The sequence below is a fragment of the Neolamprologus brichardi genome, chromosome 16, assembly GCF_056152115.1.
Source record: "Neolamprologus brichardi isolate AB-2024 chromosome 16, ASM5615211v1, whole genome shotgun sequence".
Taxonomy (NCBI): domain Eukaryota; kingdom Metazoa; phylum Chordata; class Actinopteri; order Cichliformes; family Cichlidae; genus Neolamprologus; species Neolamprologus brichardi.
The window spans coordinates 1,550,766-2,073,245 of record NC_142119.1 but is presented as its reverse complement, the minus strand read 5'-3'; the positions used below and the strand labels follow the sequence as shown (position 1 = coordinate 2,073,245).

Below are 522,480 nucleotides of genomic sequence, written 5' to 3'. Positions count from 1 at the left end.
GCTTGAGTTCAATAATTAAAATTAGCTCAGGTGAAACCTAGCAGATGGAACATGGCTACAGTTCATTCCCCAAACACCTGCCAATCATGTCCCTCACTCCAGCAGTCATCAAGACATTGATTTATTGGATTGGAACATTTTTAACCCTCAGTGGTTACTAATCAGTACTGTGCCAAATATCTTTGTATCTGCCAACTTTGAGCAGTTTCACTGATGACATAACAGTGGCTACAAAGTCCAGTTTCTGCCTTTTGTAGATGATGTCCTTTTGTTGGTTTCACTGAGCCATGTCCTCATGCTTGTGATGACAAGGTTCACACCCAGTTTTATTGATGTTTTTGATTCTTAGAGGACCATAATTTACAAAATGGTCATTTTATATTATAGAACTTGAAGCTAGAAATTGAGCCCATAAACTCTTCAGCTCCTGTTACTCTGATCACAGGTAAGATCAGTTTACCCATTTATTTTAATACTCTTGACTTTTTTTTTTTGCAAACATAGGAAGTGACACATGAGTGTATCTACAAAGAATCCTGGTTTAAGACAAGCCTGTACTGGCTTTGCTTTTATACACAGTCTGTGCTCATCCATTCATTCATCAATTTTCTGCTGCTTATCCTTTTTTGCATTGCAGGGGCAGCTGTCTGAGCAGAGACAGCTGCCCCTGCATCCAGTGAGTCCTGGGTGTGCCAAGGACCTGCTTGGGGCAGGACATGCCTGGAATACTTCACCCAGGAAACGCCCAAGAGGCATCGACGTCAGATGACCGAACCATGTCAACTGGCTCCTTTCAATATAGAATATGGCGGAGCAATGGCCCGTTACTGAGCACAGTAGTGGTACTCAGTAATGGGCCTCCAATTCTCCTTTGGTTGGAAAGAGTGACTGGAAAGAAAAGTGAAGGCAGTTTAACCAGCAGATTAACACTTTGGAATATCATTTTTAGCAAACACATAAGGGTGATGTTCAGATATCTACTTATAAGTGGCTACATACTCTATATGCAAAAGGCCACACCAATCAAATATAACCTTTTTCTTTTCTTTTCTTTTCTTTTCTTTTTTTTTACAAGTACTGCTCCAGACATAATGCATAAATAGACAAAAACCTCGCCCTCTGATCTAGTTGTTTTGGTTTTCCACGCTTTGCTGTTAAGGCTTTAGTTAAAGTATTTTGAATGACAAACATCACATACAGTCAGACCTTGTTAGCATATCACAAACATTCCGCTAGAGGACAATAATTCAAAACCAGTTCTTTAACTAAAAACAACTGCTCACAATTAGTGGTGAGACTTGATGTATTTACACCAGTGCTGTCTTTTTCTCTACATGGGTGGGAATTTGTACTTTTGGTCTGATGTGTCAAAGATTGGTTACATTGCTTGCGGCTAAAATTCAGATGTACACATGTAATCCTCGTCTGAGATACTGAATATACACAATTGTGGGTTGCATGTTTCTGGAGTTTATCACTAACACACTTGTCACAGTTGTCATTTTTCTCCTTTAAATCTATCAGAGTAAATGGTTTGTTTTGAGCAATGATGACACACTGTGGTGCAAACTGATCAAATATGCAAGAGCTGATGCAATGAATCAGTAACTCATCCAGCCACCAGCAGTGAGTTCTGAACAGTATATTTCATTTTCTTAAATCTTCTTTTTCGAACGGTTAACATGGAAAAAAACACAAATGTAGAAAAATAAAATGAATTTAAAACAATTGATCGTTTTATGGAATTTAATAGACTTTAAGAAGTTATTTTACACAGATTATAATGTGATGTATACATAAAGGCACCAAATGGGTTATCAGAATTTTTTTTTCTTTTTGGGGTGTGTGTGTGTGTGTGTGTGTGTGTGTGTGTGGGGGGGGGGGGGGGGGGGGGGTATTTTTCTTATTTTAACCACAGTTCATTTCATTGCCAAACAATTTTTATCATAGTTTTCATGAACTTTTTTTCTGACAAAAACAAGATAACTATACAAACACGGATGCACGAGGACAAAAATTACGCTGATATTTGATGAATAATCAAATATCCTGCCAGGCAGGAGGAAAATAGATATTGTACACCCTTTGTCCAATATAACCACTATCTCTCCTTAACACATCCAAACCATCTCAGTCTTGCCTCTCTAACTGTTCTTTCTCAAAAAGTTTATTCTGTTTATCTGGATACTGCATTTTAACACTCATCCAAGTGACACATTCAGTCTCCAGACTCAAGACTCAAATATATTCAGCCAGCTATATTAGGAACACCTTGAGTTTCTTTAATTTTGGGACAAATGCTCAGTGTAATACACTATGTGTAATGATTTCACAGGGTAGATGACCTAAATGTAGGATACAGCTTCCTGGATCATAGATCACCTTTTACTAATACTTGAGGGAATGCCACCCACGCAGATTACGTCTTTTTTCTGTTTTTAAACACAGGGCTTTGTTCACTGCAAGTTCACAGGTTGTAAAACTAGACCTACAGAAGTTAAAACCAACTTGCCAGAACTCACTGATGTAGAAAAAACGACACAGAAACTGGTAATTGTGTGTCAGAGTTTCCATAGCATGGAGTGAGTTACTGACAGCGGCTCACTGTGATACACTGCTGTGGTTCAGCACAGGCCAAAGCAAACCACTCTCTTCCAACTTGCAGCTACAAGGCAGAATTTGAACTAAACAAATAACTTCAGAACTGTGTGACAGAGGAAACTATTCTTTCAGTTATAGTGAGGAAATTAATGGGTCATAGAGAATGTGAAAAAGCAGCAATCCTTTCATTAGCTCTTTGAAGCCTTTCATTCAAAATGTACTATTTTACTTTGGTGACTTTTCTTTGGGCTTGTCTCTTTCTAGCCATGAATTTAAAAAATGTTCATATCCTGTGTTTTCTGCAGGGGTTTTGTAGATGTGAACTGCAGATTGCATGCCATGGGAAATTTTAGTCAGAATTTTCAAGACATGGAAAAAAGTAAGGGACAACCATTGCCTCATAGCAAGATTCTAGGTTTAAATCATTCATATGGAATCTGTGTGAGCTAGTGTTATCCTATATATCCTATCCATATGCTAGCTAGTGTTGGCATAGAAGAAAATGTATGTTTGGACTGAAGAAGATAAAAGATGCTCTCTAAAGTGCATGTGGCATGATAAAGTACACATTCAAAGATGTTTATTTACAGTACCACAAAATATGTTTCCTTTGTGCAACTTTCCAGCTGCATCCTTTCACTCTGCACACCCTACTCAAATACAGAAGGCATGATCAGACAATAGTCATCAGTGTCACGGTCCTGGGTCGGTGACCCAGTGTTTTGTGTATTGTTATTTTATCATTTTCTTGTAATTTGAGATTTCTAGTGTTTAGTATTGGTTTTGTTCTGTGCCAGTTTGTGTCCTGCATTACTCTGACAGGCTGTGCACTACGTTGGTGTTTCTAGTTTGGCGTCTGCCAGTTCTGTCTGTTAATTGATGTCAGCTGTGTCTTCCAGGTGTTTTCCCTTTGCCCTGATTTCCTCTTGTATTTAGTGTCTGTGTCTGCTCCTGCTCGTCATTGTGCCGTACCCTCATTCTGGCCTGTGTGTTTCACTTTCATGCCCTCATCGTTCTGTTCCGTTTCCTGATTTATACCTGCAATAAAGCAGTGGACTTTGAGTTTAAATTCTGCCTCAGCGAGTCTGCATTTTGGGTCTTTTTTCCTGCCTGCCCACACACAGCCATGACAATCAGGTTCTGGTCAGCCTCCGCTGACACCACACCTGAACCTACGGCTCCAACCTTCTCCTGCAGCCGAGCCACAAACCGCACCCCACCACAGTGTATTAAACCATGATACGAATATAGGTTGCTTGACAAATAATACAAGGTGTGGTCAAAAAGACCAGAGAACAGGTTAAAAACTACACCTTATCTAGATTTGGTTCACTTAGATTTTGGTTCACTAGACTGACGACCTCTCCTGCCTTTTGCCTTGTGACAGCTCATGATTTATTGGTAGGCTCCAGCCACACTCTCTCACCCTTATTTAGATAAGAAGGAGAACAAAGATGAATTGATGGACAGATGGACAATGATGCATTTTCAGATGCTTCAGAACATTTTTGTAGAATTCTGTGAAGACTGTCTTAGAAAACTTAGAAAACTTTCAGAAAATCTTTCTGAAAAGAAATTCAGGTGGGTTTGAGACAGAAATTTGAGGTCTGTCGTGAAACTGAAGAATACAGTTTCATGACAGAAAGTGTGAAAATAAAACTGTTCTGAAGCTACAGAAATATCACAGCTGTCTGTCCATCTGAGAAGATGACTTTTGCCAAATATGCATGAAGTAAATCTTTTCATTTTCATGGATTAGCTCTTACGGTGTGCACTACCACTAAAAGTTAAATATTTCAGCTTCTGTATTCAAATTGCCTGTAAAGTCTTGTCATTCCGCTGAAACCCTTTTCATTTCTTTCTGAATCACAAACAAGAGCAATTTGAACCCGATCTCAAACAATTTTGTATCCCCTTTATGACAGCATATTATCATGAGGAGTCACTTTTATTTCTCTCAACCAGCTCCTTTGGCTCCATCATTAGGTGCATTTACCAAACCTGTGGTTGTGCGGTCAGTTCATACAGGCTGATGATTCATATAGAGGCCATGAGAGAGCCAGCATAAACATTGTTGGATGGAAGACCATTGAAGTTTGAGCCACAAACTTAAACTGAAGAAAATCACTGAAAAATGTGCGGTCTGGACTTGAAAAACCAGCCTGAACTGCATTACCATTTCTGAATATGAGTGAAATACTAATTGATGGTTCAAAGTGTGTTTTGATGTTAGGAAAACCAAGCAAAAGTACATTTAATAAGGTCTTATAGACAAAGTGATCCTGGTGAATGATTATGTTTCTGGTTTGCTCAACTACTTTCCAGCTGATGAACTTGGCAAGGTTAAACTCTGAGCGTGGGAGCCCTGCTTCGTCTCTGGTGGTTTTATAACATTTGTGGCCAAAAGAACAAGGGGAGGGGAAAGGAGTGAGGATTTTTTACTGCTGTAGCAGCACACATGCATCCACTGATGACTCATACTGCTGGCTCTGCGTCTTTCCACAAGAGCCATAAAATTCAGGGGCCTGTAATGAGTTTCACATTGAGCAGCAGAGCAGTAAATGCACTTCTGCTATCTGCAACTTCTGAGTCACATAAGAAACCACAAGGACACTCAGCTCTTCCCTTCCTCAGTGCCTACTTGAATTCAAAATGGGCATTTTCTAGGATCCCCAGCACGCCTTTCTGCTATTGTTCATTCATGGTCAGCCTAAATGCTGAGCATACAGTCTGCAAATCTCTCTGGATTGGTGAACTTTGGCTCTGCCAAGTTAAATCTCTAAAGTGAAAGACCAAAGAGTTCTGAGGCAAAAGAAGGAACAAAAGTTTCCCCAGTAAGTCCTGGAAAAATGTTCCCCTTTTAGACTAAATTATTTTACAGTAAATGTGGGGCTGACAGATTCCTCGTGGAAGTATTTTCACAGTCTGATAATTTAGATCAGATATTTCTCAATAAAGTAGAAGGCTAGTTAAGCTTGTGTGATTCTGATGTCTAATGCTAAGTTGAACAAGAAGTTTGTCATGGAGGAACGTCCCTATTTTGTACAATAAACCTGCTACTTAGGGAGTTGCATCTGCCCTAATAAAAAACAAATCCCCTAATAGAATAATAGAAATGTAATTCACATTAGATCGTGGCCAAATCACATAATTCCAGTTGTTTTCATGAGCTATTGTTACCAGAGCAAAATGCCACTTAACACTGAAAATCTTTCTTTAAACTCTAAATATTTAAGTTTTAATCAGAAAAATCTGGGAGTAGTAATGGATTGTAGGCACTTATGATGAGGACAATTATGCATTATGTTTATGCTCCATGAAACAAAGATAACCGTATAACTTCTGAAATAGCTGAAACCGCCAGTTATAAAGTTGGGATCTCTTCCCACAAATGAGTTCTACATTCATAGCCTTTTCCTTTGGTTCAGTTAAATCTTGCAGTAAAATCCCACCGAGGCTTCCAACAACAAACACAGTGCAGCTCTTACTGATTACATACCACTTTGCCTGTACTCAGCATACATTAAAACCATAAATGCACTCTTGACCCAACAATACTTGTTAACAAAAGAAACAGGGTTTTGAGGATGATTAAGAAACTGCCCGCAATTCACTTCAGAGGCTGCAAACTGATTAGTACTGAGGGAAAGGGAACTGGGCTCATTTACAGTGACTGACTCCTTGAGGTCCCTGACCTCCATGTAAGGTAGCAACATCACCACAAGAGGAATTCAGCTGCTTCCAGTGGAAGAGAAACAGATTAAGGAGTATTTTCACATCACGTTCCTCAGGTTGTTTAAAGAGCGACAGATGCTTGAAATCTGACGTCGTGTGCAGTTTGCCAGGAAAATGTTTCATGTCAAAACACTTCATTACACTGTTCAGGTGCATGTCCAACAGAGCTTCCTGTGTTTGTATGTGGATGACAGCTTGACTCATAAAGATTTTCAATAAACCAAAACATTAGGAACTCACTTTTTAAGAGGAAATTTGAAACTTTATGAATGTAATTCTTCATCTTTTGTCTATACTTATTTGCAGGTTTAACAGTTTGGGTTTCAAACAAGGACAAAGAGGTAACAACATCACCTGTTGTTTGCGTGGCCGAAGCACACTGGATTCTTAGTATGTATCGGAACTGATTTGAAAATGTTAGTGTTGACTTTTAAATCTATTTATGGCTTCTCTACCTGTTGTATGAGGCTGGTTCAAAACCTTTGGTCCTTTGGCAGATTTTTCTTACCCATCTCTATTGTATAGCCAAAAGCTAAGGACAATTTGTTAGACCTTCAAAACTATGAGGACATACATTTAGAGTCACTAACATGATTGTTTCGAGATTATTTGCATCATCTGCACCTGGGTCATGTTCTGCACCTGCTGCAGGTTGAGTTTACAGAGAATGCAGAACGAATGGGACTATCACTTCCAGCGCTAATCCAAGACATAAGGCAACAACATTGTGGTGGAGGCCTTCACAGGAAGAATGTCCCAGGTTAAAATCCAGACTGGGGCCTTTCTGTGTGCAGTTGGCACACTCCCACAATCCAATGTCATGAAGGGATAGATTATTTGGTTATCTGAAATTGCTTGTTGGAGTGAGTGGTTGCCTGTTTGTCTGTGTCAGACTACCAACCGGTCCATGGTGTACCCAACCTCTTGCCCTATGACAGCTGGGATTAAGTCCAGCCCCTCCTGTGACTTGGAATTGGACAAGTGGGAGAAAATGGATACACTAACAAATAAATCCTTTTATATACAGTCTGTGGCACAGGAGCGATGTTACTACTGTGTTAGTATGACATAGCTCACCTTCTTGCCAGATACTACCTAACAAGAAGTCAACATTATAACCACCTGTGTAGACACACAGAGCCTTTAAGCTCAACTTAGCATTGATTGTCAGACCCTTAAAAACATGTTCCAAGAGTTTTTTTGTTTATTGATGATTATCCACTTGTTTTTCCAGGAGCAGTCTAATTTTTGCGAAGCCAGTTTTATTTCATACTGACTGAAAAATTCATAAAACCCTTCTCTCCGTTATAGTGATTTGGTGTCTTAAGAACAAAAATTCAAGATTTGTTGTTTAGCCAACAAATTGACAAACTGTAGCCATTATGGTTCCCCCCCCTTCTTTTTTCCATTTCATGCTGAGGTACTTTAATCCGACAGCAGTAAAACTTACGTCCATTTCCTGTCTATCAGGAAAACATTCCTTCCATCCTGAGTCATCAGTGTGAAAAGTGTTTGCAAAGTAGATAATTTAATTAAGATTAATCTGCTGAAGGAATGCTTACGATAACAAGTCACTTCATTGTTGCAGGAAATCTTGTCCCAGAGTTGATCAAAAATACTTTTAGTTGTTTACAAGGCTGCTTATATGCTTCTACCACAGGAACCCATAGAAAAGCTGCAATGACAAGTCAACTTCAAGTAGACGTGCACAAATGGAAACAATCATTTTAAAAAGGAGGGGCACTCGCACAGCAAGTCCAGAAAAACAAGTACAGCTTTTATTTGAGCACCTCACTCTGTCAGTTAAGGTTTTTTGGTTTATTTCCAGACTGCCAACCAGTGCAAAGTCACATGGAAGTGGTTTTTGTAGACTTGTTCCATAACAATCTGCAGTCCAGATTTTCACCTTTGTTGAATTTGAAGCAAAGTAAACCACAATCTTCAGTTTTCCTTTTTATGTTTACCCAGATTAGGTCTGGTCTATTTTGCATTGAAATTCCTCTAATTCTGGTTTAGTGCATACTAACTGCCTGGATTGCAAGAGTGAGCAATAGCTAAATTATGGTTGTGACTTGTGTTGGTGAGGTGGTTTCCAGAAGAAAAGGCTGACTGTAAGTCATAGGCATAGATTTTATGGCGGATGCAAATACAGGAGACATGTTCTTACACATCAGAAGCAGAAAAAATGAGCAAAAACACACCATCTTTAAGTTTGCACCAGTCAGTCAACAACCCACTGTATGATACTCTGATCCTTAAGCAGGAAACCAATGAACAAATACAGCTACAGCAAACAAAATACAAGGAAAAAGATTTCATTTAGAAGTCCACATTGAAACATCCTTTGTGTTTTTACTGCAATGCATAGACTCTTCTTCATATGATGTGGGACCTTCTGCAGTCCTCTGGTCTTTGTAAGTTGGGATCTGCACATGTGCCAGCTCAGCAGCTTCCCAACACAATATATTTCAGTCTGTCTCAGAACACAATGCAAAACTCTGTAATTAATGTAGATGTGAGCCAAACAAACTGTTCCCAAAACACCTCTAAGTTTTAGTATTGCACACATCTTCATACTGGTTGCAGCTGTTCCTCAAACTCTGACAAACTCTGGCATGGAGCTCAAACACTTGGTAATAAACTACGTGATTCTCACCATATCTACTTAGCTTTTATTAATCACACCATCATGCAGGTTGTGAGAACTATTTTAGAACCGCACAGCTGGAATTATATGAGTCACAGTCCGTTAAGCTGCTGTGATTCAGTGACTGTGCTCAGCTTAGTGTGTACCTTCAACTTTAGCAAATGTCAATAGGACCCTCTTCTATTTTTTCTACATGCTCAAACAATTTGCACAGATGTTCATAGTGGTTGAAAATGTTCAAATGTTCAGCTCTACAGAGCCCCTGTAGAAAATCTAAATGAAATTTCCCTACGTCTGCTTTTTATGTGCATGTGTGAAGTTCCCCCAAAATGTATGAGAAAGCACAATGTAAACAACAGGAAGTTCATTATTTTGAATTTATTGTGCAATTCTCACATCATTTGTACAGGCACTGCACTTGAACTCCTTGAGATGAACATCGTACTCAGGCACTCATCTTTAGACCTTTGCGATGTAAAATTGTGTAGTTTTTGAGTCTTTGTCTTATGGAATGTGTGCAGTACCATGGTGAATTTCACAATAAAAAATAAGCTGATGTTTGTTAATCTTCATCAAACTTAATGCTCGTTAAGAATTAGGCCATAAAGACTTCTTCCATATGCAAATACTGTGTCATATTCACAGGACTGTGGACATTTACATTATGTGTTCTATACATAACATATAGCTTTTTAAATTGCTGGGTGTTCTCTAAAGCTACACAGTGCCAATGGGAAGAGATGTCCAAATTATTTGTACAGCATTCGAGAATAGTAAAAAAAAACAAACAATAAAACATAAGAAAACAACCAACCTTGAACCTGAGCCTCCAGAATATCCAAAGATAACATATCCAAACTATTATTTGGATCTGGGGGGAACATAAAGCCACATGACATAATGTTCCTCAGCCTTGCACAGAACTATCCAGAGAATTCAGGGAAAGCTAAAATAATAATATGGCATTGAGAGACTGTGGCTTACTTTTAACCAGAGTGAAATGTTGGGACTAATCCTTTGGAAACACAAGCACTTCAAAATGGTGATTTAAAGAAACCTACAGTGAATGGACAGACAGTAAAAACAGGTAAATCAGTTTAATATACAGTTAAAGCCAATTCTATAAGAGCTTTAAAGCTTTATCACAAGGTGAGGTTAGGTCTTTATTCCGGGTATAAATTGTAATCATCATCAAGTTCAGTAAATGGAGTTTTTTTCTTACCTTTCATTATCTTCTGATTTTGCTGCTGTTTCTGTAGCATCATGGTGATATGTTAGCATGTCTTTCAGGTTATTTGCTACATTTTTGACATAATTAGCACTAAACATTGTACAGCTCATGATGAAGGGAATGTCATTAGTTCAACAGGCATTTTGTCATAAACCCATACTGAGTAAACAAAAGGTAGGTGGGTAATGGGGTTAAAATCGGTAAGGTAGGAATGTGGTCTATGTTGCAAGAGAGGCAGTGACAGACTAGTAATAACTCAACTATGAGTTAACACAACAGCTGAAATTACTTTCTGGGGAGGAATAGATGAAAAATACACACAAGAGCTAATGAAAGGCAGGTGAGCTGGCTGGTAACGGTGATAAGCTGATAGAGGTAGATCATACCTTCTTCAGCGCGCACACACACACAATAAATGCCTGTTGCCTCACCTTCTCTCTTCTTGTGTCTTTTACTCACCTTTTCCACATGCATCTCAGGAAGGAGGGAATAAGACACGAGGAAAGCAGGCGAGAAAAGGAATGGAGGATGTGCAAACTGAGAAATGAGAAAGGGGGCAAGCACTCAAAACATTTTGCTCTTGCTTTTTTTGGAGTTGTTCCAGGGTGTTCAAAGTGCAGCCAGCAGCAGCACTCTGTTCTTTCTTTCTTTTTACCTCTAGGTACATCATAGGTTGACATTTAATGTCATATGAGACAAAATGAGCTTCTGTCTTCAATTTTCTTTTTAGCATAGACTAAACCTTCCACATGCTCATAAATAACTCTTGGGTGGAACAGTGGTTTGTGCTATTGTGTCAAAGCAAGAGGTTGCATGGTTTGAACCTGTGTACAGCATTTTGGAGTGGGGTCTGCACAGTTTTTCCTTCTGCCATCAAAGTCAAAGACACTCATGCAAAAGAGTTACTTAATGCCAGGAGTTTAACTTCCTGTTTTAAAAAAAGGTTACAGATGGCACTAATGGTTAAAAAACAAACAACATACAAAACAGTGCACTAGAATTAGAATACTACAGTTTGTTGATGCGTGCCTTTTTGCTTTGCATGCTTCAGCTATTTATTGACTCCCTAAACTGGGCCCCAGCCATCAAAACCATTAAATCCTGGCCTGACTAAAAACTCTGTTTTTTTTTTCCTTTTTTCATTTTTAAGAGTTATTAGTCATCCAGTCAACATGACAGGTGCTAAAAGCATGGTTAGCATTGATCTTAAGCCTAATTATGGTTAGGAGTGAAATTCTTCTAGGAATACTGGTAATTTCTACTATTTCTGTTTTTTTTAAACATGTACATGTTAGTGGGATACATTCAGTGTTGTTTTTTGTTTGCAGCATGATAAACATGGATTTTTGCCAGACATATTTTCTTTTAAAGCAGAAAACCCCCAAATATCTAGAATTTACAGTTTTTATCAAATATAACTAAAGCAGACAGTTGGGGTAGAAGTGTATTATGAATGTTCCAGCTGGCTGAGACTCACATATTGCAAGAGCCATGTCTGCTGTGTGCCCTTAGCCATATCCCTCAGCTTAAAACTTTCCAGAAAGCATTGTGTAACACTGAAGCTGTCCTGGTTTAAAAAAAAAAAAGACTTCTGGCACTCAATGGTGATTTATAATAAATGGCATTAAAAATGTTTTGTTTTTAAAATCAAGTCAACTTTAAAGCTGTATTAAATGACAACACACTTTTGCTTGTCTTCCCTTTACTCTACCGGTGATCTGTATTCATTTTCCTACCTTAATTTCCTCTTTAATTACTTAAAGTCAGAAGGTCATGTCCCCGGGAGCAGGACATAAATGAAACACGGTGGACTCATAAAAGAGCCATTCAGGTTTGGCTGGCAGAGGCACAGTCGAAGCCAAGTTTGCTCCTACAGGATATCTCCACTTTTAATAGCAGATTAGGAAATCTCTTAGATTGGACATGTGAGGGCTCGGAGCCCCATGGACCTTTATCTGGGAACTCTTAACTGAGGTCACATGGTCATGAAAACAGCTGCACTAGTCATGAGAATGATATAATTTTATTTCTTTATCTTTTGTTGATTTCTCCACTTGGCACTCCTGTAGCAATGCCTCTGTAACATTCCCTTTGCCCTCCTCGCATCTACCAGCTCTTTCACTTTGGCTCCCACAGCCCCAGCTTTCATCTCCTCCTCCTTTCTGATCCTCTTTGTTTTTTCTCATCACCATCCTCTGTTCAGTCTCCCACATCCTCTTGGAGTCTTCCTCTGGTCTCATGCTTATGACTCATCATCCCACATGGAAACAGTTTTTGTGTGGATGTGAAAGATCGTTTACTGCTGTTAATGAAATTTTAAACAACACCCCCACTGCAGTTGGAGCAGCGAGAAGAGACGTGAAAAAAGAGGAATTTTCTTTTTTTTATGCTGTTATCCAAATACTACTAGTTTTAATGGGAGCTTTTTTGGTCTTTTACGTTTTGACATCTGGAAATGGCAAACAATATTTTGCTCACTTTGAGATCACAGTGTTGGCGAAGACTGCCCCCCAGTGGATCATATTAGTACACAGTGTTTTATGTAATCTCTTTTCACATCCAAGGTATTCCCTGTGAGGTAAAAACACTCTCCAGCTATCATGAGACTGCTGAACAGAATGTCTCCACCTGATCCAGATACTAACAGAAGTTATGATTGTCCTCGTACGTCTGCGTCTCCAGACTCAAACTGCACATGTTACAATAAAATAAACAGAACCACCCACTGAATTTCAGAGCAGTCAGATTATCAATCAACAACCTGGTTTCTGGTTCCTGTTGATGCTCCTAAAACAGCAGCAAGTTAGTTTCAGTGGTTTATCAGCACAGTGGCTGTGACATGCAGCTCTTATAGGTACCTGAGCAGGATTGGGTGTTACATGAAACTGTTTAGGCAAACAGATTACAAACAATCACAAAGCTTAATCAGCCCATATTACTTTGAAAAAAATGTGTGATCAGATTATAATTACATTGTAGGGGTATTGTTTGATTTTATTTTCACTATGTCTTAAAATAAGTCAGTTTTAATTTTATGAAACTTGTTTTTTTAAGTTATGAAGCCCACATGTCAAAATACTCAGTGCACATTTTTTGTTTGGGCCTATCCTAGTTTTGTAAGGGCGAATGTTGGAAATACTACATGAATTTAATTTTCATTCAAAATAGTTTTCACATTTAACGAAAGATTTGGGCTTTTGTGCCAAAGATAACACAGTTTCACAGCTTGAAAAAATTATTTATACCACAAGTTGATTCCCAGAAAGCTATTAGCTGAAAACTTATATATATCTTGACACGGTATGCAGTGCATGCTTAAAGCAATGAGAAAACTGGACTAATGGAGGACAAAAGGAGAAGTGGCAGGCCTTAAAAATTTTTTTTTTTTTGCAGCAGCAGCAGCAGTCACATCCATTAGAAATAGGAAAATATCCAGCAAATACCTGACACAGTACCTAGGAAATGCACCTGATTCAGCTGATCCATCAATGAAGCTTGTTTATCAGAAGCGGAAGGGAAACATGGAGTATGGGGTCATATTTTAGGATGGCATTTCAGCCAATGGTGTTTAAGAGCTTGTCAGAACTTATATCATTTTACTGGGGATTCTAAGTACAATTTTTAATGTTCCACTGACCACTGAAATGAAAGGTTAGACTTAAAATAACTGGTGAAATAAGTGCACAAAGCTGTTTTGAAAATGGCCACTGATTTTGAGAGACAGTAAACAAATACAGACTTCTAAAAGGTAAAGCGCCTCGACTCACCTGTGCAGTCGTCTGTAACATCATGTGAGGAAGAAGTCACTTTTGACCCCTGGAAAAAATGACCTCACCCACAACAGTTCCTACCTAAACATAAGCAGCTGTGCAAAAGATGCTGAGCCAGTGACTCAAGTGCTGTTGTGGGTTTTTTTTCTTAAACAAAACAAAATTAAATAATAATAAAAACCCTAACAACAAAAACAAGAACATCCAGATGTCTGCCAGTCTTTCCTTGGGCTATTTTTTTCATGTTAATTCTTTCTAAAATCTGCAAACTGTCTAGAGACTCGCTGCAAACAACAATGAGAGGGTTGAACATTGAATCGGAAACAGTTATCTCAGCCACTTCAAAAGAAACATGCCGAAATGAAAATGTGAAAGACAAAGTGTTCTGCAATGTGGACAGCATTTGCACGTATGGAGAGCTCACGATTATTTTTGTAGCAGCAGCTGTCATGTGTTACAGAACACTCGTGGCTCTTGATCAGTGAAGCTGAAAAATCTGTGCAACATTTGAACATTTTAGTATGTCCAATATAACCTGGAAATACATGAAAATAGCGCCCATGCTTCCTGACTGTTTAAAACAATTATACAGTAATGCACAAAAGTCATGAGCCACCCCTCATTTCTTTATATTTTGCAAAGAAAATATGTGCAGTGAGTTACTGAAACATGTGAAAACATATGGACATAGAGAATACAAGGGAAAAGTTGAGTTTGAGCAATTCTAATAAGCTTGAAAGTCAATATTTGGTATAACCGCCTTTATTCTTCAACTGTGTCTGAACTCTGTTTGGCAGCTTTCTTGTAACATCTTTAAGTAGCCTTCAAAAATACTTCTCCAGGTTTCTTTGGTCCTTTTTTAAAATGTTTCTGTCTTTTCTTCTCTCCTTCATCAAGACGATCTCACACTGTTTTGATAATATTGAAGTCGGTGCTCTGGGTAGTCCAGTCCATGTTTGATCACGTTCCATTGGCAGTGTTGGGGAGTAACGGAATACATGTACCGCCGTTACGTATTTAAAATACAAAATATGAGTAACTGTATTCCGTTACAGTTACCGTTTAAAAAGGTGGTATTTAGAATACAGTTACTTTGTTGAAATAAATGGATTACACGGCGGTACTTCCCTGTTTCATATTGTCACGGGTCAGGCCTGTTTGGGTTTTGTTTGACAGCTACGTTCTGTTGTTCCAGGCGGCAGTGTTATGGTTGCCATGGTTACAAGGTGACGCTGTCTCTCTGCGTGTTTCCTGGGTGAGAGAGGCCTTTTTGTTGTTGTGCTAAGCTAATAGGCAGAATGCTACCGGCATAGCTCTAAAGGATGTAGCATCATGGGCAGTGTAGTCCGTGCTGCAGGGAGAATGGACTGCCATACCCGTTATGTGTCTGTGAGCCCGAGGAGGGAGAAAAAGGAAAAGTACAAGTTGTCATCGAGCAAAAACAGGAGCTGGAAGCATGTAAATGTAATAATAACCACTGCAGCCAAGAAGAGTGCCTGACGAGCCCAGTTGTAAGTAAGCTATTAAGACTCGACTGTACACCGTGTTCGTGTTTTCCTCCGAAACAATAAGTTCCGTTGGAGTAGCCTTTCAACGACTCTCTCTGTCTCTTGCTAGCAAAGTTGACCCAGACAACAAAGTAAAGCTAGTTTTTGGCTACGAGCCCGACACAGAACCCGATGTATTAGCCAGAGGTCCCTTTACTACGGTTCGGAGCCGCGAACCTTCAGTAACAGTAATAAATCACAGCAATAGTACATTCACGTAGTTGTAAACAGCATGATAATATATTAAGTAATCCAAAGTATTCAGAATACGTTACTCTCATTGAGTAACGTAACGGAATACGTTACAGAATACATTTTGGGGCATGTAATCTGTAATCTGTAATGGAATACATTTTAAAAGTAACCTTCCCAACACTGTCCATTGGCTTTTACCTTTTCTCCCCGTTTCACTGCAAAGGTTTCTTGACAGTCACCCTTCTATTGAAACAATTTCTTATGGCGTGTCAGTGAACCTCCGATGGATCAATGTCCAGGTGCTGTGTTGGATATTTTTCTGTTTCCTTTTGACACAGCTAATAGCTCTTTAAAAATCACCTAGATGGTGCAAAAATACTATTTTATGTCTGTCAAACTGTTTTATCTTTGCAATTTTCCATAGATTCAACCAAAGAAATGCCAGTAAATACACAATGCTGGTTCATCCTTTGTTGCCTTTTTATCCCCACATTTTTCATTGAACAGTGTTAAATTGTGTATTAAAAAATGCCATTGCTTTGAAAACAGTTGTGTACAAGAAGTGGACTTAAAAAGAGTGAAAAGCATCCTGTGTGCAAAGACAGACTTGCTCACAACCACTGTGAATGTTGAAGAAATCCTCACCAAGTCATTCACAGAATCCTTTTTGCTGGCTTGAAAAGTCTGTTGTGTCCACAAATGTTCCTCCTCTAAGTTGTTAAGGTCAGTGAAATTGCTGCTGTGCTACTACTGCACTGGCACATGTCACGTTCTAATACTGACAGTCCAAATTTTTTTCTCCATACTCAAGTTCAGGTTTTGGTGTACACCTACCACGACGAGTTAACTGCTGTAGCAGCAGTGTAGTGACATTATTATTTACTTAAAACCTAAAAAAATCAATCAAATTCAAAGCTGGCTTCATCTGACAAACCCCTGGGTAATCAGAGTGGAGCAGAGCCTCATCTCAAGGGAGTCCTGCTCAGCCTTCAGATTGTGAGAGTGCAAAACTGTGTTTCACCACATATTCACTGTGGCATTCAGAGGGTTGCTGTTTCATGTGGTCCATTTTACAGTCAGTGAGAAATTAGAAGAGCAGAGAATGGCCGAAACCATTAAACAAATTGCTTTCATTAAAATGACAACTGAAGTTGGAGAAAACATATGAGGCCTGGCTTCCCTTCCCACGACTACTACCACATACTACTACTACATACTTTATATTATGACTGTGAAGATTTCTGAGAAAAAGAAGCTGAAGTCTGAGGGGATAATTGAAAGTGTATGACTTTCCATTCACTTTCAGTCCATGGATCACCTCATCTAAAAATAAGTTACCAGTGCTTGTAGAATCTTCCTACATGAGAGCTCTGTGTCAAAACTGGATCAGTTAAAGGTAGATGAGAACACTGAGGTCAAATTTATTATTGTAATGCAGATAGCAGATATGAGGCCATGTATACCACATGGCATTATGCATGTGTCAGTAATCTGAACCAGCACGAGGTATAAACGTGGACCCATGGTAGTAAAAGCACAGAGCCAATTCTGGAAACACAGTGTGACCTTGTGCCCTTACTTCAAAGCACTGTCGTCACTGTGTATCATATGAACCTAGAGAATTGTGTTCTGCATTCCCATCTTTTTAAAGATGGAAAAAAACAAAGTCTTGGGCTGCGTTGTCCCTGAAAGTATAAACCTGGCAGTCGTCTTCAGTAGGAAAAGACTGGTGTCCTTGTAACAGTTAACCTGGAAAAAAACCCAAAACAAACAGAAAATTTGTTTGAACTGCATGTCGATGAAATCATGCACAACGTGGAAAACTCACGGCAGTTCAATGACGCGTCAGATATTAAATTACCAATAGGAGAACCGTGGTCCGTACGGGGATCGAACCCGCGACCTTGGCGTTATTAGCACCACGCTCTAACCAACTGAGCTAACCGGCCATAGTGCACTACACATTCACGGTGGTTCCAGCGGTTGTCGTTTGTTTTCTGTGAAGTGAGCGCTATACGAATTATTCTTGGCTGCTTCCTCTCGTGACAGTGTCCTTGGCCCGTGTGGGCGGTGCTAACTCTGCTGCCAGCTGAAACCTGCACAAACGGAGAATAACCCAAAACTCCAAACCCTGGATTTCACCTGACTTGAGCCAGTGTTCCCTTAATTCACAGATGTCGAACTCCAGGCCTAGAGGGTTGTTTTCCTGCAGGTTTTAGATGTGTCCTTGATCCAACACAGCTGATTTAAATGGCTAAATGACCTCCTCAACATATCTTGAAGTTCTCCAGAGGCCTGCTAATGAACTAATCATTTGATGCAGGTGTGTTGACCCAGTGTGATATCTAAAACCTGCAGGACACCGGCCTGGAGTTTAACACCCCTGCCTTAATTTAATGTCAGGACAGTCACTAAACTTCCTGTCAGCTTAATACTACCTTAATTATTGATATAAATCGAATGAAGCACTCTTTACTTAGTTTAGGCAGTTTATGCACAATAGTTTGCTGGACACACATCTGTGTGTATATCCTTATTCTCCGTTACCTTTTAGTGTTTGTGTTGACTAAACCTGGTGGATACTGTCATGCTGGTTCAGTGCCAGACCAAAGAGAAGTCTCTTTAAGTTCACGGTTTCCTTTACATGCTGCAAATCTGTAGCCCGAGACAGACTTAAAAGGACACACAGCAGCAAATGTAAACAGACGGGCAATTTTCATGCTTGCAGTCGTGTCCAATGTGGCATTTTCAAAACAAAGCAAACCATGCCATGAAATAAATGAGGTCCTCGCAACCACAAAAGTGCAAGGAATGGCCCCGATGTCCAGGATTTCACACTAAATCACATCAAATGGCTGCCTCTCCCTTCCAGTGCCAGCTACAATAAAAGCTGAAATGACTACAAAGTAAAGGAGAAGTGCACATTTCAAATTATGCCTCAAAACAGAACAGAGAGGCCTTATACAGGTTTTTATTTTGCAGCAGTGAGGAACAGATGGCAGCCAGATATGACATCACAGAATAAAAATGTCCATGAGCTCTCTGATGTTAATTAGAAAGCATCACTTTAGAAGTTTATTATATTTAGCAGAGATGTTTTGCCTTCCACCGCCAGGATTAAACTGCAACTCGTTTCATTTTCCAGAACAATTTATGTGATTTTGGGGTATAAATATCCATTTGCTCCAATATCAACTTACCTGGTGGTCCATAATCATACATAAATACAGGGCTGCTTCCTCATATTGGGCCACAGAAGACAACAAACTTTCATTTACAGTGAATGTTGACTCTGAAATACAACACCAATTACAGACAAAACTCAGAAGAACAGTACCAGAAATATAGAAACAGCAAAATATTTATTCACCAGTCAAAACATAAAATTTCAAAATGAGGTCTCCGTACGGTGATGCATGCATGCCAAGACTCCTGTTACCCGATGACATTTATATCAAGGCCAACTTTAAACGCTAAAACAGAAGGAGAGGACTGTACAAGCTGGTTTGTGTACTTCTGCTGGGAGGAAAGAATTAGTTGGTGACGGGAAAATGAAGCTTCCTTTGAAAAACGGCCAAATCTAGACATCAGGTGGGTTCGCGAAGAGCATAAAAATGTACATCACAGTCTGAAATTTTCAACACATCAAGAGCAGAGGGTTTATTAGTCACTGAACATAAATAGCCATGTCCCAGAGAAATCATGCAAGATGATGGGGGGTGGGGTGGGTGTACGTCTCAACCAGGGCTGCAGGAAGGATGAAGAGTCTTGTATTCTCCCTCACTACCGAGCGGGTGAAAACGGGTGGTAGTGGCTGTGGTGGGTTATCAGTTCTCAAGAAAAGCCACGTAGTCAGTGAGTCTGGCCAACTGCTGCTCATTTGGAACCAACGAGACAGGGGGAGGATCTGTTGAAGGAGAGAGACACGGAGGAGGAGAAGTTGAGTCAGAGGGAGATTCCTCTTGTGCCAAATGCTATCGATCTTCTTACATCCTTTCAGTTTTAGCTCTTTAGCCCACATGCTCTGACTCTGAAGCTAAGCTCATTCGAGTTAGACCAACTGTTCACATCTAGAAGTGAGCTCAAGACTACTCCTGACCTGTTAAACAACAACTACCTGCCAGGCCAGCACAATTTTTTACATCCATCTCAAACAGAATTGTTTCCGGTGTGAGATCAACAACTAAAAGAGCCAATAAAAACTAAGGAAGAAAGTTGGGGGATTTATGTGGGTGGGTTGGTTGGTTGCATGCATGTGTGCATGCATGTGTGCAGCAGATGCTTCAGTCATGCAGTAAGTTCTGATGATTACAGATAAGACAGATGTCCTCCTGGTATGTCCACATAAATCAAACCCGTGGATTAGGCCTTGAAACTTTGAATCGTGGACATGTGACCGTGATAAAATTTGGGCTATATGGACGATAATCACATACTTCAAGAACTTCAAGGAAAAACAATGTCAGCATGACCCAAGTCCTAAATCTGTGCTCACAGCATTTTTATGTGTCTAATAAAATCCCCGGGGAGGAGACGCTTGGGAGTTGGATGCTCGGTTCCTTTTGGGTACATCCTGGTCGCAGTTTAACAGAGCAACACTGCCACCTACCTGGTTTTTTGGGCATCACCATCCTGGTGTTGGCGTCTGCCTGCCAGCCTTGGCTCACCACACCTTTGAAGTGAGGAAAAAAATATTCTTAATAACTCTGTATAAAGTAATGTGATAAAATTGAGAGCAAGATTACTGGCTGACTAAAAAAAGCAGATATAACATTACCCTTCACCGCTTCTTCCACAGAGTAGCCCACAAAGGCAGCAAAATCCTCCGCTGCGATGGAAGTGTACGCCTGGGCCACAAGGCTGTACGCCCGCTGCCGTGTGCTCTCTGTGAAGACATATGAGATAGGTGCATATGGAGTGCATATGAGCTAAATCTAGGCTCTGGTTCTATTTAAAGTGCACAGCAAACAGGGCAACTTGCTGGGAGCTTCCAGGCACGAGGAGAGTATGATGTTGCAGCATTTTAACATGATATTTAAGCAACATGTCTCATGTAAACAGCACTTCTAATGAGCAACAGCACAGGAGGTCACATGCTGTGACGAACAATTCTTCAGGAGTGATTTATTATATTCTAAGGAACAAAGCTCTGAGAACCAGAAACACATCAGATTATAATGAACCACTGAACAGACTGTTCATCTCATAACGTACAAAGCACAAATAATCTATATTCACAGGCTGTTTTAAATTAGATATGAAACATGTATTTAAAAAAGTATTCTGAATAGATCTTTCCCTCTGAGCACAACTTTATTATATTTAAAAAGCTATGTATAGTTTTACCGTCATGCTATAAAACCTGCCAGAATTACAGACTGTCAAAATACATTAAGGAAAATTATTCTGACCCAAAAGGAACTGTGGCTGGACGATGAGGCTGGTATGAAAATGTGGTTACAGGGCTGGACAGAAACATTTTCTCCTTAGATCACGACCCTTAGTGTGGGTGTAAAATCGATTTGGCTCCAGTTTTTAAGCAGAACTTAATGGTTTTTTTTACTTTTTCCCTCAACTCTGAAGATGTCATGTGGATCTCTTTGGTATTCATGCAGTTAAAATCCTGGACCAGTAAGCGGACAAAAAAAAAAAAGCTCCAAATTTCAACCCACACCTTTGCACTCTGAGGGTCTGTAAATATTTTGCATGGCTTGAATGAAAAAAGTAAAGCTCATGTACACAAAATCTGATGATTTTTGCAGGTCACTTGGGATCACTCACTGATTTTTCCATGGATTGAGTAGGCATCATTAAGAACATTGTTTTTATCTTCTGTTATTTTTACATGATTTATCACTGCCTTTGGTCCTTAATAGTGAAATCTGGTTATCAAACTGTTTCCGTTTAGAATATGCAATGCAATAAATTCAAGCCCAATCATTATTGCATTTTCAGGCAATAATTTGTGTTCTTCCACTGACTTTAACACTTTAGGGTCATTGATTAGTTTTATGGATATTCAGAGGCTTTGTTCTGCTATGGTCAGCTGCACTCATGTAGCGTGCATCACTGATCTCATCCCTGGGGCATCACTTAATACTGAAATGTCAATGCTGGAGAGGATTTTCCATCTGTTGTACTGTCTCACTTATGCCATAACCCAGATCTGTCACTCCCAACATGCATCATCAGTAATGCGTTTTCCCAACTTCATGTTTTAAGTATGAGACGTATCATCCTAATAAAACTGAACAGCTGCATCATGGCTTTAGTCTTAGTTTCTAAATTGTTACATCCTGAGTAAATGTCAAGTAAGGGTATTTGTTTCTCTGTCCATCTGCAAGATTACACAACGCCTCCTGGACCAAATTTCAGAGAATGTGGTGGGAAAGGAACTTAACAAATTCTGATGATGATTTCTTTAAAACTAGACAGTGCACTGGCCTTGGAAGAAGCTCTTTGTTTCTCACTCTGCCGACTTTGCAGATTTTTCACCTTTCTTGTGGTAATTGTATGTGTTTGGCAAGTCACTTCATCCCAGCCCAAACAAACACACAATGACACGCAGCTCTAACAGGAACTGCTCTGGGTAAATCAAACAAAGCTAGTCTTAACAAAACATTGTCTGTCTTTAATTCCTCGTACCATCTGGGTTTGCTTTAAGTGAAATCTTGCATTTGTTGTTCAGGAAACTTTGACTTAAAATGAATTCCACAATCAAGTACACTTAATTAAAGATCTGTTAAATGAAGCATGCTTAAGCCGAATCATGAATATGCTCACACCACAGACCCGTTGAAGACTTTATCAGCAGGCTCTGGCTTCAGCTTCCAAACTGCCCTGTTTATCTAGCCTGACTTGACGTGCTGTGGAGATTACTGTAGGAGTGACAGGGCCTCAGAAACAACATACGCTGGCAGGTATTTGCTGCTGCTACAGCAGCTATCACGCAAGTGCCTTGGGGTTATGGCCTTTGGTGTTTTATAGCCTAGCAACGGGTTGTGTGTATACCAACAATCATCCTCCTGTCTGCTGCAGCCGTTAGCAGCGGTAACAATAACAAGTGGGATGAGAAAAGACAGCTGTGTAGGGGAAGGCCGGAGATTGTCAAGAGCGCGTTCCCATTGTGATGTCCAACGAGCTTCCTGTCCTAAATGTTACTGCATGTTACTGCACTTATTAAAAAGAGGCAAAAAGAAGCTGAACACATGTCTTGGAAAATATGTCAACACAGTTTACGCAACAGCTGCGCTTGAGTTTTAACCAAAGTCATGACTGTAGGTGGCGTTTCAGCATGGGGGGGATGATCTGTGGGTCCAGCTCTAGGGAATTTTGACCATTAGATACACCAATTTGTTTCTTCCATTAATTTATTAAAAAATAAATCTTTATTTATGTAAAGGAAGAGTGCTAGAAGAATGGTGTGATTCTACTGATTGAGATCAGTGTGTGTTTGGGTTTGTGTGTGGTGGGGATCATTAAATATATCCAAAAGAACAAATAATTCATAATCATATTCTGGCAGGGTGTTCTGTCTCACTAAAATGTTACAAAAGCTTTTTCTAAATAATTCTTATCCTGAACCTTAAAAAAATGAACTGTGTAACTGTGACTCGAATAAAGACAAAGTTTTTGTAGACAAACTAAACTGCACTGAAAACAAAAGCTTAGCCAAAAACAAGCTAAAAAAAATATGTTGGACTATAAAAACTGACTGGGTGTCCTCTGTGTCGTCCCTGAAATGTAGGCCTGAGATCAAACAGCCACAATCATTATTTATTTAAATACTGTTCTGATTCAAACAACCTCTTAAATCAAGAAATCCAAATGAAACCCATTTTGTTGTGCATCACTATGCTAAAAACTCCTATTAAAAAGAGACACCGCTTATAAAACTGCTTCTTGTGTTGGAACAACTTTCTGGCAGCTGACCATCTGTAAATTCAAATGCTCCTGACCCAACAAGGCCGATCACCTCAAGGGTTTTTTTCTGTAACCCAGCCTCAGGGAAGATGTATATTTTTACCATGGCCTCTTGGCCGCTAGAGAATGACTTGTGTGGCAACTGGACGGGCCTTTCTTAGCATGCCCCTCTGACACTTCAGAGTTGGGTTGGAGGTGCTGAGTAAGACATCAGTGAGTGGGAGGATGGGAGTTTTATGCAGGAGAAACGGGACCTGGCTTGTCCTTCCATGTCAGTCTATTCCAGGGTGAGCTATCACCTCTCACCATCTCACCTCTTAAAAATAGCCCCCACTTTTCACCAGCAAAGGCAAAGCAGACAGGACATGGCAAGGGGCTTTATTTTTAAATACAGTCCACTGCCAAGTAAGAGCAGCAACAGACTGGGAACCATTCTGATGGAAGCACTCCAAAAGTCTGTAGCACCAAAATAATCCTAAGACATGTAGGGGTTTTTTCCCTCTAATCCCCATTTATTTAATATAAATAAAACAATATTTTAAGTTGGGCTTACATTGAGCTAAAAATAAAGAACATTGCTGCTTCAATTCATGCAGGTTTATTACCAGTAACAACAGACTTGGTGATTACATCGAGGTCAGTTGATCACCAATTCCACAAAAAAAAGTGAGAAAGGAAATCTAAAATAACAACTATTCCTAAATACTACCTGTTTCTACATTTAACAGACTTAGAGGTACAAAAGTATAAAAAGAACTTAAGAAAAAAAGAATGAATATGACACTGAAATTAGATATTGCACTGACAGGGCAAACAGTTTCAGCCCACATCCTCTTTCACCTCCTTAATATTTCATTCAACATTAAATTCAGAGTCCTCAAGACAAACACTGCCCTATTTCAAAACACCTTCAAGAGTACTTAAGTTCAAAACAACTTCCAATTCTCATCATTCCTCCTCTTCTTCCTCCTCTTCCTCCTCCTCCTCTGCATCCTCAAATTCATCATCGTCTCCAACCACTCCAAAGTCCATTTTTCCAAGGACTCTTTCAACATGTTCCGTTGATATAGTGAAGTGGTCCATCTTCTCAAAGCCTGGCTCGGGCCTTTCTTCCCCCAGTGAAGCTTTGGCTGCATCTTTGGTCTGTGTGATAAGGCCCTTCGAAGCCAACAGGAACTCAGCAGCTCCGCTCTGCTCCAATGCCCTCACAGCCGAATCGGTCAGCTCTGAGCTGGCCTGCAGTCTCTCACCGTAACGCTGAGCCAGTGCCCGCAGAGCTGCCACCTTTTCATCTTGCTCTTTCCCAATCTGCTCAAGTAAAATGCCCTTACGCTCTTCTAGGATAGCATATAGCAGATCAAACCGCTCAGCGAGGCCCTGCTTGGCACGCTGAGCGTTTTCCTGTACAGCACGGCAGGCGTCTTCCATCTGATTGAGCAGAGACTGCAGGCGACCATTGCTGGTCACCAGAGTATCGATAGCATTACTCAGTTCACCCTTCTGGGTCTCATAAACAGCTGTTAGAGGGGCCACCTCACAGTCCTTATGCTGGCCAAACACTTTGCACATGGAGCAGGTGGGTGTTTGGCAGGTCACACAGTAGATGTTGATTTTCTCATCCTCATGTTCCTGGCACTTTGGCTCTTTGGACTCTTTAGGCTTCAGGTTGGTTTCTGTCTTTCCACTGCCACTTAGTTCTTGCTGCTGCTTGTAGATGTCAATGATATTTTCCACTAACAGGTTTCGCTGAAGCCCGTGCACACCATGGCGGTCGAGCACAACCTCAAACCGGCAGGTAGGACAGCGAAAGACGCCACCAGAAAAGCGGTACGGGTTGCGCGAGTCATAGAGGTCACTGGCACAGCTACGGCACAGGTTGTGCTGGCAAGGCAGGATGACCACAGGCTTCGTGAACATGTCCAGGCAGATGGGGCAGCTCAGCTGCTTCTCAAGGCTATCCATGGGGCTGGGGGGCCGAACCACAGATCCTGTCCTCTGGATGTCCATTTCGTAAGTTTTATGCGTACACCTAGACTAGAAGTCTTCTGTTCTCACAAGGAGAAAGCTAAAAGCTGAGTTGCTAAAAGAGAGTACAGCGTCTAAGAACTTCTCCTGTTGGTGTGCCGTACTTGAAATGCTGATATCTATTCTGGTTGAGAGCTAGCAGCTCTGTCCTTTATACTGCACACTCACAGCTGGTGACACCCGATCCTTTCCACCAGGCATTCCTACCCGCTTGCTAGCCTAGGATCTTTTCACCGAAACGCCCCCTCCTACCCATTGCAGCATGTGTCACATGCCCCAGTGGGCGCCGAGTCCCCTCTAACAGTGACCCAAGTGGCCAACTGAGCACAGACAAACAGGGTCCATGTGACCGGCTCAGAGGAGCTCGACATGAGAAAGGGGGCTCAGTATTATTGGTAAACAAGTCTGAGTCAAGATCCTGTGACTTGGCTGTTTTTCCATTTGATTTCTTTTAATTTATCTGCTCAATGTGCCAATTTATGTAACCGGTTCTGTTTAGTAAATGGAGGGACTGTACAGAAAAACAATTTTTATATGTTTTAAATTAAACTAACTGATAACAGCAAATGGCTGAGGATCAATTATGTTTATTAAACTACCACTGACACAACATTTAAACCTCTTTTTTTCCTAAATGATAATTTATCTGCTAGTCTCTTTCTTTTGCAATGCTTATTCTTCAGCACTGTAACCTGATGCTTTTAATAATAAAATACACAATTTAGTGAGACTCTTAAATTAAATTAAATTTAAGATAAGATGATAATATATTTTATTACTTTTTAGGTTCTCAATATATTTAATGTCTTCCTTTTGTGGCTTTGATTTAAACAGATTTATTAAAAATATTCAGAATAATTTATACATTTGGAGATATATTCTTTTAACACATTGATGGAAAAAATATATATTATGCAATATTTGAATTAGTGTGAGCTGTATGATGGTCATGAATACACTCAGTACATTAAGTGCCTGGAAGTACAGTCAGATTGCAAAAAAATGTAATCTTGAATAAATGCTGCAGTTCTTGACTGTTGTGCATTTTTTGTTAATGTTAATGTTTATTCACACATCTACTAAGCAGTTATGACCAGTGGTTGCTTAACTGTGCTATGACATAGTGTACTGAGCATTAATATCTGATCAACACACAGTGTCATAAACATAAGTGAGAAGCTATTTTTAAACTGTTGCACAATGTAATTGGCACATGATACAAATGCAGCTAGAACTGTGACCATCGGATGATATAACTTTATGACCTGATGTTTCTAGAAAATAATTCCTTTAAAGTTGAGAAGGTGATCTGAAAAACAGACAAAAATATGTAGGTACGCAACCACCTTCTTAATATGCAAGTATCTTGTTGTGGTTATTTGATGTACCCTTCATGACCATGAGGGTTTCTGTTTATTTTCCCATTGCTTTGTTGCATCATAGCCCTGACTGGGTTCAGCTGTTGCCCCCTGCTGGCAGTTATTCTAAATGATTTATGAAACTTTTTTAAAATATTGAACTCACTTAAACGTGCTGAAAGAACATGTTGCCTTAGTTTCTAGTTTCAACAGAGCCAAATTTATATATCACATAAAGAATATTTGGAAGCATAATTAATCTGAAAAGTGTAATAACAAGTCAACGTGAGGCACGAGAAGTCAGCTAGTGTTCTTAACATTTTTTGGTTACCTCTAAGGGCCTCCATGACATGAAGAATATTCTCCGACCACTGATAAGCAGCAATGGCTGTGTAGATCCCTGGAAAGTCTCTCTGCCAAATACGCTGGCCCACTGCCCAAATAGCTGCTAATTCAGGATTTGCCTGCAGGAAACAAGTAAAAAGCATTTCAAACACAATCAGCATGCAACACTTGAGCAGGTAGTGGTTTTAATGCTACTGTAAAGAGCATTCACAGCCCAATATATATGTAAGACTGTTGGATCATAATGGTTCCATCATCCTTAAATTGTCTTTTCTTGGACTTGGCAAGAAGTCATGACTTGATTGGCAGTACCATAATTCCATTTATTTCATAGTGCTCTCTTGGTTGTCTAAGCAGGTCCAAAAAGTTTTCCTGTGGGGCAAATTGATCTGACAGGACTTAAGATCATTTTGCAATACAAGTCAAAATGCCAATTACATATGTTTTTAGTTACTTACATTTACAGTTGAGCAATTTTTCTAGAAACACAGAACTGCTTGTGTCAGGGTGGTAAAAAAATGTTTGCCCTTAATATTAAATGTGATGCAGGCACCACAATGGCAAAAAGCTGATGGAAAAACACAGACTATACATTTCTAACTTCTAATTTGGAGCTAGAATATAATTCCTTATTATCATATTGTTCTGAAAGCTCCATGAAAAGCCTCCAGTTGATCCAAGGCAAACAGGGACTAGAAAAAGAAATCTTTATTCCATATCAGCCTCTCACCATTGGCTCCTTGTACCATCCCTTTGTGATGCTATGATGGATCTAGCTGCTCAGTCATTAAAGGACTTCTCCAATCCATGAGTTTGTCTTTACTCATTAAATCAACCAGTCACATGACATTAACGTAGTGCATTCAAACAAGACGAGACAAAGACAAAATGCTATTCAAATTGAGTATTCGAATGACGAAGAAAGGTAATACAAGACACTTTGAATGGTTGGTGGTGTCAGATGGGCTGGTCTGAGTATTTAGGAAACTTCTGATCTGCTGGGATTTTTCCCCACATCTCTAGGATTTACACTGTATTTTTAGAAAAAAGGAAAAGTCAAATGAGTGCCACTTCTTGTTTATGACAGAGTTTAGAGGAGAATGGTCAAACTGTTAGGAAGGCTAATCAAATGGGCTCCACGGTCACCATATCTTAAGCAAGTACAGCGTTTAGAGAGGTTGCAGAACAGGAGATTTATGTCAGAGATAAGCACCCAAAAAATCTGCACCAACTGTGTGATGACATCATGTCAACATGGACCAAAACCTCTAACACCAGCACCTTGTTGAATCTATGGCACGAAGAATTAAGGCGGCTCTGAGGGCAAAAAAGGGCTCATCCAGTACTAGCAAAGTGCACCTTACAAAGTGTCTAGTAACTGTATACATGACAGTATGAGTAGGTTTGAAAAATGTAATAAAACCAACATTGGATTTTAAAGTAAACAGCATTTACCGTTCACATTTACATGCTCAAATGTTATTTCTTTAGCAGTGTTTACACATGTTTTAACAAGCTTACCGATTTTATTGCTTGGGGAATCCTCTTCCATAGATACCTGGCATTATTCCTGTTAGGAAAACACACAACACATTCATAATACAGATACAGGCAGTAAAAAGGGGCTCATCAACTAAATCAGCTACCTGCAATCTGAGACTCAAATATACATTTAAATTTATTTCTCTTTATAAACACATAGAGATCAGAGATCAGTGACTTACATGTCATTATTAAGTAAATAGAGCGCCAGCAGCTGAGCGTAGACCTGAGGTGTTGCAATGCCCCCTGGAGCCTGTTACAAAGAAATGCAGGTGTGCGATTAAACATTAGAACTAAAACAAGCCGAAAACTGAACAAATGTTACTTCTCAGAGAAAATGGGTTATTATTATTGTCTTATTATTGTCATAATAATAATAATAATAAAAAATAGTCGCTGATGTTCACCCAGCAAGCGTCCAGTTAATAGTTTTAGCTCCTTCTAACATTACAGTACTGGTCTCGCTCACTTATTCTTATACTATAAACTGTCAGTCCGTAGGCTGCATGCAGATAGACAGACAGACTGTCAACACAGACAAGACTTAAAGGTTCTTAAATCAAACACATGACCTGCAGATATGTTCCAATTTAACGGAGAGATTATGACCGCTAACTTCCTACTATCTGCTGGCAAGTAAAGGCAAAGGTAAAGCAAAGAGCAGTCCAACATGAACACGTTGCAAAAGCCTATATCTCATTTTTAACATGAGAATGTTTCGCCTACCAGAAAACGTGTTTGATAAGTTAATTTCACAGAGCTTTAAGGTAGGCTACACACAGGCTAGGTTTTGTAGCCAATACGCTAGCCTAAAATATCTAGAAACCGCACCGTTCCCATCCTGCTTTCAAAGCCACAAAATCTCTGCGACCTTCCTGTTCATATTTAAGATCACAAAGTCCTTACCTCAAGCTCTTGGGCTTCACACTGCTCTAATAATTTATCAAAATTTTCCTCCATAATCACAGCAGTAGGCATGATGATGCCTAGCTGTTGCACCGGAAACTTCTGCTTCTTCTTCTTCTTCTTTGGTGTCTTCGCCGTATTATTACGAGTCCGACGTCGGGTGTGTGCTCACCCCCGTCCTCTGCTGGCCAAAACGCAAACTACAGTGGAATTCAACGGGACCAAAGTAGTTACATAAATAAAGCATGCATAAATAAATTCCAAACAAAAAGAGAAAAAATGTAAAAAGAAACATAATTTAAAAAAAAGTTTGTCAAAAGGAAGTCTGCATTCATAAAATCGAAGAAATCTAAACACTACATCTAGAGAGCATCCTGAGGGTAACAAACTGTTGTTTCTTTAAGTAAATTTAGAGTTTAATGAGTTTTATTCATATAAAAGTTCTTGTCATTATTATTAAATGCTGTAGTTTGTAAACTTTAAGATATACATGCAAGTTTAGATTTATTGGTACTTCTACCAGGGAAACAATCACTCTTTAAATAACACTGCTGAGAGATACTTTTTTTCTTTTATTTCACTAATGATCTTCCTGCCAGTGGTGGGCATTCCTCTATTTTAATTCCTTTTGATCTTTTCTTTGCCTTTGATGGTGGAGACTACATATACCTTTTTATTCCCTCAACCTCTAAAAAATTAGCTTGGCAACTGAGACACAGCTCTCATGTGTTTTCTTCATTTAGATAGATATTGTGCGGTGATATAGAAAATTTATCATTCTCCAAGCTTTTGATTTTTTTTAATCTGCATTGAGGGTGGTATTTTGCAGTCTTAAGGAACACTAAATGTGTAAAAACAAAAACCCCTCAGACATCTTTTTCCACACTTTAATTACAACATTTTTGAATTACTTAAAAACACCAGTTATAATGACAAATCTGAGATTTTTAAAATTCTTTTTTGGGGGTCACAACCTCCAAAATATTTGTTTTTATCAATGCTGGAACACAACATGCACTAATCAATTTATCAGCTTCACAAGCTCTTTTTAATCTCTATGGAAATAATAGATATCTTGTAAAACAACACATATGGACCAATTTGTTTGAGATTACTGTTGCATGACAAAATAGAAAAAAAAACCCTATGTGGACTCTTAAGCAGGACCCAGTGCAGACAAATTCAACGTTCAAAAGGTTTATTGAATACCAACAAGGAAATATAATGAGGACAATTTGAGTTTGGGAGCCACTGAGAGAGGAGAGGGGTAAATTAGCCCAGGTTAATCCATAGACAGGTAAAGGTGTTCCACAGAATTGTTCCAGGGAGTTTTATGGAGAGTATGTGAGATTACTTAGTTAGCAGGTCTGGGGAGAATACGTGAAATGGGGACACTGATCTGTTTTGCACCAGCAAACAAACTCATAGGCAGGCAGCTGAGTAGTGAGTAGAGTTGGTGTGAGGAGCAGGTGTGACAGCTGAAGAGCAGGAATCCGTGATTCCACTCACAGGCGGATCTTCAGCTGCCTGACCCAACCCTGACATGAGAGAGAGTGGAAAATCAAAACAGCAAACAGATTATCACATTTCTATGAGTCTTTTTTGTTGATTTAACTGCATGGCAGGGCATATCTGGCACTGTCCCTGATTGTCAGGAGGCATCCCAGATGTGCTTCAGGTAGACTTAAAGAGCTACTGGAGGTATACTGGGTAAAAATGACTACAATGTGACCCTGTAATGTGAAAGCAGTTTCATATGCCTTTAAGGATAGGGATTTTTTGTATTGAAATTGAGTTTTAGAAGAGCTGGAACTTATTTATTGCATTCAATAAATCCTGTATATTATAAATTCAAATCTTAAAACCAGATTTCTGAGGACTGTTAACTAGACATGGACGACTTTTATCACTTCACCAGTGTGATAACTTCTGTTATTGATTAATAAAATTAAGTAGGTAGGAACCATTTTGAATAAGCTATTCATTTCAATAAGATATTCAGTAAACAGTCTTTATAAACTTTATATAATTCTATAACCATAATAATCTTGTTTAAGGCTGATGCAGTGAATGAACAGTAAGTGAATGTAGTTTCAGCATTCATTTGTATCACTTGATCTTCCACAGTAAATTTGCTTATTTGAAATACAAAAAAGATATACAGAGAACAACATATACTCCCATCCAGACGACGTCTTTTTCAGGGAAGGCCTTGCATATTTCAGCAAGACAATACTAAACAGCATACAGCAGGTTTTACAACAACATGGCTTTGTAGTAAAAGAGTCCAAGTGCAGAACTGGCTTTCATGGAGGCCAGACCTGTCACCAACTGAAAAGCACGAGGTGAAAAAAATGCGACAAAGTAGACCCAGGACTGGTGAGCAGCTGGAATCCTCTATCAGACAAGAATGGGACACCTGTCCTCTCCCAGAAGTCCAACAGCCAGTCTCCTCTCTTCCCAGACGTTTACGGACTGCAACGTTTGTGAGATGTGCCGCTACCATCAACTTCCAAATGAGCTTATATTTTTCCTTAAATTAGTACATTTACTTGCTTTAAAAATTAGATATGTTTTCCATTTTCTATTGTGAATAAACAACACGTATATTAATTCTTTGCATTCTTTTTTTTCTGTTTGTTTTTTGCGTGGGGTGGGGGGTATGTTATTTAGCAACACAAGTTTTTAAAGTTAGACATTTAATTTGTGTCTTACATTGATTCTCATTCTCCTGCTTACCTGTTTACCAATTTTGAACTTGCTTTTACGTCTGTTTTGCTCTTTTAAATGTCCTTTAATGCACACAAATTTAAAAAAATCTATTTTGTGTCTGAATTACCTTCTGTAACTATCTGAAATCTTCATTGACAAGAATGAAAAGTCTCATCTAATGTTCTGCTAATTTCACCATGAGATAAGACTGGAACTTCCTATTACATTACAATCACAGTACTACAGTTCTCAGCAGCCACTTATTGCAAACCTAGAAGACTTTTCAGATGTGCTACCTTGACTCTCCTGTCAAATCCTCAATAAATCAATAAAGTATATGGGGACCATAATCCCTGTTATGTTGTAGGCCAAAGGAAAGGATCAAAGAAATGCAAAGCAGTGGTCTTAATAGTTTAATAATGCTGAAAGAGAATCCCATAAACACATGAATGAATCACGATGAACTACATAAAGAACATCAGAACAGCTTCTTTCTCTGAAGTGTGGATAACATAGAATAGAATATAAATAATAATAATAAAAACAGATTTTATTTACTTAGCTTCTCCTCTCTAAATATATCTCAGTGTTCAGCTCTGAGAAGAAATCCCCATGTGCTGCATCAGCGGAATTCATGAGGACTTTTGATGTTCTTAATTCTTTTATATATGTGCATGATTCAGCTCCAGATATTACTGAGACTCTCTGACTCAATCAAATATTGACATGGGGAAAACATCAAACACCTGAGGGATAGTTAGACTCAGTAATAATAACAGAAATTGTCCTGATAAATTAAAGTCAAAATGTAGACAACAAACCAAGGACCAAAAGAAAGCCAAACGAAAAGAGACCCTGAAGGCAGAAGAATTCCCAAGGAATCCCAAAGCAAAAACCTACGTCGGAAATCCAGGACCATAAACACCCTATTATAAAAATAACTGTGATTTTTGTAAGAGAAAACACTGTTAATGATGTGATGTTGTATGGCTTTAGTTCCACAACTAAGAGCTGCTAGGCTTCTATAAATAACTGAGAAAATGGGTCTTTGATCTCTGAATTGTAAGAGTTTAATGATGCTGAATGCATGACTGAGTCTTTGGGCAGAAGGATGCACTGAGAGGAATTGTTGGGTTGCTTATTTTCACTTAACAAAAATGAATGCAGGTGTTTCATGTTCTCCAAATATTACCTTATTGTGTCCGGTTTAACAAGAAACATCTTAAACGTTTTGTGCAAAGCTCCTTATCCAATAACAAAATAATATTAGAAGATGGGAATACAAACTTAATACTCAGCTTGAATCAGAAGGAAAAGAAGGAAGCTTAAAAAAATCTACATTTTCTTGTAGAGGGTCACCACCCATCTTGAGGAGTTTGCCCCCTCACATATACTAATGTGGCCACAAACAGGACTTTAATATCACCAACCATTCCCATGTTATTACGGTGTATCCATATAAATGGCCCACCCTGTAGATGCACTCATTCACCTGATTTTAAAAGATACCCCCCTCAGAATATCAGTCGTTTTAACCCTCTTGAACAGTTGACTAGCTTTGTTATTTCTGGTCAGGTCAGCCTGGTAGTTTTTAAATTTGCTATGTCTCTGTTGTTCTTTTGTTCTCATAATGCCTCATATGCGCCTTATTGTATAACTCTTTCAATAAAAAATATTAAAGAGGAAGAAGAAAAACAACGTGCCAATCACATGGTCTTGTCATCTCTCCTCTTTACATTGTGTGAACACTGTTGTGTCGACCTGAGTTATTACTCTGTGGGCTTACAGAAAAGGACAATGCAGCTGCTTTGGGGAGTTATTTCCTTGGGGAACAGGAGAATTGTTCTGTGATGATTACTTGTAACCTCTGGGCTATTATTTGAACGGAGTGTCCACTTTTTAAATGCCAGATAGGGCTGGGGGTCTGCTTGACTGATTAAGCTATTTGTTGAACGCTCTGTGCAATTTGTTTGCAGGTTTTCAAAACCACTTGAGCACACAGCTTGACTATAAGCTGCTATTTCAGCGCAAGAATCAGTCAGAATGAAAACTAGTTTTATTATCTAAGCCTTGGAATTTAAAGGATATTGTAAAACGTTTTCATATTTAAAAATAAAATCGTGTTACATGTGTCAATTTTGGATCTTTACCTATTTCCTTGCTTTCCAAGGAAATAGGTAAAGCGTCAGTGATAACTGCCAGCAAACCCAGTTAGGAATTAATTTATATGAATTACTTCCAGTGAACAGTAGGGGGTCAACTCTTCTGGTTGCAATAAGAAGTCAGATTGTATGTAATGTTATTGAAAAATGACTCAACTTTTTCACATTAAATACTTCAATCGGTTCATCAATCACTACTCTAAAGTCTTTTTTAATACAACATGGTACTAATCTTATATATAATGGTGCCTTTTAATTTAAAAAGGGACCATTGTTTCATCTAAAATCTTCTTAATGAATGTACACTGTCATCCCTTTCTCCATTAGCTGGTAAATTCAAGTTGGCATTGTATGTGTTATGTATATGATTTATTAGAAATACAAGGATCTGAATCCAGCGTTTCAGCAAACAGTATTTTAAATCAATAATCAAGCTTAATAAATTTATTTGAGTATCATTTTATACGGAGTTCAGTACCCAGAGATCAATAAACTCCCGCCTACATTACACAACTACGTTCTCATTTCAGACCTTTTTCCTTTCATTGTTCTTTGTAAAAAGTACTCTGGGGGATCTGGATGGGAGCTGTCATCAGTTCTCAATGTTTCTTCTACTTCTGGCTCATTTCCTTGCTTTCCTTTATGCCTCCAGGCCTAGAAACGGTTCAGCAACACCATTGCAATCACAGGTTGATGGAGTTGGTGAGTGGTATCTGGCAGTTGCTAGGTGAAATTTGTACTAACAATTGCTGAATTTGCCTTTAGTTTGCATGGAAAACATTAGTTTGCCTGCAAAGCTGCCAATAGTGAAGTCATGAAAAGGGTTACACAAACACAAAAGTTGAGATATTTTGCATTCAAGGTAAATTCTGAAATGTGTGAGTTGAAGTGCTGACACACAGCTCTTACTTTGATGGTTTGCATTCCACTTTGTTAAATTTTGCAACTGCTTGCTGAGAAGCTGGCAAGTCTTTGTAGACAAGTCAATGTTTTCTATTCGAACTGGAGGCAACTGCAGCAATCTGCAAGCATTCAAAGTAATCGCAGAGAGGTTTTCGGTGCAGTACTGCATACAAATCAGTACTCACGATTATGAATTCATTTTTAAACAACCATTCTCTTCTGTCTTTGCTTTTCTAATCATTCTTTCTTTGTTATCATGAACTTATTTGAGTTACTGTGCTATAATTCCCATGGCCCTGAAACTGAACACTCTTTCTCCAACAAAGACACTTTTCATGCTAATCTATCCATCTATCCTTTAACCAGACCACTTCTTAATTTGTCTCCCATTTGACAATTTATTTCCATCTTTCAATCTCTCAGCCAAATACCTGAAGACTTCTAGGTTAACAAGTATTACTAAAGCATCAATATTCAGCTGTGTTGGGTCTAATTCTGCCCCATTTAACTCATTCAGGTGTATTATCCCCACAGCTGTAGGCTATAAATCATTCACACTGACTGTTTGGTCCCAGCAGACGAGAAATATACACTGCCTTTCTACAAAATGAGACATTTATATGAAAACAGGTCAAACTGTGTGTTACTGCTTTGCATCCCACATCAGGGTCATTGCAGTCTTATTTCTTTTATTTTTTTCTAGTGCTCCCGTAGATGATTTAAGGGTTCCGGTCGACCTGTTCCTCTGCTTGTTATTAAGTATGATTTCTCAGAAAATTCACGTTTAGTTTATAGAGTTAAGGAATAAAGAAAACCAACAAACAGGAGAAACAATGTGCACCTTTGCACATGAAAGTCATCAAAGGGCTTTGTTCTTTTTTAAGTCTGCACAAATTACTACTCTTATTATCTTCAGAACTTTATTTAAAAATATGGTGTTCTTGGTGATTTCAGGACCTGAGGTGAAAAAAAAAAAAATCAACCTTAAATAATTCAGTCACGTTTTTAATCCATGCTTATATCTCAAGTATAGTTCTACCTAATTTTATTTAATACCATCAGGGCCAAACATGTTTTATTAAATGGTTTTCTTTTGAATTAGTCAAACATTTGAATATTCCCATTTTCACTTTCTGCTTTTCTCGGGGCATTTACTTACTTTTGGTGCCTCTGGCTGACAATAAATAAAAGTTTCCATACCTTGAAGAAAAAGGAGATACTGCCCAGGGGACTTGTGAAAGTTTGGGCTGCACCACAGGCTGGAAATTCATATCATCAGTTCTTACTTTGTAGTTTGCAGAGTCTTATTTCAAGGACACTTTCATTTCACTGTTAGCTTTTACTATTAAGTGATCGGGATGTGGTAATACTTATATTGTCCCCTACAAGTTATCTTGGCATGGCAGTGAAGTGGATATGATGTCATGATGTGGCAGTTTAAGGAGTTAGGTTTGTGTTTTAAACTCTGTTATTCAGTCGCAGGTTGCCTCAGTTACTTGCCACACTGGTGAAGCCTGGGGCCAACTTTGTATCATGTGACTGGAACACAAGGGCGTAGATATGGCATGGACGGAAGGGACACGTCCCCACCAATATCCAGCGATTATTGATTTGTCCCCACCAATAATTTGATCTCTTCGAGTAAAGAAAAACAAAACCTATAGAAAGAAAAGAAAAACGATCTGTCAATGTCTCGTTCACCTGGCGGTGCAGAAAGAGTTAAATTACGTCCTCTACTGGAGTCCTACCTCATGTGACAAATATGGCCAATGTGATTGGCTGTGCCTTTCAGGGAGCTCTGTTTAGTTTTATCAGCGGCAAGCCTGCGCTGCCAGGACCTGCAAGGAGGAGAGGAGGGTGGCAGCAACAAGGAAGAAGCTGGATATAAGAGAGTTTTTTAAAGAAACCTGTAAGTCACTTAAAGTCAAGTTCACTCAAAAAATGTGTCCGTCATAATAACGTTACAGGCTATGCTAGGCTTTGGCCCACATCAGTCTAAAATTGTATGTAACCATGAATAACGTGTTTTGGAAACTAACTGCACAACAGGCAGCACTATTGGTTATTTCAGTCTGGCAGAGCAGCATTTCTAATTTTGATTGAAACTGTGAGAGAAAACGGCAGCCTCGAGTAAGCCAGGATATTAGTTTACAGAGGCTGTTAAAATTATATGTCTAACGTTAAAATGTTGGTGACACAATAATTTCTTCCTAATGGCACTGACATATTCCTAGGGTTAATTTTTGAGACAAAATATCATGAGGTAGTCAGGATTTTGCAAATATTCCACCTTGTAGTGCAGTTTGCACAAATTGTTTTAAAAATGCACTCAACCTACAAACATTACTGATGTGTGACTCATCAGCAATGTTTGTATGGTGTGTCTAAAATGTTGCATAATTTTGCTGAGAGATCTTTTACTTTGTGGTAATCTTAGATGAGTGGTTTTATGGACAAAAACCACCAGGTCATTCAGTGTTCCCTTAGTGCTAATGTATCAGAGATGTTGGTGTACTATAACTGAAGTAATGTTGTTAAGTCCTTAAAGTCATATTCTTTTATTGTCATGACTGTATTTGAAGCTATTTTTATTTTTGTATGATTCCTGATTTATATGGAATATGGCTGAAGTAAACTAAAGTCTAAAATACTTAGTCAGTCATTTGTTTAATAGTAATTTAACATTATATAATTCACATATAAAAAGGGTTTTAAAGCATGTAGAATAGCATATGTAGGCAAGTATATTTCTCCTTTTTTTATCTATCAAGAAGCAAAGACAAAAAGGAAGAAAAAAAAGAAACAGGGCAGGGTTCGGTTGTTGAATCATCCGTCCCCACCAATGCCAAAACCAAATCTACACCCTTGCTGGAACACTTGTTCCTCAGCTAATTCAGAATCTCTTGGCTCTTTTAGTTACCTCCTGTAGGAGTAAGAATTTACTGGTTCATCTGCCGGTGCACTCTCCTCCAGCACCTCTCAACCTTCCATTAAAAAAACTTCCTTCCTCACCTCTCCTTCAAGTGAGACTGTTTCCAAATATTACAATCAGTTCTACAAGTCACAGCCTCCATCCCGCATGGATCCTGTCTCTTTCCCTCTGTGCAACTCAGTCTCACTGCACTGCCACATTTTTTTTCAAACTGACTGGAAATAAACACATTAAGCACATAGCCTCTTGCTTTCTGGGTCTGTAAAAGTCATCAATGTGACACTACTAGCAGATATTGTTTTTTTGACAGTTTAGCACACTTTCAAATCAGCTTTATTGTCATTGAGCATGTTACAGGCACACAACCAAACAGATAAGCAAAGCTGAAGTGCAGGTATGATGTGTTTTTTTTACAGGCTAAGTAAAAAAAACACTCATTACAAAGCATACTGTGTATCCTTGACAACATATCCACTCATGAAGAGCATTTACATGGAAATACACAAATTCCAGATCACAACGCTGTCAACCAAGAAATTGAAGTTCCAGTGAGTTTAATTGTAGCACTTACTTTTGCATAGATTTTACTTGCTGCCTAGTTTCACTCCAGTGAAAATATTGCGCTGTGAGCATAATCACAATCCAAACTCTTTTGCTGATAGCATAATAGGGCCAAGGACAGTCCGCTGGGGATGCCTCATCTCTCATAACTGGGGTCTTCTGCCCCTTGTCAGCCACCACTATGTCTGGTTGGTTGGTCAGCAGCTGCTTGTCTGTCTGGAACTCAAAGACCCAAAGGACTTTAGCTCTGTTGCTCCCAACCACCTTTGGTGGTATCTCCCACTGGGACTTGGGGACTTCTAGTCCATATGTGGCCCAGATGTTTCTGTACACTAACCCAATCACGTAGCTGTGTCTCTTAGTGAACACTGTCCCACCTTGAATCTTACAGCTTGCCGCTACTATATCTTAGCCACGCAGGTTACACACAGAATACATACAATCCCAGAGGATTAAGTGTGACAAAGAATCACAAACAGAAGTTTGAAGGCACAATAACTCATCATTCAGTAATGGCTGGACGAGTCAAAGGAAAAGGCCTTGATCTAGACAGTTTCATCTGGAAGAAAGTGCACTTCTCCCTAAGTCTTACTGCTTAACAACTCTTTCAAGTTTCCCTGCACTTGTCATGCATTAGATCCAACAAGAAGCTCACTTTAGTGCAACCACATATCATAGTTCATCTTGGCGCATCCCAAACTCTTTTGATCCTCCAGTTTGTTGTGTTCTCATGCCAAGAAAGGCACATTTCATCACCATTAGAGCTGTTTCTATGGGCTGAGATTCACAGATGGTAGGCGGGTGCATGTCAAGATTTTTCCGATATTCCCATAAGCGATAGAGACATGCAATATTTATGATTTTACTGTGTGTGTGTGTGTGTGTGTGTGTGTGTGTGCTTTTGAGTGTGTGTTAGAGTGCTCCAAAGAAAATTTTCAAAGCTGACAAAATGAAACATGTTTGATGTGTATATAATTTCCCCTTGAACTGCTCTCTGAATGGCTCCTATTCTTTAATGTGTGAGAAACACATCAACATGAGCATGCAAAGCAGAATAATTCACAGTTAAGTGCTTTTTACTTCAAAACATGTTGCCTAATGCCTCATCACGTTAAACTTAGTGTGACTTTTAGTGGAATTATCTCAGAAATTTCCTTAAAGTTATGTGTTTCAATGCATGTGTGGGTAGCTTTAAGTACTGCAATTGCTTAAAGTTTCTAACAGTCAAAGTTGAATTAATCTATTGGTGCACTGTCTCTCAGAACATTTTTTATTTGCTTTATCTGTACTTAAGACAGATGTAACCAACAGTACAGACAAGTGATAAGAAAATACTAGTATTGTTACTGATCCAACCATCCTGTTAAAACAACCTGTTCTTATTCCCATACTGTCAGATGCTGGCATCTTAAAGATAAGCACAGGTTTCCTTTTTCATTGCTACTGGCAAAAGCAATATGGAAGCAGAGCGCAAATAAAAGCAACAACTCTATAGAGTTGAAAAGTGATACCTACAGCTCGGTCACCATTGTTAGGCATCACTTTGTAGCTGTTAGTTGACAGCTTGTGGATATTCTAGGCCTTAGTTGCATAAATGGCCCTCTGATGTATTAGCACCCTGTCATATGTAATTCAACAATATCCTTTGCTCCAGCTGCTTCAATCACTTGCCTCAAAGTTGATACATTTGCTTATGGACACACCGGCTTCACATTGATAACAGTTATTTTACTGACATTTCTGTGGATGGTGCTAATCTCTTCCTGCCAAGCTTCTACTAGGCTGACTCATAGGCCTCTGAATACTTACTGCATGGAAAACAATTCCCCTTCTTCATCACTTCATTTCTAACTAAAAAATAAGTGTTTAAAATTGGGACTCAAATAAATACTTAAAAAATGAATAAAAAATAATTTTAATAGTACTTTTCAAACCAGTTAATTAAGAAATTGCAGTGATATTTTAAAAATCACGTAATGAAAGCAGCCTTTTTTCACACTCATTTACTCATTTGCAGATCATGAATCAGACAATTTACAAACTATGAGTAGTCACAGTTATTTCTGATTTACTGCACAAACACACAAGCGTGTGGGGGTATTGAGTAAAGCTTAATCTGAGGATATGCCCACTTCACCTAAGCCACCAAAAGCCTTATATTCAACAGGCAACAAAAGAACAAAGCAGACACTTTATTGCCATTCGGAACATACACGTGTTAGTGCACATTAGAATTAAGTTTTGGATAGGAAGATTCTGACCCTTATAAGGATCAAACCCACAGAGTTAAATGGCCAAATGTGCAAAAGTTAAAAGGACTGTGCATCAGTAAATAACTCGTTGCTACAGTAAGACATTATTCTGTGCTCTTTGGTCGCCTGTCACAGACTTTGATGTTAGCTATGTGGCACTTTTTAAACAGGCTGCTAAAAGAAGGATCTTAATGATATCCTCATTAGAATAGAGTTTACTGTAGATATGTGGGCAGATGAAAAGTTTATTGTTATATTAGTAACTAGTGATTCCATCAGTGATTGCAGAGCAATTAACCAATCTGTTATTGCCGGAATAAATAAGAGCAATACATTATTATCTTTTAAAAAAAAGAAGTAAAAAGTAAATGTGTAATACATTAATGTTTTTGAGCAATGACCCCAAGACTGATTGCTGCACAGGTTGCTGGTTCAGTCCTGGGTGTGTTTTACAGTTTCAGAACAAATATTTCAGGGACCAAATACTGTAATACACACTGGTGCTATGATGAGTACAGTGACAGAATTGTTTGGACAATATTTGAGACAAATTTCAAAACAAATGTGTCTTCTACTGCAGCAGAATAGCTTTGGCATGACAGTAGGGATCTACTGCACAGCGTAGTGGGAAGTCAGGCTCTGGATTAGACAGGACTCTTTAGCAGGACTTCTTTGTTGTTAGTTCTTTTTCCTGGATTTGTTGACAGGAAAAGAAAAATATATATATAAAATATGATCAGCTGTTGCCTAAAGTAGAACAGGGGGAGCATCCTGTACACAGTGGCAGAGGTAAGAATGATGAAATGTAGACAACATCTGCTGCCCTTTTGCTATGTGGGGAAATGATGCATCTGCAACGCATGCAGCTTTCCACCCTGCTGTGCTTCCTCTCACAGCAGCCCTGCCCCAGAATTTGCCTCAGGAAAAAAAAACCCAAAAGATCCCAGACAGACTTGTCAGTATCATAGCCTGTATATAAAAGATTGATGTAGACAGACTCACTACACCATGTTAGTAACGTTCCATTATGGAGCCCAGAGATACACTTATGGGGGCAAAGTTTATAAAATTATATAATGTTGTTTTTATTTGGCCTTGAATCTCTCAACTGAGATCAGGTACTTATCATGAAAATGTTTACTGAGGTCACAGTAGTAGTGTCTATTTCTCATTGACTTCTATACATTTAGACTTAAAACCAACTAGAGGAGTTGCCCCCTGCTGGCCTTTTGAAGTAATGCCGGTTTTAAGCACTTAAGCACCCCTATGAGCAAGCACTTTGGCGACAGTGGGAAGGAAACACTCCCTTTTAACAGTAAATAACAGCCCTACTTAAATAAACTTATTTTTCTTGAATTCTTCCTTTACAGGATCGAGGACCAATGCAAACATCCAGGTCAAGGACAAAAATGGGAAGCTCCTGATCGCCCAAGAAGAGCAAAACAAAAGATGGGCCGAACACTTCCAAGAGACCCTTAACCAGCCAGAGCCCGCCACGACGTACAATTTCGAGGCGGAGGACAAGATGAGCTTGGGTTCTGGCAGAATCACCATTGAGGAAGTGAACAACAAAGCGGCCAGCTTGGATAAAATACCAGCAGAGCTCCTGATCCACGGCGGCCAATCCATGGTGGAAGAATTGATGACCCTGTTCAACCAGTGCTGGCAAAGAGGCACAGTGCCGGAGGACTGGCGGAAGGGCGCCATAGTCAAACTACCGAAAAAGGGCAACACCTCTGAGTGCACCAACTGGAGAGGCATCACCCTCCTCTCTGTGCCTGGCAAGCTATTCTGTATCGTCCTCCTTCGACGACTGAGGAGTGCCCTCAACCAACGTCTATGAGAGGAGCAAGGTAGGTTCTGAAGCGGGCAATCGTGCACGGAACAGATTTTGCCGGTACTCGACGCACTGTCGAGTACCGGCAACAACTCGCTATCATTTTCGTCGATTTCAAGAAGGCCTTCGATAACATCCAACGCGATTTGCTTTGGCAGATCCCCCCCCCCCCCCGACCTTACACACACAACACAGACATTACATGGGGATACAAGTCGGAGATAGGTAGCGTTACAGAACAACACTGAAATGTACACAACAATGGGAAAAGTACAAGAGGAAAGAAAAGAGACCTCTACACATGCTGTTCTTCCATGGTAGGACAGCACGAGAACAGGAACCAAAAAAACTCCTCTGCACAAAAGAGCACATAAATGTCCACAGTACAACATTGTGAAAGACATGACAAGCCACAGGATTGGGTGGGGGGTGAGAAGTAATATGAAGCGAACACAGCAGCCGCCCTGCACAGCGCTACCATTCCAGCGCGGCACACAGACCCGCCGTGTTCCCCCGCAGGAAACAAGCATCGAAGGCGTTTGGAAAGGGAGGGGGATGAGTGTGTGCTTATCAGTGTAGTGTATGTGTGTGTGTGTCCATAGTTCAGCTGAGACAGTGTCCTTCGCCCTGCCAGGCTAAGTAAACAGTCTTCCAGCCAACCCAGGTGGCCTTGCATGGAATGGGAAGGAACAGACTAAACACAGTCGTTATCAGGGTGTTGTTTTTCGGCTCCAGCCTCGAGACCGCCGCTGGCGCCAAAGGGGTATTCGCATGAAGTGATGGTGCTTTTTTACTTTAGTGCGAACAACTCATATGAATTTCAAAGCAGTTCTACAGTCCAACATTGGTCTCTCGATCTCCCGTTGGAGAGCCGCGAGCTTCACCATACTTGCGCTCTGTGATGTTGTCATTCCTTGTGCTCAAGGAGCTAGCCCTTCCGAGATGTATCCAGTCTGCATTCTTATTCTGAGTATTCACAGCAGCTGTAGCCTCTCCAAGATCTTATCCGTGCTGACTCAATGAGCCCATTTTGAGAAACTCACGCCTCTCTGATCGTTCCAATCCCAGCGGGCAGCTTTGCGGGGGTTTGAACAGCCGGTTCCGCTTTCTTAATTCTTCGATAAGTCAGGGCCAAGCCAGCTCCGATCCGCCAGAACCCTGTTACCATGGTTCCGAATAGGTAGATATCTTCAGCACTCAGGCTCACCCAAGCCCAGACTTCTCGTTGAGAAAGGGGTGTCAATTGCATTCAGGGACCAGTTGATCCAATCCATAATTCCTCTTTTAGGTTTTAGAGAACAGACTGTGAGAGAGTGTCCCAGGGAAAAGTAATAAAAAACACGAGACAAGACAAGGACATGAGGAGCTAAGCAGGGAAGATAAGGGAGAGGAGAGGAGAAAAAGTGCGTTCGCTGAGAGCCAAACGAGAGAACATCTTCATCAACATCTTCAAGGACCTGTACTTGCGATCATGCTGTTGCGTTAAGACTGGAAATGGCCACACCGACTTCTTCGAGATCACCACCGGCATCAGGCAGGGCTGCATCCTGTCACCTCTGCTTTTTCTCATTGCCCTCGACTACGTCATGCGGCAAGCCCGTGCCCGTATAGGAACTGGCATCCATTGATCTCATCAAGACCGTCTTGTTGACCTCGATTTTGCTGACGATATCGCCCTACTTGAGGAAGATGAGCTGAAGCTACAGCAAGGAACAACCGATCTAAGAAAAGAAGCCGGCAAGATTGGCCTTAGGATCAGCTCTGAAAAGTCGAAGATCATGCACGTCAGCTCCAAGGACCCACGATGGGGGATCTACATTGGGACAGAGCAGCTAGAAGAAGTGAAGAAATTCACTGAACTTGGTAGCATGATTTCCAAAGATGGCGATGCGGAGGTGTATGTCAAATGCCGCACAGGAAAGCCGGCTGCGGTATTTCGGAGGATGAATAAGGTCTGGTCCTCCCCAACCATCTCCCTCAAGATCAAACTCCTCTTGCTTAATTCGATCGTGATCCCAACTGCCATTTATGCCAGCAAGACTTGGAAGGTGTCGGCCTGTATCAACACCAAGCTCGACGTCTTTCAACAGCGATGTCTTTGCTGGATTCTGATGATCCGCTACACCAACCACACCACCACCACGGAGGTCCTGCGAAGGAGTGGCACGGTCAAACTTCACAACATCGTCGCACTCCAAAGATTCCGACTGGCCGGCCATATCCTCTGCATGGATTACAAGAACAGTGATGTGCTGGCAACCCCTGGGCATTAAAAGACCACGAGGACGTCCCCCGCAACACCTGGCAAAGGTCATTTCATCAAGACCTAAAGACATCGAACAAGCCTGGGCACAAGATCGAGCCTGGTGGCGTTCGTTTGCCCCCCGATATGCCACATAAGGCATGGGAGGATATAAGTCTAATTAAGTATTCTTCCCTTATTGAGACTTTCAGAGATAAATTATTATTTTTCCTTTATTTAATGTAGATGGATTTAATGTATTGTGCAGAACTCACATGTAAATTATTTGCATTCTAAGTATATTCTGAGGTATTCTCATAAGCATGCATGCTTTCCTGTTATTCAAAATTGTACAGAACTTCATATGTAACACAAAAGAGGCTTTGTGTGTACACGTGGACAGCCATATGTGCCTACATATTATTATCAATGTCTATTCCTCCGAGACACAGACACACAGACACACACACGCACGAAGCACACACAAATAATTTGTGCAGCTTTTTGATTTCACACAAGGCTTGCCATGCGTTTCTTGATAAAATGCGATAGTGACCTGAAAGCTGTATAGACACACATAAACACATGCAGGGGTGGGTACTTGTGCGTATGTGTGTGTTTCATTTTGTGGGGGAAGTGGTCAGAGAGTCTTGATTCTGCCTTCTGGGTTTGTGAGAACAAAGGTTTCTAAAAATAAAAGTCATCCCGCACTGATTCTGGAGAGAAGTCTTGACGAATCACTGCATTTAAATATGACATTATTTGGCACTACAGAGATCTTTTAGAGGAAAATAGCCTAATTAAAATTGATTGCAGTTTGTCACAGCCTGCACAATTTCATGTTGCTGATGAAAAGTGCAGTGTTTTGAAAGCTTGAAAGACTTGAATTATTTTTTAAAAGGCTGGTACACAGTAAAGTCTTTATGTGCATAAGAAATAAGAGTCTCAATTCCTTTTATAAGACACTTTTTGGTTGTATGAGATTCATTTCCAAGCAGCTGGTTAACAACGCAACTATCTCTGAGGTCATGACCTTTGTTTTGGTTATAGAATTCTGGGTCTCAACAGTTTACTCATGGTGGGTATTTTGCACCCTGATTCCTGGATATTTAAACTTCATCCATCCATCCATCCATCCATTCGCTTCCACTTATCCTTTCCAGGGTCGCGGGGGGTGCCGGAGCCTATCCCAGCTGTCATAGGGCGAGAGGCGGGGTACACCCTGGACAGGTCGCCAGTCTGTCGCAGGGCCAACACACAGAGACAGACAACCATTCACACTCACTTTCACTCGCACATTCACACCTAGTGGCAATTTGGATTATCCAATTAACCCCACAAGCTGCATGTCTTTGGACGGTGGGAGGAAGCCGGAGTACCCGGAGGGAACCCACGCAAACACGGGGAGAACATGCAAACTCCACACAGAAAGACCCCGGCCTGATGGTGGAATTGAACTCAGGACCTTCTTGCTGTGCAGCAACAGTGCTAACCACCGTGCTGCCCTGGATATTTAAATTTATTCGATTTAAATATTACTGTTGATACCTTCAGAAAGGAATGATTTAGTATGGTTATAGAATGCAGAGTTCTCCTTGTAGACAAGTTTAAAAATAATATTTGGTTGAGTGTTAATGGAAGTAACTATAATTTTCGGATGGGAATAATACTTTTCTCTTTGCCTGAGATAAAATGTTTTAGTTTTGAGTCATTGACACTATTATAACATATATTATTTTCTTCGCTGATGTTAATTTTATTGCAGAATCTGGAGAATCATTGGACGTGTTTGAGGCATAAGAGTTTCCATCTCATCCGCAGAAACACATTCACATACCAAGACGCCAGTATAATAGCAGCTGAATGCACTGCCTGGATTTTAGGACAACAGGATCCTCAGCAAGCCTCCAGATTATCCTTAGCTTAGAACGGATTTCCAACTGACCCAAATTTTGACCAACATGGAAAGTGTTAGTAGCATCTTTGCTCTACTTTCTATAGGGAAGTCCTTGGGAAATTTCTTTTCTTTTTCTCAGTTTATGTTGACATTTATAAATAACGACGTGGTGCAGATAATTCATTCAGTGCTATTTGTAATGGCTATTTTTGTGCAGTGATTTTGTTTTTCAGCTTGTCTGCTAACAAGTTCACACTGACAATATAAATAAAATATATTATATTCTGGCTGTTGGTACCAAATCATTTTTTCCTTTAATGAGTTGTTTTTTTCCCCAGAAATTTCCCTGCAGCTCAGTGATGCAGATATTTCCCTGTAACAAAACTAGAAAGATTAACTTTTATCTCTTCTTTAAATTGTTTAAACACAAGGCCCACTGATACATTTTGGCACGGTAAAATTCTAGGGACGAGGGACTCAAAGAAAAAATACATCTCTTTGTGGATACAGTGTTGTTGCTGTTTCTGCTCCAGCTGTTTTATTTTCTGCTCTCCAGCAGCGGACTGAACAGAGTCTCCTTGGATATTTGCCATTGGCTGCTGCAGCTCAGTGTGTGTCAACTCAAATCAAAGACTGTGCTCATCAATTCATACATTACAGTAAATGGGCTCCCTGGTAGCGATGATGGCCCGAGCTATTGATGACAATCCAACAGAGCGCATCAATAATGCAAAATCTTATCTGCACTCTACTTGAACCATCTGGAGATGAACAGAGGAATATGAGGGTACTGATGGGGATGTTTAAATTCTCTCTGAAGCTAACTGCACAGACAGACTTTCAATTACTGGTAGCACAGACACAGAAAACATTCCTGCAAAAACTATTAATATTGAATGGTCTCGCTCCCTGGGCTGCTTGATGCATCCTAATTATTTGTTTGTGAGGAAGGTGTTGTCTTGAAACAAAATATCTCTGATATACAATTGACAGGTTTTCCTCTTCATTAGATTGTCTTAACATCCACCTTGTCCATTTAGGGATGGGGTTACATTGTAGCACATGTTAAATAAGGATGGTTTCAGAACTAGTTTTTCCATTTTGGCCTTGCATTTTTGCTGTAAAAAGTTTTTGTTTCAGCATGGTGAAAAAGTGAAACCCTATAAAATGAGTAGGTCTGATTATATGATACTCTAGCTCTGCCCCTAACCCTACAATTTCTCTGTCTTTTGTTGACCTCTGTCTGTGGACTTTTATTTATTCCAGCTTTAATTCACTGTAGTTGTTTCTTTCTGGATTTTTGATCAAGCAGCAAAATTCATGTTTCCCTGTTACTTTCATAGAGGTAGCAGTGGAGATATGTTCTTTCAGTGGCAGTCTGTTTAACAGACATCCTGTCACATCTAGTCTAAACCTAACAGTTCAACTTCTGACTGATTCCAAAGTGAGAATACACTGGTTAAAATCAGATGTGCCTCAGCTGTTTGATGGCCTAAGCCAGGGGTGTCGAACTCCAGGCCTCGAGGGCCGGTGTCCTGCAGGTTTTAGATCTCGCCCTGGGTCAACACACCTGAATCAAGTGATCAGTTCATTACCAGGCCTCTGGAGAACTTCAAGACATGTTGGCTGTATCCCAATTCAGGGTCTGCAGCCTTAAAGTACGCAGCCTCAACGATCCTCAAGGGCCGTGTACTTAGAGACTGCTAAGGCTGGAAGTGCGAGGCTTGTGAAATGGGACGGTCTTGCCTCCGTTGCGCTGCCCAAGTTGCCTAGCAACCATGATACTAACAGCTGGAAACGTTTCATACAGATTTGTTTGACAGAAATGAAGGAGAAAATCTTTTGTTCATTTGTTTGTTTCTACATGAGCTTTGATCATTCTCTGATTAAGCTCAGCTATTGAATGGCGTATATTTGAAAGTAAAGGCTTTAAAACCAAGTTAGTACAAACGTCACTAATGTCACATAACTTTGCCAACATGTGGCCAACAGTAACGTTTTAATGTTCTTCGTTATTAAACATTTGCACATAAATAAGTGACATGATATTCAGTACTTACTTAAAGTTTACTCTTCGGGCGCTCCTCATCCGCCGTTTTTTTTTGGCAAAATTATCCACACCCACCGCCGCGCTGTGCATTCTGGGATATGTAGGGCCACGAAGTCTACACCGCCACGTCCTGGAAATTCAGGGAAATGAAGGACGCATTTGAGGGCCGCATTTCGAGCAGCCTTTGAATTGGGACAGCCTTCGTCACGTCGCTGTGACGTAATCGGCCTTAAAATGCAGCCTTTAAGGCTGCAGACCCTGAATTGGGATACAGCCGTTGAGGAGTTAATTTAGCCATTTAAATCAGCTGTGTTGGATCAAGGACACATCTAAAACCTGCAGGACACCGGCCCTCGAGGCCTGGAGTTTGACACCTGTGGCCTAAGCCATCATCAGTGAGAACCCCAACTCAGAGCCTCAGAATAGTCTGGTAATTCTTCCCAAACTGACAGATTTCCGACGCCGTCCTACTCATTTTTTTGGGAAATTTTTTTTCTTTTTAAATTTTAGCACACTGTACTAATGGTGAGACCTCTTAAACAACCACATTCTTCTAAAAAGGGTTAACAATTTAAATGAACTAGGCTGGTAATAATCAGATAGGGAATGTGTCAAATCCAGCAGTTTTTTGCACACAGACTCAGTTAGTATTAAACATCTGTTTTGGTTCAGTAAATATAAAATAGCTTTCAGACTTGTATTTTGTGTTCCCGCAGGCTGTCTTTGTTTTATGCGGAGTTTTTGTTTGAAGGTCTGATAGTTTAACATGAGTTTTCTTGGAACTGGATGCTATGGGTCTGAAGAACGAAAACAGTTGGGGTTTTGTAACCATAAAACCACATGGGCCCAGTCTAACAGCCTCAGTAGGAAGGATGCCCTTCTGTTTAACAGAAAAGTGTGTTTGTGTTTGAGCTGAGAGTCGATTTTAGTTTCTTTTTAACTGCTCTGTAACCTTGAATACCTATTTGTTCTGTAGCCAAATTTACAAAGGTCCCCTTACCTCCAATTTAGAAGACTTATTGATCCACTGTGCACATCAGCAGTTTCTATTCTGACTCCTGACAATACCATTTAATACACTAACCCTGATCACCTTTAGAAACCTAGCTTTTATATATTTTTGATGGGCAGACTTTGGACAATCCAAATCCTACCACAAAACACACATCGTCTCTCATGTCAGTGTTAATTAGAATACCAAAACAGATTCACCAGCCTCTTTATAAGATACATCTGATCGACTACTCGTTAACACAAATATCCAATGAGTTAATTTCAATACATTTAGGCATAGAAACACAGTCAAGATCACCTGCTTAGGTTGAAGCAGATGGGCTGTCTTGAAGATCTTGAAGGTTTGAAACTTGATGTTATTAGTTAAGGAAGGATCTGACTGGTTATGGGTCCTGTCCTCAAATATTCCTGTTTAACTTCCCTGCCAATTGTCACCTTCATGTGAACCTGTGATTTTCACAATAAGAATAAAACTAGCAAGATTGAATAAAGTGTGTTTTGAGTTAAACCCTCTTGTGAAATCTTCTTACTGGCCAGATGACATTGTTTCAAATGTATCTGAAGAAGAATCTCTTTTGAACCTTGCCATCTTTTGAAGACACCTTATTTTTAGAGTTGCGTTTGTGAGAAGTACACTAACACTGAAAATGAACTTGCCCAAAATAGAAACAAAGGCACGAATGAGTTCTGCATAAATTTATGAAGACGTACTGTAGGTGCATGATGCTAATTAATTTGCATCTCATGTCTGTGGAAGTTGAAGAAACAAAACTTTTGGAAAACAGAAATAGCTGCAAGTGAGAACAACAACCGGTTGAAGGGCACAGAGGCAAAAGTTGGGGAATTGGATTGTTAGCGATCATTTGACGTGTCTGAAAGGTGCAGAAGTCATCTAACTCTCAGGCTCAGAAAGCTCCAACTGATTTCTTTTGAAATGTGTTGACAAGAAAAAATTAAGTCAGGGTGCTTTGTATTGTAAGTTGAGCCAATCATAGACAGCAAGAGTGCGAAGAATTCAGCTGGTGTAACCATTGTGTCACGCTGCACACTCCAAAGCAATCAGAGAAATAATAAAACAAGATAGTATGCATTGAGAAGCATGTTTTGGAGCTCATGCAGCACAAGAGATTTCTTCACACCCGTCGAGTAAGTAATGAGTGGGAAAACAAGTGTGAGTGCACCAGTTAGACAGCATCAGCTCCGGTCCCAGAGTACAGGTCTCCAAACACCCAGGTGTACAAGTGAATGTTTCAGAATAGAGGCACACATTACTTTGATGTCACTCATATTTAATTCAGTGTTTTATTGTTTTATTTTGTGCTCACGAGCTGAACAGTGAAAGCTTCCTGCTCAGTTTTTCACATCCTAGAACAAGCACTGAGTAGTGAAGTGTTATGGGCTAGTGAGCAGGAATCTTTATACCTGATCCGATCACTGGCAGGCTGCTAATCAGTTTGCAGAAAAGCGTCTTAATACCGAGAGATAATTGAACTCTTGGCAGGTGATATGTGTTTTTAAGTTGCCTAAATGCATCCATATTTTGAAACTTTATTGAATAGACATACAAAGAGACGTAATTAAGTTAGCATGGCTTTTATTAGGAATGATACACCTCCACTGACTGCCTTATTCTCTTGTTTTTTTAAATTACAGATTATGATTACAATAATGGTGCTAAATGTGGATTAACAAATACCCCTGGTCATCAGAGCAGTCAGTGACCTCCTACTGTTTGAAAACCTGTTGGTGAATACGCTGGCACAAAGACCAAAGACAGTCACTACGAATAATTATGGGTTTGATCTCTGTGTGTATGGACATGAAAGGAAAGAAGACATACAGTAATTAAAATGATGGGAAAAAAGGCTCTCTTGATTGGGGGAAGAGGTGCACTTGCTCTCTGATTGTTGCCAATTTCTAGATGAATGACGGATGCGCTCCAAAAATCTCCTTCTGATTACTTTGGTTGCCTGTAGTTTGCTGAAAAAACGCCCTGAATACTCACCAGCTACTGGTCAAGCAGGAGTGAAACTATGAAAAGTGTGATGCATTGCAGTTTACGCAGTTTCACTACTTCATCTTCTGTGAAAACAGTAGAAGCAGCAACTGGCAGAAATCTGCAGAATTTTCTCGGCAGTTGTGGAGGAAAGTTGGGGAATACACATTTTAGCGGTTGGTGGTTGCTGACAGGTCTGTTTAACTGGGGCCTAACCAAAGTTTATTCTGGCGTTAAGGTCTATTGCTTCTTGTTTATTGCTTTTCTTTTATCCCAACCAGTTGTGACCAGAGGCTGCTCCTTGAGACTGGTTCTGCTGGAGTTTTCTTCCTCTTAAAATCAAGTTTTTTTTAAAAGTTCTTGCTAAAAAAAACCCCCAAACAAACCAACAAATCAGTATTTTAAGGTGTTTCTCTAATAATGTACTTTTGCCAAAGGTAACAGCTGTTTTGGCTCTGTATCATTTCAATAAGCAAAATTCTGTTTTAATTGACTCTGGCTGAATCTTCATCTTAATATATAATGATTTATGTGTGTGATGATGTGATGATGTGATGATGCTCAGATTTGGCTTTTGTTTACAAAAGAGAGATGGATTTCACAATGGTGTGTTCACTGATGGCAAAACAGGGCAGCTAGTGTTCTCTAGTCATAGGAAGAAATCAAAGGTCAGTAAAAAGTATGGTCAGTATTTACAAAGAGACCACAGTGATGAGATTGTATGTAAGAGGTGGGACCTGAGAGGTGTTTGAGACTGACATTGTTGTCTTTCTCATGGCGCATGGACATGAACGCATGGAGAAAATTATTTTAAAACTATGAAAAGAAAATTTGAAAGATATCTGGGAAGTACTATAAAGTCTAAGGTGTCACTATCCCTGTTGGTGCCTCACTGGTAGATATGTATGTTGACTGGTTAGTTCATACACTTTACTCAGTAAATTTAACATATTATGTGTTTTTGTTACAAGTGTTGTTTGTGAACCCCAGTGTGACGTTTCTCTCTCAGCATCCAGTATTGCTGTAGTAACACCAAAACATCCCTCCTGTGTAACGTTGAGATGCTGTCATGTGACAAAACAGCATAATGTGATGCCTTTGGATGTAAATGCATCACCATACACATTCCAAAATATAACTTGAGATAAAAATATCAATCTGTGCCACACTTGTACCATTATGAGTAGGGATGGGTACTGGTATCCGGTGCCATTATGCCGGTTCTGACATAAACGGTAGTAACCAGACCGAAAAGCAGCGCAAATTTCGGTGCTTTTTTTTTCCTGAGCTGTGATACACTTTAGATTCTAGCCAATCATTTTACGTTTCCAAGGATAGTAGGCGGGCCCAGGTACGTACGTTCTTTTAGAGCAGAGCTACAGATTAAAAATGCCCAAGGCGAAGCGGTCAAAAGTCTGGCTGTACTTCACAGCAAAAGATGCAAACTCAGCAGCTGCAACAAGTGCTTTAAGCTGATACTGTGATACTGTCAAAGGAGGTAACACCTCAAATCTGATGAAACACCCAGCGACGCATAGCGGGGGTTCTCTATAGCCAAGAAATGCACCGTACCTACTGCGGGTGTGGTGCCTGTTATCGGACCCGGAGTTAGTATGGGCTCAAAATGTGGTCATAAATACTTTGTACTTGTAAATCAGTTTTGAGAGGTTTTTGGACAAAGTTTGTGTTCTCCATCCTTTAAGCACTGGTTCGAGCACCGTTTAAGCACCGGCACCGTTTCAAAAGTACCGGTTTTGGCACTGGTATCAGATAAAACCTAAACGATACCCATCCCTAATTATGAGTGAAAAGCTACAGAGGTCTAAAAAGACCACTACTTTTCAAGTAGCGTGCCCCAGAGCCATGAATGTTTCATATATGTTTTGCAAGTATCCCACATTCACTAGAGGGTGTAAACTAGGTCCATTTCCTCTATAAGGTTCAGGTTGATCATCTTGACTTTTTCATGCTTTAACCTTTTAATAGTTACACAAACTGTGCCAAAAATAACACTGAAGTTTAAAAATGTCTTTGCTTTTCTGCCTGCTTACAGCTCATTCATGGAACTAAGCTATAGCGGGATGAGAGAGGACAACAATGAACTGGATCAGGACAAGAAACTACAATTAGTACCTAAAACTCTGGGATACAAAGGACTTGAAAATGTTCAGCAGGACAGAATACACTTTAATAGTCACCCAAATATCTACTGATAAAAAGAGCGAAGAAAATCCCTGTAATTGTGAGAAAACATTATACTGCCTTACAAAAGCTTACAGGATATCTTTGGAGTCCATTGGAGAGTTAATAATGGCTCCCGCATGTCAGTTTAAGTGAGTAATTCATATAATTGGGTTTATAATCTATAAAAGGCCAAAATTTATAAAGATTAGACTTTGCGTTCTTAAATGAAGTATTCTGTTGCAACTTCTCAAAGTCATTTCATAGTCATGGCCAATTTCAATAAAATGGGATTGTAAGACAAGGCTTTGCAGTTTAATACATATTTTCAGTATGCAATGAAAAAGACTGAATCAAATGTATTATCATTTGCTCCCACTGTGATACACTTTTATTCTCATTTAATCAGACCAGATATCCAATTTCCAAAGCTGTACTTATGACACAGTATTCTTTCAAATACTAGGTCAAACATCATTAAAATATAATAAAATTTTCTCTATAGTGCATGTGTCACAGGGTCTGTTCTCAATCCATCACACACGTCTTGCTGTGACGGCTTTGTGGACTTAGTTCCTCTTCCCCCATTCTCTGTGTAATTACAAAAAGTCTTAAATAGACCTGGGCATTAATCACTTTCTGTCAGCCTGCACTCAGACTGTAAGTGTGCCATGGTGCCCGTCCCAAATGGTGCAGAGAAGCCACAAAAGGAGAAATTTGATTCCTTGCTATGACTTTTGTGAGTTCAAGGCTGAATCTCTGTCTTCTCTGTCACTTACTGTAACGTACATTCCCATAAAATGTGCAGGGTGATTTTATTTTAACTCGTTTCTAAAAGAGATCAAACAAATATCATACCAGTTTATTAGGAAAGGTTTTCTAAATAAAAGAAGGACAGTCTTGCACTCTAAAAGTTGTAACCTTTTCACAGAGGACTTAATGATGGGTGCTGAGACTGTCCCCAGTAATAAATCTAAGAGAAATGTGGCAATAGGAGGCTTAAGCCTCAGTCACTCACTCGGGCTTAGAGACTGGTTAGGCACTCCCTGATAAACACTATTTGTTAGGGAAAAAATGTGACCGTTGTTGTCTGCAAAGACTACCAACAACTTGCTAAGTGGCAATGAAACTGTGAAGAGTTCAGTGTAAACCTTGGAAACCTAAAATGGTGACCATTCACCTTCAAAGTAAAAGTTCTTCCAATCCATCAAAACCAAATCCTTTAAACAGGTGCAGCTTTTACTTACTGAAGGGCAACATTTTCTATTTACATGTACAAATGTATATGTATGTGTTTATATATATGGAGTTAGAAAATAGGACCAAACTCGCTGGGGAAACTTGAGCACTGTGCCCCACAGTACTCATTACCATGTGGTTTTACCCCAGTTTGCCTACAGTGTGCCCACACTATCACACTATGCCTGCCCACAGGGACCCTTTGCACAGGGAGCAGGACTTTTTTGCCTCTTCCACTGTAAGCCCTGAGTAAGAAAACCCACTATTTACTCTAGTATCAGCATGAAGCACATCTAGACACTGTACTATGAGGCCTGGGTGGACCTCCAGTAGGGATGTCCAGCTAAAGTGTGGGCATACTGTTGGTCAGCTGTGGGTCCTTTAAATACCCTAGATTTCATGCCAGTATCAAGGTCCACACTATGTAGCCCGCTACCAAGGCTGCATGTGCACCAAGGGTGCATGTTTGCTGGATAGGTCTGTATGACTGGGGGCCTTATGTAAAATGCATTAATGATCATTGGTGATGAATGAGACAGTGGTCTCTGAAGAGAGTCAGGTGTGGTGATGGTATAAGTCCAAGCATGGGGGGTACGCTTGGGATTCTGCACTTTCTTGGAGCAGAAATAGAGCGGAGGTCCTGTAGATGAATGGCACATGTGATGAGAATATAAAAATTCCTAGGAAGTCTCGCAGCATTAAATGTGATGGTCCAAAGCACAAAATCATATTAAAACGAAGTTAATCAACATTTCTCCCCATGTTAATATTTTTGATGTATATTTTCTCTTTTAAAGCACTTCCACATGTGAAAATGACAAACAAAAATGATTTTTGGTTTGTGTTTGAGGCTCCACTTAAAGCCACCATGAAAAATATGACAGCCTTTAATTCTCAGCAGAACAATGGTTACTAATCACCACTGTGAGTGGGAAACAACGTGATGGAGTATGTCACAGCCAGGATGCTTCATTTGATGTCCTGATTAGGAGCTTTAATTTTCTAAAATTTTTGTAATCTTTTTTTATTTTGCTTCATCAGTGGGTTATTTTTTTCATCTCTGGTTAAAATATGCCTGTTCAGAAAGTGAACTCTGCACTGTTTAAATGTAAGGTAAGTTTAAATGTAGTAAAGTCAGAGAAGTACAACTTCAGTAGAGGTTGAACACTTACAAGTCAAGGCAGTCGCCGCAAATTAGAGGGTTGGCACGGTCTCTTGTACACCCTCTGATCAGCAGATTTGCTGGTCCAAAACACATACAAAACAAAAAGCATGCTACATGAAAAAATACATGAAAAAAAAATATTGCGTAACACTCATTTTGGAGCTGGCAGAGGCACTGGCCTGGTTCACAAGACTTTCCTCCAGAATAATATGTTCATGTGTTACATATATAGTCAGTGTTTCATTGTTTCGCCTTTCTCCTGATCTGGCATAGGCACCAAAATTACTTGGCAACCACTAAGTAAATATGACTGCAAATCTTATTAAAATGTTTGCAGAAAGCTTGCTGGTGGTTGGATTGTGGTGTCCACGAAAGTTACTCTGCATTTGTCATGATTTTCCAACCCCTCGCTTTACAAGATAATAGGAATGCTAATGTGTTCAGCATTTAACCAATCACTGGTTTCTCAGTTGGGTTTCCCGAAGTACATCAATCCAGACTCCTAGTCAAAGGAGCTTGCAAAGAAAAGCGTCTGGACTTCTTTAAGTTACTTGAAGACGTTTCACCTCTCATCCGAGAAGCTTCTTCAGTTCTCGGATGAGAGGTGAAACGTCTTCAAGTAACTTAAAGAAGTCCAGACGCTTTTCTTTGCAAGCTCCTTTGACTACGATGACCTGGATGACTGAGAACCTTCACAGACAATCCAGACTCCTGTTTCTATGGCCTTGTGCTCAGACTGTAAATATGCATTAGGAAAGGGAAAGAATAACAAAAACTTAAAATTACTTTATCTCGAAAAATTGTCAAATTAACCAAATCAGGTCAAGGGAAGACAAATGCATGATGGGAAGTTTCATTGTTGTGGTTGGTGTAATTTACATGAATATGTAAATAACTGGCTCAAAAGATGCACTGGAAATCTTTTTTCCCCCAGCAACAGCCCATAAAGTATGTGGTAATAATTTACTGTTTGGAGGGGGAAACAATTTCCCTTAACAGGATGTGAGATAAATAAATAAATTCCAATGATTAAGTTCCAGTTGCAAAGTTCCAGCTGCACTGACGGCTCCAGGGATCCATCAAAGAGAAGAGACAAGCTCTTTGTTTGTGTCATCTCGGTGGGGGAGAAGTTGCATCAATCTCACACTAATATCTCTCCTCTGTATGAGAGGTAACAAGAATCCGCATCAGTCGATGTGTATACTGCTAATGGAAGCATTGGACACAAATAACGGCATCTGGCTTTGAGGGTGGTGGGGGTGGAGATTTATTTAATGACTGTGAGCGGCTGTCGCGCGGGTTGGCTCAAGTGTAACACATCAGACATGTGTGTGCAAATAGCATTTTCTCGCCTAGGCTTGAAAAGCTGAGAAAAAAAAGATGATGTGGCAGTTGCAGAACATACAAACAAACATCCAGAAAGGGATCAGAAAGAAAAAGAGGGAAGTGAAGGAGAGATGCGCCTCGCTTTTCTGTTTCCTGTAGCTGACTGAAGGAAGTAGCTCCAACAGACTGATGGACAGATTGGGACATCAGGAGGTCAGGTTTGGACTGACACAGCACCGCTCTCTGACCGAGGACCTGGTGCTTTTCCTCCTGCATCAGCAGGGCAGAATTCTGTCATGTAGATCAAAGAGGAATCGATCATCATACCTTGAAAGCATACCCATGCTGCGTATGAACACGAGCTGAAGAGGAACAGATGAGACAGATTAAAAGGAATTTCTGAGTGGACAGTCAAACTTGTGCACTGCTGTCATGTAGAGGAACATCATGCGCCTCTTTGGAGCAGTAATTTAGTGAACCTGCATTTTTGTGCTGGATTTAGAATACAAATTTAGACTCTATTTGGTGTCTAAAAATGATCAAACACAAATGAGACAGGGAGGGGAAAAAGCACTGAAATAAAGATAAATATAGTAAAATCAAAAGAAACAAAAATAAACTGACTGCAAGTGTGATTCAAATAAGAAGAGGTCTGAGAAATAAAAATATTTTGTTATGTAACATCAGGCACATTATCCGCAGGCCACAGATTAGAAAGGAGTCAGAGGGATGAGTACATTTGGCACCCATGAGGGCACGGTCAGTGTGGCAGGACAGAGCGCACACAATCAGCTTATTGTAAGCTGCAGCATATCCACCACAGCAGCTGATCTCCTCTAACAGGCTTGATGTAAAAGCATGTTGGGAAAACCACGTTGACTTTTCTTTTTACTTAAAGGGACAGACCATTCGGCGTGTGCACGTTGTAGGTGGATACGGGGAAAACGCAGCTGCTGGATATCTGCTTGCTTGACTGTGCGGTCACATTTCCTCCTGTGAGAGAGCATGAATGTAGAGTGTGCAGAAAATGCTCTTACTTTGGCCCTCTTTTCCTTTTCCAAATCACATTTGACTGAGAGCTCTTCCTCCTGGGTTGCAGACGCGGTTGAGTCTGAACCAAAACCGAGTGCAGACCGGTTCATGTCAGGAATCAGCTTTTGATACAAAGTTAATCAAGACTTTTCACACAGTTTAGGTTTTTTTTTCTCTTTTGTATGAAGTTATAAAAAGTTTATTCATTTGATTTTGATCCGAATGTTCATGTGTTCATTTTTCACTTGTTACAGATGTGGCTGCACCTCAAGTTTGCAGGGGAGCATTATTTGCTTATTACCACTGCAGAGTGCGGACACGTTTGACATGTTGCACTTTGCATTATTTCTGTGTGCTTATTGCTTTAATTTTTACTCTACCGGTTATATTAGGGCACTAAAAATTACTTGGCTATGTTGAAGAAAAGGCTGTAGTTTGGCTGCAAAAGCAATATTTATCTTTTTATCCAAGCTAAGTCTTCTAATATAGGCAAACAAAAACCATCGATGTATGACACATTACACATTGCAATGAACAAAATCCTATAATGCAAACTTTTGAATATTTAAAAGTCTTTTTCCCTCCAAGATTAAGACCTGCTGTATAACAAGCAAACACTGATGTTTCAAATGGTGAGCTGCAACATTTGGTTGTATCCCATGCTGTTTAATATTGCTGGAGAGAGACGTTTGTGTTTCTATGGCATTTTTACTATGAGTTATTGATTGGGGAAACTTGAAGCTGAAGCTCCAACCACTGTGTTTTAAAGTCTAAATCTTTACGTCAGTGACGTTGCAGTAAAGAAAGCTGAAGTGGTGACGCAACAACAGCAGCTAAGATAGCAAACACCCATTTGGTCTGTCAGCCTGCACAGAGATTAGAGGCACACTTGCTACTAGTCTGTCCCTGGACTAGAGGTAATCTAGACAATAACATATCATGTTATTGTCTAACATAACATCGGGCCAGTGGCAGAGAACAATTCAAGATGCTGAGATGCAGTTTATTTACTTCAGAGGAGAGCAATGCCCAAAGCAACAGAAGTTTCAAATGATCCCTACTCTTCCCTAACAATTATTTCAACATAAGGGGCTTCTTACTCCTACTAACCCACTGTAAACTGCTCAATATTTACAGTCTGTGTTCAGTATTTACTATTTACAAAGTCTGTTCACAAGAAGGTTTGAGTTAATGGCACAGATGTCAGAATTTGCAACTCAACTTTGGGACTCTGTTGCCGACAGAAACACACAAACCAAATGGCAAACCATCTGTTTGTTCAATGTTGAGTGCAAAAGAGGCAAGGAGAGGGCAGAATCGGAGCTCTCCATCCAATGATCCCCTCCAAACTGGCCAATTGGCAGTCTCCACCTGTCACACACACACACACACACACACACACCTTGGACAGATAAGGGATTAGAGTATGTCCCTTCCATGAGAAGGGCCATACTTCATATTCTCGCAAGATAATGAGGCCAGGCACACCTCTGAGCTTTGAAGAAGTACTTGAAGACCAAAGATCCTGAAGGAGTGCTGACTTAATTTCCTCCACAGTCACCTGACCTCATCCTCATCAAACATTTATGAGGGTGCTTGAAGACTGAGGAAGCCAAGCACATCTGACATCTCAAGATAGCTCTTTGGAACATTGTCAGATTATGCTGCATTGACTCTGGTGCAGTCACTGCAGACCATGTGCAGCATTCAAAATAACAGTCTGAAATTCGTGGAAACTATTCATATTGTCCTTGGTCATTGGGGGCATCATAAAATGGGCAGGGAGGTCATTCCAGAATTTGGGGGCAATGACTGAAAAGTTTCATTCGAACTTTCCATCAGAGCCACGTCCAGTTTATTGACAGCACACGCATACGTGTCCCGCTTGTGACTTAGATAGAAGATAGCTGCACTCTTGAACACACCCTGCTTAATCCTCTGGGGCACAGTGTTTACAAAAAATACATCATTTTGCATTAAAGAAGATCTTAAACTGGTGATGTGGATCTTAAACTCACCAGGAAAGTGCTTTTTAAGGTAATACCCAGAGAAAGCAGTTTTTCCATAGATTTCTAAACAGTAAGGCCTTTAGAAAAAAATGCAGGTTTGAGGCACTTTGCATTGGTTCTTCTCTTCAGACCTGGGGGCTTTGCCCAGTTTTTCTTTATGCAGTCCATTTTCTAAGATAATAATAATAATAATGATAATAAAAAAAACCCCTCTGACTGAAGGCAAAATCCATTACTGCTACAATGGCTCAGTATGAGACTAAAAAGCATGACTCTAAGAGAAGGCAGGTAGGTTGGGATATTTTATTATATAAGATGGGAAGGCAGCATTTTGTAAGCAATCAAAATAACTGTATGACCAAAAGAACCAACAACACACAGGCAAACATCCAAAAAGCAAGATAGACAGGGATTTTTTCCTTTCTTTTTTTTAAGAGGACTGACTGCATAGAGACAAAGAAGTCAAATGCATTATGTCCAGAAGGGCTTAATAGATGATCTGGCAAGTGCAGGGGAAATAGACCTTTTTACCCCCATAAAAAGGACATGAAAAATAGAAGAAATTAATTCCAAATAGTATTTCAGCTCAGAGTCCTGGTACTCTTCATGCTGACTCATTGTTATGCCATCATTACAGCCTGTACCCACTACTCGCACAATTAAACACAGATGTCTTATTTCCATTTCTTACACTATTTTCATTCATTTTCCGTTGGACTGTGACGAGTTGCACTTTTGTCTACATGTTCACCTCTAGATTTTCTGGAAATTAATTTTTAAAATGTACAAAATCTGGATGTTTAAATTGATCCAAAACCACTCACGCCCTACCTATAGCGTACATTTTCTTTTCTAGATGCATGTAAAAATTAAAGAATGGATTAAAAAAGTAGTATGACTCCTTGAAACCCAAATTCTCATTTGTGGAACACTGCACCAGTTCACCATGTTTCATAAGTGTGTGAAATCTCATATAAATCCAGTATATTGAGCTGCTGGCTGAAATGATTTTTCAGCACTGATCACCAAGGCTACAGAGCTGCAGGAGTAAAAGTGCTATGAAGCCGAATGCATAACTCTGCTTACAAGCTGAGATGTGATAAAGCTGGGAAAAGCTTCTAATTTTTCCATGCCCCCCCTCTTCCTGCAGAAGTGTCTTGGAAACTGGAACCCAAATTTACCACAGTACGTGTGCTGTGGAGCATAAAACAAGTTCTTTGAATGCTCAGGAAGTGGATTTGTTTTCTCTTAACACATTTTTGCAAAACCCTGAAATGTCTTCTTTTCACCTTTGATTTCTTTGGTTGTAAAGAACCTAATTTTCTGACTTTGAAAGACCTAAAAAGATGAGAAACTGCATGTTTTTAACTTTATGTTTTCGCTGTGCTGAATGTAATCGCGATTTAGTGGCTGTATTAGGGCTATATAGAGAACAACACAGACCATTTGGGGGTTAAATTTGGACAAAATCAGTCTGACTAAATTTAGCCCAATATTTGGTGGCTTTTGGGCTAAAGAAAGGCTGTGACTAGATTGAGGTCCCTTCTTTCCATCTACCAGATGCTACTTCTGTACACTGTGGACACTAAACTTAGCAATCAAAATCCATAAGACATACATTTATAAAAATGTGACTACAGGAACTTACAGCTCATCGTTTTTTATGTTATTATTGTCTGCCTGGGTACACATTTGCACTTCCTGGTGACATTTTGGCACGCAGCTGTTGGACAGTGACACATTTCCTCTCACATCTTGACCTTCATGCATCAAACGATCACGTATCCCACTTTCTAAAGCTGGACACATGCTTTCAAGTGAGTGCTAGCAGTTGCCTTCAAAGTGCTTTTACTTATTGATGTTGAGATCAGCAGGCAGAGTGGACAAAAGCTGGAAACTACAGCTTGCTGCCATTGTACTGTGGAGAGGCATTAGTCATATGTCACTCATGTTCAGTCTTTTTAAGTGTAACCTACAAATATGTGAGACATCTTCCAACCATGCTGAGTATCTTAAAATGTAATGGAGGTCAAGTTTTAAGGTAGGTTAGTTTGTGGTTAATAGCTTCTTGCTTGCACTGATGCTTTGATTAAATTATGGCTCACAGACCTTGTCAGGAAGTGCATTTTATGAGTGTCTTTTTTATATAATAGCAGAACCTGGAACAAAAAAGGAAGTACTATACAGGAGACACTTCCCATAAATGCCAAGCTGTGGGCCTTCTTGTCTTAGCAAGGAACGGGCCCAGGAAATTGCTTGTGACCTCTGAAGATGGAGTTGTGGTCAGAGCTGTAGTTATTATTAAAGGCCACATGTGGCTATTTGTTTCATTTTTTTCCTCTAAAGCTTGACACTAAGACTGGCAGCAGTAAAATGTAAGGGATAAATCTATAACTCAATGAATAACACGTTGCTAAATGTGTGTCTCATATACACTACCCACTGCCTCTTTATGGCATATATTCAGTAGGAGTTGATAGTGTCACATAATTTGCTGCAGATTTATCTGCTGCACATCCATGATGAAGACTGTGGAGGCTATTTGTGTGCAGTGAAATTATTTCCATGTTCAGTGAACTAGTCTGACATGATTTTAACTTTGTGACATGGTGGATTATCCTGCTGGAAGCAGCCATCAGAAGATGGAGACTGTGGTCACTTTAGTGGTAGTGATGTCCCTGAATAGTGGATACAGCTACTCATGTTCTAGAGACTTCCAGGGAGGAAAGGGTTAAGTAACACCAGGGGGGGCAGTTTGGGAACAGAGATCTAGGGAATATAAGCACACTGTTGCCTATTCAGGAAACATTTTGCAATAGTTTTAAAGAAGAAGAATTATTCTTCAGTTGATAACATTTTTGAAGGCTACACCATGTTATAGTACAGAAGGTGGGTTAGAAAGATTCCTTTATTTCCAGAGACATTGCTGTGTAATGATATTGTGTCTTACCTCCAACATCTGTGAGCATTTAGCATAAATTAAAGCTGCATTGATGTTTTTGGGTCTTCTTATTAATGAAAAACTATTCTCATGTGGTTTAGTTTCAGTTTCTGTCAGTCGCTTTGGATCTTGATTTAGATTTCAGAATATACATTTACATACAAGTGACAATGAGCAGCTTTACTTTATAATGAAAATAAGCACAGGTGCACTACATGTCAAGTGTAATTTACATTTATCTGATTATTTATTGCTTTATGCAAATATTGTCTATACTGGCTTCTTCTGTACAAAAATAATACATTTTCCTAAAGATTTCCAAGACATTCCCATGGTTCCTCTCATCCACATCTTACATCTAAGTGTGTTTTCATTCTTAGAGCTGATATATTTTCTAATGACGTTCAGACCTGCTACTGCACACCCCTCCATCTCCATATATCCACACGCCCTTCAGCGTGTTCAAGGAGGTTCACCTGAAAGGTTAAATCTTTCCTCCCTGCTGGCTTTCCTCCACCCTCCCCACATTATCGCGAGCCTACAAACTCCACAGGGGTTTATCTCCTGGCTTTTTGTCTCCGTGGACATACATATAATCAAGACGCTCCACGTCGAGTCTCATCAGCAAGATCTGTCATTGGTTTATCCCTGATGATTCATAGCTGCCTTTGTGATGCTGTTATGTAGGTATACACTAACCTGATACTATTTTTACTAGTATTTCTACAATCACTTTGCACCACCTGACCAGCCACTGGAGTCACTTGGTTATGGTCGAACAGTCAAAAATAATTATCATGATGTTTTTCATCAAGGTCAAGACAGATGTGATGAATTTATAAGGGCTTAGGAACAAAAAGAACCTCAGATAATCTGACTGCATTCAAAATTCAAAAAGCACATTATTTATTGTTTGTAATTTAATTCAACAAAGATGTAAAGGCACCAGGAACAAGCACAGCTTTGAGAGGTTTCTCATAAAAAGTGATCCAAGAATTTGGGAGAACGTCATAAGGAGTGAACCGGGGCTGGTGTCAGAACATCAAAATCCATTACACAAAGATGTCTTTAGGACAGGAGCTACAACTGTCACACCCCTACAGAAGTGTTTCACCTGGGCTAAGGTGAAAAAGTTGATGCCCAGTGGTCCAAAGTTCTTTTTTCAGATGAAACTAAATGTTACAGTTCTTTCAGAAATCACAATCAAAGAGTGGAGAGGCACAGACTCCAAGGTGCTCGAAGTCCAGTCTGGTCTTTAGCATTTTGGGGTACATGTGATGTGCTGGTGCTAGTCGTTGGTCTGCTGTGTTTTTTTTAAGTCCAAAGTCATTCATGTTAAAAGAGCCTCAATCATGTATCTAGTGTATAAATGAAGATACTGTTCAGAAGTCGGACATTTCTGTATTCTACAAAATTACATTTCCTTTCATAAAGGTGGTCCAGATAACGAAGCAATGAAGGAAGCAGTGAAGGACCTTGCCTAAGTATTCAGAGAATTCAGACAGCTCTTATTACAGCTGCCACAGTGATACTTCCAGCTCACTTCAACATGTTAGAAACTTTCCTGAGCAAAACTGAAAATTCAACCGCAGCCCTATTTTTGTTTCTGCCAGCCTTTGACTCATCTTGCCTATCTCAGTTTTATAAGATTTTACCTGCTTCCTTTGGATACGTCGTTCTCACATTGTCTTTCCACTCAACTAAGTAAACTGTCTCTTCTCTCACCTGTCCTGACTCTTCATGCTCTATGAGATGCCTCAAAAGTGGCAATAAAAAAAGAACAATTGTTTGACAGTCTTTATTACTCAGCAACACATACTGTGTAGGCCTGATTTATGCCAACTTATCCTTCCTTATTAAAGCAGTTTGTCACTTCTGATTGGGTGTTTATATGCAGTCATGAAAGGTGCACATGAAGGTTTTGACAATATTGGGCTTTTAATGATCTCTGTGAAATCTTAGTTTAATTTAAACATGCATTTTTTAAAACTCCAGAACTGCACTTTTTTTTATATTTAAGGTTTTATGAAATAAACAGTGTCAAAAAATATATCTACATCCATTATTAATTCAGTGGTGCTCAGACTTTTGACTTGTCAGTGCCAAAGCCTCTTAACTTTCTGTGAGTGAGCACAGCTGAATACAGCTGATAGATTCTCCTGGTCAGCATTAAAAAGGGTTCTGTTTCACTGCACATATAAGACTGACCTACACACAGTACAATGAAATATCCAAGCAGCTCAGCAGAGATCTGAGAAAGAAGTTTTGACATCGTACAAGCCAGAAAACTCTCTTGGAGCCATTTATTAAAATAATTTAAAAAAAATACAATAAATAAAGACTGTCATCAGACTTAAATTGTTTTAGAAGTTACATCCTTCACTGAGAGAACATTTGTTTGGATGGTCTAGAACAGCCACCAAAGCACGAGTCTGCCATGCTGGAGCATTAGTGCCATCGTCTGCTGTCAAGCTAGTCTGACACCACTGTGGCCTGACAGACTGCCTTCCAAGAACGAAGGGCCTGTCGTGTCAGGGCCTGTCGCTGTTGTAAAGTTTGCAGGTGACCACATGGACAAAGAAAAAAAAAAAAGAACTTTTTTACAGTCAGGTGAGGAAAAATGATTTGGCAACAGCTACCCAAGGAGTAACGATGAAGGCATGGGGAGGTAGCATCATACTGTGGGACAGTTTTTCTGCCAGTTATGTTGAATGGGTGTGTGAAGTGTGAAAGATTCAATTCAATTCAATTTTATTTATATAGCGCCAAATCACAACAAAAGTCACCTCAAGGCGCTTCATAGATACAGAGAAAAGCCCAACAATCATTTGACCCCCTATGAGCAGCACTTTGGCGACAGTGGGAAGGAAAAACTCCCTTTTAACAGGAAGAAACCTCCGGCAGAACCAGGCTCAGGGAGGGGCGGCCATCTGCTGGGACCGTTGGGGTGAGAGAAGGAAGACAGGATAAAGACATGCTGTGGAAGAGAGACAGAGGTTAATAACAGATATGATTCAATGCAGAGAGGTCTGTTAATACATAGTGAGTGAGAAAGGTGACTGGAAAGGAAAAACTCAATGCATCATGGGAATCCCCGGCAGCCTACGTCTATTGCAGCATAACTAAGGGAGGATTCAGGGTCACCTGGTCCAGCCCTAACTATATGCTTTAGCAAAAAGGAAAGTTTGAAGCCGAAAAAAGATGTTTGCTAAAAAGTAACTTAACAGCATTAAATATGCGAAGGCTAACAAAATGTGCACACAATACATAGAAGTCGTGCATTTTCAGCAATGCTAAATAAGCCTGACCGTGGAGAAGATACAAATCTCTTTAGGGCTGCATGAGGAATGGGATCTGGTCTAAAAAAAAAATCTGCCAGATCAACATGTGGGGCCCGCTGAGGCAGTCAATAAGGCAGCAGCTGAAAGCAGCTTTTATCAAGTCAGAGATTATTACATTAAGGTCCTTATTTACCTTTTACCCATTAAACAAAGTCAACATGTCATACAGCTCTCTTATTATTTTAAGCTTTTAGCAGGTTCTTATCATGAAGATGAGAGTGGTTATCTGGAGGCATCAAAAGAAAACTGCTCATGTCGTTTCTTTGTGTGTTTTCAGGCTCACAGCAAAAAAGATTCACATAAAAAAACCCACAAATGGCATTATTTTGTGTCTGAACACGAACAGTTTTGTACTCATTCAACGCTGATGCTGTAAACTTGGGGTACCTTGGGTAGCTGTGTTCTTAATTATTAACACGTCAGTTAGGATTTGTGTGTGAATCATGCTGAATTCTTTCTGCCTCATTAACCAAAAATGGTATTCAAAGCAGGGGAGTCTGATCAGAGATGAGAAGTTGAGAAATCTGGTGCAGAAAACACCGGGCATGATTATCAGATTCCTGTGGAGCTCCATGCTCTTACACACACCTATTAGATGAAAAGTGTACAAGAGCCTGAAAATTGTCTTGCAGTCTGAGTCAAAAATGATTACTCTGTACTGACATAAAAGTCCTGCTAAAGCCTGATAATTATGAATGGTATAAATTTTTCAGCATCAAAATATTCTTAAAATAAAGTTACAATCAAAGTAATGCAGTTATGATTGACTGGCCCTCTTCAAAATCTCGCCACTGGCTCTGGCTTCCAAGGGTGGACAAAAAATGCTGAAAAAACATTGGAAAGTAAATATACGTTATTTACCCCCAACAGTGAGCAAATTCATCCACTACAGCAGTCAAAACGCTTGCAAAAAATAAACAAACTTGGATAACAGAAAACAAAATAGATAACGGTAGATTAAATTTAATAAATTAAGTAAAATGAGATAAAAGAAAAAGAAAGTGAAATAAAGGAGCTAGAAAACAGTTAATTAAAAAAAACGAATAAAAATGTCTTATGCAGATGTGCAGCTCTGTAAACATGCAGGAAGCTGTTGTAATCAGTTTTATCATGTTACGTAATCTCCCCATGCAAAGACGAGCTTTTATCTCAGTTTTTAGAAAGGGCTTAATTCCGGTGCCTGTAACTCTGCCATGTAAAGTCCAGTATCGGGTTATGTTTATCAGAAAAGAGCATATTTTTGCTGGATTATAAGTTTTAATATTTATGTTTATTGTCCGACTAACAGCTTGTTCCTAGCTTATTATGTTATCTTGGTGAGTGAGGGATAAGTGGGCTGTGTCGCCCGCTTTCACTCACAGCTGGCGCACCAGCGGAGCAAGTCTTTACGCGCAAGGCATCATTTGCTGAGAAGCCACGCGTGTCGCAGGGAAGACGACGAACCAGTAAACAGCTTGAAGCAAAGCGGTGAAGTATCGGGCAGTTGGTGTCTGTGCGGAGTCTCAGCTACAGTTTGTCGATCTGCGGACTGATTTGGATCCTTTTTTATTTCTGGAGCTGTCCGTGGTGCTGAAACATGAACCAAAGCGCAGGAGCAGCGCAGCACACTCGGAGATACTCAGTGGAGGGAAAGGTAAGCAAAGACTGAGATGGAGCGAATTCCTTTTTCTTCATCTCGTCCATGTTGCCTGATTGAGGATGCATTTGTTACTCATCCCACTGTGGGTTAACTACCAAACTTAGAAACACGCATAGAACTTTTATCTGGAAGTTTACAGCTGCTTGAATAAGTTATAACTTAAAATCGAGCCACGTGGAGAAAGTTGAAAGTCATTTAAATGACACGGAGACTCGGTGTCACTTGGTGTGATACCTGCAGGCAGAGTTTAGAGATATGATCGGTAGCTGTGTTCCTTTAGTGCAGACACCATGTTGGATAAATGAATTAACCAAAAAGCAGGATAAATGGCTTCTGGGGTGCATCCACTTAATTAAATGATTTATGGGAGTTTAACTATATAGTCAAAGATGTCAGAGCAAGTATTAAAGTTTAGTCGAAGCCTGCAATAGAACTTCCTGATGTGAAACAAGTGAAAGTGACTTTGCTATCAGAATTTTTGGGCTTATTTTTGGGATGCTTCCTAGTAGTATAGAGGTGTTTAGTAAAGATTTTGCTTGTCAGACAGGAGAGGTTGTTGCATAACAGATAACAGAAGTAACTGAAATGTGAAAAAGGTCTCATAGCCAGTAAGTGTGGCCTGAAGGTGCGGCAACCTTCTACATATCATTAAAGTTTATAGGTCAGCTCAGACGTTATCTTTAGGGATGTTTGTGCTCTCAGCATACACGGTTAGATTCTTTTATGCTGCAGGAAAAATAAATACAGGGTGTGATTAGGATATGATATCAAACAAAGAATAAACTGTTCACACAGTGTGCATAAATATGAGCCTCACAATTTTCAAGTTTATTTTACAGCAGTGTTCAACAGTAAAGCAGCTCAAACTGCTTTGAGACATGAAAAGGGATTAAGGCAGCATTTCGAAGCAAAGAGATACACAGAACAAAGTGAGCTGAATAATAGCACAAAAACAGTGCACTACAAGAAGAACAATGACAAAGAACAGAGCTGAACAAATTAAAGTCTCAGACTTGTAGAAGACCTCGCATGTTCTAACAGGTTCTTCTGTTAAGACTGAGCCTCTCTGTTTGAACATGGAGATCATGAAAGGACCCGTTCTGGGGCATTTAAATGGCATAATACAACAGGAAACAGAAAATTCTTTTTTAGCCTTAAATCTCCTGTTGTTAAATCGGAGTCTTTGTCAGACCACGGGCATGTCTGGCTGCATGCAGGTGACCGTGATAGTCCTTATTCTCCATTTCTGAAGGTCTGCTCCAACCAGAACCTGCAGAAGGTGGAGAACTGTTTCATATACCCGTGTTCTAAGCTTACGGACAATGCAGAAACAAACAAGGACTTCCCCTGGCAGACTGTAAAGTGACAGTTCAAATGCAGCATGAGAGGTATACCGAAGAGACTGTATATATTAAATATTGTTTTATGGTAAATTGCTAAATGGAATTATTTGATGATCAGCTCAAGAAAGCATGTGAACCTCCTTTTTCTCCACATGCTTGCACATCCAACATGACCACATCCATACTTGCCAGTGACACAATATAAATCTGTGGGAAACCATCCACACCACCCGTGCAGGATGTGTCAAAGGTCATTCAGTTCTGCTTGGGATATGCTGAGCTGTAAAGCAGTCCTGTGTCAGGACATTAAATGTTGAACAAATTGAAAGTGTGATGCATTTATAGCCAGTAGATCAATGTCATTAGCTCCTTATGTTCTATATATAGAAGCAGTGAGTCGAGTCAATTCAGAGACATCACCCTGGAAGTGTTTGACTGACAGATTAATGAACAAACGGACCAACTAAGTGAAGTTTCTATTTCTAGACTCACACTACTAGTGTGGCTGAAAATGTAGAGTTCTCTCTGAGGAGCAGACATTAATTTCACTCACCTTGGCTATATATTACAGTCTCTGCTTGTCTCATTACATCCAGCATTCAGTGGCCATTAAAACCAGCTGCAAAGAAAATGGAAATTGAGGACAATTGTGACATTGCACCCCCTTGGGCTTTGCTGGAGAAATAAATGTGCATGCATTGCCCGGGGTTATTGCTCATGGTTGTTCATTTTCTTGCCTCCTTTGGTCCAGGCTATTAAATTGTATGTGAGCTGTACATTTGAGACAGAGAGTTATCCTAAAGATAGGTTCTGAACATCCTGAACATTACATGGATTTAGTTTTGTTTACTTGTTTTTACTATTTCACTGCAAAAAACCTCTCTTTAAAAAGTCCCCAATCATGTGTATTGATTCCAGGAAGTTGGAGTGGGGGATTGAGAAGAGATGAAGGGTTTTTGGAAAACAGATTCTGAGTGTGAGTCTCTGAGTCTCTAACTCAAAAGTGCTGTGATTACTTGTTGAGTGCCTTTAACACACGACTGCCAGGAGGCACCAATCACTGTCTTTTTGCTTAATGGAGATTTTTTTACTAAGAGTTTCCCAGAAAAATAACTTAGGGATTTATTTTCCAGCAAAGAAAGGAAACATCATGTGACTGTGTAAGCTGTAACTTATTGGAAAGTGTTCTTTTTTTTACCACTTGTTGGATCAAGTGTTCATACACCGATTAGTTGTGTCTGCTCATATGTTACATTTGGATTACTCAAAATGTCTCATACTGACTTGTGATGGCAATGCAAATCAGTACAGAAATGGGCAAACATGAAAGGTTTGGGGGATCAAAGTATCAAAGAACGATTCGTTCACTCAGTGTTAATAAGTACATACTTTTCCTCATATACCCCTCAGTGGCTTGGTCCCTTTACTTTGGAAAGATGACTTTTTAACAGCTAGATATGGTTCTTTAGTTTCAGCACTCACTAGAATATATTTACCAGACTGGATTTTATGATTTGTGTTGGAAGTTTAGGAATCAGCACAGCAACCATTTTGTGACTGAGCATGTCAGTACTTGTTTATCAAGGACAGTGTTGTGTCCATAACTAAAATTGCTGAATATATTGCATATATTGCAATTTTACATGTTCCTGTGAACCTTATTACTAGTTTGCGATGGCCCCACATGCTGCCCCATTTAAAAAAATGCCAGAAAATCTCTGCTAACATGTACATTTCTCATTAGCCTGGTGTAACAAAAGATAAAGCGTTTACCAGACTGATGATCCCCAGTGGACTACCCAAATACTTGAGGCAAGACTCACAGCTAAGAAAGAGCTTCCTAAGTGTTACGTATCCGTTTTTATCCCAGCTTTAGTCTTGAAGTGTATGATCACACAGTTTTTTTGTGAACTGCAGATTTCCATTATCTTACTTTGTTTGGATTTCCTCGCAGGCATGTTGTTATCAAAAGAAATATGTCACCAGGATATAAAAGTGCTCTGGGGTTGGACTCCATCTGCTGTGGGGAACGATGCAGATAAAAGGCACATGCTGCATTTTGGAACAGTGGGTGTTTGCCTTATGCTCACAGCATGATTTGTTAGGGTTTGGCTTAACTTTTTTGTATTGTTTTTATTACATTTTTGTCTGTTTTATCTCTCTTTACTAGATTAGGAAACTTACAAATCTATTTACAGGTATTGTTAATGATAAATCTTAAGTGGCTAATATGTGTTGGGTGGATTAGAAAGCATTACCATATCGAAAAAATTAAAGAACCACAAATTATTGGTAAATCTGATCAATTAAAGTAGCTGCTTAGTTATTAAAAGATTCAAGTTTCAAGATCTTTTATTTGTCACGTGCATAGTTATACAAGTACACGCAGTGAAATGTGTCGTGACATGCTCCTCGACTGTGCAAAAAGAGAGAGAAAAGATTATATACAGTAACTAGGTAAATATATACAAGGAGGACATCATGTGCAGTAATTAGTGGAGCGGTCAGGAAGGCGTCTGGATGTGGCCGAGTCATCTTCAAACACCTACAAATTCATTAATCTTTCCTTGTAAACCCAAAGAAAGAAAACAATGTGAGGATTTGTCCTTAACTTCTGCTGAAGTCACACTTAAACTTCACCACCTTAATCCCTTTCTCATCAAAGGAAGTATGCTCTACGAATCACAGCACATACAGAAGAATCAAACAGCTGTTTAAGTGTTTTTGCTGTTTCTGATGAATTCAGCTGCAAAATGTAAACAGATGAGAACAACATGCTGTAAGTGAAGACCCATTTGTGTTTGTTTGTTTGCTCATTTATTTAAAACATGTAAACAATATACAGGTACATTTAGTAAAGAAAATAAGAGAGAAAAAAATACTATACAAAAGTCAATACATTTCAATATTGCTACTGCTGATTCATTTACATGTTGAAAGGGAAGAAGTACACCCTTATTTAATCCCGCCCCTTTGCCATAAGTTATCAGTTAATATTTAGTCAGCTTCCTTACAGATATAATCTGTATAAAAATAGTGAACAGATTTCTGATATAATATATACTATAATATCACATCATGAAATTTTTTAAATAGAGACATTCACTTAATTTCAACAATTTCCCTTTCTTTATAGTTTGAGGAGATCATATTTTTATAACTCTTTTTGAACTGTTTTATGTTTGGACTTTGCTTTAATTCCATATTCAAACTGTTCCACTGTTTCACTCCATGCACAGAAACACAAAAGCTTTTTCTTGTAGTACGTTGTGTTAGGTAATTGATAGATAGATAGTGGCTAAATAACTTTTAAATTACAGCTTTAGGAGCATCACTGTGTCATTCTTTCTCGCACTTCTCTCTGCCAAACAGAGAGTGTGAGGTTCAGATGTGTTTTCCTTACTGGACACTCCTTTTGGTTCAGGCAGTGCAGGAGGCAGAACACATGATTCCTGCTCGCTTGTTGTGAATACAGTTACATAACAAATGCAAGCAATTGGACATTACACAGACTTTGTACCATCTGTGAATCTAGCTGAATTATACATTTGTCTTATTGCATGCAGGTGTTGTCTACAGGCTGAAATGCAGTTGTGAAAAAGGCTAGCATGTATAAACTGAGCAATTAAGTAATGTTTTATTTAGACCACCATTACCCTGCATGAAAAAAAATGTATCCCTTTATATTCATTGGAATAAGTTCAAACTAGCTACTGAGTAAGAGCGCCAACATGTCAGCTCATGCCAAGGAAATGCAGAGTGAGCCAGCTGTTCTATCAGTTGTGCCTGCATGATGGTTCACAGTGTAAGCAGAGATTTTCTACCGATCTGTTAATCAAACTGAATTTCCTGGACTGCGCTTCATGTTGCAGTGGTACAAGAAGAAAACCTGCAGAATTTGATGCAAATCATTATACTGTGATTGTACTTCAGATACTCTGTGCCCAAAGCTACCTCTTTCTCTCTCTCTTTCTTTATATCTATCTCACGTATAGACCACTGATAGTCAAATGTCTCTTATCCATCCTTCTCCCAGGCCACATGTTCCAGTTTTTCTGGGAGACAGAGTCTTCTCAGGCAATCTGGTCCTGGGTGAGAGGGCCAGGCAAAGTGTAAGTTCTCATTTGAGAGTGCCCGAGAGCTGCATGGCTCTGTACATCTGTGGACTTACCGCCCGTGTTATAAAAATTGGGGTCTGGAGCTTTGTGGATTGAGGAGAGGTGGAAGGCTTTTTCAGTCCCATTCCCAGCTGCTTAAACAAAAATCTTTTATATTAAAAGTTTTTTGACCCAGCCATTACTTTCTCAATTTTTAGAGAGTAATCACCCAACTTATTCGCCTAGAGCAAATATATAAATAAATTAGCCAAAGCCCTACCCTGCTGTTAAGTATCAGATATAAAATCCATAAAGTCAACAACATCAGAAACATCAGTTTCACAAGGGCAGTGAGCCCTGCCTGTTCCCACATCAGACAGCTGCTGCGAGGATGTTAAATGGGATATTTATTTATTATTTAGGATGCCAATCCAAATCCTACTCATAGAGCTTTATTTTATTTCCTCCAGTGTGGGAAAGGTGAGAGATTCCTGGACAGAGGCTTTGTATGTATGAATAATACAAATACAAATACATACAAAGAATGACAAGTTCAGCTGAAATACAGCAGACTTCTGGATCCCTCCAATGAAGCATGCAGAGCAACAATGCTTCTTTTAGAGATAGTCTGGTGTGTAATTCAAGGGAAAACCTCTTGGAACATTAGTGCTCACCTGAGAAACACCCAGGCACCAAAGCGAGTCCCCACTGTGGGACAGATGGGCAGAACAGTCGGGCTCTTGTTCACTTACTCCCTGCAGAGAATGTTTCAGGAGAATACATGAACAAGACCTTTTCACCAAAACCAACATATGGAAAGGCGTCTCTGACACCGTACCAAGCTCTCTAGGGGTGTTCAGACATTCAGTCAACTGTGAAAACTCTTGAAGCTTTATCAAAGTTGCTCTATGTGCATGCACAAACCACAGATTCACCCAACAGACATGAATTAAACACCAGAAAATCCTCTAAGGGAATGCAGAATGGCATTCTTAAACATTTAATGTGACATGACACTATTAAATTTTATGCAAGAATATTTAAGAGTGGAATTAAAAAATAAGCAGATTTTGAGCATGCTTGCTTTTTGCAAATGATTGACCGATTTTTTAACTGCTCAAAACTTTTGGGACAGCAAAGGACTGTAGTTTTACTGATGCTTCATAATATTAGACAAGTTGTTGTGTTTCTTCATTTTCAGAATGTATGGGTGTAGACAGAAAGTCTACAACAGGATTTCAATTGCTATTGAAAGACCGCAGAGATGCAGCTTAGGATGAATCCAGCTGTCAGCTTTGTGTACAACGCTGGCTGCTGTCCACATGATGAAGTCATGAGAAAAAAAAAACCTTGAAATTGATTCAACTCTTACTCAACCCCTGCCAGCTGTATTGTTGGCTTGTTGTCTGTAAGCTCCTTATATTCCATGAGATTATTGTAATTGGAGAAACAAACAACAAAGACGGGATAAGAAAGTGGGTTTGTCATCAGATGTATGTGAACGTGGTAAGCCCTGTTCAACTTCCATTTCCACAACTTCATTTTTACTGCTCCACAAAAAGACAAACAAAAACGGACTAATTCAAAAGACAATTTTTATAACTTCAATATTACTACTTCAGTATTCACGGAGTATTTTTATTGAAGTATCGAAGCAGCCTTCGTTTTAATATTGCTTGGATCTTCTGGTGTCAGTGCCAGTGAAAAAGTTGTAATTGGGGAAACAGCTGGAGAGCCGATCTGAGTCTTGCTCTGAAAGGAGATGATTGTGATTGCAGTTTCCCAGCAGCTCTCCATGCTTGGCTCTGTGAGGCGCATGAGGCACAAAGCTAAGAAGACAGGTGGAAAGCAGAAAGGCAATTCTGATAGATTGTGCCATTGTCTAGAGGGCAAGCCATGAGTGTTTTTCTCTTTGCATGTTGATTACATGTTATCTGGGTGCCATATTACAGCAATTTCCTATCAAGTCTTGGATTAGGTTAAATCCTTGGTTAAGATAGGAAGGAAATAACATTTTAACCCAATGTGGTGTTATACATGGACTGTGTATAGAAGAGAGATAGATACATCTTAAATGTAAAGTTAATGTGGAAAAGACATGATGGAATAGAAGTCTGCTTTCAAAACATTGAAATGGTGATGGACAAATTGTTTACCTCGATGCTCTACAATGGCCGTGTCCATCTCTGCATATACAGTCTATGTTATTATAGAAGCAAGTCCCAGGGTCTGAAATCTTGTTTTATTGTACTGTCTCCTCATCTCAGACCACGTCTCATCTAAATGCACAAACTTCAGTTAAACTCAGTTAAAATTAATTATAATGAAACATGCGTGGTAGAAAGCTGCACTGATTTCATTACCCTCTCTTGTTTTAGAAACTTTCATACGAGCGGCCAAAGTATTAAATTGCTGCTGAAACCTCAGTTAAATTCAGTGATTGGCAGTGTTCATTTATTTGACCGATATCTTTCGCCACCTATTTTGTCAATATACTTTTTTTTCCTGAAGAATAAGATCATAAGTAAATTAAAATGAATGCACAGGACAAAAGCGATGAGGAATGTAACTCGGTTCCTGAGAGAGGAAGTTGCACAGTCTGGAAATTTATCTTTGGGGTTTTTTTTAGTAGATGGCAAAACTGTGGAACCTTAAAGTTGATTAGACACTGAATAAGCTTTATGAATTGACTAGTGGGAAAAGCTTCATGGATCCCACATTATTTTTTTAAATGATACCTTCTATCATTTGTATGAGTAGTTACATCTTTTACATTTGCAGATGTGCAGTATTCAGATGGTCCAAAGCTGTGTCGGACTTTTTGAATGAATGACCAAATATGCCTTTGGACATTTTTGACAGTACTAACAAGAAGTACATAAATAATATTTTTTTAGTTTTCATTACGGGACAATTTAACACTAATATGTTAGTGATATAGAGTATGTTTTGTTGATGTCAGTCTCAGAGTTACTGTGCTTTCGAAGTATGGGTCTCATCCCATAGAGTGCGTAAAGCTGTTTTCTTTTGGGGTTGGAGAAATGAAACTGTGGAGTGCATGTGAGCAGCAATTCAATTTGACTACTATGTGGGAATCTGTGTTATGAGGCGCTTCCACATTTTACACAGTCCACCTTTATCTGTCGATGAGGCTGACTGCAAACTGCCATCGACACAAACATGTTTGCTTTCCCTGCCAGAGTTCAGTTCCACTCTGCTGCCACAGCAATGGCGACAGCTCTTGAAACTGTGACACAAATAAGCTGCCAGGTTTGCATCTAAGATTCATAGACAGTTATTTACAGCGGTTGCAGTTGGTCTTCGGAGTAATTTTGGCATCTCAATTTTGACATTCTTTCCCCCTTAATAGGCGTTTGAATTAAATAAATAAAAACCTTCAAAGCTCCAGAGCTTCTATATCCATTTTCTTCTGCTCTTTTAAGAGAGGCAGTGAGGCATGTAGCCTAATTGAACGCTTTGCAGTTGCCCCCTCTGGAAATCCTGGAAGCCAAACTCAGCAATCAGGCAAGCATTCAGCAAGGGGCGACACCTCTTCCCGTCAATCACAAGACAGGACACAGTTTGGTACAATGCTTTGATTTTGTGTTCAAACGGAGTAGAAAACTGTTTCAGCCCAAAACAAAAGCATGCTGAAAGTCGATGCCGTAAAATGTAGTGTTCATATATAGCTGTTAACAGTCATCCAATACTTGTGAATTGGATTTATAAAATGCTAAAGCTGCTAATGGGCAATAGAGTATTATTGCAGACAGGAGTGCAGCAGAAGAGGGCCCTCTTTTTGTGTCTGGATTTCTGCTTCAGTAACAGCAAAACTGGTAACAAAGACACTGAAAATGTGACTGGACCGTCCCTGCAGGAGTGTAAAATCTAATGAAATCTAGTGACCCTCTGATGTCATTCTTGAATGGAGGGCAGGTTTGGATATATTGATTACAAGACAAAAAGCAAGGAGCCAATAAGGCAATCAATGAGCAGATCAGTGTGATTAGGTCTCTCTGAGTACTGTTTGATGAAAGGCTGACCTGGAGGCAGCGCGTTGATAAAGGGCAAGTGTGAAAAGGTCAACAATCTCTTAAGATGCCTGGCAGTATGAGACCAGGGAGCAACTGTAGCAACATTGTTAAATGTACAACAGACGTCATGGGAGTTTAGAAAAGGTCAGGGTATCAGTTTTGTGGTGAAATGACACACAAAGGGCAAAACAAAGTGGTAACACGCACACTGACTTTTTATTCATATGCCATTTCATCTTTAAATAATGCTAATTTAAAAAGTGTTGCTCAACATAATTTAGTGATTTCCTCCCTGCAGGTGCTCGTTCTGATTTCTTCCTCAGTTATTTCTGTATATTTAATTAATGATTGCATTGCGAATAACCAGAAGGTAATGATGATGCTGATATACAGCAGAAACTATACAAAAGATTCATAAAGCTTCTGGGTCTGTAAAGTGGAGCTCAAGTGGATGGATCTTTCTAATGGCCAGCAGGGGGCAATGTCTCTGGTTTCCAAGAGGTTCGGTTGTATATAGGTCGGTAGGGATGCACCGATACCGATACTGGTATCGGATATCGGGGCTGATACTGTAAAATGTGTGTGTACTCATACTCGTAAAAGTTAACCGATACCATGAACCGATACCAACTTATTTCATTAATCAGAGGGTGGCTTGTCATTTCTGTTGTAGTTTTTTAGATTGGCCACTAGGGGGACATCCTGCGCTAAACAGGCACAGGGTTAGGCGAGTGAGACTGGCGGCTCCAGATAAAAAAGAGAAACTGGAGGCTGCTGTAGCTAGGCTAAACAAAATGTCAGCAGTGTGGAACAGCCAACTTTAACTCAGGTTTTGGAAAAGCAAAGAAAAATGTCAAGAGAAAATCCACGGGCAGTTAAAATAACAGAGGCTCTGACTCATTTTATCGCTCTGGATGACCAGCCAATGCCGGCCGTGGAAAACATAGGATTGCACCGTCTTCTCAGCATACTCGAGCCGCGATATGAAATTCCCAGCCGCCCACACATCAGGGAGATAATGGTGCCAAAACTTTCTGAAGAGGTAAAGACAAGCAGTGTGTGCGCGATGTCAGTCCTCGGTTTAATGGCACAGTGGACTGATGATCCACGGGCAGATGAGGAGTTCGTCGCCAAATACTTTCGTTATTTTGTTTGTTTGTTTACAATATGGACACTCTGCAACAATTTAAAAGTTAATTTTATTCTCAAACCTAATTTGTATTTATTTTATTCCAAACAGAAGTGTTTATTTATTATTCTGAAAGCTCGAGACAGTGCCAATAGTTCAGTGATATTTTGTTAAATTACAATGTTGAGACTCTGCAATAATTTAACAGAAGTGCTTATTTTTCACTTGAAATTGATATTATTTATTATCGGCAGAGAATAAATAAAACCTGTCTTCCAATTCATTGCATTTGTGTGTGTGTGTGTGTGTGTGTGTGTGTGTGTGTGTGTGTGTGTGTGTGTGTGTTAGAAGTATCGGTTTTTGTACTCTGTATCGGCAAGTACTCAGATCCAAGTATCGGTATCGGATCGGTTTGAAAAAATTGGTATCGTTGCATCCCTATAGGTCGGCCCTCAACTCACTTGATCGATGACTTCAGGAAACACTGTCTTGATGAATTTATAGGTTTATTTGCAATTTGCATAATGTTTGTGGCCCCTGTTCAAGTCTGAAGAGAAAAGCAGGGTATGTTGTGAGTTTTTGACTTGATATGGTTGTGCAATATCCTTCAGTTTTTCAGTCAGATCCATCCTTTTCTCGTGACATGTGACACTGAGACTTGTGGTGACTGAGTGTATATTTTGCATGCAGTCTATGTGGTGAGGAAATCACTTACAATCACTACAAATAACAGATGAATTCAGAAAGTAGGGCACAGATACTGGGACATTAGCCAACCCAAGAAGGTGTCTTTATAATGTCGTGAAATTTTTTGGTTTGAGCATAAACCAGAAGGAAGAGGCAGATATTATCTGTTTAAAGATTCCACAGCATGTCTTTATCCTGTCTTCTTTCTCTCACCCCAACCGGTCGCAGCAGATGGCCCCGCCCCTCCCTGAGCCTGGTTCTGCCGGAGGTTTCTTCCTGTTAAAAGGGAGTTTTTCCTTCCCACTGTCGCCAAAGTGCTGCTCATAGGGGGTCATATGATTGTTGGCTTTTCTCTGTATCTATTATTGCACGATTTACTGTGCAATATAAAGCGCCTTGAGGTGACTGTTGTTGTGATTTGGCGCTATATAAATAAAACTGAATTGAATTGAATTAAAGGTTTGGCAACCTAAAGATTGTACGTGTGCCTACTGTGTTCACTGTGCTGCTGGTATGTAGAAGCCACAGAGAGAAATGGAAGGAAACAAGGTCATAAATGTATAAATATATGAATAAATGTATTCAGCTAGCTACTGATTGAATCAAACTGATTAGTTATATAGTTATATAACACTTATTGAGCCGTTATTGAGCCATAATACCACTTTCAGTTTTAAATGTTTCATTTGAACTGGCATGAAGTATAAAAGAGTCTATAAAATGGGCTTAATAGGAAGTGGGAAGTAGTCTTGGACTTCTAGATTGCTGTGATATTGTTCACATTCTGTTGGACTTAACAAACTCCATAACCATGTTTTCTTTTGGAACCTTTTTTTGGTGGTCTGAACTAGATATGGACCTTTAAACTGGATTGTGATCCTATCAGCTTTCATTTTCAGATATTAATCAACCAAAACCAGAACATTTGCACCAGTTAACCAGTTGGTCTTTGGCCAGCATCAAACAGATCAACCATTCGTGTGGCCAATGAATAAATACAAAATCTTTGTCCACTCTTTCTCTGTATGTTCTCTAGCAAACTGTAGTGTTTCATTGTTTTTGGCCAGCAAAGACTTTCCTGGAACGCTTCCTGTGCAGGTCAAATTGGTGCAGCCTCTTACTGATTGTAGACACATGTACTTTGACCCTGCAGATGCTGTGATAAAATTTAGGAGCTCTTTGTTTTGCATCAGACCGTTTGCTTTGCTACTGTGTTGCTGAGCCAGAATATCCTGGTAGAATTTCACAATTTCCTTGCCAGACTCATAACAATCCAGGCACTTTTATTTTCTAAAGGTCTTATAAAGCTTTTTGCTATTTGAGTGCATGTTGCTATCATACAAAGAGGACATGAGACCTGGGATATCAGGTTTCAGAAGGTTAAATAAGAAAGATTCCACCTGTCAATCATTTTCAGCCATGCAATTTATTAGAACATTATAAACCTTTAGGATGTGGCAAATGTAGAGCTATACATACTTTTCCATTTTACTGGTTTTTTGTAACTTAAATTATGAAAGTATACATTTTTTTTAAATATACTGTAGAGATAAAGCTGAATATTTAACTAAAGGCAAACTTTTGTTGAGACAAAGTTCAACAAAACCAAAATACAAAGATGATAAAGAGAACAGAAACCACACAGAAGCAAAGCAAGGCAGAAATAAAAGAGAGGAGCATAGCAGACACTTTGACAAATGGAAGGCAGGACTATTTATAAATGATGGACTGGCTCAAGGATGACAAACAAGATGGTATAAATAGGTTTGTGAAAGTAATTTGGAGGTGCAAGGAATGATGGCAGGTTAAACAGACACGAAGGAGGAAAGAAAAATTATAGCAGCAACAACAACAAAAAGAAATAAGAAAAACATCTACCGAAGCAACACAGGAAGTGAACAAACAGCCAATGCTGAAACAAGAAATGAAAAAAGCAAAACAAATGGTCAACTGTATTATGACCAGTGTTGGTCAAGTTACTTAAAAAAAGTAATCAGTAACTAATTACTGATTCCCAAAAAAAGTAATCCCGTTACTTTACTGATTACTTATTTTTAAAAGTAATGGATTACTTTTAAAAACACGATTTACAACCTGAATAGGTGATAAAGTGATAGATCTTTCAGCCCAATTCTACTTTTTCTGCATAATCCATCATACAAAATGTAATCAAATGGAAAAGTCTCTTTTTAAAACTTGTTTTATTAGTTTTAATCTTTTAACTTTATGCATCAAGCAAAAATTTAATTATATGCAACATTCTCTGACTTGAAGAAATTAGTTTAACATTTAAACCTATTTTCTGCACATTCCAGCACATAAAATAAAATATTTTTTGTGTTTACACTCAGTCTTTCAAATAGATGCAAGTAAAACACAGCAGAAAATAAATAAAGTCAAAGACTAGCGGTCCTGTTGCTCTATTTTCACCTTTAAAGCAGGAGTGGTGTAGGCGGAGGTTTACCCTGGTGCAGGTGTGCAGCGGTCAGTTGAAGAATCCGCGAGTTTCTGTGAGTTTCCCATTACGTCGTAGCTACTCGGTGCTTGTTTGGAAGTTTAGGGTTTTTTTCGCTGTAAAAAGAAGTTTTCTTCCCACGCACAACGGACACTAATGTTTTTGTCACTTTTTATGGAATCAAACTCAAAGTAAGGTCAGTACTTCCACGCTTTAAACGCTGCACGCTCATACTCTCTCTGCACTCGATATATGATCCATTGTTGATCTGCACACAGCTGTTGTCACGAACGTCGCACTCGCTTACGTCATGAGTTATGTCATGAGACATTCTTGCAAAAAAATCACGGTTTTAGTAACGCAGTAACGCAGCGTTCCTACGGGAAAGTAACGGTAATCTAATTACCGTTTTTGCAATAGTAATCCCTTACTTTACTCGTTACTTGAAAAAAGTAATCAGATTACAGTAACGCGTTACTGCCCGTCTCTAGTTACGACACATTCTATCACTTTTATGTATTTGTTAACTTTTAGGAAATTGGGCCACTCTGAATGACCTCATTCCAAACCTTAGAATATAATTAGAAATGATAATGAAATGCTTAAAAACATCAATGTTCCTTTTATCAGGTAAATCATCAGCTGCAGAATAATAATTTATTGCTGATAATGACCTTTAATATTTGCAGAAGAGAAAGAAAATTAAAAAAAAAGGTTTATGAACAGGTAAGCTGACCTGAAAATGCTCTCTCATGCTCTCTTGTCAAAGCAGTGAAGGCTGGAGTGCCATTAATTGTGAGCCCCTTAAAATTATTTATTTTCAGGAGTGATGCATTGTTACACAAACAGCATCCTATAGAAAACAACAAACTTTCTAAACTAGGTCACACCAACTCTTCCCCCCCCCCCCCCCCCCCCAAACAAATTAATTATTTTGAGCTGTCATTAAATTTTGTGCAGATTCAAACTGTAATTATGATAATTTGTTTCCTTTCAAAATTCCTGAAATGTCAGGTCTTTTAAACAGTCCATGGTGTAATTACACCGAAGCATTTGAATATCTGAAGGTGAGGTTGTATAATTCCTGACAATGTGGATGAGACTCGGTGCACTGAATGGAAAACATGCAGGTCTCCTCTACGTGCTGTTAGACAGGAAGAGGTTTTCAATGATCACAAAAAAATATCAGAAAAAGATTTACTTTGTGTTTCACCATAGTAAAATGTGTCTTCTCCATTTAATTATTTTTGTCCTGCATGTCTTTCATCTCTCCATAAATAGTTGCTGTTAATGAGCTTATTAGTGTAGGGAGACAAATGCCAATACTTAAAACGTGGTAAAAGAAAGTACTGACATGTTTGAGAGCAACGGATGGCAAGAGAGTAAGAAGAAATGTAAAAAAGTTGTCAAAGGGAGAAATGTAGAGGATGCCATGGCTGTATGAAAATAGAACAAAGCTGTGTCTGCAAGCTGTGAATTTCATCCAGACTTAGAGTGCGGGGAGGGAGCAGAGCTGCAGAGGCAGAGAGTGGGCCGACTCCAGATTTCACTCAGGGGACAGGATCTCACTCTGGGGAGCCAAGCTACTGAGGCACATGTCTCAGTCCTGATGTATAGATGTGTTTCCCTCATCGTGTGCAGACTCTGAATGGACAAACTGGATTATTATTTACAAAGTGTTCAGTGTGAATCTGGGTCAGGGGGGGAGTGGTGCCAGCAGCAGCAGGGTAATTTGTTAAGGGGGAAGCACGGACTGTGAAATAAGTTAAGTTAGATAGACCCATTCATGGTTATGCTATTTTGATAACTTCATGGGCAAAACACAAATTGAGCTACAGTATATAACTGAAACCTTGCAGATTCAATCTGTATGAGGTATTTCATATATTGCAATACCTGCTATTGCATAGAAAGAACACAAAGTGAAATAAAGTAAAAGGATAAGAATCATACAAGCTAAAAACACCTCAATTTCTCAAATGTTTTTTTTTTTTTTACTTTTCATTTTCCACACTAATTGCTTTCATTGTTCAGCTAAAATCAGATCATTGGAGGGTTTATAAAAGATGTATGGAGCCACCATTTCATCACCCGTTGGTTTCAAAGCCTCAAAGTTGGCATTTTAGGAGGAAAATAACCGACTTGTGCATGTTAATTAGTGGTAAGGAACAGACTAATGAAATAACAGAATTTTACTCAACAAAACTGAAGCACAGACTTCTTGCACCATCTGTATCACACAATAAAAGTCACCTTATTTGTCAGGAGATTAAAAATTTCTTCTTGCCACTCACTTATTCAAGGAATCAGCCAAATGGATGGATCTGCTTGTTCAGTTGGGCATAGTTTTGTATCTCGTCCCTGTCTCGAAATAAACTTGTTAACCAATACACTCTCACCCTCTCACTCTTATTTTGTTAGTCAGTAGCCGCTAACCAGCTAGCCCTGGTGCTTCGTGTCTTGCGTGATCCCTATTGCCTGGCCCACTAGCCAGATTGCTGCTGTGGTGGTCCTCAACATTATTCAGCTGCTCTCTGAGAGGATTGTGTCCTGGGATCAGTGGGTTCACTTGTATTTCAACTCTTCTGTGTTGGACTAAGGCTGGTGGGAGTAGTCCTTGTGCTGCCAGCGGTTCTCCAGAGCAGATAATAAAAGGACGTGCATAACGAATGCTGTTTGATCCATCTTCATTCATGTACAATGGAAGCACACTGAATTAATCCCACAGTCAGTGCCTTCTTGAACAGTAGTTTTGTTACCTTGGTGGGTTTAGCAATATTAAGGTCCTGAAGTGATGCTGTGTGAAGTCTCATCTCATAACTATTCAAGAGTGTAACTAAAGCAGGTAATGAATCATTATGAACTTATTAGGAACACCAGATGGTGCCTAAACCCCTTGACTGGGAGCAAATGGAAATTACTTTTCAAATGTGTATTTTTAGCATCAAACTGGCCATTCTACAGCTTTGAGATCTTTCTTTTCACCAATCCTACCAATTAAGCACACTGCCTGGATAAAAGGGGCGTGAAACTAAATCCATTATATGAGCACTGAGGTGATTTGGACCCACTGTGATGCTGAGCCAAAAACCATCACACTTCCACACCTCCTGGCATGAGTAATGTCCCATTTAACAGTTTGCATTTATCACATCAAGAAAAGTTCAGTATTGGTTAGCATGATTCATTTCAGACTTGAAAAGATGCAACAATTAAATGATGGAAAAGATGAAAAAATAAATACAAATATGCATAAACTATTTCAGTAAGGCGTTGTGCATATATTTGCCTCCAGAACAACTTCAGATAGATTTAAACAGACATAGTGAGGCATGTCCGGGTTCAGCTGATGGGAACCATTTCTGAAAAACTCACCAAATGTTGGAATTCAAATGAAAGAAAATGATCCAACATGTCACTTCAATCAAAATATTCCAGAAAAATCTCCAGAATTCAATCAAGACACAATCTGAGGCATCATTTCCAGGATCCAGGGCAAAGCGCAGTCACGACACTGATAAAATGAGTTTATGTTTATGTAGGACGCATCAAGTAGAAATAGTTGTAACCTTTTTGGTTAACATCTTTGCCTGACAGACTTTCTTATTGTGACATTTAGAAGATATATCCATATATATCCATCCAACTATTTTCAGCTCAGACCAGTTATTTACCTTTTATTTCCTAAGAATACATACAGTGGGACAAAAGATATTAATGGAATGCATTTCTAAACTTGTGACAATATGTGATTGTGTTTATCACACAAGGTCACGGGGATGCTATCGCTAGTTTAAACATGAAACAGCTCCTTTTATAAATTACAGTCCCATTAGAGTCAAAAACTACAAAGTTCTGGAAAGACAGATCTACGTCTAGATGTTGTAGCTGTATATTGTCACCAGGGGGCAGTGTCAACAACTATGTTTGTGCTGATATTTATCCTTTAGCCTAGTTCTTCTTTCTCATAAATACAGTTAACCCCTTTCTGTTCAAGTCTTCAGTATTCTGCCTACAGATAGCGTCATCACCACTGAGCTACGTGCTGCTGGCTGCATGCAAGTGAGTCTCTGTTGCCCCTGTGTACACTAAATTTTTACAATCCTTCTGTCTATATAAAGAGCTGGCTCTTAGTAAGTTGCCACTGACACTAACCTTACCAATAACACTGTCCAGTTTCTTGATGGTTAGACATGGCTGGTTCCATAATTATTTTAGTTTATATTTCTAGTCTAGATTTTTCTTGTCAGAAAATGGAAAATAACTTTGTGGCTCTGCTACATAATTTCTTTTATCTGTCAATAACTGACAGCCTCAAAAGCTTCACACAGCTGTACTGTCTGCAGATTATATTTTCTGCCTTTACATTTCAGCAGGCTGAGCACTACTTTGCTGCAACAAAAGAAATGAGACACTGATACTTGTGTATGTTGCACACATAAACCCATGTGCGCTTAATCTGTTTTTGGATACCTGTCAATTACGATTACACCTAATAAGATATGGCTGCTTCCTTATCTTCCCAGTTGTTCACAGAAGGAGTGATTTGAATAAGTCAGCCACTGGAACGGAGGTGCTTCCTCTCCTCTCAAATAGCAATTGTCAGTCCATGAAAGGTTTTACAGAACACAGCTGTTGTTTTCAGCCTCTGGGAAAAAAAAGTGGATGGCTTCTATAGTAACTCAGAAATGGGACGGCTTGTTGTTGGAGGAAATGCCTGTGAAATGTGCTAAGGAAACAAAAAAGCCCAGAAACCAAATGGGAAAAAAGGGAAGAGGAAAGTGAGTGAGTGAAAAAGATTAGCCTCAGCCTTCTCTCCTGGTGGCGTTTTAAAATTTTATTGTTGGTGGCTCCCTTGGGAGTGCACGTACAAAATGCTTTTACCACTGAAAGGCTTCTTTAACTTAAAATAATCTGAAGCAGAAACACTGAAAATAAACCGCCTCTATGAAGCTAAATGTTCTGTACATTGATGCAGTCTCAATGTGTTCAGTTTGAGAGCCTGATGTTAATGGCCATTATTTCTCTTAGACTCTCTCTTGTGGCAATTTGATTAGAAATCATATTGCCACAATTTTGCATGACTGTGCATGAACAGAAAGTCATATCAAGTGCATTTAAACTGTTTGAGTGTGACAGGACTGTAAGTTATGCATTCAAGTGCAGCCTGCTTTATACTATGATCAGAAATTGTGACGCAAGCAAACACTTTATGTAACAGATATCAAATGATGTAATGATAATATAAAGGCAAAATAAAACACCAGACATGATGAGCTATGATTAAAACAAGATAAAGGCCTTAAATGGCACCTAATATATTTTTCCCTATTTTCTTTAACTTTGTTTTGTGAGCGGCTTTTAAGGGGAGTCGATACAAGAGTGTACACTGGATGAACTGAGGGGCTCGCCCAAGGCCCAGCTATAAGACAGATAAGGACTATTTTGAACTGAATTTCCCAAATTAAAAATATGGAGCTGGAAAGGAAGATGGTAGTTTTTTCTTAAGGGAAATAACACGAATAAGAACAGCAGTAACCTCAAAAAATATTTATCTGAGTTGTGAATCAAAACCCTTCAGAGATATATTAAATAAAATACTAGATCCATGGGTAAAAGTTATAAAAGAAAAATCTGTGAAGTTAATAAAAAACATAAAAAAATAACAAAAATGTATAAATGTGTATAACAGCTCCATGTGGGTAAGAGAAGATGGAATATTTTTTTTATTGGGATCAGGATTTTTACAGTTATAATTTAGAAAAATAAAATGGGGTGTTATGGTTAGATTTCAATCTGCCTGCTTCTCAGTGACCTTAAACTATAAACTGTCCTCACTCAGGCTGGAGAGGACACCTCCAGCACATCCTGATGCTCGTGTTGCTATTGGTCCAGGTCAACTTTTTCCACCAGTTGTTCACCTTCTTCAGCTGTGTGCACTTTCCTGCAGATATTCTCTCACCTATGTTGAGCTTAAGCCCTTATTTTCCTTATCACAAACACACACACACACACACACACAAAAACATACACACACCTTCTCATAAACAATATTGATTACATTCAAGGCTTGTTAGCAGCTCTGTACCGCTTCACTCACCTTTCGCGTTCTCCGTTCAGTATCTACCATTTTGTCCTTCGCTGCACCTTCATTTAGACACTCTCAATCTGTGCAGCTTCTCCGTATCGCTATCTGATTACACTCTGGTGTATAGGCTTGCTGTGTGCACCCAATGTCAAAGCGTCACACCTTTTGCATATTATCATCTGCGTCCTTTGTTTCAATGTCCTGCAGAGTCTAATCTTGGTGGCGGTCATCCAGCCTTCTGGTAAAAGACAAGATCTGAGGTGAAGGTGAGGAAGGAGCAGGAGAAGCAGCTGTTTAACGTGCTGCAGCTCTGCCTCATTATGCTAATCCTCCTTAAGAGAACCTCCATAGGATTCCAGCACGCGTGAGCTTGAATTGGCTTTGAAGACCAGAACATGCTCAAGGAATAAATTCACGGGGGAAGTGTTTCCCTTTTTGTGAAAAACAAAACATATATATATATATATATATATATATATATATATATATATATATATATATATATATATGTCTTTTAGACTTTTAGGAGTAGGATGCAGCTCTGGGAATGCTACATAGCACTACAGGAAAAACAGTTTAAGCCTGATGAGAATCACATACAGGTGGTGTACATACAAGACTGGGTTTTAACTTAAATGTTTAAAACAAAAGAAGGCATCTGCCGAGTGTGAGGCTGCAGCAAGTTAATTACAAGCTAAGCTTCAAGTTTGACGTATGTAATTACTAATTGTAAGAGTGGATATGCCTGCGCTGTTTCTGTGCTACAGCTTCCTTTGCTCAGTCATGATAGTAACTGAAGGACAAATCATACAAAACGCCTCTGCTGCCACAGCTCAACTAAATCCTTTTTTTAAGTCAAAGACATTTCATTTTGGATATTTTTTTCACATTTTCTTTACAAAGACAATGTGGGAAAAAAAACCTAGTAAGATGCATTTGAATTGGTTGGTTTGTAGACACAGGTCAGTGGAGCAGTCACAGCCTGTCTTTGCTCGAGGGAGTGTTACAACAACCAATTTTGAACCTCTCTCAATGTGGGACACACAAGCATGACCAAAGTTGCCACCACAGCTCTACACATTGTTCATCTTCCACTTATATAGCCCCAAATCGTGTTAAGATAACTTAACATGACCACAGATATGATAAGAGGACCCTTTAGAAAAGACTGTGTGTATAAAAATTAGTGACATGTAGCTTCAATTTCCACCATATCATTAAATGGCTCAACGATATAACAGAAATACCATCTGGTCCTGATTCAAAACCAGATGTTTAACATGGAAAGCAGCCCAAGCTTGACAACAGTGGTGCATGACATGTTTCATGTCCATGAAACATGTCATGTGTTCTGTGGTTTAATTTCAAGCTGCAGTTGACCTCCATGTCCAGGTTCCCCATAGATCAGCATAAAACATGGATGTAGCCACTACGATGTCACTAACCAGCTTGGCTTTCTGGTTTGGTCACTTGCATGCTTGTTTTTGAAAACAGAAATTATCCTATAATCATAAGGATCAAATGCTAGCAAATTTAGCAGCAATTTTCATTCATAAACCGTATGGGTACAATGCACAGACATACTTCCTAGTGCTAATTAATGGACTAATTAAGTATTAGAATTGTATTCACCAAAACTGAAGCGCAAACATTTTGGATAGCTGATAACGTAGAGCCAACATTTTACTTACGTAATACATTAAAATGTTGAAGTGATCCAGTACAATGGCTCAAGTAGGGATTAAGGTCTAACAGATATTGATCGGCACACCTAGAAATCAACGGATCCACAACTCTAACTTAAACATCAAGATGTATTTGTTATTAAAAAATTAAAGTATTAATTTTTTAAATATGGTTTTTAATGCTCTGAAGTTGAGTGTTTTAACATAGGAATACAGATTTCCGAGAGGTTGCCCCTCCGTCTCAGTTCAAACGTCTGTTAGCCATTACATGTGTCTGATAAAGTAATCAACTTTAGGTCAAATAACACCTGTGAAATCATCTATGAAAATTAGTCATTTAAATGTTCAGTTATTTTAAAATCAGCTAAAAAGGATCAGTTCACTTAATAGTGGTAGTTAACATTTTAGTTAGCTTGTGCTAACTGTTTTCAGTAACGTCTTGTTTACTGAAAACATCTGTAATGTGCATCTGGTATTCTACAACAGGAGCTTGCATCATTGGCATGCAAATGTTTTTTTTAACCTCTTAACTTCAGAACTTGCTTATATCACTTTGCCTGAGGTGTTTGCTTTGTTATTCAGCAAAACCTTCACATCATTAGCATAAATCCCCAAGGCAGCATTCCAATTAGTTTACTTTCACCAAACTTTTCCACCAAAAACTGAAATTTCCTTAATGTTTGCTGCTGAAAGCAGTGTGTGAAATTCATACAAATCTTCCAATCTTCCCCAGTAAAGCAGAGAGCTCAGAGGTGCTGTTGCTTTAAGAAAAATCAGTATAAAGACAAAGCCATTAGAACGAGTTTCATTGACATTTATAAATCACACGTCCTAGTGATGGAGAGGTCTTTTTTTTACTCTGAGGATCTATGATGTCATTTGCAGACTGTCAACTAAAAGGGTGCCGTAGGGCATTTACAGTCAAGGCTGGTTAATAGATCCAGACCTGGTGTGATGGGAATGCTGCTGGTGCTGCTGGACAGATGTACGGTGGGGGCTTCCTGCTAGTCTCCAGTTATGTTAGTATGTGCTCATTGAATTAGCCATCTTAAATCAATAGCAGCGACAGGGGAATCAGCCTGAAAGCAATCCAATATTTTTGCACAGGCCATGAGTGATTTGTAGCTTCAATCTCAAACCAAGAGTATAAACACACGTAGGCACACGCGCCCCCGCGCGCGCGCACACACACACACACACACACACACACACACACACACACACACACACAGAGAAACATTCCATGTTTAAAGTATGAGTACACATAGATATTAGCTCTCTCTTCACTGACATACTAAAACTCTGGCAGTGCGCCGTGTTAACATTTACAAATGAATATTTATGAAATTTTAAGCAAACCAAATGTGAACAATGTGTGCACAGTACAAAGAACATGCTGAAAACAAGTCACTAAAAAAACAAATTAATTAAAGACTGACACAAATATTAAAAGAAGAAAGAAGGAAGGAACTGCTTGTGGCTTCCTTTAGACACTGACACGTTGCTTTTCTAGTGCTTTTCTTCTACTTCTAGTTGTTTCTGAATATTTTTGCTTAATGTTTTTATATCATCGGCTCTGTCTCAGCCTGTTTCCCTGCTTTCCCAGGTTAGTCTTTGTCCATGGCAGGACAGCAGCTAATAAAATAACTTTATTTAAGTTTCAAATCATCCACCCATTTTCTAGTCAAAGGAGCTTGCAAAGAAAAGCGTCTGGACTTCTTTAAGTTGCTTGAAGACGTTTCACCTTCATCCGAGAAGCTTCTTCAGTTCTAAGGTCAAATGGTGGAGAGTCCCAGATTTAAACCTAGTGGGAGTTTCCCCCACAGAGGGACAAAAGGACCCCCTGATGATCTAATCGCCTGAGCCAAGGTGTGAAAAGGGGTGTGTGTCACAATCAGCCAGAGTTTCAGGTGAGTTCATTGTGAAACCTGGCCCCACCTTATCATGTGATTTCCTGAGGTCAGATGGCCCAGGATGTGAGTGGGCGTTAAGGCGTCTGGGGAGGGAACTCAAAACTGGATTATAGATGGCAGACAGTTGGTGTCGTAAACCACCGCCTCTGTTCAAAGATGGTCGCTCACAGTGGACATAGATGCTTCTTTCACTCCTCTTTCAAACCATCTGTCCTCTCTGTCCAAAATGTGAACATTGGCATCCTCGAAAGAGTGACCTTTGACCTTAAGATGCAGATGGACAGCTGAGTCTTGTCCTGTGGAGGTGGCTCTTCTGTGTTGTGCCATGCGCTTGTGAAGTGGCTGTTTGGCCTGTTTGGTTTTTGTCTGAGTGTGTTGCTGGGTCTGAAGTACACCGGGATGTCATGCTTGGAGAAAACTCTCCTGAGTTTCTCTGATACACCGGCTACATAGGGGACGACAATGTTGTTGCGTCTGTCCTTCTTATCCTCCCTCGCTGGTGTCTGATCTTCTTTTCTGTGACTCTTTGCTGACTTTAAGAACGCCCAATTAGGATAATCACACGTTTTGAGTGCTTCCTTTACATGTGTGTGTTCCTTCTTTTTCCCTTCAGGCTTAGAGGGAACATGTTCTGCCCGGTGGTGTAGGGTCCTAATTACTCCAAGTTTGTGTTCCAGAGGGTGATGGGAGTCAAACAGGAGGTACTGGTCCGTGTGTGTGGGCTTCCGGTAAACTTCGATGTTGAGGTTGCCATTCTCTTCAATGTGCACAGCGCAGTCCAGGAAAGGCAAATAGTCGTCCTTTGTGTCTTCCCTGGTGAATTTTATGTTTTTATCCATTTTCTACTTCAGAGTCAGATGGCGATTAGTCTGAGCACAGATGCGCAGACTATCGTCGCCCCAGCTACCTATCTTAGAGGACACCCAGGGTTTCCCAAAATCATAGTTTTTCCATTTTTCTTGTCCTGTCTTATGGTTTCTTCTCATTCTGATAAGACATGACTAAAATGCCTCACTCATTAGGCATCAGGTGCCACCTAGACAGATGACTGAACTATCTGGTAACTACGTGATCACTTGTTCCTTTCGATGTTGAGGAGAGAGCACAAACAAATCTGAGTCCCTCCTAAATGACTGAGTCTCTTCATTCTCCCCCACTTCTGAACACCACAAGATGTTTGATCTCCTCCACAACCCCAAGCCGTCTTTTTCTAGCTGAGAGCCACTGAAGGACTGGGACATACCAAAATATGATTTTCTATCAAATACGCTTATCAAATAGTAAATGTTAATGTAAAATTTCTAACGTGAACTTCCTGTCTGTGGTTGGCTAAAGTCTTTACTAATGCTCTCTTGCTAATTTAGTGTGACTTGCTCTGAGGATGGCAGATAACCTTGCTGGCTTGCTCACACTAATTAGTTTAGATGATGCAACATTGCATGTTGTTTTTTCCTTTCTCTGAGATTCTTTTCTGGCCCTAAAGGAAAATTAATTTCATGCATGATGTTACACAACACCAAGGTCCTCTGTGTCCACATGTCATCCTGCCTTAATGATTTTTTATGATCCTTTATTTGTTCGTTCCTTTGTGGAAACATTTTATCTGCACAGCCAGTCTGAAAACCTCTCGCCTGTACTGATCCTATATGTGAAAACTGCCGTAATAAGTGGCTGTAACCAGCAGGGAGCAGTCTCACACTGAGCAAAAGCTGCTTGGTGTCACTGATCGCATAGACCAGGCTTACAAATTAAGGGGTGGGGGGATGGGGGACGATAGTAAAGTTTCAGCCCTGACATATATTCTTGGATCAGCTGGTCTGTCTGTTTTTGAGAGAACAATGACATAATTACATTTTATAGAAGCTGTTACTTGATTATAGCATTTGCAGCAACTGTCTTGAAGTCTTCCTTTGTCCAGCTGCAGATCAAAGGTAATTGCAGAGCAGTTTTATCCCTGTGATAATGAAAAGGTAATTGATTGAGCAATCCAACAGGCTAAAATTGAATTTATTGTATAACCAAGTTATTAAACACGGGGCTTATCATTGGGCTCACATTGTTATGACAGAGATCAGCCTAATTTATGCTTTTTTCTTTTATTTCTGCAGTCATCTGATGTATAGGGATGTTAAAGCATGTGTTAAAGCAAGAGGAAGGAGTGAGGAAGATGGACACTTTCAGAATTCAACGTCTCACAGACACTAAAATATGGAAATTTGAAGTCACAGTGATGTCAGCCGTTGGTTTAAAGCTGCTGACTTGTTAGATTTTTGGAGTCGGAATTATTTGGATTTGATAGTATTTCACAAGTGACTAATAAAATAATATTTCACTCACCAAAGTACCCGTACCTCACAGGAAGTCATAGTTAGACCATTTAATTACAAATGCTTACCAAAGATGAGTCCAAACAGACAGTGATTGGCTTCCTGGCCACCGGTCTATCAAGGCACCCTCACTCCTAACGTCGATGTTTAGAGTTATGAAAAGAAATAATTCTCTAATTATGGAGAGGGACGTGGATATTTTAACATTGGAGTCTACTGAGATTAAAGTTTTGGAGTCAGCCTCATGTGGCCAATGCAGGAAATGCAGTTTTTCCTTGTTGGGTTCATTTTCCTGGAGCTTGCCCCTTACCTACATATGGAGCATTTCTGGCTAGAAAAAGAAGCAGCTACACTGGGCAAATGCACTTGGGCTTCTCTCTTATCTCTTTTTGGGGAGCTTAAATTCTGGCAGAGATATCCGAGGCTGCATTCAGGAGATATGTTTAAAGTTATCCAGTGCCCCCTCTCTATACCTCCCTCCAGGGCCTGAAAAGTTCTTCAGCTCATTCATACTTTCTTCATGGACATCGTATCTTATCTTATTTCACACACACACACACACACACACAAGAGGAATACAAAACCACAGGAAAGAAACTGTATGCATGCAGAACAAAAAGAGATGACTCAATGTATGCTTTTGCTTTGTTCCTTTTGCTGTGGAGGATTAGGGGCCATACTCACTGAGAGCAGACATGTGTCCACCAGAAGCTCTTATGACTCTGAAAAGACATCCAGGAATTTTAGGAACATCCCTCTGTTATTCTCTCTCCCTCCCTTTTTATGTTAAGTCAGATCCTTAATGGGCAGAAACCGGACCCCGATGGAGAAGGCTCGGTACAGTGCCTGATAATTTATGCTAATAGTCTAAACCAGCACAATTAAGAAATCCTGATTAATAGTCATAATGGGGATTATGGAGTTGCCATAAGCTGAGTTAATTAGATATGAGGTTGTCAACAACATTAGTCTTTAAAATTAAATTAAAATGTATAAGGGTAATTATAAAAGTTATTAGATCTATTACTGTTCTGTACACAGTACAGCAAGGACAGTCCTTACACAAGAAAATGACACATCACAGCAACTGTTTAAATTAAATGACTGCCTGTGATGTGAAAGGCTTAATAGAGTCAATCATTAGTCACTGCCTTCTCTACTCACAAGCTCACACACGCTGATTATACACCACTGCAAGAGTAAAATAAAGTGGCTGCGGAAGACAGCTGAACGTTTAACGAGCTAAAGGGAGGCTTGGTGTAGCTGGCTGCTGGCAAACAAATGAATTCTGGACTCGTCGTGGGATTAAGAAAGAGGATTTTGGTCCAAGAGAAGCAAGTTGTAAACACTGACAAACAATTAGCTGATGACGCTGATACGTTGAACATGTTAGCTTGCAGGCGGAGAGTTTATCTGCTCAGCATCTGTTCACGAGCTCATTTTGTTCCGCTGCAGGGCCAATGAGCAGGTTGTGTACACCGGATTTACTGAGGAAATTTCACTGAAGGAAAAACGTTGACGTGAATGATGAAAGTGGACTAAAGCAATAAAGCTGAAAGATGATAAAACCGACATAATGAGCTCAACGATGCTGAAATGTGATATACAGCGAGGGGAGCTGGAAAGTCAGATGACTGCCCAGCGCTTGTTCTCATTCTCGATACTTCAAATGCATTTTGTCGAAGTCGCTCGAGTGTCTCAGTTACAGTGTGCATCCGAGAGTGTACAACATTCTGGATTGTGACAAAGTTAGATGGACTTTAAACATTGTGCTGTGCATTGTGTTGTGAAAACATACATTTCACACCAGCCTATGAACTTTTCCCAAACCAGCAAGTCAAAAGGAAAGGACGTGGAACTAAAACAAATCAGTAAGAGCAAAAAGAGCGAAAGAAAAATCAAACTGCAAAAGGTTTAAACAGATGCTAATAGTCTCCAGATTGTTAAACCTGAACCTTATATAACCAAGACTTTGTTGACCTCAAAACATAAACTTTGTAGGTTTCTAAAACCAGCCTATCATTTCTTGGATGAATAGAAAGGACCTGAGATTTCACAAACTCTACCTTCTGTGCAACTGTGAGAGTTCACCTGTTAACAGAGATCTTTGGTGGGTTGTATCAAGTAGTATTAAAAAATTCTGCAGAGGGTGTAGAAGCAGTGGGACAACAGGCTTTGAACGCTAACATGCAGTTATTTTTAGCTTCCATGGGGGCACGAGGGACCTGCCTATACCCCTGCTTTTCTGGTAGGAGAGGCTTAAAAAGAAAAAGGAGAACTGCAGGAGGAGGGATTTTTATTTTCAAATGTTTTTCCCTAGTGCAGCTTTAAGACACTGTCAGTAACATAAAATATCACAGATTTCTTGGCATATACCATATTCAACACAGACTGTAGTGTAAAGATTATTGAAAATCTCTCTTCATTTGCAGAAAAATAAGACTAGCTCTGCGTAGCGTTCATTTAATAACCCAGATGCAGCTTCATTCTCTGCGGGTCTTTATTCTAACCTAAATGAAAAAATATTGATAAATCACTCCTCTGAAACAAACAATAATAAAATAAAAGTCAGTGCGATATCACGGGATGTCTTGCAGCTTTGCACCTGTCTAGGCGTTCACGGACCAGTGTGTTTCTGAGCACATCTGACACTGTGAGGCTCGGCCATGCGCCATTTATTTATCCATTGACGGCACTCATCAGAGATGTTTGGCCATCCATGTCTGCAGAGCAGGGCCTTAGTGTCAACACTGTGTGTTTTAGTCTCCTCAGAGGGGAGATGCTATATTTCAAGCAAGAAAATTACTTCATGTTTTTGCATGTTTTCTCAAAGCATTTATTTTAGATGATTTCACTGCAACGTTAATGCTGCAAATACAGGGCTGATGTGCAGCCAAATGTAGGCTCGCTCTTCCATCACCAGGCAATAGAAATAACAGACGAAGCATCCTTATAGCAGAGCAGGCAGAGATGTATGAATGTTATAAACTTTATAGTGGATGAAGCCCACAAACGCATATTAGTCACATCCATCAGTGAGTGTGTTGTAGTCACCTGTCTGACCTTCATGTGCTCCATGGACTTGGCTCTAAGTTCAGCTTCTGTCTGGCAAAATAAAACCGGTTCTCTGTCCCGAAGGGTTCCTCAGTTTGTCAGAAAGAGCTCAGTGGTTTCGAACTGGAAGGATCACAGGATTTTTAATGTGTAGCCTCGAGTCCAACCCAGAATGCTGGGAGCCAAATTTTTATTTTATTTATCTATTTTTAAATGGGCTGAATTTAATCTAAAGTGCAAGCAGTAAAACCACCAAACAGTAACCTTTAAAAATCTCATTAAACCAAGGATATGACTGGTACACATGGGCGAGAGAGGAACACTGTAGAAAGTCAACCAACACAAAGGGACACTTGTGAGGTCTTCCAGTAATGCAACAGCATGCAGCCTTATACTGCTATTTTGACACTGGAAGTTATAGTAGACAGTGTGGCAATCCCTCAATACACTATCATACTGATGGTAAGGCACTCAAAGGGGGATCCAAACCAGGATACAGGAGAATGCAATTAAAGCCGAATGAGGAAATTAACAATAAACAATAGATAAATACAGAAGGAAAGAAATGCAAGAAACACCAGGAATTAAGACTGTGATGATATCCTGGATGCTTCGCTATGAGTACAAGATTTTTTAACTTACCAAAATGCGCATCTACAATTCCTCTCCTCACCCACCAGAGATGTGACCAGAGGGGATGAGGAATGGATACAAGGGCTGTTGGAAGCAACAGGGATTAATGAAGTAACACATCCACACCCATCACAGGTGTTGTAGTGCAGGATCATCTTAAATATGACTATAGGAAATAATGAATAAAAAACTTGTTTAGAGTCCTCCTCACACCGTGGTTTGTTAATTCCAGCCGTGTGCCACAATTCTTTTTATATAAAAGAACACTTATACACCTGTGCACCCTTGAGTAAAGATACAAGTATAGGGATTGAGGAAATGAGGAGGAACAAATTAGATAAATAAAACATTCTTGAAGAATCCATTGCTGTAGCTGAGTAAATAATCACCTCCTATTTCATTTCCTAATCACATTTCCTTGACCACAATGGAAAATGTCATGAGGTGAAGAAAGATAGAGAGAATTCATTCATAAGGGCTTAGGAAAAGAGAACGTCTTAGACAATCTGAGTGCATGTAAAGTGTTTAATGTGAGGGTGGATGATGTTGTTTATGTGGGTCTATTGGGGTGAAACTACATCACTTATCACAGCAGTGTACTGGTCAGAGTTCAGCTGTGGGTTTAACAGCTTGTCGTTAAAGAGTCAAAACTCATATTGAAGTATTAATTAGTGGTGAAGCTTGAAGGAGGAATGAAGGAATGAGGTCTAAAGGGCAAATTTAAAGAAAGAAATTATTAGAGTTCACTCAGAAAGATTGATAGGTGAGAATGCATCTCAGTAAATACCAAGAGTTTTCAAAATTGTTGTACTTAATCTCACATCTCTGGACAACTGTGAAAAATCTTATTCTATAACTGTTAGAATTTTATTTGTGAAGAAATTCATGAAGTAATTACTAGTTAACTGTTATAGGAACACTAGGCTCAACACACCTCTGACTCTTTGGTAGCCAAGCTGTAGTGAAAGGAAACCTGGGGTTGTTTCTTTTTTCCTCAGTCTGTGAGAACTTCACATTTGAGGCTTTATCTTTCTCAAATGAGACACAGTATCTAGAATCACATGCAGCAAGGATGTAACACTGCTGACGAGATAACCTGCCTCTGATGGAGTAGAGCTTAGGTACCCGTTCTGCGTTGTGCCACTCCTCCTATGTGGCCATTGTTCTCTCTTTGTGAATGTTTATATTTCATCGTTTTTTTGTTTTACAGTTTTATAGTTTTCATTTTGTTGTTCGTGGTCCAGGAGCAGACACAACCTCTATAGGGATGAGGTTTTGGGGGATAAGAGTTGGAGGGAAACTGCCGAGAGGCATATAAGACTGCAACTCTGCTTCCTGGTTCCATCCCGTTTTGGAGGGTTTAATAAATTTTGACAAATATCTAGAAATGAAGATGGATGCAGTCTCTCATAATAAGACCAGTTTTCTTTTCAAAACTTTTCCCCAAATATCTGTAAAGCCCATGTGTTTTTATGGAAACATGCAGCTATTACTCCTGGTTTGATTGGGGAGGGGCGCAGTGATACAATACAGCAGTGAAAACGGACACCAAGTGAGAGCGCTACCGTCCAGATGATCACTGTAGTTTGATGATGGCATTACAAGGATGCTCTAATGCATGCTCAGTCCATGTATTGTGCCTGCCACATTGATATTTAGGGTCACTTCCCCTCAGTTTGGAGACTTCCTAAGCAAACTTGTGTCTTTGTAAACCTACAGTTAAAACTAACAAAACTCCTGCCTCTGGGATTTTCACACTTTGTGAAGCCACCCAGCTGTATGTTTAACACCTCTGGTCAGTCATTAAAGTAGATAAACCAAGGCAATTGTAATCCATAACCCAAACCATAACAATGCCGCCTTATTGTATTTGTTTACTTTTTTGTGCTATTTACAAGTCCCAGCCTGGGCATTCTGTATGCAAACCTGTGTGACCTCCATAATAACACATTTCTCTGGGGAAATGTTCAGTGTCTGATTTTAAATTCTCACCAGAACTTTGTCTTCTGGAAAAAGTGACTCCATCAATCAGCTGATGTGACTTCAGCTAAGATCCTTCCCATTAGCAAATAAACTGAATCAAAACCACCCTTTTGAAAAATTTCAAATGTCACACAAGTGAGGGCAGATTTGATTGAGACTTTTTCAGCTACAAGCCTAATATTTGTAGAGAAAGGTTAACTGTGTAGTTGCTAAAGATCCAATAAAAGTTTCACATAAAAATCCCTACATTTTCTTTCTAATCCTTTCAGTCTCACTACAGCCTCATTAAATTGATCAGCACTTCTTTCTCTCCCGAAACTAGAGGAAGGACTCAAGGTAGCCAACTGTAATCAAAAGCTTCTTCAGGTGGACCAGTGAGGAACATCCTCTTTGATCTCGAGCTAGTGATTGAAACCAGCACAGCACACAGCAGCTCAAAGGAGCCCCACAGCACCCAGCTATTTTCATCTCCATTTTGGGTGATTATTTGCCTTTTCTTCCACCAGTCTATTATTCCAGCCTCATCTGGATGATCTCCTACATATTTATTTCCAGCTTGCATGAGGTCAGTCATCTGCTGCCCATAATTGACTCCCTGGCTCGAAAAGGCGTATTTACTGGGGTTGCTACTCCATCTGCCACACTGTCTATAACCTTATCAAAATCAAATGGGTGAAGAAATGCTCCATGAAATATCAAAGGCACTGCTGGGGCTTTGTCTCATATCTATGGAAATTTATGTTTTCTGAAGTCAAGGTTTCTGCCCAGCAGTCACCTCTTCCTCTGTCTTATTCACCTGAAAGTCACAATAGTGTCAGTGAAACCAAACCCTTTGTGTTCTCTACACATGCCACATGATGTGCACTTTTTCTTCCTAGGAAATGTAAGGAAGAACAGCAAACAAAATAACAAAAGACAAACACTCGTGTTGGTCTGAGCTTCTCTGTTCCTCCAGAAAAATAATATTATATGTGCTGCAGTATATGCTGCTGAAACCGTCTCCTGCACATTTAGTTATTCAAACAGCAGGGGTCTGCTCCAGAAGTGCAGCATATTGGATTTTAAGTTCATGTTTGCCTGCATTTTTTAGTACTTTGGAGCAGCTCTGAATAACATTCATTTTTGTTTTAGAAAGACACACCAGACCTATAATTCACCCATTTTCAATCTTCTAGCAGCAGTATCACCAAATGTGTACACGTCACTTACTCTGCGGCCACTCTCATGCACGTTTCGATCCCTTCTTTTTCTGCTTCGTCCCAAAATTGACTGATGGATAACTAAAACATTTATAAATCTGAGAAGAACAAGAAGAGTGGAAATCAACATATAAGGTTATAATACTGTGAAAAAATAGATACCGCTAGCATTTTAACAAAGGAGCTTTTCTTGCTTTCTTCCTCTCCTGTGTGCATGCTGAAGGTCTGTCCACAGCGCTACTCATGCTTGCACACATTTACACAATAATGAGACTGACAGTGTGCAGGTGTCTTCATGAAGCATGCAGAGAGATTAATGCTCCTACATGCAAAAAACAGTGACTTGCAGACGTATGAGTCTGTTCTCACCTTTTGCCTTTTGCAAGTTTTTACTGTAGTTTTCTGCTGGGCACAATATCTTACTGTACAGTATGTACTCTCATCCATTCTTGTTTAAACAAAATCATAAAGATGTGTGCATTTATATAAAACCCGAGGTGGTTTTTGGCTCTGGGTTGTTACACGATGTTGGTTCATCTATTTTATTTTGTGAAACATACAGCATAGCATACAACAGCTCACCTCAGACAAACACACTGAGGCTGGGGCCCTTCGTTATGGACTGTGCACATTCTTCTGTATATGAGAGACGAATGAAGCATTTTTTTTTCTTTTGGAGCTACAAATGACCCTATTTAGATAACAGAATAATGTGCTACCATAAATTTTACATGAGCACCAGCTACTCAGATATTAAGGCTTGCATGCTTCATTTTGTCACATTAAGTATTCACCCACAAATCTGGGGAATGTGAGCTGGAGGAAGAAGAAAACAGCAACTGCCCATTTTCAGCACATTTTGATAATAAACTATATTGCCAAATTTATTCACTCACCCATCCAAATCATTGAATTCAGGTGTTCTAATCAAGCACCTAGGCACGAAAACTGCTTCTACAAACATTTGTAAAAGAAGGGGTCACTGTCAGGAGCTCAGTTAATTCCGTACAGATGCTATCTGTACGAGAAGTGTCTGACCTCACAAAGAGTAATGGTCAAACATTTTCATGAACACACACCAAAACCTTATGGAAAGCCTTCCCAGAAGAGCTGAAGCTGTTATAGCTGCAAAGGTTGAACGAGCATCATATTAAACCCTACAAATTAAGAATGGGATGAACAGGCAAACGTATTATGTATTTTTAAGCTTCTTCACACAGCTAATTAAGGGGGAGAACTCACTTTATGAGTCTGCTGCAAGTGGCAACAGACTCTTGTTGTAGTTTCTGGTACTTCCACATTGGCTTATTTTATCTATTCATTTATTTGTTCAGTTCTGAATGTTGCTGCTTGGTTTAATCCAAAGTCCAAAGGTATGTGTGTTGGGTTAACTGGTGCTTCTGGTTGTGAGTGGTTGTCTGTTTTGATGATGACCTTACCTTTGTGTATCCTGTGTCTCGCCTTAAGCCAGCAGAGCAAATCAAGTTTAACTACCATACTTTTTCATTTGTCTTCAACTCTTCATTCCATCTTTGTGATCACTAATCTTGTTTGTGTTCTCTTTCCTCTCAAGTGGAAACACCAGTATCCTGTCTAATTAGACAGTGGTCTTAATTAAATGACTTCCACTGTAAAGCAAAAGCACTGCTGGTCCCAGTGGGAATCAACACTTGGCAGCTCTACTCAACTTTCAGCTGTTCTCAGCGTATTGTTTTGGTTTGCTGGTCAGTATGATTAAGTCCCAAAGGCTCTCACTGACTCCATCCACTCACTCAGCCCTCCTCTAAAACTGTGAACAGCAGCACATAAGCTCACATGAGCCAGCTGAGCCGAAACAAGCGAGTAGTGAAAGAGTCAAACCTGCAACAAGCCAAAAAAAAGTTTGTGGAAAAACTAGGAGAGAAGCTCCAATGAATATTTTATATAGGAGGTACTGAAAGAAAGAGGACTCCAGAGGCTTGCTATCATTCTCAGCTTCTACTATAAGTGTAAGTTAGACAGTGTTTGCCAACACATTTCTATATGAACTTGATAAATGAAAATAGCATATTCTCCGCATGATGAATTTTATGTATGTGGCATTAGTGACACACCGCAATAGAGAGAATTGTGCAAATACAAGGCAGGGCAATGGAAATAAGACAAATGACGTGTTTTTGACAGAGACCAGACTAGTTGTTGGGGATTTGTTTTGGTGTCTGCCTTTTACTCAATCTAGCATACTTAATATAGCTTTAAAATCTCAACTATCTATTTTAAGGCAAGCAGCCACACTATGGCGTTGTGATGAAAGACACATCCCTGTTTAATATACATAATAAACGGAAAATTCAGTGTCTGACTTGGAAAGGACATCAAACATCTGATTCTGTGAGGGCTTTTGAATGTTGAAAAGCTGAAAACTGAAGATGGTTTTTGTGAAATGAATGTATTCTAATTTTCATGCCGCCAAAGCCCGTTTGATCAAAACAACTTTAAAACATTCACACTGCAATTTCACTTTAGACAGTGAAATGTGTGAAGCACATACTAACCTCACAATTAGAATTTCTCATGGTTTATTTCCTGAGCAAATACCAATGCATGGCTCTGTCAAACAGAAACGCTGCAGTTTTAAAATCTTTACATTTCAGTTTATTGTCTACAGCAGGGATGTCAAAGTCATTTTACATCGTGGGCCACATGCAGCCCACTTCGATCTTAAGTGTGCCAAATGAGTGATGCTACATGAAAGATGTGTGAAATTGCAGAAAAGGTTATGGTAGTTCATTGCCCAGACGTTCCAGTAAATCCTGAAGCAACCATACAGGGGATTTGTCTCTCTGGCTGAAACTGAACAATGCAGTTATAGTTTTGAACAATGAATGAAAAAAAAAAAAGTGAATTTATATATTATCTGTTGTTATTAGAGACTAAAGCTAAACGAAATAAAACTGAAGATGTCATTTTCGGCAACTTTGTCAATAATCACGTTGATAGCACTCTGGGCCCCCTTTCCTCCTACTGTAAAAAACATGTAAAAACCCTCGGTGTCTACCTTGGTGGTTCTTTTAAACTGAATGAGCAGGTGAGTGCAGTAGTCCAATCCTGCCTCTTTCAGTTAAGACAGCTAGCCAAGGTAAAGCCATACCTCCCTGCTGACATCTTCGATCTTCTTGCAGATAGCACTACTGCAATTCATTGTATTTTGGTCTCAACCAGTCCTCCATTCATCGTCTTCAGATGGTCCAAAATGCAGCTGCTCACCTGCTAGCTGGCACCAAACGGAGAGTATATCTCCAGTTTTAGCTCTCTACACTGGCTTCCTGTCTCCTAAAGGATCCAATTTAAACTTTTATTTTTTGTATTTAAGTCACTTAACACCCGAACCCCTTCTTAGCTCCTTTCTGTTTATGCTCCAGGAGAAACCATGAGGTCTAGCTCAAAATTAATGCTATCCATCCCACGGACTAATCTCAAATCTCGTGGAGATAGAGCCTTCTCTGTGGCAGGTCCCAGACTTTGGAATAGCCTTGCCCTAAATATTAGATGTGCACAAACACTTGATCAATTTAAATCGCTACTAAAGACATATTTTTATGCCCTGGCTTTTACCACACTATGACCCAAGCATTTTGGTCTTATTTAATAGTCTTAGTTATTGTTTTAATTCTTTTATTGTCCTGTCATTGATTTATATTTTTATTATTGTTTTACATTTGATTCTTTTTAACAGCATCGTCTATCTGGAAATGTGTTATATAAATAAATTTGACCTTCACCTTATCAGATGATATAAAACTGAAGCACATAAGTAAGTGCTGAAAACTGCAGTTCCCCGAGTGCCCACTTGAGGCTGGCTCTAAAAGTTATCAACATACACCACCAGTCAAAAGTTTGGGCACACCTTCTCATTTAATGTTTTTTCTTTATTTTTACAACTTTCTACACTTTAGATACATATTGAAGACATCAAATATATTAAGCAAGATCTATGGAATAATGTAGCAAAGAAAAAATGGATAAATAATTTTAAATATGTTTTATATTTCAGATTCTTGAAAGTAGCCACCCTTTGCTTTGTTGACAGCGCTGCAAACCCTTGGCCTTCTCTTAATGAGCTTCATGATGTCGTCACCTGAAATGGGTTTCATGTCACAAGTGTGCCTTTTCAGGGTTCATTTGTGGAATTTCTTGCCTTCTTAATGGGGTTTGGACCAAGAATATTTTCTTCTTCCTGCTCCTTTTCACACATGGTTGTAGTGCTTTTTGATAGAAAGTGTGGTTGGTTGGTTTGATTTTTTTGTACCAAGTGTGAAATAAATAAATAAATGAAATGAAAAATGAAATGAAATGAAATCAGTTGTGTTGTGCAGAAGTCAGGCTGGTATACAGCTGACAGCCCTATTTGACAACTGTCAGCTGATTGGTTCTTGCCATAAAATGAATTCTAAGTAAAGAGAAACTAGATTCCATCATTACTTTAAGAACTGAAGGTCAGTCATCTGGAAAATTGCAAAAAACTTTGAATGTGTCCCTAAGTGCAGTCGCAAAAACCATCAAGGGCTACAACAAAACTGGCTCACACAAGGACCGCCCCAGGAATGGAAGACCAAGAGTCACCTCTGCTGCTGAGGATAAATTCATCAGCCAGTCACCAGCCTTAGAAACTACAAGTTAACAGCACCTCAGATGAGAGCCCAGATAAATGCCACACAGAGTTCCAGTAGCAGACACATCTCTACATCAACTGTTCAGAGGAGACTGTGTGAATCAATCAATCAATCAATCTTTATTTATAAAGCACTTTTCATACAAAAAATGATCATGAATACCCCCCCCCCCCCCCCCCCCCCCCCACACACACACACACACGCACACTTAAAGAGTAAAATTGGGCTGGGTACGCATGAGCCAAGTGAGGAAACACTATCACAGGGAGCTGTCTGCACCGGGAGCCTCCAGGCTGGGCACACAGCAGGAGGGAGGCAAAGAATCAGGCCTTTGTGGTCAAACGGCTGCTAAGAAACCACCACTAAGGAAACGCAACAAGCAAAAGATATTGGTTTGGGCGAAGAAACAGAAGGAATGGACATTAGACCAGTGGAAATCTGTGCTTTGGTCTGATGAGTCCCAATTTGACATCTTTGGGTCCATCCACCATGTCTTTGCGCGATGCAGGAAAGGTGAACGGATGGTCTCTACATCAGCATGGAGGAGGAGGTGTGATGGTGTGGAGATTATTTGCTGGTGACACTGTTGGGGATTTAATTAAAAAAATGAAGGTGAATTGAATCAGCATGGCTACCACAGCATCCTGCAGCAACATGCCATCCCATCTGGTTTGTGTTTAGTTGAAACATCATTTATTTTTCAACAGGACACTGACTCCAAACACACCTCCAGGCTGTGTAAGGGCTATTTGACCAAGAAGGAGTGTAATGGAGTGCTGCGCCAGATGGCCTGGCCTCCACAGTCACCTTATCTAAACCACATTGAGATGGTTTGGGATGAGATGGACCAAAGAGTGAAGGCAAAAGGGCCAACAAGTGCTCAGCATCTCTGGGAACTCCTGGAAAACCATTTCAGGTGACTACCTCATGAAGCTCACGAAAGAATGCAAAGAGTATCAAAGCAAACGGTGGATATTTTGAAGAATCTCAAATGTAAAACATGTTTTGAGCTATTTCACACTTTATGTGTTTAGTATATAATTCCATTTGTATTTGTTCATAGTTTTCATGCAAATCTACCATGTAAATAATCATGAAAATAAAGAAAAAACATTAAATGAGAAGGAGTGTGTAAACCTTTGATTGGTAGTGTAAGCTCCTGTATTAGAAAGACTAACTTAAGACACAAAAAAGGTTTATTATGTCTCCCTGTTGCCATCTTGCCGATGAACACCCACTTCACCCTTTTTATTCTGCCTGAAAACAAGCAAAGAAACAAAGTACATCAGTAACTGCAACTTTTTGAACAATTTTTTTTGAAGAAACATTTACTGCAATTGTTCTAATGCACATTATATTCTTCAACAAATAAAAAGAAGACATCTTAAACCATTGCTGAATTTGTTTTATTGAAATCAGAGTTATATTAAAAATGCCTTTATTCTCCTGTTATTCTTTAACATGTCTTTCTACAGTTTAGTCATGCCTTTGTAGTAAAATATTACAAGTGTGTGCAAATAAATCAAATCAAACAAACAAAGGGAACAGATAACTGAAATTATGTTTCCCATTCATAACATCATTTATCACCAATCACATATTGGTGATTATATATATTATATTTGAAGGAAATTATACAGCATTTGCAATAAGACAAATTTCCTGTAACACAGCTTAATATAGCTAAAGTGCAGTTGTAGATATCACAGTCATCAGAGGTCTAATCTTCATATGGATGCTTTATATGCCTGGTCCTTTTTAAACATTCATGCTGGCAAACATACACTTTGTCTCTTAGGCTGGACAGTGCTGAAAGCAAGTTAGACCATAAGGGGTTGACAGCCTTGGCTGAGCAGGGACTGAATGGGAGAAATTGCAGGACTGGGTTATTCAAGCCTTGGACATTGAAAAGCACAGAGCAAGTCCCCACTTTGATGTGGGGATCTATTATTCATCCCAAAGATGTACATGTGCATTTGCTGTTGGAGGGAAAGTGAGAGGCGCGTAGTTGAGTGCTGACAGTATGCTGTCCCACCTCTTTCCTTCATGTTTCTAATGAGCAGGAAAAGCTTCTATCTCCTCAAGGTCTATGTCTGCATCTTTCTCTGCCTCTGCCGGTACACATCCAGGATACTAATTCAGATGAGGCTTTGCAGTACATGTTCAGTACAGGAAAAAAGAAAAGAATATTCGGTCAGTGCCAAGGATTTCATTAAAGAACAACATTTTATATTTACACATCTGCAAGAACATTCATGTTTTGGTGAGTGTAAAAAGGTTAAAAGTGGTGGTCTTGGCTTTCAAAATGTCAGCCTGTTGGTTTGATTTAATTTGAGCTTTGCTACAGAAATAAGAAAATACAATTACAAAGTTTGGTGGACTAATAGGGATCTGTGCAAGCCATGAAATTGTGAAGCTACATCAAAGTCACTGGGTCTGTACAGGAGCAGAATATCAATACAGGTTAAAACCCAGAGTCCAAAACTTTCAACTAAACATGTAATGAATACTAAGGCTTCAATGTAGACAACCTGGGATAGTGGTGTCAGCTGATTTTACACAGTGGAGGCAAAAAGTAGGTCCACAGAATCAGTCAGATAAAAATACTGTACGATAAACAGATATTTTTAGAAAGCCTTATTGTGGTAGACAAAAAGATGGTTGAGTTAGTTGTTTCTGTACAACTGATGATTTTTTCTTCATTAACAACAACAAAAAAAAAAAAACAATGATCAGCAATGACAAACGGACAGAAAACCCAAAGAGACTAAAACAACAACTCCTCCTATTAAAAACAACACAGTCCACATTCTTAAGGGTTCACTTCAGAAAAAGGACAAACACAGCAAACAACTCAAGACGAAACCTTTTTCAGATTTGTCGTTTGTCCTCAGTCATTATTTCTAGCAGAAGGTTTAACATCATTTGTTGAATCCACATGTGGACTATGAAGTTTTTTGTTTGTTTGTTTGTTTTTACCACAAAACAATACTAGATTTTTCATAATTTGAAAAACCTCCACCTCAGTGGCTTATTAGCTACCTCTAAATGCTAAAATATTACTATACTAATGTAAAGCCAACCATAAAGCTTACATTTAAATTTCATTTTTTCCAGGTCACAGAAAGGTTAAGTCTAAGATGTTCTGTTTTTTTTCCAAATAAAAATACTTTTATAGCCAGAGACCTTGAAAAAGTCACAGAAAATATTTTTACTCTGCGCACTGCATCAGCTGTAGCAGGTTCCATTAGACTTCCATTAGCCTGACACATTGGCTCAGTCTAACCCTCACATTATACACTCAACAAATACAGTTTAGACTCTTTTCTGTAGAGCCGGACATTTTAAGGGAAACTATTTCGTTGTTTATCACATTGTGTGTGTTTGTGCTGACATTTTTCAATGTGTTGAAGGTGCCAAGGGCACTTTGGTAGAGTTTTGTGGAGTGAATGGATAACTGTTATCTACTGAGCCTAAATTTTTTTTTTCTAGTGAGAGGTTGCAAATCAAACTCAATAATCTAATTATAATGAATGCATAAATGCTCAAAACTAACATCTTCATTCCTGTGAGACAAAGACAACAAAGGAAAAAAAGAACTGTCACTAATCAAGTTTGTTGTAAAGCACATCTTCAGTTACTGGGACGATCACAAAGCACTATTTTAATGTTCAAACTTGTCCAAACTGTATATATTTACTTAATCACTCGCACTGTGCATTTCACAGACATTGGGAATTGTTTCATATGTAATATGTGTGAATTTGATTTGGAGGTTTGCATCTAGTTCCTGAATCTACGCTTGTATAGAATGTACTTAAAATACAACCGAATCCTGTCTCTACCCCCCAAGCGGTTTGTTGGTGGAAGTTAAAGGTGAAAATGAATTGTCTGCTACATGCGTTTGACTGGGATTGTAGTAATATGTGAGTACTGAGGCTTACACTGGTCTTCGGATGTGAGCACATTAGCATAATCTGTCCAGTTGATTGTGTTTGGGCAGCGGTGACATAAAACTCTGGCCTCTGTGATTAGGCTCTGTAGGGCTGTCAGCCAAAGCAGGCGCAAAAGCAATCAGCGGAGCAGATTAAAATGTGCGACAGCAAACAAAATAAGGAAGGTGCAGACTACTAAAGTAGTGGAAGGCATGTTCCTCTCTGTCTGCGAGGATGGGTCAAGAGACGACGAGTGACAAGTTGGTTAATAGAGGAGTCCATCACCTTCGTGTCCCATTCTCTTTGGCTTATAAGTTCAACATTAGCCGCTGGTCCCACCAGCTGTGTCGACAGACAGTGAAAGATGAGTGAGAATGAGAGATTTACACAGAGACATTTTATTATTCTTCACATTTTCACGTGGGATGGTCACCTTGCAAATGACCATGTGCTACCCTCCCAATCATGTGCCCAAAAATATCCAGTAATAAATGAGGGCGAGAATGATAATTTCTTCCTTATCCAGCCACATATGCTCAGTGGAACTTTGGCCTTCGCTCTCATCACAGTGCCTGAAAGAATCATGAATATTCATGATATGAGCTGAATCAGAAAGTGATACCACAGACGCCCCCGTGGACTCTGAGTACTAACGATGTTGTGGAGCCCATCTGTTCGTGCAGGTCTGTGAAACATTAGTCTGATGCCACAGGTGCTCCTCTGACAGCAATGGAAACCACTCGAGGTCAGCTGATATAGAACAGCTTGTACATTTATTGGTTGGAGAATTTAGTATTTTGCTTCTCTTCTTAGCTTTAACTTAGTTTATATGTTTAGCATTGCCTTCAAAATGAATTTATTTCTAAATAGTAAATATTTATACTAATTAATACTAAAATGCTTGAGTTTTTTGTCTTCACTCACCTTTTTTTTCACTCACTCTGCATTTAATCATTAGTTATTATTAATCTCTGGCTCTCTTCCACAGTGTGTCTTGTCCCGTCTTCCTCCCCTCACCCCCAGCCAGTCACAGCAGATGGGGGGACTCCTGAGCCTGGCTCTGCCAGGGGTTTTGTCCCGATAAAAGGTTGTTTTTTTTTTCCGCATTGCCGCCAAAGCGCTTGCTCTGATTGTTGGGGTCCTCTATTTTTTCAGTACCATTATAGGGTAGCGTTTTCAGGCCAAAAGTCATCATGCATGCTTTATAAAATTATTAAATAGCACTGCACTGTAATACAATTTAAATACTGTAATTACAAAGTCCTTTGTGCCAATTAAAGGACTAATACCTATTTGGATACCACTTCAGTGCCAGCTCCACCATCTTGGACTGCAGTTGACGTTGGTATTCATTGTGTCTTGCTCTGCAACCTCAGTGAGCTTGATGGAGGTGCACATGACTCAGCTCTCCACCTGTTCTGATTGGAGTGGCCCTCCAGCTGTCAGTAGATCTCCACATGAGTACAAGGACTAATGTAACCAGCTGGAGTCCACGGTGGTAGAGTTGGAATTCAAATCCTGGGATGAGATGTCCTGTGGAGAGGCAGCCGAATAAAGTCGAGTACTGCAGACAGCCTGCAAAAAGGAGACTAGAAGGATCAGGGCTAGCTGGTTAGCACACACTAAACTGAACAGAAATAAAAAAGAAGTGAGATCATCCGCTGGTGAATCAGTAACAGATGGTGTGTTCTCTTGAGTGAAAATTATGTACAAGTAATCATAGCAGTAATTCCACTACCTAAAAGCTCTCCACAGCACAAACCCAAATCTAGGTGATATTTTAAAAATGCAATTGTATAATTTCAAACACTAAAAAGAGAATAAAGGTTTTGTGCTATACCTTCTTGGCACAGCCATGCCCACACAAACTGTAACGATTGATTTTACTGAGCGATCTATTCAGCCAACCATGGCCATTTTTCTCCTGCAGTCCATATATGAGACTCAAGGTCTCAGCGTGCTACTGCTTTTAAAAGGAAGAGTTCGATTAGTCAGTAAGCATCACCTGTGACAAAAAGCACTCCCTGTCACTGCTCCCTGAATAACACTACTCCCTCCAGCTGAGCAGAATCACACCCTGCTACTGCTGGAATATTCTTTGATGGTTGCTTATATACCTGGACTGACTCCATAAGTAAAGAAATCAAGAAACACTGCTATGACTTGTTACTGTTCCACAGGAGGCTTGAAAAGTTCTGTAGCATGTCTGAAAGCTCCCGGGTAACTACTTGTTTGACACTGATGTGAGGCTATGCTAATGAATGTTGCACTGAACTTGACCTTTGATCTGCATGTCAATCCAGATCCAACATGAACTGCAGAGGCAATAGTAAAGAGGACATAACAAAACCTCACTACAGTAATCTAAAAATAGCATCCCCAATGGAAACAATAGATCTGTGCAAAAGAAGATGATAAGATCTTAATATTTAATGGCCAAAACTGTTTATTCTGAGTTTTTTTTTTTTTATCTCTTTGCTTGACAGTTCATATTTACAAAAAAAAAAAATAGTTGCCAATAAGCTATTTCTTTTTTTTTTTTTCTTCTTTTAAGCAACTGCTTGGTTGATTGATGGTGGAGGTTGAAAAAACAAATCACACATGTTGTTTAATCCTAATATGGGTAAACAAAAAAAAAACGTTCTTTTTTTCCTGTGGATAGGTTGACGAAAAGCTTCTCTGAGGCTGTCTGCCTGTACTAGATCCTCTCTTAATGAATGCTGTATAATAATGTCTCTGAAGAATAACAAGAAGGTTTCAATACTAATCTGTGCTCCAAACACTACCTCCTGCATGCTTAATTGTATCACGCAGTCCTGGATAGACTTAAGTGCTATCCCTGGAGATAAATCAAGGCATGAAATGTAATGCACTCCTAAGCACCTGGTAAATTGCTCCTACACTATTTTACCAGATTTACACAGCAAAGTATTTGGCTCGGGAACGTAACTAGATTGTTCCTGCTATTAAGGCATCGAAAATAGTCTGTGAGGCTGTTACTACAACCATGTCCAATATTCTCTGGAGTTTTATAGCCTTGTCACTAAGCCTCCAGAAGGTTTTAACAGCTTCCTGTGTCATCAGTGAAGAAAGTTTATTTCTCAGAGAGCAGTTCTGTGATCACACTGCACTATATAGTTAAATGATCCCCCCCCAAATTACATAATCTAGCACAGCGCGTTTTGCAAATCATGGTATGCATTGTGTAAGATGCTGTCCCGAACTAATTCAGCCCATTTAAAATGCTGATGCAAAACAAAGACATAGTGTTTGTGGAGCATTTGCTCAGCAGTCAGTTAATTTTTACTTGTAGATGGAAAACATGAGACACTATTTTCAGAAAGCACAGAGATGATAATGAATTCTGCATGGCCACTGGCAAAATTCTGAGTTGATCATGAATCCTTCTGAAGTTTAGGCTTGTGTTTGCTATATAATTACTTTTCTCAGAGACTGTTCAGTACAAAGAACAGATATCAGTCCTCTTAAAAAAATCTTATTGCACAGAAAATCTAACAAAGGAGGGAGTACACATATTTTCCCTTTTAACTTTTTTTTTTTGGCACAGTGTTACAATTAAAAATGTAAATTCCCATTAATAAAAGTTTGAAAGCATTTGATTCTGACATTGTCCTCATTACTATAATTTACCACCCAAACTCACCATGAATGTTTAATGCACAGTTTAGCCCCCAGTTGCTAGAGACTGGTTGGTGAATGCCCTGTAACTGTGAGATGATACTACAGCAGGCCTGAAGACCAATTGGGAAAAATGTGTATATCCTGATTGGTTGGTGAGTCGTTGCAGGAAGTTACTTGCTTATACAATATCAGTTTCTTTGGTCTATAGCAAATTACAGGTTGTCTGCAGTTTGAATGGAGGATGCCAACTTGTCTGCGAAAACTCCCCAAATACTCGCTAGGCAGTTCTGAAACTGTGAAGATTGCGAAATGGACACTCTTTGGATTTGTGTTGAACCAGTCTTTGGTTCCAACTTGCGACCTTTTTAAGTTTAACAACATGTTCGTGGTTTGCTATCAAGTCACCAGGCAACTATGGCAATCTTCGAATAAACACAAGCAATCACGTTGTTTTGTGTGTGTGCAATACCCTCTTTGTGATCACTGATTTTTAGCAACTACTCACTAACTGTTTGGAGAATGCACAATTTTTCCCAGAGACTGACTGGTCTCTAGACATATGTAACTTAGGCCCTTTTTGTCTACTACAAATTGACAGGATATTTGAATGAAGTAGTTTCAGTGTGAGTCACGAACATTTTGAAATGTTTCTGCATAAACACCTAAGCATGCCATTCTAATGGACAGATGGAGGAGATTATATTCTTTAAGATTTATTGGTGAGGTGAGCTGCAATATAAGGCATACAAATTTCTGAGCGTTTTGCAGAGTAATTTTCAGTTTAGTCATATTTCATTATTATCTACAGAGAGAATTTCTCTCCATACAGTAGGTTTTCTTTCCATTTAATTCAATGTGCAGCTAATAAAAAACTTTAAACTAAATATTTTAAGAGCTGGCACAACTTCTGTAGCTGTTCACTTGCAAATAGAGGTGCTGACCAACTTGGAAGCAGCTGAAAAGCAAGACTTACATGGCACACACAGCAGTGAGTATTAAAAGATTACCATAGTTAATCATCAACTATTAATTAAAACACAAGTCCAAAGTAATAGAAGTTTTCCCTCCAGGCATGTGATTTCATGCTGTTACGTGCCACTTTATGACTTAGTTTGGGATTATTTCTCCATGGGTGGTTAGATGACTTCAAAATCATATGGTTGGCGATTTTTGCTCAACTGTCCATAATTTAAGAGTTGTACACAGAGAAGCTTTGCATTTTAAAGACTTCAGTATGTCTGTGATTTTGCGCATTGAATCACATTACCATTTCATCAGCTCCACACACAGCTTGATATCTGTTAGACAGCCAAAGAAAATGCTAATGAATTTGCTAACCTTTTAATAAGAAATTCTTCTATATGCTAAATTTAGAAAGGAATTGCTTGTAAAATAGCCAAAGTAACATAAATGTGTCTGTCAGTGCCCTAAAGCTTTAACATAGAAAAATGCATTTCAGTGGTGGTTTCAGTATCTATGATGCAATAATCTGTAAATATTTGGTCATTTGGTCATTGAGTTTCCACATGTACCTTAGGCTGTTAACAGCAGTTGGTCAATATCTGAGCAGCTCAACATTGGTGTCTCAAATTTACAACAGCAGCACGGATCTCTGTCCGGCTATTCTGCCCACCATCAGGAACAGATCTGAATCAATGATCACGGTGAATGACATAATCCCTCTGTCGCTCAAAGAGTTTTGTCACATCATATTCATACATCATCACAGCCAAACTTTATCTGAAATCCTGACTGCAAGGAGCTGAGGAAGTCCTAATAAGTCCTTAATGCTATCACAAATATTTGTATCAGCTTCTAGCATATAGAGCTAGAATACTGGCAACAGCACTGACCACATAGGCTCTAGAAAGATTCTCTGCAGAAGATAAAAGCCAGATTTCATTAAACCAGATTAAAAGCAATCATATTATAAAGTATACATACAAGACTGACTGCAGATGTGCAGTCATGCTAGTTTTCATTTGGTGCTGTGTTTGTGTTCACATAATGAATATTATTTATGTTGACTGTAACTATCAAGCTAATGTATATATTTATTGCAAGCCTGATAAATGCTGCCTGCTGTTGTTGACAGCACTGAGACAGAAACAAACCTTTACTGCAGTCATATACATAAACAAAACAGTGACTCTACAGATGCTCAAACTCTTGCTGGTGATGACGATCACACGATTTTTCCATATAATGTCAGTGTATGAGAACCAACCCATCACTTATGAATAGATAAAATGTAATATAGAGTAAGTGGTTTAATTATGGAGATGCAGCACATTTATTACAACCTTTCAGTGTATAGATAATAATCATTTCTCACTCTCTTAATTTACTTTCATCACATTAATTCACTTAGTATCAATTCCACTTCCAGAAAGTCCACTATACGGGCATTATTGAAATGATTCTGGCACAATTTATTACTGTTTCTTTTGCAGTTGTCTCTGAATTTTGCATTTATCCCATTATTTTATTTTATGAAATCAGTAAATTATCAAGGCTAATCACTGGAAATGATGGAAATAGTAGTAAAAAAAAAAAAAGAAAGAAAGAAAAAAATAGAGCCAACAGCCATTACATAATTTGCAGCACATGGGAAAAAATAGTTTATGCAAGATAAACATGTAAATGGCCTTGGCAAAAAGAGAAGTGGTTCCACTGGCTCCTCCAGTCTGTTAACATTTGGGGAATAATAATTGGGGAGCTCTGAATCAAGGAATAAACACAGGAAAAGTACCAGAGTTGACTGAGAATCCTTTGAGGTGACTCAGAGAAAGATTGCTCACATTAGGAAACTGAAAAAAAACTAATTAGATTTTGTAACATCAGAAAACAGCAGCGGTGGTCATTGGCTGAACAACTAAATAACGGTGTTTGCGGGTTCATGATGTGCATCATGCAAATAGTCATTTTCCAATCACAGCAGAAAAATCAGTATTGTTGTAGCACATGTTTTTTCCCCAAACATGGGGAAAAAACATGGTGGTTATGTGTAGTTTAGTTGAAGCAGATGTTTTTGTTGATGTAAAAGACACCTAAGCAAAAGTGTTTACGTCCCTGTTTCTTATTTCAGACCTTAAACAGAGATAAAATGCCTGGGAGCGTTCAGGGGTTCACCAAACCAGGTTAATGCCATTCTGGAGGTTAAGTTACAAAGCCCACTCAGGGTTTGTGTCTAGACTTTTCCTTTTCTTTTATTGCTCCCTTTTTTGAGTATCCTCAGCCATTAAGACATGCCTACAAATGCAGAAAAGGAAAAAAACAAAACAAAACAAAAAAACAGATATATATCTTATATTGGGAAAATTTCTTCTAATTCAGCACAAATACTCACATGGACAAAAAGCAGAACTGTTTTTGTTTTTTGTTTGTGTTCAAGTGACCTCAAAAACGTGTCTGTAGCGATTAAAGAATTCATACACTGGTGTTATAACATTTAATCTTCCAAATTCAAAAGAAAAACTTGACCATGAACTCTGTCAAAATGTTCTACAACACATTATATAAGTCTGTAACTGAGGAAAAGAGGCAGAGATCGTGACCACATTTCACATTTGGTCAGACACTAATTTGGTGACTCTGATCTTTGGCGCCCGATTAAATTTCATCAAAGCTTTACTGTGTATGAGGTTGGTAAGACATGAAAGTAAACTTAAACTTCACTGTTTTAGGTATAAAACGTGGTCATTATGGCTCCACAAATCTTTGGGTCAAGGTATAGCTGGAGTTTCAAATGTAAAAGTGAACCTACACACTGTTTTCACGGTAGACAAGTGTAAGAGAGCCGAGCTAATGTTTTGTGCTAAAACAGAAAAACTGGTAAAGCAGCTGATTTGCCAGAGGATTTAGTATTTAGCTGGCTGCAGCATATGAATCAAGACTTCTATAACTTTTGTTTTCATTGAGAAAATTAAATAATAATATCAATGATGTAGTATTACTTCAACAACAACAAAAATAATGTGAATATAAATGAAAGAACCCCAATGCGCTTTACACAACCAGTCATCCACACAAGCTGCATTGCAGCCACAGCCACCCGGGGCTCGAACCGGCAACCTTCCGATTACAAGGCAAACTCCCAACTCTTGAGCCACGATCGCCACGATAGACAGGCTGTGCCATGGTCAGGGTTGTGTTTTGCCACAAAATCACTTATCAGCCAATTGATGCCTGACTGTATTACAGATCCAATCAGCCATATCTTCCATTCACTGGATAAATTGACAAGGTTATTGAGCTTAATGCGACTTGGCTGACTGTGCAGCTCAACCTGTGAAAATGATTACAAATATGCAGGTGTTCACAGTATGGAAACAACCTCTTATCACTAAATATTGTATCTTAATGTCATTAATATTACCTGCAAACATTTGTCCACATAATTGCTAAACAGAGACAGACAGTCTTTTTTCTTTTTTTTAAAGTGACATGCTCTTTGTGTTGTGGGTCTTACTTGACGCCAACTTACTGCCAATTTATTAGAAAGCTAAAGCTATAGAGTCATCCAATTACATTTTAGGAATGCAGAATGCATTTTAATAGGGCTGTTTCACAGGTCAGGTGAAGACAGGAAACATAATAAAAAGGTCTGGGAAACCTGGGAGCAAACAACAGTTTTTCTTCAGATTTAACGAGACGTGCATATCCAGTCAATATCATATCATTTTCTGCTTCTTGAAATGAGTGTTGGTTTTTTTTTATCTTTCTTGTGCAAAGTTCTCTTTTAAGCATATTAAGGCCTGCAGTTTGTTTGTTTTCCTGGATAACAAAACTGCATCATGTCAAAGACTTCCAAATAAAGTCACCAGGAGGGTTAAGGATTTCAAGCGCTACTAAGAAGATGATAACTGAAATTATCACTCATTAAAGTGGAAGAGGCCGGTACAGTCCTGGCATTTCCTTATGTTAAGAGATAATATTAGCATCCAGATGAGTTTCTCCAGAAGCTAACAAACCATTATTGACATACTGACATCATGGGCTATCCTATGTTCTCAGGGTAGTAGTGCAGAACTAGTTAGTAATGCACACACTATATTGAGTCTAGAAATTGGTACAAGCAAATGTGATTATTTTATCTCTGAGCAAGCTTTACACTGATTTTGTGCAAAAAGAAGAGCACAGTGTTTAATCAAGTGTTTCTTTAAACCTTTGATATCCATCAAATTGTTGACACTTATTCAGGGTCAACCTGGGCTGGAATCGTTTATCATGCTGTCATGGAGCAAGAGGCAGAATAGACCAAGGATAGCTCATCAATCATGGGGATATCTACTATAGATATTAGTTTAAGCATAATATATAGCAGCACTTCAATTAAAATAATGTATTCTTAATTAAAAGTTGTGCCTTAGCACTGCAGCCCACAGGTTACAAAAAGTGCAGTTTTTACTTTGAAGCCAAGCAGTTTCTAAAGTGTATTACTCCTTGGCTAATGATACATGTTTGCACATAAGCCCATGCACCCTGTGGCTGCATGTGGTAATCTTAAAGCACCAAAAGAAATGGCAAGAAGATTTTTCACCAAAAATTCCTATGTTTACCAAGTGACTGCTGGTTTACAGAGGGACGTAGACTGAGTGGCTGAACCCTCATTCACGTGACCCTGTCACATGGTTAGCCATGACATGACTGCAAAACGTCAGTAGTGCACATAACAAGTGGCAGAAAGTCACATTTTTCAAGTCACCTGATAATGGTAATGTAATTGTTTAGATGACCTTGTGTGACAGCCCCCTTTACAATCACTCTTGGGTTGAAACATAAATGCCCAAAACTCAAGTTTCCAGAGTGGCAAAAATGTGGTTTTGGTTTGCTTCAGTTTGCTCTTAAGTGCTTTGTGCTTGCAGTATTTAAATAGATTACTATTACTTTTTGCTGCTTATGGAAGCTGCTTACTAACCAAACTCGGTGAACTTACTTTTAAACCACATCATCAAAGTAAGAACCAGTGAGTGAGGTCATGGTGGCTAGGTTCATCTTTTAGATACAGTCTTCTTTGTACGATCACTGAAATTTGTGACACAGAACAATGTGTGAAAGTGGCCTTTACATCCCACGTATTGCTGATTGTTCCCTTCCTAGATGTTTACTCTAGATATACTCTAGCAGATAACTTTCCAAGAGCGATTATATTTCAAATCTTTTATTCAGCATCTCTTTTTGAAGGCCCGTCGAACCTTCAAAAACAGTCTGAAAGCATCAGTGGATATGAGTTGAGCAGAAATCACATTATACGCATGCATGCCTGCTATTACTGGTGGAATAAATTGTTTTTCTCCAGGCTGTTTTGCAATGCAATAAACTGATGAGCTCAAAAGGAGTTACAATCGATTAGGTGAATTGATCACCCTCCAGCTACTGCCAGGATGTAAACAAATCCCTGTATCTTTTTGTCTGAGGAATCTGGGGTTGGTATAAATTATAATAAATGAGTGGGTTGCCATACTAAAGCAATGGTAAGCCACTGGAGGCAAATTAAACTTGCATTACATTAAATTGAATTGCAGCACCATACAGTTGATCTACTGACTGCCATTGCAGCTTGCTTAATACTTTCATGCTTATGTAATAACCATGGGACTTAAACCATTGTTGTTCTTTTGCTCTGCACTTCCTTTGAGAGTCAACAGTTGCCATAAACCACCACTTGCTGTGTTTCCTCAACCTCCTATTAAATGCCATTGAATCCCACTTTGACGCCACTTTGGAGGACACTGTCATCCACGCCCTCTTCCACCCCAATCATTTAGCCTGTCAGCCAGACAGCCCAGTGACTCAATGAAGATTAATTATGATCCCGTTGTCGACAGGGTGGATAGGTTAATAAGATGTGCCGCATGAAGAGGTGGCGGTGCATCGTTTCCCCTCCCTGTCAGATACAGTATCCTTTCTCATCTCCGTGCCACTCTGTGAAAGGTCCACCCTCGCATAATGCCTCTCATGACAGCAGATGGTGAGGAGAGACAGGATATGTGCCTGCCAAAAAACATGCCAGTGGACAAAAAGTAGCCACCTCATTATTATGTTGTGGAAAGCAAGTACCTTATGGTTCTGGGGACTGTCACTGTGCTGAAAGGCACAAATAAAGCTAGACACAGGAGACTGACAGTTACACTTAGTTTTATTTGGTAAGAAGATAAAAGGCAACAGTGTTACTTTTACTTGAGCTATATTTTGGAAGCTTGAAAGAATGTGAGCTCATAGCCCGAAATGACCAATTCCTCATTTTCTACTTACTGTTTCGCATACAGTGTTGTCTTTTTCCCTTTGTGGGGTTTTCCTAAACCTTTTGTTCTAATTTAGGGGGCAGGGCTTTTAGTTGCTCTGCCCCTCGACTTCCTTACCCCCTGACCTCAGAAATATTAGTTCATTCCCTCTTTTTAAGTCCAACCTCAAAACTCATCTGTTTAAAATTGCTTATGTTTAAACCTCTGTATGTTCTTTACTTTTATCTGTTATTCGTATTATTGTGTATATTTCCCGTTTTTGTGTTTTTATTTGTTGTACAGTGTCCTTGGGTGCTTTGAAAGGTGCTATTTTTTAAATAAAATGTATTAGTATTATTAATTTAATGCTGCTTTTCTTTAATTAAAATCTGCATGGCTCTGTCATTGCTGGTTAAATATTACGTATGAACCCAGATGTAATGCAGGAAATTGTAGTGTTTCTTTCAGGGTTTGCAGGATTAGTACTCAAACACACGAAGGCAGACTTCAAACAAAAGGTAAGCTGTTTTATTGGACTGTCAAATGGGCTATCAGAAACTCAAGTGCACAAGGAAAACACAATAGACACTGTGGAGAGACTGAGGGCAAGGCAGGACTATTCATACACAGTGGGTTAATAATGGGAGCAGCTGAGTGAATGAGACACAGGTGTAGATATTTAAGACAAGGACAGACTGCTGTGGACCATGAAAGCTCCTTACTATGTTCAAAAATGTTATAGACAATTTGATCAGCAGATAAAGACAATAGTTGGATGAGCCAAAAATTACTTTAGGGTTTCACTATTTTTTGAAAGTCAATGCCCTAACCTAAATGTTTCTAACCAGTCAGATGGTTTGTTAAACAAAGTACTGCATCGTTCCTTTCTTACACTTTTTACTTTACACAACAAACCAAGAGGATTGACTTTTGAGGTAATATTTAAGTCAGAAAGTTAACTTGCAGAGAACATATTACGAAACAAAGGTCCTGTTTGCATTATAATTGGTATTCCACTTGTCTCATCTACATCAGATGTACATGTTCAAACTGTGTTTGTTTATGAAATAAGCATTTAAAAACCTCAAATATGTATTTGAAATATATATTCTCTAAACACCAAAATAAGTAGCATTTCATTGCCTTGGAGTGACCTACAGTCCTTGCCTCAACCTAAACTATAACGATGTTTGATTATAAGAAAAAATCCAGTACTTTGTGTGAGAGTAGGACTTCTTTTCTTGAACTGGAAAAAGGGCTTTTCCTTCAACATGTCTGAAAAACTAGAACTTGATTTTGTATGCTGGTTGATTTCCTCACTGCTCAAGGTTAAAATTACTCTTTAGTTGTTGACAAGCTTTCTACATTGTGTGTCTGCCCTTGGTGACATTTTCAAAGTCAAAGACTTGAATGCTTCTGTGAAATTGGTGATTCTTGACAACATCAGCAGCGGCAACATTAATTGACACCTTATGTGTCCTATCTTATTGAACAAGAACCACAGAAAGGTTGCTGATGGAGTTGTGGGAGTCTACTTATTCTCTTTTATGTAGAGAATGTGGCCTGTGTCTATCTTGCTTAAGTGCTCATAAAATTTATTATGCAGCAGTTAGCTTAGACTACACACTGCAGTGATTTGAACTTGCAGAGGTCAGTTAAACACAGAAACCTTATTCTATAATAGCATTCATTCAGCTTTGTTCACATTTAAATAACTGCTTCTTGGCATCTTAAGTTGCCACATAGAACAGACACAGATTAACATGTTACACCACAATTAAACTGCAGGTTAAGATTATTTGACAGAGGTTATCATCAGACACACATCAGCATTATCAATTTAACTGAAGGATGGCATTTTAAAAAATGGGATATTTATTTTTTTACATTTGCTTTGGTGTAGACTGTTAAAAAAAATGTATATTATATATCTTAGTGAGCATACTAAAGCTTGCTGTAAGAAGAGAAGCTGTATATTTTTTGTTTTGTTTTCAATGGCAATATTAAATGATGATTTCATTTCATTATTGCTTCTGGGACTGAGGTTTGCTCACCTGTAGGTACTTGCCATACCTGTGTGCAGACATTTAAAAAGAAATTTGGTCCTCTGGCATTTTTTAGAAGATATCTGATTGTTTGTTTCTTCACTTTATGCAAAGTTATGAAGCTATTATACACAACAGTGATTCTGCCAAGGCTAATGATACCATAATGATATCATTAGATTATCATGTAAGACTGTTAGTTTAAAAATGTTTAAAACATGCAGACTCAACAGAAAGTGAATAATAATTAAGACTAATGACTACTGGTCAAACGTATCTGTGCATTGTGTTGTAGAGATGTTTACTGAGATTAGCATTCTAACCAGAAAGCCAGAACCCTTAAGCATTATAATTATCTACCCTTAGATTTTATAGTGGGGCAGCGAGAACATGAGAATAAAAAGTACTCCTCATACTTTCAAACATTCTGATTCTGCCTTCTTGTCAACCATGTTGATGGACAGGAGGTCAGTGATTGAAATAGAATAAAGCTTATGTGTAATCAGTTATCTGGCTGTTTTCCTCTGTGTTTGGCTGCTTTTCTGTTCTTTACATTACTACCTCTTTCCCGTGTTGTCAGTCAGTACTGTCATCATTACTCCAGTCATTAGTCCAATAATTTTTGTGCTCCCCATCTTTAGGCCAATGAGGCTCTACTTTGCTTAATTTAAATCTGTGCTTTCCATCATTCTCCCTTTTAGACTCACCTCCTTCCCATCTCCACCTTCACAGACACCTCAGTCAGAGCTCCATCCAAGCCTCAGTCTACACCACCACCAGCGTCTAGATTTGGTGGGATCCTAAATCCTAAATCCTATCACTGCTGGGATTCTGTTCTCTTCCATGATAGGTCATCGGAATCTAATCGCCAAATACATTAATTTCTCTGTCTCAGTAACTCATGTACAAATTCCTCCATTTGATCTCTCCTTATTGAATGCATGGGTTACTAGCCAATGAATATGCAAGAAGTGGAGGAAGGGGAGAGCCAATGGGTTTAGAGTTTATTTTTAGCCTAGAACCTCTTGCTGCATTTATTCTTCTTGGACAGTTTCTATGGCCTTTTCTTTCTCTGGGAAACACCAGCACTGAGTCAGGCCAGGGACTCAATGTCTGGTCTCCACAGCAAACCCAAGATTGTATAGTTTTCCCAGTATTTTATTCTGTGGGTTGGTTGTTGGATACGATTTATTCTGGTGATGGTAGGCGCTAACATCCAGCGCCCTGACATCAAGGTGCTGAAAACAAAAATAAAGTTCAGTCAGGAAACAATTTTACAACACAAATTTCTCTTGATGGGGTGAAATAAAAATTCCTTTTATCGGTACCAAAATGTAAGGAATTATTCTTTAGCTCTGGCATCCTTCAGACAGACAGACAGACAGAAATGAAAACACATTAACCATGTTGGACAAAATGATTAACAAAGATGAAAAAGTAAGTACGTTAGTAATTCTTAATCCAAACCAGCATTTGTTGTCTAAAAAGGTGATTTCACTTGCTGTTTGTATGCACATGCACACATTTTTACAATAAATGCTGATCTAGTGTTTGAAATGTTGCATTTCACCAAAGGTAAAACTGCTATCCTGGCGATCTAGCATTAGAATATTTTAAAAAAAAAATTATGGCAAAAAAGTCTGTCAGCATCCATGATTCATTAATCCTTGCTCTTAACACACTTTTTTTCAGTAAAAGCATGATAGCAACTTGAAACTTTGGACGGACAGTATTATCTGTATAATAGAAGCTGAATAATTGACATTCATCTGTCACACAGAGCATTAAAAAATCACCAAAAAGGAATCAGTTAGCAATACATTAATCCCTCTGCCTGTCAAAATCCTCAGTACTGATAAAATACCAGACTGACTATATTTCAAATCATTCTACCTGTAATACTGCAGATAAATCAGTTGATTGCCTCTCGTGAAAGTGGAAGTCCTTCCCTGTTTAGGCAAGCCTTCAGGATGAGTAGAATACCTTTAACAGACTTTTCTTTCTTTTAATTAAAAAGCTCATTGAAAAGAGATGGATTGGCTGATAACACCACTACCTTTTCTTGACCTCAATTTGGCTCTGCTCACCTCTGCAAATGAGTCTAGAGAATCTGTCTGCGCATGAAAACTCACTTTGTTATAACCCGTCAGATTAATTCATTAAATCTGGCTGAGAGTTTTCTTTCCTTAATGTTCACAATTGTTCATGGTGGAGCTTGAATCTGCCGTGTTGACTAATGGGCATAGACTTTGGTGAGAGGGACAAGTAATGAAGGCTCATTTTAAATGTCACACAGAAAGGGAGAGACATAGATGACAAGAACACTTAGAAATTGTTTCCACTTACCCATGATATAACATCATTTAGAATACTGGGTTTAAAATGGAAAAACTGAAAAATCTGTTGATATTCTGCACATCTGTTTAATTTGATTTACTAATTCATTTAAGAAATGCTGCGAAGAGTTCCTAATGTCATACAAATCATTTAATAACATGGTTTAAACAATGCACTGACTGAAAGCAAAGTCACTGAATAAAATTCAAGTGTTTCCTCAGTCAGCATTCAAGTGTACAACAGATAATTGTGGTCTGTGTTTGGGTTAAGGGAAAACAAAGAATTAAGCTTTGTTATTTATTCTTTAAAGATTAGAGTTTGGGTTAACCATCCATTTACACCAGCTTCCCTGTGCATGTTTGTTATCGAAACAGTGATAATGAAAGTCTTATAGTTTTGCATTCAGCGTCAAGACAGCAATAGCAATAAGTTGGAAATAGTGTGCTATTGGTTTGCAGTTGATTGAGGTCAAATTGGGACGTCTGTTGTTATCTGTTTCAAAGAAATTCAACAATTTGTGGGGAAAAACAATGCATTTACATTAACTTCTTACATTTAGAGTCTTGCAAGAAGCTGCAAATTTACTAAAGGAATTCAGAAATTGCTGGGCAGCAATTTATCTGCAAAAATGGCACTCGGTAAAGGCACTTGGTGGTGCTTTTATATAGGAAAATAATCAAAATACTGCCAGCTGGCAACCAGCTAAATCTCTCATTATGTGTGGCATAATACATGAGTGGCACTAATCTGGTGCAAACTGACTCCGAGTGATTCAAACACGTCGGCCAGTCTGTGCTTAGAATGGCAATAGATGACACTTATTTGCAAACCGTGGACTGACAGTGATCAGTCTGAGACAGACCACAACAGTTTGCAGATCAGTTGCTTTCCACTAGGGAACCTGAGCATTTCACATACACTCAATCCCTGGGTGAACTCATTGAGTAGCAATTTATTTTCTTGTGTGACTGAGCCATTTTAGGACTTGTAGATCTAATATATTGAAATGTTAAAATGTAAGGTGTGGAAATGGTTATCTAAATGTTTTAATGTTTGGATGTGATAGTAAGCTATAATACGTAATGTCTCCATTTGAATCAAATGTCTGCTGACAGAAAACAGAGTAGAATCACTTTGAAGGTATGAAAAAAAATGTTGTTTTTTTTTATTTTTGGGAACATGCAACTCACAGCTCTGCGACACAGAAATGAACGTCAGCCATGTAAATCATACGCTTACATGTCTTCATGTTCACTGACACTAAGAAGACCTGAATACCGCCCACCAAAGCAGGAAAGAAAGCTGGCAGTGAGAATGAAGAGTGGGAGACAGAACACTTTCTCATGTTGTTACATTATGGAGGCACTTTAACTCCTTCCCTTATTTTCCATATGGCCCTCCACGCACAAGCACAAAGAAGTATATACATTCCACCATAAACACCCACTGCTTCACAAAGCAGCCAAGCTGTGCCTGCTCGATAACATATTCAGAAAAACAGAGCAAGCAGCGCTTCTACCACACTGAGAGCCTCTAGTGCTAATATAACACACCCTCCAGCCTCTATATCTCTTGCTTCTAGGGCGCCACTCTGGACTGAAATAACTCAGATATTTCAGATTTATGATATAATGTATTTGACATTGACTTGGATCAGATGGTTTTAAAAAGATTTTAGCTGTGCTAATTATTATTTTCTTTTAATGTGACTGCAAATTAGTGGTAACTAATAGACTCTCTTAGTTACTACTCCAACAGTTGTTTCAATCCTCCATGTAGCACATACAGTCACAAAGTTAGCAAAGAGAAACCAGCTTTTTCCTGATTGAGCCGATGAGATTAATGAGATGAGAAACTTCACCAAAGGTCTGCCTCATCAATTTCTATAATAACATTGTTGTCTATGTTATGGTCCGGTCCAGAAACCACGACACAAGAGGAACAGTAAAAACATAGCTTCATTTATTCCCCTCCTGAGTCGCATGACGGTTTGCCAGAATCTCTTTGAGGCAGTCTGAAAGTCTTTTTCCGTGGCCTCTCCGAACTCCTAAGTTTTTGCTTCCGCCACCACCCGCGCCGCATTCCGCTTGGCCTGTCGGTACCTCCGGAGTCCAACAGGGTAACTAAGTCTGGTGTAAGTCTGTGGTGGAAGAGTCTGGGGACGAAGGGGATGACCCGCCAATCTCTGGGGGCGAGGTCACTGAGGCAGTTAAACAACTCCTTGGTGGCAGAGCCCCTGGGGTGGATGAGGTCCGCCCCGAGTTCCTGAAGGCTCTGAATGTTGTAGGATTGTCTTGGTTGACACGTCTCTGCAATGTTACGTGGAGATCAGGGGCAGACCGGGGTGGTGGTCCCCATCTTTAAGAAAGGAGACTGGAGGGTGTGTTCCAACTACAGGGGGATCACATTCCTCAGCCTCCCTGGGAAAGTCTATGCCAGGGTGCTGGAGAGGAGAGTCCGTCTGTTAGTTGAACCTCAGATACAGGAGGAACAATGCAGTCCTGGTCGTGGAACACTGGACCAGCTCTTTCTCCTCTCGAGGACTCGAGTCTACATGTGTTTTGTGGACTTGGAGAAGGCATTTGACTGTGTCCTCCGGGGGCTCCTGTGGGGGGTGCTACGGGAGTATGGGGTGTCTGGCCCATTGCTACAGGCCATTCAGTCCTTATACGACCGTTGCAAGAGCTTGGTCCGCATAGCCGACAATAAGTCCGACTTGTTCCTGGTGGGTGATGGGCTCCGCCAGGGCTGCCCTTTGTCACCAATTCATAGTCATAATTTTTATGGCCAGAATTTCTATCTGTAGCGAAGTGGCGGAAGGCTTTCACTTTGGTCTTTGGTCTCAGGATCTCATCTCTGCTTTTTGCAGATGATGTGGTCCTGTTGGCTTCATCAGGTGATGGCCTCCAGCTCGCCTTGGAACGGTTCGCAGCCGAGTGTGAAGCGGTGGGAAAACCACAACTGTTGAGCCACTTCTAAGAACAATTGCCTTAGTAGTACCTAGACAATGAGTCACTACGTGTGACTTTGAAACTCTAATTATTCACATCACAACAACACCTAAAGGTTGTTTTGATATTTTCAGTCATGACCGCACCACAGAACCATTAGTGCTCTTAAAAGGTATATAAATGCCATCCACTCAAGCACAAAAGGGCAAAATGTCTGTTGTGATGATATTATCATGAATGATGTTCCTAGATACAGTGAAAAACTGGGAATGTTGTGCCACTGTGTTAAGCTGGTTTCAATCTCATTTGAAGGATAGGGACTGCTTTGTGTTTCTGCTCTTCGAATGCATACTTCAAAAAATTGCATGTGGATTTCTCTTAAGGTCTCTTCTCATCCATCTTGTTTTTAACATTTCTTTACGTCTTGTTAAAAACAACAAACTATTCTTATGCTATATGCTATATATTAAAAAACTGTTCTTGGAGTATTTTGGAATCACAGAAAGTCATTCAGTGACTTGCATGGATTCATAAGCACAAGGATTTGGACTGAACTGCCTATGAATTAATTATCAGTAATGTTAATTTCAGACTTCAGTCCAAATTGTTCTACTTCACTTCTCATTGATTCCAAAATTTCCATTAGTGCATGCATTTTTTTAAATGAAATTGTTATTTTTAATATTCTGTATATATTTGCAGTACAAATTTTGTTATTATTTTTGATTTGTATATTTTCCACTTTATTGTCCTTTTTAAACTCTAATGAATTACATTGCTGTGTGATTCATTACATTTCATGTTTTATGTCTTATTTAAGACACTTTGTTGTCTTTCCTAAAATGTGCTGTAAAAATAAACTTACTTTTATTTCACAGCACAAATAAATTTTAAGCTGGGAGAGAATCTAAATCACTGGGCCATTATTTCATCAGGTCATTTGTGATAATAATGTGTCAAACTGGGTTTGCTAGTAGGAAGGAACTCAGCAGGAAGCAGATTTCACTTTAAATAGTGGCCTTTTTGGTAACAGGGGACACACTCCCAGCATGCAAAAGGCACAGCTCTGACAACTGTAATCATAACAGCACTTGCAGTCTAACCACATCTGCTCATAATGAGTGATTGTATTCGAACAATGGAAGAGTGGGTAGAAAATTCAGCAGAATCATGTGAAACACAATAGCACAATCAACAGTAAGAATAGGGACACAAAAGACTCAAGTAACCACATTGCACTGATACACGCTGGGAGGCTTTTTCCTTACCCCCTGAGGACATTTTAATATGTAACATATCCCCGGATTCCTGCACCTATACCTGTATGCATGAGATGACCCCATGTCTGTCTAAGATGAGTAATGAATCCATTGTTGCTCCATCTGTACCAGACCGCTTTATCTCTCCAGGTTTGTTTGCAAAGATTACAATGTTCAAAGATGAACCTTGGAGGCCTTTTTATGCAACCAAAGGACATCTCCTGCTCCTGCTTTCTCTTAATAGTCAGTGTCCTGAATAACCGCTGAAGCACAGCATTCCTCCCTGCTTTTATATGACAAAAACGTCAAGTGGTCACGGCTCCACACTCAAAGCTAGGTGATATATTATCTCTCAAATTCAGCCTTTGGGATATTTATTAGAATATTTCAGTCTGCCAATTCATCATGTAAATGTTGTTCCTGTCTGCCAAACTGCTCCGTAAAATATTGGATTGGTGCACAGCATGCACTCAATTTCTTTAGCTTGTCATTGTCAACAGATGAGCAAGTTGAAGTGAGGGGGGGTTAAATAAGTTTAATATTTGTGAAGTTAAAACCACTGCAGTGAGTTAGACCACGTCAGATGAGTTGTAAATGGAGAATGTCCTTCAACCTGGAGGGAAGAGGAAAGGCAAAAGATGCACTGTGCATGAAGAAAACCTTTCTCATCTTTAATTCATTTGCTCTTTGCTCTTTACTTCAAGTAACAAGCTAATATGCCAAGAGTATGATGCCTATCAACAGTTTATGTGCCCTGTATCCCTCATGCCTGCAAAATGTTTCTTTTTTATGTTTTTACTTTTTTATGTTTTTACTTTCCCGCATCAAAATCTAAGTTACATTTTTGTTTTGTTTTGTCTTCAAGCAGTTTTTTCTTGGTGCTGTTGGGGTTATGTTTGCATCATGAGATGACGGATTTAGGAATGAGAGGAGCTTATTGCTGTCAGGCATGGGCACCAACGGCTGGAGGAGATAAGAGAGAGAGGGCAGGTTATGGAAAGCAAACAGACCCAGGGAAAGAGGCTGAAAAGCAAAGCACAGAGTAAAAGCACAAAGGGAAAAGACTCAGACCACAGCAGCAATTTCTGCCCTCCAAGTGTCTGAAAATGCACATACTGATCAGAGAAATCACATTTTCTATCAGATTCCATGCCCCCAAACTTCCTAGTAGCTCAGTTGTATACCTTTGACCTTATACTGGGGTTTAAAAATACAGAGTGGCAAGGAAAGCTCTATAAGAACCACTAATACGGCCCTGTTGGAGAATCTCCAGCAGCAATAAGGCCAATGCAGAATTAGTAGGAAAATCTTAAAATCAGTTTTGAAACTTGGAATGAGTGAAGGTCAGCAGGGATTGGTGTGGGTCTTTTGTTAGAAAAGAAATCCTTGAAACTGTGTTTATATGAGCTGTGCTCTTTTGAATATTTTGTCTGCTTACAGCAGAATAAAGTGCCGTCTGGAGAATATGAAAGCAGGTAAATTTAGGAAAAAATGGTGTCATAATGGAGTGTCATACTTCAGCTAAATTGCTGACAATATTGCTTCACTATGATTACCTCTGATTTTTAAAAAGGCATACTTTAAATCTGCTTTTAAAGTACAGTACAAAAAATCCAGATGATCAGGATTTTTCTTTTTTACTTTCACAGTGATCCAGAGATTGTTGTCTAAACATCTGGAGCATCCATGAGTTCATGGAAAAGTGAAACATCGTGTCATAGTGGAAAACACTGGGGAAAAAAAACTCTTATAAGTCAACACTTGTAGATCAACATTGTATAGATCTGTTGATTTAGTCTTGCTGAAAATTTGCTGATTGAAGCATGTTGTAAACTGACTGACTTACAGAAGAATAGATGGGATATAATAACTCTTAGAGCAATGGAATTAGAAAGAGGCTTACTTCATGGCCTGAACTGAGATCCAGTCTGTCAAAGCACTTGAAAGCTCTTGCTCTCCTGTTGCACTGAATGCTTTGTTATGCTGAACATCATGAGTTCACCGAGGTTTTACGTGTCAAGGAGTTTTGCAAAGTATTGTTATGTTGCTTTGAAACTCTTAGAAACAGCAGTTCACTGCAGATTCTTTCCCTTGCTTTTCTAAATATAGCTTGAAAAGCCATTTGAAAAGTCCGTCCCTTTTTTCTGCACTTTGCTCTTGATAACATGATATCAAGAGCAGATATAAATACTCTCAAAATGGCAAGCTGCCGCAGTAGCACAAATATAAGATTATTAATGAGTGAAAGATCTTTTTCAGGCGGTGTGCCTTTTATTATTGTATTTCTCAAATAAATTTCTGTCTGTATCACTTTACTAGAAAATGTTTTTGTGCGTAATGCAGTAATGCATAATTAGTGTTATGATTCTGTTCTAGGACTCAATATTTCATAAGAGAAATATAATATTTCTCAAAAACACCCTCAGTCTGAGGATTAACATTGACTGAATGATGTAGCTACTTTTCAGTCAGTTTCATTCAAACTAAAGTTTGGGGAGCTGCAGCAAAAAACACAGTCCAGGATCACGACACAGCACAGCAATGATCACAGCCCTGTGGTGATTGAGAGAATAAGATATACTCTAGGATTTAGCTTGCAGAAGCAAACTTTTTTCATTTTCTCTGAAGGGTATCTAGGCTTAGTCTTAGAGATATCTGGGAGAGGCTCAGAGTAGAGCTGCTGCTCCTCTACATTGATCCAGATCAATCTGCATTGATCCAATGATCTGGTTGAGGTAGCTCAAACAACTGACTTGGATGCCTCCTAGACACCCCTTAGGTGAGGTATATGAGGCATCTCTAACTAAAAAGAAACTCTGGGGAAGACCCAGGGCATGCTGTAATACCTATGTGTCCCTCCAGAGATACTAGAAGTGGTTGCAGGAGAAGGGAGGTCTGGGTATCTCTGCTTAGAATACTGACCCCATGACGGACACATGGATAAGATAAGATGCCCTTTATTAGTCCCACAGGTGGGAAATTTGTTTTGTTACAGCAAAAGTGCAAAGTTATGTAGCAGAAATTAGAAAATTAGAAATCAGAAAATTTGTTGACCTGAAGAACGTAATTAGCTGAAAATGCTTATGAGTAATATTTTTGGATTTATTTATACATAATCTGAGGAATACAAACATCAACAAACTCGCACCTGAAAGACATTTTGCTTTTTTCATTCACCAAACAAACTGACTAAATGGTGTGCATAGAGTTACAGAGCTAGGTTTCAGTGGCTGATAAAGGAGCCCTGGTTTCTGGTTGACCTGAAGAACATAGAACAGGAAGTCACACTGTGATAAACACCAGGTATCTGCCATTGCTTCTGAACTTTGTTGCTTCTGTGTCACTGAGCTAGACAAAGGTGACTGCTGTTTGTCTTGTGTGTCTGGCAGCAAGGATGCTTTACATTCATTTCTCCCTTAAAGAATCCAGAGGCACACAGTGGGAACTAAAGGCCTTCGTTTCAGATGAAGATCATGACACAGATTAGCTGCTCTAACATAATACAGCTTTCCCATCTATGTCTTCTTTTCCTGTGCAGTTCTATTTCATCAGCTGTGTATCTTCAAAACAGCACCTGGCACAATACTACAGATAGCGGAGTGCATTTCACTTGAGGTAAAAATCACATGGTGCTGTCACAAAGAAAAAAAGAGAAACAGTATGTGCACTTCAGTTTGTTGGAAGTCAGAGAGGAAATGCTTTGCCTCTCTCGACAGGTTATGCAGTATTGAGTATCTGTTTGGATTTATGGTGTTGCTTTGTAACCAGGAAGCCCTCTGGCATGGTGCAGAGAAACAGAAAGCCTTGGCATCTTAAAGGTGAGGAGAAGCTATCTCCAGCGTCTCATATGGGAGATATACGCTCACATTTTTTCTTTCGCTTTAAAGGCAACAGGCAAAGTAGTTTATAATGTCTGGACATGATGTAATTATTACTTTTGGAGAGTTGCTTCTGACTTTACATCTATATTTGATATGACTGGTGGTGGTCAGAGGGCCCGGTGGCGCCAGTGTCCGGCAGCCTCGCCTCTGTTAGTGCGCCCCAGGGCGGCTGTAGCTACAATGTAGCTGCCATCAGCAGTGTGTGATTGTGTGTGTGAATGTGTGTGTGAATGTGTGTGTGAATGTGTGTGTGAATGGGTGGATGACTGAATGTAGTGTGAAGCGCCTTGGGGTCCTAGTAAAGACTAGTAAAGAGCTTTACAAATGCAGGCCATTTCCCATTTTTACCATGATAGTCAATCACATTTACACTAAGTCATTGCGAGCTGCTATACAGAATCAATGTTAAAGCATCTGACAACAATGGACATCTATTACATTGCAACCACTGCCCACTGAGTGCAAGAGCAGTACTTACAAGTTAAAATCATAAATTGTATATAAATGATGGACATAGCCAGTGGCTTGGAAAAATGAAGCCATCTGAGGTACAAAGTGCTGTCTGGGAACAAAAAAATCTCTGGATCCAGTGTACTCCCATTTAAAAACAACTTCCATGAGGACTATAATCTGGACAGGATCATTGACCTCTTGTCCAAATCCAGTTAAGGGGGCATCCACACCAGAGGCCACAATAGTTAGGCATCACTACATGTGAAAAAAAGTTGCTAGTGGAAATTCCCAGTTCCTGTTGCCAATGTAAACCTCTGATATGGTGTATGTTTCACTAAACTCGAGGCTTCAAAATGGTACTTCATAAACCAATGGGTAATATCTCAGTTGCTTATTTCAGTTCCTGTATACAGTCTGATGGCTGGATACCACAGCCGATATTAGATATGAAGTTAATTAAGTCCTGTTGAGCTTTTGCTTGTGACAGCTCAGTACCTCAGGTGTAGGAAATCGTTTAAAATCCTGATGGATGCTGTCTTTTGATTGGACAGAATTTTGTAATGATATAACTTTAAATGCTGTGTTACTGCAGATATTTTATAAATATAAAGGAACGCTCACAGAAAGAAGGTTCCTGGCCTGGGACTTTCTGAGCGGAGTTTGTATTTTCTCCCTGTGTCTGCAAAGCTTTCTTATATGAAGCATATCTCCTTCACAGCATGGATGCCCTTCCTGACATTAGCCTCCCAGAGATTTATGTCTTTTTCTGATCTTGAACCAGTGATCTTCCACATGTTAGGTCACTATGTTAGGATAATTGGTAGTTCTATATTGTCAGTAGGATTGAATGTAGGAGGTGTACTGTCGCTCTCAGCCTGTGACAGCTGGGGTCATCTGTAGCCCCCACCATTGACCCTGAGCTGGATAAATGATTAAAAAAATGGTTTCCTACAAAAAAGCTTTAATCCTAATATGAGGAGAACATTTAATTCATGGGTTTTTATGTTAATATTTTCTTTAAATTACATTCAGGAAGTGGAAGTACATTGTGTAACAAATTATACAAAGGAAATGGGCAACCAATGGTCCAATAAAATTACAGCTTTAAATATAAACATCTTAAGTTGTGTTGTCAGAGGGGTGCAGTTGTTTTTGCTTCTGTTTTCTTGGCTGCAAGTGCTCACAGTGACCTACATCAAACTGGATTCAGACTGTCAAACTGGAGCTATTTAATGGCATTTTCAATCAGTTTTTTAATATGGACACATTTTATTCCAAGCAACATTTTCACAGCGGGGGAGAACGGGATTCCCAGAATTGCAGGATATGAGGAACATAAAAGCCTCAGTGTATGACTGGAATACTGTATAACGATGTGATGGGGGAAATCGTAATGACATATAATGTTCCCTGATGTGTAATGAGGATTTCTCTAGTTAATGACGCCAAACAAAACAACGAGAACAAAGATGCCACAAATAAAATCATGCTCAACCAACACCAGAGGAGAAGTGTTCACTGTGGAAAAATTACTTTTATGCTGTGACTGATCCAGAAATTGAATAACTATATGCCACAGGGACTGGGCGTATGGTTAAAGTTGTAGAGTAGAAATGCAGGCGATGTTGCGCTGGTGAAGCTCCAGGATGTTTATCTTGGAATCATATTCCTAATTAAAGGGTTTTGAAAGCAAATATAAACACACAGAAGAGATTTTAGCAGCTTGCGGCTCTGTAAGCGAGACCGATTTATTTATAACACCACTCTGTCAAAGCAAATGAAGTAAGGCTGTATAACTGATGACAGGAAGATAGAGTTTGAGACATGTCCAGAAATGGGTCTGGTCTACAGAGAGCGGTTTTGACCCCTTTACATGCAAGCATTCATCAAACTCAGCACAGTAAAAAACCAGCCTGGTATGGTGAAATGTTATATGAATATCATGCCAAGTCATTTTGCTTTTTACTACTACACATTTGTTATTTTGTGTAACTGCATAGCATGAATAATAATACAGCCCTAACCTTTTCAAGTAACAAAAAACTACCTAACAAAACAAGCAACTGTGTGCCTGAAATTCATGAATATTTGGATTTCGAAAATATCAAACTGTAAGAACAGTAGAAACTGAAAAGGACAAATGAAACAAACAAATAGGAAAATAAAATATCAAACTGAGTTTAAAAGCTTAAGGTCTGTATTAATTATTGCAGAAAAAGTACTGGAGAGTTTGGGTGGGTTTCAAAAAAACAACCAAAATTCACTGAACCAGCAGCAAAAGCAGATCAAAACTATGCTTTATGTTTGAAAAACATTGTCATTAGTTCCCTCTCACTTTTGCTGTTTGGCTCCCACCATGATAAAATCACACTTCCTGCACACAGCTCTCCAAGATCAGTTCACCATCATGAATCTCAGTTTTCTGCATTAATTACCTGCTTATTACTCACCATCATTTTTTTTAAAATGACCTCTGACAAAAAATTCAAATTTTTGCTGTTCAATACCAAAGAAATTTGAACTTTCACAAATGATGCCAAATTGCAAAACATATAGTTATGTCTCTAATAAAACGTCTGTAACTTTGCTCTGCTTCACTTCAGCAGCATCAGGTAATGTTCATATGTTGATTAATGGTTTTCTTTCATTTTTGATCTACTGCAGACAGAATATTTTTATAAAATCCCAGGCCAGGAAAATCTCCTTCATGTTGTTCTGTGTTTTATCCTCAGTTCCTTTGACACAAAGGCACCTGCTCTGATGCTTACACCTCTGATGAAGTCTCACAAGAGAATCAGAGATGAATCGAATCGGGACCTTGTGAATCGAAATCGAATCGATTATAGAAATCAGTGACTATACTCAGCTCTACTAGAGACATCTTAACTTTTAAATAACATATTTAAAATTACATAGTTTTACATACTTGTAAGCAGTCAGTATTTGCCTTAAACTGGAGCTTCATAAAGTGTTTCAAACCAGTATGACAGCAAAGCGTGCAATACACACACTGTGTCCATTCCACGCTTTTCCATTCCAATGGACTTGCAAGATGCAGTAACAGCAGAGGGACACATTGTATTTCAAGCCAATATAAAAATAACAAAGGGAGAGCCTTTAAACAGACATTATAAACACATTCAGATGTAAATACATATTAGCCACCAAGCCTAATTGTTTGTGGCACAGAACGACCCTGGAATGTACTTCATACCTTTGTTGGTCACTAGCAACATCTTGGCTTTTAATGTGTTGCTGGTACCGCAACTTCTGCATGTATGTCCATTTCACGCTTTGAAGAGGCATGGTGGACTGGCATGTCTACACATGCAGTTAGCTGAAATTATTTCTTAACTTTTCTTGTCAAAGTTAATGGATGGAATTTCACTTCTGTTCTGCTTGACCCAATTCAGCTTCTTCTGTAGTCTGTATTTTAGCAGGAACTACTCAATGAAATAAAGGAGAAAGAAAGTTCATCATTATTTTAAAACATGAAAGTCATTCAGTGTGTAAAAAATTTGAAGAACTTGAAAGCTTCTCAAAAACCTGTGATGAAACCAGCTCTCACGAGGACCGCCCCAGGAAAGGAAGACCTGTCAGTTCATCAGCCTCAAAAATCATTAATTAATGGTCCTTCAAGATTAAAGCTCACATCAGTGCCTTGCAGAAATCACATCTCTAGATGAAGTGTTGCAAAGCGACTGTGTGAATCATGGCTTCCCTATCAAATTGCTGTGCAAAGAAAAAACTACTGAGAGTGACTAACGAGAAAAGCTTTATTTGATCCAAGAAAGTTAAAATGAAGGGGGAAATCAGCATAAACACATTACATTAATAAACAACCATACATTCATAAACACATTGTACACATTAAAAAATCTATCTCTGAAAACATAACACAGTAAGCATGATGTTTGTCATTGTGAATGTTTAATTTTTAGGTAGTAAGAAAGCAGATCCTTCAGTCTAGCCTTCTATGAGCATGTGACAAATTAATGACCATCACAAGGTGCTGAATATGACTGATATCCTTTGTGGTTCTTTTCACTTTCCTTTTTTACCAAGCATTGTATATCAAGTACTTTATTTTCATTCCCATCAGGTTCATTAAAACTACACTGAGTGGCTGAAAAGTAAGCAGTAATGTGCATAGTAAAAATAAAAGGATTTACAGACCTTCAAGTGTTGCAGCCATGAGCACTGAGTAATTTCATATTGAAAGCAACGGTTTAGAAAGAGCTGAATAAAAAGAATTAGAGCAGAAATTGTTCAGTTGTACCATGTTTTTCCTAAAAACATTTCCACCTTAATATGAATTCTGCTTTTAAGAAGGCTAGGTACAAACATTGGCCTTTATCTGACCTGAGCTCAGTGTGTTCTACCATTAATACTTTGCATGAACCATAACTTCCACGTAAGCATGTGTGGCTAAAAATTCAGCAAACCGCAGATGAGGTCTAATATATTTATCTCCTACGTGTTACTATTTTATAGTATTATCATCATTATTTTCATGATCAGAATTGTATTAATATGTCATTATGATTGATATTCTATTTCTATTTCTCTGATTTCTTTTCTTGTTATGTAGAACGTAGGACCTATTGGAACAGACAGAAACTGGAAAGGCATTGGCATCTCTCTGCTGGTTATTGCAGTGGTGCTGTCACTCATCGGACTGTCCATTGTTCTGCTGTCAAAAGGTGAGACCCCATGTAGATGAGTCACATCTAGTTAATAAATTATCGTTGACTTTTGTCAACAATAAATTGTTTTATTTTGTCACATATAGGTTCATGTTATATTTAATTTTATATTTAATTTTATATTTAATTTTGTTGTTTTGTGTAGGCATATGTTCTTAAAAAAACAAATGCTAATCTCAAGCACTAGTCCCTACCACATGCACATGTGTCCATAGTCTCAGCTGAACTATGGAAATGCACACACATACATATACTGATACTGATAAGCACTCACCGACGCATCACCCTCCCTACCCCGGATCCAACGCCACCTCCAATGCTTACCTCCCCTCTGATGTGGACATTGGGTCAGTTGGAGGCGCAGTCGAAAGATTGCAGCGGTCCCAGATCAGATGTACACACTGGAACTCTTTCCCATGTTGCTTGTCTGTGTTTATTGTGCTATGGTGTGTTGATATCTGTGCATTCCTGTATTATCCTTCTGTGTTACACATTTCGATGTTTTTTTCCTCGCTACCTAGCCTGACCTGTCTCCCCAATGTGATGTTTGTGTATTGTATGTACGGTCGGCAAGGTCTGTCATCTCGGTTGTGGGCAAAAGACCTGCAACTGACAAATAAAGGCTATCTCTCTCAAAGGCTATCTCTCACATACAGTAAATAACATTTATTGAGCCAAATGCTCAGAATTGAAGCTTTGATTCAGCTGACATGGTGAAAAGTAGATAACCTTGATGTGGTTATCACTTTAGAATGTTTATGGGCTTTAAACATTTTGTAAAACAATCAGATAAATAAAACTTCTCCTTTTCTTATCAGATCTGCATGCACATTTACAAACACATGTAGTGTACCCTTATCACTGCCTAACATGAGTGTACAGCTGCTGGGGCAAACGTTTGATTGGCACATTAAAAATCAGTGAACAATGACAAATTAACATCACTTGTATGTTGTGCCAGGAGAATTAGCATTGACACTGCAAAAAATGGATAAATTTGTATTTAAGGATCAGTCTTGGCTACATTACAATAGTGTCTTTCCTAATTTGCATACTGTCTGCAAACTCCTGTTTTTCTGCCTTCATTAGCATATTTATTAATTCACTGCAGTGAATGTACACATCACAGAAGACAATGACTGAGGTAAATCACTCCAGGTTTTAATTGTTTATCTGGGAAAGTGTGAGAAAGGATTGTGGAAGACAACATCTGGAAGGGATTTACTGCCTGAGTTGTCACTCAGCAGAATTTTTTGCTTCCCAATCAGTTATGAAAAATGCCATTTGTGCAAGTATGACTAACATTATTTAATTATCTTTACGTCATCTTACATTTCCTCACTGCACCGAAGAAATTTAATTATAGATTTGTTTTCTAATTTAACCCTTAAGAGCCCAGACCTATTTCTACTTTCATGAAAATGACGGGAGTCTTATATCAAATGAATCATATATAACCAAGTCTCTAAGTGTAAAGAGGCAGTGACACCAGTGTCACTGTGGGTCCTTAAGGGTTAAACATCAAATTACCAAAAAATACTTAACAACTGTTTTGTTGTTGTTCTTTTTGACTTTCTTCTTAGATGATGGTGGTAAACCCTTTGGTACACCACTGACATTGGATGACCTTTTTGAAAAAACATTCCAAATACATGATCCTGATGCGAAGTGGATCAGTGGTGAGTATGTTAAAACACCAGAATTCAGACCCCAAGTCAACGCTGTAAAGACCTGAAGTTATCTGAAAAGTTCACTCTGTAATACTGTTTATGAAAGTTGACATGTTATTACAATAGTACAGGTTACCTTCTCAACAGAGTGAACCATAAAAGCGCCCTGCATTCAGCATGATTAGGGTTTACACCCTTTTATTGCAAAATGGATTGCTATAACTCCTGACAAAGTGTCAGGTATTTTTAAAAGGCTTATTTAATTTTAGTGTTTCTTTTTTCATTCTGCTCTTCCATTTTAATTGTTGTTCAGGTAGAAGACAATCAAATAAACTTGCATTCATCAGTCTGGTGTTTCTTTTAGCAAAACAGATCCAGATTGAATTGAATGAAGTTTTTTTTTTTTAAATGCCTTTCAAAGCAGAAGTCACAGAGTGCGTTACAATACAGAAAAAACACAACAATTAAGATGGTATAAACTAAATAAAGGTAACCCTGAACAGGTGGAGCTTAAGTTCTTAAAGGTATCAATAGTGTCCACAGATTGTATGTTCAGTGGAAGTGAGTTCCAGGACTTGGGGTCACATCCTCAAAAGCACATTGTCCTTTTGTCTTTAACCAGGATCTTCAAGCATCAATCAGCAGACCTCATACATCCAGATGTCACGTACGATTTTAGTAGCTCACTGATCTGACCATGGAAGGCTCTGAAAGTAACCGCCAAATTTTAAATTAAACCCTAAACTTTATGGGGAAACGGTGCAGTGAGGACAGCATTGTTTTCATACAGGATCTTTTAGGGTACCCGATGAGAAGAATCACAGCGGTATTCTGGATATTTGTAAATGATCCAGGGATGAATTCCTCAGGTAAAATGTGGCCTCACTGGGATGCTACAAAGAGAGTCTTTATCTTTATAAGGAGTCTTTAGTCAAGCTTGAATCTCTGTGCTGTAAACAGTTATTTGCTTTGTAGCTGCTTAAACTAAATTACATTAGAACAACATAAAAGTGCTATATTTCCCATTTGTTACAATATAATTTTTAAAGTCCAGTAAAGTAAGAATGACAAGAAGTACAACTATGTCAAGTAATCCCTTAATAAGTATATTATGGCAAAAAGGGACATTGTATAGACTGTATTTTAGCCATTTTTATATGTCTGACATATAAAAAAGTCACTAAGAAATGCAGTCACTGTGAGATATATATATATATATATATATATATGATTGTAAATAACTGTGAGCCAGCTTGTCTCTTAATCTGTTTTCATGCATGTACTCATACAAACTTCAAGAGAATCAGGCAGCACACAGGATGACTACACACCAGGTGTGAATACATTGCACTATTACCTGGGCTCAGACATCACACAGACTTTGCATTAGGAAGCTGGCAGTAAAACACCATTTAACTGGCTGCAGTGCGTGAGTGAAAATAGCTTTCGCAGCACCTCAAGTATATTTAAGAAAGTTTCACTTTTAATTTATACATGTACATTCCAATAAGATTATAGTGTTGTTGTTGTTAATGTGACTGCTGTATTGCCTCTTGCAGGGTTCCAGTAACTTTATGAGCATATAGTACGTGTAATGTAGTAGACCTGACTCCACACTATTGAGTTAGTAATGTGTTAAAGCTGGCAAGACATACATCATATGTACAGCTTTATAGCAAAGAGACGGCACATAAGCTGCAACAGAGAGCAGGCGGAAGACAGGGAGTAAATATCTTCCATCTATGTCACCTGTTCAACTCATTGAGTTATACCTGCACAGTGGTGAAACAAGGTAATCAGAGTTTATTACTGCCTCTAAGGACTTCAGACTGCTTTAAAACCTTTGCTCAAAACCTTATGGCACAGCTAAGCAAACAATTTCACTCTGGATACTTTGAGACTTTAAAGAGAGAGCAAAATAAAATTCCCCACCAAAATCCTTATAATCCACCAAAGCTCTAATAATTTTGATAATCAAACTTGACCTGATGTTACAGTTTGTTTTTTACCCACGCAGTTATATTGTTTTTACATAAAGTATATACACTGCTAAGAAAATAACACTTTTTGATCAGAGTATAGCATCAAGTCATTTAAACTTTAGGGATATAGATCTGGTCAGTTAAGTTTTCAGAGGTGTTTGTTAATTTGTTTCAGACACTTTTGCTGTGTCTCCCAGGAAAGTCTAATGAGCATGGATTGTTCAGCATGACCAGTTTGATAGGAGTCAGTGATGGTCTGGGGAGGCATATCCATGTGCAGTGGCACTCTGGCTGTCATTTTGTATCAAGATGAAATCATTGGACCAATTTGCAGATGGGTCTTTAGTTCCTTCTGGTGCATGACAATGCCCAGCTTCATGTGCTCAGAGTATGTAGGCAGTTCCTGGATGAAGGAATTGATAACATTGCCTACCTACCACAACAACCTGACCTAATCCACTAGAAAACCTTCTGGGACATTATTATTTTACTCAATCCAGCTCCGCCAGGTTGCACACCAGAGTGTCCAGAAGCTCATTGGTCTTTGAAATCACTGCCACTGGACTATAGAGAGCAGTGGAGACATGTTCTCTGGATTGAGACATCACACTTCTCCATTTGGCAATGGATTTATTAGATGCCAGGAGAATGATACGGGTCTGACTGCATTGTGTTAATTATAGTGTGGGGTTGTCTTTCAGGAACTTGGACTTCACAAACCTCACAAATGTGCTTCTTCCAGAATTTTCAAAAAAAATGTTATAAACAATTACTGCTAACAATTCTGAACTTTGTGGAAAGCCTTCCCAGGAGAGTTTCAATTGTTATAGCTGCACACGGTGGGGCTAACATCAAATTAAACCATGTGGATTAAGAATGGGAGGTTTATTTGAGTATGCTGTTTATCTGTATTTCACAATAGATCAGGCTACAATAATAATGGATGTTTCTATAGCTTGTTATTGGCAAGAAATAACAAGCTATAGTTCATATCTGAGCTGCTTACTTACTGTGTCAAACCAAATCAGAGTTTTCCTCAGAACAGATTGAAGGCAATGTAATGTGTATTTAATTTTAGGATGTTCTTCTCTTTTCCTGTTTTCTTCCATTACCCACTTTACATGTGCTCAAACAGCCTGCAATATAATTACTATGTGGTCTGCTTTAAATGACTGAAATAATAATAAGAGATATTGAAAACATGCCCTTGAAACCTTCTCCTTCTCCTTTTAATAATTTAAAAGTAAACTTTACTTCTCCAACACAAAGAGTTATCATCAGTGAGTTTTGATTGGTTTATAGTCAACCACTGGAAATGAAACTCTTAAGTGACACTGGGAGAAATCTAATAGTTTTGTTTGTTTCTATAAAGAGGCCCAGATGCACTCTCCCTGCAGACTCACCATGAAAAACACATCAACACAAGTACCACTCATCATAATGGAAGGACTTTATTCTTTAGAGGCTCTCTGGTGAATGGTTTTACACCATATGTAAGTAGTGGTGCTTTCAAGCTGTCTGAGCTATCCTTTGTCTGACAGGACCACTGCGGTTGGCTCCTCTCGGTCATGCTTACTTTTCTGCTCCTGAAAGTCGGACTGTGCAAATCTATATGGTCCTCTCAAATACTGCCTGTCTTACATTCAGCAGAATAAAAGTACCAGAGTAATCTTTGAGGAAGCCAACTTCCACTTCAAAACTGGCTTTTATCAAAACATAGGTTTCTTTGTAAAAGTTCCTGAAAAAAGGACACAGAACTCAATGAGAACTTTGCAGAACTAGTTTCTGAAAGTAGTTTTACAACTGAAACTGAAATGAACTGATACCTTTTGTTTGAGGCAGACACATATTATATTATAAGAATATAATATGTGTCTGCAATGTGTTAATTTTCATGAGATTAGGTGATTTGGAACAATACACATTTACCAATCACACCTGATTGTCTATGCAAAGATCTAATCAGCCAATCAGAGCAGCAACGACTGCACATTTAGGCTCGCAGACATGGTCAGGACTGCTAAAGTTTAAATCAAGCATCAGAATGGGGAAGAAAGTGGCTTTGAACGTGAATTGGTTGTTGGTGCTAAAAAGAGCTTGAGTATTTCAAAAACTGTTTATCCCCCATTACACCACCTCTATTCAAACTAGAGGCGGTGTAATGGGGGATATTTCTGTGGCACATTTAGGGCCCCTTAGTACCAAGTGAGGATCGTTTAAACACCACAGTGTACCAGAGTATTGTTGCTCACCATGTCCATCCCTTTATGACCACAATATGACCCATCTTCTGATGGCTGCTTTCAGCAGGGTAACATTTTATGTGACGAAGGTCAAATCATCTCAAATTGACCCCATAGCCTCCAGATCTCAATCCAATGGAGCACCTGTAGGATGTGGTGTAATGTGAGAACTCAGAGTATGGATGTGTAGCCATGGTGCTAGCTAGGCATAAATAATAAAGTGGTTGGGGGATGTATATATTCTGTTAATTAACTCCTGATTTCATCATAGACACCTCATGCATTTATATTATCACCACAAGACATGACAGCTTCTCCACAATGAAATGCATGTCAACCTTTTGTCCAGGCTCAAAAAGAACACACAATTATTGATTTATTGGCATCAAATCAGGGATAAAGATTTTATAAACACTAGTAAAGGCAAAAATAAAATCATGTTTAGAAGAATATTAAATGAAGCATATCGAATGCAGGTAAAAAGAGGGATAAAGTATATTCTTAAAGACACCAAAAAACTCTGCCAGACACAGAGAGAAAAACAAGTCTCTGGTCTCTCTCTCAGTTGCCTCACTTCGTTCTTGAAATGCATAATAAACACTCTGCCAAGGGCTCTTTAAGTCTTTACTCATTCATTACTAGGTCCACTTCGATCAGAAAGGTACAACAAGACAAACTTTTATTGCTCCAAAGCACCAAATGTTCATATTATATATGCAGGGTTCTGACAGGGTTATTGTTTAATACGAATGGCTCTGCAGTGCTCCGCCAGTGCTGAGACTTTCTGACTGCCAACTTACTTTCACCAACTGATTCAAATTTTTCAAAGCTTATCTGCAGTAAACCGTAACAGCGAGTGTTTCCAATTGTGAACATCGGCAGCTGCTACAAGGACCTCAAGAACATTCAGAACGTGATGCACTGAATCAACACTCCATAAAACCGAGGAGGAGTATAAGGTGGATCACAATAATCAATCACAGGCAGAAATGTTGCTTCCACATGTTCTTGTGGAATTATCTGCTTCTGCACTCAGGGGTTAATGGAAAACAAAGTAAAGCTAAAAGACGGAAACATTTTGCATTCTTCTAACGTCTTTGCCATCAACTTTAAAAGGTGTTTAATGCTGGCTGAGAGCCTACACAGATATGCTGTGTAATGTTAGCTTACCTATTTATTTGACAATACCAGTCGTTGTCAACTTGGCAGTGCCTAGAATTAAAGATGGTCAAACCAAATATGGTTTAATACTACAGGTAACAGAATTCTGGAGACAGCCATGTCATTTTGTGGAAGATGTCAGAATAATTGGCCTTTTTATTGCTCATTTTGTGAGGCAGCGTGTCTTTCACTGTGCCTTGCTGTTCACAGACTGGCGCTCTGTGCGGTGTAGAAAGATCAAAATCAAAGCGGGTAACCGTCTGGGAAGTTAAGAGGTGTACAGCCTGTCACCTGCTGCTCTTCATTTAATCACTTGCAGTGGCTGCTCCTTCTTTTTCCCCATTACTCCCTGTGATATTTCAAAGTGACCTGCTGTGGAATAATGCTAATGATGACACTGTTGTGTTTTTTCCAGTGCAACCTTATAACCGAATGTGGAAAAGTCACCAAAACAGAATTTTTTTTTTTCTTCATGAGGACAGATGTTTTCAGTGCATCTCAAAAGGAAGTGTTTTCGTCAAAAGCACTGTTTTATGCAGAGAAACGAGGGAGATGTCACCATGGCAACCAAGAAAAGCTTTAAGATATGTGGCAAAGGTTGCATTTCAACCCAAATCATGACATTTTTTAAAATTTCAACCAGATATTTATAATATTTAAACTTAAGAAAGTCAATGCCTATACTTAGTAAAGCAACATATTTTTTAACTTATGATGTAGTAGAATTTATGCAACTGCTGTGATGTGTATGACACAAGTATGGGCCTCTGGTGCGATTTGTTTCAACACCAACCCCAAACCTCCAAATTTTTGTCTTTTAAAAGTGGAAAATATTTATTTTCTGTGCATGGACACAAATCAGATCATACTGAAAGTCAGCTCATAACTGACCAGTTATACAGTTATAATGTGAAACTGCAGCAAGAATTATGCATTAGAAGTAACTTAATACATTTTTTTTTTCACAATAACGTTGCCAGTGTCATGGTTTGAGTTAATGATCAAGTGAAAACCTGTTTTCAGACACCACATGAAATGGAGCGACAGTTACTAAAATTAAAAAAACGTTTGTTTTCAACCTCATAATGAACAAGAAACAAATCAGATGGAGTCCACGGTCCGAAAGTATAAAATAAATTCAAAAGAGGGTGCAAAAACCAAATATCTTGAGACCAAATACACACAGCAGCAATCCTGAAAAAGGTGAAATCTAAACAACAATATAGGGTGAACAAAGGAAGGAGGTAAAAGAAAACAGAAAGACCAAACAGAGACTAATCTTTGAAAATTAAGCAAGAAGTAAAATGAATCCAGATCGTAATACTGGAAATAGATAAATACTGTACTGTGCTGTGTCAGTGTATGATAGGTTCACCATTGTGTTACCTCATTTGCTGACAGATAGCGACATTATTTAAACAATAAATCTTCAAAATTGGCACTTTAAGCACTCTGAAGCACACGTCCCCTGACTTGGAATTACTTGCAAACAACTGACAACATCTCAGTCTAATAAACAACCGTGACAGAGCCACAAACTGAGTTCTTCCCAGATGTTGACACATTTTAAAAGAAATGCCAAAAAAAAGTTCAGACCTTTATTTGGAGTAAGAGCAAAGCTCTGAAATCCCAGAATCTTGTGTGATTAGACGCACTAGTCCCTGTGTGGCAAATACTGCCATCTCTCAAACTCTGTGCCTCCAGTTTAACCGAAGAGCAACGAAGCAGAAAGAAGCATTTGAGAAATGGATTATTTGTTTAATTGGCAACTATTTTAATTAATCTCTGAAGTCCCATTTTCTGGTTTCATGCTTCTCAAACACGAGGATTTGCTGCTTGTAAATATCTTTGATTTTTTGACAACAACAACAACAAAAACGCAGTTTATGTAAAGTTATAGATCCCATGATTAGTTGGCTAATTTGAGAGAGGTTAAATGAAGTGACAATGAAAATAATCATTGGTTGCAGCCCTGACGTGCATTCATTTAACCTTTAAAATAAATCTGGATCAGTTGTGATCGACAAGGACATCAGTGTTTGGTGAAAGTACTGCAATGTGAAGCATTAATATTTTCTTCACCGTGTTATATTTACTTTGGGAGCTAGAAATGACTTTTGTCAGTTTTGAAACAGTGTCAGCAGCGGGTACTTCCTTAATTCTTGTCCTCTGCCTAAAAGTGGCAAGTCATTGAATAGTTGAGACACTTTAATCACATCTGAGATTACATGTTGCCGTTATCCTCGAAGCAATTTCTCAAGGAATTGTCCTCAACTCAGGAGGACACTAGCCCTATTTTTCCAATTACCTCTGCTTTAAAATGTTTTTTATAACCAGTAATTTTCTACACGCGCTGCATATAAAATATGAAGAAAAAAAAATGGATTGTGGTTTGTTTTACTGTGGGTAGGAGTTTCTAAATGACAAGAGCCCTTTTGAGGATTTGCTTGCCTGTTGAAAACAAGCAATCCATCTGTATTTCATATTTATTTCCCTGTCATTATACTCTAAAGTGTTTTGAGTGTTTGCAAGTCAACGGCTTTCTTGGCTGAGATTGATGCCTCCGAGCTTATTCGTTGACATTTACATGAGACAGGGGCCTTGGAATGATTCAGACCTGTCAAATGCATTAATGGAATTCCAGCCTCTGTGGACTGTAATGCTGGTTTGGGATTAGCTGAGAGTTATTGCAGGAACTCCTGTTATTGTTTCTACTGTTGAAAACTGAGGTTTTTTAGACAGGCCGTACTAAATAAGTGTTTCTTGTTGTTTTTCACTCCTCCTCTCTTCAGGGGAAACACTTGCACCTATCCATCTTACACACACTTGTTTCTTTGCTGTGTTATTTTGTTTACTCGAGAAACTTAAGGAAAGTTTTTTCGGGATGTTTGCTTATGTGACTTTTGCGTTTTTTTTTATTTGGGTTTTTGGAGACCGGAAACATTTGCCTGGAAAGCACAGCGGGTCACCTACTGTTGTTTTAAATGTTCTGTATAAATAAAACTGCCTTGACTGGACTTATCTGTTTAATGTCTACCAGGAATTCTAAACTTTTGGTCTTTACACATGGTCGGTGGTTGAAGTGCTTATCCTTGGACTGAGGTGTTATTTTCATGCCAAAAGCCATTACAAATAACATTAACAGTAGATGTTTTGCAATCAACATTTTTATTTCCTTTCAGATTGTTGTAAAGGATTCCTAAAATGACACAAGTGTTTCCTCCCATGTAGCAATACAGATTTATTGTTGGTCACTTGCATTTTGATCTTCTTTTTTTGTTGATGATTGCATTTATTTTCTGTTCTTGAGTAGTTTTAGGTCCCGCTCCAGGGTACGCTGTCAACAAGTATAAAATCACCACCAAGTATAAAATCACCTCCAATCACTGATCAATCGGTTCTCAAGAAAATAGCGTCACTATTCCCAGATGATCCATTATACTCTGTCAGCACGTGGATATAAACATTTTCAGTAGCATGTCTTTGTCTTTTGCTGAGGAGCACCAGTACTAAATATAAATTCTTAGACACAATTATATTCCTTTAATTGTTTTTTTTTAACTGGCAGCTAATAATTCCACAAAAGTTTGATTAGTGTGTACACATTATGATCCTAAAACAGAGGTCCTATTTGTACTTCTGGATCTTAAACCAAGTTTACATGCAGGTTATCCTGCATTTAGATTCTGCTTTTACATTTATTTTTGTTCTGACTGTTAAACACCACCGAGTTTTCAACAGAAGGAAAGAAAACTAAAACTGTCTGTTAAAGAGTGTTTTAATAAAATAAATCAATCCTCAATTCATCTCATTCTCCTGTGGATTAATGTCAGAGCTGTGATATTGATAAGTTAGTTAGCTTACACAGTTACAGATTTTTGCTGGCTTTCCTTCCTGGCTTCAAATATCAAAAGATCTTTTTCAATCTCACTGAAGCGCATAAAGTGCTTATGCATTCATACACCGCTTTTAATACTAAATTACTCTACAGTGCTTTTCCTCCCTCCCACTCACTCATACTATTGCTTTGTCTGCAGCAGATGTGTTGCTTTCAGCCTATTTATATTTTTCTCATAATATAATTTATCTGTCTTTATAACATGAGCTTATTTGCCGCCAGGACACTTATTCAGAATTGTGATTGATCAGATGCTGCCAGTGTCACCCCTTTCATAAGAACACACAGGGAAAATCCAAGGTTAACTTAGGGAGACGATATCTAGCTTCAAGTGACCAGTAACCCTGACTGGCAGTGTTAAGTAGATGAATCCTGATAAAAACAAAGATACATTCGTCACTCACTTCATAGTACAGGCCTCAGATGAGCACATCGTTTTAGGCTTTGGCCCACATCAGCCTAAAATTGTATGTAACCATGAATAACGTGTTGCTATGGCCACCAGGAGAGACTGGACAGTATAGATGTAAAACAAATATGCCAGCAGTTCATCTCAGTTAACGAGAGGAGCAGGCCTGTGTTTGGCTGCTTCACATAGTGGACATTGAGTTGTTGTGTGGGACATGTAGTCCATGTCTGTTGCTGTAACAGTAGTTCATGTTTAGAGTAAAACATCCCAGCTCACTGACTTGATCGGGGCAATAGTGCCTAAAATGTTGCATAATTTTGCTGAGAGATCTGTTACTTTGTGGTAATCTTAGACAAGTAGTTTTATGGACAAAACCCAGCAGGTCATTCAGAGATGTTGGTGTAACTGAAGTAATGTTGTTAAGTCCTTAAAGTCATATTCTTTTATTGTCATGACTGTATTTTAAGCTATTTTTATTTTTGTATGATACCTGATTTATATGGAATATGGCTGAAGTAAACTAAAGTATAAAATACTTAGTCATTTGTTTAATAGTAACTTAACATTATATAATTCACATATAAAGCTATGAATTATCATTTTAAATGGTTTAAAAGCATGTAGAATAGCATATATAGGCAAGTATATTTCTCCTTTTTTTTATTATCAAGAAGCAAAGACAAAAAGAAAAAAAAGAAACGGGGCAGGGTTCGGTGGTTGAATCATCCGTCCCTACCAATGCCAAAACCAAATCTACACCCTTGTATGCTACCCTTTCTCAAACCAGTATACAGAGTTTTACTTACCTAAATAATCACTTAGGTTGTGGGACAAATGTGTATTCTATTGTAGAATCTAGCACTTCTCTTTCCCAGTGTTTTAGCTGCTTGCTTTAATTGTTACTGTTAACTTAATTTGCAATTTTGAAAACTCTTTTTTCCGACTTGGGTGAGTGGATGTGTGGGGGTTGGAACTGTATTTTTCTGCATGAAAATGTAGTCCCGTAATATTTTCTGGAGTCAAAAGGTGAGAAGTTCAACTGTTGCAGTTCATCAGGAACAAAGTGATCATCTGCTGACCAGTTTTACTTTGAAGAAACTAATCTTACCTTGAGCACCTTGAAAAATGAATTTTAACCTATTCTGCCTCTGGACTTTATAAAACAACTTTCAACAAATGAGACTACAGCTTCAGAAAAATTCAAAAATGTGTTTTAAAATCCACACATGAGCAGTACATCTGGCAAGACTGAAAATTCCATGGGAGAAAACAAGAAGACATCTCCAGGTTTTACTTTATTTGCAAAGATATGGGTCAACATAAGCAACCTTGGAATCAAATACCAGCAAATACAATAAAGACAGAGACACTTACTAAGAAAGGAAACAAGAAACACAAAGTAAAACCAAAACATAACTCATCAGAAATCTAACATTTCTAAACTATAACAAGAAGACAGAAAGGCTAACACTAGACATGAGAATAAAGACGGGAGAACACAGAAGGCAAAGGAAGAAAACAGCACAAAGAAATGAGGAGATAACAGAAGTAATAGAAACCACAGAGAGCCTAATCCACAAACAAATAGCCGGTTCCAATACCCATCTGACACGGAGGTGCAGATGAGAGCGTTTCTCAAGTATGCAATCTTAAATTATATAAATAATGCAAACTTTCAGGACCACATCACAAATTCATGTGGCTGAGGTTGCCACGGCAACATTAAAAATAAACACAGTCAGCTGCAGTCGAAACTGCATGTGTTTTAAACAGACCTCTTCTGTCCAGAGGGGGAAAAAACCCACTTCCAATTAAATAATATTTTGTTCATTAAGAGATTGTGTTCATTGGGAATTGTGAAGGAAGAAAATATTTTGAATCTTGATTTTTATTATATCATTATTATTATTGTTGTTGTTGTTGTTGTTATATCAGTAATAGGTGATGGTTTTATGCTTTTTTTAAATAAATATCATTGTTACTGATAGGAGAAGAACTTGATTGCCTTTTCATGCTTGTGACTTTTGTTTTTATTCATGTAATCTATGTGTAGGTTTCCCGGTTTATGTTCAGTACGTGACCAAACTCAAATCTGTTTACATACAAACGTTGCATATCACTTTAATGCCTCTATCTGTCCTACAGACGAAGAAATAATTTTTCGAAGCTGGGGAGGAGACGTTTTCAGAGTCAACACACGCACCAACGAGACAGACCTTCTGTTGAAAAATACAACATTTGTAAGTAAGAAATAAAAATTAAAAATCTCAATGACATATTTTGTCAGTATTGTGATGCAAGACTTTTTTGTGGGTTGCAACCTTTTGGAAAGAGCAGCCGTTGTGACCCAGCTCAGGCCACTCAAGGTTTGCTGTAACTCCATGCACTGATCTATCAGAGTGTGTATGCTGCTGCATCAAGACATGACTAGTTTGAAAAGTGTATTTGTTCAGCAACCTGTGAAAAGGCTCGTTGTGAAAACAACAGCAGCAACTAAAAACTCACACTCTTCTCGTATTCTTGTTCTTCCCACAGGCGACTTTTAAAGCGTCAAAGTTTGCAGTTTCTCCAGATCTGAATTTTGTCCTTTTGGGATATGATGTCAAGCAGGTGAGAAACTCTTAATATTCCCGTTGCATACATTCACTGGTGTTTGGCTTGAGGCTGCTTATACTGGAGGTTTGCAGTTCATGAACCATGAACTGCAAACTGTGGAGATATCGTTTTGTTCAGTACGTCAACACAGAGCTGGCATGATGGTATAACTTTAAGGCATATAGTCAATAAATTAGCAGGTTTGATTTGTGAGAATATAACATATTCAGCCATGAAAACTACTAATGACGCAATGCAAAAGTGATGTGTAAACACATAAAAAAGAGGCGATTGAAGAAGAAAACGCTCAGAGTGTCATGGAAAGGTCCCAAGATCTTTGGTCTATTGAAGTGTAACTAACAGAGGGTTCAGGGGTCTCTGTTCCAACCTTAACTATAAGCTTTATCTAAAAGGAAAGTTTTATACAAAATCTTAAAAATAGAGAGGGTGTCTGTCTCTCATATCCAAACTGGGAGATTTGGATTAGAAATTCTAACAACCACCGTAAAACACTCTATTGTGACAATATGATAGTAAGAAGTCTTTAAGATATGATAGGGACTTATTATTCAATTCAATTCAATTTTATTTATATAGCACCAAATCACAACAGCAGTCACCTGAAGGCGCTTTATATTGTACAGTAGATCGTACAATAATAGATACAGAGAAAAACCCAACAATCATATGACCCCCTATGAGCAGCACTTTGGCGACAGTGGGAAGGAAAAACTCCCTTTTAACAGGAAGAAACCTCCAGCAGAACCAGGCTCAGGGAGGGGCGGGGCCATCTGCTGAGACCGTTGGGGTGGGAGAAGGAAGACAGGATAAAAGACATGCTGTGGAAGAGAGACAGAGATTAATAACAGATATGATTCAATGCAGAGAGGTCTGTTAACACATAGTGAGCGAGAAAGGTGACTGGAAAGGAAAAACTCAATGCATCATGGGAATCCCCCGGCAGCCTACGTCTATTGCAGCATAACTAAGGGAGGATTCAGGGTCACCTGGTCCAGCCCTAACTATATGCTTTAGCAAAAAGGAAAGTTTGAAGCCTAATCTTAAAAGTAGAGATAGTGTCTGTCTCCTGAATCCAAACTGGAAGCTGGTTCCACAGAAGAGGGGCCTGAAAACTGAAGGCTCTGCCTCCCATTCTACTTTTAAATACTCTAGGAACAACAAGTAGGCCTGCAGAGCGAGAGCGAAGTGCTCTAATAGGGTGATATGGTACTACAAGGTCATTAAGATAAGATGGGGCCTGATTATTTAAGACCTTGTATGTGAGGAGCAGGATTTTGAATTCAATTCTGGATTTAACAGGAAGCCAATGAAGGGAAGCCAAAACAGGAGAAATATGCTCTCTCTTTCTAGTCCCTGTCAGTACTCTTGCTGCAGCATTTTGGATTAACTGAAGGCTTTTCAGGGAGTTTTTAGGACATCCTGATAATAATGAATTGCAGTCGTCCAGCCTGGAAGTAATAAATGCATGAACTAGTTTTTCAGCGTCACTCTGAGACAGGATATTTCTAATTTTAGAGATGTTGCACAAATGGAAGAACGCAGTCTTACATATTTGTTTAATATGTGCGTTGAAGGACATGTCCTGGTCAAAAATGACTCCAAGGTTCCTCACAGTGTTACTGGAGGCCAAGGTAATGCCATCCAGAGTAAGAATCTGGTTAGATACCATATTTCTAAGCTTTTCAGCGCCGAGTACAATGACCTCAGTTTGATCTGAATTAAGAAGCAGAAAGTTAGCGGCCATCCAGGTCTTTATGTCTTTAAGACATTCCTGCAGTTTAACTAATTGGTGTGTGTTATCTGGCTTTATGGACAGATAGAGCTGGGTGTCATCTGCATAGCAGTGAAAATGTATGCTATGTCTTCTAATGATGCTGCCTAGGGGAAGCATGTATAATGTAAACAGAATTGGTCCTAGCACTGAACCCTGTGGAACTCCATAATTAACCTCAGTGTGTGAAGAGGACTCTCCATTTACATGCACAAATTGGAGTCTATTAGATAGATATGATACAAACCACTGCAGTGCAATACCTGTAACACCTACAGCATGTTGTAATCGCTCTAATAGGATATTATGGTCAACAGTATCGAATGCTGCACTGAGGTCTAGCAGGACAAGCACAGAGATGAGTCCACTGTCAGAGGCCATAAGAAGATCATTTGTAACCTTCACTAAAGCTGTTTCTGTGCTGTGATGAGCTCTGAAACCTGACTGAAACTCTTCAAATAAACCATTCCTCTGCAGATGATCTGTTAGCTGTTTGACAACTACTCTTTCAAGGATTTTTGATATGAAAGGAAGGTTGGAGATTGGCCTATAATTAGCTAAGACTGCTGGGTCTAGAGATTTCTAGTTACTTTTTAAGTAACAGTAACTACAGCCAGCTTGAAGGCCTGTGGTACATAGCTGATTATTAGAGATAGGTTGATCATATATAAGATCGAAGAATTAATCAATGGCAGGACTTCTTTGAGCAGTTTTGTAGGAATGGGGTCTAAAAGACACGTTGATGGTTTGGAGGAAGTAATTATTGAAGTTAACTCAGAAAGATCGATTGGAGAAAAAGAGTCTAACTTAACATCAATGGAACTAAGAGTAGCTGTAGATAATATTACATCTGTGGGATGATTATTGGTAATTTTTTCTTTAATGATTAAAATTTTATTTGTGAAGAAGTTCATGAAGTCATCACTAGTTAACGTTAAAGGGATGGTTGGCTCAAAAGAGTTCTGACTTTTTGTCAGCCTGGCTACAGTGCTGAAGAGAAACCTGGGGTTGTTCTTATTTTCTTCAATCAGTGATGAATAGTAAGATGTTCTGGCTTTGCGGAGGGCTTTCTTATAAAGCAACAAACTATTTCTCCAGTCTAAATGATGATCTTCTAAATTTGTGACACGCCATTTCCTCTCCAGCTTAAAAATTATCTGCTTTAGGCTACGTGTTTGAGAATTCAAGACATTATATGTGAAAATTAGTTGAAATTAAATTCTGGACCACACTATATAAGGCAAATAAGGATTGCTTTAAATTGTGAATGATATGAATCATGTAAATCAGGCCTTATATTCACTTTTATTAACGTTAACAATCTCCATTCTGAGACATGACATGTCACCATAAAATTCAGTGTCCTGAAATTCTAACATAATGTCACAACGACTGATCAGTGCCCTGCAGTTTTACTATTAACTTTGCAATTTTAATATCAGCACATTACAGGTTGCATTGGGACACCACAAAAGCTAATTCATTTCTATAATCCGCTGGGCACTACAATTTTAGCAACCATCGCTCAAATTGAAGTAGATAATTGTCTTTCTATTTAGAAGATTTTTCCAGCTGCTGACTAATTAACATTTGATGGGCTCCCAAGTATTTACAGCAACAATATATATGTGAGTGAGCCAGCTCACTCACATATATATATGAGCCAGCTCATTTGACTGTGTGTCTGTTATGTTTTCAATAGCTTTTGGACAACAGTGTGCCTCAGGCATTGGATACACATAATATAGAATAGAATCTTGGCCTTATGAGGCCAAACTATTGGTCAATAGCACAAGGAATGATAAACAAAATGACAAGGTGTAGAGTTCCTTGGTCTGTGACCCAGCGTTTTGCATTTTGGGAATGTTAGGGAGTTTTCTAGTTTGTTGTCTTGTGAAGAGATATATTCTAAAACACTTCTTCAGCAGAGAATCAGAGAGGAGAAACACACAGATTTTCTTGCTAGCAAGGGCAGCCTCCAGAGCTCACACACCAAGAGTGAGGCTCCAAGATTCGCAAATGAGAGACTGCCGTGGTCTTTATTTATACTTCAGTGGGTGCTTGTGGTGTGTGTATGTGTGTGTGTGTGTGTGTGTGTGTGTGTGTGTGTGAGAGAGAGAGAGAGAGAGAGTGTGACCCCATAAACGACTTCCCTTAACCTGCTGGTCTGGAAAGTCCAACAGTTCATTTATATGTAAAAAGGCACTTAGACTAAAACTGACATAGCTACGTTAATCCTACCGTAAAACAATAAGACAAGGTACGACCTTTCCCATGCTCCTAGGATGTGGGGGTGAACGCCAGAACACCCTGGAATGTTACAGACCTCCTAGGATGAGACATTCTTTCAATATGCCACCAACTATATACTTCTAAACACAAATGGTTACATGCAGTATTCTACCATATGCAAACTTATATCATTAAAGATTATACTGACTACTAAGTACAATTTTCCATTGACATGTCTTTATATTATAGTTCTGAATTTTGTATTTGTTGTCATGCTGGCTTTTGTTATTATGTGGTTAAGTTTGTGCTCCAGGTTTTGGTTATCATTCTGTTATGCTCAGTATTTGTCCATTCTGGGCTTCGTTTTGTTATCTAGGCTTTAGGTTACTGTTTTCATGCCTGCCCTGTGTTCCACTTCACATGTTTAGTCTGTCTTGTTCATGTGTTTCTCTCTGTTCTCTGTGTCACGCCCATGTGTCTTAGTTACAGTGTGTGTTACTTTTTGTTTTACTTTGATAGTCTCCTGCCCGGTGTGTATGATGTTAAGTTTTGCTTAACTTTTGTCACCTGTGTTCCTAACTGTGGTTTGTTCCCCTGTTATATTGTGTGTGTATATTGTCTGATTTTCCCTTTGTTCTTTGTCGTGCCATCCATCTAGCTCTATGCTCAGAGTGTCCGTGTTGCCTGGGCTAAGTAGTTCCTGGTTTCCATAAAGTTTGAATGTTTTGTATCTTGTGTTTTTGGGTACAAAAAAAAAGCCGAATAGAGCCGTGCACCAATTTTACAAACTGTGTTTATCTTTAAAGATCAAGTAAATGCAACAAAGTGCAATGAAAACAGGCTTACTCAATATATACTCTATATAACTATTTTGATTTAAGGTCCACAGAAGTCTGACTGCACAAGCTACACAAAATCAAGAAAAGATTTGATCTGTTAATTGAATGTTCTCAAATAAAAGCATGCTAAGACTATATGCTTTTACCAAGGCTGAAAATTCAGTGTCAAGTGTCTGCTCAAAACCCTGTGTCTGAATATTACCTATAAAAAGATAAATGCTCCAAATCCACAGTATTTCAGTGTTCCTCATTTTTGTTGCTGTGGCTGTGCAGCGTGTTCTGCTCACCTGGTTGTGTTCGAGAACAGGCCGTCTTGTTGGAAAACCTCTGAGTAAAAATGCTCCTGCTAAACTTAAATTTAAAAACCAGGCATATGAATTATTGAATTATACTACCAACATCCAAACAACATACCTTTACTTTTTCACCCCACTGTAGCTAACCCAAGAAACATCTACCCCAAAACATTTGTTTTAATGGACTGTTGTAACTTAAGTCACTACTAAAGTTCTTACTTAAGTTTTAGGCTCAACTCTGATACTATTGGTGCTGTTTTTTTTTCTCTAACACAACTCTAACCCGACTTCCTGTTTTTGTGGCTTGCTTTTAGTTATATACATTTTCTATGAGTAATAGCTTTGTTATATGCAGTCGGCAGGGCTTTATGAAAGAGCTGTATGAAAGGATAAAAGCTTATTTTGAGCATATTATATGCTATATATGTACATCTGCACTACAAAGACATATTCTCCACTGTCATTGACCTGATTTCCCCCAATAGGCTACTTACTTGTGTGCGTGTACAGATAAATTTAGTCATCGCTGACTCTAACTGTTGTAAGAAAATCATTATTCAGACCATGAAGCACAAAGACCTCCTCACCATCTTTTGAAAATAAAAAGGCTATTTGTGTCATATGTTAGTATCAGAGCCATTATCACCAAGGACCTGTAATGTATAGAAACTGTCAGATACAATGTATTGTTGCTGCACTTTCTTTTTTCTTTAGATTCCTTTCATTTAATCAACAAACAGAATCTACCTGATGCTTTCATTCAAACACACTGTCATCGAATTAAACATAAAGAAAGAGCCGAGGCGTAAACATATGCACCCAGTGTGTAATTGCCTAAACTATAAACATATACCTAAGAAAGAGAAAATTAAGGGTCATGGTTATTGGGCACCCCATATGATTTCACTATCATCAAACGCTTGTTAGAGTGGAAACCTGAAGCTCAGTCCTTGAAAATGTCTCAGTCCATGGAGGACAATGAATGACTAACAGTGAGGTACAGATTCATTAGCACAATGAGAGTTGTTGAAGGGAACGGAAAAAAGAACACAATTATCAAGTCCAAAACAGCAACAAATGTTATGGGGATTCTGGCTTTCTTCCCTTTTCTTTTCTTGTTTTTACAAAGTGAAAAGAAAAAGTGAAACAAAGGGAAAAAGTCAGTCACCAGTAAATGTACTGATGAACATGACTGCATTACTAATTGTAGCCATCTGGATTTACCATAGAACTGCTCATCACATTAGTCCTCTCCTCAGTTTCTTGACCCTTGTTGCTGTGACACACAGCTGGACTCCTTAGTTCTTCAGTCCAGGACTTCCAGCCAGACTCCAAGCTCTTGAGCAGGCTCCTTGAGCCTGACAGGTCTCAAGAGTGAGACCCGGCTAGCTTACAGTATATGACTAGCTGGAAACAAACTAAATATGCATCCCTGCACTTTAGGGCCTTGGAAGTGGTTGGCCACCATTCTTGGCTCTCTGCAAACAAGGCAGAGTGCCCACAAAAGCAGATACTTGATTTAGCCATAAATGATTTCCATACAGAATCTGCACGTTTGTGAGTCTCTTCATCACCCTCCTCAAGCTCCTTATATTTCCTGACCAAATTCTGGACATGCCAATTATAATATTTGTATAGTCTATGTAAATATGTGCCAAGTGACCTTTTGCCAGGCATTGCAAGCAAATATTGTGTGGTGCAGCAGCAACAGCAGAAGAGTAATTATTTGAGCTGTGAATGTTTTTAATTTGGGTGACTTTAGTATAATTTTTTTATGATTAGATGCCATGGAGATGGCACTTTGGGGACCATGACGTCAGAAGTGAGTTGTGACATATTTGAATTAAAACTATAATCTGATATTTAGAATCCCCTTATACTGGTATCATTGCTAAATGTTGCCAATACAAACAAAGGCGAAGGTGTCATTAACCCTCCGGTTGTGTTCACCCCCACCCCCTTACTTTAGTGTTCCCAGTCAAAATTGACTGGTCAGTTTTAACACCTGTTAAATTAACATAAGAAATATTTTTCAACACCAAATTCAGTTCAGTGGGTGGGTCAATGGGTCGTTCAGTGGTCGTTCAGTGCGTTGTTCAGTAGGTCGTAAAAGTGGGTCTTTCATCAGGTTCACCTTCCAGCAGGACAACGACCCTAAACATAACCCAGACCCAAAACATATCCATGTGTTAGAACGGCCCAGTCAAAGTCCAGATCTAAATCCAGTCGAGAATCTATGGCAAGATCTGAAAACTGCTGTTCACAAACGCTGCCCATCTAATCTGACTGAGCTGGAGCTGTTTTGCAAAGAAGAATGGGCAAAGATTTCAGTCTGTAGATGTGCAAAGCTGGTAGAGACAGACCCTAAAAGACTGGCAGCTGTAATTGCTCAGGGGGCTGAATAATTACGCACACCCCACTTTTCAGTTATTTATTTGTAAAAAATGTTTGAATCATGTATGATTTTCGTTCCACTTCTTACGTGTTCACCACTTTGTGTTGGTCTTTCACGTGGAATTCCAATAAAATTGATTCATGTTTGTGGCTGTAATGTGACAAAATGTGGAAAAGTTCAAGGGGGCCGAACACTTTTACAAGCCACTGTATCTCAATTAAATTGTTTGTGGCATTTAAACTAAACTAAAAACAGAATGGAATGCAAACAACCAAGTAAGAAATGCAACGTAAATCTGCTTTTTGACATTTAAGCTGGAAAATTTCAAAATATCTTGCCTCAAGCACATTTTATTATCTGTGATATTTAGACTGTTAATTGCAGCAGGATAATTATAGTCTAACATACAAAAAAAATCACGATCCTGTACGAATTGACTAAATATTACAATGATCTTCACAGCCAATTCTGATTATTGTTATTGTTATTTGTTCGTTATTTGTAATTGTTATTTATAATATCCCATATGTGAATAAGAGGTTGGAGTCTGTTTACATGTTGTAAACATTGAAGTTTATAGAAAAAAAATGATAACATACGTCCGACTCTTAAACAAGATCTGCGACAAAATTGTAAGAGTTGACTTTGGGTGAAAATCTGTGTACAGATACAAAGAAGAAAACTGTAAAACTGTAAAGCTCTCAGAGTTCCCACACTGTGCAGCTGAAGTTACAGCTATGAATTTTAATTACTGTTCTTCAACGTGTTATAGAATCTGATTAAACCCACCTGAACCTGTGTGATTATCATCTTGAAAATGTAACATCTACGTTTTGGGACTTGCTGCTGAGATGAATTCAACTGAACCATCTGCCCTCTGATTGAGTTTGATTCTGGTTTATGCTAATGTTTAACCACACCGATGTGTGCAGATTGGGTCACAATGTGCTCCTGTACCTTGACTTCCAAACGGAGTGTGGGTGTCAGTGTCACTGATACAAAGAAGAAAACTGTGTGTTACATTTGAATCTCTTTTCTGCACATGCACAAAGAGGAGATATATTTTTTTCATTTTTACAACAGCTTATTGTATGATATTAAAAAAACAGATAACTAATAAAAGCAAAGCTGAAACAACAATAAAAAAATAATAGCTATATTATAATACAACAGATTTACTTCCTGCTAGAGGAAATTTATGATTTTAAAACGAACGTGGCTAAATTTCAACATCAGTAAGGCCCACAGATCTTTCCCACTATGCTTAACCTTTGTCTTACATACAGTGGTGCTTGACACACCACAAAACATAGTGTAATGGCACATTGGGGCCGGCACACTTAACCCAAAGAGCAATCATTACCTACCCTCTCCGAATCATTTTAGTGCCTAAAACTAACCAGCAAGAGAAAGCAAAAATAGAAAGGGGTGAAAAGGAAAAAAAAATCAACACTCTCAGCATGTTCTGGCAACGTGTCAGCTCAGTTAAAGGTGCAGGTCTGCCACCACACACGACGAGTCAAGCAACACCCGATATATAAGGAAAACATTATCGTTTGAGGTGAGAGGAATAATGCCCAACTCCCACATGTCCTTCACTGTGAATACAGATGCAAACACCCCCTCAACACTCAGTCCATAACTGCAACAAACAAACGTGCCAGTGTATGTTTGACTCTGCTGTTTAGTATAGTGACTGCAAGCATGTGCAATGCTGCATGTATGCAGTATTGCTTATTGACTGATTATGTATTGTATTCTTTTGGATGCTTAGATTTTTTTGTTTCTGCTCAGCAGTTTATCTCCAATGCACATTTTGCTCTGCTGATACCAAAAACTGATGGCAACCCTTCCTTTCACAGCCTCTGAATAACTATTTGCTTCATAAATATATGTAAATAATAGCATCTTGTTAGGCAATTACTACTGTAATAAGAAGGCAGATTTGAAATGGAATGGAAATACAAGCACTGTATACTTGTGACCAGGTTAGTAACTCCTGTTTAATTACTTCCTACAAATGTAGGCATCCAGTTCTAGAAAGTTCCTCCCCTGTTACCAACATCTATATACAATATATTCTCTTCCTGAGTTTAGTTACTAGCCGCTATATTGATAATGGTAATGAGATGTTCAGGTAGCTCCCCAATAATACATTCAATTTTACCTCATATTTACTAGGTAACTCGTTCCTGTTAACTCAGTCAGTGATACATGACAATGGAAGCACTTAATGCAGCAGCAGGTGGAGCTCCTAATCAAATTTAAATAATGTTTTTTGCACAATCTTTTAACATTACCATTAAAGCAGAGATCATATTTGAAGTCATTCATGGTGTAAATAATACACTCTGAGGCACACTGTATGATAATCCTATTCATGAATCTTTAAATAAGTTCAGATTAATATAATAATATGCTTATAAAGCAATTATCTGCTTAAAAATCAGCATTAATGTGGAAAATTTCAATTTTTTCCACAAACAAATCCATAATTCAAATTTCCATTTGCCTGATCTCACTTCATCTCTGGAGGACTGCAGTTCCACTTTGACCGCCAACTGGCAAAATCAAGTGCATAACACAATAAACAGGGAACATTTTGTGATTAAAATAGTGCTTACTGTTAGCAGCAGAGTGCACCTGAGCCCATCAAACAGTCTTTTCTCCACAGTTCCTGTTGGTTTCTTCTTTTAGAAAAGAAGGGCAGCTGGGACTTTGTTATGCAGAAGAAACTGTGTGAATCTTTTATGGTGCTTGCAAGAAGTTATAATAGAAAATGGAACACTGTTCATTTATCGCACCGGAAAACTAATGCTGTGCCTGCATTCAAAAGCAGTGAAATTGCTTGTTGCAAATCACCTTACGTGTCTTTCCCCACTCTTCCATTCTGTAGGCTGCAGGAACATCTTGGTGTCGGTGAACTAAGCAGGCTTCATAATGAGCTCTGTGTGCTTGATGGGACTGACACAGAGATTTAGAGGTGCTATCTCCTCCTGAGATGGACAGAGTAGATGTGTTCATCATGAAAGTGACAGCCTGAATCTATGGAGAGTAATGGCATGCCCCCGCACCACTGTCTCCAGTTGTCTCGTGAATTTATCATAATCATACTCTCTCTCTCTGCTGTACTATACTGCTGCGTCAAAGGTTTCTATAGATTTCTGCCCTTTTTTGTTTTTTTTTAACGGTCAGCAGCCTTCTGACATTAAAAAGGACATTTGTCAGAACTTGTACTGGTACATTTACTTTTTGAGCTGGTGATTTTTGCAGAGTATCGATTGCTTTTCATTAGGACGTGCATGTTAATGAAGTGTAGTGAGCAAACAGCGCTAATTACCGCAGTCATCCATTAGCAAAAGCATTCAGGAAAGTTGATCTCTGAAACTATGCAGAAATGCATTTGATGAGCCTCATTTGTCTTTTCCGCACTTCTTACTTTCAAATCAATAGTAAAAATGGCTCAGTACATCTCAGAACTATAAACGAACGTCTATCATCATGGAGAAAAACCGAACTGTCTTTCTTGTCACATGGTCTTTGTTAGCACGTTTATAAAAACCCACAAGCTCGTCTGATTAGTGACTGTGTTTTGATGGTGTTTTTAGTAGCACAGCTGTTCAGAAGCCACCATGTGAACTATGCTGCAAATGAGAATTGGCAGTCTAGATTTTTTTTCAATATAGTTGTTTAACCCTTGCCTTGAGAGTTTTTAAAAATAATTTTAATGATTACAATGCAAATGCCTGTGGCAGTTGGAGGGCACTGTGCTACTTTGTTATTTACCATCTAACAAAGCTACCAAAAAGGAGAAGAAAAGAAAAAACATAGTTTTGCACAAATTGGAGTGAAAATGTAATTTGTTCAAAACATCTCCTGCCTTAATCAAGCCAACTTTAGACTTTAGTTAAAGCTGACATTCTTGCTGAAATGTTAGATTTTCCTGTCTCTCCTATATCTACCTTTCAGATAAGGGAGCATAGTGTTTCTCTGCTTTTAACAAGTCCTTGAGGCCTTTCATAGAGGCAAAAACAGAAGACGCCAAAGAGAAGGCAATCAGGTCACTGTGCTCCAAAAGCCTCCACCCTTTCAGGCCTTTCAAAATAGTTAGACCTCACCAATGGATGGATCAACTCCCAAAAAAAAAATCAATCACAAGGCTAAAATACACCAGTCATACTGGAAATTAAAAAAAGGAAAAACTGCACAGATTGTTCGATTTTGTACACTCAATATCTTCTAAAATACATTTGTGAGCTTTCCACAGCATGTAAGAACTGATATTTTGAGCATTTTATACATCTTTTTAATTTTTAAAGACATTTTCCTCATGTCTCTGCAAACCATATTAATGTACCAGTATCAGATACACAAGTTGTGACAGCATCAGGATGACTCAGGTATGAGAAAAACATCAGTTAATTTTTTATGCTTTTTGTTAGTCTTGATTGAGCAGTAAACTCTACTACTGCGATATTCTAAGACAGCTAAAAGGAATTATTCACAAGTGGCAAGTAACCCCAGTCTGCTGAGAAGACACTACCACACAGCACATTCAAACACCTCCCTGCTGTCTGAAACAGTCTCTCCAAACATCCTCCCAACTCATGTGTCACCCCTGGCTGACAGCCTTATCAGGGAGTCATCACAGAGCTGTCACCTATGAGGGGCGTCTCCTGAATGATGCTGACGTCTTTTTTGAAGAAGGGGAAGCTTCTTTTTTCCTTCTTGGGGAATTCTCTTTGGTAAAGAGAAGAGGAAAGTCCAAATTAAGAGTGAAGGCTGGTGGCTCCACATAACTGAGCTTTTACTGCAGGGAATGGAGGAGCTCTACAGCATTTATCACCCCTTGGGTGTGCTTAATCTAATATTGTTATGCTAATGCTGCAACTGATTAGCATGCCGAGACACTGCAGTATTGAACCATTATCTCAGAGAATCCTAAATAAAATGCTCTGTGAGTGGATTTTCTCTGGTCATTTCTAAAATGCTGAATTGTGGAGCACTGAAAAGTGAAAAATGTTTCTGATTTTCAAATGTATATATTATTATTATCGATTCAGTATTATTCCTGAGAGGGCTGTGCTTTATCCTTTTGTTATCTTCGATTATAAATGATCAGTTAAAGATTATTCACACATTACATTCTGACATATTTATATTTGTAATGGCAGAATTGTCTTGCACAGCTAGATATCTGAAACCTTTAAATGGGAAATCAAGTAATATTTATAGTACACATTGTGGGAAACGGACTGTTGTTTTGCTTACAGCATTTTAGTTAAACTTCGCAGACTAATGACTAATGTCACACAGAGGGCTAGGATACTCTCTAGCACCATTACTACTGTACCACAAAGCAGAAAAGCAGCTTCAAAACATGTACTAACAACTTCTGTTATGTGCTATCATCATAGGACAATGCTATTGCTTTGTGAGGACAAGCTGTCAGTTTGTGCGTAGACTGTAGACAAAGGACCCAATTGCCGAATATTGCAGGTATAATATCAAACAAAAGGAAAGTCGGGCTGATCAAAGTTTCAAACAAGTTTCAAACATGATCGAAAAAGTCCAAACAGAGACATAAAAGATACCAGGAAAAGCAATTTACAAGAACCTGTCACCAAACACTCAAGGTTATATAACAAACACAATGACAATGGATGCTTGGAGTACTGGATACAGGAAAGAAACCACACTAGATAAAGTCTTGATCAAAGCAAAACCAGAAAAACGTAAAAGACATAAAGCTAAACATGCATACAAGAAGATTTACACTAAACACGGAGACTGTGAGAAAACTAAATACAAGAGAGATAAACTCAAAATAGCTGAAGCTAAATAAACACTCAAAATACAAAATACAAAGTTGGCTATAACAGGCACCCAAAACTAAAGTGCAAACTAGACACGAAAAGATACTCAAATAATAAGATAAAAGTAAAGCTCAGCATATGAGAAACAATGAACATAAATTTAAACATATGATCATAAAACTGAAACCTGTTACATAAAAAAACAGAAAACAAAAGATTGACCAGTAGGATAAGACATCAAGACATAAACACTATAATAATATTAACAATAACTCATGCTTCACTATAATATAATATAATATAATATAATATATACAGCTTTTTGTGTTGTTTATCATTAGTTGATGATTCTGATGATTATGCTGAGGGAATGTCCTGTATTTGACCAATACATCCACTATAACCTAATCTTTATCCTTGTGGATAAATCATGTGTGGAACATGTATAGAAGTACTATAAGTGCAAGTCATCGGTCCCCAAAATCATCAAAGAAACATCAAATCAAATCATTCATTTCCCTCGGGATGAATAAAGTATTATCAATCAATCAATCAATCAAAGTTCATTCTTCGGTTATTCAGTCTGTAACCTTCTTGTTTACTCTTGTTTACTCTCACTGCTCTCAAATATTTCCTCAGTTTTCCATCCTCTCTTAGTTTTTGTCAGATTTTAAGTTTTTATTTATTAGACGTATCAGATTATGTCAATGCAAATCTATTCCAGAGACCAATTTGTTGTTTTCATATTTTTTTAAATGGCAATTGTCAGGCTTAAGTGCCACTAATGCAATCCAATCACAGCTTGTGTTGCCCCAGAGTGTCAGCTGCATTGTGTGATAAAGTACTCTCATCATAGGTTCTATGACAGAATAGTAAAGCATTGTTACCATTTCACTGTAATTGATCTAAAACTGGAAAGCATCCTGTGTTATTGCTGTCACTGTCCAATTAAATACAGAGAATTTGAGGCTGCACAAGTATCACAGGTCTACAGATGAAGCAGAAGCACACTGATGAAAAGCAAATCATTTTTTTAAACTGCAGCTGTATCCTTGGTATAAACAATAACTAGTTGTCAACCCTTGGAAAACAAATTATCAGCATTTTACATGAAAATAAAAATTTCTAGTACATTCAGACTTCTCTCTTGCTTCAATGGAAAGCCAAAAGGTCTCATTAACTTTTGTTCTCTTTTGTGAATGAAAGCAGAATTACCAATTAAAAGAACTAAAGCATTACCCTGCAATCAACAGTTCAGCTGCCATATCCCATTGGAGACTATAGTTTCCTCACCAAATTGAAACGTTTGCATTGTTGTCTTTGCACATGGACAGCATATATCACACTGTTATTAGCAGTCTCCAAGAGAATAAAGACGACTAAAATGCCATGAAAAATGTCAAAAATATTTTGTGGTGTGTTTTCTACGTTAGTCTCAGAATGTGCATTTGCTGACTTCTTGGCTGCTATTATTAATGAGAAAAATCACATTTTCTGTTTGTGTGTTTGATTTTTAGGTCTACCAGCACTCTTTCCTGGCATCGTACCTCCTCTACAATCTATACACAAGGTAAGGAAACATAGAAATAAATCCTAAATAATATAATGGGATGATTTCTTTTTCATTTGAACATCCTTTAAGAGCACCAGTTCACCTCACTGAGATTTCAATGACAGTGTGTCAGTGATTGCTAGACTGATTTTGTGATACTTTTATCATCACCATTACATCAGGGAGGTGCGGGAGCTCAATCCTCCGGAGGTGTCTGACTCAGTGCTCCAGTTTGCTTCATGGGGTGTTCGGGGTCAACAGCTGGTAAGTGATTATAGAGCTTTATAAAGGTCACTAAAACTTAAAACCATCATGCTTGAATTATATTCTTAATCTTTTATTGATTCAGTGGTTAGTTTACCTCAGGATTTATTCCCTTGGTTTCCATAGGCTTTCCTGGATGCTTGGTTTATTGGTTATCACATTAGCTAAAGCAATGCGCTAGCTGTTCTTCCTGAAGTCCACCAAAAATGTAATGTTGATGTAAAACTGTTGTTAAAGGGTTTTATACACAGCCCCACACTTTCAGAGGCTCAAAAAAGACTGAATAACTGATTGATGAGCAGTTTCGTTATTCACTGAAGCTCTCAATATGAGGTCCACAGGAATGTCAAGAAAAGTTAGAGATGCAATCACTGGGCCAAAGAAACCTTAAACAAATCTGTCACAGAGATAGCAAAAAATTTAAAGTGATAAAATCAAGAATCTGGTTCATTCTTTAAAACAAGAAATGGACACAACAAGGACCCCTTCACAACATCTAACTGAGTGAAGAACATTCTTGTGCATCGTTTTCAGTCTACAGTCCAGAGATACTTTTATGAATGGAAATACAAAAGGCTCCAAAACACCGGATACACTCAAAAACAAGAAGGCAAGATTAGAGTGTGCCAGAGAACATCTGAAAGAGCCTGCAGAGTTCAGAAAGCAAAAACAATCTTTGGAGAGATGAAACCAAGATGAACTTGTGTCAGAATGAAAGCAAGAGAAAAGTATGGACAAGGAAAGATAAACGAAGCAAAGCAAAGGCTTCAAACTGGACACATTCAAAACCAATCCATTATTCAATATCTATTTAACCACTGATAGCAACTCGTTAAATGTAACTTATCACACTTCATCTTCTAAGGTCTGCATTTATTTGGTATGCATCTCTTCCTCAGCCATTGCAGCACAGCACAGATCATTCCAGCCCATAATTCTTTTCATCTCATAAATATTACAGTTAAACAAATGCATGCAAAATATTCACAATAAAATCCTGCCTCTGGATATGAAAAAGAATGCATAAATAAATCATCCTTGAAGAGTCAGAAATTATAAACTATATCAAATGTAATTTGATATACAGGTTTAAGCGTTCCCAGTGACCACCAGGACTGAAAATGAGCGATATCCCATCCCATCATCAATTTCTTAACATTGCTTTAGGCTTCAGGCATTTAGAAATAATTGAGACACAAATCAATTGTCAAGCTAAAAAAGGAAACGCAAACATAATGTCATTCATTTTCAATCAGAAATGAAAAAGATTTTTTTTGCATCTCCATTTAGAATTATTGCTTTTAGATCATTATGAAGTCAAAGTTTTGATAAGTCATTACAGGGAAAAAAAATCACTGTAATTGACTTGTTTTTCTCATTTTTCTCTGTGAAGTCTAGCCCCAGTGCAATCAAAATATTTAGTATTTTGGTGTTTATTTTTGTATTTATTTATTTATATCAAAAGCTAACTAACATTTTTCCCAACAAGCCAATTTTGCCTTCTTCAAATGTATATGGTTATGATTATTATTAATGATGAGATAGATCTCAGAGGGTCAAACTGTTACTATTTGTGGATTCAAAGATGCAATAAAAGCTATTCAGTTCAGAATGAGAAAAAAAACCAAACAAAAAGAAAAGAAAAGAAAAAGGAAAAAAACTAGAAATCCAAACCCACACACTAAATAATGCAAAGCATCGAGCACCAGCGGAAGGACACAGATGCTTCACAGATGGACAGAAATAAAGACATGGACTAAAGGGAAGGATAGCATTATACACACACATACACACACACTGAGGAGGACTGAGTGAGAATCTGGAAGGAAAGCAGGTTGAAGATAATCAAGACAATAGCAGGGAAAAGGTAAAAGTCAAACCCGAGAGACAGCAGCAAACTATCAAAGCAAAGCAGGAAGTGGTCACAAAGAGAAGGAAACTCACACAAAATAAAATATAGAAGAAAACTGGACAGGCAAGAGTGATGTAGATTTTCTTATTATTTCATGAATCACGTTTTACAGGGTTAAGACATAAGATTAGGACAAAGGTCCAAAATATAATAAACACAAGAATTCACATATTCCAGAATATAAACTAGTTTTTGATATTTTATACATCACACGATGATGCAATCAGTGGAGAAAGTGATCAGCAAAAGAACCGAAAGGTCTGTGAACAGAATGAGATGGAGCCCAGGCCTTTATGCATGCACAAAGGTGAAAATCAATTGCAATCTTTCATAATATTGCTTTATTGTTGCTGTAATTTATGCCACATATGAAATTTTCTTTGCTCAGCAGGGAGAAAAAACAAAAAACGAAACAAAACCCTGAATAAAGATTGTTTGTGACTTGAGAAAACAGACAAACTATCCTTAAACCAAACAATTATTGTGAGGAGAAGTCAGTTTCACTAATCAAGCTGTTGCTGAAAGACATCTTGTTGGGCGACTGGAGCTCTCTGTGTGAGTAATGCCTCCAACGTGCCGTGCATCATGCACCGAATAATCAGTCCATTATTTTCTCCAGTGCAGACAAGGAAGGTAATTAAGCATTCGATAGCATATTTATCTCGTTTCCTCAGTATTTATACCTGCCCCCAGTGGAACCTGTTCACCAGGAAGCCCTGCAGCAGTGTGTCACGGTGCTAATGACAAAGTAGTTTTCATTACTTATGAGCTCTCCCAGCATATTTATCTGTGTTAGATGAGCCACTCTCTGAGTGTGTTTTTATCAATGGACCAGTCGCAGTGATCCTTTACCTATTTATTCAGTGGAGGTGTTCCATCACCTTGGCCCAAAATGAAATTGGGCCATAATTTTAAAACTAGCACATGTCTAAAAAGCAATGCATCTTAAAATATATGAAATAAATCAAGCTTGGGGACATAAATACAAGCTGGTATTATCTTTCTCTTGTTTTCATACATTACGGTATCTTCTCTCTTTTGTTTACTTACTACATTAACTTTTTTATTTCCTCTATTCCACAGGTGTACATATTTGAAAACAACATCTACTACCAAATGGATGTTCAGAGCAGCTCGTGGAGGCTCACGTCATCTGGGGAGGAGGGGGTTGTCTTCAATGGCATCTCAGACTGGCTCTATGAGGGTAAGTATGAGGCTGCAGGGTCGCAAACTGCCACAGAAAAGTTTCTGCTTTTTAGCTCACAGCTACTATTCTGTAAGATTCTGCATGCCTGTTCAAGAAATCTTTGTAATGAAAGTACAAACACTAAGATCATTTTTATGGACTACATTGTTTTTGTTTGATTTGTACCATCTTATCTTAATCTACTATACTATACTTAATGTACTACTATCTTTTCTTTTTCTATTATTATCTTACTGTTAAATCCTAAACATATATTAACATGCTATTATAAGACATATGTACCATATCTCCTCATCAACAAGCAGGCCACTCTGAATGAAACGTTCCACAAACATTGTCAGACATTTTCCTGTTGTTGATGTTCTTGTGTATTCATCATCCCCCTGCAATCAGCAATGCAATTTTGTTCGAGTCACCACTAAATACAGACACTGGCCTGCAGGTTTGGTGATAACTACTTCAACTCACTCAAAGAACCTTCAGAGAACTTCTGTCCAAACCTTCTGCCACTTTTAAGCTTTATAGTGTTACTTTTCAGAGTTTCATTGTGTAGCTCTTTGCTGATGTTTTACATTAAATGTCTGTTAAAACATTTATTTTTAAGTGCTGAACAGACAGATATGCGATATGTGCAATCAAACAAGTGGGTTTATTTACAACACCGGTGATATGTACACATGTACAGTGAGACGGGGAGAAGAGGGGTCCAGGGATTCCAAGACTAGGTCCAGAGGTGGGAAAAGGGGAACACACGCTCACACTCCACTATGTACAATCCAAATCCAGATTCCACACCGTCCACTCCAACACTGCGCTCACTCTGGAGAGTGAATGCTCAACTGGGAAGGGTCCAGGGAAGACAGGGGCAGGTCTATACGAGGGAGACTGAGACAAACATCAGAGAAATACTCAGGAAGGTCAACAAGAGACTAAGCCAGGGTACACTAACACTAGTAAGTACAATGCTCCAGTGAGGCACACCACTCCAACCAGGCTCCTTAAGTATGGTTGGTGTTTATCAGCCGTGATAAGCCACAGGTGCGTGTGCATGTCTGTGAAGATCAGGTGACCACTGGAGGCAGGCAACACACCCCAGGACAGCCACTGGTGGATCATGACATAATCTTTTACAAAAATAAGCTTCTTTTCATATACAGATTTCAACTGCCCAAAGATCAGGACCAAAATGAGAGTTTTATTGTAGCAGATCTTGGATACAGTTTAAGTTCAAACCAACCTGATAGGACTATTATCTGTGCGTTTTATTATTTGAGTTTGTTTTATTGTAAATGCAAATAATACTTTTTATTTTTATGCAGTAAAACTGTACTTTGTTTAAAGTCTCACCGCTTTTAATTTAATTTTAAAAAGTCGATGTTAAAATCTGAGTATTGTGTACATTGCATTAAAAAAAACGAATTAAACTTCCATTTCTTTTGACTTGGGCTTTCAGATTGTTTTGGTTTGTCTTTGCAGAGATGGTACTGCACACTCAGGTGGCCCACTGGTGGTCACCAGACGGCTCCAGATTGGCTTACCTCACCATCAACGACTCCCTGGTCCCTACAATGTTCCTCCCCCGTTTCACAGGCTCCCTTTACCCTAGAGGGAAAGAGTATCCTTATCCAAAGGTGGGACTCATAAAAGTCAAGCTGGAGTATACACTGTGTTTAATTATAAAATTGAAGGTAGTAAAAACTTATGACATCACTGCTCTGATGCTAGGCTCAGATGTGCTGTTCCACCCAGAATAACATGCATTTAGAGTAGTTGGTACTGTATAACCAGCTGAATCCACTATAACCTGAAAAGAGGATAGTGTTCCTTTTATTGCAGCTATATTGTATCAAACCGGTGCGATCAGTAATACAACTACTGGCTCTCTCCTTAAGCTGATCCATAAAGGTTAGCGAATCCTTTTGTTGTTTAATTCATGCTAGCGCTGACTTGCTCCCTTTGAAGAGGGATGGCTGCAGAGATCTGTGGCACTGGGAGGGTACGCTGATACGCTTCAGCAAGGCAAGTTAACACACCTCCCATCTCTTGATGTGGATGTTTAGCGTATCAAATGCCTTTTAGATGGGAGATTGGTTGAGGAAAACTGTCAGAATGAGGGTCATAAGGTGGAGGGCAACCTCATTTGTTGGTTTAGACCTGACCACAGATGGGGAGGAATGGAAGGAAGATGTGTTGTTAATGAAGCACTGCTCCTGATCTTAGAATTGCCCATCCAGTGAATAAAAAAAACACTACATTGACATTTTGTTGCTTACATCCTTGAGAGAGGTCAGAGTTGAAATATTATGGGACTAAACGAAGCAGAGATTTAATTGCTTTCTCATTCATTTTGTCTTTGGGAGCAGTGATGCTGCTCGGCAGTCTGACAGTTATACCTCTGGGCCAGTCACTCTGGGATAAATTTGTGTGGGTGTCTCCTCTGTGAGTGAATACATGGTAAAAAGCACACCCCAGTGGGAGTCTTTTATGGGCACATTATTAATAGTGACAAACTGTTCCACACTGCACCCTGGCCTATGCTAGATTTTCCTGACCAGCCTCAATGTGTGAACAACAAGGCCAAAACTATGCCCCAGAGATGCACATTGGAAATGCAGTATTAAAGTTGTCCGTCTCAAGAATTGTATCATAACTCAGTCCACAATCGATGATAATGCTATGGTTTGTGTTTATAGGCAAATAATTTAAGAGAAAAATGAGCCATTAACCAGCCTGTGTGGTCTGTTGGATTTTGGGAGTGTAAGTTTCTGTACAAACAGGTCATTTGAGCTGAAAGCTAAGCAGCTCACCATAAAAATGTTTGCATTTATGTGTTGTTTTTAATATTAATCATCTCATTTTATCATGTTAGCATGCTTAAATTTGATAATTCCATTGATAGTAGATAGCACAGTCCCACTCCTGATTTAATGAATCATTAGTCAGAGCTCCTTAGCATCATATTTGAACAAATCCAAAGTATAAGTTTTTAGTGTGCATGGTTAAAGTTGTGATCAGGTAGATTTTAACTGAAGCCAGACTTTTTCTGAACACAGCTGAGCGGTTGTGCTGCTGAGAGTATTAAAGCAAATCTCCTAAATGGGATATAAAATTGTAGATTGACAGAGGAGATTTTTGTGAGTGCTTGAACAGTTTAGAGGTAGATGTTGTATGTTTAAAGGTAAACCAGCATTGGTACAGTTGCATATGCAAATTTTGCTAAAAGCATGGTTTGCTAATGGTTTCACTGCTAAAGGAACAAATAAAGTAGGTATCTAAAGAAATGTATATTGGTCGTTAACAGCTGCAAACAGATTAACAAGTGAAATTAATGTAACAAATATGATAGGATACAGTTCACTACGGTGAGAAATTGGCAACCAGTACAGACACCTCTTACCCTATGAGAGGAAGGGCTAAGCTACACCCACCTTCTAACTTGATATTTTATGGCCGGAATAGCCGGGGTGTTTGTACAGCGAATCCAAAAGCAGAAAAGGGAAAGACGGAACTGAATCAAACTGAACACGTACATGGGGAAACATGAACCTGAGCAGTAGAAATAAAACTTGACATGACTTGACGTGGAGAGAACAGACAACCCAACAAAGAACAGAGGGAGATAGAGGACTTAAACACACAGAAGGGTAATGAAGGAAGCAGAAACAGCTGACACAAATGATCATGACACCACAGGTAAAAGTAAAACGAACACACTGAACATGGAAACACTAGACGTTTTCAAATGAAAACAGGAAACATAGAGAGACACAGACATGACAACCAAACTTGACAATAGGATGTGGAACACACAGACATGAATTACATGACAGACTCGGGGAACAGAAAGGAACACAGGGAGAAGGACATGGCAACGGATAAGGGAGACGAGAGGGAGAGGGAAACACAAGGGGAGCTCACACATGACAAACAGGAAGAGACTCATGAAGACATTAATGAAACATAGACTACAATACCACTCAACTAAACCCTAACTAAATAACAACACAAGAAGTTTGCATTCATGCAGTCTAACATAAGAAAATCAAAAATACAAAATAAACTCAAAATGCTGGGTCACAGACCCAGCCCCTGACAGGATAAGTGCTTAAAAAATGGATGGGTGCACGGATGGATGGATGGTTAAAATGGTTAACTATGCTAAACACAAAATTATAACAAGGCCACCTCAGCTAAGAACATTAAAGTTGTTGTTGAGGGTTTGGGGTTTTGGCTGAAGGGACCTTAAGATAGAAGACAGTTGGTAATCATCTCTCAATATTTTGATTGTCACTGGTTAGATAAACTACAAAGTAGTAAGTTACTGGGTTACAGTAGTAGAAAGTATATAAAAAACATTACTCTTGCTAGTTTTCAGATGTGCTTATTTCATCAGATTACTGCTCTATCATGTCTTACCTCTATCAACAGAACAGGATGGAGTTTTTCCCCCATAAATGTATCTTCACAAGAAAAGAAAGTGAAGGATTGGAGAAGACATGAATTACGACAAATTACTGTCATCTTTGTGATGTGTTGCTTTGTATTTTTGAGATTTCCTTTGTCATATAGACTAATGAGCTCCATTTTCGAAGGATGCTTAAGTGAAGGGAAACAACTGACATGCCCAAGGGGCTGCGCAGTACGCAGCACAGTTTGCTGTCTACCTTTTTAATATTCTCATTGTATTCCCTTGTGAAGTCCTATTGGCATAAATGAAAGCATATAAAAATAGCAAACAATTACTCAGTGTTGACTCCGATCCCTTCGTTGTGTGCAGTGTATTGTGGGTTTTTACATCAGATTTGATTAGGCTCCTGAATGTAATGATAAAGTTATGGTGTGTTCACTTTAGATGTGCCAAATCAATCCGTCTGTCAGACTCTATGTCGTCACTCTGGATGGCAGCGCTCTCACAACTGAACTGAAACCTCCTGACAGTTTTGAGAAAAGGTATGACTTAACCCGTTTATGGGACGTAACACTAAAATTTTGATGATTCGGGCTTGTTTTAGACACCATTTGCTTGTCTTCCCTAGTGAGTTCTACATTACCATGGTGAAGTGGGTGACAAAAGAGAGACTGAGCGTGCGCTGGGTGAATCGAGCTCAAAACATGTCTATTCTTTCACTGTGTGATGTAACACAAGACATCTGTACAAAGGTTAGAAACCTAATTATCATCGATAATTCCTTAATCTTCAAAAACATAGTAAATATATACAGGTTTCATAACCTTATTTATCTTTTCAATTCAGAAACATGTGATGACATCGGACAAGTGGCTGGATTGTCAGGTGAGGACTTTAGTCAGTGACATCCTAAATCGTTTTTTCTTCATTTTTTTGTAAGAAATGCTTTTAAGATACTACTTGTTTTTAATTTAATGTTATGGGACACATATATTTGAATTCTATATATAGCTGATTATATATTATATATCTATACATATCAGCTAACAAGGCTTTGTATTTAGCTTGCAAAGATTAGAGGCATTTTCTCCACCCAGTAACGAGTGATAACCCCATTCATTCCCCTTAGATTGAGAGCCTCAGCAGAAAACCAACAGTTGCTCTTTCTGACCTGTAGCTGTGAACTAGAGTTTTGCTTAGCTTCTAGGTGGTTCTTTAAAATATGAAGTAGAGCTCTTTAGCAGCTCTATAGCTGCTGACAGATACGTATAATAATTACTTGTCACCCTAACAAATACTTCCACAATGTAAAGGTTGGGCTGCTATCTTGCTAGCTGACCTTGCTTACATCACTGTGGGAGTGGAAACATTCCACTTGTACAGAAACTAGATTTTCTGTTCTCCTCTTTTGTCACAACAAAAGTTAACCTTTTAACAGTGATACATTGCTCATTTGAATAAACAGTAAAAGAAAGTAATAAATACCTGATCTTATTGCACTGCACTGATCTTACTTAGGACCTCCAAACTAGTGACTGCAGATGGCTGCTCCTCTCCAGGCCTGGTTCTGGTGAAGGTTTCTTCCTGTAAAAGGGAGTTTTTCCTTCCCACTGTTGCCAGAACACTTGTCCATAGGGCTTTATCTGATTCTTGGATTTTTCTCTGTATTACTGAAGGGTGTTCACCTTGCAATATAAAGCTCCTTGAGGTAACTGTTGTTGTGAATTGGTGCTAGATAAATAAATAAACAAAGTGAATGGAAATATGGCAGATCAATGGGGATGCAAAAATGATAAGGTGGCTATAATGACCGATTCTCTTATAATCATTTTTTCTAAGACGACAAAAAATGACAGCATAAGAAGGTTTCCTTCTAATGCTGTCATTCTATTTGAAATTAAAGTAAGGAAAGTGAAATGATGCTCCAGTTATTTTCTTCGTAATGACATCATACATTTTTTGTTTTTTTTCCTAGAGGGAGGAGCCAGTGTTTTCCAAGGACTGCACAACATTATTCATCACCATGCCCTTGAAGCACGGTGGCAGCGGGACATTCAACCATATCACTATGATCTCCAACCAAGTAAAACTTTTAATGAAATGAATACATTTACTCAGGTGTTTTCAGTTTCCAGTTAAAAGCTTTATGTTGGTGTGCGTGTTTATTTTTGTTCCCTTATCTGTCATGCCCACAGGAAAGGGCTTACAATTATTCATGCAGTTCATATGATTCCATTTTGAAGTCTCATCATTTTAAATGACATCCTAACTGCATTTCCTGAAACACCAGATACTAAAGAATACATTTACTTGAAAAAATTAAGCACAGTGTTATATGGTAGTTCCACTGGAAGCAATGGATACTGTGTGCCAGATTAATGCATCTTCCTGCAGAGATAATAAGCAAAGTAAAAGTCTGAGATTGAATAAAAGGGTTAGGTAGAAAAGTTAACACCTTTAGAGTGCAATAGAAGTCATGCTAACATAGTTTCTCTGTTTTGTTGTGTTCTTTCTTACTTTTCTCAGTCTGACAGTCAAGAAGTAAACATGCGGCACCTGACCTCAGGAAGCTGGGAAGTCTCTCAAATTCTGGCCTATGACGAGGGCACAAACTCTGTGTAAGCATAAGTTACTGACACCGTAAGATTTACACTATGATAATTCTTTGCAGCTTATTAAGTTTATGTCTTTCAGTTATTACCTGAGTACAGAGACAGGAGCTACTCAACGTCACTTGTACAGGTACCTCATCAATTACTCAGTTTTCTCATGAAGACACAATCACACATGAAGCAGCTATATGATGTTGTGGAAATACCTTTAATTGGTTTCTTACTAAGACTTAGTTTACAAAATTCTAAGCAGATTAGTTAAGACACAGGCAATGACATCACCCACTGGTTTTTGAACTCTGTGATAAGACTTCATGATAACTTTCAGCAAACGTGAAGCCATTCTTTCTTTCATTAAAAGAAAAAACAAACTGAAGCACAGTCTTGTTGGATCGGCCTTTGTACAATTAACCAAAAACTATTGCATCGGACACCAGGCCGGTTAAATCTAGAGGAAATCTTTTGGATGCCATGTTACCCGGTGTAACCCTGTGCAAAACCAAAACTGCCATTTTTCACTGTGGCTTGCATATGGATTAAAGAAATAAAAGTCCACATGCTGAGGTGATAGCTCTAGACAACACCAAAGCACCTGCAAATATCCGGTCATCCAATAAGTATCAGCAATGCAATGAAGACAGGTCTGTAGATACAGTACAGGTGATGAGTTTTGGTTATACTTCAAATTAAAGTAAGAATGGATCTCAGGTACTTTGAGTGCAGTATTATTGTTGGTGTCAGCTAGGCTATTTTGTGTATTTCTGGAAAAAAAAGCAGATTTCCTGGGATTTCTACCACAACAGTTAGGCCTAAAATAGTTTACTGAGCCTGCTGGCACAAATATACAGGGAGCAGAAGATCCAAAATAGGAATGTTGCGTCTATGAGAGGTTGAAGAAGAATGGCCAGACTGGTTGGAACTGACAGAAAAGCTACAATAGACTACAGAAGCCTTTGGGTGTCATAAAATTACCTGTTACTACTATGGTGAGCAAAAAAGCAGTTCAAACTGAACAACACATCCAAAGTTGAGGTTAAAGGCCTACAACAGCAAAAGATCATGTTATCTTTCACTCTTGTCAGCTACGAACAGAAAGGTGAAGCTCAAGTAAACAGCTTTAGAGTGAAAACTGTAACCTGGTCTGATGATTTCTGCTGGACCGCAGATGGTGTGTCAGCATCAAACAGCATGAATCCATGAACCAAACATGATCGGTGTCAACAGTCCAGGCAGCATCAGTATAGTGTTTGTACTTTATCCTTATAAAGTGCTTGGTGAATGCACAGATAGGAAAGTGTAGCTTTTTCATCCTTCGCATCAAACCAAAAATGATGCAACATTTTCTTTTATATTTCGGCACACAAATCTCCAAAATTCTAGTTGATTCACTGTTATGAAAGCATGGCAGTAGCAGTAATCTAGCTTTGTGATGAACAGATTTTATTCTGCACTGTGGGGCTCCATTAACTATTGTAGAACAGGACAGAGCAGTGAGATGATGATTTATAAGCTAGTGAATAATATCAGTGTAAGAAACATGATGAAACTATGTCATTTCTCTTTGTGTGTAAGAATTTGATGTCATAGATTAAAACAGTTGAATGAAAGTCCATTTCATTAAATTACCATGTCTTACTTTTCCTCGTTTTATCTTTTGTCTGCAGCTAAAAAGACAGATTATAACTTGGAAAATATAAATCATCTATACTAGACTTGTTTTGTTCTCACTCAGCTATGTTGTTCTCTTTAAACAGGGTCTCCAGTGTGGATCCGTTTCATAAAGAATGCCTAACCTGCTCCCTTTTCAAATCAGCATGCTCCTACTATGATGCTGTGCTCAGTCCCAACTATCAGCATGTTCTTCTCAACTGCAGAGGTAGCGCATGTTGCAGTAACACCATAACCAAGTGCTTTATATCAAGGTTACGATATCTGAATCTGTGTGACTTCACAATGTATCTTTATTGTTCTTCTAGTTGCCATTTTGGCTCCAAAGTGGGGAAAAAATAAAGTTTAGTTTTCCTGAAATTTATTTTATGCTCTTAGGGGGTAATGAAAAGAAAAGGTTTTCAAAAAATGATATGATATGAAATATGAAATAATGTGGATAGAGGCTTCAGTAAAGGTGAAGGTGACTGGACAGTCACAATGAGCACTACTATTCATGCATATTTCTCATTCCATAGGACATACACCTCATTATTTCACATTATGCACACAAACCAAGAGCATGAAAAAAAAACTACACTTCAACTTTACTAAAATATTGAGAGGTGGTTAAAGTGGGCCAGAACTGTTCACAATGGCATCCCAGCACCTTCAGTTAACAATATTACTGGTCAGTGACTTCATTTTTTTATATGTTGCAGACTGCCAGCATGGAGATACCTGATTTTTAATAAGAAAATAATGAAATCTAGGCTTTCAGAAACTTTCAGTTTCAGTGCTCAGCGTCTAGCTAGTCATACAACTTTCCAAATAGCTCAACAAGTATTGCAAATATCTTAGGGTGACCATATTTTTGATTTCCAAAAAAAGAGGACACTTAGCTCAGTCATGAAGAACTTGCTTAAAGAAACATATTAAACATATTTAAAAGCTGCCTTCTCTGTACGGTTAATGAATTATGAAATAAAATATGTCATATAGGCTTTTACAAGTCAACGAGTGCAAAAAAAACCCACTTAAAAACCTCTGGAATTAAATAACGGTACAGAAATAATGCCTCATCTGCATAAGAAAAAATAACAGTACTGGGTCGTTATGAAGGCTTGACTGGGACAAAAAAATTGACCAGTGCATTTTGACTAGAGACCGGCCCACCAGGTATTATAGGAAAAGCTATAAAGACAGTCTTGTTGGTATATCTATTTCTATACATTTTACATCAGATAAAAACTTTGGTTGTAAGATTCAGGAAATTATTTATTAAAAGCGAGACATTTAAAATGAGAATAAGAAAGAAAAGTATTTCTTTGAGCCCCCCTCTCCCTGTTAATGCCCTACCTGGCCCCCTGGCAACACTTTGCTAGATCCGCCCCTGCACAGTTACCAGCTGTCAGCTACATAAAAAGGATCCTGGTGTTATTTGTCTCTCAGAAACAGTTCATAACTTTGACTCATTCATGTCACCTAAAAGGTAAACCTGTTTCTCCATCACCTGTTCAGCTCTGATGATTCAGTAAGGACATCTCCTGGTTTCATCCTCATGTTTCCCTCTCACCACATATCCAAACCGATATCATATCACTATCAGTAACATCATAGCACCCACCCAGCTGTATAGAAACTCTGTCATGCTAGTAGCAGTACCAGTTATTGTAACTGACTGTAAAAAGTCAGCACAACGAAAATAAACTCCACCTAAACTTGGTTTATAGCTGACCCAGATAGACTGCAGGTCATAACTTCTTACCTGAAGTTCAGTTCACCTGACACTCGGACCGGCGGCCGCCTCGAGTCTCTCCTCCTCCTGTCTCCCCTTTTCCTCATCCGCCTGCTGGCCTCTGTGGAAGCTACGACATAGACACCACCAAACAACTGAGTTATTTTTACACATCTGCCAACATCTGGCCAATCCACCACCTTTCATTGTTTATACCGTTACAAAAACAACAACAACAACAAAACCATCGGCCCGTAAAAACAAAAAATCACCATCAGCAAATGCCCGGTATGCCCGATGGGCAGTCCAGCTATGGTCAGTAGGAGGGAAATTTCTTTTGCAGTTTGTCTGAAAAGATGCACTTGCGCTTTGGGGTCTTTTAAACATCATTAGGCGCGTTGCTGCGCGCTGTCAGTCCCGTCTGTGAGCGCAGAACAAGCGCCCACAAAACACCAGTTCGGGGATGACGTCTCACACATGGGTCCTCTGTCGGAATATAGGAAAACTCTGACATTTTTATCAATCTCGAAAATCCCCCTGGACGCCCCGGATAGAACGTGAAAAGTGGACATGTCCGGGGAAAAGAGGACAGTTGGTCACCCTAAAATATCTACCAATTCTTACATTTCTCTAGCAAAAACTTCTCATGACAATCTGTGCAGTCTAAGTAGCTTGGAAAGGAAGTGACTGGACGGGACTGAAGCAAGATGTGAGTGGGGGTTGAGGTGCTTGGGAATGGATCTCAGAAACGTATTGTAGGTGGCAGACACTTGGTGTCTTAAGCCAAAGCCTCTATCCAAAGATCATTGTTCATAGTGGACATGGGTTCTTTCACTTCTCTTTCAAACCATCTGTCTTCTCAGTCCAAAATGTGAACATTGGGATCTTTGAAAAAAGTGACCTTTATCCTTTAGATGCAGATGAACAGCTGAGTCTTATCCTGTCAAGGTGGCTTTTCTATGTTGTGCCATGTATTTATGGAGTGGATGTTAGGTTTCTCCCATGTAGAGGTCTGAGCACTCCCCACTGTACTTCACAGCATACACTATGTGGCTTAGCTTGTGTTTGGGACCTTTGTCCTTGGGATGAAGCAGCTTTTGTCTTAACCTCCACTAAGGTTTAAATACCTGGGACTCTCTCTCTAGTTTAAGAACTGAAGAGGCTTCTCGAATGAGAGGGGAAACATCTTCAACTTAAAGAAGCCCAGGGGAAACTTAAAGAAGTCCAGTATCTCAAGCTCCTTAGGAAACACTGATCTGAATGACGGAGAATCTGTACAGAGACAAGCTATGCAATTTGTCACAAAATGTGTCTGCTAGCGAAATGTATGAAGCAGGCTGTGATGTTTATGGGCAATGTTACTGGAAACACTTCTACCCTCTCCAATCTTAGAAGAGGTTTACAAGTTTGTGGACAAGGCTCAGCGGGCCCAACACTCGAAAGGAAAAGAAAGACAACGCAGGAAATTTCACACCTTGCTTTCAAAAACACACACTCCTCATTCTGAATCTGAACCTACACAACCCATAGAAGAAAACACACCTGAAGACAGTCAGGAGAAATGGGTTAAGAACTTTTCAGACAGGAATCTCACTGAACCTGAAAAGAGAGTATTAGCCAAAGGTCTCAATTTTGCCATTTCTCCACAACAGTTGCCCATAGTGGACCTCATCACAGCCACAGAATCTGCCATTCGGATTAATAAATTATCACAGACAGAAGCAGAGCAAATCAGGATGAAAGTCTCAGCCACCCTCTCCAGTGCCAAAATCCCTCCGTCCAACCTCACAATACAGGAAAAGAAGGCCGTCGCTTCCCTGAGCAAAGACCACAACATCACTGTTTTACCAGCGGATAAGGGAAGATGCACCGTGGTCCTAAACACTACAGATTACCATACAAAGATCACTACTCTCCTCAGTGACAACAATACCTACGAAGCCTTAAAGCGAGACCCCACAAGCAGCTACAAAAAGAAAGTTATAGCTTGCCTTCAAGACTTGGAAAAGGACAAAATCATTGACCGCCTTACTTATCACCGCCTTTACCCAGGGGATGCCATACCCTGCATTTACGGACTTCCAAAAATCCACAAGGAAGCTCTCCCACTCAGACCCATAGTCAGTAGCATAAACTCAGCCACTTATAACATTGCAAAACACCTTGCTACCATCCTTGCTCCTCTCGTGGGGAACACCCCACACCACATCAAGAACTCCACCGACTTCACTGACAAGGTCCAGAAACTTACCCTGGATCCAGATGAAACCATAGTGTCCTTTGATGTAGTCTCTCTCTTCACTTGCATACCCACCACGGAGGCAGTGGAGACTGTCAGAAAACGACTACAAGAAGACAACTCCTTGGAGGACAGGACCAACTTCACCCCGATCAGACCTGCACACTGTTAGACCTCTGCCTCACCACCACATATTTCAAATACAACGAAGGCTATTACAGACAAAAACATGGCTGTGCCATGGGCTCCCCCATGTCACCTATTGTAGCCAACCTTTACATGGAGGAAGTGGAAAGCAAGGCTCTTGGCTCTTTCAAAGGAAGAGTACCCAGCCACTGGTACAGATATGTAGACGACACCTGGGTCAAAATCAAGACACAAGAAGTGGAATCCTTCACTGCGCACATCAACGCTGTGGATAAAAACATCAAGTTCACCAGGGAAGACACGAAGGATGACTGTTTGCCTTTCCTGGACTGCGCTGTGCACATTGAAGAGAATGGCAACCTCAACATCGAAGTTTACCGGAAGCCCACACACACGGACCAGTACCTCCTGTTTGACTCCCATCACCCTCTGGAACACAAACTTGGAGTAATTAGGACCCTACACCACCGGGCAGAACATGTTCCCTCTAAGCCTGAAGGGAAAAAGAAGGAACACACACATGTAAAGGAAGCACTCAAAACGTGCGGCTATCCTAAATGGGCGTTTTTAAAGTCAGCAAAGAGGCACAGAAAAGAAGATCAGACACCAGCGAGGGAGGATAAGAAGGACAGGCGCAACAACATTGTCATCCCCTATGTAGCCGGTGTATCAGAGAAACTCAGGAGGGTTTTCTCCAAGCATGACATCCCGGTGTACTTCAGACCCAGCAACACACTCAGACAAAAACTGGTTCACCCGAAAGACAAAACGCCAAAACACAGACTTAACAATGTGGTGTTTGCTGTACAGTGCAGCGAGGAATGCCCAGACCTCTACATTGGAGAGACCAAACAGCCACTTCACAAGCGCATGGCACAACACAGAAGAGCCACCTCCACAGGACAAGACTCAGCTGTCCATCTGCATCTTAAGGATAAAGGACACTCTTTCGAGGATGCCAATGTTCACATTTTGGACAGAGAGGACAGATGGTTTGAAAGAGGAGTGAAAGAAGCCATCTATGTCCACTGTGAGCGACCATCTTTGAACAGAGGCGGTGGTTTACGACACCAACTCTCTGCCATCTATAATCCAGTTTTGAGATCCCTTCCCAGACGCCTTAACGCCCACTCACACCCTGGGCCATCTGACCTCAGGAATTCGCATGATAAGGTGGGGCCAGGTTTCACAATGAACTCACCTGAAACTCTGGCTGATTGGGACCCACACCCAGTTCCACACCTTGGCTCAGGCGATTAGAGGATCATCAGGGGGTCCTTTTGTCCCTCTGTGGGGGGACACTCCCACTAGGGTTATATCTGGGACTCTCCACCATTTGACCTTAGAACTGAAGAAGCCTCTCGGATGAGAGGTGAAACGTCTTCAAGTAACTTAAAGAAGTCCAGACGCTTTTCTTTGCAAGCTCCTTTGACTATGTCAAGGGTAGCAGAAATTTATATTTAAGGTAATGATGCTAGTTACATGCACCAAATTCTACCTTTTATACTAGCTTTATGATGTCATAAAGACATCATAAATGCTTATATCCTCAGAGAGCAGTGAAATTTGGAGTAGAAGCACAGGTTAACCTGTGCACAAAGAAATCTACTGGAGTTTAACAAATTATTATGTGACTAAGTATATATCTAAATATTTATTTCCCCCATGCTGCTCTGCTACACCTCATCTTAGGGTTCCCCAACCTGCCAAATCCTACTTTAATCCCTGGTCATGAGGCTCTATGGATGCATCTGACAACCAGCATGATTGGCTCATATCTTTCCATTTTGGACCATTGGTTGGATTTTTTAAGGCAGATGCAGGACATCTGTCATCGTTGCATTGCACCTTTAGAATTCTCCCATAGATTTTTGCTCAGCACTCATTGAATGGTTTGTCACTCTACTATACCATTTCTGGAGGGAGTCCACGGAGAAGACAAATAAACCAGTTTACTGACCGAAGTTATGTTTGATTGAGTGTTCAGTGCACAATCTCTTGTGATAGCCTAAATTATGTTTGGATTATCCTTAAGATAATTAAGTTATTATCATGGACTGGGGCAGAGAGCGGACCCAGATGCAGGAGTCAGCGGACAAATTAAACTTAAAATCACAGCTTTTGTTTCGCTGTTAAAGAAGGTGAAGAAAACAAAAGAAAAAACAAATATGGAGCTGCAGGGTAGGAAGTACAAGCCAAACCAGACTGACAGAGACTACACACAACATGAGGAAGGATGTGACAAAGAACAAAGGGAGACAGCCAATATGTGCACAGAAAGATATTAGGCAGAGTGGACACACCTGAAAGTGCAGCTGAACAAAATCTAAGTGACAAGTTGGGTACAGGGGCAAGAGTGGGAAGACATAAGGTAAATAAACATGGAGACATAACTGACTTCCAGAGATACAGAAATAAGACTAGGACAGACTAGACACCAAAAGGAACTTGCAAAAATCCAACTAGACACCAAGAACTAGAAACAGAGATAAGAAAACTCATTAGGTTCACAATGCTGGGTCAAAGACCCAGGGACCATGACAGTTATAGGACTAAAATAAATACATTTGAGGCCTGTTTTTATATCTATATCTCATTTGCTATTCTATCATTCTTTCTAGTGTTCACTTTCTTCTTTCTTTCCAATGTCCTTTCAATGTCCTTCTAAGGAAAATGCAACATTGAGAATAAAACACAGTGAAGAACTAACTGATATTTAAACATTTCTACAGGACCTGGAATACCCCAAACAACTCTCCACAAACTACATGATATGAACAGTAAGTTTTCCTGCACAGATACACTTAAACGAATCTACTATTTAGACTTTCACTCATTACATTTATATGGGAGCACATTGATTTTTTCCACTGTCAGTACACCTTGCCTGTCTAAAAAGTGCATTAATTGGTCAGCACACGTTTGCAGATTAAGTCTGTGAGATTAAGTCATTAAATCATCATTCAGCAGGTTTACGTAAGCCTATCAAATGGGCATGAAGATGCAATTAGGTGAAGCGTTAAGTGCTTGAAATTTTGTTGAGTATATATCAGAGGCACTCAGAACAGCCTCTGGGGAATGATCAACTTCTTCCGCTACTACAGACTTCAAGATTGAGAGTTGGTATTATCATTTCACATTTCTATGTAGTGGAACATTTGGCCACATCAAGGTGAAAGTGCACAGAATTTAATACAACTTATTAAATTACTTGGACCTCAAAGTGTGACTGAATCATGTATTTCTGCTTCAGGACAATCACTCCACCTGTCATTGTGATGTCATAGCTTTGCGACTTCGAAAAAGACTGGGAAATTACTCAGTACTAAACAGAATCTTAGAAACTGTAGAAAATGAATGTCAAACAGATTTATCTACATTGAGTGTGTCATGAAATGATGTACATATGCCGTGAAAAGAAGTTGTTATGTATCCTCAGATCCTTAATATTTTTATATAACTTCTAAAAGCCTTTTTACTTTACGTTTTTGCCAGATAGCATGAAAGCAAACTTCAACTACTGACTCAAATACGAACACAGGCAGATTAAGAAATATTCAATAATGTATGCTGACAGTAGAAAGTTCTACATGAAACTGGCAGGATCAATTCAAGAAGCAATTAAAAAAAAAAAAGAGAATCATCTTTTTCCAAGACGTCACAACAACACGATTGGTTAGTTGCATGTGTGGGGACAACAACCGTATGTTACTTAAGAGTCCAGAATCTGGAATAAAGATGAAATAAAGGTTATTGTAATGTTTAAAACTGTAATTTTGACAGACAGACTCAAGGATTGTCTGTCTGCTGATATTATGTCAAAAATGATTCTTTACTAAGCTGACAGGCTGGTCACAATTAGATGTCAGGAAAGAAAATGTGTTTGTTTCAGTGTATTTAGAAAAACTGTAAGATTATATAAACAACAACATTCTTCATCTAAACACATGAAAGGAACTGGAGGACATATTGTTGATTTTCTTGTTCTTGGCATAATTATCAGTGTCAATAAGGTTTTAAATGAGGTACTCTTGAAGTGTTCAGTTTCTTTTTCCTAGTAATTAGCAGGCACACACAACCTTTCTTTAATAGATGTTATATTTGTTGCTTTCTTGTAACTAATAGTAATTCTTCTTGTGCTGTCATCCAGCAGAGCACAAGATTCTGGAAAATAACAGAGAATTAAAAAATGCACTGATAAACAGGACAATACCCAAGTGGGAAAGAAGAACTGTACAAATCAACAACTTTGGTAAGAAACTTTATTCCTCTGTAATGATGTGCAAAAGTTGTGATTTGTAATAGCGATTTGTTCAGATTCATCTTTGAGCTTTTGTTTGGTTTTTCGTTATCTGTGTATGCATGAGTAGACATTTCTTATCACCACTGCACTCTAACGTTTTCTCCCATGACAATTAATGAGTAATAACAACACTTGGAAAAACAAATTTCTTCTTCTAGTTCAGCTTCTGGAAATGCTCCATCCAAGTTCAGGAAACTCAGTTGTCTGACATTGAAGAAGTAGGGTAACTGTAACTCGTTTCCTTAACAGCATGTAAAGCAATAACTGAGATAGTTTCCAACAAATTACATCCCCATGAGCTCAGTAGTCAAGATCTTTTTAGGATAAACACACCAGAGTGAACAGGTGCAGAGCTTTGTTTGGTGATTATGAAACAGCCCTGAAATCATAAGCACAGCCCTATATTGTATCAATTAGAAGGGACGGCTCACCATATGGCTCCCTTTCTCTAGTCTGTGTTCACTATTAGAGGCAACATGATACATATTTAAGGACTTCTGAGCGGAGTCAGATGGGAATCCTGTCATTGTAAAGAGCTAAACAGAAATAAAATCACAGGCTTACTTTTCACATGAACCGCTTCTTCTTCCTCAGGGATGGTTTTTTTTTTTTTTTTTAATGCAGAGGTAGGGGAGGGGGGCAAGAATAAGGAAGAATGGGCACAGAAAATCTGAATACCTTTTCAAAAATAAACACAATGTAGATCGGCATAAAAAATATTTTCTGGCTCATGTGCTGTCATATTACCTAAAAGCATAACTGCACCAGAATTTGAAAACGTATTCTATTACTTGTGTCCCCCACCACAAATTACCACCTTATTTAAGTGAAGAGGTTTGTGTACTCTAGCAATTTGCCCATGCTAGAGTCTTCCAAGGCAAATTGTTTCTAAGTGAAGAGCCAAACTAAGTGTAATTCAGGAAGCGGTATGGTACAGGATTGGGGGCCCCACAATGGAGCCAGTCCCAGGGGAGGAGCTCAAGCTGGTGGTTGGGCCTTAGCCCATGGGGCCAGGCTCAGCCCATATGAGCCACAAGGGCCAGCCTTCTTGTGGCCCTACTACCTGAAGGAGGTGCCAGAATGCTGTACAATACTTCCCACCTACAATGTATAGATACTGTATATAGTGGAAGTTGAACTGATGGCATAGCTTCCCACTGGAAGGAATCCTTCTAGGATCTCCTCAAGCCCACCAATATGCCTGTCTGTAGTGGAGCCAGTCTGAGGGTGATTGTTCTCCACTTCAAAAATTTGAGCGAGTTGAGGTAGTTTGGAAATCAGACAGGGATGTCTCTTCGATCCCTCCAAGGTCAGGTGTTCCACACATGCTCCAATGTGAGGAGGCCCGAAATGCTTGAAATTTTTTGGCTTGGGAATTCTATTGATGAATGGATGGATAACTGGCCTGCGAAGTGGCAAAAGAAGAATTTATTTGTTATTTACATAAAAGTTCCGATTCGTACGAGTATTTTTGCAAATTCCTTGCCATCAAAATATTCCTAAGTCTCTATTTTTGTGATTGTCTTCTACAAATGTTAACTAAAATGTTCACCACCAGAGGACAATGTATTACCAGACTATCTTAGTTAGACTTGTAGTCAAGACCGCCTAAACCAAGACAATACCAAGACCAGAGGGTATCGAGACCAAGACAAGACCAATACTAAGACCTACACAGACTGAGTCAAGACAGAGACCGAGACAAAAAAGTCTTTAAACTGCAGCCAGATGCTGCTACGTTTATGGGTGTCGGGCATATTTATGTGTTTTTGCGATGCACCCACACAACCCTCCTCACCACTGTCTGCTGTCTCACTGACTTACAGAGAGCACAGACGCACGCTCCACTTGTCTGTCGCGTCTCTCACCCTCACCTTTTTTTACATAATGATATTATCCTATATCCTCGCATGTGATTGGCCACAATATGGAGGGATTAGAGCATAGCTGAAGCACTGTGTGAGAGCTGAGCAGTGAAAGGAAATTAAGTGAGGAGCCGGCTCTCGCTCAATGGGAGTTGACTCTTCTGATTCACTACAAAGCACTCTCTAAGCACGACTCTTAGAGCTGATGTTTTTGCGCATGACACATTATCGAACGTTACGTTGTGTGTCATGGATACTGTTGACTCCAAATCTCCCAACCACTATGTCGATCTGAGACAGCGAGACCAAGACAAGACCGAGGGATCTGAGACCAAGACAAGACCAAGACAAGACCAAGACCACGTAAATGTGGTCTCAAGACCGGTCTCGAGACATCCAACTCTAATCTTAGTGTAGTTGCCCAATCGTGCAGTAGGAACAAAAAAAGTGTACTGTTTTGCCTGAAACTTGTCAAACATGTTAACAGTCTCTGTCAAATTAGAGAATTAGTGATGGATGATACATGACTCGCATCAGTAGCGTTTTTGATATGGGCGACACGGGCTGTTGCCCAGGGCGGCATCACGGGCACTGGCAAAAAAAATAATTTTGCTCGTACTCATGCTGCCCCGACGTCAGCCAGCACATTTTGTGAATGGCATAGGCACCAATCGGCTTTCTATCGCACATTTGCTGGGAGTAAGGGCGCCCTCCATTTGCGAGGTGCGCCTGATGCTTGCGGCACAGGGAGGAGAGGGCGGGGTGGCGGGGGATTCACTGACTGGCTGGAGCAGCATCTAATAACCAAATCGCAAAATAAAACAAAATAAAAACAAACCAACAAACACGAAAACACCAGACATTATGACACAGAGTTATAATTTGCACCAATGTTTTTTTGAAATTCTGTATACAAAGAGTGAGTGCGAGAGCCCTCGGTGCACCTGCTCGCTGCTGTGCTGAAGTCAAAGTAAACTTTATTGTCATTTCAGCTACAGACAGTCCAGTATATAGAGATATGAGACGACGAGGCTCCAGTTACAGCAGTGCAAGTAAACAAACAATAAATATAAGAAGAGTAAGAAAATAAATATACACTTTAGGACTCGGGGTAAAGAGATCAATAACAATTTAAAATTTAAAATTTACAGTTTGATGATTTAAAGTCTCACACAACCTGTCGAAAGGGGAGGGGGGCTGCTTCCAAATAGAGCAGATTTCATTCATAATGTTATGAATCCAAGCCCATTATGTATTCATGTTTTGAATCCTGGGTTGTGCGAAATCCCAGAATGGTAAATGGTAAATGGCCTGCATTTGTATAGCGCTTTACTCAGTCCCTAAGGACCCCAAAGTGCTTTACACTACATTCAGTCATTCACACATTCACACACTACATAGAAATACACCCTAGACAAAGCGAATCTGTGAACTAAGGTGTAGGTCTATTAGGTTATGTTGTGGTGATCCTCGGGTTGGGGGATTTGTGTTCATACTGGAGTGCAAAATTAAAACCAATGGGAGATGGACAAGAAAAGTTCAAAGCCATCAGGTGCTCAGTTTAGAAAAAGAGAGAAAAGAAGAGGAGGAGAAACGAGCCAAAGATACAGGTAAGCAGATGTGTGATTGGATAATGGCAGGTCATCCTGAATCAATCAGAATCATAATCAGAATACTTTATTAATCCCTAAGGAAATTATGTGGGTTACAGTTGCTCCAAGAAGAAATGGTAAAAATAGCAACAGTAACAGACTAAACTCCAAACAATCCATAATATTACAGATTTCACACAATTAAGAAATAGCACTAATATATGCAGATCACTCAATTATAGATAGAGGGAGTGTTCGCCCGGGGCGCCAAACAGGCTGGGACCGCCACTGACTCGCATCACAACATGGCAAGCATTACCAAATAACAGCTTTTGTCCTCCTAAATTGGGAAGAAATGTGATGTGTTTAGCTTCATACTCAGCATTGGCACTCAATCATTTACACTCCAAGAGCTGTTTCCAAAAGTATTACTGAACTCCTGTTTTTCTTGTTTTGCTCTTGTTTTGTTTGCATCCTAGCATGGTTTATTTTATTGGTGCATTATTCTCTTGGTGATGGTGGTGATGAGGGTCAATTATCAGGTGTTTTAGCTGTTGCTTGCTGTCCAATTAACAAGTATAGGTGCCTTCTCTGCCTCCCCGTCATATTTTATCTTCCTCTGATGTTCAATTTAGGATACTACAATGAAGAGCTACATCATCTTGCTTGGGCGGGTTCCTTCTTCCTTCCTTCTGTTTACATATATGTGTAAAATCCATAATAAATATGTCCCCAGACTCGGAACATAATTAGGAAATAAGGGTGATTATAGGAGACTCCTTGTACCCCGCCCAACACCTATTTGACCCACTGCCCTCTGGTTGGCGCCTCAGGTCATTCAGTCCCCACACCTCAAGTTTTATAAACAGCTTCTTCCCCTGGGCCATCGGACTGGTAGCAAACACTACCACCCCCACACACTACACCTGCCCACCCACTCTACTAATCTGAGCCATGGTCTGAGTAACCCTGATCACTCAGGCCATTCACACACAGACTCTATTCAAACCAAGTCCTTTGCACTATTTCCAAGCACTTTATTCTCCAGTGTGTACATTTTGTCTTGTTTTACATGTCTTCCTTTAGTTTGTATATTTTTCTGCTGTTTGTTATTTATTCCTGCTGTCTTGGCGCTTATATTTTATTTCTGATCGGTTGGCATGGAGCACCCACAATTTTGTTGTACATGTACAATAACAATAAAAGGCTATTCTATTCTATTTTAATCTATTGTATTCTATTTATCAAATTAAACTTTGATGACCTCATCACACATTATGATATTATATAGAAAAAAGAGAAAACTTCCATGCACTATGTCCACTCAAGTTACGCTGTCTTTGATTGTCAACTGAATTAAATGGTACCATTTAAAGGATGTACTAAAGCTAAAATGAATGTAAATCTTTTCAAATACCAGCTAAATCAGACTTTGTGCTACCTGCCTTGACCTCTAAAGTCTCAGTTCTTCTCCCATTTCTTTTATTAACCAATAAATGATGTGTTGACCTTGCAGCGCACAGAGCTTTGATGTAGTCTGAGGGATAGATGAGGGATACATGCACTGCATATAAAAATTCATTCTGAATCTTCACCAGCAAAATCTCCTCTGGACTGAATGCTGAACACTGATTTATTTTGCAGCACTTCGCCTGGAGTTAATCGTCCCAATAGCTTTGGATGAAGAAAAGGAGTACCCACTTTTACTTGTCCTGTACGTAACTTTGTTTTAACAACTTTGAGAATGCCTCATTGTTGGCCTTACTGCTTCAGTTGAAGTGTTAAGAACTGTAGAATGAGTTTATACAGTGACTTATTTACTAAAGAAAAATCCCAACCTAAAGATAGGGACCGCCCTCCTCTCCAGAAGAGTATAAGAGTAAAAATATAATGGTTAGTTGTTATTATTTCTTCAATTTTTGTGGTTTATTTTGCATCCTTTCATGAAAACTTTGGCGCTCTAAACTCTTTTTGCCTTCCAAAGTGACAGCACCCCTGGTGGTCAGGCTGTGAGTGACCGTTTTTCCCTGAGCTGGGACTCTGTTCTGGTCAGTTCCAATGATGTCATTGTGGCCCATCTGGATGGGCGGGGCAGTGGCTGCCAGGGCCAGAGGATCTTACATGAGGTTTTCCAGAGACTGGGAACTGTTGATGTTCACGATCAGCTCACAGCACTCGAGTATGTGTTGGTACAGCTAATATTTACATACAAACTACGTACAAAATGACATTTAGTTAATGTTCTTTTAATTTTCAGGCATCTGGTAAAGCTGCCCTATATTGATGCCAACAGAGTTGGAGTTTATGGAAAGGTAACAGCCTCTTTAACTGAAATTAAAACACGCATGAAAATTAGCAATTTATTTATTTTTTTTATTTTTTTAACAAAAACATTGTTTTCTATATTTTTTTAGGCATATGGAGGCTTCTTGTCCACACTCCTGGTCCTTTCCCACCCGTCTGTGTTAAGGTGTGGCATTGCTGTCGCTCCTATAACAAACTGGAGATTGTATGGTAAGCTTATTCAAGACTTTACAATAACATTGTCACCAGTTATAGTTATGATTGTTCACACAGCGTCATTATTAGATTCAACCTAAATATGTTTGATTTCATGAAACAATGGAAACACATCTAATCAACCGGTGCCACACAAAGTAATCACCACATAAGAATACAGTGGAACCACGACTTACGAATAAACCGTTAAATGAAAAATTCAAGTTATGAAGGCACTGAACGCCAATATTTCTGCCTGTGTTATGGCAAAATGCCCGTGTTACGAAATCCGCGATAGGTGTTTGGACTTACGAAAATTTTCGACTTACGAAAGACCCTCGGGAACGAATTAATTTCGTAAGTCGGGGTTCCACTGTAGTTTGAGCAGTAAGATTGGTCATTAATGGTCACCATTTGTCCACCATGAAGTGAAGAAGTAATATTAAATTAATCATGTGTTAATTAAAACAACAATGCCATGTCTGTTAACAGTTTTATTCTCGTTTTCGATAAAGGGTCTGCCTTCACGGAGAAATACTTTGGCTTTCCAGCAAGAGAGGACCACAAATACCAGGTACACTTGCATGTTAGTGGTGGGTTTTTGGGTTGTTGTTGTTGTTGGGTTTTTTTTTACATTTTCTTGGCTAAATATTTTTATTGTGCTATTATGTTCCATATAACATGTTCATATCTAGCTAATAATTCTTATTTATGTCACAACTCTAATACTAAATACAAGAATACTGAATGCAGACACTCACAGATTGATGGCGGGATTTAAAACTTTCACATTAACAGCAAATAGTTACAGGAAACACTTCAAAGGGGAGAGTTGTTTTTTTATCCCTTTAATTTTTTTTCCTGTAAGTATTTGTGGTTCAAAAGTGAACAGATGGTGTAGAAGTTACCCAGGCAAGTGATAAAGGGAAGTGATAAATATGTAAAGGGACAAGATTGGGTTTAGTGGTAGGAAACCAAAGATGTTGCAGATGTGGCATAGTGTGAAAAAGCACTGAACAGTGCAAAAATTAACCCTCATGCAAGTTATCTGTCAGTGCCACAACAGAATTTCTGTAAATCGACTTCTATATTTGCAGCATACAGCCCTCCATCTCTTTCTGAGTTTGCATACAAACTTTCACTCTTTTTGCACTTCATTTTTTTCCCAGTTATGATCAGTTTTCAAGTTTTTGCCTCTGAGAAGAAAACCCATGCCATGAAGTTACCTCCACCACGATTCTGTGTATCAAAGTATCAATAGTTGATAACAACAGCTGGTGTTCAACTGATGGCACACGTTGTTCAGTTTTTGATTGATCAGATCATAGTATATTCTCATTTGTTTTTTAACTTTACATTTAGCAAACACTAAGCACTATCGTGCTGCACCTTTTTATTCAGAGTAGCTACATACAGACCTGGCTGGTAGAGTACTGCTAAGGTGGTCATCATTCCTTAACCTCTTCCTGCAGAGAGAATATTTATGTTTGGTCACTAATAATGTCATGGTGTGGCATGGCAAACCGTGGGGGGTGTGGGGAAGGAGGACCCAGTCACGGTGCTCTGTGTACAAGCAGTGCGTTTATTTACAGTGACGGAACTGATACACAACAATAATACATCCCCGTGTGCTCTCGACTTCCACTCCGTGTCTTCTCCCAGTGTTTGTGCTCATGTGTCTGCTCCCTCGTGCCAGTGCACTCTGTGTCTGCTGCCCCTTCGTCCAGCGATCCTTCCTGGGAAAATAGAGGCAGTAGTTAGCACCCTCAGTTCACTTGGTAAGCTCACACTCACAAACAGGCCAGCTGGAGAACTGACGGGAAGTCTCACGAAATGATCCCGCGTCGGTGGGAGCTCCAAGACTCTCTTAAGTAGCTCCCCCGACGAGGCCTCATCAGCAGCAGGTGCGTGGCTTCGGGTGTGGCCAGTCCCCTAGCGGGGCCACACCCACCAGGCCTGAAGGCGCCTGTAAACAGGGGTTCAGATACACCTGCACCCATACACACACACATTCATATCTACAAGGACGGAGAAGAGGGGGCAGCAAAACACCAAAAATACATATAATATAACCGGTCCATGATTGCCCAGGGATCCTGGGTCGCTCAGACCCAGAACCCTGACAAATAACTTCATTTATGAAGCTCCTCATTGTTTGATCATTCACTTTGGTTGGACTCCTGTCTCTGTGAACATTTCCGATGTTTCCAAACAGTCAGTGAGGTCACGATGCTCCCTAGAACACTTCAAGTTTCAGTTTCTGTGTTTCCCTTGATCTTTGTCTCATCACAGTGAGAAGTCTCCAGTGAGTTTCTTGTACTTGCAGGCTTCAGGTTAAGTCCTGCAGTGTATATAATTTATAATCTACAGTGTAAATCATGAGATCTTAGAAAGGTGTGTCTGTTTTTATAAATTCTGCCTACTAGTTTTAATTTGTCAATCACAATCAAGTTTTCACCACAATTTGCAGCAGCAAAGGGATTACATACTTGCAAGCCATGCTTGCAAAACCATCATTTTGTTGCCATAATTTACTGAGTGCACACTGATTGTGGAGAATTCAAAAAATGTATTATCCCTGTGCCTTTTCTGAATTTTTGCTAAAAATAAATATGTGTGTTGATTTTTTTTCTTTTGTGCTGCTGTAGAATTCACTTCTTCTTCTCCAGTAGTGGCTGAGGTTTATTTGTGTTGCTGTTTTATGTGCAGCCATCAACTGTATGTATGTATGTAGGTAGGAAGGTAGGTAGGTTCCTTCCTTCCTTCCTTCTTTCCTTCTTTCCTTCTTTCCTTCCTTCTTTCCTTCCTTCTTTCTTTCCTTCTTTCCTTCTTTCTTTCCTTCTTTCCTTCTTTCCTTCTTTCATTCCTTCTTTCCTTCCTTCCTTCTTTCCTTCCTTCTTTCCTTCTTTCTTTCCTTCTTTCCTTCCTTCTTTCCTTCTTTCCTTCCTTCTTTCCTTCCTTCTTTCCTTCTTTCCTTCCTTCTTTCCTTCCTTCTTTCCTTCTTTCATTCCTTCTTTCCTTCCTTCTTTCCTTCTTTCCTTCCTTCTTTCCTTCTTTCTTTCCTTATTTCCTTCCTTCTTTCCTTCTTTCCTTCCTTCTTTCCTTCCTTCTTTCCTTCCTTCTTTCCTTCTTCCTTCCTTCTTTCCTTCTTTCCTTCCTTCTTTCCTTCCTTCTTTCCTTCCTTCTTTCCTTCTTTCTTTCCTTCTTTCCTTCTTTCATTCCTTCTTTCCTTCCTTGTTTCCTTCCTTGTTTCCTTCTTTCCTTCCTTCTTTCCTTCTTTCCTTCTTTCCTTCCTTCTTTCCTTCTTTCATTCCTTCTTTCATTCCTTCTTTCCTTCCTTCTTTCCTTCTTTCCTTCTTTCCTTCCTTCTTTCCTTCCTTCTTTCCTTCTTTCCTTCCTTCTTTCCTTCTTTCCTTCCTTCTTTCCTTCTTTCTTTCCTTCTTTCCTTCCTTCTTTCCTTCCTTCTTTCCTTCTTTCCTTCTTTCATTCCTTCTTTCCTTCTTTCCTTTCTTCTTTCCTTCTTCCTTCCTTCTTTCCTTCTTTCCTTCCTTCTTTCCTTCCTTCTTTCCTTCCTTCTTTCCTTCTTTCTTTCCTTCTTTCCTTCTTTCATTCCTTCTTTCCTTCCTTCTTTCCTTCTTTCTTTCCTTCTTTCCTTCCTTCTTTCCTTCTTTCCTTCCTTCTTTCCTTCCTTCTTTCCTTCTTTCCTTCCTTCTTTCCTTCTTTCTTTCCTTCTTTCCTTCTTTCATTCCTTCTTTCCTTCCTTGTTTCCTTCCTTGTTTCCTTCTTTCTTTCCTTCTTTCCTTCTTTCATTCCTTCTTTCATTCCTTCTTTCCTTCCTTCTTTCCTTCTTTCCTTCCTTCTTTCCTTCCTTCTTTCTTTCCTTCTAACAGTTAAAAGACCTGGTAGTTTCAATCATCTTTCATTTTGCAGTTATTGAGGCCACTGTGCTTCCTAGACCACTCAAAGTTTTAGATATGTTTCTATAGCCGTGCTTTGGTCCATGCTTTGCCACAGTCCAAAGTCCACAGCGAGTTTTTTAGACTTACTGGTTTCATGTTATGTTCTGTCATGCAGTGTGAATTATGGGCTCTAATAAACACAGGTGTATGCGTTTCTAAATTATGCATAATAAATTTAATGAAAAAACAATTTACATGGATAAATAACACTGCAGGCACTAAAAGAAAAATGTGTTTGTTTTGGTCTGGTCTTGGTTGAACTAGAAAAATCAAAACTGTTGTTTCCGCAGTATTTCTAGCACTGCACCACCAGATGCAAACAGATTTTGAGATGTCCAAACTGCCTCTCCTCTCACCTTTGCAACTGAAGTTTCTGTTTAAGATCAGCAAAGTACAAAGTTCTGCTGATGGCAGCGCAAAATTAAAACTCATTAATGGAAGCTTTGATCTCTGCTGCTCAGTCACTTGACAGTTTTGTTACTTCAGTACATCCACCCTTGCTTACTGACACTTCCATCTGTGTTTGGTTGCATCTGATAGAAGTTGCTATAAATATTTATGAGTGGGAACTGATGCTGTTTAAAGATGTAGTTCCTTGTCTTCTAACCAAAGTTTTATGCTAATGGCTTCAACATTATGAGCTGTTTTATTAGATTTAAATCTGATATAGTTAAGCTGTGTCTGATTCTGTCACTGGGTGGTGACTGTTCACTGTCTCCTGCAGATTTCCAGTCTGCTCAGCAACATCACAGGACCTGCAAGTCCATTGAACTTTCTTATTATCCACGGCACAGCAGATGGTGAGCATGGGAATAGATAAACATGATGAAGCAGATATGTAGCTGTAGAATTGAGTAGGGTTTACTGCCCAATTAACTGTAAATAAGTACATACTGACAACTCTTTTTTGCAAATTTAACATAAAAATGAATGCAAAGGAAAAATAAAAACTGCAAGTGTTAGTCTAACTATTGCATTTCTTTTATTTTACTGAATCCCTAACAATGCTCTGCATAATGGGGTGAATGGTTGTTGTGCAAAGTTATTCCATTGTAAATTGTCATTGCAACTCTTTGTTCTCTTGACAGCCAATGTTCATTTCCAGCATTCTGCTGAGTTGGTCAAACTGCTGTCTGCATCAAATGTTAACTACACTCTCCAGGTGACTTCTGCCATCTCCTCTCTGCATGACATTCATTTCAGTTCCCTAACAAGAGCGGACCCATGTGCTGTGTTTGTGAATTTATCAACCAGCCTTCTTATTTTTATTCTCTGAAGGTTGAAAAGTCATTTAACAAAGGCTTCTGCTTTCCCATGTGTCCATATCACAAAGCAGTGTGGTCAGATATGTGATGGTTTCTTTCTGCTGCACAAGATAATCAGGTCTTGCCAATTAAAGCAATGTTTGTGGACAGCTGCTTGTGTGAGCAGATGCTAGGCAACGTTTATATGAATAATTTTCCAAACAGTCTATTTTGTGTCAGCGAGATTTTACAAACTGTGGTTAAAGATAAAAAATATATATATACCGTTTTAAATGTGGCCAATTTCGCCTTCAAAATCATCTTCTCGTATAAGATGATAATTAGATAATTCAGTAAAAGTCCTGGCATGCCCCCTTGCATTTGTGCCTCTGCAATGGTTACTGGATCTCCCCCAGTCTGTTAAAACTGTGATCCTTCAGCTTGATTTTCATTTGCATAAGTTGGCTACACAAAACTGCATGTGGCATCTTTTGATTCTTTCTCTGTATGAGAAAGTGCTTATTTCAATCTGAAACATTGTCAGAAAAACTAGCCACAGAGACCTATGAAGAATAAAAATAAATACATAAATCTAATGGCAACACCCATGGTGCTGAAATAAGTCAAGAGCCATTACTATTGAATTTATATAAATGACAATTAATATTATTAATTAGAAAGAAACAACTGCAGTACGAGTGCACTGATGTGCAAGCTTCACATTAAAGGTAAATTTAAATATCATAGGCTTCAGTGCATTTAAGTCCGACACAGTCTTATAGTCTGATGATGGAGATGTGGAAATCACTTTTAAATGATGCCAGATTAAAGAGAAATGTTAAGGCACTGGCACATGAAATATGATAAACAGTTGAAAAATATAACTGATCAATTTTCAGTCTTTTAGTTGGAGTTCCAGCAGTGTAGAGCTGACATATCAGCAGATTAATACCAGCATTAAAACAGATGACATATTTTCTGAATCGTCATCTGAATGCGTTCACATTCATGTGACGTTGTGACTTACACTACACTACTGTAACTTCCATCACAGCTTTCTTCAGTGGCATTAGTAAGGTATGCCTAAGGTGTAAAAGGGCAGCTACTTTGTAATATTATGTTCTTTTGGAAAAGAAGCAGTGAACTGTAAGAAAAAAAAAACTTAATCTGCTCCTGACCAAGTTATACACTCTTTTAAACTGGCTACCACAGTGATGTAGCCAATTAAAAAGAGGTATTTAAAATAAAAACTCACTTAATGGTACAGCTCAGACCCCTACACTTTTGTTCTTTTGAGATACTTTTTATACTAAAAAAGGAATTTGGTTAGAACTCAAGTTTCTCTCATTTCTACCAGCAGAAGGGTGTAAAGTCATTAAAATAAATGTATATCCCATCTCCCTGCACTCAGATGCATGCTCCTCCCCCGAACATGATAATGATGGTGACATATCATGTTTAACACCCACTGCTCAACAAAATTGTACAAAAAAATCACAACACTTTGAAAACTCCTCAGATCCCCATGGGAAAAATCATGCTGGATTTTTATTCTGATTATTAATTGTGGAATGCTGTAGCAAATGCCAATCAGTCTCTAGGGCCCACTAGAAGATGTTGGTACCCCAGGCCACCCTCATAAAGTCTGTTTCTGATTGTTTAGTCAGATACATTCACAGCAGTGCCCTGCTAGCCAAATGCAAAAAAACCCCAAAGAACTTGCAAAGCCATTACTATTTTGGGGGTTCTCTAATTCCCATTCTCTTATTTTTACCCCTGTAGTAACTGTTGCACTAGAGGAGCTTTTAATAACACCAAAGCAGCTGAAACTGATTGCCAGCCCCTCTGCTGCTTAACTGATCAGATCAATATCATATCGAAGTTAAGTTATAAAATATAACTGATGCTAAACTCTGATTAAAAAGTGTTCCTTTAATTTTTTAATTAGTTTATTATGGTAATTGTCTTCTTCAACATGAGTGTCTGTTGATTCCATGATTCCATATAGTCACTGTATTTGCATATTTTATTTGGGGTGGTGCGGAGTGTGGATCCTGATGACCACATCATAGCACTGGAGCATGTTTGCTATGTTGTTACCTCTGAACAGTTTCTGCTCAAATGTGTAAAGAGAAAACACAAGTAGCCCAGCCTGAACTCTCACAATTCCTGCTTAGTCAGTTCATTATGACCACTTGCCTAATAGTGTTAGCATGTTAGTCCTTTGAGCGCATCCAATGGTTGGAGTCTACAAGACAAGTGAAGGTTCCCTGTGCTATATGGCAAAAAGATCTTAGCAGGAGATCCTTAGCCGCAGATCAGAGCATACTGTCACCAGTTCATCCTTTCATTGTTTTCTTGTCTTTCATCAATGTCAGCTGATTATTACCACTGCTAACTGGTATTTGCTGGTGTAGTTTTGTTGGCTGTGCTATGATGTTAATATCAAGGCAGTGTTTTATTTTGTTTTTGGAACTCCTTTCTTTCACTTAGAATATACATCATTTCTATGTTTCTTTCCATTTCCTCCTGACTAGATATTCCCAGATGAAGGACACAACATTATTTCAGTAAGGAGTCAACACTACTTTCTGAGCTCAGTGCTGAACTTTTTCAACCGCTGCTTTGAGGAGGGGTACAAAGAAGATGATTAGCTCCAAGTAAGCTCCTGTGGTAAGGTGGTTTTATGGAGAGTGCGCTGGAGCAACTGCTGTCGTGAGCCAACGATGAGAGGTTGTGTTTCCCTGAACATCTGCTGCCTGATAAAAATGATAATTAATAAAACCCTACAGACCTATAATATGTAAGTTAGGTCCCTTCACATTTGTTGGAATGCAAAGAAAGTTAGAGCAGTGAATCTGAGGTTCTGGGGAAAAACAAAAGATAGGTTAATACTATACTACCATTAAGAGTTCTGTTTTGAATGTTTGTCCCATGTAATGCATACAAATGTCAGGGAATCAAAGAAACTTGTATTTCTTTTGTATCTTTCCTGAAATCTACTGTGAATTCATGTGAATACATTCTGTGAACAGAGAAAAATCACCTATAAATCCACCAAATCATATCACTATTAGACCGAATCACCAAACCGTTCCTGCAGGTGCCTTTACCTCATATAGTCTTTTCTGAGCTTCGGGCAAACACAGCAATACAAAAATATCGTATGACAATATGTAACAGAGAGTGAAAGGGGGTTTAGCCATGCTGTTTAAATCAGGTAAAGAAAACCTTTAATATGAAAGTTTCAAAAAGGAAGTTACTGTGACTTTTAGTTTTTTGTATTTCTTCTTTTATCCTTGTTAAAAGGAACCTGTGTGTCTGTTCAAGATGAATCTGCTATTTGGGCGCACATTGCCATGTGACATATTACAAGTATTAATTGTGTTGTTCAGGGAAGATTTCTTAGTTTAACAATATCTTCATCTATGTTTTTAGAAATAGATGAATAAATTTCAGATGTTTGTGACCAGCTTGAACCTTTACTGTTCCACACAGTGTTTAATATTACAAAATGTGAAAAGAAATTAAACTGGAGAATGGAGAAACTCCATGTGTAAGATAAGCAGTCTATGCTGTACAGTGCGCTTTGGCCACAACAGAACTCCTGTAATAAATACTGCGTCTTTCCTTCAGTAGCAAACTGATCGTTTGTTGACCATAACCCTGTGCTGCTCACACTTCTACACTTGCCTGACAAACTGCATCTCATGTAGCATATATATACTGCCCTCTGTAGTTGACATTTGTATACTTGGAAACATTTGTACGCTCAAATAAACTGACAAACTTGACATTTTTAGATCTGTGTGTTGCATTAATAGCTTATTTTAAAGTGCTGACAGTGCATATATTCATGAAGCTCTAAGGTCACTCTAATGTAACTAGTATAGTATAGATCACTGAAACGTTCCCCTTTTGCTTCAGCGACACACATTTTGCAGCTGGGGCTCATACAGAGCTGTCAGGATGTGCTAAGCATAGCAAATGGCATGCAGATTAAAAGCTGATGAGTAGGGAATCTCCATAATAGTTCAAGTTTTTTTCTCCAGCTTTTATAAGTTATCATCAGTTATATTATGCTGACATAGTGTCAGTTGCTGTACTAACAAAGCACTGCTAAACCATTCAACTAAGTAAAGAAAAACATGGATCCAGCATTACTTTAAGACATGAAGGTCAAAAAGTCTGAACATTTTCAAGAAATGTGGTGGGACTGGCTCTCTGAGTATTGCCTTTAGAAAGGAAGAGTGGTGCTCACAAAAAGATATGTTCATTACAAGCACCAGTTCTACAAATTTACCAATTAGCCGCATCCAATGAGAATCCATAACAATGCTTCCCAGCGATACATCTAAACATCAGCTGAGACGTTTAGATATGAGACCAATACTGAATGAGAACAAGGCTTTGCAGGTAAAACTCTTGGAGATTTACTCCGAATTTAAAGTAACAGTTCATCAACATAGATATCGCAGCATCCTGCAGAGATCCACCGTTTCATTTGCAGCTTCTGTAACAGCTCTTTGCTAGCTGGATTAAGTCTGATTTAGGCTCAAATCACCTTTAAGCCGAAAGTACCTAACAGTGACAATGTTAATCAGATAAGCACACCTCTCAAAGTATTACTAGTAAGGAAAGGGGATTCAAGTAAAATGCAATTTGATAATCACTGGGAACTTTTAAAACATCATATTATGTGGTGGAAATGTGCTGCAGTTATTAAACTGATGTTGTGATCAGATTGTTTTCTCAAGTTAAAAAATGTTTGAGGAGAGTAACATTCAGACTGATAAGAGCAGTGTTATTGTTTGTCTTTTTTTTGAGATGTTTAAAAGTGGGTCATTGAATGTGTATAAAAGGTTTTTTTTCCTCCTCTACACAGTATATGTTTAACTGCTGTTACTCTTTTAGGGTGAGGCCTAGACTTTGGTGGTGTTTTAGCCAAATGCTAAAAATGCTCAAACTAACCCTCTGCATGTCTTCTCTCACTGCCTTTGAACACACCCTCACCCCCTCCTGTGTCTTTAAACAGGAAGTTTTTCCTTGCCACTGTCGGCCAGTCCTTGCTCAGAGGGGAGGTCGTTTGCTGTTTGGGTTTTTCTCTGTATCGTTGTAGGGTCTTTGACATCTTTTGAAGGCGCCTTGTGGAATGTTGTTGTGATTTTGTCCTACATAAATAAAATTAAAGCCTTGACTGATCTTTGTGATCTGTATTCTTGATTTGGCAAATACTTTATGTTGAATGCCCTTCCTGATCCAACCTTCCCGATTTATCTGGGCTTTGGAATGCCACTTGAAGAACACTGGCTTGTTGCTTTGTAGTTCCACGCAACCAAGCACTGTTCTTAAATGCTTCTCCAATTTGGGAGCTGAAGCATATCCCAGCTGCCATAGGCCAAGAAGCATGCTACACCCTGGACAGGTTACCAGTCCATCGCACTTACACCTACAGTCAATTTATCATCACCAGTTAACCTAATGAGCATGTGTTTGGACTGTGGGAGAAAGCATGATTTCCCAGAGAGAATCCACAGAGACACGTGGAGAAAGTCCAGTTTAAGAAGCCAGAAACTGTAATTTTTAAAATGTCATAAATGCATTTTGGCCTTGCAGTTCTTCTTTCAAAGCTTATCAAACAGGTGAAGAGTCCAAAAAAAGAGGTAGATGTTAGCCCAAATGTAACCATGTCACCAGTAACTTTAGAACTGAAAGATCTAAAACTGTGAGTTGACTTTGTTCGGTTGTCCTATTATTTTCTTTAGATCTGCGTTGACATCTTGTGGTTATCGAGATTTTTTTTCTCATTAGACAAGAAAGAAAAACAAAGTCTCCATTAGGAGCGTCATCTTCAGGAGATGACTAACAGGACTTTTAGAGAAGAGAAATATTTGTTTGTCGGTTAACACCTACTGATCACTGTTGGTGTTAAAATAGACCTTCTTACAGCATCTTCCATCTGGCTAGGTTGCCATGTTGATGCATTCCTCCTTAAAAAACGACCAATAATGTTTGTTTTGAGCTCTGAACCACCATAGCTGTTACACATTTTGCTATTAGACAAGATGATAAACACCACCTAACTCTGGCTACTACAAATTTAAGAATTAACATCTGCTTGCTCATTCAGGCTTGTAAGTGCAGGCAGTGATTAATGCACACAGACATGCAGTGTTGATGCAAGTATGTTTGACTTTAAATAAGAAGATCTTGCCTGCTAAATCATTAATGCAGGTAGCCCATGGCCATGACAGATGACTGGGTCTCTTTAATGTGACTGCCAAGGTAACAAACAAATGAAACTTTAGATTGAATTGCTCAGTCCTGCAAACAAATGCAGCCGATTTGGTTCTCTGTTATTTGTGTTCAATCCACCAGAATAACTCAAAGGGGTTTTTTTTGTTTAGTTTTTTTTTTTTTACCTTTTTTATTATTATTTATTATTTATAATCATCACTAGAGGACAATCACAATAACCCCAAAACCTCAACCCTCAACCCTTCCCTTTTAAAACAGCAAAAAGAACGAGAACAAGCATTACAAAATCCATCCTAAGAAGAAAATCAACAGCTTGAAAGAAAACAGAAAAGAAATGAAAGTACAAGACGTCCAGGTCAAATCAATCCATCCCCATAGACTAAACTTTCTATGAGATCTGACATCTTAAAAATATATCTATGTACACACTCTGCTGTATTGTACTGTACAAAATGTGGCAACACTTGACACATTCCCTGTAGACATGCAAACACCTTACTGACACTGTAAAATTCCCCATCTTAGTTCAGCCACTTTTAACTGTTTCCCACATTTTTTTGAATGTCTTTTAGTGTCCAAAAATACGCGAAATGGTTCTTTACTCTGGTGGAGATGCACTGGAAAATGATCTCACACCTTTTTAAACTTGTGCAACTTGATTTAAGGGTTCAAATCACATATTAAGATGGAGAACTTTTTCAGTGTGGCCTGAAACTGAAATTACTATATGGCCTATAAACCTGTTATCTTCATCCCAAACTTAAGAGTTTCTAAACTGACTGCAACACCGTGTCTCGAGGACCTGAGTTGACATAGGTTAACATGACACTGCTAATGGATGACTACCACTGCCAGCAAGTAATATTACAGTATGTTGAACCTCATAAGGCATTGTACATGTCTACACAAGACTGCTGTACAATAAAGTGTGACCTCTAAACACTGTTTCCATTCAGGGTGGGCGATGGCAGAGGGTTTCAGCAGGAAATTGCACTTATTCAGGATCTGCTCAGGTTGTAGTGAACTTGCGTGACTAAACATTTTTGCAGATGACTGGAGCATTTCCTTGTGCAACGATACAACAACCAAAAGAGAGGTGAGATCAAAGGTGTATATTGGTGTTCTTGTCTTCCAAAGTGTCGCAGTACCACAAAGGAGACTGACATGGCAAGAATGAGTGAAGCTGAAAGGCGAAGGGGGGGAAAAGAACCATGCACTTGGTTAAGTGTGAATGACTGCAGCTCGGAGAACCTGCAGCACATCTTCAGTGTGCTTTGCCGAGAAACTGAGCGTCCCAAAACTGAAATGACTCTATGCTAGACGGCAGTTCGCGCCTCAACCCCGGCAATGCGAGCGTCACTTGTTGTGTCCTTTAGCTATCTTTTTCATCACATTTATACATACACAGACACACACACAGGAGTGCTCATACACACACACACATACGCACGCACACATACACACTTTGGGAGCATCAGCAGCTCTACCCCAGTGTCCTTTTCTGGCTAAACACTTGGTCCAAACACGAAAGGCCTTGACGGATTTCAGCAAAATTCTTCAAGCTCTGCCAAAGGTCTGACTCCCAAAGACACATTCCTACTCCTCTTCTTCCTCCTCTTCATCGGGTAGTGGTAGCAACTCCTCCTTCAGACACTCCCTGTAGAAACTGGACAGTGTGGTGTAGAGGTGCTGACGACTCTGCTGAGACAGGAAGTGTCCCTCATCTGGGTAGATCTGGTGGGTAAAAGACATGGAAAACAGCTTTCAGGGTACTTTGATTGCACACCACCATCTCAGGTTTGTGGAGTCTTTTTTGTGTCTTTTAGCTTATTGTTTTTGTTCACTCTCACTCCTCTCACGTTCTTTGCTTCTATTAGTGGGACTAAACTAAAAAGCTTTGGAAACACAGTACAGACTAGTTCCTTTGCACCAAACAGAAGTAAGACAAAGTTATTGACTTTCTGGTTAATATATAGGGGTATTTAGCAGATAAAAGGGCAGCTGTTTTGTGGAGGAAAAATGGAAACAGTGCTAAAAGAGAAAAATAACATTCAACATAATCTGCACTTCGATTCACTGGGTGGCCAGAAACACAACTTGCTCTTGCTCAAAGTGTTCTGTTACTCAAACATTTCATTTCATTGACTTATGCAGTGATATATAATCATTGTCTATTCCATTAGAATCCCACAGCTGCGTCTTCTGCTGTATAGTCTGGCTTCTGGGCAGAGTGAGGTGGGATTACCTCCTATTTTGCATCACATTTAAACAAAGTGCCAAAATTAATAGCAGAGCAGAGTTAATTTCATAAAGTGGAATACTTTAACCCCTCCCAGTCATAGCCTAAAACTATGCAGCAACTGAGAGAAAAAGTAAAAAAACAACACAAAACACAAAGGTCTGAATTAAATTATCTACCAGCCACTTTCCCATCTCCTCATGGACTCTTGTAAGACAACTATTGTTTGATTGATTGATTGATTGATTGATTGGTAATTTATTTCAACATGTGAACAATATACAAGTACATTTAGAAAAGAAAATAAAATAAGAAAGAAAAAAAATACTGTACAAATTACATACAAAAAAAATTATTAATTTACATGTTGAAAGGGAGTGGGAAGAAGTAAACACTTATTTAATCCCACCCCTTTGCCATAAATTATCAGTTAATATTTAGTCAGCTTCCTTACTGATATAATTTGTAATAAAAACAGCGAACAGATTTCTGATATACTATATACTATAATATCACATCATGAGTTGTTTTGTTTGTTTTTGTTTGTTTTTTTTAAATAGAGACATTCACTTAATTTCAATATTTTCCTTTTCTTTATAGTTCGAGAAGATCATATTTTTATAACTCTTTTTGAACTGTTTTATGTTTGGACATTGCTTTAATTCCATATTCAGACTGTTTCATAGTTTCACTCCATGAACAGAAACACAAAAGCCTTTTCTTGTGGTACGTACCTTCATTGTTTTGAAGTTACAAAAACCCCTTAAATTATAACTTCCTTCTTTCAAAAAAAACATACTCTGAATATTACGTGGCAGTTCTTTATTTTTTGCTTTGAATAGAATTTGTGCTGTTTGGAATTTCACTAGATCGTCAATTTTCAATATTTCAGACTGCAAAAATAGTGAGTTTGTATGTTCCCTATAACCTGCATTGTGGATGATTCGAATTGCTTTTTTTTGAAGAGTCTCTCAGCATTCAGTATTGCTGTGGTGCACTGGCGGCACGGACATCTTGCCGTCAGTGCACCACAGCCACTGGTGTTTCTGCAACACCATTAGCATCTAAAAAATGGGATCAGAGCACGTTGAAAAAATCCTTGTAATCTTGCAACTTAGGGGATTTCTAGTAATGCAGCGGTTAAAACATACACCATGTAACTTCAATGCTCTCAGTGTGAACCCTTGTCATATTTTGTTTCTTTCACACACATGCGTTCTTGTCAAGAGGCATCATAAAATGCCATTTTGTTAGTGCCTCATCAGTAAAAACAAGGTTGCTTTTAATGCTGTACCTCTAATGCAGCACCAACTGCAATATAGGCAGCTGAGAGATAACGGTCACATTTTAGAGACCTACCAAGGCCACATTAGGAGGCTGAATAAGCGACAGTAGCATAAATCACAGGTTTCTTAGCCACAAGGTTCACCTCCTGTTTGGACTCTACACTTGGAACTTACAACCCAATCTTACTAACCCACCACCGAAGGGAAGCTTTTGCATAACTGAGACATGTCAGTGACTTTCAAAGAACAACACACGTTTCTCAGTTTCCTGGGAATCAGAACAAGCTGGTCGTGCATTTAGAAAAGACAACAGCTTGGACTGTATCTCTGTAAGTTATCTTTACTGCTTCTTTTAAAGAAAACCTTACATAGTGAGCAGGTGCTACATTTAGAATGCATAACTTTGCTATATGAGCTCCACCACACGTTATTCTAGTCAAGCGACAACTATAAGATGCTCTGCCTAACAATAATCATGCCAGAGCTATGAGATCAACATGCTCCTGTTATGCTTTCTTTTTTAACACAACATAAACAGGAAGTTTCGTTAAAATTCAAAGTTCAGAATTCATTGAACAAAGACACCATTTTTGCAGTTGTGCTTTGGTCAGCCCGTTCTCACTCCCGAGGCGTAACATGCCGACGTTTTGTCACATCCCGCGGCGTTCCTGTGGAACGCAAAAGGAGACCTTCTGCGTTCTTATGGTACGCGGCGGGTTATGGCTGAAATCCAGTGCAATGACGCTCCTGCGGTAATAGACGTTCCAGCCCTGTATTCCAGCCCTAAACCTAACCTTATCCCTAGCCCTAACCATAACCTTTTTCCTGATCTTAACCAGGACTTTAATGATGTTAAATAGCGTGTTTCTAAGTGATTTGAAGAAAAAGAGCGAACATGTGTAGATTGAGTCCATACGGTTCTCATATTTCCTAATTTTTCCGAGGTCGTCATTTAGGAACGTGGTGGGTAGCTGAAAACGTAATATGTTGACGATTTGTCACCTAGCGTAAAATGTGACGCTTTGGGAGTGAGAACGTGTTGGCTTTGGTACACTACCACAGGGGATTTTAAATGGAGTAATCAAGATGCGATCAAAGTGTAGATTTTCTACTTTATTTATTTGCATCAACTTGCATTTTTATAGCTTATATGTGATACCCAAAGAAATGCCAGTGTGAGGGAGGCTATACAAAATATATATTTAGAACAGATAGGATCAAAGTAAAAAAGAAATGAAAATGTACTTGTAATTTTCTTAATTAATTAATTTTTTTTTTTTAATAAGGAAGCTTCCGTGAATATTAAATGGTTAAAATCAAGGTGTGGCCAAAGAATACTGAAAAATATTCAGACCTATTGTCATAGGTCATTGTTTTCTACCAAATGCACTCTAAAAACCTAGTGATGTAGTGATGACATCTCTGGGTTACACACCTGCATTGAGTAGTTTGCTCCAACTTTCACAAGGTTCTTGACGAGCTCAGCAGTGTGCTGGAAGTGGATATTGGCTGGGAGTAAAAAGAGAAAAATGTCAGCAAGATTCAGCCTGAATCATAACTGGAAAAAAAAACAGACAATCAGATTCTGGGAGAATGGAAATGCCTCAACAAATCCGACATGCATGGTTAATCAGGGAATGTTTTCCTCTGGAAATCCCAGCATCAATTTAGATAACCCACTTTTCCATTTATCTTTTGATTAAAAAGCATTTGCCTCATTACCTTCCAGGATTGCATGCCTCTTTGTGCTCAGCAGTGATGCACCACAGATAGGGTATTTTCATTTTTATCTACGATTTATTTTGCTTCTTACCATCTGCTGTGCCATGCACCAGCATCACTGTCTGTTCCCTAAGAGCTTGAACATTCTGCAGCACACTGGAAAACTGCGAGAAAGAGTGGGGAGATAATTAATTGATAGATATGCTAACTGGCATTGAGAAATGAAAATAAAAAAAAGATGCAGAATGTGATCAAATGAATGGCACTGTACTAAATTACATTCTACAAACAGACACACACCGACAGAGTCATTCAAATTAATTCGACATCTTTAAGTGATAAGGCATCTCCCACAGATATTTTCTGTTCTTGAAATATCACAGATTGCATAAATTATGAGGAAAATGTAAGGTGTGGTACAGCAGAAGCCGTGAAATACTTGTCAGGGTCAGATTTGTTGTTTGTGCAAAAAAATGTTTTGTTCTTCTTCACTGCCTCCTTCCTATCACACTGGGAGGAAAGTACATCTGATAGCTGAACATCAAGAGGCCTGAGAGCGACAGTCTCGCTGCGGCTGAAACCCCCCCCCAAACTTCAGCATGTGATCTGACACACCGGAGTTCAGAGTAACCAAAGACAGATGAGTGACAAAATCCTACAGAGCATTAAAAAAGAAAAAAAGAAAAAGTAAAGCAAAGCATCGCTGCCTCTGACTTTGATAGCAGCTGCTTTCAGTAACTGCAGGAGCTTAACTGTAGGTGTGTCACTGATGTTAACGTTTTCAAAGATCAACAGGAAACATGCTCGTGGAAGCAGTAAACACGCACCTGATATCTGCTGTCATCCCGTAATGGCATGCCGAGGTATCGTTCAGAGAACGCTGACGCTGTGCAAATGAGAAGTGAGACAATCTTAACAGTGCCACTAGCACACAGTGCTTCAGCTGCAGCTAAGTACCTGCACAAAGTGGAGATCCTGTTATTCAGGGTCCAAATTAAATACTTTTAGCAGCTTGTGGTGGTGAAAAGTCATCTGTGTCATCTCAGTGCTGCAGAGGACAATGTTTACAGTGGTCAGATTCATCTCACACTCAGGTTCCAGAAATAAACAGGTCATTTTTAGTGAGAGGCTAAAGGAGAAGAATAAAGTTTACAGTTTATTAATAAATGATCTAGGTTTACTTTATCACTTTACTGTGTACTTTAATTGGTTGAATTGCCCGTTAATCATCAGATGTTGCAGACATGAGCTATGTCTTTTTCATTTGCTTCAGACAGTTAGAAATACAGATTCGTTTTTGGCTGTCATTGACATATTGAGCACTGCTCAATATGGAGAATTAAGTTTTGCTTTTGGGTGTAGACATGAGTCTAAATTGTTACACATGAGATGCATAATTCATGTTTGGGAAAATATACTGGGGTTTTAATGAATAAAGATGATGATGCAATATGGTGATGATCAGGACCAACTGTTTCATGATTGTCTAAAAATGCTCTATTCTGGTAAACTCATAGGAGCTATTAAAGCTGGGAGCTCACACAGTGCAAATGACAACAAGGGGAGTACAATCACAAAGCACGGAAATAAGAAAAAGCAGGAGACAAGACACAGGTGAAAAGAATCAGGGAATTAGAGGGAAGACAGAGACAACATCTCTACTTTCCTTGCCATTTTTCCTTGGCCTTCACGAGAAACTTCATGAGACCAAGGAGGAGTGATAAAGTGATAAAGACTAAGAGAAAGAGAAACTCATTGTGGACAGAGTCCAACCACACTAGGGATAAATCTGTTCTTCATGAAAGACAACAGCTGGACAACAAGCCCTTCATGACAGCATTTTAACCTTGGGGTTTAATGATTAAAAATTCAAAATACATATCAGCAGGTTAGGGTATGAAACGGAAAATATGCTCCACCACTTTTCCAACTATGCTGATCTTTTAAGGCAGTGGTTCCCAAACTTTTTTTGCTGGGCCCCCCTTTGTTTACAAGAAAAATGTTCGCGCCCCCCCTCCCCGCACGCGCGCACGCACACACACACGCGCGCACAAATCCTCCAACCACACACACCCATATTTTGCTCCATTGCGGTTTATTTCACACCTCAAACATTTAGTAAAAAATTAAGCAAATACAAGTAATCTGCAATAAATTACAGGTAGTAAGAAAATAAACTACTAACTCTTTTACGCCACGTCCGCACCTACACGGGTATTTTCGGAAACGCAGCTGTTTCGTCCACGTAAACGGCGTCTCGAATCACCGAAAACGGAGATTTTTTAAAACTCCTTTTTTGCGTTTAGGCGTGGATGAGGAATGCAGAGTTTGTCTACGTCAAAGCTATGTGCCGTTTTTCACGTCACACTGTGCGCTACGTTATTGTTTACATGAGATGAATTGCAGAAAGCCAGATAGAGACAAAATACTGTTAATCTGACTGTCTGCAGGTTTTACACGCTTACATACACATGTAGTTACTGTCCCTCCATTTACAAAGGCAGAGGCGTTACGGTGTGATTATTTTACGTGTAGTTGTTTTTTTCATGTGTAATAATATTCAACATTGCTATGAATACATTTTTCAAAATGAGTTCAAAAACATAAACAGCTGTGGGATTCTGTTTGTCCTTGATTTGAACAGCCCAGCGCTGCTCCCGACACAGGGAAAACCAATCCTGCAGGGAGACCTACCTCGGCACTTGTGCAGGTGAAGCCAAAGGGCAGATTTGCTTCACCATGTTTTCTAGTCTTTGGCTTAGAATGAAGTTGGTTTGGAAACATATTCAGCGATGCTTCATCTCCTGCTTTGCGTTTCTGTGGCCGCCCCGTGCTAGCAGTGTCCAAGCGTTTTGTTCCCCCCCTCTTTCATGCCGCGCCCCCCCTGCAATGGCTCTGCGCCCCCCCCTAGTTGGCGGGCCCCACACTTTAGGAAGGTCTGTTTTAAGGAATGGTTTGATATTGCATCACTATAAATTGTAGGATGATATTATCTCCTCTCCTCTCTGAAGAATTCAAACAGTTGTTATGAGTGCCAGAATGAAACCTTCCTAAGCAAAGCACACTATTCAAATGTACCCATGAAGCTAGGACTTATTTGACATGCAAGGAAGAACAATTCCCAAAGCGAAACAAGAAGCAGAAACAAGGAAGACAAGGGAGCTAACCCAGAGGGAAAACAGGGGAAGACAACAATGAAACACTGGGGACACTAAAAAGTATAAAGATAAAAAGAATATCACTTCAGAAAACAAAAATGCAGAACCAGAACATGTTCAATAGTACTGTGTTACAGTATAGAGAAATAAAGTATATTCTGTGCACGTTAGTAGCTAGGATATTCAAGCCAAATAAAACTGGTGTGGTACATAATGCTGACCATATAATTATATTTATTTATTGCTGTGGACCAACACAATGGTCTGAAATTCCACAATGTATGGAATTCACAGGAAAGTCCACCACAGCAGTTTTACTGATCTTTACTTACATTTGCCTTGCAGCTTGTAAAATGTATCTTTAATGTGAATTAACCTCTTTTGAGAGATGTTTTACTCACCATAGAGTTTCCAGTCGGTCACTGGTGACATTGCACATGCACATTTAAACAGGCTGTCAGTAGACTTCAGCATCATTAATGTTATGTAGGCTCCATATCCCTAAGTGGGCAAACACAAACATTTATTCATCTCTAATTGCTGAAATCCATCAAGTGTAAAAATGAACTTGGATTCAATCTCTGGAGTCACTCAGTAGAAATTTTACTAAGTAGCTTCTTGGCACTTAATAATTTCAGCAATGGAAGTAAGAATACAATTTAGATGGTCGCAAATTTAATGTAGAAAAATGGAGGAAAAAAAGGAGGCTCACCTTTCCAAACACTGCTATCCTTGTCCGGTCAATGTATGGAAACTTCATCATGTATCTGAAAAAACACACACATGCTATATGACCTACAGGACTTCTTAAATGTGGTTGCACGGGAGGAACCAAGAATTGGATATCAATAAATATAAAAAAAAAACACTTGAAAAATCGCAGAAACTTCAGTGAGTTCTAATGATTTTATTCTTGGATACATCTCCTGCCTTCATAAACATGCATGAGACGATATTACTGCACCATCAATTTGAGCACAAGAGTAAAGCAAATGATTTTAAATCCCGAGAGTCCTCCTGCTGCCTAAAGAAGGTTCAAAAAATCAACTGTATATGTGTAAAGTCTGATATGAAACTGATATTAAAACAGAATCAAAAATCACCCCTGACCCTCATCTCCACTCACTCCACTATGTCATCTGCAAGGACCATAGTCGACCTGTACAACATCACTGCAAACAAGAAGCAGCTCAGAGCTAATTTCTGATGCAATCCCATCCTGTAACTTTTACGGCGCACCTCACCACTGTCTCATTGTCTTCATACATGTCTTTCACCACCTCTGCCACTCCTGTGTTCCTCATACAACACTTCCTCTCTTGCAACCCTCTCATATGCTTTCTCTACACCCAAAGACATTGCAGCTCCTTTTGACCTTCTTTATGATTCTCCAGCAACAAACTCACAGGAAAGATCACATCACAAGACCCAAATCAAAAAGCATCATAATGTTACATGTTGAGTCTGGCTAAATGCAAAAAGGCTAATGGTGGCCCTTCATGACTCCTAAGAGACTAGAGTCCATCCTCAGTGTGCACCATATTCTTGCTGTGCCTGACTCTCCCTGTTTTGACACTAAAATGCAAATTAAGCAGAGTGTCTATAAACTTCAAAGAGTTCAGTGGGACAAAGAGGCTGAAAGGATTTTATTTTTTAATTAGCATGAACGAGCAGAGAATTTATACTCCACTGATCACTTATTGCAACTTACTGTACAAACAGTAGCAACAACAACTACTGCCTTGCCCACCAGCAAAGTGCTTTGTTTGTGTACAACATATGAATTTGATGATTAAATTAAAAAAAATAAACTATAACCTGTTTTATTTATTCATTTTAACATCGATCAGTTCCTGTAAGATGACACTGACAAAGTTTGATATTCATAATTATTATGTTCCAAAGTGTTTGTTCATAGAGGGGAATAATCTTTTGTTTTGGACGTATCGTGGGGTTCTCTCCTGGAAGAGTGACAATCTTGCTTTGAAATTAATTATTCTTAAATTATGGGGCGGGCTCCACTTGGTGGGAGCAATTTTTGGTGTAGCACAAACAAGCAGTGGAAAAAACATGGAGTTTACTGAGTAAATAGGATTTTTATTGGGAAAATAAAAAAAAGAGTTAGTTGATCCTGTTATGCTCACCATTTTATCACAATTTAATTTGAAACTGTTTCATTGTTCATGAATCAAAACAACCTTTGGGGTTTCTTTAGCTAATGAAATGGATCATGAAAAAGTTTGAGAACCACTGGCTTAAATTAATTGTAATAATTGTATTATACAAATATTAGAGTAACGATCAACATGTGATTTTGGCACTTGCTTTTTAAGTTACTTATAATTACTTTGGCATTATTAATATGCACAGTAAAGCATTCTTTGTCCATCATTAAATATGTCTGAAGGGTTACAAACTGAATATATATCTATATTTTTTTAATCATGGGAGTTGTGACAGTTTTTGCATAGATTTTTTGATTAGCCTTTAAGATAAGCATTCTGAATTTGTTGTTATTTAGGTATTTTTTGGAAATAACAGCAAAGGAAATCAGTATCTTACAGTATTTAACAAAGGTTTGTATTGTCTGCTGTTAACTCCATGTGCTGTCTGAACTGGCAGCTCCTAAACCAAATAATGAAACATCCAGAACCTCTTATGATTTCATCTGAAACTGTCTACACTATGGTTTCTAATTTAAGTCTAGTCTATTATGTCAAAAGGAATTTATCTGGAACTTTTATTCTTTAAAGGATTTTCTTCCTTTATTCTTGACTTGATAACCATTTTCAAGACTTAAATTAGACACAGTAGTGCAGAAATATTCAGATCAAATAAAAAGAGGATGGCACTCTGCTTTAAATTCCAAACTGAGTAACAAAGCTCTTGTTCAGGGGATTTGCACATATTTTGAATTTTTTATCTCAAAGTACAAGATGGTTAAAAGTAAAATAAAATGGATGTGATAACATACTCCACTGCTGCAATCTGGTCCTGAACATCAACAGTTCCCAGTCTCTGGTGAACTTCGTGCAGTATCCTTTGACCCTGGAAGCCGCCGCCCCGGCCGTCCAGACGGGCCACGATGATGTTGTCAGAGCTGACGAGGACCGAGTCCCAGCTGAGGGAGAAACGGTCACTCACAGCCTGACCTCCAGGGGCGCCGTCACTGAACAGAGAACAAACATAATCAGGCACTTTCAGGCAGCATGAAGCCGCATTGGTCATATAACCTCTGTAACTGGAAGAAATTCATTTTTGAGCTGATACAACTTCCACAGTAAAAGAGGTCTGAAAATGAAAGAAAAAATTATGAAAGACAAATTTCAAAATGTTCACTCTCTGCTTGTTACCTTGGCTATCAACATGTAGCTAAGCAATGTAGTGAGGAAATGAGGAGGAACCGGATTACAAAACAAGTAAAAAAAACACTGTGTGTGTGCAATGACATTACAGTGTTATAGTGGTTGGTGGTAAGATTGCGCCACATTTATCAAGTGCAGATTAATTGCAATCACCCGAACCATCCTAGGGCTGGTCAGTTTTCTGGAAGAAACCCTGCTTTTCCAATTAGCTTGTCATCCTGAAGCCTGTGACAAACAACAAACGCACAGCTTGCGCCACAAATATCCTTCATCTTGTTCCACTGCTCCTCGGTGGGCAGCAGCCTTCAGGGAGCCATTAGAACTCTTTGGATTGAAAGTGCATAATAACAGGCTTACAGTATTTATCAAAATACTATTAAGGAATTTGTTCAAGTTTAGCATTTTTGCTCATTTGTTTTACTTTCAAAAGTTACCTCAGAAGTTGGTCTAATCTACTTTGAGTCAAGACAAGTACGTCTAAGCTGATTCCTTCTAAAGACTGAAAAAGCTTTTTTCATAATGCAACATGTGACCCAGTGCAAAGGTATGGTACATTGACTTATTTTTAGCTGTTTAACAGTTAAAAATAATGTTTATTTTCCTTCATCTGGACCTTCGTGCAACCTTTCAGTTTTATTATATACATTTTACATGACAGAAAATAAGGAATATAAGTTCTCTTTACAATCAGTCTGGCATAGAACACTTCATCCTGTCAGTGATTATTTTTGCTTTTATTGGTGCATTATTCAAATGGATATGAAGAAGACTGAATCACAGGTTGCCACAAAGGTACGCTGTGATTGACTTAACATGACCCCGGTTACTTTACATGCAAATTACGGTCAGGAGTGTGATTACAACTGGAAACTAACTGCATTAAATATTCATACATTTTCTGTTCTCTCTTACTTGACCAAGGACTGTGAGATATAGAAGAAAGCACATGTGATACATACACGACCAACAGAAGTCCATAGTGGCGGGAATCAGAGAAGTCTGGTGGGTACGAGATCTTCAAAGGTAAATCTTAAACAAGAAATGAGAGAAAAGTCGATGTATTGCAGTTCACCAGTGAGTTACACTAACACCACAGAAACCTACACTTCCTCACCAAAATGTTCCATTGGAACAGTTCTGAAGTCTGTCAGCTGGATCCTTTTGTACTTCAAGGCTGTCTTCAGCAAAGAGTTGTTCTCAAGGATGTAGTAATCTGTAAAGATGAGGGCAATGTGTTTACAGGATGAAAGAGTGCAAAAATTGCTGTCAATAATCTGAATGCAAATGACCTGTACGGGATTGTCTTTTGAGGCTGTGATGTAATGAGATGAGATGGAAAGTGTATGTCAGACAAATAAGATCTGATTCTAGGGGATCGTTTCTGAAATAGTCTTATTCTGTGGCAAATTCATAGAGAGAGCTGAATAACTACAATAATGTAGGCAATATTAAACTTGGATGAGCACAGAAAAATAAATTTAAAAAGTTCAATTTCTGAAAGGCATTCTACACACAGCAGCTTCTGGCCTCAAAAAGAGGAGCCCCACTATTTTCTCCACATGTAATGAACAGTGACTCTCTGATTTGGCCATTTTTCCATTCAAGCCATCTGAACAGCAGCTAAATGAAATGGAATTCATCCAGCATTTCTAATAGAAAACCCAAAATCAATAGACGTCTCATTATGAAACCGCCAGAGGCCTTGAGTTCCCAGCTGTGGATGGAGGCCCTGTCCTAATAACCCTGTGCAAATTGCTTTTTCTGCAGCACAACTGTTAACTTTTTCTTTTCTTTTTTTTTTTTGTTGTTGTTGTTGTTGTTGTTTTTTCCTTGGGAGACAACACATACATGTGGATAACGAGAAAAAGAGTGTGTGTCCATATTCATGCCAAAAATAGAAGAAAGAAATCTGGATTTGTTGACTGCGTGGTCAATGGAAGAGCCTACAACCTGGGAAAATTGGTGGTGGGTGACTGAGTGCAGTAAATAGATTTTTGCTGTCGGAGACTGATTGCAGGTAGTTGTGACGACCAACTGATCAACCAGACTTTGGGCATGCGGCACCCTCAACCCTTACTCTTTGACAATGAGCAGAGTGGTTTCCAGTGTTTCAGGCTTTTAGTCACATTTGTATACATAGATCAGTGAAAGCATCTCTCCCAGTCTTTTCTCAGCAGTGTACACACACAGAGAGCAACATTCATGCTTCTTCATTTTTTGTACCTCCTTCACTAGGTGCAGTTATATAACTCATGTCTATCAAAATGTCCCTTCCACAAAGCTACAACTTCCCAGGCAAGGAAACTGCAAGTTGATTGCACATGTTCGCAATCACTTTGTTTGCATCGTCATCTCCAACCACTATTTTCCCGAGTGTGACTGTCGTGTGAGCTCTGCTGGCTCTGACGTACGACCAGATTCAAGAGGAAATACTCGTCAGCCTGTATTTAGGTCTTATACCAACTACATTTCCTTGGCCTAATGCCCACCCAGCCACTTACAAAATCGACTGTCAGGCAAGGATAGGAATCTGACGCTGCATGTGAGGATATTTATAGAAACTCTTTACTATTTGCGTTCATTTCCAGAAAAGATGGGATACTGCAGTGGTCACATCTGGTGGTTCAGATAGGGAAAATCTGCTCAGGGCTAACTTGTTTTAGAAAAAAGAGACAGAAAAAAATATTGTCAAAACTAAAAAGATATAATGGCATTGGTGAGTACCTGTAATGCAAAAATTAAATGCACTTGGCCCTAACAAATGCTAAACCTTGCCTGTCTCTTCTTCTGTGGTTGTTTTGGGTAATAGAGAGACTCTATTACATGTTTTTGTTACAGTTTTAAATGCTTGGAAATATGTTTAGTTCCCTCTATTTCTGCATTTAGGGGTGGCTTTAATGAGTAAATGTCTTGAACTGTACCGGTGTCAGGACATGTGGGTTGCTGACCCCTCTCCAGAAATCAGGCCTTTTACTAAATGGGACTCATTCGATTTTAGGATTTCCCCTACTTTAAACAGATAAGGGTTAGTAATATTTGAATCTCACGGTACACCTGGTTAGAAGTAGGTTGCCTGCCTTAATTCTTTGTGGCACAGATTCAACAAGGTGCTGGAGACATTCCTCAACCATTCTGGTCCATATTGACATGATGGCATCACACAGTTGCTGCAGATTTGTCAGCTGCACATCCATGATGGGAATCTTCCAATCCAACACATCCCACATTCCAGACATGCTGTATTGGTTTGAGATCTGGTGACTATTGAGGCCACTTGAGTACAAGGAACGCATTGTCATGTTCAAGAAACCAGTTTCAGATCATCTGAGCTTTGTGACGTGTCGTGTTATCCTGCTGGAAGCAGTCATCACAATATGGGTGCACTGAACCCATGTGAATTGTAACCTCAGTTTCTTGTTCTTTGCTGATGGGAGTGGCATGTGGTGTGGTCTTCTGCTATTGTAGTCCATCTACTTCAAGGTTCAAAATGCTCTTCTGCATACTTCAGTTGTAAAAAGTAGTTATTTGAGTTCCTGTTGCCTTCCTGGGGCTTTTTTTTTCACATCTGACATCAACGAGGCTTTATGATCCAGAGAACTGATGCTCACTGGATATTTTCTCTTTTTCTGATCATTCTCTATAAAATCAGCAGTTTCTGAAACACTCAGACCAACCCGTCTGGCACCAACATTGTCACTTTCAAAATTACTGATGTAATTTTTCTTCTCCATTCTGATGCTAAGAATCAGCAGGACATCCATGTCTACATGCCAGAGTTGCTGTTGGGTCTGCGCTTCCACAGGCCCCGCCGGTTTAGAGACTTATTCCCGTTAACGAAGCAAGACAAACAGTAATCGAACAATTTTACTTGCTAGCAAAGGACGCTGGTCGGAACCAGGTTCTTGGAGCTGAACGCTCCTCACCTGTTTCCTAGCCAACTTCAAATAAACAGCCTTCCTTGCAGCCTTTTATTGAACACAGTTACAGTTTACATAGGCACCACCCATTGTAACACCCCCTGTGGTGTGTCGGGCCCTTGTATGTTTGTATGCATGTGCGAGAATGTGTGTGTGTGTGTGTGTGTGTAGGTGCCTGTGAGTGTGTGTGTGTTTGTGTTTGTGTTTGGGGGTGCTTTTGTGTGACCTCCTGCTCACCAAAGGGTCATAAAGGCAGGAAGTTTAATTCAATTCAATTCAATTCAATTTTATTTATATAGCGCCAAATCACAACAAAAGTCGCCTCAAGGCCTCAAGTTTACTAAGCAAGAAAACAGAACCTTCACCTAGGATGTGCCTATAATAAAACACTACAGCCTCTCCCACCATTCAACAGGCTGGGGAGGGAGTCAGAAACAAAGGAATGTCTTTGATCACATAGTTTGCACCAAGACTTACAAATTTAAGTAACACAATGACAACATTTAACAATTTGACTCTAACAGTTGCTTTCATGTGATTGGCAGATTTCAACATTTGCATTGGTAAGTGGCTGAATATGTATACCTAAAAAGTGCATATTCATAAATTACTTGAATATTTATAAATTTGCCTTATTAAGTCTACTAAGCTGAGCTTCTAAGCTCTCTGAACTTCTCATAACTTGCTTGCCTCAGCCCGGAAAATTCACCTTGGTCATGAAGTTCCAGAAATGTTGCCATTAGCATAGAGGCTACTTGTTGCACTGTGTGATTGTCAGTTACATTCACAAAAATTGGGAAAGAAAAACAGAAGAGTTTCTTTGCTCTGTGAGAAATTCCATTTTTATCAGTGAAATCTATATTTGTTACAAATTCTCTGAAACACAGCGACCAGTGACTCTTTGGCAGTCACCCAAAGGGGAAGACAGTAACAGAGATTTTGGCTGAAAATAACTGTGGTGAACAGGAACATTGGGTAAGTCTTATGTGATTTGACTTTGTCATCTATTTTTGTATGGAAATTTTTCTACAACACTTACACTTAAACTCAAAATAGATTCAAATTAAAGCAGTCAGTCCCATGAATACACCCTCCTCCACCCCACCCATGTTGCTTGTCAAGGGACAATAACATTTACAGTTGTTGCAAGAGGCCTATAGTGTTTGAATGTCACCTCATTCACAAACTCTGAGTTACTTTTTCTAAAATGTGAGATACAAATAAACTTACTTGAATTATTCAGACTGTGTAGGATCACAGTAGGTGCTCCAGGACCTGAAAGGAGACAAAAAGAGCATCTGAGTAATTTAAGCAATTTCCAGCATCTTTATTATCATGACTGGAAACATTTCCACCTGACAGTTTGCCTAATTACTATTAAATGGTATTAAATGGTATTTAATATATGTAAAGGGGCTCCTTTAAAGCTGCTCTAAAGGGCCAGTGTAGGCAGCTGTTATGTCACCTTCCCTATATTTTCTTAAATCAATTAGGGGTTAAAGGTCACTCGAGATGCCTCCCTAATATCAAATTAAGCCAGTACTTGTTAATGCCCTTCTCTAATATACTTTGTCAGAGGTTAATAGGATGGCAGGTGTGCTGTACTTAAAGCTCTCCTTTCTTTGAGTTAAAACACAAACCAACTTTTCCTTTATTTCCTTGCACTTCTCTGTTGGTGGGCTGTATTAGCTTTGACCCATGCGATTCCTCATGTCACACAGAGAAATGGCTTCATTTTGTGCATGTACCTGCTAGAAAACAGTAAACCAATCAGATCACTTTATGAGTGGGTTTAAGAGGCTTGTGCTGATGAAAACAGGTGTGAGAAGAAGCTTGTCGGGATTACGTGAACTTGGCCTTTGGAAGACAACAAGCTTTCTCCATTATTTTTATTGCTTTTGGGAAAGGGAACGCAGTTATTGTCCAATATATCATCACGCCAAAGCCCAAATGCTTCCTGCGCATGAAGAGCTTTCAGCTGTTCAAAATAAATTGAAACCACAAACAATATGAGTTACCCCTCATTAAATAATCTACTTGTTGCCCAATAATACTCCCTAAAAGCGATTACACACAATGTAGTGGCTAATTATTCATTTTATGACTCTCATTTCAAACTGATGAGAGATTAATTTTAAACTGAATCAGGAGGGTGACAGATTATGACAAGCAAACCCAGGCATGTGCCAGATGAATAAATGGATGCTGAATAAATAAGGAACCTAAAACACAACCTAATCCTAACCTAATTTAGGTGATACAGGCCAGATGCCATGATGTGGAGTCATCCCAACATCATGTAAGTATCTGCACGTGCTGATGTATCGTAACGTGGTCTGGCGAAGAAGGATCGGCTAGCAGGTCTAGTGGACATGTGGTGTGGAGGCTAGCCGGAAAACTTGGAGGCCAGTCAGTTAAATAGAACAAAAGACCTTTATGTGCCGTTAACAGAAGAAAACCATACAAGCCAGGTCTCCACAGCTCCATCCTATTCGTACATACATGTGCCGGGGGTTAGGCAGTCGCTGGTGCCAGCCTGTTACAATGGTAAGGTCTCTCTAAACAGATGCACGGACAACAGCATGCTTGGCTGTAATGGCTGCCGCTGCATTCACACTAGGATACTCTGTAACTACTACAATAATAGAATGACACCCCCTAGTGGTGCTATACCATAATAAGGGTCGTTACAGTATAGTTGTTCAATTCCAGCTGTTTGGTTGGCATAGAGAGCAGGCTACGAAGGACTGGAATGAAAGAAAACGTCAATACTGCTGTGTTAGTTTTGGGTAAGTTATGAAGCTGCAAGTGTGTAACAACAGCAAAAAATGTCAGAAAGTTTGATTTGGAATTCAGCAGGCAGAAAAAGTCATTTTAAAAGAGCAGGATTGCATTCAAATATTCTCTTGACATCCACCGGAGAGGTGTGCTACAAAATGAGATTAATGGGTTAGTGAAGTGTGTCGAGCTTAAAGTCAGAGTTTTCAGTGTCGTGAAGACAGATGGCTTTTTTCCTGGGTGGGTCACCATGGTAACTTTTGCTGAACATACTTCCTGATCTGAAGCTGGTTGGGTTCAGAGTTTCAGTTAAAAATTGCCTGTCTGTATCTGTTCTTTTCATTACCATACACTCTAAGTGCTATAAAGATGTTCAGCAGAAGAAATGCATTTGATAAACAGATGTATTATGTTATGCTTTCAAGTCTGTTTTACACCACGCTAATAAAACACAGATAAGAAAACTCAGTCAGTCTATTGATAGTCTAATTACCAGCAAAAACTTTTGTTTATCTGGCTGCAAACTATATGACAGTCAGTGCTGTGTGTGCTGAGGAGCCTTTAATGTTTAGAGTTTCAGAGCTCTAATGTGCAGCTGTCAGAGCATTAAAATAAACATATTTACTTAAGAGTTATTCTCATTTTATTTGCAGCAACATCGTTGCCTTTGGCTGCTTTATTTTGTATATCCTTTATAGATCCTTATCACCTGTATGTCTGATAATGTCTCTGATTGGATTTGGAGTGTGCTGCACTTTGTGCAGATGGAAAGCGAAATGACACTTCAAATGCCTCCTTTTATGTGAGCATGCACATAGCCTGAAGCAGTGTGGCTGATAACCACTGTCATGAATACCCGTTACCTCTGAGTTGGGTTGTAGGTTTTGTTGAACCAGCTAAAGTAAAGAAAGCCCAGATATGTTTAATTTGCTTTGCAGTACACAGCTCAGGTCTGTTGTGAACTCATTTAGTTAGTTTGGTTGTACTTTCTGAAGCAATACTTTTTTATAATAACAAGTCTCATATTTGCATTTTGAACTTGCAGTTCTTCTTTAATAGTTTTTCCCATTTGGGAATGCCAAACAAGCAAATATTTCATAAGAAGATGGGGGTGTTAACCTAACCTGAACCCCTGTGTGTATTACTGGTAGCCTGCACGTTGTTAAGAGGTTAAATTCATTCCCTGATCTAACAACGTGGGTGGAAGCAGACTGTTGTGATTCTCTTAATCACGCCCACATTTGAACCTCAGAGTCAAATCCCTGAACTATTTTATAATATAATTTTTCATAATAAGACCCCAATCACTTGGAAGTCTGTCACCCTATGAAAGCTAAAGACACTCATTTGAAAGGGCATTTCATAGCAGGAAAACTGGAGGGCCCTTAAAGTGAGATACTGGTTGGCCTACCTTTACAGTGAAGGATAACGTGCTGGTTCGTGGGGCTGATGTCAGCGTCGAAGTACAAACAGTGGGCTTTATTCAGTTCACATGTTAAACACCGTCGGGGGAACAGGCCCACAGTTTTAACACTGAGAAGAGAAGAGCATTTAAAAAATGGAAAAAGAGACAAAGTACAGAAAACTTTTTGAGTAAGAAAGTAAAGGACATATTTCTTGATCTTTTTTCATGATAACTCCCCCGAAGCGAGCAAACCAGTAATAAATCATATCCAACTGGAAAGTATTACCTGTCTCGTTACAGGCTGGTATAGTTTACCCCTTTACATAAAGCATATTTTTCACAGTTTTTTGGCATTTTTATATTTAACCAGTAGTCAGAAAAATAACTGGGAGGTGATTAATAATAAAATTGTAAGTGTAAACTGGTGATAAAGTGGCCAAAATATTCAGATTAATCTCTACTAGCTCCAAAAAGTCAACAATATATCAACGTGATAATAATGTGACAATTGTGAAAGTGAAAAATTCTTTGCAACTATTTTTTAATACTTTTTTTTATCCCATGATCATCATCATCATCATCATCATGTGAGTAAATTTACTAATAATAAAAGTCCCTTGAGTTCTCATGATATAAGTTTGAAAAGTTTTTAATCATTTTATAAAAATTATTTAATTAATAATAATGATGCAAACCTGAAAAGCTGCCGTCTCCGTGGTGAACCCTCGGTGCTGAGAAAATAACTGTTAGAGGACATAAAAGATAATCAGTGCAAACAGACATGCTAAATTAAACACAAAAGCTCATTATCTCCTTGTTTTCTTTGTTTAAGCGAAATTCATACATTTAATTACTAAAACACACACACGTGCCATGTGTGGTATCCACAGTGAACCAAGGAGAAAAGGAGACAACTCAGTACTAACTCCTTCGTTCATTATCAACCCAGCTCTTGTTATTGTTGTTTTTTTCTTTAAATTACATCTTTCTCTTTGTTTGTGGCTAAAAACATGTAAGATCAGCACTCTGGTCAGCTCTATTCAATCTTTTAAAAACACAACAGCATTAGATTAGCTAAGTAAGATTCAGTTACGCATGCTTGTGTTCACAGACTTGGCAAAACACATCACTGCTTGAAACCACGATCAGGAACTCTGTGATTAGAGGAATTATGAATAGGAGGGTACAAATTTCACCTTAACAAGCTCCTAATTTGTTAGAGAAGTAAAACAGAACAATCATACAGATGGGCAATAATAAAACTGAAATAAAATTACAATTAGAATAAGAGAAACAGAGTGGAAAAAGAAAAGTCATCGTTTTAAGTTTATTTTTTTTCATCTTATCATTTGCAATCCTTATCTCTTCATGCAGGTTGTGGTGAGCTGAGAGGTCCTGATGGTCAAGGCACTGCCAGCTTTAATTTAAGCATCAACATTGGAACGGCCAGAATGGCTCCACCACAGGATGTAAGCCCGCAGACTGGTGTATATGGGGTCAACATTTCTGCTGGGTAGCCTGAGCCCAGAACCACACAAGGTGATCCGTAAAATCTTAAAATCAAGTTGTGTGCTATAAGAAATCCAAACTATCGGTTTCTTAACTACTCTGGGGTGAGAGGATGACTATTTTTTAAATTTATTTTTTTATTGAGGTCAGTAAAGTTTGTAGGTTTTAGGGGGGGTTTTGCGGTCACACTCACAGGTTATCGGTGTCCTCGTCAAAGGCAATGATCTTTGTCACCTCCCAGTTTCCAGACGTTAGATGTCGGACTTCATTTTGATCAGCTCTGAACTGAAAAAATCAGAACAAGAGTAGTAGAGGGTCATCTGACTGAGCGCCATCATTTAACTCATGCTCAGGTGTCAGTCAAACACTGCATATTCAAAAGTGCCCATGCCAGAAAAATATCAGTCATTAACCCAACAAAACGGAAATATTTATGATCAATCAGTAGATCCCATCATAGCTCCGATTCTATACAGACAATAAAATAGTACACTGTTCCTTTTTCAGTGGATTTCCTTGGATGTTTTTAAATACACTTGTACATGAATATGTCCAAGATTTACATATAGTCATAGAATTCTATTAATCTTTAGTTAAAACCCACGAGCACTACACATTTGTTTGTTCAGCCTGGCCATGAGCTGTGGAAACATTCATACAAATCTGGTACAGGTTAGATGTTTGTGGTTTATTTTTGTCCTCATGACTAAATAAATGTATAAATTTAAACAGACAAACACACAGCAACACTGCACTCACACGTGACTGTAGCAAAGATGCCAGACAGTACATTGTTAGTTTGTGGCACAACAACAGAGATTGGAGAGACACTGTGGGTGAAATATGCTCTGCGTGCAGCTTAAATGCATCTTCAGGGAGAAGACCAGGTGGATGATTGGCTGTACAGAGTGTCAGGCTTTAACATGCGAGACTGCTGGACTATCCTCAAGAAAACCATTTGTTCAGCTGGTGCCAGTTTTTTTTTTTTTGGCTCGAGCCAATAAAGCTTTCATTATTCAGAGGGTTATAGAATATCTGGCAACCAAAGGGTTAAGCAAAGTTAGGCACAAAACTGGCATTTAAAAATCAATCAGTTTTTACGTCCTTCAGGCACTAATAACGACTGAAAACCTCTAAAAAGTAAAAAAACAGTTTAAATGAAAATGTCAAAGAAGATGATGTTAAATGTGTCCCAATCACAAAAGGCAGGCAGACAAAGAAAGGCACACAATAAACTTTGGAAAAATGGCTAAAAGATTGACAGACTAAAAAAGAAACTTCACAGTTTACAACTGTGCTAAAAAAAGATAGTAACACAAGCAAGGTTCTGCATCTTTAATGACAGCTATGAGTCCTGGTCGGTTGTTGCATTGTTGCAGACAGTAGAGGCTTTGGGGTTTTTTCTTCCTGCTGAAAAGGTTTTAAAAACTCCAATTTCTTTGTCCTACTGTTCTAATCTAAAAGCCCTTTGGCACAGTTTTTCAATCATCTAATAAAACAGATTTGCCTTTGTTCTAATCAGTCCAGCTGTCTGCACACCTGGACTCTAGTTTCTGGAAGGCACACATCTGAGAAATGGGCAGCCCTTCCCCGTGAACGGTGGGGTGTATTTTTTATTAGTTTTAGGACGATCCCTAAACATGCTGGCCCTTTTTGCAATAAAGCAACTTGAGTAGCGTTTTTGCTGGCATGTGAGTTTTTGTGCAGTGTCTGTTGAAACCTTGAACTGGTTTGCTGTGGTGAAGGGAAAGCTCAGGATGAAAGCTGAAGTGGTTGATTTACTGCTTGCTTTATGTTCCTAACCTCACATATGTCCATGACCTGTAAGTTGGGACTGAAAGAATAAGACTGAACTTCCTCCAAACGATGTCTGGGCTCAGCCCCCTGTTTTCCCCAGAAGAGTTATCACAGAAGTTATCACAAAAATGAGGTTTCAGTTCAAGTATGCATCTTAACAACAAAAGCCTTCAATACTGAAAAATGATGCCAAGCAGTCAAGACCCACCTCGCTGTTGCCTAAACCTGGTTGTCACAGCACTCATGTCTTAGGTCTATCTGTGAGACACCACCCGCATTAACAAAATGGGAATATTCAGCTTTCTGGGAATGAGAAAATGTTGGTGAAATCTTCTAATCATAAGTGTAATAATGACTTATGTTTTCAGGGAATCACAAGTCAAACTGACAGATGGCTCAGTGCAACCTCTGCGGCGATTTGATCGCTGTACCGGTCTGTAGTGTTAAAAAAAAAGTTGCACATGAAAGCAAGGATCTCAATTTTATTACATTATACGTCATGAGTGAAATAATAAGAAATTAACTTGCTCTAAAGGGTGTCTGGGGTCTCACTTAGAGATGAGGTAGGAGCCTGGTTATTCAGGGGGAGGTCAGAGTAGCAACTGCCGCTCCAAATTGAAAGGAATTAATTGGCTTGGACATATGACAAGGATGCCTCCTGGATGCCTCCTAACTGAGGCATTGCTGGGATGTCCAGGAGAGGGAAAACCTTAGGGGAGATCAGGATACCGCAGAGATGACAGCTCTCAGTCTGCTTGCATCTGTATTTCCCTGAAAGAAGTTGATTCTTATCTGACACGATGTCATAAAGCCACAAAACATTCTGGTTCGGTGGACTTTAATTGACCATGGCACATCAGAAAACAGATTTATTATAATCATTCCAGTCGTGAAGATTATTATTATTATTTTTTACAAATATCAAAACAAAGTTGTTATTTTAATATAAAAAACTTGCATTATATTCTTTTTTTTTTTTGCCCAAACAGCCTCTTTACATTTTAGAACATTTATCAGACCTGACAAATCCATTACAGACCGAACAGGCTCAGCCAGAAACTAATACTGCATGAATTCTTACACTGGAGGACGAGTTCCCATAATTGGAAAACAATCTGAGGGAGTTAAAAAACAGATTTCAAATAACGCTGCTTATTTCTGCTAACATCACTGAAATCTTGCATACAACTTGCAGATCTGTGGATGTGCATGGGGAAACTTTAATATCTGTGCTGATGAGAACAGGCTATTGGATTTTGTGCTTGTGTTGGTGGGGGGAGGGATGAGGGCTATCATGAAATAGATGATTATTGCAACACTTTAATTAACAATTCGACAGCATCACAAATAAAGATGCCTTTAGCTGCGGCTTTGATGCAACATCCATCGCATTACCATAAAGTCTTGATCTCAGTCCTTTATAGACTTTGGTCAGATATTGGTTTTATCTCACTTTGAGGTACATAGTGTCTTAGTTGCCTTGACACACAATAATGGGCAAATTTGAATCCTACAAAGTCCACGTGAAGAGGATGGAGGGGTGGCAGGGCCATGTCGCATGTTTATAAGACAGGAGATTGTGGTCTGAGTCCACAGGACTTCATATAAGCCTGCGCTTTCCTAATTGTAAACAAGTAGTATTATCACCATCAGCACTTAAACTGGTATGTCACGCTCTACTGTCAAAGCCTTGTAGATACTGAGGAAAGTGAATACGCACTGTAGTTACACACTACATATATAGCTTTAAAGTGACTATGAATTCAGCATTCACCTGCGTAGTGAACATGGCGATATGATGAAACTCTCCTCGTCCTCCTTGTTTGACCGGCACTGTGAGGAAGAATCTGTTGCCATCTTTGGAAAACACGGGTTCCTGATTCTGTAGAAAGCAAATATGTGGCATATATTTAATATTATTTTAACAGAATGTGCCTATTTATTTCTTAGAGCAATGTGACAAATTGCACATTTTCCAGTGTATCTGTAAAAGCAGCTGTGGAGCACGCTGAAGAGTCCTGCTTTCAGAAGCATACATTGCATAGTTGCCAACTGCATTAACAAGTGGATGAAAATTATGCGCGGATGGCCTCCACAGCTGAGAGATGGCCAAACCACTTTTTTACCTGAAAGTAGCAATCTGCAGTGATTGTATATAAAGAGACTGTTGACTGACTAAGTGAGTGACTACCCATTTTGTGGGAAGAAAAATGGGTTGTTAGCATGGACGGCAGTGAAGAAAGAGGATGGATGATTTAACTGTATGTGGCACTTTAAGCAGGTCGGTGGTAAAAAAGAAAGAAAAAACAGAAAAGTTTAGTCCTTGAAAACAGCTACTAAACTGTGGTCGGATTTTGGGAATTTAAATTCATAACAGAAGCCCTGCATTGCCTCGTGTAGACAGGCTTTACAGTGCAGAAGGAGTTAGATGTAAAGGGCATTATAAGAAATGAAAGAGGCATCATTGGTGATATGTGATTCATAGGGTATTTGATTCTATTTATGTATCTGGTGATGCTTGGTTCGCCTTTTTAAATGTGTTTAGCCCCTCAAATTTAAAGGACACACAAGGTTTATGGGCTGGATTAACCCTTTACCATAGCTCACATTTTTTTCACTAAAGAGGGATTTTTTTCTTCACTACATAGACAATTAAAGTTAATTGGGTTTTCTTTTTATATAACTTACAATGTAATGAGCCTCATGCATTTGGACAGTACAGTCTCTCAGCAAAAAAAGAAAAAAAAACTAACTAGAGATGGTGAAGAAAATGTCAGAAAGAAGGCAAAACAATCTTGAGGTTTGGTTAAAAAGTGAAAGTTGAAAAACTGTCGTTTCAGTTTACTGAGAAAATGTCTCTCTATCCGCAGTTTGGTCCAGCAGATTTGAACTCAGATATAATCCCATTATGTGTTGCACAATAAAAAATAATCCCCTGCAAAAGGTATTTTACATGATGATGTAATATTGAGGTAATATTAAAATGAATTAAGGTAGTATTAGTCTGCATAGCTGGAGTAGTTGTCTGATAACAAAAAAAAAATACAGCCAAATAAAATGTCATGTGATATTTTATCTAAAAAACAGACATATGCATTTTTCAAACAAATTTAAATGCTCACTGATTAATAATAAATTCATGTTTAAAATGAGTTTAAATTCAGTCCTTGTAAAATCCATAAAAAGATGCAATTTTAGTTTTAACTTGTCAACTAAATTTGGATTTAAAAGCCATGAGCGTCAGAATAAAATTTACACAAAAATCCACATTTAACATTATGGAAAACATTATTAACACTATTTAAACTACAATAATAGTTACAAATGATTAACATAGGAGAAAAATATGCAATAATGCAGTCAGCAGGTACCGTATAAATTAAAAAATTATTATTAATATGATTAATAATAATAAAATAATAATAATGATATAATTGAAACCTTTAATGTGATTACATTTGTAAATTGCTCAGCAAATGTAGACTTTTGTCTATTTTTATTTTTAATTTTTAAAGTGCGATTACTGAACATAAACAACCCAAAATCACATCACTGCGCACATGATAGTTGAAGAAAAGTTTAAATCTCTGGAACCAAAACTGTGAAAAATAGAAACCCTCTTTACTCTAAACTCTAAAATTCTGCCTCAGTTTGGGATAGATTAACTAGAATGGATTTTTCCATGATGTTATATATTGGTATTGAACAGAAAGTCATTAGCAAAAGACCTGTCTGCACTGGCACAACCACAAAATTGAGCTTCTGTCAGATTACCACCTTTACCGATACACGCAGCTTGCCAAGGATGTCAGTTGGTTAAATTAGACACTGCTTGAGCCAGCCGGGACTACAAGATCAAATCCTGCCAGAAACTCTCCTACTCTGCCTTCATCACTGCTCTGATAAAGCTCAGAGACAGAGCTGACTGCAGACCACCTCAGGAAGAAATAAAAACATAGATAAACGGGAAACTGATTTAAATCTGAACTGATGATAGTTGATATAATTAATTTATCAAAATGTAAAAGTAGCAAAAACATGTTTGTGTGTTGCTCTGGCTTTTATTTGGCACTGGGTTACTGAATATTCATAGCCCTTCCAACATAAAGCAAAGAGGCTGATGAACAAAAAGAACACATTATTTGTAAATTACACTTTGTAAAAAAAATGTTTACTTATTATATGAATTTATAATTTAGGTTTGGTCAACATCCTCTTTAACTGAAAAGCTGCAATCTATATATACACTTGCAGATTTTTGAAAGTTTACCTTGAAAGTATGTGGCTAAAACCCAATCCTAAGCCAAACTCTAAACTTGTTTCCAGTGGCCCGGTGGATGCTAACAGTTTACATTTTTCTTGAATTAAAAACCTCAAGAATAAAGTTTAACAGTTTTTTAAATGAGCCTCATAAATCAATTTTGTCTATACCATAGAGTCAGGAAAAGGGAAAATGTGAATAGTCTTTGCTCTCGCCTCAGCTTTCAGTCTGTGCTTGAGTCAGTTTCAATATTTCAGGAATACAGAGACTTTGAGATTGTCTATATAATTACAAATAACTAAGAAATTCTACTTTGTGTTGCGTAATTTTTGAAAAATGTTGAAGCAGACATGATTTCAAGTGAAATTACAGCAATGGAGCACAAGCTTTTCAAAGTGACAGGCACTGACATGTAGAATAAAGAGAAGCTTACCTGCTTGGAGAGCCAGAGCTCAGAGCTTTCTTCATGTCTCTGAAAAACATGTCAGAGCAAAATGTCAGATGAGTGTTAATTCACCCACATCATAAAGATATTCTCATCTGTTACAGCCTTTCTTTCAAGGTTCTATTTTCTGCTTCTATTTGGTGCATTGTGGTTTGGAAACTGCAAACAAAACGAGCACGATAATTGATGTAATCACGTTCTTTTCCAAAATCATTGGTCTTTTATGTCAGCAAAATATTTACACAAGTGGTATATTTCTAATACTGTGTAAAAGTGATGCTGGAGTAGCACTTCAGTGGCTCATTTTCCAGACATAATCATCTGTCACGTAATAGCCTCCTTATTTTGCTGTTTATTTTAACACACCACTTGGGACATCATTCCCAGTTTGAACCCTCATTTCAAACCAATATGCATAAGCAGAAGCCAGAGTTTTGGCAAGAGGGCTCTGGGTGCTGTTTCCAGGCCTTAGCTAAGCTGCCTCTTGGCTGGACAGCGTGTTTGTCCATGCAAATCACACCAAATCAGAAAAGTGCAGAATTGGAGAGCGCCCTGTCCAGTCCCACGGTTCAACTGCGAGGTTAACACTGCTCTGTGTTGCCCAGTAAATATGGAGAGAATCTGGAACTGTGCTGCAATTTCGGCGGAAATTTTTCTCCAAACCGAAGAGTGCTTTTCAAACTTTTTCCGTCAGGGAGGCTAAAAGTACCTGTGTTTCTAAGTTTTGTTTTTATCACTTAACGACAAGTTACTGAACAGCCATTGGGTGAAACTGTTCTCAAAGAGGTATTTGGCGCTGTACCAAACCCCTCCTTGCTATAGTTTTGGTCGCTAGCAGTCTGGTCGCAGTCACTAGTTATATGTATGAAAGACACCAACTTGTCTTTGGTAAAGACACTTTGAAAAGTAAACAATGCACACTTCAAACTAGAATTTGCAAGTAGTTAGTGAGTGTTTCCAGAAAAGTCAGCATCTTCCATGCAAACTGCTGGCAATTTGGCAGTCTGCTAATGACTGAAGCAGTTACAGGTAGGTGCAGTACTCCGTGACAAACTCCAGCTAGCAACCATATCTTCAGCCAGTGTTGCCAACTCCTCAGTAAGGAAAATCGCTATTGGTTGTCCTAAAAGTCGCTAGAAGTCGCTAAATGACGTCATCACCTAATTTGCATAATAGGTCATGCTAATGTAATTGTAACCTACGCTGTTGGAGAGAGAAATAACATCGTGGACGAGACATAAAGTGAGCAAAAAACGTCCTAAATGCATTTAGAATTTATTTAGAACTACAAATTAAATTTCTTTTAGCAATTATTGTTTTTTGTAATGTCTTTCACGTCTTTTTTTAGCGACTTTTTTTCTAAAAAAAAGTCGCTAGGGGGTCTGAAAACTCGCTAAATATAGCGACAAAGTCGCTAAGTTGGCAACACTGTCTTCAGCACCAACCTCCAGCAACCGCTTCCCAACTGTCTCTGGGACACACATTTTTCTCGAACAACCCGACTTTCTCCGTGGCAAGCTAACAGTCCAGCTAAGTAATAATCTTTACAGCCATAATAACAGTTACAGGGGTTATTACAAGGGGGAAGACATCTCTCTGAGTCTGCATGGCACAGCTCCTCTGTGCGGAGAATCCTCTAATTGCAGCAATTAAAGCCTCCTCCCATATACAGAACTTATTTCAGTAGAAACTTTCTGGATTTAAATGCTGCCATTAATATTTCTGTGATATAAAAATTAATGAAGTCCTATATTTTGTCGGTTTTTAGTGATCTGGTTTCAGAAATACTCAAACCTGCCACAAGCAAAACACGAGATATTAAATAAAGACTTAACATCAGCTCTTTGATCATAACTAAACACTCTGTCACATTAAGAGTTTAATATGGTGCCTGTGCAATGAAGATAACACATGTCTGTGTAACTGCTGAAAAGGTGAATGAGAGTCATGCAAAAACAATCAATGTGCTTTCTGTTTAACATGAATAAAAGATGCCACCCTCGTTGCTTATCCTTACTTAGATCTTCATCTCACGGCAACAAAGCAGACAACAATCAATTAGTGATCTCAAAGAAGAAAAGGAGTAAAAAGTTTTACCTTAAAAATCAGATAAGATGTTCTAACTCACAAGGCAGATCTAGCCTTGATCAAATAATCTTAGTTTAGTGCTGCTGCAAAGTTTTTAAACATGAGTGAATACTTTGTTATATCAAAAACAGAGAAAATAAGTCTTTTTTCTATATTAAGGAAGTTAGCGATACTTTATAACATGAGATAAAAGAAGGAAACATGTGTTAACAATTTTTCTGTCCACACAAAAACACACACACAGACCGTGACGCAGGCTCCGGTGGTGGTGTCACACACAGTCAGGATGGAAATGTTCTGGGCCCGGTTTAACCATCTAACAGATGTCTTGGTCTTGCTGATCCACTTCACCATTGTCACATAATGTTCCCTATAAAAACAAATTATATCATAATGGTCATATCATGTCCTGTAATTACATGTTCACAGGCTAGATGCTTTTTTAATTCAGCACATCTAAAACCTATTAACAACTACAAACAACTGCTCTACACACTTAAGAAAAGGAACCATTTGCACAGCTGAGCTCACTGGTTTTTACACCTCTACAAATTACCTCAATGTCAAGCTGCTGTTTTCCTTTTGTTAGTTCTCTTCCACACAGTCCTATCATGCTGGTAAATGGCATGCAGACTTTCAACATTCATTAATATCCACTGAATTCTGGCACACAGTAATGCAAGATTTCTAAATGGTACTTGCATGTTGTAAAATAACTTCACCCACTGTGAGAATAATTGGCCATTGTTTTTTTTTTCCTTCATTTTATGAACTGAAAGCAGTTGTAACAACTACATGCGCAGAGTGAAAGATTTCCCAATTACAGGTGCAAAGTTAAGAGTGAGAAAAAATGATCATCTGAAGTTTGAAATGTCAGAGGTATCCCTTTAAGTGGCACAGCAGCTGGTGCAAAAGTTTGGCAGGGAAAATGCAGCTCCTCTCACCGCAGCTTGAGTGTCTCTGGAGGCATGAGCTCCAACGTGTGCGTCGGCCCGTAAAGGTTGACTACATAGAGCTTCACCGCTGGGTTGGGTTGACCAGCCTGCATGCAGAACCAACAGTCCAGAGTTTAGACAGAAATCTCACTTCACTGCTGCGGAAAAATGCTTTATGCAACACTCTCCAAAGTGGCAACTGTGACTTATAAAGTGCTGCCAAATTAAGTGATTTTGAATGAATAATTCATTGAGAGCAGTCTTTAAAAACTTAAATGCACATACAGTTATGCTGTTATGTGGAAACAATTTAGAATTTTTTGTCACACAAACTGAAAAACAGATACAAAAAAAGACATAAATACTTAAACTAAAGCAAGTACATATGACAAACAGGCATGTTAAACTTGACAATTTCAACATTATTCTGCATTTGATGCATTTAGAGCATTTAGAGCAAAGTTTAAAGGGTTAGGGGTATTGTTTGAATTAAGTTCATATCTGCTGTATTGTATTTTATTTTCACCTGTTTTCACAAACGTGACCAGGGTGTTCCTGGCCTTTCACCCAATGACAGCTGGGAAGTTCAATAGGATACTGATATGGTGCAGATCTATAAATACTCAGGTTGGCATCTGCACAACAAACTAAACTGGCCTTGAACATAGATGCTCTCTACCAAAAGGGGCACAGCTGTTTCTTTTAGCTAAGAAGGCTTAGCTCCTTTGAGGTCTCCAGCAAATGCTGCATGTTTTACCAGTCAGTCATGGCAAGTGTCTTTAATGCTGCACTGGGAGGCAGAGGGGAAGACAAGGACTTTGGCTTTTGGACAAATGGCTAAAAAGGAAGGGAAGTGGGGTCATTGGGGTTTGGTGGAGAGATGCACAGTGATCAGCTTACTTCACTGAGCTGCAGGACGGAACGGCTCAGAAGATCCTCGGTGCTCACTGTCATCAGGTTATTGAACACCTGAGTCAGTGGATAAATATCCAAAAGTCAATAGCCAAGGACCCCACAGCCATCTGTTACTTGCTCTGCTTGTCTCTGTTTCCTCTTCAACCATTCAACTACACAATTCTTATATAAAATATAGCTTTTTTGGTGGTTATTTAAATACAGTTAAACACATGTTAAATGATTGTGATAAATCTTGTTATTTCTCACGGAACACTAAGTAAATTCTTTATTCCTTTGTTGGATCGTCAAAGGAGCTTGCAAAGAAATCATTGATCAATGGATCATTTATGTTAAATAATATAAACAAATATTAAATACAAAATACAAATGTTAAATATGGCTTTAGAATCAGTGTGGCTGTTTAGATTTTTAGGCAACTAGGTCAGCCGTTATTATACTGTTTAAGCTAAGCTAGAATATAAAAGTCATCATTCTTGTCTCACTAAAAAGGAAACAAGTCACAACTCTTCACTGGCTTGTCTTGCAAGTGGTGCCTCTTGTTGTTCTTCATCAAACTCATCTACTACCAAAAAACTCAGAAATACAGAGAAGCTTCGACGTGAATAGACTACCAAAAGTCTATGTGCTGGCCTTAAATCTAGTTTACACATAGATGACAAATGGTCATCTACAATTATCATCACCAGGGGGCAGTGTCATGGAAAACTCTTGTGTGGGCAACTCTTGCTTTCGTAGCTACTGGTCATTCAAGCTATCATGGAAATGAGTGTTAAACAATAAAAACCATCTACTGCAATTTCCCCCATTATTCATCCCCCGAATTCCGCTGAGGTTCCTTTTTCTGCCCTCTTTTCAGCCAGTTAGCATTCAACCCATACAAGTGTCAGTCCTGTTGGGCTATATGTGGTGTTGTTTTCTGAGAGGACTCAACACAAGTACTTTGACATCACATCCATTATATACACAGAATTCTTCTCTCTGTGTAGCCAAATACATACGAAACCAGATGATTTTTTTAAGAACCTCTAAACTAAAAAAGTGTGTGACAACAACAGCAAGTAAAACACTGAGCAGAAAAAAAAACATTTTGTATTATCACAATAACTTAAACAACCATATCTTATAGGCTACTATATTTCTGTAAATTAAGCTGAAGCATGATAGCATTGACACCGGCTGCTTTTATTTTTACTTTTACTCTTCCTCTTCTTTTAGCTTGACTAATGGAACCCAATCTGTCTCCCTCTCACCCTAGCCCTAGAATCCTCTTCTGTCACACCAACCCTGTGGATGTCCTCCTACACTACACCCAAAACCTTCTCTGAGGTTCCCCTTTCCCTCCAGTCTGGTAGCTCCATGTTCACAATTCTTTGTCCAACAATTCCAGTTCTATTCTATTCTGCTCTGTTTATATAGTGAGTCACAACAACAATCACCTCAAGACTGTTTATATTGTATGGTAAACCTCTGCAATAATACAGAGAAAACCCCAACAATCAAACGACCCCCTTTGAACAAGTACTTGGCGACAGGGGTAAGGAAAAAATCCCTCAGGGAGTGGCAACCATCTGCTGTGACCGGTTGGGGTTTGATGGGAGGAAGACATGATAAAAGACACACTCTAATATCCCTTCTCTGTCCACATGTCCAAATCTCAGCTCTCAAACCGCTCAGTCTGAGCTGTCCCTTTGACATGCTGATTTCTATTTCTGTCCATCCTGGTCACTTCCAGTGAAAATCTTAACATCTCCATCTTTACCAGCTACAGCTCTGCCTCCCATCATTTTGTTAGGCTCACAGTCTCCAAACCATAAACTATAGCAGGTCTCCATACCATCTTGTTAATCTTCCCTTCATCTTTTGATGGTATCCTTCTGTCACCCACTCCACTCTGCCTGTACTCTCGTAAGTCACCTCTTTTGTTCACTGTCTGTTGACTTGGATGGTTGACACCAGGCATTTAAATCTCTCTTCCTTTTATTTAGGATAAAAGATAATGTATGTGTGTTATATGCATGGATGTCGTCTAAGTGACGGTTACCTTGGGGTAGGGGTACTGCTTTCCTTTTGGGTATGTCATGCCAGTGAAGCGAGGTAAAGCCATGTTGGGCACCAAAGTGTCATTGAGAACCAGGAAGGCCAACCTCTCTCCATCAGGAGACCACCAGTGAGCCACATGAGTCTTGAGGATCTCCTCTATTTGGAAAAACCAGCAGAAAGTTTTAATCATTAAATTAATGAATATGAGGGGGCTGAAAGTATTAAAAATAGCTCAACATAAATGTTGTTCTTAAAGTCACAATGTGAAGATTTTTATATCGAGGTCCCAAATTTGAAGCCATCAGCTAATATTAGTTAAATTACTAACTGTACTGTAAATGGGCTCAGTTTAGTATAACGAGAAAACGCTTGTGTTTGAAGACCTAACACAAAACCAAACACATATAAGTGGAAAAAGGGGATGCTAGAAGAATTTGTGTTAAATTAGGTGTTAATCTGGGTTCAAGAATCACAGATAAGTAAATTACTTTATTACACAAACATAATTAAGAATAAAAGAGAAAAACAAGAAAACAGCAGTTACTGAGGTTACTTGCCTTTTTAAATTAAAAAAAGAAAACATTTACATAAGCTTCTTTTCTCCTGAGAGATGGGGCAAAGTGGCTAAGTGTATGCAGTGTGTGTTTGCTTAAAGCACATAAAATGACTCCTCACACCCACGGGGGAGATATGAGCACCAGAACAAACATTATGAATATTTAATAATGGTGGTATTTCTAAACACAAGTATTTTTAGTTTAATGAGATAGTGTGTCAATGCTTTGAAATTAAACAGACATATTTTTTTATTCCAACTTCCCAATAGTTAAAGCTCACTGTCACAAAGAAGTTTCTCAGCAAGTCATTACATGCGTAAAGGTTTGTCTGTAACTGGCATTTTCTTGCCTGGTTTCTTCAAACAACACCCAGGTAAATGTATACTCTACGCAATTTTGCTAGTCTTATTCTCAGAATGTGAAAAAAATGTTTGGAGAAAACTGATAGGTACCTTCATAGAGCCAGTCAGCAATTCCATTGAAGATGACCCCGTCTTTTCCCGAGGATGTTAGCCTAAGGGAGTTGCTCTTGACATCCGACTGATAATAGATGTTGTTTTCAAATATGTAGATCTACGGAGACAAAGCACACACAGGCACGACTTAATATGATACAGTAAGAAATAAGGAAATGCTGCCAAAAGAAAAAATTGGTGCATGACTCGAAAACTTATTAAGCATGTGCCAGAGTTTGGACTGTAGCACACATGCACTGGATTAACAGTTACACTGAATGTGCACAGTACCTGCTCAGCATCCAAGCAATTCTTTTAGGATTAAAAGTGCGAGCCAGTGCTGGTAAGCCAAGTGATTAATGCTAATGTTCTGTGTACTTTATTTATGAAAGTAAGCTCTTACTCCTTAACAGCTCAACAGTAACTTTAAAATCACAAAATCTACCACTGGGATGTTAAAGTTCAGAGACTTGCACTCAAAAAATCAGGAGGATTTCTCAAAGTCCCCAAGTCTGTGAGTGTCGACATTGGAATTGGGCCCATGTCTTACTTTTTTTTTTTTAGAGATTGTCATGCTAAATTGGCACTAGAGTTCCCTAACTCTTTTTATTTCTATTTATTTATTTATTTTGGCAGGACATGAGAGATCGACTCAATGAATTAGATCTGGGCTACAACTTAAGCTTGGCCATTTGTGAAATTGGCACTAATAAAAGCACTAGCGATTTAGTTTCTGTTTGTATTGTATCCATGGACGCACAGACATCTGTCATTGTATTGCACTAATACGAATGAAAACTTAAGGACCAGTCTACAAAGGCTGGCAAACCCAATTTCCTGTTTTTGCCTGCCACCTGGCTAATACTACACCTGACCACAATGCCCATCCATGTGGATGGTGGGAGAGGCTGGCAGTACTGTGCTATCTTTTTCAAAGGTGTTTAGCTTGGCTTAGTGGATCAAGTCCCACCCAAAAGATCCTCACGAGTGAGCCACCCTTCGATCTCTAGTGGCACAAAAGCATCAATGGTTTCTCCAATCCAGGAGAGGTGTGTATCCATGAAAAGACTGTTCAGTTGGAATGGTTAAGTACTCAAATGGAGGCCAAAATGAGTTTGCTCAGTGGGGTTCTTGGGCTCACCCTTAGAGAAAGGGTAGAAGCATTGAGATGGTATGAGCTACCGCTCCTTTGTCTTAAAATAAGCCTTTCTGGGAGTTTGGTCTTCTGATTTATAGGAACTTTGTGGGCACGTTCAATCAAAAGGAGCTCATGGGGCATTCAAAGACCACAGGAGTCTCACCAAATGGTGCACTGGCTCTGGAAACATTGTATGCCCAGAGATAATGGTGGTCTTTTAAATACTTGGAGACTGTGGTCTACGTCCTATTTGGAAAAGTTCTGAACTTGTTTCACTTGTTAGAAAGAAGTAGGTTAGGGACTAAAATCTACTTGGTTTGGTTTTTAGCACTTGTTTAAATTAAGCCACTAAAAATGCTTGGGAAGGTTTAAGTGCTAACATTTACTTGGGGAGGGTTTAACCTCTTAAGCCCCAAGCCTAACTAATCTCCTGCCTTTTGCCCCCGTATCAGGGGGCGTTGGAGCTTAAGACTTTGTGGATTTCTTAGGATTTCCATGTACATGTAGCTGTCCAGAACCAAAAAATTAATTATCTCAGATCAAAGAAGTATCTGTCTTCGGACGTTCCCAAAAGCCAGAAGTCTGTTGCTTTATATGATCTTACATAAGAATTCATTAGCAAGGGGCCTCTCCATGCACTGACATAACCTCACAGCCAGCAGAGCCTTCTGCCGTCTGGCTGGAAGACATCCAGATAACATCAGTCCAGTAGGCAGTCTGTGCAGCATGTGTTAAAGGGTTCAGAGAAATTGCAATTTAACGCTAGACCCACTTCAAATGCCCTGCAAAAGGATGTTCTCTAAAGTGTGAGGGCTTATTATTATGATTGTGAAGTGAAGATTATCAGACATTTGAAGTTTTATTGCAGCAGGTTGGATTAAATTGTAGAGGCTTGAAGTATATTAGTGATGTCAGCAATAACAAAAAAAAAAAAAGGAAAACAGTTTCAAATAATCTAAACAACACAATTTCTTTTTTGGGTTTTTCATGTAACAACCGCAACAATTTCCTCTACTAACTGGAGATAGCATCCATGTAAGTAAAGCAGTAAAATGGTTGACTTGAAAATTTGTCTGGTGAATTGAAAGCAGTTCCAATTTCTTTGGAACTTTTCTTATAGTTAGGAATGTGATGCTGAATTCACAGTGCTTTAACAATTAATATGCTACACACATCTCATACTTCCCCATTGTGCAAGAAACTATACAAATGTTTTCAGTACCTGAAATAATTTTCAATATTTGACATTATATGTTACTGAAAATGGGGATGGTTCTAAACAATAAGAGTAGATGGTGACATTATGGGGTTTAAATGTATAACATAATCCCCCACAATTTACAATGTATGTATAAGGAAATTTTAAGTTCTGGTCATTTCAAGGTTGCACTATTTTACAGCAAACATGCTGTGTAAAACAGGGACAGTCCATGCTTCCCATATTCCCTGTAATTATCCTACTTTAAATAGGCTCAAAAACCAAGATAGGTTATATGTATACAGTAGACTTTGTAACAATACAAGCTACTATAAAAGAAACATGTTTTCCCAAAGTTTAATAAGTTTATTAGTAAAATTTAAATATATGAATCAAGGCTGTGTTTAAAAGTAAAAATCTGTTTTCTAGCAACAAAGGAAATAAATGTACTACGGCTAAAAAAAGAGAGAAATTGCTAAGGTACAATGGTTATTAGACCAACACCCAATGTAAGGCTTTTCCCAACTACCAAATCATTTTATGTTCTTGTTATCATTAAATTATCAGTGTGTGCAAGCTCTTTAACTGAATTGTTATGTTTAATGGTAAATTATAATTGTTTTTTTCAATAAATTTTCAAATGAGCCATTTCACAAAATAACAGAACAGATTATTATTTTTCTTTATTAATATAGATTTATAAATTTACATTCCTCATGCAATGTATGAATGTTGTCCTTGATTCATTTCTTCGTGGAGACTTTCAGTCCTAATAAATAATATTTTAAAACAGGTTTTTGACAGTTTTCTAAAATCTTTGTATTTCACTGATTTGGGGATTTTGGTCCATTCATACTTCAAATATGGACTAGTTTCCAGTTCCATAATAGCAGAGTAGGCACTCATTAAAACTCCTCAATTCTTTTTAAAATCGAGAATTGTTACGCTCATATTCTTTGCTGAAATAAGTACACTTTGATTTGGTGGAAGTTGCCAACATTATCTAAGAATTGCTGGGAAGCTTAGCCGTCATGTTAAAAAGTGTGTTACAATTAAAATTCAGAAAGCCGCTCAAATGGGACTTAATTACAACTTTGTAAACTGTGAAAAGTCATTATCTTGTTAGTTAGTGTCACTGTGCATGTCCAATCCATTCTTTAAGACTCTACGGTGATGAATGGACAGCACTAATACATATTCTAGTCATAACTCTCCGACATCTTCCTAATGAGAAAACACAAATTCCCAAAGAATTACTGTGAAGCTCACTTACAGCCGGTTACAGCGGAATACACACCATGTCATTGTTTCCAAAGATGCACTTCCGCCTAATGATGCTGTGCTTGCCACTCGAGAGCTAGAAAACCTTCACATCTGTCTACCTCACCTCCTTATCACCATAATGACTTCCTAATGGAGTCGTGTTTGATTTATGCTCAAATATTCCACGCTCAAATTTGCAAATATGGACACTGCAGCTCTACTATGCTTTTTAAGCCTTTTAGCTGTCAACAAAACAGCCTTCCCATCTGTTCTGTACAGATACATAAAAAAGTATGATGGAAGAAAATTAGATTTAATTAGGGTCCCCTCAAAAATGTGAACCTGAGCACGTTAAGTAGGACGTTGTGAATTACAAATAGCACAAAATTGCTGGCAACAGGACACAAACAAAGACAGCGTTCGGCGTGCTGGAAAGTCATGTGACACAATGTCATCCACAGGCCTGGAGCTGAAGATAAATTCCTAATTTGTGGGTTCCAGAGTTGCTGATCCTTCAAAACGCACTGTTTTATTTTTCTGTAGAAACTGTGAATTGGCTGTTTACTGGATGCCAGATAAAGACTGTTGGACTCAGCAACAAATGTGCTGGCAAAAGCAAAGAGAAGCCATTGATTTTGTGTCTAAACTGATTTAACTGAGTAACAAAAACTTATAATAATAGATAAATAAAAATCTTATCTGTTTCATCCATGTAATTTGATACTTATGTTCAAAAATAAATGAAAAATATTTTAATTGGAGTAAATCTTACATATCCATGAAACAACAGGGCTGTGCAAAAGTTGCATAACCTTGTAAATGTTACAAATACATTTTAAATATCTTTTTTTATTGTTATCTACCTGTGTCTGATACCTGAGACCAAATCCAAGTGTTTTAAAGAAATGGCATCCAACCCAGTGTAGTGAAAGCAGTGCAAAGTGGAACTAAAAACAGGTTTACGGTGTGAAAAGATTCTCTATGTGTCCTCACCAGCTGTTGGCCTTGCACCCCCCAGGCAGCATACTGGAGAACTGAGTTAACCACCTCAGGAGGGTCCAGCTCCCAAACCTCCCTAAAGTAAGGAAAGAGTAAACAGAGGATAATAATCACTCAACATCCACTGGTGGATAATGGCTAGGCTACTTTTTTAGATGAAAATTATGGAAATGTGCAATTCAATAGACCACTTTTGTGTGTGTGTGTGTGTGTGTGTGTGTGTGGGGGGGGGATATAATGCAAAAACAGTGAGTAATAACAGCAAACCTGTAAAGCCAAAGTGAATATCGTTGGGTTCCTAGGCCCCCATTTTGAATATATTAGCTCATCGACTGGCCATTATTATGACTTCCATATGAATTGCCAGTAGGTTGTTGCCTCTGGCAGATTATGATAAAGTTAAGGCTTATCTCCTGTTAGAATGGGTGGAAAAGCCTTGCAGTCATGTGTTGAAGACAAGAGATGTCTGTAATAATTTTGAAAAACCAAATGGAAGTATATTACAAACTGGAGAGTGAAAAACAGCCTGATATCAGTGAGATGGGGAGGACTGATGCTGCTAAACCTTTTCTAAAACATCTGAGCGTCAACTCTGCCCATCTCTAGTCAAATTTCATGCAACAGAAATGATGCGCAACAGTGCATTTTAATCAAGGTTGCCTCTCTACTTTAGCCATTGGTTGAGTTACAGGTGCAACAATTGTGACCTTATCAAATGGCAGCAGTGGGCCAATACATCTAAAGTCAGAGGTTAAAAAAATAAAGCAAATGTATAAAAACAGTTTTTAGGGGAGCACCCCCCCCTCAATGTTTATATACCACATGCTTTGGATCAGTTTGTTTCTTGCTTTAGCTGACAATGGCATACACTTTGAAAAAAGCCCAAGTTGGCCATAGACCCATTTGCCTGATGTCAGCACAGACATGACAGAGATTAAAAGGAAATGCCAGCGCAATGCCCCAAAATGCCAGAGCTTTCTAAAATAACACTCGTGTTTGAAAAGGATAATCCAATCAGCTGTATAAAGTTTTAATCTCTCTCTGATTAGTAGTCAGAATCCCACTCATGACTGTGACTTATGAAGCTGGCAGGAAGTCATTTGAGCATGTCCTGGACGGTTACTTTGGATTGAGACTTTGTGCAGAATGTTTGGAAAATCAGTCTGAAAGCAGCGGGATGCCACAGACGGCAGGCTGATCTTCAAACTTTATTTTGACTGAACATAAAATTTAGAATGGTAAAGTTTCATCATGAAAACACAGATTGCACTTTTAATCAATACTCTGCACAAGCTAGTGAGAGTTCTGGGGATATACAAATGGTAAATGGCCTGCATTTGTATAGTGCTTTACTAGTCCCTAAGGACCCCAAAGCACTTTACACATCCAGTCATCCACACATTCACACACTGGTGATGGCAGCTACATTGTAGCCACAGCCGCCCTGGGGCGCACTGACAGAGGCGAGGCTGCCGGACACTGGCGCCACCGGGCCCTCTGACCACCACCAGTAGGCAACGGGTGAAGTGTCTCGCCCAAGGACACAACGACCGAGACTGTCGTAGCCGCCACAAAAAATATTCCCAGTCTGTACTTGAGGTAGTCAACTTACTACTTTCCACTGAATGTGTTGTTTCCTCTATTTGACTGCAATTGATACAGTTTTTGTACTTTTTGCACTTAACCTGTGTAATTTTACATAGGTGTTGTGTTGGTGAAATGTATAAACCATAAAGGTGGTTTACCCCTTTGCTCTAAATACAATCCATAAAATCTGTCTTTTGTTTTAGTGTAAAAATATAACAAAGATCATTTTGCAATTTAGGATTAGTTCAAATCAATGATAATCATACTAATTATTAACATTAAATTGTACATCTAAACAGGTAGTAATAGTAGTATTAGTGGTAGCAGTAGTATCTACTTGCACTGTGAAGTTCTGTGCAGGTTTGCAACATTAGGCTGAGTCTGGGTGGAGAGTACAGCCACATGCACTTCCGAATTCATTCAGCTCCTCTATCAGCACTCACATCATCAATAAACACCAGTGATGCAAACACCAGTGTTCCTTGCTTACTTGTATGGCAGCCACACAACATAACATCACCTCCACCATATGTGAGAGATCACGTCAAAAGCACAAGGATGATAAAAGACTACAGCCCCCCACCTAGAACCTCGAGAATCTGGGGAGGGGAGGACAGAAAGAATTCCTTTCACAGAATTAAAACTATGTACAAATGGTAAACATAAAAATGACAAACATTTAACAATTCACCCTAACAGTATGCTTCTGCTCAGGACCTGTTTCTATCCTTCTTCATCCCACAACAGGCTGACAGCACATGGAAGGAAAGCTTATGCAGTGAGGACACTGGCAATGGCAGCTTACGCCTTTCCATTATTCAATGGATTTGAATTTCTGCTCAGCTAATTATTCAACAAAATAAATGTATTCTAGGTGAACAATACCCTGACAGCCACGATGCTGAAAGCACCTGTCTAATATTGTGTATACCCTGTTGGACTAGCTAAAACAACTGTAACCCCTGAAACACATTGGACATGACTCCATTGTGTTTCAGCTTCGCCTGAGCTGATTGCATGAACTCAATTATTGCGATTCCACCAGATGCACCGCTGTGTGTGATGTCTCACAAGTGGCTCTCTGGTGTACCCCTCTCCCCACTGGATGAACTTTGGGCCCGCACTGGCCCAGTATAAGATAAACAAAGACGATTTAGAATCATGCAAATAAACTCCAGTATAGCACAAGAGGAAATTCTAGGCAGGCAGGTGCCCCTGAACATGTGGGGCCCTTAGAATGCAGCTTGGGTCTGCTTGTTTATTAATCTCAGTCAGCTAACATCTGGAACAAGACAAACAATCCAAATAACAGACATACAGTTTGTTTCAAGCGTGTCACAGCATGTAAATTGATCCCACAGTACTCTATTCATTGTACATAGCTTATATAAAAATGCCTGTGTTCTACAAATTTGTCAAACCCTGTGAGTCATGGATATTTTTCCACTAATGACAGGTGTTACTATCAAAAAGGTTGCCCCTCAGTAACAGCTAAGGAATACTTACCGAGTGTGAATATTGTAGATGCTGTAGGAGGCCATGTAGGAGTGGCGATAAACCTGCAGTAAAATAAAGAGAGAATGGAAGAAAGATTAAAATATGACTGAAGCGTTAACGAGAGAAGCAGAAGTGTCACGATAATGACATCAGGACAAAATACAAATGATAAGAAGAAAGGCATCAAAGAAAACAGATTGCTGGCTGTTCTCTGTGATAGAATCTGTAGACAATGCAATTTGCATGGGTGACAGCTGTGGGACGAGACATTTTAATTCCATCTGAGAAACCCATCATCGCCGAGTGCCTATGTGCTCAAAACTCGGGAGAGACAGAGATGGAAAGGAGCGAGGGAGAGGCATTCAAAATGACAGAGGGGTGCATGTAAACTGTCTGAACCACCACCCGCCCACCCCCTCTGGAGAAGCTGTGCTTGACATGATAATAGACCTCTGACCGTGGCTAGTGATCGGGGACAGAAACAGCCCAGACTTTTGCATTCCATCAGGAAAAAGACACTCAAGTATTCAGCTCTGATACAAAGCAGAGGAATTTTACAAGTGCCAGCTCTGACATGACATTCTGTACTAATGTAAATATTAGTGCAGATCAGAGCTGCAGTTGACTGGGAATTGATGTAAGCCGAGACATAATGTTATTCCACTCATCAAAATGAGTAAAATTGTTTCACCAAAGGTAGTTAGTATTGCCATTTTCATGGATTGCAATGGATGGCTGAGTGGATGGATTGATGGATAGAAGTCTATTTTTTCCTTTCTCACTATATTAAAGTTTAGATTTACCTAGAAAAGGACACTGAAGACAACAAAACCTTCCAAATGTTCAGTGATATACGCTTGAAATTTTATGGTCCACTGTTTCGAGGCTGTAAAACAATATTTTTTAAAGCCTTAATATTTCTTTCTCTACAAACAAATACAAAAACAACTACAAATCTATTTACAGGTGAACCAGTTTCATCCCCAAACTTTATGACTTTTTCATAACATTGAAAATAGATAGATAGATCAATCGATCTTCAGCATGATCCAGTATTACTACTTTATCCTCAGGCATCAAAGAGCCTCATCTGAAACAACAGTCTGAAAACTAAGTGAGAAAACTAAAGGAGGAAAAACAAAGTTTAATGACATGAAATCTGCATAAAGGTTATGAATTGTGCAGAGCCCCAGTTGGGGGCTCTCACCAAAATAGCCATGACAAGTCAACATGAGTGATCTCCCAAGCTGGAAGGGAAGTTGATCTAACTCTGATGACTCTGACAAATGCTTGTGCTCACTGTTGTTGTACAGCAACTGAGTAGAAATGAAGATGACACAAGCACATTTGCAAAACATCTGTGACATTTGGGGCAATCCAGGCAAAATCCAACTACTAGCAATAATGCAGAAAAACTCAGTGACAAGGTTGATAGACTACATTTCAGCTAACTGTACACCACTAAACTTATATTAAGTTAAGTGGTGTACTAAACTTATGGATTGATGGATGGATGGACATTTTTATGCTTAAAAATGTCCATCCATCCATTCACTTCCACTTATCCTTTTCAGGGTCGCGGGGGGCACTGGAGCCTATCCCAGTTGTCATAGGGCGAGAGGCGGGGTACACCCTGGACAGGTCGCCAGTCTGTCGCAGGGCCAACACACAGGGACAGACAACCAGTCGTACTCACATTTACACCTAGTGGCAATTTGGATTATCCAATTAACCTATCCCCACAAGCTGCATGTCTTTGGACGGTGGGAGGAAGCCGGAGTAATATATTTATTTACCTTATCCCGGCAATATAACTGCCCGCTTCAATCCTAGGAAGAGACACAGATCCCTTTGGGGCTGCGTCAGGAAGGTTATCCAATGTAAAGAAATCTGCCAAATCAAACATGCAGAGCTACCTGCTGCGGCGATTCCTTTTGAATGAGTAAGCAGACAAAAATAGCTTCTTTATCCTTTTAATATAAACTGAGATTTACGCATATAGATCACAACAAACAGGCAATCACTGCTGTAGCTCAGAGTTTAAATTGCTTTGTACAGTGTGTGGTAATTATGGATGAAATATAATGTTCCTGTTTTAAGAAGCTACAATTGAATTTGTTAGAGAAGGTACGTGAAAATGTGCAAACTTCACATTAAGAATTACAGTGAGGCAGGCATGCTAGTTCATTCATTTCAGACATGAGTTATGTGACTGTCATTTATATGGATTTGTGTATTTACCGCATGCTGTGATCACATTCACTTAAAATATTGAATAATATAGTTTATTTGTCCAAAAAGCTTATAACAGCCCAAAGGTAGATGTCGTGCAGACATAACAACATCTTTAAATCATTTACAATAAAAACTCTTCAATATGTAACAGAGTTCATTTTCTGTAATGTGGTTCATATTTGTTTAACAACTATGTGGTGCAAATATCTGTGTATAATTAAAAAAAAAGATTTTCAAGCTGTAGTGTACATTTTAGTCTACAATTGTTACAGTTTGTCCTTTTTTAATTCTAAGGTTTTATGCATTTGGGAAATAATCATAAAAAAATAATTTTGTGTTTACAAGGTTCTAATTTTTCAAATTCTAACCAGAGAAGAACAACAACATTTATGCACAGCTCTCTTAAGGTCCCGCCACCGCATTTCATTCAGGTTCAGGTCTGGACGACGTCATTGCAACACATTGATTGTTTTTCAAACATTCTGTTGTTTTCTTGTGATCATTCCCCTGTTGCAGGGCCCACATTTGATATGCCACTCTGCATTATGACTAAAACATTTTTTTTTAAAAGCCCAAATTATCACCCCCCCCCCACCACCACCACCACCACCACCACCACCACCACCACCACCACCATGCTTGACAGGTGCAGCATCAGGTGTTTGGGAAATACGAAAAACTGCGTATTTTTGTTCATTATTGCGAAATATTTCTGTCCTGGTCTTATATGCCAAAAGCACATTGTTCCAGAAGTTCATGATTAGATATTGTCTAGAATGTTTTCCATGTCTGACTAATTTTTCTCAATGTAGAACGATGAACTTCAGATCGTCCATCAGTCCACAAACACCTGTTATGCCCCTGACCGACAAACTGCCTAAATTTCTGTTATTATAGACGTGGTCACTTGCTCAAAGCCCATACTTTTTGTTTCACATGCATATATGTATTTACTTTTAAAGAACAAACCATGAGGATGTTTCAATCAAGTCCAAAAACAGGAGGGAAAGGAGACAGAATGCGTTTTTGACCTTGTGCTTAATACATAAAACTTAATGGGTCTTTATCTACCAGAGTTTATGTCTGTTGCACTGAGATAACAAGTTATTGCAGGTTTAAGCTTTTTTATAAGTGTATGTCGGCTCTTCCTTAAATATGAAATGGCATAATACTAGGTTCACTTACTAATGAGGATTAAGTCTAATCCCTGAAGAAAACATCACTATATTTTTATCTTAAGAGCACTTGAGAAAACAAAGCAGATGTTTCTTACAATCATGGAAGTCAAAAGCCATTTTGAAAGACTGCAATAAAGCTTTGGTTATGATGCCTAAAGCACAACCAATAACAATAAGCTGGAACATCAATAATAGAGATTCCTGTTCATCAAGAGAGTGAATTACTGGTTAGAGAGAAGAAGATTCACCAAGGTCCAAGTGAGTCATATCGACTTTATGCAGAGTGGAGCTTCTCAGTGCATACTGAATGGATTGTGGCTAACACTGAGGTTGAGTGTGTTCAATATAAATTTACAGGCTTTATTACAAATATCTTTAAGTATAGCGGAGAACTGTGCCTGGAAGTGAAACCTGATTCTTCATAGTGCACTATACACATTTCTCAAACCCTGACAGGCTGAAAATTCCTCTTTTTTTTCTTTTTTTTTTTTTGCCATGAAACAATCTTTACAGGCCCCAAATGAACTTTTCAGTGATATGCCATTAATTTTAGGTGTAGAGCACACGTGGGTATGGTGACCTTTGTTGCCGACTTCGTAATAAAAAAAAGATTGTGACATTTTCAGCACTCAATGCTGTGAAGAAGAATTTAATGTCAAGAACCAAACGTATGGATGCAAGCTGGATGTTTAAAAAAAAACACCTTTGACAACATCACAGCAAGGATTCTTGTCTAAAAGGATTAAAGTACCCTCTTCCAAACTTCAATTATCTAGTGATTTCAGTTTTTGCAACTATAGCTAAAAAAAACAACTAAAATTTCAAGTTCAGTTGTTATCTGTAATTAACTTTTTTTGGCTGATAAAGCAAAACACTGCAGATCACAGGTGTCAGCGTAATTAACCTTAAGCTGCAAACTGAAAATGTGATAAAAGGTATTAGATATGAAAAGGTAATGAGATGATAAAATGTATGTAACACGTGATTAAGAGGGTATTAGTGGGGTATTTTTAATAAAAAAAACATGTTGGAAATTTAAACCTTTAAATCTTAGTTCTAGATGCAGAACTGCAATCTTAATATATTTCTATAATATGAATCAGTTAATGGTCTTAAAAACCTCTTTCTCTAAATCAACTTCAAAGAGAAAATCTGACATGGAAAGAAACATTTACCACTCAAAGCAACAGAATGGGTGCCAGTTAAATTAATTTAATTAAGGGCCCAACTCCAAAGGCTTTTTTACAGTATTCATATTTTTTTGCTCAAACTGTGTCTCAGATGTAAAGTTCATGCTTTTAACACAATCATTGCTTACAAGTCCCAAAATATGATGCAACATTAGTAATTTCAGAATTGTAATATAAAGTTGGTACATTTTATGAATTGCGATATAATTACTCTACTGTTTCCTATGTTACCCACTTATAAACAGAGCTGTGGGAGAAATACTGTAGGTCCATTTTTTCAGTATTAACAAATCAGAGTTGTTCACTGCTGAGTTGACATGCACATCATTTCTTTGCTTTTTCTTATCTCCCCTTGTCTTTATATGGTGTAGCCATATAAAGACAAGGGGAGATAAGCTTACTCACATCATACTTTATTATGATGAACAAGATGGCGGCGCATATAGACACAGTGGCTCACTGCTCTTCACGCTTGGTGCTTTGTTTTTAATATTTTCTACGTGTATGTGTGGGTCTGTGTGTTTTTTACTACCATATGTCGATTAGAATCCAATGTGCAATAAACATTCACCCATTCTTCTATTTATTTAGATATATATATATATTTTTGCTCATACCTTTCTTGCACTTTCAAAAAAATCCACTTTAAGTTACTGTGTTGTGTTTTGTTGTGCCGACATGGTTTTTAATTTCATTGTACTATTGTTATAGGTATGACTGTGCAATGGCAATAAAGAGTTATCTCATCTTGTTAGTTCAAAATGTTTGTTTTTGCAGAACTTAGCATTACTGGAGTAGTTGTTTTGAGTGTGTCTATACTATGGAGGAAATTGAACACACCCGGGCTTTCTTTGTGTTGGCTTGAAACACCCTAAAATAAGTATCATGAAGATGGTAATCAACTGTGTTTGTTAATGATGATGATGATAAAATCATGATAAAAACCACTAAATAACATAAAGATATATCAGTAAAATGAAAAACTTTTGAAAATAAGACAATAAGCTAATACTGCAGAAAATTGTGTCCTAAAATTTACAAAGTGATGAAACAAACATGTTAAATTGAATTAATTGTTTTAACTTTGAGTGCACCCATGTGCTGAAGTTCATTACTATTGTTGTGCCTGAACATTAGAGCATTTACATATTAAATATTTACATATTACTGTTCTGCAATAAAGGAGACGTGGAAATCGGTTTCGACAAAAGTTGATTGATCAGGTATTCTTGGTGTGTTCTGTGTTCCAGTAGCTGCGATTCTAGCAGTGTAAAAACAAACTTAGCAGAAGATTACAAACAATAAAAATATCTGCTCACATTTTTTAAATCAACGACTGAATGTATATGACATTTTCAGTTACAAAAGAATTACTCGATAAATAAGTAAATAAAACAATTCAGTGAAACGTGAACCTTCCACCTCATTTGAAACTGAAACTCTGAATATAGCCTAACTTGAAAAATATTGTCCGTATAAGTACCATAGTTTGAAAAAAAAAAATCACATATTATGTTAATTTAACTTTTATTCAACTGCCTTTTTAATGAACAGCAGCAAAAACCATGTGAAAGCCAAAGTCACTGTTTCACAGCTCAGTTTTTAATTTAGTCTCTTTTAGAAGTATTTTTTAAAACAATTATGCTCATGGGTTTTATATTAAAAGATAAATTAGTATCTTCCACATCTTTCCCGTTGGCTAGTGCATTTTACTAAATTAAAGCATTATAAATAATTTAACTTAAAAAGGAAGACAAAAAAGTTTTTATTAATGTGCATGTCATTCTAGGACCATATTAGTACTAATATGACTAATAAAAATTAAACATGCAAAACAAAATGCGACTGTAAACAGAAACAAGAGAGAAGGTGCCTGCAGTCAGGACAGTATATGGTTATAATCCTTTTTACACACTCAAGGACATTTGGCTGGTCTCTGTCTGTCAAGTAACTGACCTTTTTTAGACTTGTGGGTAATAAATGTTTTGTCAAAAAAAAAAGAAAAACAAGTGTTTCAGCTAAATCTAACTGGGAGTTTGAATTCCCATTAAACATAACCCCTCCCAGTAACATAACAGATTATGTTTTTACTATATGAACCTGTTTTTAAAAAAAAACGCATATATTATAAGCAGGGGTTCATATAAGTGGTCCGCGGGTGCGCATTCACTGTCAAAATAAAAGACGTGCACCAGATAAGAAGTTGCAACGTGCGTTTGCGCACAGAAGATTTTCTGGAGGAGGACAGACATTAGTTTAGAACGCTTAAAGATGTCGAAGAAGCTCCTTTAAGCAATTACTGTGATGTTCCTCCACCTCCAACGAAATGTCAGAAGGAGTTCGAAGCATTCGCTGTCAAAAATACATACAATTTTCTGGAGGAGGACAGACATTTGTTTAGAACTCTTAAAGATGTTGAAGAAGCAAAATCATTTAAGCAATTACTTCCTCCACCTCCAAAGAAATGTCAGAAGGAGTCCGAACCACAAAAGAAGCGCGTATTCTCGGAAAAGTGGTTGCAGGAGGTGAGCTGGCTTCAAACAAATGATGAACGCACAGAGATGTGGTACAGAATGTGCCGTGAAAATCTCACTCTAGCGGACAAAAACAGCCTTTTATATGGACATATATATGTATGTATATGTATATGTTTTGTCTGTTGTATGACAAAAAAAATCTCTTTTGAGTGAGACAAAAGGAAGAAAAAACTATCTACAGGCATTAAACAAAACTTTCATGGATGTCACCACAGAAGAAGTGCATCTGAGCCTTCCCATCCCCTGCTGGGCATCAGCCCACTTATAAAAATCAATAGTGTAGTGGAAGCAGCTCCCTGGATGGCTCTGTGAGAAGGGAAAACATGTCTACCAAAAGGCAACCAACGAATAACAAAGCTTTACACTACAGGATATGTGAAGCTGACATCCTACTCTCCTGTCACTATGTGGCAGCTATGGTAATTTTGGCTCTAGAACTATAAAAAGGTGGGCTTTGAAACTGATATATTTTTGTTTGTCTTTGTTTACATTTTTGCTTGCCATTATCACAAGCACATTTAGATAGAATACACAAGGCACACCAAGAGCCTGTTCACAGCTTGAGGATTTTTAGTTTTTCTTTCGTTTAGATCCTTGATAGGGTTATATTTAAAGAATAGAATTTTACACTGCAAATAGCTTAGCCTTCTATTACTTCAGTTTTGATGTGGTCAAAACTTACAAAGTAAGAGTAGTTGTGAAACTATTCATCTGCAGAGGAATGGTTTATTTGAAGAGTGCATCGTAGCACAGAAACAGCAGCAGTGAAGGGTACAAATGATCTTCTTATGGCCTCTGACAGTGGACTCATCTCTGTGTGTCTCCTGCTAGGCCTCAGAGCAGTATTCAATACTATTGATTATAATGTTTTAATACAGAAACCTGAAGACACTGTTGGTATTAAAGGAAATGTGATACACTGAAGGGGCGTTGCCTCACAGCAACACGCTCCTGAGTTTGACTTCACCATCTCGGTGGGGAGTTTGCACGTTCTCCCCGTGTTTGCGTGGGTTCTCCCCGGGTACTCCGGCTTCCTCCCACAGTCCGAGGTTGCGCTTGTGGAGTTCCACAGGGTTATGTGCCAGGACCAAACCTTTACTTAAAACACTGCATACATTTTCGTTGTTATGCAGATGATACTCAGCTTTTTTAAATCCATAAATCCAGATGATACAAATCAATAAGTTAAACCACAGGCATGTCATAAAAATATAAAGATCTGGATGACATCTAATTTTATCACTTGTATTTAAGTGAAGGATTTAGAGAATGTCCTCCCTATTGATTTGTAACATTGTTTGCAATTGGATACTGCAATCAGACATATCAAAGGGATAGATATCAGCTTCAGATAATCTCGCAGACAAATTTTATCTCACATCACCTAAACTACATAAGCCTATGTAGCTTGATGCTTGTTTATTTTCTGTGAAAATCCCTTTGTTTACATGTCTCAGAATATTGCATTATTCATCCGTTATGGTTGCAATACACCAAACAAGAGGCATTTAAGGACACAGGAATGCAGGTGTTTTGCTTTAACAACAAAATCCCAAAGGAGAACTTTTATTTTGCTGGCATTATTGGAGAAATGCTGATAGCCTATATAATAGTGGGTATCGCCATTCAGTGCAGCAGCCACCATTCACACTCATTTGAAATTTATTAAACTGAATGCAGAGATGTTGCTTTGGGACACAGGTGCTGTTTTCCAACGTAAAATTGTGCATCAGGACGATATTTGTTTTCTGCTTTTCCCATATTTGTGGTTTGTTTTTCCCTGAAATGCCAGGTGGGCTCAACAGACACAGCACAGATAGCTTCTCTCTCATTTTCCCTCTTTGTTTTCAGCCTTACATCTGTGACTCCCCACCAGAGATGGGCAGTAACGCGTTACTTGTAACGCGTTACTGTAATCCGATTACTTTTTTCAAGTAACGAGTAAAGTAAGGGATTACTATTGCAAAAACGGTAATTAGATTACCGTTACTTTCCCGTGGGAACGCTGCGTTACTGCGTTACTAAAACCGTGATTTTCTTGCGAGAATGTCTCATGACAGTGACGTAAGCGAGTGCGACGTGTGTGACAACAGCTGTGTGCAGATCAACAATGGATCATATATCGAGTGCGGGAGAGAGTATGAGCGTGCAGCGTTTAAAGTGTGGAAGTACTGACCTTACTTTGAGTTTGATTCCGTAAAAAGTGACAAAAACATTAGTGTCCGTTGTGCGTGGGAAGAAAACTTCTTTTTACAGCGAAAAAAAACCCCTAAACTTCCAAGCAAGCACCGAGTGCGCTACGACGTAATGGGAAACTCACAGAGAAACTGCCGTATCCTTCCACTGACCGCTGCGGCACACCTGCACCAGGATAACCCTCCGCCTACCCTACTCCTGCTTTACAGGTGAAAATAGAGCAAAAGGACCACTAGTCTTTGACTTTATTTATTTTCTGCTGTGTTTTACTTGCATCTGAAAGAGTGAGTGTAAACAATATATATATATACATATATATATATATATATATATATATATATATATATATATATATACACACATACATATATATATATATATATATATATATATATATATACATATATATACATATATATATACATATATATATATATACATATATATATATGTATGTATGTATGTGCTGGAATGTGCAGAAAATAGGTTTAAATGTTAAACTAATTTCTTCAAGTCAGAGAATGGTGCATATAATTAAAATTTTGCTTCATGCATAAAGTTAAAAGATTAAAACTAACAAAACAAGTTTTAAAAAGAGACTTTTCCATTTGATTACATTTTGTATGATGGATTATGCAGAAAAAGTAGAATTGGGCTGAAAGATCTATCGCTTTATCACCTATTCAGGTTGTAAATCATGTTTTTAAAAAGTAACTAAGTAACTAAGTAATTAATTACTTTTGAAAATAAGTAATCAGTAAAGTAACGGGATTACTTTTTTGGGGAAGTAATCAGTAATTAATTACTGATTACTTTTTTCAAGTAACTTGACCAACACTGCTCCCCACTGCCATTTCCCACTTAGATTATTTGATCCTTTATTAGCAATTCTTCCTCAAACTGGGACACTGGAATATAAACTGATCAGCTACAAAAATGCAAAACTGTTGATTTCTTAAAAGACTGCTCAGAAGGTAAATGGCTTTTCAACTTTTCCAGTGACAGACAGAAGCAAGCTTGAAGTGTTGCATTGGTATGGCTGGAACAAATGTAAGCTTTCAATCCAGTTATGTCTTGACATGCAATCAGTAGAGGCTGTCACTCAGAATCATTGAAAAATCTGTCAACTTCAAACCCACGCACTTCTGTGTCTTTATAGCTTAAACCTAATTATGTATTTTTTCATGTTCCCTCTACTTCAGTGGAAAAAGAACAGAATATATGAATGTTAGGAGCAGGAGATCTCTCTCTCCCACTATATTTGAATGCAGATACATACACATACTTAAATCAACAGCTTATAGCAAGAGAGTAAAATAGCACTACAGGCAGCAAAGATTTCAAACATTACACGGTGTCTGCAAGGCTAAGAAAACACCAGCCAGTTGTGAGCAGTGACAAACATAAACCTAGAGATTATGAGCTTTTCTCAAGCTTAATCACTCCCAGATACAGATGTAGGTAGATAACAGTATGTAATCCCACAGACAGGTGAGGCTACAAGAGCTTTCTCCTGGACCTTGTAGCAGGAAATTCCTCCATTCACATCAGATCCACATAACCACCTAAAACCGCTGTAGCTTATGAACAGCAACTACAAAGGCTGCACTCTATAAAACAACTTATTAGTTCAAAGGCAGCACTGGATCAAAGTGTGTGATTAGCAGGAGAGCGGTTTGCTTATTTTAGTGCAGATCCAAGTCTCTTTGTTATTCTTTTCATCGTTCATTAGAGGTTACGATTAACTGCAAGCACAGACTTCACTGTATAGTTTATAGATCAAAGCATGGGATTACAGCAAGCATCATAAAAATGCATGTGCGTATTGGACAACCTCTATTGTGTCATGTGACTGACAAGAGATTCAAATTTGGATGTTAAATTATTTAGCTGATTGCAATATGTGTTTACAAGAGTATATGCAATGCAAAACAAAACTGTCATATTTGTATTTTGTAATGGAAACAGAGTGCTGGAGGGAGGTGTAACAGAGAAAGGAATGTTAATGTTAAAAACAGCCTGCATGATAAAGTGTTATAGTCAATGATGGAATTCATTGCATTTTAATAACTGTGAGCTGCTCGTTCTAAAAAATCATTTACTGGTTTTGTAAAATGAGTAAATTATCGTCAGCTAACAATACCAAGAGTTTTGAACCATGAAGAGAAGGTGTTACCTGGCAGATAACACTATAAGCAACACCTTCATTTAGAATTTATTTTAACGAAGAGGTATTTTTTGTGCTTTTACTTTTTCAATATTTAATCAATACCACAATCACTCTTTGTTGATACTAATTACTATTATTTGAAGATATTATCCAAATCTGTTTGAAGAAAAGGAGCATTATGTTTCTTATTAATTTGGGACTGAAAATTAGTTTATATTAAATTATTACTGTAAAAAAATAAAAAGGAAATAACTTCCAGATGTCATCCAAGACATCTATCACTTACAAATAGTCTAATTGCAAATATAATTGGGTTTTATTCAAATGCTTATTAAGCTAATTCATTCCAACATATAATTGGACACATTAATACCACTGCTTCATGTGTAATCACTCAAGTCTTTGATCATTTACATCCGGTGTCTACCCTGGCACAGTAACTATCTAAAAATCATCCGTAAACTATCAAATCAGTGCACAGACTGCTTCTTGTAAGCATCCTTCACATACTGCATCCTATTTCTTGATCTGAGATAACTCTGCAGTTCTTTAATAACATGCCTGACAGCATAGTTTTCCATGGTTTTAGTTCCACTGTATCAAATTATATCAAGTGTTACTTTGTTGAGGAGCTATATAGTAGCTTCATATTGTAACAAATTAAGGCAATGGCCTCTGCTTATTATAGCGTGCTTATAATTGTAATGTTCTAATTCCCTGGGAAGATCTGTTAAAATAAAATGTCGACCTCTGGGTGTTCATCATTTCAATTGTTTTAATGGAATAAAAGTTCAGCACATTCCTCACCTTCATTAGTATCTCTGGCTAAGCCTTGGGCATAAGTAAAATTTTACTGCATCCACACAGGATGTGCTGAAACACTGTGAATACTGCTGATCACCACCTGTGTAATCAATAAAGTCGGTAAGCTGTACTTACTTATACCTGTTTAGAAGTTTAATTTAAAAGAAGTGTACAGAGAAAGATTGGTTTTCTTTGCTGTTATGCTTTTTTGGTTACATTTCACATTTCAGGATTAATATTTGTGATATTTCGAGGGAGTTTTAGTGTATCCCAGGATGCACTAGGATGATGCAACAGGTTGCAAGTCTGACAGAAAACCTCACTGACACTTATGGGTGGTAAAAGGATTTTTGCTATTAAACGCCACATAAAAAAAGACTAAAACCAGTGAGTGGATGCTGTAGAAATCCTCTGCTGTCCTGCTGTTAGACAATATTAATGAGCCCCATGGCTTTTCATTACCATGAACAAACACACTGGAGTTAATGTGGAAGCACTGGCTAAGTTCCAGTCCCTGCTCACATACTCACAGTGGTGTCTGAGGGCTCTCTAGTTGTCTTTTCAAACCATTTCTGTACAACTTTCACAGTACTGAAGGGAAAATCACATAATGCATTATGCTGTGATATTAAACCTGCCAAAACCCATGACCAATCCAAGTAATCAGGGTACTTAGTCTATGAATACACGTGGTCTTTGTGATTTCCACACATGCGGATTTAAGGTGAGTTTTTGTCCATAACCTCCTAAGACCTGAACTCTTCCATGGCATTTTTAATTTCTCTTTGTTATTTGGGCATATTGAGATCCGATGAATGCAAAAATAAAGAATCACCAGATTTTTTTTTTTAACCTAATTTTTGTTTCTAAGAAAAATGAGAGCCACATATGAGGATGTTTGTTTTAAATTTTGATGAAACAGAGGCAGTATAATGTCTTCGTAAGTGTTCTTGTAGAGCAAAATTTAGTATTTTGGTCTAGACAACCAAAAATGTGATGTCCACATATGTGGACGCCAGGTCCTAGGAGGTTAAAGTGGAGCTAATCAGTATTTATAGAACAGTAATGTGTCAAATTACAGTCAATCTGAAACTGTCACTTTGAAAATTGATCCTTCATAAAAATATCAGCTATCTGATTAACTCCAGCTGTTTCTCACAGGTGTTGGCAGAGACCTAAATGGAGCACACTGGACTTTACATTTACCAAGAGGCAAAAACCAAGACTCGACATGAGTGATAGTGTTCCTCTATAAATTCTGGATTTGAAAATAAGAAAAAACTAATAAGATAAAAGAAATAAAAAAAAACCAATCATAATATCAGCTTAAACAATAATGATTTTATATGTAGTGTGTAGTATTTTTTGCAATGCTAGTTTGTCATGGATGTGTACCGTATGTTAATGTAGTACTGAGAACATTTTTATGCTACCCCCAGGTCTAAAAAAAAGAATTCATTCCAGGTTCAAAGACAGGAAGCAAATTTTAGAAACTACAGATATGCTTTCCATTTCCCCATAAAATATGACACATTAAAAAAAAATCAGTGCTCAGAAAACTGATTCTTGAAACTCATCCACACATAAGACTCAGCAGAACACTAAATTTGTATTTATTTGAGGCTAAAAACAGCACTCCAGAAATGCTTCACACACACGACTGATTGAACCAATCAGTTGTTAAAGATTTGTTTTTTCACATGGATTAAAGGCTCAAAAAGATATACAGCATAAGCCACATTCAGGTATGTATTCATTTAGCATTTTTTATTCTATGCATGCAACAGCTTATCAGACCTTGGAGACCTGCTGCGGTCTCCAAGGTCTTTTACCTTTGTTTCATCTGCCTGACCTGCATACCGCTGAAATATCAGACCTGGTTTTAATAAAGAATGCAGCTGATTTGATGTGATAAAAACAAGCAAATGATTTAACAACACAAGTCACGGGCACAAATGGGGAAATCTGCTTTCTGTCTCCGTCTCTGTCTCCTCGTGACGGATCTACGCTGCTCAGGCTGCCTGAGGCCCAACAGCCCGACTAAGTCTGTTCGCCTTTTAGTCCACGTGATTCTCTGACTCCATCAGCTGAGCCTGAGCCTTCATCTTAGGTAGGAATGTAGCTATAGTCAGTACTGTAATTTTAAACATATAATGTGGATTTGACTCTGCAGCAAAAAGATAAACCTATATAGACAAATAAAACCTCTTTTTATTGCCTATATCTTTGCTTAGGATAGGTAAAAAAGACAAACACACAATGTTGCAGCTGTGACTGAGGTCAGATACTGTTATTTCTATATATATGTTGTTAAAATACTTCAAGAGCAAAATGCAATCCAAAGCAAATGATTAGAATGGATTGGGGTGGGGACAGTGGGGTGAGGGTGAATTTGACTGACACATTTCTACCAAGATGCAAAATTGGCCAAGAAACGTGATGAATGTTTTATTTCATTCAATGCACCAGAGATGAACCCATTAGAGAAGCAATTTACTTCTCCTGGAAAAACCGCTTTTATTGCCCTTCATCACAAAGGTGTCATGTTGAGTTTGGGTTTTTTTTCTCAATAGATGAGACACACAAACAGTATATCATAAATCTATACAGTAGGAACTATGTCCACTTCAGTTCACTCACTTTTTGCACAAAAGGTAAGACTTTTCCTCCATGTACAGGGTGGGCCATTTATATGGATACACCGTAATAACATGGGAATGGTTGGTGATACTAAAGTCCTGTTTGTGGCACATTAGTATATGTGAGGGGCAAACTCCTCAAGATGGGTGGTGACCATGGTGGCCATTTAGAAGTCGGCCATCTTGGATACAACTTTTGTTTTTTCAATAGGAAGAGGGCCATGTGACACATCAAACTTATTGGTAATGTCACAAGAAAAACAATGGTGTGCTTGGTTTCAACGTAACTTTATTCTGTCATGAGTTATTTACAAGTTTCTCTTTGTTCACAGCCATTGACATGTCGAAGAGGTTAACACGTGAGGAGCGGATCAAAATTGTGTTGATATCAGATGAACGCAGTAACCGGGTCATTGCAGCAGATTTCAATGCAAGACACCCTACGAGACCACCCATCTCCCATGCTACAGTTAGCAAACTGCTTGCTAAGTTTCGTGAAACTGGTTCAGTGTTGGATTTGCCAAAATGTGGACGCAAGAAAACTGTCACTAATGAAGAAACATCAGTGGCTGTCCTAGCTTCATTCAGCAAGAGCCCACAGCGTAGCGCTCGCCACATGTCACTGGAGAGTGGCATTAGTCGAACATCCCTTCGGTGGATATTAGCTACTCACAAATGGCACCCTTACAAACTCCAGCTACTGCAGCATCTCAACGAGGATGACCCAGATCGGCGCACAGAATTTGCAGAATGGGCAAAACAAAAATTGGAACAGGATCCTCAGTTCACGCAGAAGATTTTGTTCAGTGATGAGGCAAACTTTATGTGAATGGTGAAGTTAACAAACAAAACCACCGCTATTGGTCTGACACTAACCCACATTGGATGGATCCTCCAAGACTGTTGGAACAACAAAAGTGATGGTTTGGTGTGGTATATGGGGTACAACGATAGTGGGTCCATTCTTCATCAATGGAAACCTCAAGGCCACTGGATATTTGAAATTGCTACATGATGATGTGTTTCCCTCTTTATGCACTGAAGCTGGCACGTTCCCTGAGTTTTTCCAGCAAGATGGTGCACCACCACATTATGGGTGCCAGGTCCGAGCATTCCTAGATGAACAGTTTCCTGGAAAGTGGATTGGTCGTCGTGGGCCAATTGAATGGCCCCCAAGGTCTCCCGATCTGACCCCCTTAGACTTTTATCTTTGGCGTCATCTGAAGGCAATTGTCTATGGTGTGAAGATACGAGATGTGCAGCACCTGAAACTACGGATACTGGATGCCTGTGCTGGCATTTCTCCTGCAGTGTTGCTATCAGTGTGTGAAGAGTGGGAGAAGAGGGTTGCATTGACAATCCAACACAATGGGCAGCACATTGAACACATTTTATAAGTGGTTATAAACTTGTAAATAACTCATGAAAGAATAAAGTTACACTGAAACCAAGCACACCATTGTTTTTCTTGTGAAATTACCAATAAGTTTGATGTGTCACATGGCCCTCTTCCTATTGAAAAAACAAAAGTTGTATCCAAGATGGCCGACTTCTAAATGGCCACCATGGTCACCACCCATCTTGAGGAGTTTGCCATGGTCACCACCCATCTTGAGGAGTTTGCCCCCTCACATATACTAATGTGCCACAAACAGGACTTTAATATCACCAACCATTCTCATGTTATTACGGTGTATCCATATAAATGGCCCACCCTGTAGAATGAAATACAGTTGTGAAAACCTAAGTACACCTCATAACTTGAAGTAGTCATTTTCTGTATGACTTGATAAGTTTCTCATCATTGTGGAACAGTTTGGGTCCACTCTTCCAGAACACTGCTTCAGTTTATTGATGTTTGCAGGCATTCATTTATGCACAGCACTCTCACAGTCCCACTACAGCATTTCAAGGAGCTATTGATTGATTCTTGATTCTTTTCTTTTTCAGCCATTCTGTGGTAGATTTGCTGCTGTGGGATCTTTGTCATGTGCATGGCCGAGTTTAGGCCAAGCTTTAGCTGTCAAACAAATGACCTCACAAGTGACTTTGGCACACAGAGCAGGAACAGTGGCCTCAACACAAGCACAAATCATCGCCCCTCCATCACCATGCTGACCATTATGATTTGGTATTGCATTTTATTCTTAATGCACAATTTGACCTTGAGGTGAATTTGCCCACCAGCAAACTGCCAAAACATCTGCTTTTATCGAGATGCTCACATTCTCTGATTATCAATTAACTAAATGCTTTTGATTAGCAGCACCTGGCTTCTACATAATCTCTTTCAGTTCCAGTGGAATAAGCATGAGTTGACAGAGTCTTCTTAGTTTTGTAGGTAAATCCCAATGCAGTTGACAGTTACAATTAGGAATGCAATGCAGCAGCATGCAACAAAAACATCACTTTATAAAGACTACTGCAACAGACAGTCAGGAATTATATCAGTCTTAGGTTTTGTTTTTCGTTTATTTTTGTGAATGTTTCTTAGGTGTAGAAGAAAAGTGCTTTGAGTGCTCAAGTACCAAAGACTTACATAAGAACCTGTCCATTTCATATTTTTATTTACTGTAATAAAATGTGTATATGTACCTAACATTTTCATGAGGATAATGTAACTAATTTAATGCTACAGGTGTCTCCTTTAATTGAAGGTATTAAAACAAGGTAAATAGATGAAGGAAAAGCACTCGAAAGTTAAGTCATGACAGTGACATTTTATTAGTTATTTCCAAGACTTTTCTTTGTTTGTTCGAATGGAGACAGTCCAAATTGAATATTGTTTTTCATAATGTGCACAATAGATAAGCTAGAACATATTACAATTTTTGTAAAATAAATAAATAAATAAAAAGTTTTCAATATTTTGCATTAATTAATAAAAGTTCTCAGCAACTAAAACAAAAACAAAAAAGATTATAAAACAAGTTCTGCAGACAAGAAACAGTCAGTCTGCTGAAAATGAAAGTGGAAAACTATTCATCTAATTATTTGTTTGTAATAAATAAATACTTTCATTAAAAAACAATGTTTCTTATTCCTTTCCACTGTAATTTGAAGTGATTTTTTTTCACTGAATTCTTGTTTTCTTGAGTTTGATGTTAGCTGCGTGTTCTGTTATAAGGAAGTTTGTTGCATGCATCCTGCTTATGTTATTAATTATTCATCAGCACTTCAAAAGGATAAATGCACAGCACAACATTTTCCATTATTTATGGGTCTCCAGATCAAGTCTCTTTAGCTCTTTAAAACTTGAGGCAGTCACGTTGAGTATCAAAGGAAATAAACAAAGTCAGATTGTGTAGGAAAGATTCTGATTTACAGCCTCTGAAGATTACATCCTAAAAGGAAGGACTGTATTAACATGTTTTATTGTTGGTATACCCAAAGCTGTGACTGTAAGATGTTCCCTTGCTGTTTGATTTAGCTGCATAGTTTAATTTCAAAGTGTGCTAGAGGTGCAGGACAGTGTACATAAAGGCTGGTGTTTTTACACAATACCGCTGCTACTGCCTATTAGTTTAAAAAAAAGTCTACTGTTTGTCAGCTACTGCTGCCAAGGGATTTAACAAGGCACACAGGAAGTCATTTTAAATTAACAGCAATTTTATATGCTTCCTTTTTTTTAGATTAGAAATGGACCAACAGTGCAATTTCTATTAGATTCTTGTGTCAGTATAACCTTGTGCTAAATATAAGCTGGGCTTCCGGCCACTCGGTGTACTGTATTGTTCCAAATTGTAAGTCTAACCCTTCATTCAAAATATGCAAATCAGCTCTGATTAATCTCCTTGTCACTAATCCTCACAGTTGATCCCTTCCAGAGTGGAGGGTCCAATTTGCATATCTCATTTTGCATCTACTCTTTTCTGATGGAAAGCCGGTAATTATGGTTCAAGCTTGCCCCGCTGCTCTATTAGTGAATAAACGTGATCTGCCAGTCACAGCATGAGCCACAAAGGAATTTTAATCACCCCCTGACCCTGGCCCTCGTCAAAATGTATTAAGCCCATGAGGACTGAAGCTCAGATGTTTATTCAACTATGTATTTCAGCATGGGTTTGTCTTTCAACACCTGGTGATGCTCTTTTATTTCCTTTTCTTTTTGGTTGCAATCATTTAAAATAAAGCATTTGAATGACAAGACAAATTGTAAGTTAGTCTGCTTGATTTTTAACCTCTGTCAAAGTAGTTAAAAATTTCTTCTCATAACATTAAAACCTGTTTAAAAAGCAGGGGACACATACTTCATGTTTTCAATCCACTCTTGTGTAAATGTACTTTTTGCAGGCAATTCAGATCACATTCAGATCACATTCAGATCACACATTTCCATATTTGGAGGCAGGGTGGGTTGCCATGACGTAATCCACTCAATTTAGCTGTGACTCCCAAGTTTGAGATAATTTTTTAGGGCTTGAGATGTGGTGCCATAAAACCTTTTCTTGCCTTTGGTCAAAATTGAGTTGGCTTGCATTGCGCTCTGTCCAACATATCACTGTCACTGTGCAATGTAATACATGCATAAGTCCCTTTAACCCTGTGAGCTCAAAGTTATAAGTTAGTAACTAACCCTACCATGATTTGAAGACCAGTAAAAATTTCATCTTTAAAAAATTATTTTTTTCATGAATGGCATTTTTCTTTTCTTTGCATATATATTCTCTGCATATTCTGGTAGAGTTGGGGTTGGGGTCAGCATGGGTAGTAAATAATTATTTAATGTGTGTGAAGGTGGAAACAGGGTATAGCATGCAATTTAAGCATGTGCTCCTAAAATAACAAGGTAAGAAAATACCATGTAGTGCCTCTTATGACAAGGTAAACAGCTATTGATGCAGTGATTATTGTATCTTAAAATGACTGGTTGCTTGCTTTCAAATAATGTATAATTTAAATTACAATTGAAAATACAGCAGTACATGTTTTTCCTTTTCTCAGTGCATAATCAAGCCAGGAAGTGTTTGTTGATTTAGAGCACAACAACCACTCCAAATGGAAGTTCTGATTGAACTTCCTTTTAAATTACTTCCCTTTCTTCTTGGGTTAAATTAAACTACTGCCAGTTCACTGTTGATTTACATTATAGTTTTCATTCAGATTATCTTTCCACAGTTTATGTGCTGTAAAAGTATAACATAATGACACAAAACACAATAGCAATAACAAAGTTCAGATGATTAGCTTTTTTTACTCATTCTGATTTTATTTCACCGAACATACGTTTCTGCTCTTCCTTCCTTTCTAATTTCACTTTTGTCACTTCTTCTTCCCATGCTACCGAAAGCCTCATGTTCACCTTTTTTTCTGTCAGAGTTTCCCGAGGCAATATATCGCTGGTTGTTGCGCTTTAAATATCATTATATTTCTGTCATTTCTGTAACTTTGCACAAATCCTCCTCCATGTTCTGGAAGATGTCACATGAAGTTTCTGTTGATAATCTTTTGGCTTTAGTCCTGAACCACAAGCATCTAGAATTTGAGGAATCTTATTATGTTAATTTCTTTCCTGATACTTTACTGATTAAATATGTTAAGATTCAGAATTTCCTTTACAACAAAACCCTATTTTGCTCTCTCTGTTTAACCCTGTATGACAACCTCAATCAGGAGTTCTTTTCTTAAGTATTTTTATTCATTTCTAGGCATGAAAAGATGAATAAAAATACTTAAGAATCAAATCCTTATTGTGGTTGTCATAATTCATGCATGACAGGGTTAAATAACAATAATTACAATGAAACACGTCCTACATCTATAGTAACATTAAACGACCAGTGGGTGGCAGCGTATGGAGTGACACATCAGTGTCCAATGTAGTGGTTTATGTGCAAGAATACCATCAACACTGACACAAATACAAGAAAACAGCCTTTGAATAGCTGTCCACTGTAGTGACCAGTATGCATGAAAGGGTTAAAATATGTCTGACTTGTCTCGAATACATGGGCATAAATGTCTGCATAATCCATATTGTTTGTGGGTTGTAGTAACATTGTATTTATACGTGTGTGTATAATCTAACTCCCCAAAATAAGTTCCTATACAACTGAACTACATTCTCAATTATATTTCTAAGAAAGTACTAGGGAGGAGGTACACCCTAGACATCTGGACATACTGCTGGTCACAAGGCAACAAAAAGATATATTATAAAATTTATTTCCCATGAAATGCAAGTGAGAATGTAGTTTATAGCATTATTCATAGGTAGAGAGTGATCTTGTGTGTGTGGGAGCCACACAGATTTATGGCCTATAATTGGCCCCACACAGGCTTTCATGAGCCAGATCAGGGCCCACCATGGTTTATGTGGTTAACTTGTGACTATGTTATGGGTCACATGGGGCCTAGAATGAAAAAAATTAATAAATAAATGAAAATACAAGATGTGGGCCTGTCCAGGGATAAACAAAAACAATAAAATCTTGGCAGGCATCTTACTTTTTTCCCCAATAAGATAGAAAAAAAACATATTTTCAGTGATCTGCTCAAAAGTTGTCTCAACACTGAAGCCAAGAAAGTCATTTCCTTTTTAAATGGATCACAGCCTGCTTTGCACTCACTAAACCATGTACCAACATTCCAACTATATCTGAAGCACATGGTTGGCTTGCTGGGGTAATTATAACCTGCCCGTCTACTCAGTCCAGTCAGAAATAACAATGAGAAAATACGAAATTGTATTTATTTCAGCTTCACTGTGACTTCAAGTAAATTATTTGACTCCTTTTTCCCAGCAGCAGTGACCACATTGTTCCATGCTGAGCATGCTGTGCACTGAAAGAGTCGCTGTCTGTTTACAAAGCAAAAACTCAATAAGCGCAGAGTCCTATAGGCACAGTTTAAGTCAACATAAAAAAAATGGTATGAAACCAACAGCCCAAACTTATCTATTTACATTCCATCCATCTGAGAAGGCAGCCACTCTCTGCATTCCATTGCATATTCTATACACACCATATGCAGATATAACAGTCTCAGTATGACAGAGATGTAAAAATAAGAAAAAATGATGATTGTACAGATCTAACAAACTTACCGGTTTCACATCATATGCGAAGAGCACATATTTCAGGTCAGGGGAGACTGCATACTTCGCCACGTTGAAGTTAATCTGATGAAAATAATAAAGAAGAAGAAATATGTTACAATACGACAAAAAAATCAACTCTAAAATACAGTACCAACGAAAAAGTTTCAGTACACCTACTCAACCAATGAATCTCGATGAGTTTACATTAGGTCACTTAAGTGTGATCATCAGGCGATCTGATGCAATCACCTGTCAGCTATCATTAGTCTGCAGGTATGTTCAGTGTTGGGGAGTAACAGAATACATGTACCGGCATTACGTCTTTAAAATACTAAACATGAGTAACTGTATTCTGTTACAGTTACCGCTTAAATAGGTGACAATGAGAATACAGTGATTTTGTTGAAATAAATGGATTACACAGTGGTCTTTTCCTGTTTTTAATTTTGATAATTCCATGAATTCCCAGAAACCCAAACAAAACACACAATAAGAGCCTCCAATGTAAGTGTCCTGTTACACCACTTCACATCTGACTGTGCAATGCTGCTCTCAGCGTCAAAACAACATCCCTTCGGCGGATATTAGCCACTCACAAATGGCACCCTTACAAACTCCAGTTACTGCAGCATCTCAACGAGGATGACCCAGATCGGCACAGAATTTGCAGAATGGGCAAAACAAAAATTGGAACAGGATCCTCAGTTCACGCAGAAGATTTTGTTCAGTGATGAGGCAACTTTTATGTGAATGGTGACGTTAACAAACAAAACCACTGCTATTGGTCTGACACTAAGCCATCTTCCTATTGAAAAAACAAAAGTTGTATCCAAGATGGCCGACTTCTAAATGGCCACTATGGTCACCGCCCATCTTGAGGAGTTTGCCCCCTCACATATACTAATGTGCCACAAACAGGACTTTAATATCACCAACCATTCCCATGTTATTACGGTGTATCCATATAAATGGCCCACCCTGTAGATTCATGTAGTTGTAAAAAGCATGACAATATATCAAGTAATCCAAAGTATTCAGAATATGTTACATTAAGTAACTCTGTCATCTGTAGTGGAATACATTTAAAAGTAACCTTCACAACACTGGGTATGTTTTGGCTCAACAAATGACGATCACTTTAAGTACAAACAAAATATGATGTGTGTATCTGAATGACGCTGTTGTGGTCATGCTAGATAAGTGTTGACTTAAATATTCAAAGATGCCTACAGCAACCCCCCACACCCACCCCGACACACACATCACAGGTCCTTCTTCATGGCGAGAACCATCTAATAACAAAGTCACTGCCCCTGGAAAACAAACTCTGGACTCCAAAGTCAAAATCGCTCATGTAGAGATCTGTGGGCCTTCATTCTTCATTCTTTTTACTTTTTAACATGCTTTTATTTTTCTAACCATTCTACCCAGAAAGTGAAACTACAGAGCACAGTCTAAAACGAGCAACACCACTGTGCAACCTAAATATGTAGAGGGTAGGAAAAAAATCAACTGAATGGAAATTCTCTTAATGAAAAACATTTAAGACCAATCCAAAGAGGATTTAAACTTTCACCAGAGACAACATTTTACCAAGGGCTGTTAGGGGCTGATCATATCTGTATAACTCTTTTTGAACTACCTTATGTTTCACCCTCAGTTTCTACCTCAATTAGCTTACATAGCTTTCTTTTTGCAAAGTTACCATTTTAAATGAAAAAGCTTTCTTCTGCCTAGTAAATTAAACATTACACCGACTCTCTACACCAACCTGTGGTACAAATTGGTATTACGTGAAAATACAGCATGATCTCTATTTAGCAGAATACATAGATATTTTGGACATGCAGTAAAGTCAAATTTGAGGATTTTATTTACATTTAGTTTGAAATTATTTTTAAGGTCAGAAAATGCAAAATGCAAAATATGTACCTTTTAGTATTTTTATGAATTGGAGATAAGTTATCTAAATGTCAGGGGCCGGACCCCGCCTCCAAACACACCCATTCTGGGTCTTATCTATATATGACTCCTCCAGTTCTACAAGCTGTTCGTTCTTGTTTTCGTGCCCCACCCTCCCTCCCTCACGTTTTTTCAATTCTTTCACTTCTCATTAGTACACGGGGACCCGCCAGGCCCAGTCCCCATCGGGGCCTTCCCCAAACCGCAGCTCATTTCTTGATTAAGCTATTCACCTTTATCTACTAAAAATGCTACCAAACCTTAAATGAGGACATGGAGCCAGCTAGTGAATTCGTATTTGAGACAGTTTTGGCTTTTTAATTTCCTATAGACACGCCAGAATAGAGTGTGCCCAAACCTTTGAATGGCAGTCACCAACCAGTAAACAAGACTAATAGTTACTTACAAATGTGCCGTTTGTCAGGACGATCTCTGTTTCATTTGTGAGGATGTTGAACTTGATGACATGGCCGTCACTGTTCCTGTAGATGACTTCAGAGTCTGTGTGAACAAAAAGGGAGAACAAAGAAAAAAACACCTGCATGAATTCTGAAAGCTGTCATAAAAATGTAGAGAAAAACTTTAAACTGAAAGAACAAAGCAAAGCAGCCATTGTGGATTTGTTTAGAGTTGTCAAGATGCCATTAAAAACAACATCTTTTCAGCTTCACTGTTCCCTCAAATTAAAAAACAGTAAAAACGCCGCAGACAGCCAAAAGGGGCCGAGTTTGAGCGACGGTGATGTAATGTGATTAACTTTGAGCATGAAAAGTGAGATTTAACTGCCAGACAAACACAAAGGGAAAGGCCCAGATTTTTCATCTCGCAGGTAGCGCGGCATGCTGTGTATCGATGGGAGCAGCATTGTGTGACGCTGCCAGGAAAACATCTTTTTGTACAGAGCAGAATTGGATGGACATGACTGCATTGTTTGGTTTGTATTAAAGCTAAACACTGAGAAACACAGCCCACCATAAATGTCAAGGAATGTATGCATCCACATTTATAGTATTCATACAAGCAGAGTGAATCCACATTAAACTAACAATCCTAATGCTCAGTGTAGTGAAAGAAAAATAAATCTGATGGGGATAAGCAAATGTTTCCTCATTTGTGTTATTGATAGTGAAATTATCCATTTAAAGAGCAGATTTCCATAATCACGTACAGCAGCTTCCAAATTAACAGGCACATGGAGAAAATGCACCAGCAATTAAGTATACTTTTCTTTTTGTTTCACCTGTTCAAATTATGCATCCGGCTTGCAAATGTACTTGTATGAATGCAGCTCCTGTACTATTCTAGCTGCAAAAAAAGGCCCCAAATAGTGAGGCTGAAGCAGTGACAAAATGTGGGTTTGACGAGTCGAACAAAAGGACAAATGAATCTCTGGTGTAACAAACAGTGAGGTGAGCAATGCCATAAAAACAGCGGGTGGTAGAGATGTGACAAAGAGTACTGAAAGAAGAAGAAAAAAAAACCTTCTACTGTAGACCAGTATAGTTAGCTCTCAGAAACAGCAACAAAGTTAACCTTGAAATTTTTATCTTCTCTGGGAATTCACCCTCAGATTTTTCTTTGGCTAGCTCTGCTGGATAGCTATCAATCCAAAGTGAAATATCTGAACATTTAATGGACACTTGGAACAAACATTTATTGTTCCCAGATAATTAATCCTTTTTTGGCTTTTCATTATGTGCCATTGTCAGGTGAAAACAATTTGTCCCAAACCTTGGCTTCTGACTAAGATCTGTTTTATATATATCCCGCTTATATATATCTCCAGCATTTTGCCCCAAACACATCTATCAAAGTGTCGCAGCAGGCTGGAGCTGCAGTCTGTCATTTGTCTAACTGTTTGTGAGGTGTGTGTCTCTTTTTGCTGCATTTGCATTTAGGAGAAGATCATCCAAAGACATGTTAGAAAACACGTTATCAGAAGGTAAATATTAATTTTGCTTGATTCACCGTGCTGAGATCTTGCAGTATAGGAAAGTTTATCCATGGATTTAAAAAATAAAATTCTGTTATATATTTTTGCCTGTTGTTTTTAATACTCAAGTTTATGACGCCATTTTCATATTTGCTATTGATATTTATCTATAAAAATTACTATTAAGTTTGTTTTGATTAGACCTTATGAAACTACTTTATTCTTTCAACTTTTATTTATTTAATCATTTTAATTATTCTTTATTTTGTTTATTTGAGATCTATTTTTAGGTTATTGAAATATTTGTTTATTCTATTTGATGGAATTTTTCGGCGTTATTAAGTTATTTGATTTTTATTCATTTATTATCTTTTTTATTTTATTTTTGTTTGCCAGAGGGTTTTTTTTCCTGTTTTGCTCCCATGATTTAGGATAAATAATAGATCTTTAGTTACCTTTATATTAAATGATTGCCTTAGTATATCATAACCGTTTTCTAAAGTTATCACTGGGTGGATTATGCAAAACAAACAATGAACAAAAAATGTAAAACATATGTGAACTGCAGAACAAGTAAGAGGAGGTTGTGATGGATAGAGAGTAAGAAAGGGAATAAATATATGGACTTGCTTTGTATTAAAGCAGATGATGATTGATTCACCTAAACATAACCATAACATAATTTAATAACACTCGAACTCTAAAGACAACGGTTGTGAATTAATATATTTCCTTATATATATTTATATATATACTTGCAAAAACTGAAAATGTGTTGTTAATAAGCTTGATTAAATACGTTTTAAAGATAGTCTGAGGATTATAAATAAAGTAACAGTAATGGCTTTTCTCAGTTGACGTTAACCTGCTAATAGGTAAGTAATAATGTTATCATTTCATCACAGTCGACTAAAGTGCATCTGACTTCAGCTGAGGGTTCAGTATATAAATCTATGGTGGAAGTAGCACAAAAAAATAAGCATGACCGAAGAATATTTCACAATTGATAGCCACGATACCCAAACTCACTTTTATATTATCTTCTTTTAATGTAAAACTTGTTCAGTAGATTTTTATCAGTAGAGGAGCTCATACTGCATGGCATGAACTGGAGATGAGTTTGTGGTAGTTTACTGTACAACAGAATTTTTCAATGCAAAATACAAACATTAGACATTCATCTCCGCAGCAACAGCACCTCTTGAATCAGGATCTTCAGGGTACTCAAAAACTATTCAAAATATTGAGCTATGTGAGCGAGTGCGCTGAGAAAGAACAGGGCCAAGATTCCTGCCAGGGAAGCAACATCTTCGGAACAATCGGATACACAAATAAAGGTTGACAATCTTAAAAGTTAAGTATGCAAGAAAAGCATAGCTGCAAATTTGAGGAAACGGCAAGAAATGTCAGGTGATAATGTTTTTATAACTGTCAAACCCCTTCAACTGCAATATTTAATATTGGTTGGGCTATACAAATAAAAGAGAATTGAATGAATTGCATAAAAATGACTGGACCTTATTGGATGGAAGCTGTGGCTGATGAATGATGATGAATGAGCCTGTGGTTGAATGAGCTAATGTGAGCTAAAATTTCACTATGCTGCCTGAACAAGCACAATTCTCCATTCAGGTTTCCACCACAAGTTTTTGGCCCTTTTCAGATGTTCTTTCCAGTAATCTGACAGCAATTTAACACAGTTGCGCAATGTCAGAATATTCCACCTTTTCATTTGTTGATAAATGTCACAACAGCAATCTCACCAAGTCACACTTGTAACCCTAAAACCTTTGAAACGGAATACATCTGATTGAAGACGGCGAAATCGACCGATCGGCACACAAAAGATTTCGGTATATTGGTCATGCTGTTCAGTCTCATGTGCTTAGTGTCAAATACAGCGCACACTGTGGCTCTTTCCAGAACAGCTTCTGTATGTCTGAATAAAGTTAAAAGAACATTACAATGAATATTTCTTAATAACACGAAACAGCCTCATACCTTAGATGGCATTTGCAGAAAGCGTGTCTTTTCAGATCCAGATGACCCTGTGGTGTATTCACCAGCCATAGTTGTTTTTACATATACAGTAGAGTATGGTATTACCTGAAGCAGGCTCATTTCAGTGCAGAGCCACATCAGCTACTGCAATAGTCCTGCTCTTACTGGATTTATATACCAAACTGACAAATTTAAATAGGGTATTTCATTTGGCTATAATAGTTGCACATCTACAAAATACCTTGCAATCTACCTCAACATCAGTGTTTCAACATGCTACCTGACACAGCTGTGATGCAGTCAGTCTGCCTTGCTACAGGTAAAGTAGATACATTGTGGGTTTAGTCTTCATTAGTAATATTCTCCTCTTTATACAGATTGGCATTTTCCTAGAAGCTGGTGCAAAAATGAAGCCTGAGCTGCATCTCTATACACTGCTGAGTTACCCAATTTTGCCATAATGCTGAAAAAACAGTGACACTGTTTGCTCTTAAATTTCCATGTAAAACTGACTCTAAACATGCAGGGTGTATCATTTACAGAAAATGTACCGTGCTTTGTTTATGTTTATGTTCATGTCAGTGACAACAGCAAAGTTACAACAGCTGTGAACACTGTGCCAAAACTCTGGCTCCAATTTGTAGGTCCCGAGTGCCACCGCTCATTCTTTACCCTGTTGTTTATAGATGAGTATATTTTTGATCTTAAAACTTGTGATGTTGTGTTACATTGTTAGACTCACACAAAACGTACATGTATTCAGTGGCGGTCCTATGCCTGTTTGCCGCCCTGGGCGAACACTCCCTCTGCCTTTGCTCGTTTCTCCTCCTCTTTGTTTCTCTTTATTCTAAACTGAGCACCTGATGGCTTTGAACTTTTCTTGTGCATCTCCCATTGGTTTTAATTTTGCACTCCAGTATGAACACAAATCCCCCAACCCGAGGATCACCACAACATAACCTAACAGACCTACACCTTAGTTCACAGATTCGCTTTGTCAAGGGTTTATTTCTGAGATTTCACACAACCCAGGATTCAAATCATGAATACATAATGGGCTTGGATTTACATCATTATGAATGAAATGTGCTCTATTTGGAAGCAGCCCCCCTCCCCTTTTGACAGGTTGTGTGAGACTTTAAATCATCAAACTGTAAATTTTAAATTGTTATTGATCTCTTTACCCCGAGTCCTAAAGTGTATATTTATTTTCTTACTCTTCTTATATTTATTGTTTGTTTACTTGCACTGCTGTAACTGGAGCCTCGTCGTCTCGTCTCTCTATAAACTGGACTGTATGTAGCGGAGATGACAATAAAGTTTATTTGACTTCAGCAGCGAGCAGGCGCACCGAGGGCTCTCGCGCTCACTCTTCGCGTATAGAATTTCGAATAAACATCGGCGCAAATTATAAGTCTGTATCATAATGTCTGGTGTTTTCGTGTTTGTTGGTTGTAGGTTGTTTTGTTTTATTTTGCGAGTTGGTTATTAGACGCTGCTCCAGCCAGAACAGAGAATCCCCCGCCGACCCGCCCTCTCCCCCCTGTGCCGCAATCAGCAGGCGCACCTCGCAAACGGAGGGCGCCCTTACTCCCAACAAATGGGCGGCAGAAAACCGATCGGTGCCTGTGCCATTCCCAATATGCGCTGGCTGATGTCGGGGCTGCATGAGTACGAGCATTTTTTTTTTTTTTTAATTTTTCCCGATGCCCGTGATGCCGCCCCCCACCACGATGCCGCCTCGGGCAACCGCCCGTGTCGTCCGTATCAAAAACCGCTACTGCATGTATTACAGTATTTGTTTTATCGTCCCTTATTTCTTAAGCTTCCTGGTAATGATGGGGGACCCTGATTTGCCTTTACACTTATATCTCACTAAAATAAATGGTTAGAATCGGTCATACTATGGATGTAAAATATTTTTCATTACAAACAAGTGAGCAAGTGAGCGACAAGGTGATTAAAAATACTTAATTTTTGAAACATTAAAAATAATAATAATCATGTATTTGACTCCCCCACATCACAGATGTAAACTGTGGAAAAAAGCTTATTGGGAATTTCTCTAATATACTTGATCAAGAGTTCAAAGCTTGGAGGTGCTGCTCGTTCTCTGTGACCCGGATGATATTTAATCAATTATGTGTGTAGGATGAAGGTGCTTTTCGGTTTCTCAAAAATTGATCTTCAATATAATTGTGTTCAGACTTTTGGTCTATGTGATCCTGCATTGGAAATAACTGATCGGGTTTCCAAAGAAGTGCTTTGTGTTCTACACTTGTCTCGTAGAAATATATTAAATATAGGTTCCAAACCCAGTTTCTTACTATCAAAAGCGAGATCGGTTGAATAGTCCTTTTCAGCTTTTCTTGACCTTGATTGAAAACATCAGGAAAGATGTGAAGGATAATTCATAAGAATTATGAAGACAGACTAGAAGTGGCCAAAGAATCAGTAACAGTAATTATATCTATAAACACTTTAACACACATGTGTCAAACTCAAGGCCCGCGGGCCACATCCGGCCCGGCGTACATTTATATCCGGCCCGCGAGATCCTTTTATATAGATTTATTATTATTGTTATGCATGGCCCGGCGATATGAGGCGCTAATAACATACAAACTACAGATCCCATAATGCAGCGCTGCAGCCTCCTTGCCGAAAGCTAGGCTACCTGGGAACATTCCCGCATCATTCAAGTCAAACTTCTGTTACCTAGCCTCTCACAATGGCAAAGAGAAATGTTGATTCTGAAAACAGAGCCTTTCAGCACCGGTGGGAGACTGAATATATGTTTACAAACATTGCTGGTAAACCTGTTTATTATTTGCGGAGCTAATGTGGCTGTAATTTAGTTTAAGACGGCACTACGAGTCAAAACATAAGCTGAAAAACCGAAATGCAGGGCAGAAACTACAGAAAGTAGAAGAGCTAAAGAAGAATCTGACATTTCAGCAGACGTTTGTCACCAGAGCAAAATCACAAAGTGAAGCTGTTGTGAAAGCAAGTTTTATTGTAGCAGAGGAGCCCAATCAGCCCGGCTATTTACTGAGGGAGAGTTTCTGAAGAGCTGCATGATGAAGGTGTGCAACGTCTTGTGTCCAGACAAAACGCAGATTTTGGCAAATGTGAGCCTGAGCAGAAATACGATTGCTGATCGGCTTTGTGAGATGGCCACTGATTTAAGAACACAGTTGTGTGAAAGAAGCAAAAACTTCATTGCATACTCTCTTGCTGTGGATGAAAGTACAGACATGATGGACATTGCACAGCTGACCATCTGAATCCGTGGAGTGTAAATATTGGACATTAAATCGATGCACGGGACAACGACAGGAAAAGACATTTATGAAAACGTATTTCAAAGTGTAACAGATGGAGCGCTGGTGTTGTGCAGGACGTAGGGTCTAGTAAAGATGCAGGAGGAGAACTGTACGGTGAATTAACAGCATATCACTGCATCACACACCAGGAAACGCTGTGTGGTAAAGTCCTAAAAATGGAGCATGTAATGATCACCGTAAAGCAGACCGTAAATTTTTATCTGGCAGACATTGTTCTTATGATTTTCCCACAAAAAAATGACACTGTTTTGAAATGTAGTACCAAAAAAGCATCTTAAGCACTTTGCCACATGTATTCGTATTTTTTATGCATGTTGTAAAAAGGTTGACAGCCCAGTGAAAAATATAATTTCATTACCAAGGTGGAATTAAATTAAATGACTATATAAAGAAAAGCTGCTCACCCGTGTCAACCTTCCTGCTGAAGAACTCATCCACTTTAACTCTCTGAATAAAAATTTATTATTTTCTTAAAAACTGGCAATGCAGCAGTACCCAAAATAAGGTCCAATACAAAATGAGTTACAATTTCACTTGATCAAATTTAATTATATTTATTTATAGAACACATTTTCTTCCTGTGTTACAGGTGCTTCACACAGGAAACAACTTCAAAACAAACGTATTTAACTACAGCGAGGATCCTTTTAAAGTTCAAAAGTTACTGAAAGTTCATAAATTATATGTTATTATATGAGTTGGTTAAACAACACTGCACACTACAATTTATCTAATTAGTTGTGTTGATCGTTGTTTGCATGAACTTAGTTGATGCATTGTTTGAAATGTTTCTTTTCATAAAAGATGTCCAGGAAGTAATAAAGTAACACTGAAGCACTGTTTCTTCATAGTTATAGAATTAGACCAGCTCTTATTATGAATCACTTCAGTCATTTAGGAATCTTCCTAAATATAATTTACTATTTGACTGCAACTTCAACAAGCAATGGGAATGGATCACAGATCTGTTAAAATAAATAAAAAAGTGAACTTGTTTAGTGTCAAGTCAATTAAACTTCTTGGATATTGATGTGGTCAGTTAAGTAGGGGATGGGGTTGTTAATCAGTTTCGGATGCTTTGGTGTTAATGAAATTAACAACAGGTGAATTAAGGGCCAGCAATGACATAACCCCCACAACAGGTTTTGCAAGTAGAGGCCTCTGACACATTTTCTGACCATTTTAACTAGTTTTGCATATGGATTGGGTCACTACTGATAGCATGAGGCAATACCAGGACCCCACAGAGGTTGCACAGGAAGTCCCACTCCTCCAGGAGAGCACATAAATAAGTGCCATCGCCAGAAGTTTTGTTATGTCTACCAGCACAGTCTGAAGAGGATGGAGGAGATTTCAACAGACAGGCAGTTACTCTAGGAGAGCCAGACAAGGCCATAGGAAGCCCTTAACCCATCAGCAGGACTGGCATACTATCTGCTGCCAGAGCCCTACAAAATAATCTCCAGCAGGCTACTGGTATGAAAGTCTGACCAAAAAAAATCAGAAACAAACTTGAGGGATGAGGGTGAACTGAGGAACCTGGACCGTGGAACCTGATTGGTATTTGCCATAAAATACCAGAACTGGCAGGTTCTCACAGATGACGGGAGGCTCACCCTGAGCAAATGTGACAGATTAAAAAGGTCTGGAAAGCCATGAAGAATGTTATGCTGCCTGTAACATCATTCAGTATGACTGTTTTAGTTTGGGGTCAGGGATGGTCTGGGCGGCATATCCATTAGGATATCCCATTAGATATCGAGAAGAAATTCTTGGACCCACTGTCAGACCCTATACTGGTGCAGTGGGGCCTGCATTCCTCCTGGGGCACAACAATGCCCGGCCTCATCCTGGAGGATGACGGAATCGCTACCGCTGACTGTCATACTCTCATTCCTAACACATTACCCAGTCCATATCAAATCCATCTCATTTTCTTCTGAATGTGAAAGAATACCAAGGAAAGCTAACCGTTTTTACCCAAGAATAATTTGTCATTGCCAGGAATCTGCTTCAGTTAAATTACTCACTCAGATGCTACATGTCACAACTTCTGTTCTGATGTGTTTCCAAATCCTCAGACATTCTGATTACGACCAGGTTTATGCAACAACGTCATGGTTTATGTGTGGGATATAATTTTACTTGCTTTCATATTTTTGGAACTCACTTTAACATAGCACACATTCTTGCAAAAAATTTGCTATATATAATGGGAGGGGGGATAACAGCCTTAAAATCTTACAGCTATATTATGGATCACAGATTACTAAAATTGGTTCAATTAGCCTACCTGGAGGAAACAGATTGATGACATGAAAAACTACTGCAGCAAAACTACAATCCCTCCAAAAATACTGACATCATTTCTTTTAGAATTATCAACCTAATTGCCATTTAATGTTCAGCAGTGTAAAATCTCAAATCAGCACCTACCTACGGGAGTGAAATTAATATTTAGAGCTGATAAAAAGGAACTCATTCAAGTGATCTTTAAAACATTACTGTAGGTCTCTGCACTGCTCTGCACTTGTCTCCTTAAATAATGTAATGTTCTTATCTGAAAAAGTACAAGCTAAGATTCTAATGTATAAGTAATGTCCTACGTCTGTAACCCGATGAATAATAAATGACCTCAACTTTTTCTACCAGGCTTATGTAGACTTAAGTAATGGTCACTGTACCCAGCACATGCTACACATGCAGCTGCAGTATCTGAGTTATTTCAAGAGTAGATAGGAATTCTCCAGAATAGGGCTTAATTTAAGACCTTAGCTTTGTATCTTATATCTTTAAGTGGATTTCTTTGACGTGAGTCCTATCACAAGGTGTCTTTTTTTTGCCAGCAACTGTGGTTCAGTCAAAAAGAGTGGACACTTAAAAAAATGTGGATTTTTTTATTCGCCTTTTTTTGGTGAAAGCATTTATAGGCCATAATAAATGACCTCAGCGGTTTGTGCCCTTTTAAAAATCCATGATGATAGTTGTATTGTTGGAGAAAGGGTAAGCTGTGAGTGCATAGTCACTTTACAGTATGTGCAGCTTATGAGTGGAGGCAATGGGCCTCATGGGAACACCAGCTGTACCAACTTTGTATTAATTTTACACATTTATGCACACTCAGTGTATCAAGATTATCTTTCTTAGTAGTCAGATTATGTGCTTGGAAATGGGCGAATATGCTCATGATGGCCTCTTATGATCAGTAGAAGTGATCAATCTCAATATTCGCTTAGGGGATTTAGACTAAGTGAATGCATTAAAGTGATTCAATAAACATTGTAAATGATAAACACGGCACTCACAGTGGAATAAGTGAAGTAACGTTTTACCAAAAAAAAGAAAAGAAATAAAACTGAAAAGAAACATCAAGAATTTGTGAGGGCACAAAAGACAATATGTAAAACAAAAAACATGTAAAAGGCAGAGGAAACATCATAAAAATGTGACAGATTGTGCATACTCTGTAAATATCTATCTGCTGTGCACTGCATAATATCAAACAATCAATTAATAACCACATATAACCAGATGGGCAGTAAAAAGTACTGAGTTACATGTAACATGTTACTGTAATCGGATCACTGTTTTCATGTAACTAGTAAAGTAAGGGATTACTACTGCAAAAAGGTCATTTTTTACTGTTAATTTCCCGTAAGCATGCTGTGTTACTGCGTTACTAAACTGAGATTTTGTCTGTGATTGTCTCATGACAATGACATACGAGCGTGCGACATCCGTGGCAGTGTGTATATCAACAATCATATCGAGTGCGGGAGAGAGTTATAGATGGACTTGTCTCCTCCTCTCGCTCACAGTGGACATAAACGGCTTCTTTTACTCCTCTTTCAAACCATTTATGTCCACTGTGAGCAACCATCTTTGAACAGAGGCGCTGGGTTACAACACCAACTGTCTGCCATCTATAATCCAGTTTTGAGATCCCTTCCCAGGCGCCTTAACACCCACTCACATCCTGCGCCATCTGACCTCATGAAATCACATGATAGGGTGGGGCTAGGTTTCGCAATGAGCTCACCCGAAACCTTGGCTGATTGTGACCTACACCCATTTTCAGACCTTGTTCATGTGATCAGGTAGAGGATCATTAGGGGGTCCATTGTCCCTCTCGGTGGGTAACTTCTACAGAGCTTAAATGTGTGACTGGGATTCTGGAATATGCAGAAAATAGGTTTTAATATTAAACAAATTTCTTCAATTCAAAGACTGTTGCATATAATTTAATTTTTGCTTGATTCATACAGTTAAAAGATTAACACTAATAAAACAAGTTTAAAAAAAAGACTTTTTCATTCAACTACATTTTATATGATGGATTATGCAGAAAAAATAGAACTGGGCTGAAAGGTCTATTGCTTTATTATTTTTAGTATTCAGGTTGTGTATCATGTTAAAGTAATCAGTAATTAGTAACTAATTACTATTTTCAAGTAACTTGACCAACATTCCATATACCCAGAAACAACAACACACACAAAAGAACACTGTTATAATTAAAACAAATTCAGGGTAACTGTTATCACATTTTTACCTGAAGAGTAAACAAAACAGATTGGTGTAAATAGAAGCACCACGTCATGATACCACAGCATCATCTTGGAAAACACAGCAGATGGGCTGTGTCACCTTCAATAGTCAATAGAACAGACATAGCCTGGTATTAAATTATGACTAAGGAAAAGGAAATGCAATATTTAGTGTAATCAAACTACTGTTGCTTTATACTTTCCTATTCAGATAGTTATACAGTCCTTATCCATAACAACACTCCAGCAGCATTTGTTTTCCTGTTAAGTGAGTTTCACACACATACAATGCACATATTAAGCGACCATATTTATACTAGGGTGCCATGCTAAACTACAAGCTAACAATAGGAAACAGATTTTTGTACTGCACCACATCCACCTTCACTGTCAGCTCCACTTGTGTCTGAAAGAGAACAGTGAAAACTCTCCTTTCACTGATAATCTTTCACACGTCAGCCACATGTGGACAGACCACAGTTCTAAAAAAGATGCTTTTCTTTAACAACTCTTTTTGTATCTAGCTCGAAGGAGAAATGTCACCAAACCCAGCTGGGCTTCACATCCACTAACAAATATCTGACATATCTTTGACACAAATATTGCATTCCTCAGTGTTCCTGGAGAACACCAAAAGGGGAGAAACAAATACAATGTGTCCCTTAAAATTCTGCCACTTCAGTGATAACCCCTAAAATACTAATAATCCCTCGAAATTCTCTCCCAGGTGAGTATTCATTGCCATTCAGTGAACAGCCATAGAAAAAGACTGCTTGAAGAAATAAGCAAGACTTGGGTAATGATATCTCCCCCTTCCAGTGTTTGTGTTTAGTGAGCCACAAAACTCATTGTAATTTTCCTTTGAAAGCAGCAGATTTATTTGGGTTTTTAACTGTCCAGCTCCAGAGTCTGCTGCCCACATAACTGCCATAACTGTCAGGAATTAAAAGATTAATACTGCCAGGAGACTGCAGGCAGTGGAGGAATAACAGCATTCAGTTCTAACTGTAGAATCCTATAATAATGTGTCACATTTCCTAAACGTGCCTGTTTTTGATCGCTTGAGGAAATGGTAATAACAGAGCAAATATAATAAAATTTGTACCTAAAATGTGAGACTTTTGGTCTGTTTTCAAATTATCATAATAATAATAATAATAATAATAATAATAATAGGTAGTTATTCTTTAATATATGTCCACACACAGTACTGTAATACTCTTTCTGACCTGGTTGTGACATCTAAACATTTCTCATTATTATTCTTGTGAATTATGTTTTGTCATAGTTTAGGGATTATCCTCTCCTGATTCAGGATGAGAAGGATCCCTGTATACAAAGCAAGGTCTGTAAAAAATGATCATCATTATTATTTTCATAGCCAGCTACCAAAATATAACCTCACTGATCCATTTATGCATGGTTACAAACCACATATATATTTTATTGTTACATGACCAATATAGATTTTGTAAGACAGCATCAGTTGTTTCAGAAAATATAAAAAAAAATTACATTTGGTTAACTAACAGCGTCATGTAGTGGTCAAAATAATATCAGGGGTAAACTAATGAAGTCTGATAAAATACTGACAGGGCCAGGCTGCAAAGAGAGGAGGTCGGGGCTGATGGATGAGTTTAAATACAGGACGGCACTGTTTGTTTTAAATCTTTCAATTCGATCATCAAAATGTCTTTAAACTAGCGTCTCTCAAATCGGGTGGGGTATGGAAAATATAATTTTTGTCCCATCCATCCATCCATCCATCCATTCGCTTCCGCTTATCCTTTTCAGGGTCGCGGGGGGCGCTGGAGCCTATCCCAGCTGTCATAGGGCGAGAGGCGGGGTCCACCCTGGACAGGTCGCCAGTCTGTCGCAGGGCCAACACACAGGGACAGACAACCATTCACGCTCACATTCACACCTAATGGCAATTTGGATTTTTTCCAATTAACCTATCCCCACAAGCTGCATGTCTTTGGACGGTGGGAGGAAGCCGGAGTACCCGGAGAGAACCCACGCAAACACGGGGAGAACATGCAAACTCCACACAGAAAGACTGATGGTGGAATTGAACTCAGGACCTTCTTGCTGTGCGGCAACAGTGCTAACCACCGTGCCACCGTGCTGCTTTGTATTGAACAAAAAAAAAAGATTTGTGGATACTATTGGCTCACCATCATTTCAATTCAATTTAAACATTTTTTTTTCATTTATTTATCTATTTACTTTTGGTTTAGTTAAAAAATGAAACAAATAAAAACAAAACAGTTAAAAAAATAACTGTTCCTTAGCTTTGCTGCATCTTCATTGTTTTTTGCATACATATCAATGTCCTCTAACATTTATCAAGAAATCTCTTTTAACTCAAACCATCATCATTACCCAAACCAAACCCAATTTTAACAGAACACTGGTGGATGGTCATTTATAATTCATTCATCCTGCCTTCTCTGTTTAAATCTAATATTTCAAATATTTTATTTGAAATGTTTTTCCTACTGCCGAATAACATGATATTTTCCACCTGTCTGCTCATTAGTCTGTCGGTATATTTGTATCACTTGTTATACCATGTCACAGTATGATGTAGTTAATTTTCTGCCTGAATCCTAGGCTCTGTTTCTGTTTGCTTTCTCTGCTTTCTCTCTCTGTCTATAACCATATAGGAAACCTTTTGATTTTAACTTTGTGCTATGTACTACCTGCCTTGTTTTGCAACTATGGTACGTCTCATGCCATGGATATGCTCCTACGGGTTGTATCTGACCAGCTCTAACTGGCTTGCACACAGTCCTGACCTCTTCATTACCAAACACCTTTGGAAGGAGCTGGAGCATTGACTGACTGCAAACCCTTAGTAACCTCACTAATGCTCTTGTGGATAAACAACCCTATAGTCAAGCAAGACCTGTTAGACTTGATTCTGCAAAACCTTCTCTTATTTGTATTCAGCACAGCTACATAACTTCAGATAAAAATAGTTTTAGTAGTCAGTGAGAGATGTTGGGAATGCCTTGTTTTGTACATTAGAAGGTTACATAGTAAACGGGAAAGCCGTAAGCAACAAAGGGTTTGAGGCTCCTTACCTATCTAAACTTTTGAACTTGCAAATTCCCACAAGCTCAGTAAGGTCTGCCAAGTAGATGGCCCAGGTGGTCCTGAGGTCCACCTTAAAGCACAGAAGTGACCAGGCCTCTGCAATTACAGCTCTTAAACTGTGGACCTGAGTGCTGCTTCCTCTCTGCACTTTGTCAACACTGGACATTTTAAAAACCCTGTTATGTTCTCTGACTTTAAACCACACTGAGTCTTGACATTCTTTTATTTATTATTTTAAATAATTTATAACGTAGCTCTTTTGAACTCTACAGCAACTTGGTAATAAAAAAAATAAATAAATGTTCTTTCGGTGTTCACTGTTTTGGACAGAATTAGAGTGTGTTATAGTGGCAGCGAGGGAGGGGGTGTTCTCACATATGGGGAACACTATGCTCAGGAAGCATGCCCATGTTTTTCTCAATATAACAGCAAAAGATACTCTTCATGGTTGTGACAATAAATAGTGAAGCAATAATCATCTGTCTCTCTGGTGAATTTCACTCCACTGTCTTGGACTATAGCTAGTGACTGTATTCTGCTCTGTAGCCTCTGTGAACTCAGAAAAGCAGTAATTGCTAACCAGAGACGATAACCAATGACTATGATCTTAAGAGCAGAACAAAGAATACTTTTACCACCTATGCACCAAGATGTTTGAGTTGGAGACTATCCAGTGGCTTGTACCAAAGCTTGACACAGCTCAATGACATTAAGGATCTCCTAAAGAGGTACCCAATCAATCTGCTAATAGAGGAAGACTAGTTGAGCTAGCTCGTTAGCAGCAATTAAAGTTTCAAAATAAGACTGCGAGGATTGTTCACTAGTAAATGTATTGCAATTTAACCCCCTGGGTTAGATCAAGGCCTGAAACATGTGCATTTACCTTGTAAACACAGTTACAGAATCTTAGCTAGCATAGAGGTGGCTCATGATTTCAGAGTATATAATGTTTTGTGCTGTTTAACACAACATATAGGTTAGCTGTGTTAGCCACAGATTTCAGGTTTGTATGGTCAAATAGTTTGTAATGACACAGCTCTCCACCTGAGTCTCAGTCCTCAGGAACTCATGTACACAAGAGTTATGCCTTCAGTCAAAAACATATTGCTTCTCAGTCAGTCTCTTCTTATTTACCTGAATTGCTATGGTCTTTCTCAGCGAGAAACACGTCCATAAAAGCTGGACTTGCTGCATTATTTTAGTAATGTTATAATGCAGGCCTTCATATGTGTGACTTGATGAACAAAATAAGATACACTAGATTCTAGATACTATGCCATGTTCTCAACACACAGTATTTTAAATTCTATCCACATGCTTCTAGTGTTTGATATAATCATACGATGCATTATAGTAAATCCTTGCAGCCACATATTTGGTGGTTGTGGCAGTAACAACTTATAACTGATGAGATCATGTTTAATAGTCAGCTATGAGCAATTTTTGGCTGTCTCTCCATCTCAGACTTTACCCACACCACATAATATTTTTACCTGTCAACTAGTATTTCCAAGTCAATGTTTTGTGTATTTAAAGCTAAAAACACAAAGAGAGACATTTTAATACTACTCCAGCACAATGATATGTTACACAACTAAAACGGTTTGTGTACTGAACTTGGAATACAATAATTTTTCCAAACACTGCTATGGCTTCACTGGCCGTAGTCTCCTAGGAAAATACAGGTGGGAGGTTAGAAACAGTGAGAAGCTAAATTTTAGCCTGAGAGCTCTTCTACTGGCAGATGAGGTTGCTCAGCCAATTGAGTGCAGCATCTAGGGGCCAAGTGGAAACCCTGGGCACAATGTAATATGCATAGCACACACTGAATTATTTAGCCAAGGTTGCGTGACGCCCAAATGCTGCAGTCTGCAGTCCCTAAGGTTACCCCAAATGTCACAGCTGGTCAAGCTCAAAGCCAGCTTGTTAAAGATAGAACACGTGCGCTTGGTTCTGCAGATGCTGACAGTAAATACGGCAGCGTCTGCTGGGATGTAAGGATTCAGTGCCAGACACTGCTAGATCTAACAGTGTTAAGTGTGATGCACTGTTTAACATTTTACACCTTCACAAGAAAGCATTTTTAATTTCACCAGGATTAACTGCACAGGCAAGTAATATTGTGGATATATATTTATTTTTAATAAATGTTGATTTTTGAAATATCTTAAATTTTGGAGCTATATAAGGTCTCAATACATCTGATTAAAAAAAACACACACACACACACAAACCTACAGTATAGATGTTTATAGATCATTATATTCATAATTTAGTCGCTCAAACATCAAACAAGTTTCTATCAGACTTCCATGCGATCTCATCCACAGCAGATAAAGTAAATGTCAATACATTCACTAAAGTCTCTTATCACATCACTCAGTTGTAGTTTGGGGATAATGAAGACTTTTTACTCATTCTGGTAAAATAAATGTATCTAGGGACAGAGAAGCACAGCAGTAGATTAATGACACACGAGCTCATTTAGAGGTGCATGGCAACAACATTACATATTCAACAAACACTCCAGACTAGTTGTTAATGAGTGGCAATGAGCATTTATTTGAGGCCTGGGATGAGAACGGTGCTGTGAGTGTATTCAAATGGGACATCAGTAAACCATGGCCTTTCCTCTGGATATTTCTATGGACTAGCTTTGAGGAAAACAAAAAATGCTGATGTGGCTTTGAAGAGTTCTCCAATAAAATGTGACATTTCACTGGAACAACCAGTATTTGAAGTAAGTTTCTGTGCCATAGTTACTGACCCTTGAAAAGCTCCTGCTCCGGTATATTTTCCAAATACCCTGGGACTATCAGGGCAAAGTTTTCTGTAATAAGTCTCTCACACTGTTGGCCTTAAAAATACTGTAGTCACCTTCCTGAATAGTCTCAAAATGGTAAGAGTGTCATTGCAGGGAGACAGAGTATGAAGAAAAAATGGAATTTTGATTCTCACAGCTACGGTACACAATAACACATGCAAAAAAGCCTACCACAAAAACAATCTGATCATTAAAAAAAGAGGGGAAAAAATGTAAAGTAACCCAATGACAGCATCACCAGACAGATCAGATCTCATATAGGGCATCCTAGTTTAAACCTTCCTCCAGTCACTGTGCATCTGCAAGCAGCTTTGAAACCAACTTTATATTCTCCTTTCTGACTTTCTACTAAGACTTGAGCATACTGTGGGTATAAGAGGCACTGCCCTCAACTGGTTTAAATCTTATCTTGCTCTTATCTTCTCGGTTCTTCTTCTCATTTTCCTCGGTACCTGTACGCTGTGGTGTGCCTCAAGGATCTGTATTAGGCCCTATTCTCTTTTCACTATATCTGCTCCCTCTTGGAGCAATTTTTGAAAAGTATAATATTGCCTTTCATTGCTATGCTGATGATATACAGATTTATTTTGAGATTACTGACAATCTTGCTATGTCTTTTCACTATTTTCGTGAATGCATGCGTAAGGTTAAAGATTGGTTCAAGAGTAATTGTCTTGTCCTGAACGAAAAGAAAACTGAGATCGTGGTGTTCGATAGTAAAATCCCCCGCGACCAATTGCGTGCTGCTCTGATGCCTTTTGCTAGCTCCCCTTCTGATTATGCCAGTAATTTGGGCTTATTACTGGATAGCTCGTTTAAATTTAACAAGCAAGTGTCTGCTGTTGTGAGGTCTAGTTTTAATCAGCTGCGCCTCATTTCTAAGGCTAAGCGCTATATTCCGCACAATGAGCTGGAAAAACATATTCACGCATTCGTGACTTCCAGGTTGGACTACTGCAACTCTCTTTACATTGGCCTTTCCTCCTCCCTTCTCGTTAGATTGCAGACTGTCCAGAATGCGGCGGCACACCTTTTGACAGGTAGCAGGAAGTTTTCTTCCATCACTCCTGTTCTTGCTGGTTTGCACTGGCTGCCAGTTAAATACCGTATTCAATTTAATAATTTGGTGCCAAGCTACCTCAATGAGCTTCTTAGGTTACACACTCCTGTCAGAGCACTTAGATCTGCTACCCAACGTATGCTTGTTAACTACTTTTATATATTATGATTGTCAAGGTTTTATAATTGATACGTGCCAGGTCCTTTCTCTTTTCCCTCCCATCTCCTTTTTCCTATTTTATTTTTTGTCAAGCACCTTGGTATACCCTTGGTTTTTTAGTGTGCTTTATAAATAAAGTTTATTATTATTATTATTATTAATAATAAGCATCATCTCTGTTTTTGTTGCCTGCTGTACTCTGTGCTAGAGGATCTTACAGCTGCTCACCACACTCTATGCTTTCCACAAAATGCAGTGGGATCCAAGTTGGAGAACAGAGGTGTAATATATATAATTGCAGGAGAAAATAATAATCGTATCATTGTCTATGATACGATTATTACTTTAGGCCTCTGAATGCAGTAGTCTTGATGTGACTACTTTGTAAGAAAAATGCAGATTCATGAATAATAAAAAACACAAACATGATGTTGATTATTAACTGTGGCCAAACTTAGCTCTTAGTATGGCTGTACTATGAAATGCACCGTTGCTTGTATAGGATTCAATTTAGCTATCATTACTAAGTAGCAAGTAACAAAATAAAGGAAAAAGTCTTTGAAATTCTCCTTAAACGACTGGCTGAATTTGCTTCACTAAAATTTAGAGTTAAGCTATTTAAAAAATTATGTGGCATTAATGGCTATTGATTAATGCCTTGATTAAACTGTATTGTGGACATGGAGAAGTAGAAGAGACAACACGGCCAAATTGTTTACTGCTATACTTCTTTGCATTTCACCACCTGGGGTGCATGTGCAGTTGGTGCTCTGTCAAGTAAATTCTCTGGCAGATCGATGCAGTTACATAAAATGGGCAAGCATGCAAACAGATGTTGCCTCGTATTTACAGTCCGATGACAAAATTTATGCCGGAAGTGGACCAGAGTAGAATGTATAATTAAGGCTTAATAAGGGTGCAAGTAGGGACAATTATGCAATTTATATAGGATTTAAATATAAGCAAACTGAACATCTTCCAATGACATCTGAAGACTCGTCTACTTAAGAGTTTGTCAAAATACTAATCTATCTGAATCCATAATATCTGACAGGTTACTCAGAGCTTGCGCAAAATGTGCTGGATTTTTGCTTTAGAGATGTTTTTCAATTTGTATTTGTTCAGTTTTTACTTCAGCGTGAAGTAAAATCACTGAAAGCTACAAAAAGCATCCAATAATGGGCCTCCTATTGCTCCAAGTCTAACACTGCGAGTTGATTTACAAAATAAGAGTGGACATGAGCCTTCAATTAGAGCCCACCTCTGCATTATTCTAGCCTCTGACTCACTTCTTTTTCCCTCCAGTGGAATAAATGTGCAGCATTCTCTGATTAGATTAGAAGATTAAGATCCAGATTAGCACAACACCTCTGCAACACGAACTCTTTAGACTTCATCAATGAAGAGATTTAATTAATTACTGAGCCTTATTTAACAAGCCATTTTGGATCATTCCAATCGACTGGTTGGGGTTGTGTCGAACCAGCCTCTGCAAGTGCGTTTGAAATTTTCAGTTTCAGATGGTTAATGCCATTTCAGCTCACAAGCACTGCTCAGAATTGCAGGTAATGAACAGGGCAGTTCTGGTCCACGTGGGTTGCTCACAAGAACGCCTTGTCAATCATTTAATCCATCTGCTTCTTTTAATTCTCCCACCTTAATAACAATTCTGCCACTGGATATCCAAGAAAAAACAGAGATGAAGTAAGAACTATTCTGCTTCTCTGGATACATGAAACTTTGTAGTGTGTAAGTGTGAGAGTCTCTAGCTCGAATATGCACAGTGTTCGGTTCTCCTTTACCTTTGCATCTCCATTGTTCTCCTCCCCTCCTCCCTTTTTGTCACCATCATCTAAAACAATGTCAGCAACAAAAGCAGGTGAACAACACACAACCTTCCTTTGAGAATAATGTTACCAAACTGGTCCTGCTCTTCCCTTAAAGGGACTGCTTTTCCACTTCAGGGAAGCGGCAGAGTGCTCTTCAAAGGTGCCTTTCTTGCCTCCCAGCCAGCACCTGGATGCTGAATTGTTCCGTGCAGTCAGCAGTTATGCCTGTAACCTGCACTTCCCCTGTGGCTCGATCAGGAACACTTCCATTATCTCAAGGTCTTTCATCACTAGGTCACCTCTTCTTACCGGCACTCAATAGATAGAGCAATATCAGTTTCTCAGGCAAAAACCCGGAGCTATACGCAACAACACATCTGTATTTTTAGCACAAAGAAATGTAAAACTGCACTGGAAAACCTCCAAGGTGACAAGTTCACACTGCACCATGCCATTTTATTTACTTCCGAAGTCAACACACAATATTTAAGATGAAACAGACAAAGGTTTGGAAAACGTAAATATACGGTGGTCACGGTCTAAGGTTAAGCATTTTCACTGGCTTTTTACAAACTACGTTACTGCTTGTCTTGACTGGATGGTTCTGGCTATTGTCATCCTGTTTCAACAAGAACCACATAGAAAAAAGAAATGAAGTGCAGATGACAGCAATTCACACAGGGCTATCTATCTAAGAGCATCAATTTAGGACATTGCGGAGGAAGAACTCTCTTTTAACACGAAGAACCTGCAGAAACAAGCTCAGGGAGGAGTAGCCATGTTCCACAACTGGCTGTTGGAAGTTAAACATGCAATAGTGGCCGAACCGTTCGATACAGTGCTTTCGGTTCGGTACGCATATGTATCGAACAATACAAAATTTGTAATTTATTTTATCAACTTTTCTTCTGACGATGCTGTCTGTGTTGAGCGCTCAGTGGATCTGCGCTCGACAGTGCAGCCTAGGCGGAGTAGTCGAACGCAGATTCACTGAGCGCAGGGCAAGCTAGCGAGACAGAAGGTTGCAACATGGCAAATTGAACCTCCCCCACCCTCATTCAGATCTGGCGTTTGGAACTATTTTGGTTTTCATGTGAAGTATGACCCTGGAGGTAAGCGTGTCATGGACAAAAGTAAAACAGTATGTTGGATGTGCCACGCAATGCTCAATTACATTGGTGGGAACTAGTGTGTTAGCAGGTTAGCTCGTTAACGTGTTGGCTGTCCAGCCCCACACACAGGGCGATCTGCGGTAGCTCGTTAACGGAGATTTGCCGTGTTGTGGCGTTAACGTCATGTCAGATTAACGCTGACAGCACTAGTGGGAACACAACGAATATGACTGCACATTTACTCCAACATCATCCTAGTGCAAAGACAAGTGGAAGCAGACAAAAACAACAAGCAGGCATGCTGCAAACCTTACCCGAGTCATTTAGACAGCCGTTAGCACATGATTCTCCTTATGGGGACCTGATATGTTTGACCACTTAAGCCCCACGCCCCAGTACGGGGCAAAAAGGAGGAAATCACGTCATATAAACCATTTCTACAACCACCAAACACACCGAAAACAAGCTGATTAAACGAGCAATTACATAAATGCGCAGAAGTCCGCTAAACAAACAAAACCGAACCAGAAATTCTTTAGACTTCGTGTAACCGGCTAAAGATGGGCTGGTTAGCTCACTGACTCCACACATCAAGTTTCACCATGATCAGACCAAAATTCACTGAATGAGCCACAAAAGAAGACCACAAAAACACACAGCGGCGCAAATGCGCTAAGACAGAAATTGGCTTACCGTCCTGATTTCCTCCGTTATTGTCACAGGTAGCCGGTAGCCACGTGGTTAACAGTAGTTGCCATGCCTACCTAGCCGCATCAGAGCAGTTTTCTGTCAACAACCTCCATTTTAGACCCACCTACAGACACGTAAGTGAACAGACACCACATGCAGTAAATTTGGGCCCACGTGGGTTTTGGCATCACAACGTCTGATTGGTTGAAATGACGTGAACGTGGCATCGTCACTGTGAATCTATTGGCTCAAACATTAAAAAGAGGTGTCAATCACGCAAATTGACCAAAAGAAACCAAAGTTACAGCCCCTCGGAGTTTAAAGGGCCAGAGGCCAATCAAACGCTCTATATGCGCTGCAGAAAAGGGCTGTTGCCATGTAAATGTGTGGTTAATTCTTCAAAAATATATTTAAAAAAAAGCATGTTTAGGCCTGTTAATAAAATTTATTAATTTCTGCTCTTTAATACCTAAAAAAAATCAACTGGCATGGTGTCCAATTGTGTGCCAAAATTGGACATTTTTGTACAACGTCTGGATATTCATGTATTGACAGCGCTGTAATTTTTCACTGTTTCACTTTAGAAACATAAATCTTTGCACAGATGATGTCTATATGTTGGTTACGGAATTTCTGGAACCAAATGTGATCTGAGGCATATTTTTCAAAAGGTTATATGCTAAAAATTAAAAAAAAAAATAGGCGAGGATCAAATCTACTTACCTTTTCTGTGTTCCAGTCTCAGTAACTTTGACACAGTAATATCTGATTCAATATTTACACCTCTGATGAAATTTCCCAAGTGTTAGCTTTATTTTGATACCAAGATTGTAAGGACAGAGTTTGTAATTGCAGAGAAATTGTATTTGATTATCGTTGCACCCCTAATATATATATATATATATATATATATATATATACCACTATTGCATGTTTAACTTCCAGCAGCCAGTTGTGGAACATGGCTACTCCTCCCTGAGCTTGTTTCTGCAGGTTCTTCGTGTTAAAAGAGAGTTCTTATATTTTATAAGAATATATATTTTATATAAATTATTGAATGGTGAAAAGAGAAGAGAACTCCTCTAGTGCATCATGGGAGATCTAGCAGGATAACTAAGGGGTAGTTGAGGGTCAAAACTCAAACTGGGATGTAGTTCCACTGGAGAGGGGCTTGACAGCTGAAGGATTTGTCTCTCATCCTAATTTTAGAAAATTCAGGAACCATAGGTGTTCTATGAGGCCTTAAGGATATGATGGAAGGATACAAGTAAATATGCTGAAGTTTGAGCTGCTTTTGCTTGTTTAGTTGATCAGGGAGGATGCTTTTATATAAACATTATGACTACTCACTGAAGTGGCAACAGTAACAGGGCTCTGGCTCTTGTTGCTAGATGCAGGAGAAATAAAAAGGCATGAAGATGTCTGCAAGCCGGATAAGGACCAAATAAGCCAGACAGCTAATTTGGAGAGTTTTGAAGATTGTGAGACCAGAAGACAGGTTCCCTTTCAGCACTGGTGAGTATCTACTTGGCCTGTCATCAATATAGGATAATAATGATGCCTTTTCCATCTGTCCTGAGCAGACAGATGAGCTACTTTTGTACAGGCAGTAACACAATTTATAGATGGTTGGTGCAGAAAATGTGTCACAATATTCACCCCTGCATGTCATGTGTGCATGGTGTGAATTAACAATGGTAGTAAAAGTACAGAAATGTAATGAGACAGATCGATTATGAAATTAGTAACTAGTTAACCATCATGAGAATACTTTACCAAATATGTGTCTTTTGAAGATCTAATCTCAGAGCACCTAAATGTAAAAGCATCCAGTAATCTATTTAATTAACCTGTGTATTATCTGATATAAGCCATTAGTCTAAACCTTACATAAGCATGCATGTAGAGCCATAAAGAGCACTGTGTCATGAATAACACGCCCGAATAACATCTGAGAGCTGTCAGCAGCTCTTGTCATGTCATGTCAGCTGCATGGAGTTATTTTAGGCTTTAGAAAGAAAAAAACAAAACAGCCAAAGGCCATTTGTGCAAGGCAGGAATTCTGAAAAAAAAAAATCCAACTAAACATCCTCCTTTTGGGAAGCAGAATATTTGCTTCAGTGTTCAATTCAATTCAATTTTATTTATATAGCGCCAAATCACAACAAAAGTTGCCTCAAGGCGCTTCATAGATACAGAGAAAAACCCAACAATCATATGACCCCTATGAGCAGCACTTTGGTGACAGTGGGAAGGAAAAACTCCCTTTTAACAGGAAGAAACCTCCGGCAGAACCAGGCTCAGGGAGGGGCGGGGCCATCTGCTGCGACCGGTTGGGGTGAGAGAAGGTTGAATGGTTTTGTTTACCTCCAAAACCAATGGCTGATGTCATAGTGGCTTCCTCAGTTTTTTTTATATACAGCCTATGCTGCTGACAGTGTCAGCTGCTACTACGGCTGTCACAATATTTCCACAGAGCACCCAGTGACATGATTTCAACTGTTTCATTATTGTGTGTGGGGAAAAAAGTCATTCCATCAAGTTCAACAAAATACCAGCAATATTTTTAGTATATATGAGGTTTCCAGCCTTACTGGCAAAAACAGTTACAGCACACACAGCCATATAGCGCTTTTAACCCTAAACTAGTGGACAGGTCTCTGTTACATACACTCACAACACTGCTTTTGTCTGCAGCAGCTGCGCTGCTTTCAGTCTGTATAATGCCTTTAACCTCTTCATAGTTTTTGAATGTTATATATTATTATTTTTTTGTAAAAAAAAAGAAAAAAAGAACTGTGTTGCCAGTAGACCTCCATGTATCTGATTAGTTAGATGGTGTTACGCCACCCCTTTCATGTCATTGCACTTGCAGCTTGATTGGGAAACCGTGGGTTGACTTATTGATAACAACCTTTGTTAACACTTCACCTGATCACTGATGTTAGTTTAATGGAAGTCAGATAACTAAAAACTATCTTGGTCATGGTGAATTTGCTTTGGAGTACAGGCCCTTGATGAAATGCTCCTCTCTTTGCCTGTATAGCCAGTATAGACAAAGGAAAGAGTAAAAATATGAAAATACTAGAATTATGAAAAGTGTGAATACAACACTGTAACACACAACTCTACCAATAACAGAATAACACGTAAAAGTGGGATTTGTGAGTCTGCCCCCCACAGTGCTGGGATGTTCCTCTTCATGCCTGCCTCTTGTATGCATACAAATTATTCACTTTAGCTCCAGTTTAATGAGATTTTTATCTGTCTATCATTATTCTGTTCACCATTTCCCACTTCCTTTGTTCTTTCAGTGCAGTTGGAAACACCATGAATGGTAAACTGAATCACTGGATGTGGTCTGGCCACACTTAACATTAAATCCAAACACTGCAACAGCAATTTCTTGGTGGGCCTGAAACTCAGACTCACCTGTAGCAAGCACTGCCTTTTATTTGCTAAAGTGGCTGAGTGGTGCTTAATTATTTCCAAGACCCACCGTATAATAAATAACGCGTGGGTGTTTGTTTCTAACTTGGGTGTTGATTTTAAAACCTGATGAAAGACAGAGCTGAGCTGTTGCTGCTCATTGACTCCTCATATTAATTTCTCTTCAGTCTCTGCTCTCAAAGCAACTCTCATATGACCCACCTCTGATTTGCATTGCAAAACAAGTGTCATTGTCAAAGTGCACAACATTAAATGTGTTAATCATACAACCTAGTAATTCAGATGTTTATCGGAGACGAGAAACAGCATGACACTGGGGCATAATTCAACTACCAACTTTAACACTTGTTTTTTCATAAAAGAAAAAAGATACAACTGAGACGTGTACATTATACTGTCACTTTCCAATACAGTAGGGGTTGCACTCAAACACATTATGTTCAGAAAACAAAGGTTATAAACTAAGTAGGCAACCAAAACAATTAATGACCCAACAAAAGGGGACCAAATGTACAGGCTGCACTATAAATTTTCATAGCTCTTTGTCATTTCAGTTATAAATATGTAAACAATATCTGGCATGGATAGCACTGTGTAAAGAAAAGAACAGATTTTTCTTAAGGTGCAAAAATGGATTTATGAACTATGCTCACAGTTATGCAGTTAGAGTAACCAAACGAATCTTAAAACCTTATTTGGATTAGTTTTCAGTTTTATAGTAAATTTCTTCTTTAAGACTAGCTGCATCCAAAAAGCCTCTATATCAGGGGTCCCCAATCTCAGTCCACGAGGGCCGGTGTCCCTGCAGGTTTTAGATCTCACCCTGTCAACACACCTGAATCACATGATTAGTTCATTAGCAGGCCTCTGGAGAACTTCAAGACATGTTGAGAAGGTAATTTATCCATTTAAATCAGCTGTGATGGATCAAGGACACATCTAAAACCTGCAGGGACACCGGCCCTCGTGGACTGGGATTGGGGACCCCTGCTCTATATTCTTGGTGGTGTTAATCTAGTCACTAATCAGTTTGTGTGTCAACAGGCAACTTCTAATAACCATGTTAACAATATTTGACTGACACTCTTGTATTTCTGCTCTTTTATGGTTGAGTTTACAGTTTGTGGCAAAAAAATAAAAAAATAAAATGAAATAAATATAATAACATTTGTGTAATTATGGATCAGTGGAATACAACAGGACAATATGTCTATCATGGGTGTGTGTGGATGTGTTTGTCTTTATTATTTATTTATTGACATTGTTATGCTAATGCTTTTTTTAAAAAATGTGTGCAAACAGACGGGAGTGGTACCTCATTGTCATTGTACCCAGTGAAAAAAAATTAAAATCATTCTATTCGATTGCAGTTTCCTTTGATTCTGTGTTACTATTACTTATAAACTGCCTACTTCATCCTATAACAGACACCTCTCATTGGTCCTATATCCTGGATCTCTGACATTGCATCCTCCAAAATCTTGCCTGTAATTAAAACTAAAATAGAGTGGAAATTGAAAATTGTTTAATCTTTCCCTGAGCAAACTTGAGACACTGCAGTGGAAAGAATAAATGGATGTTTCACTTGTGCTGGCCTCAGCCTGATTCGATTTCTTCCTTCAAATCCACAATATGAAAACCTGACTCAAGAAAATAAATCATGAGGTAGACGAAACGTGATAGATGGCACGATGCTGTGGCAGGCTTGATTTATATTTTCTATACACACCCTTAACTTTTTACCAACTGACATCTTTCCAAAATCACAGTCAGAAAAAGGGGTTTCAATTAAAGATCAACAATAACTAGTACATAGTAACAAAGTATATTTTTTTCATTGGCATAAAAACTGGTAGAAACAATGTGCAGAGCTGTAGTAACTACAGAGGGATACAGTTGGTGAGCCAAACTGCTAAAGAGAAAGTGTTAAGAAGTGTTAAGAAGAGGTGACGATTAGTGATCATAAGTATGGCTCCATGCTGAGAATTATAGTTTAAATTTTGCTTTTTGTTGATGTCTAGAGAAGGTCAGAAAGAGTAGGACCAAGGGTGCCCATGAGGGAACTGTGGTACTGCATGAGGAATTCAGGAGTGGCAGAGAAGTATGTGAAGGTGGTGCAGGACATGTTTGAGGACAGCGAGACAGCGGCGGGATGTGCAATCAGTAGGATTGACAAATGGGTTCAAGGTGGGGGTGGGATTACACCAGGGATCAGCTTTGAGACCCTTTGCCTCCTGTTTGCAGTGTTGATGCTGGCAGATGAGGTCAGGCAAGAGTATCTGAGGACTATGATGTTTGCAGATGACATTCTGATGTGTAATGAGAGTATGGAGAAGGTGGAAGGTAGGTGGAGGTATGCTCTGGAGAGAAGAGGAATGAAAGTAGAAGCGATACAGAATAAATGTGTGTGAATGGGAGGGAGACAGACAGAAAGGTGAAGCTGCAAGGAATAAAGGTAGTGAAGGTAGATGAGTTTAAATATCTTAGGTTAACATCCAAAGCAATGGACATTGCACAAGAAAGTTGAAGAACAGAGTGCAGGCAGGGTGGAGTGGGTAGAGATGAGAGCTAGGGTTGATTTGTGATGGAAGGATAGCAGAAAAAGTGAGAGGGAAGGTTTACAAGATGGCTGTGAGACCTGTTATGAGGTATGATTTGGACTCAGTGTCACTGATAAGACAGGAGGCAAAGTTGAAGATGTCCCTCAAAGGGACAGCTCATGTCAAACAGTTTAGAGACAAAGTTAGAGAGGCAAGTCTGACACAGTGGATATATGTGGATATAATGGAGAAAGGGCTCTGAGATTGAGCTGCCATGCAAGAGGAAAACAGTGTTTGCTTTAAAATCAAGCCTCTTACTTAAAAGATAAATGTTTAAGAGAAAAATGTTTACAATGAGAGGTGTAAAAACTGTTTTGTCAATTTGAATGAAACAGGACTAAAAATTTAGTTATGATTTATACATGTTCTGTGGTTCCAGCTGCAGAATGCTGCACATTAGGGATCGAGTCTGCACTAGTCTACACCACGCTATAAAGTATTTGCCTTGTCAGTCAACTGATCCCTTTAAAATGCATTGCCACTAGTGTCAGTGGGAGGGTGATGTCAGAGGATGTGAGGAGGTTGGGGATGAACTGCCTATAGAGCCGCCTTTGTCTCAAGAAGTCTATATTTAAACCCGCCATGTTTAATTCATCCTCAACCATCATCTTTTCGCTCCGGCCCTGTATGTGAAGCAAGACAACAAATGAACCGGGGACTTAATGAAGTGAAATGTCACAGCCCTGCGGTGGGGTTGTGCAGGTTATCGATGAGATATGAATGTCATTCCATAATGCATCGGCCTTTGTGACCCTTGGGAAAAGATGCTCAGAGGGTTGTGTGTAAAGTGGATATACACTTGAGTGACAACAGCCACAACTGATCCATAGAAAGTTGTATTAACTCCAAATACATTTGATAAGAAATTCAACGGTGGGGAGGTTAAACTGGAAAGAATCATTTTCACTTCTATTACTTCTGCTCCTTCACTTCTTTGTGATACATGTAGATATTCATCAGTCCCTTTCTGCACTGAGCTTCCACAGACATAGAAATTGCCTGAGGTAGATAATAAATAACTATGAATATGAAATCTTAATTGCGTTGTACCAAAATGTTGTTCTTGTGGTTCACTTTGCTGAATACCACCGCACAGGGACTACTGATTAAACAAGAGAAGTTTCAGACTGTATACACATGAAATGTCGTATTGCTGACATCCTTGGTTGAATTACACAATGAACTATGAACCTCTGAACCCTATGGAAGCCAAGACAGTCTAAATTGAAATTATTATTTTTTAAAAGAATTTGAGTCTAGTTAATGTGCTTGCTTAACCTTTTAACATTCAGCTGGTCACCAGTGGGGCTGGGGTTTTGGGGAGTCAAGTTATCTTCTCTCTTTTTATAAAACGTTTACTTATTTAGAATATTTGAAAAGAAAAGAAAAGCCTCTGGAACAGAAAAACTGTGCCGGAGAAAGTTATGAGAATTCATTTGAAAGATGAAATATTTTAGTTAAGTATTTAGCATGTGGTGAACGCAAAACCTAACCTACTTCTAACCATTCCTCTAACCCCAACCATAGGTTAACAGGTAAGTTTTGATAATGTCTCAGATTGGAGGCCACGTTTTTCAAAAAGGAGGTAAACTCTTGACAACAGTCTTCAAGACAGGATCATGATTGGCTCAAAATAAAGTAGGGGTGGCACAGTGGTGGTTTGTTGGTTAGCAGTGCCACCTTACAACAATTAAAGGCCAGCTGTGGCCCTTCTGTGTTGAGCTTATATTCTCCCTATGCCTGCATAGGTGCTCTCTAGGTACTCTAGCTTCCTCCTATAGTCTAATAACATGCATGTTAGGTTAATTGGTGATTCTGATTGTGAATGATTATCTGTCTCTTTGTGTTAGCCCTGCGATAGATTAGAGACCTAAGGGTGTGCTCGTCCCATGACAGCTGGGATAGGCTCCAGCCTCCCTCCTCATAACCCTGAATTGGATAAGTAGAAAAAACACTTTTTCTCATGTATTTTTAGATCTCTTGTTACCTGAACAATCTTTAACCTTAATTCCTGATATTATATGTCCAAGTGCTTCTGCTGTTAATGATCACCAAAACTGTACTGTTACTGCTATGCTACCTATTAATTTTTTGAGGACCATTTTGTTAGAACAAGGTCATGATTTGGGTAGAAAAAGAACCTTATCAGGTTGATATAAACTTTACAAAGCTCTTTTTTCTAAGTTTCCAGTGAGCCAATTTTCATATGTGGACTTATTCTACATGCCATTAGATGAAATTTTGAACAGAACAATAGATCATAACAACAGCTTGGTTTTGGTCATTTTCTGGAGTTTTAGATGTTTGAAGGTGTTTCCCAAAGAAATGCTTTCAAATCAAGGCTGGATATGTAAATGTCAGTTTTCCAGACAACAACGAACCTTCATTAACTCTGGGACTAATTAGGTGAATTCTGGCACTAGCTTAAATTTAAAGGGATTAAAAATGTCAATGTTAAATGTCAAATCCAGTGCAAAATATATGGTGCTGTGTTAAATCAGTTAGAGGAAAAGATCGAGCAGAATGACTTGGAGAAATTTAAGGTTCAGAAAGCATTGTCATATTTACAGACCAGCATTCTTTTTTTATTATTTATTATTATTTGATCACACTTGTACTTACTAATAATAACCAAGAATGCTAAGGAGTTCAATAATATTGTATTTGTCATAACAATTTAAAAATGCTGTCAAAAATGCTTTAAAAAAAAGCTTTTCATGTGTCTGAACTTGTGGACATAAACCAGATGCACTATCAGAATCTAGCATTTTAGGCATTGTCCTTTCTACCACAGGTGACAGCTCAAAAGCTGCATTTATCATGGCGCTTCCTCAAGAGCGTGCAACATGGGCAGGAAGAAATAAAAGGCAGAGTTACACAAATTCAAGCTGAGTGACTGAAATATACAGCCTGATACACATTCAAGTGTAAACTGTAAAGTCTAAAGAGTTGCTGTCATTGTGATGGTGACCACTTTCTGTTGACTCCTACTTTGACTGTCTTCTGGAATTAAAGGATGGAAGTTAACAACTGATACTCAAAGTCAGACATGGGTACAGTAGCTTATGAACAGAGCCAATGGAAACAGCTTATATCAACCCTATCCCTCTCCCCTTCCCTTCACTACCTTCCATGCAGTTTAGAATCAATTATTATCATTATTACTACTACTACTACTACTACTTTTATTACTACTAACTGGTCCTGTTCCTTATATCTTTTTTTGTCTGTTGTTAAACAATTTTGCCATATAGTAACGTATTAAGCCCTATTTTATTACCAGTGTTAACCTCTATAAATAATATAAACATTGATAGTGTTAAACTACAAATATGTCTAGACAATACAGCTGCAAGCACTGATGTTACAACCTGTATTATTAAATACCATTTGATCATAACATTAGAATGCTTTTCTTATATCGTACTGTTAATATATTCAGGTGGGTCTTGCAAATATTAAACATTTTCATTATTTATTGACATGTTATATTGTAAGTCTAATATTCTATACATCACATAACTGCCTTTGAGAACTTCATCTTATAGCAATAGTTATGTCAACATCTTGTGTACTAGATGTTACTACATGTACTACAATATGCTGAACTGTACAAGGATGTACTGAATAGAATATCACAGTGTGCCTTTATTTTATTAGCTTTATTTTTAAGCGATTGTTATGGTTACTTAATGGCTCCCTGGAAAGACCATGTTGTGAAATTTTTATCAGCAAAAAATTTAAATGTTTTTGTTTGTGCTCAGTTTGCCTTTGAAATACACAACCAACAAGGAACATTCATGTATATTCATTGGCCATTTAAAATTATACCAGAGGAGATAATAATATCCTAAACCTTTTTGTCTATTAGTGTAATTTGTAATTTATAAAAGAGTTGTGGAGTGGACTTAAAACCTTACCAAGGTGCTCAGTACTAAAGCATTTGGATGCAAATTGTGCTTTACTTTAATTTGTGATGCCTGTGCAATTTTAAAACCTATTTATTTCTTTTCTTTTCTTTCGGATGGATTCATAATGTAAACAAAATCAGTCAATACTTTCCTCTAGCCTCAGATAAAATGCTGTGAGGAGCATTCAACAGGTCTAAAATGTTGACCTTAAAGTTCGCAAACCTGGACTCAAAGCGGTTTTACAGGCAGGTAAGAAGGAAATACCTGAAGTTTTTTCCATTTATCCTCAAACAGACACTTATGATTTTGAAATGTGGGTAATTTTAATAAATAAGAGAGAAGAAGTACTTGGAGACACAGCCTTTGAAACGCTTCTGCTGCTCTTCTCATTAAGCAAGCTGAGGACTCTCAGAGTGAATGGGTTAAGACTGGTGCTTTTAACTCACTGGAGGCCTGCTGTTGAGACCTGCCAGCTCTTCACCTTCCCCAATATATCACTGTCTTCCCTCCACAGCCAGGTGAAAGCCAATCAATACTCCTGCCTCATTAGAACCCAACTGAATGGCCTTTAAAAATTTTGAGAGAATTTCCCCTTATTATCGTGGCACAGCAATATTCATCAGGGAGCAGAAATTACCAGCACTTACAAAGCTTTACAAAAATCTTCATCAATACATCAGGACTCATCAGGACTCAGCTGTTCTGAGTAAAATCTGAGAAGAGCCCTAACCTATAAGTTATTAAGAATTCATATGAAACTGCTGTTATTGCATTATGTTTTGGGATTTCTTTGTGGTTTATTTTTTAATCCTGTGTCTGTGTGGCCTGGACGTTACCTGTTAATCAGAGTTAGTGAGGACAGGTCTGCTTACGTGATTACGTCGTTAACAATGAGGAGTGGTAGGGTAAAATAGAAGTAGGGTTTCTGAAGCCAAAGGTGTCTCTTAAATATCTAAGGTGAATGTCAGCAGAAGCCAGGTAATGCCTTCTTGATTTATATTTTGTGTTATCTATAACCCTATGCGCACCTGTGCAGGTGGAAGGAGCCGCACAGGTGCGGCTGAAAACATATACAGTAGAGTAGTGACTGAAAAGAGGGGAAGATGGGAAGTATCAGCTTGCTGGGAGGTTTCAGTTACTTATCAATATTTTCCTTTCATTTGATGGAGTTTATTATAATAAAGCCAACCAGTTTTTCTCCCCTTCCCGAATAACAAAACTTTCTTCTTCTGTTACTAGATAACAGCCCGCACTAAAACATGGCAGCACATATTCATCAGTCGCTCCCATTTTTGAGTGATCTCATCACTTTTTGACATTTAGACTTTATACTCACTTTGGTAGTTCGGCCTTTAATTCCTTGCTGTGATGCCATTTTAGTTAAGTTTACATTAAGTGGGATGTTGTGGGTTGGGTTTTTGGTTTGAGGACAGTTGTTATAAATATAGTTTTCTGATGTTTGAAGGATGAAGAGAAAGGAAGGGGTCAAAGATGAGTCTTAAAAGTAGAATGGGTGTCTGTCTCTCAAAAACTGGGAGCTGGATCCACAAGAGAGGACCCCGACAGCTGAAGGCTCTGAGTCCCATTCTACTTTTAGAAAGTTTAGAAATCACAAGTAAACCTGCAGAGAGAACTACTTTGTTGTTATAATAGGTTGTCACGAACTGGCTCAAAGTAGGTGAGAAGGAGAGAGTTCACACAAGACATTTACTTAAATCTAAAACAAAATATTAAACATAACCTAACCAAGATGTCAGGGTCATCTGGGCCAGCTTTTATACACAGGTGACTGGCATGAGCTGATGCTCTTCCCATACCAATCAATACCAATCCCAAATCAAGTCCTGGATTTAACAGGGAGCCAATGAAGGAACAGTAATATGGGAGAAATAAGAAAACAACCGAAGTGTTTTCAAGGAGCTTTTAGAAGAGCCCGATTATAATGAATTGCAATAGTTCGATCTATCAGTAACAAATGCATTTACACTGATTTTTCAGCATCACTCTGATATGCTGAGTGCCTCAATCAATGTCCAACTGACTCCTGCAAATCATACTTTAACTCATAAATAGCACTCTTTTTATCCGATTTACACTTTGCTGTACTATTTGATGTAAAAATACATGTTTTCAATGCCAGTGAAAGGTGAGTGAGCGTTCCCTCCCAATGTTAAGTTTTGTGTCGTGGACAGACACTGATGATTTTATTTTCTGTTAGTGGGAAATCAATCCACGGGATTTTTTTTCAGCTGTAATGCACCTTCTTCCTCTCTGTGTCTCGGGCTGATGGACAAGCAAAGCTCTTCCACAAAGTGTGACAGCGATATTGTTTCTCCACGTTATTGTTTCTCTGCCCTCCTTTTTTCCCTCCACCCTAAACATCATATGCTATGACATGACAACATCTTAACAGACCTGGGCCACAAAGTGTGTTTTACTATTTTTGGTGACAGCTGTGGAGGGGCGGAATATGTAAAAAAGGGAGCATCCTTAATTCAGCCTGCACAAAAGAAAATGGGTTTTTTTTGTTAGAAGTTTGTCTCAGCAGTGAATCACAAACGCCTGATGCACTAATGGCCACGGTCTGACTTCAGCACTGTCTCTGTTGAAAATCGCACACAGCGAGGAAGGGCAAAGGGAGAACAGTGGAGAATTCAATCTCTCCCTTTTAATCAGTGTCTCTCGCTGCTCAGAGCAGTGATAATGGGCATGTCAGGAGCGGCAAAAATGGGATGGGCTTACAGGAGCTTAATGGAAGATGGAGAAGAGTGTGAGATACATGAGGCTTAGGAGAACTCTGTGTTAGTGCTGGGTGGCACTGGGGTTCACATAAATGAGGAGACATTTCAAATCACAATTTCTTATCTGCGGAAAAAATGAACAGAAAGATTTAAAATGTCCATGCATTTGAGCTGTCTGGAACCCGAAGAGCTGCCGCACGTTAGCATGCAGCCATTAACAACCTTCCCACTGTGAAACGTGCTATATGCACTGGCATATACGAGGAGACAAATGCACACAACCATGCACCGTATTCCCTTCACTGACGCTTTAGCAGCAGTTAACAGCACAGCCTGGGGAGTCTCTAATGTTAATTAATGGGAGGTACCAGAGCATGCAGCTCCTAATTAACCCCTGAAAATGATCCTGCAAAAGCAAGCAAGTAGAAAACTGGGTTAAAAAGAATGCATTTCACTATTTCCAAGACCTGTTTCCCTGCTTATGATGCATATGTTGCAAGCCTCTTTGCAGCTTATGGCAGCTGAAAAACTGATCCTTTTCTTCCTTTTCCTCCAAGTTGAGTGGCAGGGGAATAGAAATTAATTGGTGTGATTATGTGGCTAATCATAAAAATGAAAGAAAATCAAGGTGGGTTGGTGGCTCAACGCTAAAAGACTTGTTGAACTGAACAGTGGAGTGGTTAGGCATCCAGCAATGAAAACAAGTCTGCCGGCACAAAAACATCAGTTTCAAAGCAGAGCGTGACATGTGATATCTGGATGGTTTACACCTTTTAAGATATTATATTCTATCTTAAGAGCACGCAGCCATGAAATCCACCTAGAGGCATAAAACGTTAAACGTGCCCTTGAAACCACACCCAACAAAACTGCAGCTTGGGTCACAGCCCAGTCATCAGCAATCAAGCCAACAACTTTGACACGCATGCCAGATTCTTGATTTAGAATTAAAGGTGCAGAATTAAAAAAAAATAAAAAATTCTCCAAATAGTGCCCCACAGCAGAAGTAATGAAATGTGTCACACGAGGGAGGACGAGGGAGACACACTGGTGCCAAAGATCATCTTCACGTTAAGTTCTGTATTTCTGCAAAATCCTAGTGCAGCAGCCTCAACACTTAAGTTCAAGAGCAACAAAAGGAAGTATTTACTCATTTAAAAAAAAACTAAAGAGTGCCCTCTGTGCTGACATAGGCCTCCTTAAATATGCTATTCAGATGTGTTTATTAATTTGTACTTGATCTGACTTCAAATGACCTCAGGTTTAGGTTTAAGTTTCTTAAAATGATATCTGTGCTGCTATGATGGGTGTGTAAATATTGAAGGACACGTCTCAACGAGAAAACAGGTTCCTAGTATCAACCATAACATAAATCCCACCACAACTATGAGTTTATCCTGGGTAGGTTAACAGAGGTGTCCTGGACAGATGACCAATAATTGAATTTAAATTTAAGTTAAAATTTGATTTAATTGTCTTTTAAAGCGTGGTTCACAGCTACAGGTGTCTCTAGGGGTTTTATATTCTAAGGTTAACTATCTCACAATATCAGAGCGAGGACCCCGATGATGTACTGAAAAGACCTCCAGCAGAACTAAGCTCAGTGAGCAGTTGCCATCTGCCGTGACCAGTTGGCAGGTGGAGGTTTCCCAACAGCCTGAGCCTAAAGCAGCATAGTAAGGGATGGTTCAGGGGTCAATTGATCGAGCTCTACTATAAGCTTTCTTTAAAGGAAAGTTGACTTGGCTAATGCATATACACCCCCAGTTTAGAATGTTTGTGGACTGTGAAAGAAAACTAACTGAAAGGTAGAAAAGTCTTTTTGAGTGGAGAGAGGCTTTAAAATGTAACAGCCTGTCACAACCACAGAGGTAGCACGCTGAGACCAAAAGAACCGTGGTTGGTCAGCTCTGCCTGTGTTTTGCTGCCAGTATAGAGGATTGAGACTGACAGCAAAATAAGTCAAACTGAAGCTCGGTATTCCTCTCACATCCAAAAACTGCATATTTTTTTCCACTGCAGACCTTCTACTCCCAATGACTCACATCAAAGTCATTGCAGGTTCATTAATATGATCACTGCAAAAAACTACTTTGTATGAAGTAGATGAGAAGGCGTTATGAATTGTAAATCAAAAATTACAACTACGTCTACAGCAGGATTGCTGTACGCCCCATGTGTCAGCTCATTAGTAGAAGTTGTTGGGGCTGAATGCAAAAGGTCTGACAGGAAGCAGAAATACCTTTGTGTGTGTGATTTGTGTCAAGAAACGCAGCTTTATCTTCTCTCAGTATTCTTCCCCAACACTGCATTGTTTTTAAAAGGCTTTTAAATTGCTTCTATACAACAATGGTTGTCAACTTTTTTCTGGCATGCCCTACTTCAGAAGCCAAAAAAATTCACTCCCATCATTTTTATCTTTCATTTTTGTCATTAACAATAAAAAAGCAGAATTTTAAGTGAAATAAAGATGCGTGCAACACTGTCAGCCATCCTTTGTTTGCTTTTCCCCCACAAAAGTGATATTTTTTACCTAGTTTAATTGCATAACACGACAGTTTGAGAACCACTGATTTGAGGTACAGATAGCAAAAAAAAAAGAAGCGCTATGCCATTCAAAAGAATGGTTAAGCTTTTGATACTGTGAGCATTTGGAGCATTTTGGTTTAAGGATAAGGGAGCATGAAGCTCTTCATCCCAGAAGCTTCAAAGATTCACAGTGAGAGGGTGACTAGAGTCTATAGAAGCAGATGATGACTTCAAGCGACCAAGAGCGAAACAGTTACAGATGCTGTAATGTGGACAGAGTACAAAATCACCTTTCTCACCTTCATGGTGAGCGAATGAAGTGACTAACAATCAGAGCAGAAGATACAGTTGACATATGACTTGTTACTAAACATATTAGAGGTTTGCCTAAGTAACCAGAGAATGGAGTATATGACCAGCACTCAACTTAAAAGCAATGCAAAATGATTGAATCGCTTCTTGTATGCATGCACCAACAATTTCCCTGGGACAAGGTTTCCTGAAGATATTTACTGTGACAGGGGTTACAGAATTGATGTTTGACTCATATAAATGTTAAATATATTCTCATGATGATGTCGAGTATGAGCCGCGATCTTGTACGAATAAAGCTAAAGACATGCTGAATAAAAACTGGGACTTTCCATTAGTTGAACCCAGCACCAATAATTAGGCCAGAGCAGGAAATCATTTATTCATCATCAAGGATGCACACTCGACCTAAGATGTCAGGTGACGCTCCTTCAGAGCAAGTCACCTGTTTTTATTGCATTTGCAACTCCAAGTGTTATTGTCTATTTAGTGTAGCTACCAGCATTTCACATATTAATAACATACAGTAGCAGATAAAAGTAAAACAATAAAAACATACTGCTGCTGGGCTTCTCCTGGAAAGGCAACAGCTTAGCTTGATAATAGCACAGGTATACACAGTTTTACTGGTACTATTAACTTCTACTATGCACTATATTTGCAACTGAGACAGTATGAGCCCACATAATACACAAATAAAAATCTTTCACACTGATGCACTTCAGCACCCAGTTTCATTTTCTCATAATAACAAATTTCTTGGAGCCATCCAGTAAAGTCCTGCACCCAAACAGTCCAGAGGGGATTTATTAATCTGTCAGCCACAAGCCTCCCTGTAAGGGAATAAAAAAAATGTGAATTTGACTGCAGTGAATGAACAGAGCTGACAGGTGATGCAGCTCACTAGTAAACAGGTGAAGTCAAGTGGTAATTTGTTCTGAGGTGAACAGTATTGACAGTTAATGGCTCAATAATGGATTTACAGGGATTACCACAGAGCTGGACATTTACTGAGGTGAACATCGGATTTTGTGCGCAGGCTGGGTGGTAAATGCACAGCTGCATACTGCAAGCACAGTGTGCAAATTTTCAAATGTAAAAAGATGCTGATAGACTTAGCTGTATAAAGTGCAATCTACATGTCTAAGTAGCGGGACGAACAAAGAGAGTATATTTAATTATATCAAAGGCACATCCTGGATTTCATTTCTAATTTGGATGATTTTCTGATACTCATTTAAAAATCCAAATCCCTCAAAATAAATGCTGATTTGTTTTGGGGGTTTTTTCCACCTGAACTTTGTGTGAGTAAACTAATTTGGTTGAACACATTGTTCAGCAATTGTTTCCTCAAGCTCCGGCTTCTCTTTTCCTCGTGATGCCAAGTGAAATGTTTTCCTACTGAGTATTGTGGGGGACTTTCTGCACTAGTAATGTTTTTGTTTGTGACTCATCCTCAAGGAAGGTACATGTTGCTCAATCAGTCTGCTTTCAGAGTTCATGAATATGACTATGGGAGTGTTTTTTGCAGTATTACATAAACAGTGTTTTGCAAATGTTTACTCTCTTCTACTAACAGTAATGAACCGAGTCATTGTGTATATGGAAATCTGCTGATGCTAGTATAAATAAATTCATATATTTAGGTGTGACACACAAACATATTGATAGTGAAGACCTCAATGTTAGCTAAAAAGGACGTGCCATTTCTAACGCCAGTTCATATCAGGAAAAGAAAAACTGGTTCTGGGTCCTACTGAGTCTTATACATCATTCCTGGTGAAGAACTACCTTCAGAAGACCAAAGTGTGTTACTGACTGGCCTGCACAGAGCCCAAATTGAATCCCTTTGAAAATGTGCAAGATTTACCAAAGAAGAATGGACTGGAACTTCTCTGGTGTTGTGTGTGAGACTTGTTGAAACACTGCAGTGCCCTGAAATAATTTTGTTTCTGTCTTCAAATTAAATAATGCAAGCATCAAACAAAACCTGGATGTCCTTGTGTATGCAACCTATTCTATCCTTGTTTGAACTTTGATACCTTGTTTGATTGAGATATATATATATATATATCCATCCATTTGCTTCCGCTTATCCTTTTCAGGGTCGCGGGGGGCGCTAAAGACGGGGGGCGGGGTACATCCTGGACAGGTCGCCAGTCTGTTGCAGGGCCAACACACAGGGACAGACAACCATTCGTACTCATATTCACTCGCACATTCACACCTAGTGGCAATTTGGATTATCCAATGAACCTATCCCCACAAGCTGCATGTCTTTGGACGGTGGGAGGAAGCCGGAGTACCCGGAGGGAACCCACGCAAACACGGAGAGAACATGCAAACTCCACACAGAAAGACCCCGGCTTGATGTTGGAATTGAACTCAGGACCTTCTTGCTGTGCAGCAACAGTGCTAACCACTGTGCCACCGTGCTGCCATCCACACACACATATATATATATATATATATATACATGTATATGTATATATATATATATATATATATATATACATATATATGTATACATATATATATGTATATATATATACATATATATGTATGTATATATATATATGTATACATATGTATATATATATATATATATATATATATATATATATATATATATATATATATATATATATATATACACACCAACATATATATATATATATATATATATATATATATATATATATATATATATATATATATATTTTTTTTTTTTTTTTTTTTTTTTTTTTCATATTCTCTGTGTATTTAACTTGTTCTACAGTCAGTAGTTTACTTGTTTCTAAACCTCATGACTTATACTGCCTAAAAATGAGTTGAATTGCCATTATCAGTATTTTTCCACTGCATATCTTGTTCATATCATATGTTACTTCATATACAAATAAAATGCAGTCAAAAATGTGTTGTTTCATTTCACACTCTTATTATGCTGAAATATTGTTGGTTTCGCGAGCTTATATAAGCCAACTGGTGTGTTATTTTGTCCAAGCTGGGCCGGTGCAAACACAATATGATACCCTCCTCTCAGCAGATTGTCAGTGACAGTCTGACGGCGCCCAGCCTGCAAGTGGAGTTTGCGACAATACTGATGGAAAGTGACGCTCACTGAATCACATGTGGCATCAGCTAAATGTGACTTTCTCAGTAACATGCCTCAGTGTGAAAAACAAATATACATCCACTATTCACACATATGCAAGTCTTCACAAGCGACAGCTGGAGAGGAGTATCAGTGTCATTTTTTTCCATACGTGCCCGGTGTTAACCAGCTGTTTCCCTGTAATCCTCACACAGGCCCTCATCAATAACAACCCTCGACACATCAGAATGACAATGACTTTCAGAGAAGAGCTGCAGAAATGTCCGACCACACAGAAGACAAATGGCATTCTGCAAATGTGTTGCTTTAATGTACCCCGACCAGCCACAACATCCCAGCCATCTGCCTAATGTTGTGTAGGTTCCCCTCGTCCCGCCAAAATAGCTCTGAACCATCGGTGCATGCACACAGGACCTCCAGGGGTGTTCTGATGAATCTGGCAGTGGACCATTTGAATCCTAGCAGTTGCAGGATTGGGCAGCCACAGCTTGTTCTGGTTTAATCGGATTGGGAAGTGTGTTGTCTGATTAAATTCCTCTGGTTCTCTGTTAAGTTCCTTGAGTTTCTCCTGAACAGATTCTGCATTGTAGAGAACTTATCTGGCTAGGGGAGGACACTGGCATGGACTTATGGACTTTCCTAAAGAACATGCTATTTTAACAAAATCAACAATTTTACTCAGTTCACCTGTTATGAGTTTAATTGTTCTGGCTGATCGGCTAAATCAGCCACAGCATCAATGTGAAATGATATTAAAAGATCCACCAGCTTAATAACTGCATTATTTATAAGCAATCTATAAGTAGTATTATCAATGATTGATTTACAGATGTTTCAAAGTCTTCAAAGATCATCATCATCACCAATGTGAGGCAATAAAGTCCTGAGAAAACATTGCTTCACTGCCAGAGAGGTGGAGGTGTACCTGATGAATCACAGCGCTCTTAGCAGCAAATTTAATCTGTAATGATGCACTCCATTTCACATATCATCAAGTTGTAATGTCGGACTGTAGCAACCCATCCATCCGTAACCTCATGTCACCACTTGTTAGCTGAAGTATGAATTAAGGGGCCCGTACACTCACATATTTAACCCGTATTGCCAATTTCACAGTCGTTGTTTTGCTTATTTGGTTCGGACCAATAGAAAAGGCTAACACACACTTTATACATTACTCACTCAAACTTCTTACAAACAACCTAAACAACACGGACCTCATATGTTTTGAAGCAGGCATTTCGCCTCCTTTTCTTTTACCTTAATGTTTCACTGGCTCCAAAAACACAAACATGTGCTCTTCATGATTATGCTGGGCTGACATTTTACCAAATATTGACCACTTTTTCTGACATTGTGTAATGACCATGGAAGCTAGAGCTGGGAAAATGAACCTTTCTTCTGCACCAGTTGGACTATTTGCATAGTGCCACTGATTAAATCAGTTCTCTTCCTGCGGAGCTCTGAAACCAGCTGGTCATGCCGACGGATCCAGACATGTTAACATATGTGTCAATTATGTTTTATGTGCCTTGACACAAGAAGTGTAAGCATAAATAACCATTTTATTAACAAAAAATTATTTTTGGTAACACATAGTCACATTGGAGCTTCATTGGATCAGTAGCATGCTTCATTTTTGTGTAATACTAAATAGTGAATCATTCAAATGCAAGTTTTATTGTGTAGCTGAGTGAAAAAATGTTTAATGTTCTGATTCCAGGCCAATAAAATAAAACATCTGGTTCACTGACATATATATATAAATATATACATATATATATAAAGAATGTTTAAAAATATATATTTTATATTTGCTTAATCTTACTAGTTAATAACACATCAGAGCTCTTATTTTCTTTCTCCACAGAATCCTCAGATTGTAAGCTAGTTCAGTTATCATACCAAACACACTGGATGTCTTTGGAATTACACCATATGATGTGTTCAGGAGTGAATCTGTGTCTATGACATGGAAAGAGTAAGGGATGTGTAGCGGGCGCTGTGAGCCAAATGGAGCCAAATGGAAACTGTGGTTATCCATACTGGCAACTTCAATGCACAACAATCACCATAATAAACTTGCTACTAATGTGTTTTCAGTGGTGGCAGTTCATATTAAACATGTTAAGATTTTTAAATAATGACAGTAAGCCCTCTCAATTAAGCTTTTATGCTTTCAGACATATTTTATTTTCCTCAGTTTGTAGGATGTCATTGGAAGAAACATTCCTAATGTGGTCACCTCGGGCACAGAAGGCCACCTAATGTGGAAATATTCGATTTGGGAGGGGTAGCCAATCAGGATAAAGTTGAAGAGGCTCAAACAGCCTGTTTCAGAACTCAAGAATGGATGAACTAAATTTCGACCTTTGAAACTGAGCAATGCTAATAAAGTCCAAGAATGAAAATATGGAATTGGAAATGATCATAACAGGCTCTCTATGATAAAGAAATGAAGTCTGAAGACTAAAAACACAGAAATAATGTCAAATGTTTCTTTGTCGCCCAGGATTTTACAAAGCAAACAGTGAACTACATGAAAAGGAGCCTGAACAGAAACACACAGCATCATAAACACCATTTATTTTTATTTTTTTACATTGCTTGTGTAATTTGCTGAATACTAGATTCTAGATTTTAATGGTAATGTCAATGCAATCCAAAACATTACTCATAATGCTCATTCAGTAATGAAGTACATTAAAAAATTATCTTTAAAAGCATGTTGTCTGTAATCGGTAGTACAAAATGGTTTAAAGGCAACTGTCCAAACACTGGATGCACCTATTTATCTCTAATACAGACAGAGACTGAAGACTTTTCAGGCAAACCCACTAAAGCTTTTGGGTTAGGGAGAAAAAAAATCTCATTTTTGCTCCAAATCCTAGTGATCAATCTTTCCTCTCGCCCGTCTGTCTGTTATCTTCTCCCATTTGTCTGGGGTCTATTTTGCCCCATCCATCCACAAACCACCCTATAAAGCTGACTTTTTTGACTGCCTCATCTCACAACACTGGTGCTTTCTCTGTCTAGCCCGAGGTCAGCTCAGGGAATGAGATGGCGTTGCAAAGATAGTGGAAAAATGTCACCCAGGAATGAAATATTGATGGACAGAAAGGCCTTGCCTCTTTCCTTTGCCCTCAGGTGCAGACTGAGTCAATGGGCAGCGAAGAGGAAAGCCAAAACAAACACACTAATCCGCAGGAAAGGAGACTGGCGGAGAGCAATGCGGGAACGCCGCAATCCTGTCCATCCTTTCCCTCGGAGGTATCGTTATCTTCTCCCTCCCTCTAAGCAAACCATAATCAGATTCACTTGCACTTCAGTTGATGTGGTTTATTTCCAGCCAAGGGCTTCCAGGATTAACATATGATCCCCTTCTGGCAAATAACAAATCAATACAATGTAAATAAGGAGAGGGAAAATAAATCCCTACATCTAAATTTGCATAACGAGATGCAAGGTAAGGCTGAGGTGAAACATGCCAGCCTTGTTTAGAAGTGAACTGTCTGCCGGCTGTTAAAGGGAGCCTCAATTACAAAGCAGGAGAGACGACAGAGAGATGTCATCCCTATGCTGCTAAACAAAAGCACTGCTGTTGTTTCTTCATACAGAGTACACTTAGAACTCAACCAGATGTCATTAATGTCAAGTAGGAGTGTGTTTTGTATAAATATATGTACAGCAGCATGAAGCAGTAGACTGCACCGGGCCTGAGTCATTATATAGTTCAACTAATGACTCGCTTATGCTGTTTTTGTCATTTCGTGGAACAGGCAGGCAGTAATGCTTTGTAGCAGCTTTATCTGTGCTTTTAAAAAAGCTGCTTCGTCTGTCTCGTTAGAATTACAAACGAGGCTGGTAAACAGTGCCTTTTATCCGTTGCGGAACTTCCCTGCATCCATAGCTAAAAACCTCTGAATCCCAGCAGGTACAGTCAATATGGATTACTCACCATTGATCCACTGGGCCTCCGGGTCATGGACTTTGAACTCGGGTTTGAACAAATCCTCCACAGTCATTTTAGTGTCACTTCCAGCTTGGTTGTCAGCTGAAAAACAAAAAAGCATAAATTTAATTTGTTTGTTTCTGGTTAAATAAATAAATAAATAAATAAATAAAATGCACAGGTTACAAATTCTATCCGCTTATTAAACACAAATCATCCTTCATGCATCCAATTTCAAATCAAACTCCAGCATTAGTTGCTTCACCATCAGCATCCATGTGAAAAAGAAAATACACCCTCTAGTAGTTTGACGGTTTAACATATCGGGATGTGAAAAAACAAAAATCATCCAGTTTTTTGCAGATCTTTCATTACAACATGACAAACACCCCACGATTCACTAGCTTATAGGACCACCTTTAGCAACAATAATGTGGCATCATTGTGGAGGAACTAAAACGCTGCTTCAGTTAATTGCGGTTTGGTGGGATTTGTTAATTCACCGCTATCTTAAGGTGCCACTGTTGTAGCGAGGGATGAGGATTTAAACTGAAAACAAACTGTTTATTCTGTTTAAATAAAACTGGAACAAGGAGCAAAACAGGAAGTCTAAACTAAGAAACACAAGGAAACAACAAAACCTGAGAGACAGAGAAGAACAGGTGCTCTGATAACAAACAAAGGGAGATGGACACAGTATATACGTGTGAGGATGATTAGGAGAAGTGGAGACACCTGGGAATACAGCTGGAGCAAACTAGACATAATGAGATAGGGGAAGCAAAACTGAACACATTGCAGGGACAAGGGACCATCAAAATAAGACAGGAAACACACTGAGGCACAAATAAGACACACGACTTGACACTACAAACAATAGCACAGACTGCAGACAGACCCGAGAGAGCTAGAGAGAGAGTCTCTCTAGCTTTAACCCTCAAAAAGCAAACTAAACTAGGAAACAAAACCCAGAGTTCAAGAGAGCAGTAAATAAACAATTTTCATAAGTCCAGAACACACAAACACTGGACCATGACAATCACAGCATTTCGATGGGTTTGAGGTGTGGACTTCGGACCACTTTCACACCTTGATTCTTTTCTTTTTCAGCCATTCTGTTTTATATTTAGGATCACTATGTTTGGGATCCCTATGAAACAGTTATTTTGACACAAGAGGTTTTCTCCTACCAAACAACCCATGCTTCTTCGGTATTTTCTAGTTGTATGTTCATGAACATTAATATTGAACATGCTAACTGAGGCCTGTAGAGTTTGAGATGGAGCTCTCACCTTGGGGTAAATTTGATGAGCGGTCCAATCTTGGAAAGATTGTGAAATTGTGTTAACACACATCTCCAGACCAGTGAATTACAAAAAAAAGTATAGTTTTATAGAGGTGCTCACACTAACTGATTAGTGACACCTGGATGCTACTTCTTTTGTCCGATGACTGTAGGAAGAAAATAGAACTGGATGGATTTTTACACTTGCCTGACGAGCAAATACAGTATGTTGAGTGTCCTTTTAATCCAGATGTACATACTGGTATTTACACATGAACACACAAAGAAATCCATGTGTGTGAAAAAGATTCACATTGTCACAATGGCATTTCATTTGTTCATTAATAAGATCATCACTGGGCTAGAAAATCTTTATGCTGTTCCAGCGCTGACCCTGGAAATGTTTCTTTTTTAATTATGAAATGTTAAGCCTTTAGCAGAAAGAGACCATGCCAATTGTAAGCTTCTCCTGAATAGAACAGCTGCTGATTGTGAGCAGAATAAGAGGGCCAAGTCATTTTGAATGTCAGCCATATTGGCTTCCCTTGATAACTCCACACAACATGTTTGTTTATGGAGGCAATGAAAGTCTAACCAACCGTGGAATACACTGGGGAGAGAGTGGCTGCATGGCCAGCGGATTGTGATGATTTTACATCTGAGAAAATGATATTTTTGAAGCACATATACAGTGTACAGTGTGTGAAAATGGGAGAAGAGCTTGATAAGCTATTTAGGTTCAACAATTACGTGAAATTGTTACCTGTTTTGTAGTACCGCTAGAAATTAGAGATCCCAAAACAGTTTGTAAAATACTCGCTAGAGAATATGGATGACACAGAAAGAATACGTTTTATGCTGCCTCAGTTTTTTCCATTTAGCATTCGTCATCCTTTTGTTTTCTATGTCTTTTCTAGGTTTGGGTTGGGTAGCAGCAGTCTAAGCAAGGACACTCCCCCCACACACAAACACACAATGTCCAGTGTCAAGCAGTGTCCAAGTTTCCATTCAGATAGCGAGCAGAGGGGTGTTTTTACACACCTCAGACGTGCTCCTGTGTAGTGGTGTTCTATGAAGCTTAATTGATGGAAAAGTAAGATACGTTCAGGCTTAAACCAAAGTTTTCACTGTCACAAAGTTGGCTCTTCTTTGTACGGGCTAGATCAACCTGAGGGGTATACTGTGAACATGCTTCTTTGCATTAGCTGACTCAATAAAACCTAAAAGTCCAGTCAGAGATAATGGGTATCACAACAGTGGTTATCAGCTTTCTGTGTTAATCCAGGTTTTGCTTCAGTCTCCATGCACGCTCGCATACTGCAAAAAGGGTCATTTCATGCATGCTGTGTGGCTCACACACTGATAATGCCTCTCACCTTCTCCAGCCAGAGGCACTATCAGTTGCTGAGGATGATAAATAATGATTAAAAATCTATAAAGAAAATTGTTAATTATCTGTATAGATTTATTGCCCAGGATGGTAAAATGAACATTTTAGTTTGAATTAATTAATTAATTTTTCACCTAACCATTAAATATAATAAAAATAAAAATAAAAATAAAGGACACTTGGAAATTACTTTAGTTTGTGGCAGATCAAAGTGAAATTGAATTTATTAATTGATCAGGTATTCTTGCTGTGTGTTCTGTGTTTTAATACCTCACCAACAAATTAGAAGTACAACAACATTTGGGAATTTTCATCACTAAATTAGTACATGCACATTGCTATGACAGTTTGTGCTTCATTCAGTGGTTTTAAGGCGGTATGGCTTAATATGTTGCACATATAAAAAACCCACCAGAGAATCTGTAGTGTACCTCAAAAATCCTGTAAATAAAAGAATCATTTAAAATAAAAAATAAAAATGTTAAAACTGAAAATCAGAACAGAACCTGCTCCTGACTAGCTTATGTGTTCAGCATAAGTTACCATGGCGATTTAGCCAGGTAAAAAGAGTGCCACTATACAGAGTTTAGGGTGGAAACAGCTCAGTAAGCCATTTACCATGCCCCGTTGTACACCCCTCTGGATCTGGACAGTAGCTGGTAGTGTTCAGAGTTTTGGTTTGCTATGACACATTTTTCTGATGACTATATGTTTTTGGACCAGTACAGAGGGAATATGTTACACAAGGCTATTCAAGAATATGTTACTTATACCACCAAATGAAGCCAGGTAGTCACAGCAGTGCAAATTCTATGGCAGGTTTTACATTTTACATCGGTGGTACAGGAAAAGCATAAATATCTTGTCAGGTTCATTTGCTGGTTGTATTTTCTCCATTTATTACACAGAAAAGAAATTTGAGTTAGTAAGTGAAAAATAATAATTTCACTTTTATTTGGCCATAAACTGAAGGGATCCCCTCATGCACTTCATTATGGGACAGGGTTAGGTCTAAATGCACTCCCTGATCATCATGTAAGGAATGTAGCTTTCATGTTAGAATAACAGCAGTGTGTGTTAAGTGGTGAAATGTACTGTACATAGTAATTTGTAAATTTAGAAGACTGGTAGGATTTTTCTTTTGCATATTTTTTTCTCTCCGTGACCTGATCCCTTTGACTAAAGTCAGACGGACTCAATCAGATTACTTTGTGCAGCAGAAGAGTCAAATGGTGCATCAAATGACCCATCTTATGGGAGCGTACAAAGAGCCTGAAGCAGAAACCCTCGATTAATAGATCAAGCTGATAACCACCAGTGTGATACCTATTATCTCTGGCCAGCTATGTCGAACTTGCTTCGCAGTACAACCCTGTGGGGGCCATAAGGCAAAAACGATGAGTTCATATTTCAGTTTCATCTTAGCCATTTTATACATGAAAATATTTACTTATGTGGCTTTAAGTTGGCCTACAGATAGATATTAAGGAAACGACCACCAGAAAAGGTGAACTATTCATCCACTGCCTTTTAAATCAAACAAAATAATTTTAAACAGACACCTTAAATCTGCATTAATAGATTTTTTTGCCTCTTAGGAACAGCAGCAGAAGCTAACAGTAAACACTGTAAAACAATGAACCAAAAATGATACATAAATAACGTTTACTGTGAAGGTTAGGTAAACATGTGAGATGGGTATTACAATATGAGAGTCGGTAATATCTGTATAATTTTTACTCAATTGATTAAATCTTAATAAGCATAAATTATGCGGTTATGTTTAAATTGTAGATTGTGCTGAAGACATTTTGTCAGCAGAAAAACAAAACTCCCCCTAAAACATCAGTTCATCACAATCCAGTCTGAGTGTTACCTGGTGTGAGGAGGATGACAGACATAGTGATGAGGGAACAGACCACCAGTATGACCAGCAGAGCGATAGCAATGCCCTTCCAGTTCCTCTGAGGAGGACTCACTCCACCCAGGTCCTGCAGAGAGACACACAGAAAAAAGGTGGAGGTCAGAGGGGAGATATCGAATGACTGAAAGTGAAGATACCAATAAGAAGAATAACACCAGACAGCAAATATGACACAAACAGCTTTATTTTTAATCAAAAAAGTCATTCCTGTGCACTCTGGTTTCACTTACAGTACCTATTAACATAGGTCACATTAGGGCTTTGTGCTTCCAATCCAATCCCCTACACAGTGGAGGATTTGCAATGGAGGGCTTTAAATGAGCCACACTGTAAAACTGAAAAATGAAACTCTGATATGGTGAAAAGCTGAAGAGTATTTGCATGGTTTAATTACCACTTGGCCAACCTTACCTTCGAGTTTCAGCTTCTGACCTATGAAAAAAAATTCTGCAAGGGTCAGGGGTCACTTTTTCTGAATCAGACAGAGATGTTGCTCCATCTTTTACAGATACTGAAAACAGCAGGCATTTGCATTCAGCGGTTCGGGCTTGGTTTCAGAAATCTGACAGATTGTAGAGTGTGGGTGTGTGTGTTTGTACGTGTCTGTGTGATATTATCTACAGAGAAATAGCTATCCAGGAGAGTTTGTGAAGCTTTTGCCTGCAACTCCATCTCTGAATCCTGGTGTTAGAAAGTCTTAAACTGGGTCTTCCACCACATCTGCTGCCTCTGATAACGTGAATTAAGCCCCCTCCTATAAATTTCTTCCTTCCACAGATCCTCCTGGCCTCAATTACCCACAAAACCCTGCAGCTGAAATGCAGCGATTACTGCTCACCAACCCACCACTGCACTCTGATTGGCTGGAGGGAAAGTGGACTAAAATGATTGCCAATCCGAGCCAAATTTTGCTCCAAAAAAAAAAAAAAAAAAGAAGAAGAGAAGCTGCACCTGTCTCAGATTTAGTCTGAAATTCATTTTCTAAGCACTTGACATGACATGGTTAAAAGTGCTGTAACTCACTTAATCTGAGTCATGACTCTCATATATTGACTGATGAGTCAATTATGACTGAAGCACCTCCAGGTTTTTATTCGCAGAACACAAGGTACCACAGAGTTTTCAACAACAACCCAAATCTAGTCGAATTTTGGCAGATTGACACTTAATTTTCCCAACGCTGAGTATCAAGTGAACACGGACTTCCTAAACACTGAAGCAGTTCACTGTAACCATTGCATACATGTGATGTTACGTTATTCACAGCCCCCTCTGGACTCATGAGACTCATCTAATATGACGACGTGGGCTGTTGCTCATTTCATTAGTACCACAAAAGGCTGACATGTCCTTGAAGACTGACAGTAACTCCAAATTGCCCTTGTGCCACAGTGCGTGAGATTCTTTCACCCTCTCTTTTGCACGTTTTCCCTATCTCATTTTCTCCCCCAATTTCCTATTTAGCTACTCTTGGATCATCATTCTCAATTTATTAACTTCATTACAAGCAATGATAGAACCACTAAGAGAATTCGGACCTGCTGAGTCTCTCCATTACCATTACTATGGAAACAGTGGAAGGGCCCGATAAATGTTTAGCCTACCAGGGGGAATGAGACAGCAACTGGGCTTTATCACAGTCATTACACCCTCATCAGAAATAATACATTTCTCAATAAATCTCTGCTGATTGGAGGGCAGGCTGGGGCCTCTCTGTTCTGTTTTATTAAAACCCAGCCAATAAGCAGTGCAGGCATTATTTTATGGCTTTAATAATTACACTACACCACAAATTGCATTTTTGCTCTCTCGTATTAAACAGGATAAAATATAAATGGTTTTAAGTTTCATCTTTCTTTATATGCCACATTTGTCCCACACCCAACACAACACAAAAATCATTGCAACGTATACACCTGGGGGATGATTACTGCACTTCAAAGTACCTTTGAGAGCCAAAAGGTATGTCCACGTTCCCAAATTTGTATCGTTACTTGTATTTTTTAAAATACAATATCAGGAGAAAATCAGGAAAAACATAATTAAAAATATAAATTTTACATTTAGACTTTAAAGTAGCTAGCAACTTATGAAGGCACTCAGGGTCAGATAAAATTTGTCACCTTTTTATAGGGACTTCATGGGACTGTGTGGGACTTCTTTGGGAAGGTAAGGGTTTCTAGTTTTGGAAAATGTGCATATTTGTAACATGGCTAGAATAAAGCTGTAACCCACAGTCTCATGTCAGGTTAATTTGTGATTCTAATTTGGTTGTTGGGGAAGATCTAAGATAGAAAAAGCTCTGAAAGTGGCTTTTAGTGATATTCAGATGTCTGTCAAGTGATAAAAAAGAAATTAATTCATAGGTGTCCAAGTTTATGCTTCTTTTTGGTGATTGTACAAATAAATACATTTGTCAAGTATACAGCAATACGTTACAGGGTACTACCTGCGCGACAACCTAATTAAAGGTAAAATGAGGTGTTTCATATACTCCAGTGACACTACTCGAACTAGTTTACCTCGAGGAATATTCTTCTCGTCTCCTGCCTATTTTTTTTTCATCTTTGACTTTCTGCCAGGACATCGTTCGTTTTCAGAACGTGTTCATTTATTTCACATAAAAAGTGTGTATCTGTGCAACCGAGGGACACACGGGCGTATAAATAGCCTTCTGAAAGGCTGGGATGTATTAAGAAGAAAGCCTTCTTTTTTCTTTTTTTTTTCCTGAAAGTAAAGGGACAAGGACAAAGACCCAAGAAAGTATCTCCTTTTCTCCTCTAACAGTCTTTCGCATATTTACATCACACCAGGATTTGTGTCAGGCGGTTATGGTACGGGCCACATGATTTTCCATCTTTAAAGTGTGATTTCCAAGATGCCTGCTGTGAGCCTTAAATACAGTCTCATATTCACAGCGATTGTATCATTGCACATTGTAAAAGTAACAAAAGCATGAAAAGTGTTAGCTACTGACTGAGAATAAGTCAAAGTAAGATGCTGAGCTCTCACTGTGTTCTCTATCTAACTTATTCTGATATTTTAGGTTTTGCTCATTTACTTGGAACTGGAAATAACAGAAATGGAATTGGACATAGGAGGCAAAGTCATGATTGTTGCTTTGAATTCTTTGTGAATATATTTGATTTTGGGCTCCTTTTAAAAATTTGTTATTATTACAAATGTTTTATATTTTATTTTATTTATTTATAATGACCTCTCTGAATTTTTGATTTTACTTTTTTGTTTCTTTCTAGTAATGAGCTTCAGTTCTGCTTCCTGTTTTTTAGCTCATGTTTGTTTTAGTACCTTCATTATATGTGTGTATGTGTGGTTGCTTTCACCTGTTTCCCTATTTAGCCCTCGGTGTATAACAAGTCCTGTCTTCTTCCTCAGTCTTTACAGTGCCTGTCATTGCTGGCTTCTCTGTGTGCTAACTTCTATGATTTTTGCAGGTACAATGGCAAATGTTTTTGCACACATGTTAAAGTCTTAAGATACACTGTAATATAAACACTATATATAATATTCTATAAGTAGTAGTTACCACACAAGTTAACCAAATGACATACAGCTACATATAAAAGAACGTTTAAAAGTGAACACAAAAAGATTGCATTTCTATCTGGTTAGTGTTAACTTTCTAAAATAAGATGGTTGAGAATAATCTCAGTTTCTAATCAATAAACACAATTATTATATTAAATCATTTATCAATTAACAAGAATTAACTACCCTCTTGTTTTAGAGCTATTAAACCATTATAAGGACAGAATGTCAGCATCTTTTACACTATAACAAATCAGAAAGGATCATGTGAGGAACAGGAAAATGATGTAGGTATCAGCAGGCAACAGTTCACATCACACGAATCTCTCTCTGTTGGGATGTTTTGATCTCTGTGTTATTGATCATAACCAGCAGTTACACTGAGGCTCTCCTGATGATTGTGGGAAGATCCAGTTGAGCTAAAGTGAATAAAATAGGCAAATCTATTAGTGAATACAAATGATATAAGTCAGCCACGGGGGGAAGCACAAGCCAGTATATTTCTATTGTCGATCACAAGCCCTGATGAAATCTTTGCCGAATCAAACACCAAGAATGAGATTTCCATAACAGATCAGTTGGTGCCCGGGTTAGCAACAACCACCTGCAGTGCTGCTGACCGACAGGGTGCCGGTGGAAACTGTGCTACTGTTCGCCGAAGAGAAAAGAAGGGGAGGGGGGGAGGCGTGTTTGGAGGCTGCGAGAGCGAATTAATGTCAGGAGTGTGGAGGAGGGAATATTGGCTTTAAATGTAAGGCTACGATTGTTAAAAGGAGACAGCTGACTGATATGATGGAGAGAATGAAGTTAGACATACTGTGTGTGCAGGTGGTGGTATGAGCAGATTTCAGTGGACACGTAAGTGAAGGAAACAGAGGTGATGAGGAGGTGATAGGTAGGCATGGTGTTAGAGAGAAATTCAGCAGGATGCATGGTAGTGGATTTTGTGAAAAGGATGGAAATGCTTGTGGTTAACACATATTTCAGAAAGAGGGAGGAACACAGGGTGAGGAGGGTGTACACAGGTGGAATACATCTTTTGCAGAAGGTTCAGTCTGAAAGAAATAGAAGACTGCAAGTTTGTGTCAGGGGAGAATGTAGCTAGGCAGCATTGGATCGTAGTCTGTAGGATGACTGAACATCGAGTGGAGTGAGCGAGTGAAGACAGAAGCAAGGATGAAATGGTGGAAGTTGAGGAGGGAAAAATGTTGCACAGTTCAGAGGAGCTGAGACAGGGTGGCGGGGAAGCGTTACCAGATGAACATGAGAGTACAGCTGAAGTGATTGGAAAAATTGCCAAGAAGGTATTCAGTGTATCCTCTGGAGAGAGGAAAGAAGACAATGAGACTTGGAGGTGGGATGATGAAGTGCAGGAAAGTATTCAGTGAGTGAAGTCAGCAAAGAAAAAGTGGGATAGTCAAGGAGATGACTGAAAGCAGACAGGAGTACTGAGAGGCCAGGCATACAAGAAAGAAAGAGGTGGCAGTGAGCTGTATGTGAATCTGAACACTAAAGAAGAAAAGGACTTGTATTGATTGGCTGGGCAGAGAGTTTGAGCTGGAAAGGATGTGCAGCAGGTTAGAGTGATTAGATGGATATATACTAAGAAAAACTTTGAGGAGCTGATAAATGAAGGAAAGGGGAGAGAAAGAAGGACAGACTGAGGAAAGTTGGTGATTCATGAAGTGCAGTGGATTAGTAAAGAAAAAGTGAAGGCAGCTATTAAGGTGTACTCTGGAAAGAAGAGGATTGAACGTTAGTAGAAGTGAGGCAGAATAGATGTGTGTGAATAATAGAGCGAACAGTGAAGCTGCACGGAGTAGAAAAAGTGAAGGTCGATGATTTCACTGTACCTGGACTCAACCATCCAAAGCAACAGACAATCTATAAGAGAGGTGAAAAAGAGGGTGCAAGCAGGGTGGAGTGGGTGGAGATGACTGTCAAGGTGATTTGTGACAGAAGGATAGAAGAAGAGTGCAAGAAAAAAATGATAAGATAGTAGTGAGACCTGCTGTGTTGTATGTTTTGGAGATGGTGGCACTGACAAAAAGAAGATGAAGATTTCTATTGGAAGTGACGTGGATGAGATTAGACATGAATACATCAGAGGGACAGCTCAGCCCAAGCGGTAAAATGTGTACAGTGGGTTTAGTGAGAAGGCTTTAATTTAGTCTTTCAGCTTTGTCATCTGCAGTAGAATCCAATTCTTTATAGAATTTTGAGCAAACCTTCAACAGTTATGAAAATAAGTTGGTTTGTTAGATTAGCAGCAGGTGATATTTATTCAATACATAACGATGTTAAAAAATAAAGATGGAATTTTCTTCTGATATTTCAGGTTCATCGTCCACATGTCTCAGGTTTTGGAAGTACACATTGAAAATCTGCATGAGAACTGCTGAAGTGGTCTGTGTAGTAGTTGTGATTACTTATACTGAGCGTGTAAAATATATATCTCACAACTCTTACGATGGGACGGCAAAATTCATGAATGGATGTTCGAATCTGTTCTCACAGAACAAAAACAAACCCCGCATGCCCGCATGCCTGCACACGCATAAATTCATACCTTTTATTTGACTTCCTCGACTTGTTATTTATTTATTTATTGAACAAGAACAATGATCTGGATCCTCTTTTAATTAAACTGACTCGACTGTAATTCTAGCTGCCTCTCTTCGGAGGAAACACCATCACACTCAATCAATACAGTCAATTATTCATCAGGTCAAGTAGACCACGGAAAATAATCTGTCACATGGGATGTTAGGGAAGCATTGGAGGCATAGCTGAGATAACGCTGCTGATGATGTTATTCCATGCATGAATTCCAGCAGGACCTGAGGGCTCCAACTGCAGCGTTCAGGGTGAGTGCAGACTGATAAAAAGTAACTCAGCACTGGGTTATCTTCTAGTTTTGTTTTCCTGCAGCTTCTCTTATGGGGGACATAGCATCTGCTCTGAGATTATGTTGACTTTTATTCCTTAGTGCACAAAAATACGAAAAAAGAAAAGATGCTGACACCATCAGAATTATTTTCTCTCGCCTCACAAAGCTCTGTGAGTGTTGCCTCCCATGATTAGTAAATCGGTCTCCGTGTGCAACATCAGTGGAGTGCCTCATCACAATCTCTGTGCTGCACTGATTTTATTCCACACTGTTTTCAACAAGGCCGTGTGTGCGTTAAAGCACCAAAGCAGATGATCGCACACCACCCAAACACCTCTGCAGTCCTGCCTTAGCTGTGCACTAACAGAGGATTTTCTATAATCACATCACCTGTCTTTGTAATTGCATGAGGAGCCTTAACTTACTGTTTAAATAACAGTGGATTGTTATGACAGAAGAAGGAGAGCACAACAGAGAAGCAGCAGTGAGTCTGCATTTGGTTTTGTGCTGTTAACATTGTTACAGTGACACTTTTTATGATAAGATCCTTGTGGAAGCTGTTCTTGGCACTCAGCAGCCATCTTGGTAACCTCTCCAGGCAGCTTCTTTGGGCCACGCCTTAAGTAAGAGTGGAGAACGCTACCAACAGAAAAAAACTGCACGTGAAGAATCAGTCAGCAGTCAAACCTGATTACAACATCTAAGGTGTTTGGTGGTTTGCACCAAAATTAGGTTTAAAAGCGTTTATTCAGTTCTGACATTACACCAGCACAGGACCAAAGCCTACCACAGCGACTGAAGGAAATGACATCTAATTCCTGCTGTTGATACAGGAGTTAGATGATGAAGAAAATTGAATATCTAACAACGATATGCAGCTTCCTCCAACCATCCAAAGACACGCAGCTTGTGGGGATAGGTTAATTGGATAATCCAAATTGCCACTAGGTGTGAATGTGCGAGTGAATGTGAGCGTGAATGGTTGTCTGTCCCTGTGTGTTGGCCCTGCGACAGACTGGCGACCTGTCCAGGATGTACCCCGCCTCTCGCCCTATGACAGCTGGGATAGGCTCCAGCGCCCCCCGCGACCCTGCAAAGGATAAGCGGAAGCGAATGGATGGATGGATGGATATGTAGATAATGTACTGTATATGTAGAAGCCAATGAACTGCTAGTGATTCTGGGCCCAAACCCACATAAATGTGGAGAGTTGTGTCATTAAAGGCAAAATCTTCGCTGTTAACCCAAATCCCGACTTATCTGATATGGAAACCTCAGTCTTTATGATTTGGCAAACACCTTTGGTGCTGCTGGCCAGCAGGGTGCTGATGGAAACTGTGCTAGTGTTGGTTGAAAGCAAAGGAGGAGGACACACGAAGGGCACGCAGAAGATTTGTGTGACAGAGGAGAATTCAAGAGATAGGCTGAGATGAAGGCAGATGATCTGCTGTAGCGAAACCATAAGAGCTGTCAAAAAAAGGGGAAATGCCCACATTGAATGTCAGCTACAACTCAGCTGAATATATCAGGGCAGCAATGAAAGTGGATATGTTTCCTGGTGAGGCTGAGGGACAGGACAGTTACTATCCTTGCCACTATCATATTGATTTTCATGTAGGAGTCTTTGAGATCCTTCTTCCTGCCTTCATCTCCAACTATACTGAGATGAGCAGGTTTCCCACTTCATATGGGGCTACAGACAGACTTTTTTCAACTATGTCCTATAACATGAGAGAACTCCACACTACTTACTTACCTCTCACTTAGCTCATTGTATTTGCTTAGTATGTTTGTTCGTCATTTGCCAAATGCCAAACCTGTGGCTTGCATAGTCATGTGTTTTAAGTTAAATATATCCACAGTTTAAGACTCCCTATCCGCATTACCGACATGTCCAATACAAGAATACTCCCTGCCCCATATTTTGTTTGTTAGGCTTATGACCCAGGTATAAAGCTGTTTAGAAGCAGGCAAGACGTCCACAAGTTAAAAAACTTAAATAAAAGTGATAGAGTAACCCTGCTGTTTCTCTCAGCCTTCCTTCCTCTGAGTTGGAGATAACAATATCAATGTGTAATATAAAAGCATGAACGAACACCACAGGTTATCACTGTGTTTTAGCAGTCCTGCATTTATAAGTTCAGTATTCTTCCAGCTGTTGCAGAGTGTGCCCTTTGTAGTTGGCTTTGCTGCGCTCGAAAGCCTCAAGACATCTCAGTAATACACCAGAATTCAAGCTTTCAAGGTATGCAAATAGAAGCTATGTCCCAACACCTGCTCAGTTAATACACACACCTTGTTCGAGGCAAACATAGTTTTGAGCCCGATGATGAGACAATACGTAATATTAGAATGCTAATGCCTCCTCTGAGACGTTTGATTAAGACCCCTGCCAGCTTCATCAAACTCCTGCTAATAAGCTCGTTTTTACAGGCTTTACTGTGCACAGATGTGTGTCTGCACACGCGGTTCTGTCAGAGGAGTCAGGCTATTTATAGAGCTGTGAGCTTACTCTCGCCTGGACTCTGACCTTGGCGATAGTGTGACAAATGACAAGCAGCATTTCAGCAGAGGCTGAGCCATTTTAACAATAACAGCAGGTCGGTGCGAGAGAAAAAAAATAACGCCATCTGAACAGGTTTATTTTTGTTTGCCCATGAAATACCATTTCTCACTGCCTCGTGAATCACTGACAGCTACCGCCAAAGCCATGCTGGGGTCCCGGGGCTTAACATCTCAAATTGATCCAACGGGCAACAGGAAACGGCAAGCTTATACATGCTGTCATCTTATTGTATTCAGCATTATTAGCCCTGTCCTCAAGGACGCTGCCATTGGCCTTTGGTCCGTGCGAGATAATTCTCAATTAGTCACCATCCCCACTATATTGGTTTCACGTATACAGGGTTGATGACTCGCACAGCCAAGTGCTGAGTTTAGCAATACAGAAGCAGAATAGAGTCAAATTAGTTCCTGGCGAAGCAAGAAAAGTGCTAAAAATAATGTTGTTTGTATCCTCGTGACTCATATATAATATTCAGCAAACATTTTCTGTACTAGTGATGACGTTTCAAAAGAACACCGTGAACAGTTTCCACATTATAGTGCACGACTGCTAAAAGGAAAGAGAACAGAACTAAACCCCACTGTGGAAGGACTTTTTTTACACTTTTGTTTATCACCTCGTATTTCAAGACCCACTCTCACAGTTTTCACCAGTTTGATTATTTTCCTGCCAACAGGGCTGCATGGATAGGTGAAATATGGAGTCTTAACAATTAATAAAGCCTTTGTGAAGCTGTTTCTGTAGCTACGTATAAAATCTATTCATTTAAAATGCTCAGTTGTAGTCTGGCATCAATAGAATCGAGTGTCTGCTTAAACTCAAAAAGCCTGAATGTCAGTCAATAAATATAAACATAAAACTCCCAATGCTGCTTTTTAATAGAAAAACAATGTTACATTCCACACACTAATTAGCTTTAGAAACCAGCAAATGATTAATGTATATGATCTTTTGTTAACTTACACTATGTATTCTCCCGACTGATTTAATTCACTGTGACTTGTACATAACTGTTCCAAACACATTAAAAAACAAAAACACGCAAACATACACAAGGCCTGCAATTAGCAAAAAAAGCCTTTAATTTCATTTGCGAAACCAAACACTACTGAATGCAATGTTGAATGGTCTTTTCTGTTCTTCTTCGCGTCACTGCAGTAAACTGACATTAAATTAAAGAAACTGCAGTCTTGTGCATCTTCCTCAGTGGCCTGCATGTAACAGCTGGCACATTAAAAGTGAATGCAAATAGATGACTCTGTGTATGAAACAAACACAGCCAAGTCATCAGTTACAGCAGTGTAGCTCCAAACTGACTTGGCCTTCATAAGCGTTCAATTAAAGAATTAAACAGCTCCAGCAAAGTGAAATCGTTAATGATGAAGTGGAAGAAATCTATTTTTAAAAATGGTTACTCTTGTGTATATACAGGAGTTCAGGCACATCAAGTTCTCCACTGGTTGTCTTCCAAAACCTACGAAAGTCTGAATAATTCAATCCTGTCAATAATGAACCTTGACGATGCTCACTCCAGCATACAGAGATACGTTTTCTTTCTTCTTCTTTTTTTGGCTTCTCCCCTTAGTGGTCCCCACAGAGGATCACCTGCCTCGACCTATCCCTAACATCACCCTGTGTGACATCAACCCTCTGCATATCCCGTTTCATTACATCGATTAAGAGGAGACAGTTTCATTACACTTTGTTTATATTTGGCTATTAATGATACATCCTTAGCACTAAACCATGTATTATGTAGCAGGAAGTCCAGGTAGAGTATTTCTTTATACTATATTCACTGAAACTTAAATTATATATTATGATTCAAGTGATTCAAGTGATCAATCTTTTCAGCTGTTTTTTTATTCCCGGAGCTGCCACAGCAGATGGATCTGCGGTTTGATTTGGCACTGATTTTACACCGCATGCCTCTGCTGATGCAAACCCTCCCATTTATCCACGAGTGGGATCAAGGAGTACACTAGCCTGTGATCCCCTGAGGGTGGGCTTCTGCCTGCCCCGGTCTCCAGCTGCGGATCTTACACATGTAAGGCATGTTCACCACTACACCACATTTACAATCATATCATGTCACATCATGTGAACGGTAGTTTAAGTTGGTTGTTGTTTAGCTTTGACGTTATCCCACCTTTACGCATAAAATACTGGGCAGAAATGAAAATGCCTTTTGTTGTTGTTGTTGTGTACCATGCTGTCTAAATTATTCAAAGTGAGAAAGTAAGAGAAAAATAATGATTTATTTTGAAGGTTTTTGTGATGTGGTTTTTGTTTGTTGGTGTACAACAAGAAAAAACAGCCGAGATTACTCACTGCATTTTTTTGTCATTATTTTTAGCAGATGTGCTATTATTCGCCAAGTCACACAGTAAACTGTAATTAGCCGCTGCGTTCCTCTGACATTTGTCTTTATGAACAGTAAACAACAATAACTCTCACCAGCTGAGATGCTGTTAATAATTGATAGGATTTCATCTAATTTCAAATTTAGGCTTTATAAAAACAATACCACAAAACTATGAATCACTCATTCTGACAGATATATTGTAAACCAGGAGGATCTCAAACTTTTTGGGCTGAGCAGTAAGTCAATGTCTCTCTGTGTGTGGTTGCAATATTTAACACAAATTAGGCTTCTAATCATTTAGACTATTAGATGCTTTGCCTTCTATTTTGCCGTCCGCTTGTGGAGGAATTTGTTCATTGAGCATCAGTGTGCAGCTGAGCATTGGTCATGAGTAGTTCCCATTTACCCCCACGTCCAGTTGCTTCAACTGTTCACCTGAAAACTGAAGATGTTTTATTCAGACGTCCCCTTTGTTCAGACGCTTACACCTAGTTTATGGTCACCACAGCGCCGTTGCAGGCCAGCTGGATTATCACTGCAGTCACATTAGCCTTGCTGTAGACTTAAACCTGAACAATAGGTGTTGCTGCTCAGAAAGAACCTATATGGAGATCTAAGAAATTGCAAAAGGGAACCAAAGCAACCGCAGACTTCTTCAGTGTTTTGCCTTTCCAGGTTTGTCGTAGGATCTCTCTGTAATCTGACAATCTCTGAGTCCTTGTCCTAAATTAAATGGTGGTAAAACCAACATGGTGGTACATTCAAATGTGAGGATGACAAGAGTGAACATCAACAAGATGTCATTGTACCTGTCCTCGCAACACATCACTGGATTTCATTTAGATTCCACAGAATTGCTAATAATCTCTTTCTGGATGATCTTTTAGATTTTATCACAATCATATCAGAGTTTCTTTTAGACCGAATCTATCGCAGAGTCACGCCTGTTTCATTGATACAAATTGTTTCCTTCTGCGTGTATGCACTTTTCCATATTTGATCCTGTTTTACAGCTATGATGACAACAGTTTCACACACTGCTGTACATCCTCCCCGGTGTGTCTACAGTAAGAAAAACATCAGTGTATCAGAAGTGAAATATAATTAAATCTATGAAGGAGACATTTGACATCCTGTAATAACAGTCATTTTCTTTAGAGATGGGAACAGCCTACTGCGGGGCACATTAGCTTGGAGATTTATAATATACTTTTATATTGTATGAATTTTGCCAAAAGACATTTAATGTTCTTCCTGGCTAATTCTAATCACTGAAGTCAGTGATGCACAAAAAGAGAGCAATGACTGATTTTATTAGACAAACAAAGGCCTGGAGAGGATTAAATGAAATGCATTCATCTGGATTAGAGCGCTATAGTGGATAAATCTAAGCTCAAACCACCTATAGTACGTGAAGGACACAGGACAATAAAGCTAATTCTATTAATCACCTTTTGCTTTGAATTTTCTGCACACATTTAAATGCAATTTTTTAGTTCATTTACATGGTGGACACTAAAGCCTTTCTCAGTCCCCAGCAGTCAAATCTCCAATCTCAACGCAATTAGACACAGCTGACTACATTCCTAGGCACATTACACTCCGGGCTGTGGATAAGACTCCAGCCATTTCCTCCCAATTCAGAAACAAAATCTCATTTATCGGGAGAAATAAAAATTGAAAGGAGAGCCTGAATTAAGCAGCAATAGGAAGAGAAGCTCGTCGACAAGGAGCTGGATGCGTCTGGAGCAGGCAGGAAACTGTCTCTTCGTGTGGTTGAAAAGTGGCACTGTGTGGTTTTTATACCTATAGGGTCACATTGGAGGATTCAGCAGGCACTGAGCTATAAAATTGCTAGTTGAGAGGGAATTAGTGGGGATGGAGAGGTGGAGAGGGAAGGACAGCACAGTTGGGAGTTGGATGGAGAGGTGTGCAGCGGCAACTGATTTGATGATCTCACCCTCAGTGATGTTTACTGTGGCTCTCGGCTTGGCGATTACGATGGCCGATGTCTTGACAACAGAATACAAAAGGCAACGGCCCGCTTTGCCACACAAAGACAAAAATATCCCGTCACAATAAAAATAAAGACAATGCCTACAGTGGAATATAGCAACTACCCTATTAGGGTATTTTTAAACAGCTTAAACAGTTATCATCATCCTTCCAGACCCTGGAAATATGTCTCTCTGCTGCCATTTAACCATTAACTACCTGTTGTCCTAAATGTAGAAAATCTTGAATATATATTTTAACATAATGCACAGCTGACTTAAAAAGTATAAAATACATGTTAATGTTTTCCATTGTGTGAAAATAGAACAGAGCCTAGAAAAGCCCAGACATTTTTCTGGCACTTCCTGCCTAGGGTGTCTCTATGAACAGACTGGTCAGGTCACTGTTAGGACGACCCTCTGTGACCCTGTGGTTCAACAAACTCCAGCTTTATTGTCTCGGGCTGCAGCTGTCAATGTTAGTCCGTCTTCTGGAAGGTGGAGGTATTCATTTTGAACTGGAGCTCACTGAGACTGCAGAACAGAAGACAGAGCAGACAATGAAAGTGGTGTTTGTCTACAGGAGGAAAGCAGAGGCCATAAGTATACATGGTATTTGTTAATTCATTTAAAGAATCCTGGGCACACATCCTTTCACGCTCACACATATGTGCTGTGTATACACAATCCTCTTCCTTTCTACAGCTACAGATGCAAGTCTATGGGAAACACTGTGACCTGTTTAGGATGTGGAACAACTATCAAGCATCCTACACAGCAAACAACATTGTCCTTAATTGTCTTGTCAAACAGCTCATGCAACCATGTTTACCTATCAGGCATTGTTTGTCAGATTTCATAAAGGCTTCCTAAACTGAGTCGGTCCCCATAGACTGCACCGTTAAAATGTCCAACTTCAGAGCAGAAATAAGCATGTTTATAGTTAGCTTAGCTGTGGATCTCATCAGCTGAAAGGGACCTTTTGATTGTTGGTGACACTTTTAAAGTAAATTCCAAACGCGATGACACGACGCTAAAATCGATACTTCTAGATACGTCTGGTGGCAACACACGGTACCAGGGTCAGCTGCATTTTGGCAGTGTTATGACCCCAAAACACATAGCAAGAAAAATAAAGGAATACAAATAATACACTTTGGGTTGCTGCTACACATTTATGGTGTGAGAGAAGATTTAGAAAGATGTAAAACTTCCTGTGTCCACAGTCCTTTCTTTCAAAAGAACACCTACTAGTAGCTGTTACGAGTGGTTATCACTGTCTGATGGCCTGACTCTTTCTTCAGAGGTTCTGTTTTCTCACTTCCACTGTACATTATTTCTATTTGCACTGCAGAAAGAAAGCAGTCATAATTCATTCTCCCACACGAGGTCACTTTTTAAAGAAAAGTCTTTGGAGAATTAAAAAAAAAATTCTGTTTTTTTAAATAGTTATATTGAAACAGCAGCTTTTGTTATTTAATTTGATGATGACACAGGGGTGCAGTGTCACTTCATAGCACAAAGGTCTTTGGTTTGAATGGATGGGCCAGCTGAGTCCCTTGCATGAAGCTCCCTCTGGCTTCCTCTCACAGCCCAAACAGATGCTCGTTAGGTTAACGGGTGATTCGAAATTATCTGTAGGTGTGAAGGATCGTCTGTCTGTCTGTTACAGTCCTGTGATTAACTGCCAACTTCTTCAAGGTGAACCCCTTCTCACCATCTAATGCTCCAAATGTCTCCGGCAGTGTTTGTGCAAAGTTTCACTTTATTTCCATCCATCCACTTTCTTAACCCCTTATTCAGTCCAGGGGTCATGAGGGTTTTGGAGCTTATCCCAGCTGTCACAGAGCAAGATGCTCTTCTTAGTTTTTCACTTGTAACCCGTGTAAGTTCTTTAAAGCAATAAGCAGCTCGGTTATGTTTAGGAAAAGAGTTGTTTGGGTTAAATACTGTCCTTTAAAACATCTACCAGACAAACCTGGCCACAGCATTACCTGTGACAGAAAAAGGGACCTCTACACGAATGGATGAGGCCCATCTCACTGTTGTAATAATCTGTGTATCCTCCACCAATGGACATCTTAATTTTAGAAACTACAGATACATATATTGCACATATTGCATCAGCAATCATTGTAGCTAATACTGGTTATACTGGTAATGCTGGTTGTTAATAAACACTATCCCCCCCCCCGCCCCGCCCGCTCACCTTGCCAATCTGAGCCATAATCTGAGTAACCCTCATCACCCAGGCCATTCACACACAGACTCTACACCCAGATCAAGTTCTTTGCACTACTTCCAATCACTTTGTTCTCCAGTGTGTGCATTTCTCCTGTTGTTTTACATTTTATTCCTGCACAGTTGGCGTGGAGCACCCATAACTTCTTTGTACATGTACAATGACAATAAACAGATATTCTGTTCTATTACTTTCTAGCACCGTGGTTTAACACAAAGACTGTGTCTGTAATTGTCAACAAATCACAAGATCATCATCAGTCCCACAGAGTGTGAGCTCAGGCTCAGCTGTTTCCTAGAACAGCTGTAGTTTTTAGCTAATTTTGCCCAAACTGGTGTGAGTAGTGCACTGTGGGGGGCTATGTTTTGCTACAGATTAGTCCTGATTTAACGGTCTCATATTTACAGCAGCAGCACGGTGAGCTATAGTGCCCATGTTAATCATAATGAATAAACACATCACCCAGTACAACAGTGAGGCACGCTGATGTGGTTTTAATAAGAAAAAGATGTATCAGACTCTGGAGACTCACATATGCACACACAATTGCTAGTGTATTACAGTCACTGTTGTTTTCGATGTTCCATATAGGGTTTATGAACAGCAAGCGAGTTCCCCGCCTCGAATAACACCATTTAACTTCAAAGACAACTATGTGATATGACTGCAGTTAATTGCATCTTTGGATGTCGGTGACATCTTGAATCATGAAATGGCAGCTTGAAAAACGAGCCAAAAAAAGAGTGTGACAGATGTCTGTGTGAGTAAGTGAGCTGTGAAAACACCAAGGTTGACAGAAAAAAATGTTTGTGACTTACTGTAGCTCGCTATCAAGGTTAGTACAAGATTTCTCGACAGGAATCTATGGCAGAGAATGGATTTACAGCACTGCTGTGTATTTTAGCAGACTTCACAAACTGAGATTTACTCTGTAAGTCTGTGGATGGTTCGATGCATTAACACAGCATGCTCAGTGTTTAAGGGTTCGGCTTGGTTACAGTTTGTGGTGGCGTCTAAATCCGTGCAGAAAGGAAGAACTGATGTGCATTTTAGGTAAGCCGAGCAAAGCCCTAACCAGTGATTTTTTAATCTAGTGTGTGTGTGTGTGTGTGTGTGTGTGTGTGAGAGAGAGAGAGAGAGACACCGTGTATGTGTGTGTGGCTTTAATTGTGTTGTTTTTCTTCTCTCGAGTTAATTACTCTGACAAAGGTGAAAATCACTCTCCATAAAATTCTGTGTTTCAGCTACGGGTGTCACGATTATCATGTATTGACGGTAACTGTGATATTTAGAAATTAAATATTGATGTGTCAGTACTGCTCATATGATAATATTGAGTGAGCTTGTTTGTTTTTTGATACTTTTTTAGGGAGGTGCAAGCTGACATGAAAGAAAACAGGTGCACTTGATTTATAATAACAAAAAGACAAAAGGTCAGAAAAAAAAAGAAGTAATCATTTCATCCTGATAATAAAATGTCATGAATTACCCATCACTAGAAACTTAATGGACTCCTCTCTATTAAAACATGAACAACAAAAAAAGAACAATAAATTTAAAGTGAGTCAGAAGTTGCAGGACTTGGAGCATTTATCAGGTTTCTTTCGACTGCTGCTTGGAGCTCGAACGTCTTGTCCTGAAATCTGTTGTTTTCTAAAACAGCTGCAGAGATCGGTTTTTCACAACAATGTTAACATGACTCAATAGCCACAAAATACAGCAGGTTGAAATAAACTGAAAATCTTTGTTTTAGTCGTTTAGAGTTCTGTCACATCAACCACATGTGACACCCTTTACCTGGTCTTAGTGTTCACTGCACGTCACACTGTACAGTGTACAGGTCTGTACACTTTCCTCTCACCCATGTTCAGTGAACTTACAATGGAGAGTCGATAAATAGATGTAGTGGTCTATCTATGTATCAGTAGAGTGCTATCAATATCACCGGCCTTTTAGATGAGGCTTTGATTATCTAGCCCAGAGAGTGAAATCGATCTGCGACTGCCCTCAGTGCTTACTATAAGTCCTGGAAGTGCAGAAAACCTTGTTTGCCAGAAAATACTCCTGCACTTCATCTGAGCTGGGCTGATGAACTAGTGCTGAGGAAAAAGCCCGACAGGAGCCAGCCAGTCAGTATTAATGAGAACAAAATTAAGGAAGGAATCTAAAATTAATTTCTGTAGTTTGGTGTTAAAAAGAAATGAGACTGCTGGAATGTTTGACAGCGTTCGACAACATCCACAGAGAGCCAAGTCCAGGTTGACACAAAGGCTTCCTGCACTGGTGACAACTGCTCTCAGACACGACAACACAAAGTAGAAAGATAAGGTTCTGCTAACAGCCCAGCTTCACTTTCTCATGCAAATATTTCAACATCAGGCACTGGCTGATCATCTCTTCTTGACGTCCACTCTTCGTATTGTGGCTTTGCAATATGTCACTCATGTTGCACACGGGAAAATTTCTAAACAATGACGCATCAACTATGTGGCCTAAAGCCTCAATCACAACGGTCTAGAGGCTGTTTGGTGACTCCTAGCAACTTCTGATCACTTGAGATAAATATATATTCCACAAGCAGTTTCCTGCTGGAGGTTGCTGCATTTTGTCAAATGAAATCAGTTGCACCAAAAACCTCCTTGTGATTGCTTTTGTTGCTGGCAGGTTGCCACAGGTGTTGCTAGTTTATACAGAAGATGGCAACTTATCAGCAGATACTTGCAGGTGTCGTGAAACTGTGAAATGTGCAATGCGTGCAAGTAACAAATTTCAAAAGGTGCTAGTTTTACTTTACTTACATTTTGGTGTTGCACCATCATTTGGCAAGTATTTTGCATGGAAGATGTCTCCAAAAACTCACAAAAAGATCACGGCTGTTGCAACCGTCTAGCTACCAAAGCAATCGCAAGTTTTCTTTACAATCAGTCGCTCTTTATCAATCATTCAGTCCGGGATTGCAAATCTTTCCAGGTGGCTGCTGACTGGTCTCGAGGCCTGTGTGACTAGAGCCAGAGTAAAACAAGTTCAAGTATCTTCCTTAATGTGGCTTCATTTATTACTAACACATTACATTTGATGTATCTCCAGTTTCAGTTATGTAGCCTAACCTGACATATATAAAACATTCCAGCTTATGAGAGAGGAAAAGGGACTCAGATGTGTGACCTGTGCTCTGGAGTCCACTTCTTATCACACTGAGCCAGCTGACTAAAACAGTGAAAAAAGGGATATAGCGCTTGACTCCAGACAAGAAATGTAACCAGGCAAAAGACAAAGAGATACAATTTCCACAATGTAGACTCTTGAGTTTGTCTTCTTTATGGCAACAATTTAAACAACAATCCTTGCTTTGTAAGAAACAGTCTGACGTGACCACTGTTGTCTGTGGAAATGCCAAAATCAGCCAACATCTGCTCACCTACAGTGCAGTTTTTGCCATCATTCCATGATATTTAAACCATGTTTGCTGGGAGAGAACACACAAGAAAGAAGGAGTTTGCATGAGAGAGTGTGTGTCTCCCAGGACATTTGTTGTTGTAATTACTTCTTTTGTTGCCTCTGTTGTTCAGAAGACAATTCTCTGGTTCACTCTCAAGTGAGATTGGTCCACATGCCCAGCACCACAATTATGGTTTGAGCAGCTCAGGCAAATTTACTGCATCTCAATTAGAGCGGAGAAAAAGTTGCCTGGGGTGATTTTAAAATTTTAAGGCTTTTTTTTTTTAACCCAGTGAAGAAAAAACACACATCTACATCCAACTTTGCATTCATAAAATATCAGGTAAAGGTGAATTAGTGGTGACTGAGATGTGTGCTTTACCTGCAACTACCCATTCACTCATAAGCGACCCTGTTATCACGCACACAGGTAGAAGGTCTGACTGTTTCCTCTTCCTAATTCCTGCTATCTTGGGTTCGACTGCAGCCTGTCCCCTTGTCTGTGTCACAACTGATGACTCAAACTCTGTAATTGCCTTTTAATCCTTTCGAGGATGGAACATGTGTCAGCTTCAGCTAATTCAGGGCACCGGTCGCCTCGGGATACAGAGACAAGCTTATGACAGGAAGGTGGTGAGTGTAAGTCAGCACACAGGCTGGGACACTTTGCAGTGCTTCTGATTATGCAATGTTCAAAAAATAGCAGCTCTTCCTCTCTGTCCATTCGATCTGAGATTGAACAGCATGCGCTGAATACAAATTCAGCCCAAAAGATGGAAAAATGTGATGCAAAACTCAAGCACTGCCAGCCAACCTGACACCAACCCAATGCAGAAATGGGCTGAACATTTATTTACCCATTTACATAATTGATATTTATATACCCATTTATACAAAATGACATCTTGCATTCAAATCATATTAACAATAAACCTAATATGAAGCAGCAGCTTTCAGTCTCTTCTCCTAATATTCTGTTTTGTTATGGCTTTTTTCCCCTTTTGTTGAATCCATTTAATTTAGCCACAAAGACAAAAATAAGATAATCCAAAGTCAACATTTAACAGTAACTAAGCATTTGGTTTTGCTTATATTTTCACATATTTTATTTTATATATCTGATACAAACATTATTTCTCTCAACATAAGGCCACACCTTGGTTAAAGGTTAACAGCATACTTTATAACCCCACAGGGAGCAGACCTTTGCTTGTCTGTGTAGGTTCTCAGTCATCCAGTCAGGGCAGTCTAAGGAGCTTAGAAAGAAAACGACTGGACTTCTTTAAATTTTGTGAAGATGTTTCACCTCGCATCCAAGAGGCTTCTTCCCTTCTGGGCACCGGTGACCTCAGGAACTGATGAAGCCTCTCTCCAAGCTCCTTAGATCCCCTTTGTTTTATTTTTTTCTCTGCAGTTATTATCACATAAGAGACAAATGAAAAAGTGAATTTTCACTAATGTTGGTGCTACATGTGACACTTGATGAGTCAGATAGGAATGTCATTCCAAGGAAAAACACCATTAGCTGTGTCTTTCATTGGTTCATAGGTTATCCAAACACGATGCACAAGTTTTATGGCAAAAGTGAGACGGATGTCACTCCTTGGTTGTCACATATGAGCGCTTGTGAAGAATTCCTTCTTATTACAGTTTTTCAGGGTGAAAGGGCAAATTATAAGTAGCACAAAGAAAAAAAGCAAAGTCACTGATGCGAAAACATTCCTTCTGCAAATCTCTGCAACAAAATGATCTTTATGGGAGGTTAAAAATTAGCTGGACACTAAGCAGTAAGTGAAAAACTTCTGTTTGCAGACACCGTGTTTTACTGTAAGTTCATCATCATACAAAACTCACATTGTTTTCCCGCTATCGTTGCTATAAGTTATAGCAATTAATAAAAAACTCCCTTTCCTCACATTCCTGAACATGCTAACACATCTTCTTTTCACTTCATTTCATCTCACACATCATCATCTTCCACGTGACCCTCTTTAAATCCATTTGTCATTTACACAACTGGCCCAGTCTTCTCACCTTCCCCCTCTTCTTTGCCTCCTTCACATTTCCTTTTCTTTGTCCACCTATGCTCACGAGTTCCCTTGCAACCTGTTCTTTTTTGTTCTTCCCTCTCTCAGTAACTGTCTCTGAGGCCACTGAAGCAGCAGCAGCAGTGTCCAGGACATTTTCTCCATTAGTGTGAATTACAGTTTCCCGGGCCACCGGATCACAGTGTGTGCAAGCACACCTCTTAATCACAATAGGGTAGGCATCCTTTTCTCCTAACGCTCGCCTCTAGTCCCAGTCACAGACAGCAACGGCTCCATTAACAGAGCCGAGGGGAACACTCTGTCTGGCCAGGTGCTGAGTCTATACACCCCACTGACTGCACAGAGTCTGAGCTGGCCACAGGGTCGCAAAGAGAGGTCAACCTCTCAGTCAGCCTGTATGTGTGTGTGGTTAAAGGAGGCAGCACAGCGTGAGATCAGCCAATGTCAAATGAGTCAGTTTGTTCTAAGATTGCAGTGAAACTAAAGAGGGATTGGCCACACTGTATGGTTTCACTGCCAAGACTTCTCCACTGCTCCCGTTCACAGTTGGCTGACTGCATGTATTCTCTTTAAAGCAAAGCAAAGACAGTTAAGATGTTCTGCCTATGACGCTTTTTATGACTATCAAGGTCAATCACTAAAAACATTTATTTATACAGTCATTATAGTCCGTGTATCATGTGCACCTGAACAAATCACCAGTCCAGAACATAAAATGATCACCATAGGACAAACGATTTCCAGTGTATAAGCTGCCAGTCTTTGAAACAGCACACAGAGGAAAAACACATAAAAATGAAGAAAAACAGAGTTGTCTCAAATCCCAGTGAACTGCTTTGTTTTCGGTCTTAACAGTCAGCATAAGAACGGCTCGTCACAACAGCACATAATGGCTTAGAGAGCCAGCATATCAGTCAGCATCTTAAAACACTTTAGTCCAGACCAAAGAATTCTGGTGGGCACAAATACCCACAAGGGGGGTCCTTCAGGAGTTGAATACCTTCTTTTTTTTTTCTTTTTTGCATTTGAGCTGCTAATAGGAACTCTGATCAGATATAACAGCCAGTCGCTGATAATTCAATGTCACTTCATGTTTTACTTTCTTCCAATCCTGCTTTCATTTTCTCTCTGAGTTGCTTCACTGTGGCTTTGGTTTAAAATATGCAAGCTGAAAGGAATTGCAAGCTAATGTTTTTCTGATGAGTGAAAAATCACATGCATAGTGCTTCTCTCATTGGCTACAGGCTCAGTAAAGCCTTCCCTTGATTCATTTCCCTGTGTTTTGTTCCAGTGTTAATGAAAATGCTAAAAGCTGCAGTGTGCATTGCTAATTTTGGACTGGTCACAGTACACCTATGTCATGCTTATGATGGGAAAGTAATTACTCTAAGGGTAATAAAAAAAATAATAAAAATGGAGTTCTAAGAACTAAAAAAATGTCTCTTGTTTCAGCTGTGTTGACACAGAAGTAGGAGGAGACAAACTCTAACAGTTACCATGTTTGTTTCTTCATGCACACACATGCACACCAAAACCTCTCTAAAGTCAGCTTTATTATTTGCGTTTTATCACATACACTAAGTTGCAGTCTGTAACAGGGACAATAGTTGCTACTACCTACACACACCAATAACCATACATCAAAATGACTAGCTGGATTATTAACATGCCAAGAACTATAACATATATCCACTTTATTGTAGGAGAAACCGAAATCTGTCAGAATCCTTTAAAAGTGACTATGTGTCCTTGGAAACAACAAAACATCGACACATCAGTCATGTCTGTGGAAACACACATGAAGAATGAGATGATGTGCAAGCAACTCTTTTCCCAAGTATTTTTTTTCTTCATGTGTCTGAATTTTGAAAACTTTTATTTTGCTTTTTGCACAGATGGATATTTAAGAGAAGGGTCAGATTTTTGGTTATAGAGGTATTTTTGTGGTTCTTGCAAATTGCTGCAAATTGTTGGATGATGGAGGAAAAAACAAGCTGGCTGCCATCCTTCTGGACAAAATAATAGATATCTTAAAAAAGCAAGTGAAGAGCTGGAGAGTTTTATGGATTTGCGTCACACAGTTCCCACCAGTGTTATTTGTGTGGCTAGTTGTGGGTTTTTTTCTTTTACTTTTTTCTCTTTTTTGTCAGAATGACAAAACCACAAAAAAGAAAGGGAAAAAAGGCTTTTAATGCAACAACAATGGCCTCAACTGTAGTAAAGAGAAGCAGAGTATGAAAAGAGAATTGCTGGTCCTCCACTTTGCATTTAAAAAACAGCTTAGGGCCACTTTTCTCCTTCACCCATTATTTAGAGACACCTTCGTCTTTTCCCCTTTTGTAATTCTCTCAGCATCTTCATGCAACTTTGATGAAGAGTTACCCTGTTAAGAGCCTGCCAAAGAGCTATACATACTCACTGTGGGTTGACAGCGCCTGGGACAGTAATAGCTTTGGCTCAGCTAAGGCACTACTCTCACCCCCAATGCTTGCAAACATGACGCCGGCCTGCTGCACAAATCTTATGCAATAGCTCCCAACACAGAGTGCTCGAAAAACTCACAGAGGGTTTTCAAACTGTCTTCACTTCACTGACATTTTTGCTCACAATACCTCCATCACCTGACTTTGTGATTCTTACACACTGATATGTTCATGCTGTTGCTGCTTTGAAGTCACCACTATGTTACTGAATGCTTTTAAACACGCCAGAAATGCCTTCATAAAAGCACCAACACAGTCAGCTTGCCTGCAGGCTTAACAACTTCTGGCATTTATGAACATATGGTTCACAATATCCTCCCTAATCAAATGAGTAGTCAGTGCTCACACATGAAATCAACAACATGACTTTGAATTAGCCTGAGAGCCTTACTGAGTAGTATCCACTGCGCTTTAAGTAGAGAGGATGGAGCAAAGAAAACTGTTAGCTGTCATACTTCACCAACATCTCATGAGGCCTTCTAATATTTCAGGCACAGAAACTCAATTATGAGGCCGAGGTTTTGATTTCTTAGAATAATAGGACTACATGACTGAATTCAATTAAGAGCACCCAGAATATATTTGGACCTCTCAGAGGAAAGCCCGGGGTGAAACAGATGGAATTTGCATCATTCATAGAACTGTTCATTTGTTTTAATTGAAAAGCAAACTGATGGATGAATAGAAAACTGATGGTGACCATTAATTGAAGCTGATTGAGCCTCAGCGGTTTGGCGCAAACCCACGTGCGTGGTTGTCAAGTTGCAGTCTTGATCTTATTGCCCTGAAAAAAAAAGCATTGCAGTGCGCAACGCCACCTGTGTGAAGGTGCCAAACCGAGAACGTTTAACCCCTGCAGGCTAATGAGCTGATGAGAACATCAGGTAGAGCCGATGTGCGTCTTGCAGGTAGAAAAATGAACACATTGCGCCCTTTTCCCACCCTTATAAAGTGATTTTCCAGGACTGTTCTCTTTCAAGGTGTCGGGGGCAGCTGACAGGAGGCAACGGCTGAATTACAATGCGCCCAAGCTGCAGTGGTCTTCTCTCAATCTCTCCCCCTTCACTGACAGCGCGTGTGCCCACGGCGTTCAAGCTTTCTGTGACCCGGTCCTGACAGTTGACAATAAGCTCCGCGCACAGCTGGCCACACGATTAATTCGATGCTGCTACGTGCAGCCCCCAACTTAAATGAGCCCCTTCGCACTGGAGCCACAGCCTCACTATCTGCACAGAAAGCTGATGCCGCTTGAGAGGGGGAGCCGAGCGGCCACTGAATTTTTACACATTTCACTTAGTGGATGTGGCCACAGCGGCTGGCCTCTCAGCAGACCTAAACCCCTAAAGCTAGAACAGGCTGCGGAACAGGTTATCCCGTAGAGTTTAACATAAAGCACAAGGGTAAAGTGGAAGTCAAAAGAAAAAGCCAGTTGCCCACCTCATCCTGCTGCGGTTGATTCTGTCTCTGATTCGGCTGCTCCTTGGTAGCTGTCATTGTAAAACTCCTCGGAAGGGAAAACTTGGTCGAATCCTAAAGAAAAGCGGACAGAATCCCGTTTTCGGCGCAAAATAAGTCTGATGAGAGAGGCGGGGAGGGCAAGGCGCCGTCTTGTCAACTGCGGAATCTTAAACAGGAGTGGTGGAGCGAAGGGACGAATCCGTCACGATTGAATATGTGCGAGGTCTTGGCGAGCGTGTGACGAGAAGCCAACGCAGCCCTGTGCGTTCACATCAACCCCCCTCCGGGAAAAGGGAGGAGAGTTTCGGACACGCTCGTTTGCTGAAGCGAAAAAGACGGAGTGTTCTCACATTTTACCAGCCTGACACTTCTCCTGGTGTCTGGTCTCTCTCCCTGTCTACTCTCAGTGATGCTGGTATTTTGGAGGATATAGCCCAAGACGGAGTGGAGGAGGGGAAGGAGGAGGAGGGTGTTCAAGTGGTCTTGTGATGGTTTCCGGGGGAGGGATGCTTTTGCAGGACCCAAGTTTCAAAAAAAAAAAAAAAGACTGCGAGCTGTTTCGGCTGACGTGTTAGCGTCATGTGCTGAAAGGTGCACACAGGAGCTGTCCGCGGTGCTGAAAGCCTTCCTCTTCTTTACTGTTGTGGGCGCGCGTAACACCGACCCACCTCTGCTTGTTATCGTGCATTAAACACCGATCATGGGCTCAGGGAGACGGCCGCTTTCCAGCCGCAGAAACCCGCTGCTTTTGTTCTACGGGAGCCTTTCAGATGGCGGCGAGCGAGGAGCTTAAATGGTCAATAAAGGGAGGATTGAGCGTGGCTCACAAAAACCTCGCCGCCGGTTGTTAAAATACGCGCAGGGCACGGAAACGATCACGTCGGTGTTTGGAGTACTTAGCGGAGAAATGACACCTGTGAACCCGCCGCTGTATCAAGCTCACCGCGGGGCTTATGAGAGAGGAGGTCTGCTTCTGTGGTTAGACGCTCAACTTTATGGAAGCCGGGCAGGCAGAATGGGAGGCGGTGATATTAAGGCTCATATCTCTAACGCGCCAGACAAAGATCAATAGTTTATATCTGCGTTTGACTGTTGCTGAATTACTAAGCTTGTTAGGGATTGTGAGGTGAAATAACTCTGACATCTACCTGACTGCGGGCAATGGGTGGGAGGAAAGATGTCGTGTGCTTCAGTACTGAAGTACCGAAGACGGAAAGAAGTTTTTAATCAACCAAGTAATATAAACACGAATGCCAATCAAATATATCGACTAAAGCTATTAAGCATCAAGGGCTGGGCTAAGAAAAGACGAGTAAGCTGTAAATCACTCCATTTCATCTTTAAAAGTGTGGATAGTTTAGATATTTTCCTGTTTTTTCTCGGTTTCAATCACAGTTAATAAGCTCGTGTGTCTGGCGGGGGGGGGGGGGGGGGGGGATCTGTGCAAAGGCAATCAAACTTCACCTTTTTCTAGCATTTCGTGAATATTATTGTTTGTTATTTCCATTTTTCACAGTTTTGATGTAAACTCAAAATTAAGCCCCAACAATGGTGACGGAGACATGTGTGCATGGTGCTCTAATCATATCCCTGCTTTCACTCATTGACAGCTCGACATTCTCCAGGGACACGCCTCCAGATGTTCAAGCATTCCTCTCAGACCTGCAGTAGTTTGAAACTGGCCCCGCATTACTGATTACCCTTCAAACTGTTTTCTATTCCACAGTTTCAAAAGAAAACTCACGGGAGACTAAAATGAATCAAAACATACTGATATATACTAAATACACTGCACTATACACCCCCATTCTTTTTCCAAAAGAGATTCCTGCGTTTGGTGTTTAAATGGGTTTTATTTAACTCTTATTCTGATGTGATCGTGAAAGCTGTCATCATTTAAAATCATTTGGTGACCCGCCGTGGAAGACTCTGTACTCAGATGTCTTTCATCTTCCATTTGTTATCCGTCTGTATAGAACCGCAGAGATGATATCTCATTGGACAGGAGTGGAGTGGAATGTAGCAGTGTTGAAAAAGTGGTCTGTTTGTATTATAATAAAGACACAAATCGATCTGCGTGCTCTATTTTGTGGACAGGAGTGATCAATCCACTTTGAAGTGGAAGTCAGTCCAAGTCAGCCTTCAGTTCCACAAGTGCAGCTACTGCAGTAATAGTTTTAAGAGAAGCAAAATTAATCATTTACTTCTCTTTTTTTCCTAAGAAAACAACAAAAACGTTCTGATATGTTTTTTTGTCTTATATAATGTAAACCCTAGAGAGTGTAAATACATAAATACAATTTCCACATTTAGATTTCTTTGTAAATTCTCTTGTTATCTCAAAAAGGTCTGGGTTAACCTGTTGTTTTCCAGCTTTAAACACGGCAGATCTGAACAGCACATCATCAATTTTCCTGTAGACTCCTGGTGGAGCATAGGTCTGCAACACCACGCCAGCGGACTCTGTTCTGGGAAGCAGGGGGCAGCACATATATGACCTCAAATTTTTAAAAATTAAATACATTTCTGGACAACAGAAATTGAATTTAATGTCCTCTTGCCTCTGACTATTCCCCTTCCACCTACCACCATATGTTGTAGCTTGTGGCGATCTGAATAGTTTAGATCCCAAAACAATAACGGTGCTAAAAGTAGATTTAACATAGGACCCTGGCTTCAGTCCATCTTTGTCGATAGTGATTTTTATCAGCTGCTTTGAGGGGTTGATTTTTTTTTACCACACATACTTCTTCAAAATGTATTTACAATTTTAAACAGTTTGTTTTGAATTTAATTGTTCCCACATTCCAGGATAGTTCCACGTTTAGTGAAGACCCCAGAATTTTGAAAATGTTGGAAATGTTACATCCACTTATTCATAAGAATTGCCAGGAAGTCGGGTGAACAATCACAGTCCAACACTAATTGTGAACTTGTGTCTTGCGCTTCAGTCCTTTCAGCACTGCACTCTACACCAATTAAAGCGGACTTTGTGGAAACACAGATTTCAACATTCACTTGAGAAACCGTACATGAAACACTGACAGTGTTGTTAACATTCCATTAGTACTGTTCTTATATTACAATCACATTTCTGACTGACAGACTGCTGATGAATCTGCTTATCTCAGTCAAAACATCAGCATCTTCTCCAGCTGATAAAGAGTTCAGGAAACAAGCTTGACACGTATGTGTACTGCTGGCTAACAAAGCCTAGGGGAGCAAACTTCACTCCCACCTCTAGTACCACAGACCTGCAAAAACAAATGGAGGTGGAAACTGAAATCAGCTTGGTTACTAATGTCGGTTGTAAGCTAGCAACACTTGCAAAAGCTTACAATCCTGTACCACCCTCAAAACTACTAAAACTCCTAAAATGCTGTGTATAGTTCTGAATACAGACACATGAAGCCCACAATTAGGAAAAAGCAAAAGCCTGACAGGGTGAATATTCCTAATTCAGGTTGATATGCTATGATTAGCAAATCCCTGCTCGGGGAGACGTTTAGCAATACTCATTTTCTTCCCTGTCACCACACATCTGTCCACTCAGGTTATTAGCTGGCAGGGAAAAACCCAAATGTCCTGGGGCCAGCAGTGGACTATTTTGGCCCCTGACATTCTGGAAGAGTTGCTTTCTAAGTGTAAAAGTCTGAACAGGGCATAGAATGTGGAATTTGCCTTTCAGAAAGAAGAACTTGGATTCACTTCCATCTCCAGCACAGTGACAACGCAGAGTAAATCCCCTGTCAAATATCTCAAGGAACTGGGAGAAATGCCAGCAGAAGACCTTCACACTCGCATCGAGAGCAGACTAAACATATCTCTCGCCCAAAACAGCGACGCTCAAATATTGACATGTTCTGTTTGAGCAGCTCTACCTTCAGAATGTCAGAGACGTGAAATTAATGTAAAGTAAACATGCAGCGTAACAAACGTACAAACAGCGTCGGGCGGTCATCTGTGATGGTTGACAAAGGTTTACGAGTCTGAAAAGAATTTGACATGATAATCATAAAATTTAAAAAAATCTGTTTCATTTTTTGTGGATGTGTTGAGTGCATTTGTGGAGCTCACATTTGCATAAATTCCTCTTAACCTTTGCTTGCGTGTACCACTCTCTGAGGGAGACTAATGGAGTTTGCCTGTTTGGGAAGAGGGAGTGATGCACACATTGGATCTGCTTGGATGATGAATATATGCGATAACCTTTAGAAAATTGTTTAATTTAAAGGTAAAGGTTGGATCTAAGTTGGTTAGCCTCCATAAGCATCTTCAAAGTTTCTTTCAGCCTTAATACTATGAGTTTCTGACTTGGTTGGATGAGAGGATGAGATTGCATACGGCTGGCTTTGAAACAGTAAGCGGACACAGGATGGACACACTGCTTTTAGGTTGCTGAGAAAGAATGAATTTTAAACCTGATGTGTTTGCATTTAGAAACCAATGGAAACAAACTGATGTAAACTGACAGCCGGCTTGTAAATGGCAGTAGTGAAGCCACCAATAAATATACCGTGCACAAACTGGTGCAGAATAGGTGTTCAAATATGTTGAGATCTTATGACCTCATAACAGCGTATAAATCATTTTACAGCCTCCCTTTTCTCACACTTGTCAGGGTCCAGGTCATGGAAGAGAAGTGTAAGCAGAGGTGCCTGGACCTCCCTCTTCAAAGACAGCTAAGAAACATAATCTCTCCTGGATGGTCTAGGTCTGCATGGTCTGCCCAGGGATCTCCACCCGGTTGGAGAAGCCTAAAACATCCCCACTGGTTTCCTTTAGATCTGGAGACACAGCAGCGCTACTGTGAGGTCTACCAGAATCACCGAGCTCCTAACCCTTTCCCGGACCCCCCCAAAAACACTTGGATGGAAACTCAGAAGCTAATCCATTCTTTTCCACCTGAGAACTATGGCTTCAGACTTGGAGGAGCTAATTCTCATTACAGCTGTTTCATTTTCACTCTCATCAAACCATTTCAGTATTGTCATCCTGGAAGTGACCACTCAGGAGAGAAGTGCTTGATCGCAGATAAAGATGATCACACAGCAAACTGTTGTATTGTTTTGCAGGGACATCTTTCCAAAGTATAACGAAGCCACCTGATTCTCTCACTGTGGATCTGGAATCTGCTGTCAGGAGTTCAGGTTTTTCTCCACTACAACATCAAATGTTTTTACGTTCAAAGTGATTTGCAAATAATCAATATAATAACATCACTGGTGACCCATCTAGGACTGGGGTTTCAGTTTGGTTAACATTTTTTATTTTACATAGAATTTCTGCTTGTTTGAAACATGCACATGTAAATGCTCTTAACAGAAAACAATTGTCTGTATTGTAATTGTAACACTAATTCACAAACATGTAGCAGCCATGTTCACCTTTTGGGCCGTCTGTGGCTATAAAATAATACTTCAACGAACTGATTATAACATGGCATAACCAAAATAGATTTAACTGCCAGTGTTGGGGAGTAACGGAATACATGTACCGCCGTTACGTATTTAAAATACAAAATATGAGTAACTGTATTCCGTTACAGTTACCGTTTAAAAAGGTGGTATTTAGAATACAGTTACTTTGTTGAAATAAATGGATTACACGGCGGTACTTCCCTGTTTCATATTGTCGCGGGTCAGGACTGTTTGGTTTTGTTTGACAGCTACGTTCTGTTGTTCCAGGCGGCAGCGTTACGGTTGCCATGGTTACAGGGTGACGCTCTCTCTCTGCGTGTTTCCTGGGTGAGAGAGGCGTTTTTGTTGTTGTTGTGCTAAGCTAACAGGCAGAATGCTACAGGCTCTAAAGAATGTAGCATCATGGGCAGTGTAGTCCGTGCTGCAGGGAGAATGGACTGCCATACACGTTATGTGTCTGTGAGCGAGGGAGGGAGAAAAAGGAAAAGTACGAGCTGTCATCGAGCAGAAACGGGAGCTGGAAGCATGTAAATATAATAATAACCACTGCAGCCAAGAAGAGAGCCTGACGAGCCCAGTTGTAAGTAAGCTATTAAGACTCGACTGTACACCGTGTTCGTGTTTTCCTCCAAAAACAATAAGTTCTGTTGGAGCAGCCTTTCAACGCCTCTCTCTGTCTCTGCTAGCAAAGTTGACCCAGACAACAAAGTAAAGCTAGTTTTTGGCTACGAGCCGACACAGAACCCACCGTATTAGCCAGAGGTCCCTTTACTACGGTTCGGAGCCGCGGACCTTCAGTAACAGTAATAAATCACAGCAATAGTACATTCATGTAGTTGTAAACAGCATGATAATATATTAAGTAATCCAAAGTATTCAGAATACGTTACTCTCATTATGTAACGTAACGGAATACATTTTGGGGCATGTAATCTGTAATGGAATACATTTTAAAATTAACCTTCCCAACACTGTTAACTGCACAGCATACATTAACACTGACACCTTAACTTCCCGAATGTTATCTAGAGTTATCAAAACTTTAAACATTTAAACCGTTAACATGCACAGACAAATATAAAGAAACTGCACGAAACTGAACTGAGCCGATCTGCATTGTGTCACTGATGACTTCCAGCACATTCTCAGCTGGATTCATGACACAGCTGAGTTACAGTTGCACTGATTGCAGTCAGATTGATGAGGGGATTTGAGTGTAATCTGTGCACTTCACAACAAGCGCTCACTTTTTCCCCTTCCCCCATAAATGTGCTCATACAGAAGCTTGGTCTGCAGAGGTTCTTTGGATGAATGCCTCTCTTGGTGTCTTGCTTCTAAGACCATGATGCACAGCACTGGGAGAATAAAGGCGGTGGCATTAAAGCTAAGCAGGCTAGGCTGAACTGCTAGCATGAAGATCAAAGTCTGTGCCTTAAAAGATCGGAGTTTTGCTTGGGTATGTTTGATGTTTGTGTTTTTGTTTTTGTTCTTGTTTGTTTTGCAGTGAATTTTAATGAAAAAAAAAGTGACAAGATCATTTTGTGAGAGACGGCGAACATGTCACTCCAACAATGAAGAGTGAAAAACATCTCTGGATGTGCTGTAATCTGTGTGGGAGTATTTTATAATTGGAAACGTGACAACTGAATTTTAAGGTACCCAGAGTGTGAGAATGAAATACTTTATTTTAAACAACCCAGTACAGTTGTGGAGTGCCAGAGACAGAGTGTGTAGGTGTGGAGAGCAGAGGAGAGTGTGGAGGCGATGGAGAGGTGGGGACACAGAGAGGGAGGGAAAGAGAGCCTCTGGGGAGGTGTTTCGCTGAGGTGTCTGCTGTTGATAAAGTATTTATGACCCTGGGGCAATTTAGTGCAGACACTCAGGAACTCCACGCCACCTCACCGCTGATGAAAGTTTCATGACCAAACTCCAGTGTCTGCTTCTGTGGCTTAGCCCCAGCAGCTCACATCCAGCACGTCACATTATTACAGCAGCAGCTGGCACTTCTGATGGGGAGCAATATCACCACCCTGACTCTCTAATAAATAGCAGTCAAGCTCTTCCTTGGTCGGTACTCTTCATGTACAATTCTTTAGTTTCTGTAATAAGCAGACATTTCCTTGTAATGCAAAGTCACTCAAAATGACAGATGCTAAAAGAGTGATTTGTTTCCTCCTGAAGGGTTTTCCCTGTAATCTTGAATGTAGGATTTGAGTTCTGCATTCAAAAGCAGAGGGAAGCTGTCGCTGCTGATAAAAGCGGGTGGTGTTGATAAAAAACAGGGATTTTATTTCCAAGCCATGCTGCACACTTATTTCTTTGATCAGCTTTGGAAGCAGCGCAAGAAAATCCCGTATAATAACTATTATTACAAAGTAAATCAAGCTCAAAAACAAAGATGTGTTTGAAATGTTGAGAGCAACCAAAGTGTAGGTTTGGTTTCATCCAGTAAAAACACAGATGCCATCGCACAAGGACGAACTGGGACATACAGCCAGAGTCATGTAGCACCATGTTTAGCCACAATCCTGCAACAGATGCACTCAGAGGCCTGATCTAGGATTCAGTCTGGGATAACAAACAAGTGAAGACAGAGTTCTCCAAACATTTTAGTCATATGCATTTCTGGCATTCTTTTTAATGACATTTTCTGACCTTGGATTTCACTGCGTATTTCTTATTGGTGTTTTCTGTCGAGTGCCTTGATGCAAGGCATCCTGTTTTGTAGCTGCACCAAGCCAAACTGACTGATATCAGTAATCATGGAATTGATATTTTGCACACCCTATAGCATCAGAGATCCAGGCTTATAGCTTGTAATGTAAAAAAAGATGATTGTGTGTGTTTATGGATTAGAGATCTACACAGTCACTAAGCCAAACAGCAGCCTTTTCTCTATGTTTTCTTTCCTATTTGAACAGCAATTTCAGTTTTTCAGACGATCTAAGATCAGAGCTACCAAATGACCACCAGTAGTTCCTTTGAAGTGACCATAAGAATAATACTGAAAAATACTTTCCAATAACTGCCCATGTAGAAGACATTGTGCATAATTTTTGCAATTAAAAAAATGGTTATTATGGTTATTTAGTTTATTGTGTAGCAACAGATATACTAAATGGTAATGGATAGTAGGAGAAATCATGTCTTTGTCATCTTTAGCTATAGATCAAAGTAACTGTAACTGTAATTATATTTAGATAAATGCAGAGGGTGGACTGATTAAGGGCCAAATGCCATCACACTGAGCTGCAGCAAGCTTCAGTCTCTACAAGGAAACACGATGTGCTCCATCCAGCAAACATTAATTCATTAAGTCAATTTTATGCAACAGGGCTCAGATTATACAGCTCCGAGGCACCCTGCTGTTGACATTGCAACGTCATTCATTTTTGCAGCTAGTGTAATCCTTTTATTACTGTTGTCTTATCCCGCTGTGCTTGTTGATACCATCGAGGGGTGTGTCAAATGAGCTGAATGAAATCCTAATGAGGGGGTCACCCAGTATAAGAGGATGTATTTTAACTACACTCACCAACCTTGTTATTAGATACACCTATACAACTCCTTGTTAGCATAAAAATCGAATCAACCAATCACGTAGCAGCAACTCAGAGCATTTCAGCATGTAGACCTCTCCAAGACATTCTGCTGAACTTGAAACAGGAAGCTATTTTCTTGGCACACTTTGGGCCAGCTGCTCATCATTTAAACAACATAGCTTGTTTGTGACCATGTCCATCCCTTTATGATGACAGTGTACTTCTGATGGCTGCTTCCGGCCACCGCCATGGCACAAAACTCAAATCACCTCAAACTGGTTTCCTTCACATGACAATGAGTTCACTGTACTCAAACAGTCTTGTCACAAGACCCCAGTCCAAAAGAGCACATTTGGGATCTGTTGGAAAGGAAAATTCACATCATGGACGTGCAGCCATCAAATCTGCAGCAACTCTGTGAAGCTATCATGTCAACATGGACCAAAGTTTCTCGGTGAATCTGTGGCATGAAGAATTAGGGGAATTCTGGAGACAAAAATGGGGTCAAATCCAGTATTTGAGCAGTATTTGAACGGTGATTGTATTTCTATTTCTATATTTTTGCTGGGACAACGGGAAATAAAGGCAATGATTTATTGAAATATTTGCAAACATATGTGGATAGACAGTATATAAGACATAAACGAAGAGTCTGTACACTTCTAATGAGCTTTAAAGTCAATATTTGGTATGATCACCTTTATTCTTCAACACAGTCTCAACTCTCTTAGGGAGCTTCCTTGAATTTTCCTTTGGAATATTTCTCCAAGCTTTTTGAGGGACCATCTTTGGATCTTGGCTGTCATTCTGTTCTTTGTCAAGATGATCCCACACTGCTTCAAGAAAGCTGAAGTCCTGGGGAGGCTAATCCATTATTGATAGTGTTCAGCTGTGTATGTCGCATTGCAAAGCTTTTACTGCATGGAAGTGTTGTGGAAGCAGATTTCTTTTCTGTTGTATTAATCACATATTTAATCATATCACCTTAGTAATAGTAATGTCACTTTCTCACTTAGTTGTATGTATGTTCACTACAGAGGGGCCTTCTGCTCTACACACACAGTGAGGCCATTATAATGGGAGATGTTAAACAGATAGTGAGACTCCTCCTGCCTATCATAGATGTAAATCCTTAGGTGACGGCCAAGCAGAAAACAAGGTCATAATTCTCTCTGTGAGGGAGGAGGTATAGCCCCCTCCCCGAGATGGGGCAACATGTAAGAGTTTGTGAAATGTTCTTTGTCTGCGTCTCTATATGTAAGATGTAAAGGTGGCGGCCACAATTCAGAGATCACCCTAGTGTTTGACTGGAGTGGTTCTCTCCACATTGCAATGTGTTTATTAAAGCCACTTCAAATCAAGCTCAACTTTTGCTCAAGATCACATTTGCTCCTTTGTGTTGCAGGTTCTTGTTAAATTTTCCATAACAATCCCCAAACACTGTCTAATAGTTCTATTATATTCATAATTACATTAATTTTGACAAGATACTGAAAAAAACCCACACTCCTCTGAAGATGACCAGGTACAATGACTGGACTGAAAATAAGTGAAAAAGCAGCAAACATCCAAAAAAGGACTTTGGAAGTCGTTTAGAAAGACCTGAAGAACTTTTGCTCAAGATCACATTTTCTCCTTGAAGCAAAATATAAAGAAATGAGGGGCAACTCAAGGCTTTCGAAAAGTATTCTATATGACAGGCTGCTATCATTTTTTTGACAAGATAGAACATTTTCATTTCTTTGCCTAATACTCAACACCTCGTTACCAGTGACATTCAAATCTGGTTGATATCGCGTTGATATCTGCTGTAAATTTGGACATTTTAACATCAAATTTTTCAGGGACTGGCTGGCTTTTGAGTGGCCGTTTGAGGAACTGTTTTTAATTTTTCATCACTCTGAATTTGTCTCTTGGCCTTGGTTGCAAAGGACTCTAAAACTGCAAGGGATAAGAATGATTATTTTTAGTATGCATGAGTATATTTTACCTTTTTCTGAAACCAAGTTGTTAAAAAAACCCAAAAGGAAACATGGAGTAAAAATGAAAGAAATCAGCAAGTGGGGAAAAAAGCAAAATATGTGCAAAAACAATTTGAGACAGAAGAGAAGCTGTAGCCTTCTGTCCGAGTTACTTCACAACAGCCACAAATTCAGTCTCTTAATGTGGACATATTGCTCTTTTCTACAGCACTCCCATAGCTACACTACAGAGGTCATTCAGAAGATGTGCATTGTGTTACTTTTTTCCCCAAAAACCTTAACCAAGTGGAAATTGCAGGTATATATCACAGTAAATAATAAATATTGATTTCTGTAATGACGTGAATGCCTCAAAATGTAAAACACACCTGAATCAGGTAGATTTTTACTTCCATTATTTATTGCATATACTGTGCTTAAAACAAAAGCAGCAAACAGTAGTCGAAAAGCCTTTTTTTTTTCCACCATCACAAATAAATTCATCCGATCAATGTTAGAAAAGCTGGATGTTTTATTGGATATAGGCCCAAGCAAAGCACCCACAGGCAATCACTCTGCCCAAGTGTCCTCAGCCGAAACACTGAATTCCTAACTAACCACTAACTGTGGAAGGCAGAGAGTGAAAAGCTAGAATTTCCCACAGGGATCAATAAAGTCCAGCATTTCACACTCCATTATAACAATATACTGCTCGCCACATTTCAGAAGTGCGGCACACTCACACTCATATTTTTTAACCAGCTGGTTAGAGCCTTGAGCACGTTGATATAGATGCTTTAGGACTTATTTGTAAGAGCCATTAGATGAGTCTCACCTGATGTTGAGTACACAAATAAGCCCTATTTGTTAGGTTGTAAAGCAGAAGGCTATCAATACTGTGTTTCTTATTGTCCCGTGTAAACTATTGTGTGTTTCCAAAGCTTTATATGGCTTAGATTCTCTATGCTGTATACCACAGAGCTCCACACCTGTGTAAAAATATTTTAGCCACAAAACATGACAAAGTGGAACATTTACTTTCATTAGCATGGAAACACATAGTGCATGTATTGTAAGTTGCGAGCTCTATCATCGTGCTACAGCTGTGCTAGAGCTGAATCCTGAAAAATCATCAACAAATGAACTAATTCATCTTGTTTGAGTACAGCTTTCTAAAAACAAGACTCCAACTACTTTAGTTAAATAATATGCTTTTTAGGCAATCTATCGTACTCATTTCTAGCACTATATTTATATTCTTAGACGTTATTTGAGTAGCTGTGCACGGCTCACAGTTCAAAATAAACCTTGTTCATTCAATTGCGGGCCTTGTTGAAGCTCTTTGGGTCATCATCTGCTGAAAACCAGAAAAAATCCGAAGAAAAGCCAGAATATGGGTGGACCTTCTGCTGTGTCATGGCCATATTAGTGATATGCACAATCAGTAACGTCATACAGATTCAAAACTAGAACATGTAGGGCACATCAGTCTCAAGCTTTAACAACGGACACAAAGAAACGCTGCGAGTCGAAGAGTCACGCAGGTACGAAGAATTGTAAGAAAGCAATGAAAATATAGAAAATTGTCAGTTTTGCACTTTTAAATAGTAGTGACCACACACTATGGAGCCAACTCTACAATAAACATGTGTCACCTCTCATACATGGGCACAGTATATATTAAAGCACGGGTCAGTGAAAGTACACAAAACTACAACTTAAAACAAAGCCATCCGTCTGCAATTTAAAATGTTTGTTTTCCCACTTGCCCTTACTTCTCTCCCTAATTCCATCCTCTGCCACTAAAAACAAACCTGCCTTGGAAATATAAGCAAAGAGCCCCCTGCACTAAACATAATGAAGGCAAATTATGCATGTATGCAGCTAGAAGAGACACAAAGCCTTATTCTAAATCAATATAGCCTCTGGGTCGTTACGGGAAGCTCCAGCCCTTCCTCTATGATCAAACACTCTGCCTCATTTGCTCTTGTGACGGAGTCGAAGCGCTCAGCATTCTCACTTCTCAAAAGCTTGTTTCTGAATTCTGTGCATCACGGATCAACAGAAGTAGGCGAGAATTTGGCTTCAGTGTAAAGGGTACGGAAAGCCCTCAGGCATTCTTCGACATTGGGTGCAATGTTTCAGAAGCTAAGGCAGCTTGCACTGTGTAAAGTCATCCTAATTACTGACACGAGTTTTGCACATAAGGATGTTTCATTATATTCACGCCTACAGGCTCTGAGGTGATTGGGCAAAACCTGATTTGTTCTAATGTAATAGCACGGTATGGTCCCTATTGGTTTACATGTCCTTCCTTTCTGACTCGTGCATCATATGCTATTTCAATAAAATATGCGCTAGATTGATATGTTTTTCATAGAAATTAAGACTTAAAGATGTACTTTCAGGGAAGACAGGAACGCCTGTAGGCAATGCATAGATTGCTTATACCAGGCATGTACAACATAAGAATATCTATTTTGAGTCATATAAAAAAGTTCTTTAGACCAAAGTTTAACAACGAGAGACTGTCACTGTGAAACTGGGAGGTATTTGAGGTCTCCCTCAGGGACTGTGAAAGCCCTTAATACTTCTTTTCCTCAAGTCTGCAATGCTGCTGACTCGACTAAGGGATTAGCCATCCAATCAGAATATTCTAATCTTTAAAAAATAAAGGAAGGGGTTTTTCTGAAAGATGGAAGAATCAATTATAAAAGCTGTTATGAAGGAGTTTGCATGTGCAAGCAGATGCAAATGGACATATTTGCATTTGTTTGAACCTAATAATACAACTAATATATAGGCTTTTATTCAAAACCTAATGAGAAAACAACTCTTTAATTGAACTCCATATGAAATACAAATTTATACTTTTCCAGATGCTTTCTGAATGCTTTTGATAAGGTGTTTTAAAGCTTTGGTAATATTTGAAACTCAGGCACTTGGGGTAGTTTAGCACAACCCTCTCAGACTGGCGGGTGGTGGAGATGGACGAATCAATTAGAAGCAGGTAAAACACAACCCACAATCCTCTTTAAAGCTTTAGTTTCATGTTAGGTTTGTTTAGTCTCAGGTTTCAGTTTGATTCATTCATGCATTCATTGTCACCTTATCCATCAAACCTCACATTCAGGAAGCTTACAGATACAAAGGGACTTTTCTCACTTTGATAAAGCATGTGCAGAAACTATAGACAGCAACAACACAAATAGTTACATTAAAGAAACAGGTAACTCTTTATTACCAGATGATACTGTTATTTAAGCTAAAAAAAAACAAAGAGTTGAAATTATTTTATTATGTGTACCAGTTTATAGAATGTCTGCAGTAATGGCCTACTGAGCAACTCTAACTGCAGGACTCCAGCAGTCTGGGAGGAACTGGAAAACACTGGATATATGGATGGATGGACACATGAAGTTTACCAGCTGGTCTCTGTGTTTGCTGTTTGTACACTACTTGCCCAAACCAATGAGTTTTTAAAGATGTTTCACAGATGACTGCTGTGGTTAAACAAAAAAAAAAAAAAGAACAAAAGAAAGAAAGAAACCCTCTATAACAGTGGTGAGAGTGATGATATTAAAGACATTGCACATTTGTTGTACACATACTACAACAAACAAAAATACAAATAAAAAATACACATTGAAGTGTTAATGGGGTCTCCACTTGCCTCCAAGAGAAACACCACAGTGCTGTGTCACATTATTTTCTACAGCACCTTTTGATGCATTTTATTATTGTTCATATTGTTGGTTCACATATTAAATGAGCAAAAGCACAGATTAAATACTATTTTTAAAAATACTCCATTGCAAGTAAAAATCCAGCATTCAAGGTCCTCAGCAGCATGAGTGCAGACAGAGTGAGGGGATCATATTTCTCCGTTACCAGCTCCTCTTCAGCTTAAAATCCTTCTCCTCCTACAAAGCCTGAATGATATCTTAAAGACCTCGTAGTACCATATTATCCCAACTGAGCACTTTGCTCTCGGATTGCAGGCTTACTTGTGGTTCCTGGAGTTTTCAAAAGCACAATGGGAGGCAGAGCCTTCAGCTATCGGGCCCCTCTTCTATGAAACCAGCTCCCAGTTTGGATTCAGGAGCCAGACACCATCTGTGCTTTTAAGATCAGGCTTTAAACTTTTCTTTTTTGATAAAGAGTATAGTTAGGATCAGGTAGCCCTGAACCATCCCTTAGTTGTGTTGCTATAGGGCCAGGCTGCTGGAGATCTTTTCTCTTTCTCCTCTCCATTCATTTAAATTCCAATGCTGTGAGGCATAAACTGTCTTCTCTCTCCCTTAGTTTGCACTGTGTTCTGCCTTTTCTTTCACTCTCATAGTGTACGTTTCTGTGCATATCTCTGGCTTCAGCGCTCCATGTTCACGACCTGTCCTCAACCTTCTCAGTGCTTAATGTTTGATTGTTGTCTTTTTGGTGGAGTCCTCCAGGTGAAGCTGCTCAGTAGAGCACTGCAGACTTCTATACATTAGTACACATAATAAAAGGATATATTTTCTTTCATCCTAACCAATGAAGGCTTGTGGTGAACCATCCTGAATTTTTTTCTTCACCAATGTTACGTAGCTCAAATAAATAATTCTTGTTTTTTTTTTCTCACTCTTTTTTGCAGTTTTGTGGGAAATCAGAAAACAACTTTCTTTGCTTTTATTTTGAAGAAAAAAAGAAAAAAAGATATATATATATATGTGTGTGTGTGTGTGTGTGTGTGTCAATGCAAGGCTGCTTTTACTGTAAATGTGTGCGCACAGATGTTTATGAGAGCCGTTATATATATATCTATATATATCTATATATCTATATATATCTATCTCTATATATATATCTATCTCTCTCTCTCTCTCTCTCTCTCTATATATATATATATATATATATATATATATATATATATATATATATATTGCTTTTTCCTCGTTGTATATTGTTTTCTTTACTTTTGCACCTTTGTGGTCCAGCTACCCAGTTTCACTGTGCAAGAAACCACACAATGACAATAAAAGCTCTAAAGTCTAAAGTCTGTTAGTTTGCTAGTCCTGAAAGATGTCAACTCACATAAAAAAATCGGTTGATGCAGAATGTAGGATTTTGAACAACAAGTGGACTTTTTCAGAGGTAAAGCCATGGACGTAGTTTTTGGAGAACAGATTGGTGCATTTGAGTTTAGATTGCATTACAAGATTAAATATGTTGAGAAATGTATGGATTATTTGGCAGTATAACAAAACGTATGACGCCTTTTGTATGGCCTGCTTTAACAACGTGCTAACCTTATTTACAATCAATATTGTATGGATGTAATAATGATGCTAAAGATACAGAGGGCTGTTAAAAAATAAAAAGAAAGTTTATCCAGGTCAGTTTAATAAAAGTGAGTGATAGTGTCAGCTGAACACAAAAAACTCCTACGGTTCTGTCACTCTAATGGGAATAGTTTTTTTAATCTGACTCAGTGAAAGGGACTATGACAGGGAGTGACTTCAAGGAGATGAGCGCATGCTTGGTTAGACTGGGGCTGAAATGGGACAAACTGGCAGATGTTAAAACCATGTCATTTTTCTATGGTTTTCAGACATTTGTTTTTTTTTTTCTTTTTTTTTTTCTTTTTTTTTTCTTTTTTTTTTCTTTTTTTTTTGCAACTGTTGAGAAAGAAAGCTGCCTGCCTAGATGTTGTGTCAAAGCAAAGTTTAATAGAAAAGTGCTACCTACAAGATATTTTTTCAAACCACTTGTTTCATTTTCAGTATTATTTTTCACTGTAATGTAACATAAAGCTGTCTTTATTATTACTTTCTTATTATTAAATTGTGAATATTATGCTCCAAAATAAAGTTTCCATTTTGCTTTACCCCACAGGTGTGTGGCATGTGGAAAAGTGTGCAGACACGATCAGCATGTGACTTATCCTATAAACGCTCTTGAACAATTGCCTTGCTAATCACATTATGGATACAGTAAGCTCAACAAATTGGTAAGTACACTTGCCTACATCTTTGGGGTGCTCTCAAGCAGATGAAGCTACTGCAGATTTAAAACTGCTGAATCAGTGTAGCACCATTGTCATAGCAGTTTACTGGTTCTGCTGTTCATTTTTGGTTGATTCTTTGAAAGTAGCTGCCGAATAACCGAGAGTGCCATCTCTCTGCCGATGACGCTCAACTATAGGTAACTAAAGGTTTTCACCTACCTGTAAGCAGAATGTCATAATATATCATTTTGGCTGTTTCCTGAATACTGGAGATATAAATATTCCCACAGATCTGCAAATCTTATTTGCATTTATATTAAGCAGAACCACAAATATTTCAGCTGTTCATCTTGAATCAAAATGGCTTAGTCCCTAGAGTGGTTTTCAGACATTTGAATGGGATGTAACATAAAATGACTGAAATGAACCCAAAACAGAAATGAGTATCTTTGCATTGTATTACACACCAGGAGTGCTTAAAATTCAATATTTTAGTTACAACATCAACAACAATGTGGTTAACTTCTTCAGGGTGAGAGCACTGAATCCCAAACAGATTGTTGTGTTTTCGAGGTTCATGAGATTGAGCTACCACGCAGCAATCAGGTGGTTCAGCATAGGCATGAAACAGGTGGGGACATGAATCAGGTGCAGAACAGAAGGCAGGTCTTGCTCCTGCAGTTGATGTGACTGCACTCATGAATTAATTAAACACCAAACTGTAAGGCAAAAGCCTCTTTCCACTTGCCTTTGAAACGTACAGTCTGAAGAAAGTTGTAGTTTCTTTCAACCCAACTGGAGAGCAACATTCTTGCTCATGGAAACAGTGAAAGAAGCCAAACCATCAGCTGATTGTCTCAGCCCGGCACGATCGTTTTTTTAAGGCGAACTGAAGCCGTCAAAACAGTTGAGAGTGAAATGCACATGATTTCACTTGCAGTGTGGATAATTATCCAATGATGTTCAGGTTGAACTTGCTGACATGCAGTCTGATTCACTGCTGGCAGAGCACTTCAAATAAGTATCACTACTGGATTTCTATTCTTCTCACAAAGAGGAGAATTTTCTACACAAAAGTAGAGCCTTTTATTTGCTTTGCACATACATTCATATGTGAACAAACACTCTTAGATCCTATCTCAGTGACCTTTGCTTTTCCACCTCAGGCACTGAACCTGACTTTAATACACTTGTTCAAGCCCAAAACAAAATAAATTTCACTCGCTGAGCAGGAAAAAGAAAGAAAAACTGCAGATAAACTACAAACAGAGTACAGTAAATGGTGAGCATTTGTTTCCTAGCAGCCAAAGCAAGAAGGTTTTTGGTGCAGCAGCATCTTTGTGCCCTGTTTCACCTGGTGCTTATACTTAGGCTTATATTTTGGTAAAATGCAATTTTTAATGATTATTAATTTTGGATGGAAATAAGTACTTACTTAGGTACACAGAGATCATATACTTTCCACCACTCCAAACTGCATTTGTTTATTCACATACAGAAATAAAATTCAAATTTAAAATTGCTTATGGCACACAGAAAGTGACTTGCTGCATTGACTCAGCAGTCTACACTGCTGCCTCGAGGCATTTCTGTCAAAACAAAAAGAAACAAAACCTTAAATGGAGCAGCTGACAGGATTAAGGAACAACTGAGGGGAATCTCTCGCTTTTCAGTGATCTGACAAAGAAAGGTGGGAGAAAAGGGGACAGGAGGAAAAGAGAGGCGAGACAGCAGAACAGCGATGAAGAGGGAGAGCAAAAGACAGAGTTACTGCACGCTGCAAAGCCAAATCTCTCGCAGCTCTGTGTGGGAGGGGAACAACATAGCTCATGTGGAGAAAATAACCCATCCTGATGGATAGACTGGATCGCCATTCAGCTAACTGCAGGCCAGGGCTGCATTCCCTCCAAGAGTCGAGGTTGTTAGCCACATGTTAGATGCCATCACCTCTCCCTCACACAGGAATGTGGAAAAGTGCTGCTGATTCATTTGCCTTCAAACAGGTTGTCGAAAGTATCAAAGGAACAGATGCTTGTGCATATTTGAAATTCCTACAGCTGTCCGGTTTTAAGCATCACTGTGAAACAAGTGTTACATTTTACAATACGAGCTTGGATAGAGGCCTCGGATTGCTCGTTCACTTCTGATTTAAGAGTTTTGACATTTGTTTGTGGAAAGCCTGACAGGTTGAATTGAATCACTTGTTGGCATACCGTAGGCTGCTTTCCTGAAAGGATGGCAGCCTCGTCAAATGATTTTTAAATCCCCACAATACTCTCCGTGCCTCTAAATTACAGAAGCAAATAGTGGCTTTTTACACTCACACAGCCTGATGGCATGGAGCCCACATCGCTGGCAGGCTTCTACAATCAGATTGCCTGATGCCATCAAGCCCCAAATTACCTCTTGAGAGGAAAAAAAAACAACAAAACTTAAAATCACACAAACTCAGTTCACGAGGAAGTCAGGCTACAGTTCTCAGAATGCATGTTATTTTTACCTGTGAGATTCAGCATTTCAACTGCACTTATTGCCATCCAGGAAGCATTGCATTGATTTCCGGGCTATCAAGGAAAATATAAAGTGTGCACTGTAATTGTAATTCAGCTGGCAGCAATGCTGAAGGTAATTTACATTCCGGGGGATTGTTTGGCAGTTGTGCAGTTGTTCTTCACTGGAGCGGCAGCAAGCACAGCAGTAGAGCTGGTGACTATACGCAGCAGGTAAGGAGAGTGCAGGAAAATAGCGTGTCAGTTCAGTGCATGTGAATTTTTTATAGTTTTCCCATGGTTTTTGTGTGTTTTTTGTTTTTAATTCCATCTAACTTAAATATTATTTAAGAGTTAGGAGAAGCTACAGGCAGCTGATTCTGGGTGATAGGCAGGGGACACCCTGAATAGGTTGGCTGTCTATCACAAGGCTGCACTCTACATCTAATTTCAGAAACTGGATTTGAGGTGTTCCTGTGTGCAATCCTAAAAGGTTTTTCAAAAGTGCATAAAACTTAAAAGCCAGCCTGTACAGGCTGCAGTCAATAAATTGGCATTTGACTGAAATTAATTGGAGTGCAAAGCACAATAACTTCATCGGGTATTTCTAATAACATTCAAGTAATTTGAATGAAAATACAACCAGAATTATACATGAATACAAAAAGCCAGAAAATGTTCTGGATGTTTTTGAAAATGCTTTTGAAATTGTGACAAGATTTATGATCAGCTGATGATTCAGGACACTGTCTATAGCTGGAGTGCAAATTCATCAAAAAAGTCTTTGAAATGTCAAGGCTAAATCATTTAGACCGTTGAAGCTCATTAATAAGACAATTAAACTGATAAGGCTGCTGCAGAGTGGACATCTTAACAACATCTAATTAACAAGCGACTGCAGGAGGTGACATTCAGACCTTTGGCATCAGAAAAAAAAAGGTACATCTGGGAGCGAGATTAGGGTTTGCAGCTCGACAGATCAGAGGAAAGAGCTGAGATGTGGTAAAGTTTTAATAGGACTGCAATGTATGCAGCTCACTGTTCGCTTGACTTGCTTTGCATAGCTTATTAAATACCCATTTGGAACATTAGCATGCTTTGACCAGTTTCCAGCTTTATCCCAGGGAAATTATGTTATTACGCTAATCCCGCTGCTCTGATTCTTAAGCTGTGTCGCGAGCCAAAGGGACACAGAACAGTTGATGTAAGTCTTGTTGCATCAGTTGCTTCACAGAGAGTGTCCTCCCTAATGTCCATCCTCACCACTGCCTTAATTTAGAAGCCACTCCAGACTTCACCTCCCCATCAATTTTCATCAGAGTCCAACTTTTGATCCACTCCAAGTGCCCATTCTGTAACTCAGCAGGCCTCATGCCTTAGAACAAACAAAGTCACCATTCCCAAGCCCTCTTTTAAAAAACCAAATCCATCCTATTAATTACCATCTGCTACAACCATCTTCTCCTCCACCGTGCAACGCTTTCCTTTGGTGAGGAAGAAGATGGTGGGGAGCTGTGATGGATCACCAAACTGCCTCTCGTCTTTTACTGTACCTGCACCACTATCATAATGAAATCTAAATTACAGGCTGTGTCCCGGGTGCTCATCCATCCAGGTTAGTGCCGCCTGCCTCGCCGTTGCAACCCTAACATCCCATTCTGAAGAGTCTGTACACCGGGAAAAAAAGAGTAATTTTTGGCTGCTTGACATTTAATAAACATGAGAGGCAGTGAAGAGAAAGGATCGGAGGGGAGGGCTTCGGCCACATCACTCATTCTTCTTTCATGACTGGGAAAACAGATTTCTGCCGAGAATGTGGAGGAAATAGCAAGTCAGTTTTCTACCTGCATGTAATGACAAAGCAACAGCACGTCGTGTGCGGTGTGCTTTCTGACCTCCACTGTCTGTGCCTCAGTGTTTACAGAAAACATATCTGCTGATGCTTAATAGCAGGGACTCAATGTGCAACTAACACCTACAGACATCAGCGTTGTGTTGATCAGAGACAAAAAGTAGTTGTCTTTTAGAGGGCATACACATGCAATAGAAAGACTAGTTGTCAAGCTTAAAGTGTTCAGAAATAATCAAGTAAGTTACTTAAACATAAAGAAGCCTTTAGGCTGAACATGAGAACACTAGTGTTCAGCTTTAGCACACAGAACAGCAGCACATTAATGATTGACTGATTTTGAATACTAACTGACATAAAAGGCTTAAAAGAGCACACAGATGTGGTTGTAGTTTCTGGCAAATGAACAAATTAAAAAAATACATTTTTCTCTACTACTCTAGGGAAAAAGGGCTGTACTTCTCACTTATGGGCTAGATTGTATCCAACAAGTCACTATCATTTTTTTGAGATCTGTGGACTTTAAAAAGAGTATAGATCCGCCCTTCAATTTTGATGTCTAGTGTTAAAAACCCAAAATGACTACAAAGTTATAGCTGATGTCACGGTGCCTATGTCCTTCTTTTATATAGAGCTGATGCAACATATACGTTACATATACCTGAACATATGTCGCACACCTGAAATAAGTGCAGTCCCAAATTGTTGTAAAAAGTTTATTTAAATGTTGTTTTGTTTTCTTTTTTCTTTTCTTTCCTTTTCTTTTGTGTTGCTACTTTGCTGGAGTTACAATAAGAGAAGCATTTACATTTACTGTAAGGTTAGCTACGAATTGAAACTTTGAAACAAAAGTCACATTACAATGGGATGAGGAGCAGTAATAAGTGTGTGTTTATTGTGTCTGATTTAGCAGCCTCAGCTCAGCTTCTTTAATTACTGGCACTGAAACCTGCTGTTTAACTGAATTTTTTATTTGACTGGCAAAGGCTTTCTCTTATTAGTTCTCCAAAGAAGAATTTTAACTACATTGCTAGTGTGGAAAATCTGGCTTGTCAGAGCCTAAATCCACAACGTGGGAGCTGCAGGAAAGAGACCTGAAATGGGCTTTAGTAGACAGTTCTGACCCAGAGGAGGAGAACAGGGAGGGACTGTAGGGCAAGTGCATGTTGAAGACACCGCAGCACCTATGGCACTGCCTTCTGGTCCTCTGTGATCACTTTCAACCCTATTCCGAAAAAGAACAGGAGGAGAAATGAACCAAATATAAAACAACGAGCCTGAAGGGACAAGTGTTACACACCAGAGTGCAACTGGTCTTTTCCTCCTCATTATAGTCACTGGAAAGTCACAAATCACACCTGATATGTTGTAAGCCACTGCTGGAATATTATAAAACTATTAAGGGAGTACCAGACTTACACTAGGGCTCAAAAAGATAAGCGAACAGCAGCGCTCCAGATTTTTTTGTTGATTGGGTTTCCCATATGCACACCGCTTTCATTTAAGGTGATGAAGTTTTCCCTTAAGGATCCTGCGTGCTTAGTTTCATGAAATCACTATTTGTGCTGCTTTGTTACTCGCTCACTGAGTGAGGTAAGTGTGCACACATGTGCATGTAGTCCGGCAGTCAGTGAGCTGTTTATTTAACCCGTCAGATAGCATGGATAGTGTAGTTACTGCTCCGTGCGTGGTCTGTTAGGCCTGCTGTAATGATATGCTGATCTGTATCAAAAAACCACTGAAACATACAGCCACTTGTGCATCCTCCATCCCACTGTCCTTACTTCACACATGAGGCAGAGTATCGCAACTGTGGTTATATATCAGCTGGATTAAGAGAAGATTAATAGGAGACTGCATGCGATAACCAGTAACTCATCTCCAGAATCACAGCGTGATGCTCGACCTTCACCAAACAGAGGTTAAAGGGAATCAACAATGACAGCACTGCAGCCAAGTGTGTTTTTACTGAATAGTGTAGTAAATATAATGTTTTTGTTCCAGGACAGTTACTTTGAGGTAAATTGCTGTTCGTCCCGACTCAGGAATTCCTCCATAGACCAAACGCTCAGCCTTTACATTAGCTGTGACACTGTTAACTTTATAGCTGTCATGGTTTGGGGTCTTTGACCCAGCATGTTGAGTTTAGGTTCCTCCCATGTCTGTGTCTCCCCCACTGTGTTGGTTAGTGTCGTGTCTGCCTCCTCTTCTTTACGTGTTTCCTCTTGTTTCTCATTCCCCAACTGCCATGTGTGTCTTAGGCCGGCGTCTCTCTGCTTCTTGTTTTATTTTGACAGTCTTGTGTTCCATATTCAGTGTGTTTAGTTTTGCTTCCCCTGTGGAGTCATGTTCAGTTGTATCAGCTGTTTCCCCATGTGTCCACTGCCCTCATCACCCTCATGTGTATCTATGTGGTCTGTTGTCATGCATTCATTGTCAGCTCGTCTGTTGTTTCACGCCATGGTTCCATGTTCCAAGTATTTATGTCTCCATTTTCATGTTTAGGGTTTTTTCATGTTTATGTTTAATTTTCCCAGTTTAGGTTACAGTTTATTCTCGTCTCTTGTGCAATTTTTGTGCCTTTTTTTAAATCAGCCTTATGAAACAGCTCACCTCATGTTAAATTATAACTTTGTTTCCAAGTGTCTATTCACTCTCCACCAGAGATGGGCAGTAACGCGTTACTTGTAACGCGTTACTGTAATCTGATTACTTTTTTCAAGTAACGAGTAAAGTAAGGGATTACTATTGCAAAAACGGTAATTAGATTACCGTTACTTTCCCGTAGGAACGCTGCGTTACTGCGTTACTAAAACCGTGATTTTCTTGCGAGAATGTCTCATGACAGTGACGTAAGCGATTGCGACGTGTGACAACAGCTGTGTGCAGATCAACAATGGATCATATATCGAGTGCAGAGAGAGTATGAGCGTGCAGCGTTTAAAGCGTGGAAGTACTGACCTTATTTTGAGTTTGATTCCGTAAAAAGTGACAAAAACATTAGTGTCCGTTGTGCGTGGGAAGAAAACTTCTTTTTACAGCGAAAAAACCCCTAAACTTCCAAGCAAGCACCGAGTAGCTACGACGTAATGGGAAACTCACAGAGAAACTGCCGTATCCTTCCACTGACCGCTGCGGCACACCTGCACCAGGATAACCCTCCGCCTACCCTACTCCTGCTTTACAGGTGAAAATAGAGCAAAAGGACCGCTAGTCTTTGACTTTATTTATTTTCTGCTGTGTTTTACTTGCATCTGAAAGAGTGAGTGTAAACACATATTTTATATATATATATATATATATATATATATATATATATATATATATATATATGATGTGCTGGAATGTGCAGAAAATAGGTTTAAATGTTAAACTAATTTCTTCCAGTCAGAGAATGGTGCATATAATTAAAATTTTGCTTCATGCATAAAGTTAAAAGATTAAAACTAACAAAACAAGTTTTAAAAAGAGACTTTTCCATTCGATTACATTTTGTATGATGGATTATGTAGAAAAAGTAGAATTGGGCTGAAAGATCTATCACTTTATCGCCTATTCAGGTTGTAAATCATGTTTTTAAAAAGTAACTAAGTAACTAAGTAACTAAGTAATTAATTACTTTTGAAAATAAGTAATCAGTAAAGTAACGGGATTACTTTTTTGGGGAAGTAATCAGTAATTAATTACTGATTACTTTTTTCAAGTAACTTGACCAACACTGCTCTCCACACACTCTGCTTTTGCTGACTGTGATAATAACAACCAGCACTTACTTCATCATCAACGTGTGACTCTACACGCTCAAACAACAAAAACAAAAAAGATACAGCAGCAGTTCAAAACGCAAGCTCACAGCAGGAAAATTAAGCAAACCTTTGATGGAGAGTTGCAAGAGCTTGTTTATTTTGAGTGCAGAATAGTTAAAGTGAGAAGTTCAAAGCCAAAAACTTGAACGTGAATTGTCTCTTAAATTAAAGTGGCAAGTTATAGAAGATTCCCCTTAAAGAGTCTTTGAGATATCAGCTGTAGAGATGCCTGACTGTTTTTGAGCATAATGGAACTAAATGGTGTTTGCCTCATATAAGAGAATTTTTTTCCCCTTTTGTCAAATCAGACGCGTGTGCCTAATGTTACAGCTCTGCTGAGAGGAATGTTGTTAATATTTACATTCCTGTCAGAAACATCAGCAACACTTCCGTAGCTTTGGAGTGTTATGTTGTAGCTGAAATAAGTGTTTTTGTTTACTTTGTAACTGTTGCTGCTGTCAGTTTTACATCCTTTGATACATTTCCATCCTTGTTTCTTCCATATTTGGTCCTTTCTGCAGTATGTTTTCCTGACTTCCAGTTTTCCAGAGCAATGTTTTGGATTTCTTGCAGAGCCTGGATTTCTTGCAAAGGACACAAATGTGGGAGCCATGAGTTGTTCTTCTGAGTTGTTAAATTCCAGAAATTGCAGAAATTTCTCTACCAAAATAGTCTAGTACAGTTATTTACAAATAGCTGTTTAAGCCAGAGTAAAAACATCTAAATTTACTTTGTGTCATGGGCTGCCGGGACAGGTCATGTGGAGAGAGTAGAGAACCCAAGTGCAGACAGAGGTGAGGAAACAAAATTGGACTTAACAAAAAGCGAGCCTTTATTTAGGGCTGAAAACCCACGAAAATACAACAACTGAGACTGAAGAAAAACCTAAACATAATCTTGGAAACCGTGATTCTCACTATGACTTGACTGGGAAACGGCGACAAGGGGCAGGGAAGGTAACGCAGATGATGCGACACAGACTGAATGAAACACAGAGGCTGTATCCCAATTCAGGTCTGCAGCCTTAAAGGCCGCATTTTAAGGCCGATTACGTCACAGCGACGCGACGAAGGCTGTCCCAATTCAAAGGCTGCTCGAAATGCGGCCCTCAAATGCGTCCTTCATTTCCCTGAATTGTAAGGACGTGGCGGTGTAGACTTCGTGGCCCAACATATCCCAGAATGCATAGCGCGGCGGTGGGTGTGGATAATTTTGCCGAAAAAAAACGGCGGATGAGGGGCGCCGAAGAGTAACTTAGTAAACTAAGTACTGAATATTATGTCACTTATTTATGTGCAAATGTTTAATAACGAAGAACATTAAAACATTACTGTTGGCCACATGTCGGCAAAGTTATGTGACATTAGTGACGTTTGTACTAACTTGGTTTTAAAGCCTTTACTTTAAAATATACGCCGTTCAATAGCTGAGCTTAATCAGAGAATGATCAAAGCTCATCTAGAAACAAACAAACAAATGAACAAAAGATTTTCTCCTTCATTTCTGTCAAACAAAGCTGTATGAAACGTTTCCAGCTGTTAGTATCATGGTTGCTAGGCAACCTGGGCAGCGCAACGGAGGCTACACCGTCCCATTTCACAAGCCTCGCACTTCCGGCCTCAGCAGTCTTTAAGTACGCTGTCCTTGAGGATCGTTGAGGCTGCCTACTTTAAGGCTGCAGACCCTGAATTGGAATACAGCCAGAGACTAATACCCACAGGGATGATCAGGGGAAGTGGAAACACATGAGGGAGAACAGCTGACGCACATGAACAAAATGACAGGACAGGGGAAGTGAAACTGAATAAAATAAACAAAGAACACCAGACTCTTTCAAAATAAAATAAGAAACATGGAGACGTAGACATGACACGACCTTGACAACAAGAACCACACAGACATGAAACATGGCAGATCCAGGGAGACTTAGTACAGGGAAAGATGACAAAATGAACTAAGAAACAAAGGACTAAACAGCAACCTAGAAATTAACTAGATGACCTAAACTGAAACTAGAACACAAATGAATACAAAAGGATACATTAAAACTCAAACACTGGGTCACATGACCCAGTATCGTGACACTTTGGGCTTGAACTGTCCCTTTCTCACTGTGTATGTAATTCAGCTTTACCCAATCTTAAGCGACATAATATAAAATAAGTAACAGTAGTGTGCACATTAGGTAAGGCTGCACTTTTTGCAGTGATCTCATGTAGAAAACTATTCCTTGCCTATATAAAACAGGTCCACGGCTCCGAACCGTAGTAAAGGGACCTCTGGCTAATACGTCGGATTCTGTGTCGGGCTCGTAACTAAAAACTAGCTTTACTTTGTTGTTGGGGTCAACTCTGCTAGCGAGAGACAGAGAGAGGCGTTGAAAGGCTGCTCCAAGAGGAAAACACGAATACAGTGCACAGTTGAGTCTTAATAGCTTACTTACAGCTGGGCTACACTGCCCATGAGGCTAAATTCTTTAGAGTGATGATTGTAAAACACTCTGCTTATTGCCGCTATATTAAATAATTTTTGGAACAATAATTTTTAAAAATATTTCATCACATCATTATGCGGGCCGCAAGTAGAGGATGACATGGGCTGCGAGATTGAGACCCAGGCTTAATGCGTGTTTTGTTTGGATTTCCACCGGCGTGGAATTACCAAAAATAGAGAGGGCACAGCCTAACATATGAAACAGGAAAAGACCGTGTAATCCCTTTATTTTAACAAAGTAACTATATTCTGAATACCACCTTTTTAAACGGTAACTGTAACGGAATACAGTTACTCATATTTTGTGATTTAAATACTTAACGCCGGTACATGTATTCCGTTACTCCCCAACACTGTTTACAGCAACATTAGTTGCTGAATTGTGTAGAAGAAGAAGCTGCAGGAAATACATGAACAATCAAGCACAAATTCTTTAGTGAAATAACTTATACAAGACTTAAAATTACCTGCTTTTACTGAGTTAACTGAACTTTCCCAGTTAATTCAGTGTCTGGAAAAGGTTCAAGTTAAATGCACCAATTTCACTTGACTGCTGTGTCACATCTTTTGGGTTCATCACTGAGCACCAATCTCCATTATGCTTCATTATGTCTTTTTAAAATGATTTACACTCCCAGGATTACAGGATGTAAAGGTCACCATATTCTTCTACCTCATCAGTGAGCTTCTCTTTCATTTCTTGTATGGTTACAAGAGCAGAGTGGAGTGTTAGGACCTGCGATCACCTGGCAAAGGAAGTGAAACCATGATGGTTGTGTGAGAAATGAAGGAAGTATATCAGGCGATTCTTTTCTGGGGCATCAAAACTAGGAAATGGCACATTCTGTCCACTGAGGCTCTGCACCTTACTACTGCTGAGTAAACGTTTGAGTAGAAAGTAATAGAGGTATGTGTTAATGCAGATTGTCAGGCACTAGTGTGCTTTGAACCCATTGATGTAGAGTTGCCAGTGTTGGGAAGGTTACTTTTAAAATGTATTCCATTACAGAATACAGAATACATGCCCCAAAATGTATTCTGTAACGTATTCTGTTACGTTACTCAATGAGAGTAACGTATTCTGAATACTTTGGATTACTTAATATATTATCATCCTGTTTACAACTACGTGAATGTACTATTGCTGTGATTTATTACTGTTACTGAAGGTCCGCGGCTCCGAACCGTAGTAAAGGGACCTCTGGCTAATACGGTGGGTTCTGTGTCGGCTCATAGCTGAAAACTAGCTTTACTTTGTTGTCTGGGTCAACTTTGCTAGCAGAGACAGAGAGAGGCGTTGAAAGGCTGCTCCAACGGAACTTATTGTTTCAGAGGAAAACACGAACACGGTGTACAGTCGAGTCTTAATAGCTTACTTACAGCTGGGCTCGTCAGGCTCTCTTCTTGGCTGCAGTGGTTATTATTATATTTACATGCTTCCAGCTCCCGTTTCTGCTCGATGACAGCTCGTACTTTTCCTTTTTCTCCCTCCCTCGCTCACAGACACATAACGTGTATGGCAGTCCATTCTCCCTGCAGCACGGACTACACTGCCTATGATGCTACATTCTTTAGAGCTATACCTGTAGCATTCTGCCTATTAGCTTAGCACAACAACAACTGGCGCTCTCTCACCCAGGAAACACGCACAGAGAGCGTCACCCTGTAACCATGGCAACCGTAACGCTGCTGCCTGGAACAACAGAACGTAGCTGTCAAACAAAACCCAAACAGTCCTGACCCGCGACAATATGAAACAGGGAAGTACCGCCGTGTAATCCATTTATTTCAACAAAGTAACTGTATTCTAAATACCACCTTTTTAAACGGTAACTGTAACGGAATACAGTTACTCATATTTTGTATTTTAAATACGTAACGGCGGTACATGTATTCCGTTACTCCCCAACACTGAGAGTTGCACAGTGCAAATTGTGTAGTATGTCTGAGAATAATAGTGGATTTTGGCCATAATGAGTACAGCAGGAATGGTGTGCAGGGAACGGTCACAGAAGGACAAAACCTACTGGTTTTAGCCGACACTACGACATCACTCCTATCATGGTTTCTCTGCTTTGGCTTCCTGTACATTTTAGAACTGATCTTAATAAGTTACTAATCACTTTAAAAGCACAACTGGATGAGACACATGGGATTGCTGACACCATCTGAAAACTGAGACTCTGTTTGAGGAGATCTGGTTCATAGAATTAGTGGCTTCCTTTAAATCACGCCTTAAAAATATTTTTAAAGGCTTGCTTTTAAGCTATTTTGTTACATGTGATGTCTTTTATCTTCTGGTTATTGTTGCCTGATCTTGCAATCTGATTTTGCAGTAACTCAGTTGGTTTGACAGTGCTAATCACTGCATTGCCACTCTACCCATATAGTATGAAGTTGCTTGGTTTAAATCTGGCTGGGGATTTCTGTGTTGAAGTTTGCACGTCCTCCTTGTACCAGTGTGGGTTCCTTGCAGGTACTCTGGCGTGCTCCCGCAGTTTAAAGACACGGGTGTTAAGTTATGTGGGGTGAATGTGAGTGCTGTCTATCTTTCTGTGTTGGCCTGTAATGGACTACCATCCAGCTAAAGGTATACCTACCTCTCATCTTGTTAACCTGTGGGATAGGCTCTAGGCCCCCCAGACACCCTGGCTGGGGTAAGTGGTTAAGAAAATGGATGGATGCCTAAAAAGCTTCTCATTATTCTAAACAAAATGCTTTTTCCATTTCTCCCCTTTAAACCGAGGGAAACAAATCAGACACTACAAATTCAAATGTGAAAACTTTAATTTACATCCTCATTTTAGAGGTTATATACAGTCAATAACGGTCCCATTTTCACTTAATATTTTAGCTGAAATTGAACATTTTACCAAAGCAGGATTGTTATTTTCTTTCTGGTGACTTATTTTTATTCATTTCCTCTGCCTGGGATGGTGTTGAGATTGAGGACCGTGATGTCATTTGATTGGGTGAATAGCATCGGACGCAGAATACAAATCCAGCTAAAGGTGCCCTTCCCTTATGAAGCACAGCATGGCTCCTCTGTCTCTGGAGACTGCTCCTCTTGACATTTTAACCAATGAGCCTCTATTATAGAAAGACAAACAAGGGCACAGGGAATCTCAGTTATGCTCTTTCTCACAGGCTTGCACTCATCCATGTACTGACTACATATATAGTGTGCAATCAGACTGCATGATTGTTGCAGAGTGATTGTCAAAGCAGTGCAGGATTTCACACATTTAATGAAGCGTGCACTCGTCTTCTACTGGCAAATAATTCACCGTCACGACGAGAAAATTCATAACGAGCAAGCATCTCCTCTTTGCTCTTGAAAAGATCAATGATTTGTTTTCCTGACGATCTTTTGTCCGAGGACAAGAGACGCAATTGAATTAATTTTTTTTCTAATGCAATTCTCCTCTTAAGCTGGGGATAGTCTCTCTTTGTCCGTGCGCTGCCTGCAAATGCCTCGGCTGTGTGGGAAGATGTATGGGCTAGTTCTCTGACAGCTGCTCTTCACACGCTGACCCACCTGTTCATCATTTCAGTGTGCGGTGGAAATGGGCACATATGTCACGCTGTGCCCACACGCAAGGTAGATCACAGATGTTTACAACGCAGCAACACACAAATCCACCCTGTGCCTCTTCGATCTAAAAAAATACAGCTCAACTATTCATGAAGATCAGCAACTACACGTGCACAGTGGTGCAATTCTTCTGACCTTATTACAGTCTCACACTCACGCTTTCCTGTGGCAGCAGTGTCTTTAATACCATCCTTTAACTCATGCCAGCATATGACGAGTACAGGTGAAAATAGAAAGTTCAATTACTGAAGTACTTTAATTAGTAACGGCAGCCGGAGGTGGAGTGGAAATATTCTGCCAGGCTGCTGATGTGATAGATGAAAAGTGCTGAACAGTCCTACATATAGGTGCTTCTGAAGAAAAGGTGAAGAAAGTTAAAAGTCTTCTGATAACATCAGAATCTTTTGGTCAGTTAGACTTTATTTCTGACATTTCTTTATTTAATAAAATACAACCAAAGGAAACAGTCTCTCTGTGTCATCGTTAGAATTATTGTGTTGTGGAGATCTTTACTGAGCACTTTTGTGCATATGTGATGCCACCAGATGAACAGCTTTATTTTAAGTATATTTTAATGCTATTTTACTATAACTGACCAAAAAGGCAAGTGGTGGGTATGACTGAGAGGACAATATAGACTTATACTGCAACAGCATCACAAGGTAGGCCTCTCCTAAAGCAAACTGAATTGAACTGAATCTAAACGTTTTATTTGATTTTTTAAGGGTGGTGGATTGTAATGATGATTGTAAAATGTTTGGGCTACAAATACAGATATAACAATATAATCTTCCCATCCCACTGGAGGTATTTAAAGGTTTTATTGTACTAATCACTGGTTTTCTGTGCAATAGACTAATATATTTCTACTCTACTTGAGCACTCAAAGCGCTTTGTACAACATGCCTCATTCACCCATGAACTGCTTTCTATATAACATTCACACACATTCATACTTTGATGAATGCATTAGAGAGCAACCAGGGGTTCAGTATCTTGCCCAAGGCTATTCAGGCATCCACAAACAAACATTTCACGCTTGGAGCAGTCAAGGATCACAACGCCAACCAGATGACCTGCTCTACCTCCTGAGTTAGAGCCACCCCAAGTTCAAAACGTTTGTTTATGTTTTCTATCTATAAAATCACCAAGCAATATTTGTATATGCACTGAATTTGTAGCTTTCTATTTCCAACTCATTACTATTTTTGGCATCTGTAAAACCAGCAGAGATCCATCCATTCGCTTCCGCTTATCCTTTTCAGGGTCGCGGGGGGCACTGGAGCCTATCCCAGCTGTCATAGGGCGAGAGGTGGGGTACACCCTGGACAGGTCGCCAGTCTGTCGCAGGGCCAACACACAGAGACAGACAACCATTCGCACTCACATTCACTCCCACATTCACACCTAGTGACAATTTGGATCCAATTAACCTACCTGCATGTCTTTGGACGGTGGGAGGAAGCCGGAGTACCCGGAGAGAACCCACGCAAACACGGGGAGAAGATGCAAACTCCACACAGAAAGACCCCGGCCTGATGTTGGAATTGAACCTTCTTGCTGTGCGGCAACAGTGCTAACCACCGTGCCACCGTGCTGGACCAGCAGAGATGTCTTAGCAAAACATTGTCCTGAGTTGGAAAGGTCATTAAAAAACCGAACTTCTGGCGAGTACAGGACTGTTTTTGACAATGTAGAGAAAACCATGGCTGGAACGCTCTGCCAAAGATCTTACATGCTGTACAAAAAAAAAACAGGGGTATAGTTTAGTGGTGCTAAATTGTTCATTATGTGTCGTGCACAGAGTGAAGTATGTTCTTGTTGTTTGGAGTTTCTGTATCATGGTTCTATGATTTACAAAATTAGTTTTCAATTTAGTTTAGAGCTTTTCTATGAGAGAAGTTCAACTTCAATAGTTAGGCTTAGCCATTAGATAAGAGTCTACAGGAAACAGAAATGTTCCAGAAATAAGTGTGCACTGGTGTCCAAAGCTGGACATAAAAATAAGGATTTAATGTTAAACACTTATTGATGTAATGGGTAAGCTCGATGTTTTTAAGTAGGATTGTACAAGGCATTTATTCGTTTATACGATGCTCAATCCTCTGGGTCTTTAAATTGAAGTCAGCAGTGAGAGGCTCAGAGCTGCTACAAGCAGTAATGGACTCAAAAGTTTAGTGATGCTTTATAATGACTGTACAGTGGGCAATTGTACAAATACACTTTGCCACATTTGTTGTCTTCCATTTGCTTCTCTGAATTCTGACCTTAAAAAAATACTGAAATAAAATAAGTTTCTCCACCAGGTAAAAGCATGACCCTGAACCCTGAATGTCCATTCTTCTATTAGCTATAATTAGTTCTTGAAATACACTTACAACACAACATGATTTCCTCACAGTGGGTGATCAAGCTCCTGAGCAATGATCTTCACCTGCAGCCATGAGTACAAAGAGGGTGAATGTAAGATTAATTGTTCCTCTTGTTGTCCTGGCCATTATGCAATCCCCTGTGGAGCAACAAGACTTTAAAAAGACTGGAGGACAAAACTGACCATCCCTGAGGATTCAGCAGCCTGAGTTAGCTAAATCTAGTGTGTACACATTGGTTGGTGTGATCTGTCCACAGGAAAAACACTATGTTTGGAAGATGTTCACTTCATTGGGTTGATTTAGAGTAATACAGCACACCTTGTTCCTTGTGATACACTACAAGGACCCTAACGTCTTCCCTATTTCTTTGAAATTGAGTGATAGTGCACCGGATTATTAACAGGAAAGTTATTACACAGACCTGCAGTTCATATGCAGCAAATGTTAGTCTGGGAACATGAGACCTCAAAAGTGCCTTCTATGGGTTTTAAGAATCAAGTTCAGTGCATTTCTTTCCTCTTAAAACATTCAAATTTAAAATATTTAAAAGCAGGATTTTGCATATATGCTTGTACTCTTATTCTTTCTGCCTTTAGCAGGTGCATGGCAAAAACCTTTGAGCTGAATAGTGCAAATCCAATGTGTATCTTGCAGAGCTTGACGAGCCACTCCCGGGTCACTGCTAGCACTCAAAACCACTACACAGTACTTTTAATGTTTATCTTCATTTGAGTCTAATATCATCTTGAAGGGGTGAATTGCTTTCTTGCCTTTCTTGCCTAAAGCGTCTGCATAAATAAAGAGGCTTTCCTATACTGTGCTTGTAATGTCACACAAAGGGGAAGTGACATATTGATAAGCTACAATATTCCCCTGGTCCACTCCATCAGTGTCAGGTCTTCAGCAGCCATTAGCCTGCCGTCAGCATGACAGTGTTAAATGATAGATTATGGTTTTGGTCTTCATTGCATTTTGATGGCAGGGGGATCCATGCATCTATAAATATTGACAGAGCACTGGCAGATTGGTTGCATGTACACTGCATGCATTAGTATTGATGTGCGCTGAGTCGATGCTGTGTGCTTATGGTTAGCCAGCTGTAATGTGTGCACTCGCGTGCATTGTGATGTAATCCTAAAGCTCTCCCACTGCTGTAAAACTGTGGACAGTTCAATATATAATAAGAAAAATGAATGGCAATTTCCTGTATCGGTTCTCCAGGAGTGACACTGAGTATAGCGCCTGTGACATCAATTAAAAATGATCGGTGTCGGCGAAATACAGGGAGATAGAAAGGTAAGGTTACTTATATATGAGATAAGAAGGAGCCCTTTTCAAATCTTTTTTTTTTTTTTCAAATTAGGGGCTGAACCAAATATTTCACCTTTTCTAATGACGGAAAACAGATTAAATCAGTTAGCCACGGTGTGTTAGAGGACAGATCTTGCCTTTTTTACCCTAAGGGCTAAAAGTGAGACAAAAGCAGCATCATGAGAATATTTCTTAATGAGACTTGCTAGTAAGTGGTACTGGGAAGATGGCTATCAGTAGAGGCTCCTAATTTTCAGGCGGCAGTCAGCTCTAAACACTCAGTTTCAGATATTTATTTCTTCTCTTAGATCTTCTAATGTCATAAATGTCCCTAATCTGAACATCTCAGGCACACGTCTGTGACTGTGAGCACAGAAACCCCACACCTGCTGTTCAAACCTACAATGGGCACCCAACCAGAAGAAAGACGCATTCAAGGGTGCTAAAAAGGCTTGTTTTAGAGATTGGAGGGGTTGAATCAAAGCCCCGACAGTACAAATAAGGAAGAGTTTGCAAATTATGCAAAAAGTACAAGAAGAAGAATGTGGAGCTGGAAATGAGCATAAAAGCGGTTTAATGCTAGAGAGTATTGTGAGCACTTGAACCTGATGGATAATAATAATGATTGCATTCATAAAGCGCTTTTCGAGACCCTCAAAGCGCTTTACAATGCCACTATTCATTCACTCTCACATTCACACACTGGTGGAGGCAGCTACAGTTGTAGCCACAGCTGCCCTGGGGCAGACTGACAGAGGCGAGGCTGCCATATCGCGCCATCGGCCCCTCTGGCCAACACCAGTAGGCAGTAGGTGAAGTGTCTTGCCCAAGGACACAACGACCGAGACTGTCCTACAACATGAAATACACGTAGAACATGATATGTCCTCCTCGTGTATAAGAAAATATTAGGTACACTTCGAAGTGCAATATGAACCCATTCACATCTGCTAATTTTGACCGGTAAACATGACGTTTAAATTACAGATAGTGTGCATTACTGTAGGTAAAGTACTAGATCTCAGAGGGGCAGCTAAACATCAGTGAAGTCTTAAACAGAATTAAAAAATAATCACACCTCTGTCCTGCCAACCCACCATTATCCCTGCTCACAAAACAGCAGACAGTAGCATCACAATTAAAGGTGTGGGAAGGTTATATTAGAAATTAGAGCAGATGGTGCCTACTGTCCTTTAAAGACTATGATGCGGCCGAGCTATAAATCCATTCAGCTAAGAAACGTGGCATTAATGTAAATCTATGAGTTACTTACATTGATTAAAAATTGCAGCCCTGCCCTTGGATTTCTTTGCAGATGCTATAAATGATATGAAAGTTCCCGCTGCACTTTTCTTAATTGTGCAACAGCAAAATTGCACCTCAGTGGAACATCCATAACGGAAGGTGAAGTTATACTTTGAAGCTGCTTTTCAATCTCCTGCCAGAAGCAATTAGGCGAAATTGAAAATATTTTATCAGAGCAAGAATAATGACTAAAACTGGAAGAAAAAAAGTGCTCAATGAGAGAATGTATCCATTAAAAGTCCACCTGAATCTGAATGTCATCAAAGGTAGCATAAAAGAAAATTGCTCTTCTAACTCTCTCTGCATTAACCCAACAATGACAACAACCGAGTATGCAATAACCCCCAAAATATTCATATATATTCATACAAGGTGTGTGGGGGCTAAAGAAAAGAAATATTTCTCTGCCTCTGTGTTTTGGCTGATGGAATGGCTTCCAGGGCCCAAGTGAAATATTATAGCTGTCAGTATTTCTGACAGAGCCTTTATTCTGGTTGCTGCTGTTTGATGGAGGACTCCAGTGAGTTTGACACCCTGCTAAATGTCTCCGCCTCACTGCCACTATGGAAGCAGTGATAATGGCACGCCGATGTTTGGCAACACAAGCTTCAGCATCGCCTCGGTGCCCAGACATTATATTTTTAAGCCAAGGGGTGCAGGGACCCCTTGGCTCAGGAGCTGCTATTAGCTCTGTGGGACTGCTGTCAGTGTCTGGTGGTTATTTTGGTCATTGCATCCTGTCAGTGGATATGTTGTGCTGTGTGGTTACATTTTCATTCCGTACAGCATTACAAGTATATTGGTGCTGTGGTTCATTGCGCTGCTGAAAACTCGCCATCCAATATCTGTATCTACAGCCTATAGCGCATCATGCAGCCTGGCTGAACATTGTGATGGAGCTGTGTACTGTATGTCCTCTCTATATGTGTCCAGTAGCGTTTTTGCCTTTGTGCATCTCTCTCGTGTCTCTGCAACAATGTCACATAGGTGCTTTTCCATACATAGCAGTATCAGGACCAGAACGGGCAGCATAGATTCTGTTTATCATCTTTGCTGAACCATAACTTGGCAAACGGCAATGCTGGGAAACATTTAGCCAAATCACAGTTCAAGATGTGGATGGATGGCGAGCAGTTTGGAGGACAGACAGTCCATCATCATGAGGCCATCCACCACTTGAGATCACACTATTAGAGCAGAGGACATGCTTAATATTGTGCCAAGGAGAAGCTATTTATCACAGTGTAATTTCAGTTATACCAAAAGGGACAAACACAAGCAATCTGGGATGAAAGTTATTTGCATTTAGAAAACTGAACGTGATCTTATGAAAAGCCCCAAATAAAATAGATTCAGATGAGAACAACATTATTTGACCTACTGGTAGTAGATAGAGTCATATTATATACTTAGGGAAATGCACAAGTATTGCTATTCATTTCCCTGCTTTAGAAAGCAGCAGTGAAACTCACAGTGGATGTGCAGACTACTTACAGGAAATTTTAGGTAGCACGGAAAACTACCGGGAACTCCTGGGAAGTGACATGAAGTAAGTATATAATTAATTAAATAATTAAAATAATTAAAAAGCAATTATCAATGCTGCTGCAAAATAATGTAAAAAAAAAAAAATAGGGTTTTGTAGATTTTTTTAAGAGTGTAATTTAAGCACTTGAATATTACTGTTTTTGTATACTAAGAATATACTGTCTTGTGAAATTGTCCGTGTGACCCTTGAAGCGGCATGTAATTGATCATTTATGATGATGAATTGCCATATCCATGCATATGTAAAATGTTGTGCATTTTACATGTTATTCACGTGAGTGCACATAAGCATTGGAAGTTATGTAATATGACCCATTTTGGCCTTATCTAATAATCATATTAATGAAAAAACAGCATTCCAGCTATCCATCTGCCTGCTAACCAGGGACCGTGAGGGTCTGGAGTCCCCTCCAGCTGTCAAAGGTGGGGTTTACCCTGGACTTGCTGCCTGTCTATAGCAATGCCATGGACGCGAATGAAAATATCAGTTGATCTCCTATTGTTAACATCAAAAATAAAGTTTAAACTCAATAAAAATTACAATTTGAAAGCAAGAGAAATAGTTTACACTTTTTAGCAATAACAAGAAGTGAATGGGTAAATTAACTACTTAATCTTTTAATGCAAAAACCTTTGATTTGGATGGTAGAGACCAAAAATGGAGCAAAAAAGGTTGTGGCAGGGGTGTGGTCTTTGGCCTGCTGCAGGGGAGGGGTGACGCAGTGAGCTCACAGGGCAGCGCAGAGGTGGGGAGGGAACAGGTGCACAGGACTGTTTAATCAGGGAGACCTGTCTTATGTCTTTGGCAGTGAGAAGGAGCGGACACACGCACTGGGAGTGACGGAGTGGCTGCGTCCGAGGCTGGTGCCAGAAACCGCAGGAGAAGAGACATTGTTTTGAATAAAGCACAATTATAAGCACAACCCAGAAGTGTTGGTCCTGTGTCACAAAGGTCAATACCCGACTGGAATAAATCACATGATTAGACTCACTGAACTCCTGGATATATAAATAAAATTTATCAGGTAAACTGAGAAAACAGTTTAAGGGTGATGCAAATTTTGGGTCCTCTTCATTTTTCATATGTCTTTATGTTAAGGTAAATGTCCCAATTTGCCAGTAGAATTTCTTCTAGAAGAATGCAGGACTCCTTTTCACCCTTTTTTCCATTTACAACCCTGCTTACACAACATAGAAGATTCATAAAAGAACTTTTTAATGCCATATATTTCTTCTCCTTTTTCAAAACCTGGTGTTTACAGTACAAGAATGCTGCTGCCTTGCCCATTGAGCTATGACAATCAACACGTTCCCAAACAGCTGCATTTTTATACATCCTATAGAGTACCTTTCCCTCTCTGTAACCACAGAGGGAAATCTTTTACCGCACTGTGACAGAAGCAGGTCAGATATTTCATTTTTCAAGATGCCACCCCTTCCTTTTCCATCACTGAGATGTCTTTCATTATTAATTCATGAGGCAGAGAGGACAATGACTTCCCCTCACTGCACACTGAAGCATTTATATTACAAATGGATCTCCTAATTACAGCCTCTTTCTGGCTAGTCCAGCAAATAAAGACAGGGTTTAAAGTGCCGCTTCCGTCCACAAAGCCAAAGTGTCATGTGTCGCATTAACTGTCCTCTTCAGTGTGAGATTATTCTTCACTCCATCAAACAGACAACAGAAGTCATGACTCTTTCTTGACATTTTCAACAGCAAGTATGTGGGTTGTAGCAGTGCGCATGCATTTAGAATTTCATGTGATCACTGGCTTGTGTCTCACTCGTACTTGAGAGTGAGGGTGAGACTGTGTGAGAGGAATCAGTACTAGAAGCTGATATGAGCTGTCTCTTTTGGCTCCTTCTCACCCATTTTCTAAATGCTAAGGGTATTAAAAAGCTTCTACTAATTGTCTTGGATGCAATCAAGTACCCTTTTTTTCCCCAAAACATGAATTGAATGGAAAACTTAGTTGTGGAAAGTCAAGAAGTACATTTTTGAAAGACATTAATGCTTGTTTTGTTGTATTTGCACTGAGAGTCTCTAAAGTTCAAATTTTATCCATACTCATATGTACCATGTTAGATGGTTAAAAGCAATCTGTAAATGCCTCTCCTCAAGACACCATTTGATCTGTGTTGACCTGCTTTAATTAACAAGAAGGAATGCAAGTTATGATTCACTCTGACTCATTTTGATCTTTAAATCCATTCGATTAGAAGTCTGTAAACACAAATCTATAAACACTAAACACTGTTTGTCTTCTTGTCTTATGTCATTACAAGAAAACTATCAGATTCGAACCCCAATAAAATAAATGCACCAAGCCTCCTTACCCTTGCTCACCTTCTCTTCACCCGTTTTCTGTATTTTCGACTTTCTTGCTGAATGAATAATACCTACAATTGGGCAAACCAGAAGATCAATATCAATTTCACATCCATTTGGTCACAATGCAGTCGCACGGCCAAATGCTGTGACCTCAGCATGGGTGCAGACAGATTGATCTATGACAATCAAATTGACAAAAAGCAGAACAGTGTATTTCAGCCAACACACTGGACAGAGGCTGACCCATTTCTGCTGATCTGAGACGTTGTGTTTGGCTCTGACCAAATAGGAACTGTTACAGTCCCTATTTATTAAAGATTTGGAGGATGAATAATAAATAACTACATAGTGTACTGCTGTAGGAATGCGATGCAACACAAGGCTACACACGGCTGGGCTCAGAAGTCTATTGTTATTTTACATATTGCATTCTTGCCAGTGGATCTTGTTTGTCTATGTGTAAAGTAGGGTTGTGCTAACCTCTAGCTATTAATGCAAAGTGACTGAATCATATTTCTGGCAAAGAGTTGCAGAAGGCAAGGCAACTTATTTGCATAGGACCTCTCAACAACACGGCATACACATAAGGTACTTTACATAAGATATAAAAGGCAAGACAAGTTTTGCTGAAACCTCCAAAGAAACTAACATAGACAGACAAAATGAAGACTGTTTTTACCAACAGAATCCAGTCTTTGACAGTCAGAGTGCATTATACCTTATGGCTGAAAAAATACAATAGACAATAGCCTGAAGCACTTAGTATTCTGGTCTTAGCTCCCAGTGCAAATGTCTCAAGAGAACATATTCATGTTTCTTTTTTATCTAAACAATATTTTTTTAATGTTTTGATTTGTCCCAAAAAGAAGCTAAAAAGTTGAGATTTTCTTTGTTGGGCTATAAAGGCAAGTGAAAACTATCATAGATAACTAAAAACTGCTTATTCTCTGTTATGTCTTAGTGCGAATGATTTCCAACAACTCTGTCTGAAATGTAGAATATATCAAACACTAAATAGTTTTATCTGCTGCCTGTCATCACTAGAACCAGACTGATCTGATAAGACGTCACAGCCAAATCACATTCAGTCATTACACATGTACTTGGCTTTGGCAACAAATTATACATTACAAAACAAATAAAGGATTACAACCCGAACTGGAAAGAAATGCTTTGATATTCTAGGGAGCTTGGAGAATCTTCACAGACATGCATTTTGATTTTGTTTTACCAGAAAAGTAAAATGACTCATTCAACTGAGGAATTATGTCAAGTTTACCTTAAAGCCACACTGAGGGGAAAAATGTGCAGTATGCTTAGTCAGCTAAAACTGTTCAGTCCAAAAAGGATCAGCTAATCTTTTACCAGCAATCAGGTTAATGACTTTGTCAAGATTTTTTTTTACCATAGGAGCTAAATGCAGGACTCAAAAACACAGGGAGAAATAACTGGGCTTCTGAGCCAAAGTCAAAGGTTTGTCTTATAGTGTACATAGATTCACAATGTAGCCAACTGAAACCCTTAAGTTCAGGGAACCAACCAGGAAGGATGATAAAATACAACACGACTGCACACGAAGATAACCATTGATGTGGAAACAGGAAGGAAACAAGACACAGCTGAAAATCATCAGGGTAATTACTCACAAGAATGAAACTACAAAATGGACATAAGCAAAAACAAACAAACTATAGAGTAAATAAAAAGTAAAATAAAAGTAACAAACTCCAAAGAACAAGAATCCTAAAGACTAATCATCCAATTAAAATGCAAAACTGAAAGCAAACAATCAGGATTAAATCAACTGAAAACATCTTAACAGATAAATGAGAACTGAAAACACTAAAAAGACCTCAAGACCCTGGATGTATCATAAAAACACAAAAGTGTTACAACTAGAAATCAGTTGAAATTGGGAATAATAAATAACCAGACATAAAATCCAAAGGCATAAGATTCTGACTATGACTACTGGAGTGAGAACAGAAAAAACAGCAAGATAAACTCCACAAATATAGACCAAGATCTCCAAAACTCCAGAAACAACAAAACTAAATGATAACACAGCTGAAGGTTTTATAAGCAGCAAAGCCCCAGCATACCTTTAATGCAGAAGAAACATTGGCTGAATCTCTTTTGCTCACATCTAGTCCTGATTGAAAAATAATTTGGGGATGTAACATCATTAGTGGCTGGATGTATTTCTTCCAGCCAAAATTCAAGATTAGAATAGAAAAAGACACACACCAAGTTCACCATGCAACAAACTTCCAAAAGAGTTCAGCTTATTTTCACGGTAACATGGTAGTGCAGCAGGGCTACAGGTTAGGTGCAGAACAGCATTTTCTTTGATAAATAAGAGTTTAAATGAAAACAGCAAGGATCTCCATGAGGCTGATGAGGATAAGAAAAAGACGAGGGAATCTCATCACTTTCTTCAGTTGCCTCTGTCCTGCTGTTATGAATATAAGAGTAGTTTTCCTTTTCAAATTTACTCCACTAGAAAAGATTTTGCCCTTCAGCTGCTTATGGTCACAGCTGGAGAGAATGAATGAAGAGCCGTGACTTCAGAAAACTGATGAAGGTTCTAAAAATTTTTTTCTTTTCCATGAAACAAAAGTGTGAGAAATTCTCTTAAAACACAAGCGGTGCATTAAAGCAGTGTCGTACATTTGATTCCAGTAACCATGCATGTTAATAATGTTTGGTAACATCGCTCTATTAAAATTCTGTACATTTTGTGTAGGATACGATGGCAAAAACAAGAAATACATACGCTGACACCAAAATAATTATCTGGGTATAGCTATAAAATTCTATGCTATAAAATCATATTATGTGTGTGTTTTTATCGCAACCTTTGAAAAGGACACAAAGATTTTAGATTTACAGTTTAATCTGTCTTTAAAAGTAAAAAAAAAAAAATACAGAGGCTGCATGAAGCTGCGTGGATGGTCTGCATGCTGCTTCATGTGACTCAGAGTACAAGCACAACTAGGAATGCAAAACCTTGTCTGCTGGATCTACAGATCTACAATGTCTTTTTTTAGGCTGCTTAGACTAAATGAATCCATTATTCAAATCAGCGGGATCTGACATGTGAATCCGGATTAAAAATTATTGATGACAGAGTGCACAGTAACAGAAAGGTATCAGGTTGCCACTATCTGAGTTGAGACAGAGAGGTCTTATCTCAGCACGGCAGAGTTCTATGAAGATGTGTACAGCCACAATTTCTATATAAATGTATAGCCCAAACGCCAATACAGACACATTGATTGTCAACCTCTGCACCCGAGCCGATGTCCTGGCAGATGAGCAACTGGACAACAACTGACTGAAATGTACAGTTTAGGTAGAGCGCTTAAGGTCAGGCTGAGCATTTTATCTCCATGCCTGCTGTTGTGTGTCTTTCTCCTTCGATGAATTCTAATCACCCCCCAGCACCAGAGTAATCAATAAGCTATTTCATGCTATCCACGCTAACATGTGCAGAGCAAGAAACAATTCACTGCTACCAGACTTGGCTCAAATGAATGACCGAGCTTACAGACATGAAGAAATAGCAGAAAATACATCAACAACACTTTTATACTGTGAGCCATAGAAAATGGCTAATGTTCCATTTACATATGAAAGGTCAGTTATAGAGTGTGCTATAGGAAATGAGAAGTATAATAAGCAGGGGAAGGACACATAATTTAATTCCATCAGTTCTTGTTATTTTTTATCTCAACTTTCCTTTTCACCTGTCTGATTGGTTTTAAATTCTTCATTTAGGCAATACCTGCTAATTGGCAGAATTCTTCATCAGCTTTCATCTCTGATTTGCATTTGCTTAATAATTCCCTAAAAACATTCCCTTGCAGGCAAATTGAAATTTGCAGAAATTAGCATCTGCAAAAATAATTACCATGCAAAGAATTACAAGTAGTATAACGATAAGGGCAGAATAAATGAGGTGTTTCAAAGTTTTGTGTTTTAAACTGTCAATAAACATGAAGCTCAAGTAGTCATCTTCCATACTCAAGATCTGCAAAAAATGTGGGGACACCTATGTGAGGATGCAGTAGAAACAAGTGTAACACTCTTATCAGGTTTTCTTATTATTATTTTTAAATAAGAAAATAAGGGAAAAAACATATTGCAGCCATGCGTGGATTAGGAAATAACAGGTTTGGAAACAAATAGCTGTGTATCTATAGTGGCCATTTTTACTATGAAGAATTTTTTTTACATGATTTTTACTATCACTGTTGCTTTTTTAATTTTGTTTTCTGATTGAGGTATGTGTCTGGCAATAATAAGGTGGGGTAAATAATTTTAATAATGAACACTGCTGTCCATCACCTGACTCAAGGAGCCTGTGATACTCAAGGCAGAGCTCATTCAGTGGTAGAGGTTACATATTTCATCTGGAATTACCAACATTAAGGCCATGCAGAAAACCATCCATAGAGGAAATTTCACATAACCTTGAGAAGCTTTGCAGAGCTTCTGACTGACGGATACACTTAACAGGTCATAGGACTGCCCCCAAAACACATCAGGTTTCTTTGTATTGTCAATAAAACGCAGCTATACCTCACAGGAATTCAGAGATCATTTCTCTTGGTCTTTTAAACCATGTTTTATTTAAAAGTTTTAGCTTTTTGACATATGTATGTAAGGTTTAAAAGACAGTTTGCAGGTATGACAGGTTTGAAAAGACTTTACTGCAGGCAGATAGTATGTGTATCAGTGTGCTGTAGGAGAAGCTCTGAAACACTGACTGCTTCAGAGAGATGATTTGTGGCAAATATCAAATAAGTAGATCTGAAGGTGGGAGGCAAAGGTCAGCAAGAGGTGAAAAAGTATAACAAGCTGCATCTCATCCAAATCGAACCAAGAAAAGCTCATTATATGCATTTCTGTATCTCCAATCTAGAAGGCGAGCATAGTCTATTTTATTCACTGTGTTTTGACAGTTTTCATCCACAAAGATAGCCCCAACATTAAAGTGAGATGTGATGATGTTTCAGAGTAACACTGTAAATGATTTTCTTGCCATCGTCCGCGGGGACTGTCAGCAATCGGCAACCTAATCACTGATCAGCCGAGCCAGACAGCACGAGCGGGAGCAGATGACTGGGTTTGTTATTTCTGCAAGCAGTGGACCATAAACATCTACACTCAGTCCTGACTGACCATCGCCTAGGGAATGTGTTTTTGAAAGGTTGTTTTCTGGCAAGGACCAACATATCTGTAGTTATAATAACCCCATATTGCTTTCTATTCAGCATGAATGAATAGGAATGTGTCTGTACAACAAAACACTGTCTGTATCAATGCTTTACAAAAGGATTTATTCAGCCTCTACGGTGGCTATGAAGAGCAAAACACAACACCACACACGAACCAATTATAAAAAGCAGCAGTATTTCACAAAAAACTTTAAAGAAAGAAGCCCAAGGAAAAAGCCAACATTTGAGAAAACTTGGTGATATCAAACAGTTTTGTTTGTATCTTTCTTTGTCACCTCTACATTGACTTTCGTCCATGAAACATGTCTCCTGGACTTAATTTTTGCTTTTATTTGTCGTTTACTATTGTCATTAACCAACAAAAAAGCGGTCTCAAAATGATGGATTACCCGTGGCATGAAAGTATGAGAAAACTTTACAGAAAAAGACTTTTTATTTATAGGAACTCAGAAGAAGAGTGCAAACCTGTCCTCCTCTTTAGCCAAAACTTTTATCTGAAGCTAAAAAGGTTCTCAAATGATCACTTGATCAGTTACCAGCAGTAGGGCTGTTTTCTCATAGACTTTCATGTTTAAGTTCCCAACTTTACAGAAAGAATTCAATTTTATGTGCAATACTTATGTAACCCTGGTAAGATTTACAGCAATCAGAAGTACAGGATTTCTTTGAATGCATCGTAGTTCTGGTTTAATTTCCGGGCTTGCCCTGAAGGCATCATCTGCAGCTCAGTGCGCGTGAAGGTGTGGTGTAGGGGAACAAAGACAGCTAGGAAAAACTCCATGCTGCCGCGGAGCACGGGTTTCCAGTTGAAAGAGAGAAAAGAGGTTCAATTAATATTTGTGAGAGAGCTGTTAGCGGTGAACCACAGACGGGTACCTACCTCGAAGGAGTCGGAGTGTTTCTTCGAACTTTTTGAACTATTTTGGTGAGTTAGCCTAGCTCACTTAGCACCGCTATTGCAGTTCAATGCACTGAAAAAAATAACTAACCAATAGTAGTAAATGTGTTTAATGATGTTTAAGATGTGTTTTTTATAGTATTGTGATGTTGTGACAGTTTTGTTTATTATGAGTGTCTAGTGTTTTTATTTTCTTGGGCCTGCTAGTTCAGCCGCGGCCAGCTAAGTGGTTATGCGCAGTTCACGTGCAATAGCTGTGCTGTAGCTGTAATTGCGGGTGATGCACAGTAATGCCAGTGTATTTACTTTTAATGTGTCACAAGATGCAAATTTATTTTAATATTTAAACAGAACCAAGGACATTAGGAACAAGGACATTTAAGGAATGTGGACATCTAACATTCTGCGTATTTGTGTGCAGACTGTTTTTTTTTTTTTTTTGAGGTACAGTTCCATGTGTGCCAAGTGAGGAGCTGGTATCGTGGGTCTAAGACACTGTTGCTGCTGTGGAGGCCTTCTGTGTGTCAAGACGCCGACACGTTGATGCCTGCCGTACCAGGAGGGCGGTAGGGAAAAAACAAAAGGAAGCCACCTGAGAGATACTTTATCATTTTCTTTTGCTACCTTTCCCCACCTGAGATTCAGGTCGTTTTCAGTTCTTAACCCAGGACAGTGGGTAACTGAATAAACTGACACCATAAGGAACTGGACACTCACATGCTATTTTCTTTTCTTTTTCCTTTTCTTGGGGTGTTGAAATATTGTGTTTCTTGTCTTACATCAATTATTTTTGTGATGCATTTGAGATGGTTACTGCATTTGAAGGTATCCCTACATTGAGGATGAGCAAAGGGTACTGATCCAAAGAAGATATATATAAAGCAAACTTTGTTTCACAAACCTGTGGTCGTGCGTGTTATGTGGGTTGGAAGTCTTATTGCTCTTACAGAGTTGCTACCGCCAATCTCCTTCCCAAACTTAGATTCGGATATTGTAGACATTGCACTTGGGCGAGCAGTATAGATCATCTCTTTATAGATAGAGGGACACACGTCCAGGTTACACTTAACTAAGAAATAAGGTTGTGCAAAAATCAAGACATGGTCACCTTGATTTTCATGTGCTGGATTGACCAAAAAGAGAACCACTGATGTATTACTGCTGTAAGGTCATGTTTCAATAGCTACAATTAGCATTTAGTATTCCAGTAAATTATGAATAAACAGCTAGCTAACTAGCTAGCCACTGTTACGGATTCAAATATTGGGGATGGATACAAGAGGAAAACCAAAATAACAACACTGGTCCGGCCGGGTCAAGTCAAACGATGATTTAATGAACACACGCGTGGGAGATGGACACCATACAGCAGACAGCATCAGATCTCAAAATGGTGGAGCCTTGATCAAACTCTTATAGCCTCTAGTGGCCCCCACCTAATCATAAAAGCCTAAACATTCACATTCTTTCTCACACACAGCGCCTAAGCTACGACCTTGGCTCCCTGTTTATCTGCTCCTGCTGAGATGGGGCAGTATGCTCTGTTCTCTTCTAATCAGACAAATGAGACGATGACTTTCTGTGAACAGTATTTCTTATAACTCAGCAGTATAATGCATCATAAAACAATATCATTCATTCACAATAAATCAGCAGTCTAATGTAATGCAAATCAGTTTAACAAATGTAATAGTTATCACCTTCTTCTAATTCAGGAGAATAATGCAAACTAAAACTACATAATAATTCACAATCTTTAATTAGGGGTCTAACATGGCATAAAGTAATATCATAATCCGACACCACCTAACCTGCTAGAGTTAGCCAGGATTAGCAAATAGTCAAACTACATCAAATAATTATAATGTGTTGTTTCCTAAAACATCAGATGGCAGTAGCTGAAATGAATACAAATTCGGTGGTTTTCACCAACTGACAAATAAATACTACCAACTTTGTTTTTTCAGAATGGAAGTGGGGCTTCTGGAAACCATCCGTACATGAGCACCGTACAGAAGGGCATTGACTTAAGAAGAACTGCAAAAAATAACTGCAAAGTAAAATCTTGCAGTCTACTGAAATGACAAGTCTTCTTGATCATAAATGAGAAAGGAAGAACAGCTTCAGACATGTAAGCATTTAATCTCTTTTCTTTCAGGACTTTGAAGCAAGCGCTTCACACCTACTCATTCATAGGCTGCATCTTTCTCCAAGATCAAAGCACACGGTCTGAGCTGACCTTCAGCATGCTCAGCATGCCCAAAATAGCTCCTTCATCTGGCTTCAGTGAGAGTGAAATGAAAAACTTTGCTGTCATACCATGCCCCTTTCAATTACATGCTAGAGTACAAAGACAAACGCAAAAAAAAAAGATATTTTAATAGATTTGGTGATTTATTTTTTTTTAAATCAAATAACTAAACCTTTAAGGTGTTTTAACTGGTTTCAGAATTAACTTGACATTTATAATACATGTGGTCAAATCATTAGGTCAGTGTACACACAACAAAGTCCCTGTTATCTAGAAGTTAGCCAAAACTCAAAGATTTTCTCCACTGTTGGCTCTGCATGAGTATCTATTATTGTAGTTATCTCAGAAATACTCTGATAGATGTGAACACAGAGCGCCCAACCACCTGTTGTTCAAACCTTTAGTTTGTAAGACACCGCAAATTATTAGAAAGTTAACTTAAAGAAGCCAGGAGCAGCTGCAGAGGCTTGTTGCAGGCAGAAGACGAACTGAGGAGCTTTATAAGATGTAAGATAAACAAGAACTCTGAGAGCGTTAACTTCTGCCAAAGCAGCTCACCCTCTGGGCAATACTTACTTTTAAAGGAAAAGTATTATATTTTGTATATATTCATTTTATTTTCTTTGTTCTTTTTAAAACATACTTTAAAAAAATATGTAGTGCAGTACAAATCAGGTAAGAGTGGCATGGCAGATGTTGATTACACAAACATTATGTAGAAGTAGGTAATGGATAATAGGTAATGCTTTGTAAATAACTGGATGAGAATAACCTGAGCTCATAATGTGATATCATACCACAGTATATAACTGACAAGGCAGCTCATTTTAATTGTTTTGACAACACTTTCTTTAAAGATACATCACATTTTGGGATAAACTTGGGTCAACTTTAATGTCATATTTAGAATCCACATATACCAGTATTATTTCCTAAATGTTGTACAGTACAATTTTAAGCACAGTTTTAAAGATAAAAGACGTTTCAAGGAAGTTTGACCTTTTTTGACCTTGAAGAAGAGGTCAGGAGTGCAAAGTTACTTTATATGTAGAACCTCATATATCATTCCCTGCATACCTTCTTGTTATCAATATAAACAGCAGAAAGAAACATAGGTTTAATTGGCGCTCTATAGCATTATTATCATTTTGACCTGCACATCAATCTGTTGACCTTGAAAGTGAGGTCAGAGGTCAACTGTGACAAGATATATTAAATATTTATACAGTACTTTCTTTATGCTGAGAATACACACCACACATGTAAGAATCATAGTTTCTAAGTTATAAGAATGTCTGTCAATTTCTGACCAATAAATCAAGGAGTTTACCTCAGAGGTAAATATGATGTGACTCTAAACTGCTATAAAGTTTCATCAGAATTTATTCAAAACTTTTCTAGCAGATCGAATGATACACAAACGCTGCCAGAAACGTAACTTCCTTGGTGGGAGTAATAATATGCAAAGCAACGCTTGGTGGAGTTAGAAATGGGTATAATAGACCCCCTTTACGCATAGCCCTATTTATACATCCACTACATCTGCTTCCTTCTCAGTTAGGACAGTTTTCCTTCCTTTCTCTGGTATTAGAGGTGGTAGGGTTGGGCTCTGTAATCATCCAATTGCTTCTTTCCTCATCACTTGATTGTAGGCTTTGTAACAGTCAGCCTGGCTTAATCTTTTTGTAAATTTTGCTATACATGTCTCCACATTGGATTGCCTGACTGTTGCCTCCGAACCACTCCCACACCAACTGTTCTGCTGTGGTACTTCTTAGAAATGAGCTTTTCCTACGAGTCTACTACTTCAACCTCGCCCTCAGCTCAAGCCATGTAAAATCTATCCACACAGACCCGTATCTATTCTTCCAGTGGGTGAGGGCCTGCGTAGGAGGAACAAAGTTCTTTCGAGTCTGTAATTATTCCACTCATTTTTTTAAATAAGCCCTAACCTCATATCGATTGTATTTTGTTTGGGGGTTCTAGTTTCATCCGAGTTAAATTTCTGGCATTCATTGTTCATTGCTTACATAAAGCATGCATCGCTTTATGTGTTGCATCTTAAGAGATCTTGTAGTCTGCTGAATGTAAATCAGACATTGACAGCTAATTATCAAACCATGAAACGTAAAGATTTATTACATTTGCACTTTTATGCAATGCAGTTCTTCTGCTTCTGAGCGCAGAACAAAAGCACATCTGAGAGTGAAGAGATGCACAAATGTCAGCATCATGGAAAAGCAGTGTAATAACCATCCAACTTTACACTCACAATGCTCATATAATTAGCTGCGCAAGGACAAAAAGTGACCTTCAACATGGTGACGATTAGCATTTTTGGTTCTCGCTCATACGTAAGCTGATTGGTGTTTTAAATTTTGAACATTTGCTCAGGTTTTCGCGCATGGATGTGATTACATGAGCTCACTAATAGCAGAAAATTAACATAACACCTGAGCCTGAAAATAACTTGCTGATATTCCCGATTATCTCTGAACAAGCAAAAACATAATGCGGCCCAACTGATCAATTTTATCCTCAGGAGTGTTGTGATTATGAACACGTGGAGACAGAAGGCCATCTTCAGCTGATTGAGTAAAAAACTTCAAAGACTTGACCTAATCCTTGTGAAACCAAAATGCCATTAGACTTGGAGGCTCTACAAATGATGGGATGTACAGTCATACGGTGAGCAAGCCTGGGGTTTTGTTTCCCTCCCCAGGCTTTCTGCACATCATTAAAGTCTGGAAGGTACGGCTGATTGTCACTGTTTCAAAATGGCTTTTTGGCCTTAAAAATGTGGCCATGCCTCTTCCAAACCAGCACTAAAAGGTCAAGCTCTCACAATTCCTGTGGCTTAGCACTCAATTAGTTGAAAATTGCCTTTTGTCTGCTGGGAGCAGGTGATAATTGCTGTGGGTCACAAGTGATAATTGCCAGAGAACCCCTCCGAGCCACTGCCTATTAAAAGGAGTTATTTAAATCACATCACCTTCGGGGTGCTTCTCTCTTTTATGCTCGTCTTTAATTGGGGAGCAGATTTATGAAACTTTCCCCATCACCTGATCAGCTCAGACCTGCAGTACAGTAGCAGGGAAAGTCAAATTAGTAGCAGCAAAACATTTCACACAAAACTTGGAGAAAATGAACAGAAAGTCTGTTAGATAAACTCTTTGTTATTCACAGCACAGCAAAATGCACAAGTTTGGCAATTTGGTCCACACTACTTGGTTAACAACTCCAGTGAGCTATTTACTGTCGGGCACTTTATAGGATTTTAATTTCAATTAGGATTTTCGATTTCACTGGATTGGAAGCTGCATAAACCCGTTAATTTACTGCATTATTTTTGTTATGAAGCTCTTGTTTTGTTGCTTTACTAATCAAGCACGTCCTTTTCCTTGCAGCACTACAATTCCTCCCCTCCCTTAAACCCAAAGTCACTCGCTGTTGAGTTTAACTCAAGCCTGAAAGTGGGCCTTTGGTCATCAAGACCTAATTAGAGAAAGTAAAAGTCCTAACAAATTTTCCCCAAGTCAACCCATGGAAGGATCATTAACAGTTGCCTCCAGCTGCGTATGTCTCCAGACCTCCATCTCTCAAATGCACACGGTTCCTTAGGCAAACAAGGCATTTCAAAGACGTCACTCTTTTCTTTTAAATGGCCAGCACGGGGCAACTCACGTGGTAACATAAAGTCTGGCTGCATAGACGTCCGTGAGAAATCCACCCTATTGCTCATTAAAGATCTTCCTCGTGAGAGTGTGATCTCAGTCATGAGTTTCAAATTGAATATGACATGATGTTCATTTTATACAAACCCGCTTCCAAAAAAATTGCAATGCTATGTAAAATGTAATTTAAAAACAGAACGCAATGCTCTGCAAATCTCATAAACACATATTTTATTCATAGTTGAAGATAGAAAAAAATATCAAATGTTATGAGCTAATGAATAATAAAAGCTCATTTTGAATTTGATGGCAGCAACAAAATGCTGGGAAAGTAAGTGGTGCTAAAAAAGGAACAGCTGTAGCAACATTTTGTAAATAATTAGGTTAATTGGCAACAGGTCAGTAATATGATTTGGTATTAAAAGAACATCTTAGAGAGGCAGTCTCTAGACATAAAGTTAGGCAGAGGTTCACCAGTCTGTAAAATAAAAAACGACATCATGCAAAAAAAGTTATATGTAAAGATGATCACCCCGCCTTCTCTAAGTGAAAGCTCATTTAAAATAGAGTCCTCTCCCAAAAATTCCAGCAATGGATCCCCTCACCCATATGGAAAAGAAATAGAAAAAACTTATAAAAGACTTGCATCAGATTTGGCTTGCTTCATATAGTAAATCATATAAGGTTTATATGATTTACTCATGAAAGTGGCTACTTTCTCATTACTTTCATATATTGTTTCAGTAAGTATCCAAAACATACAAGTTTCATTTATATAATTTTTCAAGAGATCTTATATCTGTTTTTACTCTTGTGTGCTTTTCATACAAGTTTCACACAAGACAGATACAAACTTTAGATTTATATAAATCTTTTCCGTATTCTACACTGAAGAAGAAGAGGAGGATCCTACACAGTGGTGAACATGGTCCTGCCCCAACTTTTTCAGATATGTTGCTGATATCAAATTCAAAATGAGCTAATAATTCTTCTTAGAATAGCCCCAATATGCCCATCTTGGGAATGACAAATCTAGCAAATGAGCATTCCTTAGTTTCTCAGTCAGGTCAAAACCTTACTGAGGAAGTCTGATTTCAAAATATTACCACGAGGCCTTTGCCATGATAACAAACACAAGGCTTAGTTCTAGATTTATATAGTCTATGGCAAAGCTATGTCATCCTATACACAGCATTGTCTTCCTCCCTCTGAATCCTTTATTTAATTCGCTATATTGCGAAAATGGTCAGAATATTCAAGAGGTTTCTTTGTTTTGTTTTTTTATTGCACTTAATGGTAAAATTGCATTTTAATTTATTTGATCTCTGCTTGTTGGTTTGATCTGACCTTCAGAATGTATTGTTAAAATATGCTATGAAGTGTAAAATCTTTGGGGTTTGTTTATTATTTTATTTTTTCAAAAAGGACTGATGAACAAAACTGTATCTAGTTAAGAGAAAATGTCTAGCTCTGTGCAAAGAGGGGCTGCATAATTAACAGCAGAAAACGTACCACAGGAAGACCAATGAGGAGAAAGAGACACTCCAGGGTCTTTGAGTCTGATGTGCCCCATCTTAAAATAGGACTCATTTCATCATGTCATAGTGCCCAAAGAGAGGCTGCAAAGAAGTAGGGAAGAAACAGAGGCTGTTGAGTACAAGAGACAAAGAAAAAAAAGGAGGAGGGAAAAAGAACATAAGTGTGGATGGGTCAATTGTACAACTACTCAACACAGCAATTAACTTTGTGTTTTACAGCGTAAGAGCCACATTCTGGGGACAACACCCATGGGGACGTGCCCAGTAAGCCTTTTCTAATTATTGCCAGTGCAAAACAGAACATCTAATCTGTAGAGGAGGATCACAAAGCCAGAATTATTGACCCCTATGAAGTTTTTAAGTATGCAGCTTATGACCCCAAAGTAGGTATAAAAATATGGGCTGTAAATATTTAAATGGTACTGAACCAGAGCAGGCATAAAAATAATTTTCTATTAATGAAATGCTCATACTGTATGTATGAAGAGCAATTTAATGACCACTGTAATTGTTAATTTTATTTGTTGTGGGGGCAGATTTTTGAAATGCATTTATTTGCGAAAACCATGCAGTGTTCAAAAACTAATTGTGAATTTCAACTTAAAGTTTTTGTTTTTGTGCTTTTAAAAAAAAAAACTTGAGGTGGTACAGTGGTCATCACTGTCGTCTCACAGTAGGAGAGTTCTTTGTTTGAATAAGATGGCTAGTTGGGGCCTTTCTGTGTGCAGTTTGCAGTTTGTTTTCTCTCTTCCTGATTGGGTACAGGCTTCCTCAAACATTCACAGACATGTTAAGTGATTTTTAAATAAGCCATATGTGTGAATGTGAGCACTAGCATACCCAGTGGGATGAGCTCCAGTCCTTCCGTTGCCCTTTGTGGTTAAGTAGTTAATAGCATGGATGGAAGTTAAAAGTAACTTCTGTACAAATACATTTACATTGTTTTAAAAATCAAAATAACTTTCACCGTGTTCTCGGTTCCATGTTATGTCTGTTCTTCTTTTGGACACACAGGGCTGCATCCAAAATGCAGTATATTAGGTCAAATGCTATTTTAACTTCCTAGGACCTGGCGTCCACATATGTGGACATCACATTTTGGGTTGTTTAGACCAAAATACTAAACTTTGCTCTACAATGGCCTGATATCCACTTACAAGGACATTATAATGCCACTGTTTATTGACATTTTAGACGAATATCCTCATATGTGACTCTAATTTTCACAGAAACAAAAATCAGGTAAAAAAAAATGAAAATCTAGTAATTCTTTGTTTTTACATTTATCTGATCCCAATCAGCCCAAATATCACAGAGAAATTAAAAATGCATGGCGTGGAAGAGTTTGGGTCTAGGAGGTTAAACATGACCTTTAAATAGCACCATTTGTCAAAGTGTGTCACTTATGGCTGAGTCACACTAGAGTAAAAATGGATGGCAACCTTTTTGCAATTAGAAAATGTCAGTGGTTACTGACTGGTTACATTGATCTTTTTTTTTTCATTGACCTACTGCAAGTTAGTTAACTATTTTTAATCATGAGGCAATTGCACAGTTCACCTGTACGGAGGGGCAACCTCCCTCCAAACAGCTCCAATCCGACTGTAGTTACTCAGACTTCTGAAGGGTTACAAATTATTGTCTTGCAATCAATTACTCAGCCTGAGCCAATGAATGCAACTCATCTTTGCTCACCTAGACTCAATTGGTTACAAACTGGCTGCAATCTGGTTATATTCCAATATAAATGCAAAGATGCTGAGCACCTACATCTTTTTTGTGACATCACTATTCTGCAGCAGATATGTCACTATTTCAGGAGGCATTTCTGAATTTCTGTGATTTCTAGTCTCTTCTACATGATGGACAGTAAATGTGAATTTCTGTGCAGGTACACTGCAACAGTTTTGCAATTTTCACAGATTATTCCGATTTAATCACCTTACTATCACAGATTGTATGTAATTGCCAGCCTGACTCCATTTAGTTGCAGAGTGATAGCAGACTTACTCCATCTTATTGCCATTGTGTTGCCAAGCACCAAAGTCTTTTTGAAGATGCCAAGTGGGTGCACACCTGGTCCCCATCTTCAAAACAACCATTTCAAAGGTAACAAGTCATCATTATGTCATGCCACAGTCTCTAACCACAGTTTTCTCTGATGTGACTGCAGCATTAACTTCAAGACTCAATGCAAAATAATCTCACCAGAAAAACATGCTATCAACAAAATAAATTAATAGATAAACAGTCATACCTCTAGTCAAGTTATGCATAGTTTATGCAAAATAACAGTCAAGTTTCTCCTTTCTACTACGTCACTGGAGAGTAAAGCCCCTTACATAAGCTCAATCTAAAGAGCTACAGACCCTTTCTAGAAACTGCCTTCAGATAAAAGCTTCAGCCACCACCACCAGCTGCTTATTAGACACACGTGGATTCTGTTGTGGTTTAAATACACATCTTACACACAGGTATTATTTAGAAATGTACTCAAGGACACATCAAGGACATATGTCCTGTTGTAAATCCTTAACAGGCCAGGAGAATCTCAACTGTAAGGTAAGCTTGTGATATCTCATTTCATTTCAGATAGTTTTTATACCGCATTGATAATGTGGTATACAAACTAAAATAAAACGTGGACTTTTAGGTCTAGAAGCCAGTGTATAAAAATGTTGAGGATTAGCTTGCAAGCACCCCCTAGTGTATTTTAGGCTGGTTTGCAGCCAACTTCTGTGTAGCGGGATTAATGGGTAGTGGAATGGCTCTCATCTGAACTCTTCCTACAAGCATATATTTGCATCTCACTGCGACTGCTGAAAATGTCAAGAAAAGCAAGGCGAAGAGGAAAGCCGTACATTTCCATTTAAATGAGGTGTTTGGGGATCCTGTTTTTTTCAGTTATTTTAAGAGTCAGCACTGGCAGGCCATTAATAACCAGCTGATTAAGTGTGAGATATTCACCTACTTGGTTTCACTGCTACTCTAATTCACTGTGTCAAGGGTCAGTTCTCAGCCGACAGTGTTGTGTAGACAGTGTAGGGCTAACATTAAAACAAAGTGGATTTACTGTTAACAAAAAAACTATTACACGAAAAGAGTTGTCTGATCTAATAGATCATAAAGGTTCTGTGTTGTTCATGCTCTCCTGCCTTCAGAATTGGAATTGTAGTTCTCAACACCTCTACAGCAGCCCTTAGTTCAGGATCCTGATTAGCAGGTCTTAACTTCAGCACATCAACTTGAAGCTTTACTGCACATCGATCTGCTGAAAATAGGCTTCAAAAGTGCTTTAGCTTCGAGTAAATCAGAACAAATATTATAAAAGAAGGTTGTTTGCGTCACACTAAAATTGGATGCTTGACTTCTTTAGATGCTTTGCAGGGTTCAGTTGACAAGCAAGCTCTTAAAACGATCTAAAGTGATTGCTAATGGAAAAAAGTGCACTGGTTTTAGAGAGACTTGCATCTATTTTATTTATTTATGTGTTTTTTGTGATGTGTGGCAAGGCGAAGGTAAGGGAAAAACTCGCCCAACATTAATATTATATCTCTGATATAGCACATAATCATATAGCACATAATTTCCTTAGGGGTTAAAGTATTCTGATTCTGTTGTTTTAAACTAATTTAATAAATTTTCTGTGTCCAGTGAGATATTTAGTAGCAATCTGTCCACAGTAAGACTGACTGTTCTGTTATGCCAGCATCTCTGTGAGGTATTTAGGCATCATGGTGCTTTTGGACATGTTAATCATGTTAGCATGCCTATACATGCAGTAAACATACAGCCAGAACGCATTTGTGCAATTATTCAATAAGCTAGTCAGTCAGCAGTGCAGTGATACGCGCTTTTGCAGATCATTCATCCCAGCAGCAGTTAGACTCTATAACTCCTCAATCACGATGTCATAAGTCACTGGACACTGTGAACATCCACGGTCACCACTTCATGCATAATGGACCTTCCATGTGTACGGACATGTGCAGGTACATGTATATGTATACATATGTATATTTAGTGTGTACATGTGTGTGTGTGTACATGTCTATAAATAGGAATAGTAGTGGTACAATAGTTATGTCAAGCTATATAGTTTATGTCTTCCATATTTCCAACCATATCCATAATCACATGCTACCATTGTATTGGGTGTATTATCTTACTTTTTTCATTGACTGTACTTATTTGTATTTTTGTATTTCCTTCTGATATCTGTACCTGAGCTGAGGTGACGCAAAGATTTCCCCGTTGTGGGATCAATAAAGTCTTATCTTATCTTATCTTATGCAGCTACAGAGTGGCAAGTGCAGTTTGTGTTTATCTCAGCCATTACGAGAGGGGGTGATCTTGGTGGTGTGGTGTGATTGTGCTACAATGCCCAGTCTGAGAGTCTATGAAACTGCTGATCTCTTGGGATTTTCACCACAACCAGTTTAGTCAGAATGGTGTGAAAAACAGAAAACATCCAGGGAGCAGCAGGTCTGCAGGACATGTTCTGTGTTCTGAGATGCAACCCCGTGAAGCCGAACAGCTCAAAACCATGTCGGATTCGATTCCTGTGAGGCTGCTGTGGACACAACCTTCCCAGAACTATACTCCTGGGGAAACTAGCAGTCTGATTTTTTTTAAATAAAAAGTATATCATTAAGTCATTATACATAGCTGTGTAATGAATTAATTTAATTACAGAAAATCTCCGTGGTCATTTGTAGTATATTTATTCCAGTTTTGTCCATATTTACCAGCGAATACTTTAAAATGAAAAAAGAAAAAGGTGTAACCTTTGCCGCAGCGGTGCCTCTGTATTCTGCCTTTACTTGTCAAGCCAACAGTATTTTGATTCCCATATTAAAGACCCTCAGACACCTATAGCCAGGATTTTCAGGGCTGTGAAAAACTACTGAAAAAGTCAAATTTTGCATTAATTCCTTCCAATGCCTATCGGGTGGCTGTAGCTCAGGTGGTAGAGCAGGTCATCTACTGATCGGAAGGTTGGTGGTTCGATCCCTGGCTTCCCTAGTCTGCATGCCAAATATCCTTGGGCAAGATACTAACCCCAAATTGCTCTCCGATGCATCCATCGGAGTATGAATGTGTGTGTGAATGTTACTTAGAAAGCATTTAGAAAAATGTGCTTGTGTGAATGGGTGAATGTACAAGTTGTGTACAGCGCTTTGAGTGCTCAGAAAGAGTAGAAAAGCGCTATATAAGAACCAGTCCATTTACCATTTGCCTGTCATTAGCCTCCAATTGAGCAACAATTAACCTAAACTGCTGCTTACTGACAGAAATTATTATTTTTCTAGCTCTTTCTGCTGAAGTTGCAGGTGAAAGGTCAGAATTTGCTTTCAACAACACAAATTCATGGACTCCACCTGCATAGGAAACAGCACTTCGGTACATCTCCGTACCAACAGTCTTGGTAGAATGACACAGTCTACATGTAAGAAGAGGAGATTGACTGGCAGCATCGCTGTAGAGCTGCCTAATCAGCATAATTGATGTACCCACACCCACCTGAACCAGAATCAAAATATCAAGTGGAATGTTAGACTGTTTGGACAGAAAAGGAAAGCCCTGTCCAGTTTAGAATGGTATTCCTGAAAAGCACTTGTAGATATATAGGTGAGGCCAACATACGGGAAAAAATCTGTTGTCCAGAGAGGTACACTTCCATAACAAAAGGTGAGCTTTTTAGCATTAACAGAAGATCCAAAACTGAAATAATCCAGGGGGCTGCACAAGGGGAAACATAAGAGATCATGACAAAGAACAGAGGGCAAGCATACAATACAAATGCGCAAAGAACTGATTGGAAGATGTCAAACAGGTGATGGATGAGACAGAGGTGGAACTAATTAACAGCAGCTGGAAACAATCAGGGAATGACAGGCAGGAAGTAAAACAAATACATGACACCACAGAAACTGACCTTCAAAATAAAATGGAAAAATAACCAAAGAAGACTATACTTACCTGGATGTGTACATATGACACAAGGAACAGAACAATGAAACGCAAAGAGGCATAAATACAGAGGGAACACAATAACAACAACAAATAGCAAACATGAACCAAAACACAAGAAAAACACAAAGACTTAAACTGAGTCAAACAAAAAGTAATGTAAACCAAATACTTAGAACTTCTACTAAGAGGAAAGGTTACTGTAGAATAATCAGAAAAACAAACTGTGATACAGCCTTGAAAAAAAAACGTAAACTTGACTCTAGAATAAGAACCAACATACGTGAGAATGTGACTAAAATTCTTCGCTAGAAAATGAACTTGAGAGGAACAAAAAGAATGAAAGAAGACACAGAGGGTGCTAAACACCAGCTTTTATCTTCCAAAAACCAGTTAATGGAACAGGAACCAAAAGCACTCAGAGAATAATGGAAGCAAGTGCTTAAGAACCAAATAAAACACCAAGCAATGAACACAAATACAAAACTCAAAGAACAGACTGAACATCACACAAAGGGCACAGAGGAGGTTATTATAACAAAACACAAGGAACCAAGTCTAAAATTCAAATACTAACTGAAATCCAAAAGTAACAAGAATAAAGCTCAAACATGAATGAAGACTAAGTGCAAGAAGAACAATGAATACCAACTAACCCCGCACAGCAGGATGCTGTAATTCAGAAAAACTCACAAGAGACTCACAAACCCTGACACCCTGGTGTGATGATACACCAATGGACCCAAGAGTGGTTGAGATCCATCACTTATGACCTCAAATATAAACCTAAAGGAAATTTTCTTTCAGTCTGGAACAAGAAATCAGCAGTGGAGCTTTTGAAAGACGGACTACCATTTCTGTGATCACATGGTTAAAAATTCATGTAGCACAGAAGTTTTACTATGTTTTTATATACCACGTTGTATATAAATGTACCCGAAGCTTAAATAGATTTAGCGGTAGCTTGTTTGTTTTTCTTGAGCCTGGAGAAACACCTCACACCCTTTATCAATGTGCTTGAATGTAATATCAACAAACAGTACTTTATATTCATATAAATGGATGCATGATGGATGATTGTAGTGGTGTGCTAAATAAGGTTTATTGAATGTTAACATGTCAGTCCATTGGGCAATCTTACAGATGAACTTTATGTAAAGATATTGATCAACATCCTTGACTGTAATACTATCAGACCATCATCATAAACTTTTGTAGGGCAGAGTGAGATTCAGTGTTCAATGCAACAATGCCCCCTTGTGCCCAAACACAGCACATCTCTTCTTCCATCACATTTCTGGGATTCTTATTCCATCCAAAGTCTCACTAAGTAAGACTGTCACCCAATCTCTCCCTCATTCGCCTTCTCTCTCTATCTGTCAGTCAGCCGTGTCCCATTCCCTTATTCAGTCAGTGCCTCACTTTCTCAGTCTGTCAGTCTCCCGCTCATTCAGTCACTGCATCCCTCTCTCCTTATTTGCACACCTCACTTCCCCTTCACTCACTCACCTGTACTTTCCCCCCATCCATCACAGTACACTTCTTGGTTGCCAGGTTTCTAACTGTCAGCAGTCTGCACTGGTCAGGCTTTCTTTCTTTCTACCACGCAAACATGTTATTCTCTGAAAGCCTCTTATGTTTTGTGACTTTTATAGAAGCTTGCCCGAGCCTGCTGTAGTTCAGACCTCTTCAGAATCATTCTTCTGGGCCACATCTAATTCATTTAGTTTCTTCCACTTGTTGGTTTTTTTTCTCCTGCCACCTCATCTTCTCTGGCTCTCTCTATAACCCCTCTTTTGTCTCAACAATGTTTGCCATGTTCCACTGTCAGACTACAGTGCACGTCAACACAGTATTCCTAAGAAGTACTAGTACACTGAATGACCAACAATCTTCAGGGCTAATACAGGAAAGTGTGTTCATGTAACAAAGCAAAGAATAACATGTGGCGGTCAGTGTGGCGAATGGATCTATAGTGTGCAAAGTCGAGACATAAGAGAGAGACACGGGGCATTCAGTGATTTCTCCATTATAACCTATGGGAGTTTGGCAATAATGACAGTGGTAGGAAGGTTTGTTTGTTTTGTTGTTTTATTTATATTGGGGAAAAGTCAAACTATTAGGGGTGTCTGTTTATTTTTTTCAGTACTATTTTTTTATGTCTCACTGGGTTCAAATTAATATAGACAATGAATTGTAATAAATTACTAAATAACTGCAGCCCATGCTGAATGTATGAGTGCTTTAAGCTGCGCCCACACTGGAAACAGCTCACTCAACACGTGTCACCCGAAGCTTACAGCTGTTCACTTGTGGACAGTCCCGGTAACCTTCTAATGTATTTACTATGAGGTTATATTCCAGTTAGCAGTATCCAGCATGCTTATCTTGATTTTGATTGCTTGCCTTGACGCTAACAAAAATGTATTTCAGGTCCTGCTCACATCGCAGGATTCTCAGAATATAACACTAAACATTTAAAGTGTCTGACTTTAGTTAATTCCAATAATCATGCCTCTAATATAATTAGACTGCCTGGTATTAATAATTTAAGCACAATGTTAAAAGCTTGTGGTGTTTATGACATCCAAAGGATGAAATTATTAAATTATTATTACTATTCTCACTATACTTACCATTAATAGTGATGAGACCCTAAATTATTCTTCAGCACCATCTCCTGGTCTTCTGGTTGATTTTAATCAACAGTGTAGTTTTCCTCCTGCCTGTCAGCTGAGACATTCCCATATTACACATATAACAGAAATAACACTAATAGAAATGAATAAATAAACAGATAAAAGAAACTGCAAAACAAAACTGCATTCAGACAGGCTACAAAAAGGAGAGAACACATGGATGGATGGATGGATGGATGGATGGATGGATGGATGGTAAGACGACAGCTCGTGAGGATTCATTTTTTGGTGATGTAGTGAAATATCTAAATATCTACCAGAGACTTTGGCAAAAAGTGTTGTTCCGACATTGATGGTCAATAGAAGGCTTTTGTTGTTGTTGTTAACTCCTTACCTTTTCCTTAAGTGCCACAAGCAGAATTACATTTTTAATTTTAACTTGCATGTCTCTGCAAATAGGTGATTTGCTGCCATTTGGCTCACACATTCATGTCCACATCTGGATGAAATATAATAACCTTGGTCATGCTCTGTGTTGCATGTCTACCAATTTTTTAAAGTTTTTAACTAATACTTTACCAAATATCTGTTCTAATCAGCATCAGCTTATTAGCAGTGGCTACAGTACAAATTAAAAAGGCTGAATGAATCTAAACGACTAATAATCCTTCTGATGAGGGTAATAATTATAGAGATCACAGATTCCCGTTAAAATGCTGGTGCTGCAGCACAACTTCAGGGTTGCTACCTTGTCTGCATTATATGTTTAAACAAAAAGCCTCATTAAAACAAATTAAATTTTAACTTCATATGAATGAATAGAACACACACTGTCTTTCCCCTGAATAAAATTATGTTATTTTTAAAAAATGGCTTTTCATAAGTAATTTAAATCATGACCTCAATCGGTTCCAAACTCTAAACACTACTCGCCGTGTGCAGATACATTTGAAACACACTGAAGTTAATCCAAGTGTAAACCCTCACAAGTCTTCTGCTTCTATCCACTATCTCAAACTTCCCTTTCCTCTTTTCTTCCCTTATCTCCTTCCATCCTCTATATCTCTTCCTCTCACTCCCTTCCCCTCTTGATCCCATATCTCTCTCCACCGTCCTTCTCTAATCTCTCCCAGTGTTCATCCCCCAGGACCTATGCAGAGGGAGAACACTACCATAAACCTTGGCATTCAAACCAACACAGCTCATGAATTTTAATAAGCCACACAAGAGTACAGGCAGGCAGGTGGCAGGTGTGCTATGTTCAGACTATCTGCATGTCTCTTCCAGCCAATAGCAAGGGGGTAATAAAACCTCTCTGACGTCATGGCCCCAAGGTTGCTCTCTCACTGCTCTGTTCATGGATGCCTAGGGAATCGGGTTTTTATCGCGCCTGTTTGGGCTTATCTCAGCACCGAGCCTGCAGGCCAAGGTCAATTTCATGCCTGGGCAAGGGGTGCTCATGCTGCAGGAGGAAAATCACTTTTGTGGGCAACCCAGAAGCTCTTCTCTGAAGGCCGGTCAATAGCAACAAAATATGAACCATAAATTGACCAAAGCAACAGCAGCACAGCGCATTGATGGTACTGAGGTTTTTCCCGCTCTGTTCTACTAGAGCCATGAAAATCATGATGTAAAAGTGAGCTGGCATTTTCTGTCTGGCATTTAATGTATTTATGCCGGGAAGAGACAAAATAAAGGAAAGGCCTTTTACTGTTGCTCCAGTGGGCAATTTTGAAAAATACGTTTGTGCCTGATAAACTTAAAGTTCATTAAAAAAAATTCCCAAAAGCACACCAGCCTCTTCTTCTTTGCCTGAACTTTAAATAAGACATCACCTACTTAGCTTAATAGCATATTTACTTTTAAAGTGTGCCAGAAGTTACACATGAGCCTGTCACATTTGAGCCTGGGCCATTATAATCAAAGGGTTGTCACTTTTATCTGCTGTAATTTATCTTTGGCAAGAAGTTTCTGTTGTGGGACCTCCCAGCCTTCACATGCATGGAGAGCAACACCAGGACCCCTTGTCCAGAGCAAAGGAGGCATCAGTGCAGAGGGGATGGGCTGAAGGTGGACTGCATGGCAGCTTACAGATTCATAGCAGCCACAGACATGATAAAGTAATTCAAAGATTTAAAAGTTTTGGATTAGATACATGAAAGGGTATTGACCCTACCAACTACCACATTTTGGTTAAGCCTGACTTTGTGGCTTTCTTGCCAAGCATAATGAAATACTTGATTTTTATAGCTTCTCACTGGATCAGCATTGGAAACATGACATAGAAGGGCTTCGAAATCTGCGATACATCATCCTCTGCAGAAAACACCAAATACATGTTTTTTTAAAAAAAAAAAAAATACAAATTATGCACACAGAAGCTTTCAGTATCCAAAAAAATGATACAAACTAGGCACACCGAATTTCAGAAATGTGGACATTTACCAGGGTAGCAAGGTACAACAAAAAGATTGTGCTGTTTCTCATATGGAAAAGAAATAGTAAAAACTTATAGGACTTAACTCATGAAAGTGGCCACTTTCATGAGTAAATCATATCAGGCTTACATGATTTACTCATGAAAGTGGCCACTTTCTCATTACTTTCATATATTGTTTTAGTAAGTATCCAAAACATACAAGTTTCATTATATAATTTTTCAAGGGATCTTATATCTGTTTTTACTCTTGTATGCTTTTCATGCAAGTTTCACACAAGACAGATACAAACTTTATAAGATTTATATAAATCTTTTCCATATGGGTTTGTCCCATGGGAATCATTTTAATAATGCATTTCAAGAATCAGTTCACTCAAACTACAACACATTTCTTACATGTTTTTAAATTAGGGATTATAGGTACTTTTGGCTACTCCCTTATTTTCCCAAAGGACTGCTGTCTCCCTAAAAACAAAAAGCACTTTTTTACACTCCTGTATATAAACATTGTTTTCCCCATTAGTATCCACAGAATACACTATGAAGATTTTTTTCCCCCTTTGGGAAAATGTGCCTGCATTGCAAGAAGTTGTTCCCTTTAACATTTTACAATATGAAAAGTGTTAAAACTCAAAAAGCATTATCATAAAGGATATGGTGCACGAATAGGGTGAGTATCTGACACATTTAGAATTGGTAATCAGCACACAATCTGAGATAGCCAAATTCTATTTCAGTGGTTGTTAAGTTACATTTCCAGAAGTATCAATATTAGTAGTCACAGAATATAGTTGGAGTTCAAATAGCTTTCTGTCAAGCTCATCTCAACTTCAGTAACACCGCTCTCATAAATACCCTGTTACACTCATCCTTTGATGTCCAGCTCTAACAACACAGTAATCTCACTGCAGTGGCAAAAGCACAGGAGCCTTTTAACGGGACCGCAGGCCCCATTCTGTCATCAACCTCTCATGAATTAGATTCCCAAGGCCACAGTCGGCAAAGAAGATGAAGGGGAATCAGGTTAGGGAGCAAGAAGATTAAATGAAGAGAGAGCTGGTTTCAAAAGGTTCTCAGCAGTTAGGCGTTTTAGTCTAACTGCTGCTTTAGTGCACTGGAGGCTAAAATGTTGTTTGGCAAAGGGAGGCAATTTTTTATCATCAAGCATCACATGAGACCTACTTTGAGGGGTTTAAGATGTAATTTTATTTTTCCGAGTATCTGTTCTGCTGGTTTTCTGTTTCGTGCCTTTTCCTCGTGATAGCTGGTGATTTCCTGCTTATAGCAGAATGCTCACTGAGAGACAAACATAACATCCAAATAAATCCAAAATTAAATATCGTGAGGCTTAGAGCACATCTTTTATATAGAAGAGCGATGTAGGCACCATGTCACCATCAGTCAGATGTACTCTGCATTTTGAAGCGTCAGTGTTAGCATTAGTGGTAACAAAGTAGGTGATGGAGGTGAGGTTTAAAAGACATAAGTATAGCACATTTAGAGTAAGACAGTAGTATTATTGCAAAAAGTCACTATGATGGATAATCTACAAGGAATCATTTAAAAAGATCAAACAAACCAAAGACACTTATACTGAATCAATAGAAATGTGAATTAAATAATGAGCAAAAGTCCTGGGCCACCCTTCTGTCTCTTATATTTCACTAGGAAATGACAAATTGGCTCCAGTCCTTTATTGAAACTGTCTTGATTTGCATTAATTTTTTTATCTTTTAATCTTTTAATTTCTTTCAGTAGTCTTGAGGAATAGTTCTCTAAGCTTCTTGAAGGGCATTCAGAGCTCTTCTTTGGATGTTGGCTGCCTTTATTCCATTCTGTCTTGAGGTCCAGGCTCTGGGGAGGCCAATCCATAACAGATAGTGTTCTATTGTCTTTTTTTATTTTTTCATATTCAGGTATGCTTTTACTGTAATTTCATTATTTGTTTGAGATCATTGTTATGCTTAAAAATAACTTTCCAGTTAACTGACATTTTTTTCAAACCTTCAACTAACAAAACAGGAACAAACGTTATGTTTTCACAAACAGGATGCTTATTTTTGGCCAGCATAATGATGAAAGCTATAAGTAAAAAGTTGTGACTATGATTTAAATTATGATTTAAATGAGCTGCAAGGTTTACATAATGGTATCTGCATTGCCAAATGGTGCATTTATTCAGGCTGGGCTTGGTGTTTTCTCAAGCCAAAGAAGCAGCCTCTTCCTATCTCATGGAAAATTGGAATTATCCCTAAAAGTTGCAATATGCATCTAATAACAACACGATGCCACGGTGCATTACAGACGCCGCAGCTGCGATAAGAAATACATTACTGGAAGCCGGTCGAGACAGTTCAAAGCAATTCTTCACACCTTTCCAAACTTTTATGGAATATTTTCTTTGTTGTGATACTTCAAACAAGCAGAGAAAAAGTTACAGATTATCTGGAAGGCTGCCCCGCGTGCGTGCACACACACACTTACACACACAAACAAAGATTTTAATTATCTGTTCCTTTGACCAGGCAATCAATGGAGTGCATAACAATGTCCATATCAGATGAGGCAGTGTTCTGCACAGGTCAGATAGAGATGCTTAACGGATTGCCCAAATCAATTCTGATTGGTTCCCGCTGCCATCTGTGGGTAACCGTTTGTGGTGTAATTAATTCCTCCACAGCCATACTTTGATAGTTACTGTGATACAAGATGAGAATTTCAAACAGATGAACTTTAGCGAGCGAGAAGCAACCATACGAGTATACACTACATGTGTAGGCCATATAGCATGTGCACCACAATGGATTTTTAATTTATAAAGCAAATCTTCCCAAATGTCAAAGTCTAATTTAGCAAAGTGAGCAGTGGCTTCTGCTTGGCCGCCTCGTTTCAGAAGACGAGGCTTGACAAGGCTTAACATAATAATCCACCAGATGGCTCTGTGGCCTTGCCATTAGAAGTGCCTCGAACACAGCTGTTGCATTACTTTCATATATAAAGTACACACACACACATGCGCATGCACACAAACAAAGACACCTTTTCCAAGACACTCCTGTCCATACATATGCATTCTCTCCATCACCAGCATGAAATGAGCTGCTCCAGTGGATCAGTTCTCCCTGCAGGTGCTATGAATTGAGCTCCAGCCTCTCTTCTGTCCTCCACACACACACGCAAACAAAAATCCCACTGGCCACCTATCATCATTCTGATTCAGCGCTAAACTTTGGCACTGTTGTCTGATCCAAACACCTGCCAAGCTCCAAACATCAGTAAAATTTCTCTTTGATGAATAAATCAATAGGGCTCAGCCCCTACACTGACTGGTCATTCTGATGTACAGCATTTGAATGCCTGTCTTATACACAGTTTACCCCTGCTGCAGACTGCAGGACATTTCTGACTACATGCCAGACAAACTTTAGACTGTCTTTTGTGTTGTAGGCCACAGTATAATATATAATCTAATGTGTACAGATGCACAAATGTTTTTTGATTCAATGCATGTTGAAGTCCTACGGCGTTTTTATCCACTATTAAGTGTCTTTTTGGTTATCTGTTTTCGTTCTACCATCATTTCACACTAGTATTAAAACTGGAAGATGTCCAAATTGTGATGAATATGTGCTTGCTGGATAAAATCTTGTTGCGGTCTTCAGAGCTTGAAAAGGAAGGCCAGCTCTTTGTTTATCTGGATGATTGAGACAAACAGACAAAGTCTAATCCATAAAATTTCAGGCTGCCTTTTCAACTAAAAATTAATTTCACTTTAATGGATGCCTGGAAGGTTTAATCACACCAGCTCGGACAGTTAATATTACGGATGCCTTGTCGACCACAAGTCACTCACAATCAAAAGCCTCCAATACTTTATCCTGCTTTCTGACTCTAACAAGGATCATAATTTACCAAATGAATTTTCTACTGTGTTTAATCTATCAGGTGATACCATGAACTCATCAGGAAAATGCATCTTGAGGTCACAGATCAAAGAAGTCTACTGGTTGTTTTCACATAGGTTTCTACACAACCAGAGCTGCCAATGTGTCGCTTCCTTGTGGTCATTACAAAGAATGGATGAAAAAGATGTCCATGCCACTTTGCCTTAAACCTGCAGCCTCTGCTGGTCGCTCAATAATAAGTGTATCCCCAATGTGTATTAAAGTTTTACATTCTAATTACATTACTACATAAAATTTTTAGGAAAGTAAACATCATCCGAAATCCAAGGTTACCACTTCACAGTCTCCTTCTTCCCTGCGTGCTGTGTTATTTATCAACTTGTAAAAGCTGGCCCAGATCAGGGGAAGGATGTGAAGCCCCTGGCTGTATTAGAGTACAGTGCCAGCTGCCTGGTTATACAGGAGTTACAACCAACATACTGAATACAGTGGAACCCCGACTTACGAATACCCCGTTAAACGAAAAATTCAAGTTACGAAGGCACTTAACGGCAAAATGCCCGTGTTACAAAAGCCGCTGGCTCTGATTGGCCAAGCCCAGAATGCCCATAATGCCTTCCGAATCATGTGACAACCCCTTGGCTTTCATAATTGCGCTTCGCTGTTCCACTCAGTGTTGCCAACTTAGCGACTTTGTCGCTATATTTAGCGAGTTTTCAGAAAAAAAAGACGTGAAAGCGCATATCACTTTTACTCTCAACAAGCAGCGGGTGCTGTAACGCAGTCAGTTCTTCTTTTACTCTTATGCTGTTTTGTGGATCACAAGGTTTAAAACTACTTATAAACACACACACACTGTAACTCCACCAGAGTGCCTATTTCGGGTCACTTTTGCCGGTCCAAGCCCGGGTAAAGAAGCAGGGTTGGAATTGTGACATTAAAAAAACAATAATTGCTAAAATAAATTTAATTTGTAGTTCTAAATAAACTCTAAATGCATTTAGGACGTTTTTTACTCACTTTATGTCTCTTCCACGATGTTATTTCTATCTCCAACAACATAGGTTACAATTACATTAGCATGACAAAGTATGCAAATTAGGTGATGACATCATTTAGCGACTTCTAGCGACTTTTAGGACAGCCAATAGCGATTTTCCTTACTGAGGAGTTGGCAACACTGGTTCCACTTGAACGACGTATTGTTGTTCTAGTTAGCAATTAGCCTATAGCCTATCGTTCAGCATCGCCTCACTCAAAAGGCGTGATCGGTGCTTTGACTTACGAAACTTTTTGACTTACGAAAGACCCTCGGGAACGAATTAATTTCATAAGTCTTTAACAAGCAACGGTGCCATGAGACATTTGCACTGACAAAACGTTACCAGGAGCTACATTTGGGTTTGGTCCCTACAGCTGTTTGAATGAGTCTTTCCACTGAGCTTATTAAATACCTGCAACCTATAGGTTTTAAAAAACAGAACGCAATAGTGCATTTTGTCTGGGGACTATTTTTAATGGAGGAATAACTCCGATTTGGTGTATTGTTACAAATTTACATACGTAGTGCAGCAGGATGGTGTTTGTGGAGCCGAGTGAAAATAGACATCACTGTGTGCTCGTGGTAATGGAGGAACATGTATCCCTGTGTGGACTGGAGCTCTCTGATTAGTTTTAATGTGAGACAATGGCGCTCTATGGCCCAGAGCAAAAACACATATTATATCTAGACTTTGGTACACAAACATTATTATTAGTTGGTTTTTATCTATTGGATTTGATGACAATAAAAAAAATATGTAGCATACAATATTACCAACCTTACGTTCATTCCACTGCCACTTTGAAATAAATCATAAACATTTCTCCATTGCTTACAGAATATATTGGGGGCAACTTACCAAAAAAACATCTATGTCAGAAGGAAGGACAATTTCCAGACAAAGGAGTGCCTTGAGAGAAAAATCCTGCAATGTATAATTATGCACATCCATCCATCACAAGAGGCTCGGAGCATTGTTTTGTATTCATATTGTGTGTGATTTAGTATGCCAAGGAGTCCCTGCTGTTTTACTGTCAAGGCTCTGAATATCAGCGTTGTTCTTGCTGATTATACTGATATGTGAAAGATGAGAGGCAGATCTGAGCGCGGGGAATGCAGATAAGCGCTCTGCCTTATATAAATTCATAACATTATGAACAGATCAATTGAATAAACAGACAACAGCCCAGTCAGATATGAGGGGCTGTAAATGAAGATGGATCATCTTCATCTTGTCTTTGCGATGCAGTCTGAGGGGTCATGTGAAGATCTAAGCAATGATGCTTGCACTTTAATCACCAGAGGGGCGCATATAGCTATGTTCATTGATCACACCACCCTACACGGTGACTCCAAACATTTTCCAAATGGGATCACTTGCTGAGTGTTACACTGCATAAAAGCATTAAGCAAAGTCCTCAATCTCGCACCGTCAAAGAATTGAAAATCGATTTTTCGACAGCGGCTGGCGGGAGTAATGATGAACCCAGGAGGAGGGGTCTCTGCGTGACCTCTCGTTAGCCAGGCCTGCTCACAGTAAATCCTCCATGCTGACAGTGTGAGCTTACGCCAGCAGAAACGCCTGTATGTGTGTATATGTCAGACCTGGAAGCAATGAAAAAAGCACCGGCTGTGACACCATAGTCCACAGAGTGATCCCATGACTGCATGAGCAGTTTGCTATTATCTTTCTATGTGCAGTGTGACATTTTCTTGTTCTGGTTTCACCGTCTCCTGCTGTCTATAGCATGAGCCCCCCTTAGCTTTGGCATCATTTCCTCTTTTTCCACTTTCCTCTTGCAGATTAAAAAAAAGACCTGACATTGCCCTACATTCAGACATCCTCCATTTCAGTGAGTCACTGCTGCTATAGAATTTAAAGCTTAGTTGGTAAGAAGGCATTAAAGATCTTTCTAAAGCCACTTCTTTCTACAGAGACACAAACCAACAGTAAACTTCTAGATAAAATAGAATTTACCTTGTAATATGTAATGATACAAATTAAAACAATTATTTCATGGTTCGGGCTTTACTGTGACATTTTGGGATCTGTTTCACCAGCATAGCCAACTTCTGTTCTGGCAATGTGCTCACCTTCAGTCTTTTGCTCTCACGCTGTCTAAATGAATCTTGTGCCAAAAATATGTTTATTTAAAAAGAAAGAAGAATTTTTCTGCACATAGGATATATTTTCAGCATAATGCTTAGCTTCTAACAGATCAGTCTGTTAGTGGTTCTCAAAGAGCAACTTTTTATGATAAAATATAACAAACACATTTGTGTTTCTTGCTTACAGCTCTTTGTACTCTTTCCTGGAGTCTTTCCTAAATTCCTGTAACCAGGAGCCACAGCAGCAGCTGAAAGCAGAAGAGTTGCACACCAAACTTTAAATAAAATTATTACATAATATTCTATCTGACACACATGATTTGTGAAAATCTAACAGTAAATCTGTAACATTGTTTTCAACTCGGTCACAGTTTATCTGTTTGTAGCATCAGTTCATGGTTAAGTTCTGAGTCTGCACAGAACCATCAGAAGATTTTTATTGTACTGCTGGTTAAGATGTGACCCTCAAACCAATTTTTCATTAACTTTTTGATTATTTTTCTAATTTAATTCAAAGTCAGCATTCTTATTGTATGCATGGATGTTTTCCATATTTATGTGTGACCTCAACTATGGTCACATGGATAGCACTTTCAGTGTAAGGAAGTCATAAATAAATGAATTCAATTGTTTTATCAGTTTTGGACTGACAATTGTTTCATCGATTTTCACCATTTTGGGGACTTCGGGCTTCACAGAGGTGTTTTTCCATTTTCAAATATACTGAGACAGCCATCCACATTAAAACACTGCCAATCTCGTGAAAAGATCAAAAATTGTGTTTAAGCCCACATGAAGCCTGTGTCAGCTTAAGCATTGTTTTCAATAAATTGCATGTCTCACTCCCATTCCCTCTTGTTGCATGTTGAAGTTCTACTTGGAACCTTGTTCAGATCCAACCGTGCAAAATTATTTTTTGGCATTTTTCAAGTGGTCTTAAACTTTTGATCGGGACTGTATACTTAAATGAAACCAGAACTTTTTTTATGTCCTGTATTTCCCCCTTCAGTTTCCTGCATGTACGTCTGTAATATCATCTTTATTATTTTTTAATGGAATTCTGAATGGGTAAAATCATGGCTCTGATTTGTGAAGGTTATTCAGAAATGCCTGCTGATGAGAACACTGTGCTTTCCCATCTGGTAGAGAGTTCATCAGGCCAACTCTACTTTGAACAGGACCTGCTTTTGAAGGGCAAAACTTCTTCTCTTTTAGGCAGAGCAATGGTGACTTCTGCTGGCAAGAAGAAGGAAATGCACAAGCAGGGTGTTCACATAAAACAACAGCTTTCACTGAGGACGATCCAGATTCCGTCATGCACACGTTTCTCACAGACAGAACAGCAACAAAGATCTTCTAACACCCGAGACGTGACAAGCTGCTGCTCTCTGCAGACGTTGCCGCGGTGTATATGTGCAGTAGAGCATCCTAACCAATGCACACTGAATTCATTCTACATTTATCCCGTCTGAAAGGATGCTGAAGGCTTGCTTATTGTGTGTGAGAATCTAACCATCACCTTTGGTTATTCGTGCAGCTCACATAAATAATTCTGAACACAAAAACGAAATTGCACAGGGTGCCTTGATTGGATCGGATATTCAAAGCACACGCAGTTCAGGAAGAAGGGGGTTTGTATTTAATAGAGTTGATGTCGGCAGCAGTTCTCTTAATATGCACAGAATGAAGGACAACTGAACAGCATTCACCTCAATGAGAAGCAATAGGAAGCCCATAAAGCTCCTCATTCCTTTCATTCAGGCAGGACACAGAGCAGCTTTTTGCAACGTCTGACCCATGCATCTGTTTTCTGCTTCATCCCAGGCTCACAGCAATGGAAAATGCATTTTTGCACCTCTGTCTGCTCTCTGTATTCAATTTTCTAGGATTGGTAATCAGCAAGTCCCAGAGGAAACTGATTATTGGCGACCGATCCATCTCTGCCAGGTTTACATATTGACTGGCGGCCCGAGCAGCAGCAACAACAGATACAATTGACATTCAGAGAAGGGGATGCGAGAGCACACTTATTGTCTAAAGATATTGAAAAGAATTGGTTGTGCCCCCTAATGGAATTATCGCTCCGTTTTTCTCCCCTGCTTTAAGAGACAGATTGAGGTGTTATCTCACAGCTGAGGGAGGGGTTATTATTTTCTGGCCAGTATCCGTGTCTCTCCCGTCACAGTGGCCTATCAAGTGCCCATTTTTTTCACCGAACCATTTATCAAGCTGCTTCTCTACAACCTCGCTCCCCTCTCTAGGATTTTTTGGTTTATGATCAGCTATCTAGAGAGAATATAAATAAATAAGTCAACGCCTTGGCAACTATATATCACCAGATTTCGGTCACACGTGTGTCTGTGTGACTGTGTCTGAGTTTTTAAGTGTGAGTTTTATTCACAGCGGCCTGAGTGTGAATGAGTAGGTGAGAGTAAAGTTAATATTTGCGTGTGTTTATGGGACTGAATCACAGTAACTACCAAAACAGCCACACTCAAATTTATTTCATTTTTACTCAGAGTGACTGCAAAAAACATGTTTGTTTCCCTGTTTATTTTTAACTCTGTTATTTTCAAACCTCCACGTTTGCTCGGAAGTAACAGGTCTTCCTTTGTTACTCATCTTTCACTATCCTACAGTGATTTTATGTCTCAGCACTAATATAAAGACCGCATGTGAAAGGATTCTATATTTCTTTACAGTGTGATGTAGGACATCTCCAAAGACTTCAAACCATAAAAATCTTTTAGTTTTGTCCACAACGAGGAAGCAGAATTCAGAGACAGCCACTAATGCAGCAGAAGGGAATACCTGGAGGCAACGAGTCAGTCACAGAGCTGTCTCAAGACTCATTTTGGCCATTTTTTATTGCGGTACAGTGAGCCATATAAGCTGTTCATAATAAAGGAATTTTCCACTGACTTTATAGTGAACTTCCATGGAGGTGGGCAGCTTGTGAGAGACAGATCATTATAAGAATGATGGAAGCTGAAGCAGCAGAGGCGGCTACATATTCAGATTTTTAATCCACATGGATTTCCATTTCCCGTAAAACAATTCAGTTGTGTTTTTCAGTAAGTGCAGATTAAAGTTTTTGAATCATTGTAGCACTGAGGGATCTGTGACATAAGCTTAATTATTTGGTTATTTCTGCAAGTGTGCCTGTGTGAAGCTGAAAATGAGCCTGTACACCGAGTGTCATTTTGGCTTTGGAGAATTTAGGGATTTCGTAAGGTAACCTCAGGGACAAAGGTACCCCCCCCCCCCCCCCCCCCCCCCTCTTAACAGCAACTCTTTTATTACTCATCCGTTTCAAATGTATTGAGAAGAGAGTGGATTGGTCACTTCTAGTTCCAAAAACAAAGAAAATGCAAAACTCAAGACATGACATCAGTTGTCCACAAAATACTGGGTGATGCCGTGTGACTGTGTCCACCTTTGACATACAGTCTGTGTCTATAACAGAGCTGCCAACAACTATAAGAATAATATGGGAAATAAACAATGTAGGGCAGTTTCAGCAGTACGGTGCCCTCAGCAAACCAAACTAATGATAAATACACCATGCAACAGCACCAGGAACCAAAACATAAATGATTGTTTGCATGTGCTACAGTATAAACTGGATTATTGTCTTATAATTTCCTCCAAATGTCATTTGGGTAAAAGCTGTGAACTATTAGGAAAATTATTTTTAGCTGCTATAATAAATGCTGTAAATGGCAACGTCGTACATGTTTATTAGCTGTCACGAGTGCTTCTTTAAAGACGTGCTGTTTGTGTTTGTAGCTCTTTAGTATTCAGAGGGTCGATATGGTGGTTCAGGTTGGAAGACTCATCACTATAAACATGTGCTTCTTTGATTGCAGCCACCAAATTTAGAGCGGTATATAACTGCGTGTCTATTTTAATTTTATCCATCCCTCTGTTCGTGCCGATAGCTTTCGAGTTTTGTAGGAAGCTTTCAGTTACACACCAACCCACAACAACATCGCCAGGCTTCTTTTTAGATATGAGAAAGCCCCTCCAGAGCCACAAAACACACATACTGTGTTCAAAAGTAGCACTGGCAGTATTAGTTGTATTTCGTATTCTAGGTGTATAAAGTCAAGTAAATCTGCTTTTGTTTTCTGCAGCTAACTCAGGTAATAATAACTGAGACGAGTTGACAATTCGTAAGACTTGACTGATCTCTTAACCTACATTTCAGTCAGACACAAGTGTGAAGTGGCCCCTTTATTTTCGTTAAAGCGGAGCTACAATGGCATCCTGACAAAAACCTTGAAATAAAAATTCTGGCTAACGGTGCAAAACCCATCTTATCTTTCCTCTATAAAGCAGAGCACCAGGGAACACTTAGAGGTCAACAAGCTTATTGACTAAAAAAGTAGAGAAAAAAAACTGACTTTCTGAACTTCACTACTATTCAACAAGCATATTTCTGCTCTTTCTTCAAACATGCTCATCTACTGTTCAGCCCTACAAGGGCAAAAGGTACAAAAAAAATCAAGGCTGCCATTAAAACCTTTCCATTTCTCTACAGTTTATATTCACAGACTGAAAAGCAAAATATTACAGACTTTACATGTAAATCACTTTTTTTTACTTTCTGTTAAACTTGAGGTCTTTCTAGCTTCTCTCTTTTATTATTGAAAGTGGTTCAAAAAAGCAAGAATATGTTTTTGTTGCCGTGGATGATTTTTGCAGATGGAGCCCTGAGCCACCCAGCACAAGCTGTGGGAAAAGTGCAGCCCTTTAACAGAGCTCCTCGCAGGGTAAACGGGGTGTAACGAACAGAGGCGTATTTAAGGGGACGAGGGAACATGACAAGATAAAGAAAGTATTGCAGGCACCAGCTGAATGTGCCATAAACCAACTACAAATAATCACTATACTTTGCGCCTCTTCAGATGGTTTAATTATGGGTTGTGGGAGACAGGCCGCAGCTTGCCATCACTACTGAACCCAGCTCAGCAGTCAGCTATTTAATCATCACGGTATCATTTCTCCACCAAAGCAGTCCCACTGTGTCTTTGCCAGAGACAAATGTGCAGCAGCTTTGCACTAGAGGAGAGGGTCACTTGAAGAGCTTACCAACAGGAAAGAGTCATTTGATCCTTCTAAAGCACATCAACTGAAAACACAGCGAGAAGGCATCCTTCACACTAAAAAATATCACCACACATAGCGGTGTATTAAAACATGCCTCGAGCATTTTTCATTAGTCTTAGAGCTTAGAAGGCTAAACGACAGAGTACCTAATCAGATTCATGAACTATTAATTGATCTATACATATTAATTGCCTACATGAGGTGCAATTAAGACCAGGGTTTGCAAGGTTTCACAGGGTGGGCTTCTCCCACACAAAACCCAACTGCACCCCCAATGCACCCACAAGATCCCTGGGGGATGCATAAAGAAAGGAGAATGGTGCCGTGGCTTCAGTGATTCACGCTCCTTTAGCATTCATTGGTGCACACCATGGCAAAGTAGCAACAGGATGCTGCTACTGATATTGAGGTACACCTCAATATGTAGAGCTGGTAGTTTACTAATCTGTAGATCGGTGGTGTAATCCCTGGCTCCTCCAGTGTATCAAAGTGTCCTTGGGCAAGGACACTCCAAATTCCCCCCAAGGCATGCATCAGTGTGTGCATGACGGATACAGAGCACCTAAAGACATAAAACGACGAATAAACAAAATGTCTTCTTGTTTTTGGTTTGTGTGTCTTTTCAAGTTTTTACAGTTTCAAGAAGGCACAGTTTCTAATTCTGGTCCAGTCATATTGGCAAGGAAAGAAAAAATGCACCATTATTGTATGTAATACTTCAAGCTCATGGGTCAAAGGTCAGAATCACAGGAATTACTTTTTATTGGATGGTCTCCAGGATTTAAAGCAATATATAAGTCATCTAGGGATCGATGTTCCCACTAAGCTGCACGCGTGTGCAATTGCGCACTGCTGGCACGTCTCTGCGCACAGAAAATCTGCGTTGTGCGCAAAAAAAAAAAAAATCTAACCTGAATTGAAATTAAAAGAAATACGTTAACAATTCTGTTTGGCAGTGTTAGTCAGTGACTGGCTGCTCCAGTATGGGATCAGAACGATGCCACCTTATCCCATAGTCCAGCCAATGATGCGATTCACATTCGTATAGACACAGCTAATCAACGTGGTTGAAAGACTATGACAGCGTCCTTATGTGCCGACACCGGCGTGTTAGCTAACAAAGCAGCTGATGTGGAGTGAAGTTAATGACAACCAGTGTTGGGGAGTAACAGAATACATGTACCGCCGTTACGTATTTAAAATACAAAATATGAGTAACTGTATTCCGTTACAGTTACCGTTTAAAAAGGTGGTATTTAGAATACAGTTACTTTGTTGAAATAAATGGATTACACTGCGGTACTTCCCTGTTTCATATTGTCGCGGGTCAGGCCTGTTTGGGTTTTGTTTGACAGCTACGTTCTGTTGTTCCAGGTGGCAGCGTTACGGTTGCCATGGTTACAGGATACCGCTCTCTCTCTCTGTCTCTGTGTTTCCTGGGTGAGAGAGCGCCTTTTGTTGTTGCTGTGCTAAGCTAATAGGCAGAATGCTACAGGTATAGCTCTAAAGAATGTAGCATCATGGGCAGTGTAGTCCGTGCTGCAGGGAGAATGGACTGCCATACACGTTATGTGTCTGTGAGCGAGGGAGGGAGAAAAAGGAAAAGTACGAGCTGTCATCGAGCAGAAACGGGAGCTGGAAGCATGTAAATATAATAATAACCACTGCAGCCAAGAAGAGAGCCTGACAGCCCAGTTGTAAGTAAGCTATTAAGACTCGACTGTACACTGTGTTCGTGTTTTCCTCTGAAACAATAAGTTCTGTTGGAGCAGCCTTTCAACGCCTCTCTCTGTCTCTGCTAGCAAAGTTGACCCAGACAACAAAGTAAAGCTAGTTTTCAGCTACGAGCCGACACGAACCCACCGTATTAGCCAGAAGTCCCTTTACTACGGTTCAGAGCCGCGGACCTTCAGTAACAGTAATAAATCACAGCAATAGTACATTCATGTAGTTGTAAACAGCATGATAATATATTAAGTAATCCAAAGTATTCAGAATACGTTACTCTCATTGAGTAACGTAACGGAATACTTTACAGAATACATTTTGGGGGATGTATTCTGTATTGGAATACATTTTAAAAGTAACCTTCCCAACACTGATGACAACGTGTACAACCTTTGGAGATGTGAGCAGGACAGACGGAACAATTGACGGAGAAAGTGTGGACTTTATACCAGTTTTTAAATTGTGTTGATCGGCCACGTAAAACCAGAGTTATGATAAAATATCTGCAATGTTTGGTTTTCTTCCTGAATACTGTCGTTGTTTATATTTACTGTGGGAAGAAACAGTAAAAACTGCGTTTTATAAGGAAAGCGCTTGAAAGCACTCGCCGCCTGTGAGCAAAAACAAAACCCAAACTCCTCCTCCCCTCCCGTTTCCTATTGGTGCAAAAATGAACCATGTGGACCAATCAAAAAATGATATGGCAACATGGCATTTAGTTGTTTAGGAAGGGGGAAGTTTTAGGAGTGACGGCGGTGCTTTGAGATGTGAGAGATTTGCGATGTGTAGCGTGTTTGGGGTCTAAAGTTAGTGCGTCAGCATACTGTTAGAGAGATGGATAATCACAGTAACATTCAAATAATGATATCTGTGTATGTATAAGTAATCCCTGTCAGTAAAAAGCTCAGGTTTCAGTTTTAGTTTATTCAGCTTCAGACTTTTTCTCTGTATACAGTAGAGGTGGGCTCTCTTTACTTATTGAATTATCTCATGGGGGCAGCCCATCAGAAGAAAGCTGGCTTAGGGAGGATGAACGGCTTGTTTCAGAGACTGGGTAGCATCAGAGCATGGTATAAGATAAATATGGGTTATAAATAAGGGCATAAAATAATACAATTTAAAATACCCTTATGAATAAGCGTTTTTTAAACTGTCCAAAGTTCCTATAGTAAAGTCCAGTAATAAAAACAAGTATAATCACAGCGCTGGAAATTAGAAGTTGGGTCCCTTTTTATGCTGAAAAAAACATTAAATGTACACATTCTCAGCCAAGGTCAAACCTTGAAAGGAGAAGTTGTGGTATCTGGAGCAGACATCGCAGATAAGTCTCCTCTGGCTGTGTATATCACACTAAATTGTTTATATATACCAGATGATACAATTATACAGATAAGTGTATAATAGCAGTGCACTGCAGCACCGACGACAACACCAGCCAGTCTTTACTTTTGGAACAGGTCGCTGAATTTAGCGAGCTGTGAGAGACGGGGACTGCAAGCTCTCACAGATTAACATTAACGTAAATAAAGGTGAACCATCCAACATGGTCAAAGCTGGGTGCACCGTTGGCCTCTCAAAAGTTGTGGCAAAAGACAGTAACACCCGCATTTTATTTTTTATAAATACTCTGTATCCGCGTCATCATTGGATCCTCCAGCAATTATCTATGGTAGAAGAGGGGTTCCTAGAAAGTAATTTTGCATTTGATTGAATATTTGATTACATTTAGGCCAATCATGTAACACTGGAGTAGGAAATGGTCAGAATGTAGCTAATATTAGCAGCATTAGGACCAGCAGCTTTCATTTCTGTAAGGTTGGTATCTGCATTCATTCACTGAAGGCAGTTACTCAGGGCTCCAGTCGAGTAATGACATGACAGTTATATATACTACACAGCCTACACATTATTCACATTATTCATGGTTTTTACCTACATTACTTGATTCCATAAGTTCTTATAGTAGACCTATGTAAGCTGCTTACTCTAGGCCAAGTGATAACTCATTTCTAACAAGTAATGAGAGTAAAATGCTTATTATATAAACAACTGGTCAATCCTCCTACTCAGCTTGACTCCAGAGGACAGTATGTGTGAATACATGGGTAGAAATACTGCACGCAACACCCAAAATGCCATGCACAGATTCATTATATAGAAATACAGCAGTACACAAACACAAGCAAACACACACATGGTTTCTACAATCTTACACACATTGCATAACTCTGCACTGCTTATGTCCTCACAAACTTCCTTCTTCACTGCTGCTTAATGCTTCCATCGCCACTGTCGGTGCTCTGCCCTGGCACTGTGATGAAAATGCATGCTTCATCAACTTTGTCACAAAGTCTATGTATTGTATAGTACAGCAAGACAGGCAGAGCAACTCCAGAATACCAATGAAGAGCTGGTGTTGTGTCCCTGTCAGCCCCCACAACATCCTGGAGATGCACGCTGGCAAAAACAATCCCCGGCTAAACTTGCATCACCTTTCAGCGCACCAAATAATCTCTTTCCAAGTAAATAATTTGCTGAGTAGCCTGTCATTCCAAGTCGGGCTATGAGCATGCTAAGGGATTAGAGGCCAGATTAGAAGAACAGCAAAGGCCCGGGAAATTGCACCACCTGTCAGATTTCCCTGCAAGAGATTATTGCCACCATTAAATCCTGTTACATCGTGAACTGGCTCACTTTCTGGGGAATTGTGTTGTTTGTACATGAGGAAGAGAAGTGATTATCTAGTCCCCAATAGACATGAGTGACTTCTTCTGTTCTGACAGCCTTCAATGTGTCCAATCTGAAGTGATAATTAAGTGACAGCTTCACAAAGAAATGTAAAAAGAACTACATAAAAAGTCAGTAAATAAAAAAGTCTGAATGTTAACCTTAAAAGTCTCATGCTCAGTTGGTGGAGGCTTTAGTACAAAGATCTAAAGCTAACTGAACTCAACAAATGCTGAGAGTTTGTGTCCAGCTATACCTGAAAAGGCCTACAGGTGTCATGGACTTGGGGTTTGGTCTGGTTTTTTGTACACGAAATCTGTGCTCCAGTTTTCACGAGTGAAATTCCAGGATATTGTTTCAATGTCACTTCATTCATTTAGGTGGGATTCACGTGTTTTCTTATATTTTTGGCAAAAAAATGGAGCCAATATTGAAGTCTCTAAAATTTCTATTCTTTCTCACAAGGGTTGAAGAAAATGATCCTCTACCTAGATCCATCTATGGCCCCACCAAAACCTTATCTGATGAGTTTATGGTCAGTCACTGATTTTACTTCTGAATGAATACAGCAGGATTTTCATTATGTGCAGATCACACTCGGTTTAAAGTTTTACAAAGGCACTCGCCCTCCACTAAATATATAGAATATAAAGTGAGAGAAATAATTATTTGATGCCCTGCTGAAATTGTAAGTTTGCTTACCTACAACAAAATGAATAGTCTCTCATTTTTATGGTAGTTTCATTTTAAAAGAGAATCCAGAAAAAGAAATCACATTACATAAAAGTCATAAAAATGTAATCGAGTGAAAAAAGTATTTGATCCCCTACAACCCAGCCAGAATTCTGGCTCCCACAGACTCACCGTGTGGACCACAAGACCATCAGCAAGAGGCTGATGGTGGCAAGTGTTCATGTGATTATTTAGAAATCAGTAAGAAATCAGTCTCAAACTTCATGCAACAAGGGTTTCTCCACCAAGTACTAAGTTATATTTTAGTGCAGGCATGGGGGAACTCCAGACCTCAAGGGCCGGTGTCATGCAGGTTTTAGATATCACCCTGGGTCAACACACGTAAATCAAACGATTAGTTCCTTACCAGGCCTCTGGAGAACTTCAAGACATGTTTAGGAGGTAATTTAGCCATTTGAATCAGCTGTGTTGGATCTAAAACCTGCAGGACACCAGCCCTTGAGGCCTGGAGTTCCCCCACCCCTGTTTTACTGGATAAAATATTTATTTCACTCAGTGACACACAAATGAATGTATAAAAATCCATTTTTTCTGGATTTTTGGTTGATTTCTGTCTCTTTACCATGAAAAGTTCATTTCTTTGTAAATGAGAAATCATTTGGTGGTTTGCAAGTGAGACTGAAGCATATATATTTGGTTGGTTTTGTGTTGGCTTTTTGCTCTTGATACCAATGACACAGACTAAACAAAGCAAAAAAGAGCCAATTAACAGTACTTTCACTTGCCATAGATATTATAACAGTTTGAACTTAAAACAGTTTGAAGTACTTTTAAACCTGTCCAAAAGTGCACGTAGTACTGAATAGCACCACTACAATACATCTTTAAAAATGTCCATCATGCCAAGGCCTTGTAGGTTCAGTGAGTGAAAGTCAAGCACAAAAAAGAAAGTTCAAAGCCACCGCATTAAATAATTGAAATCATTCCAGCTGAATTTTTCCAACTCTCGGTCACTACCTCTGGCAGCCAACAGGGGCCAGCGGCTCTCTCTCTCGACGGTCTTATGAAGACAGTCTCTCCTGCAGTGTGTACAACTCTGTGTGCAAGTTTGTACAGTGGGGCAAAAAAGTATTTAGTCAGCCACCGATTGTGCAAGTTCCCCCACTTAAAATGATGACAGAGGTCAGTAATTTGCACCAGAGGTACACTTCAACTGTGAGAGACAGAATGTGAAAAAAAAATCCATGAATTCACATGGTAGGATTTGTAAAGAATTTATTCGTAAATCAGGGTGGAAAATAAGTATTTGGTCAATAACAAAAATACAACTCAATACTTTGTAACATAACCTTTGTTGGCAATAACAGAGGTCAAACGTTTACTATAGGTCTTTACCAGGTTTGCACACACAGTAGCTGGTATTTTGGCCCATTCCTCCATGCAGATCTTCTCAAGAGCAGTGATGTTTTGGGGCTGTCGCCGAGCAACACGGACTTTCAACTCCCGCCACAGATTTTCTATGGGGTTGAGGTCTGGAGACTGGCTAGGCCACTCCAGGACTTTCAAATGCTTCTTACGGAGCCACTCCTTTGTTGCCCGGGCGGTGTGTTTTGGATCATTGTCATGTTGGAAGACCCAGCCTCGTTTCATCTTCAAAGTTCTCACTGATGGAAGGAGGTTTTGGCTCAAAATCTCACGATACTTGGCCCCATTCATTCTGTCCTTAACACGGATCAGTCGTCCTGTCCCCTTGGCAGAAAAACAGCCCCATAGCATGATGTTTCCACCCCCATGCTTCACAGTAGGTATGGTGTTCTTGGGATGCAACTCAGTATTCTTCTTCCTCCAAACACGACGAGTTGAGTTTATACCAAAAAGTTCTACTTTGGTTTCATCTGACCACATGACATTCTCCCAATCCTCTGCTGTATCATCCATGTGCTCTCTGGCAAACTTCAGACGGGCCTGGACATGCACTGGCTTCAGCAGCGGAACACGTCTGGCACTGCGGGATTTGATTCCCTGCCGTTGTAGTGTGTTACTGATGGTGACCTTTGTTACTTTGGTCCCAGCTCTCTGCAGGTCATTCACCAGGTCCCCCCGTGTGGTTCTGGGATCTTTGCTCACCGTTCTCATGATCATTTTGACCCCACGGGATGAGATCTTGCGTGGAGCCCCAGATCGAGGGAGATTATCAGTGGTCTTGTATGTCTTCCATTTTCTGATGATTGCTCCCACAGTTGATTTTTTCACACCAAGCTGCTTGCCTATTGTAGATTCACTCTTCCCAGTCTGGTGCAGGTCTACAATTCTTTTCCTGGTGTCCTTCAAAAGCTCTTTGGTCTTGGCCATGGCGGAGTTTGGAGTCTGACTGGTTGAGGCTGTGGACAGGTGTCTTTTATACAGATGATGAGGTCAAACAGGTGCCATTCATACAGGTAACGAGTGGGGGACAGAAAAGCTTCTTACAGAAGACGTTACAGGTCTGTGAGAGCCAGGGATTTTCCTTGTTTGAGGTGACCAAATACTTATTTTCCACCCTGATTTACGAATAAATTCTTTACAAATCCTACCATGTGAATTCATGGATTTTTTTTTCACATTCTGTCTCTCACAGTTGAAGTGTACCTCTGGTGCAAATTACTGACCTCTGTCATCATTTTAAGTGGGGGAACTTGCACAATCGGTGGCTGACTAAATACTTTTTTGCCCCACTGTATGTGGTTATGTGCAAGTGCACGTTTCTGTTTATTCTACTCAACTCATTATGTGCTGTCCCTATTATTGCAGCTGTGTCACTACACTGGAGTTGTGAATAAAGTAGCACACAACCGTTCATTAGTGTGTTGACACCTCCTCCCTCCCTTCTACTGTGTTACAGGGATGAGCTTTGGCTTCCTCCTCAGGCACATCAGTACAGCACTTTATACATACAAATGTGCAGAGCATGAACATAACACACGTTAGCAATAACTCCTTTCTCTCTCCCCAGAGTTCTTTGGCAGCCTGAGGCCACTGCAAAGGCAATGAGGAATACATTCATTTCACAGTCCAGGCTATTTTGTTCAGTGAATATCCAGACTGGGACTGCAAGACGTTCTTAATGTATTCTACATGCAGGTGCCTGGAAGCACTGACACCACATTTCTCTTAGCTGGTTAGAAAAGTAAAAAAGTTAAAGGGGTTGGTAAAAGGTTGCTTTAATTAAGCTTTAAGGTACTGGCAAATGTCTAGTGATAAGTCAAAAATCATCATCTGCGCTTATTGTCCATTACACTAGTTTTACAACCCACATACCATATGTAATGTGATCTTAACCTAAAACACACCTAATATTAGCTTGCCAACGTCTGGAGATAACCCAAATATAAACCATCCTTTCCATGATGTGGGTATTACAAGTGTTAAAAGTTTAGTTGGGTTTACTTTACAGAAACAACTTGATTAGTGTTAGAAAAACGGTCAAAAAAAACAAAAACAAAAAAATAATAATATCGAGACTCGGCCTGTTGTGCCATCCATCTACCCCAACCTCCTCCATAATACAAAACTGTCCTAATAACTACCACCACTAAAGTTATTTGTCACTTTTTTATTACTAGGTTTGGGCCATCATTTACCCCTTTACATGCGACAGAAAACCTAATACGTGTAAGAAATATCTTTTAGTTTCTGAAACCAGGCTTCTTTAGCATGTGGCTAAAAAGCAGCCTAACCTAATCCCTAAGTTGTGACTTGGTGGAAGCATTCCAAGCATACATATATGTAATGTAATTTTGCAAAAATAATTTAAAAAAATCTAAACCGGCCAATGGATCTATCAAACTTTCATGTAAGTTATTAAAAAATATGACGAGAGAAAAAGAAACACCTTCACACTGAGGGGAGTACAGTTTTCATACTCACTATTAATTGGCCAGGTTTTCACACACCGATGTCAAAGAGCAACACCAATCAACACCCTTTCTCTCAGGCAGATGAACAAGGGTAACAGAACAAAAAGTAAGAGAACAACTAAGTACGGGTTTTTAAAGGACTTCCCTCCACAAGAGCAGCTGTTGAAACATTTCTTTGTCTAAAGCCTCCTCAACCAGGTGCAGCTATAACAATCACTGGGACAAAAACACTGTTCATCTTATATTCTGTTTAAAGCACAACCTTTCAGCAGATGGTGGGTACAGTTGGACAGATCAAATCTGTTGTTTTCAAGCCGAGAGCAGAGCGAAGCAAGACATTCTCCCACACAGACCCCCAAGAGGAAAAGGATCACGTCAGATAGTGCCGCAGGTTATCAGCTCTACCTTGACCAGCAGCCTGCACTTTAAGTCCTGACTGTGGGATGTCAGGAGTTTCCTGAAAACATCGCTAATCACCACCGAAAATAAATAACGTTGTTGCAGGTTCAGTCGTTATATGTGGATGAATGCAACCTGACCTGCAAACATAAATGTTAGTTCTTGAACAAAGTTTTTCAGGCAGAATATTTTCCCCCTGTTCATCTACCGAAGCTTGTTTTTATTTGAGGCAACAGTGTTACTGCTTACATCATCCTCCACTGATCCCCCTGCTGTCGATTAAACACTCAGCTACAAAAGAATTTCACATGCTATACCAAAATCAATGTTTTTACCGTCTCTGTTGAAGTAGTTTCGTCCCCAGGAGTGATCGCAAGGCTTAGTGAGAAATCAGTTACAAAATAAATCACTTAGATGTCCTTAATCTTCAGCAAGCAATCTGCGGAGCTCAGATCTTACACATCAAAAGAGCTGAGCTTACCAGTAAAGATTGGCATTTCAGACATAAATGCTGTTTGAGATTTACAGGAAACTATTTGAATATTTTTTTACTCCTGAAATCTCTAAAATGACAGTCATACCTGTATTGTGGGGTTTGTGGAGTTTGCACTAGACAATAGACATCTTTTTTTGTTTGGTTGGTTTCCAGAGCCTTCATGGCCTGCATCATTCTCCAGATGGTGCATCTAATCTAACCACAGCGCAGCATGTGGTAGATTCTAACATCTTCTGTTTTTCTGGATTGCAAATGGTAAAAAAGGTTTAACAAATAAAATAAACATACATTCTCAGACAAGGAGAAGCTGCAAAAATTGTGGGGTTTGTTTTGTTTTTTTAAGTCGGTCAGTATTCAGATATTTGAAAATCATGAAATCCCTGTTCTTGGCCTGTTCTTAATGTCTACTTCAGAGTACCTGCTCATACATAACACATCCAAATCTTCTGATCTGTTTCAAAGAATTATAATGTCCCCAAAAGCACCACAGACACCCTACAGTAAACATTGAAAGGTGTATACTTCTCACCCTGAATCATAGCCATGTTGGCTACATGGAATAAGGGGAAGAATGCTTTAATAATTAAAACACACACACACACTCACACCCCAAATATATAAAACAAAACATTGCTGACTAGCTGACCTAACATTTTTATCAGCCTATGACATTACTTTTGGTGTTGTGTTAAACTGTCAACTTCACTATAAAAGAATTTAGTGTAACAATCTTGGCACAGTCATTATCTTCATTTCTACCCTTGTCTAAATTCTTAAACTTCTTAAATAAGCATGTAGCATACAGGTGCCAAAAAAACAGTCCAATCCTAATGTCTACATGACGTCATCTGCTGGTTTCTAAAGCCCACACTTCAAAGCCTTGAAATGAGAGCGTCTATCATCCACATTTTAATGTTTGGAAACCGAATGCGACTTCAAAGGGGCGGCTACAGGTATTGCCCTCTGGTGGCCATTAAATAGAATGCAGATTTAAAGGACTTCTGTGCTGGTTTCAGTTTTTAGACCCAGAAGTCCATGTCTTTGTCTAACATAGAGATGCAGAGACTTTAAAGCTCTGTCCCATTAAGACCTTTGTGGTCTGCATTATGATCAAGCGGATGAAGGCTCTTCACAAGTATCTGCACCACTTTCTGCAGACTCTGCAAAACCTAGCTCTGTACCTCGTTATGAAGAAAAGACCAAAAGCACTACAATATGAGCGTTAGACAACCCAGACATTATAGGAAAAAAAGATGTTTTCATGAAATCAGACCGATTTCTAATATAGCATATACTCCTATTTGTCTATTTCTCAAGGCTATTTTGACAAAAACAAGTCCAATTATGATTTGACAATTAACTCTCTTCCAGTTGGCATTTCATTAATCTTCTGGTTTCTGCATTATACTTTGGGAGACGATATCAATTTATGTTTAAAATATTCTGTCCTAAAGGGATAACTCGACATTTACAAATTTTTGTCTCAGTATCATCTTCTAAAATATAGATGAAAGGAATATTTTCTACCCGCCAGAACTAAAGTACTAAAGAAAACTACTTTTGAAATGTCACTGAATGCCTTTTAGGTCCACGCTAACATTCTGAATAAAACCTTTTGAAATGTCTTTTATCACCAGGAGACAGTCCTTCAGAGTTAGGTGGCCCTTAGCTGGTCATACCTGCAGTAACATCAGGACGACAACACATACTAATGCCAGTTCGTCTCCTGTGGTTCAGCTTTCTTTCCCACTGCATCATCTCTCTGGGAGAGTAAGTCTTTACTGTTAATAAACATTCCTGCAAAAGCATATTCACAGCACATGCATCTACTGAGAGAACATTCATAGTCCAGATGAAGTACAACAAAATGTGACATAACATTTGGGTAAGTGTATTGCTGGAAGTGTTTCAGGGAAACACATATCCCGCTTGTGAATGTGATGTGACCTTTACATAATGCTACTGCTTAAAAGGCATAGTTAAGCATTCTGCATTCTCAGTGAATTTTAATGTACATTGGAATAGAACTTTAGAGTGTTTTATTAAATAAGATCATGAAATTTAATATAAAGCTTTGGGTAAACATATTTACTGCTATGCCGAAATAGTCTCAGATGTTTTACGTGATGAAAGAACAGTTGAACAAGGCGTCTTTTAACTCGATATATTCAAGAGTGTTTGACAGCTGTCGAGTGATGAAAAGAGTGGAAGTTCGAAGGTAGGAAAAGTTAAGTGCTGTTTTAAAAGAGATGTTAAATTAATGTATTGCATCAGCAGCCTGATGATCACAAATAACATACTTTGTTCTACATAAGGCATGAGAGCCACAGGTTGTCATCGTTCAGTAACTCAATATCAGAAAGGTCCTTTTCTTTAGTCCTAGGCAACAGATAAACTTCTCATAACCACTAGTTTGACACCTGCCCTCTTCTTGGTTCATGTACATCACAAATGTCCCCCTCAGCTTTAAACATCAAAACCTGGCAGAGTTCAGAGGCTAAAAACCACTGGACAGACTGCTGGCAAGCTGTGAAACAGATGGTTTCCCGCCTGACTGCTGAGGTCTGCCCACAGCCAGGCCAGTAACACCTGTTACACACACATGCACACATACATGGGTCTGGGTATCTCTGCTCAGACTGGATGAATGGATGGAAAGGATAACTGGCAACTAAACCTAACTGTAAACTAAAATAACTTGATGTAATTCAGTCATCCTGCATTGCGTTTAAAAGCCTGAGAAAGTCGTCCACATACAATTAACTGCATTAACTTATGAGCACCTTACAGACTCCTTGTTTGTCAAAAACAATGAAATTAAAGTGTAAACTAAACTTCCAGTATGCCACATATGGATGCTTAAACAGGAACACTCAACATCAGAAGTGAATCCAGTTAACGTTGCTAATAATGCTGTTATGGACCATAAGTTAACCCAAATTACAACATTTTCCCAATCCTAGTGTTTGGATCTAAAGTTTACCAAGTACATTTGGTGCATAAGTAAAAGCTTTAGAAAGCAAGAGGTGGAAATGCAGCAAAATATGAACCCCAGTCCCCTGTCCAACAGATTTCCAGACATGCTTATATGAACTTTGTAGCTCTTTTAAACGGGTGAGCATCGACTATTGCCGTGGCTAACATCCGCTTCTGCTTTCATCTCAAGCATCAGCATATTTGACAGGTTTCTAAAAACCAGTTAGTCAGCCACTCTCTGGGGTTCACTTCTCTTCCTTACAACTTCTTATTAAGCATTTTAATCCAAAAGCTGGATCTTGGTTGGAGCTGACCTGCTACAACCTGTTGGGGAGGAAAGCTGAGGCTTTTAGAAAGGTAAAAACTGCAACACTGTAAACAGGAGAGTACGCTGGAGAAGAGAAAGTGAGAACACTATTTTTAAATTAACAGCTGTCTGTTATGTTGAAAAGAATGCTGATGAGCAGGGAGACTGAACCAACCAAAACCTGCTCACTGTAAAAAGAAAACACTAAGCTAAAAGTCCCTAAAAGGGTCCATAGCTGTCATTTCTTTGAAAATATCTTTAAAATAAACTTCTCTGCTTCTAAAAATCCCTCCAAGCAAAAACCAGCATGCCAACAGTGTCTACAGGTGATGGAAATAATGGTTTTGGTTTGGTAGCTATAGTTAGCATCTGAGCTACGACTAATATCTCCACCTCTGTCTACACCTGCCATAAAACCCACACCTGTTTTTTTCACAGACTCACTATATGTGCAGCATCAGGCAGCCACCTTCATTCAAGAAGAGGCCGTGATAGCTGCAAATCAGCCCAGACACACTTTGGTGTTAGTGTCCTGCTGCTGATTAGAATAAAAACATTTGGATTTTGTTCTCGCCCATCAGGGGGCTCACTGCTTTTGCAAAGGAAATGGGCGACATGGCTGGCATACTAATGTGCTCACAGCAGTGTGTTTGGTTATTTCTGGGCTCATCCTCAAGTATAATTTCATCAAAACATTAAAACAACAAACGGCTTTTTTTATTTATTTATTTATTTATTTTATTTTTACACACACACACACACACACACACACACACACACACACACACACACACACACACACACACACACACACACACACACACACTCATTCTTCAGCCCCCTGGAGAAGAAGCTGCTGTTTGACTCTATATTATTATGTATCCAGGAACAGCATTAAAAATAGTGTGTAAAGAAATTATTTAAACTGAAAACACTCTTTTCTTTTATGTGTTATTTAAAAATTAGAAACACGGGGTCAAACAGTTATAGCATAATCCTCAGATCAACACGAGGGTGGAATTGTCCTAATTATACAGCAGGGAGGCTGGAGTAGCAGCGTTTGTGGTGCCAGTGGTGTTGCACAAATCTCTAACACATCAAATCTCACTGTTAACAAGAAAAAGCCGGAACCGCGGCTGCTCCCTCCTCTCTGCACGAGGTCTCACCAGGCCGTGACCTCACTTCAAAAAGTTCTCCTCTGATTCACTCTGCCAGCTGTTCCCCTAATTATTATCTCCCAACTGCAAAAACACAACAGCTCTGTAAAGTCCAACGTCAACACTGCTGAGCAAATCCAACCAGAAGCCGACAAGAAGCCTTTCATCATCCGCTGACAAAATCCACTTTGTCCTGTTCACCTTTTACCTCGACAAAGAAAAGATTTGTTCTTTTTCCTGCGTGCTGCAAAAAGGAAGTGAAATTTTAAGAAGCATCACCTGAAAATCAGATGTTTGTTGTTTTTCAAAGATGTATTTCAACTCAAGGTATCTGTAGATGCATTCTGACTGACAAACAGCTTAAGATTGAGGAGTGTAATTACGCGACACCACTACAGGTCATTGTGTTGAGGTGGTGACCCATAGGCAGGTTCACCAATCCTACTGTAAAAAATACTTCAACATAGAATAAATAAATACACATATAAATTAAATATGTATGTTTAACTGGCCAAAATTTAATTTAAGATATCCTTTCCTGGAACTTTAAAAAGTGGTTTCTGTGCATGGAGCTACCCAAACTGTGCATTAAAACCGTTTTAGGAGACAGCATGCTGTTCATTGACGGAGTTACTGCAGAGAAACCAATGATTTTGACTCAAGAGGGAAGATGCGTGTTTTTCTCTCTTTTTTTAACATTTCCAACTGGAAACATTTTATTTCTATAGCGCCAAATCACAACAACAGTTGCCTCAAGGGACTTTATATTGTAAGGTAAAGACCCTACTATAATACAAAGAAAACAGAATACCCTAACAATCATATGACCCCCATGTGAGGAAACACCTTGGCAACAGTGGGAAGGAAAAACTCCCTTATAACAGGAAGTAATCTCCAGCAGTAAACCACCTCGAGATTTAAACGTTTTTAAAAAACAGAGTCGAATTAAATATCAATGATATTGAAAGTTAATGTACATAATTTTACATCTGTTAAATGTTCAAATGCATTTTTTTTTTGTCTAATCGTTTTTTATTTGTAAATAAATTCACAAAGTCATTACTAGTTCAGCTTGGCTCAACAGGGCTCTGACTTTTTGTCAGCCTGGCATCAGTGCTGAAGAGAAACCTGGGGTTGTTCTTATTTCCAATCAAGTGATACCAGGTCTAAAAATTCACCTGAAACTCAACAAATTTAATACAGCAACGATCGAGATGGAGCTGTAGTGGTTAGCATTATTGCCTCACAGCAAGAAGGTCCTGGGTTCTTTGCATGATCTCCCTGAATTTGCTGAGGTTTCTCTGGGTTCCATGGCTTCCTCCCACAGTCCAAACACATGCAGTTAATGGGGTTAATGGTGAACTGGTGATTCTAAACTTCCTAAAAGTGTGAATATGGGTGGAAATGGTTGTTTGTCTCTGTTTTAGCCTGTGACAGGCTGGTATGTGTGTATAACTGGCCTATGGTAGCAGTGATAGGCTTCAGTCCTCCTACAACCTTGAATTGGATAAAATTGCTTGCAATCAATGAGTTAATTTTGGCAGGTCACAAAGAATAGATTAATCCAGTGTATCTCAGTGCCTGCTTTCTTACCACACATCCTTTTAGTTTTTCTATTTAAGATCTCTTGTACTTCCCACCATTCCTCTACATCTGCTACTCAGCAACCTTCACATCACACCTCCTTCACATCTCCTCGCTTTTGTACTTTTTCTGTCTTAATCATTTTCATGTTTGAGGTCTTGCTGCTGCTGTCTCTGCCTCCACATATGCACGTAGAAGGATGAGAAGGTCTCACACAGCAATAACTATAAGAATCCTGACCGCTTTAAAGCAAAAGAACACTCCAGAGGCAGCCACAAGATGGGGATGGGGATGAACTCTGCATTTCGGGTAATTTAGACATCAGACTTTGACTAGAGAAAAGAACATGTGGAGAAAAAAAGAATGGTGAGTTGAAAGGGGAATTTATTTTTTTCCACTTTTCATATTGAGCCTAAAGCTGTCCTAAAGGTGCACTGAAATTCCTGGTAAGTTTAGTGTGTGAGTTCATCAATTTATTATATTTATATTTAATTATTATATATAATATATAATTATATTTTTGCTCCAACATCATAGACTGCAAGCTACGATGAATTCCTTTGTAATTCATGGATTCAGCATTTATCTGTTTTTACAAGCCACGCTCACTTCAGCCTACACAGATTTTATGGTCTTCTCACATCTGTGTGTACTCATGTACGTCTTGTTCAAACTGAAAGATCTGGATCTATCTGAAATAGTTGTTCTTTTTTTGTGCTCCTCTTGACATATATTGATTTTTCACTGGGATTTTTTTTTTGAAAGAAATTCACACTTATGGCACAATTTCTCAGTTTTGAAAGGTGCAATGCATATTTTCAAAATGCTTTTTGAAATTTTCATAAATCACCTCTCAAAATTTGATTTGGTTCACTGCACTGATGCAACAACACTGTAGAGGTCTTCAGGAGTTTTCTACCCGACCTGACACCTGAATCAGACTGGATCTCAGGTCAGCTCCCCGTTTTTAAATGTAGAAAATGTTCAAGCAATGGTTTTCGTTTTGCTGCCACAGATCTGCCAGGCACCAGTTTACCTGTGTGGATCCAAGTAGACCATATCATCTTCTTTCATGTATAATGAGGACTTCATTTATAATTTATCAATGTTAAAAGATGATTATTCCATCTGGTGTAGGAGGTCTGGCAGTTTCGTCTTTGAAATTTGTAAATGAATTGTTTTAGTTTCCATGATTTCATATTAGCTCATTATGTAAGGATCTGTTCTGGTCTACTGCATGAAGGATTAAGTCCAATTATCCTTGAATATCGGGTCTGGCTGTGCTTTGGTCTCACTCAGATCAGGTTTCTCTTTTTTTGAAAATTAATGTATTCATATCAGGTTTCAGTAGGTTTTCCATGTGTCCTCTCTGGATCAGGTTCAAACATTCATTCATACATGAACATAGTAAGTACTGGAACCATTGTATTCATTTCCAGCTTCTCATCAGTTCTACTACAGCAGCTTAGCATGATTCATGGCTCAATATAATTCATATTTACCTTACTGTATCCTGGACCTCTGAAGGCCCTTCTCCAAAGGCCCACCATCTTCTGATTGCTCCATCTTTTGCCAAGCAGAACATAGTTTCTTTCATCAGTAAGAGGAGGACGCAGTAACCACAAGCACTATTTTTCTCTCTTGATTTGAAATGCCATGTGTGCTTGAGCCCAAATCTGGTTCGTATGAGAATGGACATCATAAACTGCTTATGAGGTTCTCACTGGGGGATATAATGGTGGATTTAGACTTTCAAATACAATACTTTTCAAATTTAAATATCTGCAGTTAGGAAATGCCAAAGGCAATATAGCGAGTAAAATGTTCTTATGATCATGTTAAGTGTTAAGTGACTGTGCTGCATCTCCCTGTGATGTTGCTTATGAGTGGTTTAATAGAAAATAGCATAAAAATAGCTGCAAGTGGTATGAAATAAAAAAGAAAAGAAAAGCATGTGACTGATATGATGGTAGTTATAGCTTGTTTATTGGACTTACCTTTATAGATGTAACAGTTCATTCTCTTAGCATCCAAACCGCTACTCCAGCTTTATTCCGGCCATCTTTGCACCCTGTTTGTGCAGTTATTCTGAATCACCCATCTAAATGAATAGGGCGTCGGCCATAACTTTTATTTCAGTGGTCAGGAGAACACACGTATTACCGCCTCTTTATTGCATCAGTTCATTTTACTGGCTTGATTAACTTGAACGATCTGACCTTAAGGTAAATTTGCTGGGAAGAGTGTGGCTTTGTGACAACATACTTCAATGCTGCAGACCAGAAACTGCTAAAGCATTTGCTTTTATAGATGTATGCACACTTACTGATAATCAGTTAATCAAAAGCCACTGATTAGTATCACCTGTCTGCTACTAACTTGTACTTGTACTTAGTTTTTCCCAGGAGTACATAGTTGTGTTTTAATATTTACGTTTCTTATGTTTAATAGGAGTAGAATTGGAAACTAAATGTGTGACAGAAAATAAAGGAAAAGCAGAACATGTTCACTATAAAAAAAGTGACATTTACATGTCTGAGAATGCTGCCATTCCTGTTCTACAGCACATTATATTTAACATGGGGATTAACTGCAAAGTTTGCTTTCAGTTGATGATTTCTGAAAAATAACACAAAGTCAGATCCATGTTTCCAAACATTTCTTCCAAAAAAACAAAAACAGGAAAGCCAGATAAGACGAAAGCATGTGGTCGAACCATATGGAGACAGCGCAAAAGATGAAAATAATAAAGCAAACAAAAACAACACCTGTGGGATATGAACACCTACAGTCTGCCTTATGGAGAGTTTTCATACAGCATCAAAAAAGAATTTACTGCCATATGGGTTCCACTTTAGACACTTTAGATCTGTAAATCTAAAGATGTTCTGCATCCTAATCACCAAACCGTTACATGACATCCCACCTGCCATTCTTCACTCCAACAAAAAGTTACTTTCTTTAATATTGCAGATGATCATTACCACTAATAAGATTCGTATAATTTTCTGTGCAGCGACGGTGTTTTCCCTCATTATGTTACTCTCGCACTGCACCTCAAGATTCACTTTCATGATATATCTATGGCTTTTAATTTGACTGCACAGCAGGCTGTAAAGCCTATTTGGCCCTGAGATAATCTCTCAGACTGACTTTAATTCATCTTACAGACACATAAATACATTTACAGGAATAATGGAAGATTATTATTGGAAAAAAAAACTGTGAAACCTTTTGTTTTGATGAAGTCTCTAAATGGTATTTTCTCTTGCACTGCATTCTCATTTCTAGCGCACATTTAAACTCAGAACAAACTGAGAATGAAAGAACTCAATCTTTCTGATTGTGTTTTCAAAAGAGAAACATTAAATTTCTAAAACCATTAATCACCAAGAACACTGAGCTCTTTTTGGAAAATGTGACCTCCAATAAAACCTCTCTGGCTCAGCGAAGATCTTTTACTATTTTCACTCTTTCATCCTTAAGTTTTTCAGCATGTTTTTGCTTTTTCTCCAATAACAAAAAACCCCCAAAACGATTTCTGTTAAGAGCTGCTCATGAGATATATTTAAGTTTGAGGTCATAACACATCATTAAACACTCTATAGGTCCCGTGAGTGCGAGTTTAATTATAAATGTTATTTTTTCCCCCTTTTTTATCTTTACAGGGACAAATAAAGTTTCTCATGAGAAAACACTCTTATGCAAATGAGTGTCAGACATGTCTCAACCACAAAACAAATTAGGGACACATCTATCACATGCTGTATTCCTCAGCGAGGCTGGGGACTGAGAGGTGTACTCGGAGGGGAGAATATATTGAGATCAGCTGGCATAGCTCTGTAATTTTTAGACTCACTGACTCAAGAGCCAATGCAATCATTCTTATGAGACTGATTCCAGCAATCTATCACGCGCAGAGCGAGCCGGTCCCGAGCAGTTTTTAAAGACTGTTTATGTGATATATCTTCTGAACAGGGGAACGCCTCGCAGGTTCAATAACCTGCTGGCTGAGTTGTCGAGCATCCGTGGTACTGAGTTACTGAGATGAGAGCCGTCGGAGTGACTGCAAACAATGCTCCAGGCAGAAATGCAAGCTCAGAAGGAAACTCTGTGCATGCTGTTCTGTATATTTAATGTGAAATGTAACTGAAAGTGAGATGTTTTGGAATTTGATATTTTGATTATCCAAGAAACATTTTTGTTTTTGTTTCTAGTCTCTGTGAATATTCTGAATCATTTGGTAATTGTCGAGCTTTCAAAGCACAAACACATTATGCAACACAGAGCAACTAGCAGTAATCGAGCCAGCATCACTTGAACTGTTGAATAAATGAAACATCTGCTGGGATTTGGCTTTTCACATGGAAGGCAGACACTATGAAAGATAGACAAGTTTCACATTAAACAGTTCAATGACTTCTCTGAAGTAGACCCCCCCTCCCCAACTTAAGCCAGAGCTTGATTACTGCTCAACGTCTCAACATTGTCCTCATTACTTATCTTTAAAATCGGACTGGCTTTCACTTCAGCTGCAGCAAAAGAACTTGTCAAAGTACTTTATCTGAAACGGGGCGCTGTGTGAGCTGGATCAAAGCACGTCAGTGTTTAAACTCCCAATATATCTCCAGTGGGGAAATGAAAACTATTTTGAGAACAGGCAGTATTCATGGTTGACATGACAGACTATGCTGAACGTTTTTTTTCCTCCACTTGGCCGGTGTAATGCGGAGCAAGTGATTTAATATCGCTGGGGTTGCATTCCAAATAATGATTTTCACAATGAGACTCATCATTGCAATTTGCAGTCGATAAAAACTGGTAAGCCGCAATGAAATTAACTCAGCCCAGTCAAATACGGACCCGAAGATATGACAGTGCTGTGCAAACATCTGGAGCCACCCCTCTTTTTTTTTTATTTTACTTTCAAGGACCCAGACTTTGATGCAATATTTAAAGTGGCCTTGTGCAATAGTTCTCCAGACTTTCTAAAGGTCTTTCAAAGGTTTTCTTTGGACAGTGGCTGCTTTTACACATATTTTCTATCCAGTCCTTGTATCTTGTTTGTGGTTTGTTTGTTAGTAAAGCCACTTAACACTGACCTGTGAATCATTCAAGTAAAAAAAGAGAACATCGTTTAAAAGACATAAATATACTGAAGGTCTATAGCAACAATAGCTTGATGCAGGATGGAACAAAAGGCAGCAAACAGTCAAAGAAAAGCTTTGGATGTCCTTCAAGAAGCTTGGAGAACTATTCCTGAAGACTGCTTAAAGAAATTACAAGACAGCTGTCTAAGAGAGCTCAGGCTGTGTTAAAGAATAAAGGCGGTCATACCAAATATTGACTTTCAAGCTCCTATCAACTTTTAAACTTTGTGTTTCCACTGATACTTATACATAAACTGTTGCAGCAATATTTTATTTTCCATGCAAAAATTAAAGAAATAAGACGTGGCTCAGTCTGTATTGCTGCACAGTACTATATATATATATATATTTTTTATCTGAGATTGAAATTTATTTCTGAATGTCTTTGGTCAGTGACCGATGTGCAGCTCTAAAACAGCTGAGCTTCAGAATCAGCTCATACTTGTGATGTGGCTTGGGCTTTGTTTGCAAACCTAAAGCCAAACACCCTGTGTCCAAGCCAAAAGAAGGTGAATCAGATCCAAGTTCACTGCGTGCACCAGAAATTATTACACATGAATCCAAAAAACTCATTGGAAACAATCTGAAATTAGCACCAGTGCTGGAAACAGAGCAGATGACCTTGAAACTGTTCAAATCTCAATCAGGTGTTGTTTAGATTTTATGGGAGTACTTTAGAACTTAATAATCACAGCGCATGACACAATATGTGTGACAGGAATCAGTGTGTAGGTTCAGAGTGACTGAAACTTATCAGACATTTACAGGTTTTTGTCTATTTTTCATAAAGAGTTTCATTCATTGTGGCTCAGAAACTCGATTCAGTCATCTTTCTCTCTAGGCTGATGTTTTCATCCAGCAGCCCGTTCTCACTCCCGAGACGTAACATGCCGACGTTTTGTCACGTCTCGAGGCGTTCCTGAGGAACGCGAAAGGAGACCTTCGGCGTTCTTATGGTACGCGGCGGGTTATGGCCGAAATCCAGTGCAATGACGCTCCCGCGGTAATAGACGTTCCAGCCCTGTATTCCAGCCCTAAACCTAACCTTATCCCTAGCCCTAACCATAACCTTTTTCCTGATCTTAACCAGGACTTTAATGATGTTAAATAGCGTGTTTCTAAGCGATTTGAAGAAAAAGAGCGCACATGTGTAGATTGAGTCCATACGGTTCTCATATTTCCTCATTTTTTCCGAGGTCGTCATTCAGGAACGTGGTGGGTAGCCGAAAACGTAATATGTTGACGATTTGTCACCTAGCGTAAAATGTGACGCTTTGGGAGTGAGAACGTGTTGGCAGCAGAGACTCTTATTTACTGTAGACACTGTTTGTGCCCACTGCTTAAAGACTCGTGTTACTTTAATTTTAAGTTCCAGGCTTTTTGTCACTCAAGACGCATAAGTGATGTGACTATAAATGGCTTGAAGGTAGTGGGTGTCAGATACAGCTGCACACTCACACTCAGATCTACTTTATCTTGTCATCATGAAACAGTATCCTAAAATTGGGATTTCAGAGAAAGAGACTCAGTCCTTTGGCGCTTACTTAAAACTGTCACTCTTGCGCAAACTTTCTGTCGAGATCCCTACTGAGTGAAGTCGGTTCACGTCCACGGTGTAACAGCACAGCCAGAGAAATATAGCGCCTTCTTTTTTACGACCTTGTGCACTGATGTATGCGGCAGGAGAGGAGCACTGACACAGCTCCCTGCCTCTCTGACAATCCCCGTTTATAACTGCAGCCTGCATGTGGGTGGACCTGACACTTCCAAAGATCGCTGATGGCACGAGCTTTAGCCAGCCATGTTAAACTTGGTGAGACCACAGGATCTAAGGCCCACGAAAAATCTGCTGCCTCATTCCTAATTGGATTTTTTTTTATCTTGGCTCGTGGCATAAGGACACAGCTATGTTACGAAGAGGGCACATTTAAGAGGATGATAAAAAGCCGTTAAGACCTCTGCGCCACTCGACGGGGGTCAGACATGGGAGAGATTAGATGGCGCGGTTTGTGCAACACAGATGAGTTCTGGAGTACTTAATCCTGTCTATGATCCCTGCTTGTTTCACTGATTATTGAGACAGGTTCATTGAGAGGTGAAAGCAAAGAGCATCGAGCTGATCTGGAGCAAATGCCTCGGGGTGTCTGACACTCCGGGCTGTTGTTCACCACTGTTATAATGTGCGGCGGTTAAACAATAGAGAGTGTAAATGCTGCCTCAGCTCAGAATCTCCCAAAGAAACAAAGAAAGGGAAAGTGTGAAAAGAGAAAAGCATTGCTCGGTGACGTTCAGGAAGCAGATTCTCCCGCAAACCATCAGGGCATTCGTACACAGCAGCTCTCCATGCAACAGAAGATATGGGTGAATCTTCTCATGAAATCTAATTCAAGCTCTGTTTACTATCACTGTAAGACAACCCAAAAATAGTTTGTCTGTTCCTGTAGAATACCAGGGTTTTGAAATGTAACATTTACTCTGAGAGTGTCTTTTTCTTTTATTTATCATTATGATCGTGGCTCAAGAGTTGGGAGTTCGTCTTGTAATCTGAAGGTTGCCGGTTCGAGCCCCGGCTACGACAGTCTCGGTCGTTGTGTCCTTGGCCAAGACACTTCACTGGTTGCCTACTGGTGGTGGTCAGAGGGCCCGGTGGCGCCAGTGTCCGGCAGCCTCGCCTCTGTCAGTGCGCCCCAGGGTGGCTGTGGCTACAATGTAGCTGCCATCACCAGTGAGTGAATGTGTGTGTGACTGAATGTAGTGTAAAGCGCTTTGGGGTCCTTAGGGACTAGTAAAGCGCTACACAAATACAGGCCATTTACCATGTCAGTGCATGCTACTCTATTTCTAATGATGATGTTGGGCGGTGGCCCTACAGCTACTGATGCTAACTTTGTAGCCATTGGGTCACCCTCGTTAGGACAACTAACGTTATAACACACACTAACAGAATCTAAACAGCAACTCAGCCCACATTTACTAGCTATGCCTGAGGACTGTACATAACAGATGTACAGAGCAGAGGTTACCATGATTTCACTCACTACTCTGTAGGCTCTACATTTTGAAGCCTCATTATTAGCCCTTGGCTTCCACCGTTTTGTTTTGTTAGAGCCAAACTGCATGATAATTAGAGGACAAGATGGAGCGATGGGTTATCCACAGACTGTAGCGAGCTTAGTTAGCGAGCTTAGTTAGCAAGCTGCATCCATAAAGTCTACATATGCAATGTAAAGACGCATAATCCTGCCAATTATTGCTGAGTGACAGACCACAAGTGACACAACAAAACCTCTTTGATTGTCTGAAGCAGGTCATAATCTTTATCGAATTAAAAAAAATCCTGTGTGTTCTTCTCATGCTCTATTTTTTATTTTTTTAATCTGTGGTGTTTGGGGATTTTTTCTCTTCTCCCATTCCTGGTGAACTCCGCTGTTGCCCCCTCCCCTGTTCCAGCCTACTTGTCAACCAATTAGCATTCAACTGATGCAAAACATCATCCACATTGAGTACCATGCAGTTTGGAGGACTGCATGAAAGCATGTTTGCAGTGGTTGAAAACCCCTGTCCGTAGACTCTTTGTAGGCAAATACTTCCAAAAATGGACACACTCATGGAAGCATAAATTAAACATTCAATCTTTAATTTCTTCTTTTCAGACTGTATTTCAATCTGAACAAATGAAAGTGAGCTGAACGCCTGCCCACTCTGTTTACTTTGCACTGGCTGCAAACACCAGATGACTTTCTGATTACATTCATCAATCCTGATTGGTTTAAATCAGTGAGTGACTCCTAAATGGCCCTCCCCATCCTTGTGACAGTTTGTAGATACTTCAAGTCAAATGGAAAAGATGGGTGGCTCCAGTCTGACTGGCTGCACGAGTGAATAAAATGCATGTTGTATTGTCAGTTAAAACTAAGCTAAAAATGTTTAAATCCAACCCCAGAAAACAACCCCACAAGTGTTTTGTACAAGGTCAAAAAAGCCCAGAATTGTGTTTACCTCTTGCGGCAGTGTCACCACTTTCAGAAGACTAAATCGATCGTATACCCTGCTTTTCCAATATACTTACTTGTAATCAAATATTCTGATTTTCTTGATGTCCCTCTGCTTTTATTTTGGTCTGCACCACTCCAAGAAATCCTGAAAATGCCTCGTACATCCACCCCAACTAGCATTACATGTTGTTAGGAATTGTGTCGAGCCTCTTGTGTCCAACCCAGCATGACCTGACAGGCTGTCAGTGTAGAAAACACAGCAACAGTGCATATGCTGAGAAAAATAAACTGGTGTATGTGCTGTACTCCACTTGTGCCCAGTGTGCCAGATAGGCGTGATCTCAATTTCAGTTAGACTATGTTATGTAATTCTGAGTCATGTCAGACTGCAGTGGATGTGCGGTGATTAGACTGTGCGATTGGACATAGCAGGAAAAGTGCAAATCTAATTAATCACACAGATGAAGGCTCGGTTTAGTGAAGTCCCAGCACTCCAGGATCTGGGTGGAGACTGAATCAGCAAGCACAATAGTACAGCATCCCACTGTGATCATTAAAACACCCGTGCTTCTTTGGCGTTGGCGTGTCAAAGGTATATCAAAGTGCTACGACCTCGACACATCTATCTGTGGCGTTTGGAAAATTCACTTTTGATCCCTTTTTGTTTGCCATCTCATGCCGGTCAGTGTATTGTGCATTATTTCTTGCAAACTCGTTATTTGGATTGTAGACAACTACCCAGCAGTGTTTGTATTCACAGACCAACATATTTCTTTCACTTGCAGCTTCTTACATTTCTTTAATGTAGTTCAGCAAAAAAACTGGCTATTGGGTATCATGCTTTCTAGCATGCACATGTGGAACATGAACACACACACACACCTCCTATTGTGGTATAAGAGCAAGTCCAGTGACCATGTGCCGGTCTGCAGCCCGCAGCATGAACTGGCCTTTCTAACCACGCTTCTCATATCACACACTCTGCTTCACTGGGTTCATCGCTGAGCTTTGGTAAAGTAGTGACATTTTCAGTTATATGCACCAGGTTTCCCTCATTTGACTCATAGCATGGAGAAAACTTCACAATCTTCCAAGATCTCTGCACTGAATCTGAGCGTAATAACTGACAGAAAGCATAAGCAAATCTGCAGACAAACAGGACTCAAGTGAACCAGTTTCCTTTAATGATACTTATTGTAAATTCATGTTTTAAAATTCTTTAAAATCTAAACACCAATAGCAGAAAGTAAATAGAAGACTGTTTTGACTTTATTTCAAAAATATCTGTGTGTCGTGGTTAAGAGACACCAACTGAAGTTGACCTAGAGCCTGGCTGTACTTTCTCACAATAGTAGTATAGACCACTAGATGGTGTACTGAGTCATTCTAACCTTTATTTATCAAGGAAAATTAACAGTTATATTTTGACAGCATTTACCTGGGAAAAGGCTAAGCTTCTTGGGGGAATGGGGATAAAGCTAAAAGAAGAATTTGGTAGTAACTGGTGTTACATGTAACTGCAGCCCAGGCCTACAGTAGTTCAACTTCTGTTGATACTTCTTCAAAACAATAAAGACTGCAGTATTTTTGTATCTGAGCATTGATCAATTAATTTACGAAAAATTTAAACTCATGAATTTACAGTAAGTACCTTTAAACCATCTTTAAACAGATTGCCAGTATGTGAAGAAGCAATTTGAAAAATTAGTTTTTCACCAACCAACCACATAATTAAAAGTCTTGCCGAATATAACATTTCAAATTAAAAGAACTAGAGTAGGCTACTGTATTTGAATTTTGAGCGTGCTGAACTCAGCTGGGTGCATCCCATTATGCCCTTCCTCCAAAAGGCAGAAAAAAACGTGACAGCAGCAGCCTCATTTTGAACACAGCACAGTGGCTTTTATGAGCATCCTGCACTGAGCTCCATCAGCAGCACAAAGCCACATGACACAGGAAGAGTTGGCTACAGCTCAACAGTCCCGGAGAAGGAAACGGCACCAGGTGCACACAGTATATGATGGCTGCCTGAGACTGGTGAAATACCTTAAGAATTCAATTAAAATGTTTATTTTTTTCCACAAAATGTTTCATTCAAAAGTTGAAGTTGGGTAATTCCAAACACTCGGCCTTGTATTCCTAAATTGCTCGCCTTTGGGACAGTAGGAAGGAGGATCGATAAATTTGCCCCAAGCTAAATTTCTCTGGTGGGACTTGGAGGTTGAAAAGTGATGCAGAACCCGCGGCAAAATCGATACCGAGTTGTTGAGTCACACACAAGCGCAGGCGCGTGCACACATGCGCGCTGCATGAGAAGCAACCCCTCACACACACCGACACACACACACTTCACACTCCTTCAACCCAGATTTAGGTGCGCTATACGAAGACAATGCGGATGCCGCCGAGCGAAGACGTTTCTCGATCGTGACTGGAAAAGAAAAAGCCGCTATCCCTTCTCTCGCTCTTTCTCTCTCTCTTTTTCTTTCTTTCTGTCTTGATTTCACGTTTACGAGCTGGCACTTCTTACTCCCTCCCTTCCAGAAGGTTTAAAATCAATTTGTTTGTCCCGACAACAGGTCGGGATTCGGGATGATCTCCCGGGACCGTGCACAGGTAAAGTTAAGCACCTTCAAAGGCACAAATGTTCACATTTTTTTCTCACCAACCACCTTAAAGTCCGAAGGGATATCCTCTAATTTACTGTCAGCACATACAGACAATATAAGAACAAGAAGCACCACGTGATATGAATGAAATCTCGCCACTGCGCCAATGTGTGACTCTTCATCCAAGGCATTTAAACTGGACGTCTCTCGTTCAAACCCAGCCACTGGAGTCCTGTTATCTTTCTTTCTTTTATATCTGAATGTCTCATAAAGGAACATTATTTAATAACTCGATGTTGCTGTAACGGGGATGCTCACGCGTATATCCCCTAACCATCTCCAAAGTGCTGTGCGTCAATGCGCATCCCCGCTCGCCAAACCCGCACTGAAGTTTGGAGCTGTCACGGAGCTCCTGCCGACAAACAGTTCAATAAATCACCAATAAGTTCACCGCGGCGAACAAGAATAATCCATACAACTCACCTTGATGGCCTTTGTAGACTGGCATTTCACTTGATGCGATACGGTGGCGGTTTGGTTCATCTTGGGACACGGGACACAGACACAAACTGTCCTCCTATCCAAGTGAGACAAAACAGCCGAAAAAAGAATCAAAGCAAGCCCTCCTGCAGGTGCAACTCTACAGCCGGGGATGCTCACTGTTTTCGCTCTTTGTTTGCCGTGCGGTGGAAGCGCGCAACCGCATTTGAAGGCACTGTATGTGCCTCGCGCAGCGCGGTATGTAGGTAGGTATGTGCACAAATGACCGGTGGTGGCTGGTGACCAGGGGCGGCTGCAGAAAAATCTGAAAGGGGTGGCGAAGGTGAAAACCTCGGATGTATGACAACATCATTATTACAGAATAATTTACTTCATGTTTGTTGGAGGTTTGCCAAACTGACAGATTTTTTTTTAAATCAACAATGTGGCTAAAAACACCACAAAGCAGGCAAGTAATACCCATATACATGCACTGTGCATTTGCACTTAAAATACCACCATGTAACTGTTTGACAGTGTGTCTGACTGGCAATGTTTTATATATTATGTGTTACTCCCAAAAATGAATATTAGTCCATACAGCTCCTTCATCTTTTGGGATGTAAGCCTACTATTTTTCAGCACACATTTTCACAAAGACAGTATTCAGCATGATCTCAGTGAGCAGCTGCACAGCATCTTCTCTGGTGTCATGCAGACAGTCAATAACCATAGGACGTAGAAGGAAAAGGAGGAAGAGGTCTGATATGTTTTCTCTTTTATAGTACCTCTGAAATCATCCTACAACAAAGACACGCAAAAGTATGCAAAAAGGTTCTGAGAAGGAGCAGAATTCTTGCTGAAACACATTATCTTAACCCTGTGAAACAAAGCAAAATAATTTTTATGAAACTGGGTGTTTGTTAAACCTTAAAAAAGTTATTTTCTTTTTTTTATCATTTTTATTACATCAGGGAATTTATATTAATTGTTCAATTTGTCACTTAAAGGTAGGTTTATTGTGCAATTTGACACTGATGATGTAAAGGTCTCAAAAACTCACAAAAATCAAATATCATACACAGGATTAAATGTCTCCTGTAAACTGCAACTGAGCATCAAAAAATCCAGTTATTTTATCTTAAGCTCAGTTTCACTCTACAGCTACAGTTGATTCTTTATAAATGCACCCTGGACGCCTTTAATTTGCCATTAAGTGGGCACAGCAGGCTAAACATAGCAGCTTTATTTTATTGTGCCCCAGAGTCAAATAAACCAGCCAGCATCAGAATGCAACATATGCCCATGTTTGCTATACATCAATTAATTAGCAGTAATCTGATTAAGCATAAACGTGGTCAGGTGCACCATGTAAGCATAATATCCGCAAAAATTAATAAACTAAATGTAATTGGATTGTCTCAGCGTGATGTGTAAATCACTGTAGTATATGCTGTTCACACGTTTTTGAATAAGTTAACTATTCATTGTACATATTTTTTTTCTTCTGTAGCTCTTATGTCATGATTGTCATATGAGTTTAGTTTAGCAATGTAGCAGCTGCTCTTTCTGTGGCCTCAAACCTTTACGCTGCACTTTAAAAGCCTACGAAGAGAAATAAAACATTATTTGAAAATAACATACATTATGACAACACACATACATACAACGATCCAAACGTCTCGGTAATTTTTTTTTATCTGTGATTAAGAGTCACAGCAAATAGATTTTGTTTTGAAGTTGATTTTTTTTTTTTTGTTTCATTTTACTCGTTTCTTGTGTTATCTGTTTTGGTGGTGAATGCCGCTCCTTCATAGTCTGACACAATTTACTTCAATCGATTTGTTTTGTGGGTGAAAAAAATAATTGTACCCATGCACCGTGTCTGGTCGAACAATCACGTCTGTTTGCACTAAAGTAGACATTTTTGTACAAAATAACTGGCTTTTTTGCAACAATAAACACAAGAGTAAACTGTTTGTTTTACAGCTAAACAGTCAAGACATTTATGCATCATTGCAGTTTGTTCTATACCCACAACAAAGGACAACAAACACTGCTCTGTATTGTATCATTTGCAATTTTTAAAATCTGACTCAATACTAGATCAAACTGACTCATAATAAAAGCCTGAATTGATTTTGGTGTGAAAAGGTTTGCACATCTTGTGGCTGCAGAAATACCATTTCCTATTTTAGCAGCCACATAATTCATATGTTCTCTCCAGGATTTTTAATCGAGGATTGAACCCAGGAACTTTGTCTCATGGACTTTGATCAGCAAAGATCATTAACGGAAACACTTTTAGAATGGTTAGCACCAAATGTAATGCTGCTTGTCACAGATATATTCAAAATACATTTATTATTTGTTATTCATTTAACTATATTTAACTACTTACTTCACAACATAATCTAACTTTAACTCCTTTTTAACAATAGCTAACATGCATAGTGCAGAATCATTTGCATACATAAGAGTATTAGCCTTAGAGCTCCAATATCTGACTATGCCCCATTAAAAAAAAAAAGTCAGTTTCCTATTACTTAAACTCTTCATTCTTAATAATGACAACTGATTAAAACCAAAGGATTCTGATTTCTTCAGTAGGAAATTGTGATGAATTATACTAAATGTTGCTGTAAAGTCCAGTAATAATATATCAACCATTTTTTGTTCTGCTATAACTGTTAGCCAAGCCATCTGTCATTAGAGGTCAACCATGGAATAAACGTGTTTGTAAACATGTTGAAATTAAATCATTAAATTATTCTAAATAAATGTGCTCATATACAATTCTATCCATAATTATACTTAAGACAGGTAGTAAACTTACTGAACAAGCATTTGTTCGCTGTTCTCCAGGCAATCAGACAGATCAGTGGCAGGTGGTTGATTAGACCAGGTGCGTGGGCCAAGGGAGGGAGCCGAAAACAAGCTCCGCCCAGGCAGGAAGAGAAAGGGAGAGACAACAACAATAACAAAAAACATATGGCCTGAATCTACTTTATAAAGTAATTATTAAAATAATTTTCAATATCAGGTGGTTGAATTAAGATATTATCTTTTAGTCTCTATGAAGGATGACTCAACTTTTATAGATTTTCCTACTAAATCGTTTAAAAATGATTCAAAAAGTTATCATTCTATTGATCTTTTGTAATAAAATTCTATTTAACTTAGCAACAATATTACTTAATTTACAATATATTTGTCAATCTAATGACTTTACTAGCTATTAATTGTATCTGACCGTTATCTACTAAATGTCCCATCAGGTCTCTGTCCAACCTCTTCTGACATTTCTAACAGGAAACGTCTTCAGCGATGCACGTGTTTTTTAACCATTGGCATAAATAAATCAAAAAAGATTTGCCAGTTCTTTTTAAGGATTTGCTCCTGATAAAACATCTGATTAACATACTTTCTGAGGAAAAATTTACACTGACTGAAAACTCTAAGTGTTTAGTCTATTTAAATCAAACTTTGGTTTGGTTCGTTTGTAAAGATGTGAACACAGTAATCACGCGGTTGTTTTGGTGCAGACCAAAACAACCGCACAGAGACCACGTATGGTTTGTAATGTCAATGCAAGAAGGTACTATAGATGTGCAAAGGTCTGTAGGGACTGTCAACTAGCTTTCAACGTGAAATGAACACTGAATTATTCTCCGTGGTCTCCAATAATCCAGTATACCGCATCTTCTTTGTGTACCTACTTTTGGATTTTTCTCAAACCAAACCACAGGGGAAGGCTACAAGTTTACAAACTCATCAACTGATTTTTATTTTTACCTCCACTACCATTAAATTATTAGCACTACACCCTAACAGTATAGATATTTCTTTGGCCCATGATACTGCAACATTGTAATTGGTTAAGATGTGTCAATTAATACAACTAGAGATTTCTGTGCCATCACTTTTCTGCCATGTTCTTGTTGGAACATTATTTACTTGAGATAATCCACAAACATTTGCTATGGGTAGGAGCCTATTTTTCATGTGACAGCTCTGTAAATTCCATTAGATATTCAGGTCACCCATAAATTAGAGTTTATTATTAAGATCACACACATGTCCTGATCTAATTTTTCACAAATTATATCCAGAAAAAATATCTGCACTTGTTGTTCTATAACAACAACACACTGATGTTGGTCTCAAGCAGGTAAATGCACTTGCAACCATTTCAATCTCATCTGGTGTCAAATCACCTCTGATCTTAATTGGCTGTTAAATATAAAGTGCAATCCCACCACCATGTGCTTTCCTGTACATTGTGAGATCCTGAACCCTTTTACAATGAATTCTGCATCCTCAAATGTAAAATCAAGATGTATCTGATATGTATTATGTGACAATAATACTGTATTTCTGGGACTTCATGTAACCTTTCCCTAATAATATTGACATTTGCTATCTTTAGTTATGTTTTTTGGTAGTTTAAAACTTAACATGGACTACACTGATAGAAATGTCTTACCTACTGACAAATAAAATTTGGAGCTATCATTAAGATTAATCAATTATTCAATTCACATTCATCAATAATCTTAAGTGCTTATGGCTCTAATTATATTATTCTCTGGTGCATAATTAAATGCAGATTAAAGAGCAATCCTGTGCAGAGCATGTATAGTGCCTTTATGAAATGGTAGTGATTCTACAACAAGGCTGGAGAGTTACAGGCAGTAATTACATGCCTCGGGTAAAATTTTCCTTCCCTTTGTAATTTAGCTGGTCTTCATTTTGCGCTACAAGATAATGGACGCAAATGGATATCATCATCGGTGTGCTCGTTTCATGTTTGTGGTCGGGACGTTTGATTTAATGGCGAATATTAGAGAAACATGTCAGACACAATGCTGACCACAAGTCTCACTTTAAAATAATTACACTGCACATGATGGAGATTGATAATGATGAATTTACTGTCATGGGGTATTACACTGATAATGTACTTTTTTTTGTGTGCATGTGTGTGCGTGTGGGGGGGGGGGGGGGGGTAAATAACTTGTAAAGTTATTGCTTGCACTGTCAGAGTCTGTCGATGTAATTGCCTGTGGTTTCTGCTGCAACCCTCAGTTTTCTCCTTCTTTATGTTATTAAATGTTGTTTCTTATTTTCTGCCCAACATATAGAATAACTCACACATGTAGAGCATATGTGTGAAGTATTCTTCATCTTTACTTCATTCTACTTCCTGTTTTATTTTAGAGTTTTTCTGTTTCACATTGTGGAATATTGGCTGAAATTCAGACAAATGAATAGGTGTGCATTCTTATGAGATAGACAGAGATATAAAAAAAAAAATTACTTTCAATTCTACATGAAACCAAAAAAGATGCTCTCGTATTGAAATATGAACATTTCCAGGAGAAAAATGTTTAGCCCACAGCTTCATTTTTAGAATATAGGACTGAGACTGTAGAGAAAGGAAGTTCTCTATTAGATTAGAAGCTCTGTAACTGTTTTGATTGAGTTCACCTGTGCCATATTATCCCTGTGTTGTACTAGTGTATTTAATTTTAGTGTTTTTTATCCCAGCTGCAACCTCCAGGGCTGAAAAATGAAGCAAATATAGAAGTGTAATTCCACAAATGGCCTCTTGAGGCTGCCTCTAAAATTGAGTAAATCTTTATAGACTCCCATGCTAAAAGATACTCGGAGCTGATTCCTGTTGTTCCCAAGGGTCGCTACAGCAGACAGATTTGCATTTTTGTTTTGGCATAGATTTTACGCCAGATTCCTTTCTTCATAATATTCTTATTTATCCAGGGTTGGGACCAACATTAGGAATATACTAGCTGTGCCCTCCCTAGGATGCGTTTGTGTCTTGTCCCAGAACTAAACTAGGTGAAGTAACATACATATTTAGACACAGCTTCTAGGGAAAGTTTCCTTCTTCATGGCTTACTTTCACAACTAATCCTCCTCAATAAATGGTTAGGGTTAAGATGAACTGGAGACATGGCTGTTTGTCATACACAGTGCACAGACTCACATGAACACAGATTGCTAACCAAGTTTTTAGCATTAGCTAATAAGTTACCACCCACCATAACATGGCAACAACCATTTGCCTCATTCTCTGTTAGTTATTTTGGTTTTAAAAATGGGGCGATTGTGGCTCAAGAGTTGGCAGTTCGTCTTGTAATTGGAAGGTTGCCGGTTCGAGCCCCGGCTACGACAGTCTCGGTCGTTGTGTCCTTGGGAAGACACTTCACCCTTTGCCTACTGGTGGTGGTCAGAGGGCCCGGTGGCGCCAGTGTCCGGCAGCCAGGGTGGCTGTGGCTACAAAGCTGCCATCACCAGTGTGTGAATGTGTGGATGACTGAATGTGTAAAGCGCTTTGGGGTCCTTAGGGACTAAGAAAAGCACTATACAAATACAGGCCATTTACCATTTAAAAAATGCACAGCCCAAAAACCAAAGCATGACCTAATTGTAGCCTGTCTATCTTTTGTATACAGCTATGATATGGCATCCTCAGCCTTTGTGACATTCATCAGGACTCTAGTCCCTTGTTTTCCTCATTCCCTTTTTGTTACTTTTGTTACTTTCTCCTTTTGTCTCTTCTTGGACTCCCCTGCTTTCCCGAACAATGCCTTTTGTTATGTTACAGTTTTATCTCTGTGCCAGTCCATCTCCATTTGTTCACACTTGAGTCCACTTTGTTTATTTGCAAATGTGACAAATAGAGATGAAAAGTGAAAGCTAAACCTTAATTGCTGTACTCTTGGCTAGAACTCCCATGCCCAGCATTAATTGTCCCTCCAAAGCATTTTCCTTGATATCTGAGAAGTGTAATGTCATTTTTACACTTGTGAAATGAGAAATAGGATGTCTTAGTACTTTTTCATACAAGCTATTACAATGGCACACCTTAGGAACAGTAGTCAGAATCCACCCCATTTCACTGCACCTAATTCACTATTCTTGACAGTTTGTGCATCAATAATGGAATTTAACATTGAAATATACGTTAATCATGGTTGGTAGGGATATAGGGACACAATCTTATTACACTACAGAGGAAAACTCTCAGTTACAGGGAAAGGCTCTGATATGAGGTGATTCTGCTGGCAGGGGAAAAATGTTTCTTCATGACACAGTGAGTAAATGTGTCTGCGGTGGCCTTCAGAAGCTGATAAATAACATGTAGGCAGCTCTGTGGTGTTGTGGCGTTTCAGCTTTGCTTCTTTGTCTTGGGGAAAAAGCATGTCTTTCATCCTTTTTTTCCTTTCTATTTTTCTCTTTGTCTCATTCTGTCCTCCCTATGTCTCCCTGGGTCCTGCTTTGCAGATAGCTGTGACTGAGCATGTTGAGATATTGAGAGACCTTCTGAATCAAAGGACTAGGGGGTTAAATGAACAATTGTAGCACATCTGCTTCCCATCATGCACTGTTATCTAGAGGGTTCATTAGAGGAATGTTGTATACCAGACCTGCCTGTTGCATCTCGACTGGGTCTTCGCCTTACAAGCGAGGCTGCATTTCAATCAGAAGACAAACTGCAGCAGTGTATTAATGCCAGGAATAACATCATACTTAAGGAAGCCTTTAAAGTTTTGATATAAACTGGAGGCTTAATGGGAATACTGGAGGCAGCGGATCATTTGCAACAAAGATAATTGGCCCCATGCAGCCAGGTGTAAATTACTAATGGTGGGTGAATGTACACGTTCAGACTCTCTGGTAATTAATACAGATGTGTATTGGCAGATGAATTAATGGGCTGCACTGTGAGCTCAGGATAAATGTGTGGGGTTGGTTTCATGCAAGGGGGGATGCACACTTTCATTGTGCTAACAGCTTCAGGTTGCTTTTAATCTGTCATGCCTGAATAGGTGATGAGGGTGTGTGTTGATGTGTTGGGTAACATGCAGGGGTGTGCGCGTATCTTGTAGTTACGCATGTATCTGCAGGTAATTTTTTCACACATGCAGCGAAGCCCTGAACCTTTCCAGACATCACCTGATGGGGGGTTAATGTGAGGACACAGATGTCAGATGCAGTTTGATTGAACATTAGCCAGTCTTTAACCTGCCACCTCCGAGTGCAAAGTCTGTGTGATGTGCAACAACCACAGCTTGTATTCCAGTGTATTCACAACTGGCAGGTCAATGTGTGCTGCTTCCTTCCAGCTCCCACAGCTACACCAAACTGAACATATATATGATATATATGATGTGCAAAATGAGGTTTTGTTGATGGACGATGATGTCAAGGATATTGTTTTCCATTAATCTAATAACTTCTTAACATTCACCAGGTCACCAGTTGCCACTTGCTAAATAAGTCTTACTGACCATTCAAAGCTTGAACTGTCTTCCAAGCGCCAAAAAATCACATTACACGTTTATGTAGATGGGACTTGTTTGAACTTTTACTATATCACTATTTCTGGGTGTTGAAATGAATCATGCCACTAAATTAGCATCTTTATGCTTGGATAACAGAAAATATAAAGATATCCTCACCATTGCTGGTGCAAAAAAACTAAACATATCGGACTGAGATCACTCTTCAGTAACTAATATTTCCTCCTTAGGGTGGCTATAAGGGTAGCGCTACAGGTGACATGCCTTACCGCATGCATGCATGGAGTAATAGGTTCTTTCATTGACTTCCAGGTTTTGTTCCATTATCACAAAGCCCCATTGAGTTTACAGTGCTCAATGCACAGAGAGGGGTGGATGGGGCTAATAGATTCCTAGTACCTGCAGGCGAAACTGGATTCACCCAACTCAGTGAATGGGCGAATGCCTTCTCTTCGCACTGACTGTGCTGAGCATTAAAGTGATTCTCGGGAGCTTTGCATTACATAAAAGAGAAACATGCAAAAGCTGGTGCTAATGGACACAACCTACACATGTGGAGCTTTTCATCCCTTTAGCTACCAAATATTTGAAAGCTATACACATGTAACTAGCGATTTCACTAAGCTTCTTTGGAGCACTGTTAGTTAGAAAAAAGGTTTCATGAATGAAAAAAAAACTCACACAATGTTCAAGGAAAAAAAAATATTTACAGTTGGGGACATTTCATTGAACGTTAGCTAGTGTGAAAGATATAGCAATTTGCAGAATGTTTCTCAGGTTCAGCACAAAAATAAAGAAAACGATTTCTATTTCTGCAAAATGATGCAAAAAGTATTTATATTTCTGAACTTCTGACCTGAATACTGATCCTTCTGTTTGTCCTCATGGAACGCCTCCTTTTTGTCTCATTGTTTCCTGGCTTTTTATTTCCTAGCCTCAACCTTCCTAGCCCCTTTGGGGGAAATATCCAGCTTGGTTTTTGTGTTTCCATGGATATGAGAAACCTGTAGCCTAGGGCATGGCTATATAGCTGTGAAAAAACAGAAACCTTGAATACTGAATTACCCAAGCCTGAGTGTTTATTCTTCTCTCAAACAAACATCCTGAACTTTGAGCTGATCTTTGCGAGGATCACAACATGAGCACATTTGCACTGCAGATATGACCCATTTGATATGTAAATATAATACTTGAAATCATGCATATGCATTGTGATCAGCATTAAAGTTTAATGAGTCATTTGTGCAAAGAGTCATAAAAAAACACAGAAAATGCTGTGGTGTGAATCATCACTCATGACCAAAATGCTGCGATCACTAATAAGAAAGGTTAACCTACTCTGGTGTGTGTGTAGATGTGTGAAAGCTCTATTTATGAGCGTGGTGGGCAATCCGTGTGATTAATCATTTGCTTTGGAGCAAAACTGGACTCACCAAAATTCAAACATACCCAAAGGATTTAATTGAAGAGACTAATTGTCTTTTAGAGGAATTAATTAACTGCTCGTTGATTGGGGACCGGATCACACATCCAACGTAGGGGATTTGGTTTTGCTTCAGTAAGATGACATCAGTTACGAGGCCTTGGAGAAACATTCTCTTTGAAGCCGCTCTCTCGCAGAGGATGGGACGGAATCAATTCTGTTCAATTTGCTTTGAAGGGGAAATAGCTTCCTCATCTCGCCGAGTCCATCACAGCTCAGTGGGACACAAAGACTTGTCCCTCTTTACTCTTTGTTGTGAAACCAAAAGCTGGCAATTTGCATATTTTAAGCTGGCTTAACAATGTCTGATTACCTGACTTTTTTTGAACATGCAGAGACTAAATGAAAAGCAAACCCTTTCATCTAACTCTACACTGTGATTACAGGCAGTCACGATACCCCCAAACCATGTCAAGACTGTGCTTAAGGTCAAGGCGTACAGTATCCTGCATAATCGCAGCATCCCTGGGATGTTTGTTGCACGGCATACACTGTCCATTACATATTTTGGCACATATATATGTCCTGAGATACATTTTTAGCGTTGCATTTCGCATCTTCTCATTCTCGTACCCTCTCTGACCTTTTCCTTCCAGTTTTCAAGACGTTATAATGAGGATGGGGCCTAGTGGAGGCAGTTGTCCTCACCCTGATTTCATGGGTCACCGTTTCTGGGGTTTGCCTGCCTTGCCCATGCAATGGAGTCCAAATGAGATTTTTAAGCCATTTCTACCTTCTGTTGCATTCAGCTGAGTTGCCTGCATGAAAAGTGTGGCTGGGAAAGTGAATTACCTGTCCAAATCTTCATGGCCGCTGAGTTGTTACCCTGCGGACGGGAGCTTGACAAAAAGGGACCATTAGGCGCTGATACTGACACACATGTTTTATGCTAAATTTATGATGTAGCTGGCAGCCTACCTGTCATGCAGGGGAAACAAGACCATGAAATGAGAATGTAGTTTCAGCTCTTTCATCTACCTGTTTGCTCAGAAGAAACAGATTACAGATGGTGAGGAAAATATTAGGTGGCGAACAAAAAACAAACAACATCCATTACATTACATTAATGACCCGCAGCCAAACAGATTAAACTTAAACATACAAAATAGAAAGAAAGGAGATGACATTAAGATAAACATCAAGATAACAGCAGCCAGATGAAAAGAGCTAATATGGAGGCCCATGAAGGGAAATATAATGATTTGCCGAATAAGCAAATATTGAAAGTCAGCTGATTGTTACATCAGAGCTTGCTAAGAGTAATGTTAATGTCACACTGTCAGTGGTTTTCTTTTCTTCTTAGTCAGATATTTTTATCTTTACACAGAAGCTACTACCAGCTCCTGTGTGGCTCTATAGTATAGTGATTTATGTATTTCCTTGGCAAGCACAATGTTGCTGGTTCAATTCCAGCCAGAGACAAAAACCAACTTTGGGATATTTGGTGTGAAACTGCCAAATCAAACATGCGGAGCTATCTATTATGGTAGTTTTTATATCTGCTGCCAGAATCTAAGAGACTTACCCCATATGGAAAAGATGAAAAGCATGTATGAAAAGCATACAAGAGTAAAAACAGATATAAGATCTCTTGAAAAATTATATAATGAAACTTGTATGTTTTGGATACTTACTAAAACAATATATGAAAGTAATGAGAAAGTAGCCACTTTCATGAGTAAATCATATAAGTTTTTACTATTTCTTTTCCATATGGGTACTCTTCTGTATTAAATCTATGCCATAGATACATCATAGCCCTTCTAAAACCCTGTGGTGTAACCTGACATACATGTCCCCAGAAATGTAACTAGACTTCATCATCAATACAGTGCACACAGGTATAAATCCTGACATGTAGCTACTGCATAACCTGCATATGTCAGCATTCGTAGATTTAAGTTAGAATAATCAGTTAAGCATTAGCCAGTAAGCTCCAGTTACGGCTGTAGCTAAACATTATATTATGTAATTTCCTTTTTGTTTATGTAGCAACCAGTGTTGGGGAGTAACGGAATACATGTACCGCCGTTATGTATTTAAAATACAAAATATGAGTAACTGTATTCCGTTACAGTTACCGTTTAAAAAGGTGGTATTTAGAATACAGTTACTTTGTTGAAATAAATGGATTACACGGCGGTACTTCCCTGTTTCATATTGTGGCGGGTCAGGACTGTTTGGGTTTTGTTTGACAGCTACGTTCTGTTGTTCCAGGCGGCAGCGTTACGGTTGCCATGGTTACAGGGTGACGCTCTCTCTCTGCGTGTTTCCTGGGTGAGAGAGCGCCTGTTGTTGTTGTGCTAAGCTAATAGGCAGAATGCTACAGGCATAGCTCTGTAGCATCATAGGCAGTGTAGTCTGTGCTGCAGGGAGAATGGACTGCCATACCCGTTATGTGTCTGTGAGCGAGGGAGGGAGAAAAAGGAAAAGTACGAGCTGTCATCGAGCAAAAACGGGAGCTGGAAGCATGTAAATATAATAATAACCACTGCAGCCAAGAAGAGAGCCTGACGAGCCCAGTTGTAAGTAAGCTATTAAGACTCGACTGTACACCGTGTTCGTGTTTTCCTCCAAAAACAATAAGTTCTGTTGGAGCAGCCTTTCAACGCCTCTCTCTGTCTCTGGCTAGCAAAGTTGACCCAGACAACAAAGTAAAGCTAGTTTTCGGCTACGAGCCCGACACAGAACCCACCGTATTAGCCAGAGGTCCCTTTACTACGGTTCGGAGCCGCGGACCTTCAGTAACAGTAATAAATCACAGCAATAGAACATTCACGTAGTTGTAAACAGCATGATAATATATTAAGTAATCCAAAGTATTCAGAATACGTTACTCTCATTGAGTAACGTAACGGAATACGTTACAGAATACATTTTGGGGCATGTAATCTGTAATCTGTAATGGAATACATTTTAAAAGTAACCTTCCCAACACTGGTAGCAACATAAGGCTTCACTTAATCTACTTAGCTAACAAACAGCTAGGTGGTGTTGAAATGTGAAATGACACTAGTGACACTAGCTAACATGAAGAGATTACCTTAAACCAAAGACCAAGCAACTTACAGCACTAACCGGACATTGCAGGTTAGTAATGTTAAGTCATATTTATAGTTAGGTCCATATGTATTCGAACAGTGACACAATTTGTGCAATTTTTAGTCTGCACGCCAACACAGTGGGGTTTAAATCAAAACAACAGGATCTCTTTGGACCTCATACTGAGGTTATAATCAACTCTAGATGTTTTATCTACGTAATCGGTAATGACGTCACGAGGGTACAGGCCTTAGCTGGCTGTGAAGTCGCATGTCCAGAAATTCTTTTGACCCACTGAAAATGGGCAGCTCTTCATAAAAAAAATCCTGTAAATAGTTGCTTAAATGCTTTTATTAAACTCTTTAATTTAAAGCTGAAAGTGTGCACTTCAGTGATATCTTAATTGAACTCCACTGTGGTGGTAAAAAGAGACAAGCTACAGAAATTGCATCATTGCCCAAATATGGTTGGGCGCAACTGTAAATACACCATTTATCCAGGAGAAACCACAGCAACAAGCAGCATATGCATAAATAACAATGACACTGTTACTGAACAGCACACAGTATTAAAAATACAAGATATTTCAAGAGGCAGCAGCTGCCCAAGATAGAGTGTGTCTGTGAGTACCTGTGCGCACACCTGTGTGAACACTTGTGTGTACACCTGTGTGCATGAGAAAGCTTATGTTCATAAGGTTTCTCCATGTAATTGTCTAATAGTGCATGTGGGGAGCGACAAAAATCCACGAAAAAGGCAATTAAGACTGGAAGAGAGGCAGGGTTTCCCATAACACTTAAAATGTATGTTTTTCCTACAGAGAAATGACAAAGAAAGTCAATGTGTCAATGAGTACAGTTCCTTCACCATCAAACGGCGCAAAGAAACTGGGGCAAACTCTGACAGTAGGTCTGGCAGACCCAAAACCAAAACTGAGAGGTTTCTGAGAGTTAACAACTTGCATGATAGGTGGTTCACAGGACAACGGCGTAGCTTAGTAGTGTTCGTAGTAAGCACGTCTGAGTTTCAACTGTGACTTTGAGCTGCAGGTTTGACAGGATGAGTTGCCGCAAGGAAGGTCATTGCTAAGACGTCAGAATAAGACAAAGAGCCTTCTGCCTATGACAGAACGACTTCAGGAAAAAAAAAAACAAGATGGTAAGCTTGAAAACATGGAGTGGCCAGACTTAAACCCCATTGAGCTGGTTTGGGAAGAACTTTCTGAAGAATATTTGATTTCTATTGTAGAAAGACTGCCACGGGTGTGTTCGGCTGTTAAATCTGTTAAAAGTGGCCACTTTAATGAGTCAAAAGCTTAGAATACATTTTTTTTTGTTTATTTGTTTGTTAGGTTATTTATTTTGATCATGTAAACAATGTACAGAAGTTCATTTAGCAAAGAAAAGAAGAAAAAATGCTGCACAAAATAAAGCAAAATACATTTCAATATTGCCTCAGTGGTTCTGAAGAGGAGGAAGAGGTGCTCACTTATTTATTCCAACCCTTCACTAGAAGTTGGTCTCTAAATTGGTAAATGGTAAATGGCCTGTATTTGTATAGCGCTTTACTAGTCCCTAAGGACCCCAACCAGCTTTACACATCCAGTCATTCACACACTGGTGATGGCAGCTACATTGTAGCCACAGCCACCCTGGGGCGCACTGACAGAGGTGAGGCTGCCGGACACTGGCGCCACCGGGCCCTCTGACCACCACCAGTAGGCAACAGGTGAAGTGTCTTGCCCAAGGACACAACGACCGAGACTGTCCAAGCCGGGGCTCGAACCGGCAACCTTCCGATTACAAGGCGAACTCCCAACTCTTGAGCCACGATCGCCCAAGATTGATTCCATGATGTCTTTTTTTAACTCCATTTGCTCATTTCTACCATGCTTTCGTCTCAGAGTACAATGCGACATTACAATGCATAATTTTCAATAAAAAACTGGAAAAATTGGGGTTTTCTAAAACTTTTGAAGGGTAGTGTATGTGACACCAGTATTTGTGGTCAAAGCTAACTGATAGAGCCACCACCTACCACTTCTATTGATTTATCTACTTTATCTATATTACTATATTATTATTAATAAAACTAACAGCTTTGATCTCAGAATTTGTAGATTTGTTTTATTGTTTTTCCCAGAGTGCTTCCTCCTCTAAATATCCTTTCTTGTTTGTTTGTTTTTAACTCAGAATGGCCTTTTTATACCACTGTACTTTTCTCTGTTTGCAGTGTGAATGTTTGTTTTGTGGGGTTTTTAGTTTGTTAGGTTTTTTTTTAAAAAAATGGAAAGGCAAAAGGAATGTGAGGAACTAAATGGAAAGATTTGGCACTAGTTTGCATATTTGAGACAGGAACGGGAGCTGAATGTGATTGTGGCAATTCTAGAGCTGTGGAGTAGCAGGGACCTCTGGTTATGGCTAAGTTTTTCCAAATGTTCTTTCATGTGCAGAAATTAATATTGTATGACTTTGTTGTGGGACCTCCACACTCATGCAGAAATGTGGAGCACAGAACAGATACAGAGGAATCTCAATGACAGAACAGATGTGACACTGAGTATGTCAAACATCACAAGGGGTTGCAAAGCTGCTTAAATAGAGCACCCTGTATGTGATTTGTCTATTGATGTATAGCAGGGGCTCCACTTAGCCTAATGGGGGCTTGTAGGCTACGATCTATAGGTTTGTGACATGTGACAGCTACTTCCCTTTTCTTTAAATTTAAACCTTATTTCAGAGAAATCATGTTTTGACATGATTTTGGCACGATCAAAGACTGCATTTTCAGTTTTCACAGCATTTGATATTGATATTGATATGTTTATTGATTAGCATTCAAATATCTCAGTGAAGACAGAACAAAGATTTACCACAAAGCAAGAAAGCATAAGACAAGGCTAATCAAAAGGTATTGGCTGAAGCATTTGCTTATTACGCCAACCCTTTTAACAAAAGATCTTTTAGCATGCAGCTCCTGTACACAGGGCTCGAAGCAAATAATAAAATTCAATTCAATTCAATTTCATTTATATAGCGCCAAATCACAACAAATGTCGCCTCAAGGCGCTTCATAGATACAGAGAGAAAAGCCCAACAATCATATGACCCCCTATGAGCAAGCACTTTGGCGACAGTGGGAAGGAAAAACTCCCTTTTGACAGGAAGAAACCTCCGGCAGAACCCGGCTCAGGGAGGGGCGGGGCCATCTGCTGCGACCGGTTGGGGTGAGAGAAGGCAAACAAAGCAAAAACAAAACAAACAAACAAACAAACAAGAAAAAACACCACCACCTTAGTAAGTAACTACATCAAAGCAAAAGAATCAAGAGGTTTTCTGTTTTTTGTTTTTGTTTTTTTTTTTGCTCTTTTCATTCTTGATATATATATTTTTCTAATACTCTATTTTTAAGCATATTTTTAAACAAGGAAAATGAACTACACCTTTTTAAATCACTGTCATAACTATTCCACAGGTTAACTCCTCTAACAGAAACACATCTCTGCTTTATATTTGTCCTTATCTTGTTTTTTTTAAAGAAATCTGTTCCCCTTAAGTCATATTGACTCTCTCTGACTTTGAACAGCTTCTGAGTACTGGGGCAAAGCAAGTTATTTTGTGCTTTATACATTATCTGTGCCATTTTATATTCAACTAAATCATAAAATTTCAGGGTATTCAGATTAATAAACAAAATGTTAGTTGGTTCTATATAGTTTGATTGGTTTATAATTCTTATAGCTCTTTTTTGCAACTTGAAAATAGGAAGAGTGTTCGTTTTATATGCATTACCCCATATCTCCAGACAGTAAGTCATATATGGAAGCAACAGAGTACAATAGAGTGTGTATAATGATTTTTTGTTCAGGACATGCTTTGTTTTATAGAGAATAGCAATGGTTTTTGACATTTTTGTTTTCACATGGTTTATATGAGACTTCCAACTCAGCTTATCATCAATTATCACTCCAAGAAATTTATTTTCGTACACTCTTTCAATTTCAATTCCATTAACCCTGATTTTAGATACATTTTTCATTTGTCTAGTGCCAAAAATAATCAATTTTGTTTTCTTTATATTTAATGATAACTTATTTACATCAAACCAGTTTTTTAATATATTTAACTCCTTTTCCGCTGTAGTCAGAAGCTGTTCTAGGTTTTTACCTGAGCAATACAGAGTGGTATCATCAGCAAACAATACACATTTTAACAGTTTGGAAATGCTACATATGTCATTTATGTATAATATAAATAATTTAGGGCCCAGCACAGAGCCCTGAGGAACACCACAAGTTACCTTCAACTGCTTAGATTTTACATTATTGAATTCGACATATTGATATCTGTCATCCAGGTAACTTTTCATCCACTTGTATGCTAACCCTCTTATGCCATATCTCTCTAGTTTATTCATTAATATAGAATGATCAATCGTATCAAACGCCTTTTTTAAGTCTATAAAAACACCAACAGTATATTCCTTATTATCTATAGCATTAGATATCCCTTCTACAAGTTCCATCACTGCCATCGAAGTGGACCTTTTCACTCTAAAGCCATATTGGTTATCACTTAGGAGATTATGCTTCTCAATATATTTATCAAGTCTATTAACAAATAAATTTTCTAAAATTTTTGAGAACTGTGGGAGCAGTGATATTGGCCTATAATTGGTAAACTTACTTCTCTCTCCGTTTTTATGGATTGGAATAACTTTTGCTATTTTCATTTGTGAGGGAAATACACCAGTTTGAAAGGACAGATTACAAATGTATGCGAAAGGTTGCACTATATATTCTATAATACTTTTAACTAATATCATGTCAATACCTGCATTTTGAGCTCCTGCGCAGACGTATAACAGAATGTTAAGCTTTGTGTTACTCGTCAAAGCATCAAAGTCTACATCAAAGTCTTTATGAACTCGGGTTTGTACCTTCTACTATTTATAAGAGAAAATTACATTTACTAACGGTGCTCTCAGGCTTCTGTAGTGATCATTTCCCTGGGAGGGTTTCATGCTGATCCCAGGCATATGAGAACTCCAACTGTGAGTTACATAATACCATCTCTGAGAAAAAAAATAAATGGGTCTTAACAGCTCCTCCAATATTGCAATCATATTCTAAAGTGGCAATAGGAAATACAAGTGATAATGAGAGGAATCAAAGCAGACTGTTTGAAAACAGCATTTGACCATCTACAAGTTTAAACTTTAACCTGTAAGATTCAGTTATTTTGCATTTGAATTACATTTTTTTAGTTAATTTTTACCTCTAATTCTCTTGGTAATTATTGGATTTTGAATAAAGATGGCAGTAAAAAGACAACTATGGCAAATACCAGCAACCTCCAACAGCTACTCGCCAACTAGTCAGGGAATACTCTAGGCCTGTATGAGCTTTAACAATCACCACACCACAAGTCTGCAAATAATAACTTTTTTCAGTGACTGTTGGTTGCCAGACATTCACCAAACAGTCTAAACGAGCCAAATTACACCACTTACAAAAAAAATCTTCATTGAGACCACAAGGAGATGGGGTGACTTCAAAATTCAAAGTTCTGTGGTAGAAAGGATGTTTTTATACTCTTTTTATTCTGCTCCTATGATAAAAAATAAAGGTGGTGTAAGAGTTTATTACTGGAGACACAGGCAGGCATTCAGTCACAGGAAAAGCAAATTAAATCCACGGTTATTGTTTTCTCATTTAAAATATCTGATAACCTTTGAGACATGCAAAGAAAATTGTTAAAAATTGTTTATTAAACTACAAATTGAAAACTAAGCATCTTTAAAGTGGAAGAAATGCTGTCAAAGGTTTCATCAACCAAACAATTATGCAAAATGAATTTTTAAAAAAGCACCAAAAAATCATTCCTAAAAGAATGAAATTAGCTTCATGTGCCAGGGGTGTAGTTACTTTTTCCACAGCAAACTTCCCTTATAGGATTGATGGAGTGCCATGTTGAGCTTCTCTAAATATGTCAACAATTTGGGATTTACTTTTTTTACATGTCAGTGGTAACTTTGGATCAAAATGTGGCTAAATGACTCTTTCATTTAGGGCAAACAGAACACTTAAAACAGCGCGGGTGTCTTTAAGCTTCATCGATTTCTTTACGTGCTGGTGGTGGGCCTTCTGCTGGGTAACCTCTGATGATGCTGTTGTTGCGTTGTAGGGCCACAGTGAGTTTATTTCCAAACTCTTTATGTAAATCTCCTTAGATAGCGAAGGAAATGCCGATGTCTAAGAAGAGCTCTTTTGATTGTGTGAGATTGAGGTGAGTGGTGTAAACTGCAGAGGCTGCAGGCTATAGCAGGGCTGTAATGTATTCCTGTCTGCTGGAACATAAACCTTTCAGATGAGAAATGGGCTGAATGGGAGATTCTACTCCCTTCACTGTCTCCATTTGGGATTTGCATTTATTCCAAACCATTTTTTCATGATAATATTTATTTCCAAATTTATGTTTTTTTAATTTATGTCATATTGAACACTTTGAGGTTTTATAAGCTAAGGTCCTGGTGTGTGCTAATCTATCAAAATCCACAGGCTGCCCTTTCTGACAGTGGTGTGAGTTTTAATCACTGTAATGGGTTTCACCCACACAAGATTAATAGGGCTCATATAGTCAACTGAATTACTATCATCATACTATATTACCATCATTCTTCATGTCCTGATGGCCTTTGTGACTACCGGTAAGCACTCCCTTATAATAAAACACTGACAGATCTTGACCAGGCAAGATTATCTCTGTTAGTATTAAGTCCATCCCCCTTAATGTTCATATGTGAGCATGACACAGCAAATGGAAAATTCACCATTATCAACATATACTTATTTCCACCTCACCTGAGTCCTATCAGCTAAATACTCCCCTGTCTGTGTATAAACTTTCCTTTTGCATTTGAGTCTAGCTTTTAGCCGGTTGTCAAAGTTGCCCAGTTTTCTGTAGAAGTCAAGTCAAAATTTATTTCTGTAGCACATTTAAAAGACTAGTGTACACCAAAGTGCTTCACAAAACCACAATGCAGGCAGAAAAAGGAACAAATAGTACAGTTACAATTAAAATGACATTACATGGTGTAGTGCAGGCCGAATTAAAGTCAGACTATTTGCTTCGAAAGCTAAGTTGAACAGGTGTGTGTTTGAACGATTGAATTGATTCCGATGCACGATATCAACTGGGAGATTATTCCAGAGTCTGGGGGCGGCAATGGCAAAAGCAGTCACTGTCAGTGACTTTGAACCACAGTATAAACACAACTTTCAAAATAACAGTTAAAAGTAAGATGACCATAAACAATAAAACAAGAACATCGAAACAGCAGCACCTGTCCCAAGGCATGATGGGAGAGAACTAGCTGCTCCCCCAGCACGCCACAATATAGTGCCGATTGTTTATGATTCATTTCCTTGCCTGTTTTCCTCTCAGCTAGCCTGCTACGCTGCCCTTCCACCTGCCTGTCCCTCTGGAGATCGTTTTCCTCGGTCAGAACTGGGATTTCTCACCCACCTGTCCCACCACCTGCCCACACGTTTACCTGGCTCGGCCTCCGGTCACGAGAATCCGCCATCCAAGTCTGTATTTCAGTTTGTGCCAAGTAAGCTCTCCAACTCTCCATCTAACATATTTTAACCCTTGATTTTCAGGTTCACCCCTTAACTCCGTTCTGTTCTGCTCCCATAGACCGATCAAGTCCTCTGCCAGTTGTCCTGCACGTCCCGTGTTTCATGTTTTCCCTGTCATTGTAAATAAACACCATTCACTGCAATTCCCTGGCGTCTGTGTTCTGCTGCATGGGTAGGTCCTAGCAAACAATCATGCATGAATTGGTTTGCAGTTCATTCACAGGTGCTGATGGTGATGAGACACTTTATGTGATGCTGTATCTCACCATCTATTTTAGGGGACTTTGGGGTCAACACAAGGAGCCATTTTTGGAACAGCTTACCGAGCAGGTCATCAACACTGGGAGTCAAACAGGATGCTAGAGAAATAGCTAGGGCCCTTCTTTATGTGGCTGTCTTCAACATTCACTGATCCGCTCTCATAATTAAAACAATACCCCACAGCACAGTCATCTCACAGAGCCATAATTTGCTACAGCAGTTTGACAGACTGAATTAAGCACCATGCTTAGTTTCTCTCAAAATTACACATTTGCACCTGTTAATAACTCCATATGGTGTAGGATCTATGAGGGTGATGGAACATGAGCGATCAGGTTTGGCAATTAGACCAGGAGCCAATGGGACTCTCTCAATGAACGCAATCAGAGAAACTCCATTACACATGATTAGTTTGAGTGGATGTGCAACAATAGAAGGAAGTGAAATGATTAGAGCCAACTGCTGTAGGTCATGCCAGCTTTATAAATAAAACCATACAGCACAATACACACAAATAGGTCCATTAAACAATATGTGCTAGGGATAAATAAAGAAATCTGCTGTGGTGCAAAACAGCAGTACAAGATGACAAACAGATGGAAACTCCACAGTAGAAGTTTAATGGAAAAAATAACTCACAATTAGTGCATCTTTGTACAGCACTCTGAGGAAGAATTGGCGAAGAAATGTTAGAGAAGAGGCTGGAATAATTACTGCAGGATTCAAAACAACCATAAAGAGAACAGATGCAGACTCTCTCTCCAAGTATTAGAGACTCGAGGATAAAAGCCTGTAAGATATGCAGAAGAAGATGAAAGCATCACACCTGGATTATTTTGTTTGTATTTGGCACTAATCCTCTCAGCACTACCTCGATGTTGGTCGGCAGTATTAGAATATGGCTGACAGGGTGGTTTCTGCCCAAGAGCTGCTATTCAAAGATGGGGAAATCCAGTAAAATCCGAGAATAAGGAGGTACTCCAAGTGCAGTCAACAACTTTGCATGTATTTAGCCTAAAAGAAATCAGCAAATATACTCAGGCAGGGGTTGGGGGAAGTATTGACACATAAATGAATATACTGACGTCCCAAATAAATTTGAGATTGAACAAAAATAAGAATTAAAGTCCCATATTTTCAAATTTAACTAAGATCTGCATCAATTTTGTATTTAAGGGCAAACAAAATGCTAATTTTAAAAATCTGCTGATAAGTGACTGAGGTGTGGAACCCATAGATATCACCAGCCAACAGGTTTCCCAGAGTACAAGTACATTTACAGGCAGTGTTGGGAAGGTTACTTTTAAAATGTATTCCATTACAGATTACAGATTACATGCCCCAAAATGTATTCTGTAACGTATTCCGTTACGTTACTCAATGAGAGTAACGTATTCTGAATACTTTGGATTACTTAATATATTATCATGTTGTTTACAACTACATGAATGTACTATTGCTGTGATTTATTACTGTTACTGAAGGTCCGCGGCTCCGAACTGTAGTAAAGGGACCTCTGGCTAATAAGGTTCTGTGTCGGGCTCGTAGCCGAAAACTAGCTTTACTTTGTTGTCTGGGTCAACTTTGCTAGCAGAGACAGAGAGAGGCGTTGAAAGGCTGCTCCAACAGAACTTATTGTTTTTGGAGGAAAACACGAACACGGTGTACAGTCGAGTCTTAATAGCTTACTTACAACTGGGCTCGTCAGGCTCTCTTCTTGGCTGCAGTGGTTATTATTATATTTACATGCTTCCAGCTCCCGTTTCTGCTCGATGACAGCTCGTACTTTTCCTTTTTCTCCCTCCCTCGCTCACAGACACATAACGGGTATGGCAGTCCATTCTCCCTGCAGCACGGACTACACTGCCCATGATGCTACATTCTTTAGAGCTATACCTGTAGCATTCTGCCTATTAGCTTAGCACAACAACAACAACAGGCGCTCTCTCACCCAGGAAACACGCAGAGAGAGAGCCTCACCCTGTAACCATGGCAACCGTAACGCTGCCACCTGGAACAGCAGAACGTAGCTGTCAAACAAAACCCAAACAGTCCTGACCCGCCACAATATGAAACAGGGAAGTACCGCCGTGTAATCCATTTATTTCAACAAAGTAACTGTATTCTAAATACCACCTTTTTAAACGGTAACTGTAACGGAATACAGTTACTCATATTTTGTATTTTAAATACGTAACGGCGGTACATGTACTCCTTTACTCCCCAACACTGTTTACAGGGGACTGTGACAAAGTGGCTAGGATTGAATTCATTTGCTGTTTGTCACTTACATATATTGTTAATTTGTCCTGTAGTATCGTAGAGTGAATCATAGTGCTTTAATGTAGACACTGCAGATGTAACCTTGGCTCTACATGCTATCTGTGGTAGCATTGGTTACATTCATTACATCTGTGAAAATGTTCTTAAAGCCACTATTCGCCTCACTGACATCCAGATCTTACATTGCTGAGCTCACTGGTGTGTGTGTGTTTTCCAGGATGTACTCTATTTATTTATTGCTAATGTTTTCACTCTCTCCGGCACATCTGTTTACTTTTTGCAGCCCAAGAACATCTTGTTTCACTGATTTGACTCCTGGTTTTTGATTCAGAGCAACAGCTTCAAATGCAAATGTCACATTCAGAATCAGCTTCAGACCTTTTACCTGCTCAGTTTATGAAGAAACAGCCCACACTCTGTAACATCCAATACCTTTGTTTGAGCTATCTAATTAAAGCTGCAAGTCTGCAGTTGTTTCTTGTTTTATTTCAAATCTACTTCGTGTGAAAATTGTCTCACTTTCCGACATGTGCAGACCCAGCTGTATTATATTACTTGGGATTATTTGCTTCCATCTGTGAGTGTTTTACTGCACAACAAAGAAACAGACAACTTAATGGAATTTTAAATACAGAGTATTTCAGAAAATATTTACCCCCCTTCACTTTATTGTCTTGTAGATTTATTCTAATGGACAAAGAAAATCTGTGGATGCTTTTTCCTTCTGGTTTGTTCATTACTGTTCATCTGTCTGCTGTCTTCCTGTTGACATGTTCCTTTTTTATCCCGTGTTTGCTTGTACATTTTTACGTGGGCAGGTTGTCATTCTTGATGTCTGAGCTCTGAATACAGTCACTGTTTACTGCAGCAAAATGCAGTGACAAATTACAAAAAGGTATAAACCCAGTAAAGATCTTGGTGATTTCTACACCTCAAACTGCTATCTAGCAAAAATAAAAAAGTGTATTCTGGGAGATTTTGTCCTAATAAATTTAAAGTAGGCACTGTAACTGCAGTTTAAAAAGACATTAATTCTTCCCAATCTTGACATTACCATGAGCTATACAATTGGCCATGGGCTCCGCTCTTAATAGTTTTTATTGTGTGGTTACATGCAGTAATACAGTCTCTTTAAATGCTATCCTTTTATTCTGGAGCCACCACAATGCAGATAAGAGACGTCTCAGTCAGACGTATTACCATTTCCTCAGTGAAGCAAGCTGTGTCAGGTCTCTGAATTCTTTCTTCATATCACTGAATATATGTTTTCTTCTTTTGTCCTCTCCTTGCCCATATTCATTGAATTATAAGGACGCATTACACAGCACGCTGAAATATACCAAGCTTTCTGCAAATAGCTTTTTGAATAGAATTGAATAGTATTTTTTGCATCAACAAGGTGATTTTCAGATTGTGTTGTATTTGACATTTTTCACAGATTCGTCTAAACAAATGGGAACAAATGACAGGCTACTGGTGACAAAGAGCCTAATTATGAAATCAAAAATAGTTTTAAGCTGTCTGTTATGTGCAGACCATGCTGAGTTGTGTTGAGCTTTTTTCTTGAGTTAGGTGCCTTTTATATGTCTGATGGATTTATAGGTCAGTGTTAAGCAGCTTAATAAAAACATTATTCCAAAAATGATCTGGTTCAGTGACTAAATGTGTGTGAAAAAGCATCCAATGTCCAAAGAACAACTTTAAAAGATTATCAGCAAACAAGAATGGCTCAAGCCTTTTCCACAGTACCGTGGAGTTAAATAAATGAGAAATGAGGGTGAGATTTAGGACATACTTCTTTTGTGATTCACCACCATGTTTCTAAGACTCTAAAAATGGTGTCTAACCAGATACTTCTGATCTTACTCTGGCATTACCTTGGCCTCCAACGACACTGGGGATATCTGAGGATATCTTCTTCAATGCACATATTAAACAAATATGTTGGATTGCTTTCTTGTATTTCTATCTAATATCTCTGAAGTTAGACTCATCCTGTATCAGAGCGATGCTAAAAAAAAAAAAAAAAAAAACTTCATGCATTTATTATTTCTAGGCTGGATGATTGTAGTTCATTATTATCAGGATGTCCTAAAACTTCTCTGAAAAGCCTTCAGTTGCTCCAAATGCTGCAGCAGGAGTCCTGACAGGGACTAGAAAAAGAGATAATATTTCTCTTATATTGGCTTCTCTTCATTGGCTCCCTGTTTATAGCCCTCCTCCTTACATACAAGGTCTTGAATAATCAGACCCCATCTTAAAAACCTCATAGACTCACATCATCACAATAGAGCACTTTGCTGTCAGACTGCTGCTTTGCTTGTGTTTCCTAGAATATTTAAATGGGAGGCAGAGCCTTCAGTTTTCAGACTCCTCTTCCGTGGTACCAGCTCCTAGCTTGGTCTCTATCCCCTCACCTGCACCTGGTTATGGTGAGATGACCCGCCCCTCCCTGAGCCTGGTTTCTTTCTGTTAAAATGAGTTTTTCCTCCCGACTGTCACCAAGTGCTTAAGCACAGTAGGAGATTATCTGATTGTTGATGTTTTCTATGTATTATTGTAGGGTCTTTACCTTACAATGTTAAGCACCTTGAGGCAATTGTTTGTGGTATTTGTTCTATATAGTTAAAACTGAATTGAATTGATTCACAAGTCACTGATATATTTTGAAATTATTCTTTTAAAAACATCACAATTCAATGAGTGGCATGTGTCCTTATTATACACAGTCTGAGAACATGGTGCGCATTCAATTTAAACATAATACTGCTCGGTCGTTCCTCAGTGATTAAAATGTCTTTGTGAATTTGTGATATGTGAATGTCTGACATATATAAACTTCTTAGATTTCTAAAAAGAAAACAGGATCTAAAACTTTACTTTTCAAACCGAGGAACTGTTTTCAAACAGACAACGTTGTCCCCACCTCCAACAAACTTCTGAATCCACCCACATGCAAGGTCCTCTCTCACCGTAGTCCGCTCTTCCTTCAAGCAACCCGGAGGATGAATGCATATGAAGTCGCTCTCCTGCTTCCCTCACAGCAGACAATTAAATTTCCATGATTAGAAAAGTGCTGTAGATGAGGGTGAGGATGGCTCATGAAAAACCCATTTCAAGTGGTTCTGTGACACGGCAGGCACCAAAGACAGAGCGAGCTTAAAAAAGGCAATAACGTTGCATGCTGTGGGATGCTGACTAACAAGATGAAAAAAAGATCAGCATGTGATGCCTCATCTTTCATCTTGTGACAATTAGAAGTTAGCGGTTAATGCTCTGTAGGCTGTGTAGCTGCTGCCCCTACCCATCCCACCTTCCCTCATTTTGTGCAAACAGAGCACAATAAGATAGCAAACGGACGGTGCAGATGTTCCATGATGGTGCACCAGCACATGAATAAATGCTCCCCTGGAGCCACAGTGGGCATGTCCCCTCCGTGACACACCAGTGTGAACCAAGTAACAAGATCCCAGATAGATTTCCCAGAATTCTCAGTGACAGAGCCAAAACCCTGAGGCCCACACAGCTCATCATCCTCATCCATCTTTAGAGTAATAATCTATAACCTAATCCATCCTCATATATAGATTAGATCTGGCCTGGGCAGGAGTCCTGGAAGCAATGAATACATCTGCGCTCTATAAGTGTGTGCCTGCAGCAAAAAAATGAAGGACAGAATGTGTTGCCATTACAGCTGGTGGTGATACTGGGAACTAAAACATTTTTTTCAATAATAATTTCTTTTTTTTATGTTTCTATTGCAAAGGAATGATGATTGGAAAACACTGAAATCCCCTTCAGGACAACAACATCAAGGATTAAATGAAAAATCAATAATGAGAGATGGACTCCTGTCTAGATTTATGTTGCACAATATCACATCCCAATACAACTAAACTAACAATAAATGTATTATAGTTATTAGGCTGCAAAAAGCCTTTGTTTGTAGTCGATTTATGCTAAATAAACTGTGACATAACTTCTGGTTCTGAAAAGTGAAGCCAATAGACAGAATGCACCAAAACTTCTGGAGAGTTAAACAGTATACATAAAATGCATTTGGTTGTTTAAAACTTTAAGTCCACTGTGCTCAAGGCTTGTTGTTCCACCCTGTCTTCACCTGCCATGTTTTCCCAATCTTATGTATTTTGAGAGCATCTACCAGCATCCTGCACTTTTGCTCTTTTTCCTGAGAATATTCAGTAATCTGAATGTCAAACTTTATTATGAATAAGTCAAAAATACACATCCAAAATGTGTGTATTCTAATTTTAATTTTAAGTTGCCAAATTGTCTGTTAAATGCACTGGACATGTAAATAAATCCATCTCTCAGTGCAAACCCACAGAGCAATTCAATGGGTGTGTGCAGTTAATGTATCTGTTCAGGCAGGCGATAATCAGAGACATATAGCAAAGCAAAAAGCCTGTATATGAAGAGGATTCACACAAAAAAGAGGACCCAGGTGAGGGCACTAAGCAGCAGATGAAAACCAGGAGTGCAGGGGAAGCAGTCACAAGGAGGAAGCCAAACTTCAAACAAGACAGGAGAAAACCAGCTACCAAAGTAAAACAGGAAACAAATAACAGATACTGACATGAGCAGATATTAAAAGTTAGAAAAAGAAAGGAGAAAAAACTAAAGAAAAAAATGTGACATGAAAGAAAAGTAATCTTCAAAGTAAAGCAAGAAACAAACGAACGACAAGAAGCACTCACAAAGCAAAAAACTCCACGGAGGCAGCTGACCCTCTGGGAAGCATTTATATTTTTAGGGGACATTATTATATATTTTTTTCTTTGTTCTCTTTAAACGTACTTTACAAAGTTTGTAGTGCGGTAAATGTTTGACAGGGGTATCCTGACAGATGTTTACTTTGATTACATAAACATTATATAGGGGTGGGCAATCAATAACAGGTATGGCTTTGTAAAGAACTGGACATGAATAACTTGAGCTTATTATATAATATTGTATTGCAATATATTTCTAACTAATGAGGCAGCTCTTTCTCCTGACAGCATTTTCTAAAGACATATAACACATTTTATGGTTAACTTCCAAGAAAGGCAGATGTGAAATGTAAAAGTGATGACAGAGGTCAAATGTGACATGATAGTTTAAATCTTTATATAGTTTCTTGTTAAGTTATAAGTCTCTTTGATCAATAAATTATTAAGTTGTCCTTCGAGACATTGTAAGGGTATTTTATTTCGTTGATTGTTACCATGACTCCAGTCTACGCCCCTACAAAAGTTGATCAGTAAAGGTTTTTCAGCTGTCGTGCTTACATACAGAGTGATGAGCATGTATGCAAACTCTACCACAAACACAACCTTCTTGGCAGAGGTGTAATAACTGACACAAAAGACTAACCAAAAGCATGACAGCAGACAGTCAGACATACTGCGGCGTCTACATCGAGAACCAACATAAAAAAAACTCTAAAATTTCATTAGAATAACTACAAAGTAAAAAACTCACAGCAGAATCAAAACCTTCAACACCACCATGACAGTAATGAAACCAGAACCAGAATTCACAAATACAACAGGAAGTGAAGCTTCACATGACAACAGCACATTAAAATCTGAACAAAGGGGTGTACGGCAAAGCAAGATTAATGCATTATTGAGCCATGTAAAGTTTGAAATTTCAGAGTTTGTTGTGTTACTAAGCTGGATGCTATCAGGCAGGCCTGGAAGCAACACGTTTGACTGGTTCTTTCCTCTACAGCATGTGTACGTTCTCTGCTGGGGGAAAAGATTGTTTTAGATGTGCAACTTGTTAAGCTTTAGCTTTCTAACAATAAGCTTTAATGTTTAAATAGATCCTGTTTAAAGTTTCAGCGCTCTAATCTGCTGCTGTCACGTTAGAAATAAACAACAGCACAGAGAGGGCACTCAATATTAAAATACATTTTTTAAATTATTTTACTAAATAACCAGATTTTTGATATCTATTTTTAATCTTCATTAATCTCTAATTAAGAATGAATTTCTTGTCTTATTTACAAATGTGTCGCATTTTATTGTTAGATTTGTATGTTCCTTATATGTTTTATCATCTTTTGATCAGAATCATCTGGAAACATCTCTGACTGGAGTAGACTCGACTTATAGGAATCATTTTGTGCAGATGAAGAGTCACAGTTGAACCAGTGAAACACCCCATTTTGCACGAGCGTGCTCAGAACATGAAACAGAAAGCCTAACAGAGAAAGTTAGGGTTTGGTGAGCAAGCTGACACAATGAAAGCCAAGCTGTCTTGTTAAACAAACAAGAATCTAAAACTTAAAACTAAAGAAAAGCCTGAGACCATGACAGATCAGCTGCTGTTTAGCTGTTGCTTCAGCTCTCCATACTGTGGAGATACAGGCATGCTAAAACATGCTAAAATGCTAAATAACAGCCATGTCTGTGCTTCTTAATATAGAGGTTGTTGACCTCAGTAAAGCTGGAACGATATTAATCCAGAATCAACAAACACATAATGGAGACATTCAAATACAACCAGAGATAATAGCAAGCTACTTTAAGCCTAATCGAGTTACTTACAGCTTTGTGAATGGTTCACACTCCACTATAACACAGAAATACGCCTGGATAAAACTGACATCTGGTTTGATTTATGCTTGGAGCCCACAGATATACTGCGTGTCAGGAGCCCACAGTTTATTGCTGCTTTCCACCCTTTGGCACCTGAAACACGCAATAAAACACAATAAAAATTCAGTGGAGAGCCGTGAATCGTTTTCTCCTCAGTTGCAAGAATTACTTAAATGTGCTGTCTCAATTTTGAAGTGCCATAAACCTACAGTCTGGCTAATGGGCAGCACAGGGCAACTGCTCTGTTTACAATAAGATGTTTCTATAGAAGTCTATGAAATTGAATGTCCTGATGTGTGGCCCCAAGCAATCGTTTCTTCCTCAGAGCAGCACTGAGGTCATTTGAAAAAATTCTGGTTACATTTACAGTAAGTTGTGAAGTGATTCAGGGTGCGTGGATCTGCCTCTTCTTTTCTTTTCCTTTATCTGTGTGAATGTCAGCTCAATCTGTGAATGTGAGTCTCCATCTACAATCAAGTACGTAAACCTCTTACCTGTCAGGTTTCCAGATGACACTACAAAGCTGGGACAGGTCGCTGGAGGAGATGAGTCTGCATACAAAGAGGAGGTTCAGAAGCTGAGTGCTGCACTGAGAACAGCTTTTTTCTCAACACCAAAAAGACCAAATAGCTGATTGTTGATTTTAGGAGAAATCAGAATTCCCACCTACTACTGAATATAAATGGAGAGGAGGTGGAGAGACTCTAGCTTCAGGTTCCTGGGTACAAACACATCACAGCAGAGCTCGTATGGACATACATCACTCATTGCCCCATTAACAAAGACTGTATATCCTGAGAACTCTCCTGTCTTTATGCCCTGCATCACTCAAAGTGTCCTCACTCATGGTATGCTAATAGCTGTGCAAAAGAACTGCACAAAGATCACCAACTCACAGTCCTGCTCTAAAAGAAACATTTACATCAGGCTGTCTGCTAAAGTATGTTGCAGCTCCAGCCAATCACTTGTCTGAACGTCTGCCCTCAGGCCAATATTTCAGGTGCATCAAAGCATGCGCTACACAATTAAGAAACAGATTCTTAGAGGCGCCAGTGAGCAGGCAACCATATGCCACATAGCCAGAAAACAGTGGCTTGACTCAAGTCCAATCTGTGGCCGTTTGCTGCATGTCTTCCTCGCTCTTTCTCCACTTTCCTGTCTGTCTCTACTGTCGCTATCTAATAAAAGGCAAATGCCAAAAAAAAACAACAACAATTTAAAAAGAAACTGATTTATGCCAGATTCATCATCCCACTGAATTCTGCTCTGAAATAATCCACATGCCAAATCTATCAACACCTGGTGCAGTACTATTTCTTGTTATTTTATTTAGTGAAGTGAAAATTTTACACAACTACTGTGGCCATTTTAGCTCTCTTTAACAATACGTTGAGGTCTGGACATGCGTATGGATGTTGGTGTGTTCCTTTCCTGGGTAGTGTACAGAATTTGTCCTCCCACCCAGCCCCAGTCACCATTTGCCCCACATTGACCCAAGGTCGCTGTCAGCCAGGCCACCTGAGGGTCTCACTTCCCTCCATCATCATGCTTAGCCAATTTGCAAGCATCCTGACGGGTCCCACTTTTGTTGCAACTGCTTACCTCTGGCCAAGCCTGAAGATCATCTATGCTTCCACTGCTGGCCCCCCATTGGACTTCCTGAGGGTCACCGTCACCGCTAGAGGCAGGTAAAGGTCACCAGCCTCCAGACGGTCTCTGCCTCCTCTGAAATGTTATCTTTTTTTACTTGGACTATCATGCTCCCTGTTATTATTTGATATTCCATTTGGTTCTCAGTTTGTCAAGTGATTATTGTGATCACCATTGTTCTTAGTATTTTCAGCCTTAGTTACTTGTTTCAGTTAACATCACCACATTCTATTCTGCCTTAGGTGTATAATAATATATAACATACTAGTGTCATTATTTCTTACTCTTCCCCTTGTGTCCATCTGTGCCAAGTTTCTATTTTAGTGTCTTTGTCTCAATCTTTAGTTACTTCCTGTTTTATTTTGGTAGTCTTTGTCTCTTGTGCCTTATATTGACTCTTACTTTTCTTGTCTCATCTTCTGTGGTTAGCTTCAGCTATCGTCCCCACCTGTTTTCCTCTTCCCTCATTACCTCTTGTGTTTATTTTCTCAGCCTCACCTTGTCCATTGTTAAGTTGTCCCATATAGCTGTGTGTTTCCATGTGTTTGTTAGTGCTTCCTGAAACACTGCATCCTCTGGCTTTGCTCACACCTACTCCCGTCACCTGTGTTTCTGCAATAAAACAGCCCACACAGCATATTGTGATACTAATTGTTGTTGTTGTTGTTGTTTTCTGAGTTCGGCTCATTAAGCTTTCCGTGTCGACATTTGGTTCCTTCAAATCAGCCTTGACATAGGGCGTGGCTACTTTGTGACTAACAAGTTGCTGCTATAAAGACATGCAGTGTTTTGTGACGCTTCACAAACTTCACAAACAAATAGGCAACAGTGTTGTAGCTACATCCATCTTTTATGTACAGTTTATAAGTGTATTTTCTCTGAAATTCCATTTTTAATGGCACGTTAGCTTGAAATGACTGTTGTAATTAAAATCTGTCTTATGTTCAGGAACAATTGGGACCTCTGGAGTACTTTGTTTTTCATACCAGGAGTATTTTTTGTGGAACCAAAGCAATGTTTTTCTTTTAATTAAACTGGGATCCTTTAAGACTCAAGCTCTCACATGGCTGACACATGATTGTGTCAAGATTAGCATCTGTTTCAATTCGGCTTCCTGGTTTTTTAAATCTAAGATCTAAATGATCTCTTTGAACTTTCTTTGTTTGTTTTTCTCCACTGAACTGTAACATCAAGGAGTTTCTTATGAACGTGTTCTGTGGAAACAAAGTTTATAAAAGTTAATTAGCAGATGGAGTCCTAGCATTTACCACACTCAGTCTGAGCTGAGAGGCGGCGTTGCCAAGAGTCACTGATATTCACGCTCACAAAAGATCACCTCCTATGAGAACATGTCACACTGAGAGCTCTGAGTCAGGTTGACTTGGTGCAGAAAATATCAAAGCGCAGAGATTTGTTATTGTCACCAAACTTAGTGGCAAAGTACACTTAGCTGAGTTAATGTACTTTCAAAGTAAGATCTATGAGCCTTTTTAAATGACCACTGACCTGCTGCTTTATACAGAAGCCGAACACATCTTCTAATCTCCATAAGAGATTAAAGATGCTCTCAATGAGAAAAACACCAAAAAAAAGATTATACATTTTTTATGAAGTGCCCCTTTAAAGCTTAATTTCTACATCCCCCAGAGGCATCAATCATTTGATCAAAGATGATGAATAATTAAATACCTTTCATGGGGTTCAGAAAGTTTAGCCTAATCTAACTGCTCTGAAAAATAATATTTAGATCATTACTAAATGCACCCTGGTGCATAGTGTGCAAGCTGATCCTGACTGTTTACTCCCCATCATGGTGACTTTTGCTTTCACAAACTGTTTGCCTCGTTCAATTACAGATGAGAATCTGTGTTAGGAGGCGGAAGGGTTGATTGTTCTCTTATCTTTATTAAAGGGTTCACTGTAGCTGAACTACTTTTGATTACTTTACTAAACAAGGTCAAGCCCTGTTCGTATTTCAGCATCACCCCATAAAGGTTCTGCACATTTTCAAAACCAGATGAAAAGGTCTTTTTATCCAGCAGATGACTCATAAGTATCTCTAACACCCATGCAGTTGGATAAACTGGCATAAATAATCAAACTCTCCACAGAAGAACTGTTTGTGAATGACAGCCCCTGAGTAAGAATATTTTCTGTAGATATTAAAGTATTCAATGCCCAAGGAGAATACTTGATTCTAATTGGTCAGAGGCTATGCATTATTTATCGATAACTGCATGACTCTGGCACAGCACCTTCATTAATGTTATTACCCATAATAAATACTAGCACTTACTAGCCTTGGGTTTTGTTCCGATACTTGTGGGAAGCAGTGTTTGTTCCAACGAAGACAAAGACAGAGAGTTTCAATAAAAACACTGAAGGTGTTTCAAGCAGAATCATCTATTCCTATGGGAAATAATGGACTCCAAGCCATTTAATATTGTTAATATTAAAGATGATCACTTTAGATTAATACAGTACAACACCAGTTATTAAAACATGCTTCTACTTCAGCATTTTCTCCTGAAAATCACACCCACACGTGTTGTCAAATTAATGAAGCTGCTGAACGTGATTTCTTAACCTCCACTGCATTAAGATTTCAGAGCCATGCTAAGATTACTTATGACAAAAACTTGATATGATTGACTTCCTGATGCCTTCACAAGTCTCCCAAATGAAAAGCACCCAACCACCCTTATCAACCCAAAGTGCTCCCTTTATTCTGCCTTGATCAGCTTTGGTTAGCCGTCAGTCGCACAAGCCTAGAGGACAATCTGGAATTCCCTGGCAACCATCAATCACTAAGGAAGCGTACATATTCCCCATCCAGTTGGCAAGTTGCTGCTGAAGACTGCTAGGTGGTGGTGCAGCATCCTCCTTATTAAATAAACTATCACAGCTATGCAGATGACACACAAATATATATCACAATGTCACCAGGAGACCGAGGCCCTGTACAGGCTCTTGGTAAATGCATTGAGGAAATTAATGACTGGTTGTGCCACAATTTTCTCCAGCTAAACAAAAACAAACTGAAGTAATAGTCTTTGGAGCCAAAGAAAAACGATTACAGGTCACCAGAGAATTTCAATCTATACACCTAAAAACCACAAACCAGGCGAGAAATTTGGGTGTAGTGATGGATGCAGACCTAAACTTAGAAAAACACAGTAAGACAATAACAAAATCAGCTTACTATCACCTCAAGAATATTTCAAGGATAAAAGATCTGATGTCTCAACAGGACCTGGAAAAACTAGTCCGTGCATTCATCTTTAGTAGGCTTGATTACTGTAACAGCATCTTTACAGGTCTACCTAAAAAATCAGTCAGACAACTACAGCTCATTCAGAGCTCTGCTGCTCGAGTCCTCACTAAGACCAAAAAAGTGGACCACATCAGTCCAGCTATGAGGTCTTTACACTGGCTGCCTGTCCGTCAGAGGATAGACTTTAAAGTTCTGATGCTGGTCTATAAAGCTCTGAATGGTTTAGGACCAAAATACATCAGTGACCTCCTGACCCAGTATGAACCTTCCAGATCCCTCAGGTCATCTGGATCCGGTCTTTTATCAGTTCCCAGAGTCAGAACCAGACACGGAGAAGCTGCCTTCAGCTTTTATGCTCCTTATATCTGGAACAAACTCCCAGAAAGCCTCAGATCAGCTGAAACACTCAGTTTATTTAAATCCAGGTTGAAGATTCACCTGTTCTCAGCTGCATTTGAATAAAACACCAAATCCACACTTTTAAGCTTAAATTTCAAAAATTATATTTTAACTACTGATTTTATCTACTGTTTTTTTTGTTGTTTTTTTAATCAATTTTAAATCATGCTTTTTATTGTTTTTGTTTATTACTGTCTCTGTAAAGCACTTTGAATCACCTTGTTGTTGAATTGTGCTATATAAATAAACTTGCCTTGCCTTATTACACAATCCTTATTATGATTGCAGCTAGCAGATTGCCGCAGTCACCTGTAGTTTCCGTGGCAGAAGCCAAGTTGTCTGTCTGTCCATTTACTCTTTGAGATGGGTTGCAAAGCAGCTTGTAGATTAACATCACTGGGTAGACAGTATGATCTATATGAGACTTGTCAGTTGAATATGTCAATAATTATCAGCTGAGCTAACACCTCATGCGTGTGAGCAGCGAGACAAGCTCATTGTGGCTGAGCTCATTTTCTATTATATAGCTAAATAGGCCAAGTAATAGCTTTGAATGGGGAGAAGACTCAGAACTAAAAAAAACAATAAAGTAAATATGCTGACCAATATCAAGAATGTCAAAACTGCTTCCTTTTTTTACTCTCCATTGATCTGTTCATGCTCTAGGGCAGCGGTCCCCAACCTGACCGGTTTAATGTCAGACAATGTTTTCATGGACCGCCCTTTAAGGTGTCCTGGATAAATACAACAAAATGATACAATCAAGACAAAACTGTGGTATTTTGTAAATATAGTAATAAATGCAAATTTACTGTGTAATTGTGTAACTTTGTTAGCAGCGTCCTCCTGAAATGCGCCAACAACATCAAGTAACATCCTCCTACCTGCCCCTTAATGCTCTTTGGTCACTATAGTAATGCGTAAATATTTCTTTCAAAATAAGACGCACAACTACAACACGGGAAAAGACGCAGGGAAACTGAGTTAATGATAAAAACCCTGAAAACCATAAATTTCACACCCGAGCAGAGTTGCGGCTCGGGCGGGGGTTTGGGAACGCTGCTCTAGGGGTGAAAAGGGTGTCTCTTTAACCTGTAAAATATTTTTTCCCTGGAGTTACGGATTAAGCAGCAGCAACAAGCTGAAAAGTTGAATTATCATAAACTCCAGTAGTGGCATTGAAACATGTGTGGCCAATAAAGCTTCAGCTACCCACACTATATACGCACCCTTTAAGAGAGCAAGCGGTGACGGCCACTCACTCTTTGAAAACACCTTTAGAAGGTGGTGTAAACTGTAGACACCCTAAAAAGAAGCACCATCAGGAAAGCCCGACTCAGGGTACAACAATCATATCTGTACTTCATTCTGATCGGACGACTGATCTCAGCTTAATTACTTCATAAATATGTAAATAACACCATAAAACAAGTTAGACAAGCCATCCATCTTTGGAGATGCTTCTGCAGTGTTCCCTTCTCATATCTATAAAGCTCAACTAAGCCAACCTTCCTGTCTGACTCCACAAACATTAAAAAGATGCATCAGAGAGCTTTTAAATGAAAAATGAGACAAGGTTGGGATAGCTTACAACAGGTGGAAAGCTGCACCACCCCCACGCTACTTTCTTAAGTAACCCCCCCCCCAAAAAAAAAAAAAAAAAAGATTAAATCTCCCCCCCTGCACGGTTTTAGGAGCATCAAGTAAAAAGGCTGCCTCTCAATTTTTGGATGCTTTATGTGAAGACTGTGCTACATTATTAATCAAGGTAGAATTCCACCAAACCACTGAGGAAAACTCAAGCAGGGATTAAAAACTGGCTGCATGCAGAGTCTTAGGAAAACCGCAGGGTAGACTGAGGTAAGGCTGATAAATTTGGTCTATTCCAATCACACAAACTCTTTTTCTTTGTGACTGGAGTGATTGATTCTTTGTTTTATTATTGAAAATGGAGATCAGACAAAATTTCCATCCCACAATGATCTTGTGAAACACTGTGAAATAGTATCACCTCAGTGTGTAATGCTCAGTGAATTACAGGATGTTTCTGAGGAACAAACATCCTCATTTGAAGAAGCCTCGGTGTAACAGCTGCAAACCTCATGACTGTTTAATCAAACAGCACAAGAAATGCTAATAATAGCTAAAAAGAGGAAAAGGGAGGTGAATGAGCAGCTCTACAACTGGTCAACATTTAAGCAGGAGGTGTTGCTGCCTATAAGGAATCCATATGTTTTCCCTTTTTATATATTACTGATTTAATAAGAATTAATGTAGCCTTGGACTGAATGCTAAAGTATGTCTTTATAGACAGAAGCAAACTGAATTTTAGAGAGTTTCAGTGAAAATCTTCTTCAGATAGCTCAAACATAAAGGCTAACTCTTGTATCGAGGGACCAGCAGCTACTTTTTTAAATTAGAAGTTTAATTTAAAAAGTGGAAAAAGTTTTTCAGATAGGAGGACTATACTTCTGCCAACAGCTGACTTAGGGAAACTCATTATAATCTATTATATCTGGTCATCATACAAATGACACTGGCAATCGTATTAGCCTATCTGCCTTTACAGGGATATGAACATCCCATTTTTATTCTACAGGGTTTAAAGATGCCAGCACACCATTTATAACAGCTTCAGCTCTTCTGGGATGGTTTCCACAAGATTTAGGAGTGTTTATGGGAATTTTTGACCATTCTTCAAGAAGCGTGAGGTCAGACACTGATGTTGTGCCTGGCTCACAGTCTCTGATCTAATTCATCCCAAAGGTGTTCTGAATAGTGGACCCAAATGCACTACTTGATTTAACAAAAGGCGAGCCGTTTATAAAGGCTGATGAAAAAGTAGAAAACAAAATGCACAGGCAAACCGATGCAAAACTAAACATGAACCTAAACTGGGTAAACTAAAATAAAACATGAAAACACCGATATGAATACATGACAATGAATGAATGAAAGCACACAGACTAAATACAGACAGGAGTCAATCAGGGGACGTGGAAACTCATTGGGATACAGCTGACTGGAATGAGCATAACATTGCAGACATGAAACACATGAAGGGCGAGGGAGACACAGTGGTGAAGACACAAGGGGAATCTAATAAACATAAACTATCAAAATATATTCAAACTCAAAGCGCTGGGTCAAAGGAGCTAGGACAGTGACAGGAACACTTTAAAGGATTTGTGGGTGAGTGAATACTTATGACTAATCGTTTTTGTTTGTTTGCAAGATTCAGTTCTTTTTTTTTACCTGTATCATTTGCACATGTCACCAAACTGTTACACCTGACATGGTTTAGTAGAAACAGGCACATTTCAGGGGTTTTAAAATCAATACTGAGTCCTCAAGGATAACATTCACTTTGTTCTGGACACTTTGCTTCACCATTTGATTGAACTTTGTGGCTTGCTCAGCTTTGATGTGCCATGAACTTCCATAGAGAAAACCTGAAAACCTTCACGGGTCTTTTTCCATCTGTAGTTTTGTTTGTGTTTTGGTTTTATGACAAGTTAATTTCAAAGAAAATGACTTGAAAATGGGTTTTAGCATAAGCTGGAGAAAACTGTAGCAAAGAGCTATAATATAAGCTCTAATTCACAGGGATTACAGAGAATAGATTTTGCTGCCAGTTTTTGTGACAGATGCATCAAGTAATTTATGTTTCTAATTCATTACAGTCATTTCTAAATTAGAGAGAAAATTGAAAGCTGCACTCGAAACATTCATTCCTCTCGTATCAGCTCTGTGGACAAGCGGCAGCTGTCATCCTCTTCAGAGAATGGGCCTCATCAGCCCAACAAAAACAATTCATCATCCAGCTGACAGAGGATCCTGTTTCAGGTGTGGTCAATGGCAGGGGCACTCCCTCACTCCAACGTGTCACCCATTATTTATTCAACATAGCCCGTTGTGAGCAGTGGATATGCTGGCAGGCCTATCTCTCAGTGAGTCAGGCTGATAAATGGACCTTATCCAGAGCTCCATCAGACACCAGGTGAGCTTCCACCCCAGTCTACTTTTTCATGGGAGACCCCCTGAGTGTGCACCATTTATCTCTGCTGTCTCTGCTTTAAAGATCAGAGTGGAGCTCATATGAATTGCCCACTCAACAACTTTCTCACTTCCAGCTGCCATTAGGAATTTCTGTGTTTTTATCATTTGCAGATAGTAGACGTACTGAGGTATTGTGTAAAAGCGATGCAACCCTTACAATTTCTTGCCAGTTTAAATACAAAAGAGGGCGCTGCTCTAACTGAACTGTAATGTCTAGGTGGTTATAAAATGTGTCACAGTGTTGAGAGCACAAATACTGCACAACACGATTCCCTAATAAAAAGCAGAAAAGGAAAAATTGTTGGTTGTTTTAATATTCCGATTGTGTAACCAACCCAGAGTTTGGGCCGGTAAAACAGATTAAATGTTCCTGCAAAACAGGGAAATGATGAGACAGAGACGACTGGTGAAGTTTCTCTTTGCCTCGCTTCTGCCATATTTATTTATACAATCACATGTATTTTTAATTTGCAGCATCACCATTCTCCATATACAACAGAAATAACAATAAAACCGTCTGTATGTTCAAGCTGCAATACCACGATCTTTACATGGGAAACAAGAATACTTTACGTGTAGTGACCTTCAAATCATTTACTCGGCTATTCTCTCTGAATGACAATTCAAAACAATATGAAATGCATGTTCAAATACATTTTTACCTCTATTTAACTTTTAACCCAAATACCTATGTATTCTGATTGTTTTAACCAACATACCAGTGCTTGGTCTTAAACCAATTTAGCTTAGTAGCTCACAAATACATAAGAGTCATGTGTATGCTGGCAGGCTTAGCTTTAGCTTTAACATTCTCAAAATCACTTTTCAGAACCAGTAAACAGTCGTTCTTCACTGCCAACAGCAGATTAACATTCATATTCACAATATCAGGACACAACAGGGAGCTTATTCAGCTAAAACGAACTGAAATAAGTGGAAAAAGGAAACCAAAATGGCGCCCGCGGCTGGCTAGGCTTTGGCATTTTTCCAGTCCTTCTACTTCATAAAACGTAACAAATAACAGGGTTTACCCACTGATTTATACTCCCACATTTAGCTGTGTTTCTTATCAATATTTTACAACCGTTTTAATATAGTTTTACCGGTTACAAACCTGCAAAACAGGGAAATGATGAGACAGAGACGACTGGTGAAGTTTCTCTTTGCCTCGCTTCTGCCAGAGAGAGAGGAGGACCTATGACCTCGCTATTCTGTCTCACTGAGCAATGCGCCACCCAGAGGCTGGGGGGTGCAACTACCTCATTACACATAGTTCACTTCGGTGACAAATCTCTCATTTTTTTATAACAAGTACTACTTCTGATGGGATCACACATTAGTGTGTCACAATTGCATGATTCAGAAGTTTTATATTATTTGGATTAATAGGCCAGTAATAAGCAAAAGACTATAATGCCGTGGTATCAACAAAACAAAATTAAACTGAACTTGATCCATTTCCCACAACACCAAATCCTGCCACTTTGTCAAAGTCGTTGTCATTTCACAGATAATCCCAAGACGTCCTTAAGCTCAGGGACGCACCTGGTTTATAGCAGCTTAATGCACTGCTAAAGCAGCTTTTTTTTAACATGCAGCTTTAATTTTGTCATATTTGAAACCACACTTTCTTTTCTTGAACCCAACCAAATACTTCAATGCATAAACTTTGCAGGGTGCTTTTATTTAAAGTAAGACAAAATAAAGAAACACATTTTTAAAAAGCAAGTGACACAAGTTGCAGCTTCCTCCTCCTCTCAACCCTCAAACACAGACTTTGTTTGGCATTTTGAAGGATATGGTTGGTCTGTTTAGTCATTTCCATTTAATAACAGCTGAATCGAGGGTAACCGTTTATTAAGCCATGTGGATTTTGGTAACGTGTAATGTGAGGGGTGTGGCCACTTTGATTGACAGGTGAAATACAGACAGCTGTAGCTACTGGCTGTCTGCTAGGCTGGTCATCTTTTGCAGTTGTCAGTTCCTTGTAAACATTTAAAGAAATCTGTGATCTAGTTAAAACTAAACTAGATGTGTGTGTCTTCATATTGTACCTTTGCAGTTCATTTACACCAGTGGGTGACAAACTGGTAGCCAGATCCATTTTTTTTTCATAATTCTATGGGGAAAAAAACTATTATTTAATACTGTAACTCAGAAACTGAAGGCGAGACTGTAGAGGGACATAAAGTCTTAAAGTATGATTTGTTTTTCCTGTCTGTTCCTGTAATTGCTTTTTTTGTTTCCTTTTCTTTTGAAGTGTGTTTCAGGATTTGGAGGGGATTTTTTCTTCTAAATGCTTTGCATGCGCTGTCAAACTAAAGAAAAGCTTTTCTTCATTTCCTTGTCTTTTGTCTGTTTGGGTGCGTCATCCTGAGCCAAAGTGCTTCGAGCTTTCAGGGTCACCACAAGATTAGACATTTCAAAAGCCCGGCTGTGATCAGAGCTCCAATTGGAAGTCATCATCGCCAGAGCATCAGTGACAACGCTGCTGTGCTGCTCTCCCCAAGTAGCTGTGGCACACGGTCACAGTGCTACGCTCCGTCACACAGGCAGGCCACTGAAACTGTTCTCTGAGCTCTGACTCACAGCACTTTGGAGGCTCCTTGATTTTCATTTTGTCTGGAATGGGCCGACCAAAATTGAATTCTGGATGAGAACATTTTACAGCATCTCGTAAGATTGAGATGAAGCAGTGAACTCCCTGAAATGGATCCGTGTCTCATTTCATCACCCTCATCACAGATTAAGCAGCGCGGTTTGATAAGAGCAACAACAAATGATCAGTGAAGAATTAAGCCGTTAAGGAGCTTAATTAAAGCCATAAACATCATTTGGTTTTATGACAGCCTACATCAGTTCTTATGAACTGCACTTTATGACTGAAGTGTTACCGGGCTGATTTTATGGATGAGCTTCAGAGGGTCAGAGCGGAGATATATGAGTGTTCATCCGTTGATATGACGCCTAAACACTGCACTCGAGTGTCCACATCTTAAGCAGTGAGTCACTTACAGCTGAGACGACCTACAGGCATTTTCTGCTCCCATCAAGGCCACATTATATGTGGTGGTGTCTGTGCTGAGCTATAGTCTGCTGCATTTATTACATCCACTTATTCCTCCTCTGCTCTATCAGTGTGGTTTACAGGTACAGGCAGCTCCGATCACTTCCTTCATAAAACCCAATGACTAGGAAATATAGGACACTTTGCAAGGAAGCATGGAAGCACTGTAGTTCATATTTAAGTCCTGAGAGTTTACCTGTTGAGAAAACCCTAATCAGAATGCTTTATCCTGCTTTCTGTTGGGTGTTTTCTGCATTATATTTTTTATAGCATGTGGGTTTTTCCACATCATTGACCAGGCCTGAAAGATCAGAAGAGTAAAGCAGACACTGTATGTCAGCCGGAGCAATGTGACGGGCAGGCTCGGCACATTTTTCGGCTGTGACCATCAGTCCATGAAGAATGGCTCTCCCTCTTCACTGTGGTATTCATGAGTGCCAGCCCAAGGTAAGGTTAAATGGATTCACAGACTCATGAACTCCATCGGGTGAGAAATGACTTAAATAAGGAGCTTCATCATTGGGTCAGGTGCAAAGAGATAAACATGGAGATGCTGCATTGGTTAGATGCATCAGTGCAGCTGTCATTTTGTTCAAGGACAGTCAAAACTCATACTGCAGGGACGCCTCATGAGCCACAGAGTCAGTCCACGTTGGAAATCATCAGTGTTGTGTCTTCATGGTTTCCACCGTTACCTGTTTTTCTTTGGGAGTTTTTACCTCCTGCCTTTTTTTTGTCTTCCCTCCTTTCCTGATTTGCCACCCAACCTTGTTTCCACCTGTTTCTTTCTTTTCTTCCTACCTGTGTTTCTCTTTGTGTATCTTTCCATTCTGTCATTGTTGGATTGTCTGTTCACCATACTGCATCTTTTGCTTGTGTCTTTTCCAATTTCTACTTCTAACTGTCTCCAATCCCATCAACTAATTGGAATATTCCTCAACCTTCCTGCAATGCTTTATCTATTTCTGCAAATCAATTAAAATCTCTCTTGTTTCACTCGTTGCTTGTCCTCCTCCTTGGTGGCCTGCATATGGATCTGTTAAAGACCACCCTGCTTTCCCGCCTTCTCTTCACTACACTTTCTAATAATGGGAAAAATGCCCCACCCCACGCCAAGAAATCTCAAAATAGTATTGATAAGAACTGGCAGCAATGTATCCTTTGAAAGAAGTCCAGAGTCTTGTCCATGTTTGAGTTGTAATGAGGGTTATAAACAAGTCACTAAACAAGTCTCCGTGCTTCTATCCTTTCTTCTGTCTTCTGACTTTATTTTATCTACCCTGAGACTCCATAACAACGCTGTGCAGCTCTGCATGTTTATGCTGCTTAAATTCAGGTTGGTTGCTTGTGCAGGCACACTGATATGAATGCTTATACATAAAACAGATTTAATACAAAACTATTTAAAACAGTGACACTTAATATACAATATCCTCTTTCTGATATAACTTTGATGAAATTCTTTACCTGTTAAACAGGAACAGGTCAGGACTATTGACCAAGATGATGACTGCAGAAACCTGAAAATGGCACCCACATCTATCCATCTGAGACTGGGTGTGTGGAAAGCTGCGTGGTTTCACTTGGTTTTATTTATGGCACAACACCAGCTTTCTTTTTAGCTTTTACCTGCTGTAAGTCATAAGACATTTTTAACTGTCTTATGACATTAACAACTGATATCTGGTTTCTTTGGGCTGCATCTGACTCACAAAGCACATGCTGGTCCCACGACTAAACTGCAGGTGCCAAAACTAAATTAGGCTGATAGATGTCCGCTATCAAAGTTGTGAAGGTGAATGTCATTTTGTGTGACATGAATACTTAACCAACTGATCAGTAACTATTAGCAACATGCTACAGTTTTATAAGTTTAAAAAAGTGTAAGAAAAACTGAAGGGCATTATTTTAATTTTTAAAATTAAAAGTAAATGTCAGCACCGAAGATGCTTTTTATTTTCGTTGAGAACGATTCCCGTTTGTTTACTTACGCCCCTTGTTGTGCTTTCAAGTAAATTGCAGCCAATTTTTCTACCACTGGATCCTTGTAGGTCAACTGGTTCCCGTAGCTCTGGGAACAATTCAGAAATCTTCCTTTAACATTTTGGAGAAAACATTTAATATTTCATACATAACATGATGCCGCTTTTGTTGAGCAACTCTGCATTATATGAGCTTCTGTAAGTTTTTTAAAATCATTTTCTAGCTAGCTAGACTGTAACATTTTACTTGGCCATTATGTCAGTCTCCAATTATGTTACACAAAGGTGTTATTCAGTTCTAGAAAAGCTAAATGGAAAACTGACCACCTGCTGAGGTGAAACTGTAATTCACAGGACATACTGTAGCATTCAGTTTTCCTCCATTTGCGCCTGAGTTATATAACCTGGCCAAGGTCAGAAGTATCCAGCCGGGTGTGTTATGGTCCAACCAAGCTGTTTCGCGCCTGGAGATTTATTTATGACTTCCACTATACATTTTCCGTGTAGCGTGTTGACAGACATACGACATATTGAGCCTGCTAAAGGTCGGTAGGGTCTTTACCGAGGGACTGACGCAGTGGTGCAGTGAAGATGACTGGGATTAAAATGTTTTTGAGTTGCCTGACAGATCAATAATTGTGATTTCATGAGAAGCCTCCAGGCAGCTGAGAAGAACTGTTGTGGTAGATTATATTTACATTACCGTGGATCAGCTGACAGACATTTGAGACCTCTAGAGCTTAAGTGGCAGCCAGTCTGATGCATCAGAAGAGCTTGTATGTGGGGCACGAGGCACACACACTCAAGGGTGTTTTATTAGGGACAACTGTAGAATTTAATCCACCTAACTGTCCAAATCAATGTAGCAGGTCAGAGAATTTGTGCTTGATCCACACACAGTTTGTCACAATGTGTAAGGTCATGTTAATTTGTAGTTTATAATCGACTTTTTTCAGCATTTACATACTATTCTACAAAAAATATATATTTGTGCTGAATATAAAATTGCATATGACTTTTTTGCATTTGCTAACACTGACAATAGTGTGTGTGAATCCTCAGAATGTGTTAGATTTCCCCTGTTGAACCTGTAAGGCTTTTATTAGGAAGAAATTATAGCAGAAATTCCAGGAGAAGCAATGTGTTTATCACAGAATTGGAAAGTAAATGCCTTTACCTCGCTGTGTGGTGCAGTAGAACAATCGTGACATTGCGCCTCAAGTGCTGCAGAGTATACTGCTTATCTTTGCCCAGGGCAAAGCGTCTTCCACAGATGATGATTTCAGAATCAATAAATTTTTCTGCACAGTGCAAACAGTGCATACAGTCTATGAAAAACCCTGCAAGGCAAATAACTGCTCAAGTGTGACAGCTCTGAATAATGTCACACCTGAAGCGCTGTATCAGTGTCAGACTTTCTGTGGTCAACTAGGGTATATGAAAGAATCTTTCTTTGTCCGGTGGGCACGCAGACATATTGGAACACAAAATATCAAATCACAGCAGAGTAACAGTTCAGACCCTGTGAGCTGTGTTCAGTCCGCATGACTGCTTGGTCCTGATATGAAACATTTCTGTTAGCAGCAGAGGATAACTGAAGAGACTCCAAAAATACGATATGATATTGTTTTTGTACTATATGTACTAGGCAACAACCTTTATTGGCCACTTGGCTCCAATACTGAGTGAGTCCCCATAGACTCCCATGTTAAGGTGTCCAACTTCACAGCAGGAACAAACATGTTTACAGCCTGATACAAAAGAACAGATTTGGTCTCTATGGATAGTTTCCAGTTTCATAATAATTGTACAGGGGTGTATTTTCTTGTAATTCATTCTGATGATAGGAACATGGGGAGCTGTGTTCCTATCATGCAGGAACATCAAGCACTCTGATGATCGGAGGCACTATTTCAAAGTATTAAAGTAAAAAGTATTGCTGTTAAAGTGATTTCTTTTGAAATGGTTGCTTCAAAGTTGGGAACCAGGTCTGCACCACTTCAGTCAGTTGCCATCATCAGCACAACTTTGGTGCATCAAAAGACAGTTGAAATGTCAATAAGATGGAGTCAGTCTGCTTCTTGTTGTAATATTGTCGAATTGACAATTACACACAGCAATTAATTGTGATAAATTGTCAAAAGTCACAAATCTGTTGCAATCTACATATCCAGAAATTAACATGAACTACTGAAATTCAGATTCCAGCCAGAACCTCATTGATGTGAAGCAAAAATTCAGAAATTCATTGACGAATAGTGCCGTAGTTGCTGCAAGAATAGATTTTAGCTGCAAAATTATAACCAGAATACAGCAGGTGGCAACCAGATGTTGCAAATGGACGCATTACAGTGTGTAGCAAGGGTGCAGATTGACTAATTCTGATTGCAACTCAATAATAACCTTCCTGTTTATAAATTAGACGGGATTTCTTTGCAAAACTTCACAAGCATGTTAGAGAGTGCTTGCAGTTAGTATGAGTCAGGCTGTGATAGAGAGACAGGTGTCTCCCGCCAGACGACCTGTGCAATCACCTTGAGATTGAAAGTGGTCACCAAGAGTTTGAAGGTGCTGCACATGCAGCCTGTGAGTGACCACTTGGTTGGTGCAACTCTTTGCAATCAGACACCAAATGCACAAAAATTCCATCCATTTTCACTCTCATGTAACTGGACCTCTCAAACTGTGTTTCTGGTTTACTGGTTCTCTTTAAACTACTTTTAATGGAATCTGAAAGGTGTAGGCCAAATTCATTATCTAGCTTTGAATTCTGTGGCGTAAAGCCCACCCGAGAGGTCTGTATGTTGGTTTTAGTGAGTGAAATTCTTGCATGTTGTTAGTCTTTATTAATCTTGTTGCCAATTAGCAGGTATCTGTGTATTACACCTGTACAGTCTGTGGAGCCAGCTTGCTAACCAAATGTTCAAATTTGTTCACTACTGGTTCCAAAAAGAAAAAATAAACATGGTGGCATCCAAAATATTCAGGCTTAGTCCAAAAATGGTGTCTGTGTCCATCTGTTATATATAGTCCACTATATCTGAATGAACCAGTTAAGTTCGTTCATTTCAAGACTTGTTTCCACCATTAAAATCTACAGGGTGACTCCAAAAAGAACAGCTTCTTGGAGTTAAAGTGTGCAACAGGCAATATCACCTTAGGTGCAGATTTATTAGTGAATCCTTTCAGTACAGGGAGCTCATTAGCACTTTTTGAAACATGGGTGTCATTGTTCAAGAACGTATGTGCTCAGTATGTATAGATGTGCGAATGCATGTGTGTGGGAGGTGAGAGGTTGTGGAAAGAAAATGTGTTTAAAGGGAGGCAAATGGGAAACATGACAAATGGCCAAGGCCACTTTTCTCTCCTTCTTCCCTGAGGCAAGTGTTACCTCTGTTAAGCGAAGGTCTCCCTCACTCCCTGTGCACCTCTCACACACACTGTTCCAGTGTATCTTTGCTTTCTGCCTCTCTTACAGACACACACACACACACACACAGAGAAAACTGCTGTTATTAGGAGCGTATAGCCGCAGTGAAAGACGCACTGCAGGGACACTCTAATTCTGCATCAGCCTACTCATTTAGTAAAATAGACCACGACTAATGAAAGCAGAGAAACCACCAAGTTTGTGTGTCTATCCATGTGGGTGTGGGTGTGTGTGTGGGTGTGTGACTGAGGCATTTGTACATCAGCTTGGCATTTGTGGCAGGCATCCACGATAGACTTTTATATGTAAAACCAATAAGATTCTGTTTGATACTATTTATACCCCGATTTGTGCTCTGAATGGATATGTAAATGTCAGAATGCAAATGTTTGTGTGAAAATGCATTTGTGAGTACGCTGACAGAGCCTTTTTGCAACAGTACGCTGTGTGACTCACTTCATATGTTTAGTTGATATTTGTTTATAAAGCTGCCTTAAATAAAACCCCATAAAACAGACTTAAAATCAAGTTTGACCTCAAACCAAAATTCAGCAGAATGTCATGAGTAAGTATGTTATTGTGATCATAAATGTGGAGTTGTTGCAGAATTGCCCTGTGGAGGTCATCCTTCCTAAGTCATCCTTAGTTTCTATGTCCCAACACTTTCCAAATTAATTGGAGCATCTTAAAATTGCATTTCTAGTTTTCTGGAGCCAAATAACAATTTCTACATAACTGACAGAGTGTCCTTATAATTTAAGAAAGATGTCTGTACCTTAAACAAAACGTGCCTGTGGCATTTTAAAACTTCTATCTTTGGTATGTGAGTACTGCCACTGTCCACCATTACACTCTGAAAACTGCCGACAGTCTTCACAAAGTTAAACTTCTCACCTCTTGTGTTCAAATGTTCCTGCAGCAGCTTGTTCACAGCTGAAACAGGTTAAATCTTTTCAATTGTGTGGTCAACTGCAGATGGTGAGTATTTTTTCATTTTATTCAACTCCACAACACACAGTTTATTTTTCACTCGGTGCCAAGGAATAAAGGAGCCACTTCACCTTGTCACAGTTTAGCAATAAAACAGCCAAAACAAATTATTTTCTCCATAATTGAATTTCTTTAACTCAGCATTTGTGTATTCAGATTTCAAGGCCAGGCACATTATTAATGGCATTATGAATTTCCCAAACCAATTTTCCTGGCAGTTTATTGAATTAGAGTGAATAGGCAGATAAATTATGAATGGAAGGGCAACGTTGCCGAGTGTGAAGCAAGATGATGAATTGCCAATCAGCTGAATGCATCCAAATGTCAAACAAGCATGTCTTTGATCCTCCGTAGGCTGTTAGCGAGAGCTAATAAAATGTTTATTAAGTATGTCCCCGGGTGACAGGACATTTATCAGCGTGTCAGCGTTTCAGTGCATCTCCAGTAACAAACTGCTAATGCAAAACAGCGCAGAGATTTCTCAGGGGAGGCTGGATTGTAAAGCCACCATGCTGCTGTCCTCACAGGATCAATAGCACAAGTACCTCTTCAGTATTGCCTTTGCTGCTAATAAAGTATTTCTACTAGTAGCGGTGCTAATGTTGGTACTGCTATCAAGATCTGAAGTCCTGAAATCAGACATTCAGAAGCCCTCCGGGACAACCAGTCTCTCTCCAGCTTCTGTAACTCAGTGCAATCTCTGGTCTTTCTGAAAAATGCAACATGTTGCTGGGCTTGACTTTCTGATATTTTCAAAGAAAAAAAATTGTGACTTGGTGTATTCCCTACACACCACTGTGCAAAAATCTAGAGTCTCTCGTTAGTAAGAGTAAGATGTAAGGGGGGTAAATGCATATTGAAATACAGTACATGAGGGCAAAACAGAGTTTGCACAATTCTGATAAGTTTGAAAGTCGACATTTGGGTGACCACCTTTATTCGTCGACACAGACTGAACTCTCTCAGGCAGCTTTCTTATAATTCCTTTAAATAGTCTTCAGGAATAGTTCAGGCTTCTTGAAAGACATTCAAAGCTCTTCTTTAGATGTTTCTGCCTTTTGTTCGATTCTCTGTCATCACGATCCCACACTGCTACAATAATGCTGAGGCCGAGCTTGGGTAGGCCATCCATGGTAGTGTTCCACTGTTTTAACCGGGTATGATTTTTACTTCACTGGCAGTGTGTTTGGATGATTCTCATGCTGAAAAATGAAGCTGATGAGATAGAGAGAGATGCTCTCTGTATCTGCAGCCTTTTCAAATACTAGTCATACTGAAGTGGTGACATTTATCCACAAACACACAAAACAAGTGGGAAATGGAGTTTGTTAAAGGTCATTTAAAGAGAAGCATTACTCTTAAAGCGATATATATATTAGCAGCTCATAGTTTGACAGCAATGATAAAAGACTGATTGGTTTAAACGTTGGCTCAAAACAGAAAGGAATTTTATTACAAAGAGGGAGAAACACGACACGGCATCAAAGATCAAAACAGTAGAGGCAGCAGCTGTTTTTATTTTTGACATTTGGTTTCACTCCACTATAACAAGTTATAACAAATTATTATATATGTTTTTTGTGTATTTACCTTCTTTCTATTCTAGTAGGTGTTTGAAGTAAAAACCCAACAAATACAAACAAGGTGCTCGTTTTTTATCACTGAGGTGAGGTCAGAGTTCAAGGGTAACATTGACCTCTGTATTAAAATGACTCATAAACCGCACATGGATGTATGGTGATAACATGTAAATGACTTACCATTGCACTTGTCTATCAACCTGCATCAGATATGCAAAGAAAATTTCATTTCGACATTATTTTTTAAAATTCCCTTATTGGAAAATGTTAGCACTTTGCTGCTAAACAGACCCAGTGTTTTGGCTGTTGCACCTGTGCAGGCTCACAGATCTTACAGCAAGGCTACAGACTCTTATGTAAAAGTTTCCATACTAACAAAAACGTTTCAGACAGCTTCAGAGTTTAAAAATGCATTTCCAATGACTTTAACCTCCCGGTGCTTCAGAAATAGTTGTTAAGCTCCTCAGCATTCACCATCTCTTCCCTGGATTTACTTTGGGTAAATATCAGCAACAATCTGAGGTCGATATTAAATTACTGACCGAATTGTTGGTTTGGAGAGAAACCAAGGATGACATAAGGTTATTTTGAGTCCGAAAGCTATTATTCATCAAAGGGAACCCTGCTGCCGGTCCACATTTACTATGCATACTCTATTATGATAAATGCAAGTGGAAGATAAAATGCAGAGGAAAAGAATGTATTCATGATGCCACAGCTAATAAACATATTTATCATTTATGTTAAAAGAGGGTAAAAGAGAAAATAATGCTATATTAGTGAGCGTTACTGTGGGCTAAGATGTGTCTGTATATACTGCGGTTTAGGAGAAACAGGAATTTGTAGCTGCCATGTTACATGGCTCCTCTGCAGGAAAATTGTGTATCCACTTTAGTGTCCTGAACAAATCAGCCTCTTTATTGATTAATACATCATGAGCCCAAGTCAAAAATATTATGAAATAAAAAAGCTTTATTAATAATCTGGCTTTGTGAAACTTCCATCTCAGTGGCCTTTACAAGGGAAGATGGTAAGCAAGGATTGAAGAAGGTAAGATGGAAGGTAACGTGGGTACAGAAAATGGACTGATGAGTTTTCTTTGATTGAATATTGCGCTCTCAAGCAATCACAGATGTCCTGAAATCTCCTTCCTTGTTGTAACCTTCTCATTACCTGCTCTGCAGATACATACAGGTTTTAAAAATTCATTCTTGACTGGCATCCATCACAGGATGAATCTCAAGGCTTTCCAACTGAATTTCATTCTCTGTATCAAATGTTTTAAAGGCATTCATGATCAAAGGATTAAATGTGGTCTGAAATGTATTACAGCCCCGCAAAATACAAACTGCAGGGGGTCATAACTGAAAGCTCTCCCAATATTGCAGATATTTTACTGTCTGCATCTGGTTATTGCTTTTAATTAGAATCTGCACAATTCATGAATAATACAATATTGGGCAAAAAAATTCCTTGCAGGGATGATACTTCCACCCAAAAAGATGATCTCTGAATAGTCTGTTTCATCTGGGGTGTTGGGGAACTTCTGCACATTCGTTCAAGCAGCAAAAAGACAGTGGGAGTAACACAGCATGATGGTTCATGCTGAGAGATCATCTCGTGTAAATGAGCAGATGCTGAACATCCATCAGAAAGTTGTAAAAGATGTACCAATGCAAATCAGCCTGACTTACACGCTGCTTTTCTTCAGAGAGGCGGAGGCTACACTCTCACAAATATGAGTAGAGCACAGGTACATATCTGTGCATAACCTATTCAGTTATTCCCAAAGTCAAGAGTCCTGCAGCCCACCTATGGGGTCCATCCAATCTTAAATCTTCACTCTAATAAAAATACAAGAGAAAATAATACATTTTCATAAAAATTCTATTAAGAAAACCTTACGGGCTGTTGTTATAAATTGTTAATGCTACCCTGTTGTAATCATAAAGTGTTAAGTGACCCACTACCTCACTACTTTCATAGCCCATCAGGGGGGCCTGGCCCAGTCTTTGGGAATAACTGAGTTCAGCACATGGCAACAATCCTTTAAAGCTGCTTTTTAGTCAGATAAAGATCCTGGAACATTGGAGAGAGAACCCAGTGATCAGACGATCCCCTAGAACATCACTTTGTGACAGCGGGAAGGATAAACTCCTTTTTAACCAGAAGAAACAGACTCAGGCGCAGGGAGGTTGTGGGGTGAGGGTGAAAGGAAGCAATAACACAGGAGAACATTGATAGACAAAGGTATAACAAACTACAGGAAAGGCAAAATAAAAATTTATGACATGTAGTTGTGGCATATTAACATGGGCAGTGGAGGAACAGTAAAATCATGGGAAGTCCCAAAGTGGTTTTAGCCTACAGCAGCATAACTAAAGAGGGGTTAAGGATCTACTGACCTAGGTCTAACTATACGTTTAATCAAAAAGGACCGTTTTATACCTAATCTTAAAAGTAGAGAGCATGTCTGTCTCCCAAATCCAAACTGGGAGCTGGTTCCACAGAGGCTCTGCCTCCAGTTCTTTAGAAAATCTAGTAACCATAAGTAATCAGAAGTCTGAGAGAGAAGTGCAGTGCTGAGATAATATGGTAATATAAAGTCTATAAGATACAATGAGGTCTAATCTTTCAGAACCTTGTATGTGAGGAGAAAGATTTTAAATTTGATTCTGGGTTTAATAGCAAGCCGATGAAGATCAACTATTATACAAAAATAGGTTTTCTCTTACTCTTGCCTATCAGTACTCTCACTGCAGCATTTTGGATCAAATGAACAGCCTGATAATAATAAATTACAATAACACAAGGAAATTAGAGGTAATCCGGGTATTTATGTCTTTAAGACATGCCTGTAGTTCAACTACTTAATCTGTGCCATTTGGCTTCATATATAAATATAGCTGGATATCATCTGTATAATGTATTCAGTGCTTTCTGATAATATTGCCTAAGAGAAGCTTTTATGTATGCTAGCATGTTTGTGTTTAGCACAGAACCCCTTTGAAAATGTACAGATACTGCATAACAAATAGTTATAATTCAAACTATTGTAACACTATTCCTTTGATAGCAAGAGTGTATTCTGCATTGAATGATTCACACAAGTCCACTATCAGAGGCCATAGGAAAAATCATTAGTAACCTTGTCTAGTGTTATTGTTTATAAATCCTGACTGAAACTCTGGAACTGATCACAGAGTTGGCTTAAAACAATTCTGATGGATTTTAAATATAAAAGGAAGGTTGGAAGTTGGTCCTTGATTAACTAATATATGCTGACATCTAACCCAGAAAAACGTGAACTCAAAATTCAGCTTTTATTGCTGGTAACTCCCAGCGAAAACAAAATATACACAGAGCAAGGCAGGAGAAAATCAAACTGAAAACCGTGAACTACAGAGCAGAAAAGTGTAGAGCATAGAGGGAGGACACAAGAGGAGACTCAGGCAATGAGCACACACCGGATGATAATAGAACAGGGAACATGTGGGAAACACAGTGGGAACAAAGCAGGAATTACAAGACAAAAGAGGTTAAACTCAGGACAAAGCACATGAACCAAGAAACTATCAAAACAAATAAGTTAGACCAAGAGAAAGATTCAAACATACAACCTTGACACAGTAAGACAACCATGGAGACAGGACTCAGAGATATGCAGCAATATGCAGCTGGATCAACTAAATGCATTTTAATTACAGCCTGAAAGTATGTGGCATGAAAAAAAGATAAATAGAAGATGAATAAACTGTTGCATTAGGTAACGCTTTAACACTAAGGGATAGAGTGGAACAGATGTCAAATCCTGTGTATTTTTCTCTCCTTGTGCCTGGTGATTTTTCTCTGTCAAGGTTACAACAGCAGCACCTTAGAGTGAACCGCCGCAGGGACAAGCTGTTTTACCCCAAAGGTACAAAATGGTACTTTATTTTCTGAGAGTGTAGCATCAGCACATGTGAGCATCCATAGGGAAGAACATCTGCAGTTTTTTTATTTGGACTTTACATCTCAGCCCACGTTCCCTGGAGGTTATTACCCCATAGTGCAAAGTCTCATCATCGCCTTCCCTTCATCTATACTGTCAGCTCTCAACCACACTACAGATATTGAATTTCTAAAATAGGCCGTATCACTGCTGCAAATGGAAGCGCTCTCTCTCTCTTAGCCACCCTCCTTCCTCTGCTAGCTCACATCCTTCACTGAAATCTATGCAAATTCAAAATAAATCTCAGAAAGGACCATCTGACCCACTGATGTTCTGCATATCAGTATGACCCTGAGGGAATCCCATGCTCAGTGACTGTGAAGCAGATATGCGACTCCCACGAGGGGAAGGGGGAACTCTGGCTCACACGTAATTATTACCACAGTGACCATGACTGAAGGAAGAGCGTGTCATGATGAGGAAGTGCTGCTTAAGTGAGGTCATTTCACCCCCAGTGGGAAGAAGAAGAAGTCTTGACTTCTTTCTTTGAGTTATTTCTCCCAATGGCACGTTGCCGTCAAAGAACGACTTCTACGCGCAGCTATAACCCGCTCCTGCCTGGGTTTATGAACAAAATAGTCCCCCAGATTTAGGAAATCCAATTAGGATGCTGGACTTCTATGATTAAAAAAATGAAGTCACTGAATCACAATGAAAATAAAAATAGCTCAGCAGATTCAAATACACCAAAATTGAGAAGACTCACATTTTTATACATCTATAACTGTCATTCTTAAATAAAAATACAAGGCATAAAGTCATGTTTCTGAACACTCAGCTGTGCATTATTGAGATATAACGTATGACCTGATAGTGTTGGCATGTTTTATGTCTATGTGTCCATAATTTTAGGTTTGTAATCTCTTTGAACTATTTTTCTACAACCTTGAATAAATACTGAGCTTGGCCGGAGATAACAGTAAAACACACATCATTTCTTTTGATATGTAGCACATTCAGAGGTCCATGCATGATTTTTAATAAAAAGAAATACGGCTTGTCCTTCAAACAACAATTCCAACAAAAATCTGGTACAGCTCATTTTCATCTTTTTTAATAAACAGCACATCATTTTCAAAGACAATTTATTCATTAAAAAAGTCTTTATGCTTCTGAAATTCCATCTTTTCTTGCAGTCTAAAGGGTCATTTTTTAGCCTCTTTACATAAAATTTGTATAATTTATGACCTGTTACTCCAATTATTCCCACTTTTACTTCCAGCGAATTAGGTTACTGCACAATGGCCAACTGAAAATAAGCTTAATTTTGCCATCAGTAGTCAACTTTTACTTTAACAGGTCTAACTGTCCTAAAACAGAGCGAGTTTTTTATTTTTAATAATTGTCACATCAAAAGAGACAATAAAGCAGGGTATGCCTTAGGGCAGGGGTCGGCAACCTGCGGCTCCGGAGCCGCATGCAGCTCTTTAGTCCGTATAGTGCGGCTCCGCGTGGCTCCGCGTGGCTCCGTGTGGCTCCGCGTGGCTCCGTGTGGCTCCGTGTGGCTCGGGGAAAATAAATTAGAAGTATTTAGCTGAAGTATATTTTATTTATGTTAGATCTTTTTTAACTTGTAGTTCTAAAGTGGAAGATTATTGTGATATTGAAATATGAAAATTAAATTATATTCTATTATTTTTTTCATGGCTCAAAATAAGCGTCACACTTGCGGAAGCCGGCGTACCCGCCGAAACGCCGTGCATTTATCGGACTTTCAACCCCAGGAAGGCTAATTATGGATCTTCGGATCCACATTATGACAGCAGCTGTTCTCCACCATGAACTATGTTAGAAACAAACACCGCTCACGCCTCACAGATGACAGCTTACAGTCCTGTGTAAAGAAGAAAGTGATTTCGTACAGCCTCGATCTGCAGACGCTTTGCACAGAAGTCCCATTGTAAACATATCACGGCCAATAAACACGCTTTTCAGCATCTCTTTATTGACCACTTCTCACACACGGTTGCTGTACGTATACAGCCGGCTGTAGCTTTGCAGCTCACAGCCCGACACACACCAACAACAGCATAGACGGCACAGACGTTAAGGCGGCGAGGCGTGATTGCGGGGCACAAAGAGCATAAAGGTAAAAAACAATATATACAGTGTTATCTTCACTTTAGATGTTAAAAAGTATTTGCGGCTCCCAGAGTTTTCTTTTGTGAGGAAACCGGGTCCAAATGGCTCTTTGGGTGTAAAAGGTTGTGACCCCTGCCTTAGGGTGTGTCTGTATCGTGATTTACAGATTGCTACTATATAAGCATGCATCGTCCCTCTGTTCCCCATTAAATTCAACTCTCACTTGTCTTGTTTCAAGCACCAAGATGGTGAGCGAGATTATGTTTGCCTTCAGTTGTCAAAACCAGACTTTGATGACCAATGAGTGACGTCACTTCAGCTACTTACATCCTTTATATACAGTGTACGATCCCCTCGCATGTGCATGAAACAAACATCCGCTTGAAAACCATTCAGGTTTTATGTTGTGCTGACTTAGACACAAATAAAGACTCATGTTTGCCCCTAAACACAAACAAATGGATCAGTTTTCATGATTATTTCAGGCTGGGTCATATGAAATGAAATAAAAATGAAATGAGCAGTCATTTAGCAGAACTCTGCCTCCACCCAGATCCATCCAAAGCTCATTTCTCTTGTTTTCTGGCACTTTCGAGTATAACTGTAAACATGACTGTAAAGCAGCTATGAGGAGATATTGTTGGGGAGTTTTACTGCTGCTTTCAGTACGTGATCTGGCAACTACTTTGACTAATTGTATGAACCACATTTGCTGTTGCAAATTACCAGCAACCTTTACTGCGTAAATGCAATTTCCAGGAGTCAGGATTGGATTTACTTCACGTAAACAACCTCATATATATTCCACCTTCCACCATTAGTATCCACGGCTAATTCCAGATTTTGTATAAATGGTAAATAATGAGGCAGAAACAAGCCCCTGAATTCTTGAGCTACACTTAAAGTATCTACACTTAAGAGACACTTATTAGACCACCGCATGCTGTGTTAAGTGTATTCAACTCTTTTTAGTGGTAATATCATATTTGCCACGTGGCTAAATAACCTTGTTCATGAGTGTTTTTGTGTGTGTTTTCTCAGTGTAATTACCTCTGAAGCACTCCCCCTATTACAGACTTATTTTTAGCCTTAATTTTAAAAAGTTACACAGGAAAGTGAAGCTGATAAAATTTTATTTGACATGTAATTTGCACTTATGTCTCTCTTTAGAATCCCTTTAATACTGAGGCAGGGACTCTCATCACGCCTGCATCACTATGTGCATTCCCACAGACACAGATGGGCACTGTAGGGGGAGATTCCCAACAGTGAGGCAGAGAGCTCAACAGACCAGGTGTGACATGAACACTACACCCTCTTTGCCTTTGGGCTGTGTCTCCGATTGAAGCGAATTCTCTCTTGTTGTGAGAGCGCCGTGAAGCGGCGAAGGCGCAGACGCCGCTTAGTCTGAAAAATTAGTGCCATCAGCGTCTCAGCATCCGGATTAATGAGAACCCATGGTGCTGAGCCAGGCAAAGGCTGCTCATTTGTTTAGGTACCCATCTCCATTAAACAGCAATAAGGGGAATTCATGGAGCTCCATCAGAGCGTGGGGGGGTGCACCGGAGAAGCCCGCGTGAAGGGATTCGGAACAAGACTAAGCTCATCACGCTCAGCAGTCTCAGATGAAATTAAAAAGCCGTGAACAGCTGCTGGAGGAAAAGAAAAAAAAATCACGCACACATATATTTTGTTTTAAAAATCATTTCTCCCTTCCTTTTCCCCACCTGTTCCTTTCATCTTTGCAAGCATTGTTTCCAGGCACTGTTTCTTGGCGCTTCTCATTTCTTGTGTCACTGCCAACAAGGCAAGTAATAAAAGATAATGCAGGGATATGGAAAGTTAAAATGTGCCATATGGAGCTGGGATGTACTGTAGCAGAAATTATAATCATAAACTGGATAACAAAGCGCACAACTGATACAGCGTTTCATGTTCAGAGCCATTCATTATCTTCCACTTAAACTGCTGTGGTTGAGGAAGAAATAACCATGCCTTCTGTTGCATTTGGCACATAATGTGATGCTGGTATTGAAGGTTCATAGGCAGTTTTTGGAGCGATCCGAGCATACTGCAGCACCAATATCAGAATAGTTTCTTTGTTCTTCTCTATTTCACATAAAGGCTGAAAAGGGAGGGATTCAAAAACCCATCAAGTTTTCTTGCAATTGTATTTAGACGTATTGATTCTTAGGTCTGACCAGCCTCTGTGTGATTTTTTGTTGGGGGGTTTTCCCTGGTTTTTCATGGTCCAGTGCATATAATAGAAGTGAAGAGATGGAAGGTGCACCAGCACAAAAAAAATCCCATTTAAAAACAATTAGCATGAATCATTAGGCAGGAGGAGAGAAAAACACCTGAAGGAGGAACAGGAGGAGAAGAGAGACAGAGAGGTGTGTGGGGGATGGGTGGTGGTGGGATGGCAATGGAGGATAATCATCAGGTCCAAGGACGTTTGCGTGGAGGGGTAGTCGAGCTCCCCTGTTGCTCTCATGATCCCAGTAATGAACTGATGTGAATCACCTGATTGCGTTTCATATTTTAATAGTTCTAAATGACTTCATGATCCGCTGTCATTACTGTAATACTCTAATTGCTTTCACTTCATTACTGTCCCGGGTGGAGATAAAAATTACATTCGAAAAAGCCGAACACACTCTCAAGCTGAACCCAAGAGTGAAATAAAAGTTGCAATTAAAAAGTATTAAAATAATTACAAGCAATTTTCTTTTCACGCCAAACACATCTGGTGAGATAAGCTGAAGATACGCACACCTCAGCCCCGAACTGTTCTGCTCAGAGGATGTGCGAATGAAAACGCTAACGATCAGGGAGAAACTCGTGAGTACAGAGTCTGTGACAGCCCGCCTGTGTGAGAACAGAGCAGGTCATCTGAACTAGTCACAGCGAGCGACATGTGTCCTGCCTCCTGTGCGTTCTACCCAGGCGCCACTCTCATCTAATCCTAACAGAGTATTTTCCAGTAGTGAGAACTGTCAGTTTTTGGCTCCGAGCGCTGGGAACACTTTCCTGATGGGTATATTGATCTTAATCACTACTTTCAGGTCATTGAATAGAACATTAAAGCCCATTTTGTTCATTTTGATTGTTGTAAGTGCTAGAAAGGAGGATTAGCTAAGTCGTCAGACAATAAGTGTGGGGCTTCATTCTCACATCCAGTTTCAAAACTAGAAACATAACAACAGCTCAAGGCTCACAACAGGACTTTATAATAATTTATAATAGGATGAATGACCAAGGGTGTAAATAAATGGAATTTTACTGTATTTTAATTGAATTTACTGTTGCGGCCCCTGGCCTCGGAGGAAGTGAGCCGGTGCTCTGACAAAACGTCCTACAGTAGCGTAAATTTATAGTCATGTCTATCAATCCATGCTACCTTATCAGAATATACTACCTTACGTGGTTTATGCTTCCATCGTACATATCTATAGGTAGGACGTTCTGATGGCCAAATCACACTATCAAAACGTGCTTCCTGCTAGTGCAATATTACTTTGTTCGACATAACAACGGAGCGTGGTGTCCACTAACTGCAGGAGGACTAAAATTAATTGACAAGGTTTACGCTGTACGCCAGTTTACAGACGTTTAGAAGTACTAAATCACAACTTGAAATATGATTTCAAATTTTTGCACAAAAAACAAAACACATGTTAGCTTGAAAAGTTAACAAAATGACAACAGCTTAAGGAAAACAAGTATCAACTGCAATAAAGAAGTAAAACATATAATACTAGTCTTTTTTCGCACGCACGAGATCGGGGTAGGATCAAATAATAGGCGTGTACTATTAACACCAAAACATGGCCGAGTTGTGCACATGCACAGTAACAACAAGTAGGACAGCTTGATAGGTCAGGAAGATAGGAAATCCAAGCATGCCAGCACCTACATGATTGGCTGGATGGGGACCTGTGGTGCTGCAGGGACCAATGAATGACTGACTAGGGATGGGTATCGAAAACCGGTTCTTGTTGAGAACCGGTTCCCACTGTTTCAATTCCTTGGAATTGTTTGCCATTTTTGCAAACGATTCCCTTATCGATTCCAGTCGCCCCGAATGACGTCACCACGTTGCGGAGCGTCATTTACCTGGCAGGAAACACGGCGCCGAGGCTCAAACGCTCAAAAGTTTGATTATACTTTACGAGAACGGATGACAACAGGACAACTTGCAATACTTGCAAAGTAGATATTTCATTTAAGGGAGGAAACACTACGAATATGCAAAAGCATTTGCTCACAAAACACACGATGACCTTAAATGAATGTCGTGTTTTTAATTCCGCTCCGGACTCGTGAATCTCAACCCAGCAGCAGCGGTAACGTTTGCACGTCCTCTCCCGTTAATGCGGCAGGTAAATAATCAGCTAACAGTGCAGATTATGTTAGCGCGATCTGCCTTATTACAAAACCTGCCATTACTGTGCATTTAGGTGACCATGATGAGACAGACAGAGTCTGGCTCAGATGCTGGCAGTTCTCGCTGCAGTCTACCGTAGCGTCTCCTTTCAGGCAGGATAGACGAATGTCACCGAGCAGTGACTCAGTTTGTGGTCAAAGGCTTGCAGCCGTTTGCCACAGCAGATGATTTTCAGTAAGTGAATGTGTTTAATTGTAGGCAGGGACATTACTGGATATTCTTGTGTAATTGCTACAGAATAATTTATGTTATACTTTGTTATTGCTACAGAAGAATATTTATTTTATTATTTTACATTTACAATTTTTTTTTCCTGGGGACTCTGTGACACCCCATTGAAGAGCCGTAGGCTGTGGATCTCTTAAGATCTCACTGTTGGGTTTGTAAGGCCATGTTACTCCTAAATTTCTATCTTGTTCAAAGAGAAGATATAAAACAAAGTTCTAAGCTATTAGACCTTAGTGTTCTCCTTTTTTAAAAAGAATCGATAAAGAATCGAATCGTTAAACAGAATCGAAAATGGAATCGGAATCGTGAAAATCTTATCAATACCCATCCCTATGACTGACTGTACTCACCTGTGACTACAAAAGGCTGAAGAACTTTCATTCAGTGGACACTGCTTTGGACTGAATGTGCAGGTTGTCCCTTGAGCTTCTGTCTTTGTACCATGCTTGTTAAACTCTGTTTAAGGCGTGGAACTTTGCCTGAATAGCCTTCAGCCATATTACTGCCCATGAGGCTAGTCCTAGTTTGGACCTATAAGTGAAAAAGTTGTTTTGTGTTGGCTAATTGCCTCGTGGTTTGCTGTAAGCGATGCTATTGGTTTTCAGTTCTGAGGTTTTTTTGTAATAAACCCTTTTCTTAAACTGATTCCTCTCATTGTGGCCTTGTTTATGTTACCTTTCCTGTCGCCTAGCAGAACTGGGATGTAACATTTACCCACAAATATTTAAAGACAGGTACACTAGAATCCCCCCAGTAATTTTAAAAGCTAATTTTAAGTAATGAGTAAGTAACTTGTGAGTAATTTTTAGTATCGCTTAGCTTAAGGCTAAAAGGAGAGAGATTATACTGCAAGTAATTTAAACTAAACTACGGTGTAATTTTGTGTAGTGTGTAATTTCTTGCTAATTTTGCACACAAAAAAAATTATATCTCATCAATTATATCTCATCATGTTTGATGTAAGTACACTGTACTTTTCATGGTGCAGGCGGTATTACAGAGTGGATTAATCTAGCCTTTTTAAAAGCTTTATTTTATTGTTTTTTTACATCTGTTGATGTGCATGATGGATGTGTCTCTTTTCCTGTGAAACAGCTGAAGTTACGCAATACTTTATAGCATAATTATTTCTTTTTTTACCTTTATTTATTTATTTATCTGTATTTAAATATTTACATAATTTTGAACAAAATACAATGAAATTACATTAAATTACAGGATTTATATCCTTAACCACAAGCCATATTATAAAGTGTTACCAACCCCTTCACAAACTAATAGGGTACGTCACACTGGCTACTGACAACATGGTTACCCTTTCTTATAATTTCTATGGTGAGATCTGGCTGCAATTCAAGTTTTATTTAAACCTTGCTGTATCTAATCTCAAGGCTATTCACACAGTAAGTGTCACTAACAGGAGGCACTTGGTAACAGTTGGGTCATTACTTTCAGAATAATGTGAAATCTTCTTATAAATGTAACACGTATACAAATATTCTCTTCACTTATTTTTGAACTGGAGTCTGTGGAGGGCTTAGACGTGTGGCGTAAGAATGGTTCCCAGCCTGATACATGAAAGAGTTTCAGTCTTTCAGACAACTTAACAAGTGCACCCACTTAGGTAGTTGTAGCTGATCATTTTTGGGGCTTCAGATTAACTAATTGGGTGGATGGTGCCTTCTGTGGCACATTTTAATAGAATTATCTTACAAAATAATATAATATGGCTGTTGTGGGGTTAATTCTACTAACACATCAACCAAGAAGTCTTTAAGTTTTTGTGAGTTCTAACATTTTATTCTTCTCTTAATCAGATATCTGTGCAATGCACCTGTACAGTGCAAGCTTGCTACTAGTGGTGGTGAGGGGCTCACTGTGTACTGCAAACTCAACTCGACTACTCTTGATTATACCAGCTCCCATACCTGCAGGGCTGTTGATGCTTTCTGTTCATGATCATCAGTACACAGAAGAGACCAAATGTTGACCTCGAGGCTGGCAAGACCGGTCCATGTTTCTCAGCTTGTTAGCTGTTACTATGTTTCCTGGCTGCCTGTGGACTCGTTGCAGTAGTTTGATAGTTACACAACATTTTCTCGAGTTTTGACACAAGAACTGTTTCAAAGTCAGTTCTCTTTAATCATCAACACAGTTCAGTTCGGTTTAGTTCAACTCTATTTTTGTAGTGCCAAATCACAACAGCAAGGTGCTTTGTATTGTGAGGTAAAGACCCTACAATAATAGAAAGTCAAGGTTCTGAATCCTCTGTGCTTGTTGAAACTACTGTTATTTTTATTCTTTGTGCCTACAACTCGCTGGAAAACAGTGTTAATATTTTCAAATAAAGTTAAATGAACCAGGTCAAATAACCCAACAAATACTGTATCATGATAGTATTTTAACATAACAATTTCTAATCAGCTGAAAATCTTCAATGTACATTTACTCATAAGAGTAAAAGCTATTGAATTATTTTGTTACTTTGTTAAACTGAAAAGTGTGAGAATTCCCAGCAACCAATGCTGCTTTAGCTAATAGGTCATAGAAACCAATTTCCCCTAGTGACAGCAAGCATCTTCTTTCAATCCCTCATCAACTGGTGATTGAATACTTATTTTTAACTACCCAAATAGTCAACATTTGTAGATAGATATTGGCCAAAAATCCACCCATCCATATACCAATCAAACAGCTAAGGGTTGAAGCCTATCCCAGTTGACTCTAAAGTATTATTCAGTCTTTTGTTTTTCATTTTTCTTGGACTGGACCTTTCACATAAGTTTTATGTGTGTTGGTATCAATGGAGGGAGGGGTCAGGGAAGACGTACAGCCTAATGTACTGTTAGAAACCTTAAAAAGGATGAATAAAAAAGGCCTTGTCAGCCAGCCTGTGAAAATGGGGAAATGCAAGTTTACGAAAAAACCTTTTAATATTAAAATGACTAAAAAAAATGTGTAGAAAGAAAACTGTGCTGTTCTCCAATTTTTTATTGTCTTGTTCCACTATTATGTGCACATGGGAAATGTTCTTAGATTTAACTTTATTCGTACCTTACTGTCTATTCTGAGGCAGAAGTGCAGTGCTTAGCATCGTCACCTCACAGCAGAAAGGTTTTTATCTCCCTGTGCTTGCGTGGGCTTCCTCTCACAGCCTAAAGACATGGCTGGTTGTTGTCTGTCTCTTTGCTTTGGCTCTTTCATGGCCATATATTCAACGGTGTAGCCCACCTCTCGCCCTGTGACAGCTGGGCCAGTCTCCAGCTGGATAGGCAGTTAAAAAGATAAATGCATCAATTTTCACTGTGGGCAAACTTCAGTATCTTTTCTTCAAAAGACAACAAAGTTTGGATTATTTGGACTATCTAAAGTTTGGATTAAAATAATTTAAAATATTACGTAAAACAGACTTTAAAGTTTTATATTCATTTCGTTTCAACCTGTAGACTCTCTGATAACTGAAGGTAAAAATTCTACTGAGGAGCAGATTTTATCTGCATTCACGTAATTGTCACTTTGACCTGACAGCAGTGGCATCCCGATGCTTTTGAATACTCCTTGTATGAACTTCTGTCACATGTGAGCATGTGAAGTGACTTCAATCTTCACTCAGCAGTTCACCAGCTGAGCAACTTGAACCCCGGCTGTGCACATTCGTGTCACCTTTGTGCCCCTGCAACTGTACCTCGGCAGGCTGCCGCTGGAGCAACAGCGCTTCCTGTCAGGCTGTCAGGTCGAAGCAAATACACTGAGCTGAATCCATAAAACCTGCTCGTCTGTTACGTGACTCCCGTTTAAGAGCACGCAGAGGCCTTTGTTTAGATAACCACTCACACAGAGGCACTGCATAAAGGCTACCTATTTGTGAAATATCATATCAGCCACACACACACACACACACACACACACACGCTATGATTAATTATGATTCTTTAATGAGAAGTTCACCAGGACACACACCACTGGACTGTCAAATTAAACTTATAATGAACAGCTATTTCTTCTGGAATTATGAAATTCAGGACCTTGATAAGGTCAGCTCTGATACACAGCAGTAAATTGGCATTTTCCCTTGTTATGTCACTACACCTGAGCTCATTTCTCCAAAGCATGTCAATGACACAAATCCACAAAACCCCATTAGACTCCACACTTATCAACTACAGGAAATAACTGAGATTTTATAATTAACACAGTGCACAATGTATGCTGTTATTTTGCCGGGTGACCTGCAGTCAGGAAAATAATGTCAAATACATGCAAACACATCCACAGCTGTGGGTGTGCAGCACGCACTCACCCACACATGCAGTGAGCTACACACCTTTCTATTAGTAGGAAATCACCATGGGAGTTAGAGGTAATAGTATCGATGCAATAACAGCTTTAGCTAATGTAATCAGTACTCTTTATGGTGTTTTCTGCCTGTGTGTGGTCTTGAGAACAAAATAATTTTCTTCCGAGTCTTTGGGTGGGAAAAAAAAGGCAACTCGATTCTGGAAAATGTGCTTCTCCTCTTTGGGAATGAATAAAAGCTCATATCACATGCTTGCTGAGCGGTGATGCTGTAAATACTGCTGTATGGGTGTTATAGAGCTGCATTATAAGGCCTCTCGAGGGAGCTGCTAACAGCGGCCAGTGTCAGAAACATGACAGGATCCTATAAATCCACGTTAGTTCAGCTTTTTGTGCCAAACACCCACAAAGCAATGCTTGGGACTAAACTGACACTCATGACTCGAACCTTCAAATTCATTACATACTGCTGCAGCGGGACAGTTGCCTTACAAATAGTCAGTGTCAAGTTAAATGAAATCCAGTTATTCCAGCCCAGCAGCTCTTCATATGCAAATTAAATTTGTTACATACTGACAAGCGGGTGAGGACCACATTCATCGTTCAACAGTTCAACACCTGTTCAGTCAGTCTTTCAGAGGACATCATCTGTGCCACTTTTACAGCAGGTGGGCAAAACTTTTTTTCCAGGTTGAAGCACAATACGCTGCACGATACAAGAGCAACCACACAGACTGCAGCGTGACAGGATATAGATGAAAACTAAACTAAATCAATAGACTGAAGTCAGTTATAAAATAACTAAGAAAGGGCAATCACCAATAAAATCAAAGAGTCAACACTAGGCCAGAAAAATATCTGTATATGTTATTAAATAGTTACATAGTTAGATGAAAGAAATAAAAAGAAGAAGAAGTCAGGGCTCTGTGATGTTTGGGATCTCTACATTCAGGGGGTGTTTGTATCAGCAACACTCCAGTAGTTTCAAGTTGTCACGGACAGATTTCTTTCGATATCTCTGTAAAAACACAGAAATAGAGTTGAGAATGAATAAAACAGAAGCTGTCTGGAATAAGGGGTTGAATTAAGTTAATCCATGTTCTGTTGATGCTGTGCTCTGTTTGATAAAGTTTAAACTTTTGCAAAGTCTGCATTGTTCATAAGTCAAGTTGAAGTGAATTTTCTGTTCACACCTGCAGTCCTGGCAGGGGTTTAAAGGTATAAGGTTTTTAGTTAATATTCCATTCATCTTGTCACATTATAATAAAACGCTACAAAGTATGCCAGTCTTGTAACTACCAGACCTCGCTGCACACGTCAGGTGTACACACACACACACAGGTGAACACATTTATTATGAAACCATAAAAAAAGCATAAAGCATGCCATGTAGCTGTGGGGCTTCCTAAGGCACAGCAGTCGAGACATGCAGTAAGCCTATTTGCTCACAGCTGACACACTGAACATTTCTAAATATACAGATTATTTTATCAGGTCCAGAAACCAAATTTGCACTGCACACAACACAGTCAAGTGTCCTGTTGCAACAGAGGCAGTAGTGTGAAGTTAATTAAAGTCTATGTTAATCTGCTGGGTGTAATAAGCCAAAGCCTTACGTTCATCTGGGTGCAAAGACGTAAAAACTCCAACCTCCAAAAATCACTTTGGCGTAGGGGCACTGATGTCCAAAGTGTTCTAAATGTGGGGGCATTCATCAGGGGCAAGAGTGTGAGTCTCTTCTGCATCGTGGTAGACCGTAACTGTGTTTTTAATAATCACAAACTGGGGGGAAACCACTGGATTAAGCCATGCTAGGACTTTTCCAAGATGAAGATCCCTAATCTGATGGTTCTGTTTTTATAACCTGGTAGTTAACGTGTTTTTGCACCTTTGTGACTGCTAATAAGTATTACGTAATAGCTCATTTTAAAAATCCAACAGCATTCCTAGTGACTAATGACAAAAAATTTAATGCCATTTGACCACAATTCTTGACATTATTTATCACCTTATTTTTCACATCTTCCTAAATCAAGCATTTTATTAAATAAATAGTGTTCAAAGTGTTTTGATGCTGTGATGTGTGCTTTGTAGCACCTGTCCTTCCAACGACCTTGTTGTTCTTCTAAATCTCGAGACTTTTGGATGGCAATATTTTGTCATCACCTCCTGTCCTACGGCCTCCTCTGTTCACTTATTCTTCTCTATTGGAAGAAAAAGGATGGGCTAACCTTTCAGTCCTGGATAACAACACTGACTGATACCCTCCACCTAAAGAGGATTCAATACATCCTTAGTGACAGACTGGAGGACTTAAATGGATTTGGCAACCACTACTCTTTTATATTGAAGGAACAGGGTGGTGAGATGCTATGCAGTACAATTCATGAAGCTACAAATGAGCAGAAATGAGCTAAAATCCTGATAACTAATGTCAGGAACTAAAGTACTGATTGAAATTGATGTTTGTCATTAAATTCCAACATATCCTGCTTTGGAATTTGTGATGTTTATTTTTTAAATCATTCCTAAGTTTTACTTCTTGCCTGTTTTCCCCATCCTCTTTGGTGTGACGTGTTTAATCTAGTTGCATCTGTGTTCAGGTAGTTAATGGCTTATCCCAGTAGAATTTATTCAATATAGGTTCATATTATTTATTTTTACAGGTCTACTTGTTGCTCATTAGAACAAGAAATTCTAATGAAGCACAACCTATCGGATTGCATGAGACATTTCTGTTAGTACTAATTTGTCCCTCTTTGTCACCTCCGTCTTCCTGCCTGTGACCCAGAAATCACTCAAAATCAATTTCTAAAAAGAATCAGAAAGAGAGTTTAGTGAGGAGGCTACAGGAGTTGTACAGGAGTGTATTAAAGAAACGTGGCACACAGGTGGAATGTTAAAATTTGAATTATAACAAAATTACTGATAACAAAACTGTTTCAAACCTCTTATCAGACATCACTTTAAATTTGAGCTCTTTGCCCTGGCTCCTCTCTCCTTGTGTTTCTCTCTTGCGTCCTGTGCTCACATCCTTGTAGAAAGAAACTAACACAGAGGAATTCAGAACGTAATTCTGGAAATGAGATAAGATGGTTAGTCTTAACTAGTAGTCCAGCCTAGAAGTAAATGCATGAACTAGTTTTCCAGCGTCACGCTGTGACAAGATATTTCTAATTTTAGAAATATCACATAAATGGAAGAAAGCAGCCATACATATGTCTTTAATATACACACTGAAGGACATAAAAAAATGACTCCAACAATCCTCAGAGTGTTACTGGAGGCCAAGGTAATGCTTTTCTGAGAAAGCATCTGGTAAGATCCCAAAAGGTTGATTCTGTTCATCTGGACGTAGCGTCTTCAATGGGAGAAACGTTTCGTCACTCATCCGAGTGACTTCTTCAGTCTCAGCTGACTGCAGGTTTCCCCAACCTTATAAACAGTACATTTGCACACTAACAGAAACCAGCCCACTGAATGAACAATGGGCTGTGTCAAAAGCTGATGTGTACCGTAAACCTACACATACGGATCAGTGTTTAAGGTCTGACTCTCATCATCCACTGAAGCACAAACTGGGTGTCATCAGGATGCTACAATATAGAGTGAACACCATCCCCAAAGACACAGCAGCCAGGGAGGCAGAAGAACATCAAGTCAAGAAGGCCCTGAGTAAATGTGGAAGGCACGTAAAGAAAGCTTCAGCCAATTCAGGAGAGAAAGACAACCGCTGCCTAAGCGAAAACCCTTAGTGACCCCATATGTGTCAGGAGTATCGGAACAGCTGAAACGCATTTTTCTAAACACCACGTCTCTGTGGCGTTTAAACCAAAGCACGCTGCGCCACCCCAAGGATTGGGTTCCCCGACACAAACAGAGCAACATAGTGTACGCTGTTAAGTGCAGGAGGATTGCCAGGATTTATACATCGGGAAAAAGCTCTGGCAAAGCGGATGGCACAACACAGAAGAGCTACCTCGTCAGGCCAGGACTCTGCAGTCTATTTACACCTACAGGCCAGTGGACACTCTTTCAATGATGAGGATGTAACATCCTGGACAGGGAGGAACGCTGGTTTGAGGGCGGAGTCAAGGAGGCCATTTACGTGAAAAGGGAAAGACCATCTCTGAATCGAGAAGAGGCCTGAGTTTACATCTTTCGGCTTACAATGCTGTGATTACAGCCATTCCCCAACTCTCTGTGAATGGTACTAATGGCCATTGATCAGTGATTATTGATCAGTGGTTGTAGATCAATGGTCATGAGAACTTGCATATTTATGATAGAGAAACTGACCTCTCAGCCCATTGTTCATTCAGTGGGCTGGTTTCAGTTATTGTACAAATGTATTGTTTATAAGGTTGGGGAAACCTGCAGTCAGCTGACACTAAAGAAGTCATTTGGATGCGTAACGAAACGTTTCTCCCATTGAAAACACTACATCCAAATGAACAGAATCAACCTTTTGGGACGATTGAGCATGCATCAAGATAGTATATTTCTAAGATTTTTAGGGCTAAGTATTATAACCTCGGTTTTATCTGAATTTAGACAAAAATTAGAGGTCACCCAGGTCTTTTTGTCTTTAAGACATTGCTGCAGTTTAACTAATTGGTGCGTGTCATCTGGCGGCATGAAAAGATAAAGTTGAGTATCATCTGCACGCGAATAAAAATGTATGCTATGCCTTCTGATAATACTGCCTAAGGGAAGCATGTATAATGTAAACAGAACTGGTCCTAGCACAGTACCCTGTGGAATTCTATAGTTAACCTTAGTTTGTAAAGAGGACTCTCCATTTACATGAACAAATTGGAGTCCATTAGATAGATATAACGCAAACCAATGCAGGGAAGTACCTGTAATACTTACAGCATGCTCTAATCAATCTAATAGGATATTATGGTCAACCGTCTTGAACGCTGCGCTGAAATCTAGCAGGATAAGCACAGAGATGAATCCACTGTCAGAGCCCGTAAGAAGAGCATTTGTAACCTTCGCTAAAGCTGTTTGTTTTTGAGTTCTGAAACCTGGCTGCAACTCTTAAAATAAACCATTCCTCTAAAGATGATCAGTTAGCAGTTTTGTAACTTCTTTCAAGATTTTTTTTAAATAAGGAAGGTTAGAGGAGGGCCTTTAATTAGTCAAAAAAACAGCTGGGTGATGTTTTAATTACAGCCACCTTAAAGACCTGTTCAGATTGTCCATAGGCTACTTATGTTT

General features: G+C 39.1%; 4 protein-coding genes, 1 long non-coding RNA gene and 1 other non-coding gene across 8 annotated transcripts; 2 read left to right on the top strand and 4 right to left on the bottom strand.

Annotated features, from left to right (window-relative positions):
* Positions 1-17,601: 17,601 nt before the first annotated feature.
* On the bottom strand, positions 17,602-17,675 carry trnai-aau (transfer RNA isoleucine (anticodon AAU)). The gene has a single exon. It is a non-coding gene; the product is annotated as a tRNA-Ile (tRNA).
* A 1,394-nt stretch (positions 17,676-19,069) lies between these two features.
* cops8 (COP9 signalosome subunit 8) lies at positions 19,070-29,950 on the bottom strand. Its single transcript, XM_006803756.3, has 7 exons — positions 29,826-29,950; positions 29,102-29,172; positions 28,899-28,947; positions 27,364-27,496; positions 20,504-20,611; positions 20,336-20,398; positions 19,070-19,633 (listed from the first exon to the last, which is right to left on the bottom strand). Exons 1-7 carry the CDS (start codon positions 29,895-29,897, stop codon positions 19,554-19,556), a joined length of 576 nt encoding a protein of 191 aa, XP_006803819.2. The 5' UTR covers positions 29,898-29,950; the 3' UTR covers positions 19,070-19,553.
* On the bottom strand, positions 24,232-25,862 carry trim63b (tripartite motif containing 63b). The gene has a single exon (XM_006803755.3). It carries the CDS (start codon positions 25,654-25,656, stop codon positions 24,598-24,600), a length of 1,059 nt encoding a protein of 352 aa, XP_006803818.1. The 5' UTR covers positions 25,657-25,862; the 3' UTR covers positions 24,232-24,597.
* Positions 29,951-69,041: 39,091 nt separating the features above from the next.
* Positions 69,042-203,280, top strand: LOC102797105 (inactive dipeptidyl peptidase 10). The gene is made up of 26 exons (XM_087829735.1): positions 69,042-69,250; positions 138,856-138,967; positions 140,554-140,649; positions 152,479-152,573; positions 152,869-152,943; positions 167,816-167,868; positions 168,033-168,114; positions 171,110-171,230; positions 172,710-172,864; positions 176,086-176,183; positions 176,270-176,393; positions 176,488-176,526; positions 177,617-177,724; positions 178,168-178,259; positions 178,336-178,383; positions 180,008-180,129; positions 186,757-186,804; positions 188,175-188,276; positions 193,429-193,498; positions 193,769-193,963; positions 194,042-194,096; positions 194,199-194,298; positions 194,799-194,857; positions 198,967-199,042; positions 199,331-199,404; positions 202,024-203,280. The coding sequence occupies exons 1-26, from the start codon at positions 69,194-69,196 to the stop codon at positions 202,138-202,140; spliced, it is 2,373 nt and encodes a 790-aa protein (XP_087685861.1). The 5' UTR covers positions 69,042-69,193; the 3' UTR covers positions 202,141-203,280.
* Positions 203,281-205,887: 2,607 nt separating this feature from the next.
* On the bottom strand, positions 205,888-452,408 carry dpp10 (dipeptidyl-peptidase 10 (non-functional)). Of its 3 annotated transcripts, none has more exons than XM_087853043.1 (26): positions 452,137-452,408; positions 322,020-322,134; positions 317,475-317,570; positions 272,658-272,752; positions 270,296-270,370; positions 248,311-248,363; positions 245,212-245,293; positions 240,617-240,737; positions 239,609-239,763; positions 236,659-236,756; positions 235,961-236,084; positions 233,615-233,653; positions 230,695-230,802; positions 227,317-227,408; positions 226,310-226,357; positions 225,621-225,742; positions 222,662-222,706; positions 218,629-218,727; positions 218,474-218,543; positions 217,124-217,318; positions 214,862-214,916; positions 214,551-214,650; positions 211,819-211,877; positions 211,083-211,155; positions 210,705-210,778; positions 205,888-207,478 (listed from the first exon to the last, which is right to left on the bottom strand). In XM_087853043.1, exons 1-26 carry the CDS (start codon positions 452,194-452,196, stop codon positions 207,341-207,343), a joined length of 2,391 nt encoding a protein of 796 aa, XP_087709169.1. In that variant the 5' UTR covers positions 452,197-452,408; the 3' UTR covers positions 205,888-207,340. The 3 variants fall into 3 exon arrangements, with proteins under 3 accessions (XP_087709169.1, XP_087709170.1, XP_087709171.1); XM_087853044.1 differs by lacking the exon at positions 452,137-452,408 and adding an exon at positions 347,080-347,514; XM_087853045.1 differs by lacking the exons at positions 317,475-317,570; positions 322,020-322,134; positions 452,137-452,408 and adding an exon at positions 294,859-294,971.
* Positions 452,409-464,381: 11,973 nt separating this feature from the next.
* On the top strand, positions 464,382-472,793 carry LOC148098089 (uncharacterized). The gene is made up of 3 exons (XR_015716613.1): positions 464,382-464,468; positions 472,431-472,599; positions 472,686-472,793. It is a non-coding gene; the product is annotated as an uncharacterized LOC148098089 (long non-coding RNA).
* Positions 472,794-522,480: the final 49,687 nt, after the last annotated feature.

Coding starts and splice junctions, on each gene's coding strand:
- dpp10 (XM_087853043.1), bottom strand. CDS start 452,196: ATGAACCAAACCGCCACCGTATCGCATCAAGTGAAATGCCAGTCTACA. Junction 317,571..322,019: donor TGTCATCCTCCTCACACCAG/GTAACACTCAGA, acceptor TTTGTTTTTCAG/CTGACAACCAAGCTGGAAGT. Junction 218,728..222,661: donor ACACAGTCTGAATAATTCAA/GTAAGTTTATTT, acceptor TCATCTTTACAG/ATTACTACATCCTTGAGAAC.
- cops8 (XM_006803756.3), bottom strand. CDS start 29,897: ATGCCTACTGCTGTGATTATGGAGGAAAATTTTGATAAATTATTAGAG. Junction 29,173..29,825: donor GTGAAGCCCAAGAGCTTGAG/GTAAGGACTTTG, acceptor TCTTTGTAACAG/GCTCCAGGGGGCATTGCAAC. Junction 19,634..20,335: donor GGTGATGCCCAAAAAACCAG/GTAGGTGGCAGT, acceptor CTCCTTCAACAG/ATCCTCCCCCTGTCTCGTTG.
- LOC102797105 (XM_087829735.1), top strand. CDS start 69,194: ATGAACCAAAGCGCAGGAGCAGCGCAGCACACTCGGAGATACTCAGTG. Junction 138,968..140,553: donor CATTGTTCTGCTGTCAAAAG/GTGAGACCCCAT, acceptor CTTTCTTCTTAG/ATGATGGTGGTAAACCCTTT. Junction 186,805..188,174: donor CAAACTACATGATATGAACA/GTAAGTTTTCCT, acceptor GCTGTCATCCAG/CAGAGCACAAGATTCTGGAA.
- trim63b (XM_006803755.3), bottom strand. CDS start 25,656: ATGGACATCCAGAGGACAGGATCTGTGGTTCGGCCCCCCAGCCCCATG.